At 42.1% G+C, this 455,801-nt stretch overlaps 5 protein-coding genes, 2 long non-coding RNA genes, 1 other non-coding gene and 1 pseudogene across 15 annotated transcripts; 6 read left to right on the top strand and 3 right to left on the bottom strand.

The window, feature by feature from the left end:
- Nucleotides 1-7,614: 7,614 nt before the first annotated feature.
- Nucleotides 7,615-139,865, top strand: NARS2 (asparaginyl-tRNA synthetase 2, mitochondrial). Of its 4 annotated transcripts, XM_061168368.1 has the most exons (15): nt 7,615-8,102; nt 12,887-12,996; nt 13,359-13,479; nt 17,743-17,883; nt 24,756-24,836; nt 69,596-69,690; nt 112,369-112,501; nt 116,835-116,933; nt 117,031-117,068; nt 122,942-123,008; nt 124,461-124,598; nt 133,577-133,674; nt 135,676-135,702; nt 135,778-135,818; nt 139,044-139,179. In XM_061168368.1, exons 1-14 carry the CDS (start codon nt 7,749-7,751, stop codon nt 135,785-135,787), a joined length of 1,512 nt encoding a protein of 503 aa, XP_061024351.1. In that variant the 5' UTR covers nt 7,615-7,748; the 3' UTR covers nt 135,788-135,818; nt 139,044-139,179. The 4 variants fall into 4 exon arrangements, with proteins under 4 accessions (XP_061024351.1, XP_061024330.1, XP_061024340.1 ...); XM_061168347.1 differs by lacking the exon at nt 135,778-135,818 and having other exon boundaries at nt 139,044-139,865; XM_061168357.1 differs by lacking the exons at nt 24,756-24,836; nt 135,778-135,818 and having other exon boundaries at nt 139,044-139,865.
- On the bottom strand, nt 133,549-165,878 carry LOC133074288 (uncharacterized). 4 transcript variants are annotated; one of them, XR_009697138.1, is made up of 4 exons: nt 160,182-165,877; nt 154,650-154,865; nt 151,991-152,102; nt 133,549-133,687 (listed from the first exon to the last, which is right to left on the bottom strand). It is a non-coding gene; the product is annotated as an uncharacterized LOC133074288 (long non-coding RNA). The 4 variants fall into 4 exon arrangements; XR_009697153.1 differs by lacking the exon at nt 133,549-133,687 and adding an exon at nt 145,581-146,323 and having other exon boundaries at nt 160,182-165,878; XR_009697147.1 differs by lacking the exon at nt 133,549-133,687 and adding an exon at nt 146,751-147,077 and having other exon boundaries at nt 160,182-165,878.
- Nucleotides 158,896-327,554, top strand: GAB2 (GRB2 associated binding protein 2). The gene is made up of 10 exons (XM_061168337.1): nt 158,896-159,030; nt 273,421-273,721; nt 304,320-304,563; nt 319,654-320,246; nt 321,275-321,369; nt 322,425-322,689; nt 324,387-324,477; nt 324,715-324,817; nt 326,354-326,479; nt 327,266-327,554. The coding sequence occupies exons 1-10, from the start codon at nt 158,950-158,952 to the stop codon at nt 327,407-327,409; spliced, it is 2,043 nt and encodes a 680-aa protein (XP_061024320.1). The 5' UTR covers nt 158,896-158,949; the 3' UTR covers nt 327,410-327,554.
- LOC133040751 (RNA-binding protein with serine-rich domain 1-like) lies at nt 246,302-247,205 on the bottom strand (annotated as a pseudogene).
- Nucleotides 327,555-329,310: 1,756 nt separating the features above from the next.
- LOC133068480 (uncharacterized) lies at nt 329,311-331,170 on the top strand. The gene is made up of 3 exons (XM_061159702.1): nt 329,311-329,458; nt 329,989-330,600; nt 330,938-331,170. The coding sequence occupies exons 1-3, from the start codon at nt 329,311-329,313 to the stop codon at nt 331,168-331,170; spliced, it is 993 nt and encodes a 330-aa protein (XP_061015685.1).
- A 106-nt stretch (nt 331,171-331,276) lies between these two features.
- Nucleotides 331,277-333,538, top strand: LOC133074315 (uncharacterized). The gene is made up of 2 exons (XR_009697164.1): nt 331,277-331,807; nt 333,030-333,538. It is a non-coding gene; the product is annotated as an uncharacterized LOC133074315 (long non-coding RNA).
- Nucleotides 331,737-401,190, bottom strand: USP35 (ubiquitin specific peptidase 35). Its single transcript, XM_061168372.1, has 13 exons — nt 400,913-401,190; nt 393,852-394,534; nt 392,785-392,917; nt 391,103-391,232; nt 390,585-390,686; nt 388,854-389,012; nt 384,014-384,207; nt 337,031-337,124; nt 336,000-336,106; nt 335,018-335,549; nt 334,862-334,906; nt 333,920-334,669; nt 331,737-332,775 (listed from the first exon to the last, which is right to left on the bottom strand). Exons 2-13 carry the CDS (start codon nt 394,522-394,524, stop codon nt 332,608-332,610), a joined length of 3,087 nt encoding a protein of 1,028 aa, XP_061024355.1. The 5' UTR covers nt 394,525-394,534; nt 400,913-401,190; the 3' UTR covers nt 331,737-332,607.
- Nucleotides 401,191-401,456: 266 nt separating this feature from the next.
- KCTD21 (potassium channel tetramerization domain containing 21) lies at nt 401,457-416,906 on the top strand. 2 transcript variants are annotated; one of them, XM_061168314.1, is made up of 3 exons: nt 401,467-401,503; nt 402,314-402,380; nt 413,718-416,906. In XM_061168314.1, exons 2-3 carry the CDS (start codon nt 402,373-402,375, stop codon nt 414,529-414,531), a joined length of 822 nt encoding a protein of 273 aa, XP_061024297.1. In that variant the 5' UTR covers nt 401,467-401,503; nt 402,314-402,372; the 3' UTR covers nt 414,532-416,906. The 2 variants fall into 2 exon arrangements, with proteins under 2 accessions (XP_061024304.1, XP_061024297.1); XM_061168321.1 differs by lacking the exon at nt 402,314-402,380 and having other exon boundaries at nt 401,457-401,503.
- Nucleotides 416,907-436,127: 19,221 nt separating this feature from the next.
- LOC133041051 (U6 spliceosomal RNA) lies at nt 436,128-436,234 on the top strand. Its single transcript, XR_009689113.1, has one exon. It is a non-coding gene; the product is annotated as a U6 spliceosomal RNA (small nuclear RNA).
- The last annotated feature ends 19,567 nt before the right edge of the window (nt 436,235-455,801 follow it).

Genomic DNA, 455,801 nt, shown 5'->3' with positions numbered 1-455,801 from the left:
TTCAAAACCAGGCAAAACTAAATGATAATGTCTAGACTACATATTGAAACGGTAAAACTATAAAGAAAAGATTACCACAGAGGTCAGAAATGTAGGGAAGTTGTGATATGAAGGAGAAGGGGCTGGGGCTAGAAGAGCGATGGCAGTGCTCTTCTTCATGACCTGGATGGTGTTCGTTTTATAACCATTTCCTACCTACACATTTGTGCATTGCTCTGCTATTTGATTCATAACAAAATATTTTTTTAAACCTTTTATCCTCAGTAGCAAAAATCCAGACAATTACTGTAAGCCAAATGACCCCAAGTAATATGGCATAAAAATTGGTATGCTTCACCCATTTACCTATTTGCAAAGGCTGTTACAATCTACTTTCCACCCCATTTTAGGAAATGCAAATATTTACCAGTGGGTCAGCCAATAAACAAATATTAAACTCCAACAGTAGCAGTGAAAAAAATCAGAATTTGTAGCACTCCATCTAGTGGCAGGCTGTATCCAATCTCTGCTAAATTTAAACTTTACAGAGTCATGTACCCTTTAGGCACCCTTGGGAGGTAAATATGTTTTCTTTAATCTGCAATGTGGTCACAGAGCATTACAGGAATTTATTTTGTAAATTTTCCACAAGCTCTTGACCAAAAACATAGAAAGTGCCAGAACTAGTAAAACTATGGTGGGAAAGATCTCAAAATTGGGGTGGAGAGAGTGACTAGACAAAGATAATGACATTAAAGGTATTTTTAAAACAAGTTTTTGGTCTTATTTCTAGGAGTTTATCCTGTATATATACAATTTTTATATACATAGGACATGAGAAAAAGGATCAAAAACAACATAAATATACACAGTAGGGAAAATTGTTTAACTATAATTCAGACTTAAAGTAGAGTCACATACTTCCATTACAGGTCATATAGATGTTCTATGTAAATTATGTGGAAATATCTTTATATTAGGTAGAAAGTATAGAACAAGAACTGTTTAATTGCATATATATGTATATATATGTATATACATACATATATGTATTTATAAATATATATAATTTTATGCCTAGAAAATGTATGTAAAGATAAATAGTAGCTACTACTGAGGATGGTATAAGGAAAGAGGGTGGTTGGAGAGATTTTTTATAGATACACCATTGGTTCCATTCAGTTCAGTCCCTGAATCCTATCCAACTCTTTGCAACTCCATGGACTGGAGCACATCAGGCTTCCCTGTCCATCACCAACTCCCAGAGCTTAATCAAACTCATGTCCATTGAGTCAGTGATGCCCTCCAACCATCTCATCCTCTGTCGTCCCCTTCTCCAGCTTTCAACCTCTCCCAGCATCAGGATCTTTTCAAATGAGTCAATTCTTCACAGCAGGTGGCCAAAGTATTGGAGTTTCAGCTTCAGCATCAGTCCTTCCAGTGACTATTCAGGACTGATCTCCTTTAGGATGGACTGGTTGGATCTCCTTGCAGTTCAAGGGACTCTCAAGAATCTTCTCCAACACCACAGTTCAAAAGCATCAATTCTTCAGTGCTCGGCTTTCTTTATGGTCCAACTCTCACATCCATACATGACTACTGGAAAAACCATAGCTTTGACTAGAAGGACCTTGGTCGGCAAAGTAATGTCTCTGCTTTTTAATACACTGTCTAGGTTTGTCATAGCTTTTCTTCCAAGGAGCAAGTGTCTTTTTAATTTCATGGCTGCAGTCAGCATCTGCAGTGATTTCGGAGCCCAAGAAAAGAAAGTCTGTCACTGTTTCCATTGTTTCCCCATCCGTTGGCCATGAAGTGATGGGACTGGATGCCATGATCTTCATTTTTTGAATGTTGAGTTTTAAGCCAGCTTTTTCACTCTTGTCTTTCACTTTCATCAAGAAGCTCTTTAGTTCCTCTTCACTTTCTGCCATAAGGGTGGTGTCATCTGCATATCTGAGGTTATAGATATTTCTCCCGGTAATCTTGATTCCAGCTTGTGCTTCATCCAGCCCAGCATTTCACATTATGTACTCTGTATAGAAGTTAAATAAGCAGGATGACAATATACAGCTTAGACGTACTCCTTTTCCTATTTGGGACCAGCCTGTTGTTCCATGCCGAGTTCTAACTGTTGCTTCTTGACCTGCATACAGATTTCTCAGGAGGCAGGTAAGGTGGTTGGTATTCCTATCTCTTTCAGAATTTTGCACAGTTTGCTGTGATCCACACATTCAAAGGCTTGACAAAATCAATAAAGCAGAAATAGATGTTTTTCTGGAACTCTCTTGCTTTTTCTATGATCCAACGGATGCTGGCAATTTGATCTCTGGTTGCTCTGCCTTTTCTAAATCCAAGTTGAACATCTGGAAGTTCATGGTTCATGTACTGTTGAAGCCTGGCTTGGAGGATTTTGAGCATTACTTTGATAGCATGTGAGATGACTGCAATTGTGTGGTACTTTGAACATTTTTTGGCATTGCTTTTCTTTGGGATTGGAATGAAAACTGACGTTTTCCAGTCTTGTGGCCACTGCTGAGTTTCCCAAATTTGCTGGCATATTGAATGCAACACTTTCACAGCATCATTATTTAGGATTTGAAATACCTCAACTGGAATCCTATCACTTCCACTAGCCTTGTTCAAAGTGATGCTTCCTAAGGCCAACTTGACTTCACCCTCCAGGATATCTGCCTCTAGGTGAGTGATCACACAATCACGGTTATCTGGATCATGAAGATCTCTTTTCTATAGTTCTTCTGTGTACTCTTGCCATCTCTTCTTAATATCTTCTGCTTCTGTTATGTCCATACTGTTTCTGTCCTTTATTGTAAGCCCATCTTTGCATGAAATGTTCCCTTGTTATCTCTAATTTTCTTGAAGAGATCTCTAATCTTTCCCATTCTATTGTTTTCCTCTATTTCTTTGCACTGATCACTGAGGAAGGCTTTCTTATCTCTCCTTGCTATTCTTTGGAACTCTGCATTCAAATGGGTATATTTTTCCTTTTCCCTTTTGCCTTTACCTTCTCTTTTTCTCTCAGCTATTTGTAAGGCCTCCTCAAACAACCATTTTGCCTTTTTGCACTTCTTTTTCTCGGGGATGGTCTTGATCACTGCCTCCTGTACAATGTCACGAACCTCCATCCATAGTTCTTCAGGCTCTCTGTCTATCAGATCTATTCCCTTGAATCAATTTGTCACTTCCACTGTATAATCATAAGGGATTTGATTTAGGTCATACCTGAATGGTGTAGTGGTTTTTCCTACTTTCTTCAATTTACCATTTGTTCCTGCCCAAACATTTTTCATGTTTGTGCTTAGTTTTTCATAATAGTAGTAATAAAAATTGTTGACACTGTTTCAGGGAAAACTTTAAATATGCAGTATATAAAAGTTGCAGCAAGCATCTGGAATTAACCAGATTCTCTGGGGGACTGACAAGAGACTCAGGCAGGGGCCTAATTCCATTCATATCGCTGGCCCTAGGGCCAGTGGTTTTTGAACTCTTTCTTGCCCATCCATACTAGGAAATTCATTTACATCTTAGAAATTTCACAAAATGTTACTTATTATCCTAGGCATACATGGATATTCTTTTATTCCTTTCCATTCTTCTGGTTGAAACCTACTAAGTTAATTTTGTGAATCATCATTAGTTTTGCTATTAAATATGCAAGTGTACTGCACCATGACCACAGTTGGAAAACATTGGTTTAAGGGAGCTTGGTCTTATCTCCAGTTTGATTCTAGCCCTTGTGTCTAAAGAGGGGGAGGATACTAACATGTTCCTAGCCCAGGAGGGGTGAGACATGGCTGGGTGGTATGAGGTAGGCCTAGGAAGGGTGTGAAGTCCCAACAGAGCCAGCTGAGAAAGAGGTTCCTTCTATATTTCTGAAGTCATGCTCTATTGTGCCCACTGATGCCTCCTCACTCTAAACCTGAAAGGCAGCTTGGACTGTAGGTTATTTTGTTGTGGTCATCTAGTATAAGAAAGTAAGGAACTCCTGAAAGCAAAGAGAAGAAACCAGGGAAAGGATATTGCCAAACTGCCAGTGTAACTTGGCACAAACTATGAAACTTCTCTGAGCTTCAGATTCTCCTTTGGAAACTGGAGATGATGCTTCCGCCCTACTTTAGAGAGCTATTGTGAGGAATGAATGAGTGAGTATGTGAAGAATATATTAACATTATACATTAATATTAACAGTAGCACAAGCTGGAATCAAGATTGCCAGGAGAAATATCAATAACCTCAGATATGCAGATGACAACACCCTAATGGCAGAAAGTGAAGAGGAACTAAAGAGCTTCTTGATGAAAGTGAAAGACAAGAGTGAAAAAGCTGGCTTAAAACTCAACATTCACAAAATGAAGATCATGGCATCCAGTCCCATCACTTCATGGCGAATGGATGGGGAAACAATGGAAACAGTGACAGATTTTCTTTTCTTGGGCTCCGAAATCACTGCAGATGATGACTGCAACCATGAAATTAAAAAGACACTTGCTCCTTGGAAGAAAAGCTATGACAAACCTAGACAGTATATTTAAAAGCCGTGGTACATATACACAATGGAATATTACTCAGCCATTAAAAAGAACTCATTTGAATCAGTTCTAATGAGATGGATGAAACTGGAGCCCATTATACAGAGTGAAGTAAGCCAGAAAGATAAAGACCAATACAGTATACTAACACATATATATGGAATTTAGAAAGATGGTAATGATAACCCTATATGCAAGACAGAAAAAGAGACACAGATGTATAGAACAGACTTTTGGACTCTATGGGAGAAGGTGAGGGTGGGATAATCTGAGAGAACAGCATCAAAACATGTATATTATCAAGTGTGAAACAGATCACCAGTCCAGGTTGGATGCATGAGACAAGTGCTCGGGGCTGGTGCACTGGGAAGACCCAGAGGGCTGGGATGGGGAGGCAGGTGGGAGGGGGGATCAGGATGGGGAACACATGTAAATCCATGACTGATTCATGTCAATGTATGGCAAAAACCACTGCAATACTGTAAAGTAATTAGCCTCCAACTAATAAAAATAATGAAAAAAATTAATTAAGAAAAAAAGATGATGCTGTGAAAGTGCTGTACTCAATACGCCAGCAAACTTGGAAAGCTCAGCAGTGGCCACAGGACTGGAAAAGGTCAGTTTTCATCCAATCCCAAAGAAAAGCAATGCCAAAGAATGTTCAGAGTACTGTACAATTGCACTCATCTCATACACTAGCAAAGTAATGCTCAAAATCCTCCAAGTCAGGCTTCAACAGTACATGAACCAAGAACTTCCAGATGTTCAAACTGGATTTAGAAAAGGCAGAGGAACCAGAGATCAAATTGCCAACATCCATTGGCTCATAGAAAAAGCAAGAGATGTCCAGAAAAATATCTGCTTTATTGACTATGCCAAAGCCTTTTACTGTGTGGATCACAACAAACTGTGGAAAATTCTTCAAGAGATGGGAATACCAGACTACCCGACCTGCCTCCTGAGAAAGCTGTATGCAGGTTAAGAAGCAACAGTTAGAACCTGACATGGAACAATGGACTGGTTCCAAAACCGGAAAGGAATACAACAAGGCTGTATATTGTCACCCTGTTTATTTAACTTCTGTGTAGAGTACATCATGTGAAATGCTAGGCTGGATGAAGCACAAGCTGGAGTCAAGATTGCCAGGAGAAACATCAATAACCTCAGATACGCAGATGACACCACCCTTATGGCAGAAAGTGAAGAGGAACTAAAGAACCTCTTGATGAAAGTGAAAGACAAGAGCGAAAAAAACTGGCTTAAAACTCAGCATTCAAAAAACGAAGATCATGGCATCTGGTCCCATCACTTCATGGCAAATAGATGGGGAAACAATAGAAACAGTGACAGACTTTCTTTTTGGGCTCCAAAATCACTGCAGATGCTGACTGCAGCCATGAAATTAAATGACGCTTGCTCCTTGGAAGAAAAGCTATGACAAACCTAGACAGCATATTAAAAAGCAAAGCCATTACTTTGCCAACAAAGGTCCATCTAGTCAAGGTTATGGTTTTTCCAGTAGTCATGTATGGATGTGAGAGTTGGACCATAAAGAAAGCAGAGTGCTGAAGAAGTGATGCTTTTGAACTGTGGTGTTGGAGAAGATTCTTGAGAGTCCCTTGAACTGCAAGGAGATCCAACCAGTCCATCCTAAAGGAAATCAGTCCTGAATAGTCACTGGAAGGACTGATGCTGAAGCTGAAACTCCAGTACTTTGGCCACCTGATGTGAAGAACTGACTCATTGGAAAAGACCCTGATGCTGGGGAAAACTGAAAGCAGGAGGAGAAGGGGACGACAGAGGACAAGATGGTTGGGTTGCATCACCAACTTGATGGGCATGAGTTTGAGCAGGCTCTGGGAGCCGGCAATGGACAGGGAAGCCTGGTGTGCTGCAGTCCGTGGGGATGCAAAGAGTCAAACATGACAGAACTGAACTGAAATGATGGAATCAAGATTTCCAGGTTTAAATCTCGCACTTATATAACGTATGTCTTTGAGTAAGTCATTTAACTTTTCTGTGCTTAATAAGTTCTCTTACTTATAAAATTGGGTATAAGAGTAGTGCATCTTTAAGTAACTAGCCCTTATTTCTGTCTTTTAATTATATAGAAAAACTTAATTCATGAGTATGAGTGAGTTATGTGGGGGAAATTGTGTGTTTTTGTAGGTTTAATTAAAAGGTGACAATATATGAAAGAGTCATTGTTTCCAGGTCAGGCAAATGCAGATAACTGTGTTGGAAAAAGGAAAGAGAGAGGCTTGAAGATTCTGGCAGGCAATGCCCAGCAATTCCTTCACACACTCTCCAACAGCTTCACACTGTCCTGCCTTCTCTGACTACCCTGTTTGAAGACTTCAGTTACTCTTACCTGTCAAAGGGCTACCAGCTCCAGCAAGCCATCTTTATCATCGCACGCTGAGGCAGTGTCAGGGAACTGATCACCCTTTTATTCAGTTTTCTATTTAGATGTCTGATACCCCCCATCTAACTTGAGCAGGTGCTCTGTCTTGTTTTTCTCTGTTCTCAGAACTGATATCGTCACGCTAATCCTCTCAACAATTCAAGTCTTCTGGTCCGCTTTCTTTCTCCATCAGTCACTCCTTGTCTTTCACTTTGTGTTCCTAAGCATCAGCTGGAAGCTTTATTTTTTAAAAAATGAAATCAGGGTTTCACTTAGTTTGAGTAAGACGTCTTTTTTTTTTTTTTTTAATTATTTAATTTATGGATTTAGATGCGCTGGGTCTTAGTTGCCGCTGGCGACTGTGCAGAATCGTTAGTTGCTGCATGCGGAATCTAATTTCCTGAGCAGGGATGAACCTGAGCCTCCTGCGCTGGGCGCGCGGAGTCTTAACCGCTGGACCACCAGGGAAGTTCCTCACCTGGAAGCTTTAGAAACGGAAGGTCAGACATCAGCCTAGGTAGGTTATCTAGTTCCTTGCTAATCTCTACAACCCTTGGGTCTTAGCTCCGCCCACCCCAGCTCCTGACTCCGCCCCTTCCTCCTCCCCAGCGCCTCTTTAAACGGAGTCGTAAGTACGCATGCGCCCTCGGCACCTCCTCGTAGCGTGATGACGTGGACGTTGGCGTGGTGACGTTCGGGTGACCGCCGCGCGTGTTTCAGCCGGCGCTCGGGGCGTGGGTTTAGAATCTGAGGGAGTCTGTCAGGTGTTCTCCTTGCCCAAAGGGAGCAGAAGCTTTCTCTTCATCATTAGCCGCTGAATGAGCGGTCTCCGTTCCGCCCTTTCGGGAAGCAGAGGTCCTGTGGGGACCAAACGGGGGCCCGTGAAGGGGAAGGAAGCCCGCGTGGGGCTCTGTTGCGCTGGAGTGTGGGGCTGCGGCCCGGAAGAGGGGAGGAGAGAGGGTCCCCGCCGGCAGAGCCCGCTCGCGCTGGCCTCAGGGCTGGTCCCGTGGAGGGCCTGGGACGGCCGCGCGATGTTCGGGGCGCGGTGCCTACTCCGAGCCCTGCGCTCCTGCTCCTCGGCTCCCTGCCCGAGGCACAGACCTGCAGCCAGAATGAGCGTGCGGGGCGCCCTGGGGGTCCAGAGCGCGAACGGGGAGCGCGTTAAGGTCCAGGTTAGTGTGTCGGCAGGGGGCGGGTTTGTCCTTGTTGACGGATGTGGCGCATCCGCCTCTAAGCTTGTCCTTCTGCTCACCTACCTCTCAGCTTGTCGGTGGACAGAATGACCGGCGGGGAAAGTTAGAAAATACAGGCGAGCGTGTATCCACGTTTTTCTCCTTTCCTTGGTTACCGTTACTTTTCGGAAAACGGTTTCAGTGCCTGAAAAGTGCTGAAAGTTTGCTTTCATGACGCAGGTTGTTGTTAATCATAGAGAAAAATGAACGAACCCCTTTTCATTTGCCCCTCATGCGGTGTGTTAACAGTGACAAAGCTCCTTGAGAGCAGGAACTGTCTGTTACCCGTCTTGGTATTCACACATAGTTGGCAGTAAACGTTTGGTCAACCAAACCATACCGTTTATTCAACTTTTAACTACACATATAACTTATGTTAGTAAATTAGGTGGAGAAGGTAGTGGCAACCCACCCCAGTGTTCATGTCTGGAGAAACCCATAGACAGAGGAGCCTGGTGGGCTGCAGTCCATTGGGACACTCCCTCCCCCCCCCCCCCCCCCGCAATGAATTAGGACACACACACACACAGAGTTAGGAGAACAAATGCAGTGTAGGAGAAACCCATGGACAGAGGAGCCAGGTGGGCTGCAGTCCATCGCCCCGCCCCACCACACACACACACACAGAATTAGAACAAATGGAGTGTAGGAGTGTATGTGCTCGGAGAATTCCATGGACAGAGGAGCCTGGCGGGCTTCAGTCCATGGGTACGGGGACACACACACATACAAACATGCAGTAAATTAGGAGAACAAATGGAGTGTATCAGTTTGAAAGAGCTCTGGTGTCAAATAGCCTAGGTTTAGATCTCTGCCACTTAGTAGCTTGTTAATGATTGGCGTATCGCTTATGTTCTCTAAATTTCAATTTCCTCTTATAAGAATGGAGATAATAATAATCCTTAGTTCATAGTCCTAAAGATTAGTTATAAAATGTTTAGGACAGTGGTCCACCTCAGTAAATGTTAGCTGCTAACATTTCTCTTGTTAATAATATTTGCAGGAGCTTCACACAGAAGATTCCTGCTTAAAGGAGCAGATCAAGCAAGGTGGTTTGACTTATTAGGTTACTGTAACACTCATACAGTTATTTTTGTTGTCCTCACATATCCTTGATTTCTAGTTGTGTGACCAGTTTCCCCCTCTTTGTGTTTCTTTGGTTTTCATGGGTTCCTATGATACAAATCATTTTCTTACATTCATCTGTTAATTCAACATACATTAATGATACCTTCTGTGTGGTAGTCTAGAGAGGAGTTAAGAACAGAACCTACTCCCTAGCTTAGCAGCTTCAGTGCTGTACAGTCTAATTTTGGGGCTTCCCAGGTGGCTTAGTGTTAAGGCAGGAGAGGAGGATTGGATCTGTGGATGGGGGAAGATCCCGTTGAGAAGGAAATGGCAGCCCACACCAGTGTTTTTGCCAGGGAAATGCCATGGACAGAGGAGCCTGACTGGCTACAGTCCTTGTGGTTTCGAAGAGTCCAGCACAACTTAGTGACTAAACAGTGGCAAAAACAGTCTAATTTAGAAGCATCTGAATTGAGTGGTAATGTAGTTGTAAAAGACACACCAATTTTGAAGAGCCAAAAAAAAAAAAGCAAAGTAGCTCAGTATTTTTTATATTGATTACGTGTTGATATATATTTTGGATTCAATGAAATATACTGCTTAAAATTAGTCATTTCTTTTTACTTTTCATGTGACCAGTAAAACATGTAAAATTACATGTGTGGCTCACTTTGTATTGTATACAGCCCTGGTCTGATGCCTAAGACAAGAAATTATAACAATATGAGAAGTATTAGCTGTATTTCTATAGAAAACTTTGGGAAGACAGAGGGAAGTTCTTAAGAGTGTGAGGTGGTCAAAGAAGACTTCTTGCATGAGGTGACATTTCAGCTGAATCCTGAAGAATGTGTTCCTGGGTAGAGGAAGGGGGGAGGGGGTGGAAAGAGCATTTCAGAAGAATTTATTGATTAAAAATGTGACCTTTGAACTAAGAACTGTATTTGAATTCCAGCTCTACTACTTGGTAACTTTTGAGTACTTAACAAGGTTATCCTAACTTCTCTGAATAGGTTTCTTCATCCCTAACATGATAATGTATATTGTCACCCTGCTTATTTAACTTATATGCAGAGTACATCATGAGAAACGCTGGGCTGGAAGAAGCACAAGCTGGAATCAAGATTGCCGGGAGAAATATCAATAACCTCAGATATGCAGATGACACCACCCTTATGGCAGAAAGTGAAGAAGAACTAAAGAGCCTCTTGATGCAAGTGAAAGAGGAGAGTGAAAAAGTTGGCTTGAAGCTCAACATTCAGAAAACTAATATCATGGCATCCAGTCCCATCACTTCATGGCAAATAGATAGGGAAACAGTGGCTGACTTTATTTTTCTGGGCTCCAAAATCACTGCGGATGGTGATTGCAGCCATGAAATTAAGACACTCCTTGGAAGGAAAGTTATGACCAACCTAGACAGCATATTAAAAAGCAGAGACATTGCTTTGCCAACAAAGGCCCATCTAGTTAAGGTTATGGTTTTTCCAGTAGTCATGTATGGATGTGAGAGTTGTACTATAAAGAAAGCTGAGCACCGAAGAATTGATGCTTTTGAACTGTGGTGCTGGGGATCTCTTGAGAGTCCCTTGGACTGCAAGGAGATCAGTCCTGGGTGTTCATTGGAGGGACTGATGTTGAGGCTGAAACTCCAATACTTTGGCCACCTGATGTGGAGACCTGATTCGTTTGAAAAGACCCTGATGCTGGAAAAGTTTGAGGGCAGGAGAAGAAGGGGACGACAGAGGATGAGAGGGTTGGTTGGCATCACCGACACAATGGATATGGGTTTGGGTGGACTCCAGGAGTTGGTGATGGACAGGGAGGCCTCGCATGCTATGGTTAATGGGGTCGCAAAGAGTCGGACACGACTGAGCGACTGAACTGAACATGTTAATATTCACTTCATTAAGTTCTTGTGAGGATTAAGTAGATAAATATTTTTAAAGAGCAAAATGGAGTATAGCAGTGTGACAGACCTGTGGTCAAGCTGCCTACCTTTAAATCTCTCCACTTGGTAGCTTGTTAATGATGGGCATGTCACTTATGTGCTCTTAACCTCAGTTTCCTCTTATAAGAATGGAGATAATGGTAGTCCTTATTTCACAGAGTGAAGTAAGAAGCACGTTAAACAGTGTTCCATAAACATTAACTTTTACTAACAAGTAAAAAGCAAGCCTGTGGTGCTCTGGAAATTACTGTTGATTGACCTTGCTCCAAGTTATGAAGGGCCTTGTGCATGAGACTGAGGTAATTTACCTTTTATTTGGTATAGCCCTGGAGAAAGATCAAGGGCTTCCTGGTAGACTTGAGTTCAAATTCAGTCTTTATCCTTTACTGGCAGTGTGACCTTATGCAAGTTATTTAACTTCTCTGAGCCTCAATTCTTCACTTGTAAGATGTGACTAATGAAAATCCATAGAGCTGTTGTGAGGAGTAGATTGAGACAGTATATGAAGAAGGTAGTAAAATGCCTGTCACATAGTAGGTGTTCAGTGCATGATAGATATTCTTCCACTGAAAAATACTTGTGGGTTATCTACTGTGTCCCTGACAATAGCCTTCAAGGCAACTACAAATGTTCCTAAACCCCCCAAATATGAACATGCAAATAAGTAATAGAAGGGCTTGAATAACAGTGTTTACAGAGTGTGCTGATGATACAAAGAAAGCCAGGGTGAATACAGTTTTTCTAAGTAGGATCATACCACTTTCCCCAAGTTTAATGGCCAATCATGGTTTCCCAGTGTTTAAATGGTTAATCAGACACCTTTCAGTTGTTTCATAATTGTTGAAAGACTGCTAGAATATTCTCAACTTCTATGCTAGTTAAATGTAAGTCAGTTGTCATCTCTCAGAGAGCTGTTTTTAGTGTTACTGGTCTACTTGAAGACATCTCATTTGTACTCATACATTCTTGTTGTTTAGTGTCTAAGTTGTGTCTGACTCTTGTGACCCCATGGACAGTAGCCCACCAAGCTCCTCTGTCCATGGGCTTCTCCAGGCAAGAATGCTGGAGCAGATTGCCATTTCCTTCTCCAGGAGATACTCCCCACCCAGGGATCGAAGCCACATCTCCTGCACTGGCAGGCGGATTCTTTACCACTGAGCCACTAGGGAAGCCCTCATGCGTACCTGTCATTTAAATTCATAGTGTCTTTGAAAGTTTGTGTTTTACTTAGTGTGTGTTCATACTAAGTTTCTTGAGAACTCTTTTTGTGTGGTACTTTGGGAAAAATAACGAAATCCCATGAAGACCTTTCTAGTCTGTACATAATCTCTCTGGGAATTTGATACAAAGGAACCAAGATATGTACCCTGTTGTGAAGGGGAGGGGTTAGGGGCAGGAAGAAAACCTGGAATATTGGGGGACTGGTTACATGAATTAGGCTCATGAACCTAATGGGATTTGGGGCATCTGTTCAAAATGGTGAGCTTTATTAACGAAACAACACTGGAATGCCAAAGCTATATTTCACTTTGATAAGGACCATATAAAATTATATATGCATGTGGATGAACTATTATAAAAGCAATTGATTTGTTCGGGCAGTGTTATGAGGATTTTTTCGTTTTTCATTTAGTCTTCTGTGTGTATATGTAATGAAAATATAAAATGTTTGTGTTTTAAACTCACGTTTAGAAGTATTTCTCATCAGGGATGGATTCGTTCAGTCCGCTCCCAGAAGGAAGTCCTGTTCCTGCACATAAATGATGGGTCGTCTTTGGAAAGCCTTCAGGTTGTAGCAGATTCAAGCTTTGACAGTAGGTGAGGTTTTTGTTTTAAGAATACTTTGGGGTTTTTTGTTTGTTTTTTCATCTCCTCTGTTCCTCATTTCCGTCATCCAGGTGTTCATATTGCCCCTCAGTGATCTTTCTAAACAGATCTGCTTTTCATACCATTGATGCTCAAGTCCAAATGCTTAGAATCAAGATTGTTTTCTTCTTTAACATTTTCAGATGACAATATCCCCTACCTATCCTTTGCTTTTTTTTTAACTACATGTAATTCTTAACCCAATTAAGGGTAAACTTCTATCATTAAATACTTTAGTGTTTTGATAGCAAGATTTATATTAATATGAGGGCTATTTGTTAGATCTTGTTTATGTTGGTTTTTTGTTACTGTAGAGAACTGGCTTTTGGGAGTTCTGTGGAAGTTCAAGGGCAGCTGGTAAAAAGTCCATCCAAAAAGCAAAATGTGGAACTGAAGGCAGAAAAAATTGAAGTTGTTGGCAACTGTGATGCCAAGGTATGTTTTGTAACACTTTTACAGAGGCTGTTTTAAAAATGGCTTAATTTAAAACTTTAGCAGTGTTTTAGGAGAAGGCAGTGGCAACCCACTCCAGTACTCTTGCCTGGAAAATCCCATGGATGGAGGAGCCTGATAGGCTGCAGTCCATGGCGTTGCTAAGGGTTGGACACAACTGAAGCAACTCAGTGTTTTATGTTTGATGATAGGAAGATGGCTTGGAACATTTTGATCATGACTTCCTAGATAATTGAAACAGATTATAGACTGAGGAATGTAGAAAGTATAGCAGAATGTAAATGGTTGAGTCTTAGGAGTAGGAACTAAGTGTTACTCCATGCAACTCTGTGGTGCCTTTCACTGTTGAAATTTGCCACTTTTACAAGCCTGCCTAGTGAGCTACAGTGACAAAGACATACCAGGGCAGACTGAGTTCTTAGGAATGCTCTGCCTCAAAATGACTTTTCCATTATCTAGAACCATATCATCCAGTGCAGTAGCCATTAGCGACCTGTGGCTATTTAATATTAAATGATTCAAAATTAAATAAAAAATTCCCTTCCTTAGTGGCATTAGCCACATTTCAAGTGCTCAGTAGTCACGTGCACCTAGTGGCTTCCGTCCTGCATTGCACAGATACAGAGCATTTCTGTTTATCACAGGAAATTCTATTGGACAGTGCTAGAGTGTGGTGATGTTTGGGCTGAACAAAGATAAATGCTACATTAAGACATGTTTACTCTTGTGTTTGGAACACTCTCCTGTTAGTGTGTGTGAGCTCAGTTGCATCTGATTCTTTGTGATTCCATGGACTATAGCCCGCCAGACTCCTCTGTCCATTGGATTTTCCAGGCAAGACTACTGGAGTGGTCATAGCTTTTTATTTATAGGTTGATAAACAGGTTATAAACTCTTGAGAATCCCTTGGACAGTAAGGAAATGAAACCAGTCAACCCCAAAGGAAATCAACCCCAAATATTCACTGGAAGAACTGATGGTAAGGCTGTAATATTTTGGCCACCTGATGCAAAGAATAGACTCATTGGAAAAGACCCTGATGCTGGGAAAGATTGAAGGTAGGAGGAGCAGGGGGCAACAGAGGATGAGATGGTTGGATGGCATCACCAACTCAATGGACATGAGTTTGAGCAAACACCAGGAGATGGTGAAAGACAGGGAAGCCTGGCTGCTGCAGTTCACGTGGTCACAAAGAGTCGGACGTGACTAACGACTGAACAGCAACAAAGAGGTCAAAGGGGATAGTTTCACAGATTATCAATCCGTTTTCTCGTTGGAGGAAGTGAGGCCCAACCAAGTACAATAACCTGCATTAGGTCATGTTGCTAATTAGTGGCACAGCTGAAGTTTATGTCCTAGCCATTTGAGTCCCTGTGGTTTATCTGTACTCATCTTCAAATATTTACTGAACAAAAAGTGAGGAAATACAGAGAAATAGCATCATTTTTGCTCATTTTGGGTAACTTGAAGAAATTAAAAACAAGAAATAAAGAAAATAGGCAATTTTTTAAAATGTCTTTCTGAATAATATTCTAAGAGGTTCTAATTGATGTTTAAAATTAAGAATCAGCTACTAAGGTGGCTGAAAAATAGACTGTGAAAATAATTTGGAACTCAGAAGAATGAAAATGGTAACCATTACTATGTTTGCTTTTTAGAGAGATGTTTCATTATTAAAAATTTGCCCTGTGTTTTACTCTTTGTAAATTGTTTTCCCTTGGTGAATATTGATGCCTTCCCCTGTTCTTCCCCCTCATTTCAGTGTCATTTGTAAGTGTTCACACATTAGGAAACTCAGAGCCTGCTAGTAGTCCCAGATTCTTGTTAATTTGATCACATTGTCACTTTCGTAGGTATGGGACCTATTTCTATACATCATAATTTAGTGTGTGCACAGGTCTAAAAGGATTAGATAACTTTAAAATAGGCTACCATTACTGGAGTGTGAAGTCAAGTGGGCCTTAAGAATCATTAGTACAGGCAAAACTAGTGGAGGTGATGGAATTTCAGCTGAGATTTTCACATCCTAAAAGATGATGCTGTTAAAGTGCTGTACTCAGTCTGGCAGCAAATTTGGAAAACCCACCAGTGGGCACAGGACTGGAAAAGGTCAGTTTTCATTCCAGTCCTAAAGAAAGGCGATACCAAAAAATGTTCAAACTACCCCACAGTTTGCACTCATTTCACATGCTAGCAAGGTACTGTTCAAAATCCTTCAAATGAGGCTTCAATAGTATGTGAACTTCCTGGGAACTTCCAGGTATACAACCTGGATTTAGAAAAGGCAGAGGAACCAGAGATCAAATTGGCAACATCTATTGGATCATAGAAAAAGCAAGGAAATTCCAGAAAACATCTGCTTCATTGACTACACTAAAGCCTTTGACTGTGTGGATCACAACAGACTGTGGAAAATTCTTCAAGAGATGGGAATACCAGACTATTTTACGTGCCTCCTGAAAGCTGTATGCAAGTCAAGAAGCAACAGTTAGAACTGACTATGAAACAACAGACTGGTTCCAAATTGGGAAAGGAGTACATCAAGGCTGTATATTGTCTCCCTGCTTATTTAACATATGTGCAGAGTACATCATGCAAAATACCAGGCTGGATGACTCACTTGCTGGAATCAAGACTGCTGGGAGAAATATCAATAACCTCAGATATGCAGATGCCACCACCCTTATGGCAGAAAGCGAAGAAGAACTAAAGAGCCTCTTGAATGAAGGTGAAAGAAGAGAGTGAAAAGCTGGCTTAAAACTCAGCTTTCACAAAACAAAGACCATGTTATCTGGTCCCATCATTCCGTGCCAAATAGATGGGGAAACAATGGAAACAGTGAGAGACTTTTATTTTCTTGGGTTCCAAAATCATTGCTGATAGTGACTGCAGTCATGAAATTAAAAGACGCTTGCTCCTTGGAAGGAAAGCTATGACAAACCTAGACAGTGTATTAAAAAGCAGAGATATCACTTTGTCGACAAAGGTGCAAAGAGAAACTATGGTTTTTCCAGTAGTCATGTAGGGATGTGAGAGTTGGACCATAAGGAAGGCTGAGTGCCAAAGAACTGATGCTTTTGAACTATGGTGGGTGAAGACTCTTGAGAGTCCCTTGGACAGCAAGGAGATCAAACCAGTCAATCCTAAAAGAAATTAGTACTTAATATTCATTGAAAGGACTGATGCTGAGACTCCAATGCTTTTGCCACCAGTTGTAGAGAGCTGACTCATTGGAAAAGACCCTGATGCTGGGGAAGATAGAGGGCAGGAGAACCGGGCAACAGGATGAGATGGTTGGATGGTATCGTTGACAATGGATATGAGTTTGAGCAAGCTCTGGGAGATAGTGTAGGACAGGGAAGCCTGCATGCTGCAGTCCACGGGTTGCAAAGAGTTGGGCATGACTGAGCAACTGAACAACAGTAGCTCTTTTACTTCACTTCTATGTTAGCTTTCTTATTGAAACTTTGGTTTTGGTCATACAGTTTTTGGGAAAGTTTCTCTAGGTAGGATCAAAATTTCCTTTAAAATTTTTATGAACATATACTCCCCCAGATGACAGAAAGCTGTTGACCCTCTTCCATCTTCTGAAGCAGCAGCACATGTTGATAAATGGTGATAACTAGTGCTAATAGATTATGAGTGTTTGTGGACTTTCAAGATACTTCAGTGGTTTTAAAATTGAATACCAGCTGTATGTATACTGCTATAGAGAACATAATCTTTAATATGTACAGTGTTCTAAACTGTGCCCAACAGTGGAGTGTTTTGCATTTGCTCAGTCTCTCAGTCGTGGCCAACTCGTCACGATCCCATGGACTGTAGCCTGCCAGCCTCCCCTGGCGTGGAATTTTCCAGGCTAGAATACTTGAGTGGGTTGCCATTTCCTTCTCCAGGAGTGTTTTGCATGATTATATCCTAATCTCTATTTGTAAATAGTGATTAATAGCTAATGGATAGAAATTTGATAAGTAGCATATTAGCCTCTCTGATGATAAGTAATTTTGCCCAAGATCCCAAAGCTAGTACAAAGTCGAGCTGGATTCAAACCCGTGTCTCTGATTTCGTTCACTGTTGTACTAACATGTTAGAATTAATGTGGACCATATTCAGTTATGTTAAGAAAATGAGAAGGAAAGCATCTTATTTTATACTAAAACACTGCTGTTTAACAAATGCGCTGTAGACTGGTGTTATAAAGCAGTATCTTTGTTAGCTTCTCACTTGTTTTTCCTGTTGTTTCAGGCTTTCCCTTTTAAATATAAAGAGAGGCACCCTCTGGAGTATCTGAGACAATATCCTCACCTCAGGTGTAGGACCAATGTTCTGGGTTCCATACTGAGGGTTCGCAGTGAAGCCACAGCAGCTATCCATTCTTTCTTTAAGGTAAGGGGCTTTGCTTCTCAGTGTTCATTCTGGTGAAGAAGTTGAATAATTGTAACACTGGCTAGTATCCTGAAAAGGCTTCTGGTTATTTATCCCAAGCATGCTTTATTATGTGATACTTTTTTCTTTGACTGATTTTAACTTTTCTATTTATCACTAACTTTGAGCAATTTGATTAATATGTGCCTTGGCACAGCTTTTTAATGCTTCTTGTGTCTCGAGTTCATTGAATTTCTTATCTATGCATTTCAGTTTTCACTAGGTTTTTCAGTCATTTTTCTTCAAATATTTTTTATGTTACCTTTCACCTTTGGGGACTTCCGTTACCCATGTATATTTGGCCACTTGATAATATTCCCATAGCTAACTCATGTTCTTTTTTTTCTTTTTGAAAAATCTTCTTTTCCCCCAGTGTGTTTCTTTTGAATAGTTGCTTTTACTGTGTCTTTTTTGCTTACTGATCTTTTCTTCTGCAATGCCTGATTTGTTGTTGTTCATGTTCAGTGCATTTTTCACCCCATACATTATAGGTTTCATATGATTTGGCCCCCCCCCCCCCCTTTTTTTTCCTGAAGCATTCATTTTATTTTATTTTTTTAAATTTTATTTATTTTTTAATTGAAGGATAATTGCTTTACAGAATTTTGTTGTTTTCTGTCAAACCTCAACATGAATAAGCCATAGGTATACATATATGCCCTTCCTTTTGAACCTTCCTCCCATCTCCCTCCCCATCCCACCCCTCTAGATTGATACAGAGCCCCTGTTTGAATTTCCTGAGCCATTCAGCAAATTCCCATTGGCTTTCCATTTTACATGTGGTAGTGTAAGTTTCCATGTTACTCCTCCCATGCATCTCACCCTCTATTCCCCTCTCCCCATGTCCATAAGTCTGTTCTCTATGTCTGTTTCTCCATTGCTGCCCTGTAAATAAATTCTTCCATACCATTTTTCTAGATTCTGTATATATGTGTTAGAATACGATATTTATCTTTCTCTTTCAGACTGACTTCACTCTGTGTAATAGGCTCTAGGTTCATCCACCTCATTAGAACTGATTCACTTTTTTTGGCTGAGTAACATTTCATTGTGTATATGTACCACAACTTCTTTATCCATTCATCTGTCGATGGACATCTAGGTTGCTTCCATGTTCTAGCTATTGTAAATAGTGCTGCAGTGAACAATGGGATACATGTGTCTTTTTCAATTTTGGTTTCCTCGGGGTATATGCCTAGGAGTGGGATTGCTGGGTGGTTTTATTCCTAGTTTTTAAGGAATCTCAATACTATCTTCCACAGTGGCTGTATCAATTTACATTCCCACCAACAGTGCAAGAGCGTTCCCTTTTCTCCACACCCTGTCCAGCATTTATTGTTTGTAGACTTTTTGATGATGGCCACTCTGACTGGTATGAGGTGATATCTCATTGTAGTTTTGATTTACATTTCTCTAATAATGAGCGATGTTGAGTTATCTTTTCATGCATTTGTTAGCCATCTGTATGTCTTCTTTGGAAAAATTGGGGTTTTTTTTTTTTTTAGGTCTTCCATGTCTCTACTAACTTTTTTGAACATATTCAGCAGTTTTAGTTAAAACTATATACAGTTTTCATAGCAGTTTAGTAACCATTTTTATGTCCTAACATGTCAGTCAGTTAATGAGTCAGTTTTAATTGATTAGTCTCTTCATTAGAGATTGTGTTTTCCTGCTGCTTCTTATACCTGCAGATCTTTGATTAGTTGCCAGACCTTGTGGATTTTATCTCGTTGGGTGCTGGATATTTATAAAGCTTCTTAAGTTCTGTTCTGGTATGTAGTTAAGTTACTGGAAGGATCTTGCTTTTATGATTTGTATGCTCCCTGGTAGTCTAGTGGTTAGGATTTGGCGCTGTCACTGCTGCAGCCCAGGGTCGATTCCCAGTCAGGGAAGCCTTTTTTCTGGGCTTCCCTGGTGGTTCAGATGGTAGAGAATCTGCCTGCAATGCAGGAGACCCAGGTTTGACTCCTAGGTTGGGAAGATCCCCTAGAGAAGAAATGGCAACCCACTCCAGTATTTTTGCCTGGAGAATTCCATGGACAGTGGAGCCTGGCAGGCTATAGTCCATGGGGTCACAGAGTCGGACACGACTGAGTGACTTGACACTTTAACTTTCAAGTAAATCTGAAGCAGTGCTCAATCTAGGTCTGTTATTCCCCACTACTGAGGCAAAGCCTTCCTGAGCAGTCTACCTAGTATCTTGTGAATTACAAAATCTTCTAATCTGCCTGTGGGAATAGGCACTGTTTCCTCTGATCATTTTGGATGCTTCTTTCCCTGGCCTTGGATGGTCTCCTCACATGCATGCACTGATCATGCCTCCACCTGATCAATACTGATCCATTCTCCAGGGTGACTCTGTGTGTCTCTGGAGTTGTTGCCCACCTCTCTGCTCTCTGGGACTCGGTCCTGTCAAGTCCTGCCACTTTGGCCTCCTCAGATTCTCAGCTCTATCTCTTCAACTTAGGGAATCTGCTGGGCCTGCTTTATTTATTCCTGCTTCCTGTTGTCATCTGGGAAATCTTAAAGCAATGAATTGGGCTGCTGGTGGGGTTCATTATGTTTGTTTCCTGTCTCTCAGGGTTCACTCTTCTTTGTTGTCTGATATCCAGTGTCTTGAAAACTGTCGTTCCGTGTGGTTTGCTTGTGGATTCTTTTGTTTTGTTTTTTGATTGTTTCAGACAGGAGGGTAAATCTAGTTCCTGTTTCTCCATCTTGGTCACAGAGATTTTATATATAGTAAGCACTAATTTTAAAGGATTATTGATGATCAAGTAGGTTGATCTAATGATTAAAGACATTTGTCTCATTTACCTTTGCTTTTGAGCCATTTATCCCCAACCCAGGAAAGCCACAGTGGAATGTAGTTGATCAGTTGATGAGACGGAAGGGCTCCAAAGGCAAGAGTGAGCCAATATATAAAGTTCAGTATTATTCCATGTAGTTTTGGAACTCTTCCTAAGCCACTTCTCCAGATCCAGCTCATTTGGGAAGATTGTCTGACAGCATACCCTTCCCTTGGACAGCATCCAACTTCATGCAGGTGCAGCCCTGCCATAGAACACAAGAAAATTCTTGCTCTTTGCAGAGCTCCTTAAGAGGTAATTTCTGGTGTGACAGCTAAAGAACAGCATGGCTTTAAAGCATAAGAATAAACAAAGGAAAATAAATCACATTATACAATGTCATCCCATTATGGTTTAAAGTGGTGCATTTTCGTATGCTGTCATAAGCTTTCTCACACAGCTTCCAAGTGGCTTTCCAGTAGTGCTTGAACCATACAAACAGAAAATTTGTTCAGGTGTAAAAGTATTTTCCCCAATTTGTCTTCAGCTAGTAGTCAGTGGACCTGCTTTAATTTTGAAAGTTTTATGGATTTCTGGCCACTAGGTGGTGGTATTGGCAGTCCATTAACAAGTGGGCTTTTCCTAATTCATGCATTTCACTTTTTTAAACACATTTGTTTATTATCTGAAGTTTTTACAGATAAACAATTTTTACATGAGAGAATAAACTAGAAAACTCTGAAATCAAAGACTCAGCAAAGTAAAATTTAAAAAACATTTTGTGCTGTGCTTAGTCACTCAGTTTTGCCTGATCTTTGTGACCCCATGGACTGTAGGTTGCTGGGCTCCTCTGTCCATGGGATTCTCCAGGCAAGAATACTGGAGTGGGTTGCCATGCGCTCCTCCAGGGAATCTTCCCAACCCAGGGATCTTTTCGGTGGTTGAAAATAATGAATTTTTGCAGTGTTGAACATGTTTATAAAGATAGGCACTTTTGAATCTTAAAAATTTACTTTTTAATTGTAAGGCCCTAGAAAACATAATCCCGATACTCCTCTTTTAAGATGTTACCCACTTGTGTATGAGTGTTATAGAACATACTAAATTATATATTATTCTGTATTGGGTGCTGTTTCTGTTTGTTACTTTAGGCTCCCGAAAAGATGTTAATAAGACTTTGCCCTTTCTTGGTGAGTTGAGTTTCTTCCTCTCAGATTGTTTCCTTCTCAGCATGGCAGTGCCTGCAAAGCTTGTCACAGTGGGGAGTGTACTTTGACCCTGGGTTAAATGACCCTAGACTGCTGTCTTTGAGTTCCTGTGACTGCTTTTTATGGGGTGTGTTTTGGGTTTTGTTTTGTTTGTTAGTCTCCTCCTGCTGTCACTGTTGCCAGTGGTGTGCCTGTGGCCAGCAGTTGCTATCCTGTCTCTTTTCTGTTGAGTCTGATTAAATAATGATACGTGTTTTGTGTGTGTTAAAAACAGTTCATGAGCCTTGGAGTAATACATGTGGGCCTTAGTACACGAATTTTTAATTTTTAAGTACTCATTGTTTTATCATATCTGGTTGTAGAAATATGTATCTGTCCAAATACTTAGATATTTAGAGGTGGTGGGTGAGATCTGAATAATTGGGCCACTATTTTTGCCCCCTTCTCTGGCATTTGTATCTCTCATTAGGAACCCCTTTGCTGTGGGATGGGATAAGTACTTGACACCGGAACCCCACTGGAGGCAGCCACTGACAGTACCCTTGCTTTTTATTTTCCTACTTTGCTGCTCACTTTCTCATTTTTGGACTTTGTTCTTACCTTTGTTCTTCCTTTGTACCTTCTCCTTTATAGCTTTTGGTGGTAACGTTATAGTCTTTGATATGATAGGCCTTGCTAGCACTGTTTAGACTTAAAAAGCTGGTGACGCCTTTTGGGAGGTTTAGCATTATTTGAGTAATTTTTATTTTTTTAAATCCCATCCAGTTATTTCCATAAGATTTACAGCATTGTTTCTCGTAGCAGTTGACCGGCTCTAACTCTGGCAATTACATTCAGCCGTTAAATTTTCTCCTCCCTTTCCCCTCCCTCTCGCCACCCTCATTTCCTTTGGATTTTTCACTTCCTTTCTTTGTTTACTGCACTCATGCTCATAGTTGCCTGCATTCATGTGGAATAAATGATTCATGTCCATAATTCCTGGCTCCTGGGAGATAAAAATTTAATGCAGTCATGTTATTGATTCTGTTTCATTTATTCTCTATAGTGTGCTCTCTGTAGCACTTCTCCGAATGTTGTTCCCAGATTAAGTACACATTTGAATACTTCCTAAGACTCCTAATTTATAGCTTGAAAATGTAATCATTCTACCTCATAAGGCAAGTAGTTGGCTGGATGCTTTGTATCCTAGCCAGAATACTTGAATTCAGCCTTATTAGGAAGGAAGGGGCAAATATGGGAGGCCTCTGGTAGTGCACTGACATATTTTACATTTCGCCCGTGATCCACAGGATGTAGCAGAGATTAGATGTGTATATGAGTTTCCCTGGGGGCTCGGCTATAAAGAATCTGCAGTGCAGGAGATGCTGGTTTGATCCCTGCGTCAGGAAGATCCCCTGGAGGAGGGCATGGCAACCTACTGCAGTATTCTTGCTGCGAAAATTCCATGGACAGAGGAGCCTGGAGGGCTACAGCCTAAGGGATCGCAAAGAGTTGGACACGACTGAAGTGACTGAGCATACAGGCAGATGTATATATATGAATTTATTGTATTGATTTCAAGAGCAAAATGTGTCTATTAAACACATACTCTTCTGCCTTTGCAACATAAATTCACTATAGCTGCCCCCACCCCTACCTTGCAACATTTATGATGATTGTAACCTTTTACCTACATCCATAGTCAAAATGAAAGTATAGCTTTGAAGTTGCTGGGTTATTTCAATTTACTAGTAACAGCTTTTGTGGTTCACTAATGCTTTTGAACTGTGGTGTTGGAGAAGACTCTTGAGGGTCCCTTGGACTGCAAGGAGATCCAAACAGTCCATCCTAAAGGAGATCAGTCCTGGGTGTTCATTGGAAGGACTGATGCTGAAGCTGAAACTCCAATACTTTGGCCACCTCATGCGAAGAGTTGACTCATTGGAAAAGACCCTGATGCTGGGAGGGATTGGGGGCAGAAGGAGAAGGGGACGACAGAGGATGAGATGGCTGGATGGCATCACCGACTCGATGGACATGAGTTTGAGTAAACTCCGGGAGTTGGTGATGGACAGGGAGGCCTGGCGTGCTGCGGTTCATGGGGTCACAGAGTCGGACATGGCTGAGCTCCTGAACTGAACTGGATGGAAGTAGTTCCACACTTGAGAGTGGAAGGGTTGCGGTTGGGGCCTCAGGATTTGCTGCTCAGAATCTTCCTTGCGGTGCAGGAGGCACGCTGCCTCTGCCATGTGCAGTGCGCTGTGCTACCAGTTCAATGGCAGACTTCCTAAATAATATTTCTGCCTTTTTTGCTGTTTGTTTTTTCACTCCCTGATTGCCAATTTTTTCTCCTTTTTAGAGTTGTTACAATTTCTTATCCCAAAATAATTGAACTTAATATTGATCACTTTGTATTCCCTTAGTAATGTGGGCAACATCATGGTGCATTAGCCTGAGTGAGGCAGAGTGAGTGTTTGTTAAATCACTACCAGTATGTTGGAGAAGCGAGAAGAAGAAATGGCACCAGAGAGAGAGCCTGAGAACCCAGGTTCCAGTTCCAGCTCTGACACTGACTAGTTGTGTGACTTTGGCCTCTCATTAAATTTCTCTGGGCCTCAGTTTCCTTATCTTGGAAGTGAGGAGGTTGGACTAGATATTGTCTTAAGTTAGTTTGGATTTATTAATAATATTTTTTGTGCATAATGAACACTCCATTTGGTATTTCAATAGGTTTTATTTGGAGGGGAAATTTGATGTGACATTCTCTTAGTGCTATTTTAATCATATAAAAAGGTGTATATTCTTGGAAATGTTTCACAGACAGATGTACTGAGAAAAGTGGCTTCTCTTTTTCTTCCAGGACAGTGGCTTTGTGCATATTCATACTCCAGTAATCACATCCAATGACTGTGAGGGAGCTGGAGAACTTTTTCAAGTTGAAGTAAGTTGTACATCCCATCTTGGAGGATATATTGCTCGCTAATGTTTTTCATTTGAGAGTTGATTTAAATTTAATGAGTTATATGGGTAGACCATGACCAGAACCTGAAGTTTATTTATAATAATCCTTAAAAAAACACATATAGGAAATTCATACTTCTTTAATTTTCTGTGCAACCAGCTATATTACTTACATTGTGACTTAAAGAAGTGAATTTGTATTTATTGATTTATTTTTTAATGGTAGGATAATTGCTTTACAGAACTTTGTTGTTTTCTGTCAAACCTCAACGTAATTCAGCCACAGGTATACATATGTCCCCTCCCTCTTGAACTTCCCTCCCATTTCTTTCCCCATCCCACCCCTCTAGGTTGATACAGAGCCCTTTTGAGTTCCTGAGACATACAGCAAATTCCCACTGACTGTCTGTTTTACATACTGTAATGTAAAGTTTCTGTGTCACTCTCTCCATACATCTCACCCTCTCCTCCCCTCTCCCTGTGTCCGTAAGTCTGTTCTCTATGTCTGTTTCTTCATTGCTGCCCTTCAGATAAATTCTTTGGTACCATCTTTCTAGATTCCATATTTATGCTTACATTCATGTATGATATTTATCTTTCTCTTTCAGACTGACTTCACCCTGTATAATCGCTCTAGGTTCATCCACCTCATTAGAACTGATTCACTTTTTTTGGCTGGGTAACATTCCATTCGGTATGTGTACCACAAGTTCTTTATCCATTCATCTGTCAATGGACATCTAGGTTGCTTCCATGTTCTAGCTATTATAAATAGTGCTGCAATGAAAAATGGGATTCTTGTGTCTTTTTCAATTTTGGTTTCCTCGGGGAATATGCCTAGGAGTGGGATTGCTGGGTCATATGGTGGTTTTATTCCTAGTTTTTAAGGAATCTCAATACCATCTTCCATAGTGGCTGTATCAATTTACATTCCCACCAACAGTGCAAGAGGGTTCCCTTTTCTCTATACCCTCCCCAGCATTTATTGTTTGTAGACTTTTTGATGATGGCCATTCTGACCAGTGTGAAGTGGTACCTTTATTGTAATTTTGATTTGCATTCTTCTAATAATGAGTGAGATGGGAATACCAGACCACCTGACCTGCCTCTTGAGAAACCTGTATGCAGGTCAGTAAGCAACAGTTTGAACTGGACATGGAACAACAGACTGGTTCCAAATAGAAAAAGGAGTATTTCAAGGCTGTGTTTTGTCACCCTGCTTATTTAACTTACATGCAGAGTACATCATGAGAAACACTGGGCTGGAGGAAGCACAAACTGGAATCAAGATTGCTGGGAGAAATATCAATAACCTCAGTTATGCAGATGACACCACCCTTATGGAAGAAAGTGAAGAAGAACTAAAGAGCCTCTTGATGAAAGTGAAAGAGGAGAGTGAGAAAGTTGGATTAAAGCTCAACATTCAGAAAACTAAGATCATGGCATCCGGTCCCATCACTTCATGGCAAATAGATGGGGAAACAGTGGAAACAGTGGCTGACTTTATATTTTTGGGCTCCAAAATCACTGCAGATGGTGACTGCAGCCATGAAATTAAAAGACGCTTACTCCTTGGAAGGAAAGTTGTGACCAACCTACACAGCATATTAAAAAGCAGAGCCATTACTTTGCCAACAAAGGTCCATCTAGTCAAGGCTATGGTTTTTCCAGTAGTCATGTATGGATGTGAGAGTTGGACTGTAAAGAAAGCTGAGTGCCGAAGAATTGATGTTTTTGAAGTTTGGTGTTGGAGAAGATTCTTGAGAGTCCCTTGGACTGCACAGAGATCCAGCCAGTCCATCCTAAAGGAGATCAGTCCTGGGTGTTCATTGGAAGGACTGATGTTGAAGCTGAAACTCCAATATTTTGACCACCTTATGTGAAGAACTGACTCATTTGCAAAGACCCTGATGCTGGGAAAGGTTGACGGCAGGAGGAGAAGGGGATGACAGGTTGAGATGGATGGCATCAGTGACTCAATGGACGTGGGTTTGGGTAAACTCTAGGAGTTGGTGATGGACAGGAAGGCCTGGCGTGCTGCGGTTCATGGGGTCACAAAGAGTCGGACACGACTGAGCGACTGAACTGAACTGAATAATGAGTGACGTTGAGTATCTTTTCATGTGTTTTTTAGCCATCTGTATGTCTTTGGAGGAATGAATGTTTAGGTCTTTTTCCCACTTTTTGATTGGGTTGGTTGTTTTTCTGGTGTTCAGTTGTATGAACTGCTTATCTATTTTGGAAATTAATCCTTTGTCAGTTGTTTCATTTGCTGCTATTGTCTCCCATTCTGAGGGTTTTCTTTTCACCTTGTTTATAGCTTCCTTTGCTGTGTAAAAGCTTTTAAGTTTAATTAGGTCCCACTTGTTTACTTTTGTTTTTATTTCCATTATTCTAGAAGGTGGGTCATAGAGGATCTTACTTTGATTTATGTCTTACTTGATTTATGTCAAGTGTTCTGCCTAGGTTTTCCTCTAAAAGTTTTATAGTTTCTGGTCTTACATTTAGATCATTAATCCATTTTGAGTTTATTTTTGTGTATGGTGTTAGGGAGTGTTCTAATTTCATTCTTTTACATGTAGCTGTCCATTTTTCTTCCCAGCACCACTTATTGAAGAGGTTGTCTTTGCCCCATTGTATGTTCTTGCCTCCTTTGTGAAAGGAGTGGATTTTTAACTTAATACTCTGTTTGTCTTTTTGATAACTGTGAAGTGATAAACTAGAGAAATTTGAAGAAATTAATAAAAGTTTTAAGATATCTTTTATACAAATTCAAGCCCCAGTTAACATTTTTGGGTGTAATTCTTATTTTAAGAGAGAAGCTAAAATAGAAAAGTATGCATGTGAATATTTTCTTTTTTCAGAGTCTTTTTGGAAATATATTTTTCATAAACATGATTTAGTCTCTATACCTCATGAAGGCTTTTATTTTAATCCTTTGTTTAGCAATTATTTTTTGAGCTGCTTCTATGGGCCAGGCATTGTTAGTCTGCACTTGTTGGAGGAAATTTAAAAGTTACCAGTTTTTCTTACTTGTAGGCAGTTGAAAGCCTTTCACTTGCCAGTTAGACAGCCTGTTTAAAATCACTGGCCAGTTAGTATAACAATGTACAAAGAGAAATATATGTTGAAGACTGGTGCTTTTTGTATTTTTCATTTATTCACTGATTTCTATGTCTGAGGGAAGTCAAAATTCTTTATACATTTGGGTGATTCCATCAAATGACCGGACCTGTATAAAACTACTCTCTGTGGTTCAGTATGTTCTGACTCTTGGTAATGATGCTTTCTCTTCCTGTAATTGAACAGTGCATTCACTACGAGAAGTTGTTCTGACATGAAGGGACATATGTACAACTATGGCTGATTCATGTTGATGTTTGACAGAAAACGACAAAATTGTGTAAAGCATTTATTCTTCAATTAAAAAATAAATAAATTTTTAAAAAGGAGTTTTTACAAGTATGAAGGGAATTATTAGGCCCAAATTAAATAAAAAATATTTCTGTTGCAAACTTAAATAAGATAAGTTTGGAGCTAAGTGCTTTACCACCAGAGAAATCCTCCAAGCAAGTCTGAATGATTAGAACATGTGTGTTTTGGACTCTAAACAACACAAGGCAAGTATAAATATATAGAAAGGGGAAAATGAATTTCTGAAGCTTAATAAATGAGAGGGCTTCCCTGGTGGCTCAGTGGTAAAGAATCCACCTGCCAGTGCAGAAGACTCAGATTTGATCCTGGGTCAGGAAGATTCTCTGGAGAAGGAAATGGCAACCCACTCCAGTATCCTTGCCTGGAAAATCCCATGGACAGAGGAGCCTGGCGAGCTATAGTCCATGGGCTCACAGAGAGTCAGACACAACTGAGTGACTAAACAGCAGTAAAACAAAGAAGAAGTGTTCTATGTTCATAGTTCTTCAGGGCCACTCTGAGGAATTTTATATAGTGGAATTAGGCTTTGTTTAATCAGAGTGTCAGAAAGAGATGCTCTTGAATTGATTGATCCTAGGCTCCTGCAATCAGGGTCTAGATCAAATTTTCAATCTGTGGCTTTTTTTTTTTTTTTAATGACCCATTGTCTTTGTTGCTTTCAGCAGTTCAGCTCCTAAGACTTGTCTTTTGCCCCTGCCAACCCTCTTTCCTTTGAAAGCAGTGCTCCTTCTTATTCCCACCTCACACATCGATGCACTTCCAAGCTTCATGGTGTGGGTTTCTTCCTGACTGCATGTAGAGGCATAGGAGTTTGAGTCTTGGCACCCCGCTATTAGGAGAAAGTGAAATGTCATACCTAAATTCTTGCTTCTCGTAATAGTGCTCTTTTTTGCTCTGATAACGATGAAGTGCAGTGACTACTTAAAGGTAAGGATACCTGGTATACATACTTAGGCTTGAGGAAAGCAGTAAGATGACCACCTTGAAATACACAGTAAGAACATAATATACTATCAAAAAGTGAATGTGTGTCCCATCATTTTAGTTTTCTTTTTCCTCATCCCTGTTTCTTGCTTTACAATTTCAGGTACTTGTTAAGGTTTGGGGACTACTAAATAAACATGTAGGAAGTTGCTTTCAAAGTATCAGATTCTTATTCAGCAGACATTTGTTACCATCTGTGTTCAAGATGATGTGCTGGCTATTAAGTGAAAAAAGTGAAAGTGAAGTCACTCGGTCGTGTCCGACTCTTGGCGACCCCATGGACAGTAGTCTGTCAGGCTCCTCTGTCCATGGGATTCTCCAGGCAAGAATACTGGAGTGGGTTGCCATTTCTCCAGGAGATCTTCCCGACTCAGGGATCGAACTGGCATTTCCTACATTGTAGGCAGACGCTTTATTGTCTGAGTCACCAGGGAAATCGCTGGCTATTAAGAGGGATATAAAGATGTAGTCACAATTCTGGTTGGTGAAGCAGGTGAGTTTGCAGGATTTGATAGAGAAAGGAGTGCACATTTCATTCACTTAATTTTTAAAGAATTGTTATTTATTTATTTTTGGCTGCACTGTGTCTTCACTGCTGTGTGGACTTTTCTCTAGTTGTATCGAGCTGGGGTGGTGTGCGGGCTTCTTGTTGCAGTGGCTTCCTTTGTTGCAGAGCATGGGCTCTAGAGCACTCAGGCTTCAGTAGTTGCAACACACAGGCTCAATAGTTGTACCTCGTGGACTCTAGAGCATGGGCTTAGTAGTTGTGGCACACAGGCTTAGTTGTCCTTTGGCATGTGGGATCTGCCCGGACCAGGATTCGAACCCATGTCCCCTGCATTGGCAGGTGGATTCTTAACCACTGGACCACCAGAAAGGTTCTTTTCATTCGCTCTTGATGCTACTTATCGTGCAACAGTCCCTGGTTGTACGCTTTTTTCATCTTTGTCTTAGAGCCCTAATTGAGTTCCCACAATTATGTTTGATCCTCATGATTCTCCAGTGAGTAGTTTATCTCTGAGAAGATAAAAGAGATTAAAAGCATGAATTAGAGATTCTGGCAAAATTTAAACATTGATAGGAAGGAAGGTGGAACTGCTTTATGTATATATTTGAGGTTACAGTGTTACCAGTTTTAAGTGGTATGTATGAAATCTAGAGGATAATAGGACTGACTTGATCAGAAACATCTTCAAAATAAGTATGTAAATTAACTGTACCCTCTGTGTGTGTGTGTGTGTGTGTGTGTGTGTGTGTGTGTGTGTGTGTGTTAGTTGCTCAGTTGTGTCGGACTTTTTGTGACCCCATGTCTGTCCATTGAATTCTGTAGGTGTGTAGGCAAGAATACTGGGGTGGGTTGCCAGTCCCTTCTCCCAGGAATCTTCCTGACCCAGGGATCAAACCCGGGTCTCTTGCATTGCAGGCATATTCTTTACTGTCTCTGCTTACCAGGGAAGCCCCCTGTACTGGACACTAGGGAAAGTATTTTAGGTAGGGGAACAGTGTGAGCAGAGTCAAGCAGTTGAAATAAGGGTAGGGTTTTCACTGGGCTCTGGATGGAAGATTAGAAGATTTATATTGGTGAATCATAAAAAATAAAGGTGGGGTGTAGGATTCTGTTCTGTGGATTTCAGTACAGTGACAGAGTTATGCAGCCATCCTCACAGTTTAATTTTAGAGCATTACATCACTCTGTATTGAAACTTACTACCCACCCATTAGCAGTCCCTTCTTATTCCCGCCCCAAGCTCTAGGTAACCACTCAACCACTCTGTATAGATTTGTTTCTTCTGGAGTATTTCATATAAATGCAGTCATACTACATATGGCCTTTTGTGTCTGGTTTCTTTCATTTAGCACAAAGTTTTTGAGGTTCATACATGTGGCATGTAACAGTACTTAATTCCTTTTTATATCTGACTAGTATTCTGTTGTATAGATGTCCAGTGTTTTATATATCCATTTAGGCATTGATAGATATTTGGATTATTTCTACCTTTTGGCTATTATGACTACTGTGAACACTTGTGAAAACATTTGGATGATATTATTTCTCTTGGCTGGAACTGCTGGATCATATGGTAGCTTTATGTTTAATGTTTTGAGAGACCCCGAAACCATTTTCCAAAGTGACTATGTCGTTTTACATTCCCAACAGCAGTGTATGAAGATTCCAGTTTCTCCTGAGTATGGCAAACACTTATTATTGCTCTTCTTTTTTTTTTTATTATAGCAATACCAGGCAATGTGAAGTGGTATTTCACTGTGGATTTTCTGTTTGCCTTTTTCTTTTGATAAGATAGAATTTATATGTAAATATGTGATTCATATTTAGGCTTTTAATTGCAGTTCTGTGCCAAAATGTGGTAGATGAATAATCACATATTGTGAAATTAAATTAGGCTGAGAAAATCTTGGAGTAATACTTTACATAATAGGAACAATATTCAGGTCTAGCATTTATACACTTAAATACTTTTTAAAGTGAAGAATAAATTGAATGTATGTTAAATGGAACCTTTGAAGGTGTGTAGTTTTATATCTGAATCTTATACTGTGGGTATTCTCATGCTATGTACTAAAGTTTGGCGTTAGATTGTTTTGCTCTTATTATTATTGTGGGTATTTACATAATATAAAATGTATTACTGTAATCATTTTTAATGAACTGTTCATACTATATAGTCACAGTGTTGTACAACCATCACTGCTATATAGTTCCAGAATTTTTCAGCACCCCAGCAGAAGCTCTGTAGCCAAAATTCTTCATTCGCTTTTACCTCCAATTCCTTGTAATCTCACATCTACTTCTTGTCTCTGTGGATTTCTGGATATTTCATATAAATGGAATCATACGTGGCCTTTTGTGTCTGCCTTCTGTTAACGTGTATCAGAATTTTATTTCTTTTTATTGCTGAATAATATTCCATTGTATGGATATATCACATTTTGTTTAACCATTCATTCACTGATGTTCATTGGGTTGTTTCCACCTTTGGCTTTTGCAAATAATAATACTATAAACATTCATGTTAAAATTTTTGTTTGAACACCTATTTTCAGTTCTTTTGAATATATTTCTAGGAGTGGGATTGCTGGGTCACATGTCTGCGTTCTGTGTTTAACTTACTGAGGAACTCCCAAATTATTTTCTGCAGTGGTTGCAGCATGTTATATTCCCACCAGTGATATTTGAGAGTTCCACTTTTACTGTATTCTCACCAGTGCTGATTATTTTCAGTTTGATTATAGCCATCCAGATGGATGGGAAGTGGTTATCTTGTTGCTTCAATTTGCCATTCCCTAATGTCTAAGGATGTTGAAGATCCTTTTGTGGCTGTTGACCATTTGTATATCTTCTTTGGAGAAATATCTGTTTCAGTCCTTTGCCCAATTTTTAATTGCCTGATTTGTCTTTTTGTCTTTGAGTTATAGGAATTCTTTATTCTAGATACAAAGCTATCTTTTCCCCTCCCCCTGCAGTGTGACGTCTTCAATGTTGCCCCTCGGCGGGTACAGCCTGGGGTATGCCCACTACCACCCAGGAATATCATTGATTCTGGCAGGACTCTCTTTGGCTATTTCTTTCCCAGACCATACCCAGCTCTTAAACTCCACTAATTACAGCTGCTTGCTCTTTTGTTTTCGACAGTGTTCAGGGACATAGGTTGCTTCACAGACTATTGCAGTCAAATTCAGGCAACTTTAAAGAGATGCTTCCTAAGGTCAGTTTTTGAAATTTATTCTGACCCCCAAAAGATCTCTTCCTACCAGTCTCTTTCCACTTCTTTCTGCAAGCTAGCACATCTACAGTTTATTCAGCCTTTATCTCCAATGAATGTCAGTCTCTTCCAGTGGCCTATCACTACAGCCACAGTTTTTGAGAGCGCCCTTAGTTTTGAGCTAATGTTGCTAATGAAGTCAGTTCCTTTGCAGAGAGACTTGGACGTCTGGTGCATGATTGCTTCTAGCCCTAGTGACTCCCGTGAATCAGGCTCTAGGGCAGAGGGCAGGAACAATGGACACTTCTCTGAAGGTGACATCACAGTTTAGGAGCTGAGTGCTCAGTTGAATGGTGGCTATAGCCCCAGGTCTCCTTGGGTGAGCTGGGGCAAGACAATCTGGGTCTAGTGTTCTTGGCAGTTCCTCACCGAAGGTAGAGCCTCCATTCCAGGAGCAGGGACGGGGCAGAAGAAGGGAGCCGCTACCTCTCAGCCACACTCACACTCTGTGTAGCTTCAGCATCGAGTAACTGTGGGCAAGATGAGAAATGCCGGCATGCTATGGTGCTCATCCTGCACCATGCAATAGTTCTTTGCCTAAGAGCTGGGGTTCAGAGAACCCTGTGTCCTTGGCATCAGTCTGAAGTGGAGATTCTGTTCTGCTTAGCTGTGATGGGGAAGGGTGGGAGCAGGATTGTTGTTTATAGACACCACTAAAGTTCCTTGTACTTACCAAGTTCTAGCAGATTTTCTTGAATTCTGTGTTTCTTTGTTTGCCATAAGCCCATAGGACCATTTTAAGGGACTTCAGAAGGCTGGGATGGGGATAGGTTTCTGTTTTTTTATTTTATTTTATGACTTTCACCAGTTTCACTGAGGAGTGGGTCTGTGGAGCTCCCCACACTGTCATGCCAGAAGAAGAAAAAGCCAGTCATTTTTGGACTACTTTTTACTGCCACGGTTCTCAGCTTCCTACTTCCAACACTGTGCGTGCTTGCATGCTCAGTTGTGTCTGATTTTTTGCGACCCCATGATCTGTAGCCCGCCCAGCTCCTCTGCCCGTGGAATTTTCCAGGCAAGAATACTGCATGGCAGGCAGATTCTTTACCACTGCACCATATGAAAACTTAACATTGCTAATCAAAAATAAGTAAAACGTAATATGTATTGACAGAAGCAGGCTGATGTAAACACCAAAGGCTTCTCTTCCAAACTGTTGTGCATTCTAGAGCTGGTAATGAGAACTTACTTGGCCTTGGGAAATTTGGTGCTTGTGAATTTTTATGACTGTTATATATGGCACACATCACTAGCTCTGCTTGATGTGTTCACTTTTCAGTACTTTTAATCTCTATATAGAATGAGGGCTAACCCAGGTCAAACCTCTTCTCCAAGCAACTCTTTTCCTCCAACCCTTGTTTAGTTGTCATTTCCTATTTAGTAGTTTAGTTGTTTATGTCCTTTAGTTGTTCTTTGACATTAGTTTTGTTTCCTCATCTAGATTGTAAGATTCTAATGGGGAAAACTGCCCTCCATACTACCTGACAATGGTGGAAAATTTGTATGCTTGTTGATGATACTTGTGGTTTCTTTTAGTTTTGTACAACTTTCAGCCTTAAGACTAGTCATTTTCATGAACAACAAGGACCTCTGTAAAGCACAGGGAGCTATACTCAATATTTTGTAACAACCTGTAAGGGAAAAGATTCTGAAAAATAGATACGGATGTATATGTAACTGAATTACTTTGCTGTACACCTGAAACCATTGTAAATCAACTCTGCTTCAGTTGTGAAAGAATACTGATTCGTCATTTATTTTTCTGTTGAAGATTTCTATTTCTATTAAGGAAGTACAGTTTTTGGATGTCAAAGATGCCTAGGACATTTCTAGAAGATAGATATTCATAGTAACATTCACCCCTGGACGTGGGGCCCACTGTTCTATATTATTTGAATTTTTGATCATATGCATATATTACTTAAAAACAAACAAAAAAAGATAGTCCAGGTAAAAGGTTGTCATTGTTTAGTTGTTTAGTGGTGTCTGACTCTTTTACAACCCCATGGACTATAGCCCATTAGGTTTCTCTGTCCATGCGATTTCCCAGGCAAGAATACTGGAATGGGTTGCCACGCCTTCCTCTAGGGGATCTTCCCAACCCAGCGATTGAACCCATCTCTACTGCATCTCTTGCATTGACAGGTGGGTTCTTTACCACTGAGCCAGCTGAGAACCCATCTAACATTTGTAAAGTATGTTAAATCAACTAATATCTGTATAGTACTTTCAGTTCAGTTCAGTTGCTCAGTCGTGTCCAACTCTTTGCGACCCCATGAACTGCAGCATGTCAGGCCTCTCCCTCCATCACCAACTCCTGGAGTTTACCCAAACTCATATCCATTGAGTCGGTGATGCCATCCAACCACCTCATCCTCTGTCGTCCCCTTGTCCTCCTGCCTTCAGTCTTTCCCAGCATCAGGGTCTTTTCAAATGAGTCAGCTCTTCACATCAAGTGGCCAGAGTATTGGAGTTTCAGCTTTAGCATCAGTCATTTCAATGAATACTCAGGACTGATCTCCTTTAGAATGAACTGGTTGGATCTCCTTGCTGTCCAAGGGACTCTTAAGAGTCTTCTCCAATACCACAGTTGAAAAGCATCAATTCTTCGGCGCTCAGCTTTCTTTACAGTCCAACTCTCACATCCATACACGACTAGTGGAAAAACCATAGCCTTGACTAGATGGACCTTTGTTGGCAAAGTAGTGTCTCTACTTTTTAATATGATGTCTAGGTTGGTCATAACTTTCTTTCCAAGGAGTAAGCGTCTTTTAATTTCATGGCTGCAGTCACCATCTGCAGTGATTTTGGAGCCCAAAAATATAAAGTCAGCCACTGTTTGCACTGTTTCCCCATCTATTTGCCATGAGGTGATGGGACCATATGCCACAATCTTAGTTTTCTGAATGTTGAGCTTTAAGCCAACTTTCTCACTCTCCTCTTTCACTTTCATCAAGAGGCTCTTTAGTTCTTCTTCACTTTCTTCCATAAGGGTGGTGTCATCTGCATAACTGAGGTTATTGATATTTCTCCCAGCAATCTTGATTCCAGTTTGTGCTTCTTCTAGCCCAGCATTTCTCATGATGTACTCTGCATATAAGTTAAATAAGCAGAGTGACAATATACAACCTTGATGTACTCCTTTTCCTATTTGGAACCAGTCTGTTGTTCCATGTCCAGTTCTAACTGTTGCCTCCTGACCTGCATATAGGTTTCTCAAGAGGCAGATCAGGTGGTCTGGAATTCCCATCTCTTTCAGAATTTTCCACAGTTTATTGTGATCCACACAGTCAAAGACTTTGGCATAGTCAATAAAGCAGAAATAGATGTTTTTCTGGAACTCTCTTGCTTTTGCAATGATCCAGCATGTGTTGGCAGTTTGATCTCTGGTTGCTCTGCCTTTTCTAAAACCAGCTTGAACATCTGGAAGTTCACGGTTCACATATTGCTGAAGCCTGGCTTGGAGGATTTTGAGCATTACTTTACTAGTGTGTGAGATGAATGCAATTGTGCGGTAGTTTGAGCATTCTTTGGGATTGCCTTTCTTTGGGATTGGAATGAAAACTGACCTTTTCCAGTCCTGTGGCCACTGTTGAGTTTTCCAAACTTGCTGGCATATTGAGTGCAGCACTTTCACAGCATCATATTTCAGGATTTGAAATAGCTCAACTGGAATTCCATCACCTCTGCTAGCTTTGTTTGTAGTGATGCTTCCTGAGGCCCACTTGACTTCACATTCCAGGATGTCTGGCTCTAGGTGAGTGATCACACCATCGTGATTATCTGGGTCTTGAAGATCTTTTTTGTACAATTCTGTGTATTCTTGCCACCTCCTCTTAATATCTTCTGCTTCTGTTAGGTCCATACCATTTCTGTCCTTTATTGAACCCATCTTTGCATGAAATGGGCAAAGTATCTCTAATTTTCTTGAAGAGATCTCTAGTCTTTCCCGTTCTATTGTTTTCCTCTATTTCTTTGTCATATATGTTATTTTATTGATTTTTTATCATGTTAAGCTATTAGGATTTTAAAAGGAATAATCCACCTTATTAGCTTTAAGTAATCCAAGCAAAAGGAGAAGTAGTATTTATTGAATACCAAGTATATTTCAAGCGCCATGTCAAGTTCCTTTATATATATTATAGGATCTTTTTAGCAAGCCTTTGAAGTAGGAATAAGTTTGCCTTCAGAAGAGCAGAAACAATGAGTATCTAGTACATTATTGTTTAATATTGTATGCATTATAGTTGCTCCATAAATATTTGTTGAATGAGTAAAAAAAAATTTTAACATGGGGAAAGTAGCCAGAGGTAGAATTTCTCAAAAGTCACACAATAAGGGCCAGAGTTGTAACTTAAACAAGATCTGTTTGGCTGGAAAGTAAATGCTGTGTCACACCATAATGATGCCTGAAGTGAGCTTTTGAGAAAAGATACCAAAACCTTGGCTAAAGTTCTGAGATTAAATAAGACTCGTTTTATTAGGTACAGACAACTGTTAAGAATGAGCACCACATTGAAGTAATGCATCCTTGTTCTTTCTTTTGATCATTCTTTCAAGACAACCTTTTATTTTCCTGGGGGAAGGAGAGTAACATTTACTGATAGGCTACTGTTGGTAAGAACTATGGGTACTGCACTTCTATGTGTATAAATAACCTATTAGTGTAAGCTCCGTGCAGTATAAGGCATACAACTGTACCACTAAATACTAAATTTAAGAAATAGGGCATTATTAGGTCCTTTGATCCTCCACTCTGCCCTCCCTGTTCCATCTCCCGCCTTTTCCCACTATGCTGATTTTGTGTTCTTTATTCTTATGCTTTTTAAAAAAATAGTTTTGCCATATGGATGAATCCCTAGGAAAAATATTGTTTCAATTTGAATGATTCTCAATTTACACAAATGGAATCATACTGTTTTTCTCGGATGATCTTTTTTCCCTCAGTATTATATTTCTATTAAACAAGAATCTCTGGGAAATAGGACTCAAGCATTTGTATTTTTTTGAGGCTTTCTAGGTAGTTCCAGTATGCCTTCAAGTGTACATACAGAATAGTGGAAGTACATGTTCATTCCAGGCAAGAGTACTGGAGTGGGTTGCCATTTCCTCCAGGGGATCTTCCCAACTCAGGGATCGAACCTGGGTCTCCCACATTCCAGACAAACGCTTTAACCTCTGAGCCACCAGGGAAGCCCATTTCTTTGAGCCCCTTTTTTGGGGGGGGTGGGGCAAGAATACTGGAGTGGGTTGGCATTCCCTTCTCCAGGAGATTTTCCCAATCCAGGGATTGAACCCAGGTCTCCTGCATTGTTGGCAGACGCTTTACCATCTGAGCCACCAGGGAAGTCTCAATTTAACTAGACAAATGTAAATTTTTAGAAGGGAAGAAGGAATTTAAACTCCCATCAGCAGGGTGTGCTGTTCCACATCTTTGCCAGTATCCAGTATTTTCAGTCTTAAACTTTTGCAAACCTCATGGATGTAAAATGGGATCTTGATGTGATTTTAATTTGCTTTTTCCCGATAACTATTGAAATTCATATTTTTTTCTTATGATTATTGACCACTCATTTCCTCTTCTGTAGTACTTTCTATTATATTGTCTTTTTTTATGTTTGTTTTTTGCAGGTTTTATTTTATTGAAGTATAGTCGATGTACAATATTGTGTTAGTTTCAGGTATACAGCAAAATAATTCAGTTAAACATATAGATATAGATATAGATATAGATATATATATATATACACATTCTTTTTCAGATTCCTTTCCCTTATTGGTTATTACAAAATATTGAGTGTAGTTCCCTCTGCTACAGATTAGGTCCTTGTTGGTTATCTATGTTATATATTACATATCAGTGTTTTTATATTCTGGGTATCAGTCTTTCATTGATTATATTGTTGCAAATGTTTTTTCACAATTTATTGCATGCAATACTATTTATTGAATAGTGAGAATTGGAGTTGAGAGAGTGAGTAATGTTGATACTTGGGGAAAGAACATTCCAGTCAGAAGAAACAGCAAGTACAAAGGTCCTGTGGCTGGAACTACCTAAAGTTTTCAAGAAATCATCATGAAGGACACTGTGGGTGGAGCATAGTGAATGATGGGAAGAATAGTGGGAAATGAGGGATTTGAGAGTAAGTGCATGTTGTACAGGGACATGATGAGATGAAACACTCTATATATTTGTAATATGTTGTATATAACTGTACAAATACATTGTAAAAATCTCTTTTTTCTCCTGAAATGAAATACAGATAATATAAGCACTTAAAATAATAGTGTTTCCAACTTAATATAAAGAAGACATAAATGGAAGTGGTATATTTCATTATCTGTGACAAGTTTAGAATACAAGTTGTGATTATGTAGAGTGTCTGACTTTAAGAGTTATAAGTTAGGACTTAAGCATGTGTGTATATTGCTGACTCATACTGTAAACAGTAATTGTGATGGGATTTTGTGAAATGGTGAATAATTATTGATAATGTCTTATATCAAAGTGCAGCCTTCCCTTAATTTACATGAAGGAGGCATTCTGGAAAATTCAGAGTATAATGAAAGGATAAAATTCACATAATTCACTAACATGAATGTTCCATGGGCTATTTGAAACTCTGGTAGTACCAACTAAAACTGCAGACGCTCCCCTTCTTCATTGTGATAATCAGAAACATTTCCACTAGGAATCTTGGACACAGGACTTGGCAGGCATTATAAGAATTCTAACTCTGCATGAGATGGCAAGTCACTGGAGAGTTTTAGGAAAAGGAGTAACGTAAGTCACTAGTGTCTTAATGAGATCATTCTGGCTTCTGTGTGGAGAATAGATGGTGGGTGGTTTAGTACAGAAGAAGAAAAACCAGTTGAGTCTAATCCCATAATCACGGTGAACAGATGATAGTAGTGTAGACCAGACTTGAAACCATAGATTCTAAACTGTGACTGGAATCTGGATATATTTAAAAAGTAGTTTTTGCATGTCAGTACCAGGGCACATGTTTGTTTTGTTTTTCTTATCTCTACTCTTGGCCTATGTTTTCCCAGAAGTAGTTATGTTAACTAGATCATAACTGCTGGCAACCTTTGAACTTTTAATATGGAGGGGATTTTTTTTTTTTACAAATGGTTGTTTCCATTGCTAAATAAAGTGGAAAGTGGATTTTCCTTTTTGTTTTAACATGAACTTGCATGTTGTCAGTACAGGAATTAAAATTCAGTAGAATTCAGTTAAGTACTCATAAGTGGAAAATGTCAGCTTTATAAATACTAGGAAGCCTTTTGAGCTTATACTCTTTAGGACCAGAACCATTTGATTGTTTGGGTGAGTGGATTTTTGATGGAAATAGTGTTGGCTCTTTCCTTGTTCTTTCTTTCTCAGGCTACTCAGCGGGAAAGCACACTGTTTACAAACAGTCTAAACTAATACCATCCTTGAAAGGAGCAGTCCATGGCATTTTTGACTCGAGAGACACTTTGATCCCCCCAAATGATATGAACTTTTTTTGGATGATATTTAAATAGCATCAAATGATGAAATTTGTAGATTATCTCTCAGTCCTACAGCCAGAGGTGAAGGATGACCAAGTTTTTCTGGTCCAGGTGTCAATAATCTGTTTTGTATTTCATAGCAACTGCAAGAAACTATGTCATCTTAGCTATAGTTGGTTGGATTCAGTTTTTATATTGAGAGGAGGCATGGGAGATAAGTGACTAGCTTTCATAGAAGGAAATTTGATGAGGATTCTTGATACTTAGTGCAGCGTCCCAGGTGGCTCAGGGGTAAAGAATCTGCCTGCCAATGCAGGAGACGCGGGTTTGGTCCCTGCGCTGGAAAGATCCCCTGGAGGAGGAAATGGCAACCCACTCCAGTGTTCTTGCCTGGGAAATCCCATGGACAGAGGATCCTGGCGGGCTCTAGTCTTTGGGGTTGCAAAAGAGTCAGACCTGACCTAGCGACTAAACAACTTGATACTTAGTGCAGTTTTGCTTTTTAAATATTTATTAAATGCCTAGTGTGTTTAGTCGGAGCCAGGTCCTTTAGCGAGATTGAAAGTAATATAAAATAGTCCCTGCCAATAAGGAAGGACGTTGTATTCCAGCAGAAGAGATGGATACATACAGAGTTGAATAATATTATAAAGCAGTGTATAATTAAGCGGTAAAAGATTGGTAAAGCATTCTTTCTCAGTGGGGAGAGGCACAGGTACATTCCAGAGGAAAAATACAGCACCTGCAAACACTCAGGGTAAGGATGACTAAGGCAAAATGGGGAAAGGAGATTACTTAGGTTTGAAGAGTACTGTCAACATGTTTTTCTCTTTCTGGGTGTTTTTATTGGAGAATAAGAGGAAAGAAGCCTGGAAAGGTAAGATAGGTTAGGACAGAGCAGAGGACGCACTGTGGAATCAGTGAAGTCTGTAAGCCTGGAAAAGACTTAAGGGAAAAAGCAGCAAGACCAGTTTAGAAGAGGGAGAGGAGAGTAGGAGATAGTAGCCATTGGCATAAAAATCTAGGTATAAAGTGATAACTCACCAACTATTGAAGTAACAGTAAAAAAAAAAAAAAAGTTTTACGTGTTGAAGAAAACATCTGAAATCTGTTTCATGATCCATGAGGGCTAAAGGGAAATTTTTCTAATAAGCAATATTCCAAGTTTGCCTTCACTACTTGAATAATTCCCTCTCCCCTCCTCCTCCCCATAATCTCATTTTTTCCTTTAGCACACTAAAGTAGAAGGAAATGTTCATTTAATTGATTTGTATGAGTGGTTGAGGAATTGTGAACAGCAGATCTCCCTTCTCACAGAAAGCTAGAAAATTGGTATAAGAGGGTAGTTAATGAACTGGGGCCATATATTCATCTCTGTAGCCCCAGCCTGACAACTAATAAGCCAAAATTAACCTCCTTTGAATGATAATGAAGAAAATGTTTTCCCTGACCCCTTTGCATTTGGGAGCAAATTTGACTGTGGGCAATTTGCACTGTGTTTCTTTCCTAAAACAAAGTAATAATAATGAGGCAGTATTGTTTGTTCACCTTTCGCTTTGCCCCAGTGCCACCCTCTGATCTTGCGGGCTCCCCAGATCTGTATCTTAGTTCTTTCTATGTTGGTTCTTTCTCAGGCTGCTCAGCAGGAAAGCAGACTGTTTACAAACAATCTAAGCTAATAACTTCCTTTCCTACTGAGCAAATAGTTGCCAAAATGAATCCTTTCTCAGGGCTAAGAGTGGGTGTTCTAGTTAGTGGGTGTTCTGGAATGCAAGTGGGTCCTTATTTTAAGAAAGATTATTTTTATACTAGAAGTTCAGTGTACACCAAGATACACATATTTGTAGCAACTGGGAAGTATGGAAACATCAATAGGACTTGTTGGAAATTATCAGATCCCTGAAAGGCTTATTTACGTGGCTTGTTAATAACAGGAGCATCTCAGAACTAACAAAACCAAAGAGGATGCAGTTAATTGAGCCTGTTTCCCCCGGTGTTAGTTTTCATCTATGAGATGCAGTTTCATTGGCATGCAAGGGTGATTCCTATAGTGTGATGGCAGCCCCCTTTGAGACATAGCTCAATGGGGAACATAAAACTTAAAACCCACTTATCTTTGGGGACTGTATGACAGATTTAGTTCCTGTGTTTTGTTTTATATGATCAGAATTTCAATACTTAAAAGAGACTAATACTTTTTTAAAAAAGCATATTGAATCCAATTAGCGATATTCCTATTGCACAGGGAAAGAAAACAGGGGAGCAACTTCATATATTAGAAAGATGATTGTACTGGAAGCTGAGAAATTTGGAATCTACTCCTGGTCTTGCCAAAAACTGGTTGTGTGTGACATTTGGCTTAACATTTTAACACATTTTTCAGCTTTAGGGTCTTTTCTTTTATAATGAAAGGAACATTCTGTTAAGGTCTCATCTAACTCAATGGTTCTTTGATTCTGTATTATCTGTATCACAAAAGGCATAGCCTGTCTATGAACCCTTAGTTGGGGTAAAGAGAAAACAGATACTCACTGGTTATGTGGAACTTACAGACAGTGAGTGCTGTCTCTTTCCTTCGTGCTCTTTAAAGGAAATTGAAGATTAGGGGAAACACGGCCAGGGCATGCTGTTTTGATTTGAGACCTCTTAAGTTTCTGTGCCATGCTTCCTCTTTGTGCATTCTCCTCTCAATTTTTCCTGTCTGGCATTATGAGTAAATAGAATAGGGGAAAATATGGGGAGATGGGGGACAAAGTAGAAGATGAGAAGAGGTAAAATAGGATATGGGTACTTCAGTAACTATGAAAGTCAAATAAAATTTCCATTGCTGATAATATTCATTTCCACTCTTTAGTTAACTGCTGCTTACTCTCCTTGCTACATACTTTACAAGGACACAGAGTCAGACTTGTGTCAGATACCTGGAGAGCAATTCAAAAGTATGTACTTTCTTGGAAGACCTCAAAGAAACAGGATTTCAGAGCCCCATAGTATGAAGCTTTTTGGGGAAACACATTTAAAAGTATTTAGTAGTTCTTGGGTTCCCTTTTCTTGGCTCTGCATTTTCTGTCTTCTGTTGGCAAAACAACTTAGCAAAAAAAGAGAAAAAGAGAAAAAAAAAAAAAGAAAGACTGGGTTATATTATTCACTAATAAACTTTGATCAGTTCAGTTCAGTCACTCAGTCATGTCCAGCTTTTTGCGATCTCATGGACTGCAGCATGCCTGCCCTGCCTGTCTTATCACCAACTCCCGGAGTTTACTCAAACTCAGGTCCATTGAGTCAGTGATGCCATCCAGCCCTTTCATCCTCTGTCCTCTGTCATCCCCTTCTCCTCCCGCCTTCAATCTTTCCCCGAAACAGGGTCTTTTCAAATGAGTCAGCTCTTTGCATCAGGTGGCCAAAGTATTGGAGTTTCAGCTTCAGCAACAGTCCTTCCAGTGAACACTCAGGATTGATCTTCTTTAGGATGGACTGGTTGGATCTCCTTGCAGTCCAAGGGACTCTCAAGAGTCTTCTCCAACACCACAGTTCACAAGCATCAGTTCTTCTGCACTCAGCTTTCTTTCCAGTCCAACTCTCACATCCATACATGACTGCTAGAAAAACCAAAGCCTTAACTAGACAGACCTTTGTTGGTAAAGTAATGTCTCTGCTTTTTAATATGCTGTCTAGGTTGGTCATAACTTTCCTTCCAAGGAGTAAGCGTCTTTTAATTTTACGGCTGCAGTCACCATCTGCAGTGATTTTGGAGCCCAAAAAAAGTCAGCCACTGTTTGCATTTGCCATGAAGTTATGGGACCAGATGCCATGATCTTAGTTTCCTGAATGTTGAGTTTTAAGCTTTTTCACTCTCCTCTTTCACTTTCATCAAGAGGCTCTTTAGTTCTTCACTTTCTGCCATAAGAGTGGTGTCATCTGCATATCTGAGGTCATTGATATTTCTCCCAGCAATCTTGATTCCAGCTTGTGCTTCATGCAGTCTAGCAAGGTTATTTGAATCGTGGAATATTAGAGTGGAAGGGACTTTAAAATCATCCACTGTGATTTTCAAATGTTTTTGCCCTAAAGCTTTTTCCAAACAACGTCTTATACCAAAACCCAGTTTACAAACTAGGTAAAAACAATGGCTGTGTTTATCAGACAGCTCAAGTCTGCATGGTTTGGCTGATGATTTTGCACGGATCACCTTATAAATGCCTAGGAAAATGTTAGAAAGTTGGGAGATTGCAGGTCTTAGTTATGTAGGACTTCGTACATATTGCTGGGTAACCCTGACTCCTGCCCACTAAATGCCCTTACAGAGTTCCAAAATATATGCCAGGTAACATTATCTCTGATGAGAAACACTAACATATAATTTCCTCCCCCTATACTCATCTCACCCAGTGACAAGGCTTTGTATACCATCTACATAATGATGACTACACACATATATCCAGTCCCAGCCTTTTTTTCTGAACTCCGGATTTGTAGAATCAGCTGCCTGTTTGACATTTTTACTCAGATGTCTAGCATACATTCATATATAATATGTCAAGTATAATTTGATTCATATATAATTTGTATTTGTCAAATGTATTTCTAGATTTTTTTCCCCCCCTAAGCCTCCATCCCATCTCAGCAAAGTTACAGCTGTCCTCTTAGTTGCTTAAGTAAAAAACCTAGAAGTGAAACTTAATTCATATTTCCCCTTCCCCCACCCCACATCTAATTCATAAGTAAATCCTATTGACTTATCTCAACATAAACCCTCAATGTCTACATTTCTCTTTGCAGTGTTACCTGTCCATTTAGCCACTGTGTCTTCTTGTCTGGTGATTAGTCTCCCCACTCATACTCTTATCCCCCTATTATCTGATCTCCATTCAAACACTAGCATCATCTTAATACACATAATGCCACAGCACAGCTTAAAACCTTTCGGTGTTTACTCTGTGTTCCTGAAATAAAACTTAAACTGCTTATCATGATCTATAAAGGCACTATGATGATCTCACTCCTGCTTACCTCACCAACCAAATCTTTTAACTCTCTTCTCTCTTTCTCGTGCCTGAGCTTCTCAAGCTATGATAACTGACCTGAAATATTCTGAGTTCTGAGAAGAGCAACCACATTCTCATTTTCAGACTCTTGCTTACATGTTGCTGCTTCAGAGTGCTGCCCTTCCCACTCGCCCCATCCTTCACTCACTTATCCCAGTTTGTAATTATCTTGTTTCTTCATTAGTTTGTGCTGGGTTGGCTGAGAAGTTCATTTGGGTTTTTCTATTTTTCTACAGCTGTTATGGAAAACCTGAATGAACTTTTGGGCCAACCCAATATGTTCATTTTCTTTCTTACCCGTTAGACAATCGATGTAAGCAGAGAGCCATCTTATATATTGCTTTGTCTTCACGGTTTAGCACAGTACCTGGGTGAATGAATGATTATGTATATATAGGTGATTATAGAAGTACAGAAGAGGGTCATCTGTCCTGGCCTAGGCACAGAGTAGGCAGTGGGGTGGCTGTGAGTAAGAAGGCTTCATGGATAAGTGATTTGTGAGCTGAATCTTGAAGACAAATAAGACTTGACCATGTGAATAGAAGAGAGAACTTCTGGGTATGGGGAGCAATGCACTGTGTACAGTAATCCAGAGGTTAGTGAGAATGTTTTGCAGTTAAGCATGACTAGTGTATTAGGGAAAGCTTTAGAATGGTAAATGCCAGAAAATTAATTTTTTTTTAAGAGCTGGTTTAAGGGAGGCTATGGGGAACCATCTGGAGATTTCTGTACTGTTTTTAGAATAATCAAAATTTAACTTTTACAAAGGTTCTTCTGACAGGAAGCTTGAGGTTTGATTGGAGGTTTTCAGTCTATCAGACTGTGAAACTTTTGCCTATAATTTCTTCTGTTTGGGCATCTTCCCTTTATTAAAGCTTTGTGTAGGCCTTGACTGTGTCAGGAAACTCACTTTGGTTCCTCTTGAGGGGAGACAGATTGTTTTGGTTTAGCAGTTCCCCAAGCCCCTTGACACTAAAGTTATGGGGGACCCTGAAGAACTTTCATTTACATGAGTCATAGTCTGTTGGTATTTGTCATATTAGCCATCAAAGCTGAGGAAAAAAATGTAAATATTTATTATTCCACCTAAAATTCATCAGTTCATTATATTTTAGCATATGTAAAATATTTCTGTGAAAAAATAAATTTTCTAAAAAAGAATTAAAAGAGTGGTATTTTTGTACGTATTTGCACATTTCATTACTGTGTGTCTAGTACAAGACATCTGTATCCTCTTATTTGTGTTTGCATTCAGTCTGCTGCAACACGTCGTTTTGGTTGAAGTGTGTTAAAATGTAGCTTCACGCAGGTGTGTAACTGGAGAGAGGAGTGTTCTGATAGCCTTTCAGATGGCTGTGCCTGTTCTTTGATTCTGTTCCACAACTCAGCAAACGGTGGTTTCATAAAGATGAGTTACAGTGTGGAATCTGTACTGGTATCTTAAGGTACTGAGCACTCTGCTGGCTAAAATACTCTTCCCAGTTCATACTATAACGAATATATTTTCATGCTTTCATACTTTGTTACATTGAAATCCTTTGGTTTAGCTTAAAGTTTAAGTGAATCTTTTATGATGTATAATTTTGTAGCATTAATCATTTGTTAATTGCAAAGTGCTGATTCCCTGAATTATGCAGATTTTTTAAACATTTGTATTCAACAATATCACTCTGTCTCATCATGAAAGTCTGTAAAGACTGGAACGCTATCATGGTCATAGTGGCAGATGCACGTTTTTCAAAATCTCAATTTTTGCTTCAAGGCTCAAATTATCCTTGGTTTAAAAAAAAAATTCCATCAGTAGTGTTCTTTGTGGCAGTAGTCTCCCTTCAGTTGTTTTTGAGAAAACATTACCAAAATATTCAAGACTGAAAAACCATGTCAGCCTTTCAAGTAAAAAATGGTGTCCGTAAAGCTTCCCTGGGGTCTCATAAGACAAAAGAATCTGCCTGCAATGCGGGAGACTGGGTTCGATCCTTGGGTCAGGAAGATCCCCTGGAGGAGGACATGGCAACCCACTCCAGTATTCTTGCCTGGAGAATCCCAGGGACAGAGGAGCCTGGCGGGCTACAGTCCACGGGGTCACAGAGAGTCGGACACGACTGCGCGACTAAGCGCACACGTGAAGCAGCTTGCTCAGCTCTCAGTGCAGTTACACAGGTGCTTTTGTTTGCAACAACAGTCACACTTCACCGTGCAGGACAGGGGCTTTATGTGTACTTCCTGTTTTGTCATATCAGATATTAGAAAGGCATGTACTAAAGGTCAGTTTTTAATAAACGTAATTATTGAGGGGCTTCCCTGGTGGTCCATTGCTTAAGACTTTGCTGGAAAACGCAGGGAGTACATGTTAGATTCGTGGTAGGGAGCTAAGATCCCCTATGCCTCCCGGCTAAAAAACCAGAACATAGAAGTAATACTGTAACAAATTCAGTAAAGACTTAAAATAATAATTTTTGAAACAGCTTCTTCAGAGACATTCTTTAGTCTGGCTTTTTTTTTCTTCCCTTCATTATGCACACATAGTGGTAAAGAATGTATACAATGACTAGAGTACAATTTAGTTCCCTGCCATGATTTGAACTGAGATAGCCACTGTTGTTGCCCTGTCAGGGCAAGTATCAACCAATGACAAAGACAAGTAGCTTACTGATACTATTACGAGAATAGTTTTGACTTCACAGACCTCCTGAAAGAATCTTGGGAAACCCCAGATAACCACAGACCACATACTGAGAATCACTGTTTTGATATAATGCAGTGTGAAGTCTTATACACTGCTGGTGGAAAAGGATATTGGTGTTGCTGTTTTGGGAAGCAGTTTGGCATAATCTGATGTCAGAGATATGCATACCCAATTACTCAACAGTTCTGCATGAAAATGCATATAACTAGATATTTCCAAAAATGTACATAGCAGTATTATTCATATTAGTTTCAAGCTGCAAACAACCCAAATGTGTACCAACAACAGAATAGATACATTGTAATAAAATCATGAAATGGAATACCCTACTATGGTAAAAATGAATGAACTGCAGTAACAGACAACATGGTTAAAACTCACAGCTACAGTTTTGAGTGAATGAAATCAAGTATACTATATGATTATATTAAGTCAGAAACAGAAAAGTAATATAAAGGTTTTTTTCCACCCAGCTTTGTTGAGATACAGTTGACAGAATTTTAAAATACTTTAATTTTACAGTGTGGTGATTTAGTGTACTTACACATTGATAAAGGATTCCCTCAGTTGACTTAATATGTCCATCACCCTACATATTTATTTGTTTTTTTTTAAGAAAGGGAGTACATTTACTTTCTACTCCATAAGCAAGTTTTACTTACACAGTATAGTGTTTATCAGCTATAGTCACTGTGTGTACATTAGATCCTCAGACCGTACTCATCTTATAACTGAAAGTTTTTGCCCTTTTACCAACCTCTCCCTATTTTCCCTAACACCTAGCTCCAGCAACATCATCCTACTCTCAGTTTCTATGAGTTTGACCTTTTTCTTTTTTTTAGATTCTACATTTAAGTAATACTGTGAGATATTTGAGGTATTTGTCTTTCTCTGTCAAGCTAGTTTCCCTTAGCATGGTGCCTTCCAGGTTCATCCTATCATTGTAAAGGATGGGAATTTCCTTTTTTCCCTTCTTTAAGAGAGAATAATATTCCACTGTTTGTATGTGTGCAAGCCTGTGTGTGTGTCTCACATTTTCTTTCCTTCACCCACTAATAGACCCACTGTTTCCATACCAGGGCTGTTGTGAATAATGCTTTTATGAACATGGGAATACATATCTCTCATTGAGATAATGATTTTGTTTCCTTTGGAAAACTATGGGATATAGACCCAGAAGTGGGGTTGTTGGGTTACATGGTAGTTCTGTTTTTAATTTCATGAGGAACGGGTATACTGTTTTCCATAGTAGCTGTGTCAGTTTACAGTCTCACCAACAGTGAGCCTGAGTTCCTTTCCTCCACATTCTCCCCAGCATTTATCTCTTATCTTTTTGATGCTACACATCCTAGCAGGTGTGAGCTGGTATCTCATTGTGGTTTTGATTTGCATTTCCTTGGTGATTAGTGATGTTGAGCATCTTTTCATGTGCCTGTTGGCCATCTGTATGTCATCTTTGGGGAAAAAAAAATCTATTTGGGTCCTTTTGCCATTTTTTTAGTTCAGTTTCTTATATATTATTTTTTGCTGTTGAGTTTTATGAGTTCCTTATGTATTTTGGATATTAATCCTTTATCAGATATGTGGCTTGAAAATATTTTCTCCCATTCTGTAGATTGCCTTCTTATTTTGTTGGTGATTTCCTTTGCTGTGCAGAAACTTTGTAGTTTGATATAGTCTCAAATAAACTCTCTTGTTTATTTTTGGTTTTGGTGTCAAATCTGAAAAACATTGTCAAGACCAATGTCTAGGAACTTTCCTCCCTCTGTTAAAATTCTTGGAGTTTTATGGTTTCAGGTCTTACATTCAAAAGTTCATTTTTTTTGTTTGTTTTTTGTTTTTTTAAATTCAGGGTTGACTTCTGTGCCTTGAATCCATTTTCAGTTGACTTTTGTGTATGGCGTAAGCTAGGAGTGCAGTTGCATTCTTTTACATGTGTCTGTCCAGTTTTTCTTACACCATTTATTGAAAAGACTTATCTTGTCTCCATTGTATATTCTTGTCACAAAATGATTGATCTTATATAATGAGTTTATTTTGGGGCTCTCTCTTCTGTTCCATTGATGTCTCTTTCTATGCCAATGCCATTCTGTTTTGATAGCTTTGTGATATTATTTGAACTCAGAAAGCATGACACCTCCAACTTTGTTCTTTCTCAAGGTTGCTTTGGCTAATTGGGGTCTTTTGTAGTTCCATTAAATATTGAGGTGATTTTTTTTCTGTTTCTGTGATGCATGCCATTAAAGTTTTGACAGGAATCACATTGAATCTGTAAGTTACTTTAGATATTATGGACTTTTTAACAGCATTAATTTTTCATGCCCATGAGAACAGAACGTCATTTAGTTTGTGTTGTCAGTTTCATCAGTATCTCAGTTTTCAGTGTATAGGTCTTTTACCTCCTTGATTACATTTATGCCCAGGTATTTTATTCTTTTTGTTGCAGTTGTAAATGAGACTTTTTTTTTCCCTCCTTCTGATAGTGGTTGGTTTAGAGAAATGCAACAGATTTTTATATATTTGTATCCTGCAACTTTATTGAATTCATATTCCTACTTTGTGTGTGTGTGTGTGCACGCGTGCAGCCTTTAGGATTTTCTATATGTAATATCATGTCATCTGCAAATAGTGACAGTTTCGCTTCTTCCTTTCTGATTCTGATGCCTTTATTTTTCTTGCCTAGTTGCTCTGGCTAGGTTTTCCAGGATTATCCTGAATAAAAGTGGTGACGATGATCTTCCAAATCTTGTTCCTAAACTTAGAGAAAAGGCTTTCAGCATTTCAGCACTGAGTTTGAAGTTAGTTGTAGGTTTGTCATATATGACCTTTATTATGGTGATGTTCATTCTTTCTATACCTTCATTGTTGTTGAGAGTTTTTTTCTTGAAAAGATGTTGAAGTTTGTTAAATGCTTTTTCTGTGTCTATTGAGAAAACCTTGATTGAGTTGTAGGTATTGAACAGTCTTTGCTTCCCTGGAATAAACCCCGCTTGATCATGGTGTATGATCCCTTCAAAGTACTGTTGGATTTGGTTTGCTAATATTTTGTTAAGGATTTTTACACCTGTGTTCATTAAGAATATTGCCCTGTAATTTTCTTTCCTTGCAGTGGCCTGGCTTAGCTTTGGTGTTTTTCAGGGTAATGTTGCCTTGTAAAGCAAGTTTGGAAGTGTTCCCTTGTCTTATTTTTTAAACAGTTTGAGAAAGATTGGTATTAGTATTTTCAGGTTTAATATAGGTCACCAGTGAAGCCATCTAGTCCTTAACTTTTCTTTGTTGGGAGGTTTTTGATTATTGTTTCAGTATTTTTTACTAGTAATTTGTTTATCCAGATTTTCTGTTTCTCCTTGATTCAGTCTTGGGAAGTTGTATGTTCCTAGGAATTTATCCATTTCTCTTATTTATTTTTTCAAAAAGCCAGCTCTTGATTTTATTTTTTTTTCTATTATCTTTTTAGTTTCTCTTTCATTTCTTTCCATTCTGATCTTTGTTATTTCCTTTTTCTGCTAACTTTGGGTTTAGTTTGTTATTCTTTAGTTCAGTTCAGTTGTTCAGTTGTGTCTGACTCTTCTGCAACCCCATGGACTGAAGCACTCCAGGCTTTCCTGTCCATCACCAACTCCCAGAGCTCGCTCACACTCATGTCCATCAAGTCAGTGATGCCATCCAACCATCTCATTCTCTGTCGTCCCCTTCTCCTGCCTTCAATCTTTCCCAGCATCAGGGTCTTTTCCAGTGAGTCAGTTCTTTGCATGAAGTGGCCAGAGTATTGGAGTTTCAGCTTCAGCATCAGTCCTTCCAATGAATATTCAGGGCTCATTTCCTTGAGGATGGACTGGTTGGATCACCTTGCAGTTCGAGGGACTCTCAAGAGTCTTGTCCAACACCACACTTCAAAAGTGTCAGTTTTTTGACACTCACCTTTCTTTATGGTCCAACTCTCACATCCATACATGACTACTGGAAAAACCATAGCTTTGACTAGCTGGACCTTTGTCAGCAAAGTAGTCTCTGCTTTTTAATATGCTGTCTAGGTTGGTCATGGCTTTTCTTCGAAGGAGCAAGCATCTTTTAATTTCATGGCTGCCGTCACCATCTGCAGTAATTTTAGAGCCCAAGAAAAGAAAGTCTGTCACTGTTTCCATTGTTTCCCCATCTGTTTGCCATGAAATGATGGGACCGGATGCCATGATCTTCATTTTTTGAATGTTGAGTTTTAAGCCAGCTTTTTCACTCTCCTCTTTCACTTTCATCAAGAGGCTCTTTAGTTCCTCTTCACTTTCTGCCATAAGGGTAGTATCATCTGCATATCTGAGGTTGTTGATATTTCTCCTGGCAATCTTGATTCCAGTTTGTGCTTCATCCAGCCCAGCATTTCTCATGATGTACTCTGCATAGAAGTTAAATAAGCAGGGTGACAATATACAGCCTTGACATACTCCTTTCCCAGTTTGGAACCAGTCTATTGTTCCATGTCCAGTTCTAATTGTTGCTTCTTGACCTGCATACAGATTTCTCAGGAGCCAGGTAAGGTGGTCTGGTATTTCCATCTCTTGAATTTTCCACAGTTTGTTGTGATCCACACTGTCCAATGCTTTGGCATAGTCAATAAAGCAGAAATAGATGTTTTTCTGGAATTCTTTCACTTTTTCTATGATCCAACCATTGTTGGCAATTTTATCTCTGGTTCCTCTGCCTTTTCTAGATCCAGTTGAACATCTGGATGTTCTCTGTTCACGTACTGTTGATGCCTGGGTTGGAGAACATTGACCATTATTTTGCTAGCATGTGAGATGAGTGCAATTGTACAGTAGTTTTAACATTCATTGGCATTGCCTTTCTTTGGGATTGGAATGAAAACTGACCTTTTCCAGTCCTGTGGCCACTGCTGAGTTTTCCAAATTTGCTGGCATATTGAATGCAGCACTTTCACAACATCATCTTTTAGGATTTGAAATAGCTCAGCTGGAATTCCATCGCCTCCACTAGCTTTGTTTGTAGTGATGATTCCTCAGGCCCACTTGACTTCAGACTCCAGGATGTCTGGCTCTAGATGAGTGATCACACCATCATGGTTATCTGGGTCATGAACATCTTTTTTGTGTTGTTCTTCTGTGTATTCTTGCCACCTCTTCTTAATATCTTCTGCTTCTGTTAGGTCCATACCATTTCTGTCCTTCATTGTGCCCATCTTTGCATGAAATATTCCCTTGGTGTCTCTAATTTTCTTAAAGATATCTCTAGTCTTTTGTTATTCTTAGAAAAATCATGTAATATTTTAGTGGCCAGATTAACAGTCAGCTTTGGAAAGGGAAGAGGAATTGCTGGAGGAAGGGACACTGGAATCTTCTCAGATGCTGTTCCTTTGCTGTCTTGTGATCTGAGTGGTTGTTGCATAGGCATTTATTTTGTAATAAATCATTGAGGTGTACTTTTTCCTTTTATGCATTAGCATGTTATATGTCACAACAGAAAAGTTATAGAAAAAAAGATCACATTAGCAAATTTTTAGTGGTATTTCAGCAAACTACTCTTAGTAGAAATAGACTGTTTCAAATGTAAATTATTATCAGTTTTTTAAATGGCTTAAACCTCACTACCCCTGCATTCAAAAAGTGCTTTTTCTAGACTCTGAACATGTTTGGAAATTTAATTTTCTGTTTTTATCAAGTGAGATGATATTTTTATTGCTATTGTAGTATACTTCAAACTTTGAATAATTAAGTCAGCCCAGTTCTTCAGTATTTATTTATTGGATTTATCATTTAATTCTGAAACCTCTGGGCCCATTTACAAAGTATGGAAAAATAAAAAACCCCCACGTTCCTCTTTCTGAGTTTATCTTTGCAGTAAAGAACTCAGAGTAATGATCAAATTGTACCCTGTATGTATACAAACAACTTCCTCAGCTTCCTGGTGCTACAGGTGTTCTATCTGAAGAGTTCTTTATGTCTCTGTTACTTACATTTGCTGAGACTGATAGAGAAGAAACCATTTCTCTTGGCAGATGAAGAATATATCATATTGATCATAGAGATCCATATGTTCACTGACTTTTTAAAACAGATTTTAGTTTTTAGAGCAATTTTAGGTTGACAGAAAAATTGAGTGAAGATGCAAATATTTCCCGTGTACCCCTTGCCCCCACCCATGCTTAGCCTCTCCTATTATCAGCCACATTCACAAAAATGGCACATTTGTTACAATTGATGATAGTACAGTGACACATCATTGTCACCCAGAGTCTGTAGCTTACATTAGGGTTCACTCTTTGTGTTGTACAGTCTGAGTGTTTGGTCAAATGCATAGTGAGATACATCCACCACTGTAGTACCATAAATGATAGTTTCGCTGCTATAAAAATCCTGCACCTCTGTGTTCTACCTCTTCATCCTTCTCACCTCCCTAACTTCTGCCAACCACTGACCTTTTTACTGTCTGCACGGTTTTGCCCTTTCCAGAATGTCATACCTTGGAATCATATAGCTTGTAGCCTTCAGATTTGCTGCTTTCACTTAGTAATATGTATTTTGTTTCTTCCATGTCTTTTCAAGGCATGATGGCTCATTTCTTTTTAGCATTGAAATAATATTCCATTATCTAGATTTATCACAGTTTATTTATTCACCTCCTGAAGGTCATGTTGGTTGCATCCAAGTTTTGGCAATTATCAATAAAACTTCTGTAAACATCTGTGTGCAGGTTTTTATGTGGATCTAAGTTTTCATTTCTTTGGGTGAATACCAAGGCATGCAATTGCTGGATTGTATGGCAAAAGTGTGTTTAGTGAGAAATTGCCAGAGTGCCTATGCAATTTCGCATTCCCACCAGACATGAATGAGAGTTCCTTTCACTCCACATCCAACATTTGGTATTGTCAGTGTTCTGGGTTTTGGCCATTCTACTAGATGTGTATGGTATTAACTGGCTTTTCAGCAAACTTGGCCAGGATACTTCTTGTGAGTCATTTTCTATGGATCACATGGTTTCTACCTCCTTATTCAGCCATTAGAAAACTTGAGGAAAGTTCTGTAAATTCCTTTAGGCTATTAACAGACCAATTGATAAATGAATGAATAAAGTAAGACTTTGTCAGTGTAACCTCCCTTAGACATATTCACAAGTTTCAAAAACTCTTACATTAAAGCTTCTTATTAAATTACTTTTGTCTCACAGTGTTGATCCATAAAACTAAAAATATTGAAGTTCCTTATGTCTCTTATTCATTACTGTATTCCTGCATTTAGCCTGGTACCTGGCACATAGTAATTCACTCTGTAAACGTTTATTCAATTGAAAAATGAAGCAGAACCTCAAAGTATGGGAGTATCTGTATTAGAAATGAGACACAAATTTTTTTTTATCAATGGAGAAACCTTGGAAATGTCTCCATAGTAATGCTAAGGAATCCAGTAATCAAGCTTGTGTAACCAAGTATTAAAATGCACAATAAAGCATCTAAATTAAAATAGTGTGATATCAGTATACAAACTAGTGGGATAAAACTGAAAGCCCAGAAATAAACCCACGTTCATGTGAAAATATATAAAGATACTTTCTCAAACCACTAATGTATGTGGTACTAGGCGTCTTGGTGACTGTATACAGACTTTATTCTACTTACAGCTGGGTTACATCCCAATAAACTCATTGTAAATTGGGAAAATAGCATTAAGTAAAAAATGCATTTAATACACTAACCTACCAAACATCATAGCTTAGCCTCACCTACCTTAAACATGCTCAAAACGTCTACAGTTGGGCAAAATCATCTAACACAAAGCCTATAATAAAGTGTTGAATATCTCATATAATTTATTTACTATCATGCCAAAAGTGGAAAACCAGTGGTTATGTGGCTAGTGAATAGTTGTAAGTGAATCCATTGTTAACCCTCATGATCGAGTGGCTGACTGAAAGTTGCAGCTGCTGCCAGAGTCATGAGTATCATACTAGGAGGAAAAAGAGCAAAATTTGCATTTTGAAGTATGGTTTCTACTGAATGTGTTGCTTTCATGCCTTCGTAAAGTCAAAAATTTGTAATTCAGATGGCAGGAGACCATCTGTAATTGTGTCAACCAGAAATAAGTTGCAGAATTTTTATCTACCTTGTGGCAGATAGTGTGATGTGAATATATGTTTTTTCTCAAGAAATATCAAGATAATAATGTTGTGGTAATTTTTTTTAGCTATTCTTATGCCATCTTCAACATATTTCTTTAGTATTTAGTATGTAGTAAAACCCTTTAGTATTTTATTTGGGGCAAAACAGTAGAATATGATGATGTTTCTTTATTATTATTATTCAGTGAAATAAATTTTTGGAATCAGAGCTTTCATTTATTGTGTATTTTTTAAACTTATACCAACCAGAGTACCTTAGCATCTCATCACTCGCCTCAGGCTTATTGATTTTTGTCATTATGGGTTTTTCAACAGGGTGTTAAACAGTTTAATTTTTATTTTATTTTTTACATTTTATTTAGATTAGTTATTTTGTTTTTTTTTTTAAGGTATGGCAGAAATACAATCACAGATTTGGAAAGTTTATTTTTGAGTTGGTTATTTTCAATTTTAGAACTCTTTTTTCCCTTTCCAAAATACATAATTATATTCACAGTGCAACCATGAGACTGGATCATATGCATACGGTGCATCAATGCATCATATAGATAAAATACTACAACTTTAAACTTACAGAACGCTAGTAATTAGACAAAAAACAGAGAACCTGAGTAAAGTAAAATAATTGATTTTATGCTTGAAGAAAATAAAATGAAAAGTATTGACATCTGTGGGGATCACACAATAATATGCTGTACATTTTTAAGAAATGTAAATATTGATCAATTTTTTTGGATAACTTTAAACATACAGAAAAGAACAGAATACTGTAAACAGCCAAATACTGTCACCCACCTCAGTGTTTTGCTTCAGGACAAAGCAGATCTTAATAAGGTTTATTTATTTAAAAATAAATAAAGCATAGCGTTTTATATTATGTTTAATTTTTACTTATGACTCTCACAGTACTTGATGTAGGTTTGGATGATTTTAAGACTTGCAAGCATAAGGAGAGACAGAGGAACTTCCCTGGCAGTCCAGTGGTTAAAATGCAGGGGGCACAATTTCAATCCCTAATCAGGGAACTAAGGTCTCTATACCAAATAAAAGAGACAGGGGTGGTGGGGTTGGGTGGGATATGAAGCTGTCCCAGAGGTCCCTGAAGATTTGTTAAGTGAGCGGAAGATTATATGAGTGAATATACTGGGAGATGCCTCCTCTAGAAGTAAGTGAGGCACAGTCTTGAGAAAGCTGAAAAAGATGAAATTGAAGAGGTGTTTTTTTTTTTTTTTTCTTTTTTTAGTGATCAGAAGATGATGTTGATGATACTGTCTCATCATCTTTTCCAAATCTTTCTGTTTGATGTCAGAATTAGGGACTTGGTATTGGGAGGGTAGGCAGAGGATAGATGATGTCTTTTATATTTAGTCAAAACTGGTGTTTAATTATATAGGATATCTACAAATTACGTGTTTTTGAGTGGGAGTAGATAGGAAGGAGATGGATTCATAGTGGTCACACAGTTTACATCTCTGAAGAAAATGAAACTTTTCCTCTGATGTACTTTAAACTTACATATTGCAGAAAATACATTCTGTACCTTTTATGTTTTTTAAAATACTTGTCAGTGTTAAGATGATGATATTAAAGAAAAACCACAGTAAACATCTATTTACACTTCTGCTAGGAAAGTAATGGAGAATTATTTATAAGCAATACATTAATATAAGAAATAGTTTATTTCTGCTTATCAGTACCTATGTTTGAAAACAAATATGAAGTTAAATATACACCAAGGACATCTTTTAGGTCAGCAATGCCATGACACTTGGCTAGAATCTTTTATGGCTCATTGTGCTTCTGATTGCTGATCCCCTCACACACACTTTTCAGCACTCTTTTGGTCAAGCATTTATGGAACAATTACTTACCAGGTGGTGCTAGGGGTTAACAACCGCCTGCCAATGCAGGAGACATAAGAGACATGAGATTGATCCCTGGGTCAGGAAGAGAAGATCCCTGTTGAAGGGCATGGCAACCTACTCCAGTATTATTCTCTGGAGAATCCCACGAACAGAGGAGCCTGGCAGGCTACCATCCATGGGATCGCCAAGAATCAGACACAGCTGAAGCAACTTCGTATGCACTCAAAGAACTCAGTATTTTGACCTTCTCATCTTTTGTCCTGCACCAACTCTGTTTTCATTAAAAGTAGTGCAGTGTTAGACTTTGTGCAAGTGCATGCTAAGTCACTTCAGTCATGTCAGACTTTTTGCAACCCCATGGACTATAGCCCGCCAGGCTCCTCTGTGCATGGGATCCTCCAGGCAAGACTACTGGAGTGGCTTATCATGCCCTCCTCCAGGTGATCAACCTGATCCAGGGATTGGACACGTGTCTCTTTATGTCTCCTGCATTGGCAGGCAGGTTCTTTACCACTAGCTCTACCTGGGAAGCCCATTTTCATTATAAGTAGTGCAGTGTTAGATTTTACTAACCACCTATATTCTTCTTGGTATTTGACTTTGTTTCATACTTTGTTCTTGGCTTTTTGATTTTCCTGGTGGTGCTTACCAAAGTAATCCACACCACTGTAGGATAGAAGATTAAAGTGTTAGTGTTTATGTGATAAAGGATACACAGGGAGTAAAACCAGTATACTTTTTATTCTAAGTACTTGCTGATAATACCTCAGAGTTCCACTTTTTAAGAAATATGCTATTTTAAATTTAGTTTTTGAATAAGTAGTGTAGTTTATTGTTCAAAGAGTACCTATTTCAAAGTGCAGGAGGATTCCATCACACTTTGTTCCCCAGTAATCTAATTTCCTTCCCCAGAATCAACCATTGTTATTGATTCAGTACAACCATTGCATTCTTATGAATCCTGGAAATAATGTTTGGTTAAGGATAGAGGTCCTGGAGTCTGACCGCCTTGGTTCCTTCTCTTTGTCATATTAGACAAGAACTTAACCTGTGTGTCTCAGTTTCCTTCTCTGTAAATGGGGATACTCTTTGTTGGATGCTTATACACTCCTTGGCTACAGTTGCTTTTGTAGAAGTATCTGTATCTAAATGGGTATTTTTTTTAACCTCAGGAATATAGTTTAGTTAAACATAATTTTCATTCACAGCACACAGTTGTTACTGGTCACTGCAAGGCCCTTGTATCCTATCTCTGTGTAGCAAAACCATTTATTCTTTTCTGTGAGTCTGCAGGTCATTTGAGTGGTTGATTGGGTTGGGCTTAGTCAGCTGATGGGTTGGCTGAGAGCTGAGCCGTCTAGGATGGTCTTGTGTGGGATGACTCATCTCTTTTCCACATACCTCCCAGATTTCTCCATTATGCTAATCAGGATGTGAATCTCTTTGGTAGTGTGGCTCCAGGAAAGAATGTGAACTACACAAGCAGGTTTTCAGGCCACTATTTTTGTTAGTTTTCTTACCACACCATTGACCAAAACACATCACATGGCCAGGCTCAGGGTTAGTGTGTAATATGCCAAGGGGGTTGAAATAGAGAGGTGTGACAAGTTGGAGACATTGATGCAACTAATCTAACACAGCTGACTCTGTAGTAACTGCCGTCCAGCACTTGGTGGTTGTCACAGAGCTATTGCTGGTCGGTAGTAAGGTGGACAAGCTGGAAGTTCAGAGATAACCAAACACTGCGATAAGTGCGTCACTGTGTCAGACTGCCACAGTCTTCTGAGAGTAATGACTTCAGTTCCATTTTCTCCTCTCAGATCTTGCACACATTCCTTTTCAACAATAGAAGGCCAGCCGTAGCCTGGAACCATGCAGGATTGGGGATTCTAGGAAACAGAGTCCTCAGTTTAGGTGGGAGCAGTAATGCCAAGCTGATAAAATACCATCCAGCATAATTTTTTTCTTGCTTTATTTTTTCCGCTTTATACCAATCGCCACTTGCATTCCTCACCTTAATGTCTTTGACACAACTTTTTATTATGACTATAACCTCATAAAATATGAGTGATTTTTTTGTGTGTATGTTTTAAATTCACATTAATGATAATAGAATTATTATTGTTATATTATTCCATTTTCTACTTTTCTCCATTTAGTTCTGTTTTGAAATTCTGTTTCTGTTGCTATAGGTATACCTATTTTTGCTTGTCATTGCAACGTGATATTCTTTATCTTTGCTTTCTACATCTTGCTTACCATTTCCAGTAATGGACAGTTAGGTTGTTTCCAATTCTAAGTTACATCCCCCCCCAAAAAAATATTGCAATTGTCTTCTACATATTCCATAATAGACTTGTATGAAAATTTCTCTAGAATGTTTATCCAGAAATTCTTTGGTCATAGGGTATATGGATTAATATCACTGTTATCCAGAATAACAGTACCAGTTTACACTATACTAGCTTTACCTTGGCATTCCTGTTTCCCTCTGAATTAATTTTCTATCAAATTGTAACTTAGTGACTTAAAACAACACCTCTTTATTAGCTCACAGCTCTATAGGTCAGTAATCAGAATCGCATGGCTGAGATCAGTCTCTCAACTCAGGGTCTCACAAGCCCAAAACCAGTGTATCAGCTCTCTAAGCTTTCTGTGTTGCCATCTGGGGCTTGCTTTTCCAAACACGTTGTTGCTATAGGGTTATATATAGGACTGGGGTTCCCATTTTGTTGCTAGCTGCTAGCCAGATTCCTCTCAGCTCCTAGAAACTGCTCTAAGCACCTTTCCATATGTCTTTCTCTATCTTCAGGTGAGCAACAGCATTTCAGATCCTTCTCGTGCTTCAAATTTCTGACTTTTCTACAGCCAGCTGTAGAAAACTTTTTACTTAAAACTTTTTACTTTTAAAAGACTAGCCAAGAAATTTCCAAATCTTGAGGACATCTGATTTGGAACTTTAATTAAATTTGTAAAATCTCTTCACATCAGTACTTGGCTTAGTGGTTGAATAAACCAGGGCTGAGAATCTTGAAACACATCTTATTAATAGAAATCTGCCTATCAGTACTGACTCTACCTCTGCACTTGATACTATGTAACTTTCTAATCTTTGTGAGTCAGATATATGTAATGAATTCATCTTAAAATGCCTTGTTTTAATTTGTATTTCTCTAATTCATAGTGAATTTGAGTGCTTCTTCATACACCTTAACCTTTTGAATTTTCCTTACTGTAAATCCACTTTTCATACCCATTGTCCAGGTGGCGAGCAGTTTATTTTCTCTTTTTTGTTTTCTTCAAGGAGGTCCTTATATTTTCTACGCATTAATCACTTGTCAATTTTAGATGTTGAAAATATTTTATCCTTAAGTTCTGCTGACTTCCTATATCTTCCTTTATTAAATAAAATCTTTAACTTCAACGTTGCAATTTGAAGATCTTGTTAAAGAGGTCCTTTCCCACTGGCAAAATCACTGTTAGATAGTTAATTCATATAATCTTATTCTTTCTTCATTACAGTGGAAGTATTTAAACTGTGAATCTTTTTTTTTTTTTAAAACTGTGAATCTTAAAGTTGCAATCCCATATTAGTTTTTGACCCTATCAGGTTCAGTAATGACTTATTTATGTATGTGTTTAAAAACATTGAAATTCATACAACATAAATTCACTATTTAAAGGGTACATTTCGGTGGCATTTACTATATTTACAGTGTTATACAGCTACCACACCTATTAAGTTCCAAAACATTTTCATTACCTCAAAAGAAAACCCCATGCCCATTAAGTAGTCACTTCTTATTTCCCTCTTCTCACTAGACCATGAAAGTAAAGTGTTAGTCACTCAGTCGTGTCTAAATCTGCGACCCCATGGACTGTAGACCATAAGGCTCCTCTGTCCAGGGGATTCTACAGGCAAGAGTACTGGAGTGAATTGCCATTTTATGCTCCAGGGGGTCTTCCCCACCCAGGGATGGAACATGGGTCTCCATTACAGGCAGATTCTTTACTGTCTGAGCCACCAGACCATGGCTCCCCAGACCATGGCTCTTACCAATCAGTCTGTATGGATTTACCTAGTCTAGATAATGCATATAAATGGAATCATGCAATATGTGGCCTTTTTTTTTTTAATGTTTTTTACTTAGCTTAGTGTGTTTAAGCTTTACCATGTTTTAGAATATATAAAAACTTCATTCCATCTTATGACTAAATAGTATTTCACTGCTTATGTATATTGCATTTTGTTTATCCACTTATCAATATTTCTACCTTTGTTATGAACTGTTATGAACATATTGTTATGAACATTAATGTACAAGTATCAATTTGAATATTTGTTTTTTATTTTTTATAACCATTTTAAAATTGAAGTATAGTTAATTTACAGTGTTGTATTAGCTTCAGATGTACAGAAAAGTAATAGTTTTATGTTTGTTATTCTTTTCCAGATTCTTTTCCATTATAATAGAAATAACCTACAGGTTATTACGAGACACTGAGTGTAGTCCCCCATGCTGCATAGTAGGTCCATGTTGTTTATCTGTGTTGTACATAGTAGTGTGTATATGTTAATCTCCGTTCAGATCAGTTGCTCAGTCATGTCTGGCTCTTTGCGACCCCATGGGCTGCAGCATGCCAGGCCTCCCTGTCCATCACCAACTCCCGTAGTTTAACCAAACTCATGTCTATTGAGTCAGTGATACCATCCAACCATCTCATCCTCTGTCATCCCTTTCTCCTCTCGTCCTCTATCTTTCCCAGCATCAGGGTCTGTTCAAATGAGTCAGCTCTTTGCATCAGGTGGCCAAAGTATTGAAGTTTCAGCTAAACATCAGTCCTTCCAATGAACACCCAGGACTGATCTCCTTTAGGATGGGCTGGTTGGATCTCCTTGCAGTCCAAGGGACTCTCAAGAGTCTTCTCCAACACCACACTTCAAAAGCATCAATTCTTTGGCGCTCAGCTTTCTTTGTGGTCCAACTCTCACATCCATACATGACTACTGGAAAAACCATAGCCTTGACTAGACGGACCTTGGTTGGCAAAGTAATGTCTCTACTTTTTAATATGCTGACTAGGTTGGTCATAACTTTCCTTCCAAGGAGTAAGCGTCTTTTAATTTCATGGCTGCAATCACCATCTGCAGTGATTTGGAGCCCAATAAAAATAGAGTCAGCCACTGTTTCCACTGTTTCCCCACCTATTTGCCATGAAGTGATGGATGCCATGATCTTAGTTTTCTGAATGTTGAGCTTTAAGCCAGCTTTTTCACTCTGCTCTTTCACTTTCCTCAAGAGGCTCTTTAGTTCTTCTTCACTTTCTTCCATAAGGATGGTGTCATCTGCATATCTGAGGTTATTGATATTTGATATTGAATCAAAGCAATCTTGATTCCTGCTTGTGCTTCATCCAGCCCAGCATTTCTCATGATGTACTCTGCATATAAGTTAAATAAGCAGGGTGACAATATACAGCCTTGTCGTACTCCTTTTCCTATTTGGAACCAGTCTGTTGTTCCATGTCCACTTCTAATTGTTGCTTCCTGACCTGCATACAGACCTGCCTGCATTCTCAAGAGGCATTCAGGTGGTCTGGTATTCCCATCTCTTTCAGAATTTTCCACAGTTTATTGTGATCCACACAGTCAAAGGCTTTGGCATAGTCAATAAAGCAGAAATAGATGTTTTTCTGGAACTCTCTTGCTTTTTTGATGATCCAGCAGATGTTGGCAGTTTGACCTCTGGTTCCTCTGCCTTTTCTAAAACCAACTTGAATATCTGGAAGTTCACGGTTCACGTATTGCTGAAGCCTGGCTTGGAGAATTTTGAGCATTACTTTACTAGCGTGTGAGATGAATGCAATTGTGCGGTAGTTTGAGCATTCTTTGGGATTGCCTTTCTTTGGGATTGGAATGAAAACTGACCTTTTCCAGTCCTGTGGCCACTGCTGAGTTTTCCAAATTTGCTGGCATATTGATATGCAACACTTTCACAGCATCATATTTCAGGATTTGAAATAGCTCAACTGGAATTCCATCACCTCTGCTAGCTTTGTTCGTAGTGATGCTTCCTAAGGCCCACTTGACTTCACTTTCCAGAATGTCTGGCTCTAGGTGATCACACCATTGTGATCATCTGGGTCGTGAAGATCTTTTTTGTACAGTTCTTCTGTGCATTCTTGCCACCTCTTCTTAATATCTTCTGCTTCTGTTAGGTCCATACCATTTCTGTCCTTTATTGAGCCCATCTTTGCATGAAATATCCCCTTGGTATCTCTAATTTTCTTGAAGAGATCTCTAGTCTTTCCTTTTTCTCTATTTCTTTGCACTGATCACAAAGCCCTAATTTGTCACTCCCTACCTGTTCTCCTTTGGTAACCATAAATTTGTTTTCTATGTCTCTGAGTCTATTTCTGTTTTGTAAGTAAGTTTATTCATATTGTGTTTTTCGATTCCACATATAAGTGCTGTTTTATGTTCAATCCTTCCGTGTTGCTGCCAGTGGCATTATATCATTCGTTTTTTGTGTTTGATTGAGGAATATTTCAGTCTGTGTGTGTGTGTGTGTTTCTGTGTGTGTGCATACACACTAGATCTTCTTTATCCATTCATCTGTGTTGGCTGTTGTAAACAGTGCTGCTGTGAACATTAGGGTACATGTATCTTTTCAAGTTAGAGTTTTTTATTTCTCTAGATATATGCCCAGGAATGGGATTGCTGAATCATACAGTAACTCTGTTTTTAGTTTTTTAAAGAACTTCCAGATTGTCTTCACGGTGGCTGCACCAATTTTCATTCCCACTGATGGTGTGGAAGGGTTCCCTTTCCTCCACACCCTCTCCAGAATTCATTGTTTGTAGACTATTAAATAATGGCCATTCTATCTAGTGTGAGGTGGTACCTCATTGTAGTTTTGATTTGCATTTCTCTAAAACTTAGTGATTTTGAGCATCTTTTCATGTGCCTGTTGGCCATTTGTATGTCTTCTTTTGAAAAATCTTTATTTAAGCCTTCTGCCCATTTTTAAATTTTTTTTCTTTGTTTTCTTTCTTAATATTTAGCTGTTTGTGCATTTGGAAATTAATCCCGTTGTTTGCAAATATTTTCTCCCATAGATTGTCTTTTCATTTAAAAACTAACAAGTTTGATTAGGTCTCATTTGAGTTTGCTTTTATTTCAATTACTCTACTAGTTAAATCCAAGAAAATATTGCAGCAATTCATGCCAAAGAATGTTCTGCATGTGTTTTCCTCTGGGAGCTTTATAGTACTGGTCTCACATTTAGGTCTTTAGTCCATTATGAGTTTGAGTTTATTTTCATACATGATGTTAGAGAATGTTCTACTTTCATTCTTTTGCCTGTATATATTTTTCTAACATCACTTACTGCAGAGACTGTTTTTTCTCCCTTGAATATCCTTGCCTCCTGTGTCATAGTTTAATTGATCGTGAGCACATGGATTTGTTCTGGGCTTTCTGTCCTGCTCCATTTATCTGTGTCTCTGTTTTTTGTGCCAGTGCCATGCTGTTTTGATGACTGTGTTTTTGTACTATATTCTGAAGCCAGGGAGTGTGATTTCTCCACCTGTGCTCTGTCTCAAGACTGTTTTGGCTATGTGAGGTCTTCTGTATTTCCATACTCATTTCAAAAGTTTTTCTTCTAGTTCTATAAAAAATGCCATTGATAATTTGATAGGGATTAGTGTTGAATCTGTAGATTGCCTTGGGAAGTGTGACTCCCTTTAACAATATTGATTCTTCCAATCCAAGAACATGGTTTATCTTTCCATTTGTTTGTGTCGTTTTCAATTTCTTTCATTGGTGGTCTTACAGTTTTCAGAGTATAGGTCTTTTGCCTCCTTAAGTAAGTTTATTCTTAGGAATTTTGTTTGTTTTCATGTGATGGTAAATGGGATTGTTTCCTCAATTTCTCTTTCTAATCTTTCTCTGTTAGTGTATAGAAATGCAACAGTTTGTGTGTATTAATTTTGTATCCTGCAATTTTACTGAAGTGATCAGTGAGCTCTAGCAGTTTTCTGGTAGCATGTTTAGAATTTTCTATGTATAGCATCATGTCATTGGGAACAGTGACAGTTCTACTTCTTCTTTTGATGTTTGGATTCCTTTTATTTCTTTTTCTTCTCTGATTACTGTGGCTGGGATTTCCAAAATTATGTTGAATTATGGCAAGAGTGGGCATCCTTGTCTTGTTCCTGATCTTACAGGAAGTGTTTTCAGTTTTTCACCATTGAGTATGACATTATGGGTTTGTCATATATGGCCTTTATTATGTTGAGGTATGTTCCCTCTATGCCTGCTTTCTGAAGAGTTTTTATCACGAGTGGATGTTGAATTTTATCAGTAGCTTTTTCTGTATCTTTTGAGGTGATTGTATCATTTTTATTCTTCAATTTGTTAATATGCTGTATCACATTGATTGATTTCTGAGACTGTAAAATCCTTGCATCCCTGGGATCAATCTTGCTTCATGATGATGTTTGATACTTTCAATATATTGTTCCTGAAATACTTGGTTCTAATTCTTTTAGACATATACCTAGACGTAAAATTTGTATGTTGTATATATAGTATTTCTTGTTTATCTTTTTAAGGAACCACCAAACTGTTTTCCCAAGTAAACTGTGCCAGTTTACATTTATCGTTTCATTCCATTATATTCAAAGAAGATAGTTTATCTGATTTGTTGAGACTTGTTTTGTGTTCTGGCATTTAGTCTCTCTCAGACAATGTCCATGTGCATTTGAAAAGAGTTCACAGTCTACTGTTGTTGGGTGGAGTCTACCATTTTTAAATTTCCTCTTTCTTGAATCAACATTTGTTTGGTTCCTCAGCTGTGTCCAACTCTTTGTAAGCCCAGGGCTGATAGCCCGCCAGACTTCTCTATACATGGAATCCTCCAGGCAAGAATACTGGAATGGGTAGCCATTTCATTCTCGAGGGGCTCGTCTTGATCCAAGAATCGAAGTGAGGTCTCCTGCATTGCAGGCAGATTCTTTACCATCTGAGCCACCAGGGAAACCCATCTTTATCTGATTTCCAGAGTTCTCATAATTGATTCTTACAGTTTTTACTTATTATTTTCAGTTTTTCTGTGTAGGGGTAGGAGTTTGAAGCTACCTGCCCCACCATTTTTTGCTGACATCTCTCAGCAATTACTTTTTAAAAGAAATATTTTATAATGTCCCTTTAATATCCTGAAATAAAATTTATAGATAGCATAACTTAAAACATACAAAAGCTTTTAAAGGTTGCTGTAGTGCATTCATTGTAATGTAAAGGAGAAGTAAAAGAAACTAATTTATTAAAAATAGTATGAATTTCAGTAAGTAAATGTTTCCATATGACACTGGAAGTCATAATGAAGTAGTGATATGTTTGTAACTTTAAAACAGTTGGATTTAAAACATGTAAGAAACTTAGATTTCCTTTTGTACAAATGCTAATAAATGAGAGTAAAATCAATTCCTAAATATCAGATTTTTTTATATATATATACAAGAAATGAGAGAAACCACTTTTAGAGAAGTCTAAAACACCCATACAAATTACAGATGAAAGAAGTTGAAGAGGTGAAGGAAAGGAAAAAGTATAATGTTCATACAAATGTACTGGGCCTTACTTGAAATGTAATCATTTAGTAGATAGTGAAGACATATCAGAGAACACATCTTTTATTTTGAAATCCTAACATAAGTCAGATATTTTAGTTTTGAGTATTTAAGTCCTTGGAAACAATATTGTTTAAGTGATAATGAGTCTCAAAGATGACTTTTTAAAAAGCAATAATAGGGCATGTAGGACCAGAGCAAAGTTAAGTTTTAAAAATAAAGGCAGTTGCAAAATAAATGAATAATTTCATTTGGTAATTTTACACTAACTATCACATTCATTCTCCTTTCTAAGGCAAAAGGAGAAGAGGACAGCAGAGGATGAGATGGTTAGATAGCATCACCGACGCAATGGACGTGAGTTTGAGCAAACTCCACAGAGATAGCGGATGACAGGGAAGCCTAGCATGCTGCAGTCCTAGCATGCATACAGGATCACAAAGAGTAGGACACGACTCAGCAACTGAACAACAGTCATGTTCATACACACACATACCCATACATGATATGCAGTATTTTTAGGACAACCAAGGGAATTAAATAAGACAACTTCCTTTCATTTGTTTCTATAATTCAGTAGTTGGTACTCTGCTCTTAAAAGGAGTCTTACATCATCTATTGAAAATTTTATATTGGCTTGGTTGCTTTTACAGTATTTGTTTTAGTGCACCATTACACTGAAACATTTTCAGATCACAATTTGAATATAAGAGTAGGTAAATTATCTTCCTTCACTCCAAATGGATGTAATAGTCATAACTTGATACAGAAGTTTTCTTAATTATACTATTTAAATTATGCTTGACCTCCAAGTAACTTTTTATCTTAACTGTTAATAATGTTGACTGGCTTGTTTCTGACCAGTTTCAAATGGAATAGTCACTCTATATTACAAGTTCATAAAAATCTTTAAATGTAAATGTTCATCATATCTTTTAAAGATAAGGTCCGGCTTTTCTTATCTCCTAGTTGTCATGAAGATTAAGTGAAATGAACATGTTTATAGTTTATAATGTGTTTATAAAAATCTGTATTAAAAGCATTATTAACAATTTAATAATAATATGACAAGACATTTTTTAGAGGCTATTCCCTTGGGAAAATTAAATTTTAATCATGGGTTAGAATTGTAAAAGACTGGACGGAGGAGCCTGGTGGGCTGCAGTCCATGGGGTCGCTACGAGTCGGACACAACTGAGCGACTTCACTTTCACTTTTCATTTCACGCATTGGAGAAGGAAATGGCAACCCACTCCAGTGTTCTTGCCTGGAGAATCCCAGGGACGGCGGAGCCTGGTGGGCTGCCGTCAATGGGGTTGCACAGTCGGACATGACTGAAGTGACTTAGCAGCAGCAGCAGTATAATGCCTCACATTTAAAAAATAATTTCTTGCTTCAGCTTACCCCTCAATTAAAATCAGTTTTTAGGAAAGAGTATATTTTGTGACCAAAGTACTTTGTCCTTTAGTTGTTGTGTGTTTCAAAAATATGGAGCAAACTTCCTTGACCTTAGCACTTATCAAGCAGAGATTTTCTCTTTCGAGTGTGTACTGAAAACTGCCTTTTTTTCATGAGAATGACCTGTCCTCATATATTTTTAATTGCTTTGTGATTTTTAATTGTGACAGAAATGTGAATGCAGTACAGAACATGTAATAGCTTCTTGTGGCCTCTGTTTTCTTTTGCAGCCTTCAAGCAAAATAAAGGTGCCTGAGGAGAATTTCTTCAATATTCCTGTTTTCTTAACTGTCTCAGGACAGCTTCATCTAGAAGTGATGTCAGGGTACAGAGTTTTCTTTTTTTTCTTGCATGGGCTAAAGTTTATGGGTTGGGTGAGAGTGTAATAATGTTCCTTTCCCAGTGCTAAAACCTAAAAATTGAAGTTAATGTTTGTGGTTAGTCCATGTCAGTTCACTAAAAGTACATTTAGATTGACACTTTGACAATATCCAGATTTCTTACTAAAAAAGTCATGGTAGTATCCACTTTTCATTTTTGGTGAAAAATGTAACATTGGAAATATGAAGTGATTTTTTTTTTCTTTTTACAAATCTTTTTTGCTTAAATCTCAAAATATATAATCAAAATATAAGTACAATTAATCATCTTTATGAAAGTAAAAACATTTATAGTTCACACCTGAAAATTATAAAAGAGGTACTTGGAACAGATGGAAGAAAAAACTTTTTAAAATTATGGTTTAAATAAAGGAAATTAACTCACACAATCATCATGATGTGTGACCAATTAAAAAGTGTTAGAAGTCAGATCACATTAATTTTAGCCAGTCTTCAAATCTCTGGAAAGTCATTATAATCCTTTCAGTGCAATTTCCTTCTTTTTAGAGATTAAACAGGAAAATCTTTAAAGTACTCTTTAAATCTTATATTCTGTGGGTAATTTTCTTAATGCTGACTCAACAAGTACTGAGTCTCTACCCAGATATAAATATCTTTGTTTTCTCATACAGAGCTTGAGACTTAAAAATCTCTTTAGGAAATGGCTACAGTGAAAATAGGGAATCTTTATGTATTTCCCATTGTTTTCTAAATGTGCAGGTGGAAAAACTGAGGGGAAATAGTATTTGTGTCTTTTTTTTTTTTAACGGACTTTACTGGCAAGATAAAGAATGTCAATGGTGGAATAAAGATAGTCTTGAAAATAATATATACTTAGATTCTTTTCTGATTTGAGAAAGAAAGATACTAATTGATAATTACAGAGACCAAATAATAGAAAATATTATCAGAATATGGTATAGAAAAACTATTATCATAATAGCCCTGTGAGATTGTAGGAACTGCAGAATTGTTTGTGGGAAAGGCCATGTCAGGCATGTCATGGAAAGTTTCTTGTGCCTGTCAGTATAATTTTTAAAAATTTAAAACATGATTCATAGAAATATAAAGTGAACATGTATCAAATATTTTATTCAGTTATTACTGAGGAAATAAGTAAAGTAGTAAGACTAATTCAAAGAGCATCTGGGAGGCTGTGAATTAATAGCCAGTTTAATAAAGGAATTTTAGAATAAGATTGCTAGATTAGTTACAAACTAGCTGATATCCTGCAGATCAATTAACTCTAACCTTTGCAATTTTCTCTTTTACCTGACAGAAATGATTTGCATCTCTGCTGGACAAAAATCTATAAGTTAACATGTAACTTTACTTAATCTGGGCTATTCAATTCAGTAGTAAATAGAATAATGGAGCAAGCGCATCTCTTAGGTAATTAAATAACCTTTGAGTGTGTCCGTAGCCTCGTATTACATTGGAAGGATGTGCTATCTCCCTATTAGCTTTATCCAAGTTTAGGATAACCTTTCTTAACAACCTTTCATTATTTGTTTCTTTTTATCTATAAAGCTATAGAAAAGGTTTATTTCCCTCAAATGTGTCATAATGTGGGAAAAGTATAAGTTTGCCCAAGTTTTTCTGTTATAATATCAGTAGCGGATCATGTTGCTCTTTACCAGTAAAGTACAGTGAACCACAGAATACACGGTACTGTGAAACTTGACCCAGGATTAAATGGACAGAATGTGAGGGACTTTTTAGTGTGTTATGAAGTATTTCTGACAGGGCAGTCAAATATCCCTAGTTTAATATAGTTTTAGTACTATTAGTACACAGTACATCATGTTTAAGATTAATGCATGATTTAGTCTCCAGTAAGAAATTGTTAGTCTTTTTTTCCTCAGCTTTTTTTTTCTAAATTTTATTTAACAGACTTTTAAAATGGAGTAAATGGTAGCTATATTTAGAAGGTTAACATTTTCTAAAAGGATATCTATGTTGCTTTAGTGGGTTTATGGCTCCATTTTAAAGTTTAATTTTGTTGTTTTAAATAAACTTTCTATTTTTAATAATTTTTTAACTAACATTTAAAAAAATAATTTTATTTATCTTTGGCTGTGCTGGGTCTTCGTCGCTGCATGGGCTGTTCCCTAGTTTTGGAGAGCAGGGGCTGCTGTCTAGTTGCAGTGCGTGTGCTTCTCATTACGGTGGCTCCTGGCGCGGAACACAGGCTGCAGGGCATGCGACTTCAGTCGTTGTGATCGTAGGCTCAGTAGCTGCGGCTCTAGGGCTCTAGAGAACAGACTCAGTAGTTGTCGTGCAAGGGCATAGTTGCTCCTCAGCATGTGGGATCTTCCTGGATCAGGGATGGAACCCGTGTCTCCTGTGTTGGCAGGTGGGTTCTTTACCACTGAGCCACCAGGGAAACCCTGAATAATTTTTAAATGTAGAAAAGTTGCAGAGATAGTTCAGACTTCTTGTATACCTCTCACCCAATTTCCCCTGTTGTTAACATCTTACACATTACCGTGGTACATTTGTGAAAACTTAAGAACCCAACGTTAATACACTACTATTAACTATAAATTCCAGACTTTATTTAGATTTCATTGGCATTCCATCAGTGCCTTTTTCCAGGATCCACTTTAGGATGTACTTAGCTAGTCAGTCGTGTCCAACTCTTTGTGACCCCATGGACAGTAGCCCACCAGTCTCCTCTGTCCATGGGATTCTCCAGGCAAGAACACTGGAGTGGGTTGCAATGCCCTTCTCCAGAGGGTTTTCCCAACCCAGGGATCGAACCCAGGTATCCCACACTGCAGGCAGATTATTTACCATCTGAGCCACCAGGGAATTACATTTAGTTTTCAGGTTTCCCTAGTCTCATCTAGTCTATAACGGTTTTTCAGTCTTCTTTCCTTAGTTTAATGGCTTGTAGAAAGTATGCCAGTCTGGGTTTTTCTTACGTTTTTTCTTAAATTTCAGGTGGCAAAGGGAGTGGAAAGAACACCACAGGAGTGAAGTGCTCTTCTTGTCATATCATGTTAGGGAGAACTTGGTATCAATATGATGCTATTCACATTCATTGCTTGTGTTACTTGCCAAGTTTCACCACTGAAAATGTACTGTTTTTCTCTTTCTCTGCTTTGTTCTTTGAAAATGACTTACTGAGTGTACCCACCCTTATTGGAGGTAGGAGTGAGTGGTTGGGAAGTGGGAGATGGAATTATGCACCATGTCCTGGGGTGAGGGCAGTATTCAGAATTAATCTGTATGAATGATTTGTTGTCTCTTTGCTCTGATTTACTTATTTATGTCATCATTTATATCAGGATCAACTGATGTATATTTTATGGTTTAGGCTGTATTTCAATGCTCTGCTTTTTACTTTACTGCTCAGATTGTTTTAGTTGTTGGGAATTCTTATATTTTAATTCTTGTATCCCTTTCACATGCCCCTATCCTTTTGTCTTTTAAGTACCTCCTTACTCTCTGGTACTGTAAGATACCAAGATTTGTTCCTCTGTTAGTTTGTTTTACTGTTTTGTAATTGATGAACCCACACTGATACAGTACTGTCACTCAGAGACCATCGTTTACTTAGGGGTCACTCTTGCTAGGGCATGTTCTGTAGGTCTGGAGAAGTGATGTCATACAGAGTAGTTTCACTGCTCTAAAAATGTATGCTCTTCCAAATCATCCCTCCCTCCTTCCTTTTCTCCCTCCTGATCCCTGGCAATCCCTGATCTTTTAACTGTCCCCAAAGTTTTGCCCTTTCTAGAATGTCATAGAGTTGGAATCATACAATATGTAGCCTTTTCACATTTTCTTCATTTAGTAATATGTATTAATATTTAATACTCCATATCTTTTCATGGCTTGATGGCTCATGTCTTTTTAGCATTGAGTAGTATTTCATTACATTGATGTATTACATCTACTTTTGCTTTATTGACTACACCAAAGCCTTTGAATGTGTGGAGCAACATAAACTGTGGAAAATTCTTAAAGAGATGGGAATACCAGACCACCTGACCTGCCTCCTGAGAAATCTGTATGCAGGTCAAGAAGGAACAGTTAGAACCGGACATGGAACAATGGACTGATTCCAAATAGGAAAAGGAGTACGTCAAGGCTGTATATTGTCACCCTGCTTGTTTAACTTGTGTGCAGAGTACATCATGAGAAATGCCGGGCTGGATGAAGCACAAGCTGGAATCAAGACTAATGGGAGAAATATCAGTAACCTCAGATATGCAGATGACACCACCCTTATGGCAGAAAGCGAAGAGGAACTAAAGAGTCCCTTAATGAAAGTGAAGGAGGGTGTGAAAAAGCTGGCTTAAAACTCAGCATTCAGACAACAAAGATCATGGCATCCGGTCCCATCACATCATGGCAAATAGATGGGGAAACAATGGAAACTGTGACAGACTTTATTTTCTTGGGCTCCAAAGTCACTGCAGATGGTGACTGCAGCTGTGAAATTAAAAGATGCTTGCTTCCTAGAAGAAAATCTATTACTAACCTAGACTGCATATTAAAAAGCAGAGACATTACTTTGCCAACAAAAGTCCATCTAGTCAAAGCTATGGTTTTTCCAGTAGTCATGTGGATATAACAGTTGGACCATAAAGAAAGCTGAGTGCTGAAGAATTGATGCTTTTGAATCGTGATGTTGGCAAAGATTCTTGAGAGTCCCTTGGACTGCAAGGAGATCCAACCGGTCAGTTGTAAAGAAAATCAGTCCTGATTATTCACTGGAAGGACTGATGCTGAAGGTGAAGCTCGAATACTTTGACCACATGATGCGAAGAGCTGACTCATTTGAAAAGACCCTGATGCTGGAAAAGATTGAAGGCGGAAGGAGAAGGGGACGACAGAGGATGAGATGGTCGGATGGCATCACTGACTCAATGGACATGAGTTTTGAATAAGCTCTGGGAGTTGATGATGGACAGGAAGGCCTGGAGTGCTGCAGTCCATGGGGGTCACAAAGAGTTGGACATGACTGAGCGACTGAACTGAACTCAACTGAGTATTTCATTAACTGGAAGTACTATGATTTATCCTTCTGTTCACCTACTGAAGGACATCTTGGTTGCTTCATGTTTTCGCAGTTATCCCAACCATATTTTTTAAGTTTCCCTACCCTTATCTCAGAATCAGCCATTTTTTCTAAGAGCCCTGATTCCTTTTCTTGGAAAATGGTATTTAGAAAATAAGAATTAGTCACTAGTATCTTTCTGCTACTGAGGGATTATTGATTTTAAGCCCTTTTAGCAGACATAGCTATAAATGTTTTTTAAATAAAAGGAAGCTAAGTGTTTTCATTACAGTCTGCCTATAAATAGTGCAGTGTAAGTTGAGTGTCTGTTCTGAAAGAATTAGAAATGCCTTAAATTGTAAAACTTAAGAGATGTCATGCAATAAAGTTTTCCATTTTTTTTGTCAGTTAAACCCAGAATTAGAGGAAGCCTTGGCCTAATGTATTTAAAAGGATTTTTTATTATTACTGTTTTGTTTTCTTTATTGGTTTTGTTGATTTTTAGTTTTGTTGCAGGTGTTTTTTTCCCTTTATATATATTTTTACAAAGCCAGAAAGTCAGGCATATTTCAGGATAAAACTGATGCTTTTCTTTTGAACATTACTATTAGAAGTATAAACTAGTACAGCCTCTCTAGAGAAATACTTTTGCAGTGAGAATTATTCTTAAAGAAATGATCTGACAATTTCTATAAAGATGTGCAAAAGAAACAGTTGAAATCAACTTTATACTAATGAAAAATTACTAACAATCTAAATACTTATTTAAGACTAATCCTCAGTGTACCAAGAAAATATTCAGCACCATTTACCATCTGGGAGTAATGGACCTTATTTTTAATAAATATTTTTAAGCCATGTTATGAATAGTTTGCTGAAGTAAAAATAAAGGAATGGTGAAAATCAACTTTATTAGAATTTCAATGAGTATTTAAATACAGCAAACCCAGATTTTTCAGAATTTTATTATCGAGATAATTTTCTTATTATAAAATTCACCAATTTAAAATGTATCATTCTGTGGGTTTTAGCATATTTTCAGGTTTTTGAACATCACTATAATCTAGGAATATTTTTAATCACCCAGAAAGAGGCTTTTTCCCATTAGCAGTCACTCACCAACCTCTCTCCCACCCTAGGCACCACTGATTAATCTGCTTTATGTGTCTGTGAATTTTCCCATCCTGGATATTTCATATAAATGGAATCACACTATATATAGCATTTTGTGGCTGGTTTATTTTTTTTTCAGAGTATATTCAATGTCTGTCAGTGTCATAGCATGTATTTTTTTATTGCCAAATAACAATCCATGTTATGAGTATAGCACGTTTGTTTATCCATTCAGCAGGTAATAGAAATTTGGGTTGATTTTACTTTTTGGCTATTATGAATAATGTTCACACGACTGTTTGAGGACGAGTATTTGTGTGAACATGTTTGCATTTCTCTTGGATAGGTACTAAGAAGTGGAATTGATGGCTTACATGGTAAATTTCACCATGTGAGGAACTGTTAGACTGTTTTTCACAGTGGCTACACCAAATTTACAACCCCACCAGCAGTGTATAAAGATTCCAATTTCTCCACATCCTTGCCAGCACTTATTATATGTCTTTTTTTCTTTTTAATGTCTTTTATTGTGCCACAGGATACCCAGGTTGCATCCCTGGGTTGGGAAGGTGCCCTGGAACAGAGAATGGCAAGCCACTCCAGTATTCTTGCCTGGAGAATTCCATAGACCAAGGAGCCTGGCAGGCTATAGTCTGGGGGTTGCAGAGTCGGACATGACTGAGGGACTGACATACTCACTGAGTGTGAAGTGGCGTCTCTTTATGGCTTTTATTACGCGTTTCCCCTGTGACTCATGTTGAGCATCTTTTCAAGTGCCTATTGGCCATTCATGTGTCTTCTGTGGAGAAATGTCTATTTAAATCCTTGGTTCATGTTTTCAGTTGTTTTAGTTATTTGTCTTTATATAGTTTAGTTATAAAAATTCTTTATATATTCTAGATATGAGTCTCATCAGATAAACTGATACATATCTGATAATAGATAAACTGGTATCTACCTGATGTCAGATATCAAATCATATAAGAATTTGATACCTGATTTGCAAATATTTTTTCTCATCCAGTGGTTTTTTCCATTTTCTTGAATATGATGGCTAAACCCAGATTCTTGTCTTTACCTTTCTAGGTTTTGAAAGTACTCCAAATAGATGCCCTTTTGAATGTAGCCAGCTGTGTATCAGTTGCCATGTATGATCCTGGAATATGTCTGTACTTTAAATACAGGTTCAAATTTCAGATACATCTTTAATAGGCTCTAGCTTATTACTTCTGGTTCTTGCAGCACATTATCAAAAATAACTTTGATACCTCTTAATTTTGTTGAAGAGAGGTTGACTATTTCTTTGCTCCATAATTGCAAAACATTTTTGTTTTTAAATTCCTAAATACCAGTTAGAATGATCAAATCAGTGAATTTTTTCATTTCTACATGTTATTTTTTTCCTTCCAAATAACTTTGTGTACACACTTACCTTTAAGCATTTGTCCACTTATTAACCATATCAAGTAAATTTTGATGTATGATTGTCACAAACAGTGAAAAAATATTGTCATACAAGGAAAAATAAATACTGTTGTTAAAATGACCATACTACACAAGGCGATCTGCAGATTCAATGCAATTCCTATCAAAATCCCAATGATGATTTTCACAGAACTGTAACAGATATTTTTTACATTTGTATAGAAGCAAAAGACCCCAAATAGCCAAAGCAGTCTTGAGAAAGAAGAGCAAAGCTGGACGTATCACAGGCCCTGATTTCAAACTATACTACAAAGCTGCAGTATTCAAAACAGTATGATTCTGGAACAGACATGTAGATCACTGAAACAGAATAGAGAACCCAGAAATGAATCCACACTTAATATGGTCAGTTAATCTATGACAAAGGAGATAACAACGTACAGTGGGAAAAGGGCAACCTCTTGAATAAATGCTGTTGGAAAAACTGAACTATTTTTTCATACAATGTACAAAAACAAACTGAAAACAGGTTAAAGACTTAAATATAAGACTTGAAACCGTAAAACTTACAGAAGAAAATATAAGCATTTGAGATTGGTCTCAGCAATATTTTGTTTTTTTTAATATGTCTACTCAAAGTTATTTTAAAAAAGCAAAAATAAACAAAAACTGCATCAAACTAAAAATTTTTACACAGTGAAAGAAACCATCAACAAAACAAAAAGGCCACCTACTGAAAGGGAGATGATATTTGAAACGATATGTCTGATAAAGGACTAATATCCAAAATATACCAAGAACTCATGCAACTCAACATCAAAAAAAAAAAAAACAACTCAATATAAAAAAAAGAGCAGAGGGCCTGAATAGAAAGTTTTCTAGAAATGACACACAGATGGCTAACAGGCATATGAAAAGATCCCCAACATCACTCTTACTAGAAGTGTTAAAACCGCAATAAAATATCACCTCACACATGTTAGAATGCTTATTATCAAAAAGACAACAAATAACAAAAGTTAGTAAGTATGTGGAGAAAAAGGAACCCTCATGCACTATTGCCAGAAATGTAAATTGGTGCATTCACTATGCAAAAGAATATATTGTTGTTGTTGTTCAGTCACTAAGTTGTGTCCAAATCTTTGTGACCCCATGGACTGCAGCACTCCAGACTTCCCTGTCCTTCACTGCTTCCCGGAGTTTGCTCAAATGTGTGTCCATTGAGTCAGTGACGCCAGCCAACCATCTCATCCTCTGTCACCTGCTTCTACTCTTGCATGCCCTCAAACTTTCTCAGCATCAGAGTTTTTTCCAGTGAGTAGTCTCTTGCATCAGGTGGCCAAAATTTTGGAGCTTCGGTTTCAGCATTAGTCTTTCCAATGAATATTCAGGGCTGATTTCTTTAGGATTGACTGCTTTGATCTCCTTGCTGTCCAAGGGACTCTGAAGAGTCTTCTCCAACAACCACAATTCGAATGCATCAGTTCTTCATCAGTCAGCCTTCTTTATGGTCCAGCTCTCACATTGTACATGTTCAGTTCTGTCACTCAGTTGTGTCCGACTTTTTGCAACCCCACGGACTGTAGCACCCCAGGCTTCTCTGTCCATCATCAACTCCCGGAGCCTACTCAAACTCATGTCCATTGCGTCGGTGATGCCATCCAAAAATCTCATCCTCTGTTCCCTTCTCCTCCTGCCTTCAGTCTTTCCCCACATCACGGTCTTTTCCAATGAATCCGTTCTTTGGATCAGTTAGCCAAAGTATTGGAGTTTCAGCGTCAGCATCAGTCCTTCCAGTGAACATTCAGAACTGATTTCCTTTAGGATTGACTGGTTTGATCTCCTTGCCATCCAAGGGACTCTCTCAAGAGTCTCCTCCAACACCACAGTTTAAAAGCATCAATTCTTTGGCACTCAGCTTTCTTTATAGTCCAGTTCTCACATCCATACATGACTACTGGAAAAACCATAGCTTTGACTAGATGGATCTTGGTTGGCAAAGTAATGTCTCTGCTTTTTAATAAGCTGTCTAGATTGGTCATAACTTTCCTTCCAAGGAGCAAGCATCTTTTAATTTCATGGCTGCAGTCACCATCTGCAGTGATTTTTGGAGCCTCCCAAAATAAAATCTCTCACTGCTTCCACTGTTTCCCCATCTATTTGCCATGAAGTGATGGGACCGGATGCCAAGATCTTAGTTTTCTGAATGTTGAGTTTTAAGCCAACTTTTTCACTCTCCTCTTTCACTTTCATCAAGAGGCTCTTTAGTTCTTTGCTTTCTGCCATAAGGGTGGTGTTGTCTTCGTATCTGAGGTTACTGATATTTCTCCCGGCAGTCTTGATTCCAGCAGATCATAAATGACTACTGAAAAAACCTTAGCTTTGACTAGATGGACTTTTGTTGACAAAGTGATGTCTCTGCTTTTTAATGTGCTATCTAGGTTTATCATAGCTTTTCTTTCAAGGAGCAGATATCTTTTAATTTCATGGCTGCAGTCACCATCCACAGTGATTTGGGGGCCTAAGAAAATAAAATCTGCCACTGTTTCCGCTCCTTCCCAATCTATTGCCACGAAATGATGGGACCAGATGCCGTGGTCTTAGTTTTTTGAATGTTGAGTTTTAAGCTAGCTTTTTCACTTTTCTCTTTCACCCTTATCAAGAGGCTCTTTAGTGCCTCTTCACTTTCTGCCATTAGAGTCATATCATCTGCATATCTGTGGTTATTATTTCTCCTGGCGATCTTGATTCCAGCTTGTGCTTCATCCATCCTGGTATTTCTGCATGATGTACTCTGCATATAAAGTTAAATAAACAGGGTGACAGTATATAGCCTTGATGTACTCATTTCCCAGTTTGGAACCAGTTTGTTGTTCCATGTCCGATTCTAATGATTGTGTTTTGATTTGCATGCAGATTTCTCAGGAGGCAGGTAAAGTTGGTCTGGTATTCCCATTTCAAAACAGTATGGGGATTCCTCAAAATATTAAAAATAGGACTACCATACGATCCAACAATTTCACTTCTGGGTATTTTTCCAAAGAAAACAAACACTAATTTGAAAAGTTATTTATTTATTTGTTTTTTATTACAGAAAAATTTATTTACAGAATTATTTATTTCTGTGTTTATTACAGAATTATTTACAATAGCCAAGATACGAGAACTACATATGTCCATCAACAGATGACTGGAACAAGAAGATGTGATATATAATACAATAAAGTAGTACTTAACCATAAAAAAAAATGAAATATTGCCATTTGCAACAACATGGATGGACCTACAGGGTATTATGATAAACGACAGAAATCCAAGAAAGACAAATACTGTATGATTTCACTTATATGTGAGATCTAAAATACAAATGAATAAAAACAAATAAATAAACAAACATAAACAGAGTCATAGATACAGAGAACAAATAGGTAGTTGCCAGAGATGAGGGGGTAGGAAAATGAGTAAAATAGGGAAGAGATATTAAGAGATACAAGCTTCCAGTTAACAAAATAAATGAGTCATGGGAATAAAATGTATAGAGTGGGGAATATTATCTGTAATAATGTAATATCATATGGTGACAAGTGGTAGCTCAACTTAATGTGATCATTTTGTAATGTGTAGAAATACCAAATCACTATGTTGTGCACCAGGAACCAACTTAGTGCAAGTCAGTTATATATCAGAGATAAACAAACGAACTCGTAGAGAAAGAGATTAGATTTGTGATTACCAGAGGCAAGGGGTGAGGTGAAAGAGAAATTGGCTGAAGCTGGTCAGAAGGTACAAAATTCTAGTTATAAGATGAAATGTACAACATGATTCATATAATTGACACTGCTGTGTCTTATATATGAAAGTTGTCAAGAGAGTAAGTCCTAAAAGTCCCCATCACAAGGAAAAAGTTTTTTCTATTTTGTATATATACAAAGCTGTATATATATATTTATTCAATAACCTCAGATATGCATATGATACCACCTTTATGGCAGAAAGCAAAGAAGAACTAAGGAGCCTCTTGATGAAAGTGAAAGAGGAGAGAGAAAAAGTTGGCTTAAAGCTCAACATTTAGAAAACTAAGAGCATGGCGTCTGGTCCCATCACTTCATGGCAAATAGATGGGGAAACAGTGGCTGACTTTATTTTTCTGGGCTCCAAAAGCACTGCAGATGGTGACTGCAGCCATGAAATCAAAAGACTCTTGCTCCTTGGAAGAAAAGTTATGACCAACCTAGACAGCTTATTAAAAAGCAGAGACATTACTTTGCCAACCAAGGTCCGTCTAGTCAAAGCTATGGTTTTTCCAGTAGTCATGTGTGGATGTGAGAGTTGGACTATAGAGAATGCTGAGCACTGAAGAATTGATGCTTTTGAACTGTGGTGTTGGAGGAGACTCTTGAGAGTCCTTTGGACTTCAAGGAGATCCAACCAGTCAGTCCTAAAGGAAATCAGTTCTGACTGTTCACTGGAAGGACTGATGCTGACACTGAAACTCCAGTACTTTGGCTACCTGATCCAAAGAGCTGACTCAGTTGAAAAGACCCTGATTCGGCAAAAGATTGAAGGCAGGAGGAGAAGGGAATGACAGAGGGTGAGATGGTTAAATGGCATCACCAACCCAATGGACATGAGTTTTAGTAAGCTCTGAGACTTGGTGATGGACAGGGAGTCCTGATGTGCTGCAATCCATTGGGTCACAAAGAGTCGGACACGACTGAGTGACTGAACTGAACTGATGTATACAAGATGATGGATGTTCACTAAACTTTACTGTGGTAGTCATTTTACTGAAATATTTAAGTTTATTATAAGGTGCTTTTACAGTCCTGCATGTCAATTATATCTCAATGAAACTAGAAGAAAAACATTAATCAGTATATTAAAACAGATGAAGAATATTGTCACATATCCTTTTAGCAGAATAGTATGGTCCAAGTTCATATTGCAAATTATTGTGTGATGCAGTCCTTGCTATGAAATGATTTATTAGATGAAAGTACCCTGTTTCCTTTTTGCCCATAGAATTGTATAATTCACTTACCAGTTCTTGTATCTGAGAAATTGATTTAGGATATTGTTATCTAAAGCCTCATAGTCTGAGATTTCACTTACACAAACAATTTTATGAACATTGTTAGAGACTAGATTATTACTCTCTGTCTCTTTCTGTTCATTTGCTGGTTTAGTATTTATGAAGCATCTTTATCATTTTTCTTAATGTTTGTCATTTTGAGTGAAAAATAAGAAATCTCAGTTCTCAGCTGTGTTCTCTGAAAACTACAGGTAAGACTACAATAATAGTGTCTCCGGGCTTTTCTAATATCTTAAAAAATAACATGATAGTTCATATACTGCAATGAGAAAACTGAAGGTGATCTTGCTCTGCATCTCTTCCTGATCACTATGCATCTGAGACATCCATCATTCTGTTCTCAAAATGTTTTACTGTTTTTAACTTAATTAGGAATAATTGAGGAATAATAAAATAATTTCTAGGCTGATGAGATAGCAAAATGTTTCAATATACAGGAAATGTAAGATCACTAAAACCTCTTATTTTCTTAGATTCATGAAAGAATCCAATGGGTTTATTCTGTTAGGAAAAAAAATAGCAGAGACTTATGTTTCTTGGATGATTCTGTAGTGTCTTGAATTGTGTCTCCCCAAAAGACAAGAACTCTGAATGCAACCTTCTTTGGAAATAAAATCTTTGCAAATGTGATCAAATTAAAGTGCTGAATTAAAGTGGGCCCTAAATCCTATGACTAGTATCTTTATAAGAGAAAGGAGAAGTTTTGGATACAAAAAAGGTCCACACCATGGGAGGAAGACCATATGAAGGCAGAGGCAGAGATTGAAGTGATGCCTAGGAATGCTAAAGATTGCTCAGAGCCGTCAGAAACTAGGAGGAGACAAGGAGGTATTCTTCCCTAAAATCAAGCAGAAGCAAGGCACTGCCAACATCTCAGTTTCAGACTTTTAGCTTCCACAGGCTAGGTAGAATAAATTTCTGTTGTTCTAAGTCATCTAGTTAGTTTTAAATTGGTACAGCCATCTAAGAAAGTATAAAAGTCATGGAATACTACTTTTTAGAAATAGCTAAAATTGCTCAACAGAGAAACTAAAAAATTAAAACAATAAACTTGGGATTAATTGTTAATAATTATGATTCATCTAAAGAATGGATTACTGTACAGCCATTAAAATTGTTGATGAAGCTTTACAACGTGTTGTTAAAAGAGAAAAAAGTGGTCATGAGGTTATTTACATTGTGTGTACATGATTATATGGGGGGAAGTCTGGAAAATATGCACCAGTATTCAACTTGTAAGCAAGACTATCTCTGCTCATTTTTATTGTCTCCCTTAACTTTTTTTCAGATTTGAAAAACTAGTGTTTATTACTTTGACAGTGAGAAAAAATTGGCTATTTCTCTTTTGGGAGAAAAAAAATCAGTATGGTCTTTGAATTGATTTCATTCCAGTTTGATTAATTGGCTGCTTTGTGACTGGTGTGAGCACTCCTAAACTCATTCATTTCCTTGGGTTATCTCATCAGTTCAGATGCTGAGCTCAGAAGCCATGAAACATTCATACTCAGGATGCGCTCATCCTGTTAAGTGGCTGTGGTAGTATGTCAGCATGTGAGCTTCATTTAAAGTGAGGCGCCAGTTATAACGGGGTGTGAAACTGTCTTCCCATCCCACAGGACTTTTCATTCTTCATACGTTTAATATTTAGCTACTTATCTGGACTTTGTTCATTGATACTCATTTGATTTTCAAGACTCTTGGGCTGTTTTATTCCTGCTCTGCGTTTTCATGTATCTCTGGTTCTAATATTCTTCCTCTAATGCTGCTTTTTCTATATTAGCTCATACCTGCTCAACTGAAGTATAATTTCCTCCTTGACTTCTTCCCTGTTTTTTCTCAACTGAGATTATTTTTCTCTTTTTTTGTTCTTTTATAATAACCATCACTTCATATCCTAGAGGGAAAAAAAATGGTTCTATTGTCTTTAACATTTAGCCAGTTTGTAATTGTTCTCATATGCCTGTCTCATAAATATTCTAAACATCCTTATGTACTAGACAATAGTGGGTGATTTAGTAAGTATTGTTAAATTGAATTGGTAAAACACAAATTCTCATCCTTCAAAATTTTTCCTCTTACCATTTCTACTGTAAAGTTTAGTCTGCAACAGCAGTTAAATGTACATTCATCACTGCTTTTACTCCATTCATGAAAATGATATAACCCTGAAACTTTGAAATCTTTAATTACCTTATTGTTTCCTGAATGTGTGTGAGTGATGATGATTATGTTGTTTTCTTAATTGTGGGACCTTAAAACACATAGATTATTTCAAATGTATTATTTATATTAAAAATTAGCCCTATTTAATAGAAATATGAATTAGCAGACTATTGATATGAATGGCTCAAGAACTTCATTCATTATTTGTATATACAGACAGGGGATGAGCATTTCCAGCAAACTGAGCAGAAAATGCAGAGACTGCTTAGTAGGAATATTTAGCTTTCTCAGGTACAAATGGAGAATGTGAATATGTGGATTAACCAGGGTTGGATGTTACGAAATGGGTATGATGAAAGTAGCTAAGTACAGAAGGTTGTAATGAGAGATCATGGAGTCTGTACTTCAGTAAGGAGAGAAGTGAGGAAATAAAAGTAGAGAATGATGTTGGCAGAAGTGGTAGGCTTACAGAATTGGACGTCTCACTGAAGAACTGTTGATGAGGACATACTCGAGTAAAAACCTGGAAAAGTACAAGGCGGTAGTCACAGAATAGTATGGTGAAGTTCATCTCTAGAACTTGGGATCTCTGCTCAGCTCCCACCTGTAAACTAGGGCCAGTTTTCTCCAGTTGGCTGTTGGGTACTCAACTCAACATGTTAAAAAATAAATTCAACATCTTATTCTCCAGATCTGTTTTTTCCTTCTGAAGTCCCTGTATCAGAGAAAATGTCACTACCGTCCTTCCATCCTCGTCACAGCAGCTGTATGGATATCATTTCACATGCCTCTTTCCCCACACCCTTTGCGTTCTTTCAGTCATTTGCTTCCACTTCCCTTGCTTCAGCTGTCCTAAACTGCTTATAATATTCTAATCACATCATCTTGTTTCACTTTCTTTTGCATATGTTGTTTCTCTCTTTCTACCTAGAATGTCCTTCCCCCGTGACTTTGTCAAGCTAACCGCTGCACATCAATCTAAGCTCAGCTTAAAAATGATCTCACCCAGAATCCCTACCCACCTCTGTACCCACCACCACCACATCTTTCCTGTTTAAATACCCTTCTTTTGTGTGTGCATGTTGCTTTATTCTTAGCTATTTTGTGACTCTAGAATCGTTATTTTCCTCTGTAGCTAAGGCTCTGAGCTTTTGTATTTAGTAACTGTGTTTAAGTTTGTAATTCTGTTACTTGATACAGAATAAAGACTTAAATATCTGTTAGAAGAGGATTTCTATCAATTTTATTTATTTAAAAATGTTGAAATTACCTGTTTGTATCTTTATCTTCCTATTAGCCTGTAAATTCCTCAAACTGTATCTTGTTTCTCTTTGTTGTCTTGGTTTCTATTACTACCACTTACATGAAGCAGGGCTCAAAAATCAATCTTAATTTGATTGAACATTTGTTGAGAGCCCACTGTGTGCCTAACACTCGTTAGGTGCTGAGATACAGAGAGCATCAGGAAAGATATGATTCCAACCTTTTTGACCCTGCACGGTCTAATGAGCAAGGCAGACACTAAATAAGGAATTAGAAATGTAGCTGTTGTAAAAAAGATTATCCGGAGGGCAAGAAGAGCATATGACAAGGGAATTTCACCTTGTCTAGGTTGAATTTAATTTAGAGGTAACTTTATCAGTGGAATGATTACATGAGAGTGCATTTTAAAATGTTATTTATAATGATCGCTGACTGTTATATTTGGTTTGTATTCTGTTGCTTTTCTATTCTTGGAACAACAGAAACCCAGTTAATGCAACTTTTTCTTACCATTATTCCAGAGCATTTTGTTGTGTAGAAAGAATGTTTTCATTACTTCAGTACATGTTAATTTGTATCTGGCAATGGGACATCCTTTGGTACTTTTATGTTGTGTTTGATAATTATTCTTGAATGAATTTTATTTATCCAAATCCTCAAAATCTAGAAGACTAGTTTCTGTCTCCTGTTCCTTTGTTCATTTGGAAATACTTAGACTCTTTTGTTAAACTTTATATGAAAAGGTTATGAGTATGTATCTTGTCTGCGTTTAGGACAACAGCCAGAATAACTGGGATATGAATGCCATGTCTTAAAGAAATGGTCGAAGAAACTGGATATATTTAGCGTAGGGATGACAAAGGAGAGATGTGATTTAATAATTCAAATCTATTTGGTGGGCTTCTGTGAGAGAATGTGAAAGTGAAAGGCTCTCAGTCATGTCCGACTCTTTGCGACCCCATGTACTATACAGTCCATGTTATTCTCCAGGCCAGAATACTGGAGTGGGTAGCCTTTCCCTTCTCCAGGGGATCTTCCCAACCCAGGTATTGAACTCAGGTCTCCTGCATTGCAGGCAGATTGTTCACCAGCAGAGCCACCAGGGAAGCCCAAGAATACTGGAGTGGGTAGCCTATCCCTTCTCCAGGGGATCTTCCCAACCCATGAATCGAACTGGGGTCTTCTGCATAGCAGGCGGATTCTTTACCAGCTGAGCTCCCAGGGAAACCCTGAGACTTGTGTGCAATTGAATACAATCTGATCCTTGAACAACTTGAGTTTGAACTGTCCAGGTCCTCTTACACAAGTTTTTTTTTTTTCAGTAGTAAATAAATACTACTGTGCTACACTATCTTGCCTGGTTGAATTCATGGATGAAGAACCACAAACATGGACAAACTGCTGATACAGAAGTTTGACTAAGTTATACTCAGATATTTGATGGCCACCCCCAACTCCAAGTTGGTCAAAAGTCAACAGAATGATTTTTCCTAAAGAACAGTTTAACTGAGATATAACTCCTATACCATAAGAATTCACCCTTTAAAAATGGACAGTTCAAGAGCAAAAAGTAACTAAAAAATACTTTTAAATGTGCAAATCAGTAGTTTTTCTTACCATCACACAGTTTTAAAACCTTCATCACTAACTATACTGTTTTCATCACTTTAAAAAGAAGTTCCCTTTCCCCTCTCCTCTCAGCACCTGGCAAACACTGCTGAATCAGAAACAAGGGGAGTAAGCCCCAGCAATCTGTGTTATAACAGACCTCCCTAGTGAGGAGATGCTGAGAGCCACTGCTCTTGAGAAAGCCCCTCTGTGGCCTGGTTAGTGGCGACACTTGGTGTCCAGCCACTCAGGTGGGAGAGAGGAGAAGGTTGACATATCCACGTGCAGACTCTCAGTGAGTCTCCATTTCCCCCTTCCCCAGCCTCACCGTGGTACTTTGTGCAGGCTGTCTCTGTTCTGCTGCAGTGTGCTCACTGTGTGTTCCAGATAATGGTTTCCATGTTTTGATGCATTGGTCATCACTCAGCCATTCGTTTTTTGTCCTCCAAAGGTGTGCGGGAGAGCTCTTGTCCACTGAAGGCCCCCTTCCTATTTCTTCCTTTTAATTTTTTAAATTATTATTTTGAGGTTGTCTCAGGAAGGAGTGAATATAAATATCTGTGCACTATTTGACCTCAGTTTTTACTAGCTTGAAAGATATTAATTTGCTTTTCTTTAATAGTTTATGTACTATTTGCATGATGATTTAGTTCTTGTGTTTAAATGTGTTAGATCTAAGCATTGGGTTCTCTACCTGTTCAGAATTTTGCACTCCTTTGTGGGAGAGATTGCTAACCTGCCTTTTCTTTATCTCAAGTGTACTGGAGAGTAGCCCTACTCTTCTTTTATTTAGCTTGCTGAGTTCTTGTTAAGCAGACAGGATATCTGAAATATTGAGTGCTTTTGAAATAAGCAAGTTTGCTGTGAGTTAAAAAAAATTATCAGTCAATCCTTTGAATAATGATACAGAACTCATTGTGTATGAAATGCAGTGTCTATATGCATTGTCTGAAAGGCTACTATAGTGACACATCAAATTAATACTTAGTAATTTGACTAATACGGACAGTGTGGGAGCTATAAAAAGCAAGACTGATGTTACTTCTTTCAATTACTATAGAATCTTGTTCAAATTCTATTTTGCTTAGGTGGCTTTAATTACATTTTTAGGAGAAGAAGGGGAAATCTGTGTTGGTTGCATGTTTGCAGAATATAGGTTAGGTTGGGAACAGAGAGAAGTTATATCATTTTTACTTCTTTTTCCCAAGCTTGTTTTCTTGTGTGCAGATTTCTATGGCTACTCATTTATTCAGCAGTAATTTTCATGTTCACCCTAATGACATGTAACTGTGTTGGATACCAAGGAAGCTGTTAAAAAATATGAGACAGCCTTGTTGATTGACATGTAGAGACTTAACAGACCAGTGCTGTTATGAATTAACTAGCTACTAAGACAATGTTACCCCTCCCCAGAAGTACTGAATTCATTAAGTGAATGGTTCTGTTAATTGAAGAAATTAACAAACCTCTGAGAGGTTTGAGTTGGAATTCTCTCTTCCTTATGTACTAGTTTTGTAAGCTTAATGTCTGAGCCTCCGCTTCCTAACCAAAGATAAATTGTAATGGCCACCTTGCAGAACTGTTGTGAAGATTAGAGTGTGTGTGAAGCCCAGTGTTTATCACAGTTTGACATTGAAATGGTAAGTGCTGTATTGGCAGTACTGATGACAACTGGGACCTGGAGAACCCAGAGTGATTATGAAAGACTAGCTAAAGAAAGAAGCCAGGGTAGTGTAGCCAGAAAGAATAGCTGATAGCTAGGAATCAAGTTGTTTTGCAACAGTAAGAGAACGGAATTTACACATGACAGAGGATTTAGACAAATTGACAGTCAGCCAGGATTCAGGACTCGAAAGACAGGTCAGAACATCAGACTAAAACCAGTGCCTGTATTATTGTGTTACTATTAATTTCCTCTTTCATACTCGTTAGCGTTTGCCGTACATATTGCGGTGCTCCTATGTTGGGTGCATATATATTTATAATTGTTATATCTTCTTTTTTGATTGATCCTTTGATCATTATGTAGTGTCCTTCTTTGTCTCTTTTCACTTCCTTTATTTGAAAGTCTATTTTATCTGATATGAGTATTGCGACTCCTGCTTTCTTTTGGTCTCCGTTTGCATGAAATATTTTTTTCCAGCCCTTCACTTTTAGTCTGTATGTGTCTCTTGTTTTGAGGTGGGTCTCTTGTAGACAGCATATATAGGGGTCTTGTTTTTGTATCCATTCAGCCAATCTTTGTCTTTTGGTTGGGGCATTCAACCCATTTACATTTAGGGTAATTATTGATAGATGTGGTCCCGTTGCCATTTACTTTGTTGTTTTGGGTTCACGTTTATACAACCTTTCTGCTTTTCCTGTCTAGAGAAGATCCTTTAGCATTTGTTGAAGAGCTGGTTTGGTGGTGCTGAATTCTCTCAGCTTTTGCTTATCTGTAAAGCTTTTGAATTCTCCTTCATATCTGAATGAGATCCTTGCTGGATACAGTAATCTAGGTTGTAGGTTATTCTCTTTCATTACTTTCAGTACGTCCTGCCATTCCCTTCTGGCCTGGAGGGTTTCTATTGATAGATCAGCTGTTATCCTTATGGGAATCCCTTTGTGTGTTATTTGTTGTTTTTCCCTTGCTGCTTTTAATATTTGTTCTTTGTGTTTGATCTTTGTTAATTTGATTAATATGTGTCTTGGGGTGTTTCGCCTTGGGTTTATCCTGTTTGGGACTCTCTGGGTTTCTTGGATTTGGGTGGCTATTTCCTTCCCCATTTTAGGGAAGTTTTCAGCTATTATCTCCTCGAGTATTTTCTCATGGCCTTTCTTTTTGTCTTCTTCTTCTGGAACTCCTATGATTCGAATGTTGGGGCGTTTCACAGTGTCCCAGAGGTCCCTGAGGTTGTCCTCATTTCTTTTGATCCTTTTTTCTTTTTTCCTCTCTGCTTCATTTATTTCCACCATTTTATCTTCTACCTCACTTATCCTATCTTCTGCCTCCGTTATTCTACTCTTGGTTCCCTCCAAAGTGTTTTTGATCTCATTCATGGCATTATTCATTTGTAATTGACTCTTTTTTATTTCTTCTAGGTCTTTATTAAACAGTTCTTGAATCTTTTCAATCTTTGTTTCCAGGCTATTTATCTGTAACTCCATTTTGTTTTCAAGATTTTGGATCATTTTTATTATCATTATTCTAAATTCTTTTTCAGGTAGATTCCCTATCTCCTCCTCTTTTGTTTGACTTGGTGGGCATTTTTCATGTTCCTTTACCTGTTGGGTATTTCTTTGCCTTTTCATCTTGTTTAGATTGCTGTATCTGGAGTGGGCTTTCTGTATTCTGGAGGTCTGTGGTTCCTTTTTGTTGTGAAGGATTAACCCAGTGGGTGGGGTTAGACGATTGGCTTGTCAAGGTTTCCTGGTTAGGGAAGCTTGCGTCAGTGTTCTGGTGCGTGGAACTTGATTTCTTCTCTTTGGAGAGCAATGGAGTGCCCAGTAATGAGTTTTGAGATGGGTCTATGTGTTAGGTGTGACCTTGGGCAGCCTGTATGTTGATGTTCAGGGCTATGTTCCTGCGTTGCTGGAGAATTTGCGTGGTATGTCTTGCTCTAAAACTTATTGGCTCTTGGGTGGTGGTTGGTTTCAGTGTAGGTATGGAGGCTTTTGGACAGTCACTTATTACTTAAAGTTCCGTGTAGTCAGGAGTTTTCTGGTGTTCTCAGGTTTTGGGCTTAAGTCTCCTGCCTCTGGATTTCAGTTTTATTCTTCCTGTAGTCTCAGGACTTCTCCAACTATACAGCCCTGATAAGAAAACTTCTAGGTTAATGGCTAAAAGATTCTCCCCCGTTAGGGACACCCAGAGAGGTTCACAGAGTCACATGAAGAAGAGGAGAGGGAGGAGGGAGATAGAGATGAACAGGAGGAGAAAAAGGGGGACTCAAGAGGAGAGAGACAGATTTACGCAGCTGTCTGTTCCCAGAGTGTTCTCCGTAGCCCAGTCACCTACAAAGATTCACAGAATTGGATTGGGAAGAGAAGGGGAAAGGAGGAAATAGAGGTGTTCTGAGGTAGAAAACAGAGAGTCAAGATTGGGAGAGAATAATCTTCGGTTTAAAAATAGGGCTTCTCTTCTTTTTTTTTTTTTTTGTAAGGTTATAGTGTATTGAAAATGAAAATTAAGGAGTAGTAGAGGAGTAAAACAGTGTGGAGATTTCTTAAAAAACTGGAAATAGAACTGCCATATGACCCAGCAATCCCACTTCTGGGCATACACACTGAGGAAACCAGATCTGAAAGAGACACGTGCACCCCAATGTTCATCGCAGCACTGTTTATAATAGCCAGGACATGGAAGCAACCTAGATGCCCATCAGCAGATGAATGGATAAGGAAGCTGTGGTACATATACACCATGGAATATTACTCAGCCATTAAAAAGAATTCATTTGAACCAGTCCTAATGAGATGGATGAAGCTGGAGCCCATTATACAGAGTGAAGTAAGCCAGAAAGATAAAGAACATTACAGCATACTGACACATGTATATGGAATTTAGAAAGGTGATAACGATAACCCTATATGCAGAACAGAAAAAGAGACACAGAAATACAGAACAGACTTTTGAACTTTGTGGGAGAATGTGAGGGTGGGATATTTCAAAAGAACAGCATGTATACTATCTATGGTGAGACAGATCACCAGCCCAGGTGGGATGCACGAGACAAGTGCTCCGGCCTGGTGCACTGGGAAGACCCAGAGGAATCGGGTGGAGAGGGAGGTGGGAGGGGGGATCGGGATTGGGAATACATGTAAATCCATGGCTGATTCATATCAATGTATGACAAAACCCACTGGGAAAAAAAGAATAATAATAATAAAAATAAATAAAAATAAAATAAAATAACAACAACAAAAAAAATAAAACCAGTGCCTGGAATGAAGGAAGGGACTAGGACACAAAAATCAGATACTTGTCATAATTTGAAGACCAAATCAGAAACGAACTGTTAGAGCAGATTAGGTGTGCTCCTCTTGTGTTGATTAGGTCAACATAATCTGTTATAGCGAGGCATCACTGTGTTCTGGACTCTTTTGTTCTTTAAGTAAATCATTGCTGTGCCCTTACTGTGGTTCCAAGAGGTTGACACTTCACCTTTTATTCTATAGCTGGGATAAGGTTATAATTTCAATAGTAGGTAATGGAATGTCAGTGTACAGAGAAACCCTTTTCATTATTATTGCTTCTCAGTCAACTTTATTGAGTAAACTTTACATATGAAAAATGCACTCATTTTAAATGTACCATTCAATAAATTTAGAAAAATGTATAAACCTTTGTAATCTCTACTGTGTTAAAAACGTAGAATATTTCTATCACCTAAAAAAAAAGTCCCTCATTGCCCTTTGTCTCTCTCCCCAGCTCTGTGTACTAGGCAATGAGTAATCTGAGTTTCTCTCACCATAGAGTTCCCTCATCTAGAATTTCATATAAATAGTGTTTATATAATATTTAATTTATGTTTATATATTTTATATAAATGGTAACATACATTATCTTAAAACATATACTTATGTTTCATTGTCTGCTGCTAAAGCCTTTGACTGCTAATTTAACTTATATGCAGAGTATATCATGCACAGTGTTGGGCTGGATGAAGCACAAACTGGAATCAAGATTGCTGGGAGAAGTATCAATAACCATAGAACTGCAGGTGATGCCACCCTTATGGCAGAAAGCAAAAAGGATCTAAAGAGCTTCTTGATAAATGTGAGAGAGGAGAGTGAAAAAGCTGGCTTAAAACTTGACATTCAGAAAACAAAGATCATGGCATCTGGTCCCATCACTTCATGGCAAATAGATGGGAATACAATGGAAACAGTGACAGACTTTATTTTGGGGTGCTCCAAAATCACTACAGATTGTGACTGCAGCCATGAAAATACACTTGTTCCTTGGAAGAAAAGCTATGACAAACCTAGACATCATGTTACAAAGTAGAGAAATTCCTTTGCCAGCAAAGGTCTGTCTAGTCAAAGCTGTGGTTTTTCTAGTAGTCATGTATGGATGTGAGAGTTGGACCATAAAGAAGGCTAAGCGCTGAAGAACTGATGCTTCTGAACTGTGGTGTTGGAGAAGACTCTTGAGAATCCCTTAGACTGCAAGGAGATCAAACCAGTCAGTCCTGAAGGAAATGAATCCTGAATATTCATTGGAAGGACTAATGCTGAAACTGAAGCTCCAATACTTTGGTCACCTGATGTGAAGAGCTAACTCATTAGAAAAGATCCTGATGCTGGGAATAATTGAAGGCAGGAGAAGGAGATGACAGAGTACGAGATGGTTGGATGGTATCACCAACTCGATGAACATGAATTTGAGCAAGCTCCCAGAGATGCTGAAGGACAGGGAAGCCTGGTGTGCTGAAGTTCATGGGGTTACAAAGAGTCGGACACGACTGAGCCACTGGACAACGACAGCAGCATCTTATTTACTCTTTTCTGTTTGTCATCTTTCACTCACCGTATTGCTTTTGAAGTTCATCCAGTGGTTTTTTGTTGTTGTTGTTGTAATTTTTATTTATTTTTGGCTGAGCTGAGTCGTTGTTGATATGCAGGCTTTTCTCTAGTTGGGGAGAGTGGGAGCTCCTCTCTAGTTGCAGTGCACAGGCTTCTTGTTGCCATGACTGCTCTTGTTGCATAGCACAGGGTCTAGGGCCTGTGGGCCTCAGTAGTTGCAGCCCACGGACTCAGTAGTTGCAGCTCCCAGGCCTTAAAACACAGGCTCAATGGCTGTGGAACACGGGTCTAGTTGCTCTGCGCATGTGGGGTCTTCCTGGATGAGATACTGAACCCGTGTCTCCTGTACTGGCAGGTGAATTCTTTACCACCGAGCCACCCAGGGAAGCCCTGGTTTGTTCTTTTTAATTTCTGAACATTATTCCTTTGCATGGATGTACAATTTGTTAATTCATTCATCTTTTGGTAGACACTTGGGTTGTTTCCAGTTTGGGCCTATTATGAATGAAGCTCTGTGGAAATTCATGCATATATGCCCATTATATTCATGTAGTTTTCATCTCCCTTTGGTAAATTCCTAAGAGTTTCTGGGTCGTATGATAAATGTATGATTAACTTTCGAAGAAACTGCCACACAGTTTTCTGAAATTCTTGTACTCTCCAACAGTGTATAAAAGTTCTGTTTGCTCCACATCTTTGAAAAAAATTGGTATTATATTTTTATTTATGGCTGTGATGGGTCTTCATTGCTGTGCGTGGGCTTTCTCTGGTTGTAGTGAGCAAAGGCTGCTCCCTAGTTGCAGTATGGAGGCTTCTCATTGCAGTGACTTCTCTTATTGCAGAGCACTGGCTGTAGGGCTTCAGTAGTTGCAGCACTTGGGCTCAGTACTTGTGGCTCGCAGGCTCCAGAGCGCAGACTCAGTAGTTGTGTACAGGCTTAGTTGCCCTGAGATATGTGGAATCTTCTCAGACCAGGGATTGAACCTGTGTCTCCTTATTGGCAGGTGGATTCTTAACCACTGGGCCACAGGGGAAGTCCAGTGTTGTATTTTGTTAATCAGTCTACTAAGTATATGGTATCTCATTATAGTTTTAATTTGCATGTCTGTGATAATAGTGTTAAATTTTGTGTGTGTGTGTGTGTGCTTACTGATCATTTGTAAATCTTTTATGAATTGTCTTTTGAATTCATTTGCCCATTTTATTATGCTGTTTGTCTTCTTATTATGGAGTTATGAGTTCTTTTTCTTTTTTCTTGATAGAAATGTAGTTGATTTACAATGTGTTAGTTTCAAGGGTTCAACAGTATGATTCAGTAATATATATGTAACTGAATATGTATATTCTTTTTCAGATTCTTTTCCATTATAGGTTATTACAAGATACTGAATATAGTTCCCTGTGCTATACAGTAGGTGCTTATTGTTTATTTCATATATAGTAGAATGTATATGTTAATCTCAAACTCTTAATTTATCCCTCCCTATCACACTGCTTTCCCCATTGGTAACCATAAACTTGTTTTCTATGTCTGTGAGTCTATTTTTGTTTTATAAATAGTTCCATTTCTCTCTCTCTTTTTTTTTTTTAGATTTCACATATAAATAGCTTCCTATGATATTTTTAATCTCTATTTTTATCCGTGTTGCTCCTAATGGCATTATTTCATTCTTTTTTGTGACTGAGTAGTATTTTATTGTGTGTGTGTCACATCTTCCTTATCCATTCATCTGTCAATGGACATTTAAGTCACTTCCATGTCTTAGCTATTGTAAATAATGCTGCTGTAAACATTGGGGTGCATGTATCTTTTCAGATTACAGTCTTTTCCTGATATATGCCAGAACTGGGATTGCTGGCTCACATAGTAACTCCATGTTTAGTGTTTTAGAGAACCTCAAGACTTTATCATTGTGGCTACACAAATTCACGTTCCCACCAACAGTGTAGGAGGGTTCCTTTTCCTCCACACTGTCTCTAACATTTATTGTTTGTAGATTTTTTGGTGATGGCCATTCTGACTGGTGTGAGGTGGTTTCTTATTGTAGTTTTATTTGTGTTTCTCTAATAATTAGTGACACTGAACATCTTTCCAAGTGCCTGTTGGCCATTTGTATGTCTAAAGAAATGTTATTCAGGTCTTCTGCCCATTTTTTTGATTGAGTTGTTTTTATTTTTTATATTGAGCTGTTTATATATTTTGGAAATTAATCCCTTGTCAGTCACATTATTTGCAAATATTTTCTCCCATTCCATAGGTTGTCTTTTTGTTCTGTTAGGTTTCCTTCACAGTGCAAAAGCTTACAAGTTTGACTAAGCCTTATTTGTTTAGTTTTGCTCTTATTTCAATTATTCTAGGTGTCAGATCCAAAAAATTATTGCTGTAACTTAAGTCAAAGAGTGTTCTGAGAGTTTTCCTCTAGGAGTTTTGTAGTATCTTGTCTTACATTTAGATCTTTAATCTATTTTGGGTTTATTTTTGTATATGCTATTAGGGAATGTTCTAATTTCACTCTTTTGTATGTAGCTATCCAATTTTCCCAGCACCACTTATTGAAGAGCTTGTCTTGTCTCCATTGTGTATTCTTGCATCCATTGTTGTAGATTAATTGACCACAAGTGTGTGGGTTTATTTCTGGGCCTTTTATCCTGCTGTGTTGAGCTGTGTACCTGTTTTTATGCCAATACCATGCTGTTTTGATGACTGCAGTTCTGTGTTATATTCTGAAGCCAGGGAGCATGATTCCTTCAGTTTTTCATGATTCCTTCTATTCTTCTTTCTCAGAATTGTTTTGGCTAGTGAGGGTCTTTTGTGTTTCCATACACATTCTAAAATTATTTGTTCTAGTTCTGTGAAAAATGCCATTGGTAATTTGGTAGGGACTACATTGAATCCTAGATTGCCTTGGGTAGAATGGCCATTTTAACAATATTGATTCTTCCAGTCCAGAGATACAGTATATCTTTCCATCTGTTTTTGAAGTTGTAAGAATTCTTTATACATTCTGGATATTAGCCCTGTATGAAATTTATGCTTTGTAATTACTTTCTCCCAGTCTGTTGTCTGTTTCCATCTTTTTAACTTGTCTTTTGCAGATCAGGGTTTTTTCATTTTGTTGGTATATACCTTATCAGTTTTTTTTCTTATGTGATTCATGAATTTTGTATTTTATTCAAAAAAATGTGAAAGATTTTCTTCTCTGTTTCTTTCCTTAGGAATTTTATAATTGTAGCTTGAAGATTTAGGTTTGTGATGTCCCTACTGTTAATAGTCTGTAAGTTCCTTGAAGGTAAAGGCTGTGTCCAATTTATGTCTGTGTTTTCCATAGTGATTAGTTGTTGTTTAGTCACTTATTCTCCGATTTTTTTGTGACCCTATGGAGTGTAACCCATCAAGCTCTGTCCTTGGAATTTCCCAGGCAAGAATACTGAGGTGGGTTGCCATTTCCTTCTCCAGGGGATCTTCCCAACCCAAGGTTTGAACCTGCATCTCCTACATTGGCAGGCAGATTCTTTACCACTGAACCCCCAGGGAAGCCCATATTGGTCAGTAGCCTAATATATATTTGTTGAAGAAATAAATGAATATGATTTCATGGTAGATAATGAAGACTGTAACATAAAGGACACATAGCTAGACTCTAGGCTACAGTATTTTTTTCTTCTTGGCTGATATGATCTGTGGGCTTGAATTGCACCTCTAATTTTAATTTATTTCATCAATCTGTTCTAGGTGAGGGGAACAAAGTCCCCCAAGAGAAAATGCATTAACAAACTTGGGGTAATAATATGTTGGATCTGTTTAGATATTTTAAAGTACCCTCATTATATGAAAGCAGAATTTTCATTTTATATTCCCATGGTGTTGGTATGAATTCTTCTTTGTATGAATTCAGAAATTTAGTGTCTTTTAAGAAAAATCAAAATTTTAAAAATTCACCTGTAAACTATATGCATGAAAACCACTGAAACATTTCTTTGTATTTTACTTTACCAAATTAAATTTACTTCCTTTTCTACAAAATAAAGGGAAACTTCATCTTTGCTACTTTAGGTGAAATTGCTTATAAAGAAACTCAGCCATGGATTTTGCTTCTTTCTTTCAGTAGAAATTGGTAACAAGCTTAGTAACATATACTGGTTAATGTTCATATTATTTTTATTTCTCCTGAAGTCAACCCCCACTTGATCTCCCATAGTACATCCCTACACTGAAAAAATAAAATCTATGTTTCGCACTTGAGACAGGTTCATAGGATAGTAAACGAAAGTGCCACAAAAATGTACAATTTGGAGAATGTACAAAACCTGAGCCATCCTTTTTTCACCCTTAAAAAGCTGATTTAGTACTGATGAATTATGGAGATTGGGAAGTAAAGATAAAAACCTAAAGTTTTTTTTTTTTTTTTCTGGAACATCATTAAGTGACTTTTCTTAGTGTCTTCAACTGGGTGACTCTTCTGTACTTTCCTCCTGATTCTTCTTCAGACAGTGTAGTGTGAGATTCAGTGAAAACATTTGAACTCTAGGCAGATAGTGGGACTACTTTACAAGAAACTGGGCTTCCTGGATGGCTCAGTGATAAAGAACCCTTCTGTCAATGCAGGAAATGTGAGTGTCATCCCTGGGTCAGGAAGATTCCCTGAAGACGGAAATGGCAACCCACTCCAGTACTCTTGCCTGGAAATTGCCATGGACAGAAGAGTGGGTGACAATCCATGGGGTCACAAGAGAGTCAGACATGACTTGGCGAGTAAACAAAAGCAACAACATACAAAGAAGTATCTCACAAACTTTCATACATGCCCACCCGTAGCCAAAATATGTGTTTATTTTGATAATGGATTTTATAGAGAGCTGTTAAAGAGTTAGGTATGGCTTGGGAATTTGAAAACAACTGCTCAGATAGTTCAATCCAAAGTCTCTTTACCTTTTGTGTAGATCATTCCATGATCTATTAATATACTGTTAAGAATATTTGTTTTTAGTTTCTTTGCAACACTCACTGTTTCATTGTGGCTTTTACAGACATATTTATAAGTGAAGCCAAATCAAAAGATGAAGGCTGTGTCCATTTCATCATGTATGTGTTTTGGATATTCTTTCTCAGGGAGCCATGACCACTGGAGAACAATTCATTCATTCTCTTCTTCAGAAGATGATGAATAAAATGGCTTAAATTTTCTCATTTTGAGTAAAGAGCCTAGAAAAGCCTGATTCTGAGAGTTATGCATTTTTTTAAGATGGAATATTAACAAAAGGTGCAAGCATGGTTTATTGAATAATTCTAAAGTTATCAATGCCTTTCAGAGAGTTATTTTATCAGAAGAGGGGGAAAGAGCCCTGGTATGGCAGAGCAGCATCGTCTTCATGCTCAGTCATGTCCAACTCTGCAACCCCATGGACTATAGCCCGCCAGGCTCCTCTGTCCATAGGATTTCCCAGACAAGAATACTGAAGTGGGTTGCCATTTCCTCCTCTAGGAGATCTTCTCAACCCAGGAATCAAGCCCACACCTCCTGTGTCTCCTGCATTGCAGACGGTTTCTTTACCCACTGAGCCATTGGGGAAGCCCTTGGTAGAGTAGTAGATGTGGGATAAACAATATGTGTATGACTGGGCATTGAAACAGATTCAGAAGAGTATCCAATAACTCTGTCCTCCATTGACCTGTTTCCTCATGTTCCAATTAGGGGGAAATGGATGCAGAGAAATAGAGATGTTTCTGCATTATTTCTATAGGCTAAGTGCTCCTTTGAAAGGATCTTGCCTCTATTCCTAGTCTGCCATGGTTCCTTGGTGCTTTTATGTTCATAGACCAAGCTCTGATTTGGAATCTGTCAAGAATATTAGAAATGTTTTGTTTCATTCGTAGTCCCCTAGCTTTTATACAAACCATACCCTTTTTGTGAAACCACAAGGGTATTATTTGTATGTTTTACCTTCAATCATAATTAACAATTAGAACGTCTAGATCAGTGGTTATAGTGTCTGAGGAGCTTTTTTTTTAAAATACAGATGCATCAGATTTTAGTGCAAGTCCCCAGAAAAACAGATTTAATTGGTTTTTCTGGGCAACATTGTTTTTTGAAGTACCATAGGTTATTCTGTGCAGCCAAGATTGAGACCCACTCTAGATCACTGGCTCTCCAAGGGTTGTCCTTGGACCAGGGACATCAACATCACCTGGCAGTTGTCTCAGGCCTACCCTCAGACCTACTAAAGCAGAAATTCTGAGTGTGGGGTCCAGCAAGCTGTGTGATAACAAGCCCTCCATGATTCTAATGAGTGCTAAAGTAATAAAACCACAGCTCTAGATCATTTAAGCATTTCTAACAAAGCTTCGTTGTAACTCATGTTCAACCTTTTAGGACCCACAGTATTACTGTGTTATAGTGTTATGTGTTATCCTTTTTTTGTAACCTAAAATGGAATGAAAAAGTATCCTGATTGACCATAAAAGCTTATAAATGACTCTCCCCCTTCCACTAAGGAGGGGCTCTAGGTAACACCTAAGAGAGACAAAAGGAGCTATACATTGTAGGAAGTGGCAAATGCAGAGATAGCAAGTGGAAGAAGAAAGGTATATTGGAAACAGCAACCAGGAATGAAATGACCTTGTATAGAGTGGCAAAATCCACTCAAAAACTTCTTTTTTGGAGCACATGATAGTCTTTTGCGGGATTGTGAGACCATTGATCATCTGTGCTATACTTTTGTTAGTCTTGAAGAGTGCACACATGCAACTCAGCAGAAAGTGGGCCATGGAGTCAAATTGCTCTGGTTAAAACCACCTTTGCTGTGCTGCTCTGTACTTCTTATTTAAATTGTCTAAGCTTCAGTTTCTTCCACTGTAAATAAAGTGAAATCACTTGCCTCATAGAGTAGCAAGAATGAAATAAAACATGTGTAAAGTGCCTATTGGACAATTAGTTTCTTTTTAAAAATTCTATTGTGATAGAATTCAGTACATATAACCTGAAATTTACTTTTAGTGGTACTGTATAACCAGCACAAACTATACAGTCCCAGAATATTTTTATCACTCCAGAAGGAAACCACATACCCATGATGCAGTCATTTGCCATTCCCTCTTCTCCCCAGCTCTGGCAGCCACTCTTCTGCTTTCTGTTTCTCTGGATTTGCCTAGTCTGGATATTTCACAGAAAGGAAATTATACCATATGTGGCCTTTTGTATTTGTCTTCCTTCATTTAGCATCATGTTTCCAAGGTTCATTCATATTGTAGGATATTAGTACTTTGTTTTTCTTCATGGCTAAGTAATATTCCATCATATAAATATACCATATCTCATTTATCTGCTAATGCTTTGATGAACATTTCAATTGCTTCTGTTTTTTGACTGTTGTGAAAAATGCTGCTTTGAACATACACATAGAGAGGGCATCCCTGGTAGCTCAGATGGTAAAGAATCTGCCTACAGTGCAGGAGACCTGGGTTTGATCCCTGGGTCGGGAAGTTCCCCTAGAGAAGGGAATGACAACCCACTCCAGTATTCTTGCCTGGAGAATTCCATGGACAGAGGAGCCTGACAAGACCATGGGGTCAAAAAGAGTCAGACACAACTGAGTGACTAACACACACAGAGGGGTTTTTTTTTTTTTTTGATCATTTATTTTCATTTCTTTGGTGTTCTTACTCCAGAGTGGAAATGCTGGATCATATGATAATTTTTTTGAGGGATCACCAGACTTTTTCACAGTAAGTACACAGTTTTACATTCCCACCAGCATGTATAAGGAGTTCCCCCCCATCCTCACTAGCATATATTATATCCATTTAAAGAATGATAGCCATCAAACTTTTAAAAAAATATATTGATGAGTGCTCTTACCTATTTTTTAGGGTAGTGCTGCTTAATCAGGAGTTCACATAGTCATTACATGTAGAACTTTAAAATATACTCATGGCCAGAACCCTCCCTAGATTTTCTGAATGTAAGTCTCCACAGGTAGAGCCCAGAATTAATACTGTTTATTAAGAATCATTGCCTAATGTGATGGGTCTCAATGTTTTGTCTGCCCCCTGCCCAGGACTCTTTGAGAAAGTCCTTTGAGATGAAAATTATTTTCATAATATTCCTAAGTCAGTATTTGTTATTTTCATTTCTGTTCTTTAGTGAGTATACAGTGAGTTTTCCAGTCATCATAACATATGATAACACAATAGATTGAATGCATAAGCAGATATGAGAATCCAGCTGTCCTCTATTAAGCCAGATATGAAGAAAATTTACAAAAATATAAAACAATACCACTCCTCTTAAGAAGTTTTATTAAAAAGATGTTTTTATGACATATGATGGTTATACCATTTGTTTTTAAATGAACAATGTCTAAAAAATTTCTCAGTTTTAATAGTAAATATTGGTAGACATAGCCTACATAAACAAAAGCTCTTTTGCACTGGTTGAAAGTTATAAAGAGATTTTGAGACCAATGAAATGAGAATGATAGACCTTTGGAAAGAAAGGAGACATAAACAGAAACAAAGCAAAAAATAGTCATACCTGTTTATTGAACCAGTTACCATATTAATTACATTAGTTAATACTACATTAAGTTTACATTACATTAAGCTTTATGCATATTTTGTTTCACTTCATCTTTATAATAGCCCCATGATAAATGTATACTTAACTTCATTTTCACATAGAAAAATTTAATCTGAAAGAAGTTAACCTGGCTAGTTCATAAGCAGAGAAGCCAGAATTTCAGTTTAGGTCTTTGGATTACAGACTTTGGATTAATTAATATGATGACCTTTAATAAGTAAGGATCATCAGTACAGGACTTGAGCCCAGGACATTGTTTAAAGTTCAGTGTCTTAATGACTCGTCTTCTGCTATAGTGTAAGATTTCAGAAAAGGTAACCTTTGAAATCTTCGTAGACTTAAATAACATGTAAACACTGTGCAGTGCGTGTCCCTAAAGCTCTCACATGCTCTCTTTCATGCGAGAGCAGTGCAAGGACTGCTAAACATGAGAGACTACAGGAGGGTGGTCTAGACACAAATAGATTCACTTGCAAAATGTATACCTTTTTTGAAAAGATGGTTGTAGTATCTCATTGAAAATGTGAGGACAAATACACAGTCAAAATAATTAGCAAGTACCATACTGTCTTGATGACTGTAGCTTTGTAGTATAGCCTGAGCTCAGGAAGATTGATTTCTCCAGCTCCATTCTTCTTTCTCAAAACTGCTTTGGCTATTCAGGGACTTTGTGTTTCCATATGAATTGTGAAATTTTTTGCTCTAGTTCTGTGAAAAGTGCCATTGGTAATTTGATAGGGATCACATTGAATCTGTGGATTGAATTTGGTAGTATAGTCATTTTCACAATATTGATTCTTCCTCCCCAGGAACATGGAATATCTCTCCATCTGTTTATATCATCTTTGATTTCTTTCATCAGTGTCTTACAATTTTCCATCTACTGTTCTTTTGTCTACTTAAGAGGTTTATTCCTAGATATTTTATTCTTTTTGTTGCAATGGTAAGTGGGATTCATTCCTTAATTTCTTTTGCTGATTTCTCATTGTTGTTTATAGGAATGCAAGTGATTTCTGTATATTGACCTTGTATCCTGCGATTTTGCTAAATTCACTGATTAGCTCTAGTAATTTTCTGATAGTTTCTTTTGGGTTTTCTATGTATAGTATCATGTCATCTGCAAACAGTGAGAGTTTTACTTCTTCTTTTCCCATCTGGATTCCTTTTATTTGTTTTTCTTCTCTAATTGCTGTAGCTAGGACTTCCAAACTATCTTGAATAATAGTGGTAAAAGTGGACACCCTAGTCTTGTTCCTGATCTTAGAGGCAATGTTTTAGTTTTTCACTATTGAGAATAATATTTGCTGTGGGCTTATCATATATAGTCTTTAGTCTGTTGAGGTAGGTTCCTTCTTTACCCATTTTTTGAGGCATTTTTATCATAAATGAGTGCTAAATTTTGTCAAAGGTTTTTTCTGCATCTATTGAGATGACCATATGATTTTTAATCTTTCAATTTGTTAATATGGTATATCACACTGATTAATTTGTGTGTATTGAAGAATCTTTGTATCCCTGGAATAAACCTGACTTGATCGTGGTGTATGAGCTTTTTAATGTGTTGTTGAATTCTGTTTGCTAGAATTTTGTTGAGGATTTTTGCATCTATGTTCATCAGTGATACTAGCATGTAATTTTCTTTTTTTGTGTGTTGTCTTTGCCTGGTTTTGGTATCAGGGTAATGGTGGCCTCATAGAATTAAGTTTGGCAGTGTTCCTTCCTCTGCAATTTTTGTGAAGAGTTTCAGAAAAATAGGCACTAGCTCTTCTCTAAATGTTTGATAGAATTCCCCTGTGAAGCCATCTGGTCCTGGACTTTTGTTTTTTGGGAGATTTTTAATCACAGTTTTATTTCAGTGTTTGTAATTGGCTGGTTCATAATTTCTGTTTCTTCCTGGTTCAGTCTTAGAAGGTTGCACTTTTCTAAGAACCTGTCCATTTCCTTTAGGTTGTCCATTTTATTAGCATATAGTTGCTCATAATATTCTCTTTTGATTCTTTGTATTTCTGTGTTGTCTGTTATAACCTCTCTTCTTTCATTTCTAATTTTGTTGATTTTATTTTTCTCCCTTTTTTTCTCAGTGAGTCTGGCTAATGGTTTGTCAGCTTTGTTTATCTTCTCAAAGACCTAAATAAACATTTCTCCAAAGAAGACATACAAATGGCTAACAAACACATGAAAAGATGCTCAACATCGCTCACTATTAGAGAAATGCAAATCAAAACTACAGTGTGAGACCACCTCACACCAGTCAGAATGGCTGTTACCAAAAAGTCTACAAACAATAAATGCTGGAGAGAGTGTGGAAAAAAAGGGAACCCTCTTGCTTTGCTGGTGGGAATGCAAATTGATACAGCCACTATGGAAGATGATATGGAGATTCCTTAAAAAACTAGGAATAAAACCATCATATGACCCAGCAATGCTACTCTAAGGCATATACCCTGAGGAAACCAAAATTGAAAAAGAAGCATGTTACCCCAGTGTCAATTGCAGCACTTTTTACAACAGCTAGAACATGGAAGCAGCCTAGATGTCCACTGACAGATGAATGGATAAAGAAGCTGTGGTACATATATATACAATGGAATATTACTCAGCCATAAAAAGGAACATATTTGAGTCATTTCTGATGAGGTGGACAAACCTAGAGCCTATTATACAGAGTGAAGTAAGTCAGAAAGAGAAATATATGTTTTGTATACTGATGCATATATATGGAACCTAGAAAGATGGTACTGATGAATTTATTTGCAGGGCAGCCGTGGAGAAACAGATGTAGAAAACAGACCTGTGGACCTGGGGGGAGAGGAGGAGGGAGAGGGCGAGATGCATGGAGAGAGTCACATGGACACTTGGATGGCCATATGTGAAATACCAGCCAGGGGAAGTTGTCCTATGACTCAGGGAACTCAAACAATGTGTCAGACTCCGTGACAGTCTGGAATGGTGGATGGGGAAGGAGGTTCAGGAGGGAGGAGACATGGGTGCACCTATGGCTGAGTCTTGTTGATATTTGACAGAAAACAACAAAATTCTGTAAAGCAGTTATCCTTCAATTAAAAAATAAAGTGGCAAAAAAAAAAAATTAGCAAAATTTGATCCTGGAGAAACATGCTTTTTCTAAATATAGTCCATCCTCTGAAAAGTCCATCATTGCAGGAACAGTGAAATGACAATAATTGTTTTAACTTGTTGGTATCCACTCTGGCAGAAGCCAAAACATCAAGTGCTTCTCCGTTTACATAGAATAGGACTTAGGGAAATTTTTTTTCGTGTGGTTATATTTTAGTTTCTCAAAAAGTAAAATCTTTGCTAATTAGAGAAGTTCTTCTGATCCAGTACTTTTCAAAAGTGTACTTGTTGCCTACAGCACGAAAACTAATAAGTGGGGAGTCTTTTCAAAAAACTGATTCTTTTATCTCCTAGTGCCTTCTATGAGAAATTATTTCAGGGAATAGCAGAATTTTTTGCTTAGTAATTGATATTCTGTTTACCGTCTTCCACTTCTTGCTCCTCTGTCCTCACCCCCATCCCAGTGCTGTTTCAAAGATTCCAAGTATGGGCATCAGCGTATTTTACAGAAAATGAGTTGTTTGACAAGTTTAGATTATCTGCTGTGTGTTGTGCACTGGGTTAAGAACTGGCTATATTGTAATGAATCAAAAAATAGATAAGGTCACTCATGAAATTTACAATCTAGTGAAAAAGATGGACTTTAAGCAAATAGTCACATCCATATATGTCATTTTCTAAAAATTTTAAAAGACTCTATGAACAGTAGTACATGGTATGCCTAATGGGAGGATAGACCCAGAAAGTTGGAAGAAGACTGAAGCCAGTGTGAGGGGTCAGGGAGGCATGAGTTCTATTTGAGACAAGTGAAAGATTGAGTAGAGTTGAATGTGTGCTTCTAGACCTTAGAGAAGTCTGGGCAGGAGATACAAATTGGTGAATTCTGTGTGCCAAAAGGTAATTAATTGAAAATTAATTAAATGACTGAGGTGAGGTCAGTGTTAGATATTTCAAGGAGTAGTAAATAAAATCCAGACTCTCCTTACAGTGGCTTACAAGGATCACCCTCTGTGTTCGATCCCTTCCTACCTCTTTGACCTCATCTCTTACCATTCGTCTTGCTGCTGGCCTACTTCTGCCTTTATTTTATTTTATTTTTTTATTTCCTTTATTTATTTTTTTTTCAGTGGGTTTTGTCATACATTGATATGAATCAGCCATAGATTTACATGTATTCCCCATCCCGATCCCCCCTCCCACCACCCTCTCCACCCGATTCCTCTGGGTCTTCCCAGTGCACCAGGCCTGAGCACTTGTCTCATGCATCCCACCTGGGCTGGTGATCTGTTTCACCATAGATAATATACATGCTTCTGCCTTTAAAGATGTCAGGCTTTCTCCTACCTCAGGACCTGTGTGATTTGTCTTCCCTCTGCCGAATATCCCTCCCCCAGTTCACATGCTCATCAGAGGAGGCAACTCTCCACTCCCTTTAGCAAGACTGTTGTCAGGCTCTATCAAACTTTGACTCTCATCATACAATTAAGGTTAAATTTGCTTGGACTTCAAATTCAGTTCTAAATCAGATACTTAGGACATATTAGTAGCTCAGTGGTAGGGAACCTGCCTACCAATACAGGAGATATGGGTTTGATCCTTGGGTTGGAAAAATCCCCTAGAGAAGGAAATAGCAACCCACTCCAGTATTCTTGCTTAGTAAATCCTATGGAGAGAGGAGCCTGGTGGGCTACAGTCCATGGGGTCACAAGAGTCAGACACAACTTAGTGACTAAACAATAACAACAGGACATAATAAGGAAAATTAATTTTGCAGAAATGTTTAGCAATAGTGATAAAGAAGACATTTTTAGATTTTAGAGTGCCTCCTCGCTAAGATGTCTTGGTAAGAATTAATGAAGTGGTGAGAGCTCCATCTCTTTATAAACCCTTCCACCAAGTGTATTATTGCAAGATAGAGGAAAGGGGAAAGCTGAAAAGGAGGTGCCCGATGTCCACTCTGTTAGGCATGTAGAAGCAGTGAATGACAAGTACGTCACAGTATTGCTTACCCAGTGGGTACAAAGCAATAGTAAAATAGGTGATTGTTTTCTGGATGATGGGAATACCACTTGACAAAGATTGTTTTAAAAGCCTGTTTAAAGCTGTGTTTGAGTTCACTTGAGTTCAATGAACATTTCCTGAATGAAGTAGAACAGTGATAGAAGGTTTGAAGTGGGTGGCCTTAGGGAAAGTTGCTGATCCCTTTTATGCTAAATGATGAGTTCTTCCTCAGCTAAAAACAACAGTAATTCCTCTTTTCTTTCAAAATATAAAGATTAGCTCTTAAATTTTAGGGCCAGAAGGAATAAATGGCCAAGCAATCAGTGACTATTTTATAATAATCCACTTACCAGTTTACAGCTTCATAAAACTCCATGCAAGGGAGAAAATGACCTTTATAGAACCTATTTTTGGTAACTTTACTTTTTATTTTTAAAAAGCCATTTTTGTAGCTATCTTAATTGATGTGTATTGAATGTACTTTTGTTATCTTAAATATCAACTCCAAGCTCATGGACTTTCCTTATATAGCTTTCCTCTCTCCATAATTTGGCACAAGAATGATTCTTAGTGCTGAGTGTTTTTTCTGCTAGTTTCTTCTCACAGCAGTACTGGCCTTTCACCTGGTTTTGTATCTTATTTTAGAAATGGCCTTGTTCTCAGATATTATTTTAACTATTGCTTGGGCCAAGCCTTGCTGCAAACCACTTTCATGTGTGTGGAAGATAGAGGAAAAAAAGGAAATCAGGATAAATTTAAAACATAGCAATTTCACAGGGACCTAGAAACAAAATTTTTGTAAAAGATACTAGAGAATAATGCCAAACTGCCCCTATCTCCCACTCATGTAAGAATTTGAAGACCAGAAAGACTGAATGACCTGCTGAAAGTTACAAAATATTGATTAAAATTTATCTTCTCATTATTTACATGAGAGCAACCTATTTTAGAGAGCTATGGTTTTAACACATAAATAAGCTATTCACAATAAACCAAACCACTCACCCTAGCTATCTTTGAGAAAGGGGATCAGGGGCAGGCACATATTACAAACTTTTCTCTCCTGTTTCCTGGGTTTGTCCATGTTTGGTTATGAGCATCATTAATTTAATATCACAGTTAAGGCTATAATCATTAAGAGTCAGATCTAGATTTGAATCTGGCCTCCACCACTTATTAGGCTATGACTCAATGACTTTTGGGGAAGTTTCCTAACCTCTCTGAACTTCTGTTTCTTTGCCTGGAAAATAGAAGTAACAATATATATTTAGTTAATGATACAGGAGTTAACTATACGGTTCTCAGAACTAACGGTTGGTCCAAAAGGAGCTCTTGCTAATGGTGACCACTGTCACTCCTCCTGCTGCTGCTACAGCTGCTTTATGATAAAACACTGGATGCGTCTGACAGAAAACAACAACAATCTGTAAAGCAATTATCCTTCAGTTAAAAAATAAATAAATAAATAAAACACTGGATGCTGACATAGGGTTATCTTTACTGAATTATTTAAACATTTATCTGCTTAAAGACTAGTTGCGAAATTAGGGAATTTTTCAGCATGCATTCCAGCTCTTTTTATCTTTCTGGTAATTCAGAGGAAGCACCCTGACCATTGATTTTTACTTACTCTATTAGAGAAATACTTAATTTTTGAGCACCACAATTAGAATCTGATCCTTACCAAAATAAAAATCCCTCATCTTCTATATTTTATGTTGTTTAGTTGCTAAGTTGTGTCTGACTCTTTGGCAAGAATCACGTAGCACGTGAGTCTCTTCTGTCCATGGGATTCTTCAGGCAAGAATACTAGAGTGGTTTGCCATTTCCTTCTCCAGGGGATCTTCCCGACCCAGGGATGGAACCCAGGTCTCCTGCATTGGCGGGTGGATTCTCTACCACAGAGCCACCTCGGAAGCACCTCTATGTTTATTGCAAGAGAAAATCATTAACCATTTTTAAAAATCACTGACGCTGCTCATCTTAGAGTTTCCCTATCCATGTGAGAAGCAGATGCCCTTGTGACTTGAATCTGTAGTAGTTTTAGATCACTGTTTTCTCTGTATCTGGTACCTTGATACATATAATATGTCACTTTTGAACAGCAATCCCATTGGCCTTCCTTGTATTTCAGGATGATAGCTGTCCATTTCTTAGAAGTCTTTCTTAGAGCCTTCAAAGTAAATTTCTCCTGTACCATGGAGTTTCTATTTATGCCCTGGAAAATCTCAGTAGAATATCCTTTGTCATTAGTGCGTATCTGTATATGCAATTTCTTGTGATACAGTGCCAGAAAAAATGTCACTTTATTTATTTAGATATACTGTTGCCAGCCTTCCTAGAGATTGCATAGTCATATATTGGAAACTCATGGCCCTGTAATTTTTTAATTTATTGTTGGGACAGACCTAAATTTTCTGATCCATTTTAGTTATTGTGTGACAGCTACAGTAAAATACATCTGAGTATTTTTCTGTTCATTATTTGTAATGTTACTGTTTGTGAGGATGTTGTGCTTTTCCACTTCACAGCTGAGGAAGCCTGTCATCATCATCATTGCTCATTCATTCAACTAGAGCACCTGTTTTGTCATAGGCACTGGAGATGCAAAAATGAATAAAACATTATTCCCACTCTAGAAAATTTCACAGTTTCTTGAGGGGAAAGGATACAAAATGCATAATTACATTTCTAAGTGATACATTTTATATAATAAATACATAAACACAATGTTAGTCATATAAAGGAGGAAACAATAAACTTGGGGATATATGGTAAGAAAAAGTGACATTTAAGTCTTGAAGGATGGATGGAGATTTGCCATTGGAGAGGGAGGAACAGGGGATGGGCACTACAGACAGAAGACAGCCAATGGAAAGGCCTTAAGGCACGCAGGGCATGTAAGGAGTGTCCTCAGTGTGCTGGAGGAAAGGCTTTGGGAAGGAAGGTCTGGTCCAAGTTAGGAGTTTGAATTTTAACCGTTGAGCAGGGGGCAACCGTTGAAGATTTTTAAATTAGGGCTGATATATAGTCAGATTTGGATTTGAAAACTTACCACAGTTGGGACTGGCGGAAGAAAGGCAGGAGCCAGACACAAGAGATGACACTAAGATGGTATCTGGGGAAATAAAGAAGAGTCTCTAGGGACTACCCTGCTGGTCCCGGTGCTGGGTAGGCCCAGGCTCGATCCCTTGTCAGGGAACTAGATCCCACATGCTGCAACTAAAAGCTCCTGCATGCCACAACAAAGATCAGATTGAAGATCCCGTGTGCTGCAGCTGAGACCTGGCACAGCCAAATAAATAAACAAGTATTTGGAGGAGGAAGGAATAGTCTCTAGATTTGCAAGAGTTTTCCTAGGTGTGAACAGTTGGAATTATGTGATAGGAAACGTGTGGGCAGTGAGGGTGGGATGGGGATCTGGTTTGGGTGATGAGGTGGGTTAACTGAGATTAACAGAACTGGGGAAAATGTAAAAGGAAAACCAGGATTGTTCACTTTTATTTTTCATTTGTTTTGGGGAACAGGAGTTTTCATTTTGGACAAGGTAGGGTCAGTGTTTTCAGGAACATTCTAGTAGACAAGTTTGGATCTGAATCTTGGGAGAGGTTACCGTAGGAATTTTGAGTTTTTACTGTTTGTTCTTCCGTGAAAAACTAGGATTCTCAGAGGTTAACTGTGCGTGATCTCAGGAAGGTAGCTGTAGAACCAAAACATAAATTCCTAAGCTTCTTACCAACTAGGCCTTAACTGAAATAGCCTTTGAAAGAAAAAATAAATCTCATAATTTCCGGTATTATTGTTTTACTGTTTAATCTCCTAGAGTATCTTTACTTAAAGAACAAAACAAAACAAAAACCCTGATATATACATATCTACAACCTGTCTGTTTTCTGTACTATTTTCTGATCTTAATGTTATCTGACTGATGACAGACAAATGAAGAGTGTTCAGGGTGACAGCTAAGGAGCCCCAGATCTCTTATTTTGCTCCAACGAAACCTTACAATTCAAAGAGTACATGGCCTCATGAAATACTCATTTGTTCATACATGGTTGGTCTAGTCCCAGTTGTCACCTTTTTCATATATGAAGGACACTATAAATATTAAAGAATGAAGGTATCATGCCCACTTCTATGCAGGACATGAAAAAAATAATTTTTTTTTCCATTTATGTTGTTGAGCTATAGTCCTTCTTGAAAACCACAGTTAAAATAGACAGTTCTTGAAAATCCACCCCACCCCTCAAATGTCAGGGGTCATTCAACACTGAATGAAACTCTTGAGTGGGCATAAAGGACTTGAGTAAGCCTAACAAGGCAAGTTGCCATGCTTATCTGATACTCCTTTTTCACATATTTAGAAAATGCTTGACTCGCCTCATCCACATGAAATTCTGATTTTAACTGTTGCTGTCTAGATTCTCTGTGTGGCTTCTTGGGCTGTGGGCTGTGTCTTTGACTTTGTTCTCCATTGCTGTGAAATGTACTTGTCTGCTCTTTAAGGCAGCTGCAGTGGAGTGCGCCCAGAAGTGGTTATACGTCTATATTTAGTAAGCTGTAGGGTTTGTAAAACATTTGCAAGTTCCTTTGGGATAAAATGGTTTCTATAAATGTAACATTTTTAAGGAAACTATTATTATCACCCATTAAAGAAATACAGCAGCTAATGTGGATTTGTGGACAAGGCAGAGGCAGAAAACTTTTTTTCCTTAAGCGTTCACTGAATATTTTTAAAACTTAGAATTAATCATGTAAATCCTATTTTTATACTGTTAATCTTGAATTGCAGAGCTTTTACTCAAGTGTTTACCTTTGGTCCAACATTCCGAGCAGAGAATTCTCAGAGCCGGAGGCACCTGGCAGAGTTCTATATGGTAGAAGCAGAGATTTCTTTTCTGGAGAGCCTTCAAGATCTCATGCAGGTAGGTACTCAGGTTTTAAAATAGTTTCTAAATATCAGACATCCGTGACATTAAAGCTTATGTATACATTTTTACCTCAGACATTGGTGCCTTACAGGTGTTCACAGAATGAAGAAGATAGAGAACTACTTAATTTAATCAACATCTACCAAATGCTGTTAGTCTAATAGTTTAAAGTACAAGAGTCACACCGATTTCAGTTCATGTCCAAACTCTGCCATTAACTTTGCTATGTTACCTAACCATAGTGATCTTTAGCATTCGCCCTGTAAAATGAGAAAAATAGTAGCTATTTTATTAGGTTATTGTGAGAAGTAATTGAAAGAGTGGGCTTCAGTGGTGGCTCAGTAGTAAAGAATCTGCCTGCCAATGAAGGAGATGTGGGTTCCATCCCTGGGTGGGGAAGATCTCCTAGAGAAGGAAATGGCAACCCACTCCAGTATTGTTGCCTGGGAAATCCCATCCATGGAAGAGAAGTCTGGCGGGCTACAGTCCATGGGGCCGCAGAGACACACAACTTAGTAGTCACCAAGTAAAAGAGCAGCAACAAATGAAAGACTATATATATAGTGTAAAGCACTAAGTATGGGGTCTGGCATAAAGCAGGCTTAGTAAATAGTAGCTTTTGGTATTTGCTAAGCAAATAAACAAAGCATCTTTATAGTTAGAGAAACATGTCTATAGCTATAATATGAGAACGCATCCACAGGAGCTGCCAGAACTCTGGAACAGGAATGAAGCTGGAGAGATAGTCAAGAGTCAGATCATGATAGAAAGAGTTTGTATTTAAATGCCATGCTGAGGGATTTGAACTTAATACAAAAGATAAAGAAGAGAGAGTTCCCAGCGAGGAAAGGCCATGGTCAGTGTTACAGTTTAGAAATACCTGTCTAGCAGCATGATGAAGAATGATGAATGATGAAGAATGATTTAGAAGGAGACAAAGACAAGGATGGGAGACTTTTCAGGAGGCTGTGGCCATAATCCATAGAGAGAACATAGCTCTGGAGTTGGATGGACCAGGATTTGATTCTTAGTTCTGTCACTTATTGACTGTGTGACCTTAGACATGGGACTTGATTTCTCTGAGCCTCAATTTCTTCATCTAAAAAATGGGAATAATAATACCTACTTCATGGGGTAGTTCATAGGATTAGGCCGATAATATTATAAGGCACTTAGGATAGTTCCTGATACTTAGTAAGTATCCAGAATTTGTTAACTGTTACTATGAATTCTCTCTCCATTACCATTTTGGTTAATATCTTAGTTTGATTTTCTAATTACAATATGTTTATTTTAGAAATTTGTATCAATTCTTCTATTCATCTCTACTCTTACCCAGTAAATGACCCAGTTCCACTTAAAACAGAAATACTACCTTTTCCTCTTAACAGAATGGAGTCACAATTTTATTATCCTATCTTAAGTTGGATTTCCTAGTAAATAAACCCTAAAGCAGAGATTTGTGTGTAGATAGTACTGGGGAATGCTCTCTAGAGAAATATCTGGAAAGGAAAGGAAGACAGCACCACTGAACAGAAGGAAAAGTTGAACTGTAATGTGTTTACAGAGGCCATTGCCAATTCTGTGAGGACCTTGGAAGCTAGAATTGCCCTTCATGGTGTCCCATGGGAAAGCAAGTGCTTCCCCCTGTTAGCCAGTCATTGGACACGAGGTAGCCTGGGACTAGTTGTAACTTTGTGTGGGTAAGACAACACTCTTGGTCTGGACAGTTGCTGAAGAAGGACCCAACTATGAACCATCAGCAGTTAATATTCCCAGCAGATAAAGATCTTGGTCCTGAGGGGGTATGCTGACCACACCCCACAGTGTCTTATTACATACACTCCTTTACTGTCTCTCCTTGGTTTCTCTAGATCAGTGTTCCCCAGGGACATTTTTGTTTGTCCCTACCTGGGAATGGGGGAGGAGCAGGGAAGACTGGTTGCCGCTGGGCATCTCGGGGATAAAGGCTAAGGATGCTGTTCAACATCGACAGTACACAGCCTCTTCCCCCCCAACAAACAATTATCTAGCCAAAAATGTTAATAGTAACACTGTTGAGTAACGCCTTTCCAGATTTAGGGATTCAGAATATGAGCCTCATGGAGTCAGTAAAATTCCTTAATCACCTTTTAGTTTTAGCTTATCACCCAATTCTTTATTACTCTTTGGCTCAGGAGAGTATTGTAGAGAATGGAACCACACCTTTTACCTCCTATTTCTCCACTGCCCCAACATAAAACCAGAGGGAAAGTTCATAAAGACAATAGACATGGTTATGTTAGAATTAATTAAACATTGTAATCTTTGCTCTATAATTATATATTCTGTAACTGATTCTTAATTATTTGCTGCTCCACTGAGCGATACTCTGTGGATATACACTGTTGAATAGTTTGATTAATTGAAATATAAACCTTTTCCTAAAGATAAAAGAAAAAAATATGTTCCTCCCAAAGTAATCTTCTGCTTGTTTTAATTTTCTCCCTTTGATAAATTGAATTCTGTGGAAATTATTACCTTGATGAAGAGCAGTCTCTTAAATATTAAATCAGTATTGTAACAAGGAATATTTTCTTCTTATGAAGTATAAACACTTAAATAGTACTATGATATTTCAGTGCTATTGAATAATATATTTTTTAAAACCTCTGAGGATTATGTTAACTGAAGAGTTAAGTTATGTTAACTGAAGAGTTAAGTTTCTGTTTTCTTTAATATATTCACAAAACATAGTCTGAAAGTCAAGGTTAGAAGAGCCAGTGGTTTTCTTCTTCAAATGGAAATATACTGCTCATCAAAGATACTGTTTTACCAGCCTAGTGGCAAAGTCTTTATCTTGCAAATAGGTATATTATGTCTCTCAATAGTGTAAGCATACTCTCCAATTTACGTGTTTTTTTCCTCCCAAAATGCATTGGCTTTTTTCAGTGATTGAGAGATATAACCCTTCATAAATCATTTAGTTACTTAGTGATTTCTTTATTTCACTGCTGGATTGAAGGTGATATAGCCTCAAAGTAAAACACCTTTAGCCTTGTTTTGCTCTTCTTTCATCAAGTTATTCCTTACTTTTCTATAAAATACATGTGTAATATAAAATAATATAAAAAGAAGTATAAAATATTTTATGTGTATGTTTAGTTGCTCAGTCCTGTCCAACTCTTTGCAACCCCATGGACTGTAGCCAGCCAGACTCCTCTGTTCATGGGGGTTCTCCAGGCAAGATTACTGGAATAGGTTGCCATGCCCTTCTCCAGGGAATCTTCCCAACCCAGGGATCGAACCTAGGTCTCCCGCAGTGCAGGTGAATTCTTTATCAACTGAGCCACCAGGGAAGCCCAAAATATTTTCTATACGTACATAAATCTTAACTAGTTGTTACTTGATAATTAAGTTCTTTGCTATAGCTGATCAGTTAAATTACTCAGACACTTATATAGCCCCACTGTATTTGCAGCATTGATAGGGTGTCTGGTGATTGAGAGAGCAAAGGGAAACAACTGTCTGGTGGGGCAGCCTGGACTTAGCATGTATTTCTTTATGAGGACACATTTGGAAATCACAGTATGATCTCATTGACTTCAAAACAAGAATTTTAGTTTGGATTAAAAATATTTTAGAAATATTTTCCATTCCAGTCACTTTTTTCTTCTAAGAACAAATTTTTCCCCTGAGAGACTTACAGACATCCCTGGTAGAATGAAATCTTATATACTGATTTGTGTCATATTTGATCTTTATTATTTTTACTTTACGCTTTAGCAAAGCAAAAATGTGTTGTATTTGGATGAAGCTAGATCTCATTTCTTCTATAATCTTAAAGTTTACTTTCATTTGTCAATGACTGAATGAAGCACTTTTCAGAATGTTGCACTCTTCACGACAGCTGGTGTTGGTTGTGTGCGCCTCTGGACTGGGCACTGAGCTAAGTCTTTTGCATGTATTATCTCATTTAATTCTCACAGCAGTCCTGTAAAACAGGTACCATTACTGCTCTGATTCTACAAGCGAGTAGACTGAAATTGAGGCATCAGTTTGTTTTAGTTGCTCATTTGACAGCTCACTTCATTACTGCTATTGAAACTGTTAACAAAAACTTCAGACATTTTTCTTTCTGTCTTTTTTTCCCTCCTACTCTGAGAAGAAGTTGTGATGTTTCTTTTAATCAGTCTGAAAACTGAATTAACTTGCTGCAGTATACTCAGGAAGTAAGAGGCCTAATGGCTTTAGAGTTGCTAAAACCTGGAGGGTAGTCCCTGCAGAGCCCTAAGCTGGTTTTTTCATGAAACTTACATGTCAGGCAATTCTGTATCATTTCTCTTAGGTTATGGAGAGCCTCTTCAAGACTACAGCAATGACAGTTCTCTCAAATTGTCCTAAAGATGTTGAACTCTGTCACAAATTCATAGCTCCTGGACAAAAGGTAATTAGTTTTGTGGATAAAGCCCTCACTATGTTAATTACCTGTAATGACTCTAATTGCATTTAGTAAATTCCTCTTTTTTTCTTTTTTTATGAAGGACAGATTAGAACATATGCTAAAAAACAACTTTCTAATGTAAGTAGATATTATACTTTCTCTGAACTTTATTCATAATTTATCATAAATTAAATTTATTATGTATTAAATTCTTTTTGTTTGTTTATCTGCTTATCATACTCCCTAGACTCAAGGAACACTTGTATTTTAATGATAGTTATAGCTCTTGTGTCTGGTTCATAGTTGATGATCAATGTTGCATGAATAAATAAATGAATAAATCTTAGCAAGATAAATGAACATGATAATTATTAGCTGTATTACTGCAATTCAGACTAATTCTTTAGTAATCAAAATCAAGCTTGATTAAAAAATAAGCTTTTAAGATACACGTAATGCTTGCCTCTCCGTTTTTCTCTGTTTCAATCTTCATTCTTTTTCTTTGCCTTTGCTTGCTAAAATCTGAAAATATATTCTGAACTGTTTTTTAAGCCAATTTCTTAAAACCTAAAAATCCATATTATAAATACTGCACATACATTATTGCTTCATTTTCACTGTAATCCTGTTATATAGCATTTGATATTGAACTGGTTGTTTAGTCAACCAGTCATATTAATCAGATAGGCTATTCTTTTCACAGTTTATTATGAAACACATACTTGATATGGGAAAAACAGCAAATAACTTCTTATATCTAATACAAACAATTTACATAAAACTTAGTATTCAGCATTACCATATGTAAAATAGATGACCAGTGTGAGTTCAATGCATGAAACCAGGCACCCAAAGCTGGTGCTCTGGGCAACCTAGAGGGATAGGATGGGGAGAGGGATTCAGGATGGGGGGGACACATGTATACCTATGGCCTATACATGTTGATGTTTGGCAAAAACCATCGCAATATTATAAAGTAATTATCCTCCAATTAAAGCAAATTTTAAAAAACTTAGTATTCAAGGTATTTACAGTCTATCAAGGAAGCAAGGTTGATGCTCTAAGGAGTAAAAGATTGTCTCTCAAAGTAGTTAGTATCATTTTTCCCTTGCCATCTTAAGTTTAACAAGTTTCTGTTCTAAGAGAATAAAGAATCCAACCTATCCTTGAGGAGGGAAATAAGAAAAACTTGGCACACTGAACTGAGCTGAGAATCAGGTAGTAACATAGACCTGCAGACTACAAGTTAAAAGTGATGAATTGTTAACCCTGAACCAAGAACAAGGCAGCTAATGTGGGAATAGCAAAGAAGGGAAGAGTCAGGAGCCCTGTGGTAGAGAAGCAAAGGGCAGTGAAGTACAAGTGAAGACTTTGGAGACTTTTTCTTTACTTAAATATATATTGAATATTTACTATATGCCAGGCATTGTTCTAGCATCTAAAAACTGTTTTTAAAGCAATGAACAAAGCAGATAAAACTTCATGCCTTCATTAAGCTTACATTCCTGGTGGAGATAATAATAGCCAAGAAACAAGATAAAAATGTGAAACATATAATCTGTGAAAATGAGTAATACTTAGGGGGGAGAACCAAAAAAGAGATAGAAGATATGACAAAGGAAGAATGAGGAGATAGAAATGGTAGATAGCATGGTGGGGAGGATCCCACTGAGATGACTTTTGAGTAAAGATCTCGAGAAAGTAAAGTAAGAGAACTAGCTATATGGATAAGTGGGAAAAGAACATTTTAAGGAATTAGTTCACATATTTGTAGAGACTAGGCAAATTCAAAATCTGTTGGAGTGGTCCAGAAGGCTGGAGACTTAGGGAAGAGCAAGTCAAAGGCAGTCTGCTGGCAGATTGCTTCTTTCTTGGAGGAGGCCATTCTTTGCTCTAGTAAGGCCTTCAAACTAGATGTTATTAGGGAGGGAATCTTCTTTAGTCAGTATCCACTGATTTAAATGTTAACTTCATCCCAAAAAACACCTACTCAGAAATATCCTGAATATTTGACCAAATATCTGGTTACTGCATCCCAGCCAACTTGACACATGAAGTTAACCGTCACAGACCAGGATGGTGACAGTGGAGGGAGAGAGAAATGGTCCTATTCAGGATAGGTTTTAAAGATAGAGCAAACATTTTGCTGAGAGTGAGAAAGAGAGAAAGAGAGTGACTTAAAGGCCTTTGACTTACACAGCTGTGGAAATGGAGACAGAGGAAGGAGTAGCAGGGGGGTTGCGGAAAGAGAAGGGTGATAACAGGCTCATTCCCATGAGGTGTCACGTTATGATTGAGATCCATTCAGATGTCTGTTTGTAGATGTCAGGTAGGCAGTTTGAGTGTCCAGATCTGGAGTGTACAGGAGAGTTCTGGACATAAGCATATTGATAAAAGTTTTAATTAAGTAGATAAGGAAAGAAGTAAATTGGGCATTTCGAGGAACCTGTACTGGTAACAGAGAATCAGGCAGATCTTGAGAGAAGTTATCCAGCTCCTATCTAATGAATAAGATATTAGATGGAGGGAAAATATCCACTATTTATTGAATATTTACTATGTACCAGACAGTGATAAACTTTACATATACTGAAGTTCATTTTATCTTCACAACAACTCTGAGTGATTAGGCTTCAGTTTTCTCATCTCAAAAGTGATAACTTGAGTAATTTTGTTGAAATGGCCAAATGCTGCTTAAGCAATATGTCAAAAACTCAATAACTTGAAAACCCTCCTACAAAACATCTAAAGACGTTAATTAAAATATTATGAAATCCTCTTAAATGCATTGTTGACTTCATTAGCATATAAGAGAGGTCCCAGCAGCGAGAAACAAAGAGGGGACAGAACAACCAGAGGGAATATGTAAATTACATGATTCTCAGAGTTCAAAGCACTTTGGAAATAGTTTCCGGGAAGGAGAAGAAATATTATTCCCTATACATACCAAGGAGCCTGGCAGGCTACAATCCATGGGGTCACAGAGAGTCAGACACAACTAAGCACGCACGCATGCATAACCAAGAAAAAGTAGAGAGAATTGCTGAAGACCATTAAGGATTAACAGTGTCAGAACTGTAATTTGAACTTGAAAGTTCTGCCTCAATTTAAGATATAGGCAGAGTATTGCAGAACATTTAGAATAAGGAGAGCTAGTTAGACACAAAGAGTCTTTTTTTTTTCTTGATATTGTACCTGTAATGTATCAATGGTACAAGATTCTAGTGCTTCCCTTTTTGACTGCTCTTATATTTCTCAATATAATGAATAGATCATATGAAGTAATTGATGGAACAGAACAATAGAATATCTAAGCAGAAAAAAAACTAAGACAATATAGCCCTGTGTCCTTATTTTATAAGTGTAAATACTTAATTTTTTAATGTTTGTATTTTTAGATTTTTTTAAATAAAGATGACAGTTTATAGAATACCTTCATTGAGATGAAGTGATTTACATAGCTAGTAAGTGGTAGTGTCAGAGGGGTAACCCAGGGCCCATTATGTTTTGTTTTGATAGAACATATGAAACTACAAGTGGTTTAGGCGTCATCTCAGGAGTTAAAAGCTTAGACTCTGGAGTCAGCACACCAACCTTTACTTCTTACTTACATGAGTGATTTTTGGCAAATTACCGAACCTCTCTAAGCTTCAATTTCCCTCCTATAAAATGCTCATTTAAAAAGCATTACTACTATCAACACCAACACCATTCTAACTTAGAAATTATCTGTTATTTAATACTCAATTTTTGCTTGAGTAGAATTTCCATCTTAAAAACCTATCACTCAAAACATAGCTTTGGGAGGTCTGTTTGTACTTTATGACACAGCTCTTTCCAGTTAGTAGTTATAAATTTGAACTTTGTTTTTGCTTCAGAGAATAAGTTTGGGTTGAGCTAAAAAAAAGTAAGTTATTATTTTAGCTCAAAGGTCTTCAGAAAGCTTGTAGATTTTTGTTTTTAGTCATGCAAAATGCTGTTGCAGAGGAGATAGAGAAACACCTTCATATACTACTAGTGGGCATAAATAGGTGTAACCCTATAAAAGGGGAATGGACAATATCTTTGGCAGTGTCTTTCAAAGTTATAAAAACTCCAAGATCCAAGTACTCTTGAACCCAACAATTCTGTTTTTCCCATGTTCAAAATTTGTGTGAGCATGTGAAGTGAAGTGAAAGTTGCTCAGTCGTGTCCAACTCTTTTGTGACCCCATGGACTATACAGTCCATGGAATTCTCCAGGCCAGAATACTGGAGTGGGTAGCCTTTCCCTTCTCCAGGGGATCTTCGCAACCCAAGGATTGAACCCAGGTCTCCCACATTGTAGGCGGAGTCTTTACCAGCTGAGCCACAAGGGAAGCCCAAGAATACTGGAGTGGGTAGCCTATCCCTTCTCCAGGGGATTTTTCCAACCCAGGAATCAAACCAGGGTCTCCTGCATTGCAGGCAGATTCTTTACCAACTGAGCTGTCCGGGAAGCATATATTAGATATATGCGGTCATGATTTGCCATAACAAAAGATTGGAACCAGCTGAAATACCCATTGGTAGAAGACTGGTTTGACTAAATAGGATATATCCACATAGTGGAATGTTATGTAATAGTTCAAAAGGTAAAATTCTTCATGTACTGATGTGTAAATATCTGCAAGATATATTGAGCAAGAAACGATCTAAAAGTGTGTATGATGTGTATGCTGTAGCATTATGCTACAGCTGCCATCTCTAAAACGGGGAAATTGAGTATCAGTATTTGCTTAGAGATGCATGAAGCCCTCTGGAGGAGTACACAGGAAACCAGTAACAATGATTGTGTATGAGGAGAGGAACTAAGTAGCTATGTGAAAGGGGTGGAATGAAGATGTATACTGTTTTATTCATCTTGATTTTTTTTAACCATATGCATATATCACCTATTCAAACTGTTGAATTTTTAGTTTGGCTTGCTTTAGGCATGGCGATTTCTTACTGAGGTAACCAGTGGTATTTTTCCTGAACAATCTTCCAATACTAGAATATATTATTAATCCCTTACCATGGTCTGAAAGAGTTCATAGGATCTGACCTCTCATTACCTTTCCCATCTAATTTACTGGCATTCTTCTCCTTATTCAATATGCTGTAGTCACATTGGCTTTTTTTGTTGTTGTTCCTTGAATAAGCCAAACTGTTCCTCACTGCAGGTTTTTGTACTCACTGTTCCCTTTGCCTGGAATACTCTCCCTTAGATATTTATATGGCTCATTTCCTTACTTCATTCAGGATTCTGTTCAAATGTCACCAATTCAGCAAGGCCTTTCTTGACCATCTTATCTAAAATAGTATACCAAATACCCCCTTTTTACCTTGTTTATCTTCATAGCACCAGTAGCTCCCTGGCATTATATTATTTTTGTTTATTATCTTTCTATACACACATACACACCCTCTTTTTGTCTTGCTTTGTTTATTTCATAGCACCAGTAGCTCCCTGGCATTTTATTATTTTGGTTTATTTATCTTTCTACACACACACACAGACACACACACACTGCATAAAGGCAGGGTCTTTGTTTTTCTTTACTGGATCTCCGGTGCCTGGAATGATACCTAGAACATGGAAAGTGCTCAGTGTATGTTAGGTGAATGAATGATAGCTCTCAGGAGAGCTTTCCTCTTTCAGTCTCAGTATTTCACACCTTTTCATGCATTAGCATAACATAAATTCAGAGAAAATCTTTACTTTCTTGAGTGACTAGCATCTTTGTGTACACTACAAGTGGATCGGGGTATGATTATCAAATGGCCATGTCTCTTCACACTGCTCACACTCTCATAAGATTAAATCAGCCATAATTCCTGATTATCAATAATCATTTTTTCTAATCATTCCTGATAACCCAGCAATCATTTGATACTCATGTGTGATCTGAAAGACAGTACGAAAATAAGCCTTTTACAGTTTTCAGATGCACTAATTAACAACAGCCCATTGTATAGACCTTTTTCTGATTTTACCCGTTTTCTTTCCAGCATTTCTTATACTGAGGCAGTGGAGATCTTAAAGCAGGCATCCCAGAACTTCACCTTCACTCCAGAGGTAGGATATATATATGAACATTTCTTTCTCATATTTATCTGATTTCATTAAGAGTCCTTTAAAATAACCTTATTTCTCTTATTAGCAATATGCAGTATTTCATACATGTACATTGGGTTTTTTTGATGTTTGCCCAACCTTGTCGACATATATAGACTGAAAAATTGTTTTGAAGTAGAATCATACCATTTGGACTAGCGGTGACAAAAGCAGTTATAGATAAGTTTCCCAAGTTTAAAGATGAAATTCCTTAGAAATATCATAGAATATAGAATAGAATATCAGTGTAGCAATCAACTAGTTCAGTGTTTCTCAAAGTATTTTCTGAATGATGTTATCAGTTGACAAAAGAGGTCATGTGATCAAATAAGTTTAGGCAACACATTAAACAGATTTCTTTTTCTTTTGAACTTTATAGAGGCTTCTAATTTGTGATCCACTTTAAAGAACACTAAGTTTTGTGTTTTTGCTTTTTCCCTGAACTCCCTTCTTTTATTGGCAAGGATATCGGTCTAGAAAGACAGCATGATCATGCACATAATGTTAGAGGCAAGTCTCCTCATTTCTCTGCCACTGCTTCTTTCCTGTAATTAAGATACTGCCAGACAAATGGGACTAATAAGATAACGTTAAGAATATAATACCTTTGTCTTCAAACTACTACTTATACCAGTTCTATTCCCAGTTAGATGTTCTCTTAAGTTAGGTTAGATGTTAGATGTTAGGTTAGATTTTCTCTTAAGTTATGAGTGTCCTGTGCTTACTATATTTATAATCAATTGATTTCTTTGTATAATTTTTTAATTTTATTTGTCTTCTACCCTAGAAGCTTCATAAAGTTAGGCGTTTTGCTTTCCTTACCACTGTTTCTAGTACCTAGATGGTACTTGGGGTTTAATAGGCACATTAGTGTCTGGTGAATAAATAGATGAACAGTGTTATTAAATATTCATCAAAGAGCACCTGATATATTAGTTGACTCTTTTATCAAAAAAAAAAAAAATCACTGGGAGAAGCCAGCTAGCCAAAGATAGACTGAGTATTAGATATATTATCTCTCATCATTTAATTTCCTGAAACTTAGGAACAGTAACTGTAGAAGCAGCTCTGGCCAATATTAATAAAAATTACGATTCTGAATCAGCTTTTATGCACCGTGGAAAGCGTTCTGTGTCTTCCTATTTGTCTGCTAAATGCTGCTCCCTCAGATGGGGCACAGAAAGCACAGTGTTCATCTACTAGTTCCAGCTTTCATCTTTCCAGGCTTTTGAATGTTCTGTTCACACATCTCTCTCTAGTTTCGCTGTCTGTGTAACCTCAGCACACAGTTCCACACGTTCCTGATCCTCAGGGAAAAGAAGCCCTTGGCACTGATACAGGTTATTTTTAGGTCCTGCATTGTATATTTCAGCTCTGACTTCTCCTTTGGTAATTTCTTTCTTCTCATTACAGTGGGGTGCTGATCTACACACTGAGCATGAAAAATACCTGGTGAAGCACTGTGGCAACATACCAGTCTTTGTCATTAATTATCCACTAGCACTCAAGCCGTTCTACATGAGGGATAATGAAGATGGCCCTCAGCATACAGTAAGTAGGGACACTAAATAAATCGGGGTTAGTCTTCTCAGAGTCTGAGGTTTTCCCCTTGATTTCATTTGATTTATCCTTTGGCATATTTTTTTAAATTATATCGTTCACTCTTTATATCTCTTAAAATGATAACGTTTCTCACAGGCACCTTTAAAAATGTGTTTCCAAAGAAGATCGCAGTGTTCTGTAAGCACACTCCCTCATTTCTGTCGTAGGGTATCCTCAGTTAAGCAGATGCAAATGTAGGTGCATTTTGTTTTGTATTTTTAAATTACTGAGAGCCCTATAGCAGTGTTTAGCAATATGCCCAGTCTCCTATCAAATTAAATACTGATTAGGAGACCACATGCGGTAGGGGGAGATGATGGGAGTGCCATTATCAGACAAAGGAAGAGCTAGCTTGGTGTAGCAGGCAGCTTAGAGTACTTTGACTATCAAGTAGAAGTAGCGAGGGGAGGGCTGTGGAGGGGCGAAGAGGTCTGGGTGCATTCTCCTCTTGGTTGGTCCTCTTCTGACCATCTCTCTTCCATCATCTTGTCTCTGTCTGTCCTCTTTAGCTCTTCTTGTCCTCTGTTCTTTCTTTTCCCTCAACTACAGTTGGCTTTTATACTTCTGGTGTTTTCCTTTTTTTCTCTTTTTTTGTCTCTTCTCTCTTTCACAAAATTGGCAGTAACATAAAATAAGAATATTTTTTACTCTTTAAATATGTATTGAATAGTTATTTAATATCATTAATTATAAAAAACTATGAGACAAATATGTTTATCTCAGAAAAGTTCCCAAATGCAAACTTTTCTGTCTTGTACTTTTCACTTGTTTTTAGATAAATACCAGTAGGAAAATGTAGATCAGGACCCCCTAATAAATAAAATTACCTCATCTTAGGTATACAAGGTTATCTGTTTGAATGTCTTTCCTGTCTTCACTCATATTACAGCATTCCTAAAACAGTATTAGCCACCAATTAGTATGAAGCAAATACTATCATGTCATCTCTTAAGTCACAAATCACAAAACAACCTTGCCAAGAAACTCATTGTTTTTCCAGTTTTACATATAGAAAAATGAGGTGCAAAAAGACCAATTGCATTTCTCAAGGCTCCATGGATAGTAAGTGGTAGAGTTCTTATTCAAACCTGATTCCCTCTGGCTCTGAAGTCTGTGTTCTTCTCCACTTTATTACACTACCTCAGAAGTCACAAATGTAAAATTACACATTAGCCACTGATTTTACACATCCCTACATTTTGCCAGCATTATGCAAATACAGTAATGCAGTAAGCAACACAGTTGATTTTTGATTCTGATTTTCCCTTCTCCCTACCAAGCCTCTGGTATAATCAGTTATGAGAGATGAATAGGCCCACAGGTTGGCAGCAAAAAAAGTGAGAGTGGCTAGGGAGTGGATTATCCAATTGCAGGTTGTCTGTTCAGTGTTGAGCTTACATCACAAAACACAGAAATGTGTCTGTATCTCTTGGCTTTTTTTTTATCACTCCATCCTATCCCACCTCTCTCCTCCAGCACACACACACACTGTGTATTCCTCTCATAATTTCCCTCAGTAGAGCACTTTTCAGTCATTCAGTTTTGCACTCATAAATACTCTGCTTAAGGTTTTCTGCTCTGTGATGACTTCCCTAGCTTACCCAGTCACCCTGAGCCTGCCTTTCTGGATTTCTATGGCATTTAAAGGATCAGTAAAACTAATTAGTGGCATTGTGTCTATTTTTTGTAGTCTCTATATAAATTTTCCTTTCTCAAATGAAAATCTTCTTCAGGATGGTGAATGTTTCGTAACCACCATAGGATATATTACCATTCATTCGTCCGCCCTCTAATGTGATTTATATTCAGACCACTATCATTCCCTGTAATTGTGCCACTGAAGCTCTGGGAGCAGTAATAATTGTCATGTTATTAAGCCTAGCAGACTTTTTTAAAGAGTCTTTTACTTCACCTCTCAGCATTATTCAGTGCTATTTAGGACTTTCTTCTACTTAAAACTTCTTTCCCCTTTGACTTCTGTGATAGCATTCTCCTAGTTTTCTCCCTTTCTCAGTGGATTATTCTTTCTCAGTCTCCTTTTCAGGTTCATCCTCTTTCACTAGATGCTGGAATTCCTCATGCCTCCATCCTTTTCTCCCCAGGTCTTCTTTTCTCTCCCCAGATGATTTCATCTTTACCCACAACTCACTGCATATTTTCACACAACTCAGAAATTCATGTCTTGAATCCAGACTTCTCCTGTGAGCCCTGGACTTGTCTTACTTCCATTTACGCATCATAAAACCATCTCAAACTTAACATACCCCAAACTGAACCTATGATTTCACTTCTTCTCCCCTTCTCCCACAAAATTTGATTTTCTTTGAAAATTCAGTGTTCATCTAATTGTGCAAGCCAGAGTCCTGAGTCATCTTTGAAATGTTCTCCTCTCTCACTTCACATATTGAAACTGTTACCAAGTTCTGCCATTTCTATACTCCTAAATAAATCTCTAATCCATCTACTTCTCTTTATTTCCACTTTTACATTTCTGGATTAACATACCATCATATCTTGCCAGGACTACTTCAGTAGCCTCCTAACCAGTCTTCTGCCTGCATCCATTCTTTCCTCCTCTGAGTTCATTCTCCCCATTTCAGCGTGAACTTTTAGAAAATGTAAATCTGGTCATGTTCTCTTACTTCTAAAAACCGTTCGGTGGCCTCCCACTGCTCTTACACCAAAAGTCAAGGTTCTTTATTTGGCCTACAGCCTCAGTGTATTCTGGCTGCTTCTATCTCATGTGTTCTGATAGGCAGGCAGGACTTTCCCTCATCACAGGGTCTTTGCGCATAGTGACCTCTAAATTAAGAACAACCTTCTTCAGCTAAGTCATTTTACTTATTCTTAGATCTCTTCTCAGTAATCATTTCTGCAGAGAAACCTTCCTTGATCCTCTCTTCTGAGTCAGGGATGCACTAAACTACAGTGTACCACTTTAATTTTCAAACCTGGAGTTACTAACCTAATCCATCTTATTTCTTAACACGGTTGTATTTTTACATTTATTTGTATAGCTATTTATTTAGTGACACTTTTCTCTATGCCAAAGGACTTGAGGACCTTTTTTTTTCACTTATGAGTGTATCCTGTTGCCTAGCATAATGCCTGGGACATAGCAGGCACCTGGTATCTATTTGGTGATGGACTTCCCAGGTGGCTCAGTGGTAAAGAATCTGCCTGCCAGTGCAGGAGACGCAAGAGACACTGGTTTGATCCCTGGTTTGGGGAGTAGGAAATGGCAACCTGCTCCAGTATTCTTGCCTGGAAAATCCATGGACAGAGGAGCCTGGTGGGCTACAGTCCTTGGGGTCGCAAGGAGTTGGACAGGACTCAGTGTGCACACATACAACTCACAGACACACACAGAGACACAGACACATACACACACATACGGTTGGAAGATGGATGAATCAAGCACAGCACAGTCTGGGACAAATAGTGAGTGAGTTGATTTGCTAAGGAAGTTCCTGGGAAGCTAAAGAGCAGTTTTTACTCTAAATTTTGTTTGAATGTTGGCTCCATGGAATAAGAATGTCCCAAGGCTTTAGAATCAGGCACCCTTAGGTTCAGGTCTCAGGTCTTTGTGTTATAAACTATGTGATCTTAGATAAGCCATTTAATTTCTTTGAGTTTTATTTTTCCATCTGTAAAAATTAGATGATAATATTTTCCAGAATTATGAGGATTGAATTAATTCATAATTAATAATATATGAAAAATGCATAACACAGTGTTTGGGATGGTAGGTAGTCAGTAAGTGTGAAGTCCTCTTTCTTTCTAAATTTTGATTAAGTCTTTATTGTGTTAAAGCACAGTATTGTTAAAATGTATGTATGTGGGGGTGGGAGCGGGGTGTTGCCTTATCATTAAATGCCATTACATAAGATTCTTTAAAAGGCAATTCTCTCATAGACTGCAGTCACAGTTACTTTTAGAAGTACCAGGAGGCCTTCATTATGACAGGTCTCTCTATTAATGTGATCTCACAGCCTGAAACCTGAAAGTATTATAATAAACTTTCATGTACTTTTGTAGTTTATGCAGTGTTATAGCTTCTCAGAGCTAATTATTAAAATATAACTTACTTAATTTACTGATATATACAACATTGATTTATTAGCGACCTAGATTTCTTTTCAGCTCACTTAAACAACGTGTCTGCTTCCATCCCTACTTTAGTTTTTTCAATGGTGAGTGAACAGGCTTTGGGTCAGCTAACTGAATTCTGTGTTTCTTTTAGTAGGGATGCAGTAACAGATTATGAGCAGGGTTGCAAGAGCTTCTGCAAAGGGTGCAATGCCATCTAAAAATATTGAAACAGGTGTGTCTCAACAGTTGCCTTCTCAGGGAAGTCAAGAGAGAAGTGTAGGAGAATGTTTAACTTATGCTTATAACATTTGGCAAGAAGTAATGAATAATAATATGATATATTTTTACAGTTATAGTTTCTTTTTCTTTCTTTTTTCCCCTCACCCTCTCCAAAAAATAATACTACTAATAGTGATATGCACAATTGTTATAGTGAAAAGTACACTGGACTAAGAAGTTACTAGGGCTTTCTTGAAAGCCAGCTCTCTTACTAGTTATTTGTGTGGCCTTAGGCATGTCTTTCCATTCTCTGAGCCTCAGCTGCTCCTGCCATAAAAATCAGAGAATTGTACTGGATGATCTACAGTGTACTAACCAGCTCTAAAATTTTCTGATTTCAGATAGCCTAAGTTTTTGCTCATTTGAATATATAAGAATAACTTATAAATGACCAAACATATTTGATCATTTGAAAGGGACAGATTGTGCGTCTAAATGAAGTGAATCTAAGCAAACATGCAAAATGTCCCATGCCGTGAATTTGAGTCCTAAGCAATTCCTCCAAAGGCTGGTGGCAAATATTCAGCTAGGGTATTGGTTTCACAGAGAATAATGTCCATTCATTCCATTCAGCCATGTGTGATTAGGACAAATGACTGCCTAGCAGTCCCTGATAAGATGCCAGGATCACTGAGTAGTATTCTAATTTTAAAAGTTGTATCAGTGTTGTTTAGTAAATCATAAAATTTTAAACATTGGCTATGTACACTCAGTAGAGTACATATTGTGAGGTCATCTTGGAAGGAAGAATACTCAACCAAGGGGTGGTGGTGGTGGTTCCATCGCTAAGTGGTTTGCAACTCTTTGTGACTCCATGGACTGCATCACACCAGGCTTCCCTGTCCTTCACTATCTCCTTGAGTTTGCTCAAACTCATGTCCATTGAGTCAGTGATGCCATCCAACCATCTCATCTTCTGTCATCCCCTTCTCCTCCTGCCCCCAATCTTTCCCAGCATCAGGGTCTTTTCCAATGAGTCAGCTCTTCACATCAGGTGGCCAAAGTATTGGAGCTTCATCATCAATCCTTCTAGTGAATATCCAGGATTGATTTTCTTTAGGATTGACTGGTTTGATCTCCTTGCTGTCCAAGGGACTCTCAAGAGTCTTCTCCAATACCACAATTCGAAAGCATCAGTTCTTTGGCGCTTAGACTTCTTTATGATCCAACTCTCACATTCGACATGACTACTAGAAGAATCATAACTTTGACTATACAGACCTTTGTCGGCAAAGTGATGTCTCTGCTTTGTAATACGGTGTCTAGATTTGTCATAGCTTTCCTTCCAAGGAGGGCTTCCCTGGTAGCTCAGGTGGTAAAGAGTCTGCCTGCAGTGCAGGAGACCCTGGTTGATTCCTGGGTCAGGAAGGTCCCCTGGAGAAGGGAATGGCTACCCACTCCAGTGTTCTGGTCTGGAGAATTCCATGGACTGTATAGTCCATGGGGTCTCAAAGAATCCCGAACACAACTGAGAGACTTTCACTTTCACCTTTCCTTCCAAGGAGCAAGCATCTTTTAATTTCATGGCTGCAGTCACCATCTGCAGTGATTTTGGAGCCCAAGAAAATAAAGTCTGTCACTGTTTCCTTTTTTTCCCCATCTGTTTGCCATGAAGTGGTGGGACTGGATGCTATGATCTTAGTTTTTTGAAGGTTGAGTTTTAAGCCAGCTTTTTCACTCTCTTCTTTTGCCTTCATTAAGAGGTGCTTTAGTTCCTCTTCACTTTCTGCCATTAGAGTGGTATCATCTGCATATCTGAGTTTGTTGATAATTCTCCCAGCAGTCTTGATTCCAGCTTGTGATTCATCGCCTGGCATTTTGCATGATGTACTCTGCTTAAAAGTTAAATAAGCATGGTGACATTGTATAGCCTTAACATACTCCTTTCTCAATTTGGAACCAGTCCATTGTTCCATGTCTGGTTCTAACTACTGCTTCTTGACCTGTATATAAGTTTCTTAGGAGGCAGGTAAGATGGTCTGGTATTCCCATCTCTTTAAGAATTTTTCAGTTTTTTTGTGATCCACACAGTCAAAGGCTTTAGCGTAGTCAACGAAGCAGAAGTAAATGTTTTTCTGGAACTCTTTTGCTTTTTCTAACTCCAGCTTATACATCTGGAAGTTCTCAGTTCATGTACTATTGAAGCCTAGCTTGAAGGATTTTGAGCATTACCTTGCTAGCATGTAAATGAGCACAATTGTATGCAGTTGTTTGAACATTCTTTGGCATTGTCCTTCTTTGGAACTGGAATGAAAACTGACCTTTTCCAGTCCTGTGGCCACTGATAAATTTTCCAAATTTGCTGGCATATTGAGTGTAGCACTTTAAGAGCATTATCTTTTAGGACTTAAATACCAAGGAGTATCTAATGAATTTCCCTTGCTGGGGCTTGTGAATCGAACTGCATCAAAATAACTTGAGCCTCAAATCAAGCAATAGTGATGAAGGAAATTTCCAGTTTTGCCCATACCTGGAGAATTTATGTCAAAGTAAAAAGTGTGCATTTCAGCACATCTACCCAGACTAGCCATTTTACTATCCAAAGGGGATTTTCATTCCTTGCTACCTGCAGCCCATCTGCACCTTCAGACTGTCACTTCTGGAAGGCTCTCTTTTCCAGCTGCACCCATTGTTTTTAGGGGCCAGATACTGTCTGAGTCAGCCGTTCGAGCCAAAGCTCGTAGAGGCTTAAACCACAAATACATTTCCTATGGTTTGTAGAACAGTCTTCTTCCTTTAATACTAGTACATAATAATGTAAAATGTAGTCAACCTGCAGTTGTAGTGTGAAAAAGAGCTGTTTGTACACTTACTCCTCACCAGCTTATTGAGTAGTAGGAGATTCTGTAAAATTAGAAACCATTAGTAAATTTCTGTCCCGTCTCAATTTAATTTGGCTGAGTGATGAAAATCACGTCTCATGTTTTCTCTTTAATGATATTAGTGAGGATTATATAGCATTTGGCACACATTCTTAAATTATTACAGTCTTTATTAAACTAGTTATTTATAAAGTATACCTCAGTCAAAAATTCTGAAATCAAAACAAGGGAATGACTTAATATTAAAGTAAGGCAAATTTAAGAAAAGAGTTTATAATATAAGGTACATTTAAAGATTAGATGTTTATGTATTATTAAATGTGTTCTATGGATTCCTAATTTTTATTGGTAAATTAAATCTGAGTTTTGTGCCTTCTTATTACTGGCCATATAAATGTCTACCTGAAAAAAAAAAAAAATGTCTACCTGGCACCTCTTTGTCCTCCCCCTCCCCCACTTGCAAAAAAGAATTGCCAAGTCACAAAATAATATAGATAGCAAATAAACATCCTCAAAAATGTAAATATTACTAGTAAGTGAAGAAATACAAGTTAAAATATCAAGCCACCATTTTACCCTATTACAATTTTTTTGTTGTTCTGTTACAAAAGTATAACACTTTTCTTGTAGAAAATAAGAAAATAGGAATAAAAGAAAAGAAATCATAGCAACACAGTTTACACCTCATTATGTGTTATAGATGTCAGTCATTTTTCTTCCATGTCTAAAATTTATCTGATGGTCTCCTCTTGCTGTACACTTGAATTTTTTGTTACTGTAAGCAATACTGTAGTAAATATTCTGTGTGTTGAATTTTTTTTCTTTTTTTTGCATCGCTGATTATTTTGTTGGAACTAGTTCCTAGAACTCCTATTGCTGAGTCAAAGCAAATTGCACTTTTAAAGCTTTTGATTATCTTTTGCCCAGTTGCTGACCAGAAAGGTTGTATCAGAGGTATGAGAGTATTAGTTTATGCATTCTCTAATCCATATTTGTTTATATTGTTTATCTCTACCATTTTGATAACACCAAAGTGTTATCTCTTTGTTTTAATTTGATTAACAATCAGAGCATATTTTACATGTACTAACATACTTCAAATTAAAGAAAAACATCATTGCCACATTATTTATGAAAGACACACACACACCCTGAATATTCAACAGAAAGCTCTTAAATAAACTATACTTCTAAACAGTAAACTGTGCAGCTATTAAAACATTAAGTATGTGAAGTATTTTTACTAACATAGGAAAAATATTTATTGTATTATATTGGCTAAGATAATGAGAATGGTAAATTTTATATGTAATTTGATCTCTGTTATACTTTTTAAGCATACAAGGAAAAAACCTGAAAGAAAATCTGCTAACATGTAATTGCTTCTGCATGATCATAGGTGTTTTAAAATATTTTTATAATTATTAATACTTTCCACATTTTTTATGACTAACATTTACACCACATTTGTGCAGAAAACATATTTTTGTTAAGTATACCACATAAAATGGTGCCAGAGGGGGAACTGTCCACCTGCATTTTATATTCTAAAGATAATAATTAAACAGTATTAAAAGAGGGGACATGAACAGCTAACATAAATAAGATTCTGTTTAACTGTAAGCAGTTAAACAGCCAGTCATCAGAATGTTGTAAGTTCCACTTGCTTCAGAAGCTGACATTGTTGGGATGGTCTGAAAACAGAATAGTGTTTGTGAGTTTTTTCCTTTTCAGGTTGCTGCTGTTGATCTTCTGGTTCCCGGAGTTGGAGAACTCTTTGGAGGAAGCCTCAGAGAGGAACGGTACCATTTCTTAGAACAGCGATTGGCCAGGTACTGGTCAGAACTAGAAAAAATGAAATTTAAAAAATGGGAATGGGACACTCAAAGGCAGTAATGGCAGACTAACAGAATAGTACATAGGTCTTAGTACCTGACAGACCTGAATCTCAGATTCTGTGTGAACTTAAGCAAGTTGTTACTTAACCTCTCTGAGCTTCTCTTTCTGAAAGCCTAGAGCTGTTATATGAAACGCAATGATTTTTTTTTTTTTTTTTTGCCCACTACTTGTTTATCTCTCTCCCTATAGAAATAGCTTTTTTAAAAGTTAGTGATAGAAAAAGGAAAGGCAACTAAAGCCCCTTAAAGTTTGTTCTTCCCTTTTCTCTGTGTTTTGGGGGAAAAGGAGTTGTTGGGTTTGGGTGTGTGTGGTTTTAAACTAAATTGTGCAGACAGGCTCTGAACCAGGGAAAGGATAAAGATGGAGGAAGAAAGAAACTAAAATTATCTGCTAAGCTAGCATTTAGAATAAGCAGTTTTCCCTTCCTCAGGTTTTCTACTATGTAAGTGTCTTGATTTAAGTGTTTGAACAACTTTAACTCACTGTTTCAGACCTGGGAAATGTATCCATAAACACATAGAAAATGTTTTGGAGATGAGAAGTAGGGGAATCATGTTTCTAATTGAACTACCACTCCTGTATGTGCATGGTCTGCCAAAAAACCACAATGACTTCCTAAACTAACCAAGGTTATAAACCTCTGTTTTCCACGGTTTCCACTTTTACTGTGCCAGACCCTTTTTTAAAAAAAAGACTTTCCCATGTTGAAGGCATAATCTTTCTCTCCAGATAATACTAGGTTTCATAGTAACCTGGAAAAGTCTTGATTGTTTTAAATTAGCCATTTGTAAGGCCTTCTCTTCCTAATGGAGAAGTGCTTAAAAAGTTGTTGCTTTTCCAAGATCCCAACTTATAAATTTGTTGAGTAACTTGGTTTTGTAATCCCAGTCATCTGAACTGCTCCGTTTGGTTTAGCATCCAGAAGAAAAGGGATAAATATGTTCTGGGAGGACTTTTTATCAACTAGACTACTAACTCCTTAGTATTTTTATAGTGTTAGGAAGTTCTGGGGAAATTGTGGAATTGAAGTGACAGTAAAACTCCTTAGATGGAAAGAATTTGAAGATTCTCTGGGGTTTTTTTTGAAAGCACAATAAAAATCACACATGGCAAGAAATCTCATCTGTTGAAAGATTAATTGGTCTGTTTTCTGTACTTGCTTCCTTCCTTCAGGAAACCTTTCCTCATAACATTAAATGTTTACCTAATATCTGATAATATCCAAATTTATCTTTCCTAATTAAGTGGATATATGTGTTTCCCTATCTCCGGGATCTGTCTTTGACTTCTATCATGTTTTTCATATTTTTGCATATTTGAATTTTTCATAATCCTGATCACTTTGAGATACGCCATGGTCCCAAATACTTTTAAGGACTGAAATTAATTTTAATGAGTACTAAGAACTTTAAATTTTATTAACATTTATCAAATTGGCAAAAAAACAATTTGTAACCATATTATGAAGCAGCCTTAGAATCTATATTATTATTTAGTATTTTTAGTATTATTTAGTATTTTTAACTATTTTAATATTATGGAAAGAAAATTGTGTCTGTACATCCCTTGTCTGGGTGTGCCTTTAGACATCATTACGAAGTAGTAATAGTGGTTTTCTTATGTCACAGGACAATAAATTTATCTCAGATGAACCCTCTCTCTTGGGCTCTGGACCATGCTTTCTTTCCATAGCATTTGTCATTTGATAATATTAGACTGTTAGTTTTCCTAATATTGGTTTTCTTACCTTTCGTACCACCTAATAAAGGTGCAGCTCCTCAACTGTATTGTATATTATTATTTAAGAGCGCAGGTTTTGGTATTTACTTCTTTATAAAGAGCACTTTGCACATAACCCAGAATAAATGTCTGGTGGTTAGTATATTGATCTTATTGTCATTCTCTGAGAGAATTTTCTTATTTTCATTTTACAGATTAGGACTGACAGAAGCCTACCAATGGTAAGAACATGACCCCTGATAACTCTTGTTCTGTTCTGGATCTGAGTGTTACATAGTTTTCACTTATATTTCCAGGGTGCTATAGAAGAGGATTAAAACAATGAACAGGTTCTGAGGTTAGTTATTCCCTTTGAATCTCTGAAAAGTAGTAATAATAACGTCTGTCATTTATTTATTACCAATTGTGTGCCAGATAATAATGTTAAAATTTTGATGGATATGGTTTTGTGTAATCATCACAATACCCCCTGAGTTAGGTGCCATTCTTAATCCCTTTTTATTATCCTTCCAGGCCTGGGACCTGGAGATGTTAACTATCTTCATCAAGAGCACGCAGAAGCGTAGAGCTGGGACTTTGTTCTTAACCATTATGCTTCATTTTCTCCATGTGTGAAGTGAGGGGCTTGAGCTAAGTGATCCCTGGGGTCCCACCAACTGTAGGTGCTCCACCACCTAAGCTGCTTAGGGAAGATCATCCTTCTGCATTCCCAGATTGCTCTGGTGTTCTTTCCGCAGATCCCTTCTTCAAGTACTTTTCAGTATATGCAGCTTATTTATTTATCCATATTTCTGTAATAAGAGTCTTTCAGGATCTTGTATAATAGTATCAACCAAATTATTAACTCTCTTGCTGTCCTCAGCAGAGGGAAAGGTCAAATTACACACTTGCCTTTTGGTAATGGAGCTAGATTTCAGAGATGCAAAAAGCCTGAAATTGGGTTCAAGTAATGGCCCTTGATTGCTTTATTTATCAGTAATGAACTTAGGCATATTTAATCTCTCTGAGCCTTGGTTTTCTTGGTTATAAAATGGAATGGTAATATCTACTTCACAGGATTTTTGTGAGGATGAAATGAAGCAATATAAGTTAAGTGTCTACACAGAGTAAAAGTTTAGTTTAATTTCCTTCCGCCTTTCCTCCTTTAGTGCTGAGTTTTGCTACTAGGTTGATGAACCTGATTGTCACGCTTATGCATTTTACCTCAATTTATTTTCTGTCTACAAGATGTTATTCATAGTATATAAAACCTACCTATATATATATATATATATATATATATATATATATAACTAGATATATCTTAATCATTGGTTTAGACTTTTTCTGGTCTTTATTAATCATTTCAATACTACTCTTTTCCCAACTAAAGTTTTCAAATTCTTAACATCTCTAAATATAAGTATTTATTATTTTAAGAGACAATAGGCCCAAAATGAAGTCACTTGTGCTAAGCTCACATCCCCAAACTGAGACTTAATACCTGATTTCATTATAATTTCAACATCTCCCAGAGGTGGAATCTTGAACCAGAGAGTCTAGAATTACCTGGTCAACACTAGTGAGGTCATCTGCCTGATGGACACCTGTCATCTCCTAAAGGAAGATGACCTTGCCTGAAACCACTCACTCTTTGCTACTAACTTCCTTGTCCTGCCCCCTTCTGCCTAAAATCATTTTGTAGAGCTCTTCAGAGTTCTTTTCTGTTGCTAGGTGGGATCCTGCCTGATTGATGAATCATAGAATAAAGACTTTTAAAGTTTACTCATTGAATTTTATTTTTTAACAGCTGGAATCTGCTTCCTTTTATATGGTAATCATGGTATCTTAAAGGTAGAAATGACCTTAAAAATCTTCAAGTCTGTGATCTCTGCTAGTGTTCTACCACACTGAATGTGTAACTACCCCAGGTGTCTAAGAATTTTTTCACTTCCCGTTTCTACATGCCCCATGCAAATGAAATCTGTAACTAGTTCCACAATTTTTTACCATCTCTTCTATAGAACCAATATAGCAACAATCAAACAAATACAGGTTCTTTTGAAAACTTATTTTTAGACGTAAATCTTTCCATCTATCAAAGCAAAGGCAAGAAAAATACTACAGGCAGACTGCTTCTTCTGAATTCAGTTTCCAGGTATTTATGCCAGTGTTCTGACATCTGTGTATGAGAAATTTAAAGCCAGCGAAAGCTGGATACTGGACTTTTAGCAGCCAGCTCAGATCCTGCAGGTGTTTGTGGCAGGTGGTATGATATGCCTTTCATCTCATTTTCTCACTAAATCAAAGTATGTTCTGCCTCCATGCCTTATAAAGTTAAAGTTAATTTAGCTACCAAACATTTCAGTTACTCAAGACTGTGTTCCTTCTATCATTCCTGATCGTGCTTACTAATCTCAGGTTTTATCCTAGATAACTTCTTTCTTATTGATGTCTCACTTGGTTGTAACTCACCTAGTTGTAGTTTGTTTTTTATTTTAGAAAGAGAAGTACTTAATTAGCTAAAATACCAATACATGTAGTCATTGTTATTAATAGTGGGGGAATAGGTTATAGTCTTTATTCTTAAAGAGCCAAATGCCTGCCAGCTGTGGTGTTTAAGTTTTATGCTGTATGTTTGTATATTTTACAAATCATTCAAGAAACTATAAATTTATTTTAATCTGTATTGTATAATTCAGGAATTCCTACCATCAAATGAAATAATTAAAAGAGTTATAGAGTCTTCTTCTTGCTCTTCCTTTCATAAAATAACTGTATCCCGGGCTGATTTATTGGAATCTGAGTTTGAATCCTGAATGTACCATTTTCTAGCATGTAGTCTTAATGTGGGAGTAGAACGTGCATGGATGGACTTCAGAGGCTGTGTAGCCTTTCAGAAAAATGACTCTGGACATCTTCCACCAGGCTTAAAGCAGAGGAGTTGAAGTTTTTCCTCACTGCAGTCCTCAAGAGTATATTATTACGCCTTCAAACAATAACTCTCCACGTAGTGAGCATCTGTTTCTGGGTAGTCACTGGAGATAAAGGTTGAGTAAGATGCAGTTCCTGCCCTTGATGTAGCTTGATGCAGTTCCTGCCCTTGATGACTAGTAGGAAGGGAATCTCTTTTTGTAATACATCAGGCAAACTGCTTCACCCTCCTCTATATATTGAACAATATGATTTTGATAAGAAAAAAAGAGCATTATCATTGATATACTAAGAAACAGAAGAGGAGTGTATTTAAAGAAAAATAATACAGTTCTTAGGAATTTTTCTGTAGCCTAAGGAGACAAGTTTTCTGTATATAAGTATCCAGTAAACAAAAAATTAGGATCATGTGACCAAAGCCCATGAATGCATGACAGGATTTGCTGCTGTTTCGTCTCTATAATCTTGGACAGATCACTCTAACTCCTCTGTGTCCTTCATCTGTCTGTAAGGTGAAAAGACTGGTCTGCCACAGTGATGTGACAAGCACAAATGACTGCAAGATACTTTTGAAACATAATATTCTATCATAACGTCTGATCTTAAATGAAGCATTTATAGGTAATGATACTCTGTTTTTCAAAATCAGGTATCTGGACCTCCGTCGATTTGGATCTGTGCCACATGGAGGTTTTGGGATGGGATTTGAACGCTATCTGCAGTGCATCTTGGGAATTGACAATATCAAGGATGTTATCCCTTTTCCAAGATTTACTCATTCGTGTCTTTTGTAGCTGGAAGACTGACTAAGGAAAACCACCCTGTGCCAGAGGTATTGCACATGAATATGCATATAGGAGAACAAAATTGCAAAAGTTTTCAACATGTAATTGTCATGCCAGAAGATGCCAGAAAAATACACGTGATCATGATTTTCTTAGAAAGTTGAAGGCATTTCTTGGAAACATGAACTCTCAATACGTATTTATAGCAAATAAAATCTCAAAGCTATTGCGTCAACTAAGAAAAAAGAGAAGAAATTGAACTAGATGGTCTCAAAGGTCCCTTCAAACTCTAGGATGGGATGACATTGTTTACTTTCCTTTGTCTTTAATCGTAGACCACTGCTGTCTATGACCTTTGACAAGAAGGCTAAAAATAAATGCTGTTGGACCTTTTCTCCCTTGCCATTTAACTTGTGATAAATTCCCATCTTATTCTCAGTGCTTTACTAAAGAAGAAAATATTCCTTTTTTGAATCTTGAGTTAAGAAAGTTGCTATTGTGAATTGAAATATTTTTCATCAGACTGTGTGAAAAAAAATCACATTTAATAACTGTTGATCCTTATGTATAAAAGCTAATGAGATGTATTAATTGTTCAAACTAATCATTGTCATGTTACAGTTTGTTTGTATTAGATGTTTGTAATGTTTCTGATAATCAATAAAAGAGATTCTTGATACCTATGAAAGAAAAGAAACAGGTTTTTAAATTCCATTTGGCCTTTTCCCATTGAATTTGGAAGAAAGGTATTTTTCATCCACGAGGAGGATATATAGCTAAACCTAAAGGGTGGATAATTTGGAGTCAGAAAGTGATTAGAGAGCATAGTAGAGTGAGAAGATCACTGATTTGGGAGTTTGCGTCCTGACGGTTCTAGCAGGTACATTTATGAGTTTGGATCAGCCACTTACCCTGTATAAGCTCAGGTATAATTTTCCTCACAGACTTGATATAGTAATTATATAAAAGTGTGTGTGTGTTTAAAACCATAAAATGCTACCCAGATTTTTTAAATTCTGTTTTTAGTCTTTATTGACATACAGGTACATGGACTTATGGCAAATTGTGAACTCAGAATTCATACGCATCAAATAATTGTAAAAAGGCATGCATGCGTGAATGATCTATTTTTCTCAGTCTCATTAGATAATTTATCTTAGGTTATTTCCTAATGAATTTCTGTATGCACTGTATGCACCTAACTCAAAATCAAACATTTGGAAAGAACTGCAGAACCTAGAGTTGGAAGTCATAGGAGACACTAAGATGTTGTCAGGGTCAAAACTTCCACCTAAAGCAGTGGGATCTGTGTACCTTGGCAGCCTCTTGGCAAAGAGTTCAGTACCCCACAAAACAGCTCATTCCATTTCTGAATCTAATTGGTTGCTGTTGCTGAGCTAAAATCTGCTTCCCTGGAACTTTAATCCTTGGGCTTAGATACCAAGTTTGGGTTGTTGTGGTCTAGTCGGTAAGTTGTATCTCTTTTGCAACCCCATGGACTGTAGCCCTTCAGGCTCCTCTGTCCATAGGATTTCCCAGGCAAGAATACTGGAGTGGGATGCCATTTCTTTCTCCAGGGGATCTTCCCAACCCAGGGATTGAACTACATCTCCAACATCAGCAGGTGGATTTTTTTTTTTTTTTTTTTACCACTGAGCACCTGGGAAGCCTTGGGACAGCATAAAAGGGACAATTGTGGCTTCCATATGACTTGTTTCAACCATGGGATAGTGAGATAAATTCATTTGTTTAGTCAGCAAATATTATCTGAGCTTAGTCTACATGCCACAAACTGTGCTAGTTGCTAAATAAACAGTAGTGCCCTGACCCTTGCCTTCATGGAATTTACAGTCTGTTAGAGAAGATATTCCAATGATAAGTAAACAAATGTATTGTTTCAAAATGTGACCTATACTCCAGGGTGGCACTGGTGTTCAAGAACCAGCCCACCAATGCAAGAGACTAAGAGACATGGGTTCGATCCCTAGGTCGGGAAGAACCCCTGGAGGAGGGCACGGCAACCCACTCAAGTATTCTTGCCTGGAGAATCCCCATGGACAGAGGAGCCTGGTGTGCTATGGTTCATAGGGTCACAAAGAGTCAGACATGACTGAACCAAGTTAGCACACATACATGTGTAAAAGTTATAAAGATTAGGACAATCGTAGATAAGCTTGCTAGAGGAGGCATTTCTGAAAAGATGATATTTAGCCTTAGACCTGGAAGATAAAATAGGGAAACTGTTTTAAAACATTCGTGACGTCAGTTAATTTGATTTGGCATTTAAGTCTTGATAACTATATTTTGTGGAGCAAGAATCAAAAATATTCACAGGCCTGAAACCTGTGTAACCTGTGTAACCTGCAGTAATAGTTTCCAAGGCTGCTAGGAATCATACCTGCAGTGATTTTTGAGGAACCAGATAGAATTGTGATGGTAATTAACATGATGGCTGGGCATCAAAAAGAACAGTGATAGAATACTGAATGAGAGAAACCCTGGTTTCTGGCCCCAGTGCCACCATGAGCTTCACTGTGGAGCTTTAGGCAAGTAAAATCATCCTTGTGGCCCCCAGTTATTTCAGCTGCAGAGCTATCATGTTAAAGTAGGTCAGTTATAAGGATCTGTCTCTTAATCTTCTATGACTCTATTGGACATAGTCACTAACAATAATTGATTTAGAGTCTGACTTTTAGATTTTTTTTTAGTACATATTTGGTCTCTGAAAATGTATAATAAGGTCATTTAACAGTAGACTTAAGTGTGTTCAGTGTGTGTGAATGTGAGGTGGAAAGGGTTCCTTCTCAAGGCATCAAACATATATTCTTCCTTATCTTTTTGAGTCTCCAGGAGTGTATTTCCAAACTGTCACACTTATTCATTCTTTTCTCTCACAGTTGATTACATAATGAGTATCTGGTTGAAGCCAAACATTTGCCACTTATATAACAGCCTAGTAATTTCCCATCTTTGACTCAGTACTTATATTTTATCAATAAGTGAACGAACAGCAAGTACCAATGTCTGACAAGGATGATGAAAAGCCGAAACTAGGGACTTCCCTGGTGGTCCCGTACTTGAGAGATTGTGCTTCCACTCTAGGGAGCACAGGTTCCATCTGTAGTCAGGGAACCAAGATCCCATGTACCTTGCAAGTCCAAAAAATAGGGGGGAAAAATGCCAAAACTAAACTGTTGCTTGCAGGCAGCATCAACGGAAAAAAACTTTTAAATGTTAACTTGTCAGCTTATATGTGAATATCCAAATTCTACACAGAAACAGCATTGTATAATTCTGTGTATAATGAACAAAAGTATGGATTTAATAGTTAAGGACAGTCTATTCTCTTATAGGACTTAATCTGTGAGTTAAAAGGTGATCTGAGGGTGTTTATTTTCTCTTGAGTAACCAGTTTCCAATGAGGGAAAAAATCAGATTCTGCTTTTCTAAGATTTCCAAACATTTCCTCAAAATAGTAACTCAAGTAAGAATGTATTCTAAAACTTAGAAATGTTTTTTCCATCATTAATTCCCTTTCTTGTTTCAAATTTTGAAGTAGGTGGAGAAAAATAGTTACTTTCCATCCACTTATCCTCTTGCCTGGAGAACTTGTGCTATCAATTTTTTTTTTTTTTTTTTTTTGGTGGGGGGTGGCTATGGTTAGGAGGGTCTGACAAGAACTTAATTGTGTAAGTGATCCATTCCAGATCTAGACAGAGCTCTCCCAGCCTCTGGCCGAGCCCAGAGACTCTGTCACAGAACAGCAAAGGGACTGTTTGACCTTTTGTCCCTCTAAAACAGGATTGGCCAGAAACATCCCTCTACAGTGTTGTACGTTTATATTCTCTGTAAATTGAATGTAGACATTCAAGCATGACTGAACAGGCACTGAAGATGTGATTGGTGAGATGGATTAACTCTACACTTCTTTAAATCTCTTACTTCAGATAATTATAGATGAAAGATGCTTATTTGAATTGGATTGCTATTTATTCATGTATTTATTTTAGTAAGTGGTGAGGCAAGAACATAAAAATGCAGAGTTGAAAGACAGATTGGCCTGGATTGAATTGATAAGAAATGTCTGGGGCTTTTTGGCTTCTGATCAATATTTGTATTCAGTCTGCAATCTAAAGTATGTATAATAAAAAAAAAAAAAAAAGAGGTGGGAGTAATATCTGATTGTAGTTCTTCCCAGTTTATATTCCAATTAAAAGATAGAAAAAGCTGGACTTCCCTGGTGGTCCAGTGGTCAAGAATCCTCCTGCCAGTGCAGGGGACCACGGGTTCAATCCCTGGTCCAAGGAGCTGCACGTGCCTCAGGGCAGCTGAGCCAGTGCACCACATACACCGAACCACTCAGCCCACCCACTGGGCCCACATGCTGCAACTGAGGGAGCCCCTGTGCCTAGAGCATGCAACAAAGGAAGCCGCCACAACGAGAAGCCCCCACCCCACAGCTAGAGAGAAGTGTACACAGCAACAAAGACCCAGTGCAGCCAAAAATAAATTACCTATTAAAAAAAAATGGAAAAAGCATTAAGGAAAGAGTGGAAAGCATCCTTAATCACCCTGAGCCAAAATGATTCAGTAGGATTTCTGTAAGATGGGTCTTGTTAGATCGTGGTCAGCACCCCTCCAGAAACTGAGACATTCCACCATTGACAGGAGCCCTAGACTGCCCCTTGGATCAGCTAAGATTCCAGCTGGCTCCCGTAAAGTTTGGTTTGGAATCCAGTGGATTTACAGCCATTATTAATACACTGTGTTGTAGTTTCTGAGGGACCTTTATAAGGAAATCTGGAGTTTAGATGGTTCTTAAACTGCTATTCAAGCAGCTAGTCATTGATTTAACAGTTTATGGCTCTTCAACTACATCTTTCAGTTCAGTTCATTTCAGTCGCTCACTTGTGTCCGACTCATTGTGACCCCAGGGACTGCAGCACACCAGGCTTCCCTGTCCATCACCAACTCCCGGAGCTTACTCAAACTTATGTCCATCACATCGGAGATGCCATCCAACCATCTCATCCTCTGTCATCCCTTTCTCCTCCTGCCTTCAGTCTTTCCCAGCATCAGGGTCTTTTCCAGTGAGTCAGTTCTTTGCATCAGGTGGCCAAAGTACTGGAGTTTCAGCTTCAGCATCAATCCTTCCAGTGAATGTTCAGGGCTGATTTCCTTTAGGATGGACTCGTTGGATTTCCTTGCAGTCCAAGGGACTCTCAAGAGTCTTCTCCAACACCACAGTTCAAAAGCATCAATTCTTTGGCACTCAGTTTTCTTTATATTCCAACTCTCACATCATACATGACTACTGGAAAAACCACAGCTTTGACTAGACAGACCTTTGTTGGTAAAGTAATGTCTCTGCTTTTTAATATGCTGTCGAGGTTGGTTATAACTTTTCTTCCAAGGAGCATGTATCTTAATTTCATGGCTACAGTCACCATCTACAGTGATTTTACTGTTCATAATTGTTATTAGTAATACGGCTATCATGTGGGCTTTGTTCTACAGTTTACTATATATTTTTTTAACATATCCACAATAGATTATGGACCTCATTCCTTTGTAGCTTACTGTGCCAGAAATTTGTTTGGTTAGATTAGCTTGTTTGTTAATGGAGATTGGTTATTAGGAATTCCTAATAATCCTGGAGAGTAAGACTACAAATAAAGCTCACCACTCTCAGCCCCCAGAGAAACTGAAAGCACAGAACTTCTTATAGTCATCAGCAAATCTTGCATCTTAAGCCCCAGTGCAGAGCACACTAGCCTCTGATTTCCTTGTTCTGTACAGGAAAAAGAAATTTAAGAATGTGATGGAAAATGATGCTTGAGCCCAAATACATTCTAGTAAAGAGAAACATGGAAAATGGAATATAGAGCCCCAGATCCAGCAGGATACTTCAGCTCACTATGTGTTTTCCCTGTTTAATGAGTCTGTGTTCGTATTTTTCCTACCTTTCTCTTAGGATCATCTTAGAATATACATAGGAAGGTAGATGAAAGAGCTTTGATAGGAATTATTAATATACTCCCCAGAGTGACCAGCCTTTGATATTTCAAGATGATATTCTGAGAATAGAAACTTGGTGGGCCCTTGAAGCAAAGTTTTGGGTTTTTTTTTTTCCATGCTATAAATACATATATATACAGTGAGAACTGTATTTCACAGAACCTGGTTTTTGTCACGTGCAGAATGTTCTCTGCACACTGGCTCAACAACAACTGCAGGTTTGCTGTTTTCCAATGATCCCAGATTTGAAAAATCTCTTAGTATATCCCTTCCCCTGTATATAATATATAAATTACTCCCCTCTGTGTTTTTCCAAGTTTCTAATAATTTACCCATTGAACCATCAGTGAGTAAGAACTGTCTATCTTAAGAGATGACTTTTCTAAAAATTTTATTTATGCATGCATTTTTGGTTGTGCTGGATCTTCATTGCTGTTCAGGCTTTCCTCTAGCTGCAGTGAGTGGGGGCTACTCCCTAGCTGCGGCGTTCGGGCTTCTCATTGCAGCGGCTTCCTTTTTGCACAACACAGGCTCTAGGGCATGCAGGCCTCAGTAGTTGTGGCACGTGGGCTCAGTAGTTGTGGCTTCCTGGACCCTAGAGCACATGTTCAGCAGTTGTGGCGCGTGGGCTTTGTTGCTCTGAGGCCTGGGGGATCTTCCCAGATCAAGGATTGAACCCCGATCTTCTGCATTGACAGGCGTATTCTTTACCACTGAGCCAACAGGGAAACCCAAGAGATAGCTTTTTTTTTAATCCTTGGAGAAATCTTGATTGTAACCTGATAGTAACAGAACCTGCTTCTTCATGGCATGCAAATATAATAAATGAGAAACCACCTCACACTTCCTTCTCCTCAGCCATCTCTTCTCCAGAATAGACTCTGTAACTGCTCGGTTGGGACAGTCTGTCCTTCCCGGAAGGGCTGCACCCCACTAGGGTGTTCACCAGGCAGTGTATCCTGAAAGCAGGTCTTTCTCTTGGTCGAGGAATGCTTCCCTGCGCCATCCACTCAGCTGCTACCCAAGCACCCTGTGACACCAGTCGCAACGTTAGAAGGGCTTGACAACTCCAGTGCCTCCTTCCTGTCATCTTATAGCCTATAGTGGTTGTTCTTCCTCCTGTTACCTGTCATATGGAAAAAGCTCAGTTAATAGTGTCCCAATGTTTGGGACAGTCCTAGCCCCCTTTATTTGGGGATTGCAGAAATGGACTTGGGTCATCTATTAATTTGCTATTGAATCTTTCACTGAAGATTTCCACCACTATTACATTTATTTTATTTATTAATTTGTTTGTTTGTTTGTTTGTTTGCAATTCCCTAACAGGCAGGAACTGGAGAAGGCAATGGCAACCCACTCCAATACTCTTGCCTGGAAAATCCCATTGACGGAGGAACCTGGTAAGCTGCAGTCCATGGGGTCACGAAGAGTCAGACACAACTGAACGACTTCACTTTCACTTTTCACTTTCATGCGTTGGAGAAGGAAATGGCAACCCACTCCAGTGTTCTTGCCTGGAGAATCCCAGGGACGGCGGAGACTGGTGGGCTGCTATCTATGGGGTCGCACAGAGTCGGACACAGCTGAAGTGACTTAGCAGCAGCAGCAGCAGCAGCAACAGGCAGGAACTGATTCCTTATACAGTTAGGGTACAGCTGGCCAGTGATCTCTTTAAATGTAATTTCCATCTTCTACATCCTCCATTACAGGTTTCTGCATCAGGAAACTCTGGGGTCAGATTCCTGCCAGAAAATGTGCTAGATGTTTGGTGTCCTGGAAGGGGTATTAGATGTAGAGGGAGAAGACTGTGGTTTGTGTCTGACATACTGCATACTAGCTGTGGAATCTTGAGCAGGTTATCTCTGAGTTTCTGTATGCATCTGCAAAATGAGGATAATATTTAACTTACAGTGTTGTGAGAAACAAGACTATGTGAAAGGGTTTCATAAATTGAAAACACTATACAAAGGTAAAGTCTTCAAAGGGAATCCCTTTCAAAATTCAAAAAAAATCTGTATGAACAAAGATAATTATTGCATGTTGAATGAAATATTTTATAGCCATAGAAATTATAAGAGAAGATGTGTTGAAAAAAAATTTTAACTGTACTTTGTAATTGCAACAGTGTAAAAGCTATGTCCATGGACTACAAGTGTATGGGGGAAAATGGAATCAGCTGTTTCAGGATGTGGGATGGAGTGACTTTTCTCTAAAAACGTCTTTGGTGTATGCAGTTCAGTTCAGTAGACTCACTGTGCTGGGTGTGGTGCTCCATTCTGTGGATACAGAGATAAATAGGAGGTGCTCCCATGACTCAGGGACTCCCCTTTCGTATAATCTTTGCCAAAGCTGATTATGTGTAAGAATCACCTGGGAAGCTTATTAAAAATTCAGATTATCCTGGTACCACCCTGGAAAGTCTGTTTTACCCTAAAAGGTCTAGGAAGGAGCAGCCCACAATTTGCATTCTTTTAACAGTCACCCTGAATAATTCTAATTGTTGTTCACTCAGTCATGTCTGACTCTTTGTGACCCCATGGACTGCAGCATGCCAAGCTTCCCTGTCCTTCTCTATCTCCCTGAGTTTGCTCAAACTTATGTCCATTGAGTTGGTGATGCCATCTAACCATCTCATCCTCTGTCACACCCTCTTCTCCTGCCCTCAGTCTTTCCCAGCATTAGGGTCTTTTCCAGTGAGTTGGCTCTTGGCATCTGGTGGCCAAAGTATTGGAACTTCAGCATCAGTCTTTCCAATGAATATTCAGCGTTGATTTCCTTTAGGATGGACTGGTTGGATCTCCTTGCAGTCCAAGGGGCTCTCAGAGAGTCTTCTCCAGCACCACAATTTGAAAGCATCAGTTCTTAGTTCCTCAGCTTTCTTTATAGTCCAACTCTCACATCTGTACCTGACTACTGGAAAAACCATAGCTTTGACTCTATGGACCTTTGTCAGCAAATTGAAATTTCTGCTTTTTAATATACTGTCTAAGCTTGTCACAGCTTTTCTTCCAAGGAGCAAGCATCTTTAATTTCGTGGCTGCAGTTAACTGTCCACAGTGATTTTGGAGCGCAAGAAAATAAAGTCTGTCACTGTTCCCATTTTCTTCCCCATCTATTTGCCACGAATTGCTGGGACCAGATGCCATGATCTTAGTTTTTTTTTTAAAGTTTGAGTTTTCAACCAGCTTTTTCACTCTCCTCTTTCACCTTCATCAAGAGGGTGTGATCCACACAGTCAAAGGCTTTAGTGTAGTCAGTGAAGTAGAAATGGATGTTTTCTGCAATTCCCTTGCCTTTTCTATTATCCAACAGATGTTGGCAATTTGATCTCTGGTTCCTGTGCCTTTGCTAGTCCAGCTGGAAGTTGGTTCACATACTGTTGAAGCCTGGCTTGAAGGATTTTGAGTATTACCTTGCTAGCATGTGAAATGAGTGCAATGTGGGTAGTTTGAACATTCTTTGGCATTGCCCATCCTTGGAATTGGAATGGAAACTGACCTTTCCCAGTCCTGTGGCCACTGCTGAGTTTTCCAAATTTGCTGGCATAATGAGTGCAGTACTTTAACAGCTCAGCTGGAATCCCATCACCTCCACTAGCTTTGTTCATAGTGATGGTTCCTCAGGGCCACTTGACTTCGCACTCCCAAGATGTCTGGCTCTAGGTGAGTGATCACACCATCGTGGTTATCTGGGTCATGAAGATCTTTTTTGTATAGTTCTTCTGTGTATTCTTGCCACCTCTTAATATTCTTGCTTCCTCAGACAACTATTTTGCCTTGTTGCATTTCTTGGGGATGGTTTTGGTCACTGCCTCCTATACAACATTAGGAGCCTCCATCCATATAGTTCTTCAGACACTCTATCAGCTCTAATCCCTTGATCTACTTCCACTGTATAATTGTAAGGGATTTGATTTATGATTTAGGTCATATCTGAATGGCCTAGTAGTTTTCCCTACTTCTTCAATTTAAGTTTGAGACTGGAGTACGTTGTCATATCCTTGTCTAGGGGATCTTCCCAACCCAGGGATTGAACCCACGTCTCCTACATAGGCAGGCAGATTCTTTACCACTGAGCTACCTCTTGCATCTCCTGCATTGGCAGGTGGATTCTTTACTACTGAGCCACCTGTGAAACCTGGATGATTCTAACATAGATGGTTTAATATCACACCATTAGTGTGAAATCTTCAGTGAGGTCTTAATGTTTTTACAGTAAAAAGTAATAATTACACAGATCTGCTCACTGAAGAATTTGACTGTTCTGTCTGGACCTTTGAGCTGGCTTCTGTGCCTCTCTGTCAAGGACTGGACAGCCAACCCACAGAATGATGTGGCCCTGGAAGCCGTGCGGCCCAGACCCTGCGCACCTCTTGACCTCTCTCTCTCCCTCTCTTCCTTTCTCTTCCACTACCTCTCCCGTGTTTTTCTCTGTGATGTGTTTCTCTCCCACTCTGATTCCTCCTTTGCCTGTAATAAAGTGACATCCAGGTGCTTCCCCTTCCTTTATCCACCCCTCCCCCAACCACACATGTCAACTTTATTGAAAAAAAACCCAACTCACTAACTTGTGCTGGAAGGCTCTTGTATCAGGTTAATGTTTCTCAGAAAGTGTAGGAGTGGGCTGTTCATGGATCAACAAGCACAAAAATATGTATGGAAACTTCCGGGTGTTTATTTTGACTGTCATTTCACTCTTGATTAACTTTTTTCTCATGGGTTGGCACCTCAGCAGAGTCCTGTCCTGCCTGCCGAGCTGGAGTGTGCCCTGCACCCTGGCTGAGCGCTGCCTGTCTCCACACGCCTGTGATCGGGCTTGGGTGGCTTTCTCAGCTACACGCCTGTCGCCTCTTAGTCACCCAGATTCCAGATACTAACAACTCTAACCACACTGTCCGAGGCCGTGGGGTTTTATTTCAAGAGTGGTGACACTCCAAAATGCAGCTAGGATTGCTACACTTTCATACGTTTGTTAGTATTTGTAGTACTTGCATATCAAGATACCAGGGGTTCGCCAGTGGCTTCCAGACTCCCTCCCTCCATTATGCTCCCTCAGTACCATATGCAAGTTCCAGTCGTCTTACGCTGTCATTTTTCTTCTCTGTCAGAACATGAGCTTCGTGAGAGGAGAGGTCATTTATCTTTGTCTAGTGCCTTGGGGAGTATCTGGAACATAGTGAGTACTCATTAAATAACCTTTGAATGAATTAGGTGTCCCCCCAAAAAAGGGAAGTGTCCATTAGACAAAAGGGAAATATTCCTTAAAATATAACTCCCAAACTGGTTTTCTCCCCTAAATGTCTGTAAAATCTTTCATAAATTGAACTTTTAAACTAGGCTTTTCAGCCTTGCCTGAACATAGAACAAAAACTCAGGAATGAGAAGTAACTATGAGTTCAACTCGTAATTTGTTGCTGAAATCTGTTACTGAATGTGAATTCCAAGGGCGTCTCTCCAGCACTGCTTCCAGAGTCCAGTGACTTGGTAGGCTTCTCAGGAGCCTCCCCACATGGTTCATCATTTCATAGCCAGCACCTTGCCAAAAGCCTGGTATCTAGCAGGTGCCCGGTGAACATTTGCTGAATGAATGTACTTGATTGATGGAAGGAATTCAGAAGCAAGTCCTAAGATGAACTACTTGGAGTCACTCGTATTTTCAGTTAGTGGTTTTCTCCACCTTGCTCTCTAAATCTAGACAAGTTTCTTGTCTAAAAATTGAAGGAGCTATTGCTTACATCATCTAATTGAACAAACGTTAATTGATGCCTACTCTTGTGCCTCTCTGTGAGGCACCAGAAGACAGGTAAAACCTAAGCCCTTTATGTTTGTTCCCTTATAGTTAGCTGATCATTTCTCATGCTCTAACATTGCTCACATGCCACTTGTAGACACCCGCTTATCTGTTTCTCTCCCCAGAAATACCTTGAACTTCTTAACAAGACCTTGATCTTACCTCAGTATTCCTATGCTGAACTTGTCATACATAGTTGGTTCTCAGAAAATCTTTATTGAGAATTGAATAACAAGCAAGTATGTAAAACCCCTAAGTTTTATATATACTTATATATATGAATATAAACATACTTTGTATTTGAATAGAAATATATGCTTTCCTAAGTATTTTCTGAGTTTCAGATGATAAATACTGGATATGTTCTGAAAGAAACAAGATTGGTGTTTGTGTCTCTATTAAACACCTCTCAAGGTATCTAGTTAGTTATTGAACCCATCTTTCACCCGAGAATCCCCCCACCCTTAAGCTAGCCGGGTGGCCCACCGATGTGGGGGGGACATGAGCTTCCCATGCTGATAGGGTTAGGGGTGGATACCTGACCCCAGGTGGACCAGTCTCTTTCCCTCTAAGGAGACTGGGGGTGAGAGAGCTGGACTGGTTGCTTGAACCAGGAGCACATAACTTAGGAGCCATAAGACAAACATGTACCATAAGAGGCAGAGGAAGCAGTTTGCAGGAAGAAAGAACTACAGGCAAAATACTCAGAAATGAAAACCCATATGGCCTGTGAGAGACACACAGACACATACAAACTGGCTGCCTCGCTCTTCTACATTTAGTCCTTGGTTGCTGTTCGTCCTGAGGCCACAGTCAACTTTTTCTTGGGTTCCATGAGATATACCTTTTCTTTTTTTTTTTTTTTTACCAGTTAATTCCCTGTAGGGGCATAAGCAAACTTAAAATGGATATCTGCTTTTACAACTAAAAAAAGACACTAGTACACTAATAGAAAAAAAAAATCTTGTTATTCTTTGTCTCGTTACCTTTTTATCACACTTACATATTATTTCAGAATATTTCTTGGTCAGGAAATTATTTAGATGAGGAATTCCTGATAAATAACGTGCAGTAGGAGGGTGATGACTTCTTTGCTTTTCAAGTTTCTTGATCCCCTAAATCACAAAAACAGAAATGAATGGAGACTTATTTACAGAGGGGATTGGATACATATGAGATCTTTTTTGAACTACAAAATTGAATTAAAGAGGTTTTGAAGAACCAACACATTTGGCAGCTTCCCAAGACATCTATTTTTGAAGATTCTGCTTTCCAGAACTGTTGAAGAATGGCTTTTGTCACGGGCCTTAGCTGTGTTTCAAACTAGCCAAAACTGAAAAGTGGGAAGAGACTAAATAAAGCATGTGTGTGCCTAGAGCAGCTCAGACCCTGCTTTTGGGCTGGCATAAACACTGACAGCCAGATCCCTCAAAGTAAGATAAAGACTTTGTTCTGCAGAAATGGTTCCAAATATGAAGTTATAATGATGTCTGCCAACATGTTCTCACCACTCTAGGAAAAGAAAACAACAACAACAAATAAGTTTCCAGCTCTTTTCTCAGTGGACCCTCTGGACCTTGGAGAAGCTTGCATGTAATTTGACTGCAGCTACTTTCTTTTTTAGTTAATTGTGTTACATGTGCCTCATAACTTCTAATCCCAGCGGGGCTGTCATTTAGAAGGGGGCTTGGGGGAAGGCTGTTTTAATTCTGGCTTTTGTTTCAGCCACTAAATGTAATGCCACATGATTGTTGACCCAACAGTAATCCAGTTAAAAAACAGTCTTCAGAGTTACTGCATCATCAAAATTAACCCTGATTACATCAAATTATGTTGAAACAGACCACAGCTGTTTGCCCTGTTGAAGCAAATGCTCAAGAGCTCATCCAGAAGATACATCTGGGTGTCAGGAAAATACATTTTGGGTTTTATTTTTGCTTCTCAATGTAAATGGAGGAGGGAAACTCTCTGTTCTGCCCAGAGTGCTTGGTGGGAGCTGAAAACCTTGTGATTCTCCGGATTCAAAAATCTTCTTAATTCCAGAAATGGAAAAAAAAAAAAAAAAAACTGAGATTTTCCGTTTCAATTTTCTATAGGAAGGATGTAAGAAGGAAATCCAAATCTGTTGAGTATTACTCTTATCAGCAAAAAGAAGTGGAACTGACTAGACAGGACAGCGGGATTTTCTGTGGAAGGCTGTATGTACTGGTGTTCTGGGCTGGCTCATGCCAGCCTGTGAGAAGGGATTGTTAAACTATGGAAAATTTTGCAAGCTGATTGCTAAAGAATACACTGAAATTAAATTATCATTAAAAGTGGAAAATAACAGGTATTGGAGAAGATGTGGACAGCTTGGAATCCTCACACACTGCTGCTTGAAATGTAAAATGGTGTAACCACCGTGGGAAACAATAAAGAGTTCTGTAAAAAGTTAAACTCAGGGTCACAGTGTGACTTAGCAGTTTGACTCCTAGCTGTATATGAAGAGTGTGAAAACACAGATTCACACAAAAACTTGTACATGAATGTTCACAGCAACATTACTCATAACAGTCCAAAAGTAGAAACAACTAAAATGTGTATTAACTGATGAGTGTGTATAAGTAAAACATGGTACATGGCTATAGTGGAATATTATTCAGCCATAAAGAGGAATAAAGAAAAACTGATACGTCACAACATGAATGAACCTTGAAAACGTTATACAAAGTACAAAATCAGGCACAGAAGGCCATGTAGTATATGAGTCCGATTATAGGAAATATTCAGAGTTGGCAAATCCATAGAGACAGAAAGTAAGTTAGTGGTTGCCAGCAAATGCTGTTGGGGAAATGAGAGGTGACTGCTAATAGACATGGAGTTTCTTTGGGGGTGATGAAAGTGTTTTAAAGTTAGATAGCAGTGATGGTAGCACAACTCAAGAACATACTAAAAACCAACAAATAGTACAGGTTAAAAGCATGATACTTCTGGTATGTGAATGATACCTTAATTTAAAAACTAACCAGAATTCATCAGTTACTAATTATTTTGATACATTTTACTATTTGCTCTTGGCATTATGTCTATTGTATCTTTTTGATGGAAATACTAAAAGTGTATTACTGTGCATCTTTTAACTCTATTTGAAGACATGAAGTTGATAGCTTGAAATCATTAATAGTTGGGGAGAAAATTGTGGGGAGGTTCATATTTGCCTCACAAAAATTGTCACATACTACAAATCAAGGCTACTACCGACACTACCAAAGAGCCAGGTTTTAAACTTTTACCAGCCCATCACTGGCTGTCCAGGTCCCACAGTCATCTTGGATAACTGGTGAAATTAGTTAGATAATCTCCTGTGGCATTTAGATCCCCAGCGAAACAAAGACTAACAAATCTGCACGGCAGCTCTGCCTGCACTTAGCGCAGAAGAAAGGCATTTCTGGTCCACTGTGCTGTGAAACCCAGCTTGAGTCAGGGAACATGATTCCTCTGGCCCCTGCTAGTATTGTGTGTGGGTACAAGTGACAGTGCCCTGCTGCATTGTCTGCACAAAGCCAGACACCAGATAAACCACAGAAGATTTTAATTCTTAGTCCCAGACAGGAGGTTGTCTGGGGAATCTGTACAGCAGATTTGGAAACCAAGGGTTAACAAGTGAAACTTCACAGAATTACCTCCAGTTGCTCAGCCCCTCCCATCAGGCCAGTCCCTCTGAGTTTCAGCGCTTCAGCTGCTTACAGGTGCCCTCTCAGATACTGGTGTGTTTGATCCAGAGTTCTGGATGTCCCAAGGGTCCACAGCTCTCGCTTGTCGTCCTTTAAGGGTTGGTTCCTTCATTCTCAAACGTTTACTGAACATCTATTTTGTGCCTGGCACCATGCTTGGAGGTTCTGGGGATACAAAAAAAAAAAAAAAAAAATGAGGAAAACGCAGTCCAGCCTTCGGGGAACTCACAGTTCTTTGACAAGTAAACAGGAACTTGTACAGTGTGATAACCCAGTTCATACAGGTGCAGTGTGACCCTTAAGAATGAACAACTGTTTTGGGGGTTGGATACATGAATTTTAGGGAAAGGGGTCTTGAGATAATCTGTTCAAGGCCTAATTCAAGGTAGAAGGACTCTGAAGGAGGTGAGGGGTCATCTTGCAAAGTAGGGTTTGGAGTTCTAAGGCACTTTCCCAGGGACCTTGACAGCCTTTGTTCTTCCAAGAATGTGGTACCTGATTTTGCAGCCTGATCTGGGTGGGGGGAGTGTGATGTCACCACCATGGCAGCAGAGATGTCCCAGGAACCTAACTGCCCTAAAACAATTAGCACAGGTTCTTATTCTTTACAAAGGAGAAATTGGGGAACGACTTGCTCAAACTTTTCTCTTTCAAGAAAGCTTACTTCCAGAATGTCTCCCATTGGGTGTAACAGGGAGGAAACCCGGTTAGGTCTTCAACCACACTCCAAGCTCACTTCCAGATCTCAGTCCCACCCAAATGCTGAAAGGTGATTTGAGTAGGTCAGATTATTGTGTCGGAGGGAAGCAAGTGGGCTCAAAGCACCCACTTTGGGTGGGTGTTAAAGAGGCTCCCACCTCAACATGCCTGAGAAACAAGTGTCCTGAAAGTCACCAGCTGAGGTGGCCCAGCTGGTCATACTGACCTTGACAAGCAGCAAGCAGAAATTAACCTGTCAACTAAACTGAAAGGGAGAAAAGGCAGAAGGGTTAGGACACAAACATCTATTCCCACCCCAAGTCCGATCACTGACGTCAGGCTTGGCGTGGGCGGTATTAATCACCCGGTCTGGTGTGCGGTTGAGGACATTTCTTCCAGCCCGCTCCTGGGAGCGTTCCACCAGCCATGCACCTGCCACCGGCCACAAAGCCTCAACTCCCAGACAGGCACGGATGCAGGCTGTCGCTGACGACACTCAAAAAGTCAGGGTGCGCCCTTTAGAACTCAGGCTCTGTGGGGGGAGGGGCGGGAGCAAAACGTGGTGCTCAGGCTTCCTCCCAGGTGTGTGTTTCTCTAATCTCTGCAGTGCCCCTCCAGAGAAACCCTCCTCATAAGACGGGCCATTTCCTGGGGATTTAATGAATACAGAATTAACGGCGCTCCTTGCAGCGGGCCATTAATTCCCCCAGGAAATACCTGTGGTCTTTAATCAAAATTGCCTAAATTACAGACTAGTGATGCACGTCCTCTCTGGGGAAGGGGGTACTGTCGTCCCAACTGGTTCCAATAGATGGCGCCGATCTTCATCTAAATAAATCATTCCGATAATTTGTTTTCCATTCCTCCCCAGTGAAAACCAAGGAGCATTTAAACAACAACAACAACAACAAAGGCAAGGAATGGAGAGGACTTAGCAAAGGCCCGGACAGGAACGTCCTGTGCGAAGGCTGTTTCTAGGCCGGGCTCCTACCTCAGGCCCAGAAGACTGAGCTACATGGGGGTGCAGCCAGGGACCTCAGCAGCAGTTCCTCCACCGGTGAGCAGCCCTAGCTAAGTACCGGCAACTGAGTAATGAAAAGGTTGGGGAGGTGGGGGAGCACCAAGATGAGCCCCTTCATCTAACTTTTGGGGGAGGAGGGGTATGTTCAGAGAAGACTTCTGAAGCTGATACTCTGTTGTATTTCAAGGCCCTCCTGTCATTGGCCTCAAAATGTTTCCACATGAAATTGTAAATAAAATATGGGCGGATGGCATCTTTAGTTAAACAAAATAAGACCCTCAAGAGTTTCTGGCCAAGTGTAGCCCAACTCCCAACTAATGGTTGCTGAACAGTCTCCCAGTCTGTCTTGAATCCTATAACTATAAAAAGATATGTAACAGAAGACTACTCTTCTAAGGAAAGATAAGGCCTCCTGTGTGTATGCCTGACTTGCATCACAAACCTCAGCTGCAAACTAGGCATGCAGATTTCTCAGACTCTGCAATCCCTGAGACTTGGCACCATGACTCAGATGTGAATGAAGTCAGAGGATTGCTTTATTTTGGTCAGGAGTCACCGCCTCCTGACTGATTTGACAGGCTCTGAGTATTTTGATATTTGTGTCACGGGTTTTATAGAAGGTACTTAAAGCCAGAGGTTAAAAGGGCCATCATTCTGGTGGTAGCCCTTACATGTGTCTTAAATATCCCTCCGTTGAAAGGCTAAAAGGCCCTGGTCCCCGAGATAGCCTGACTGTCTTGGTTTTACATACAATCCAGCAGCACCCCGGATAGTGAAGAAAATCACTGAAAATTGGGTCCAAGATTGCTGATTGCTAAACCTTCCCAGGTGCTTAGAAGAGCTAAGCATAGAGTATAGAATTAGCTTTTACAAACTGAAATGGTTGAGTTTTCCGCAACCCAGCAAAGATCTGTAAAATCAGAAGTATGTCCAACAGCTTGCAAGAGCTAGCTTTGCTGCACAGAGATAGGGAAATGAGCAAAGTAGCCTTAGTCTGATGTCTTTGGGGAGTGCAAGATGCCACCGGTTCCACTCTGGTGCCCGCGGCAGTTCCCTATTGATGTAACGGGTTACTATCCACTCTTCAAAGAAATCGGGTCGGGGGGTGGAGAGCCTAACCTTTTAACGCTGCTTGTAAAGGTACTTTGTGAGTTGAAAAGAGCCTTTAACCAAAGGTTTCCAGTTTTGCTGAGCTTTTTTACCCCTTATTACCTCCCCACAAAATGCTGGATTCTTCAGGTATGTGCTTCAGCGTTCTCCATCTCAGTTAAGCCTTTCCACAACGCAGTAAGAGGCATCTGCATCAAATGAGTCCCAGAGAATTCTCCTAACCTTTGTCAATAAGTTGGAGCGCTGAAGAATTTTGATCCCAGTTTCTTACTCTATACCATCTTGCCTTCCAATTCACTATGAAATAGTATTTTTGACCCATTTTTGCCTCCTTGATTCTACAGATCATAAGAATTTTCTTCTACTGAGTTGCTTTTTCCAGAGGCAGTGTGGGAGCCAGCGGAACTTTATTTTCTGATAATAGTGTGTTAGTCGCTCAGTCGTATCCGACTCTTTGCAAACCCATGGACAGTAGCCCACCAGGCTCCTCTGTCCATGAAATTCTCCAGGCAAGAATACTGGAGTGGGGTTGCCAGTTCCTGCTCCATTCTGATAATAAGAGGACCCTAAATTAATGCGGACATGAAAGCAATTCTCCACTTTAAATAGATGAGCAGTACCACTCCCAACCCCGACCCATCCCTAGAATGAGAAACTTGACTGCACTGCCAGGGCTTTGGGCCCTTAGGCTATCTGTGAAATGGGAATAACACACCCCACTCAATTTGGATATTTGTAATGAAGATCGTATAAGCAAGGAACGTACGCCCAGCCCAGCACGTAGTAATCTGTTTTTTTTGTTTGTTTGTTTTCTTCTCCCACCAAGGGGGTGAGAGAGTTAATGAAACTCTTGGAAAGCGGATCACTCATTTCAGCCAGAACCTGACCCACTGAAACCTGAAACGCAGGGAGAATGGACAGGACAGGGGAGCAGCCCTCGGGCCCCTGGCTGACGACTCTCTGCGAAAGGTCGCTTCACCATCGAGGGCGCGCAGTTCCTGCCCATCACCCCACGCCCACCAAGGGCGCGGCCGCCTGCCCCGCTGACAGCCGGAGGCTTCGGAAAAAAGACCCCGGGGGACGCGGCCAGCCGCGGGCGCCCCCGAGAGCCTTGGGCCCAGGGCGCGAGGCGGTGTCCGCCTCTCCGCAGGCGGCCCGCCCGGGGGCGCGGCGGGCTGTGGGCGTGGCGAGCGCGCGCCGCCCTTCCTGCCGGGGCGCCCCCGCCGCGGCGGGGCCGGGAGAACGCGCGGGCGCGCGCGAGGCAGCCGGGCCGCGCCGCCTCGTCCTCGCCCTCGCCCCGCGGCCGCCGGCCGCCCCAGCCCCTCCCCTTCGCCGCGAGCCGCGCACCGCCGGCCGGCTGAGCCAGCGGCCCGCGCCCTCGTCCGCCGACCCCGCGGCGGGCTCCGGGCGGCCGGCAGCATGAGCGGCGGCGGCGGCGGCGACGTGGTGTGCACCGGCTGGCTGAGGAAATCGCCCCCCGAGAAGAAGTTGAGGCGCTATGTGAGTGCGGGTGGGGGCGAGGGGCGCCCCGCGGCCTGCCGACGGGCCGGGCTCCCGGGAGGGTCCGCGGGCGCGCGGGCGGGGGCGCCGGGAGCGGCCGGCGCGCCCCGCGAGCCAGGGCTGCAGCACACCTGTCAGGTGCGCCGCCGAGGGGCGGGGCGGGCGGCCGGCCAGGTGAGGCTGCGGCGCCTCCCGGCCAGCCTCCCGTAAACTAAACCCAGCATTGAAGTTTGTATTGATTGTTTTCGGAGACCGAAAAGAGTTGATTGCCGAGGCCGGGGGATCCGTACTGACCCCAAGCGGCTCCAGCCTGCGGGGCTCGGGGAGTGGGCGGGAAAGGGGGGGCGTAGGCCGTGGGGCCGCGCGGCCGGGCCCCCCACAAAGAGCGTCGCGCCTCCCACCCTTTCCCCCCGCGCTTTCCCTGCCTGCCCCTCCCGGTGGCCGCCTGCTTCCTTCCAGTCCACAGCCGCTGCATCACGGGCAGCGTCAGCAGCATGTGCAGCCCTTGTATTAAGTGACTCATTTGTTTGTCCCCCTTCTTTGCCTTTATGCTGTATGTCTCTCACAGGCATCCCCCCACCCCACGACGGTGACACCGCAGTTTGGTCTGCCACGACTGGCCCGGCTTTTGTGTTGTGCAGCCCTTTGGCGTCTGGGGTCAGGAGAAATCAAGGGTCTCAGTTGCCAGGTGGTGCTAACCGACAGTGTTTACCGAAATTACCGGGACAGCCGCTCCCTTTTAAGTGAGAGTCTCGGTATCCTGGGGAGGGTCGTGCAGCCTGGTTTGAGCAGTGAGCGGTCTGGTCCCACCCCCTCCGCCCCCACCAGAAGATGCCTAGCTTGGTGGGGTCAAAGTACAAGATGGTGCCGCTGACTGAGATTTGGCTGAAATCAGCCCTGGGTTATTCGACTGAGTTTGGAAATAGAAGCAAGGTCGCTAAAAGATGTCCGGGTCTCCCATCCTCTCCTCTCCCCTTGCAGTGAAATGCCCTTGTTAAACGGCCTGTCCGTGCTGGACTCTGGGATCGTTCCCACAGCATGGAAGCGAGCCGTTGCCTTCCAGCTGCAGTGCATCAAGGGAGCTCTGAACAGACCCTGCCCGCTGTCAGCTGCGCCCGTGGCTGTCCGCAGGGGGAGAGGCGAAAGCTTACCAGAGTTTCCTGTCTTGGCTCCCCAGATCAGAACCAAGGGACTTCTGGCCTCTGGATTGAGGAAGTGACATTCTGTTTTTCAAAGGAAGTGTTGTTGGGGAGTGCAAGTGAGTGTGTATGTAAATGAAATCAGGCTCTTATTTAGATCATCTGCTGGGGGAAAAAAAAGGATTTAGCACATGACTTTCAAAAGTGGACACAGATTTTAAATATAGTAGGGATGAGACAATAAAGTGTTCATCTCAGTTTTAAAGCTCATTTTCAGAGATGTCCATGTAGCCAAAGAACTGTAACTGTGAAGAAAAGCTTTTCTCCCCTTGAGGGCCATATCAGTTAATTAGCAAAGGTGCATTTTTATATTAGGTAAGAAGAGTAAGTTGCTATTAATCTTTTCACAAGTATAAAACAAAAAAATATCTTCGGCCCCAAGACCTTCAGAAGACTATCAATCAAAGTGTAATACCTTACCTTACCAGCTAGTGGAATAAAGTATCCAGTAAAAATGAGACTTAATTGTCAAGTTAGAACACTGCCCTAAACAACCTTGAAACTTTGTTTTTGAAACAGTTTGCAATTTGACACTTTATCTACATAGACTGGTAACTACTTCAGCTCTCTCACCCAGACTCTCCTTGTGATCCATTTCTTGGGTATTTTTGTTTCCAAGCAACTTTAGCTCAAAATAACAGGGTTCAGAGGCTTTGGGGTCAAGCACCTTTTCCCCTCATTTGAAGTACTTGACAGCCTCAAGTCACAAGATGACTTCAGCCTTTTCCTTATCTCCCTCATACTCGAGACCATAAGGCCAAACTGGTAACAGGTTTTCTTAGGCTAGCGTGTGATGTGTTCCATTGGTATGACTGGAAGTCTCCCCTGCTGTGGATATTCACTTGTCTTAGTTGAAGCTGAGCTGGTTTGTGTAACCCTAAACTCCTGGGGAACAGTTTTCCTTTGCATCTTCTTTTCTTTGGGGGTTTTGAGAATTTTTGTTTTAAGTTAGAACTCTGCCAGCTCCCTCTGTCCATTAGAGGCCCAGGTTCACTAGAACCAAAGTAGGAAATTTTCTAGCCCCATAACTAAACACACACCTCCAAACTGTTGCTTATTCTGTTATAAATGTTAGCCATGTGGTATTATATAGATTGAGAAATCTTTATTATAAGAATGTGTTAGGAATCTGAAACAAAGCTAAAAGAAGTTTATGAAATAGATTACACCATTTAAAATTATTTTTTAATCTACTTTTTATTTAATTTGGGTTGGTGGTAGGTATAGGAGTTTAAAAAAAAAATCAACTTGAAGCTATGGAACATGTATGTTAGTTACCAAGATTAACTTTAGGGATTCCTTCATTAACGTCTTGTCTAAGTTATCAACTGTAAGAAAGTGTAAAGTGTCTGTTCATTATTTGCTGTGTGCCCTCGAGGAATTACCAAAAAAGTGACCTCTGGGAAATGGTGAGTATTGCCTCTGGGGTGACATAGTATGGTTGCAGTGAGGCTGGCAGAAGGAACTGCGCTCCCATCATTCCAGTCTACATGTGTCTGTGTGTGTGTGACCGTGTGAACACACACATATGCATGGATGTAAAGTTGAAACCATATCTTTTTGAGGAAAAAAAAACATGTTGACACATACTGCCCGGTTATTTTCTGTTTTCACTGGGTTAAAAGATTAAGGGAAAAGATAGGCAGCAGCACTGCCCCCTAGTGGCTAGCTTGGAGAAAATTGTGTGTTGATTCTAAAGAACAACTGAGTTAAGAAAACTCTTGTTTGTTCAGTAAGCTCATTTATTAAAAGATCTGTGTCCCAGAAACTGGATTAGATTCTGGGAATAGAAGTTAACCCATCCCTTCAGTCTTAGCGGACAACCTTGCCTTCCCCTTCACAAAGAAAACCGAAGCTTTTAAGGAGTGCCTGTCTTCACATACTGTAGCCGCATTTCCAAATTGACCTCTACCATCCCATACCCACCATATCCTTAACCTGTGATTTCTTCTCCTTGTTAATATTTCAAGAGTTTTATATAAGTGGATTCACACAGTATAACTGTGGAGGGTTGGTTTTTTCCTTCAGCATAATTCACTGGAGATTCATCCACATTGTTGCACATGTCACTAGTTAGTCTTTTTCATTGCTGAGTAATATTCTTTTCATTCTTTTTCATTGCTGAGTAATATTCCATGGTGTGGATGTAGAACAGTTCATTTGTTTAACCACTCACCATTGGTTATAGTCTCTAACGGCCAGTGTTGTTGAATATCTTTTCATAGGTTTATTTGCCACCTGTATATACTCTTTGGTCAAATGTCTCTCTTCAACTCTTTTGTCTGTTATCTATTTGGATTCTTTGTTTTTTACTGTGGAGTTAAACTTTTTTTTACATATATTTAAAACTATTAATTTATTTACTTTTGGCTGTGCTGAGTCTGTTGCTGCACGAGCCTTTCTCTGGTTGCAGCAGCAGGGGCTGCTCTTCATTGAGCTCATGGCCTCTCGTTGTGGTGGCTTCCCCTGCTGCAGAGTGCGGGCTCTAGAGCGTACGGCCTTCAGTAGTTGTGGCTCAGTTGTCCTGAGGCTCATGGGGTCAAACCTGTGTCTCCTGAATTGGCAAGTGGGTTCTTTACCACTGAGGCACTGGGGAAGCTCTACTGTTGAGTTTTGGGAGTTCTGTATATGCCCAAGCTATCAGTTCTTGTCAGTACATGGTTTGCAAATATTTTCTCCCACTCTGAAGCTTGTCTTTTCATCTACCAAACAGGGCGAAGAGGAGAAGTTTTTGATTTGGATGAAGCCCTTTTTACCAATTTTTCTTTTTATGGGTTGTATTATTTTGGTCAAATACAAGAACTCTGCCTAGCCCTGTTGCAGAGATTTTCTCTGTGTTTTTCCTTCCAAATATTTTAATTTTATATTTTTCACTTAAGTCCATGATCTAAGTTAATTGTGATCTAAAATGTGAGACCTAGATTGAGATTTTTATTTTATTCATTATTTTTATTAATATTAATAGTATCATTATTACTTGGGAGTGGATGCTTGATTGCTCCAGCACTATTTGTGGACAAGACTGTGCTGCCAGGCTCCTCTGTCCATGGGATTTTCTGGCAAGAATAGGTAGCAAGTTGCCATTTCCTTCTCCATTTGTCATAAAGTAGTTGGGTATATTTGTGTTGGTCTGTTTCTGGGTTCTCTGTACTGATCAGTGGTTCCCATGTGTCTATTCTTCTTCAGTACTGCATACTGTTGATAACTCTAGCTTTTTGATAAGTCTTGAAATGTGGTACACTGATTCCTCCACTTTATTCTTGATCAGAGTGTTCTTAAATTTTTCTAAAATTTGAAAGGTCATCACATCATTAGAAAGCTTGAACAATATTGAAGTATAAATAAAAATTACCTGTAATCCCATTGACCTTGAATTTTTCTTTAAACTTGTCTTCTCAACAGAGAATGTGAATGTAGCAAATATAGTTTAGTTCAATAATTTATCAAGCAGCCATTACATGCCAAGCACTCAAATCCTGGGATTACAAAGAAGAAAAAGAAAGGCCTCCTGGAGAGATGCCCATAACTACGAGTAAGCAGAGAGAGGAAAGCTTTCCAGCCAGAGATACCACTGACAGTGGAGGCTAGGCGGCAGGGACCTGCATGTTTAGTGTTGCTGGACCATCAGCAGGATGATGAAAGTGGAGGGCCATGAGACTGGAGAGGTAGGCGAGAGAAAACATGTGGACGGGGAAGTAAAAATGGTCAGCAGTTCAGGAAAATGAACTCACAGTCAGGAATCATTAGGGAAATGCTAATCAAAACCATAATGAACTATTCCTTCACCCCTGTTAGAATCAGTTCAGTTCAGTTCAGTCGCTCAGTCATGTCCGACTCCAATAGCTATTCCTCAAACAGACCAGAGATGACAAGTATTGGCAAGAATACTTGCCAGTGTAGAGTAAGGGGAACCCTTGTTTTAGTGTTGGTGGGAATGCAAATTGTCACAGCCACTACGGAAAACAGTATGGAGCGGGCTGCCCTCGTAGCTCAGTCGCTAAAGAATCCGGCTGCAGTGCAAGAATCCACCTGCAATGCAGGAGACCTGGGTTCAATCCCTGGGTCCTGAAGATCTCCTGGAGAAGGAAATGGCAACCCACTCCAGGATTCTTGCCTGGAAAATCCCATGGACAGAGGAGCCTGGCAGGGTGGGCTACAGTCCACGGGGTCGTGAGAGTCAGACAGGACTTAGCGACTAAACCACCACCACCACACTAAAAACAGAACTGTCATATGATCCAGCAGTTCCACTTCTGAGCATATATTCAAAGGAAGTGAAAATAGGATATTGAAGCAATATGTATACCACATTGGTGATTGCAGCATTATTCACAATAGCCAAGATATGAAAACAATCTAAGTGTCCATCAGTAGATGAATGGATAAAGAAGATGTGACCACACACAAACACACATACAATACAGTGATATTCAGCCCTGAGAGGGAACGAAATCCTACTATTTGCAGCAACATGAATAGACCTTGAGGGCATTATACTGAATGAAATAAGTCAGAGAAAGACTAATACTGTATGATCTCACTCATGTATGGCATATAAAAAAGCCAGACTTAAAGAAATAGTAGAATGCTGGCTACCAGAGACCAGGGGGTGGGGAAATTAAAGAGATGTTAATCAAAGGGTACAGACTTCAAATCAGAAGATGAATAATTTCTGGAGATCTGATGTGCAGCGTTATAATTTTAGTTCATTGTACACTTGAAAATTTCTAGGAGAGTGTATGTTAAAGGTTCTTGCCACAGAAAAGAATGTGATGTAAATGAAGGTGTTAGCTAATGCTACAGTGGTAATCATATTGCAGCATGTGTGAAAAGTGAACTTGCTCAGTCATGTCTGACTTTTTGAGACCCCGTGGACTGTACCCTACCAGGCTACTCTGTCCATGGGATTTTCGAGGCAGGAATACTGGAGGGGGTTGCCATTTCCTTCTCTAGGAGATCTTCCTGACCCAGGAATTGAACCTGGGGCTCCCACATTGTAGGCAGATGCGTTGCCATCTGAGCCACCAGGGAAGCCCGCACATGAATCGTATCAAATCGTATCAGCATGTGATATGTATGCAGCGTATCAAATCAGCATGTTGTATACCTTAAGCTTAGCACAGTATTATGTGTCAATTATGTCTCAGAGCTGAGGGGAAGAAAAGAACAGGGGAGAAGGGAGGTCTGCAGAAACTAAGGTGAATTCAGGATTTGCTTTTAGACCATCCTAGGCAGCCACAGCTGTATTCCAATATATTAGTATTTAAACAAAAGCTCTTTCTAGCCCCAGTTCCTAGGAGAGAGAACCATATGGAAATTCCTTTTAACAGTTTTGTGTTCTGTGGTCCTAATCACTGGATTGATTCTTTGTGGTCACAGCATCAGAGAGACTGCTCCATTCCAGGGCCAGTCTCCTGAGCTTCTTGTCACCAGCATTGGATCAGAATTCCTCATTTGGAAGCAACCCATATGTCTATCAACAGATAAAGTGTGGATATACATATAGTGGAATGTTATTCATCCTTGAAAAGAAAGGAAATTTTTACACAAGGCCATGATGCAATATGGATGAACCTTGATGACATTATGCTAAGTAAAATAAGCCAATCCCAGAAGGACAAATTGTGTAATTCCACTCATATGAAGTACCCAGAGGAGTCAAATTCATAGAGGCTTGCCAGGAACTAGGAGGAGGGAAGAATGGGGAGCTGTTGTTTAATGAGTACAGAGTTTCAGTTCTACAAGATGAAAAGTTCTTGAAAGGGATGTTGATGATGTTAGCACAACAGTGTGAATATTTAATGTCACTGAACTGTACACTTTAACATGGCTAAGATGGTAAATTTTCTGCTCTTTGTATTTTTCCACATGTTAAAAAACTCCTCATTTGTTAGTCCTTGGCGCTGCTACTATTTCTAATCCAAGAGAAAAAAAACAGGATGGAATCTCCACAGCCTTGAATGATAATGGAATGTTCTTCTAGGGATCTAAGGACCAGAGGGAGTAAAGTTGTACAAATCAGGAAGGCACGCCTGCTGCTTTGCTTAATGAAACAGCTTTGATGTTGCTGTCTACTCTAGCTGGCCTTTCTCTAACTGGAAGGGAATAATGGATTATGGTAACCTCAAGTTTATGAGAAATGCTGAGAGACTACAGTTTCCTGAGCAGGCTAATTGCCTGCATCCAAACTAACATTGACACTTGTTTATAGAGTGTATTTTGTATCTTTTACCATCCAAAGGGGATAAATCAGTACTAAACCCTGCCTTCAAGGAATTTACAGGCTACAGATACCAGAAATATACATGTGAAACAGAGCAATGTCCTTATATGGAGTTGTGTGGTCCAGACAACAGGTTTCTTGGAGGTGAGTGCTCTTAGCCTGGAAAAAGATTGAAGAACTTCCTGGAATAGAAAGTGGGGATGTGAGTTGAACTCAAAAGATTTGGACCTAGAAAGGAAACTAGGTAGTAGGTAGTAGGCAGTGTACATGGCATTTGAGAGGCAGTGGAAATCCATCCAGACTGGAGGAGTCTATAGCAGAAATCAAAAAGAGGATTGAGAAGTAAGTGGAAAGCTGAGAATAGTCTATAAAAGTAGTCTTTAGGTGGTAGGATGACATTTATTAATGAAGAACATCACTCTAACTCAGTAAGTTTTTGCCTGTCAGATAGCCACTCCTTCAGTGTGAAATGTCAGTGGTGTGTTGACTTTGTTTATCTTCAGACCTCTGTCTTAGCATTTCAAGGGACTCTGAGTCCTTGAGCAAATGAGGTGATGTTCTGAGTCTACTTCCTTGTTTGTAAAAATTGGCAAAATATGTCTTACCTCTCTGGGTTTGAGAATTTACTGAATAACATGTGGGGAAAAAAAAAAAAACTTAGCATAATGTCTAGGCTAGAGTAGGTCTTTAATATTGAGGGATGTGGCAGTAAGGTCTGATGTTTGTTTATATTTCTTAACCATTCCACAGGCATTTAGGACATGAGCATGGTTGTCTTCACATCCCTTTCAAGTTTGAGTTAGGCCTGAAGTTTACAATGTCAGAATGTAAGTGGAATTCCCAAGCTAGATATTACATCCAATTGTAAGGAGTTATTTTTTTTTTTCCCAAAAGGAACATCCCAAGGGTCACCTGATCTCAAGGAAGGGAAGTGAAACCACATGGGGTTTTGTCTGAAGCTATAACCTTGTGGGATAAGGGATATAAAAATTAATGTGTGATTCTGGAACCCATATTTGAGGATGACTTAAAACGCAAAAACTTCCAAGTGAGTGGTCACCCTTTAAAGCTCTGATGTCTCCTACCTCCCAGGCCCCTCCAAAGTGAGCCCTCCTTTTGGCTTGTTTCTGTGGCACTTTTTTTCACTTCTAGTTTGGACTCTCAGGCTGGGCTTTTGTCTGTCTCCCTGTGCGAGATTATGTGCCTTTACAGTATGGTGTAAGCACCAGCTGTGAGCAAGGCACGTTCAAAGTCACTGTCATTTTTGCTTTACCACTGCCCTCCCACCCGCCGACCCCCACCCCCAGGTTATGTTTGCTTCTCTTTACCTACCAGTTGTCAAAATATTGGATGTAATAACATTTAAAGTGATTAATTAAGGTGTTTTGGAGTGGCATTATGAGCTGACATATTTATGCACATTTGATATATTTAAACCGGTTCTGGTTGTTGTCCTTACTCATGTCCAGCTTGCACTATCTTTAGCTGGTGGGAGCCTGTTCAAGTTGGTTTCTGGATCCTTTTGACCTCACCTGACTAACATTTGATAGTTTCTTTGTTATCTGATAACGACAAGATGTTCCAGGCCTATCTTGTACATTTCTGGTCCAGACTTGGAATTAGCTGTTTCCTGTAAGAATTCTTTTAGTAAAAATGGTATCTAGAAACCCTCATGGGCTTGAAGGGGCGCTTATTACTTTTGTGTTGGTCACACACACAGTTCCAGATACTATCAAGACTTCATCTTATTGGCTTCATCTGTCCCTTTTACTGTTTCTTTGCTGGAATATTTTAAAGTAAATTTCTCGACATGTACATAAGTCTTATAAGCATATATGTGAAAACAAAGGAAAAAAAAAATGTGTGAATATACCATACCTCATATACACATTTCCCCTGGTTAGACATGTATGTTACTTCAAGTTATTCACAGCTGTAGGCAGTACAGGCTCATTCTGTTATCAGGTGGAACATCATCTGAGAGTTTCACCCTAGCTGGTAAGTCACAGCATTTAAGTATCATTAAGTATCACCACAGTACACTTGCAAAGTTTTCTTGGAAAGGCAGTCTGTATATCTTTCCTTAGCCTGCCTTGGAGAAACATACTCATTGGAGCTTGGCTGACTTACAAGAGCAAGGGAGAGGGCTGTTTTATATACAGTAGTAAAGAGATTAATCTTCTTTTGAGGACTATAGGAATGAATCTGTTACTTTGATCTTTTGATGTAATTTTCTCGAGGAAAATATGAATATAGTCTCAATAGATGTATAATTTTTTGCATACCAACAAAGGCTACAGTATGTTGACTTCAGTGCCCATTAGAAGTCTATCTGAAGATACTATCATTAATGAATAATGGGTCTACAGTGTCCATGGTATTCCCTTCAGAGTTTACAGTCTTGCTGGGGAAGCAGCATGGATTTTAATGGTAGACAATACAAATGGCAAAGACCAGTGTTATAAGAGCCCAGGAGAGGTTGGTATAGTGTGGTCAGAAGACACACGTTTAGAGTTTACTTGCTGGAGAATCTGCCATTTCCGCTTTCTGCACCTATTTCCTTATGCATTCTTAGCTCTCCGTTCATGCGTCCCCTTGTGGCAGCCTCACCTGCGTGGTCGGCCCCATCAGAATGAGTTACGGAACCCCTCTGTCACTGTGCCTTAGTACCACTGTTCATTTACGCTGTGCTTTCCCCAGGGGGGTATCTTCTGGAGTGTACCATGTCCTCGTCCATCCTTGCAGCCCGGGTTCCTGAAGCACAGTGAGTTACTGGTTGACCAAGACTCTCTATGCTTTTAGTGTAGCAGTTGTATCTGCCTCTGCGACCTATAGACTGTAGCCCGCCAGGCTCCTCTGTCCATGGAATCCTCCAGGCAAGAATACTGGAGTGGGTTGCCATTCCCTTCTCCAGGGGATCTTCCCGACCCAGGTCTCCTGCATTGCAGGCAGATTCTTTACTTTCTGAGCCACCAGAGGACTTTATATGCTTTTAAGTTTTGAACAAATATTACTTCAGGGTTGGTTACATTTCTTTGGAGAAGAAAGAGCTTGAGCTAGAATTGGACTGAAAGTGTGGTGTGTTTTTTTTTTTCTTTTTCCTCTCTTTTAGCAGCAATTTGTGGAGACTTTGGGATAGGCTGTAAAATTGAATTTTTGGTAATTAAATTTTAATCATAATAAAGTTATTATAAATAAAAAATATTATGAGACATTAATAAAAGCACCTGTAATACTCCTGCTGTAGCATAAACACTGTTAACATTGTAGTGTATATCCTAGTCGGTCTTATGTTTATATGTGATTTGTGTATTTTACAGAATCAGAGCAAGACTGTGCCACCTTTTGTATGCTTAAGTTAATATAGTATTGAAAATACCTCCTGTGACTCAAATAGTCTTGTAAGACATGGCTTTGATGGTTGCTTAGGCATAATGTGTCACATGTGCTATGATTAGTCGCTCGGTTGTGTCTGGCTCTTTGCAACCCCGTACACTGCAGCCCACCAGGCTCCCCCTTCCATGGGGATTCTCCAGGCAAGAAAACTGCAGTGGGTTGCCATGCCCTTCTCCAAGGGATCTTCCCAATCCAGGGATTGAACCAGGTCTCCCACCTTGCAGGCAGATTCTTTACTGTCTGAGCCACCAGGAAAGCCCTAATGTGTCATAACACAGAGCTTCTCAAGCATGTGTAATGTAAGGACACTTTATAAACATTTTTTATGGGTTCTTGATGTTGAATTAATTTTTCTCTATTATCATGTTACCCAAATGTCTATAAACAAAAACTATGATGTAGAAAATGTTTTCTTACAGCTCTTCTACAGTTACTAAAACAAAAAACAATTTACAGATTAACTTTGGAATCAATATAATTCACATTAGCAACACTGGATATTTTGCTTAAATTGTTTAAAATGTGGATATAGCCCTTACTCTTACAGAGGCTGTCTGCTCTGTGTCCCATTCCTTTCTTTGTTTGACCAACAGTGAGTTTGTCTAGCAAGCCATTTGTTTAGCTTTTAATAAGTATGACCACATTATTTATATGCCATCACCTCTCTCCTTCTTTCTCATTAGTCATTAGTGTATGAAATTTAAAGAAGTGTTATGTTAGTTGCTCAGTCGTGTCCAACTCTTTGCGACCCCATGGACAGCAGCCTGCCACTCTCCTCTGTCCATGAGATTCTCCAGGCAAGAATTCTGGACTGGGTAGCCATTCCCTTCTCCAGAGGATATTCCTGACCCAGGGATTGAACCCACATCTCTGGCAGTGGCAGGCAGATTCTTTACCACTGAACTACCAGGGAAGCCCTGAGCAAGTTTCTTGATCTTTCCAGAGCTTTCATTTCATAATCTGTGAAGTGGAGACAATGATAACTTTAACCAGTTAATTGAATAATTTTAACTCAGAGGAGTGTAAACATGAACACTTTTGCCCCCGTCTAGTCAAAGCTCCCAATTGTGCTTTGTCAAAATCTCCATTTCCTCTAGGGCAGGGGTTCCCAACCTCCAGGATCTAATGCCTCATAATTTGAGGTGGAGCTAGTGTATTAAGAAGAAAAATAAATTGCACAATAAATGTAATGCACTTGAATCATCCCAAAACCATTTGCCCTCACCACAGTCCATGGAAAAATCGTCTTCCTCGAAACCAGTCCCTGGTGTCAAAAAGGTTGGGGAGCACTTCTCCAGGGGCCCGATCCCTGATGAGACCTAGGGCAGAGTCCACAAGCTTCTCGGTCACTCTGGGTTGTTGAAAGTCCATCATTGTAAAATCCCACTGTTATCTAGTTGAAAGCTTTTCCTACTCCTAGTACTGTCCAGACTTGTGACTCTGGGGGTGTGAAGTGGGAAAAGGTAGATCTGGTTTATCTTTCTACTCTTCTTCCTTGTTCCTCACCTCAGAGAGTTTGGGGGTGAGAGGATATAGAAGTATGTCTGGCGTATTTCTTCCCTGCTCTTGTCACGGCTCCAGTGGTTGGTTCGTAGGGATGGACTAGAGGGAGAGGGCCAGGAATAAAGTGTCCCTTACATGGCTGCCCTTGGGTCCTCCTTGATGGCATCTGCTGGTTGCCCGACCAGCACTGCCTGTGCGCACTCCCCACGCTTGTAAGCTCTTTAGAGAGTAGGCTTTTCCCACCGTGTGTTCTCCAGGCGCCGAGAGGAAACCGGTGGTGTGTTCTTTTGGTCTCTTTTAGGCCAACCGCTCCCTCTCCTGGTACCCCACAGCTGGAGTCCACTCACCTGATGGACAGCTGTCTTGGGCGGGAACCTGTCAAGAGGGCTTAAGGTCCTCAGTGTCCATGGGACTCCTTGACGGAGGGGACTCACATTCAGGCCGGACGTGGGGAAGCAGCGTTGATGCCCCTTCTCACTCCGTCTCTCGCTTCCCCGTCTAGGATGATCCAGGGCAGATCTGTCAGTCAGCTGCCTGAGCAGATGTTCACCAGCCCCTACAATTTGTAAAAATTCTTGCCCCAGTTCTTTTTTGTGCGGCACCCGTAATCTCTGTAACCGATTGACTTGGAGAAGCCCACGGTGGGAGTAGGGGGAGTTCCACCCCAGAGGATGACACAGCGCGCTAGGTCAGAGGATCCAGCGCCCCTCTCCTGTCTCTGCCCCTCCTTCTGTGGGCCGGGGAGGGGGAGGGGCAGTGCAGGGGCACAGATGGGGTTGGATTCAAAAGGTGTCACTCTCTACTTTCTGAATAAAGTCTCGAACGAGCCCAGCCTCAGGTACTGACTGCTGTCCTTCCTTTGTGGCTTCTGTTTGCCAGCCTGGTGCAACCGGAAAAGTCACACTCAGCATTCACTTCAATAACTACTTTATAAATTGCTGTGGTATCAAATATGATAATGCTAGGCACATTGTAAGCCCTCTGTAAATGGTAGTTACAGTTATCGCAGTCCTATGTTTGTTTGACTCTTCTGTTGTTAGACCTTTAGGTAGTTTACTGTTTTCCACTCTTTTAAATAACAATGCGATGATCTTTGTAGCAAAGACTTTTATCCTGAAGAAAAATTCCTGTAAATGGAATGTCTGGTTCAAAGAGTGGAGTTATTTGCATGGTTTTTGTTATATCCAAATTGCCTCTCAGAAAGGATGGAGTTTTGATTTCCCTGATTCTTCTTAGATAACAGGTAGTATAATTATTGAAAATATTTGACAATCTGACAAATGAAAAAGTAGTCCCTTGTTGTAATTTGGACTGGTTTGAATACATTTTCATGTATCAAAGACTCATTTTTTTTTTAAACAAATTGCTTGTTCAGATAATAGTTGCTTTTAATACAACTGGGAAGATTGAATGGCTTTGGGTGTGAAAAAAGGTGGGGCAGGGGTTACTTAGAATAGCTTGACCAGGGAATCTCCAGCAATAGGGAGGGAAATAAATGACCAGACCTGACCAGACTTTCCTTTTACTTAGTAGTTGCTTTCCGAGACCTTTTAGCTCCAATTCCATAGATTTCCCCCGGGCAGACTTCTCATCTCAATTCAGTTGCAAGACCTCCCTAGAATGCCACCTACATTGTGCCACTCCCAGGTCCCCTCCTGAAGGGCATGTATCTCCTCAAATCATCCCCCCATTCCTCTGTACAGCTCTTAGGATGTTGCTGTGGCTGTGTTTTTAGACTGCTCCTCTTAATTACGTGGGTATCTCAAAGGCAGCAGTTTGGTTTTGACCTCCAGTGTTGGGCACACAGGCACTTAGGCAAGAAGTAAAGTGATGCGTAGGAACCATCCTTTCTCTCTGGCAGCTCACAGTGTATCAAAGAAAATGACATCTAAACTTAATAAATATAATGGAGAGCATTCTTCTGTACTCGGGGTAGTGGAAGGTGCTGCAGGAGAGTGGATCAGAGGATTCATTTCACTTAAAATGGGGCCACAGAGAAAGCCACGGCACAAACGACAGCGGGTCTGGGCTTTGAAAAATGACTAGGAGCTCATCACGCAGGTGGGAGAGGAATGCTTCCAGTAAAGAGAGCAGCTTCTCTAAGGTCTAAAGGTACAGGCGGTTGAATGCAGAAGGGACGTATGTAGATGGGGAAGGAGGAAGAATGAGCCTCCAGGCACCACCAGAACCCCATGTTCAGTCCCTTTCCTCACCGTGATCCTTTGGTTTGTCTGGAATGTCTCTCCCCTATCTCCTCAGACCCTAGCAGTCATTCTGCAAAGTGACTGAATAGCTATTATACATGTTGCACCAAGGAAAATAGGCAAAAATGAGTCATTGGGCAACCTTGAATGGCATCACATGAATGTTAGCCCCATGCTGAAAATCATCACAGGAGTGTGGTATCTTACCTGATGCTTTTTTGGGCTGCTAAGATTCCAAATAACTGAGGCATTTTCTATTGTAGCAGCTGTAGATAAACTAGATATTCTTAGTAATCAAAGGAGTATTCCAGTTTCTTTAGTCCCCCATGATAACAGTTTCTCTCAAACCAGCCTTAGGCAATCAAAGAAAATATAGCTTCATATCTTTTTTATGTCATTGATCTGGTTTTCTGTCAGTTCTCATCTGTTGTTCCAATTTTTTTTTTGCTTCATAATAAATCTTTGGACATGATAAGTCATGCCCAAAACTCAGTGGCATAAAGCAACCACTATTTTGCTCACAGATACTATGGGTCAAAAATTCAGACAGGGCATGGGAAGGACTTGTTTCTGCTCCCAAATATCTGGCACCTCAGCTGTGAAGACTTGAATGGCAAAGGCTCCCTCAGCTTCTGGGAACTGAAATCTGAAAAGTGTCAGCAGGGCTGGGATGACTCAGAGGCTTCACTCAGCTGGGGCTGTCGACTAAGAGTGTCAGCAAGTGGCCTCTACACAAATCTGGGGCTTCCTCCCAACATGGCAGCCTCTAAGTAATCAGACTTCTTACATGGTGGCTCAGGGGCTCTGAAAGTGAGGGTCTTAGTGGCCAAGATAGACACTTCATGGCCTTTTTTAAAGGACGTCATCTTTGAAGTCACACAGTGTTACCTTTGCCAAATCTAGTGATCAGAGGAGTCTCAGGCCCACTCAAATTCAAGGGACGGAAGCACCGACTCAAAATTTCTTGGTCGATGGAATGTCAAAGAATTTGTGGCCATTTTTTAAAAACTGCCATATTAATAGTTTAATTTTTCCAGATAAACAATATCCTTTGAATCTTTTCAAAGTTCAGCTCCCTAATCAGAGCTTTTTGAGTAAATCCTTCATTCTTCAGAACTCTGCCCCCTTCCCTTTCTAAACCCCCAAGTCTTACTTGATCAGGTAGAGATTTTGTTGCATCATTTATCTCCAGGTCTTCACCAACCTAGGACAGTGTGTGACAAATAGTTGATGTTCAGCACGTGTTACTGACTGCTTCGTGAGAACGCTTGTTACGTCTTCATGTGAGTTAGAAGAGGATATCTGTGTGGCCATCCGTATTGGTGTCTGTGTGGTGTCCTCTGCTGCGTTATCTAGTTTGGCAAGTATCCTGGCGTTGTCTGTTGAGTTGTCACTCATAGTGTCTGTCCTCTGGGAACGACGTGCAGGAAGCCGCTGTGGAGTGGCGGTGCTCGACATCTGTCCCAGAGTCCCTGTTCACTGAGGCCTCTCTGCGCCAACTGCAGACCTCTGCTGGCCCACCCGTCTCTCAGCAGCCTCTCGATGCCCTGCATGCCACGCTCGGACTTTAGCGAGTGGGTGGTACTGTCCCAACCTCTTCTTTCTGGCCTGCTGCTGCCTCCAGTCCCTTGCTTCCATACCATATGTTGGCACAGAGCTGAAGCTTGAGCTTCAGGAGCCTGAAGGCCACCCACATGTACTGTATGGGAAAAGGGAGTCTCAGGGTTTTTAAGTTCCATTGCTCCCTGAGTTGAACCGTGTTTTGGTGACAAGAAGGACTGTGTGTGAGGAGCGGGTGTGTGAATGGGGCCTGGGTCTTTGTCTACCTGTTCTGCCCTTTTCCTTTCCCAGAAGGCCAGCGGGGCTGGGCTTCTCTTTTACTTCCCCTTCCATGGCTCGGGCTTCTCGTATCACATCCTCCTTTCCACCTCAAACTTAGCTGAAATAAGGATGCACTTTATAGATGAGCACATGATGAGAAACTGCTGCGTTAACAAGGGAACACAAATTGGGAAGCATTTCAAAGATAGTGAAGCAGTTACTCTCCATTATGTTAAGTCCCAAGTGAAATGACCTAAACTAGTTATCAACCACATTTGCACTACCAGACCACATTTTCACAGCTCCAGGACCATAAAAGGAGTCTGGAGAGTCTGTGCGAGGAAGATGTGATGCATTTGTAAGGACTGTGAAGTGCTGCCCTGTCCTTGTTACTGACTTTAAAAAGTGAACCCTTGAGTGTCCGTTTTCTCCTCAGTAAAATAGGAATACACTCACATCTTCTGATTGGCAGCTATTGTGGCTCAGATGGTAAAGAATCCGCTTGCAATGCAGGGGACCTGGGTTCAATCCCTGGGTTGGGAAGATCCCTTGGAGGAGGACATAGCTACCCACTCTAGTATTCTTGCCTGGAAAATCCCATGGACAGAGGAGCCTGGCAGCCTGCAGTCCACCGGGTCACAAAGAGTCGGACATGACTGAGGGACTCAGCATGCAGCACAGGTAAGTTTAGCAGGATTGTTACATGAACGCTGAGATGATTTGTGTTGGAAACCCATTTCCCATCCCATTCTTCCTGAAGTTTCCTAACATTGTTTCTAAAAGACCTAGGGAACTTTAGAAAATACAGATGCCAGCCTGCTCTGGTCTAAATAAATCAGAACCTCTGAGAGATGAGGCCCGGTGGTATGTGTTTAAAAGTTAGTTCATGTGACTTTGTGCACCCCCTGATTATAAAGACCTCTGCAAAAAAAAAAAGACTAGAAATACAGTATTGTGGTGTTCTGGGAGTGAGTCCTTTTATGAGACTCTGTAAGACTTCTTTTTAAGTTGGACTTGACCAGGTTAGAAATCTGGCCTGCTGCTGGTCTTATTTACTGCTTGCTGTTGTGGGCTTCAGCGCAATAGCCTTGCCAAACCCAGTTTCAGTTCCAAATCCTTTGTAAACCGAGGGGACAGATGCAAACTGCCTCCTTATTTGCATGGATGTCCCTATCAAGGTTTTCTGTTAACTGGGTTTGTGGTTGGTGAGCTTTGAGCCAGCAAGTGCTGTGCTGTTTGGTTATTGCCCTTGACGTGCGTGGTGTTAACATAAACTGTCTGTCTGAAGCTACCTGATCCGCAAATGGATGAATTTGTGTGATGGTGGTTACAAAGGGATCTATGTTATCCTAAAGAGAACGAAACAGTATTATCTTACCCTTGTAGGAAGTTATTGTGCAACAAATGCCTAAATGCCTGCCGGGTGCAAGGACCTCTGCTAGGCGTGGTGAGGGATAAGTATTATGACTGGAGTCATATGAAACCGATAACATTGGTACCCCGTGGGGATTTGGGTGAGGAGAGATGGTCAAAGGGACTTTGACTTTATAATGTTTCAGTTCTTTTCTTTTTTACTTTATTAAGATATAAGTCACATGCCATAAAATTTGTCACTTTACAATTCAGTGTTTCGAGTGTAATTCACACAGTTGTACACCACCACTGTCTCATTCCAGAGCAATCTCTCCCCAAAAGGAAACTCCGTAACCCTTGAAGTAACCATTCTCCATTCCATTCTGCATTCCCTCCTCCGCAAAGCTCATGGCAACCACCCTTGCTTTCTGCCTCTGTGGGTTTGCCTGTTGTGAATATTTCATATATGGAATCATATACTACATGGCCTTTTATGTCCAGCTTCTTTTGCTGAACATAATGATTCCCAGGTTCATCTGTGCTGTAATATTTACGTACTTCATTCCTTTTTGTCTGAATAATATTCCATTGTGTGAATATTTCACATTTTGTTTAACAGGTTTAATGTGACTATTAAATGCTTGGGTGATTTGTATGGAAACCAGTTTCCCATCCCATTCTTTGTAAAGGACCCAGTGGAATTGTTAGGTCATATGATAACTCTATGTTTAACTTTTTAAAGAGCTGCCAATGGTTTTTCTCAATTTTTTTTTAATAAAAAGAATATATCGTGTACTATTTTTATAGTTATGAATCAATTTTTTAATTTACTTTTAAAATAGAAAATTTTACAGGGTTACTAAGAAGAGTATATATCTAGTTCTGATCATATTTTCTGGAGCTCACCAAGTTCTGTTGCTTCCTAATTTTTTATAAGGTCACAAAATCAGAACAGTAGAACTTCCTTCTGTCAGAGTCTCTAAAGGAAGAAATGGAGAAGAACATGGACTCTTGCTTCATGTCAATCTCAGAAGTTTCCCCAACAGTAAAATATATGCTGTTCGTCAGAGCGTGTTGACTGAAACTCTTGCCTAGCACTAAACAAATTCTGCCAATGATCAAGGCATGTGTACACCTCTTTCCTGCCAGATTGGACCTAGAGAGGGAGGAAAGACTAATAAGTCTTGTTTTCCTGTTTATACACCTGGGGCTTCCCAGGTGATGCTCGCTTTAAAGAATCTGCCTGCCAGCGCAGCTGATACAAGAGACACGAGTTCAGTCCCTGGGTCGGGAGGAGCCCCTGGAGAAGGAAATGGTAACCCACTCCAGTCTGCTTGCCTGGGAAACCCCACGGACAGAGGAGCCTGGCGGGCTGCAGTCCCTGGGGTTGCAGAGTCAGACACGACCGAGCACAGCAGAGCCTATGCTTCATACATGCCCATAAGATACTGATTGGAATTTTATTAGCACCCTTATTCTTGTCAACTAGATTTTAAGAGGAAAATTCTTTTCTGACCAAGATCCCTGGTTCATGTTTCTGTTATATGGAGTTTCTCATTCTTCTTTTTCCACCCAAAGAAGTATGCGTGAAGGCAAGGTGAGAGTTAAGTTTTGTTTTTCTTTTTTTTTTTTTTTAAGCAAAAATAACCTAGACTAGTTGTGGGAGTAGGATTATTGCATTACTTACCATGAAGTTATGTTCTCTAAGCATGTCTATAGCTCTGAGAGCAGAAGGTTGGTAGAGAGGATTTGAGTCTAGAATAGAGAAATTATTTTCTGAGAATATATTGTGAGCCACACACACACATACATATATATACACATACATGTAGGTATGTATATAAAATATTTATATGGATTTGCCTTTTCTGGATAGACTCGTCTGTTCCTGTGTACATTGGATATTGTTCTGAGCGTTTCTTATGTATTTTTTACATATTATCTCATTTAATCTTCACAGCAGCCCTAAGAGACAGGCACTTTTATTTTCTCTATTTTATGGACAAGGAACTGAGAAATAGGGAAATTTAGGACATTTCTTAAGTCTTCTCCATTAGAAAAGAAGGGAAGCAGATTTTTGGCCCCAAGCAGCCTGGCCTCTCCATATAGAATAAGCACATGTTTTTGTGGGACAAGTCCAAATTTGGATCCTGGCTCTACTGTTTAATAAGAATATGACCTTGGACAGCGTGTCTAGTCTCTCTGAGCCTCAGGTGGCCAGCAGATTGGGAGTAAAGCTCTCCATTCCATTTTACTTCCCCCTGCTGCCTCCATGTAGGTATGTCTTGGCTAACATCACACAACCGGAGAGTGGCAGAATCGGAGTGTGATGGCAGATTTCAACTGAGATTTTTTGGCGTTTGGTTGTATAGCAAGCAAGCTATTCAGCATGTCCTTTTCTGGCCATGTTACAACGTTGCTTTCTAAACTCACTGAGAAACCACTGTTACTATGGGCTTAATTCTGACCCAGTGGGAAATATTTTAGTACTATGAACTTGGTGAGAGCTTGAGAATATGATGGTCAATTTAGTTTGCTACCAATGAAGAGAGAGAATATAGAACCCCAGACTTTAAAATGTGTATTTCAGAAAGTGTGTACCTAGAAATCTTGACCAGTGCTTGTACATCTAGAGAAGACAACCAAGGGATTGTATCAAAAAAGGAGTAGTCAGAGCCTCAGAGCCCTTTTGGTGTGAGGAAAAGAAGAGGAATTCGATTACTTTTCTTCTAGCTGTGATTTTTCTTATTCTAAATTTAGTGTTTGTTTATTTATTTATTTATTTTTATGGCTATTCTGGATCTCCATTGCAGTGCTCAGGCTTTCTCTAGCTGTGGCACACAGCCTTAGTTGCCCCATGGCATTTGGGATCTTAGTTCCCTGACCAGGAATCAAACCTATGTCCCCTGCATTGGAAGCCAAATTCTTAACCACTGGACCACCAATGTCTTCAGTGTTTCAGTGTGTGAATTGTATGTCTTCTTCCTACTTTCCATGGAAATGGTAGAATTCCCTAAATGACCTACTGCCTTTTCTGGAAGCCTGTTTCTAAAGTCAGATCAAAGTTACATTAAATGTATTTTTTGAAAAGCATTCATGTAGAGAATCTGAGAAGCACAAAACTTTCCCTGTGAGTAGAAGAATCGTGGCTCATAACCACTAGTTTTGATCTCATAACCATGGATCCTGTCGGAATTCCTGATTATTAGTAGACACAAATAAAGCAAATGTTTTCTGCTCTCAAATCTACAGGGACTTTATTAAAATTGGAGGAAGAGTATTTTCCAGTGTTTTGAGCTGTAAGAAAAATGTGTAGTGGCTAAGTCTAAAGGAGGTTCATGATGACAACTGACTGCAAAAAGGAAGGATTGGGTCGATTTGCATGCATGGTGACTTAGTTCTGTGTAGGAGTTGTGCAATACACAAAGACTGACTTAACTGCTGTTCTTGGAAGGTCCATTAGACCTAAAAATGTAAGTATCCCTATGAATTGTGCTGTGAAAAAAAGCATAACTCGAGTCTTCCCTTTTGTGGATCTTGGAATATGGAGGTCCCAGCAGAAGAGGGTTAAGGCAGTGTATAGGCTTGTACTGAGTGTCTGCGAGATGCCTCTCACTGGGGATGTAAACAATCCGGTTTTTGGCCTTCAGGAGCCTGGATTGGAAGGAAATTGATCAACCAACCACTAACTGAGATCCACTGAGAAAAGTGCTGCAGCACAGACATCAGCAAAGTGCCAAGTGAGAATAGGGGAGGGTCCAGTTAATTGAGTGAAAATGATCAGAGACGGTCTCAGTGAAGGGACCCAACTGAAAGAGGAGAAGAAAGGTATTTCAACCAGAGGGAGACCTTGTGAAACTGGCCCCTGATGTGCTGGAATGATCGGAATGGAGCTGATATGAGGGAGGAGGAGTGGGATTTACAAGGTTGATGGGGTCATGTTCTGAGGACTCATGTGTTATGTTAGGGAATTAGAGCTTTCATTCTCTGGGGACCCTGGGAACTGTGAAGGTGTGTGCATAGGCTTTAATAGCCTGACCTCACATATATGATGCAGGAGCCTTTGGTTTTGGGAATCACATGATTTGGAAAACATTCCACACAGTATTTCTCTATTTTTGGAGACTGTGTATGATGTAACCACACCAAACGCTCTGAAAGATAAACCCTTTTAACTTTTTCATGCATGGTCCAGCGTGTTCAAACATGAAACCCTTCAAATTTCTTTTACCTTTTATCATGTTTAGGACTTCTGATAAAGGGAAAGGAGTGGGAGGAACAACTGGTTTCTAGAAAAATAGAAGAACCTTGCTCACCAGTCTGTCAATATTTGGGATTGGCAAGGAGGGAAGGGGAGCCGTTTCTTAAAGAGAACTCTGGACTGGGCGTGAGGAAGTCTTGGTTCTTGTTCTGGCTTTGCTGTTAAGTGTGCTGCGTATGTGCCTTTGACCAGTTCACTGTTGAAACTCAACCTCCAGGCACATATGATACTGCCTGGCTACAAATTCATTAAATACTGTGTGAAGCACTTTACATGCATTAGCTCACTAATCCTTAGATCAAACCTAGAGTTAGATTCCCATTTCAGAGAGAAGAAAACTGAAGAATTAAGAGATGAAAGGAACTATTCAAAGTCACTTTTTAGTAAATAAGGAGTCTTACTTAGATGGGTCAGGGGTGGAACATTTTCAGTGGAAGAAACAGTTTAAAGGCACAGAAGTAAAAAGGGATAGGCAGTCTTAAAAGAACCACGTATATAATAATTGATATGTAGCCAATTCAGAAGAGTGGGAGGAGACAGGACTGGCAAAGGTGGGTTTAGTCAATCTGTAGAAGGCCTTTGAATGCTGTGTGTTATTTGGGTTTTATTTGCATTTTATCGTGCCAGTTTTCAAACAAGGCCTTTAAAAGGTTATTATTCAGTATTCGTTGAGTGTGAGATGGTATATATTTAAATATACATTGTTATTTTATGAGAAAGTGCCTTTAAAAAGGCACTTTTAAAAAAGAGCACTCTTAGACTTACTTGGACATGGATTTATAGTGTGTTACTCTCTTGCATATACAAAAAGGAAAATATATCTGAAGTATATTGGTAAAGGATTCCTAAAACTTTCTGATATTCAGTTCCAGCTTCGAATCACTTTTTGACTTATTATCCATATTTTGCTATCTGATAGTTGTCCTCTGGGTCATCAAGAGCACTGATAGTACAACTTGTCTTAAAAATGTTTCATCATTTTTTCTCCCAAGTCACTGACACATACTCTGCCATTTTCAGCGCTGGCACCTTCTTGATCTTACCAGAAGATCTTAACAAAAAGTCTTCTCACAACTACTGAGATTCACATTTCTCCCTGAAATGAACCTTGAGTTATTTGTTCAGAGTTGTACTGATCTGGTCACACCACCAAAAATGACAACCAAGTATACTCTTGTTGACAGCTGTGTCTTGACTGTAGATTGCCTGTAAATAACATTCTGATTTTGAAGTTAAAATGCTTAAGGAAGAAAGGATTTTAGAATTAATGAAATATGATAGCTTTTTGAGGTTCAGATGGTGGTAGAAGCAGCAGGAGCAGTATTCAGAAATAAGAAATATACATCCTAGAGACAGACTGCTTAGATTCTAGGCCCAGATCCTCCCCTTACAAGCTCTGTGACTTTGGGCAGGTTTCTTCACCTCCCTGAATCAATTTCCTCATCTGGGAAACTGAGATAGTAATACCTGCCTTATTGAGAAGAATAACTGCAAAGTGCTTAGAATAGTGCCTTACTAAGTGGCACTTATTAAGCACTCTGTATATATTGTCTTTGATTAATAACACTTTTGACAGGAGGAATTAACATGTATAGAGCATTGCAGTGTATCTTCAGTGCTTAATCTTTGGCCTGTTTAATAGGAGAAAGTTGAGATTCAGAGAAATCAGCTCCTTCGCAGCCTTCCAGCTAGTCAGCGGCAGGCTTGGGACTTGGGACTTCTAGTTTTGTTCACTGCTCTTTTTATTGTTCTCGTTATTTCTACTCCTCCTGGTTATATCCAAAACACAGATACAGGGCTGTGGACCATGCTTTGCAGAGCTAGCCCATGGTCAGAGTGAATAGAGGTCCCAGAAGAAAAAACCATTCACTGTTTGTCCCTTCCTTTGCAGTCTTGGAGGAGTTATCATCTTTGGTTGCCAGATAGATGTGTTTATAGTTTAGACATGTCCGGATAATTCTGTCTCAGTTCCAAGATGGGACCTGCTGTGTGTTCTTGTTTTCTGAGATAGGTGAAGGTACAGGTATTATTTACCTAGTGTGAATGTCTACTAATGTAGCAGGGAAATATATCAGGGAAGCTAGATCTGGCATTCCAGAGCAAGACTTGGACGCAGTGACCTGAAGATGGGGGCATCTCAGGGCCGGTCTCCTCCCAGGAGAGGCCACTGTGGCTTGCTCCTTATCGGGCACGTCTAAGGGCTCCTAGGTCACCTGTCTTCAGTTATGCCTCGTAGATTATTAATCAGTATTTTTGCTGATCTTAGTCTAAGCTGAGAGAAAGGGCGAGAGGAAAGGAGTCAAGGCAAAAGTCCTTGCAAAAGCAAGATACGTGGGGAATGTCTTACTCCTCTTCCTTCCCGGCAGGGTCTTCTCTTCCAACAATAAGCTTTTCCAGAACAAGCTGATTCTGTTGCCCTCTTTCCTTTGCTCTGCATCCCTGGGGCATGGATTATAATTAATTATCTAGGAACGACCTCTTTCTCCATTTGTTACATTTGGCTCTTCAGTGTCCTTTTGTTGTTGTTGTTTTTTTTTTCTTTTTAAGCCAGGACCCAAGGTTTTAAGGGCTTTTCTGGTGGCTCAGACGGTAAAGAATCTGCCTGCAGTGCAGGAGACCCAGATTTGATCCCTGGGTTGGGAAGATCCCCGGGAGAAGGGAATGGCAATCCCACTCCAGTCTTCCTGCCTGGGAAATCCCATGGACAGAGGAGCCTGGCGGGCTGCAGTCCATGGGGTTGCAAAGAGAATCAGACATGACAGAGCCAGCTGACAGCGCCATTGGACTGCCCTCAGTGGCCTGATGCACAAGCGGAACACACAGGTTCACACAGGTACCAGGGCTCACCTGCGGCCCTCACAGAAACCTTCCTCAGCGGCAACAGATGGAAACTGACACATGGACATCTGAGTCTAAAACACACATTTTATTTCAGAACCATAAAGCTATATACAAAGACAGAAAAGAAACAAGAAACCTGGGCTTCGCTGGTCAAAGCCAAGCACAGAGACAAGCTAGTCTATTTTTCTTTCTTCCCCCTTCCGTTGAATTCATCTGATTTCCTTCATTTCTCTTTCTCTTCCTCCCATAGTTTGGAATACACGCGTCCTATTTCTGTCATCTTAATGATTATCCTTGCATTTTTATACAGGTTCCTTACTTAACATCTAAAGTAAAATCTCTCTCTCCTTCTAAGAATTCAAGATCCTTAGAAATGTCTGCTCTAATTCTGCTTACTCCCTTCATTTTCATCTTTATTGTTAGTCTGTCTTTTTTATTTCAGCTTGTTTTCCATTCCCCAAATTCACTGTCATGACTGTTTTACACTGTCAGTGCCTTAGATACCCACATTCACCAATTTCTTTCACTGTATTAGACATATGTGTTGGTTGGAAGAATAAATGACCGTAGTAGTGGAAGGTAAGAGTATAAATCAGGAAAGAAGTATATCTTTGCAAAACATCTATAATAAAAGCCACAAATGAAGGCATCATAAAATATCTGGGTGTCACTTGGCATTTGCATGCTGTCTTATATCTGGTCCTATTAAATTAGTTCAGTAGACAGTCCCTACTGTATTGAAGACCTCAATAGGAGGTATTAGTGATACAGCAGTATAAAAGAAGTTCCCTGCTTTTGAAGAAGCATATACTCTATACATGAATAATGAAATCTAGTGCTTGTTTATGAAAACGTATCTAGTAAACACCTACTGTATATACAGCCATGTTCTAGACCCCGAGTGTGAAACTGAACCAGACCAGGGGCCTGACAGCGGGGCTTCAGTTCACCAGGGAGGAGGCGAATAGGGGCAGTGAAGGCGGGAGTGAAGCGCAGAGGGGAGGAGGGAACGTGCGTTTAAGAAAGAGAAGGCCTCTGACTGAGAAAGTGACATCTGAGCAAAAACTAAAAGGAGGGAAGAAATCTCACAGTTACCTGGAACAGGACTTTTCAGGAAGAAGGACCCTCAAGGGCAGTGGCTTTGGGGTAAAGAGCATTTGGAGCAGCCGAGTAAGGGGAGTGTGGTAGGACATGAAGGGGTAAGGGGGCATAGAAAACGTCACGCTGAGCGGCTGCCGAGCCTGCACACCTCAGCTCAAGCCTCTGTGTCACAGCCTGCGGAGCACAGGCGCCCTGCAGTCACCGCACCACCGCGAAAGGTCCCACGGCCCGCAGCTGAGCCCTGACACGGCCAGGTTCTAAAAGCAGAGAGCTCAAGACGGGTGAAAGCGTTCTGAAGGGACTAAGGGGCCAGGTGACTACATGATGCATGGTCTGAGTGCCCGAAACACTTTCTCTCCGTCCCATCTTTATGTATGTCTGGATTGAAGATGATTTCTCCTGCAGCAGTGTGGAGCTTTTTCTTCCTTAAATGTTGACTGGAAGAAGTTCCAATTCTGGTATTGGTGAAGTACCCTGTATGAGATTAAATCTTCTGCAGGGAAAAAAAGAGAAATTATAAGCTGTGATGGTTAGGGAGTTTGGGATGGACGTGTACACACTGCTGTATTTAAAATGGATAACCAGTGAGGACCTACTGTAGAGGACATGGAACTCTGCTCAGTGTTAGGTGGCCACCTGGATGGGAGGGGTGTGGGGGGAGAACAGGTGCATTGTATGCCTATCATTGAGTCCTTTCACCATTCACCTTAAACCATCGCAACATTGTTAATCATTTTACCCTGATACAAAATAAAAAGTTAAAAAATTATAAGCTCTTAACAAACTATATGAAAACTATCATCTGATGTCCCTGAAGAGAAACAAGAATAGAGGAAAACCAGAGAGGGTTTGACTCCTGAAATAAGGGAGAGATGCAAAGTGTGAGTGAGAGCCGCAGTCACGTGGGTTTTCTTCTGAGGGTTTTATCACGCGGGTTTTCTTCTGAGGGTTTTTTTTATCTCCCAGGAGGCACAAGGCAAGGTGGCTGGAACTCAGATAGAAAGCTGTACTCTTTGCCTGAAGAGTTTGGGGTTGACAAAACAGCTGGAAATTGAAAGGGAAAATCTTGGAAGATGGGAGCAATAGAGCCTGTGCATATAAACATCCCTCACATATTTGGATGACCTCTGAATTGTACTTGGAGAAGTGAGACTTTTGTTATTCCCAGGTGGCTCAGTGGTAAAGAATCTGCCTGCAATGCAGGAGACACAGGTTCAGTCCCTAGGTCAGGAAAATCCCCTGGAAAAGGAAAGGGCAACCCCCTCCAGTAAATCCCACGGACGAAGGAGTCTGGCAGATTACAGTCCATGGGGTCTCGAAAGAGCCAGACATGACTGAGTGACTAGATCACCATCACCACCAAGTAAGAATTCCAGGACCCGGGAGGAAACACAACTGGAAGACTGAAATCGCTGATGGACAGGGAAGCCTGGTGTGCTGCAGTCCATGGGTCGCAAAGAGTTGGACACGGCTGAGCAACTGAACTGAACTGAGATTTCAGCTGCCTCTCAACACAGGAGAGAGAGATTTCATACGTAGCAGAGATATGCCAGGTTGGAGGGTATGATAAAGACCTGAAGCTTTTCAATGAAACCCTAGAAGGGCTGCAGTTTAGAATTAAAGATTATATCCCCAGACAAAGGGCACCTTTTGGGACTGATAAACGTAATACTAAAATAGTCCTGACCCAACAAAGCATAAAATAAAGCCTCCACAAGTTCAAAGTTACCCTTTAGTAATTTAACAGGCGGTCTCCTGTATTGCTGGCAGATTCTTTGCCAACTGAGCCACCAGGGAAGCCTGATTTTCCTGTAATTTCAGGTTTATGCTTACTAAGGAGGAAGCCAGGGCAAGGAGACAGCCAAGGACATTTTATTGAGTCAAATGGGACATGCTTTTAATCAGGTTTTAGTGTTATAGCTTCTGGAAAGTGCCTTGAGATCTCTTGATAATCTCACCAAATCCACATTTTAATTTGGTACTCATGAGTGTTTAGAGAGTCACTGGTAAACTAACTAGCTTCCCCGTGGAGAATGGTTGAAGCCTCAGAAGGAAAACAGTCCTAAATTAGACTAAGGAAGTATGGGATCACAAGAGACAGTAATGTGAACAGAGGGAGTTGTTGATCAGATAGTTCAGAAATCTAAATCACCTTAAAAACATTTTTATTCTCCTTTTCCTTGTAAGTATGTAGTGAACACTTGCTGACTGCTTCCCCTGAATCCACTTTCCCTGTCTCTATCCTAGCAGTGCCTTAATTTCTGTTAAGACATCTGTGTGACTCTGAGGATGCTGGCTCCATCCACCCTTAAGTAAGGTTTGGCCAGTTCGAAAGTTCCACTCCCCTGGCCACCATGATTATTTTGGATTGGGGATGTGACCTAGGAGGTGCAATCTGAATAAGCTCTGGTTGGTGTGGTGTGTGGGTGTGATTTGGTTACACAGAGTTAGCTATCAATCCGTACTCTGACCCTAGGCTTATAAAGAGGTTCCCGCAGTTGTGGATATGCCCTCGGAGTGAAAAGGCAGAAAGAACCAGTGCCTCCCTGTCAGGGCTGCTGTGAAGATTGCCTGGTAGTTCATAGGGCACCTTGCAGAAAGTCTGGCATAAAATATGAAGTAATGCTTTAAGGACTTTCTAAATTACTGAAGACAGAAACTGCCCCAGACAAACATAAGCCGAAAGCTAGGAAGTTACTAAGGAAGCTCAGAAAATTGAAGGACATGTTCTAGATGCCTGGGCAACTCTGAGGGCTTGGGACACCGCAATCAGATTTCAATGCCCCAGGGCTCCCCTCGTGTCTCATGACTGCTTGTCTGTGGTTGGATTTCTTTTCTCTAAGTCATAAGCAAGAAAGTCACCTGCAGTCTCTAGCATTCCTGTCTCTGTGACCCAAAAGGCAAGGTCCCTGTTCTTGAAACTCCAAATTAAAAAGTCCTGGGGAAGGATGCTAACAGCTTGGGTCATATTAATATGGATCACGGGCTGTGGCCAAGCATTGGAGAACTTGGTTGAACACTTCCCTTGTAGGTGGGGCGGGGTGTGAGTGGCCACGCCACTGAGTTCATGTCCTCACTGCATGAAGAATAGTTTTTCCCAAATGGTGCTGAATAGTAAAACAAGTGTCCATAGTTATTCGGTCTTGCTTTTCTTCCTAAGCAGATTTATTCTCCTCCTCTCTCTGAACAGAGTGGGAAGCAAGAAATGTGAAAGTAGGGAAGGTGGTTCAGTGTGAATCCTACAGTTCATTTACTACATAGTAAGTGACTCTGGCATGCATTAGTCTATTACCTCTTATTAAATCTTTACCATAATCCTGCGAGGTAGATAATACTGCCATTTCAGCCAGAAACACACGCAGGCTAAGAAATTGACCCCGGGCCACCAAACATCCAAGTGATGGAGCCAGGAGCTAAAGCTGTGTCCTCTTGCCTCCAAAGTGTAACACACTCTTGGAGTGAAGTAAGCTCCACTCTCCTGGCTGGCATGTCTTTCGCTGTCCTCCCCTGGACGCCCACCCCATCTCTCCCTTGTCAGGAGCCTGGAGTCGAACTTGAGACCTGGGCGAGTGGGGCGGGTGTTCCCCGGTGGTCCAGTGGTTAGAACTTTGTGCTCTCACCACCAAGGGCCCGGCTTCAGTCCCTGGTTGGGAAACTAATATCCCACAAGCCACACAGCACAGCCAAAAAGAAAAGAAACAAGGGTCTATAACTTGAAACCAAGGTTCTTCCAGACCTATAGGGCATCCTTGTCTCATCCCGTAGTAGACAAAGAATGTGTTCCCCCTAAAACAAAATTAAATGCTTGGGTGTTGACCTAAAACTGGAAAACGGTTTTCTGAACACAGCCTTTTACTTAAGTAGCAAAAAAGTTGTAGCAGAAGCTGGATGGCCTGTATTTCAATCCCACTAACTACCAACGAGGCAGCATATTCTGTGCTTCGGTTTATCCATCCATGACGTAAGGCTAAAGACAGAACCTCGTTCATAGGGTTAGTAGCGAGGATTGAATAAGCTAATACATAAAGCACTTAGAGTACCTGCAAGTACTGTATCAGTGTTAGATCTCTTTATTAAAATGTGTTATTTTTAGTGGACTCTTGTGGTTAGTGCCAAAACAGGCAGACTTTCCACTTAAGGAATCTTCATTTTGTTACTTGGATTTATATATGGGGTGTATGCATTGAGCTCTCAAAGAAGCAAACACACCTTAGTATAGTCTAAGGCGATAAACTGCTATGATCCAGGGAGTAGAGCTCTAGAGGGAAAACAGTCTCCCTGCCGGTCTGGTCCTGTTTACACACCTACTATTAACGTTTTTCTCGTATGTCCCTTTATCATAACTACATACTGATCTTTTAAACATGTGAGTTTAAATAAGCTTCCATTGTCAGATCCATCAGACTAGGGTAAATGCATGAGTCTGGAGGGCACAGAGGTCACTTCCTCCAAGGTACTGAAGGTGGTTTGGCAAAAGGGTGATATGAGAACTGGGAGTGTCTGAGTGTATGTGGTAAGAGGGTCTGTGTGTGTGGCTTCTGAATGGAATACACTTTCCTAAATGAAGAGCTAGGACATCCTGGCAGGATTTCAGGGTTGCAAGGCTCCCAAAGAAAATCTGGAGCCCCTATCACTGAATCAAAGACAGCGATGGAGATATACCACTCACTGGCTCTATAAGCTTCTCAGGTTTTGGGGTGGCCCAGGTCTGGGGCCCTTTCTCTGCCTCTCTCTCTAGCTCGTATATTTGTACCTGATTTCTAGGATTGGATATGAAACTCATTTATAATTGATAAATCTGAAGGTTTTGCCTCTTTACCAGTGGCCACATTTGGAATGATGCTGCCATATGTCGTTAAGCTCTTTAATGATTACTGTCCCTTGTTGCCTCTGACTTTGTCATTTTACCACATATTTGCTGTATAGTTAAACACTTTTTCCATATGAAGCATTTTACATCAAAAACATCCCCCATGTCTGTGAGACTGTAGAGACATTTATACAGAGGCAGAGCCTTGGATCCTTCAAACTGTATCTGCATTAAAAGACCAAAGTCAGACTACTTTAAAATCAAAGTGAATAGTTGTAGCCTTTGATTTAAAAAGGTTAATATGATGGATGAGAATGTTTCATAGTAGTAGCTTAAGTCAAATGCCTGAATATTGGAAACTGTGCGGTTTATGATCTTCCCTTTGTTGCACATGTCCTTGTGTGTGAAATAGAATTTTCAGTATACACCACAATTAAAACAGTATCTGAATGGGTTTGATCTGTTCTTCATTTGAGATCCAACTTAGCAACTGCATCCTGGCACTGGTTTTCCTCACCACCCCTTTACCTCTTGAATGCACAGAATTAATAAAGCCCGAGCATGTTTGGTTTCTTTCCTCTTAGTTCCCTGCTGTATCTACCGCCCACTCAGAGGAAATAATGAGCCTCACCTTTGTACTTCTGTAGAGCTGTGTCCTCGAATTATGGTACTTACCACACTCTATTATTGTTGCATACAGTCTCTCTCCAACTCCAATAGAGTTATCAAAACCTGGGAGATAGGGATATTCTTATTCATCTTTGTATTTTTAGCACTCAGCATAATGCCTAGCGGATAATAGGCATTTGGCAAATATTTGAATGAATCATCATTTTACACATGAAGAAATGGATGGTTAGTGAGATGCGATGACTGACATATCTGATGAGTGGCAGACCTGAGACTAGAACTCAGGGCTTCACATCTACCCTCCACCCACGTCTTTCATTATTGTAAGTATTTGTTGACAGGGACATCATTTTATAATGAGTCGAGAAATAGCACAACAAAAGCCACACCTGTCATAAATACAAGATTGTTTGTATCCTAGACCCTGGTCTTTAAGATTTTGTTTTTCTCTGAGAGCCAATGAGGAGATCTTGAGGGTAGAGAGACACCTAGGGGAGTCAAGTGTGTGGAAAATCTCTGTTGAGGAAGTTGGTGCTTCTAGATTATAAAACCAAATTGGGATCAACTTTTTAAGTCACTGGTTGGACTGTGTGACCAAGGTTGGTCTGTTTATCATGCTTTAATATGGTATTACTTCAATCAGACCTCCTGACGTATCAGATCTCTGCCAAGGGGTCTCATGGAAAGTAAACTGGGCCTGGAATGTTTCACTTGACAAAAGCAAGTCCTTCAACAAGCAGGTGTTGATACCAGCTGTGTCAGGCTCTGCACGGGGCTGGGGCAACAAGGAAGCATTAAAAGAGCCTGGCTCTAGGGGAGCTGTCAAGTCTGCCACACTCCTTAGATTGAATAATAGTCACCCCTCAGTATCCACAGAGGGGAAAAACCCGCAGATACAGAAGGCCAACTGTATTCATTGTAATTCTCCATTGAATGTAAGGAATGTGAGTATCCCTAGATTTTGTCATCCACTAGGGCTCCTTGAACCAATCTCCCGGATACCAAGGAATGGCTGTATTACACAACATAGTAAATCTATTATAGAAATATGTATGGATACTCTAACAACAGAGGCGCTGGGGATAGAAGGGATCTCGTTAACATAAACCATGATAGTAGCTCCATTAATCGAGTGCCGTGCCAGGCATTGTATTCTAAACAGTTTACATGTATTAAGTATTGTTTATGTTTTTGAAAGTTTCCCTTGTCTTGGGCCTCTTCAGTATGTATTAAAGAATTTAAAATCCATGTTTAGAAGCTTTGACCTTTTCTGTTTTATGACTTGGGGTCCCTAATTTGATTGGAGGGAGTCGTGACAACCACCTGGCAGCTTTAGATCTGACTGTGTAGAATGGGTAACGGAATAGTTATTCACATCAGTATCTATGGTTTCCCCACCACTCTCTCCCTGGTTGCTGAAGTGGACAGATTCTTGCTTTCTGGGTCTTCTCTCAAGACTCAATGTTGTTCTAATAAACTGAAAGGATTAAAATGTAAAAATCAGGAAGACACACTGAATCTCCATAGAAAAGAGTTGAAAGATAAAGAGGAAAGAGAAGAGTACAGATTTAAAACTGGGTGTGGAAGGTTGGGGTAGGTAGACTGGTAAGTGAGACACCCTGAACAATTGTAGCAATTGATGATGAGAAGATAAAATGATGGGTTAAACCCATTGATAAGTAAAGACTGAGGTTATTCCTTTTTCTTTGATTGCTGGAGTGTCTCTAAATGCCATTCTGCCCAGGACTAAGGCACTTAGATTGTTAGGATTTATCCAGGTTACACATATCATTCTCCACTTTAGCTGGTTTTTTGTCCCTTTTCTTGCTTCATAATTTTTCTCTTTAGGCAAGTAGCTGGAAAAATGAGGAATTCTTATTTTCATTCTCAGAGTTTTCTGTTTAGAGGGATAGAGCTGGCCTAACACTCGGACCACTAGTGGAATAACACAGTTTAAGTATCCAGTGTTGAACCTTAAGGGACTGGCCAGATATATTTGAAGCATTGTTACCATATTGTCAACTAAGACTTCAGTGTCTTTCTTATTTATTGCCTTTGTGCTTGCAGCTACAATCCACAGCAGGAGTTACAGCCGCTCTTGCTCTCTCAGCACCTCCGGTGAGTGTCCCTGGAAGATCTAAAGCAAAGGCAGGAGGGTAGGAGCTGAAAGAGAGCGGCTGATGTGAAAGCATTTTGTCAACCTACGAAGGATGATATTTTGTACAAAGCCTGGCACAGAGCTGACATTTAGTAAAAGTGTGTTGAATGAAAAGAAGAGCAAAAAAAAAAAAAAATGCAGATACTTGTTACCCATACCAAAAATCTCTTCTTTTCCACCCCACCAGCACCAAAAAACTAAAAGCCATTTAGTTACATCTTAGGACATTTGCCAAAGAGTTGCCCAAGTACCCGTACCTGGTGATTTTCCTGTGTGTACCTATGTGGACGGTGCCCACACGGTGGACCACCATTCAGTAAGAATTGTTTGGTTACTAGTAAGAGAAACTTGGCCACAGCAGCGTAAACATACAAGTGTTACTCTCTCATGTAAAAGAAGCTCAGAGATTGGAATCCAGGGTTGGTCTAATGGATCCATTGAGTCTTTAGGGACCTAGGGTCCTTCTGTCTTTGCTGCTGGTGACTTTCATCCTTAACCAGCTGAGACAGCTCTCCCCTTTCTGCTGCTGCTTTGAATATAGAAATGACAGTGGTGCTCCGAAAGTCAGCTTGTACCGAAAAGTTTAAAACACTGAATGAACCGCTGCTGAATCTGCTGTATTTCTGCCGTCTGTATAATCTGTAACAGCACCACTAACAGTGAAGGTAATCAGAATCCTGGAAGATGCCAGTAGTAATTCAAAGTAGTTTCTTTTTCCTAGAAAGGATGACAGAATAAATGGTTTGTAAGTTTTCAGAAAAGCAGGAAACAAGTAGAAGCATGCTGTTTTCAGGACTCAAGTGTCCTTCCTTTGGAGCCTCCCAGAGGATATAGGTTCATCAAATGAGTGAATGAATTTTCAAAGATATGGAAAGAAACTGTATCATCATTATAGTTGTACAAATCATTCTCTCGCTTGGGTTCATGGAGTCTCCTCTGCAGAACAGTGCCTCGGAGGTTAGGAAAAGGATGATACCTCTAAGGAGCTGTGGGACTATGCAGCCTTGGTCAGGGTGAGGGTAGGGGGATGAGAGTACCCTGAGGCATAGTTTGTACTACATAATTTCAGTTCTTACAATAACTCTATTAAATGCAGGAGGGTCCTTGTTTTATGTTTAAGGGAACTGAAGTTTTAGAGGATTTGTGTCACTTACCCAGATGTCCCCCTTGTAGGGATGGTACAGGGATTTGAATGCAAATCTGCCTAACTTCAAAGCCTTCGATTTTATTTTTGCCTACCTTTCTAGACAGAGCAGATGTTAGACTATGTTTAAGAAGTCGCACGGGTCCTTTCCATGACTTCACTAATAGCCATAACAAAAGTTGTCTCCCTTAAGAATTGGTGTTTGGAGTTCTACTTCATTCAGCTATCATGTGCTTGCCCCGCCCCACCCCGTGTGAGCATAGCTATGCTGGACCCCAAAAGGGAACACCAGAGAATCAGATAAAAACCCTCTTCCCGAGGAGCTCCAAGTGTAGTGAGTGATCATAATATAAGTAATGCTAAGTAGAATGATGTTGGTCGTGTAACCTGAGGTCTCCTGGAGGAGCGTGGAGGAAGGCTTCAATGAGAGAAGGAAAAGAGGCAGAGCCGTGTCTGTCAGAGCCTAACATCTGTTTTAGCCACCTGAGCTCTTTTAATCTTCACAATAACCATGTAATATCCTGATTATACGGATGAGCAACCCACCCGAAGATTCACAGCAAGTGCTCCATGAATAGGATTTTCCGGTTCCAAATTCTTGCCCTTTCCATTAGGCCACTGAGTGTAGACTAAGTACAGCTTCTTCTAATGGTTTTTAAAAAAATAATATATACATGGTGGTGCAAGTCCCATCCTATACACAAGTGTATGTGTTGTATGGGACTCAAATGTAGATTTCCTTGGTTCCGCCTGCCCTCTACCCCCACTACAGGCCTTAGTCGGCTGCTCAGTGGCAAGTCTCAGCTGCTGGGGCTTTCTCCTCACTTCCTAACACGGCTGGGTGTCTCAGCCTCCCTGGGTGAGGGTTGGGCTCCAGTACTTCTCTGTCCTGCCCGTTGTGGAGAGAGCCATGGCCCCTCCGAGGCCTGAGCTCCATCCAACCAGACCCACGAAGGCTCCGGCTCCTCCTAGCAGTTCCACATTCAGATGTTGGGTGTGTTTTCCCCAGGGGCTGTCCCAAGGGGTTGGGGTAGCACAGCCTGGCTGTGGGGGCCCTTGACACCTCTGCTGGGGAGGGGAAGGAGCCAGCAGATGAGTTCCTCGCTGTCTGCCTTTCTCCTCCCATCATTCCCCCTCCGTCCCTCACAGACACTGTTCTTAGCTACGGTAGTTCTGTATCATTCAGCTTGAAATGTTCTGAATGATTGTGCCCTTGCTTGTGTTTTCGTGTTAAACTGTAACCAGCTTGTTAATACACAGCCTTGTGTTTGCGTTCCCTCTTACCCTTCCTCACTAGTCTTCCCCCTCCCCGCCGCCCCCCTACTCTGACAACTCAACAGCTGAGGAAGCAGGTGAGTTTGGCCTGGAGCTGTTTTCTGAGGAATCTGGGCAGGGTGGTATTCAGTGAAAAATCAATGGGACTTCCCTGGTGAGCCAGTGGTTAAGAATCTGCCTGCCCAAGCCGGGGACACAGGGGTCAATCCCTAGTTGGGGAAGATGCCGCAGGCCGCAGAGCTAACTAAGCTCACGTGCCACAACTGCTGAAGCCCGCGTTCTGGAGCCTGTGCTCCGCTGCAGGAGAAGCCGCTTCAGTGAGAAGCCCACCCACCGCAGCTAGAGAGTAGTCCCCTCTCACCACAGTTAGAAAAAGCCCTTGCCCAGCAACAAAGACCTGGCATGGCAAAAAATAAATAAATGAATATTAAAAAAAAAAAAAAGAAAAATAAGTATCTTTTTCACCCCAGACCCTTGCTGAGATTGCCCTGTCTTGCATTTTGTTATATTTCACCAAACAGTATGATAATAGGTAACATTGGAATGCTTTATATCCTGGGTACTGTTCTAAGTCATTATGACTTTGTACACTGCAATCCTGTGAGATAAACCATGGCAATAGTTCTGTATTAGCATCTACAGACCAATTACATTTTTTTTTTTTTGACGGGATGGTTATCACTTTTGTTTAAATGGAGCATGTTTGTTATTAATCAAAAAATGCTGGAAAATTCAAAGAAAAAAACAAGAATTCACCCCGTAAATCCTATCATCTGAGAATAACCATTAACCAAATAACATTCCATACCGCTCTCATAATCTTCAGGCTTTCACAACTATATAGTTTTATGTGAGGATAAATGCTTTTGTTATTCCTGTAATTTGCTAACACATAACATGTGTTTTCAGAGAAGGCAATGGCACCCCACTCCAGTACTCTTGCCTGGGAAATCCCATGGACGGAGGAGCCTGGTAGGCTGCAGTCCATGGGATCGTGAAGAGTTGGACACGACTGAGCGACTTCCCTTTCACTTTTCACTTTTATGCATTGGAGAAGGAAATGGCAACCCACTCCAGTATTCTTGCCTGGAGAATCCCAGGGACGGGGGAGCCTGGTGGGCTGCCGTCTGTAAGGTCACACAGAGTCAGACACGACTAAAGTGACTTAGCCGCAGCAGCAGCATGTGTTTTCTCCCTCCCCCCCCCTCAAAAAACTTTTTATTTTGTGTCGCATGCACCTGTTTTGCAGATGAAAGTTTCTGGCCCAAAGCAGGAGATATCTGACAGTAAGATGATCTGGTTCTTCTAATGGAGGAGAATGTCCCCACAAAATGTGACAGAGATATAAGTTTCAGATCCTAGAGTTTTAGCAACCAAAAGAAGCTATAGGCCATGTTAGCTGATCAGAGGTCCATTTTTGGCCATTCCATTACATTTTCGATTTAAACTTTGCTATACTAAGTTGTGGCTCAAAAGTAGTAGAGACACATACTTAACTATCAAGTTCACATACACTGCAAGCACACCCCATTAATGGGCAACAGAACCCTATGTTAAAAGCAGAGGTGACTCAGTTTCTACTGCAGTGAGTGCCAGTGATTAAAAGAATCAACTGGAGACCAAAAGGGATGATGAGTTTTCCTGGCTCAGGGGATGTTTTACCTGACTCTGAAGATGATCTTTTAGAGCCTGAAGTTGAAGATGAAAGCTGACACAATTTATCATTTTTCTTCTTTTCTGTTATTATTTTGTATGTTGTTCAGTTGCTAAGTTCTGTCTGACTCTCTGCAGCACACCAGGCTTCCCTGTCCTTCACCATCTCCCTGAGTTTGCTCAAACTCATGTCCACTGAGTTAGTGATGCCATAGAACCATCTCATCCTCTTGCCCCCTTCTCCTCCCGCCTTCAGTCTTTCCCAGCATCAGGGTCTTTTTCATTGAGTCAGCTCTTTGCATCAGGTGGCCAAAGTATTGGCTGAAGTATTCAGCTTCAGCATCAGTCGCTCCAGTGAATATTCAGGGTTGATTTCCTTTAGGATTGACTGGTTTGATCTCCTAGCTTCCAAGGGACTCTCAAGGGTCTTCTCTAACACCACAGTTTGAAAGCATCAGTTCTTCAGCACTCAGCCTTCTTTATGGTCCACCTCCCGCATCCATACATGACTACTGGAAAAGCCATAACTTTGATTATACAAATCTTTGTCAGCAAAGTGGTGTCTCTGCTTTTTAATATGCTGTCTAGGTTTGTCATAACTTTTATTCTCTATAGTTCCTTATATAGTACATATAGTAGTCCCCCCTTATCCATGGGGAATATGTTTCAAGGTCCCCAGTGGATACCTGAGATTGTGGATAGTACCAAACTGTATATATACTGTTTGTATGTATGTATGTATACACAGTTTATAAACTTGACACAGTTAAGAGATTAACAATAACTAATAATATAATAGAACAATGGTAATATACTGTAATAAAAGTTATGTGGATGTCATCTCTCTCTCAAAATATCTTATCGGACTGGACTCACCCCTCTTCTTGTGATGATGTGAGATGGAAAAATGAGATGAAGTGAAGTGAGGTGAATGACACAGGTCTTGTGACAAAGTGTTAGTCCACTCTTGATCTTATTACAATATATCAGGAAGAGGATCATTTGCTTTGTGGGATCCCGAGTCATCAAGCCACGACAGTGTCAATGTTGAATCTCAGGAGCAGATGTTGTCAATGGTTGCGGATTCCAAATAGGACAGAGATTTCATCATGCTACTCAGAAGAGTGCACAGTTTAGAACTTATGGGTTGTTTGTTTCTGGAATTTTCATTTAATATTTCTGGACCACAGTTGACTACAGGTAACAGAAACCCCAGAAAAGTAAAACTTCAGATAAGGGGGAACTACTATATTCTTTGAAATACCAGCTTCTATTCGAGTCCATTGTTGCTCCTCTTACTTACTTTGTACAAATAATTAGTGAAATTCTTGCTTTTTATAGTATGCGTTGTTCCAGTTTTTATTGAAGTGTTTGCTCATACTGTGACTACCTTTATAGCAATCTGTATACATTTAGTAGAGATTATAGCATGCTTTTTAATCACCAGCACTGTGTTTCAATGACTTCTAGACATATGTGATTTAGCTGTAGAGTCAGTTTTTAATAGAATTTCTGGGTCAAAGTATATGTGGATTTTCATTGTCAAATTGAGAGAAGTGATGAGAATCACAGGAGAACTGAAAGGGCTCATTTTTTTTGCACGTATCTTTTAAGGTAATTTTTTTGGGGGGGGCTGGAATAATATGCATAAAGTCCTTGCTTTGAGAATTTGAGGTGACAGAATTTTTCTGGGTATCTTTCCAGATAGCAAGCCTATTACAGAGCAGTTAATCTGTTGATTGACCAGGCAAGCACTATTCCTTAGTATCAGGATAAATTACTCCTTATTCTTCACTTTGTGCTACTCTGTCTTAGCACTCACAGTATTCTTTTGGAGACCTTATCTCCTGTACCAGTCTGTGATTTCCACATACGTAAGAACTCTGTTTGGTTTGTTTTTTTATATCTAACAGCTAGTATTTGTGTTATAACATCTGTGCGCCACATCTGTATAAGCACTGATCTAGGAACTTAGTAAATGTCGGAATCTAATTGAGTTTATATTGGGAGTGATATTAAAGCTTTTGCACCACTTTATAGTTTAGAAAACATTTTTATATTTGTTCTCCCATTCGATCTTAAAATCAACTCTGAGAGTTGAGAAAAATCAAACCCAGAGAAAGCGTGTCTGGTGTAGAGTCACACGCCAGTTAATGACTGGACATCCAGACTGTACTTTGCCAGGTAGTGGCTGAACATTCACTTAAACGTGATGCCTGGAGAGGGAGGGGTAGGATTATGGAGGACTCGTCATTCTTGGCTGAGCAGTTCGGACCTGTCTTGAAATGAGAAAGGGAAATGTTTCCTGATAACTTATTTTTAGGTCAGGGCTCCTGTCCCCTCAGTCTGGAGGGCAGTCGCATTCCTTTGGGGAATGAGAGGATGATGAGTAGCTGTTAGTTTGCTTGCCTCACCCAGATTCCATTCCTACCTCCCAAGATTTTCCCTGTTTCCACTCAGCTCTTCAGTAACAGTCTTTGGCTGGACTTGACTTTTTGGTTTGAGGAATACCCCTCCCATCTCTGTCTTCCTCCTTTGAGCTTTGGATGGGAGCCCTTTAATTGCTGTTGACTAAAGAACTGGAGACCAGCCCCTGCATACCGGGAATGCCAGTGGCTTTGTTAGCTGAGGAGGGCACTGCATTAGCACTGCCCTCTAAATCCCAGAGCAGGTGGAGGAAATCTAATTAGCACTGAGTAAGCCAAGGCCCCCTTGGGGAATTTCTGATAAAAGGTCAGTGCAAAAAGAGAAGGAACACCAATAGAGAGAGTTTTCCTAATGGGAACTTTCTGAAATGGACTGGGCATCCAATAAGCTGAATTCCAGTCTTTGCTTCTAGTGGCTTTCTGAGCACTGGTGAGAGTCCGTCTACTTACCTGAGGTTTCATTTTTCTTGTCTGCTGTCTATTCCTTTGCAAAACAAATACTTGTTTTGTAAAAGTATCAAGCTGCTATCACCTGGGAAGCTTTTCCCAACATTTGCATATTCAGATCTTACTCTCAGTAGATATGAGGTGAATGTGTCTAGTTTGGGAAAAATTTTCCAGGAATATTTGAGAATATCCTTGGGTTATGCTCTTTGGAGAACTTAGCCACACACACCTCTCTTGAGGCCTAGTACAGTGTTTCCTCTGCCCACAGCAGGTGCTCAGTAAATATGCCTGAAAAGGGCTCGTCTTAGGCTGTCAAGTGAGGAATTGGATACACTTCCAGTTGGGAAAAGCACATTTGAACTGTCACAAACAGTTTTACAAAATGGTTGTTGTTGTTCAGTTGCTCAGTTGCATCTGACTCTTTGTGACCCCATGGACTGCAGCATGCCAGGCTGCCCTGTCCTTCACCATCTCCCAGCTTGCTGCAACTCGTGTCCATTGACTCAGTGATGCCATCCAACCATCCCATCCTCTGTTGTCCCCTTCTTTTCCTGCCCTCAATCTTTCCCAGCATGAGGGTCTTTTTGAATGAGTTGGCTCTTCGCATCAAGGTGGCCAGAGTATTGGAGCTTCAACATCAGCATCAGTCCTTCCAATGAATATTCAGGGTTTATTTCCTTTAGGATTGACTGGTTTGCTGTCCTTGCTGTCCAAGGGACTCTCAAGAGTCTTCTAGGGGTAGAGAGCAATTAACGAGTGGTGAAGTCAGTAGTAGTGTGTTGTAAGCAGCATTGTTTAAAATGAAATAGTAGCATTCGTTGTATTCAGGGAAGTTAATCTCGTGAAATTTTTAAGTTAAATTTATGGATACTTTGCTGAAATTTTAAGAGAATTTCATCTTGGATTGTGGTTGAAAGCCTTGGATCTAGACAGGGATCATTATTGGAATAAGTAGGGTCCTAGGGGAATGAGTGTCAAGAATTAATATGAAAAAGACATTGGGAATGTAGGTTCTAGTCATTACCCAAGCTACTTGAGCAAATCACGTTTCCCCAGCAACTTCACATGCTGCTGCTTTCTTGTCCTCGATGTCCTCTGCCTGACTTTGCCCCCCATGTGTGCTTGGTAAGGCTTGACTTAAATGTCCCTTCTCTAGCATCTATCTGATTCTGGAATACAGTGACTGCTTGTAAATACCTGTTAAGTGGTTGAGAACTTTCCCTCAGATCTCCAGGTACTTTTCCTGGGCTCTTCTTTCTGCCTCTCCATCAATAGTTTTTATAGTTATAAGTATAGTCTCCATTTGTAGTTTTTGAAAAAATATTTGTTCTCTTCTGCTGGAATACAGACATTGTTTCATTCATCTGTTTCCCAGCACTTAACCTAGTGCCTTTTACATAAGAGGTGCTTCATAAACGTTGGAATGAATAGGTATTTTTTAAAGGGGTGTACAATAGATGATTCAATAAAGCACTTACTATATACCAGGTATATAGGTGATGCTGGGATAGATACAAATATGTATAAGAGAGCAGGATTTTCCTTTGAGGAGCTTACAGATTAAAAAGTTGAAACATAAACACATAGAGGTGCTGACAAAGTCATTTGTGTTAGTATCTAGCTATATGTTTGGATAATGTGTAACTTCCCATTTCTGTGTTTGAATATTGGTCACTAAAACCAGACAGGAAGCATGTCTCTCCATCATGATTGATTTTCTCAGTAATAAGTGATAAACTTTGTTTCTGATGTGATGGTGTAGCAATCCAAAGCAGGTTAATTTGAGGGGGCAGAAGAAGCCTTGCCCTTTTTATATCTACTACTAAGAGGTTGTATAAAATCTCCCATTATGATAATGGACTTGTCAGTTTCTACTTGCAGTGATCACAGCTCTTGCTTTATATATTTTGAGGCCATATTTTAGAATTATACATCTTCCTGGACCTTTGAACCTCTTATCTGTGTAAAGTTAACCTTTTGTCTTGATATCTCCTTGCTTGATAGTCATTTAGTTGCACCAGCATTCTTCTGAGTAGTACACATGCCTCAAGCAATTTTTATTTTTTCCATCCTGTGACTTTCAGCCTACCATTACTCTTATATTTCAGGTGTATCTTTTTTTTTTCCTTAATTTTTTTTTGACCCCACAAGTGTGGCATATAGGATCTTGGTTCCCCAACAAGAAATGGAACCTGTGTCCCCTGCATTGGAAGCATTGAATCTTAACCACTGGACTGCCAGGGAAGTCCCTCTTAAGAACAATGTACAACTGGATTATGTTTTATATAGTCTGACAGTCTTTATCTTTCAAGTCAGAAGTTTAGTTAATTCACGTTTGTTATGGTTAATACATTAAGACAGTTTTTGTCTTTTAATTGGTGAGTTTAACTGATTTACATTTATTGTGATTATGGAAATATTTAGATTTATTTCAACCATCTAGGGTTGTGATGTGTATTCTTGTCTTTTGGATTGAGTATTTTACTTTTCATCATTTTATTTTTACTCTTCTACTAATTTGGAAGTTATACTATGTTTAATGATTAGAAGTTATCTTAGGTATTCTGTTACTCATACTTGTTAAAATTCTTAAATGTGATTAACAATAAGTTCACATGGTTTAATATCAAATATTTGAAAAGTGTACTATGAAGAATCTCCCTTTTATCCTCCTGTCTCTGTATACTCAATTCCAATTCCCCAATATATATATATGGCTATAACATATATTAGGCTATATTCTAATACAAATTATTAGATACAAATATATAAGTATCCTGTTTAACTATTTTATACAGGTAGTAATAAAGCACAACTTTCTATGTACTTAGCTTTTTCTACTTAGTATATCTTGATACTCTTTCCATATTGATACATGGGTTTACTTTCCTACTATATATGCACACACACACATGCACATATATATTTAATGTGCCCTGCATAGTTGCTCAGTCGTGTCTGACTCTGCGACCCCAGGGACTGTGGCTTGCCAAGGCTCATCTGTCCATGGGGATTCTCCAGGCAAGAATACTGGAGTGGGTTGCCATACCCTCCTCCAGGAGATCTTCCCAACCCAGGGAGTGAACTCAGGTCTCCTGCATTGCAGACGGATTCTTTACCATCTAAGCTACCAGGGAAGCCCAAAAATACTGGAGTGGGTAGCCTATCCTTTCTCCACTGGATTTTCCCGACCCAAGAATAGAACTGGGGTCTCTTGCATTGCAGGCAGATTCTTTATCAGCTGAGCTATTAGGGAAGCTCCGGTTTTCTTTTTTTTTATAGTCAGGTGGTATTTCATCAATTGAAGGAACCATAACTAAATGTTTATTGATGGACAGTTACATTGTTTTCTGTCTTCGTTGTTTAAGTAAATCTGCAAAATGTACCTGTATCATTATGGACATGTATTAGTTTGTCTCTAGATCAAATTTCTAGAAAAGAATCTTGTAGTTACAAGATATGTACTGTTGTAATTTAGATACATTTTATGTAATTTTGCCACATTACCTTCTAGAGGGTTTGGATCTGTTTACACTCCCAAAGCAATATATGAGAGTGCATGTTTCCACCGTCTTACCAACATAGTTGTCAAACTTCTGGATTTTTGCCAGTCTCATGGGTGGAAAATAGAATTTCAGTATAGTTTCAATTTGTATTCCTTTTGTATGTCATCACTGATCATCTTTTCACATGTTTAGAAAATCATTTGTGTTTCCTTTGCTGTGAGCAACTGTCATATGCCTTGCTCATTTTCTGCAGTTATTGGTCTCATTGATTTGTAGAAGCTCTTTATTTAAGAGATTGGCCTTTTATAATGGGAATTGCAAATGTTAGCACAATGTTTATTACTTCTAACATAGCTTAACATCTGTTCTCTTGTTTTGCCTATACGTGTGTGTGTTAGCATGCTTTGTGTATGCATGCTTCTACACATATTTGTTTGTATTGACATGTAAGATTTATAGATTTTTGTGTAGTCACTTTAATGTTCTTTTATTTTTTATGGCTTCTAGGCATCTTTGTAATAAAAAGTTATAAAAGAAATGTACGACATTTTATTCTGTTGCTTTCATAATTTCTTTTTATGTTACATTTAAATCTCTGATCACTTGGAATTTATCCTGATCTGTGCTAGGACAGATTCAAATTTGTGACAATCTCGTTTAAATCTTAAATGCCATCTCGGATCTCTTTTCCCTGATGGCTCAGACAGTAAAGAATCTGCCTGCAAAGTGGGAGACCCGGGTTCGATCCCTGGGTCAGGAAGATCCCCTGGAAAAGGAAATGGCAACCCACTCCAGTATTCTTGCCTGGGAAATCCCATGGACAGAGGAGCCTGGCAGACTGCAGTCCATGGGGTCGCAAAGAGTTGGACACGACTGAGCCCTAATACTTATCTGTTTCCCAGAATTTGAGATGTCACCTCTATCATAAACTAAGTATTTTATGCATTAGTACCCATTTGTGGATTTATAATGTATTAAATTCCAATCATTTGTCTATCTGTATATATGACCATGCACTTTGTTTTAATTAATGAGGCTTTATAGTATGTTTTTATCATATGGTTGCCTATGTCTCTCCTTCCGCTATTCTATCTTTCTGTATGAGTCTTACAGTTACCCTTTCCTATTGAAAAGTCAGTATTTTTACTCAGTTTAAATTTTTATAAATCCATTTAGTGAGAACTGACTTCTTTATCAGCCTGTAAATTTTAATTTGATTGGTCTAAAGTTAACATCTTTACCATCTATGTTAGTTTCCCATGGTTACTGTATGAAATAACTACAAATTCGTTGGTTTAAGACCACAGAAATTTAATCTCTCACAATTTGGAGGCCCAGAAGTTTCAAAATCAAAGCATCATAGGATGCGCTCCCTCAGAAGACTCTAGGGGAGAATCTTTTCCACGTCTTTCTAAGCTTATGGTGGCTCCAGGTTTTCTTTTCTTTTCTTTTCTTTTTTTTTTTTTTTTGGCTTGTAATAATATCCACAGGTTCCAAGAATTAAAATGTGCACATGTTTTTTGGAAAGCCACCGTTTTTCTAAATGATATAAGAAACATAGAAAAACTCCAGTCATTCCTCCCAACTTATGCTATGATTACCCAGTATTTTAGTTTTAAGTTCTTTATTTCTAACTTTGCAGATTAAGTAGTAATCTTATTTCCTACTGGCAGAATTCAGATTTCCCACATATTTATCAGTATCTTTGCTTGTCTTTGTTTCATGTGAGACCTTCCATCTGGGATTGTTTTTCTTCTTCCTAAAATATATCCTTTAAAACTGACTTCAGTAAGGGTTTGTCTGTGGCAATCATGGTTTTTGTCTGAAAATAGCTTTATTTTGCTTTCATTGTTGAAAGTTTCATTAGCTATAGACGTATGCATTGATAGTTAATATTTTTAAGATTTTTACAAAGCATTTGTAGGCTCACAGCACAATCGAGGGGAAATTGCAGAGATTTCGCATATTCCCCCCGCCTGTATACATGCGTGTGCTGTGCTTCGTCGCTCAGTCGTGTCCAACTCTTTGCGACCCCTTGGACTGCAGCCCACCAGGCTCCTCTGTCCATAGGGATTCTCCAGGCAAGAATACTGGAGTAGGTTGCCATGCCCTCCTCCAGGGGATCTTCCCTACCCAGGTCACCTGCATTGCAGGCAGATTCTTTACCAGATGAGCCACCAGGAAGTCCCGTAGCCGCCTCATTATCAGCATCCCTGCCACAGTGGTGCATTTGTTAAAACTGACAAACCTACACTGACAGGTCATAATCACCCAGAGTCCATGGTTGACATTATGGTTGTACATTCCGTGGGTCTGCACAAATGTGTAATGGCACGTATCCATCCTCATGGTATCATATAGAGTGTTTTTCACTGACGTAAAAGACCTGTGTAAGCTTTGCCTGTTCATCCTTTTCCCCTGGCCACCATTGATATTTTCATTGTCTCCATAATTTTGTCTCTTCCAGAATGTTACACAGTATGTCACCATTTCAGGTTGGCTCCTTTCATTTAGTAATAGGCATTTAAGATTCCTTCATATCTTTTTATGGCTTGATCATTTATTTTTTTAATTGGATTATATTTGACATACAAATTTAAGGTATACACCATACTGATTTGATACTTGTATTTTCTTTGTGATTGCCACAGTAGCATTAGTTAATACCTTTTATCATGTAGCATAATTATTTCTTCTAGTGTTGGGATTAATTCACATATCTTTTTAGTGCTGGATCATATTGTACTGTCTGAGTGTACCACAGTTTATCCATTCACATACTGATAGACATCATGGTTGCTTCCAGGTTTTAGTAATTATGGATAAAGCTGCTCTAAATATCAATGTGCAAGTTTTTATGTGGACATAAGTTTTCAGCTTCACGAGTAAATATAGCAAGAACATAATTGCTGAGTCATAAACTAAGAGCATGTTTAGTTTTTGAAGAAACTATCAAGCTGTTTTCCAAAATAGCTGTACCATTTTACATTCCCACCAACCATGAATGAGAGTTCCTATTGGTACCATCTCCTCACCAACATTTAGTGTTGTCAGTGTTCTGGATTTGGGCCATTGTAGTAGATATGTAGAGATATCTCACTGTTTTAATTTGCATTTCCCTGATGACATATGATGTGGAGCATCTTGTCATAGCTTACCTGCCATCTATGTGACTTCTTTGGTGAGGTCTTGCATTCTTTGTATATTTTAGATGGCAGTCCATTATCAGATCTCTGTTTTACTAAAATTTCTCCCAGTCTGTGGCTTGTCTCCTCATTCTCTTGACAGTTATTTTTTCTTAATACATTGAAAATATTTTTCTGTGGTCTTCTAGATCTTCCTTTTGCTGTTGAGAAGCCAGTGGTCTAATTGCTCTTCTTTTGTAGATGATCTCTCTCTGCTTCTCTTTTAATATCTTTTTTGTCTTTGGTGTTCTTAAATTTCATCATAATATGTTGTTTTTTATTTGTCCTTGACATTTGTTGAGCTTGCTGGATCTGAAGTTTGGTGTTCTTTCAGTTATTCTGGAAAAATTCTCAGCCATTAGCTGTTTGAATAATGCCTTTCTCCATTCTTTCTAATTTTACTTGAACTTCAGTGAAAAGAGTAGGTACATGTTAGACCTCTCTAGCACTATCATCCATTAAACTCATTTCTTGGTCACATTCGATGGAATTTCTTTGGATTGCTCTTCTAATTTACTAATTAATTCTTTAGTTATATCTAATTTCAACTATAACGTTCATTTCTGGAAGTTCTGTTTGGTATGCTTTCAAATGTACATGGTTCTTTTTCAATACTCTCTTGTTCCTCACTAATTTTTTCCAGTCTTTCTTAAATCTTAAGATATAAAAATCATAGACATTTCATATTTTGTCTCTAGTTTCAATGTCTGAAGGCTCTGAGGATCTTATTTTGCTCTGTTTTTCTTGGCTGTCACTCATGTGACTTATTTCGGGATGTGTGGTTTTTGTTTTGCTTTTGTTTTAAGATCGAATGTTCCTTAGGACTTTTATCTGTGGGAATTATTTGAGGCCTGGGTAAAACCTTTATTCTGCTAGAAAGGATGAGGAGTTGCTTTTGCCAATATCTTGAAAATATTGCTAAGTGGACTACTTGTAGATCTTCACTTGATGTTGCATGGATTTGATCACACATCTTCATCAGAGCCAGCTTTTGGTTATGGATTCTTAGGCGAGACATTTCTCCTCTTCTGAGCGAGACAGGATAGCTTCTTCGTGGTCCCTTTCAGTGCTGTGGTATATTTATGCTTGTCTCTATATTGAGGATACAGCCCATTGGTACCCCAAATTAAAAGGAGATTTCACATAAGACTGTTTCACTTTAAGGTGGGTCCCGGATTTTATCTTCAGTTGCCCATACCATAAGTGATTGTTGCAGTGGTTGCTAGTGTTTGTTACATAGCCACAGGGCAAAAGCTGGCTTTAATGTTCTCTTTCCTTCCAGGATTTCTGCTTTCATTTAATTCTTTTTTATTGTGAAAAGGTACACAATATAAATTTAACCATGTAAACAGTCTTTAAGTATGCAATTCAGTGGCATTAGATAACTCACAGTGTTATATAATCTCTACCACCATCCATCTCCAAACCATTTTCATCTTCCCAAGCTGAAATTCTGTGCCCATTAAACAATAATACTCCATTACCTCCAGCCACCAGCAACTGCCATTCTAGTTTTGGTCTCTGATTTTAACTATTCTAGTTACTTCATATAAGTGCAATCATAGAAAATTTCCACTGTCTCTGGCTTATTTCACATAGTATATAACATCTTCAGCATTCATCCATGCTGTAGCATGTGTCAGAACTTCCTTTTTTCAGGCTAGATAGTAATCCATCATATACGTTAAGATGCATTTTGTTTATCCTTTCTTTATTAACAGACATTTGGGTTGTTTCCGCCTGCTTTTCATCTCATTTAATTTTTGCTCTGTGCAGATTCCTTTAATTTTCATTCTCTCAAGTATTCTTGACAGCTCAGCATGATGCATTTTTGTTTATTTTTTTAATTAAAATATATTTATTTAGCTGCACTGGGTCTTAGTTGTGGCAGTTGGGTTCTAGCACCCGGCCAGGGATCGAACCCAGGCCCCATGCATTGGAGTCCTAGCCACTGGACCAGGGAAGTGCCAATGATGCATTTTTAAAATTAATTTTTAGGACTATTTATTTAGCTTTTAATATTGTTTTCTTGGGAAGATCTTCCAGAATATCTAGAATACCTTACCACTAAAAATCAAAGTCTCTTACCTTCTGTATGAAGCCCAGAAGACAACTGCAGGGAACACATTTTTATATTCTTCCTTTGGGGCACTAGAAAGACAAGATTCTCAGATATACAATTAATATGTAACTTTGTATGTTTTAATTCTTTCCTTGAGGTCTGTTAGATAATATATATATACAATTAATATGTAACTTTGTATGTTTTAAATCTTTCCTTGAGGTCTGTTAGATAATATTTGTGACATGTCTGTGAGAAAACCTTTAGAATATCATAAGAAAACTCATTTCTGTCTTGCAGGGTTTGACATTCTTAGCATGCTGTTGTTGCCAACCCCCACCCACCCCTGCAGCCTCAGTATCCAGTAGGCGCATGAAAGGGTCTAGTTCTAACCCCCCTCCCCTGCACCACTGTGCCTTAGAGATGAGTTGGCCAAGGTTAAGCGACTGACTCGGGGTTATGAAAGGAGTCAGTGACAGCTAGGACCTCAGTTTCCTAGCTTCTATCCCAATATGCTTTGTACTCCTGTGTCTTTTCTCTCTTTGGGGAGACAGTCTTAAGATACATTGATGAGTTCTGACCTTGATCCTTTGAAAAGTTGCTATGGATATTGATGAAGATAGTCTGACACTGATGCATGGATCAGAGTAGAGGCAGAAATCCTCATCTAATTAAACTGCTTGAAGACCATACTGAGTTGGCCTTTCATTTCTGACTCCTTCTCTGCCATCCCTATTGGTGGAGTCTTTTCAGATAATAGGATATTAGCGCTGGGAGAGCTCTTGTGATCATTCAATCTAATCCCAGATTGCCTACCAGGACATTTTGGGATCCTCTGAGAGTTTTACTGCTCTTTATAGATAAGGAAACTGAAACCTAAAAGATGCAAATGATTTCCCCCAAGGTTATATAAGATGTTCATAGCACAGCCAGAGCTGTAGCCAGGTGTCCTGATTGCTGTCCTAGTGAAAGATTTCCATGGCATGAACGTACACACTTGGCTCCTAGTCTTCAGCTCAGCTCCACCTCCATGGCCTCTGTTTTAAAATTATGAAAAGTCCTATATAAGGGTGGCTTGCCTTTGAGAATAATCCAGAACCTGAAGGGTTAATGGAAATTGAATGGTGAAGTGGTAGCCTTTTTCTCCTCTCCTCAACTGGGGAGCTGCTGGGCTGTTTCACTTGAACTGCATGTGTTCCATTATGGTGTAATGATGTAATTACCCGGAATGCTGCTGCCAGAGTAGTGCTGGAGAGGCAGCATTAAGGAACAGACTAGCCCCAGCTCTCTCCTAAGAGCCATTTCAGCCCACTTCAGTCTATTAGATTGAGGATGCTGGAAAGCGAATGGCTTCGGCAGAGGAAAAGGTCAGGTTTAAAAGCTTTTCTGGGCATGGTATTTATTGTTGCTTTTCTGACCTTCAGAAAAGTCCCCTGTGTGTTTGTCCTTGATTCTTGTCTTTCCCATTAATGCTTGCTTGAAAGCCAGATTGCTGGCCAGCCAGGTCTTTGGCAGAGATGGTTTTCTGTGGTGTTATTTGAGAAGGTGGAGCACCCTATCTAGATCACCAGTCCTTTTGCCTTTCATACCACCATTATAGAATCAGAAGTATTTTTGATTCTTGAATAATTTAGTTTTCAGTATTTACACACACACACACACACACACACACATATCACTTCTACAAATAGACTTAGATCTAAATAGTTTATGAGATAATAATTTGAAATATAGAAAGATAAGAAATAGGGCCTAGTGCCTCAGGCACTTAACCTTTCTGTGCATCTCTTTTGAAACCTACAGCCTGCCACCTGATTAAAAGGACATAATCATGGTCTTTGGAACATGGTAGACCCTTCCAAAACTTTTCCTCTTTGAGGGGACAGTCATTTTTTCATAATATCAAGCACATGCTAGACCCAGGGTACTGAGCTAGAGTGTACAGTGGGACATACAAAGTTCGAAGATATCAGCTTCTACTGTCTGGGAACTTTACCAATTTGTTAATTTGATGAACACAAAGGAAAACATTGGTTGAATGGTAGAAAAGTGGCTTTCATATAGGTTGTAGGAGGCACAAGTTTGGTTTACCTCGCACTGCGTGTGTGCTAAGCCGCTTCATTTATGTCTGATTCTCTGCGACCCCATGGACTGTAGCCCACCAGGCTCGTCTGTCCATGGGATTCTCCAGGCAAGATTACTGGAGTGGGTTGTCATGCCCTTCTCCAAGGAACCAACTACACAGACAGATTCTCAGGCCCTAGGCAAATCTGCTGAATCGTTAGTTCTACACGTTGGGGCCTACAGTCTGTTCTACAAAATCCTCTAGTGCAAGGGTCGCCAATCTCTGGGAGCTTGCCTGGTGATCTGAGGTGGAGCTGATGTAATAATAATAGAAATAAAGTGCACAATAAGTGTCATGTGCTTGAATCATCCCCAAACCACCCCCACACACACACCATTCAATGGAAAAATTGCCTTCCATGAAACCAGTCCCTGTTGCCAAAAAGGTTAGGGGTGACCACTGCTCTAGTGATTCTGATGCACACTAAAGTATAAGAACCACTGGCTTATTTTGTGACTTGGTACTGGGAGCCACTTGAAAGTACAAAATCCCTTATGTTTATCTAGAGCTGCAGTGTCAATACCTGCACTAGCAAGTGTCACTAGCTGTGGGCAAGTATTTGGATAAATTAAAACTAATTCTTGGTTACACTAGCCACATCATAAGTGCTCAGTAGACACATGTGGCTAGCAGCTACCACACTGGACAGTACAGATATAAACATTTCTTTCATCACAAAAATTGAATAATGCTTGGCTCAGAACAGTGTTCTTCAATGTTCAGCATGAATCAGATCACTTAGAGGACTTAGTAAAACACAAATTGCAAAACCCCATTGAATGGGTTTCTGATTTAGTAAGTCTGGGGTCATCATCAAGAAATAACAAGTATCACAAGTTCTCAGGTGATGCTAATGCTACTGGTCCAGGGAGCACACTTTGAGAAGCATTAATCCAGAGTAAGGATACTAAAATCTGTAAACCTCCTAAAACTGAAGGTAAAAAGCATTGTATATCCACATAATGAAGGTTACAGGATACAGGGCTCATAGTTTTAATCTGGTTTTCAAGTAGGTCAGCAGATCAGTCAGGAAAACTTTTAGCAGCAGTTGACAGAAAATCTGAGTAATAGTGGCTTAAATCACAAGGACATTGGTGTTCATTTAGCAGAGAGGCAGGAAGTGTCAGGGTTCTTTCAGTGCTTCAAGCATGTCACCAAGAAAGTTAAGCACTTTCCCTCCTCAAAAACCCCTTATGGAGTTGGGTTTTGATGTTGTTGTTGTTGTTTTGGTCAGAACTAGGTTACAGGTCCACCTTTGGACCACTCCTGGCAAAGGGGAATGGGTTTGCATAATTGCTTTAGACCAACTGGGATTCGACTTCTGGGGCTGAATGGGAGGAGGTTTAACTTCCCTGGGACCGTAGGGTCTCATAGCAGTTCTGTGGATAAAACATTAGTTTTTTTAGCAGCAATAAGGAGAAAAATGACTCTAGGGTTGATAGGGATCTGCATCTGTCTCAGCGAATGACCTGAAAAAAGATTAGGAACATCTGGCCTGCATTTTCTCAGCTCATCATATGCTTCCAGCTTGCTAGACAAGTAGGACCTGGACTTTCTCAGCTGTGAAGGTTTGCTTGGCTCTGTCATCTCAGAGCTTATGACAGACCCGTGAAGCAGTTCTGCTCACTATGAGAGTGAGGTGAGGTAGAATTTAAGGACCTGATCTGAACCTCTAGAAGTTGACATCATGTCAGCCTGAAAACTAGTCCCCCTCTGCCTTTGGCCCCCAATTTTAAAAAGGGCTCTTGCTCAAAATCTGTTCCTTTGACCGAGTCCTTGCCTTGTAACTTGAGTCTTTAGAAAGTCCTGTTTTTTTCTTTTTTTCTCACTAGTTCTCTTACAACTAGAGACCTGTCCAGAATTTTGGATTCCGCCTCCAGACTTCCAGGTTCTTGTCTACATGGATCCCTGGATCCCTGCTTGCCCCCTCCCGTCCTTATGTCGCAGACACCCTGTTTTGCCCAGTAGAGAGATTATGTGTCTAAAAATGTACAGTTTGAGTCTTCCATGTAGAAATGGTAAGTGAAGCACTGAGAGTTAATGAGATCACTGAAGGAGAAGATCCAAGGAAATAAAAAAGAGTGCATCCACACCAGCCTACTGAGTCAAAATAAAGGTGTGGTCATCGATGTTTTTATCTGTAAACTCCACAAATCAGTGGACCTACCATTCACACACAAGTCAGCACACATCAACAGACTTAATAGTGTTGGTTATGGCCCTGGGAATCCAGAATGGTGCCCGACGAAAGGGATGGTGGCCGCTGAGCTGGCAGAACTCTCCACGTGTGTCCACCCCCCACCTCCCAGAGCAGTTCTGATTTTGTTTTTATGTATCATGGTTCTGCATAAAACTTTGTATGTAGAAATAAAGGGTTCTACTTCTTTAAAAAGAGGGTTGGAGGTCACTGTCCTAATGATGTCAAAGTTGCCTTCCAACACTGGCATTGAGCTCCAGGGATGGCACCTAGAATATAGGTTTTAGGCTGTAATACGTGAAGCAGAAGTGAGCTACTTTCTTGTTTTTGGAGCAAGAACTCTGGCCCACTTGTTCTCCAGTCAACATCTGGATGCAGTACCCAACTGTTTGCAGCAAAAATTCTGCAAGTCTGTTTCCTCTGAAAGCTTCTTCTGCAACTTCCCTCCCCCCATCCTCCCAGGACAGCAGTGAACACAAGGGGGAATGTTTCGGTTCCCCTGCTGGGTTATGCGTCTTCCTCTCACACCCCGTCCAGAATGTCTAGGGAATTTTTACTTTCCAAAGCTGACTCACCAGAAACAATTTGGCAGAGTCTGGTTGGGGGAGGAGAAACTAGTTACATGATCACAAAAGCACACCTCCCTGTGGTGAATGAATTCTTAACCTGTGTGAGGAGGGAGCAAAGAATTTTTGTAATATTGCAGTTCATACTAAGTCAGGAATGGAAATGAGGAACCACCCCAGACACAATTTGCATTAACTAACACATTTAATCCCTGGCCATCAACAACACACACTCAGGATTATGACAGAATTTCACTGTATGTTTCTATATCGTTTTAAGATTTTTTATTTGGTGTCACAGTGTATACTGATAAATGAAAAGCTACCTGTTTTTATAGTACAGATTTCAGAAAGTAAAGCTTGGCTACTGGGGAGTTAAAGAGGCAACAGAGCAATTCACAAAGAGGAAGTACATGAGAATCTTAAAGGTTTAGGGGAAAGATTACTTCTGGTTATAAATGGAGGGCCTTTGTTTTTGAGTTGAAAAACATAACCAATCTAATCTTCTGAGGTTGGCTCGGAGAGAGAGGGTGACTTGCCAGAGCCTCAGAGATGATTAGACAGTGCTAATCCCAGAACCCAGGTCTCTGCTCCCTCATCTCAGAGCTGGTCCCCATCCTGAAATACCCCTTTAGATCTGAGCTTCCCATGTTTTCTCTCCATGGCCCACTCTCTGCAGCTCAAGCCACCTTCTTCTTGATCTGTTGGCTGGCTTCGGGGGAACTGAGTTATAGCTGGTCTGAAATGGGAAGACTGGAAATTTATTTAAACCTTCAGCATGACCCATTGGCCTCACATTTTCCATTGTGATGAATGAAAATGTGAACGGAAGAATGTTTCACAAGATGGATAACTCAAAGTGAATAAGGAAAATGCAGAACGAGGAAGTGTGCAATTTGTTTTTGCTTTTAAAAAGCTTATTACAGAACTTCTTGATTTTTTTTTTTTTACCTCTGTCATCTGTGACCCATTCGTCTGTTTAGCCAAGATATTTTGGCTTTTCTTCTCTGGGAAACCAGTGGGTGGGTGAGTATGGAGGAGCCAAGAATTAACAAAATACCAGCAGATGCTGGAGCCCAGTGAGAGGATTCTCCTTGGCCTCACAAGCAGAGGCATACCCCTTTTCCCACCCTCTCAGGCCCCTCTGAAGGACTTGAGAGGATCTGCCAATCCTGATGAACTGTCTGTGGGCCCTCAGGGCTTTGCCTCCCTGAGGATGCCTTATGCACTGTAGGAAATGATAGCATCGTCTTTTGAAGTCTAGCTTACCTGGTTTGATTCCAGATCCCTCATTGAATCCAGACCTACCATTTACCATCTGGGGTAGATTTGATGAGTTCCTTCTGAGCCTGTTTCCTCTTCTGTAACAGAAGTAATAGTGCCTACCTCATCAAACTTGTCAGAATTAATAAGATATTTACACAATATTAATGTTATTTACACAATATTGAATAATGTGTATAGAGTATGTATAGAGTGCCTAGCACGTTGCCAAACACCTGAATTGATCCTCAGTAAATAAAAAGGTTTTTGCAGTACCATTCCTGTCCTCAGCAACTTGTATACAGTTTTCTGTATTCCGTGTGGCCATGAGATTGGCAATAGTAACTTTCTACCTTGATTCTAGTAGCAGGAGGAGTCGCAGAGTGAATTTATTTTTTCCTTATCAACCTTAAGGGATAATTTACACACAATAAATTGCATCTGAATGAATTCACTGAATGTTAACAGTTGTGTATACCTATGAAGTGACTACTACAGTCAAGATACAGAATATCTCTATCAGCCCCCAGAGACGTCTCTGGTCTCTTCGTGTTCTCTCCTTTCCTTTGCCCTCTGCCCCAGGCAAGCATTCTCCTGTCACTATAAATTAGTTTGCATTTTATGAGTAGAATCATACAGTGTATATGTTTTTTTGCTTGTCTTCTTTCTCTCAGCATGATTTTTTTAGCTGTGTCCATGTCATTGCATATGTTATTTTATCACCGAGTTCTAGTCCATTGCATGGTTATACCACCTGTGGATGGACATTTGGGTCATTTCCAGTTTGTCTTATTTTAAACGAAACTGGTATGAACATTCATTTGCACGTGTGTGGGCATATATATTTACTTCTCCTGGGTTGTGGATGTCTGGGTCATATGGTAGTTGTTGATTAAACATTTTTCTAAAACTGCCAGCCTGTTTTCCAAGTTGTCTGTTCCATTTTACATTCCCACCGACTGTGTATGTGTGTGATTTCAGAGGTGCTACCTCCTCACCAGCACCTTTTTTTTTTTTTTTTAGCCACTCTGATGGCTTTACGAGTAATAGTATTTCATTGTGGCTTTAATTTGCATTCCTTGATATCTAATAATCTTTAGCATCTTTGGGGTTGATAACTGGTCTTTAGTCTATACAGCTTCTTTTGTATAGTCCTTGTTCAAATCTTTTGCCTGTTTTTAAAATAGTATAATTTATCTTCTTGTTATTAAGTTGTAAGAGTTGTTTATTTATTTATTTTTTCACATGGTCTGAGTACCAGCTCTTTGTAAGCTAGAAATATGTGAAATGTTTCTTTTTGTGAAAACATGTGAGTATTTTCTCCTTGGGGCTGGCTTGCCTTTTCATTTTCTTAATGATCCCATTTGAGAAGCAAAAGCTTTGGATTTTGATGGTCTGTTTTATTCTTTTATAATTTTTTTTGTTTGTTTATCTGTCTCTCAGTCTTACAAAGACTTTTCTCTTGTGTTTCCCTCTGGGAGCTTTTACACTTAGATCTATGATCCATTTCAAGTTAATTTTTGTATGTGGTGTGAGGTAAGGGTTGATATGGAAATTATCTTTTGAGTGTCTTATGTATCAGAAACTTTAATTCTGAATAAATAAAGATTCTAAGATGGGTAATTATCCCCATTTTAACGATGAGGAAAAGAAGTCTTAGGAAGATTAAGTAATTTGCTCAAGTCATACAACCACAATTCAAACTCATGATTTCCCAACAGCAAAATGCATACACTTTCCGGTCTGTTATGCTGGCATTTTGTTTTTGACATTGAAGTAGAATCTATATCATAAAATGCCCAGCTGTAACCTGTGAAAAGGATATTAAAATGTGAGGTAGCACTGCCTTTCTGAGGACATTCATATCCCCAGCCCACACTTACATTATCCACAGTAAGGATGTTGGGACCTAGGGCCAAGGGTTCTATGTCAGGCCATTTGCATTGGTTTGTATTTCAGAAGCTATAAATACAACTCTCTTGGTGCTCTCTTGACCAGAAGCCATATTCTGAATTCTTTTCCCATTTTACAGCTGGTCTGTCAGAAAAATGAAGTTAAGTGCCTGGCCACACAGACAGTTAATCCTTGGAATACCCAGCTGGAAAGCTGAGTCTCACTGTGTTTGGGCTGAGTTTTTATTTTCGGAGAACAGTGAGTCAGCCTCCCTCCTTTCCGTCTCTAGCTCACTACCCTTGTGGAATCCCCTGGATGGTGTGCTCACGCTGGGGAAACAGTCTTTTCCCCCAAAACCTCCTTTCAGCCAGGACAGAATCATGTCAGAGAAAAGTCCCCGGTGCTCTGATATTTAATGCGCCCTCCTGCCCTTTAAAGAAAAGTCTACTGAAGGCTGTTCACTTTTGTCATCTTTGAAGAATCTCTGAGTCTTGCTTAGCAGGACTGTTTTGTTTCTTTTTAAAAATACAGGAGGGAATGGGAAGATAACAGGCTGTAGTGCTCAGCTCTTGCTCTTCATTAATGTAGCCTTGATAAATTCACTCCCTCTTCTTCCTTACTTTCTAGGAGGCAGTATGGTATAGAGAGAAGAGCGTGGAACTTGGAGTGAGGAGTTTTAGGTTTGAACCCCAGCTCCTGGAAAGTGCAAAGAGGAGGTGTTTGAGACTTATAAAGGATGTTTTTTGAGTACAAAGAGCTATCCAAGGTGCCTTAATAAATACACTGCTTTCTGTTTGGCCAAGCGGGGGAGTCAGATTTCAAAGTCCAGCATGGGAAGTAAAGCACTGTAGTCATTCTGCCTGCTGGATTGTCCAACCCACTGCCAAGTAGACTGTTCTGGTCCCTGGAAGCAAACTCTTCTGTCTTTGATGTGATTGTTTGCTAGTGAGAGACTTATGGGGAGAAATGTGAGTTGTAAGAGGAGTAGTGAAGAAAGGACAGTCGGTCTCATACAGAGAGGATCAATATAGGTTGATGGGAGGAAAAAGGAAACCCAGTTTACACATTTGTGAGTTACACCTCCATCTTCTGAAATACAGTCCTGAAAACAATCTCTGTGTCAGCAGTGGGATAAGGACAGGTCAGTGTCTCTCAGGACCTCTGGTCACCGTGTCTTTCGGCTGACCTCATTCTCCTTCCTTCCATGAGAGCCTCCTTTGCACTTCAGTCTGGGAGTTGGTTTCTGCTTCCACTATGTCCGTTAAGGATTCTGTGGTCTCCACAGTTACCATGTTCCAACCTACATATCCTTTGAGGTTACAGTTCAGGGCTTAGCTCTTCTAAGAAATCTCCCTTGACCCCTGTACACTGTTGGTGGAAATGTAAATTGGTGCAGCCACTGTGGAAAACACGATGGAGGTGTCTCAAATAAAGCTAAAAACAGAACTATCTTATGAGCCAGCAATTCCACTCCTGGGTATATGTCTGAAAAAACAAAAACACTAATTCTAAATGATACATGTACCCCAGAGTTCGTAGCAGCATTGCCAAGATATGGAAGCAACGTAAGTGTCCATCAGCAGATGAATAGGTAAAAAAGATATGGTGTACAGAATAGAATATTACTTAGCCATAAAAAATATAATTTTTCCATTTTCAGCAATTTGGACTTGGAGGGCATTATGCCAAGTGAAATAAATCAGAGAAAGACAAGTGCTATGTGTTATCATTTATATATGGAATCTGAAAAATGCAACAAATAGTGGATATAACCAAAAAAAGAAGTGGTCTCACAGATATAGAGAAAAAATCAGTAGTTACCAGTAGACAAAGGGAAGTGGGGAGGGGCAATATAGGAGTAGGGGATTAAGAGGTACAAACTTTTAGGTATAAAACAAGCTACAAGCACAGTACAGGGAATATAGCCAATATTTTATAATACTGGCTTTAAAAATTGTGAATTACTCTATTGTACACCTAGAACGTATAATATTGTACAGCAACTGTTGTTGCTTAGTTGCTAAGTCATGTCTGAATCTTGCTACCCCATGGACTGTAACCTGCCAGGCTCCTCTATTCATGGGACTTCCCAAGCAAGAATACTGGAGTGAGTTGCCATTTCTTTCTCCAAGGGATCTTCCTGACCCAGGGATCAAACCTGCGTCTCCTGCATTGGCAGGTGGGTTCTTTATCACTGAACCACCAGGAAAGCCCATACTTGAATTTAAAAAAAAAGCTGAGTGAAGTAAGTCAGACAGAGGAAAAATATCATATGACATCCCTTATGTGTGAAATCCAAAAAAAGAGATGATACAAATGAACATACTTACAAAATAGAAACAGAGAAGGAACTTATGGTTGTGAAGGTGGCTGTGGGAAGGATGAGGGGAAGGGATAGTGAGGGAGTTTGGGATGAACACACTGCTATATTTAAAATGCATAACCAACCAGGACCTCCTGTATAGCACAGGGAACACTGCTCAGTGTTATGTGGCCGCCTGGATGGGAGGAGAGTTTGGGAGAGAATGGATACATGGATATGTATGGCTGAGTCCCTCCGCTGTTCGCCTGAAGCTATGATTTACTAACTAAATGATAACTAAACTAACATTAACATTGTTAATTGGCTATTCCCCAAAGCAAAATAAAAAGTTCAAACAATAAAGCAATAAAATGTAGAACCAAAAATAATTAAATAGATAAAGAAAAATTTAAAAAGCTTCCCTTGACTACTCTGCCTAGTTTGATGGTTCCTTGGCCATCCTAAATCATTCAAGTAGCCTTGAGGATCTAAACCTGTGACTATTTAATGAGTACAAACTGTGTGTTTTGGGAAAGAGGGAATAATGACAGAGATAGATCAGAGGTCGTGCCGGTGCCTCACACTTAACGTTGACTATTCCTTGTAGCACTTTTGTCTCAGGTAGACTCCCATGCCTCTGAAAAGTTTCATAGTAACTGAACTCTAACCTCAGTCTCTCCTAATACATAAATGTAGCTCAGATTTCATTCCGTTTGCCTAGGCTTCATTCTGTCTCTACAGTTTTGGATGCAGTTTATTTCCCTTAACACTTTAAGCTTAAAAACACTCATTATAAATTCCGAGGATAATTTAATGGCCGTAGTGTGGCTCACTCATGAAACCACTTTTTAACTCTAGATAACGGGACCCTTAGTTTTCCTGTGTAAACAGGCATCACTGAATCATTAAAGCCAGTAAGTCAAACTTGTCTTGTGCAGCTTACCACTTAGTCCTAAAATTCTGTTTTTCCCTCCCTACTGTATATAGAATATTTTGACTCTCCAACAGGTAAAAAGAGAAAATTAGTCCATTCCTATCTTAAGATGTGTACTGTGAAGCTAAATAATATTTACATTCAGATCTATAAAATAAGTCTGAAGTTCTCCCTGTGGATTTGATTCTAAGAATTAACTAGTGTGTATACTTTGCAATATTACAGTTACGTACTTATCACAACAGAGCTGAGTTGCATAATTTGACTCACAGGAAGAAAATAAGGTTCAGCTATACAAACTTGTGACATTTAAGCCAGAATGTTCCAATCATCAAGATCAAAGAGATTCTCTTTGTACATTACATCACTTGCCACATTCTCTTTGCTTTATGTTTATACCTTGTCTTTGCTTTTTGTTTTCCTTGGATTTTCTAATTGCCTTTTTTCCCCTGGACTGAAGAAAGAAGCATCTGCCTTTACCTTATGACTACTCATGTCATTTAGCTCCTATTCATCCTTTTTGTTGTGGGAAATGACTTCCATCTTGACACATTCTTCTCTTAAATCCAGAGAGTTTCATTTCTGTTTTCAAGGCCTGCTGCCATTTCCCTGAAGTCCTGAGTTAAATCTCCTTTCTTGTGCCCCATGTCATTTTCTTTAAAAAATTTTTTTTTTGCTTAAAGCATCCTTGGTAGTATTTTCAGAAAGAACGCATAGGAATTAAACTTTGAAGTCCTTGCATATCTAAAATGTTTTGCCCAGATGGTTCTTTAGGCAGCCCTGAAACTAATCCCTTTGATTTCTGCTCGTCTTCCTGACCTTGTTCTCCTTAACCTCTAATTCTGCACTATGCGTTGCAATAGCCAGTAACCAAGTGTGAGCTGTTGAGCATTTGAAATCTGGCTCATCTAAATTAAGATATGCTGTAAGTGTAAAATGCATCTTGGATTTCAAAGAAAAACAAAGTTTTTCAAAGAAAAACTCAAAATTCATTTTATACTGATTATATGTTAAAATGATGATTTTTGGATATATTATTGCTGACTTGCAGCTCTCACATTGTGCATTTTTTAAGTTAAGTTTTATTTGGGCAAAATGAAGACTATAGCCCAGGAGACAGCATTTCATATAGCTCTGAGAAACTGCTCCAGGGAGGTAAGGTACAGGTCAGTATATATGTGATTTTGGTGAAGGGGGAGTACATGGAATCAAGCACGCATTTTTTTTTTGCAGAAGGTTTCTGCCGGTCATGAGGAGTAGTCATCCCCATGAAGGAGTTTAGTGCTTTTCTAGATAGGAAATACAAGAATTGGGCTCATAAAATTGCCTCCTGAAAATACCTAACTATCTGAAGACCTGTTGTGCCAGTTTTTCCCAGAGCAAAGAGTGCCTCATTTCTTTTCTGCACCCTGAACTCCTTTCAGGGGGTATTGAAAGTCAGCGGCTACAGCAGCACGTTTTTGAATCCTTGTAGAGGTAGACGGCAAGTGCCAATTTGTAGTTGACATTATTAAAATTGACTTCACCTACTTCTTTTCACTTTTTAAATGTAAAAATAAACTCCAGGATTATGTATGTGGCTTGCATTGCATTTCTGTTGGACAGTGATGCTCTAATGTCCAGCATGGAACCTTCCCAGCCCCACTGAGGAGCAGCCTTGAGTGCGGCATGCAGTTTTTCCCCATGTTTCTTTGCCTGGCCTTTTTTCACTTGGGTTTTATGTAGGTACATCTATTCTTCATCTTTTGAAAAGTGTTAAAAAAAATTCTGGTCTGCTCCTTTTTCTCCCTTTATTTCTCTTTCTCTACCCTAACCACAAGTACTAATTTATACCCTGTGTGCTTCTTTGGGATTTGGGAAGAAAGAGATACAAACTTATTCTCAGTCTGTCAATTGGGAAGCAATAGATTTTTCAGATTTTTATTACTGTCTTGAACAACAATGCAGTGGTCCTCTTCATGTGTAAGTCTGTCCACATCTCTAGATATTTTCTTAAGATGAATTTTTGGAAGTAGACATACTGGTTCAGATTGCATGAATTTCTTTTTGACTCGATATGCGTATCAACAAATTTATTCCCTGAAAATGTAGCAGTTTATGTTCTCAGTGGGTTATTCAATAGAAGATGGGAGCAGTTAACCAAGAAGTGTCCAGAGTCAATCTGCATCCTCTTACGTGGGCCTTTTTCTCAGCTTCAGCGGAAAACTTGGTCTGTTTTCTGAATCACTTTTATGGGGCCTACATTCTTGTTTGTAAAGTAGGGATAATCATGCCTTGAAGTAATGTGTATGGAAGTTCATTGAAAGTAATAATTTCACTAATTTATTTCAGCAAGTGTTTGGTAGCTTTCTACTTGGACTAAGTACAAACACTGCACTGGGAGCCAGAAGGGATGTCCAAATTACATAGCCCCTGGCCTCAAAGCTAATGTCTTATGAATGGAATAGAGTGAGAGAGAAGACTTTCACCAGAAACTATCTCACAAGTCTTGTGATTTGTAAGGGACAGGGCATCAAAGGGATTTACCTGGGGAAGGTTTTGCATTTATTTAAAAGATAAAAGAGAACAGCATAGAGGTAGAGTTTAAGGTAGACCTTGAAGGAGGAGTTTAGTAATTTCAGCACAGCGGGAGAGCGCTGAGGGTCCTGAAGGTGTGAGGATGAGTTTACTCAAAGGCAGCGGGGTAAATTCTGGGCAGAACAGTTAATGGTGTTCACTAGCGTGTAAGCTCATCTGGAAAACAAAAGGCAGGTGCCTTCTTACCTGAATGGGCCATGCAGTGAGATACTCCCTGTATTTATTTCTGCTTTGCTTTAGTAGGGTACGCGGAAAGAAAGCAATTCACTCAGCCTTGGCTCTTGGCCAGAACTGAGTAGGCGAAGTTTGTCTTGTCCAGAGGGACAAGAACACAATATATTTACGCTGGCCTTTCTCTCCCACATAGGTTGGAAATTCTGAGGCATTTTAAACAGTTCTGAGGCTGTGACACATTACTACATTTATCCAATCAAATGGTAACTTGCATCAGGAATGTGAGGAGTGGTCAGAGGATTCAGAAGAGAAAAGTAACTGAGACAAAGGGTAAGGATGACAATAAAGAGAAAATAGCAGGGGAATAAGATCTTCTCGATCATCATGGAAAGGTGAGGAACTTTATGAAGCGAAGACAGACAAGGATTCTGGTTTCATTCCATCTTCCTGGCCCTCTCCCTTCAGAGAGTGCACTGTTTTCCCAACAGCTGTTTGGTTCCTTCAGGCTGTTAAGCAAAAATCTGGAGTTATTTTGAGGTTTTACCTCCCCCACCACCATCACCATCATGTGTGAGATTTTCATCCTGGGCACCATTCAGGATTCTCTTTTCATGGCCTTAAATGAGTCAAACTCCCATGCTTGGCATTCAGGGTGCCCCCAGCCTGTCTGGTAGCCCTAGCTTGTATTTACCATGTTACTTTACATTGTCCCCCAGACCTTGAGTCTGTGGCTTAACATCTCTCACCCACTGCTAACAGAAACATCCAGTTCATTTATTCACTCAACAAGTACTTATTGAATGCCTATTATGTATCATTTTTTCAGTAAACTTCTAATAAGCAACTTCTATGAATTAGCCCTTATTTTAGAGCCTGTGAATAGAGAAATAGGAAAAGGCATAATGTTGGTAAATGGGAAAAGACTATGAGATATTTGTGGGGAATCCATACAGAGTTCAAAATGTAGATATGTAGGATATCTTGAATACCCTTGAATAACCATGTCATCCCCTTGAATAACCACTGCTTTTTGTATATGCTGACCTGCATCACTAGTACACAGTGGGATCAAGGCTCAGGTAGTTTTGAGGTTCAATCTGAATATGTTGCCAAGTGGAGATGATGAAAGACGCAACCATCATGGCCCTGAACGAGAGTGTCAGCTCCATGACTCCTAAAAGACATGACCTTACTCTCTACCTGTCTGATTTCTCTTGTCAAGGGTTAACAATTTCACTGTGGTTATACCTGAAAGCACTAGTAGGGTCTGTCTTGTGGGGTTCTTTTCTTTAAAGGGTGACTCCCAAAGAGCAGGTTCTCAGAAGCTGCCGTGACCCTGCCCGCCACATTGTCTCATATCACATCCTCTGAATGAGCCACGTCTTTCCCACCTCTGCATGCTATTATTCCTCATTGGTGTGGTAGGAAAGAGATGATTGGGAGCCAGATCTGGGTTTGAGACCTAGATTCACTTCCTCTTCACTTCATAACCTGGGGTAGATTTCTTCAAGTGTTTAAAGGCTATGAGAGAACCCGCCTTTTCCAGCATTGTCATTATAAGGTATAGATAAGAATTTACATGAAAGCATGGTGTCAGTTACATGAGATGTACTCTTTCCATTATCTCTTTCCCAGGGAACTTTCTTTTACTCCTCCCCTCATCTATATTTAGTAAAATTCTGTCCATCCTTAATTTAGCTCTTACATTACATCTCCAGTAAAGTTTTTCCAATATTCTCAGTTGTGGGAGATTTGGGCTCTCCCTTTTTTCTGTGCTTTACTTGTGGAATTTTAGACTTTTGAAGAAACAGATCTAAGTACTAGGGGGAATGGCACCTGAATAAAATAGCACGGTATTTGGAAGAAGAAAATAAGAATCAGTGAGAGACAGTATGCAAATAGTGTAAGTAAGAGTGTCTTGCCACCCAATGCAAGGTGACTGGTTCTCAGCCCATCTTCTCCCAGCAGGCCAAAGATGGAAGCTGTCTCCAGTTTCTAGTGTTAGCCACAGAAAAAGGGGCCACTGACTCTTGTTTATGTAGTGAGAGCCAGCTACCAGTCTTTCAGATAGCCCTAAACGTTTAGGATTTGATGCTCTGTTTTGATTAGAATTGAGAAGTCAGTCTAGATTTTCTGGGAGGACCTTGCTTGGTCAGCAGAAGAGAAAGCATCCAGGATGACATTAGTCTGACAAGCTTTGAGGGAAACAACCAATGATGCCCAACACCACTGCTGCTGATTTGATTGACTGTTTCACACCTGGGACAGTCAGGAAGCTGCATTTAAAAAATTATTTTTTCTTTAAAAAAAAAAAAGCCCCCATAGTTTAAAAAAAAACAAAACATTCATTTGTCATAAAGCCAGAAAGATTCATTCATTGGAACTGATTGTTCACATTTGTAGAATTTAAATTTTGTAGATGGAAGGGGCCTTGGAGTTGAATAGGGTCTTCAACAGGAAACAAAAGACTCTTGCTTTTTGCATGAACAGAGTTCATTCACCAGACAGTGTTTCTTGATCTATGAGGAGTGATTTCAGACAATTAGCTAATTGGCTGAGGGAGGTGACCCATCAGCTTTGCAGAGAAGGGATCCACATAAAGAATGTGTCTTAAGCTTTCCATGACAGCCGAAGCAGCCCCATTAATCCTCCTGTTAATGACGAGTTGTAACCACAGAGGAAGAGTACATTTCACTCTCAAGTGAAGCCATGAAAACCCTAACAAGCTGCCAACAGCTGATCACTGTCCCCATTAGCTCAGTGTTGTTTTAGGCTTTTTGAGATACTTCTGAAATATCTTCCAGTTTGGTCTATTGCAAGGGGTGATGCTCCAGAAACAGTCTGCTGTTTATTTTTAAGTGTTATCAGATGCTTGTGGAAATGATACTTGTCTGTTGTATACAAAACAAGGACAAAATTCATTTGTGGCCATCTCCAAAGTCCAGATGGGTGCAGAAAATAGAAAGGGGACGTGAAAATTTTCTGCAGGTAAATGTTTTTCTGGATTTCACACATGAAAGAAAATCAGAGTGGAAGAAGGTCATAGACTTGTCAAGAAGGGAATCAGGAGAAGATAACTGGTATAAATCAGTAAGTTGATTCCGTTTACTCCTAAACTGAGAGCCAAGGAATGTAGTGTCAATTATTCTTTCAAACGTATCACTAAGATGTACCCAGAATGTAAAGTTTCCTCCAACTGAAACAACTGCAGGATTGGTCATTGGGAGACCCAGGTGTTCCTGCTTACACTGCTTACACCCTTGTTAAGAGTCAGGGCTTTGGGTCTGGTAGACATGGGCTTGAAGTTTGTTTCTGTCACCTATCTACTCTATAACCTTCGCTAAGCATATGGTAAGTATGTTAGGAATATTTTCAGTTTATTAAGCTGACTGGTAGGGGTTTAAATAGCATTGTTGTCGTTCAGTTGCCAAGTCGTGCCCGACTCTTCACGACCCCATGGACTGCACCACGCCAGGCCTCCCTGTCCCTCACTGTCTCCCAGAGTTTGCTCATGTTCATTAATAATGTTGAATATTATTACCACATTACAGGTCTAGGATAAGAAGTTTCTGACTTTGGCTTAGAGACTCAGTGTTGTGATCAAGGATGCTTATTCTGTTTATCTTCCCATTCAGCCATTCATCATGTGTTGGCTTTCAACCTTATGGTCGCATGAAAATCCAAGGCTTTCTCAGGAGCCCTCAGCAGATATCTGCTTGTGTCTTTCTGTCCAGAATTGTGAAACTTGGATACCCACAGTTAGAAGGAAGGCTGGGAAAGCAAGCCTTCTGCTTTTCTAGACTATAATAAAGGAAGACAGAGGTTGTAAATAGGTATTATGTTTCCAGTCAATAATGTAATACCTGGCACAACATTCAATTAACATTAAATGCTGTTTGTTTTTTACATTTTATTGACATATAGGTGATTTATGTATAGGTTAATTTCTGCTGTGCAGCAAAGTAATTCAGTTATACATATAAATATACTTTTTCATGTTGTTTTCCATTATGATTTATCATAGGACATTGAATATAGTTCCTGGTGCTTTACCATAAGACCTTCTTTATCCATCCTTTGTATAATAGTTTGCATCTGTTAAATGCTATTATTATGTTGATGGTGACAAATAATCTTACTCTTCCAAAGATTCAAGTGATATGATATTTTACATTTTGCGAAGTACTTTTACTTACTCATGTAATGAACTTGTTGGTGGCTTCTGTTGCTCTTGCATATTTAGAAGTTCCTTGATGATTGATGCAAAGAATAAAGGTCAACCAGGAAGGACAGCATAAAAGCCTTGACATTGACTGGCCTAGCTCCAGGTCTGTTACTTATAAAGCCTTCCGAGACCACCCAGAAGCACAGCAGTTGCTCACTGCTCTAAACGCCTGATATCACTTATGTCTTATAATGTTTATCTGATACTTATATTTTTTAAATACACATGGATTCTTAGCTAGATTTTGAGCTCCTTAATTTCAGAGTTTGCATAGAATGTGCCCTCTGGAATGTACGAAGCGGGGATTCCCTGGAGGTTCAGGGGTAAATATCTTCCCTTTCAGCCATCAGATGCAATGCAGGAGATGTGGGTTCGATCCCTAGGTCTGGAAGATCCTCTGGAGAAGGAAATGGAATGTAGGGAGGAACTCAATTGCTATTCTTTAATTGACAGAACATTTCCTATTTCTCACCATTCGCTGGATTGATATAGTAGAGGGGTAGAATATGATTTGAATTATGCTTTTCTGTGGGTAAGAATTTTATCTCCTTTTGCTCAGACCTCCACCATTTTCTCCAGCTTCCGCCTTCTTGCTGTTTTCCTCCTAAGAGAGCAGTATGAATTGTCAGGGGATGAAGTATATCATCTCTCCCCAATGTACTATGCTATGACTCTCTAGCCTCTTCTGAACTAAGTCTTGACTCTGACTTCGCTGAGAGGATTTTTGCCCTTTTCTTTCTGTTAGGGCCCTGCCCCCTCACTGCCACGTGTGAGACTGCAAGCAAAGGAAACCACTGCAGGATTGCTTCTCTGGTGCCTTTGTATATTCCGCCACTATCCTTACAACTTTTTGGAGAGTTGGCTTAAGAGGCAAATAGTACTGGATAAGGAAATCAAACCCATTGACTGAAATCTGCAATGAGATATGAATCATTACCTGGTCTCTTGCAGAGACCACATGCTAAGAATGTGTAGGGATCTTGGAACTTGAAGATATTAAGTGAATGCTTCACAGGAGTGTTTAGGAGCAAAGCTCATTGGGGAGCCCCGTGGACGGGTCCCCGATTCTCTCAGCATCGTCCTTGGCTAGTGCCGTAGTCTTCAGAAGTGATGCCGGGGGAGTTACAGCCAGACTCTGAGCAGGTGAATCCAGTGGCTCTCTTCTCTTAATCATGACTCTGATTTTAGAAGCAGAGAGTAGTCGCGAACATATTCTAGTTTAATTTATATCACTTCTTAAGTTACTGATCCGATTTGTTCTTTATTTCCAATGGTACAGAAACCAAGAATTTCTTAGCACCATGTTTGCCACACCCTTTGGCCACTTGATTTTCCCATATTTTTAATTCCTGTCCAATTTTCACTCTTTGATGATGCTTGTTATTTAGATATGGGCCTCCTAGGTAGCAAAGCAGAAAAGAATCTGCCTGCCAACCCAGAAGATGCAAGAAATTCCTGGATCAGGAAGATCTCCTGGAGTAGGAAACGGCAGCCCACTCCAGTATTCTTGCCTGGAGAATTCTATGGACAGAGGAGCCTGTGAGCTACAGCCCGTCAGGTCTGAAAGAGTCGTACACGAGTGAGCACACACAAACATGCACACACGACGAAATGACAGGTGCCGTACACACATTTCCAAGTTAGAAAACAGACTTAATGTGCAGACACACAGAGACAAAACACAAAATTCTCATTATCTATTTATATATTAAAGCAGCTCACCAAGGCTTAGGAGATTCAGGGCAGCAGTTAAATAATTCCCCTTTCCTTCTGATACAGATAATAGGAAGAAGGTATCAAACGGAGGTAAAGGTGCCAATTCTACTCATAGCTGCCCTTTAGCTCCTTAAGTATAGTTTGGAAAGGTAAGTCTAGGAGAACTCTGTGCAATGAGTGCAATCTAAACTACCAAGGAGTATAGAGAGTAAGGAAAGAGGAAGCTGAGGGTGAAATCCTGGGGGATTGTAGACCTTAAGAGAACCCCCATAAGCCTGAGAAGGAGCACAGAGATGCAGGAAGTGGTGGTGTCGGATGATCCAAAGGATTTGGGAGCCGCATTTAGGAGAGAAGGAGTGCTCAGAGGCCTCTGAAGGCAGCAACAACAAAGGCATCCAGGGGATTTTACAACAAAAGAAGTCTTAGATCATAATCCCTGGTTAAAAAAAAAAAAAGGCAAAAACAACTTTCTGTTCTCCCTGCCCAGCCTCCCTAGACACTAATCACGTAGGACCACCTACGTTTTGTTTTCCAGTGTACCTTCACATCTGGCTCCCGTTGGGTCCAAAAATAAGGCACAGAAAGATTTTTGGTCTCAGAGTATTTATCATAAACCTGAAAGTATATGTGTTTGTGTGTTTGAAAGATGACTGGTGATAAGATTTTCCTCTTGTGGTCGGGGACCCAGGTTCTGGGTGTGAGGACTTATAAACTGTTTGATTAGGAGGGGACTCATGGGGCAGCAGGGTGATACGCCCTTCAAAAGTGATGCTAGCGTCCCAGGTCGCCCAGCACTGCCCTCCTGCCTCTGATGTTTGCAGAACGAGTTTTTCCTTTTAAACTGAGATTCTTGATCTGCTGTTCAGTGCTGCAGGGGGTACTCTGATGCTGGGGCTCAATAAAGAGTTGGCAAAATTAGGCTTCTAGAAGTAAATATAAGAGAAGGGGAAAGAGAAGACTCTGAAAACAAACTCTGTCTTTTCAAATTTCTGCTCAGGCCCTAGGGCACAGAGGGAACTCCATGGGCCTGCCTCTGCCTTTAAACATCCACAGAAATGTTCTTTCTTAAAAATCAAACAAACACCACCCTGTAATAGCTAATTTTTAGTCTCCTCAAGTTGCATTTTTGTTTTCTCACTGTGGAAGCCAAGCTTTGATCTGTCATTACAAATGCCTTCAAGTACAAATAGATTTCCTGCATTCCAGGGCTACCACACGGCAGGTTTGCCAACCCTTTACATCTTCCTAAGTCTTACATTGTGAGGTTTATTCCTTGATAATCGAAATTCGCATAGACATTGGATATCATTTACACTGCCTATCCCCTTCACTCGTCGTTTGAGTCAGGCTCTAAGACTCTAGGGCCCTTGCCTTCTGTGTAGTAATGACTTATATGAACAGAGAGCCTACAATACATTGAGGATTTGATGAATGTTAGATCAAAATTTAAATCACACCCGGGGCCTGATGAACTTTTTCTAGGGAATAAAACCAGTGGCGAGTTGGTCTTCCTAGGCCGGTGGGCGGGTAGAGTTCCAAGCCAGTAGCTTCCTTAGACACTTCTTGAAGAACTGCGGGGCCCTGGGGCCTCACCGCTAGCTTCCAATAGCCTGTGTATTTTTAGTCCTTGCTTTTCATGTTAGTTTCCCGTTAACTGCTTGCAGGAAATCTTTTCTTGGACATAATCTGCCCATTTCCTGAAGTCTTCCTCTCCGCATTGTGTCACTTGGGGATGAATCAAGTCAGCAGTTTTGGAGAGTGTGTGCTGTCTCCCCTACCACAGCCTACCCCCTTTGTGGGTACCAGAAAGCGGCCTTGCTTGTCTGTTTCCAGGGGTGCGGGGAGGGGGGCAGACCCTTGGTGTGTGTCAGCCTTTGAGACTGCCCAACACAAATGTCCCTTTGTATGTGGAGGGGGCATGTGTGTTTTTCCCCTTCCCGCTGGATACTTTCATTTATTAGGCCCGGATAGTGTCCTCCGAGCTGTAAACAGTGATATAGGAGATAAAGAGCTGTCTTAGTGAGGACGCAGTAGTGGCAGCAACTGGTTTTCCTTCTCTGCCCCTCACTGCTTTTGTCCATTGTGGGTTTGGTCTGATTTAAGCCAGCCTAGGACCTCTCAGTCCCTTTCCAGGGCCCAAACCAGTTGGACACTGTTCCTGTTACCTTGAAGACTTCAAACTTGGAGAAAGAGGTTTTCTGTGACAGGGATAACAGTTCCTCATATTTGTACAGTGTTAGTTTTAAAACATGTTATGTCTTCTGAGGAAGTGAAATTCTGGCTTTGTGATCCCTTAAGAATGTAGGATTTGGATCAAAAGATACGAGTTTGAGTGCTGGCTCTGCTCTTTTAATAACTGTGAGACCTCAGGCAAGTCAGGGAGCTAATAATAGATCCCACTTGGTAGGGTGTTCCAGAGTTTAAGTGAGAAAATGTATGTGAGCTCCTGCCACGTAGGAAACACTCAAATATCAACCCCCAGAAATGGGAGTGGATGGTGGGAAAGGAGTGTTAAAGGAGATAATGGAGATGACTGTGCTATGCATAAAATCCTAATAACCATTTTAGTTAGTGTTTGATTTGAAGTCTCAGGTTAAGCATTTTCTCTCCCCTTTAAAGCCACCCAGTTCATCTGACCTCTCATTCTGACCATTCCTTCCTTCTTTTAAACATCCATCACTATGACCTCTTCTTTTACATGATTGCATGGATCTTCTACCTAAAGCAAACCACTGTTTCTTGAGGGCCAGTCACTAGCCAAGTGTTCAGCGCACAGTAGGGTTCACCACTTCCTTGAATGGATACTCGCAAAAACCCTGAAGTGCAACCCCCTTTCCATCCACAGGGGCCTGCCCTTAAACTCAAACTTATTTCTTGATTTTTATACCCAGGGGTTAGTGCAAGAAATGGAAACCACTCCAGATACTTTGAACAGGAAGGAATTTAACATAGGTATTAGATGCTTACCAAATGTAAGCAAGAACTAAAGTTGTGTGTTCTGGTCTAGGACTCCAGAAATGATACTCACTCTTTCCCCACCCCTAGAATACCACGGAGGTGATCAGTCCAACCCTCTACCCCTGCTCCATTGCTGTGATCTGGCAGTTAGGAGGTCACACTCGAGAAGCTCCTGCTGCAACTGCCCCATGGCACTCAGGAAACTGAAAAATGCCTCAGCTTCATTAACACTGTGGTATCAATGTCTGTGTACTTACTTGCCAGAGGACACAAGAAATAGCCAGGGGGAGGCAAGTGGCAGTCACCCCACTTCCGGCTTACCTGTCTTGTGTGAATGTGCATAATTGGTAGATTAACCGCCAGCAGTCTGTAAAGTGATTTTTTAGTTTTCCACTATTTTCAACTAGAAGGAGGTGGGATGGCAGTGGAATGAGCCAGCCTACAGTGTATGCCACACTGGTTTCATCTAGGAAGCATTTTGGGTGGCAATATGTCAGGATAAATGCCAGAAGAGGAAATACAGGTCCTTCTCCATCTAGTTGATTCCTTCCAAGTGCAGAATTACTTCCATAGACTATGTTTTGGATACATGTCTCTATGGGAAATTGTCTATATTTCCACCTGGCTTTCAAAGGAGATTGATTGACCTGGTCGGCTCTCCTTGTAACTCATGGGGTATACCAAAAAATGTTGGGTGAATGCCTTGTATATATGTCAGATATTGTCACAGGCAAAGGGAACACAAAGTCAAAAAAGAAAGGCAGGACGCTGCTTTTAAGGAGTTCTTGATAGTCCAGGAGTGTGACACACAATAAAAATAGGAAATCATGACAAATGCTAAAATGAAGATGTTCTCAAGGAACACAGGTGAAAGATACATAAATCAGATTGGGGGATAAAATGAGGATAAATATAGAAACACTGTGTGTATTCATGTAAAGAGTTAAGTGTAAAGGATTTTTATTAATTTTAGGAACCTAGAAGTGTGGTCCGATAAGCTTAGATATAATCTCTTTCTCTCAATCACCCAACCCAGACACAAGACCCCAAAAGGTTCTTTATTTTTCCCAAAACCTTTTAATGAAAAATTTCAAACATTCAGCAAAGTTCAAAGAATTTTACAGTTTATGCCCATATATCCACCATCCAGATTCCACTGTTAATATTTTATGACACTTGCTGTATCACCTATCTATCCACCTATCAATCCGTTTGTCAATCCATTATTCATCTTATTTTTTAAAGCATTTAAAATAAATTTCAGGCATCAGTGTATTTTTCCCTAAATATTTCAGCTTGCATATCATTAACTGATTAACCAAAGTCCAGGATTTGTTCAGTAGTTGTTCAGTATTTTTCTTTAAGGTAAAGTTTACTTTGGCAACTGGTGCAAAGAACTGATTCATTGGAAAAGACCCTGATGCTGGGAAAGATTGAAGGCAGGAGGAGAAGGGGATGACAGGGGATGAGGTGGTTGGATGGCATCACTGACTCTATGGACATAGTTTGAGTAAGCTCTGGGAGTTGATGATGGACAGGGAGACCTGGCATGCTGCAGTCCATGGGGTCGCAAAGAGTTGGACATGACTGAAGACTGAACTGAACTGAAAGTTTACAGAGTGAGACGCCCAAATTTTAAGTGGTTATTCTCTGATAACTGGTAGGCATATACCTATGTAGTAACTCAAGCACCAATAAATCTATAAATCATTACCATCATTCCAGAGAGCTTTCTCATGCCCTTTCTGGATAGTTCCTACCCCCACCCTCCGGAAAAAACCATCATTCTGATATTTTTCCCCCCACTGTAAATTATTGTTGTCTATTTGGGAATTTCATATAGAGTCTTACAGTATGTGCTTTTTTGTGTATGTCTTTTGTCACTCGGCATAATACTTTTGAAATCCATCCATGTTGTTGTTTAATAGCCCATTCCATTTTATTGCTTAGTAGTATTCCATTGCATGCACACACCATAGTTTATCTCTTTTCCTATGGATGGATACCTGGATTGTTTTCAGTTTGGGGCTATTATAGGGGAAAAAAAAACAACTCTGAACTTGTACTTTTAAAAAATCGACTTTTATTTCCTCAAACAGCTTTAGATTTGTAGAAAAATCGAGAATATAGTACAGAGGGTTCCCATATACCAATTTCCCCTGTTAGTAGCATCTTACACTTAATGTCCTTTTTAAGACTCCCTCTGACTTAGTGTTTTTGGCTGATTGCTTAATGGACTGATGTTTGGAAAGACTACAGATGCAATGCTACCAGTAAATACCCTGCAACAGGAAACTGATTTTGTCATCCCATTGAAATCACTGACCCAGGATTTATTTTGTCCAGTCTGTTGGAATCATGAATGTCTAGAGGTTAATATGTATATTCTTTCATTCCTGAGGGTCTTGCTCCAGGAAGAGCTCAAGGTCAGGGCCTTGCGTCTGCAGGTGAAAGAGCAGGGCTTCTGTCTGCATCTGCGCTAGCAAATGATTGCGCCACCACCATTTTCTATCTATTCCATTTCTAGGTTTTCCTCTCACATCCAACAAATCTTCAACAAGGGTATAAGACTTTTTCCCAAAGCACAATTTATGATTATAACAACAATTAATATTTATGTTGCCCTTGCCAGTTTATAAAGCTCATTAACATCCATTTCTTCCTCATTTCAAACTAGTAAGGTATATATTATACTCACCTTGTAAAGGAAATACTAAATATCAAAGGAATTGAATTCTCCAGAGTCTCACTGCTGTTGATTAAGAGTTTAGGACATAATCCCAGCTCTGACTTCCTCTTAAATCCTGAATTTTTCTCTTGATATTATATTTTTTCTACTCAAAATTTGGGACCCCACCATTTTACTTCTTAAATGATCTGAGACCCCTTGTGATTGGGACTCAACCTACTATTTCATTCTCTTCTTTTCCCGAGACACTCTTGACTCTAGAAACACTCAGTAGTAAAGTGTCTCTTGAACACTTCATGAGTATTGCTACCTCCATGCCTTTTGATGATGATGGCTTCCCCTTTATGTTCAGAGTATTTTTTTTTTTTCTTTCTTCCATCTTTGACCTCTTGTTCCTAGAATTTGCTTTTGGGAATTTTTTTTTTTAATCCTTTAAGACTCATCTCTGATATTATTACTTCCACAAGATACATCCCTGGATCACTTATGTTCCCCTGCCCCCACCCCTCTCTGCTGATTCCCAGCATGAGGTACATGGGTCTGTATTCTGCTCATATATTAGACTTCAAATGCCCAGCAATCCCATTCCATATTCAGATACAAAAGTGATTGAATCATGATCCCTTAGAGTTTCAGTCTGTGGTAGGAATTAGGTGTGTACAGAAGTGATGATAATATAGGGATTAAAAATTGACCCAGATATAGATGTGTCGAGTTCCCACTGTGGCCCCAGCACAGATGCTGAATACATACTTGTAGAATTGTATTGAATAAGAGGTGTCGTTTCCCAAGTGGCACTAGTGATGTAAAGCTCGCCTACCAACGCAGCAGACATAGGAGATGTGGGTTCAGTCCCTGGGTCAGGAAGATCTCCTGGAGGGGAGGGCATGGCAACCCACTCCAATATTCTTGCCTGGAGAATCCCCATGGACAAAGGAGCCTGGCAGGCTACAGTCCATAGGGTCGCAGAGTTGGACACGACTGAAGCAAGACTTGCGTTTGAGCTTAGTAGGAATGATCTTGAGCATAGGCTGTGGTTAAATAGACAGGGTCCTCTGCCCAGATACATTTCTATTCAGTTTCTCCTTAGCCTTCATCTCACTGGGTCAGAACTGTGTCTTCTCTGGACATGCTTCAGGGTAGCAAACTGAGTTCTCAAGTGATTTGAGTATTGTCTATTGTATCATTTCATCTATTTAACAAGAATCAGTGAGGTCCCTGTTTATGTTGGTGTCTCTGTCTATGTCTGAGAATACAAAATGAACAAACTGTTACTCTTGACAAGCTCAAGCACTTCAGGAAACTCAGAGCAGAATGTAGACACCTCACAGGCAAATAATAAAATAAATAATCTGAATATTTTTTGGAATAAGACAAAGCTAATTTAAAGTAACAATTTGTTTTCCTATAGGAAAGCCCTTCAGAACACTTTCATGACCATAATTTAGTTTTTAGCTATTCATTTAGATTTTTTAACCTACAGAAAAAATACTGTACAAATTTGATTCAAAGGCGTTTACTACTTTATTGACCTGTGACCATGATGTATCATTTCATTTTTACAAGGAAAGCTAAAGTAATACAAAAACAAAATGCCCCAAAATGTTTTTCAACATGAGCTTAAGTAATTTTTTCATTTGAATGGTGTTTGTGTTTGCTGGCCTTCCTCTGGCGTCAAGTTGTGGTGGTTTTAAATAAGACGTTTACCGGACTGTCTCATGGGGTTGGAAGCATCTTCCATAGAAAGTAAATGAAGAAGCTATTGGGGACTAATATGGAATGAGCTCCAAGATATAATTTAAGTGGGAAAAATAAGTCTCAGTTACATTATCTGTCATGATACTGAATCATAGTATATGGCCATTTGTATGAGAAAGGAAATATTATACATATTCACTGCTGCATACATAAAATATCTCTGAAATGAAACATAAGAAACTCATAAGAGTGATTATCTCTACAAAGCAGAAAGCAGGATGGCTGGGGTTAGGGTGGAAGAAGACATTTTTCTATTTGCCATTTTATACCTCTTAATTCTTGAGCATTGTTACTTAAAAAAATACAGTGTTTAAATGAGTGGAAATGCTTTAGGAATAATTTACTAGTGCAATTCATAGGAATAAGCAATTGTGGATTTTCTTTTTTATTCATCGCATTATTCAGCTCATTTTTCTGGTAAAATCACCTTCTAAGTATAATCTCTATATCTCTCAACTACTGACAGTGTGGTGGTTGTCAGGGTGTTGCTAAGTCATGTAAGATTCTTAGAAAATCGCACACTTTAGGTTGGTAGTAGTTTCTGTGGTCAGGAAGATGGTGCGTATGAGGATAGATAGAGTTCCTGGAAACCTAACGTCATAGACTCTCAGGGCCGAGAGATCCAGTTCATTCAGCTCACCCGTCACTGTATACCCGCGTGCCCTCCGCAGCATTCCCACTTGGCGGTCACTGTCTGTAAATGCCGCTCGGTATTAATGCCAGCTAAGTGAGCGTGCCTCAACTTCGCCCTCTCTGTGCCGGCCTGGAAGGACCACTGGACAAGAAATCGGGGTATTTAACGTCTAGCCTCAGCTCTGCCCTGTTCACTAGGTGGCTTCAGGTAAACGACCTTCCCTCTCTGGATCTCTAGATTTAAAGCGTTAGATTGTGCCAGAGGGGGAAGGTACAAGGAACGACTGCTGCCACTTCCCCCTCTCTGCCTATGACAAACACCACTGCGGTTTTAGCAGTTTGTTTATGGTAGATAAACACAAAAGAAGTCTCAGAACGCTTCTCAGCACGGTCCAACTGGAACCCATAGGTAGGACTTGGATGGGACCTGGCAAGTTAGATAAAAATCATTCCCTTCCGTCTCTGAGGTTCTCAACCAGCAGTGCGCTGATAAACGTTTAACAGCAGGTTCTGAGAAAAAAAAAAAACAAAGAGAAGATACCCTGACTTATAGAATTTGCCAGTTTCCGTGATGTAAATACTCCCACCAACTGATTTCAGATTACTAAGGTGAAGTCAGCTGAGTTGCAGAATTACTGAAAATTTAACAATAAGCCTTCGTGAGCCGATGGAAGCTGACTCCAGCACATCACTATAAAATGGATGATTTTGAATTAACTGGCCACAACCATAAGTGAAAATGACCAACCTCCCTACAGAATTTTATCGAGGCTTTACAGTCTTTTGAGTTTGGAAATACTTGAGTGTCATGAGATATTTATGGAATTCTTCTACTCCCCTGAGCCTCAGTTACGCTATCCGTAAAATGGGATGAAGGACTCCTACCTCATAGGATTGCAGTCAATAATGAGAGACTGCATGTAAATCACTTAGCACAAAGCCTGTCCCCTTCTGTGACCTCTCAGAATATTCCCCTCTTCTGAACAGTGTGGAGGCTGCTATGCTTGATTATGTTATCTTTTCCAGACTCCCAAAAAACTTGTCATTGCTTTACCTCCAGCCCTTCTCTTTTTCTAACCATTGTACTCCCTAAACATTCCCTTGTCCTTTCTCTCCTCTGCTCTGATGTACTCAGTCTTCTGTCTGAATGGAATGTCAGTATTTAATCTTACCTAGTCTTAATGTTTTATCTGTATCTTCTATCCAAACCTCTCTTGGTCATCTGTGCTGCTGGAGATTACAGGTACACTTGTAGGCAGACACCAGCTCTGTGTCTCTTAGACTGTCCTCCATCACAACACCATGAATAAATAAGTGTTAATAAATCACCACTCAGGATCAAGAGTATTGAGAAAAAGAGCTTCTCTTAGGTAGGTACCATTGAAGACTGCTGCAGATCTGTCCAGAGCTTAGTAGCAGACACCTAGTGTATGCTCGTGACCAAAGACTTGACAGGAGGTGGAAATAATTTCACAATTTAAGAACGCATTTAGAGGAAATGCAGTGTAATCTGTGCCGTATGTCCTTATTACAGCATCAGTTTCCAAACACTAAACACACACACTCTGCTCCAGACACTGCTGTGGGCTGGAAATAAAGAGATGTGAGACGTGGTTCCTGCCTGCAAGGCACTTATTTACAATCTATAGGCAAGATAAGCCAGCCAAGACTTACCTCTTGAGTGGTATAGCTTAGACAGGTAAGTGTAAGCAGTAACAGAGGTCAGTTGTATTTCCATTAGTCTAAGATTGTAGGAGGGCATCCTGGAAGGAGTGATCTAGGGAAACTCTCCCCCTTCTGTCCTGTCTCACAGCAGTTGGTACTGTGCTGAGCTCAATAAACCCTTGTTACAAGGATGATCATATCCACTCCCATTGCCTCAGTTACCAGGCCTATAGGCTGATGACTTCCAAATCTGTATTTCCAGCCCACGTATGCACTTTGAGGACTGAATCCTTGGCTTACATAGTTCAGTGCCGCAAAAATGTCTTGAAGACCTTCCAGGTGTAAATGTCTAAAATTATACTCAGTATCATCTACCCAGTACCAAATTTCCTAGAGCTCCAGGAAATCTGCATTCAGTTGGCTCAAGTCAAGAGTCTAGAAGTCATTCTTCTGTATCACCCCTCATGTTCTAGCAATGAATAGGAAGTTGATTCTAGCTATTAAATATCTCCTTTGCATTGCCTCCTCTTTCTCTCCATTACCCCACAGCAGCCCAAACCACACTTTCCTCACTGGGACTGTGAGAGCCTCCCAGATGGTGCTTGACCGTAGTTACTCTTCTCCAGCTTTTCACCCAGCAACCAGAGTGATCTTTCCAGAACAGAAATCCAGCCATAAGCTCTCCTCTTCTGGAAACTACAATACTTCTCTGGTCCTGAGGATAAAGTCCAAATTGCTAACTTCTTCCACTGGCTTTTTCTGATCCCTTCAATAAGAATAAGATACTCTTGCTATTCATCCCACTAGCACACCATATTTCCCTTTATCATAATATTGATCATGCTTTATTGTAATTACTTGTTTCTTGTTGACATTTCTGCTAGGCACCAGGCTCTGAGATCAAGGACCATGTCTATATTGTTTGCTCAAACCCTCAGCCCCTGGCAGAGTGCCTGGTACATGGTAGAATACTGAATATATAAATTCACTACCTTAAATGAATTTTTAATAATAATTTCCTGCCTTAAAAATGAGTAAGAAGCCTCTAATGTAACTCATTGCTGAGTTTGGTTAGTCATGTAAATTTTCTTTCAGCATGTCTATTTTCAGTTGTATACTCAGGTAAGAAGTTGCAGTTTCTGTCATCACATCTGGTTCTCTTGCAGAGATCAACATTATAAAGCGTAAGGGAGAGTCAGAGGGGTAGACATGGGAAGAAAAAGAAAATCTCAAAAAAAAGAAACTGCCACTTTTTTTGGCCTCTGATGCTATGTGTCTTCACGCATGTACAGTTTTCTTTCTTTGAATTATTCCCTTAGTCACTTGCCAGAAAGGAGAATTATTGGGCAAAAGGGAATGAGCATTTTTAAGGCTCTTGAAATACTGCCAAATTGTTTTCCAAATACATCACATCAGCAAATAGCTTTGAGCAATGGACAGGGGTGTCTGTTTAATCACACACTTACCACCACTGGGAACCATCATGAAAATCTTTTTTGCTAGTGCAATAGAGGGAGGGGAGACAGTCTTCCCCATTCCCTCTAGCTAACGATGGGTCTTTTAAAATCTGCTCCTTCAGGCAGCCCTTTCTGGAGGAGTGTCCTGCCCCTCAAAGACGGTTCAGAGGCTGTGAGGCTCACCACCGCACGGGTCCCTGGGGCACAGCCTCTCCGTTGTGCCGTGGTGGGGAGGGGCGGCGATGGAGGGAAAGCATAACACAGACCCCACCATTGTTAGGGCATGCGGTCGCAGGGATGATGCTGTGAGAAGGGATGAAAAGAACGATTCTCCATTCTTGATTGTCGTGATTCCCAGGGATGAGGCAACAGCTCAACACGGGAAGGGATGGGTCTTGACTGTGGCCAGATGCTCTTTTCCACTGCTGCCTTCCATTATTTCTCGTCCGAAGGGGGTGAAGGGGTAGCCTCGCAGCTGAAACAGATTAACTTTTGTGCCAGTTTCCTCCCTTTGAGTGATTGCCCTGGACCTGGAGACATTCACAAATAGTCAGAAACCGTTTAGACAGTTGGAACGTGGTTGAGGGTCCATAACGTGTAAGAGCCAGCCTTCTGGAGCGCGTGCACCGTCCCTGCCTGTGTCGGTGGGAGCTGCGTGAGGCAGAGAGAGCTTTCTCCCCTCGTCTTCTGCCACTGCTCTCCCTCATCCTGTTCCGTCTGTGCTGCTGCAGTGGCTTCCTGTTTCCCTGCATCTCCGCTCTGGTACACGGCCGCCAAAGTGGTGTTTCTATGACATGCACGTCCCATCTTGTCTCTCTGCAGTTCAGCTGTCAGTGTCCTCACTGCTTTCAGCATAAAATCCCAGCTCCTTTTCCCACTTTTTGGGTATTTACCAATCAGGCCCCAGACTGCTTTTCCAGACTGGCTTCCGTCTCTGCTGTGGACTGTGCCCTCGCTAGTTGCGTCCGTTCTCTGGAAGGCCTCCCGTTGGTCCTCTGCCTCTGCATTCAGAATAGGCTAGCAGAAAGGAAGCATTTTTGAGCTTCCTTCTGCCCAACTGACTCTTTCTCATCCCTCACATCCCTCCTCAAAAATCAAGGCCCCTCAATTATCACCTCTGTGGTGGATTTTCTTGGATTTCCCTTAGCAGCTAATCACGCTCTCCTGTAACCTACACCTACATGGTGAAGTCTACCTTTGTTTCTCTCAAATCAGAAACTATCGCCTTCCTTTTCTAGGTTTGTATTTGTGAATCTCTCAGCCCCGTCACAGTATTTTGCACATAAGAAGTGCTCAAAAATGCTTCCTTTCTGCTAGCCTGTTCTTCATCTTTTTAGCCTTCAGTGTGTTCATGTTTTTACAGCTGAAAGGAAATGTATAATAGTTTAATCCTTTTTTTCTTCCTTTTCTTAATGGTTAAAAATCCCAAACTCAGTGAGAATTGTGGAATTGTGTAGGAGTTGTCTTTTTGCGATTTCAGTTTGCAGGGTTCATCCACGTTGTTGCATGTGTCAGAATTTCCTTCCTTTTTAAGGCTGAATAATATTCCATTATTATTGAGAGAGCGGATTGCTCTTACTTTTTGGTTACTTTGAATAATGCTGCTGTGAACATGGGTATACAAATATCATTTGAGACCTTGTTTTCAATTCTTTTTTGATATATACCCAGAAGTGGAATTGCTGGGTCATATGGAAATTCTGTTTTTAATTTTTTAAGGAACCACCAAACTGTTTTCTATAGCAGCTGCACCACTTCACATTCCCACCATAGTGTACAAGGGTTCCAGTTCCTTCACATCCTTGACTCACTTGTTATTTTCTTCTTCTTCTTGTTTTGATAGTAACCATCCTAGTGAATGTGTGTTGGTATCTCAGTATGGTTTTGATTTGCATGTCCCTAATGATTAGTAGGTTGAACATTTTTTCATGTGCATATTGGCCATTTGTATATCTTCTTTGGAACAATGTCTGTTCACATCTGCCCCTTTTTTTACTGAGGTGGTTTTTGCTGTTGTTGAGTTGTAACAGTTCTTCACATATTCTAGATATTAAGCCCTTATCAGATATATGATGTGCAGATATTCTTTTTCCCAGCCTGAGTTGTCTTTTCACCCTTTTGACTGTGTCCTGTGATTCCCCAAAGTTTGTAATCTCTCTGTAGTTCAGTTTACCTGTTTTGTTCCTTTGGCTACCTGTGATTTTGGTGTTATATCCAAGAAATCATTGCCAGATCCGACACGGAGCTTTTCCTGTGTGTTTCCTTCTAAGAGTTTTATAGTTCTAAGTCTTACACTTAAGTCTTTAACCCATTTTTAGTTGATTTTTATATACCATATAAAGTTTCATCTTCATTCTTTTGCATGTGGATGTCTATTTGTTGAACAGTTACATGACACCTCATTTTATGTGCATGATACTCTTGGGATGTTATAAAGATCTAACAGATAAGAAAACAGAAGTTGAAATATGCCTGGAGACCCTCTAAAATCAGGGCCATTTGTAACCTAGGTAGGCCAAAGGCATAAAAGAAGAAGAAGACTTTTATGATATCAGTATAAACTCAGAAGAAGACAGGACTAGAGTGAGAGGGGAGGAAACTGCATAAGCAGCCAGCCCTAAACAGAGCTTAGGCGTGTGCTTCAAGTTCACGCGAGACTCTTGATGCAGGGAAAGACGGAGAGCAGGAGGAGGAGGGGGCCGCAGAGGATGCGATGGTTGGATGGCGTCACTGACCCAATGGGCATGAGTGTGAGCAAGCTCCAAAAGATGGTGAAGGGCAGGGAAGCCTGGCACGTCCCAGCATGGGTCACAAAGAGTCAGACACGACTGAGGGACTGAACAGCAGCAACAATTTCTCCACCTGCCCTTTTTTTCCCTCCTTCCTCATGTGGCTGTGCTTCTCTGATTCTCTTAAGGTAGCTCCTTCAGTTTGCTGACTCTTCTGAAACTTTTTAAGAGGGCCGTTTATCACTTTTCCACCATCTGCCCCAGCCTGTCTCCCTTGTGTCGCTCCTTTCCTGCCTGATGACCCCTTACTCGAGGTGTTAGTTCTCACTGACGCCTTTACTCTGGGTCAGTCTCCCTTTAGTGCTCTGCTGGGTTCCTCCAGGGCCTTGTACTCATCCCTGTGTCTCCATGGCAGATGGCAGAGTGCTAGCCGCAGAAGTGGGTGCTCAGTAAATATGTTGAAAAGATGACTAGGCAGACAGACTTTGCTCATCTGTAATCTTGAGTGCATAATCATTGTATTCATATTTGTATCTACTACTTCATTCATGGCCATGGTGAAAGCATGATCATTCAGTGTATGCTTTATGTCTTACTTTCTGGGTTTTTAAAAGATCATGTGCCATAGTCTCTGCCTGCCATTGACTGCAGTCCACTTAAGAGAAGATGAAATACTTTTATGCACACTTCAGTCTTCTGTGTAATATGTAGTCCTTGCAGCAGTCAACGAGTGCCAGGGAGGACTGGTCTTATCTCCATTCACTGTTGGGATGTTGCCGCTGTTGTTGTTTAGTCCCTAAATCGTGTCTGAATTTTTTGCAACCCCATGGACTGTAACCTGCAAGCTGTTCTGTCCATGGGATTTCTCAGGCAAGAATCCTAGAGTGGATTGCCATTTCCTTAGCCAAGGGATCTTCCCAATCCAGGGATTGAACCTGCGTCTCCTGCATTGGCAGATGGATTCTTTACCTCTGGAGGCACCAGCAAAGCTGAGGGATTTGTATGAAGTCACACAGGCAGAAGATGATTGAGGTGGGACTTGAACCTGGTGAATGACCAGACAAGATGCTTAACCACTTTAAGCAACTTGGTTCGTTCATCCACAAATTGAAGATAGTATCATGTACTTCCTAGGTGGTTGTGAGTATTGAAAATCAGACCGTGTCCATGAGTAAAGAGTTTAGCAGAATACTGGCACATTGTATAGCTGCTCAAACGCTAACTGTTATTATTTGTCTCTGTAGCTGGTGTTTTGTCCCTGTTGAAACACACTGTGTGTTTATTACTTTGGAAAGAGGTGTGCAAGTCTCATCACAGTGGTTTCTCTGGTTTGTTGGAACTATTAATAGCCACTCCAGTTCAAGTGTGAGTCCTATGTAAAGTTCTTCATGTGATTCCTGTCTGACTCAGGCGCTCAGCGAATGATGCCTTTACTTCCCTCCTGGCTTTGTGCTTTTATGAGCGAATTACATGGGACTTGATACTTCCAAGTCCGGAGGCTAAGGAATAATCCAGTTTGGAATAGAACACAGACCCCCTTCATAATTTCCAGACTGTGAGTTCTTTTCAGTTACTCTGCACTCTTCCCAGCATTCCTTTCACATTTGTGTGTGTGTGTGTGTGTGTGTGTGTGTAGCAGTCGTAGTAAATGAATTTAGGTTGGTAGGGTCACTGAGCATAGTAGAAGCTAATCTGTACCAGCGTCTTACTTTCAGTTTGTAGAGGCCGCCGGGCCCTTGTGTGATAAATGGTGCTGTTTGAATCAAAATGCGACTAAGGGTCTCTTCAGTGTTTCTTGAATTAAGTTTATTATGTGTGCTAATTTGTACCTAGAGGCTTTTGTTGTTATTTGTTGTAGTGACTGTGGCAGTAATGAGCCTGCTCCCAGCATAGCTTGGCACGTGCCCCATAGCCAGTCTGTTTGCGTTTGGCAGGACTCCATGGTGTGCCCTGAACAAATGAATCAGCCTGCTTGGGGGATGGGGAACTGAACCACAGGGAGGCTGCTGGTGAGTCCCAGTGATCCTGGGATGGGGGAATCCCAGACAGCTCTTGTTCTGTTCGTGCCTGGATTATTCCTGAGGCTCTGGAGTATCAAGCCCCTTGTAATTCACTGATAAAAGCACAGAGCTGGCAGGGTAGGAGTAGGGGAAGGATCGGGGCAGGGAAGGGGTGAGGAAGGGAATCATTCCCTGAGCACTTGAGTCAGAGCGGAATCACATCAGGTGCTTTCCACAGGGGTCACATATAAAAGCAGGAGTGGCTATTAATATTCCCAACAATCCAGGATTCTGATCTGTCTCAGGACTATCTGCTTCATTGTAGTGGGTAACACTTTGTTTATCTGGCAGCTGCATTGATCCAAAGATTTGGAGAACTTAAAAATCTTCAAAGTGGTCCCAAAGCTGACACATTAATGCTCATGCACACATCTGATTCTCTTTACAACCTCGTGAGATAAACATTACAACTCCATGAGATAAACAGAGCAGGTGATACTTTCTTCATGCATCTTTGAGAGGTCATGACACTTTCCTGGGATTACACACTAAAAGATAGACTAAGAACTGAACCCAGTTTTTCTGAGAAATCACCACTGAAAGCTTCTCTAAGATTCAACATGGGGACATTCCTGGTGGTCCAGTGGTGAACATTCAGTGCTCCCAGTGCAGGGAGCCCGGCCCGTGTTCCATCCCTGGTCAGAGAACTAGAACCTGCATGCTACCACTAAGAACCCATGTGCTGCAAGTCAAGATCCTGCAGGCTGAACTAAAGAGCCCGCATGCCACAGTGAAGATCCTGCACATGGCAGCCAAGACCCAGCGCAGCCAAAAAAGGCAGATTTAACACAGAGCAGTGTATTATTGCAATGCAGGAGACCCGGATTCGATTCCTGGTTCAGAAAGATTCCCTGGAGAAGGAAATGGCAGCCCACTGCAGTATTCTTGCCTGGAGAATCCCCATGGACAGAGGAGCCTGGCAGGCTATAGTCCATGGGGTTGCAAAGAGTTGGACATGACTTAGAGACTAAACCACCGCAGAATGTCTTATTTCAGTTCCAGCTTCTGCCACCCTCATTGAGAGTCTTAATACTTCAGATCTAAAAAAGTTGCAGGCAACTCTAGCTGAGATCTGAGTTTAAGAGAAGAAGCCTTAGTTAGCAAGAAGGGCCCAGAAGACAGAGTCAGAAATCCTGGCTTTGACACTTCATAGCTTTTTATCTATTCTTAAGTTTACTTAAGTGCTTCATACCCTAGTTTCTTCATCTTTAAAATGGGATCAGAAATAGTAACAACTCATAGGATGGTTATAAGGATGAAATATATATAATAAAGTGCATAATTCGGTGCCTGACATAGAGTAAAAGAATTTAATTATTATTCTTAAGCAGAACACCCCACAGCTTGGAGAAAGCGCAAAACAATCTCCCTTTTGCCTTTCCCATATTTTCTTTTCTTGTTTTCTGCACTCTAATACTAGGTTTATTAAACATAGCCCTTTTATTGTACACAATAAAGTACAAACATAATATTATCTAAACTACTACAAAGTTGTAAAACTCAAACAGAAAATTTATAGTACTGACTCTACGATAAAAGCCAAAAAGGCTGCCGAGGTAACCTGTAAGACCACCATGGATACCAGCACAACAGGGGGTTCTGTGATGACTGGGCAGAGCTGGCTGTCAACTCGCTCACCATTTTCAGAGAGAAAAAGGGAGCCATGGGGTGTGTGTGTGCATGCATGCACACACATGAGTACATGTGAAAAGACACATGTACATTTTGGGGGCAGATAACAGTGGGTGTGTGGCCCTAGAGGTCAGGAGAGGACTCGAGCAGGGCCAGGCTGACTGGAGGGGCAACTGTGTAAAGCACACCCTTTCCTGAGGGGCCCTGCAGACCCCAGGCTGGGGCTGAGCCACCACCTGCAGCCCTCTTCTCATCCCTGCTGGCGCTGCCGCTCAGCTGAGTCTTGGGCACCAGAAGCGTGGGAGCTGGCCAGCCAGAAAACTGGGGGGTGTCTTAATAGGCAGGACCCCAAACCAACAACCCTTCTGCAGCCGGAACTCTGCCGCCAGGGGAAACGTGTCGGTTGCTGCCCGCACCTTTGAAGCCTGCCCAAGTGAGGGATTTCTTTCCCACGGATCCTCCATTGGCTGGAAAAGTGACAAAAGTGAGTTGGGTGAGACGTGAGTCACGGGGCAGAGCTTCAGCGGCCCTGCTTGTCCGGGCGGAGCTGGAGCTGGAGTGGCTCGTGTCGTGGCAGAGAGGCGGGGGGAAGGATCACCACGCACAGGGACCTGTGTGCCCGAGGGGGCCGTGACCTTCTCCTGCAGTGTCAGGGCCACCTGCGCCACCTGGGAGGCGGTGGCAGCCTTCTCCTGGCAGGGCTGAATTGCCTGGTGGGTGGCTGAGGCCGGGGGCCAGCCCAGCGGTGACAGTAATCCTCCCGGCCACACATTGGTCCTCCATCTGTGCGCTCTAGTGCCTTCTGAGCTTCATCTGGAGTCTCAAACTGCACACAGCCGTAGCCTTTTAGACAGATGAGGGTGCATCCTTTCTGGAGGCATGTCAATCACGTTTATTTTCCCGAAGCTGGAGAGGCTCGTCCCGACGTGATCCTTGGGCACATTCCTGGTCAGCCTCCCGGTGTGCTCCTTGGTGGATTTAGGGGAACAGCTCCCTTTTCCTGTCCTTTCCTTCTCCCTTGGGTGGTTTCCATTTGGGACGGGAATGCCTCTTGCTGTCCTGTCTGCACCGGGAAGGAGTGCCGCTCGGGGTGCGTGCTGGAGCTTCTGCGTGCTGAGCTGCTGGGCGGCTCAGTACCGACGAGGAGCTGGAGGAGGGCTGGTGCTGCCGCTGCCCCCGGCAGCGCTGTGCCTCTTGAGAGTCCTGTCCCCGCCGCCATCCTTCTCGCTTGACTCTTTGGAGGCCCCTTTTTCTTTAGAGTCATCCTTGGACTTCTCATCAGAGCAGCCTTTGCATTTGGTAGGAGGAGGAGGCCTAGTGCTTGACTTGTTATCATTTTCTTTGACTCCTAGAGAGCTCATCTTTTTCACTCCTGAGAAATCCGTCCTCCCTTCTGAGGTGTTCAAAGCAGCATCAGCAGCCATACTTGCCTGAACTCACTTCTTACTTGACTCTGAGAAATGATCCCTCATCGACTGCAGTTTACCCCAGAGTGCAGCATCTTCCCGCCGCCTCAACCTCCTCCCTCTCCCCTCAGCCGCAGAGGCTGGCCTTTCTGTGTTTTCTTACTAAAAACTATAGGGCAATGATCTATTCTTCCCTCTTTCCTCCTCCTCCTTTTCTTCCTCCTCCATGGGACAGCCTGGCTCAGAGCTTACATTAAACACCGGGGGCTTTCATTTGATTGACATTCAGTCGGTTCAGGGCATCTTATTAATCATAACCTTCTGCTTTGTAGACATGGAAAAAGAATTGTTTCCAAGCCCGGGGTTGGGAGGGAAGTCAGTGTGTCTTAGTCATCTGTAACATGGCACAAAGCTGATTTCTGTGAATGAGCTACGGTAGGAGCCACTCCAAGGGCCCACCATTCTCTGTCTGGTTACCCTGTCTCCCTGAGTCCCATACTCATTGACTCATTAGCAGTCATTCCCCATTTCCTGGGAGCTTCCCAGGTGGTGCTAGATGGTAAAGAACCCACCTGCCAATACAGGAGACATAAGAGATATGGGTTTGATCCCTGGGTCAGAAGAACCTTTGGAGGAAGGTATGGCAACTCACTCCAGTATTCTTTCCAGGAGAATCCTCATGGACAGAGGAGCCTGGCAAGCTACAGTCCATGGGGTCGCAAAGAGTTGGACACGACTGAAGTGACTTAGCATGCACCCCATTACCTGAGCCTCCCCGCCCCTCAACCCTCATGTGACTTGAAGAGAATAAAAACCTGTGTTGGTTAAAACTGTCTCAGTAGAGCAACAGTGACATTCAGTTGGTCTCAGCAACCCAATCCTCAGGAGATCTTGTATCAGAGCCTTAATCTGTCTCTCCACAAAGACAGGAGCTCTGGAGAAGCTAAGAACCTTCTTTTCTCAAGCTGTAGAGGGGAACGTCCCCAGTCCTCATTCTACCCTGATAAGAGACTAAAGTCAACAGGGATCAAGGTGGCAGAGACAGGTAGGTGTTAGGTTATAGTGGGTTTCAGCCAGTGGCAGTACCACAGCCTCTGGGATGTAGAAGTGTGTGTGTGTGTGTGTGTGTGTGTGTGTGTGTGTGGCATGGGACAGTCCTGCATAACAAAGACTTGTCCCTCCCAAAATTCCAACAGAGCTCCACCTCTCCTCCGAGATTCAGTTGGGGCAAAATTCCTATTATTAATATTTCTGCAAGTAGAAAAGCCAAAGTGGAGAGTTATGATCTGTAGTTGGGAACCAGGCCCAGGCTCCAGAACGTGTGGTTTAAGAATAGCTTTACAGAACAGATTTAAATTAGCTCACAGGGAAAGGGAGAGTATTAATAGAAACCCAGATATTAATAGTGACAAGTCTTAAGTTAGCCAAGAAGGCCCGTGGCTTAGGACATGTAGCGTTCAACCACCACTTGTCTCGAGTCTTGTGCCGTGTGTTACAGCTGCAGCTTCGTGTATGGAAAAGGGTGTACATCCAGGACTGCAGGTCCATGTGAGAGGTGGTGGTGTTCACTAAGCATCCTTAGTGACCGAGTTGGAAAGTTAACTTTTCAAAGTTAGGAGTTTATACTTGGGTGCCATACCTCACTTTTCTTAAGAGTGTGTGATTTCACTGGCCACTTATGTCTCCTACATAGACATCAGGAGATCCTTTTTTACCTACTATGGTCTGTTGCACTGAATTATGGCCAAATACAGGGGTAATAAGCACACGTTCCAAACAATTAGAAGATAAGGTTTATATTTGTACATAACTTTTAAAAACATAAACCTTGCCTTATTTTTTTCTCTCCATAACCATGTAAAGTAGGTGGCTTTCGTTCTGTTTTACAGGTGAGAAAACTAAGGCTCGAAGAAGTTAGGTGACTCATTGGGGTCACACAACTAGTAAGTGATGGCAGGAATTTTCACCTACATCTTCAGATTCTAAATCCTGATTAGTTTCCACTGTACCATGCATCTTTTCTCTCTCTCTACCTTCAAGAAGCTTACAAAATGCTTCTGCATCTGAAGTAGCATGAATAATGTTCATGATGACACTTGGAGCTATTATAAACCAAAGACTGCTTACTTATAATCCTTTTAGAGAAATTTTCTGATCTAATTTCACTCTGTGTTGATATTTTAGAAAGTGTGTAGGTTTTTATTTCGTTGGGATTGATTTATTGAGATTAATGACTCACGTTATATCCAGGTTTATGGAAAGCTCATTTCAGTTTCGGATACAGTAAAAGTTGAAGGTTCTAACAAAAATAAAGTGCCGAATTTCTGTAGAGGTCAGGCATGGTGAATAGGTGTAAGGTTTTTAATATAGGAATATACAGTCTAGATATTAAACTGCTAGACTTGCTTCTGCAATTTTGACTGCTACAGTGGAACATTATTTTCTCAGAGAAGGGTTAAGGTCAGAAATGGTTAGTTTCAATCACAGAGCTTTATTTAGAAAACCAGGGTTGAGCCTGGGACATGCTTGAGGAACCTGCAAACTTTTGTTCTGAAGTCATGGAAGAGACTGAGACTCTGGGAGAGTCTAGGGCCCCAGAGGACCCTATATCACAGAGTTGGGTTGCCTCAAGATGGAAAATTATCTGAGAGCTGAATTTTTGATTCTGATATTTATTCAGCTGCACTGTTCACACAGATGCAGGGAGAGAGGATACCTAGAATTAATGGAATAAGTGGTTTCTTCTTCTATTTCCTGAAGTGGTCAGTACACACTTCCACACCTAGAGACAACTCTGAATCAGCTAAGTGACCAACAGTAGCTTGTAAAGTAATAAGGCTTTGGGCACCAGAGCTCCAGTGTGTCTATTCCCATTCCCTGTGAAATGCTCTGTACAACATTCAGGATTCATTCAACTCCCATCTCTCCCATCTGATAACAGTCTCACATCTTAAAGTAAATATAAGTTGTTGTAGACCACTTGTAGGAAATTTTTGCAAATTAAGAGATAGGATGAATGTATTTATCAGGTCCCATGTATATCAAGGGCTTCCCTGTTGGCTCAGATGGTAAAGAATCTGCCCGCAATGCAGGAGACCTGAGTTTGATCCCTGGGTTGGGTTCGATGGAACCTGGGATCGATCCCTTCCGGAGAGGGGAATGGCTACCCATGCAGTATTCTGGTCCCGAGAATCCTCATGGACAAAGGAGCCTGACAGGCTACAGTTCACAGGGTCTCAGAGAGTCGGACATGACTGAGTGACTTTCACTTTTACGTATATCAAGTATACTTTCAGATCAGTTCAGTCACTCAGTTGTGTCTGACTCTTTGCGACCCCATGAACCAAAGCACGCGAGGCCTCCCTGTCCATCACCAACTCCTGGAGCCCACCCAAACCTATGTCCGTTGAGTCGGTGATGCCATCCAACCATCTCATCCTCTGTCGTCTCCTTCTCCTCCTGCCCCCAATTTTTCCCAGCATCAGGGTCTCTTCCAGTGAGTCAGCTCTTCGTATCAAGTGGCCAAAGGATTAGAGTTTCAGCTTCAACATCAGTCCTTCCAAAGAACACCCAAGACTGATCTCCTTTAGGATGGACTGGTTGAATCTCCTGGCAGTCCAAGGGACTCTCAAGAGTCTTCTCCAATACCACAGTCCAAAAGCATCAATTCTTCTGCACTCAACTTTCTTTATAGTCCATCTCTCACATCCATACATGACTACTGGAAAAACCATAGCCTTGACTAGATGGACCTTTGTTGGCAAAGTAATGCTCTGCTTTTTAATATGCTGTCTAGGTTGGTCATAACTTTCCTTCCAAGGAGTAAGCGTCTTTTAATTTCATGGCTGCGGTCACCATCTGCAGTGATTTTGGGGCCCAGAAAAATAAAGTCAGCCACTGTTTCTACTGTTTCCCCATCTATTTGCCATGAAGTGATGGGACTGGATGCCATTATCTTAGTATTCTGAATGTTGAGCTTTAAGCCAATTTTTTCACTCGCCTCTTTCACTTTCATCAAGAGGCTCTTTAGTTCTTCACTTTCTGCCATAAGGGTGGTGTCATCTGCACATCTGAGGTTACTGATATTCCTCCTGGCCATCTTGATTCCAGCTTGTGCTTCTTCCAGCCCAGCGTTTCTCATGATGTACTCTGCATATAAGTTAAATAAGCAGGGTAACAGTATACAGACTTGACATACTCCTTTTCCTATTTGGAACCAGTCTGTTGTTCCATGTCCAGTTCTAACTGTTGCTTCCTGACCTGCATACAGATTTCTCAAGAGGCAGGTCAGGTTGTCTGGTATTCCCATCTCTTTCAGAATTTGCCACGGTTTATTGTGATCCACACAGTCGAAGGCTTTGGCATAGTCAATAAAGCAGAAATAGATGTTTTTCTGGAACTCTCTTGCTTTTTCGATGATCCAGCAGATGTTGGCAATTTGATCTCTGGTTCCTCTGCCTTTTCTAAAACCAGCTTGAACATCTAGAAGTTCATGGTTCATGTTTTGCTGAAACCTGGCTTGGAGAATTTTAAGCATTACTTTACTAGCGTGTGAGACGAGTGCAACTGTACAGTAGTTTGAGCATTCTTTGGCATTGCCTTTCTTTGGGATTGGAGTGAAAACTGACCTTTTCCAGTCCTGTGGCCACGGCTGAGTTTTCCAAATTTGCTGGCATATTAAGTGCAGCACTTTCACAGCAGCATCTTTCAGGATTTGAAATAGCTCAACTGGAATTCCATCACCTCCAATAGCTTTGTTCGTAGTGATGCTTCCTAAGGCCCACTTGACTTCACATTCCAGAATGTCTGGCTCTAGGTGAGTGATCACACCATCGTGATTATCTGGGTCGTGATATACTTTAAAGATTTTAAATTTTGTGTCATTTATATTTAAGGCAACTTGATAAAGAAAGGATATTTCTTCTCAGCAAACACTGCTTGAACAGCTACATATTCATGTGGAAAGACATGGACTATGACCCTTAGCTCACTCTGACCCAAAATGGATCATAGACCTAAACATAAAAACTAAAATTATAAAACTTCTACAAGAAAATGAAGCAGAAAATCTTTCTGACCTTGAGATAGGACTTTCTTAGGTAAGAAATATAAGACACAAAAAAGCCTCAGCTACTAAAAAATGATAAATTGAACAAAATTAAAGACATTTGCTCTTTAAAAGACACTATTTAAAAATAAAAAATAAAAATCAAGTCTTAAACTGGGAGAAAATATTCTCAATACATATATCTGACAAAGGACCATAACCAAAATATATATAAAGAACTCTTAAAACTCAATAATAAAACAAAATGAATTTAAAAATGGGCAAAAGATTTGAACAGACATCACAAAAGAAGATAAACAACCAGTAAGCACATGGAAAATGCTCAGCATCATTAGTCGTCAGGGAAATGCAAATTAAAACCACAACGAGATTACACTACTTACCCACTAGATTGGCTCTGATGGCTAAGTGTTGTGGAAAAATAGAATGCTCACAAATTCCTAGTGGGAACTGAAAAATGGACAACCACTTTGGAAGACAGTTTGGCGTTTTCTTATAAAATTAAGTGTGTGCTTAACCATGTGACCCAGCTATTCCACTTATAGTTATTTACCTAAGAGAATTGACATTTTCACAAAAAGGCTTACACGGGATTATTCCTGGCTGTTTTATTCACAGTGGCCCTAAACTGGAAGCAATGTAACTGTCCATTAAGAAGTGAATGGATAAACAAATATGGCAACTCCTTAAGATGTTATACTATCTACAGTTACAATCAGCAATTAAAAACTGATTCACGCAACAGTCTAGATGAGTCATAAAACTTTATGTTGTGGGTAAGAAGCCAGGCACGAAAGAATATTTATGGTATGGTCCCATTACTGTGATGCTCTAGAGAAGACAGATCCTTGGGATGATGGAAGTGTTCTGTCTTGATTGTGGTGGTAGTTATATGGTGTTTACATTCATCACAACCCATCGGCCTGAACTCTTAAAATTGGTGAATTTTATTGCATATGAATTATATACCTCTGTAATATCGATTTAAAACAAGGGGGAAAACAAAAAGAAATGTTAGCTCCAGAGGTCATTCTTCTAATGGTGTATGCTGACTAAACAAAAGCCTTTCCAATAAATTACATGGAAGTCATAGAGGAATCTCTGTATGGGAATGTTTTTTCAGATATACATAGTTCAGACAGCTGGAGTGATGTAAATAAGGGCTCCCAGGGGGCAGACAGGGCATTTATTTGAACACCTGGGTTAATCTTTGAAATTGGGTTCAGTCTCTCCTTCCATCCTTTGAATTACTTCCCTGCTTTTATATTGAGTGCTGCGATTAGGGAACAGAAGCCAGGCTCCAGAAGGGCCCCATGCCTGGTTCATCTTGTACCTTAAGAGTAGCTTTTCCATATTTGCTTATCACCAGCCAGTTCCAGAAAGCACTGGATCTTAGGCTCTTATTCTTGTATATCCACAGTCCAAGTACCTCGGGGAGAGTCACTCTGGTACAAGTAGGAAGCCCTACTTGACATTTCCAACCCTTTCTCTTTTCCTGGGGTCTTAAAATGTCAGAAACTGGAGGTAAGTTGAGATCCAGAAAGTCAACACTTGTGCTTTATTAATGGGGAAACCGTGACTCAGAGCATGAAAGTGTTCTCTCCACGCCCAGCTAACTGACTAGAGACAGAGTGAAAAGGACAACCCAGAGCTCCACGATCCACGTCTTTCTGCAACATGCTTCTCAGATTGGGGTCCTTGGGCATCGTTTAATAGAGTCGTGTGGAGTTTGTGTCCCTGGACCGCACTCTAGACCTACTGACTATGAATCTCTGTTGAGACTAGGACCTGGGAACATCTGCCTATGAACAGGTGTCTCAGTGATCCTGACACACAGGAGAGTTTTAAATACCACTGTTGCTTAAGAAAGCACGAAACCAGGTCTTTAGGGAAGCAGAAACCTGTGAAGTCTTCTTTCTCTTCCTTGAAGTTGGGGAGATGCATGAGAGAAGCCTTTGTCCTAGAGGAAAGGAAACAGTTTAACTATATTTGTGGGCCTTATTTGTCTACCCTTTCCCCATCTTTGCCTTCCTTTTCCCTGGCAACTTTCCCTTAATTCAAAGCATTAAATACAACTCAGATCAGAACATTGAAGGACATGAAAGGGAAACCCTTCAATGAAATGACCTTTGTTCCTCCAAAATGCAAAGGGTTTGCAATGATTCATTTGCTGTTTTCTCAATGGGAGAGGTAATTTCACTAATGGATTCCCTGAGTCCTCTGCAGAAAGACTGACCTGGTCTTTGGGGAATCAATCTCATAGAATTCTGTCAATGTAATCACTGATACAAGGCTTTTTGGTTTCCCAGATTGTGACCCTCTCCCTCTCACACATGTCAAATTCATTTTACTCCTTTGTGTAGGATGCAGTACAAATAGAATGGGTAGAATGCACTGTGAGAGATCAGAGAACTGTGACTGTGGGTCCCTTCTCCCCATAAGTCATAACATAAAACCTGCTTGCTCAAGCTGGAAGTCTTAGAGACTTCCTTTGTTCTTCCTTCTCCCCCATATTCAGTCCCTCACCAGAGTCAGCCATTTCAGCCTCTGAAATATATCCTGAAAGTATATATCCTTTGCCACTGCGCTGATCCAGATGCCAGTTGTCTGTCTGAGCTCCTTACTCATGCTCTTTCCACCCTGCCCTTCATTTGCTACAAGCTAGAATGATCTTTAAGAAATGTAAAATATGAAAAAAATGAAAATCCATCCAGTGGTCTCATGTCTGTTTATTTAAAAATACAGAAGTATATGGATTAGAGGGTGAAAGTTCCCTTAATCTCCTAAATACCCTTTCTCCTCCCTGAAAACCCATTGGTAGCAGTTTGGAATGCCTTTGCAAGCATTTGTAAGACACTGTGTGTGAGTGTGCAGGTGTATACTACATGTGTAAATCATATGTACACACATATATGTGGTGGTGTGCACAGATATGAATCTGTAAACATACAGGGTTTTTGATGTAAGTAGGATCAGATCACATTGTTCTTGTTTCTTCTGTTCTAATGAATCAGTTTATTTAATATATCCCTACTGAGGGATCTTGCCATATTGTTTTTAAGTCTTCTTTTTTTTTCTTTATATATATATATTTATTTATTTATTTATTTATTTATTTGACTGCACTGGGTCTTAGTTGGGGTCTTAGTTGTGGCACATGGATCTTTAGTTGCAGCACGTGAACTCCTAGCTGCAGCATGTGGAATCTAGTTCCCTGACCAGGGATCAAACCCAGGCCCGCTGCATTGGGAGCACAGTCTTGACCAGACCCCTAAAAAAAGTTCCAATCTTGTTCTATTTAAGATAATAGCTGCACTTCATAAAATGACCTCCAAGGCTTCATTATGCTGTGTCCCTGCCCTGTCCTCATGATAGTTTCCACTGTTGTCTCTCTGCTCCAGCCATGACCTGCTGTCGGGTCCTCCCATGAGCCAAGTTTTCTCTCTCCTCAGGGCTTTTGCACATGTTGTTCCCTCTGCCTGGGCGGCTCTGTTAGGTACATGATAGTAGTTCCAGCATGATGGACTGAGTCCTTGAAAACACACACATTCTCTGACACCAAGCATTACTTATGCAGTGAATAAATGTTTTACATGTTTGTATTTTTAAAAAATATGTAGATATTATGATTAGTAAAATAATTGAGTTAATGAATTCCTAGTGGCTTTTGTTTATTAATAAATACTAAAATGTATATTGGGGTTCCTTTGTGGCTCAGTGGTAAAGAATCCACCTGCCCATGCAGGAGACACAAGAGCTGTGGGTTCAGTCACTGGGTTGGGAAGATCCCCTGGAGTAGGAAATGGCAACTCACTCCAATCTTCCCTGGAAAATTCTATGGACAGAGGAGCCTAGCAGGCTATAGTCCATAGGATTGCAAAGAGTTGGACATGACTGAGTATGCACACGGAATGTATATTATTGTTCTGTGGGGGAATTATCAATTTTTTTTTAAGGTTGGTTTTTTTTTTTTTTAATGGACCATTTTTAAAGTCTTTTTTTAATTTGTTACAGTGTTTCTACTGTGTTATGTTGTGGTTTTTTGGCTGGGAGGTATGGAGGGTCTTAGTTCCCCAACCAGGGATCAAGCCTGCACCCCCTGCCCTGGAAGGCGGAGTCCCAACCACTGGACCACTGGAGAGGTCCCTCAAATTTTTAATTTTGTATCAAAATTTATATTGAGAATGATTGACCTACAGGAAATAAGTAAAACCCAGCATGTGGAGCCCTACTCAGAGCAGCCGCAGATCACTCCCGTAGCCTTCCTTTCAGCGGTCACCTTTTCATGCTGTTTTTATCCTTCATCCTTCAGCTTCAAAGACATAACTTTAATGCCTTTCCTCTTAAAGCCATTTTAATTCACATTTTTGTGCCTTTTTTGTTTGATGATTTTACTATTTAAAAATGCCTCCTCAAGGCTGGGAGTGGCATGCACACACACATACTATGTATATGTATACACACTGCTATGTAGAAAATAGATAACTAGTGATAACCTACCTCACCGCATAGAGAATACCACCCAGTGCTCGGTGGTGACCTGAATGGGGAGGGCAATCCAAAGAAAAGGGCACATATGTATAGTGTGACCGATTCACTTAGCTTTACAGCAGAAGCTAACGAAACATTGTGAAGCAACTATACTCAAATGTTAAAAAAGAAATGTGAGCTGCTTAGCAAAAACATTGATTAATTAAACCAAAATAAAATGCCTCCTAGAGCGCTGAACTATTGTCCAGAGTCCTAAGCGCAAGATCGTCACATGCCTTATGGAGAAAACACGTATTAGATACTCATCAGACTTGAGTTGCAGTCCTATTAGCCATGAGTTCAACCTTAATGAATGAGCAGTATATGTTAAATCAGGTGTCTTTACACAGAAACAGACATAAAACAAGATTATGTATGGATTATGTAAAGATAATGTGGCCAGAGGCTTGCAGGACTCTAACCGTTGAATTTCCTCAAGGAGAAATGATTCAGTATTTGCTAATTCAGTGTTTGTGGTGACTTTATAGACCATAACTATGGTGAATAATGAGAATTAATTGTGCTTGTATTATTCTCTTTTCCTGAAAAGTTCCTCCAGTATTTTTTCTTACTGGAGAGAGTTACCAGAACTCCTCTCATCCTTTGAAACCCAATCCAGGGGTCACCTGTGCTCCACGACATTCCATGACTTCTCCAAGCAGAGTGCACTCTGTTCATCCCTCTGTTGGAGCCCTGACCTCAGCCACTGAGTTCCCTGTGTACTGTACCTGCCTGTCCTTTCCATAGATCATGAGATCTTAAAGGACCTGGCTGGTGCTAGTAAGTACTAACATTTATCAACATTTAATAAATGTTGATTGAGTGACTTGAAGAAAAAGGAGAGTAAATGCTAGTGGAAAAGAAATTGAAAGCAAAGGAAGTAGGAAATAGATTGAATAATGAATTTGACAAGAGCATTTGGAAAGGACCCCTGAGTTGTCATTTTGATAACAGGCAGGTTCTGGGTCCCAGAATAGTTCACATGCTTAAAACCTGTGTTGATGAGCTAGTGCCCTAAATTACTTGAAGTGAAAAAAGAGTTTGTGGAGTCACCTAAGCCAAGAAGGGAAACCTGGCTTCCGAACCATCTTGATTTAGGACTCACATTTAACCCAGGTCCATCTCACTCCACTCTGTCTGTCTTGGTTGTTCTTAGACTCCAAAGGGTGGTCACTGCAACTTCAGGCTCCTGTCATCCCAGCCTTCTCACCAGTGAGACAGAATGCCCACTCTGAATAACGCAAACAAAAGCCCTCAAGCTGAATCTTAATGTCTGTTTGAGCTGGGTTGGAGCACATGATCACCGCTGAACCAGTCACTGGATGAAATGTACTAACTAGCTTAGCTTAGGCTCCCATGATCTAACCCTGGAAGCTGGAGTCAGATTCACATAAAAGACGTGTGTTTTTCCATGCTGTCTGTTGTGTGTCTGGTGTCTTGTGTACCATCTCACCCAGGAGAGAGATGGTTAGAATCCTGCTGCTGCTGCTGCTAAGCCTCTTCAGTCGTGTCTGGCTCTGTGCAACCCCATGGACGGCAGCCCACCAGGCTCCTCTGTCCCTGGGATTCTCCAGGCAGGAATACTGGAGTGGGTTGCCATTTCCTTCTCCAGGTTAGAATCCTAGAAGTGTTAATTAGCATACCGTAGAACTGAGAGGTTTTGTTTGTTTTTACCAAAAGAGGGGGCAAATAGGCATTCTTTCCTTTTTTTTTTTTTTTCCCTTTGGTATATCTTTCATTGGAGAGTTACACAGTACATAACATATATCAAGCACTGTGCTAAATTTTGGAGATAAAAAAGCCCCTGACCTCAGAATGGACCCATCTTATGGTAAGGTAAAGTTCATTCTGTGTCCAAGAAGCAAAAAATGTTCATTAGAGTCAGAAACGTTATTACTCAGATGAATGAGTCAGGAGCATATAACTGTGATCCTCGGGCATTTGGATTTGAGGACTGGAAATAACTTTGGCCTAAGAACTGAGACCTAGATTCTTTCTAATCCCTCTGTAGCCATCACCTACTGACTGTGAACTTGACCTTTCATAAACTCTGTGGCCAGTGTTTCTCAAAATGTAATCAGCATTTCATCTGTATTAAGCTTCTCCTCTTTCTGGACCTAAGTCCTGACCCACTGAACCAGAAGATTGGGGCTGTTATCTCTGCAAATTGTTTAAATTCGATGAACTTCCTTTTCCTCACCTGTAAAAAAGGATTTGCCTTGTAGCACAGGCGTGAGGATTAAATGTGATAATGGATAGAGCACATGGAATGTAGCGGGAGCTCAGCAAGTGCCTTTTTTCCCCTCCCCAGAGTGTAAAGTCACCGTGGTCCAGAGTAGTTGACGGATACCTAGAGGAAGGATAGCATGAAGCTTCTTTCTCAGGAAATGTTCCTCTAGAAATGTGTGACTGCCATGGGACCCGCTGGACTCTTACGGTTTGCTCTTAACTGTTATGGGGCATAAGTGTGATCTGCTGTTCTTCCTGCTACTGTGTGCTGGGATATAGTTATGTATCATGTACTCACAGGTCAGGTCAAATTCTTCCCTATTTATGACCATTTGAGCTGGAACTCAAATCATATCACCACTTGGGAGTTTCACCAAGGGAGAGGTAAGTGTGAGTGATGACTGTGTGTGTGTGTCATAGGTGGGGTTTTTTTTAATGTGTTTAAAGCAAAAAGCTTTTTGAAGATGTTTTATTTTTTTAATGTCCCTGACTAGTAAGTTCATTTTATTGATACCAACCAGTAACCTCAGTTAGATTCTAATTAATTAACTATAGTTCTCACTTAACAGGGTTCTCCTGGTTTGTTGGCAGGTTTTGGCTTTACCCTCATCAGAATGAGGGAAGTTGAAAGGACACACCCATTTCCAGGAGTTACACAAAACCCTCTTCCAAGAAATGCCTTGACCCTTCTACAACTTTAGCCACAAGGCTTGTGAGATTTGGTATCTGGAAAGATGGTTTGAGGCTCTGAGAAGTCCTTAGTCATCAAAGAAAAGTTCTGTTATCTTGGGTAGAATACCTAAGGCAAAGCAGAAGATTCTAGAGTTTCAGAAATATTTTCAACTGTCAAGGCTGAAACTAAGGGAGTTCTAGTTAATACTTGGTTTTGGGGAAGAACGTATCCCTCTGTTCCAAGAATCTGAATAATCTGATTAAATGAGGTGTTACCATGTCAGATTTTCTTGGTTAAAAATGTATAAGGCTCTCCAGGTTGGAAGAGACCTTAGTCCCTTTCTGTTTACTGATCCACTGCTTGAATCTCCCTCCCTCTAGTCTGGGTCAGGGGACAGCGAATGAATCTTGCCCACCACCTCTTTTTCTAGTTTTATTGGAACACAGCCACTCTTGTTTGCTTAAAAATTGTCTATGACTTCTTCCTTCCCCCTATAGATCTGAGTAGTTGTGAGAGAATGTCTGGTCTCTGAGGCTTAAAATATTTACTCTCTGCTCTTTAGAGAGAAAGTTTGCCAACCCTGCTCTAGGCTAACTCCTCTTTAGTATCTCTGATGCTGAGTAGTTCTTCAGTTTCCAAAGGACCTGCTTTGGGCTCTTTTAGAAAGTTCTTATTTACAGTGAGTCAAAAAAACCTACTTTTCTGTGGTATGCCCCTGCTGACCCTAGTTGAGCTTTAGTGTGGGATCACTCAGAATACACCAAATCGTTCTGCTGTGCGTCAGCTCCTTGTATCTCAGAAGACGACAGTCATGACTCCGGTCAGAACCTCACTAAATCCTGGTGCCATTGTATTTCAAGACCCTTCATACCACTGAAACTGGGCACGGTGCTCCCATGCGATCTGGCCAGTGTAAAGCTAAATTGGGGTCCCTCTAAGTATTCTAGGTGCCAAGTTCAATAGGAAGACGTAACGGCTGCATTCTACGTGGTTGGAGACCTTGGGATCGAATCTGAAGAACAGAGACAGGTTGATGTGGGATATGAATTCTCCACTTAAAGCCAGAATGATGCAACTTCTGGGCCATGTGTACCCACGGTGCACGGCTGTGGTCTGGGTGGTTGTGAAACAGTTTTGTTTTGTTTTGTTTTACTGAATTTGGGTACAAAAGGAACACAGTCACTTCTATTTCAACAGAGATGGTGATGGTGTTCTCTAAATCATAGATGCAAATGGGAGGTTCTTTCCTGAGGGCAGACCCTGATGCCGTGTACTTCTTTAAGCCCTGTCGCTGAGTAAAGTGACTTGCATTGTCTTCTGTGCGCTTGTCCCCCTACCATCGTCTCTCACTATTGCAGGCTGTTGCAACAACTTCTTAGTTTTCCTGCCTCTTGTTTTTCCTTTCCCTTGGTCTTCCTCATTCTGCCACTTAAGGGTGCAGCAGTAGTAATCATTTCTCTGCTGATTTGTTTGCTTCAGTGGCTCCCCTTATCAATAAAGGAAAGATTAAAAATTTGTAGGATGCACCAATTAAAAACTAAATTTTAAAAAATCTGTAGGATGGTATTGACTTTTCCAGGACCACCAAACTCTTCCTTTCCTCCTCCTTTTCCACATTCAGAGAAGACTATTCCATGTTCTCTGAACCTGTCTTATATTTTCCCATACCCAGGTCTTGGTCATACTATGTGCTCTATAAGAACTGACCTTTTCTCCTTCTTCCCAAAACCATATATCAAACTCTACCTTCTTCAGTTCATATTCATTCATGTTCATTTCTCTTTCTCTCTCTCCCTCTCCTGCCCATTCCTAAAGGTTTGGTTCTCTGCTTCAGTGGTCCAATATCATATTGTATTTCCTTTTATGTTGCTTATAAAAATCTGCTTTTTGTTTTCAGGATATGTGATCATGTCTTACCTCCCTGCATTGTTGTAAACATTGAAAGTTACTTGAAAGGAATGTTTGGGTCTTGCCTCCTTTCTTTATCCCTCAAAGCATTTAGGAGAATTTGTGCTTGTTTTAGTGAATATAACTATTGACTTGTCAGGAACAATTTAGTAGCAAGGAGAGTTGAATTGGAAGTAGATGATTTTGAATCCAACAGACTAGAAGAATCCTGATACTTCTAACTGAAATTCAGAGGAGTTCCTATTAATGTGGTATGGGGCCAGACAAAGGACAAAATAACGCCTCTTACTGGTGAAAAAAATAAGTTGGAAATCTGAGAATCATTCATAATGATAACTCTTTTGCCAGTTACATGATCTCAGAATGTCCTTGGGCTGCTTTCGATTCAATAACTATGTTCTTGGCATGTGTCATGCAGTTTAGTCCTAGCTGCCTTCACACTTAATAACCGTATTTAATTCTCAAGGCAATATTATTAGTTTTGTTATTTCCCCTTTTATATATTTGGTTATTAAGGCCTAGGAGATGTTAAGTTTGTCCAAGATTGTAGAGCAAGAGTCTTTTACCCTAATTTGAGTCTTTTACCCGAATCGCAAGCTTTGCTTATCACACTCTGAATCATCCATCTTATTCTCTCCTTACCTCACTATCTCATTCTCATTGCTCTCCTTGTTTCTCTGCACTTGCACCCCTTGGTTGAGTATTTGTTGATCTGAATTCATAGTGTTTCTTCTACCTGACTGGGTTATGCCAGGAATTAGCCATAAAGTGAAATAAGTCAAATTGGCTAAATTGAAAGAAGCCAATCACAAAAGGACAAATATGTGATTCCACATATATGAGTAGTTAGATTCAAAGATATAGGAAGTCTAATAGTGGTTTTCAGGGGTTGGGTGTAGGGAGGAATGGGAAGTTAATGTTTCATGGGTAGAGAATTTCAGTTGGGAAGATGAAAAAGTTCTGAAGATGGATAATATCAAAGACACTATAACAGTGTATATATACTTAATGCCACAGAACTATACACTTAAATGGTAAAATTTATGTTATGTTTTACCACATTGAAAATCTTTTTCAAATTTTAACTTAAAAAAAAAAAACTAAGCCATAGGACTTAGCCATTGCTATGCAAGTGATAGGGAGTCATTAGATTTTTGGATAGGGGAGTGGGAATGATGTGATTGGAGTTTTTCTCTGATTGGAAGATTAAACTGGAGTCATTTATAAGCATTAAATTAGAATAACTGGTTAGGAAGCTATGAAAACAGTTCAGACTATAGATAGCAAGCACTTGAAATAAGGAGTGCAGAAAGGCAGGCATGATCTGGGCTATTATGAATGATGTTGCAGTGAACATACTTTATATGTCTGAATGAATATATGTACACAGTTATTTGAGGTAGGCATCTGGGAGTAGATACAAGGCCCTGGGGTGTGTGTTCAGCTAGAGTAAACCCTGCCGTAGTTTTCCAAAGTGGTTATACCAACTCACATTCCTGCTAACAGGACGTGAGAGTTTCTCCACAGTCTTCACCATACTTCTACTGTCAGTCTTTCTCATTATAAACATTCTGCTGGTTTTGTTAGTGTTATTGATTTACATTTTCCAATGAGTAAAGAAGTTGAGATCCTTTTATGTCTATTGCCACTTTAATATCTTCTTTTGTATAGTGTCTGTTCAAACTTACATAGTGTCTGCTCATTTTTCTGTTGAGTGGTCTTATTCCTGCTAATTTGTACACTTTTTTAGATGTGTTCTGAATATGAGACATATGTATTGCAAATATCTCCTCCCACTCTCTTGGCAGTACCTTTTGATGATCAGAAAATAAGTTTAATGTTGTATAATTGCTCACTTTTTCTCTTGTCTTAGTGCATTTTGAGTATTCAAGAAATCATTGCCTACCCCAAAGTCATGAACATATTTTCCTTTGTTTTCCTCTAAATGCTTTATTATTTCATCTTTCACGTTTGGGTTTACAGTGATCTGAGATTAATTTTCACATATGCCATGACATAAGGGTAAAGAATCTTTTCCCATCGTCATCAGATTGACCTAGTTCCACTTATTGAAAAGACAAGTTTGGCTTTGTTTTATTTTTCTCCACAGCACTGCAGTATCATCTTTTTCTTAAATCTAGAGGTGATGTATGTATGGGTCTCTTTCTAGATTCTTCTGTTCCTTTAGCCTATTAATCTATCTTGTAGGCTCTACTTTTAGTCTTCTAAATAGTCAAGGCTTTCCTCCTAGTGGCTACCTTTGGTTACACCCAAATGGCCCTGGTAGTGAAAATTAAAATGTGCTCATGTTCATGACACATGCTCAGTCGTGTCCAACTCTTTGCAACCCCATGACCTGTGCCCGCCAGGCTCCTCTGTCCATGGAATTTTTCAGGCAAAAATACTGAAGTGGGTTGCCATTTCCTCCTCCAGGGGATCTCCCCAACACAGGGATCATTCCCCCCATCTCCTGCGACTCCTGCATTGGCAGACAGATTCTTTACCACTGAGCCACCTGGGAAGCCCAAAGTAAAATGTATTATCTATTGCAGGATAACAAATTACCCTAAAGCTTACTGGCTTAAAGGAGAAATAAATATTTATTATTTAATGTGATTTCTGTGAATCGGCAATTTAGGAGCAGTTTAGCTTGGTGGACTTGGCTCAGGATCTCTCATGAAATTGCAGTCAAAAAGTACCTATAGTTGCTGTGATCTTAACTAGGACCGACAGATATGCTTCTAAGAATAGCTCTTTTTCATAGCTGGCAGGAGGCCTTAGTTCTTCACCATGTGCATTCCTCCTTTGTACTGCTTGAGTGTCCTTACAACATGGCAGCTGATCCAAAGGAGACCCAAGAAAGAATCTACAGTGTCTTTCATGCCTTACCCTTGGAAGTCACACACTTTCATTTAAGCAGCATCCTATTATTCATCCTCATTCAGTAGGAAAGAGGACTACATAAGGCTGCACTGGGAAACGAGATTCATTAGGAGCTGTCTTGGAACCTGGCTACTACACAGAAAAATAGGAGAAGCTGGCTGGTGCCTTATTTAACATGTTTCCCCAAGGCAGAGAATCATGTATGCCATTGCAGCAAAGATCTTCTAGATCTGGCAGGTAGTTCAGTAGGTTTAGAAATGCTGGTGACTCTTAGTTTACTCCATTTTGTGTCCTCCTGCTCAGGACCCTGAATGCTCTAAAGTTTAATCATATTTTCATGTGATTCCTGAAGAGCCCATCTCTATCCTTGAATGGGAAAGATTGAGGACAACTAAGTCTGGTTATAATCATCTGCCAAGTATGAACAACCTTTCTCTCCATGATCTCTACTTCTCTTCTATGAACATTCCAATTCTCTTGTGGATAAGTTTTTTAAATTAAACTCTCAATTATGAGGTAATTTTAGATTCGCATATAGTGGTAACGATAATAGCCCAAGTAACCTGTGCCACTTTCTACCCGGTGGTGACATTTTCCAAAACTGTGCTACAGTATGACAACAAAGATGTTGGTATTGTTGCAGTCAAGATCCAGAACATTTCCATCACCAAAAGAATCTTTCATACTGCCCTCTTATAGCCACGTGATAACTTGCTTCAGTCATGTCCAACTCTTTGCAGCCCCGTAGACTATAGCCCACCAGGCTCCTCTGTCCATGGGATTCTCCAGGCAAGAATACTGGAGTGGGTTGCCATTTCCTCCTCCAGGGGATCTTCCCAACCCAGGGATTGAACCCACGGCTCCTGCGCCTCCTGCATTGCAGGTGGATTCTTTACCTCTGAACCACCAGGGAAGCCACAGCCAATTCTTTTTTACTTAAAAAAAAATATTATTGGAGTATAATTGCTTTACAATATTTTGTTAGTTTCTACTGTACAGCAAAGTGAATCAGCTATATGTATACATAGATCCCCTCCCTCCGGAACCTCAGTCCTGCCCACCCCCATCCCACCCACCTAAGTCATCACAGAGCCCTGAGCTGAGTTCCCTGTGCTGGACAGCAGGTTCCCACCAGCTGTTTATACGTGCTAGTAGCCTCACCACTTCTGTCCCGTTCCAACCCTCTCCTTAACCACTGACAATCACTATGCTGCTGTGCTGTGCTTAGTCACTTAGTCCACCTCTTTGCAGCCTCATGGACTGTAGCCTGTCAGGCCCCTGTGTCCGTGGGGATTCTCCAGGCAAGAATACTAGAGTGGGTTGCCAACATCTCTCCACAGAAGACATACAGATGACTGAAAAGCACATGAAAAGATGCTCAACATCATTAATTATTAGAAAATGCAAATCAAAGCTATTAATACAACGAGGTATCACCTCACACCAATAAGAACGGCCATCATCAAAAAAAAAAAAAAAAAAAATCTACAAATAGTAAATGCTGGAGAAGATGTGGAGAAAAGGAAACCCTCCTACACTGTTGGTGGGAGTGTAAGTTGGTACAACCACCACGGAGAACAGTATTACAGTTCCTTAAAAAACTAAAAGTAGAACTACTGTATGACCCAGCAGTCTGACTACTGGGCATATAGCCAGAGAAAACCATGTTTCAAAAAGATACACGCACCCCAGTGTTCATTTTAGTGCTGTTTATAATGGCCAGGACATGGAGACAACCTAGATGTCCATCGGCTGATGGATGAATAAAGAAGATGTGATACCTGTTAATGTAGACAATGGAATATTACTAAACCATAGAAAGTAATGCCATTTGCAGCAACATGAATGGACCTAGAGACTGTCACACTGAGTGAAGTAAGACACACAAAGACAAATATCTTACGATACTGCTTATATGTGGAATAAAAAAGGGTGGAAATGAACTTGTTTACAGAATAGAAGCACTGATGTAGAAAGCCACTTACGGTTACCAGGGGATGGAGGGGGGATGGAGAGAGTGGATTAACATATACACACCACTATATGTAAAACAGATAACTAATACGAACCTGCTCTATAGCACAGTTCAGTTCAGTTCAGTGGCTCAGTCATGTCTGACTCTTTGCAACGCCATGAATCGCAGCACGCCAGGCCTCCCTGTCCATCACCAACTCCCAGAGTTTACTCAAACTCATGTACATCGAGTCGGTGATGCCATCCAGCCATCTCATCCTCTGTCGTCCGCTTCTCCTCCTGCCCCCAATGATTTCCTCCAGTTTTCTTCTAAATGTTTTATAACTGTATATTTGAGTTCATGATTCATTTTGGTGTTTTTGTTTGTTTTTGTTTTTTTTTTCATGATTCATTTTGAGTTCATGTTTGTATAAGGTGTGAGACTTAGATTAAGATTCACTTTTTCCCCGCTATGGATGCCCAGTTGCTTCAGCATCAGTTATTGAAAAGGCTGTTCCTCCATTGAATTTCTTTTTCACCTTTGTCAGAAATCAGTTGAACATATTTGTGTGGACTTCCCTGGTGGCTCAGCTGGTAAAGAATCCACCTGCAATGCGGGAGACCTGGGTTCGATCCCTGGGTTGCGAAGATCCCCTTGTGAAGGAAAAGGCCACCCACTCCAGTATTCTGGCCTGGAGAATTCCGTGAACCGTATAGTCCATGGGGTCGCAAAGAGTTGGGCACAACTGAGTGACTTTCACTTTCTCTGGGTTCTGTGTGTGTGTGTGTCTGCCAGTATGACATGGTCTTGATTTCTGTAGCTATCCCGTAATTATTGAAATCTAGTGGGCCTGCTTTTCCCCTTTTAGCTACTATTTCAAAGTTGTTTTAGCTATTGTACTTTCTCTGCCTTTCTCTGTACCTTTTAGAATACTTCTACCTACATCCATAAAAGCTCATGCTGGGATTTTGATTAAAGTTGTGTTAAATCTGAACACCAATTTGGGGAGATGTACTGTGCTGTGTCTCAATTCATGAACATGGTATGCCTCTCCATTTAGGTTTTTTAAACTTCCTTTTATCAACATTGTATAGTTTTCAGCATACATGTATTGAACATGTTTTGTTAGATTCATGCCTCTTTTGTGTTTTTTTAATGATTATATGAATAAATGCCCTTGTATTTTCATTTTCTATGCCCATGTGTGTATTTGATAGAATACAGAAGCAAATCAATTTTTGTATGTTCATCTTATCAGGCATACCTTGAAGATATTACAAATTAGATTCCAGACCACCACAATAAAGCAAACATTGCAGTCATCTGAAGTTTTTGGTTTCCTGGTGCATATATATAAAAGTTATTTTTTAAAAAATGCTGTCACCTGAGCTTCGTCAGATCACTGATCACAGATAATGATTAAAAAGTTTGCAATATGCAAGAATTACCAAAATGTGAGACAGACACATAAACTGAGCAGATGGTGTTTGAAAAGTGGCACCAGCGGGTTTGTTGGACACAGGGCTGCCGCAGACCTTCAAGTCATATAATATGCAACACCCCCAGACTGTAATAAAGCCATGCTCAATACAGTGAGGTTCGCCTGTATTTTGTGACCCTGCCAGACTTGCTTACTTGTCCTAGGAGTTTTTTTCCTGAATTCCTTGGAATTTTTTATGTGGACAATCATGCCATCCAAATAGGGACAATTTTTTTCTTCCTTTACAATCTATATGCCTTTTTAAAAATTGAAGTATAGTTAATGTATAATATTATATAGTTTACAGGTGTACAGCATGATGATTCAGTATTTTTAAAGGTTATGTTCCACTTACAGCTCTAAAATATTGGCTATACTCCATTGCGTTGTGCAACATGTCCTTGTAGCTTATTTATTTTATATGTAATAGTTTGTACCTCTTGATCCCCTACCGCCATCTTACCCTACCCGCTTCCCTTTTCCCACTGGTAACCACGAGTTTGTTCTCTGTATCTGTGAGTCTGTCTCCTTTTTGTCATATTCACTAGTTTGTTTTATCTTTTGGATTCCACATGCAAGTGATACCATGTGGAGTTTTGTCCCTCCCTGTCTGCTTTATTTCATTTACCATAATACCCTCCAAATGCAGCCATCTGTATGCCTTTGTCCTCCTTTGAGAAGTTAGTAAAGTCTCCTCTGTTTATGGAATTTTTCAGGCTAGAATACTAGAGGGGGTTGCCTTTTCCTACTCCAGGGAATCACTCTGACCCAGGGATCAATCCCACGTTCTTGTGTCTCCTGCATTGGCAGGCAGATTCTTTACCAGTGTGCCACCTGGGAGGGCCCTGAAGCATATTAAGCACTAAATAAATATTTGTTGCATGGATGGATGGAGAGATGGATGGCGGGAAGGAAACATAAACATAAATGAGGCCAAGGAGATAAGAGCAGTTCAAGTTAGTAATGTTTAGCAAACACCTACCGTGGAGATTCAGAGAGGAGTAGGAGGAGATTTTATTCATTGTCTACTTGGGAAGAAATAACAAATACTAAAATATCTGTAATATGTTGTAAAAAAAAAATGACATGCCATGAGAAGTTCATAAAAAGTGTTATGAAGGTTCAGGGGAAGTAGAGATTCATTTCAGCTGAGGCACTGGAGAAGTTGTCTTTGGAGCTAGACTCTATGGAGTTGCTTATATTTGCTTCTGAATTATGTGGTTTCCAAAAAAAAAAAAGTACATGAAAGTTGGGGCGGCGGGTGTTGTGGCAGAAGAGGGATGTGAATCTGAGACCAGACTGGATGGCTTTGCCTGCTCTGTCATAAATTCATCAGCATTTTGTATGCGGCCGTTTATCAGCCTCCACCATTTCTTGCAAGCAGAACCTGACGGGCTCCGATGTTATCTGTTCCAAACACCTTTTTCTTGTTTATGACAGTGTGTGTATGTGTGTTGACGTTTGCACCTGCACCCCAGTGATGTGGAGACAGTTCTTTCTACAGAGCCAGGCCCTAAAAGAGGATACATCAACTGAAACACACCCTTTAATACCTTTAAAAACTTCTCCATGCTATCCACACACTTGCGTTATGTACATGTACCTGCAGCTTGCACACACACAAGCGCACAGAGAGTTTTGAACACAGTGGCCTGGGTAAGATGTTAGGCAACTATGGTTGAAGGTACTTACGTTTATTTTCCTCAGCTCTATCCTATACCTTAATCTTCACTTCCACCTAAGGCTTATTAGGCAATAGTTATATCCCCCTGACCTTCTGGATTCTGTCAGGAGTTCATGTAAGAAGATGATTCAGCCTATGGCCATACCACCCTGAACGTGCCTGATCTTGTCTGATCATGAAAGCTAAGCAGGGTTGGGCCTGCTTAATACTTGGATGGGAGAAAATGATTCAGTAATTAATCCAGTACCTACTTACTGATAACCACCGATGTGCCAGGCTCAACTGTAAATGCAGAGAATGTAGCATGGGATAAAAAGAACCAATACCTGCCCTCATGGAGTTTACATTCTAGGAGGTGGGTGGAATCAGCAGCCATACGGTGTTTTAGGTGGTGTGGGTGCTGGTGAGATCAACATAGCAGAGTAAGGGGGAGAGAGTGTGACGACCGGACAGCCAGGAAAACAGTCTGTCCAGTAATGTGACATTTAAATAGTGACTTGATGGAAGGCATAAGCAGTGGGAATATCTGGGGAAGGAGTATTCCAGGCAGAGGGAACAGCCAGAGCGGAGACCCTGAGGCAGGAGTGTGCGGCCAGCGTGGCTCAAGCAGAGTGGGCGCGGCAGAGAGGGGCAGGGCTGAGGTAAGAGTGTGGGTGAGGGGGTGTCGCCCGGGGCTCATTGGCCACTGTGAGGACTGTAGCTTTTCCTCTGAGTGAAGTGGAAAGCCAGAGGACAGTTGGTGCAGAGAAGCGCTGTGCCCTGATTGACAGCAGCTTTCATGTCGGAAACAGATTGCCGGATGAAAGCACAGAAGCAGGAAGGCGGCTGAACGGTGGACTCGACCAAGCGTGTAACCATGGAGGTGTGGAGAAGTGACCAGGTTGTAAATGTATGTTTACAACTGTTTGGACCAACCAGATTTGCTGTTGGGTTTAGGAGTCGATGACTGACAGCAAGATTTTTGGCCTGAGCAGCTGGAAGGTTGGAGCTGCTCGTAGCTGAGATGGGAAACATTGAAGGAAGAAGAGACTTGGAGGATAGGAAGAACTCAGTTTAAAGGAAGTTTGTGATGCCAGGGCTTCCCTGGTGGCACAGTGGTTAAGAATCTGCCTTGCAAAGCAAGGGGCGTGGGTTCGAGCCCTGGTTGGGTAGCTAAGATCCCACATGCCGTGGAGCAGCCAAGCCTGAGTGGTGCTACCTCGGAGCCCTCACGCACAGCTAGAGAGTCCATGTCTTGATGAAAGATGTCATGCGACACAACAAACTTCCTCATGCCCCAGCTAAGACCCGATGCATCCAGATAAATAAAATGTATTTTTAAAGAAAGACTTGATACACTATCAAGGGTGAAACAGACCACCAGCCCAGGTTGGATGCATGAGACAAGTGCTCAGGGCTGGTGCACTGGGAAGACCCAGAGGGATGGGAGGGGGAGGGAGGCAGGAGCGGGGATCGGGATGGGGAACACATGTAAATCCATGGCTGATTCATGTCAATGTATGGCAAAAACCACTACAATATTGTAACATAATTAGCCTCCAACTAATAAAAAATAAATAAATAAAGACTTGAGATGCCTATTAGGGAGAAGCAGGTATGAGACTCTAGAGTTCTATAGACGGATATGGGCTGGAGCTATAAATTTGCCAATTACAGCAGTTAGATGACTTTTAAACCTGTGAAATGAAATAGAATAACCTAAGAGGTGGATATAGAAAGAGAAGAGTCTAAGAAGTGAGGATGGGGCATTCCAGCCTTTAGAAGTCAGGGAGATGAGGAGGAACCAGAACTGGAAACTGAAAAAGAGAAGCTGGGAGATAGGAAAATTGAGAGTGAGCACTGAAGCCAAATGAGGAAAATGCTTCAAAGAGAATGGAATAGTAAACTATTATCAGATGTTGCTGAGAGATCAAGTCAAATCCAAAAGTTGCTTTAGAGTATTGAACTCTTTAAGACCTCTGTTGAGGGAGGTAGGGGTCGGGGGCAGCCTGCTTGTATTGCTTCCAAGAAAATAATGGGAGGAGAGGAAACAACGATTAACACTATAGAAATCTCTGAGGTTTTTTCGGTAAAGAGGAGCAGAAAACTGGGCTATAGTTGGAAGGGAATGTGGGATCAAGCCAAACTTTGCATTTTTTTTTTTTTTCTGAGATAGAACAAGTTGGTGTCCTGGTGGGAATGATCCTAGGAGGCAGGGAAGATGCAGTGATTGCCAAGATACAGTGATGTCCCCATGTAGTGAGAGGGGGTGATGCTCTAGTGGAAGAAAGTGGGCCTTAGACTGGGTGAACCATCCATGCTGCATAGTAATAAACTACTTTGCTATAATGCAGGCAGATTGGTAAATACAGTAATGGAACATGTGTTGATTCTCTTCTGCTTGCTTGTATATTCTCATACCAAAGAGTGGAGGTGCTACAGGTTTAAAGAGGGCGACGTTCAGATGATTGCCAAAGAGCAAGAGAAAATCACGGACCAGATAAACGTAGTCAGACTGTCGCAGCGTGAGGGCTCACTTGAGCTTAAGGTGAGAGCAGCCAACGTGGTTGTATGATTTTCTCCAGCTCCGTACAGCTGAGTGGGAACAGGCAGAGTAGGCTAAGCATTAGACTTAGTCAAGGGTTATGGTTTCTCAGAGAAAGAGAGGAAGAGAAGCAAGAGAATGATTATAATGATGGATCACAGGAACAAGGCAGGTAGAAGGAAGCGAGGATGGAGACAGAAGGTGAGGGTGCCAGGTGCCAGGGGCCAGGATTAATGGAGTGGAGTCCCAGTGAGGTCTGAAGAACCGTGATGACAGTCAGGTCCTTGGCATTAGTGGCGCTTTAGTGTTGCATCATAGTGCTTTGTGTGCAGAATAAACCCTGTAAGGTAGGTAGGACAGTTGGTGATGATATTCTATTCTATAGATAAAGCAGTGATTCTCATTCTATAGATAAAGCAAGCTCCAAAGAGGTAAATAACTTTATCTAAAAATCACACAGCTAGTCCGTGGTGAAGCATAGACTCCACCCGAGGCTGTTTTATTTGTGATATCTTTTTACCACTTTGTGTGATGTCTGCTTACAGATTCCTCAGTCTCACTGAAGAGATGGAATGTAGAAGACAACATAAGGAAATGCGTAACTGAGTGTTAAATTCCATAATATGGCATGACATAAGGAGTTTATTCATTCAGGAATATATATTGAGTGCTTATTATGTACAGGGCTGTATTATAAATACTAGGGATATACTATTATCCACTATATATAGTGGTTGAGATGGGGGAAATCCTGAAGTTATGTGCTTCAGGGAAGTTTTAGAAGAGTTTCTATGTGATTCTTCCAAGGCATCATGATTGGGTAAAAGCACCAGGGACTGAAAGCTTGGAAGCTTTTTTCTCTGCTACTTGCTGTATGTGACATTGTTGCTTCCACTCACTCTGCCTTAGTGGGGGACTCCATCCATAAACTGAGATGTTATGGTTTTGCAGGTTCCACCCTGACTAAAAGTCCTGTGAGTTTGAGGCTGTATTCTAGCTTGATGGGATAATTGTATAAAGTGTTTTAGTTCTCACCTGACCTCTTGATCTGAAAAGTGGAAATGCCGTATCTCATTTCATAGTGATAAGATCCTGTTTCAGTAGTGAAATGCTGCGTTAACGTGTCTTCTAAAGTCATCCGCTGTTTTTGAAACTCTGGGGAAACACAAAAAGGAGATAGAGGCCACGCTCGGCCAGCAGGTGCGACAGTCCCCGCCCTCAGCCTGGTGATATCTGAGGACCTGTGAGAAGCTTTGAAGTAACTCATACTCTCCCCCTCCTCTCCCTTCTTCCCGTGCAGGCCTGGAAGAAACGCTGGTTTATCCTGCGGAGCGGCCGGATGAGTGGTGACCCCGACGTCCTGGAGTACTACAAGAATGATCATTCCAAGAAGCCCCTGCGCATCATCAACCTGAACTTCTGCGAGCAGGTGGATGCAGGCCTGACCTTCAACAAGAAGGAGCTGCAGGACAGTTTCGTGTTCGACATCAAGACCAGCGAGCGCACCTTCTACCTGGTGGCCGAGACGGAGGAGGACATGAATAAGTGGGTCCAGAGCATCTGCCAGATCTGCGGCTTCAACCAGGCAGAAGAGAGCACAGGTACGAGACCCTTCTCGGGAGGGACCAGGGGCCTCCTGGCAGTGGCTGGGCCCCTGCGGCCAAGGCGGCGGCCTTCAGACTCCTTGAACGAGCAGAGCGAGCTTCAGCGAAAGGCTGTCCTCTGAGGTGGAGGAGAAGTAGGCAGAGGGTGAGAGAGTTGAAGGGGTTGGCCGCAGAGTAGAGGGCCTCCTAGCCCCGAGTCTGCTCGCGTGGAAAGCAGGCATGTCGGGGTTGTGAGGAAGCTCAAGGTACTCGATGGTATTTCTTCAGGCACCTCCACACCACGCCGTTTCTCAGGTCTGCCCTCTCTCCCCTCAGCTGTCTGGCTCTCTGTGCCTGGTTAACTTGTCAACCACACGTGGGGCAGCTTGCACCTTACTCTCTTCTTTGATCCATCCTCTGTCCATTCCTGTCTTCTGCTTCAGAACAACCTGCACAGTTATACTCGCCGCTTTTCTGGCAAGGGGAGGTGTGGGATTCTTTGTGATTACTGTTGATGTACTTATGTTTCCCTGGGAACGGACACATGAGAAGGGGGGAGTTCTGACTTGTGTTCGGATTTTGTTAGCCTTCACAGAAAGAGTAGCTCAACATTTTTAAGTGAGGCTTCAGTTGCAGAATTGCTCTTTGACATTTGTTTGGTCTCATCCCCAACTCTAGGATGATTGAGGAGTAGGGTTTTTTTTTGTGTATGTGTGGCAGATGGAAAGCCTAAGTTAGTAGTTTCCTAAACCTGGTTACATATCAGAATTAAAGAGGAACATTTTTTAATGTTGATGCTGAGGATCCATATCAAATCAGTTAGCTAAGAATGTCAGGGGTGGGACCTAGGCATCAGCCTTTTAAAGGCTTCACACCGAGTGGCAAGGGTCTGGGACTCAGCATCCATATTCTGTAAATAATTGAAGGCCACATACAATCTCTGATTCCTATACCTGTTTTCTAAACTTTTTAGAACCCTTTAAAAACATGAAAACTGTTTCTAGCTCATCAACATCAGCCTCATCTGGGAACCTATTGGAAATGAAGATTCTTAAGCCCCACCCAGACTTAGTGAATCAGAAACTCTGGAGGTGTTTTAACCAGCCCACCAGGTGATCTGATGCACAGTTAAGTTTGAGAACCATTGATTTAGACTCTTAATATCAGAGTGGGGTTTATGGACGAACAGCATCATCCTCTCCTGGGAACTTGTTAGGAAGACAGAAGACTTCTGCTCAGACTTAGAGGATCAGAATCAGCATATTTTTTTAAGTTTCTTATTCTGAAATAATGTTGGACTTAACAGAAGAGGTGCAGAACTGTACAGCAAGTTCCCATGTATCTTTCATCCAGCTTTCCCTAACATTAACACCTTTCTTAACCAGAGTATAGTTGTCAAAATGTTGATTGGTACAATACAGTTAGTTGCAGTGTGTTGGGATTTCACTTGTTTTTCACCAGTGTCTTTATTCTGTTCAGGATTTGGTCCAGGATACCATATTAGATTTGGTGGTTCTGTCTCTTGGGCCTCCAATCTGGGATGCCAGTTTCTCAGACTCTCTTGTTTTCTTTGACTTTGACACTTTTAAGGCATACTGGCTAGATATTTTGTAGAATCTCCCTCAGTTTGAATTTGTATGATGTTTTTTCATGATTAAATTGAGGTTTGGGGGAGACTACCACAGAGGTAATGTGCCTTTCTCTGCATGTTGTATTAGGAGACACATGGTGTCAATATGCCTTATTACTGGCCATGTTACCTTGATCACTTGGTTAAGATGGTATCTGACATCTTAAACCTTCTTCCACTGTAAAGCTGCTATCTGTGCTTTCATAATTAATAAATATTTTGGAGGAAGTACTTTAATGATGAGCAAATACCCCATTTCTGCTTAAACTTTTGCCCACTAATTTTAGCATTCATCTGTGGATCACATTTGCAACTGTTATTACCGTGGTATCCTAATGAAATGTTCTATCTCCCTCAGGATTGTATTAAGATACCTAGGTGATTTGTAGGCACATTAAAATTTGAGAAGCTCTGGTCTGGATTATTTGTTCACAAACCTGGTGGGTCATCAGAATCACCATAAAAGCTTTCATCTTTTAATTCATGGGTTTTAATTCAGTAGGTCTGACTTACAGCTGCAAAATAGTTTTGAGAAACTCCTGCTACAGAATGGGAGGAATTATTTCCAAATCATATCTGATAAGGGTCTAGTATCTAGAATATAAAAAGAACTATTACATCTCAGTAACAAGAAAAATAACCTCATTTAAAAATGGGTAAAGGATCTGAATAGACATTATTCCAGAGAAGTTATACAAATAACCAGTAAGCCCATGAGAAAATGCAAAGATGTTGGACATCCTTACTCATTAGGGAGATGTGAAACAAAGCCACAATGAGATAACACTTCACACCCACTAGGATGACTGTAATCAAAATATGGACAGTGACCAGTGTTGGCAAGGATGTGAAGAAACATACTTTGCTCATGTATCCCACCTCATATGTTGCTGGTGGAATGTAAAATGGTACAAAGGAACCTGTTTACAAAACGGAAATTGATTCACAGATACAGAAAACAAATTTATGGTTACCATGGAGGAAAGGAGGGTGATAAATTGGGAGATTAAGATTGACACCTACCCACTATTGTATAAAAAGACAATAAGAACCTACTGTATCTCACAGGGAACTCGGTTCAGGACTCTGCAGTGACCTGTATGGAGTCTAGAGGAGAGTGGATTTGTGTATTCACTGTACAGCAGAAGTTAACACAACATTGTAAACCGAATATACTCCAATTAAAAAAAGTATGTGTGTGTGTGTGTATATATGTATAATGTGATATATATATACACACACATATATGGTCACATTTTCATCATCCATTCATTCCTCAGTGGACCTTTAGGTTCTTTTCATGTCACTCCTACTGTAAATAATGCTGAAATTAACATGAGGGGGCAGATAACTCTTCCAGACAGTAACTTCAGTTCCTTCAGTGATATATCCAGATGTGGAATTACTGGGTTGTATGGTTCTACTTTTAATTTTTTGAGTAAAACCTCCATACTGCTTTGCATAGTGGCTGTACCAATTTATATTCCCACCTCCAGTCCACAAGGGTTCCCTTTTCCCCATATCTCTGGTCACACTTACCACAATCTTTTTGATACTAGCCATTTAACAGGTGGTATCTCATTGTGGTTTTGACTTTATTTGCATTTCTATACCTGTTGACTATTCAGATATCTTCTTTGGAAAAAGGTCTATTCAGATCCTCTGCCCATTTTTTAATCAGATTATTTGAGATTTTGCTATCAAGTGATATGAGTTCCTTGTGTATTTGGGGTATTAACACCTTATCAGATATGAGGTTTGCAAGTATTTCTCTCCCATTCCTGAAGCTGCTTTTTCATTTTATTGATTGTTTCTTTCTCTGCGCAGAAGCTTTGTAGTTGGATGTAGTCCCTCTTGTTTATTTTTGCCTTTTCTATTTGTGCTTTTGGTGTCACATCCAAAAAAAAAAAAAAAAAAAATCATTGCCAAGACCAATGTCAAAGAACTTTTCCTCCATGTTTTCTATTAGGATGTTTATAGTTTCAGGTCTTACATTTAAGTCTAATGCATTTCAAGTTAATTTTTGTGCATAGTGTGAGATTGGGTTTTAATTTAATTTAATTTTTTTTTTGCATGTAAATATCTGGTTTTCCCAATACCATTTACTGAAGAGACTTTTCTCCTTTGAGTATTCTTGGCTCCTTTATGAAATGTTGACCATATACTGGGGCTTTTTGTTCTGTTCCACTTGTCTGTGTGTCTGTTTTTTTATTAATATGCCAGTACCATGCTGTTTTGATTACTATAGCTTTATAATATACTTTGACATCCAGAAGTGTGACCCCTCCAATTTTGTTCTTTCTCCACATTGCTTTGGCTATCTGGGATGATTTGTGGTTCCATATGAATTTTAGGATTGTTTTTTCTATTTTTGTAAAAAATGCTATTGGAATCTTGATGAGGATTGCACTGAATCTGTAAATGGTTTTGGGCAGTATAGACATTTTAACAAGGCAGATTCTTAAAATCCATGAGCACAAGTTATCTTTACATTTATTTGTGTTGAAGTTCTTAATTTTTGAGTGAGGGGCCTTGAAGTTTCACTTTGCACTGGGCTTTGCAAATTATGTAGCTGACTGTGCCTGGACTAGATGCCCTTCTCTAGGAATTCTGTGATCTTCCTTGAGTAAGGACTGTGAAGCCCCATTTGACTCTTAAATTCTTTGGTATAATTTTTGCTTCCTGGGTGAAATTTTTGGTTCTACCTGACCAAATCTTTGTTATTATAGCTTTTATGGATTTTGTTTTTCATTTTATTTTTGATGGAGGAATAAAATGCTTATGCAAAAAAAAAAAAAATAGAAGAAAATGAGGAAGAGGTTTTTAAAAAGCAGGAGAAAAAAGCCAGAGACCCTCTAGTCTCAAAGCTTTCATAAATGTGAGAAGTAAGTCCAAGAAATACATCAGATTTTAGGAAATATGTATAATGGGGTTGGGGAGGAACCAGAAAGCAAGTTACTTTGAACTGAACTATTCTCTTGTGGGATCAGAAGTGTCCCTACAAAAAAAAATTTATCCTTAAAATGTAGCAAAATTTATTGTTGGTGCAAATATCTTATTTTTAAATCACATATTTAAAAAACAGTTATTGTCTGAATCCCTTCTTTTACTATATAGAATTTAAGTATGATTCAAATTCAAATGTGTACAACTGCATCATCTGGGCATACTTTCTTTTGGTAGGAGTATTCATTTGTTCATTCATACATTGTTCATTCACTCAGCAGATCTTTATGGAAGACTTATTCTGTGACAGTCCCTGTCATAACCACTGAGGCTACAGACTATAAAGCTGAACAGCAGAGTTCCAGCACTCAGACATCATAGTCTAGTGGAGGGGACAGACATAACCAGACAGTCCCAGGGAAGTTCTATAACAGAAGCATCTCCACGGATGGAGGCACCAGCCCACGCACCACCAGCTCAGCGAGGGAAGGAAAAGAGGGAAAATATTAAGGAGGCGACAAGTAACCAAGTCAGTGTTTTTCAACGGCTTTGTCTGTTAGGCAATATATTCCCTTTAACTTTTAACTTCTTTTATAAGGGATTATTTAATAGATGTCTAGTGGGTTAATTATCAGAGCAAGAACATTAAACTACGATCGAGGTTTAGGATTCTTTGTGAGATCTTTCTGATGAAAACAAGTGGGTTTTCTTCCTTTGGTAGAATCTGGTATGTAACAAGATTCTGCCACATAATAGGTTTTGTTTTAACTTAGAAGCACTTTCTAAAAGTGTATCTTATCTATAAAACCTTCAGGTAAGGAGTGGAAGATTAATCATCTAAGTCAGTGTTTCTTTTAGAATCAGGATATGAGGAAAAGCAGGAAGGAAGTTAACATTTGACTACCTACTTTTGCTAAAATGCTTTATTTCATTTAATCAACTGTGTTTCCATTTCTTTCAAATAAAAAAAAAGAATGCTATTTTTTAATCCATGCCTAACACTCCAGGACTAAAGCTCTTGTCTGTCATACCCATGCATTGTCTGGGTTCAGACAGACTCTCCAGCCCTCGTCTGCCTAAGTTTCTTCCTAAACACAGCACCACTCTCCTGTTGCTGGGATTTGTCCACCTGCCTCGTGTGAGACACATCCTGTACTTCATAGGTAACCCTCAGTGACCACAAAAGGAAATAATAGGAGCTGTGTACTGAGCATCTACCCTTTGTAAAATAGGGTATGTAAAATACATTCTTACTAAAAATTCACAGTAATCCTTTGAGGTAGCAATGATCTCGACTCGTGGTCACAGCTAGAAAATGATGGAGCCAGGATTCTAGTCTAACCCAAGTCTGACTGCATTCTCACACGCCATCTCTTTGCCCCGGACCTCCTGGAATGTGAACATCAGCCAGAGCCAAGCCCTGTTGTTTTCGCCCCTGTGGATACCACGTAGTAGATTGATAGCACTCTTTGACCCCTTCCACCAGGGTTCTGCAGCTGGTTCAGGTTTCCCTCCTCACCAGTCCATGTTGCTGAAATCCTTGGGCTGGAATATTCCAAGAGTTTAGTAACTTGTAGAGCTTTAATCCAGCCATCAATCTCTATTGGTGAGTCTGTGGTGGGTGGGTGAAGGGGGTGCCTGAGCTCACATCCCAACTCTGGGATGATGTGAAGAAGTCACTTGATTGAGGGCTTAGTTTCATTTCTTCAAATAGAGAAAATCTTCTTTTCACCCACTGGTTCTGTTTCTCTATGAGCTTATCAACACAGACCTTAGACCACTGGCAGCCCCTCAAGTTTCGTATTTCCCAGTGGCGGATTCACATTGTAGTCTATGCAGAGGCGTCCCCAAGACCTGTGCCGTCCATACCTTCACTTGTTATTGGTCCTGTAGAAATTCCTTCCCATACAGAGCCTCCTTCAAGTACATATTCCTTGTTTCTTTTTTTTTTTAAAAAAGAGTTGTGATGGGATCTGTAGTTAAAAAAAAAAAACTTGTGTTTTTCACTTTCAGCTGGAAGGAGTTCTGTGGCAGATGGAGTCTTTTTTTAATCCTTCTTGCCACCCCCAGCTTCTTCTTTCTGCTACCACTCTCCAATTCCTCACATATTTCAGCCAAAAATGCTTAGGATAAAACCTGCCTAGTATCAAGACCAAACCAAGAGTGACACAGAGTCTGAATATCAACCCAAGGGTGGGGAAAACAGCCTCCTGATAGAGAACTCTTTCCAAAAGGAAACCAGGAACGACACTCAGGAAGGAAAAACAATTCCAAGAATGAATATCAGGATTTTGTGTCATATATGTGGAGTTGGCTTTTTGTTTGTTTGAGGGGGAGGTGTATGTGTGCGTGCGTGCGTGTGTGTGTACACGCATGCACAAGCAACAGTAAGAACCCTGCCTTCTCTGGGAATCAAAACAGCCTTCAGTCCCCGAGCAGGGAGCAGAAAGCTGCTCTGAGCTGTGTTTACGAGCAGGCGGGGCCAAGACCTCACGTTTGTGGCTCCGTCATGGGCAGCTGTCCCTGACCAGATGTACCACACACAAAAAGAGCCAGCTCGGAGTGCAGAGCTTGGGTGAATTATTCATTGGCTCAGGAGTCATCCACTGCTCGGAAAGCCCCCACCCCTTCGAATCTTTCTAAGCCAAGAGCCTCTCGTCCCCGGTGGTCCCGCCTTCCTCTAATTCCATGGCCAGTGCAGGGCCTGCAGCGCCCCTCACTCTCACATGCACTCTGAAAGGCACACTGGCTGCCACTACTTATGTGCTCTAGACGTTGAGTATCTCTTTTAGGTGTCATCGTCTCTCATGTGGAGATGATGCTCCCTCACCGAGGGTCTGGGGGGAACTGGGGAAGTGCATAGGTGTGCAGTGTGAATGGTAGCTGCTTGTTTCTCTGCTTTCCATGTAGTGCTTTTGGTGAATGTGACAATTTTTAAATCTGAAGGTCAAGGAGAACAGGATATGATTTAAGTACCTGTTGCTTTTAGAGAACTTTACAGTCTATAGAAACACTTAACACAGTCCCCTTTGAGCATAAAGACACAAGAGAGGCAGGGCTGCTAGCATGATCCCTGTTGCTCAGTAAGGAAACTCAGGTTTAAAGGCACTGACATTCCCAAAAAAGCAGTGTTGCCAGGTCTAGAATCTTAAGAGTTTTAACTCCATCCTAGGACTGTGTGCTCTGGTTCCTTTTCATTGATCCAAATCTCTTTTCACAGATGTGGGTTTTTTAAATCAAACTTTAAACTTTTTGTTTTGTATTGAGATATGGCCAATTATCAATGTTGTGATAGTTTCGAGTGAACACAAATGGACTCAGCCTTGTATATACATGTATCCATTCTCCTCCAAACCCCACTCCTATCCAGACTGGTACATAACATTAAGTGGAGTTCCATGTGCTATACAGTAGGTCCCTGTTGGTTATCCATTTTAAATATAGCAGTCTGTACATGATCTTCCCAAAGTCCCTAACTATCCCTTCTCCTCCCCATCAACCATAAGTTCATTTTCTGAGTCTCTTTCTGTTTTTAAGTAAGCTATTTTGTATCGTTTGTTTTCAGACTCCACAATAAGAAATATCATATGATATTTTTTCTCCTCTGTCTGACCTACTTCACTCAGTCTGACAATCTTTAGGTCCATCCGTGTTTCAGCAGACAGCATTATTTCATGCTTTTTAATGGCAGAGTGATAGTGCATTGTACACATGTACCACAGTTTCTTTATCTGTTCCTTTGTCAGTGGCATACATGTTGCTCTCATGTCTTGGCTATTGTAAACAGTCTGGTAGTGAACATTGGGGTGCATGTAATCTTTCAGATCATGGTTCTCTCCAGATATATGCCCAGGAGTGAGATTGCAGGGCCATATGGTAGCTCTATGTTTAGTTTTTTAAGGAATATATATACTGTTCTCTATAGTGGCTGTACCAATTTACATTCCCATCAGCAGTGTAAGAGGATTCCCTTCTGTCCACACCCTCTCCAGCAGTTGTTGTTTGTGGAATTTTTTGAGGATAGCCATTCTGACAGGTAGGAGGTGACATGTCATTGTAGTTTTGATTTACATTTCTCAAATTACTAGCGAAGTTTAACATCTTTTCATGTGCCCATTGACCATTAGTATGCCCTCTTTGGAGAAATGTCTGTTCACATCTTCTGCCCATTTTTTGGAGTGGGTTGTTTGATGCTATTAAGGGTCATAACCTGTTTGTAAATTTTGGAGAATAATCCCTTGTTGGTCACATCATTTGCAAATATTTTCTCCCAGTCTTCGGATTGTCTTTTCATTTTGTTCATTATTTTCTTTGCTGTGCAGAAGCTTTTGAGTTTAAGTGGGTGCCACGTGTTTAGTTTTGTTTATTTCCATTTCTCTGGGAGATGGATTGAAAAAGATGTTATTGTGATTTATGTCAGAGAATGTTCTGCCTATGTTTTCCTCTAGGTATTTTATAGTGTCAGGTTTCACATTTAGGTCTTTAACCCATTTTGAGCTTATTTTTGTGTATGGGGTTAAAGATTGATCTAATTTCATTTTTTTACATGTGGCTATCCAGTTTTCCCAGCACCAAATGTTGAAGAGACTATCTTTCCAACATTGAGTAGTCTTACATCCTTTGTCATAAATTACTGTACCATAGGTGTGTGAGCTTATTTCTGGGTTTTCTGTCCCATTCCATTGATTTATATTTATATTTTTTGCTGGTACCATACTGTTTTTATGACTGTAGCTTTGTAGTATAGTCCGAAGTCAGGGAGCCTGATTCGTCCAGCTCAATTTTTCTTTTTTGAGAATGCTTTGGCTATTCGAGGTCCTTTGTATCTCTGTACAGATTTTGAGATTTTTTTGTTGTTGTTGTTCTAGTTCTGTGAAGAATACCATTGGCAATTTGATAGGTATTCTGTTGAATCTATACATTGCCTTGGGTAGTATCATCATTTTGGCAATAGTGATTCTTCTAATCCATGAACATGGTATATCTTTCCATCTGTTTATGTCTTCTTCAGTTTCTTTCATTAGCATCTTATAGTTTTCAGAGTATAGGTCTTCTGCCTCCTTAAATAGGTTTATTCCTAGGTTTTTGTTTTTGTTTTTTTGATGTGATGGTAAATGGATTTGTTTCTTGCATTTCTCTTTCAGATTTTTTGTTGCTAGTGTGTAGAAATGCAACAGATTTCTGTATATTAATTTTGTAACCTGCAACTTCACCAAGTTCATTGATGAGTTCTAGTAGTTTTATGGTACATCTTTAGGATCTTCTATGTATAATATTATGTCATCTGCAAACAGTGGCAGTTTAACTTCTTTTGCAATTTGGATTCCCTTTACTTCTTTTTCTTCTCTGATTGCTGTAGCTAGGACTTCCAAAACTATGCTGAATAGAAGTGATAAGAGTGGGCATCCTTGTCTTGTTCCTGATCTTAGAGGGAATGCTTTCAGCTTTTCACCATTGAGTATGATGCTAGCTATAGGTTTGTCATATATGGCCTTTATTATGTTGAGGTATGTACCCTCTATGTCCACTTTCTGGAGAGTTTTTATCATAAATGGTGCTGAATTTTGTCAGAAGCTTTTTCTGTGTCTGTTGAGATGATCATATGATTTTTATTCTTGAATTTGTTAATGTGGTGTATCACAATGATTGATTTACCTATGTTGAAAAATCCTTGCATACCTGGGATGATCCCAGTTGATCATGGTGTATGATCTTTATAACGTATTGGTTGATACAGATTGCTAGTATTTTGTTGAGGATTTTTGCATCTATGTTCATCAGTGATATTGGCCTCGAAGACCTGTTTATTGTGGCTGTTTGTAAATCACAAAATAGCCAGCAAGGAAGAGAAGCAAGAAGTTGATCTATCACTGAGAGCTATACATATGCAAAGTGCTATCTATGCACTAATATTAATCTCAAAGGGCTAAGTTAGCAAGACAACATGATCCATCTCAAAGTAGCCAACAAACTGCTGTGAACTAAAGCTCAGGGAGTTTAGGTCACCAGAGCCCCATTTGCAACTCTTGAAGATTTTGAAATAAGGCCAGAGCCTCCTCCATAGCCTGTCTCTTATTGTAGCTTTTTCCCTTCTTAAACTCCCTGGCAGGAATTTCACGACAGTTGCATGACTAACTCTATGGAAAGATGACCTTCCAGCCAACTCTTCTTTATCTGTCGTTACTAAAATTTTGGGTGAGACTACCCTGCTTTAAGTATTTTGTAAATATTTGAAAAGTGAAAGTGTTAATCGCTCAGTTGTGTCTGACTCTTTGTGACCCCACAGACTGTAGCCTGCCAGGCTCCTCTGTCCATGTAATTCTCCAGGCAAGAATACTGGAGTGGGTTGCAATTCCCTTCTCCAGGGGATCTTCCCGACCAAGGGATCGAACCTGGGTCTCCTGCATTGCAGGCAGGGCCTGCAGTGGCCCTGAGCCACTAGGGAATCCCATAAAATATGGAAACACTTCACAAATTTGTGTGTTATCCTTGCTCATGGGGCCATAAACTTCTAGTAATCCATGAGTTTTCCCAGTAGCTCAACAGCAGAATTATTTTAAGTCCTGGTTGCCTCTGAGATGAAATGATACCCATCAATATGCTTTTGGGAAAGTTTTCAGCCTCCAGTGGAGGAATATTATCAGGGTCTTCAAACAGCTCCTTCCTCTCCAGAGAGAATGATTAGTGCGTGAAAGGTCAGGCCCCCTTATTCCAGCTGGACTTCTCACAGCAGGGAGGGCTGTGATGGAGTCAGGCAGTCCACTCAGATGCCTTCTGGTGACCTTGGTCCTTCCCCCTCACACAGGGAGTTGTGCCAAGAGAGAAGCAGGGGTTAGAGGGAAAAGCTGGGAGTAGACGAGGCTGGGGAGGAAAGAAGCTTTTCTTGGAGACCTCACCCTTTCTCTCATTTATGGGAGGACCTTTTCCTGCCTTGTTCCCTCCCCTACCTTTTGTATTTTGCCTTTTTAAACTGAGTTCAGATCTCTCACTCCTCTGGGGGACCTTTGTGGGAAGCTTAGAGCAAATGTGGGAGGTGGTAGGCAGCTTCCCCCCGAGGCTGACACAGGTCCCTTGAGGAACGAAGATCAGAGCGAAGACTGACCCAGGCCCCAGCCCAGAGGCGGAGGCAGATGTCTGAATCACCCACCCTTTTTTTCCAGAGACAATGAGGAAAATAAACATCCAGACCAGTTTCCAGCCAGATCTGAAGTCCTCATGCCTTATTTTGAAAAAAAAAAAAAAATGTTATTCTAAATAACCCTGAAATATCAGACTTTCCTCGATTTTTTGTTTGTTTGTTGTCCACAGCTGGGTCTGGTCACCGTGAGAGTAGGCTCTAAGCTGGGACATGAACTCCATAAAATCCACACAGACACTTTTGCATTGTCCTGGAACAGGCTTCAGCCCTGACCTGCAGCAAAGTCCAGACCCTCTGGAGGAGGAAAGGGAGTCAGGGAGAAACCTGACCCTCTTCCCTTCCTTCTAAGCCTTGATCCTCCTTCCTGCTTTCCCTTGTGTACCAGAGACTCCCCCTCAGCACCCCAGCCAGCCAGCTTAGATTCAGTCTAGTGTTACCTGCCAAACCCACAGACTGTTAGAAATGAGAGCGCCTCACCCCAGCTCCTCAACACCAGAAGCTTTGGATAACTTCCAGACATCCCATGAGATGCTCCCCCCTTTCCTGTTCTTTGAATATTTCTAATTATCTCTAGTGAAGGAGGGTAATAAATTATTGTGGAATTGGTCCCAGACCAGACTCCAAAGCCCAGCGTAACTCTAATTTTTGGCTAAAGGTAGAATTAGGACTTTGAATTTAGTGGTAAGGTCACCTTGGACCTCTGAAGCTCTTGGTTATGGTTAAAACAGCCAGCTATGTAGAGTTCTGCCCAGGATTTTGAACTCTGCAAAATCAGTAGGTATGGTCATCTTTCTCTGGGATCTGAATTGGGAGTCAAAGTCCTGGTTTTTAATTTCAGCTTTGTTATTGAATTCAGTGTGTAGCTCTTGGTTTCTTCAGCAGTAATCTAGGAGCTTGGGGACCAGTGATTTTCAAACTTTTTTTTTTTTTTGCAATGCTTGTTAACTAAATCTTACATGGACACAATATGTGAAACAGGCGAGAAGGAGCTGTTCTAAATGTCGCAGGGGGGTGGAGTCAAGCACTGTCAGCTGGCGTTGGACCCAGATGGCCTGCCCCTCCTTCTCGCCCTTGGTGGCCTGGGAAGGCTGGAACACAGTGCAAAAATATTGGTCTGCAGCAGATATTGCCAAACAAGGTCCCACAGACCAGTGCTGAGCTGTGAAAAATGTCCTCAGTCCACAACAAAAACAAAAAACATAATGAGGATGTAGTCAGCTTTCATAAGACTAAATGTAGTCAGATTTTATAACTTCCGTTTATTCAGAGAGTCTCTTCTTATGGCTGTGCATGTTTGTTAAAGTGTCCTTGTGTTTGTGTGTGTGTGAAATGACAATCACAGTAAATAATAGTTTTTCCATATTCAGCACAATAAAAAATTGTGAACCCTGTTCACAGGGCAGTGTTTTCACTCCTCCATAAGATGGAGAAGTCTGGGAAGCAGTGATCTAGGGGTTACGTGGTGTCAGAATCACCCAATTCCCAGCCTCTGCTTCTGTACTCGTGGCCAGAGGCCTTTGGACTCTGCCTTCCCAATGAGGCCCACCCTGCACCCCAGCCTGGAGTCAGGGCTTTGGGATTCTTCATCCTTTTTGTTCAGTTCTGACCTTCATTTTGCATGAGAACTAAGGTCAGCCCTGGGACTTTGTCTACTTTTCCTATTCTTGAGTCGTTTGCTGTTAACCTGACTGTCATCTCGAATTTCCACCTGGGACTGCACCCTCTCCCGCTTTTATTTAGCCCCTCTCTTACCCAAACCAGTAAGCCAGTGGCTGGAGCCCCACTGCCCAGCGGCTGACTTCCAGGTGGCCAGTGGTCTGTCTGCCTGAGTTTCTGAAGAAAATCCGCTTCTGCTTTCCCTAAACATGCTTCCTCCTCCTCTTGGCCTCTGCAGCCCACATGGCTGGGTGATACCAGTTTCTGTTTCTATGTTCACTCACTCAGCACCCTGAGTACCTGTTCTGGGGTCACGTTCTAGGGTCATGTGCCAGAGAAGAGCTTAAGCCATGATCTCGCTCTCAGCGACCTCAGGAGCTTTATCAAGTCCTCTAGCTTATGTTCTTTCTGCCAAACTGCCCCTGGAGCCCTTCTTAGTGACTGCCTGCCTCCTCTGTGTATAGTACCACAGTCCGGGGTACTCTGAGGCCCTCAGTCTTCACCAGGATTTGCCTGCCTTTAACGGAACTGTGCCTTGGCTATGTGCCAGAATATGGCTAACATATTAAAAAAAAAATTGAGGTTAACCTCAAGTGTGAAAAGAAAAAGCTTTTTCAAACTTCTGAGTTTAATTTTAATATCAAGCCCCTATCTGGCTCATGATAGAAATTGAAGTTTTAATCAACTTAGGTTAAAACCCATCAATACAGGATTTTCTCAGTTACTTCAGGTTTCTCTCCCCCCCCCCCACATAAATAGAAATAAATAACCAGATATTTATTTTTCCATCTCTTTATTGAAGTATAATTAACAAAGCTGTATATATTTGAAGTGTACATCGTGACTATTTGATATATGCAAACATTGTAAAATGATTACCACAGTCAGGGTAATTAACGCATCGACCACCTCGAAGTTCAGGTTTCTCTTGCTTTCTCTGTGGGCTGCATATTCAAGTTCCAAGAGCTTAGGGAACTGAAATTCATCTGCCGAGGCTGGAGCACAGAGTCCGGGAACGAGGGGAGGCTGTGAGAGACCCGAGGGTGAGAACAGGACCCTTCTATCTTCCTGTCACCGCATTAGTAGAGACACAGAGTAGCTGACCAGTGATGATTCAAATGAATGATTTAGTTATAGTGTTTGGTTATAACTTTGTAAATAGTTATAATTATATAAAATGACAGTTTGAAAATTACAGCTTACATCCAAACATTGTTGTTCTGAGAAATTCCCTGCTGGGATGAGGGGTGGGGGGAACGAAAAGAAGCTTCAAGAAATGCTAACCTTACTAACAGGACATAGCGTCTAAAATTCCGTATGTTGAAACAGTGGTATACAATGAAAAAGAACAACCAAAAATGAAAAATTCAAAATGGATGATGTTCTAACTAATCTGAAAAGACAGGCTATGCCAATGACCTGAACTTTGTTTTACATATCTATCACTTATTTATTGTTTGCTTTTTTTTCCCACCTCCTCACTCCTTTTGTGGGTGTGGTCAGTGGACAAATTCTTCATAACTTGTGAATTATAATAGTGAAAACACTCAGCCAAGACAGAGAAGGGAGTAGATTTCATAGACTGAGAAAATTCTAGAATATGAGCTCTTGAAGGGCCCTTAGAGGGTGTTTAGTTCCAGACTCCTCAGATGACAGTGTCTGGAGGTCAGGAAAGGGGAACTAATTTGCTCAAGATCATACAGCTAACTGGCAAGGTTAGAAATGAAACCCAGGCTTCACCTCTCACTTGTGTGATGCATATATATGTATATATGCATGTATGTGTGTATATACATACATACACACCAGTTCAGAAGGTCAGTTTAGTAAAGAGCAAAGAGCACAGTTCTTGGAATCATAAATACATGAATCCACAACATTGATAAGTTCAGTCTTAACATGGTCTTGGACAAGTCAGTTTACTTTTTTGAGCCTCAATTTCTGCATCAGTACAATAGAAACAAGACATTCTTCACAAGACTGTAATAAAGATTATATAGTCAGTCACTCAGTCGTGTCCGGCTCTCTGTGACCCCATGGACTGCAGCACGCCAAGCCTCCCTGTCCATCAGCAACTCCCTGAGCTTGCTCAAACTCATGTCCATCGAGTCAGTGATGCCATCCAACCATCTCATCCACTGTCGTCCCCTTCTCCTCCTGCCTTCAATCTTCCCAGCATCAGGGTCTTTTCCAGTGAAATCAGTTTTTCATGTCAGATAGCCAAAGTACTGGAGTTTCAGCTTCAGCATCAGTCCTTCCAATGAATATTCAGGTTTGATTTCCTTCAGGATGGACTGGTTGGATCTCCTTGCAGTCCAAGGGACTCTCAAGAGTCTTCTCCAACACCACAGTTCAAAAGCATCAATTCTTCAGCACTCAGCTTTCTTTATGGTCCAACTCTCACATCCATACATGACTACTGGAAAAACCATAGCTTTGACTAGACAGACCTTTGTTGGCAAAGTGATGTCTCTGCTTTTTAATATGCTGTCTAGGTTGGTCATAGCTTTTCTTCCAAGGAGCAAGCATCTTTTAATCCATGACTGCAGTCACCATCTGCAGTGATTTTGGAGCCCAAGAAAATAAAACCTGTCACTGTTTCCATTGTTTCCCCATCTATTTGCCATGAAATAATGGGACCAGATGCCATGATCTTCATTTTTTGAATGTTGATTTTTAAACCAGCTTTTTCACTCTTCTCTTTCACTTTCATCAAGAGGCTCTTTAGTTCTTCTTCACTTTCTGCCATAAGGGTGGTATCACCTGCATATCTGAGATTATTAATATTTTTCCTGGCAATCTTGATTCCAGCTTGTGCTTCATCCAACCCAGTGTTTCGCATGATGTACTCTGCATATAAGTTAAATAAGCAGGGTGACAATATACAGCCTTGATGTACTCCTTCCCCAATTTGGAACCAGTCCATTATTCCATGTCCAGTTCTAACTGTTGCTTCCTGGCCTACATACAGATTTCTCAGGAGGCAGGTCAGGTGGTCTGGTATTCCCATCTCTAAGGATTACATAAGGTTATATAAGAATCCACTTAAATCATATAGCATGGTGTTTGGTACATGATAGCATTGTATTATGCTCATGCTCAGTCATCTCCAACTCTTTGAGATACCATGGCCTATAGCCCGTGAGGCTCCTCTGTCCATGGGATTTCCCAGGCAAGAATACTGGAGTGCATTGCCATTTCCTTCTCCAGGGGATCTTCCTGACCCAGGGAGCAAACCTGTGTCTCCTGTGTCTCCTACATTGGCAGGCAGATTCTTTACCACTAGTACCATCTGGGAAGCCATTGGTACATGATAAGTACACATTAAATATCTGTGGAGTATATAGCTAATAAATTGTTGCAGCCTTCTCTGTGATCTTCAAAGCAGCCCTTTGAATGTGTATAGCATGTTATTCTTTGTCATTGTTGTTGTTCAGTTGCTAAGTCACGTCCAACTCTTTGCAACCCCATGGACTGCGGCACACCAGACTCCCCTGTCCTTCACTATCTCCTGGAGTTTGCTGAAATTCATGTCCATCAAGTTGGTGTTGCCATCCAACCATCTCATCCTCTGCTGCCCCCTTCTCCTCCTGCCCTCCATCTTTCCCAGCATCAGGGTCTTTTCCAGTGAGTCAGCTCTTCGCATCAGGTGGCCAAAATATTGGAGCCTCAGCTCTAGTATCCGTCCTTTAATGAATGTTCAAGGTTGATTTCCTTTAGGATTGACTGGTTTGATCTCCAAAGGACTCTCAAGAGTCTTATCTCCCCAAAACTGAAACATTCTAAATAACACTATCTCTGTTTTGCCTAAGTTCAGAAACATTTTTACTGTGTGTGATTTATATGTTTACCATACAAACTTTGCTGACTTTCTTAATTTGAAATGCATTATACTTAAGTTTTATTGAGATGCTCAAAAACAAAGGTGTCTCTTTAAATGTACTACTACTAACAAAGAGAGATCTTTACCTAGAGCTTACCTTGTAGGAGGCAGTGTTCAAAGCATTTCACAGATCTTAGCTCATAATCTTATGAGGTGGACACCTATTACAATAAGTCTCCTGAATACAAATGAGTTGTATTCCGAGAGGAGATTAGTAAGTCCAGTTTGTGCATAAATCCAACAAAGTTAACCTAGGGACCCAACTAACACAATTGGCTACATAGCACTGTACTGTAATAGGTCTATAATAGTTTTCACACAAATAATACATACCAGACCAACACAAAAATAAAACATTTTTAATCTTACAGTCCAGTACCTTGGAAAGTACAGTGCTTCAGTACAGCAGCTGACACATAGGGGCTGGCATCAGGTGAACAGGCAAGAAGAGTCACTGACTAGGGGAGGCGGGAGATGGCAGAGCTGGAGGACAGTCAGCGGCAGGAGACGGAGGCCAGGCTGCATCACTTACGCCTGATGTTGATGGCACAGGTTCTGGTTCCTCGCTGGAGTCAATGCTATCAACCCTCTAGAGAAAACCAATACAGCAATGTCTGGGTAGTAGCTCTTTTTTCCTCATCATAGAGGACACGGTAGGGCTGGGGTGCATTCTGAACAGCTGCTGCAGACCGGTCTGCGTTTGGGTCTTATGCCTCAAAAACTGACCGTGCCTGCTCAGACAAGGGAAACCCCCTGCTATTTCCTGCACTGTGAATCCCTTCACTGATCCTTCTTGTCTCTCTGCATCCTTTCTCTGGACCTCCAGTTCCATCAGGTCTTCATTAATAAGCTCCTCGGGTTGCATAGCAAGGAGTTGAGTGAAGTCGTCCTCTTGCAGACCTAGCTTGAAATGAAGCTGCTGTCCTGCTGGGCTCCGTACAGTAAAGCACCCCACTGGTAGAGGATGAGCTCACTCACAGCATACACCAGATGGATGAACTAACTTACGTGATTGGACATACGAATGCATAGTCACATCTTTGACAGTTCGCAGTTTGAAGGTTCATGTGTAGGGACCTTACTGTCTTAGTCCCACTTTACAGATGAAGAAACTAAGGCACATAGAGGTTCAGTAACTTTCCCTGGTTCTTACAACTACTAAGTAAAGAACTTGCTATTCAAACACAGACAGCCTGGCTCCAGAATCCATGTTCTTAACAATTAAACCGTAACCTGAAATTCTAGATACAGTGCTCCTTGCTTCCTGCTGTCACAATACCTGTGTGGGGTCTTCAGCATGCACATGATGACCCGGGAAAGACTCACTGCTGTCTCTGCTCCTTCGTGATGACCTTCTCTGGCTTTGCCTTTGTGTCTTCTTTCCCTACATTCCTTTAAGGGATTATCACACAGAGCTCTCGCTGCTTTTATTTTCAACCTAAGCCAGCTCTTCTTGATTGACCTAAACCGTATTTTCAGCTTCTCTGAATCTAAGAGATACGTCCTCATGCCCGCTAGAGTCCACATAACTGTAGACAGAGTTCAGAGGCCAGCTGTGGGGTTTGGTCATTGGTGGACACATTTTCTCGTCAGATTCCTCAGAGCAGTGGTCCTCTGGACAGAGGTACCAAGGAGATAATTCTCAGATGATTGTTCTCAGTAGAAAAGGTTTTGGCCTGGAGGACTGGTCTGTGGTTCTGGGTTTGTGGTTTACTTACAGAATGAACCTGGGCCAACCAGATGTTCATCAAACTCTTTTAGGCACTGGGTTTGTTGGTTCCAGTTCTCCAAGAAGCCACTGTCAAGATGCATTTAGATGTGCGAGAGACTTACTGGGGGCAATGCCTGTGAAGGATGCTGGGAATGACCCTGAGAAAGGAAGAAAGCCCTCACTGGGCTGCAGGTCTGACACCAGTGATGGAGAGAAGGAAGGAAGGTGGATTAGAGTGCAGTGCAGATCTAAGACAGCTTCGGGCCGGTCACTGGAAAGTCTCAAACCAAGGTTTCCCACTGGAGTCCCACTTCTTATAGGAACAGGCTGGTGTTTGTCCTCCCGCCATTCTTTGTCAGTGGATGAGAACAGCACAGGGAGAGTTAAGGGATGCAGAGGGCCAAGAGCTAGGGCTGTTAGAAAATAGGCTACCCACATCAGGAGATCTGAGAGGAGTGTTTTTATGGCCACCACATTGAAGCATCAGCGATGGCCTCACATGAGGTTAAATAGTAATAAGTGCTTTGATGAAAAGGAGACAGAGTAATGTGATAGGGAGTGACTGGAACTACCATGTGTAAAACAGATAGCTAATAGAAAGCTACCGTATGGCACAGATAGGTCAGCTCAGCGCTCTGTGGTGGCCTGGAGGGGTGGGGAGGGGTGGGGGGAGACCCACGGAGGGGATATATATGTGTATGTGTGTATACACACACATATGTAGCTGATTTACTTCTGCATACAGCAGAAAGGAACACACGTTGTAAAGCAACTCTAACCCCCCTCCCCTGCCCCCCCCCCCAAGAAACACACAAGATCTCTGTACAGAAAATGACATCTGTGCATCTGTGATATGGAAGAAGAAGAAATGGTTAAGGATCAGGAAAAAAAAAAACCTGGTGTTTTTCCCAAGTCTGGCAGTATAAATCAGTCACGTTATTCTCTTGTACCTTCTGATTCTGTATGCTGACCAGCAGCTAGCTAGCTTGTTTTTGCCCCAAGGTGTGCTAAAATGAAAATGAATTTGATTTCTTATAATTATATTCACAAGCTCTCCAAACTGGCTTTTCTTGTGGTTCTTTCTCTTGATTATTCCAAAGCATAAGTTTAGGATTCACTGGTCTTAGTTTCAACCCACTTCTGTATCCTTAGTGACAAACTTAAATTAGATACTGAGATTTTTGAGAGAGGACATGATTGTACAAACCAGACAGAGAATTACTAGTCTAGGGGCTGGCAGACTTTCTCTCAAGGGCCAGATAGTCAATATTTTAGGCTTTACACCTGTATGTTCTTTGTCACAAGTACTCCACTTTGCATAATAAGCAGCCATAAACAATATGTACATGAATAGGGGTAAAACTTTTATTTATAAAGTCGGGCAGTGGACCAGGTTTGACTTATGGGCCTTAGTTTGCCAACTCCTGTTCTAGTGTGATAATAATATGCCTTGGCAAGCCTGCTCAGATCCATGTACATATGGTCGTAGTGTGCAGGCCCTCCTGGGGATGTTAAAAAACAACTCTCCCTGTTGGATCCCAGTGGGGAAAGAAGGAGGATTGCTGAGGCATCAACACACAAGAGTGGAAGATGAGTAGGGAAGCTCGAGATACGAAGCCAGGAAATTGTTATGACCCCAGGACTGGAGGCCATGGCTGAGAAAGCGCTGCTGGCTGGAAGCTGAGTCCTGCCAGGCTCTCTGCCTGCTGTCCTCTACCACCGCTCGAAGGCCAGAGGATCCATTTGCATCCTTCAGTCCAGTGCTGCCTCTGTAACCAAACCCTGAAGGTCTGCACATGCAGTTCACACCCCAGGTGACCCCCGATGGCGTGTTGAGGGAGAAGCCCCCTTTGTGGAGCACTGACCCACAGGCCCTGGGGCACCTCTGGAGGCCCTGGGACGCCCTACAGGTAGCTGTCGGTCCAATTCTACCCGTTAGGACATAGATTCAGGTGCCGTTCCTAGGTTCCACAGCAAAACCAGCTGAGAGTCCAGTTTCAGAACCCAAGCTCCTTTCCCTGAACCACGCTGCCTCTCCTGAAGGCACAGTGCTGGGGCAAGTCATGCTGTGGATCTGAGAATTCCCTCGGCAAGCCGGAGCGCTTAGAATCCCAGCCTCCCTATGCAGACTTGAGCAGTTCCAGGAATTGTTCTTGTGATTGTTGCCCCTGGTAATGATTCTTGATAAACTCCCATTATTAGCGTCTGACACTCATGGTTCATGCTGGTGGCCAGTTGTCTCTTAGTGAAAGCCACTGTCAGAGAAAGGGGAAACTTGCCTCTTGTGGAGTTGGTTAGTTTAAAAATACAGTGATACGGTTTCAGTATTTCAATGGAAAGGTCACAAAGGTCAAATGCATCATTGACGTGTGAGCTTATGGTGCCCACTAGATGGATTGATTCCCATGGGAATACTAATGGGTTCCCAAAGTTCCTTGGGGAAAGGGAGGGGTGCTGCCCTGAGTATAAATTTGTTCTTCCCAACTGCAGTATAAACTCATAGAGCAAGGACCACTCTTTTTGATAGGCCTGTAGCTCTTAGCAGAGTTCCCACAATCAGTCCTCATGACCCTAAGTAAACAACAAGAGTGCTTCATTCCATTTATGGATTGACTTTGTGGGGGAACCACCGTTTCTCCAACTGTAAGTGAGAGATTTGGGGATGAGGCGGGGAACACAGTCAATAGTCAACCAAAGCCCCGCCTCAAAGACTCAGGAGTTAGGTCTGTCACAACTGAGATGTGCCGTCCACATGGCAGGTAAGATGAGAAGGCAGCTCGTGACCTGATCTGTCTGACGTGAACAGGACTGTGCATGCGTGCCTAAATATAGACCAACTGTCCCAAACCAGAAACACACAGCTCAGACAGCCTTGCTAAGTGATAACAGTTCCTGCCACCCTGAACAGCAGCTGATGTGTGGATCCTGGAGCTCTCCATTCCTTCTTCTGACCCAAAAAGGGTAGTTTCCGGCAAAAGTTACTGCCCTGATGTGTTTATTGAGCCCTTTGTTCTGATCTGGACGTTGAGTAGGCACACAGTGTTGTGCTGAACACCGTCAGAGAAAACAGTCTAGGTCCTGAGTTCTAACAGCTCCCAGCCTCAGTTTTGAAAAAGAGATTTGTGAATTCCCAACATGAAAGGCAAAATGAAGCACTACCAAAGATTTAGAGAAAGGCATGATTGGCTCTCACCAGAGACCTTCCAGAAAGCATGGCATTTGCTGTGGACCTCAGGTTCCCATCTCTGACATGAGATGCCCCTTATGTAAGGGTGTGTGCCCAGAGACTGGCTGCAGTGAGCTGCAGCCACTCACTGCCTTTGCCCTGTGCCCTTCACAGGATCGATTTCTGCTAAAGTAGACCGAGAGATCATGTCCACCAAGGTCAGGGCACTTGGGCTTGGCTCTTGGACCTCCGGGACGGTGTTCTTTCCCAGATCCTTCCTCAGAAGTGGCGGCGGGGGAAGCCTGGCCCCTGAAAGGTCTCACAGGGTCCCCTCTCTCTGCATCCTCTTTTCTCTTCCTCCGCTTTATAGTTTTTATAAACATTACGAGCCTTATACTTTTGAACTTGGGGAATTATTTATACTAGTCTTCAGTAGTTTGATCCAGCAAATGTTTACTTTCCATGCAAATATGAGTAACATAAACTCATGACAAAACAGCAATTCTGCTATCCAGTGTCTTGGTCATCAGATCTCCTGACTTGATTCTGCCCTGTCCCCCCCCACCCCCATTATAGAGAATATATCTTTATTCACATGGATACATCTTTCCACTGGTACTGCAGAAGAACCCCTGAGCTACAGGAGCTAAGTTTTAATTCCAGAGTTTACATCTGACCCCTTGTGTGTCCTTGGACAAGTAGCCTCACCTTTCTGGACTATAGTTTCTCCAATTGTAAATGAGAGATTTGGGGGTGAGCGAGGAGGACAGTGATGATAAATGAATGACTAGACACCAGGATCCCTTCCAATTGCCATGTTATGGGAGTTACTGTGTTTGACCATAAATGTATGAATAACTTCTCTTTATAATGATGTCCGCAAGAGGATTCTGAGGATTACTCCTTCTTAAATAACTTCGGGCTTGTGATTGTGAGTTAAAATGACCTGGATCTGTTGATCCAATTTTGCCATCCTGTCAACAGGATGTTTTTATTTCCTTTTTTTTTTTTAATATTTACTTATTTATTTGGCTGCACCGGGTCTTAATTGCAGCATACAGGATCTTTCCTTGTGCCACACAAACTCTTAGTTGCAGCATGCAGCCTGTTATTTGTGGCTCGTGGGATCTAGTTTCCTGACTAGAGATTAGAGATTGAACCCAGGCCCCCTGCATTGGGAGCACAGAGTCTTAGCCACTAGACCACTAGAGAAGTCCAAGGCTTTCATTTTTAGAACTCACCACCTCTCTGATTCTTGCTTTTCATTTAGCTTTCTCCAGGGATCACTCATCCCATAAAATCCTACACCACTGTTTGCAAAATTCTTTCATTAATCATCTTCTCCCAGGTAAGAACCTTCAGCATCTTACCACTTTTCTACTTCTAGGAACAAATGATATAATGTAACAAGTAGCAACAACAACCATTTACTTAGTATTTAATAGTTACTATTTACTCATATTTTATCTCATTGGATCCTTCAAAGGACCCTGTAAAGTGTTCAGTTCTCTTTGGCATTTGACAGCGTGGGAGAGGAGGTGCAGAGAGATTAAAAGTTTTGTCCAAGGCCCTGCAGCAAAGTCGTCTGAGAATGTGGACTCCCACGTTTCTGACCCACTTCAGCCTCTTTCTGTTGCTCGCCCGTTCCTTTTGAATTGCCCGTGAACAGATGATAAGGAGGGCCAGGAAGAATGTGGATGGTTTCCAATTTGGAAGTTTGATGATACCAAGAAAGATTTGGGGAAGAATTTGTTCTTTCATTTGGCTTTCAGAGCTTGCTTTGCCCTTGATTTTTCAGTCAACCCTAAGGCTTCTGCCCCTGCCCCAGAATTAAGAACCAGAGATTATTAAAAAATCAAGCCACTGGTTCTGAATCTAAATCTCTGTGTAAATATAACTCATTAGATCTTACATGGGGCAGCTCTCTGAAGTTTCCCAAAGATGACTTTGATGTGAATCCCTCATCTAATCCAAGTCCTTGCTTTTATAAACAGAGAAGACAGGGCTCAGAAAGGTGAAATGGCGTTCTGAAGCCCAGTCTGCCAACTGGGGACAGAGCTGGGCCTCGACCCTCCTTCTGCTGTTTGACTCTGCCTCCCATAAAGCTAATAACCATTCACCGCATAAGGATTGTGTAGGAATTCTTCTCTCTCCATGGTTGAAAAGAATTGATTTTGAAGACAAAGCGATCTAATTTAGATCGAGGCTCTGCCGCTTTCTAGGTCTGTGACCCAGAACTCATTATTAACGTCTCTGCACTTCAATTTCTCCATTCCCCCCATAAAACAAAACAAACAAAAACAATGGCAGAAATAATATCTACTTCACAGGGTAGACTAGAGACGCATAGCAGGTGCTTGCTAGATGGCAGCTGTAATTATAGTCAATATAGTCAACATTTTGTTCTTATTACTTTCACCTATAACAGCTGTACCAGGTATAATTGTGACTTGGAAAGCGATTCCATACCTCTTGGCCAATGTCAAGGTCTCAACCACTTCCATGTGTACCCTAGGAATAGATGGAGTAAGAATAGTGGATTGCTCTGCTAAATACTTTGTATACTTGGCCTCCCATCCTTGAAGTAGCCCTGCAAACTATGTGTTCTCCCTGACAAACAAGTGAGGTTCCGAGAGGTTTATGTAACCTGTCCAAGGCCAGAGCCAGGAGTGAGCTCGGCCAGGGTTTGAGTCCAGCCTGGGCTCCAGCATAAGCTTTGGTCTACCGTGTTATGGGTTCTGAGACCCACTAAGGCTTGGGATGAGGGTTTGGGAGGGGGGATAAAGATTAAAAGGGCATTGAGATAAGGGAACCAGTCATTATTTGGCCAGTCATCTTTTCCAGAAACTCTCGCCAACCGCCCCTTTCCTGCTCCTGTTATCACTAGCCAGTGGATGGCTGGGCTGGGCTGGGCTGGGCTCCTCTGCTGAAATCCTTCAGAGCTTTCCTGTTCTAGAGTTTTGCAAGAAAGTGGGAGGAGTGTTTTTATGCTGGGCAGGCTTCCCATGAGTGATTGTGGAAAGGAAGGGGAGTGATTTTGTAGGGCCCTAAAAAGAAGCCAGGAAGACGAGGAAAAAATAAAACCCTGTTGAAAAGAAAACAAATTGACTCAGGCGTTTTCTGACATTATCTTTCGTCTAGACTTGGAGATCGAAGCTCAGGCCAGAAGTCTGGAAATGCCCATTTTCTTCTTGCTGTGTAACTGACCTTCCTAATGACCCAAGACATATCATTACAACTGCCTGATAGCCACACACCAAAAACAGCCCAGCCACGTATTGTCTGATGTTTTCCTTTATTTTTAGCAGTCTTTCCTTTCCTCAGGAGGTACCCAGGCAATAAAAACAAATCTTAAGCGAACATTTTATATGAGTGCTTAGACTTGTTTTCACAAGCTTATCTCATTTGCCCTTTACAAAGCAGCCCAGTGAGATAGGTAGGCAGCCCAGGGTTTATCCTCCCAACCTCACAAGTAAGCAGCCAGAGCTCAGAGGCCTGTCCACGATCTCATAAAGGCAGAGTTGGAACCGGGTCCCTGGTCTCCTGACTGCTGTCGCATGCACGAGGCCCATACACTGTGAGGTGGAATTCCAACCTGCTTGAGGCTTTTCACCCCAAACCATAAATTTTAGCTTTTTGCTTACCTGAGCTGCCCACTGCCTTGCTATGACTGTGGGGTGAGACCCTCTACAGTGGGGTTGGAGGAGGTATAGGGAACTGAAGGTAGGAAGCAGGGAATGTCTTTTTCTCAAGGGAGTTTAGCAAGGGCTTGGTATTTACTGTGTGTTCAGTTTTCAGAGAGGAAATAAAAACTAAAGGTCACATGAGTTTAACTGGATGACTGTTAATCTCTTGCATATATTTTACACTGCACACTTTGCAAAGGGCTTATGCCTGTGTGTGAGTTTAATTCACATACTATATATCACTCAAAGTATACAAGTCAGTGGTTTTAGTATATTCACAGGATTGTGCAACCATCATCACAATCTAATTTAGGAACATTTTTATGACCCCAAAAAGAAACTTTGTCCCCATTAGCAGTCACTTCCTATTCCCATCATCACCCCAGCCCTAAGCAACTACTAATCTATTTTCTGTCTCTGAATATTTACCAATTCTAACATTTTATACAAGTGGAAACTAGCTTCTTTTCACTTAGCACAATGCTTTCAAGGTTTATTCATTTTGTAACATGTATTTGTACTTTTTTCTTTCTACTGCTGAATAATAATCCATTATGTGTGATATGCCACTTTATATATATATATCCATCAGTTTATAGGCACTTGGATTGTTTCCACTTTGGCTATAATAAGTAAAGCTGCTGTGAAAATTTGTTTACGGGTTTTTCTGTGGACGTATGTTTCCATTACTCCTAGGTATATACCTACAAGTGGAATTGCTGGGTCATGTGGTGATTCTGTGTTTAACTTTTTGAGGAACTGTCGACTGTGTGTGTTTATAAATTTACTGAGATATATTTCCTATATTGGGCTTTTTGGTGGCTCAGTGGTAAAGAATCTGCCTGCCAGTGCAGGACATGCAGATTCGATCCCTGAGTCAGGAAGATCCCCTGGAGAAGGGGATGGCTTCCCAGTTTTCTTGCCTGGGAAATTCCATGGACAGAGGAGCCTGGCAGGCTACAGTCCACGGGTCACAAAAGAGTCGGACATGGCTTAGCTTCTAAGCAACAATTTCTCGTACCATAAAAGTCACCCATTTAAAGTATACAGTTCAGTGGTTTTAGTATTTCCTAGGGTTGTGCAACCATCACCACAGTCTAATTTTAGAAAATTTTCATCAGCCTCAAAAAGAAACACCATTCTCATTAGCAGTCACTTTCCATTCCTGCTTACCAACCCACCCCCTTCCCAGGCAACCACTAGTTTACTTGCTGTCTTTGAATTTTCCTATTCTAGACATTTTGCATAAACAAAGTCATGTGATCCATAGTCTCTTGTCACTAGTTTCTTTCACTTAGCACAGTGTTTTGGGGGTTCATCCATATTGTGGCATGTTGTTAGTATTTCACTCATTTATGTGACTGAATAATGTTCCCTTGTATGAATATCCCACATTTTGTTTATCCAGCCTCTACCTCTGTCATCCCATTGTGTTCTGCCTGTGTGTCTTTGTCTGTTTTCTTATAAGGACTCCAGTCACTGGAGTAAGGCCCACACTAACCCCATGTAATTTCATTTTAATTCATTATATCTGCAAAGACCCTACTTTCAAATAAGGTCACATTCTGAGGTTCCTTGAGTTTTGGAGGGGACACTGTTGAACCCATTAAGACACCAAGGAGTAATCACATGAATTCAGATAGAAGTCTTTTAAAGTTGCAAGGTTAGGTAGGATTTTTGGCAAGGTTTCATGCCAAAACAGCTTTGGAAGAACTGTCCTGGGGCTGTAGCCCATTATGGAGCTAACTGGTTTCATAGATGTGGCTTTATGTCAGAAGAGTAGAATTGCAAGTGTCTCTGGGCCCAACTCATCCTAACCCCTACTCCATCTTATTACCAGACCTCGAAAACCTCTCTGATTTTGACCACAAGAAACAAGCATGAATGGATTTTTGTGCCAGAGAAAACCGTTTTATTCATTCAACACGTATGTAATAAATACCCACTATGTGCTGGGACTGTTCTAGGCACCAGAGATAATAGAGGAGACTGGAACACATTTTGAGTACCTACAACTTGCGGCATTTCTCTGACCCTTTCTGCGTTTCATCCTTACAGCCACCCTCTGGTGATTTGTAAATAAGGGAACTGAGACTAGGGTGAAATGATTTCTCCTTCTCTGTGACTAAACAGACTGCATCGCTTTTGAATCCCCAGCCTGAGCTGGAGGCACTGAGGCTGGGTCAGTCTTCCTTTGAATGCTTGACCCACAACATAGGGGACATGAAGAAGGAATTGGGTGACAAGGCAGGATAAGTTGGTTGTCACAAAATGGCTATTCTTGTCAATTTGAGGAACCTGGTCTTTATTCTGAAGGGAATGAGGAGTCACGGATGGTATTGAGGGGGGTTGACTTATTATGCTATGTACTTCAGACATTTAATCAACACATGATTGTGGAGTTGTGTCATAGACGGGGCTTCATTCTAGGGATAAAATTGTTACAAAAGGGACAGTATCTCTGCCCTCACTGGGTTTATAGCCTAATATATGGAGTGATACAGACGAGGTTGGTATTCTCCTGAAATTCTGTTTGAAACACAAGAAAGTACACGTGAGAAGCACAGTTGAAGAAATAAACAGGAAAGTGGTTTTAAGAAGAGAGAGTTTGTAAGTCATCCTGAGGATCGCAGGGATCCATTGTTGCATTTTAAGCAGGGCAGGGGCATAATGACATGAGGTGGTCATTGAGAAACAGGGAAGGATGATAGATAATGCCTGGGTTTCTGTCTCGGAGAACTGACCAGATGGCGGTGTTGATGTGCTTCACTGAGATACAGAATGCAGGAGGAGCTCCACTGAGATTGTGGAGTTTGACCTGCTTGTGGGACAGCTGAATGGAGGTGCCCGGCAGTTTGGGGGGCTGGCGGGGAGGAAGGGACGGGGAGCAATTATAGGACAGAGAGCTCAGGAGAGAGAACCGAGCCAGCGATTAAGATTTGTGAGTTGTCGTCAGATAGCGGAAGCTGTGAGAGCGGACAGGATACCCCGGAGAGTCTCCAGAGAGAGAGTGAGGTCACAGGAGGGTGTGGGCAGAGCGCTGAGGAAAGCGCCCCTGGAAGGGCTGGTCGGGGAGGGGGGTGCAGAAGGCCACTGACAGCATAGCATGCCCCCAGAGGCTGCCCTGGCACCTCCCCTGGCGCTGGGCCTTCTCCTCTCCTGGGTTGTCAAGCCTCTCCTCTGCCATCAGAGAGCTCATCTCGCACATCTAATGGAGTAACGAAGCCATTGATTCTGTTAACAGACATCCAGTTCACAAGACCTGTAATGGGCATTCACTTTGGAGGTCGACAGAGCTGTCGATGGGACAGTTTTTCCCCAGAGGCCCGTGGCATTTCCTGCTATATGCTGGCATTAGCTGTCCTGTCCAGCATCAGAAAAGACTGGAGAGTCATTAATGCTGTAGAGCTGGTGATCCCGCCCTGGGCCATGAGAAGGGTGCTAAAACAGGTCAGATAACAGGGGGTAGAGAGAGAACAAAGTCCCCTCTGAAGTGTTCACTAGCCCTAGAAAGCAAAGCCCCTGTCATCACCACTAAAACCTCAACCCCCACTGTCCATCACACTGCCAGAAATGACATCTTTAACCTTTCTTTTGAACAAAAAGTTTTGCTGGTGGAATTACTGTATGCTGAATACATTTTTTTTTTTTTTTTTTTTTTGCTTATTCTGCAAAGACAGACTCAGAACTTGTCCTATGTACCTGGGCTTTATTAGGTAAATGCTGGCACTGAAGAGGTAACATCACCAGTCACTGCTTTTAGACACCCATGGGCCAGGCAAGGAAGCAGGGTGACAGTGGATATAATGAAGCGTGGGCCACATGCTGTTCGCACCCAGAGCAATGACCAAGTCCAGGAAGGTTTCAGGGAGAATATGATATCCGTGTAGGGTCTTAAAAGTCTGCCTGTGAACGCCAAAGGAGTAAAATCCACGCGGAAGGAACAGCCCAAACCAAAATAAAGAATCATAAAAGGGGCTGGTGTGTCCATGGACTGATGAAGCTTCCATATGCCTGGGGTATGGGAGGAGGAAAGCAGGAAATAGGTCAGACTGTGAAAGCCCTTGTATGTTGTGCTAAGGCATTTGGACTAAGCTTAGAGAGCCAGCCAAATGAATAATGCCCTTGGCTTGGGGTGTAGCACTCTAAACTATTATCTGTCTTTAATACCTCGCTTCCTTTCTAACACAACAGTGAGAGTTAAAGATAAGAGTTAAGGAAAAAAAAAAAAAAAAAGCCCCATAGACAGAGAGTGGCGGGTACCGGGGCCGGGCAGCATCGTCCTGGGAGGACGTGGAAGGGCAGGCTGGAGGGGCTGGGACCGCTCTGGAGGACTGACGGCCCCGTCCCATGTACTTTTATCAGGTGGGTGCAGTGACACATGGCCCAGGCCCCTCGGTGCGTAGGTCTTCAGGAAGCAGAGCTTCATTTAATAAAGCCAGCTAGCTTTGAGGGAGGCGAGGCCCCGCGAGCCCCCAGAGAGAGGGGAGGCAGTGGCGTTCCCTTGCCCACGGCTGGCCTCGCCCCAGCGCCCGAGTCCACGCCTGGGCCGAGAGCAGCCTCGCCTCCCGGAGGCGGGGCAGGCGGTGCCGGGGCGCTGGTGGCCTCCGGGCGACCCCAGGGGCAGCGCGGAGGCCCCGAGCCAGGAGCGGGGCAGTGAGGACGCTGCTGCTGCTGCCGGGCCGCTGCCTCTGCCCCTCACAGCCCCTCTTCCTCCGACCGCCCGGCCCGGGCGGGGGCCGCCTTCCCTTCCTTTCCCTTTCCCCTTCCCCTCACACCGCTCCTCCTCTTTGCTCACAGACTCCCTGAGGAGCATCTCCTCCGCCACGCACGGGCCGCGCTCCTCTCCGGCGGAGCTCAGCAGCTCCAGCCAGCACCTCCTCCGGGAACGGAAGGCCTCGGCCCCGTCGCACTCCAGCCAGCCGACCCTGTTCACCTTCGAGCCCTCGCTGTCGAACCACGCGCAGCCGGCCCTGTCCACCAGCGCGCCGCAGGAGTACCTCTACCTGCACCAGTGCATAAGCCGGAGGGCGGAAAACACACGGTAGGCGCGCGGGCCTTGCCGAGTCCCGCTCGCGGGGCCCAGTCCTCTTCAGCCTCTGCTTGTTAATTTTTGAAGACGCGGGAGTAAACTATCACTATATCTTTCCAGGTGACCAGATACCTAATTATAAAACAAAAACACCATTGCTAAAAAAAAAAAAAAAAAAAAAACCACCATTGCCCTAGTTTAGGTAGCCTTCACATTTTATTGGTATCGTCTACGTTGCTATATAATGATACTTGGATTCCAAAGAAGCCTTTCATTATCAAAAGTCTTGCTATAAGAATTGTGTTTAATTTGGGGAAAAAGGCTTTAAGAAGATAGAGTTTCAGAATTGAAAACAAAGTCAGCTGCCTTTGTTGACCCTAACAATATAGCTATAAAACCTGAACGTTGTTGAATAAATCCGTGTCTCACATCTGCACTACCACTGTAGCGTTCCATGCGGCAGCTACTCTCCACATGTGGCTATCTAAATTTGAGTCAATTAAAATCAAATAAAACGGGAACTTCCCTGGTGGTCCAGTGATTCACAATCTGCCTGCCAGCGCAGGGGATACATGTTTGATCCCTGGTCGGGGAACTAAGCGCCCACAGGCCGTGGAGCAGCTAAGCCCCTGTGCCGCAACGCAGGAGTCCGTGAGCCACAGCAAAGGTCCCGCATGATGCAGTTATGACCTGACACGGCAAAGTAAGTCACAGCTGTGACTGTGGTAATGATGAAAGAAAATAGATGCCAAAGATGTCTGTAATAGCATAAATTTAAAAGAAAATTATTTTAATTAAATAACACTAAGAATTAAGTTCCTCAGTTGCACCAAGCATATGTCAAGTGCTCAGTGGCCACACGTGGCCAGTGGCTGCCATACAGGGTCATGCAAATACAAAACATTTTCATCATCACAGAAAGTCGTAGCAAGAACTCCCTGCTCTAGAGTTAAGTTTTTGTTTTTCTGACACTGAAAACGCTCTCAGGTATAGAGCCTGTATGTACTTTTATTACCTTTTATTCTCATCTTTAGGGTAAACAAAAGCACAGAGCTTGTGGACTTTGCCGGAACTGGTTCCCAATTATACCATGGCCAGCAGATTGCAAATCACGTTCTTGTATTAATTAACTTAGAAATAACTAATTTGTGTTATGAGAATTAAGGCAGTTAGCTGGTTTATTGATAAATCACATCACAGAATATTTTCATGCATAATCACACTTCAGTTCAGTTCAGTCGCTCAGTCGTGTCTGACTCTTTGGGACCCCATGAACCGCAGCACGCCAGGCCTCCCTGTCCATCACCAACTCCCAGAGTTTACTCAAACTCATGTCCATTGAGTCGGTGATAACATCCAGCCATCTCATCCTCTGTCGTCCCCTTCTCCTCCTGCCCCCAATCCCTCCCAGCACCAGGGTCTTTTCCAATGAGTCAGCTCTTCGCATGAGATGGCCAAAGTATTGGAGTTTCAGTTTCAGCATCAATCCTTCCAATGAACACCCAGGACTTAGCTCCTTTAGGATGGACTGGTTGGATCTCCTTGTAGTCATACACTAAGAGATTGCTAGGGTCGATCATTTCTCTGTTTCACGGATGTAGAAACCAAGACTCAGGACTTCTGAATGACAGAGGTAGAACTAGAACCCAAGCTTCTCCTTTCTGGTCGTGTACTCTTTTCTCTACACCATGCTATTCTGTGATTCAGGTTTTCTGAGTCATTTTCACACACTCCCAACACTCAGTTTGAAATCTGCCTCAAAAAACTCATTTTCCTCAAGCAGCATGATTCATTTGTGAACTTTCACCAGTTCAGGCAACCTCCATCAACATACACATGAGGGGCTGAGTTCTACACAGGTAGAATGAACTAACCAAGATCACTGAGCTAGTTAGTACCTGATTCTTTTGAACCACAGACCAGGGACAGTGGTAGAATGCAAAGTATTTTACAGGCTCTGTCTGCAGTTCAGTCAGTTATGGTTTCAGATTCAGGTTTGGCCACTTCTTTGTGACCTTGGGGGCCATTTATTTAGCCTTCTTGACCTTCAGTTTCCTTCTCTGCAGAGTGAGAATAATTAACTCATGAGCATAATTAATGAACATAAAATTGCAAAACATTTCTGAGGTACCTGTGAGGTGGGAGGTCCTCAGGACATATTGCCAGATGCTCTCCCAGGCCACCACCGCTTCCGCTACACATAGGATCACAGGGGAGTAAAGAATGAGAGGCTGTACAGTCATTGTTTTATTGAAAGACAGAGCACTTTATATTAGTGTCTCTCAAAGAGGAACGTGCACATGAAATACCCAAGCATCTTGCTGAAGTGCTGCTTCTGATTCAGTGGGCCTGTGGTGAGTCCTGAGATCCTGGTATTCTGCAAAACTGTAAATGATGCTAGTGCAGACTGCAAATCACACTTTCATTTTTATATTTATGTTACTGTCCTTTGGGACAGGATTCAGAGCACATAATAGTTGCATGATAAATATTTGAACAAATCTGTGCTATGGAAATACGTTATCTCCATAGCCTATGGATGTTAATGAATGAGACAGAACTTGTCTACATCTGGGGAAGCAACTTGATTGTGGGGCCTTGATCAAGTCGTGCTTTTCTCTGTGTCTTTGTTTTGACTTGTGTGGGTGTGGGAGCAAGAGGTTGATGATTAGGATCTCAGGGAGATTTTAAAAAATAGTAAACTCAAACAGTGTTTGTAGGATTCCAAGCAGGAACGGAGGGTGGGAAGGAAGCTTTCTTTAGAAGGATATGTAGTTTCTGGTGGTGGTAAAGCAGTGTGCATGATACCAAACCTACTATAACAATTATAAACTCCAGACAAAATGTTTTAAAAAACTGAAGTCACTGAAGAGCAATCAAAAATTTGTTTAAAAAAAAGGGACCCACACTCAAGGAGATTCAATTTACATGACTTTTCTTTTGAATGAAATTCCTATAACATATCACCCCAGGTCTTGAGTAGATAGTGAGAATTTGCTGGTCACTTGAAGATACTGAGAAGCTGACCTGTAGCCAAGAGAACTCAGGTCATAGAAACAAAATAAGCTCAGTTTTTGGAGCTAGCATACAAAGACTTTAAAACAGTTGTGTTGATTGCTTTAATCTGTGGCAGGGAGGGAAAATGGATAATGAGTAAAGAGATGGTGAAATTTAGGAAAAAGAAACTTTGAAAAAGAACGTATACGTTTCAGCTCCCCTGTGGTGGCAGAAACCACTACAGATTATCCCTCCCACTAATTACAACTAAAAACTCCAGGCAAAATATAATTACCCACAGACTCTGTAAATGAAAGGAAGCAGATTGTGGAGCAGAGCAAAATTTGGAGATGCAACTACACAGAGTGAATTTTCTGTCTCTGGTGGATTTGTCCTGAGTATGGGCCCCCTCCCAAAGCAGCACAGTGGGGCAGGCTGCTGAAACTCTAATAGAAATCTCATCTTTCTGCTTAGAGGAACCAGAACTAGGAGCCCTTTGGGGCTTGGAGAAGAGTGGAGTATCCCAGAGTGGAGAGAGCTAGAGAAGGGATTTCCTAATTCTGGATCTAAAACCACACAAGTCTCAGGGTCATCTTGAGGTGGGTGTGGGCATGGAGCAGTGCGGTGCTCAGTCGTGTCCGATTCTTTGCGATCACATGGATTGTAGGGTCCATGGAATTCTCCAGGCAAGAATACTGGAGTGGATTCCCATTTCCTTCTCCAGGGGATCTTTCCCGACCCAAGGCATCAAACCCAGGTCTCCCACACTGCAGGCAGACTCTTCACTGTCTGACCCACCAGGGAACCCATGTGTGAGATAGACTCAAACCAGCATAACAAGAGCTTTGTGAACGAAACTGAGATTTTTACTACCACACACAAAAGGAGAAACAGAACTTAAGAGGCTAAACCTAACCATGTTGATTGCCTGCAAAAACAAACACATCAGTATTTTCCAGAGGATGATAAAAGAACGCAGTCCACACAACATTCAGAATATAATCCAAAATTTCTGGGCATACAGAAAATGAGCAAACTATAACTAATTCTCAAGGGAGAGCACAGAGACCAACCTCATTATTACCAATGTTGGAGCTACTACACACAGATTTAAAAGCCCATATTATAACAATATTTCATATGATAAAAGAAAACACACTTGAAATTAATGAAAAGGAAAAGAAACTGTTATCAACCCAGAGGTCTAAATTCTTCAAAAGTATTCCTTCAGGAATGAAAACAAAGTAAGACATTCTCAGGTGAAAAAGAAATAAGAGAATTTCTAGGAGATTTAATTTAAAGAAATAATAAGACTTAAGCAAGGTATTACCAGAAGAAAACTATGAGCAGGAATGAGGAAAGACAAGCAGAAATAGTAAATATCTTCAAAATTATAAAGTATTGTTTTTTCCCTTCTAAATTCTTTAAAATATGTATGAGTGTTGAAAACAAATATTAAACATTACCTAGTGGGGTTTTTACATGGTTTTATTTCTCTTCACCCTGAAGTTCCTTTTTTTTTTTTTTAACTTTATTTTATTTCATTTTGGCCATGCTGCATGGCTTGTGGGGACCGCTCCCTGACCAGGGACTGAACCCAGGCCCATGGCGGTGAAAGTGCCAAGTGCTTACCACTGGAGTGCCAGCAAACTCCCGTGAGGAGCTTCCCTTACCAGTTACGGCCATGTGAGTCCCCTGGTGACCAGTTTTCCCAACTTTCACTTATCTGAAAATACCTATATCTCACCTTTGATTTTATTTATTTTATTGAAGGATACAATTGATTCACAGTGTTGTGTTATTTCTGCTGTATAGCAGTGGTTCAGTTATACACAAATAAAATACACATTCTTTTTCATATTTCTTTTCATTATGGTTTATCACAGAATATTGAATATAGTTCCCTGTGCCATACAGTATCACCTTTATTTTTGAGAGATATTTTTGCTTAGTATGAAAATGGCTTTATTTCAGCATTCTAAAGGATGCCATTCTATGGTCTTCTTGACTTTCATTGTTTTTGATGAGAGGTCAACTGTTCTTCTTATTCTTATTCTCCTGGATGTAATTGTATCTTTCTTCCTCTGATTTTTTTTTCTCCTTTTAAAAAAAAACTGTGTTAAAATATGCACAATAGAAAATGTACCATCTTAACCATTTTTAAGTGTGCCGTTCAGTAGTGTTAAGTACTTTCACACTCATGCAACCAATCTTTGGAACTCTTTTCATCTCTCCAAATTTAAACTCTGTATCCTTAACTTTTCATTTCACCTTCCCCCCCGCCCCTAACAACCTCCATTCTACTTTTTATCTGTATGAATTAGGCTTCTCTCAGTAACCCATTTAAAGTGGAATTACAGTGTTTTTTGTGACTGGATTATTTTACTTAGCATAAAGCCCTCAGAATTCATCTGTATAGTAGCAAGTGTCAGGATTTTCTTCCTTTTTAAGGCTAAGTAAATATTTCATTGCATGTATACTCCTCAGTAGATGCTAAGAAAGATTTGACAAAACATAATACACCTTTATAAAAAATATTTCTTAGCAAACTGTAAATAGAGGAGAACTATCTCAAACTAAGACTTCTAAGGACAGCCTACAGCCAGTATCACACCTAATGGAGAAATAGTAACTATAGTCCCCTCATACTGTGGATAAGGAGACAATACCTGCTGTTACTACTTCTATTCATGGTTGTACTAGAGATCCTAGTGAGTTCAGTAAGGGAACAAAAAATATAAAAGGCACAAATGCCAGAAAGGAAGATGGAACTGTTTCTGTTTGCAGGTAGCATGCTTGTTTATATTAAAAATCCTAAAGAATATAGAAAATAAGTACTATAATTAATCAGTGAATTTTAGCAGATTCACAGGAAAAAAGATTACTATACAAAAATAACTTTTACTTACTAGCAACAAAAAAAATGAAAAAATGAACTTTAAAAATCTATATAATGATGCCAAAAGAAGTGGACTCCTTAGGAATAAATTTAACAAAAGACGTGCAAGAGCTCTTCACTGAAATTGCTAACATTGCTGAGGGAAATTAAAGACCTAAATATGGAGGGTAATAATATAGTTATGAATTGGAAGACCTTGTTAGATACCATTAGCTACCATTATTAAAATGGTAATTCTTCCCAAATTAATCTGTAGATTCAGTGCAATCCAAATAAAAATCCCAGCAAGCTTTCTCACAGAAATTGATAAGCTATTTCTAAAATGTATGTGAAAATGTGAATAGCCAAAGTAATTAAAAAAAAAAAAAAAACCAGCACAAAGTTAGACAACTTATGCTACCTGATTTTAAGACCTTCTGTCAAACTAAGGTTAATCATGACAGTTGTATTAATGAAAAGGTAAACATATAAATCACTAGAACAGGTTAGTGAATCTGGAGGGGTTAGAATGAATATATATATATTCATTTTGATATATGAATATATATATATATATATATATATATTTTTTTTTTTTTTTTACTAAGACACCAATAGGGAAATGAAAGTTTTTTCAACAAATATATATCTATATAGGAATTTTTAAAAACCTTTACTTTCTGTCACACTTCTCAAAAGCTAAATGTATCAGAGACCTAAATGTAAAGTCTAATACTCTGAAACTTATAGGAGGAAATATCCCTGTGATCTTGGGGTAAGAAAAGATTTTTATATGGGATTTAAAAAGCAGGAATCATGAAAGAAAAAAACCGATAGTCTTTATCAAAATTAAGACTTTTGCTCTTTAAAAGATTTCATTAGGAAAATAAAATGGCGAACTTTCTTGGTGGTCCAGTGGTTAAGAATCTGCCTCACAATACAATGGACATGGGTTCGATCCCTGGTCAGGGAACTAAGATCCTGCATGCTGTGCAGTGCAGACAAAAAAGTAAAACAACAACAACAAAAAGCAAGTCAGCAAATATTAGAAAATACTCAAAGCATATATCTGACAGAGAACTAATTTCTAGAATACATAAAGAACTATTACAACTCAGGAAGAAGACAAGCAACCAAATTTTTTAGAATGGGCAAAAGATTTGAAGAGACACTTCACAAAAAAGATATAAGAATGGCCAATAATAAGCACATGAAAAGATGCTGAACCATCAGGGAAATGCAAATAAAACCTCAGTTAAGTTTTGCTTAATCTCCACTGGGAATGACTACAGTAAAAAAGACTAGCAAGGCCAAGTGTTGGCAAGTGTGTGGATGGGCTTTAGTCATGCACTGCTTCATCAAATACTAGGTACTCTGGAAATGAATAGTTTACAAAGCACGTTAATGGTAGATACCTCTTTTGATCTCCAAAGTAATCTTACAGGATTACTTTTGAGTAGGGACTTTGAGAGTGAATCAGCTCATTCATCTCTGCCTAGCACAGATGTAAATATGCCTGATTGATTACTGTAGTGAAATCATATTTACTAGGGCTAATAATACCAGCCTTCTATCTATCCCTTTTATATTTATGAGGGATCCTGATATACAGCTACAACAAATTAAGCATCCTAGAGATAAAACCATGAATTTTTTTATTACTCTTACTACACTACCAGCCACTAATGTTTCTTTAAGTACTAGATAATATGTATTCTGATTAAAATTACTTCAGTTCTAAAAATCCAGCTCTTCCACTAAGCTAAAATAAGTAATAATTCAAAATAGTAACTGTTGCCAGTGGAGAGAGTTTTGAACTGATGCTGTCAAAGCAAGCAGAATCATTTTTGTTTTCAAAAACAATTGAGTTTCACTAGATTTATTTTTATCCTCTAGTATTTGGGACCATGGGGCTTCCCTGGTGACTCAGCAAAGAATCTGCCTGCAATGTGGGAGACCTGGGTTTGATCCCTGGGTTAGGAAGATCCCCTGGAGGAGGGCATGGCAACCCACTCCAGTATTCTTGCCTGGAGAATCCCACGGACAGAGGAGCCTGGCGGACTGCAGTTCATAGGGTCACAAAGAGTCGGACACGACTGACGTGATTTACCACACACACATGCATTTGGGACCTCATTCTAGATTCTAGAGAGTCTTTAGCCAATCTCTATCTTAAGACTGTTAAACCTGTAACAAGTGATGTGTTGTGGTGAGTCACATGTCCTGGAAAGCCATAATTCTGGTAAAAGTTGAGAGAAGCAAAATTTCAAGGGATGAAATTCCAAAATGAAAGTATCACTGACCCTGTAGCACTCTTCTACAGAAAGATGGTGGGTAAAAAGTAAAATCAGAAATGTCGATGGAGAACTTAACCAGTGATTAATCATTGGTGGCTGTGATTAACCAAAGGCAGAATATACAGCTTTTACTTTCAGTTAGTTTCACATGTACAGCTTTTCTCTGTAAATGCAGAGAGAAGGCAAGTTCAATATTACAGCCAGAAAAGTTTGAGATTCAAAGACCACCTCACCTCTTAGAGATTGTGAGACAGAATTTTCTGAGTTTTCTTCCCTCACTGGAAGGACCCATTTGGAATGAGTCAGATGCAGATTGATGGTCCAAATGACCTCTCAAGATCATTAGGGACAGAGAGGTCCCTCATGATCATTTAGGGACAGAACCCTAAAATGGTGGCTAATTTACTTTCAAGTGTTTACAAGATTTCCTTAAATGGGAACATAGTCATCACCAACTCAGTGGACATGAACTTGAGCAAACTCCAGGAGATCGTGGAGGACAGAGGAGCCTGGCATACTGTAGTCCATGGGGTCGTGAAGAGTTAGACATGACTTAACCAATTTACTGACTGAACAACAAGAAGTCATAAAAGAAAATCAAACCGGGCCTTTTATCATAAATGTACTTGGTATCTCACAGAGTGGAAAAGAATGAAATTGTATGTTCTGTAATGTGTGAAAAACTGCAAAATAAAGTGGCTGGGAAAAACTAGGAAAGCATTTCTAAAAGCCAAGAGAGAAGTTTGGAGTTGATTTCAGACTGAGGTGGCAGGATAGCCCCACCCACCAGCAGCCTCTAGAGCAAGGCGGGCCAGCAATGGAAAGGAAGATTGCTGGCATGGGGAAATATTTTCTGGCAAACTTCCCTCTGCCCCCAGGGAGCTCCCCTAGACACTTGTAATTGAGTATCTTCTTGCACCATCTCTGCCATTTACTGTTTTCCTCTTCTGATGCATGAGGGTAATACCTGTCTCCCAAAACCGTCAGGAAGATTAAAAGCAACATCGCACGTGACGTGCCTGGCACAGTTGTTCTCTAGTTGCTAAGACGTGTCCGACTCTTTGTGACCCTATGAACTGTAGCCTGCCAGGTTCCTCTATCCATGGGGATTCTCCAGGCAAGAATACTGGAGCAGGTTGCCGTTTCCTATTCCAGGGGATCTTCCTGACCCAGGGATCAAACCAACGCCTCCTGCATTGGCAGGCAGGTTCTTTATCACTGAGCCAGCAGGGAAGCCCATCTGGGATAGTGCAGTGCTCAGTTTATGAGATCTCTCAGCCCAGAGCCCAGAAGAGAAACCCTTGTTCAGATCTACTGCTTATGGGTATCTGACCCAGAAAGCACCTCGGCGCATCAGGGTGATACAGGCATCAGTGAAGGTTTACGGGAAGGTGGTAGAAAGCCAAGGACTCCTGAGTGCTCAGAATTCCCGCTCTTGACTCTTGTCCGCAGTGATCACACTGCAGCTGTGAGGGTTTGGAGCGGGGAGTCCAGGGATCTGGGAGCTGGCCCCAGTTCTGCCACCATCTGAGTGCATATCTTTGGGCAAGTTTGTTTCCCTCATTCAGCTCTTTTCACCCGATTCTTGCAGTGATGACCAGTCCCCTCAGCAGGCATGGGTGTCATCTACCGCATGCCAGGGGCTGTGCCCGGGGATGGGATGTGGTGCCCTGCCTTCTAGGAGCACAGGGTCAGGTAGAAGTGGAAGGGCCAAGACCCAAATAACTGTCACACAAGACACGGGTGAGGTGAGTGTGTGAGGGGAACTCGGAGTGCTGTGGAAAGTGAGTGAAGTGACGAGGAAAGAGTGAGGGACTGAAACACCTTTGTGGAGCAGAAAGGCTTCTTTGGCACTTTGTAAGATTGTGGTGCATCGAGGAAACATTCCAGAGAGGGGTAGATGGTGCAAGCCCAGGCCGGGAGCTCAGGGCTGAGTGAGCAGGTCACTTCTCCGGAGAGGAGACATCAGGGCGGCGGGAGGCTGCCTGGAGCTTGCATGCTCTGAAGAGAAAAGAGTTTCCATCTGCTGCTCCTAAGAGTTCAGGCCAAGCTCGGGGAAGGTGAATGGTAGCACCAAGGCTTTTCTTTACCTGTGTGTCTGTTTATAAGTTTATCTGCTTGTTCATTCAGCAAACACGTATTCATGGTTCAATATATGACAAGTACTAATCTGGGTGCTGATGAGAGGAAAATGAATAAAACACTGTTTCTTTCCTCAAGGAAATCAGCCTGGTAGAGGAAATAAGCAACTGGTGTGTAACACAGGTAACTAACCATTGCTACCCACTCCAAGAAGAGTGAGCAAGTGATTGTGCTGGGAGGCGGGGAACGCAAGAACTGGCTTCAAAAGAGGTGCCGCGGGAGCTGAGTTTGAGCTGCCAGATGGGAGAGAGGGGTCTTCCAGAGACAGCGAACACGGCTCGGGGCCTGGCTGCCCGGGGTCTCCTGGGAACACTGAGAGCCACCTTCGTAGATCCCAGCCTGGGGAGGGTGGCTGGGGAGAAGAGGTTGGGCAGGTGAGGTGGAGCTGGGCCATGCCGTCATCATAAAGACACAGAGACAACACTGAGAATTGTTAAGCTGGGAAGTTAGGAAAGGAAGCGTGAGTGGGATAAAAAAGAGGACCAGAGAGCCTGGCAGATGATTACGGAGACTAGTTAGCTACCAGCCCTTTTGTTAAATGCAGAAGAAAATCAGGAGAACCTGAACTGGGGTGGAATTAATAGGACCTGGTGTGCTTATGGAGTGAGAAATGAGAAAAGTTCTTCCTGGCTTGAGTGGCTTGGTGCCTTTCCCCAAACCAGAGAGTCAGGAGAGAGATGATAAGCTCACGGTTGAGTGTGTTGAAGGCAACGGCAGGCTCCCTGCGATGCTGTCCGCACCCCACATCCCCTTAGACTCTTTCAGGGACTCCTGTTCTCCTCAGCCCAGGCCTGGCCCTTCCACTGTGACCCCTCAACCCACCTCTAAGGCTCCTCATCTAGCCTGAACCGCCTGTGGTTCTTGAACTTGCCAGATGGCATTCTACTGCTCTGCCTCTAACGGGAACACCTTTTCCCTTCTCTTCCTTTTGCCTGGCCAGTTGCCAGTCAGTCCAAGGTGACATCGCTGAAGACGCCTCCCTGACACTCCGTACCACCGCCACCAGGGAGGGTTGCTCTAAATGTGCCAACAGCCGCATATTCGCAGGCCTGACTGTAAGACTTGCAGGCTTGTCACCTCTGCCTCGGTGCCCCCTCCCCCAGGGCAGGAGGCTTCTCTGTATCCGTGGGGCCTGGCCCAGATGGAAAGTGAGATGTCAGGAAAGGTTTTTTCCAATGGACAGATCCAGATGGGAGCATCCACCAGAGTTGGAAGCTCCAAAAGACACAATGAAAGGTACCAAAGACAGATGTGAACCACGTGAACCCTGATGTCTACCATTGGCTCGCTCCCCAGCCTCAGACCCAGGCCCCCCAGGATCTCAAGGCTGGGTGTTCAATGCTCTAGGCCTGGGATGTTGGCTTGCTTACGTGTGTGAAATGGGACAGAAAGGGAGAGAACATGGAGGCCCAGGGACGAGGGTCGTGAACAGTGTGGGGTCTGAAATGTCAGTCCCAGCCGTCACGGATGCAGGTTAGCTAACAAAGAGAGCCTGCCTAGACACCTGTTTCCCTTCCACTTTCTAAGCTGATGGGCCTTAATATCTATCACCATCTGGTGGCCACATCCATAAATAACAAGCTCCCCATGAGCTGAGAGAGCTTGTATAAGGTGGGGGTTCCATGGATTGGCCTCAGTGGGTTGAGGGCTGCCCAGCCCTCTGATCGCTTATAAATCTGTATGTGTGTGAGATTTGCCTTACTCTGGTGAGAAGTGCCAGAAGAGATTTTTATCAGATCCTTAAAGAGGCATATAGCCTCCCAAAAGCTGAGAATCACCACTGTATAGGATTATTCTAGAATTCTGACTCCTTTATTTTCCCCAAATGGAATCCTATGAAGAATCATCCTATAAGAGAAAAGCAGACATGAATCTCTGCTTGCTCAGAACTTCACCTTCTCATTTCTGAAGGCACCTACGCAGAACACAGAATGCAGTTTGGAAACCATGGTAGTCGGGCCAAGGGGTCGTGGCTTTTCAGAGCGAGATGGACCTGAAAGGACCCTGGAGACCCCCCTAGTCCCACCTTGGGGATGCCCACAGCCTCTGAGACCCCCCAGGTCCCACCCTGTGGAAGCCCACAGCGTGTATCAGTGGTGGGGATAGAACTCACACAAACCCTTCCCTCGCAGATCATTTAGTTTTTAATCTTGGGAAATCTTAAAGTTTTCCCAAAACCTGAACTTTAAAAATAATCAAGACCTTTCCTCTCCTGAGTATAGTTCCTAAACTGGAAAACATTTTTCCTATAGTATTTTAGTCTTCTGGAGAGACAGATTTTCCCCTCTGAATGCCTCTCAGTGAACATTGATGTATAATAAATCTATAGCTTACATTTGAATAGTTCTATTTAACTTAGAACAACGCTTCAGCTGATTTGTTCTACAGTGGGGAGACTGAGACTCGGGTAAAATGACTTGTTTGCTGTTTTCTGATGCCAGCTTAAGGGTTCTTTCCACTGTCTCACAGCCTTTGTATACTCATGCGTATATTCTGTGCCACTTAAAGCGGTGAACACGTGGCTGATGTAAGTAGTTTGCTGATGTCTGTCTGGGGAGGTAAGACCAACCTCTGCTCATCACAGCCTTGTGGGGGTAGTTCAGTTCAGTTCAGTCGCTCAGTCATGTCCGACTCTGCAACCCCAGTGAACCGCAGCACGCCCGGACTCCCTGTCCATCACCAACTTCCGGAGATTACCCAAACCCCTGTCCATCGAGTTGGTGATGCCATCCAACCATCTCATCCTCTGTCGTCTCCTTCTCCTCCTGCCCTCAATCTTTCCCAGCATCAGGGTCTTTTCAAATGAGTCACCTCTTCACATCAGGTGGCCAAAGTATTGGAGTTTCAGCTTCAACATCAGTCCTTCCAATGAACACCCAGGACTGATCTCCTTTAGGATGGACTGGTTGGATCTCCTTGCAGTCCAAGGAACTCTCAAGAGTCTTCTCCAACACCACACTTCAAAAGCATCAATTCTTCGGCACTCTGCTTTCTTTATAGTCCAACTCTCACATCCATACATGACTACTGGAAAAACCATAGTCTTGACTAGACAGACCTTTGTTTGCAAAGTAATGTCTCTGCTTTTTAATATGCTGTCTAGGTTGGTCATAACTTTCCTTCCAAGGAGCAAGCGTCTTTTAATTTCATGGCTGCAATCACCATCTGCAGTGATTTTGGAGTCCAGAAAAATAAAGTCAGACACTGTGTCCACTGTTTCCCCATCTATTTGCCATGAAGTGATGGGACCAGATGCCATGATCTTAGTTTTCTGAATGTTGAGCTTTAAGCCAACTTTTTCACTCTCCTCTTTCACTTTCATCAAGAGGCTCTTTAGTTCTTCTTCACTTTCTGCCATAAGGGTGGTGTCATCTGCATATCTGAGGTTATTGATATTTCTCCCGGCAATCTTGATTCCAGCTTGTGCTTCTTCCAGCCCAGCATTTCTCATGATGTTCTCTGCATATAAGTTAAATAAGCAGGGTGACAATATACAGCCTTGACGTTTTCCTTTCCTGCTTTGGAACCAGTCTGTTGTTCCATGTCCAGTTCTAACTGTTGCTTCCTGACCTGCATATAGATTTCTCAAGAGGCAGGTCAGGTGGTCTGGTATTCCCATCTCTTTAAGAATTTTCCACAGTTTATTGTGATCCGCACAGTCAAAGACTTTGGCATAGTCAATAAAGCAGAAATAGATGTTTTTCTGGAACTCTCTTGCTTTTTCGATGATCCAGAGGATGTTGGCCATTTGATCTCTGATTCCTCTGCCTTTTCTAAAACCAACTTTAACATCTGGAAGTTCACGGTTTACGTATTGCTGAAGCCTGACTTGGAGAATTTTAAGCATTACTTTACTAGCATGTGAGATGAGTGCAGTTGTGCGGTATTTTGAGCATTCTTTGGCATTGCCTTTCTTTGGGACTGGAATGAAAACTGACCTTTTCCAGTCCTGCGGCCACTGCTGGGTTTTCCAAATTTGCTGGCATATTTAGTGCAGCACTTTCACAGCGTCATCTTTTAGGATTTGAAATAGCTCAACTGGAATTCCATCACCTCCACTAGCTTTGTTCATAGTGATGCTTTCTAAGGCCCACTTGACTTCACATTCCAGGATGTCTGGCTCTAGGTGAGTGATCACACCATCGTGATTATCTGGGTCATGAAGATCTTTTTGTACAGTTCTTCTGTGTATTCTTGCCACTTCTTCTTAATATCTTCTGCTTCTGTTAGGTCCCTACCATTTCTGTCCTTTATTGAGCCCATCTTTGCATGAAATATCCCCTTGGTATCTCTAATTTTCTTGAAGAGATCTCTAGTCTTTTCCATTCTATTGTTTTCCTCTATTTCTTTGCAATGATCACTGAGGAAGGCTTTCTTATTTCTCTTTGCTATTCTTTGGAACTCTGCATTCAGATGGGTATATCTTTCCTTTTCTCCTTTGCTTTTCGCTTCCCTTCTTTTCACAGCTATTTGTAAGGCCTCCTCAGACAGCCATTTTGCTTTTTTGCATTTCTTTTTCTTGGGGGTAGGGGGCAGGACAAAGGCTAACACATACTTACTAGATGCACCAGAGTCCAATTCCTAAATAAACTGCAGAGTATGATTTTAATCCCCATTCTTGCAGATGCACTTACTGAAGCTCCGAGAGAAGCTATGCTGTGTCCAGATAAGCCTCAGGCCCGCCAGCCTCCTCAGCTTGTGTTTGTTCCCCACCATGTCGCTGCAGCGGGGGTGTGGACACTCCTGCCAGCCTCCTCTAACCCCTGCGCCCCCCTTTCTGTCTCCTAGGAGTGCCAGCTTCTCTCAGGGCACCAGGGCCTCATTCCTCATGAGAAGCGACACAGCCGTGCAGAAACTTGCCCAGGGCAACGGGCACTGTGTCAACGGGGTCGGTGGTCAAGTCCACGGCTTCTACAGCCTCCCGAAGCCAAGCCGGCACAACGCCGAGTTCAGAGACAGTGCCTACGACCTCCCCCGGAGCCTGGCCGCCCACGGCCACACCAAGGGCAGCCTCACCGGCTCCGAGACGGATAACGAGGACGCGTATACCTTCAAGATGCCCAGCAGCACCCTGTGCCGGGAGTTTGGGGACCTCCTGGTGGACAACGCGGACGTTCCGGCCACCCCGCTCTCAGCCTACCAGATACCTAGGACGTTCACGCTGGACAAGAACCACAACGCCATGGCAGTGGCCACGCCTGGGGACTCGGCCATAGCTCCCCCGCCCCGGCCTCCCAAGCCAAGTCAGGCAGACACACCTCGATGGGGCAGCCCTCAGCAGAGACCCCCTGTGGGGGAAGGCAGCAGATCGGTCTCTGCCGCCGCCACCATCCCCAGGCGAAACACCCTCCCAGCCATGGACAACAGCCGGCTTCACCGAGGTCAGTGTGAGCCCTCGCTCACCCAGAGGGGGCGGGAGGAAGGGAGGGGGCACAGGGGACTCGGCATTGTACGAGCTTTCGCCATCCAGGCCAAGGGGGCTTAAGGCCCACCTCAGTCAGGCATGCTCACAGGTTTAGGCATCTTCTCACCCCAGGCCTTTCCTAGCTGGGCCCCCAGCCCTGGAGGCTCTTAGTGAACACCACAGTGGCAAGAGTTTAGCAGATCCTGCCTGAGAGAAGTTACTGTTCTACTAAGGAAACAGAACATTCTTGGTTAACCACATTACAACGTATTATGGGTTTAGAGGTCCGGATCCTAGTCTTTTACTCACTTATAAATCAAATGAAAGATTTCAAAAATAAATTTAGAAGACTAGTCCAAACTGGAGCCAAACCTTTGTGGACCAACAGACTATTAAAAATTAGATCTGCAAAATATTTTCTAAGCCACATTTGCATCTCTGGTTAAAGTCTGAACGTCTATTTGAAGTGTTTAAATTCTACTGTCGCTTATTTCCCACTGAGAGTATTCCAACTCTGCATGTGACCTCCTCCGTTTGATGCAAAAGTAGAATGATATTAATCTCTTCCATTTTGCATCTTGCTAATAACCCTGTAGCTGGGCTTCCTTGGTGGCTCAGCAGTAAAGAATCCACCTGCCAGTGCAGGAGACGTGGGTTCGATCCCTGGGTCGGGAGGATCCCCTGGGGAAGGAAGGGCAACCCACTCCACTATTCTTGCCTGGAAAATCCCATGGACAGAGGAGCCTGGTGGGCTACCGTCCACAGAGTTTCAAAGAGTTGGACAATACTTAGCGACTAAACAACACTGGAGCTACGTCCAGAAGCCCAGGAGGAATGTGTGAGTTGAGGGGTGATGTGGTAGAAGCAATACCTTGTCTTAGGAATTGAGAGCGGTATCTCCTGGAGTAGCAGTTACGATCCTGAGCGACACTGGGGAGGGTGTGGGAAGGTGCCAGCACAGGGACCAGCTCTGAGTTCTCAGGGGTCTTCCTTCCTCTGCCACAGCTTCTTCCTGTGAGTCCTACGACTACCCGCAGCGTGGTGGAGACAGTGCCGGCCGGTCTGCCGAGTCCGTGAGCGATGCAGTCAGCGCTTTCCTGGTGAGTGGGGTTGAATCAAGGGTCCTTAAGGCAGCTCAGGTGGATTAAAGCTCACCCCCTAGAACTGAAACCACAGCCCCAAAACATGACGGCATCTACCTCCTAGGAGCCTGCCTTGCTTCTTTGTTCAGAACCCCTGGATTGAGTGTTTGGAAAGATGCACGTATCCTGGTCTGGAAGAAATGTGTGTACTTAGGTGCCCTAGACAAGGAGGCTTATCACCGAGGGTGAGCAGGGAGGGTCTAGAATGCAGGGGACGCAGGCGCTGGGATGTGGCTATCCGGCAGCACCCCAACCGTGAGGTCCCACCAGGGGCGTGAGACCCCAGGCAGGGGTGGCGCTCAGTCGGGCTCAGCGACAGGATGGTGTCAGAGCAGCGTCCCAGGCCGCCGTCAGGAGGGGGTCGATGACAGCCCTGCTGGGTGTCAGGCCCAGCTCTGCTGACGAGGGCCTGCCTTCAGACCCCGCAGGAAGATGGTGAACATGAGCAGCTTAGTTGTTGTATATGCGTCCCGACAGAAAGGGCAGGAGTGAGAGGAAGGCTGTGCCCAGGGTGGTGGCCACACTGCCGCTCTGCCTGCAGCCTGGTGGTCACACTGAGAGCTGCCCTGGGGAAGCACGCCTGCCCAGGCCTCGCCTGCCAGCGCCGAGGCCCCTCGGAGGCTCCTTGCCCTGCCCAGGGCCTGAGCTGCTGACCTCCAGTGATGAATGTGGGCTTGGGGGGGGCGGGGGGGGGGGGCGGGTCCTGAACCAAACCTGCGACCCAGGGCCTGTGCTGTCCTCTGACTTGGTCAGGCAGCCAGAAAGCCTTGTGGATGTTTTATACAAGGTTTATCACAAATTATAAGTAAGCTCCAAGGGATGATGGAAGCTAGAAGAGACCCACAGGCTTCATTTGTTCCTGTCTCCCCGCTGCTTTCTTACCTGGTTTTCCCAGGGTCTGCCTTATAAGCGTCACAGTGCACCCAGCTCCATCTTCTCTTGCCCTGTGTACAGATCTGCACCCTCTCCTGTTTCCTCTCCCTAGTAACAGCAGTATTTCTCTCCACTCCTAGCCAGCGAAAGCAGTTGTGGGTCGATCAGACAGCACCAATTCTGAGGACAACTATGTGCCCATGAACCCAGGCTCCTCCACCCTGCTGGCTTTGGAGCGAGCCGGTGATAACTCCCAGAGTGTCTACATCCCCATGAGCCCAGGGCCACATCACTTTGATCCGCTTGGCTACCCCTCCTCAGCCCTCTCTCTGCACCGAGGCTCCAGCAGAGGGAGTGAGATCCAGCCACCCCCTGTAAACCGCAACCTCAAACCTGACCGGAAGGGTAAGTCCACTGTTTCCCCAACCCAGCTCTGGGCACTTTTCAGGGACTGCGCATCCATTTAGGGATCCCGTGGATCCTAAACTTGCCTTGCAAGGAAGTGACAGCCTCTGGAGCCTAAACTGCCCCAAATACACACACACACACGTGCGCACGCACAGACATTACACACTCTCTCTCTCCAAATTCATCCCAGTAGGGACTGGCTACCAGAATGCAGAAGTGCAGGGATCAGAAAGACAGGATGGATTCAGGTTGCAGCCTGCCACCTGCTAACATGTGATTGTAAACAAATCCTTCTCTGTCTCTGCACCTTGCTTCTCATCTGTGATGTGGGAAGTATGAAACATTTGAATCAGTTCTAATGAGGTGGATGAAACTGGAGCCTATTATGCAGAGTGAAGTAAGTCAGAAAGAAAAACACCAATACAGTATACCAACGCATATATATGGAATTTAGAAAGATGGTAACAACGACCCTATATGCGATACAGCAAAAGAGACACCGATATAAAGAACAGACTTTTGGACTCTGTGGGAGAAAGCAAGGGCGGGATGATTTGAGAGAATAGCATTGAAACATGTATATTACCATGTGAAATAGATCACCAGTCCAAGTTCAATGCACGAGACAGGGCACTCAAAGCCAGTGCCGTGGGACATAGGATGGGGAGGGAGGTGGGAAGGGGGTTCGAGATGGGGGACACATGTACACCCATGGCTGATTCAGGTCAATGTATGATAAAAACTACTGCAATATTGCAAAGTAATTAGCCTCTAATTAAAATACATAAATTAATTTTTTTTAAATATGCCTATCAGAGACATTGAAGGGCATAGACAATATATCTTAATGTGCTTCACGGTGTTTGAAATGCAGCTCGAGGATAAGGGATTTTTATTAGCTCTAGGGCTAAAAAAGGTAGAACTGACAGAGTGTTCCATTAAAAGATACACTCTGCTATAAAAGGAAGGACTGAGCTCTCAAACCAGGTAGATGTGCTTCCTAGGTGTGTGACTGAGTAAATCATGTGAATTCTCTGAACCTCTGGTTTTCTTATCTGTTAAGTAGGGATGGTCATGCCTACTTCCTGGGTTTGTTCAGAAGGAAAGCATCTAGGACATTGACTGGTACATTTAGACCAGGAAGAAGAACTGCAATTCAAGTTCCAGGTCTGCCCTGACCCCATTCTACAGGCCTGGATCAGGGACAGGGACTCAAGGGGAGAAGCAGAGTCAGTGGACAGATAGAAGCCCCCTTGGGTCTGGTTGGCAGGGAATGCAGAGCTCAGCATTTGAATCGGAGCCTTCAGGGCCTTGTGACATTCACCTTCTTCCATAGAAGGCTCCACAGTCCTGGCCCAGAAGTGGCGGGGGGGCTCATGGTGGCCTTCTCCATGATGTTTCAGATATCATCTCTTGTTTTCATTCTCAGTCACAAATGTTGTCCCAGCCCATGTGCCCATTTTAGATCTGAAAATGTGATTACCATCAGTACAGTGTGAGGAATAGATAATTTGGTATCTGAAGACATGACTTCATGAGCAGAGATCATATAACCTCACGGAGCCTGGGTCTCCCCATGGATAACTGGGTTGAGTAGGAAGGACTTTAAACGCACTTGTGTGTCACGTGTAAGGGTCTGTATGTGTGGCCTTGCCGTCACTGGCTGATGAATCAACCTTCTGTTCCTGTTGCAGCAAAGCCAACCCCACTTGACCTGAGAAACAACACCGTCATCGACGAGCTCCCCTTCAAGTCCCCCGTCACCAGGTCTTGGTCCAGGGCCATGTGAGTGTCTGTCTGTGGATGCAAGAGCTTGGAATGGGGCAGTGGGTTGGTGAGTGGAACAGGTCACCACATTCCTGATGCTGTTGGTAGCTCAGGGCTTGGCTTCCTCTTCTGTGACGAAGGGAGAACAGTCCCTGCTCCGTGTCAGATCTTAGTCTGATGATGGAGGCCAGAGGTCCAGGGCCTGGCAGGAGGCTGGCCATGCCCAGGGTTTACCCCCTGTCTTCCTCCCAACAGCCACTCCTTCAATCCCAGCTCCTCCCAGTACTGCCGCCCCATCTCTACTCAGAGCATCACCAGCACCGACTCCGGAGACAGTGAAGAGAACTACGTCCCTATGGTGAGTCCTCCCCGCACTTCCCAGCTCACTGACTCCCCCGGCCCCAGGCAGTATGCTGCTACCCGTCTGTCTGTCTGTCTGTCTGTCTGGAGCGCATATGTGTCAATTACTGTGGGGTCATCAGCAGAGGCAAGGAAGACGCAGTCCCTACCCTCAGGGAGGAGAGGAGGCCTGCCTCTCTCCAACTGTGACCCAGGCAGTGTGGTCAGTGCCCTGAAGGGGTGGTGTTATGGGGGCACACCCACAGGACGGGCGATCTCAGCAGGGTGGGGAAGGGGAGGCGCTTGGGCAGAGGTGGCTGTGGATGGGGACACAGAGAGTGACAGTCATTAACTCTGGCTGAAGGTGGGGGCGGCCAGCGGGGAGGCTGGCCCAGAAGTCAGACCACGAAGGACCCCGAATGCTGTCTCCAGAAGCCTGCACTTGTCCCGTGGGGGCCACGAGAGGGTCTGCAGGCCGGGCGGTTAAATAGTGTTTCAGAATCGTCATCGGGGGGGCCTGCAGGGAAGAACTGGGGCAGCTTCCCAAGTTAACCCCCTTGTTCCATCCTGTTAAAACTTTTCAGAAGCAAAAGGTCTGCTCATTTTCTCATCCTGTTTTCCCCATGACCGGGAGGAGGTGTGGGAGTATGAGCGTCCACGGAGTGTCTGCCCCCGGTGGGGAAGTGCTCATGTGTGTGCCTCGGGGTGGGGGGGCTCTCAGAGGCGTGGGCCACGGGGATCCCCAGGGCACAGCCACACAGACGTGAGAGACACGTGGACACATGGACAGACAGACATGTGAGAGACACACAGACACACAGACATATGAGAGACACACAGACACATGGACAATGAGAGCGAACCCACCCGTCAAGTGAAGGAGGCGAAAGGCAGCACAGGACTGCCGCCTTCCTCACGAGAAGGCGTCCTCAGGAGACAGCCAGACACGCCGGCCTCCGCGCCCGGTGAGACCGGCCCTGCAGTGGGTCATCCGAGAGCTGCTGGGGGCCAGGGCTTCGCACCGCCTGGTGACGAGGGCCCTCTCTAGTGACCCTCGAGGAGCCGGGACGGGGGGGTGGCCAGGCTGCTGCAGGGTGATTGCCCCGCTCCAGGCCATGGTGGGCGCCCCAGAGAAGCAGGGCTGGTCCAGCGCACACGGGGCACGCGTTCCTTTCTTAGGGGAGCGAGCGAGGGCCGGTCTGGGAGGGAGGGAGGGTGAGGCCCGGCCTGACGGCCCGGGCGGGAGGCAGTAGGCGGCACAGTGAGAGCGGCTCAGGCTGGAACGTCTCCCCTGCCCACCAGCTGTGCAGCCGTAGGCAAGCTGCTTTAACTTCTCTGAACCAATTTTATATTCATTGTTTTAAAAAAAGAGAAGTAATAATGCCTCCATCACAGGATTGTTGTGAGGGTTTAAACAGGAACACGGGCTGTCCCCGGCACAGAGCAGGCCTTGGGTAAGCTGGCTGCTCTCACTCCCAGAGGCGTGCTTTTCCCCCGGTGGTGGGTTAGTCTACTTCCTGAAGTCACTAACAGTTTTTCCCCTCCTTTGTGATAGCAAAACCCTGTGTCTGCATCTCCCGTTCCCAGCGGCACCAACAGCCCAGCCCCTAAGAAGAGCACTGGCAGTGTGGATTATCTGGCCCTGGACTTCCAGCCGAGCTCCCCAAGCCCCCACCGCAAGGTGCCTGGGGTGGGCGTGGGGGGTGGGGGGTCCTGCTGAGCTCCTGGGGCCCTGGGGGGAGAGGTCCCGGAGGCCAGGTGCCTCGTCCGGCCGGGCTGGGCTGAGGCCTGGGTCTCAGGGGGCTCATGTGCTCTCAGCCTCAGCACTCAGGCACCCTGAGTCCACAGGCCCTCGTCCGTCCACCTGTCCCTCCCCTCGCCATGTGGAAGGACACATGAGCGCACACAGAGACACGATCTGCTCAGGGTCACGTGTGAATCCGTGACAGAGCAGAGACGCGGGGATCGCGTGTCCTGGTCCTGAGCTCTTTGAGAACGCGCTGTCCGGGTGCAGCCTGGGAAAGGCGCCCCCTGCCCTCCCAGAAGCACACTTAGCTGCCCGTCCCGACAGCAGCACTGACACTCCCCCCGACCCAAGGTGGCCGTGCGTGCCCACCACGCGCCCCCACAGAGCCCTGCAGCTGGCCCTTGGTGGCGCCCGGCCAACTCCCTCTCGTGGACAAGTGGCCACGGGTAGTGGGTGGAGGCCTGGACCCAGGGAAGGGCCTGGGTCCCCCTCAGAGCTGCAGCAGCAAGAGGGTTGGCAGGGGCTGCATCATTGAGCAGGAGGAGGGCTGGTGCAGGGTGGAGGTCAGTCTCTACAGGCCACTTTTGGGGGAAAAAACAGGTCAGAGGGGCAGGTGGAAGCCCACCTGCTCGCCCCAGACACCACTCGGGAAGAGCCGCGTGCTGCTCCCCGCCTTACGTTAACTCACAGCCCCCCTCACCTCCCTGGTCTGTCCCCCAGCCATCCACGTCATCGGTCACTTCCGACGAGAAGGTGGACTATGTTCAAGTGGACAAGGAGAAGACCCAGGCCCTGCAGAACACCATGCAGGAGTGGACAGACGTGCGGCAGTCCTCGGAGCCCTCCAAGGGTGCCAAGCTGTGACGGCCCATGCCCAGGGAGGGGCCCGGAGGCCCCGTCTGCAGAGCCGGCCTCCGGTCTGCTCGCCCTTCGCCTCTGCAGCGCGCCCTCCTGCCCACCTCCTCTCTCCTCTGCCACTCTGGCCTTCAAAGCACTTGGCATCAGGGACCCTGACCCCTTCCCCCTGGGAGGCGAGGGCCTGATCGAGGCACTTCCTCCGCCCTCTCCGGGCCCACCTTTGATTTTTATCAGCAATGGCCATCCTATCTTAGTTAGAGCTCTTGCCAAAAAGCATCCTCAAGCCTCCGCCTGCCCTTCAGACCCGAATATCTACCGGCAGTGTGGGGGCGGGGCCGCGGCTCTGAGCCGATTCCACACCTCACCGTCCGGCCTCCAGCTACTGGGCTCCCCGCCTCGGCCCCGGAAGAGGCCACATCGTCCCGCTGACCAGGCGGCCAAGGAGCAGCAGGCCAGTGTGGACACAGACCTCTTCGTCCCTGCCTCCCTTGGCAGGGGCGGGGCGAGGCCACCCGAAGGTGGAGGATCCGTGGAGGAAGGTCAGAGGCGGTCTTGAGGGACAGAGGAATTAGAGCCCGAGACGCAGAAGGGCAGTGCAGCCCCGCAGGGGTTTCAGGGCAGCCCCCCACTTTCAGGGGTGGGAGAGGTGGAAGGAGGGAGAGGCTGGGGATGACCGGCCACCGAGAACCCGGAGCGGGGCTCAGAGCCCGGGAGATGGGGAGACAGACGCTGCGGAGCCGGGCCCCTGGGACCGTGAAGCCACAGGCCCGCTCTGCCATCCCGGACAGAGCGCCGTGCCCCCGACCCCGCCAGCCCGGGGGCGCCGCGCTGGACAAGGCTTGGACTGTGTTGGGCGACACAGCGTGGGGCGGGGGCGCCGCATGGCGAGCGGGGCCGGTGGAGCCGTGGGGAGGTGACGCGGGGTGCAGGGTGGGTGTGCGGGGGGCCGGGGTACCGAGGGGCCACCCTGGGACGGCCTGGGCGGAGGCACACGGCGGTGCCCGGGACTGGCATGGAGACGGCGCAGCAAGTGAGCTTCTGTAAGACGGGCGGCGCGGCGGGGGCGGCTGAGAGTCGGGGTGGGGGCTGTGGGGGCTCTGGGAGGTCCACCCAGCGCGCCTGTTGGAGAGAGAGCCCCCGGCAGTGCCGCGGAGACGCAGGCTAAGCAGAAAGGGAGCGGTGACGCCGCTCTCGGGGCAGCTGGCCTGGTGGCAGGCGAGGGCAGTTCCCAGGACTGACCGGATGGCGGGCAGAACAGAGCCCCGAGCACGTGGCAGGGTGACCAGTGGCTTGTGCCCTCGGACTGAGGTTTGCGCAGGGCCCACGAAAGGTTGGGGTGTGGCCTGGTGCCAGGGCACCCCCAGTTGCTCTGTGGAGTCCCAGGTGCCCTGTTGGACTCAGGCCTGGCTACAGGGACAGGAGACGGCAGGGCTAGAAGGGCCCCCAGGTCGGCGTCACCCTCTGCCCTCTGCCAGGACAGAAGGGGGCATCACCCCAGGCTCCCTCTCCCAAGCCTGGGGAGGGAGACGCTCTTATGTTAAGAGTTCTTGGACAAATTTTTTAAAAGTTTCAGAGGCAACTGGGCGGACCAGACGTTTCACCCTACTCTGGGGAGAACAGACCTTCTTCCTCCAAAAGAAATGAGTTCCGACCCTACCTAAGGGAGGTGGCTACTGCCCTCACCCCCTCAGCAGCCTGAGGCCTGACCGTGCTCCGTCCCGGGAGAGACGGTCCCAACAGGTGAGAACTCCTCCTAGTATCAGTCACATCAACTCAGTTAAGTGATGGCCGCGGCTGCGGTGGCCAGGTCTGGACGGGGCACTGAGGACACAGGAGTTAATCAGACTTTGTGTTTGAGAAGGTCGCGCTCGATGAGAAAAAAAGACAAGGACACGTCGCTGATGGCCATGAGAGACTCAAAGCTGGGGATGTGCGGAGAAGTCAAGGCCACTTCTCCAGGAGGCTGGTGTGCGGGCGGGAGTGGGGAGGTGTGCAGATCAGGGAATGTGGTTTCTAGGAAAAGCGGGTGCCTGAGTTGGCCGGAGGGGAAGAAGGGTCAGATTTTTAGGGGAAGGAGGGTGGGTCTGGGCTCCAGGGGAGGAAGACAGAGAGACTTGTGCTTTGGGAACAAAAGACCTTTGGGAGTATGGGCCCAGCCTAGGCCCTCAGCAGCAGCAAGGCCTTGGTGTTCGCACAGATGAAGTGGTGATGGTGGCAGTGGCCTCCCCTGGGCAGGGTTTGGTAGGGCCCTCTGCAGACTGTCTTATATGGCAGAGCTTTGAATGGTAGCCCCACCCCACCCCAGAGGCTACAGGTGGGCCCAGGTATGGATGCGTCAGTTCCCAGCATCGTCCCCTGTTGATCATCAGGTGCCCTAATGATGTCAGTGTTTTCTGAATGTGCCGTAAGGTGAGTGAGACTGGCTGGGGTCTCGAGAGACGGAGGTGTTCAAATCTAACCTCCAAGGAGGCCTCCCTCTAGCTCTTCGTTCTTCCAACCCCCAAACCCTTAGAGTGGAGGCGGGAGCAGAGACCAGAGGAAGTACAAGAGAAGCAGAGAATGCTGAAAGCAGACTTGAGGCTAAGCCCCAAGTCCCAGGTGTCTAACATTCCTGTCTGTGGCTCAGAGTTCACCTCTGTTGGTGGCCTGGCACAGATGGAGACCCCAGGAGGCCCCGCGTCCGGCCAGCAGAGCCCCCTCCTGCCGGGGGCTCCCAGGAGCAGCAGCTGTCTCCCATTCCAGCTCCCCGGGGTTAAAGGCAGGGAGGAGTGCTTGCAGGGAGCTGTCTCCTCCCCACCTTGGCGGGGTCAGCTGGGCCCTGAGGCTCTCCTGTGACTGCTCCCTGCTTTGTGACCTGTGTCAAGGGCCAGTTAACCCAGTGCCCTCCCTAGACCTGACTGCAGTAACTTTTACACTCGAAACCGTTCAACTGCGTCCCATCCCTAGGACAGAAGCACAACGGTTCTCAACCTGCCCTGGGGCTAAGGCCCCCAGCTGTGGCCACCCTGCCCTGCCCTGCCCACGGCCCTCTGACGGAGCTCCGGAAGCTGGAAGCAGAGCGCGGGGCAGGAGGGAAGTCGGCACGTCCTTCCCCTCTCCGTCCATCTGTCCATCTGCACACGGCGAGGGTCAGAGGCTGCGCACAGGAGCGCTCAAGCCGCCGCCTTCCGAAACTCACTCAGCTCTTGGGGGGCCAGGTGGGCTGCCTACCGAGGGGCTGGCGCGTGATATTTGGTGGTGTGTGTTCTTACATGTTTGTTGGTTACATGTGTCTTGAAATGTAGAATCATTTCCCACAGAATCGTTGCTTTGTCGAGAAGAGAAAACGGGCTAGAAGAAGCCCGGTCTTAGGTTTCTGGCCCTGTTACCATTTAAAATTGACATTTAATTTTTCAAATCGCTGTTGGTGCCTAATCACTTAAGTTATTAATTTATTGTTTTCTTTTTAAAAAAAAATTTGTAACATGTATTTATCCTGTGAGTAGGTCTGGGGAGGGATGGGAATGCGTTCTCAGGCGTCCTGTTTTGGTACAGGCCTGGAGCTTGCAGGGCCCTTGTTACTGTGGTGGTGGAGCTGGACGACAATAAAGTCCGTGAGAAGCAAGCAGAGAGGGCTGCGGCGTCTGCCTCATCCAGGGGGGGCGGGCGGCGGGCTTGCACAGGACACCCGTCCTCGACCAGACAGTCCGCCCCCATCCCCGGCTACTCCACCTTCCACTGAACAGGAGACAACTGGGGACCTTTCTTGGCTGTCGGGAGAAGTGTGAATCCTCCTTACCTTGGAATCTGTATTCCTGGTGTGTGAAATGGAAGTAATAGCGACCCCTACCAGTTCATCTTTCTTAAAAGGCGCGTTGGACCAGAGAGGTGAGTTCTGAGCATGACCGTTCGGTCTCTGACAGCCCACCTGCACTGGTCCCTGAGTCTCGGGGCTCCGTGGGCTTTGGGGCCAAACCTCAGCTCTTCCACTGTAGCCCAGGAAGCCCCCCCCGCCCCAGGGCCACAGGGGTAAGAAAGGAGTGTGAGAGCAGCCGCGAGCTCCGGGCAGCCCGGAGCTGATCGATGAGTCCCTCCACAGTGTCCTGTCCGGGTGGCCCCCAGCCTGTGCACCCGCCCCCTCCAGAGCCAACCCCCCCCCCCAAGTCCGGGCACATCCCCGCCACCAGGCCTCACGTTTACACAGCACTTCCGTGCACGGCACACTCACCTCCCCTGATGCAGCATGCAGGTCAGCAGGGCAAGGGGGTGTCCCTGCCTTCCTGCCCAGACACGGCGAGAAGTCATGGACAGAGCGGGAAGAACCACAGCTTTAAAGGCTTCAGAGAACCTCTCTTTATTCCTGTTTGAGACCCTGGTTCTCTCCTCTCCATTTAGAAAGGGTACAGCAGCGTCAGGCACAACGAGGTCAGTATCTGCTCCTCACCAGACCGCCCCCACCAGCCCCGGGGACAATGCCCAACAGCTGAGGCGCTGAGCCAGCCAGCGTCCCTCAGGACAGATGTCATGAGACACACAAACTTGCAGTAAAATAAGGACTCTCTCTCGTACCCGGAAGGGGGGATCTCAGGCACTGAGGCGGGAGAGGGGGCTAAGGGGCTGTCCTTCGTCCTGCGTTGCAGCTCGGTGTTGGGGGGCCCATCTCTGCTCCCGCGCCAGGCTGCTTCCCACCTATGCCCCTCACAGGAGGGCAGCATCAGCACCCACGTACACTGCCTCAGTCCCCTCAGAGAAGCAAGAAGGCGACCGGAGGGGCACCACGCAGCCCCCTTGTTTGTGCTGGGGCTTGGACCCTCCTCGGGTCCATACTAGAGAGACCCAGGATTGTCTGAAAGGAGCTAGGGAGGGAAGGGAACTGCTACTTGATGGCAAGCACAGGGCAGGGGCTGAGGCCCAGAATGTGTCCATCTCGGCATCTCCGAGCTGACCACAACTCTCGGGTGCAAGTCTTAAGGGGGCTGATCCCAGTGTCGGGGCCCGAGGGCCAGTTTAAGGGGCTCAGGTCTCACCTCCATGTCTCAGTGTGCCCTCCAGGCTGAGGCCGGCAGCCCCTGCTCCATCGCTCTCGCCCTTGGAAGGGGCTGCCTCCACGGCCTCCCCCAGGCCCCATGTGGCCGAGCGCCTCTGCCTGGGACCTGACCCCCCCCCCCCCGGATCGGCTGTGGCACCCCCACAAGCGCTGGCAGGCCGGGGGGTCAAGGGTCCCATTAGAAGACCAATCTGTGGAAGTCACCACCACCGCCACCTGCAGGGCTGCAGCCCCCTGGGGGACCTTTGTCCTCGTCTTTGTCTTCGTCAAAGCCCCTCCGCCAGTGCGGGGACGCTGGGAGCGCAGAGATGTAGGCCGCCCTGCTCCGCGCCTCCTTCTCCTGCTCCTGGAAACACAGATGGGGATGGAGCAGGAGGCTTCAAATGTAGGCTCCAAAGCCACAGTGCTCCCTTCACCACCTGCCCCCGCGGCCACCCAGCCCTTCGGAGCTTCACCCCTGGGAAGGGCCCCCAGAGCCGGGCACAGAGGGGAGCCCCAGCTTCCCCCGCAGGGGCACTGCTGCTCAGCCGGAGGATGGGAGGGCCGGACCCACAGCCATCCTGTATCTAGGTTTCAAAACCATTCCTCCTCCCCTCCCAGTATAAGCTCCCAGCATCCTGGAGGAGGCAGTCCAGAGACTTCCAAGGTCACCTCCTACCCCACCGGGACCTCCCTGCAGGCTTCCTGACCAACTGTCCGGCTCACTGCCTCTCAGGAGGGACACTCTGCCGAGAAGAAAGCTCTCCCTCCTGCCGCACTGGGGCCGGCCCTGGAGACCCCTCGCCACTGGCCCCAGACCCATCTCCCCCTGAAGAACTCAGAAGAAATGGAAAAGCAGAACCAAAGTCCCCCACCCAGGTGCCGCTGGCCGGGGTCCTGGTGTGACCACCCCAGCTGTTTACGGCAACACGCCTCACGCTGCTTGGAGCCCTGGCTGTTCCAGTTGCTAAGTACTTTGATGCCACCCTAGACTCTCAGGAGTGGAGTCGAGGGCACAGTGAGAGGGCGACCCTCCCAAAGGCCTTCCCCACCGGCTCGGATCCACTAGCTCACTCACAGAGCCCCTCCTCCAGCACATGACAGCTTAATAAAGAAATGGTCATTCCTAATGTGTGTTGAAAAGAACCCTGATGCTGGGAAAGATCGGAGAGAGGAGAGGGGGAGGAGAAGGGTGCGACCGAGGATGAGATGGTTGGATGGCATCACCGACTGCATGGACATGAGTTTGAGTAAGCTCTGGGAGTTGGTGACGGACAGGGAGGCCTGGCGTGCTGCAGTCCATGGGGTTGCAGAGTCGGACATGACTGAGTGGCTGAACTGAACTGAATGTGTGTCCCTCTAAAGCAGAGGGTCTGCCTGGCCCACTGATTTCTTTTTCCCCAGCACTAAGCGGGATGAGTGGATCAAAGGAAAAAGGAAAAGACTCTGAGAGAGGAGCAGCCACTTATCCAAGCCGGTGGGCTGCTGGAAGCCCATGGGGGTCTGCTCACCTGCAGGAAAAGGATGTTGTCTTTGGAAATGGCTTCCATCAAGTCCTTGTGGAGGGTGGGTTCTGCCCGGGTGCGGGGGGAGCCGGGCTCGGCCTCGGACCCCTCCTCGGGTCGCTGCCGGTAGAAGAGCACGTAGGCCGTGTCCTTGGGGAAGAAGGAGGTGACGTTGCTGACAGACTCGAAGGAGGAGAAGGACACGCGGGTGTCGTTGAACAGGTACCACTGGTTGTCGGGCTCCGGCCGCTCGGCCCCCGGGGCCGGGACGGGGCGGGCGGCGCCCTCGCGGGCGTAGCAGTAGTAGTGGCCGCTCTCGGAGGACAGCCCCGAGTGCACCACGACGCTGCACAGGTCGTAGGCCTGGCCCCGGCCCCCGGCCAGCGGCAGGCGCAGCAGCAGCGGCACCGACACGTCGTCCAGGATCTTGCGGCGCCGCATGGTGCGCAGGTCGAAGGAGAAGCGCAGCAGCGTCAGGATGAGGTAGCGCGGGCCCTGGCTCAGCTCCACCACCTTCTCGGCGTCCTGCAGGGACGCGCACGACTCGCAGTGGTAGCGGTTCTCCGACGTCAGCCTCTCGGGCGACAGGAAGTAGTTGACCAGGTCCAGGACCGAGCGGGAGCTGTCCCCGGAGGCGGCCGCAGCACTCCGGGGGTGCCCTGGGCCCGGGACGGCTGCCGCCGCCGCCGCCCCTTCAACCGACTCCTCCTTCTCGTCCCGGGCCTCCTTCTCCTCCTCCTTCTCTTTCTCCTCCTCCTGCTCCTCCACTTTCTTCTTCACCGTCTCCTCCTTCTCCTCCTCGTCCTGGGCCGCCCTCTCCTCCTCCACCTTCTCCTCCTCCTCCTCCACCTTCTCCTCCTCCACCTTCTCCTCCTCCAACTTCTCCTCCACCTTCTCCTCCTCCTCCTTCTCCTCCACCTCCTCCTCCACCTCCTCCTTCTCCTCCACCTCCTCCTCCACCTCCTCCTCCTCCTCCACCTCCTCCTCCACCTTCTCCTTCTCCTCCACCTCCTCCTCCACCTTCTCCTTCTCCTCCACCTTCTCCTTCACCTTCTCCTCCTCCAACTTCTCCTCCACCTTCTCCTCCACCTTCTTCTCCTCCACCTTCTCCTCCACCTCCTCCTCCTCCTCCTCCTTCTCCTCCTTCTCTTCCTCTCCCGCCTCCTCCTCCTCCTCTGTGCTCTCCCCCCTCTCCACCTTCTCCTCCTGACCGCTCTGCCCCCCGAGGCCGTGGGGGCCCAGGCCTTCCATGTCCAGGATGGTGGGCGGGACCCCCCCCGTGATGCAGTGCTTCCTCTGCCTCCGAGGCCCGGCCCGGCTTGGCTCCTGGGCGCCGGCGTCCTCCGCGGGAAGCCCCGCCGAGCCCAGGCGGCGGCGGCGGTGGTGGTGGTGATGGTGGTGATGGCGGCGGCAGCGCTCGGGTGGGGGGAAGGCGAGCGAGAGGTCCGTGAAGGCCTCCTCCCTGGAGGAGACGTTGAGGCAGCGGAGGCAGCATATCCGCGTCACGATCTTGCCCCCGAACATCTTCTCCACGGAGGTGGCGCTCGGGCCGGGGGGCTCCTCGGGCGGGGAGGGCGAGCTCGACTGCTTGAGCTTCTGGCAGATCCTCGTCCCGGTCTTCTCCTCTTCGTGCAGCCTGGCGCAGGGAGCAAAGGGCTTTGGTCCACACTCAGAGGGTCACACACAGGGAACACACGTGTGTACTAGGTGGCATCCGTGCGCATGCACTCAGAGGCCAGGCACGCACGCTACATAGTTAACCTGCATAAAGCTCATAGACCTGCCACAAAGAGCCGTGCGCGTGCCCTCTCAGAGCGCTAATGAGAAAACACAAACGGGCACGCTCAGGCAAGCACAGCATAGTGTACATACACACACTTGCCCTCCCTGGTCATGCTTCACGTCAGCACCTCCAGGACGTCCCCCCACCCGCGGCCCCTGCCCCATCTTCTCCAAGCCTTCCACAAGCCCCGGGCCACACCCCAGTCTCCAGGAAGAGACAGCACTGCCCAGGGGGATGGGGCTTCCCCACCAGCACCCTCTCCAGACGGGGAGCTCTGAGCAGAGCCAGGCCCGGCCTCCCTACCGATCCAGCAGGTACTTCAGGTACTCCGAGCAGTCCTGCTGGGTGCCGGGGCTGAACCAGGGTGTCCAGGATGCAGACAGGAAGTTCTCTGGAGAAATGGCAGGCCGCTGCGTCCAAAGCGGGAAAGACGGGTCAGGAGCTGGGGGGCCACTCACCAGCCAGCTCCCAGCTCCACAGCGTGCGGGGCCTGAGGGTCGCCCTGGGGAGTCACTGCCCCAAACTCCCAGCCTCCCCATTCATTCCCAGCTGTCCATCCCAGCTGACTTTTCCCATCCGACCAAGTCCATGCCGCCTAAGAGCACGGCATCGGGTCCATGGAGAGGAACAGTCCTCCAGGAGTCTGTTCTTCCCTTGTTTGTTGCCATTCCCTCTGCCTGAGACACCCTTTCCCCTATCAGACGCTTAGCTTGGAGTTCAAGTCCCAGATGCAGGGTCCCCTGTCCCACGGAGTCCTCCAAGGGCCACCATCCCCCTCATGATCAACCTCTCCCTACCCTGCATGGAAACCACACGTGCCTTGTTCTCTGCTGAGCACTACAGCTGCAGTCTACAGGCCCTCTTCCCCACCAGGCTGCGCCCTGTGAAGGCATGATTGTGGCTGATGGCACCTCCGTGCCCCCCCCGACCCCTGCAGAGGGCCTGGTGGATGCCTGGTCAAGGCCTTTAGGTTCCATGAGGACGAGGCAACGTGAATAAAACAAATACAGCCCTCAGGGTGCCTGGCAGTGTGAGTGCTCCAAAATGACAGCCGGCCAACAGAGCGACACAACCTCATACAGTGGACTGGACCACCGACGGGAGCAACGTGGGCAGCACCACACAGGGGGCTCCGCCGGCCCCTCTCCCGCCCAGTCAGGGCACTGAACCGGCCCCGCAGGCTCTGCCCGTGAACCCACGCCTGCCTGGACTGGGGCCCAACAGCTTACCGCAAGCCGGGGCCCAGAGGCAGGAGCAGGCGGGTTCCAGTGAAGGGGAGGCGTCAGACCAGACCTCCTCTCCAGCATCCCCCGCACCCCGCTCCCCACACTTACCTGGCTGTGCTCCAGGAAGGCGAAGAGCCACTGCAGCTTCGTCATCAAGGGCTGCGAGTTGTTTTCGGTCAAACGGAGCACACAGTGTCTGAAACTGCAAAACAGCGCACCCAGGGTTAAGCCGGGGTACGCAGAGGGCCTCTAACTCACCCACACTGTGGCAACCCAAGGCCTCCAAGCTGCAGGCAGGACAGACACTTTTAGCTCAACTTAGGGCCAGAAGCCGGGCAGGGGGGCAGGTGAACAACTCGGGTAGACAGGGGCTCTTGACACATCTGGTCCTATGGGAGATGAGAAGAAGCCCCACCTGACAACCACATCCCCTGGAACAAGCCAATTCCCAGGCCCAAGCTAAGCTCTTGTTCTCACAAAAATCTCTGAGCATATGGGTCAGGCATCTCTCCAGCCTGCAGCCACTGTACAGGGCAATGTAACCAAAGTGTGGTCCACTTAGCAGTCTGCAACAAAGCAAGTTCGCAGAGAGCATTTAGAAACTTGTACAGTGATTTGACATCACTGTCATACAGACATGATCATCACCTAGTAAGTCATTGCATTATATTCTACAAAAGTAGGAGTCTACAGCAGACTGGAAATCCAAAAACAAAACAAAGCTAGTCCTTGCCCAGGCAGCTTGAGAAGTCCTGGAGTTCAGCTCCAACCTCGTCCCTCAACCTGGAGCTGAAGCTGAGAGAAGGAACTGCCTGGAGCTCCTCCCACAGCCAAAAACAAGGCTTACTTTGAGACTTGTCAAAAAGATGTTGAAGTGTGGTACTGATCAAAGAACAGGTGAACCGATAAATACAACAAACAGCCCAGAAACAGACCCCCATAAACATAGTCAAGTAATCTTTAATAAAGGAGCAAAGGCAATATAATGTGGCAGAGACACTTTGGTCAACAAAATGGTACTGGAACAAGTACACGTCCCCTACCAAAAAGAATTAATCTGAACACAAACCCTACACTCATCGCAAAAGTTAACTCAAAATGGATCATAACATGCTCAAGTAAAAATCTCCTAGAAAACAACAAGAGAAAACCTAATGACCTTGAGTGTGGTGAATACATTTTTAGAAAAATCACCAGAATAATAAGCTGAATTTCATTAGAGTTAAAATTTTTCTGTTACAGTATCAAGAGAATTAGAAGACAAACCAGAGACTGGGAGAAAATATTTGTACAAAACACATCTCATAAAGGACTGTTAAAAATACGCACACAAAGAACTCTTAAAATTCAACAAGAAAACAAACAACTTGATTAAAAAATGAGCCAAACATCTTATCAGACATCTCTCACACACACACAAAAATACACACACTTACACACACATGAACATACAGATGGCAAATAAGCAGTGAAAAGATGCTCAATGTCATGTCAGTCGGGGAAATATATATTAAAACAATAATGAGATACCACTACATACTGTATTAAGATGACAGAGAAGGATGTGCACTCATGTTCTTTGAGAACAAAATCACAACTAGCTGCTGAACAACCATCAACAGGAGAATGTTGGAACCCACCAAAAAAGATACCCCACCTCCAAGGGCAAAGGAGAAGCTGCAACAAGATGGCAAGATGGGCACAATCACATTTAAAATCAAACTTCATACATGCCAGATGCGCTTGGAGGGTGCACACAAAACCTTGTGCACACAAGGACTCAGAGAAAGGAGCAATGATCCCCACAAGAAACTAAGGCAGACCTGCTTATGAGTGTTTGAGAGTCTCCTGCGGACACATGGTCAGCAGTGGCCAGCTGCAGGGACAGGGGCTTTGGCAGCAGCAGTCCTGGGAGGCGCAGCGTGTCGCCTAAGTCCTCTTGGAGGAGGTCACCATTTGTCCCACCACAGAGCCACCAGATGGGCAACCCACAAACTGGACAACAATTATACCAAAGAAGTTCTCACACTGTTGCAAAAGTTCTAGGCCCTAAAACAGACTTTCCAACCTGGGGATGTGGCAAGTGGCAGTTGCTCAGTGGTGTCCAACTCTTTGCAAACCCATAGACCATAGCCCACCAGGCTCTTCTGTCCATGGAACTCTCCACGCAAGAATACCGGAGTGGGTTGCCATTCCCCTCTCCTGGGGATCTACCCGACCCAGGGATTGAACCCGGGTCTCCTGCATTGCAGGCAGATGTTTTACCATCTGAGCCACCAGGAGGCAGGGGATCCAACAAAGGGACTGAGATTTCCCAGGGAATGTGGCTTTAAAGGTCAGCTGGATTCGATTACAGAACTTCCAGAGGACTGGGGAAACAGAGGCTCTTGGCGGGCACAAACAAAACCTTGTGCCCACCAGGACCCAGAAGAAAGAAGTATAGTTATAGTTAGTAGTGTAGTTAAGTCGCTCAGTTGTGTCCGACTCTTTGCGACCCCATGGACTGTAGCCTACCAGGCTCCTCCATCCATGGGATTTTCCAAGCAAGAGTACTGGAGTGGACTGCCATTGAAGAAAGGAGTAGTGACCCCAAGACAGAGAGCCAGACCTGCCTGTGAGCGTCTGAGGGTCTCTGGCAGGAGGGTGGGTCAACAGTGGCCTGCCGCGGGGCCGGGGGTACTGACAACAGCAGTCCCGGGAGGAGCACTTTGCAGGCATAAGTCCTTTTGGAGGAGGTTGCCATTACCCCTACCATAGCTTGACCTCAGGCCAAACTACAAGCAGGAAACACAGCCCCACCCATCAACAGAAAACTGGACTAAAGATTTACTGACCATGGCCTTTCCACCCAAGCAAGACCCAGTTTTCCCCATAGCCAGTCCCTCCCATCCAGAAGCTTCCACAAGCCTCTCATCCTCATCCATCAGAGGGCAGACAGTGTAAAAACTACAATCACAGAAAACGAATCAAACTGATCATGTGGATCACAGCTTTGTCTAACTCAACGCAACTCTGAGCCTTGCCATGTTTAAGGCAAGATGGACAGGCCGTGGTGGAGAGTTCTGACAAAACGTGGTCCACTGGAGAAGGGACTGGCAAATCGCTTCAGCATTCTTGCCTTGAGAACTCCATGAGCAGTATGAAAAGGCAAAAAGATATGACATTGAAAGATGAACCCCCCCGCCCCAGGTTGGCAGGTGTCCAATATGCTACTGGAGAAGAGACGAGAAACAGCTCCAGAAGGAATGAAGACGCTGGGCCAGAGCAGAAACAATGCCCAGCTGTGGATGTGTCTGGTGGTAAAAGTCATGTCATGCTGCAGAGAACAATACTGCACAGGAACCTGGACTGTTAGGTCCATAAATCAAGGTAAACTGGAAGTGGTCAAACCGGAGATGGCAAGAGGGAACATCAACATTTTAGAAATCAGTGAACTAAAATGGATAGGAATGGGCAAATTTAACTCAGATGACCATTGTATCTACTACTGTGGGCAAGAATCACTTAGAAGAAATGGAGTAGCCCTCATAGTCAACAAGAGAGTCTGAAATGCAGTAGCTGGATGCAGTCTCAAAGATGACAGAATGATCTCAGTTCATTTCCAAGGCAAACCATTCAGTATCACAGTAATCCAAGTCTATGCCCCAACCACTAATCCCAAAGAAGCTGAAGTCCAATGGTTCTAAGAAGACCTGCAAGACCATCTAGAACTAACACCAAAAAAAAAAAAAATGTCCTTTTCATCATAGGGGACTGAAATGCAAAAGTAGGAAGTCAAGAGACACCTGGAGTAACAGGAAAGTTTGACCTTGGAGTACAGAATGAAGCAGGGCAAAGGCTAAATAACAGAGTTTTGCCAAGAGAACGCATTGGTCATAGCAAACACCCTTTTCCAACAACACAAGAGATGACTTTACACATGTACATCACCAGATGGTCAATATCAAAATCAGATTGGATTGTATGTTTTGCAGCCAAAGATGGAGAAGCTCTATAAGGTCAGCAAAAAACAAAACTGGGAGCTGACTGTGGCTCAGTTCATGAACTTGTTATTGCTAAATTCAGACTTAAATTGAACAAAGTAGGGAAAACCACTAAACCATTCAAGTATGACCTAAATCAAATCCCTTATGATTACAGAGTGTAAGTGACAAATAGATTCAAGGGATTAGATCTGATAGACAGAGTGCCTGAAGAACTATGGACAGAGGTTTAGCATTGTACAAGAGGTGGTGATCAAAACCATCCCCAAAAAGGCAAAATGGTTGTCTGAGGAGGCCTTACAAATAGCTGAGAAAAGAGAAGTGAAAGGCAAGGGAGAAAAGGGAAGATATACCCATCTGGATGCAGAGTTCCAAAGAATAGCAAGGAGAGATAAGAAAGCCTTCTTAAATGAACAATGCAAAGAAATGGAAGAAAACAATAGAATGGGAAAGACTAGAGATCTCTTCAAGAAAAGTAGAGATACCAAGGGAACAGCTCATGCAAAGATGGGCACAATAAAGGACAGAAATGGTACAGACGTAACAGAAGCATAAGATATTAAGAGATGGCAAGAATACACAGAAGAACTGTACAAAAAAGATCCTGATGACCTGGATAACCACAATAGTGTGATCACTCACCTAGAGTCAGACATCCTGGAATGTGAAAGTCAAGTGGGCCTTAGGAAGCATCACTATGAACAAAGCTAGTGGAGGTGATGGAATTCCAGCTGAGCTATTTCAAATCCTAAAAGATGATGCTGTGAAAGTGCTGCAATCAATATGCCAGCAAATTTGGAAAACTCAGCAGTGGCCACAGGACTGGAAAAGGTCAGTTTTCATTCCAATCTCAAAGAAAGGCAATGCCAAATATTGTTCAAACTACCATACAACTGCACCCATTTTACATGCTAGCAAGGTCATGCTAAAAATCCTCCAATCTAAGCTTCAACAGTATGTAACTTCCAGATGTTCAAAATGGATTTAGAAAAGGCAGAGGAACCACAGATCAAATTGCCAACATTCACTGGATCATACAGAAAGCAAGGGAATTCCAGAAAAACATCTACCTCTGATTCATTGACTACAATAAAGCCTAGCCAATGAAGGCTTTGACTGTGTGGACCATAACAAACTGTGGAAAATTCTTAAAGAGATGGAAATACCAGACCACCTTACCTGCCTCCTGAGAAACCTGTGTGCATACAGGTCAAGAAGCAATGGTTAGAACCGGACATGGAATAACAGACTGGTTCAAAACTGGGAAAGAAGTACATCAAGGCTGTTTATTGTCACCCTGCTTGTTTAACTTCTATTCAGAGTTACACCATGTGAATTGCTGGGCTGGATAAAGCACAAGCTGAAATAAAGACTGCCAAGAAAAATATCAATAACCTCAGATATGCAAATGACACCACTCCTATGGCAGAAAGCAAATAATAACAAAAGAGCTTCTTGATGAAGGTGAAAGAAGAGAGTAAAAAAGCTGGCTTAAAACTCAGCATTAAAAAAAACAAGATCATGGCATCCAGTCCCATCACTTCATGGCAAATAGCTAGGGAAACAATGGAAAACACTGACAGACTTTATTTTCTTGGGCTCCAAAATCACCACAGACAGTGACTGCATCCTTGAAATTAAAAGACGTTTGCTCCTTGGAAGACAAGCTATGACAAACCTAGACAGCATATTAAAAAACAGAGACATTATTTTGCTGACAAAGGTCTGTATAGTCAAATTATGGTTTTCCAAGTGGTCATGTACAGATGTGAGAGTTGGACCACAAAGAAGGCTCAGCACCAAAGAATTGATGCTTTCTAACTGTGGTGTTGGAGAACTCTTGAGAGTCCCTTGGACAGCAAGGAAATCACACCAATCCTAAAGGAAATCAACCCTGAATATTCATTGGAAGGACTGATGCTGAAGCTCCAATACTTTCGCCACGTGAGGCAAAGAGCTGACTCATTAGAAAAGATCCTGATGCTGGGAAAGACTGCACGCAGGAGGAGAAGGGAATGACAGAGGATGAGATGGTTGGATGGCATCACCAACTCAATGGACATGAGTTTGAGGAAACTCTGGGAGACAGTGAAGGACAGGGAAACCTGGTATGCTGCAGTAAATGGGGTCACAAAGAGTCAGACATGGCTGAGCCACTGAACAACAACAACCTATTAGAAAGGCCAAAATCCATACACTATTGACACTATGTATAAATCAGATAACTAATTAGACACCATTGTATAGTTCAGGGGCCATTACTCAGTGCTCTGTGGTGACCTGTATGAGAAGGAAATCCAAAAAAGAGGGGGTATGTATATACATATAGTTGATTCATTCTGCTGTACAGTAGGAACCAACACGACATTAGCAAGCAACTATATTCCAATAAGTACTAATTTTTTTAAAAAAAGAAAGGCCAAAATCCTGAACACTGACCATACCAAATGCTAGCAAGGACAGGGAACAACAGGAATTCTCATTTATTGCTGGTGGAAATATAAAATAGTATAGCCACTTTGGAAGAGAGTTTTCCAGTTTCTTACACAACCAGATATACTCTCACCATCCTATGCAGCAATCATACTCTTTGGTATCTACCTTAAGGAGGTGAAACCTTATGTCCACACAAAACCTTGCACAAGTATGTTGATGCAAGCTTTATTCATAACTGCCAACTTTGAAGCAACAAGATATCCTATATCCTTCAACAGGTTAATGGATAAATGGAACTATGGTACATCCTGACACTGGATATTTTTCAGCACTAGAAAGAAATGAGCTCTCAAGCCATGAAAAGAAATGGAAGAACTTTAAATGCATATTACTAAGTTAAAAAACCCAATCTGAAAAGACTACATACTATATGATTCCAGTTGTATGCTTCTGAAAAAGGCAAAACTATGAAAACAGTAAAAAGGTTGCCAGGAGTTGGAAGGGGATGAACAGATAGAGTAGAGGATTTCTAGGGCAGTGAAAATACACTAAATGAACCTCTGGGACAACATTAAACACACCAACATTTGCATTATAGGGTCCCAGAAGGAGAAGAGAGAGAAAGGGCCTGAGAAAATATTTTAAAAGATAATAGCTGAAAACTTCCCTAATATGGGAAAGGAAAAAGTCCCATACAGGGTAAACCCAAGGAGGAACACACTGAGACATATATTAATCAAACAGCAAAAATTGAAAACAGAAAATATTAAAAGCAACAAGGGGAAAGTAACAAATAAAATAAAATGGAATCCCCATAACTTTATCAGCTGATTTTTTAGCAGAAACTCTGCAGGCCAGAAGGGAGTGGTATGGTTTAGTTACAGTAATAAAAGGGAGAAAACTACAACCAAGAATACTGTACCCAGCAAGGCTCTCATTCAGATTTGACAGAGAAATCAAAAGCTTTAGAGACAAGCAAAAACTAGGAGAACTTAGCACCACCAAACCAGCTTTACAACAAATGTTAAAAGAATTTTCTAGGCAGAAAAGGCTACAACTAGAAACAAGAAACTTATGAATGGGACAGCTCATTGGTAAAGGCAAACATACAAAAAGGTAAGAAATCATCTACTCACAAATATGATATCAAGACCAGCAAACGTAGGAAGAGGAGAGTAGAAATGCAGCATATTGGAATGCAGCATGGGAAATTAAGAGACTAGCAACTTAAAAAACAATCTCGTAGAAACTACTATACCAAAACCTCATAATAACTGCAAACCAAAAATCTACACTACATACACACATACAAAAAGAAAAAGGAATCCAAACTCCACACTAAAGATGGTCAACAAATCACAAGAGAAGACAGCAAAGAAGATGGGAAGGGAAAAGACCTACAAAAACAAAGTCAAAACAACAAAATGGCAATAAGAACATTCATATTGATAATTACCTTAAATATAAATGGATCAAATGCTCCAGCCAAAAGACACAGAGTGGCTGAATGAATGGATACAAAAACGAGTCCTACATATATGCTGTCTATAAGAAACTCACTTCAGATCTAGGGACACATACCACTGAAAGTGAGGAGATGGAAAAAGGCATTCCATGCAAATAAAAATCAGAAGAAAGCTGGAGTAGCTCATCAGACAAAATAGACTTCAAAATAAAGACTGTTATAAGAGACAAAGAAGGACACTGCCTAATGATCAAGGGATCAATCCAAGATCTAACAACTATAAATATGTGTGCCCAACACAGGAGCACCTCAATATATAGGGCAAATGCTAACAGCCATAAAAGGAGAAACTAACTGTAGTACAAGAATAGTAGGGGAATCTAACTCTCCCCACACACTTTCATCAGTGGACAGATCATCCAAACAGAAAATTAATAGAGAAATAACGGCCTTGCAAGATATATTAGACAAAATGGACTTAATTGATATTCATAGAGCATTCTATCAAAAAGCAAAATACAAATTCTTTTTCAAGTGCAGGTGGAACTTCTCCAGGATTGACCACATGCTGGGCCATAAGGCAAGCCTTGGCAAATTTAACAAAACTTGGAATCATATCACTACAATGTTATGGGATTAGAAGTATTGACCACAGGGAGAGATCAAGATGTTGGAGTAGTAGGACATGAAGTTCAACTTCTGCCACAAATACACCTGTACGTGAAATGATTCTCACAGAATATCTACTGAACACTGGCAGAAGACCTCAGACTGCTTTAAAAAGGCCAAAAAAAAAATCTCCATGTAACTGAGTAGGAAAAAAAAAGCAAGCAAGACAGGAATTGGGATGGGATGTTTAGCACGGGGCGGGAGCTATGGAGGAGGAAAGACCTCTCCCACCTGGGAAGCCTCCTCACTGGCAAGGAGATCAGCCAGGACAGAAGGGGAACTTCACAGCCTCCGAGGAGAGCGCAGCAGCCTGTTTGTGGCAGCCGGAGCGGAGGAAGAGCTGCACAGACGGTCAGTGCTGCCACCAGGCACGCCCCAGCCTGACTTGCAAGTCCCCTGGAGCTGGCAGGGCGGGGCGCTGGGACTCAGGCTTCAGATACCAGAAGTGGGCAGAGGACTGGGACTGGCTCTGTGGGACAGACTGAAGGGCTGGAATCCAGTGTGACTACACCTGGGGGTGTATGACCAGTCTATGGCAAGTGGATATAGGAAGGGGTGAACGTGCTTGAAAACTAGGGTAACCACAAATCAAAAACATACAATACATTCACACCCACACACAAAGAAGGAAACTATAATACAAAAAAAAATCATCAAACCACAGCAGGAAAAAGAAAGGGACAAAGAAGAAATATAAATCAACAGGGAGACTTCCCTGGTGGTCCAGTGGCTTAGATTCCATGCTCTCAGTGCAGAGGGCCAGGGTTCGATCCCTGATCAGGGAACTAAATCACACATCCACAGCTAACAGTTTATATGCCACAACTAAAAGATAGCGCATGCCGTGACAAAGACCCAGCACAGCCAAATAAATGAATAGGAAAACAAGGTTTAAAATGGCAAAAAAAAAAAAAAAGAAAGAAAAAAGAAAAATACAGATCTATAAATAATTATCTTGAATGTCAATGGACTAAATATACTCCAATCAAAAGACACAGAATGGAAGGTTGGATGAAAAAACAAGAGCCTTCAATATGCTGCCTATAAGTGACCCACTTTAGGGCAAAGGACACACAAAGATTGAAAGTGAGGTGATGGGAAAATATATTTCATGCAAATAGAAATGAAAAGAAAGCAGAGGTGGCAATACTCTTATCAGACAAAACAGACTTCAAAACAAAGAACATAAAACATTTTCTAATACAAAACATACCAGTGTTTCCTTAGGACAGACTCCCAAGGCCATAGAAATAAAAACAAAATCAAATGAGACCTAATCAAACTTAAAAGTTTTTGCACAGCAAAGGAAACAATAAACAAAATGAAAATAATAACCTACAAAATGGAAAAAAATATTTGCAAACAATGCGACCAACAAATGCTTAATATCCAAAATATATACAAATAGCTCATACAACTCAACAACAACCAAAAAAACAACCCAACAGAAAAACAGGCAGAAGACCAAAACAGACATTTCTCCAAAGTAGACAAACAGATGGCCAGTAGGACGTGAAAAAATGCTCTTGGGGAAATTAAATCAATAGTCTTGTTCAGGCTTCAGAGACAAAGCAGAGCAGGCCTGTGACCTAGCTTTTCACCTGCCTGGACACTGCCCTGACTTTGAGTGCCCTGACTGCCTGCTGTGAATGCAAGATTGGAGGCACCATAGATGAGATTGGAGACAAATTCTGAAATTGTTGAGCCCCTGGAGGGGTACTGGTCAACCATGCCGGGCTTAACAACATTCCAAGTTTTACAGGACAAAAAAAACAGCATTAACATGAAACCAGAGCTGCAATTTGCTCACAGATTGATGGTATCAATTTGCATCCAGGGATTAAAAGCAGGAACCCAGAACTGCAATTTTTGAAGTCTCACCCATGGAGCAGATGCACTAGCTGGGACCTTTCCCCAAAAAACCTATTTGGTAATGTATCCTCTGCTGTTTCTATTTCTCTTTTCTTTTAATGTTAGTATATTGAAACAAAGCTAGATAATTCTCTAATAAATATTTGTTTTATTTGTATATAAGGAGTGGCTTATTTTGTTAACAAATCCTTTGAACCTGAGACGAAAGTGAAAACTTTTGGCAAGACACTAGTTGGCGCTGAGTAGGATCTGTGAGACAAAACACCCCTCTTCAAGAAGAAAGATTAATGTTGATGAAGCTTTTATTCCCAGATGGGAAGATTCACCTTATTGCTCGTTAGCTAATGAATGGTACATATTCACTGGATTATGTGAGAATTGGAATCTTAAAAAGTGGTCCAAACCCTTAGCAGTTACTGAATGTTTGCAGCTCACACAGAAGGAGGATAATAATGTGACACTCTGGGTGAGACACTGGATCCTCTTCTCTGCCTACTGTAAGGTAAATGAAGCTGACTTAAAATTGTCTAAGAAGTTACAACTCGAAAAAAGATTATGAGATTTGTGAGGGCAATTGTTCATGCTACAATGCCAAAATTATACTGGCATTAAAAAAAAATCTGGCATTAAATCTTCACTTTTTAAGTAGGCTCTCCCTTGTGCCCGCCCACAGCTCTAACAGTGTCCCCACTGCCCTCTCTCCTTTCTTTATTGCGGACTTATACCTCCCCAACTCGCTGTCTCCCTCTCCATCAGATAATCCCCTTCTAACTTCCCCTAACAGGGGAATGAGGAGCCTAGCTTCCCCCACTCTAGCAAGTTTCTTTGCCCTTTCAGATTATTCTGATCAAACAAAGACCCCACTTCCCCAGGGGGACAAATCAAGATTTTTATCAGCCCTTCTGCCCCTGTTATCGGTCAATTTTAGCACTATTTGGTCTATATTTCAGCTGTAAAACTGTGACTATAGAAAAGTGACTTTTTTTTTTTTTTTTGGACACAGGATGGCCATGATATATTTTAGACTCTGGAGAAAACTGGTTAATATCAATTTTTTTTTTCTCTTTGAAACTGCAAAACTGGTTCTTTTTGCATATGCAGTTAAAAAACAGCTAGCCTGTTAAAAAGCACTGCCTAGGGAATAGCTTGGTGGCTCAGACAGTAAAGAATTCGCCTGCCATTCAGGAGACCAGAGTTCGATCCCTGGGTCAGGAGATCCCCTGAAGAAGGGAATGGCAACCCACTCCAGTATTCTTGCCTGGAGAATCCCATGGACAGAGGAACCTGGCGGGCTAAATAAAGCCTGCCACTCAGGCACAACTGAGTGACTAAGCACTTACACAGGGAAAACTTGAAGTTAACCTTTGCATGTCCACTTTACCTGAGACCTCAGCCTTGGGTAAATTAGAACTTCAAGCCAAGAAAGAAAGGAGGGGTCAAAGAGACATTTTAAATCTCAAGCGGAAAACTATGAGATCTCTGTCTGGATTTATGTATGGCTCAGTGTGTCTTTATTTTGGATAATATTGCTGAGGTTAATTTGCAAATGAGTTCTAATTCAACTGACTTAAAGAAAAGTAAGCGCTTACAAATCAATTACAAGAGAAAATCAACCTAAATGAATTTCAGGTTGACATGAACTGGGAAATAGTAAATATTTTATGACTTCCCAGGTGGCTCTAGTGATAAAGAACCTGCCTGGCAATGCAGGAGACATAAGAAACAAAGGTTCGATCCCTGGGTCAGGAAGATCCCCTAGCGGAGGAAACGGCAATCCACTCTAGTATTCTTGCCTGAAGAATCCCATGAACTGAGGAACCTGGTGGGCTACAGTCCATGGGGTCACAAAGAGCCAGACACAACTGAAGCAACTTATCATTAATGTTTTTTTGCTAATCTAATTAGGACAGGTCTTGAGTCATCAACACTGTGTAATACTTTTATTGTGTCTAGGTTTAATATAAGCTAAATTTGTCCACAAGGAAAGTAACTCAAGTGAAGAAACTTTTAAACAAAGAAAAATGTAAATGAGACAGGAGCTTTTAGGTAAATTCTATTAATTTATGAATGCTTTATTATGCTTTAGGAATGTCTGTCTAAAAATAGTCTCTCCAGGTTGGAGTAACTTGAATTTCTAGAGTTGTGCTAAACTAAGTGATGAAAGTTTACTGAATAGCTAGGTCATTTCCAAATAAAACAAGATTTTAAAATATTAATTATGGAACACTACCTTCCTCTTACAGAGAAACTAAAGAGATTCTGGACTATTAATGAGTATGTTTGGTACCATCCTGAGATTTTCTCTATAAGAAAGAAAATGTTTTTAGAAATTATCACTGGTATTTATGTTCACTAGGTTACAGAATGCTAATATAAAGGACAGTTCAGGGTTGCTTAAGGAAAGTAGGATGTGTGTTTTTAGTTTTAAAAAAAAGTATAAAAAATGAAATTACATTTTATTAAGAAAAAAAGGTCTGCATTACACGCCAGTCAGGATGGCTGCTATCCAAAAGTCTACAAGCAATAAATGCTGGAGAGGGTGTGGAGAAAAGGGAACCCTCTTACACTGTTGGTGGGAATGCAAACTAGTATAGCCACTATGGAGAACAGTGTGGAGATTTCTTAAAAAACTGGAAATAGAACTGCCATATGACCCAGCAATCCCACTTCTGGGCATACACACTGAGGAAACCAGATCTGAAAGAGACATGTGCACCCCAATGTTCATCTCAGCACTGTTTATAATAGCCAGGACATGGAAGCAACCTAGATGCCCATCAGCAGATGAATGGATAAGGAAGCTGTGGTACATATACACCATGGAATATTACTCAGCCGTTAAAAAGAATTCATTTGAACCAGTTCTAATGAGATGGATGAAACTGGAGCCCATTATACAGAGTGAAGTAAGCCAGAAAGATAAAGAACATTACAGCATACTAACACATATATATAGAATTTAGAAAGATGGTAATGACAACCCTTTATGCAAAACAGAAAAAGAGACACAGAAGTACAGAACAGACTTTTGAACTCTGTGGGAGAAGGTGAGGGTGGGATGTTTTGAAAGAACAGCATGTATATTATCTATGGTGAAACAGATCACCAGCCCAGGTGGGATGCATGAGACAAGTGCTCGGGCCTGGTGCACTGGGAAGACCCAGAGGAATCGGGTGGAGAGGGAGGTGGGAGGGGGGATCGGGATGGGGAATACGTGTAAATCTATTGCTGATTCATATCAATGTATGACAAAACCCAATGAAAAAATAAATAAAAAAAAGAAAAGAAAGTAAAAAAAAAAAAGAAAAAGAAAAAAAGGTCTGACTTACAGGTATCTGTTTCTAAATGAACAAAGTGATTTTTCTTTTTTTAAACAGAGGTTTATGGAAGGTGGACCCCAAGAAAAGAGTTTTGTGCACAGTATAAGTTTTGAGACATTGAACTGCTTTTGATAATGGATTTTAAGTTTCTTTACCTCTGAAAGTGATCTGTTCTATGTTTATCTTCAAAATCTTTTGTAACTTTGGCTAAGTAAATAACTGTTTCACAGTGACTTATATGATCCTATCTATCTGAGTGTTATAAACCCTTTTGATAGTTTTGGCAAAACTTCCTAAAATTAAATTCTCAGTTCAATTCAGTCGCTCAGTCGTGTCCGACTCTGCGACCCCATGGACAGCAGCATGCCAGGCCTCCCTGTCCTACACCAACTCCCGGAGTTTACTCAAACACAAGTCCATTGAGTCGGTGATGCCATCCAACCATCTCATCCTCTATTGTCCCCTTCTCCTCCTGCCTTCAATCTTTCCCAGCATCAGGGTCTTTTCAAATGAGTCAGCTGTTTGCATCAGGTGGCCAAAGTACTGGAGTTTCAGCTTCAACATCAGTCCTTCCAATGAACATTCAGGACTGATTTCCTTTAGGATGGACTGGTTGGATCTCCGTGCAGTCCAAGGGACTCTCAAGAGTCTTCTCCAACACCACACTTCAAAAGCATCAATTCTTTGGTGCCCAGCTTTCTTTATAATCCAACTCTCACATCCATACATGACCACTGGAAAAACCATAGCCCTGACTAGACAGACCTTTGTTGGCAAAGTAATGTCTCTGCTTTTCAATATGCTATCTAGGTTGGTCATAACTTTCCTTCCAAGGCGTAAGTGTCTTTTTATTTCATGGCTGCAGTCACCATCTGCAGTGATTTTGGAGCCCAAAAAAATAAAGTCTTGACACTGTTTTCACTGTTTTCCCATCTATTTGCGATAAAGTGATGGGACCGGATGCCATGATCTTAGTTTTCTGAATGTTGAGCTTTAAGCCAACTTTTTCACTCTGTTCTTTCACTTTCATCAAGAGGCTCTTTAGTTCTTCTTTACTTTCTGCCATAAGAGTGATGTCATCTGCATATCTGAGGTTATTGATATTTCCCCCCGTAATCTTGATTCCAGCTTGTGCTTCATCCAGCCCACTGTTTCTCATGATGTACTCTGCATATAATGAAGTTCTTTTGACTTCTAGCTGACTTTGGGGTGCTTTAGAGGGCCCCTGAGACATCCCAAAGAGAGATATTAAACTACCTGGGTTCATCTGACATGTTAAATTACATGAGAAGTATTGTTGGAGGAGTGATAACTCTCAGGTTATACTGTATGGCTGACTTACTAATATAGATATCCTAAAATTATGTGGAATTCATAAAGACCTGATATGTCCTGATAAAATGTTGTCAATTAAAATTCTACTTGTCATATGAAAGTGTTATGTGTCCCACCAATGACCAGGTTGCTTTGTCAACTGTAACATAATCAGATTTTAAACATGCCTTCTATGGTTTCATTCTGATGCCTTTGCAAAAATACTGCTACTTCTTCAAGATTTATAGAAAAGACTAAGATAAACACATTTTGTTATTAACAGTAACATGGTACCAGACTGTAATTTGTTAAGAAAACAAAGTTTTCTTAGAATGCAGCTTTGGTAACAGATTGTGAATTTCTTTGCCTTTAAGTTATTTATATTTGTTTTTAAAATCTTATTTTTTTAAATCTCTTATCCCTTTGGTAAAGTAAATAAGTATTATTTCACAATGATCTCTGAAGATTATGGTACTCTGATAAAGTACTGAGGATAAAGCTCATTCTGTTGTTCTGTCACTCCGTCATGTCCGACTCTTTGCGACCCCGTGGACTGCATCACACCAGGTTTCCCTGTCTTTCACTATCTCCTGGAGTTTCCTCACACTCATGTCCATTGAGTCAGTGATGCCATCCTACCGTCTCATCCTCTGTCATCCCCTTCTCCTGCCTTCAAGCTTTCCAGCACTGTCAGACTATTGCTATCCTGATGTCCTTAAAACATGGCAATAGTCTACTCCTAAATTCAGTTCAGTTCAGTCGTTCAGTCGTGTCCAACTCTTTGCAACCCCATGGACCGCAGCACATCAGACTTCCCTGTCCATCACCCACTTCCAGAGCTTCCTTAAATTCATGCCATCCAACCATCTCATCCAGAGTCAGTTCTTCACATCAGGTGGCCAAAGTATTGGAGTTTCAGCTTCAGAATCAGTCCGTCCAATGAACACCCAGGACTTATCTCCTTTAGGATGGACTGGTTGGATCTCCTTGCAGTCCAAGGGACTCTCAAGAGTCTTCCCCAACACCACAGTTCAAAAGCATCAATTCTTCGACACTCAGCTTTCCTTATGGTCCAACTCTCACATCCATACATGACCACTGGAAAAACCACAGCCTTAACTAGACAGACCTTTGTTAGCAAAGTAATGTCTCTGCTTTTTATTATGCTGTCTAGGTTGCTCACAACTTTCCTTCCAAGGAGCAAGCATCTTTTAATTTCATGGCTGCAGTCACCATCTGCAGTAATTTTGTAGCCCCAAAAAATAAAGTTTGTCACTGTTTCCATTATTTCCCCATCTATTTGCCATGAAGTGATGGGACTGGATGCCTTGATCTTAGTTTTCTGAATGCTGAATTTTAAGCCAACTTTTTCACTCTGTTCTTTCACTTTCATCAAGAGGCTCTTTAGTTCTTCTTCACTTTCTGCCATAAGGCTGCTGTCATCGGCATATCTGAGGTTATTGATATTTATCTTGGCAATCTTGATTCCAGCTTGTGCTTCATCCAGCCCGGCATTTCTCATGATGTACTCTGCATGTGAGTTAAACAAGCAGGGTGACAATATACAGCCTTGACGTTTTCCTTTCCTGCTTTGGAACCAGTCTGTTGTTTCATGTCCAGTTCTAACTGTTGCTTTTTGACCTGCATACAGATTTCTCAGGAAGCAGGTCAGGTGATCTGGTATTCCCATCTCTTTAAGAATTTTCCACAGTTTGTTGTGATCCACACAGTCAAAGGCTGTGTCAATAAAGCAGAAGTAAATGTTTTTCTGGAACTCTCTTGCTTTTTCGATGATCCAATGGATATTAAACAATTTGATCTCTGGTTCCTCTGCCTTTTCTAAATCCAGCTTGAACATCTGGAAGTTCACAGTTCAAGTACTGTTGAAGCCTGGCTTGGAAAATTTTGAGCATTACTTTGCTAGCTTGTGAGATGAGTGCAATTAAATTGGGGAGTTTAAAATGGGTAAGCAAAAAAATAAATAAATAAAAAATAAAATGGGTAAGCAATAGCTGTAAAATCAAACAGTCAGGAGCTATGGGAAATTCAAAACATTCACTTAGCTATTCTCTGCTGCTGCTGCTGCTAAGTCACTTCAGTCCGTGTCCGACTCTGTGTGACCCCATAGACGGCAGCCCACCAGGCTGCCCCGTCCCTGGGATTCTCCAGGCAAGAACACTGGAGTGGGTTGCCATTTCCTCCTCCAATGCATGAAAGTGAAAAGTGAAAGTGAAGTTGCTCAGTCGTGTCCAACTCTTCGCGATCCCATGGACTGCAGCCTACCAGGCTCCTCCATCCATGGGATTTTCCAGGCAAGAGGACTGGAATGCGGTGCCATTGCCTTCTCCATGGCTATTCTCTACTCCCTGACAAACCTCATGTTTATTTGATGGAATAAAGCCTTCCTTGGATGCAGGGTTAATGCCCTTAACAATGAAAAATGTTTATGTTTCAATAAACATTAAATTCCAGTTTTGTTACTCATTTCTGAGATATAGTTCCTTGTTGTTATATTGTTTAAAATTTAATTAAGTTGTTAAAAGGACATTCTAAGTTTGTTTGTTATATCAGTAGTCAATCTTTAGATAAAGATCAGATGCTCCATGACCTACAGCCAGGAGGTTAACACTAAGTTAACACTAAGATTCAGTTCAGTTCAGTTCAGTCGCTCAGTCATGTCCAACTCTTTGCTACCCCATGAATCGCAGCACACCAGGCCTCCCTGTCTATCACCAACTCCCGGAGTTTACTCAAAAGATTAACACTAAGTTATTTAACTAAGTCAGATGACCTGGAGATAGACCCAATGATAGTTCTTGGCTTAAATTCTTACTTGTGACCTTAGTAATAACTGCTAGCTATATTATTTTCTATGTCACTTGTTCCAGAAAATTATTGTCTCTCACATTATCAAGTATATGACTGAGCTACTGATACAATGATATATTTAGTTCCCTATGAAATCAATGGTTTTAATAATGTAACTCCAGATATGGGAAGAAGCAACAAGAGAGGATATTCTCCTGGTCCACGAAGCTAATAAGATAGGTATGGTCTGGAGACTTTTTGGTATTCATGGGGCCTAGTCCAATGGCAGCACACTGAGTGGCCTATCAATGAAATCCTCTCTAGAACTGGGAACGAGCCTTTCTAGCACCATGGGACACGATGGCCACGAAATGCCCCCAAGGCATAGTCTGATCTGTGGCCATGAAGGGGCCCTGCTGACTGGAAACTGGCACCAGCAGACCACCTCTGCAAAGATTAAATCGTGGCCACAACACTGCTGACCTTCAACATTCCCTGAAACAATTCAGGGTGGATATCAGAAAACAGGCGCTCACTCCGTGCTCCAGGAAAAAGGGACAAAACAGGCCTTCAGATAGTCAGATGCTTTCAGATAATGCTTTTTATCTTTCACGAGCCCAAATTCTTCAATCTTCTCATCCTTAGAGAAACACTAACACCATGGTCCAACATCTGATCCTGCTTCTCCTGGCTAGCCTTTCTTCTAGTCACCTTGAAAGCTCTTCTACTTTTATGCAGATTGATGATGACATCAGTTTGCATCCAAGGATTTTAAGCATGAACCACAAACTGTAATTTTTTAAGTCTCACCCATGGAAAGTGAAAGTGAAGTCGCTCAGTCATGTCCAACTCTTTGCGACTCCGTGGACTATAGCCCACCAGGCTCCTCTGTCCATAGGATTCTCCAGGCAAGAATACTGGAGTGGGTTGCCATTTCCTTCTCCAGGGGAATCTTCCCGACCCAGGGATCAAACCCAGGTCTCCCGAATTGTAGGCAGACGCTTTAACCTCTGAGAGTGGACACACTACTTGGGACCTTTCCCCAGTTGGGACTCCATATGTGCTGTGACACAGGACTTCCCAGCACTGTTTGAGTCTGGATGTTGGTCAAAATTCAATTTGGTGATGTACCCTCTGCTGTTTCTATTCCTCTTTTCTTTTAATGTTAGTATATTGAAAGTAAGCTAAATAATTCTCTAATAAATATCTGTATTATTTGTATAAAACAAATAGCTTATTTTGTTAATAAATTCTTTGAATCTGAGATGAAAGTGAAAACTTTCGGTAAAACAGATGCTCAGTATCACTAATTATTAGAGAAACGCAAATCAAATGAGGTACCACCACATGCCAGTCAGAATGGCCATCATTAAAAAGTCTACAGGCACTTACCTGATGGTCCAGCGGTTAAGAATTTGCCTGCCGATGCAAAGGACATGGGTTCAATTCCTGCTCTGGGAACATTCCACATACCACAAAGCAACTAAGCCCATGCACCACAACTACTGAAGCCCACACACGCTGGAGGCCACATGCCACAACTCCAGAGCCTGACCACAAGTGCTGAAACTACTGAAACCTATGTACCCTAGAGCCAGTGCTCTGCCACAAAAGAAGACACCGCAATGAAAAGGCCCCACTCGATGTAACTGGAGAAAGCCCATGCATAGCAGCGAAGACCCAGCACAGCCAAAAATAAATAAATAATCAATTTTCTTTTAAAAGGCTTCTTATAACAAATGCCAGAGAGTATGGAGAAAATGGAATCCTCCTACTCTGTTGGTGGGAAGGTAGGTTGGTGCAGCCACTGTGGAAACACAGTATGGAGGTTCCTCAGAAAAGTTCAAATAGAATTACTATATGATCCAGCAATTACAATCCTGGGCATCTATACAGACAAAACGATAATTCAAAAAGATATATGTTCTCCTAAGTGCATAGCAACACCACTCACAATAGCCAGGACATGGAAATAACATAAATGTACATCAACAAATGAATAAGAAAATGTGGTACATATATACAATGGAATACACTAATCACCCATAAAAAGAACGAAATGATACCATTTGCAGCAACATGGATGTAACTAGAGGTTATCATACTAAGTGAAATAAGTCAGAGAAAAACAAGTATCATAAGATACACTTTTAAGTGGAATCTAAAATATGACACAAATGAACCTATATATGAAACAGAAAGAATCACAGACATAGAGAATAGACTGGTGACTGCCAAGGGGGACAGTGGTGGAAGAGGAATGGATTGAGAGTTTGAGTTTAGCAGATGGAAACGGTTACATATGTAATGCATAAATAAGGGCCTACTGTATAGCACAGGGAACTATATTCAGTATCCTGTAATAAACCATAATGGAAAAGGATGTGAAAAAGAATGTATAAACAAATTGGACCAACTTAAACTAAAAGGCTTTTGCACAGCAAAAGAAACAATAAATAAAATGAAAAGACAAACCACAGATTGGGAGGAAATATTTGCAAATGATGTGATTGACAAGGGATTGTTCCACAAAATTTACTAAGAGCTCATAAGGCTTAATATCATCAAAGCAAACAATGCAATCAAAAAATGGGCAGAAGGCCAAAACAAACATTGCTCAAAAAAAAGACATACAGGTGGCCAAGAGGCACATGAAAAGATGTTCAACATCACTAATTATCAGAGAAATGCAAATCAAAATTACAATGAAAGGATTGGTTCAAGATGGCAGAGTAGAAGGACATGTGCTCACCTTCTCCTACCAGAGCACAAAAATTGCAACTAGCTATTAAACAACCATTGACAGGAAGACACGGGAACCCACTAAAAAAAGATACCCCACATCCAAGAACAAAGGAGAAGCCACAACAAGACAGAAGGAGGGGCACAATTACAATAAAATCAAACTCTATAACTGTCAGGTGGGCAACTCAAAAACTGGAGAACAATAATACCAAAGAAGTTCTCACACTGTTGTGAAGGTTCTAAGCCTCAAATTAGGTTTCCAAGCCTGAAGAACCAGCTAAGGGACTGGGAATCCACAGGGAATCTGACCAGGAAGGCCAACAGGATTTGATTACAGAGCTTCCATAGGACTGGGGAAAACAGAGAGTCCTGGAGGGCACAAAGAAACTCTTGTGCTCACCAGGACCCAGGGGAAAGGTGCAGTGACCCCACAGGAGACTGAGCCAGACCTGCCTATGAGTGTCTGAGGGTCTCCTGCAGAGGTGTGGGTCAATGGTGGTCTGTCATGGGGATGGGGGCACCAGAAGCAGCAGTCCTAGGAGATGTGTCTCCACGTAAGTCCTCTTGGAGGTCATCAATAGCCCTACTTCTGTTCGTGTTGTTCAGTCGCTCAGTCATGTCCAACTCTATGTGACTCCAAGGACTGCTTCACGCCAGGCTTCCATGTCCTTACCCATCTCCCAGAGCTGTCACCTGCTTATTTAACTTATAGCAGAGTCAGTTCAGTTCAGTTCAGTTGCTCAATCATGTCTGACTCTTTGTGACCCCATGAATCGCAGCATGCCAGGCCTCCCTGTCCATCACCAACTCCCAGAGTTTACCCAAACTCATGTCCATCGAGTTGGTGATGCCATCCAGCCATCTCATCCTCTGTTGTCCCCCTCTCCTCCTGCCCCCAATCCCTCCCAGCATCAGGGTCTTTTCCAATGAGTCAACTCTTCACATGAGGTGGCCAAAGCTTGGAGTTTCAGCTTCAGCATCAGTCCTTACAATGAACACCCAGGACTGATCTCCTTTAGGATGGACTGGTTGGATCTCTGCGCAGTCCAAGGGACTCTCAAGAGTCTTCTCCAACGCCACAGTCCAAAAGCATCAATTTTTCAGCGCTCAGCTTTCTTCACGGTCCAATTCTCACATCCATACATGACCACTGGAAAAACCATAGCCTTGACTAGACGGACCTTTGTTGGCAAAGTAATGTCTCTGCTTTTTAATATGCTATCTAGGTTGGTCATAACTTTCCTTCCAAGGAGTAAGCGTCTTTTAATTTCATGGCTGCAATCACCATCTGCAGTGATTTTAGAGCCCCCAAAAATAAAAGTCTGACACTGTTTCCACTATTTCACATCATGCAAAATTCCAGGCTGGATGAAGCACAAGCTGGAATCAAGATTGCCAGGAGAAACATCAATAACCTCAGATTTGCAGATGACACCACCCTTATGGCAGAAAATGAAGAGGAACTAAGAAGCCTCTTGATGAAGGTAAAAGAGGAGAGTGAAAAAGTTGGCTTAAAACTCAACATTCAAAAAACTAAGATCATGGCATCCAGTCCCATCACTTCATGGCAAACAGGTAAGGAAACAATGGAAACAGTGACAGACCTTATTTTCTTGAGCCCTACTATAGAAGCATATAGACTCCAGGACTGGGTTGCCTCAGGCCAAAGAACTAATAGGAAGGGAGCACAACCCCACCCATCAGCAGACAACTGGATTCAAGTTTTACTGAGCAATGCCCTGCCCACCAGGGCAAATCCCAGTTTTCCCCATAGCAGTCCCTCCTATCAGGAAGCTTGCACAGGCCTCTTATCCTCATCCACCAAAGGGCAGACTGAAGAAATAAGAAGTGCAATCCCATCAGCCTCCAGACCTAAAACCACAATCACAGAAAGCTACCTCAAAGGAAAAGAAATAGGATTACTTCCCAGATGAAGAAACAAGATAAATCCCTAGAAAAACTACCAAATGGAATGGAGATAGGCAACCTCCCAGAAAAAGAATACAAAATAATGATAGTTAAGATGATTCAGGATCTCAGAAAAAGAATGAAGGCAAAGATTGAGAAGATGTAAGAAATGTGTACCAAGGACCTGCAAGAAGTAAAGAACAAACAAACAGAGATGAGCAATACACTAGCAGAATAACTAAGGCAGAAGAATGGATAAGTGACCTGGGAGAATAGTGGAAATCAATGCTGCAAAGCAGAATGCAGAAAAAAGAATGAAAAGAAATGAAGACAGCCTAACAGACCCTTAACATCACTCAGCAGTTGGTGATGGACAGAGAAGCCTGGCATGCTGCAGTCCATGGGGTCACAAAGAGTTGGACCGAACTGAGCGACTGAACTGAACTAATAGACCTCTGGGACAACATTAAATGCACCAATATTCACATTATAGGGGTCACAGAAGGAGAAGAGAGAAACAAAGGAGCCGAGAAAACATTTGAAGAGATAATAGCTGAAAACTTCCCAAACATGGGAAAGGAAATAGTCAATCATGTCCAGGAAGAACAGAGAGTTCCAGGCAGGATAAACCCCATGAGGAACACACCAAGACACGTAATCAAACTGACAAAAATTAAAGACAAGGATAAACTATTAAAAATAACAAGGAAACAAAGACAAATAACAAACAAGGGAAAACCCATAAGGTTATCAGCCAATTTCTCAATGGAAACTCTACAAGCTAGAAGGGAATGGCACAAAATATTCAAAGTGACGAAAGGGAAGAACCTAAAACCTAAAGAATACCTAGCAAGACTCTCACTCAGATTTGAAGGAGAAACCAAAAGCTTTCCAGACAAGCAAACGTTAAGAGAATTCAGCACCAGAATTCAGCAAAACTAAACCAGTTTTGCAAAAAATGGTAAATGAACTTCTCTAGGCAAGAAACAGAACAGAAGGTAAAGATCTACAAAAAATAAACCCAAAACAATGAACAAAATGGTAATAGGATCATATATACCAGTAACTACGTTAAAGGTAAACAGATTAAATGTACCATCCAAAAGACATAGACTGGCTGGGTGGACACAAAAACAAGACCAATATATGCTTTCTACAAGAAACCATCCCCATGAAAAGAAAGGCAAAATGGTTGTCTGAGGAGGCCTTACAAATAGCTGAGAAAAGAAGAGAAGCTAAAGGCAAATAAGAAAAGGAAAGATATACCCATCTGAATGCAGGGTTCCAGAGAATAGTAAGGAAAGATAAGAAAGCCTTTTTATTTATTTATTTTTTCTTTCTTTCTTTTTTTAATTTTTTTTATTTTTTTATTAGTTGGAGGCTAATTACTTCACAACATTTCAGTGGGTTTTGTCATACATTGATATGAATCAGCAATAGATTTACACGTATTCCCCATCCCGATCCCCCCTCCCACCTCCCTCTCCACCCGATTCCTCTGGGTCTTCCCAGTGCACCAGGCCCGAGCACTTGTCTCATGCATCCCACCTGGGCTGGTGATCTGTCTCACCATAGATAATATACATGCTGTTCTTTCGAAACATCTCACCCTCACCTTCTCCCACAGAGTTCAAAAGTCTGTTCTGTACTTCTGTGTCTTTTTCTGTTTTGCATATAGGGTTGTCATTACCATCTTTCTAAATTCCATATATATGTGTTAGTATGCTGTAATGTTCTTTATCTTTCTGGCTTACTTCACTCTGTATAATGGGCTCCAGTTTCATCCATCTCATTAGAACTGGTTCAAATGAATTCTTTTTAACGGCTGAGTAATATTCCATGGTGTATATGTACCACAGCTTCCTTATCCATTCGTCTGCTGATGGGCATCTAGGTTGCTTCCATGTCCTGGCTATTATAAACAGTGCTGCAATGAACATTGGGGTGCACGTGTCTCTTTCAGATCTGGTTTCCTCAGTGTGTATGCCCAGAAGTGGGATTGCTGGGTCATATGGCAGTTCTATTTCCAGTTTTTTAAGGAATCTCCACACTGTTCTCCATAGTGGCTGTACTAGTTTGCATTCCCACCAACAGTGTAAGAGGGTTCCCTTTTCTCCACACCCTCTCCAGCATTTATTGCTTGTAGACTTTTGGATAGCAGCCATCCTGACTGGCGTGTAATGGTACCTCATTGTGGTTTTGATTTGCATTTCTCTGATAATGAGTGATGTTGAGCATCTTTTCATGTGTTTGTTAGCCATCTGTATGTCTTCTTTGGAGAAATGTCTGTTTAGTTCTTTGGCCCATTTTTTGACTGGGTCATTTATTTTTCTGGAATTGAGCTTCAAGAGTTGCTTGTATATTTTTGAGATTAATCCTTTGTCTGTTTCTTCATTTGCTATTATTTTCTCCCAATCTGAGGGCTGTCTTTTCACCTTACTTATAGTTTCCTTTGTTGTGCAAAAGCTTTTAAGTTTCATTAGGTCCCATTTGTTTATTTTTGCTTTTATTTCCAATATTCTGGGAGGTGGGTCATAGAGGATCTTGCTGTGGTTTACGTCGGAGAGTGTTTTGCCTATGTTCTCCTCTAGGAGTTTTATAGTTTCTGGTCTTACATTTAGATCTTTAATCCATTTTGAGTTTATTTTTGTGTATGGTGTTAGAAAGTGTTCTAGTTTCATTCTTTTACAAGTGGTTGACCAGTTTTCCCAGCACCACTTGTTAAAGAGGTTGTCTTTTTTCCATTGTATATCCTTGCCTCCTTTGTCAAAGATAAGGTGTCCATAGGTTCGTGGATTTATCTCTGGGCTTTCTATTCTGTTCCATTGATCTATATTTCTGTCTTTGTGCCAGTACCATACTGTCTTGATGACTGTGGCTTTGTAGTAGAGTCTGAAGTCAGGCAGGTTGATTCCTCCAGTTCCATTCTTCTTTCTCAAGATTACTTTGGCTATTCGAGGTTTTTTGTATTTCCATACAAATTGTGAAATTCTTTGGTCTAGTTCTGTGAAAAATACCGTTGGTAGCTTGATAGGGATTGCATTGAATCTATAGATTGCTTTGGGTAGAATAGCCATTTTGACAATATTGATTCTTCCAATCCATGAGCATGGTATGTTTCTCCATCTGTTTGTGTCCTCTTTGATTTCTTTCATCAGTGTTTTATAGTTTTCTATGTATAGGTCTTTTGTTTCTTTAGGTAGATATACTCCTAAGTATCTTATTCTTTTTGTTGCAATGGTGAATGGTATTGTTTCCTTAATTTCTCTGTCTGTTTTTTCATTGTTAGTATATAGGAATGCAAGGGATTTTTGTGTGTTAATTTTATATCCTGCAACTGTACTATATTCATTGATTAGCTCTAGTAATTTTCTGGAAGAGTCTTTAGGGTTTTCTATGTAGAGGATCATGTCATCTGCAAACAGCGAGAGTTTCACTTTTTCTTTTCCTATCTGAATTCCTTTTACTTCTTTTTCTGCTCTGATTGCTGTGGCCAAAACTTCCAACACTATGTTGAATAGTAGTGGTGAGAGTGGGCACCCTTGTCTTGTTCCTGATTTCAGGGGAAATGCTTTCAATTTTTCACCATTGAGGGTGATACTTGCTGTGGGTTTGTCATATATAGCTTTTATTATCTTGAGGTATGTTCCTTCTATTCCTGCTTTTTGGAGAGTTTTAATCATAAATGGGTGTTGAATTTTGTCAAAGGCTTTCTCTGCATCTACTGAGATAATCATATGGTTTTTATCTTTCAATTTGTTAATGTGGTGTATTACATTGATTGATTTGCAGATATTAAAGAATCCTTGCATTCCTGGGATAAAGCCCACTTGGTCATGGTGTATGATTTTTTTAATATGTTGTTGGATTCTGTTTGCTAGAATTTTGTTAAGGATTTTTGCATCTATGTTCATCAGTGATATTGGCCTGTAGTTTTCTTTTTTTGTGGCATCTTTGTCTGGTTTTGGAATTAGGGTGATGGTGGCCTCATAGAATGAGTTTGGAAGTTTACCTTCCTCTGCAATTTTCTGGAAGAGTTTGAGTAAGATAGGTGTTAGCTCTTCTTTAAATTTTTGGTAGAATTCAGCTGTGAAGCCATCTGGTCCTGGGCTTTTGTTTGCTGGAAGATTTTTTATTACAGTTTCGATTTCCTTGCTTGTGATGGGTCTGTTAAGATCTTCTATTTCTTCCTGGTTCAGTTTTGGAAGGTTATACTTTTCTAAGAATTTGTCCATTTCATCCAAGTTGTCCATTTTATTGGCATAGAGCTGCTGGTAGTAGTCTCTTATGATCCTTTGTATTTCAGTGTTGTCTGTTGTGATCTCTCCATTTTCATTTCTAATTTTGTTAATTTGGTTCTTCTCTCTTTGTTTCTTAATGAGTCTTGCTAATGGTTTGTCAATTTTGTTTATTTTTTCAAAAAACAAGCTTTTAGCTTTGTTGATTTTTGCTATGGTCTCTTTAGTTTCTTTTGCATTTATTTCTGCCCTAATTTTTAAGATTTCTTTCCTTCTGCTAACTCTGGGGTTCTTCATTTCTTCCTTCTCCAATTGCTTTAGGTGTAGAGTTAGGTTATTTATTTGGCTTTTTTCTTGTTTCTTGATGTAAGCCTGTAATGCTATGAACCTTCCCCTTAGCACTGCTTTTACAGTGTCCCATAGGTTTTGGGTTGTTGTGTTTTCATTTTCATTCATTTCTATACATATTTTGATTTCTTTTTTGATTTCTTCTATGATTTGTTGGTTATTCAGAAGCGTGTTATTTAGCCTCCATATGTTTGAAGTTTTAACAATTTTTTTCCTGTAATTGAGATCTAATCTTACTGCACTGTGGTCAGAAAAGATGACTGGAATGATTTCAATTTTTTTGAATTTTCCAAGACCAGATTTATGGCCCAGGATGTGATCTATTCTGGAGAAGGTTCCGTGTGCACTTGAGAAAAAGGTGAAGTTGATTGTTTTGGGGTGAAATGTCCTATAGATATCAATTAGGTCTAGCTGGTCCATTGTGTCATTTAAGGTTTGTGTTTCCTTGTTAATTTTCTGTTTAGTTGATCTATCCATAGTTGTGAGTGGGGTATTAAAGTCTCCCACTATTATTGTGTTACTATTAATTTCCTCTTTCATACTCGTTAGTGTTTGCCGTACATATTGCGGTGCTCCTATGTTGGGTGCATATATATTTATAATTGTTATATCTTCTTCTTGGATTGATCCTTTGATCATTATGTAGTGTCCTTCTTTGTCTCTTTTCACATCCTTTATTTGAAAGTCTATTTTATCTGATATGAGTATTGCGACTCCTGCTTTCTTTTGGTCTCCGTTTGCGTGAAATATTTTTTTCCAGCCCTTCACTTTTAGTCTGTATGTGTCTCTTGCTTTGAGGTGGGTCTCTTGTAGACAGCATATATAGGGGTCTTGTTTTTGTATCCATTCAGCCAATCTTTGTCTTTTGGTTGGGGCATTCAACCCATTTACATTTAAGGTAATTATTGATAGGTGTGGTCCCGTTGCCATTTACTTTGTTGTTTTGGGTTCACGTTTATACAACCTTTCTGCATTTCCTGTCTAGAGAAGATCCTTTAGCATTTGTTGAAGAGCTGGTTTGGTGGTGCTGAATTCTCTCAGCTTTTGCTTGTCTGTAAAGCTTTTGAATTCTCCTTCATATCTGAATGAGATCCTTGCTGGATACAGTAATCTAGGTTGTAGGTTATTCTCTTTCATTACTTTCAGTATGTCCTGCCATTCCCTTCTGGCCTGGAGGGTTTCTATTGATAGATCAGCTGTTATCCTTATGGGAATCCCTTTGTGTGTTATTTGTTGTTTCTCCCTTGCTGCTTTTAAGATTTGTTCTTTGTGTTTGATCTTTGTTAATTTGATTAATATGTGTCTTGGGGTGTTTCGCCTTGGGTTTATCCTGTTTGGGACTCTCTGGGTTTCTTGGACTTGGGTGGCTATTTCCTTCCCCATTTTAGGGAAGTTTTCAGCTATTATCTCCTCGAGTATTTTCTCATGGCCTTTCTTTTTGTCTTCTTCTTCTGGGACTCCTATGATTCGAATGTTGGGGCATTTCACATTGTCCCAGAGGTCCCTGAGGTTGTCCTCATTTCTTTTGATCCTTTTTTCTTTTTTCCTATCTGCTTCATTTATTTCCACCATTTTATCTTCTACCTCACTTATCCTATCTTCTGCCTCCGTTATTCTACTCTTGGTTCCCTCCAGAGTGTTTTTGATCTCATTCATTGCATTGTTCATTTTTAATTGACTCTTTTTTATTTCTTCTAGGTCTTTATTAAACATTTCTTGCATCTTTTCAATCTTTGTCTCCAGGCTATTTATCTGTAACTCCATTTTGTTTTCAAGATTTTGGATCATTTTTATTATCATTATTCTAAATTCTTTTTCAGGTAGATTCCCTATCTCCTCCTCTTTTGTTTGACTTGGTGGGCATTTTTCATGTTCCTTTACCTGTTGGGTATTTCTTTGCCTTTTCATCTTGTTTAGATTGCTGTGTCTGGAGTGGGCTAAGAAAGCCTTTCTAGAGAACAATGCAGAGAGAGAGGAAAGACCAGAGATCTCTTCAAGAAAGTTGGAGATACCAAGGCAACATCTCATGCAAAGATGGGCACAATAAAGGACAGAAACAGTATGGACCTAACAGAAACAGAAGAGATTAAGAAGAGGTGGCAAGAATACACAGAAGAACTATACAAAAAAGATCTTGATGACCTGTATAACCACAGTGATGACCTAGAGCCAGACATCCTGGAGTGTGAAGTCAAGTGGACCTTAGGAAGCATCACTACAAAGCTAGTGGAGGTGATGGAATTCCAGTAGAGCTATTTCAAATCCTAAAAGATGATGCTGTGAAAGTGCTGCACTCAATATACCAGGAAATTTGGTTGGGCTTCCCTCATAGCTCAGTTGGTAAAGACTGTGCCTGCAGTGCAGGAGACCCAAGTTCAATGCCTGGGTCAGGAAGATCCCCTGGAGAAGGAAATGGCAACCCACTCCAGTATTCTTGCCTGGAGAATCCCATGGACAGAGGAGCCTGGCAGGTTACAGCCCATGGGGTCGCAAGAGTTGGACACGACTTATCGACTAAACTGCCCCCAGCAGCAGTCACAGGACTGGAAAAGGTCAGTTTTCATTCCAATCTCAAAAAAGGGCAATGCTAAAGAATGTTCAAACTACTTCACAACTGCACCAATTTCACATGCTAGCAAAGTAATACTCACAATCCTTCAAGGTAAGCTTCAACAGTATGTGAACCGAGAACTTGTAGATGTACAAGCTGGATTTTAAAAAGGCACAGGAAATCAGAGATCAAATTGCCAACATCAACCTCTGCTGGATCATAGGAAAAGCAAGAGAATTCCAGAAAAACATGAACTTATGCTTCACTGACTATGATAAAGCCTTTGGCTGTGTAGATCACAACAAACTGTGGAAAATTCTTAGAGAAATGGGAATACCAGACCACCTTACCTGCCTCATACAAAACCTGTATGCAGGTCAAGATGCAACAGTTAGAACTGGACACGGAACAAAGGACTAATTCAAAATGGGGAAAGGAGTAAGTCAAGGCTATGTATTGTCACCCTGCTTATTTAACTTATATACAGAATACATCATCCAAATGCCAGGCTGAATGAAGCATAAGCTGTAATCAATTTTACAGGAAGTAATATTAATATATAACCTCCAATATGCAGCTGACACCACCCTTATGGCAGAAAGTGAAGAGAAACTAAACAGCCTCTTGATGAAGGTGAAAGAGAGTGAAAAAGTTGGCTTAAAACTCAACATTCAAAAAACAATGGTCATGGCATCCAGTCCCATCACTTCATGGCAAATAGATGGAGAAACAATGGAAACAGTGACAGACTTTATTTTCGTGGGCTCCAAAATCACTGCAGATGGCGACTGCTGCCATGAAATTAAAAGATACTTGCTCCTTGAAACAAAAGCTATGGCAAACCTAGTTCAGTTCAGTTCAGTCACTCAGTTGTGTCCGACTCTTTGTGACCCCATGAACTGCAGCACACCAGACCTCTCTGTCCATCACCAACTCCCGGAGCCCACACAAACCCATGTCCATTGAGTCAGTGATGCCATCCAACCACCTCATCCTCTGTCATCCCCTTCTCCTCCTGCCCTCAATCTTTCCCAGCATCAGGGTCTTTTCAAATAAGTCAGCTCTTCGCATCAGGTGGCCAAAGTATTGGAGTTTCAGCTTCAACATCAGTCCTACCAATGAACACCCAGGACCGACCTCCTTTAGGATGGACTGGTTGGATCTCCTTGCAGTCCAAGGAACTCTCAAGAGTCTTCTCCAACACTACAGTTCAAAAGCATCAGTTCTTTGGCGCTCAGCTTTCTTTATAGTCCAACTCTCACATCCATACATAACCACTGGAAAAACCATAGCCTTGACCAGACGGACCTTTGTTGGCAAAGTAATGTCTCTGCTTTTTAATATGCTGTCTAGGTTGGTCATAACTTTCCTTCCAAGGAGTAAGCGTCTTTTAATTTCATGGCTGCAATCACCATCTGCAGTGATTTTGGAACCCAGTAAAATAAAGTCAGCCACTGTTTCCACTGTTTCCCCATCTATTTGCCATGAAGTGATAGGACTAGATGCATGATCTTAGTTTTCTGAATGTTGAGCCAACATTCTGAAAAAATTGAGCCAACTTTTTCTCTCAGCTCTTTCACTTTCATCAAGAGGCTCTTTAGTTCTTCTTCACTTTCTGCCATAAGGGTTGTGTCATCTAGACAGCATATTAAAAAGCAGAGACATTACTTTTCCAACAAAAGTCCGTCTAGTCAAAGCTATGGTTTTTCCAGGAGTCATGTATGGATGTGAGAGCTGGACAATAAAAAAGGCTGAGCGCTTAAGAATTGATGCCTTCAAACTGTGGTGTTGGAGAGTCCCTTGGACATCAAAGAGATCAAACCAGTCAATCCTAAAGGAAATGAAACCTGAATATTCACTGTAAGGACTGATGCTGAAGCTGAAGCTCCAATACTTTGGCCATCTGATGCCAAGAGCCAACTCACTGGAAAAGACCCTGATGGTGGAAAAGATTGAGGGCAGGAGGAGAAGGGGGCTACAGAAAATGAGATGGCTGGATGGCATTATCAACTGAATGGACATGAGTTTAGAGGACTCTGGAAAACGGTTAAGGACAGGAAAACCTGGCATGCTATATAGTCCATGGGGTCACAAAGAGTCAGACATGACTGAGTCATTGAACAACAAGAGACCTGCTTTATACCTACCATCGCTCACACACTGAAAGTAAGTGAATGGGAGAAGGTATTTCATGCAAATGGAAATCATAAGAAAGCTGGAGTAGCAATATTCATATCAGACAAAATAGACTTTAAATGAAAGTGTTATAAGAGACAAGACACTACATAATGATCAAGGGTTCACACCAAAAAGAAGATTTAACAATTATAAATATATATGCACCCAACATAGGAGTGCCTCAACATGTAAAACAAATACTAACAAACATAAAGGGAGAGATTGACAGTAACATAATAATCATGGGGGACTTTAATACCCCAGTTTCATCAAAGGACAGATCATCCACACGAAAAATCAATAAGGAAATGTAGGCCTTCAATGACACTTTAGATAAGTTGGACTTAATCAATATTTTTAGAGCATTCCATGCAAAAGCAGCAGACCACACATTTTTCTCAAGTGCACACGGAACATTCTCCAGGACTGACTACATACTGGGCCACAAGACTAGCCATGGTAAATTTAAGAAAATCAAGATCATATAAAGCATGTTTTCTGATCACAATGCTATGAGATTATAAATAAACTACAGGAAAAAAACTCTAAGAAACACAAACATGTGATGATTAAACAACATGCTACTAAATAATCACTGGATTCCTGAAGAAATCAAGGGAGAAATTTAAAATATACCTAGAGATAAATGAAAACAAAAGCACAATGGTCCAAACCTTACAGGATGCAGCAAAAGCAGTTCTTAGATGGAGGTTGGTAACAATACAACCTTACCTAGAGAATCAAGAAAAGTCTCAAATGAACAACCTAACCTCACACCTAAAACAACTAGAGAAAGAAGAACAAAACCTAAAGTTGGTAGAAGAAATCATAAAGATCAAATCAGAAATAAATAAAATAGACACAAAGAAAACAAGTGCAAAGATCAATGCAACTAAAAGCTGGTTCTTTGAAAAGATAAACAAGATTGATAAACCTTTAGCCAGACTCATCAAGAAAAAAAGGGAGAGGACTCAAATCAGTCAAATTAGAAATGAAAAAAGAAAAGTTATAACTGACTCCACAGAAATCAAGAAACATAAGAGACTACTATGAACAACTGTATGCCAATAAAATGGACAACCTGGAAGAAATAGACAAATTCTCAGAAAGGCACAGTCTCCCCAGACTGAACCATGGAGAAATAGAAAATATAAACAGGCCAATCACAAGCACTGAAATTGAAACCATGATTAAAAACCTACCAATAAAGAAAAGTCTAGGACCTGATGGCTTCACAGGTGAATTTTATCAAACATTTAGAGAAGAGTTAACACCTAGCCTTCTGAAACTATTCCAGAAAGTTGCAGAGGAAGAAAACCTTTGCAACTCATTTTACAAGGCCACCATCACCCTGATAACAAAACCAGAAAAAGATATCACAAAAAAAAGAAAATTACACGCCAAGATCACTGATAAATATAGATGCAAAAATTCTCAACAATATACTAACAATCCATATCCAACAATACGTTAAAAAGATCATACACCTTAATCAACTGGGATTCATCCCAGGGATGCAAGGATATTTTTTAACATCCACAAACCAATCAATGTGATACATGGCATCAATAAACTAAAGAATAAAAACCATATGACCTTCTCAATAGATGAAGAAACAACTTTGAACAAAATTCAGCAGCAATTTATAATAAAAAAAACTAGAAAGTGAGCATTCAGGGTACATACTCCAACATAATCAAGTCAATATGTGACAAACCCACAGCTAGCATCATACTCCATGGTAAAAAGCTGAATCCAAATTGGAAAAGAATAAGTTAAACTGTCACTGTCTGCAGATATCATACATAGGAGAGCCTAAAGAGGTACCAGAAAACTACTAGAACGCAACAATGAACTTGGTAAAGTTTCAGGTTACAAAATTAATACACAGAAATCTGTTGCATTTCTATACACTAACAATGAAAGATCAGAAAGAGAAATCAAGAAGCAATTCCATTTATCATTGCATCAAAAAGAATAAAATACCTAGGAATAAGCAGTCACCGCACAGGAGGAGTGGTCTGTCTAGTCAAAGCTATGGTTTTTCCAGTAGTTATGTATGAATGTGAGAGTTGGACTATAAAGAAAGCTGAGCACCGAAGAATTGATGCTTTTGAACTGTGGTGTTGGAGAAGACTCTTGAGAGTCCCTTGGACTGCAAGGAGATCCAACCAGTCCATCCTAAGGGAAATCAGTCCTGAATATTTATTGGAAGGACTGATGCTAAAGCTGAAATGCCTGGGCACCTGATGCAAAGAACTGACTCATTGGAAAAGACTCTGATGCTGGGAAAGACTGAAAGCAGGAGAAGGGGACAACAGAGGATGAGATGGTTGGATGGCATCACTGACTCACTGGACATGAGTTTGAGTAAACTCTGGGAGTTGGTGATGGGACAGGGAAGCCTGGCATGCTGCAGTCCATGGGGTCGCAAAGAGTTGGACATGACTGAGCGACTGAACTGAACTGAGATTAAAAAGAATGCATTTGAGTGAAGGTGATGGAAACTGGAGCCTACTATAATCCACTCTAACCCTAATTATTAGGTGGATGAAACTGGAGCCTACTATACAGAACGAAGTCAGTCAGGAAGAAAAATACCAATACAGTATACTAACACATATATATGGAATTTAGAAAGATGGTAACAATGACCCTCTATGTGAGACAGCAAAAGAGACACAGATATAAAGAACAGACTTTTGGGCTCTGCGGGAGAAGGCGAGGGTGGAATGATTTGAGAGAATAGCACTGAAACATGTATATTACCATGTGAAACAGATCACCAGTCCACGCTGGATGCATGAGACAGGGCACTCAAAGCTGGTGCACTGGGACAACCCTGAGGGATGGGATGGGGAGGGAGGTGGGAGAGGGGTTCAGGAGGGGGGACACATGTACACCCATGGCTGATTTATGTCACTGGATGGCAAAAACCATTACAATACTGTAAATAATTACCCTCCAATTAAAATTAATTAATTAAAAAAAAACAAGCCACCAAAGCAATCTAAACGTCCATAAAAAGATGAATGGATAAACAACGTATGGTAAATATACACAATGGAATACTATTCAGCCATAGAAAATGATGGAATAATGCCATTTTCAGCAATATGGACGGACCTAGAGGTTATCGCCGGAGAAGGCAGGGGCACTCCACTCCAGTCCTCTCACCTGGAAAACCCCATGGATGGAGAAGCCTGGTAGGCTGCAGTCCATGGGGTCGCTAAGAGTCGGACACGACGGAGCAACTTCACTTTCACTTTTCACTTTCATGCATCGGAGAAGGAAATGGCAACCCACTCCAGTGTTCTTGCCTGGAGAATCCCAGGGACGGGGCAGCCCGGTGAGCTGCCGTCTATGGGGTTGCACAGACTTGGACACGACTGACGTGACTTAGCAGCAGCAGAGGTTATCACACTTAGTAAAGTACATCAGACAGAGAGACAAATATCCTGTGACAGCACTTCTATGTCAAATCTAAAAAAAGACGACACCAACAAATTTATGTATACAACAGAAACAGACTCACAGACATAAAAAAACAAATTTATGGCTACCAAAGGGGAAAGGTGGGGGAATAAATGAGGAGTCTGAGACGAGTATATACTACCACTACTACCACTATACATAAAACAGATAACCACCAAGGTCCTCTTGTATAGCACAAGGAACTCAACAATATTCGATAATAATCTATATGAAAAAAAATCTTAACAAGAACAGACATCTGTATATTTGTAACTAAATCGCTTTGAAGTACACCTGAAACTAACACAACACTGTAAATCAACTATGCTCCAATATAAATTTTAAAAACACGCTATATGATACCATAATGATAGATGGCATTATGCATTTTTCCAAACCTACTGAATGTATAATACAGAGTGAACATAATGTTAATTATGGACTCTGGGTGATTACAATTTGTCTTTGTGTAGGTTTCTGCTCAGCGGGAAAAGAAGTACCATTCTGGTTAGTGATGATAACAGACGAGGCCACGCAACTGTGAGAACAGAGGACATGGGAAATCACTCAATCTTCCTCTCAATTTTCTGTAAACCTAAGTGAAGAGTTAGTTACTAAGCCATGTCCGACTCTTTGCGACCCCATGGACTGTAGCCTGCCAGACTCCTCTGTCCACAGAATTCTCCAGGCAAGAATACTGGAGTGGGTAGCCATATCATTCTCCAGGGGGTCTTCCTGACCCAGGGACCAAACCCGGGCCTCCTGCATTGCAGGCAGATTTTTTACCATCTGAGGCACCAAACCTACTCTAAAGAAGAAAGAGGATTCTGGGAAGATGGCAGAGTAGGATGTATTAGGAAACTGTCTCCCCACCTCGACAATAACTGTACTGGCAGAATCTGTCTAATGTAACTATTTTTGGAACTCTGAAGTGTGTTAAAGGCTTGCAACTTCCAGGCGAAAGCTTCTAGGGTAAGCTGGAGTCATTGTCAGTTCTCTGCTCAGAAGCAGCACGGCTGTGCACATTTTCCTGGAGTGGCTTTCACACATCTTTCAGGAGCTGGGGTGGGTAAAAAGGACTCTTCCCCCAGTGTTGAGGAACCCTGCTCCAACTGCTGCTCCTGATCACACAGATGCAGAGACATGGGCAGCCATCATTGTTACAGTCTCCACCACTGTTACAAATCCTTCCATCTCAAGCTAAATTATGACTTCCAGGAGACCTAGAAGGCCAGCACCCTCCCCACTCTCACTTTTCTACTTCACCACTTCATTTTTCATTTTTTCCTTTTGAGGAGCTAAACATTAATGACTAGGGCATTAAAAAACAACTGCACACTATGGGGAAAACTAGAAAGTGACTGCACATGCCCATTTGAAAGCCTCAGAAAAGACCTAAGAAGACATTAAATTTATACTTCAGGCTGACCTGCAGCACAGAGACAGACTATAACAATAAAAAACAAAAGCAGGGACTTCCCTGGTGGTCCCGTGGTTAAGAATCTGTCTTCTAGTGCAGGGAACTCGAGTTCAACCCCTGGTTGGGGAAGTAAGATCCCACATGCTACAGGGCAACTAAGCCTGCACACCACAACTACTGAGCCCGCACACCACAATAAAGACCCAGTGCAACCAAAAATTAAACAAACAGAAGAAAACAAAACCCAGGGGAAGGAGGAGAATCTGATTTCCAGAGTTCCCGTATTATTAAACAGATGTCCAGAGCTCCACAATCACAAGCCATACAAAGAAACAGAAAAGTACAGCCCATTCAGAGGAAAAAAAAAAATAATTCAACAAAATCTGTCCCTGAAAAAGACTTAACAGCAGATGTATGAGACCAAGACTTTAAAGCAATGGTCTTCAAGGTGATAAAAGAACTAAAGGAAGAATGGAGAAAGTCAAGAAAACGATTTGTGGGCAAAATAGAAATATCAGTACAGAGATAGAAAAACTAAAAGAGAAACAAAGAAAAGAAATTCTAGAGCAGAAACGTACAATAAATAAAATTGAAAACTTACTAGAGGTAGATTTTCAGGTTTGAGCAGGCAGAACAACAACTCAGTGACCTTCAAGACAGGACAATGGATTTTATCAAGGCTGAGGAACAGAAAGAAAAAAGACTGAAGAAGAGTGAACAGAACCTAAGAGGTCCAAGGGACACCATGAGAAGGACCAAAATACTGTGGGAAGCCCAGAAGGAGAGAGAATGAAAAAAGGGCAGAAAGAACGTCTGAAACAAATAATGACTGAAAACTCCTCAAATCTGATGAAAGACAAAAATGTAAACATCCAAGATGTTCAACAAAATCCAAGTTAGAAGAATTCAGAGACCCACACTGAGACTGATCATAACCAAACTTTCAAAAGACAAACAGCAAAATCCTGAAGGCAGCAACAGAGAAGCAAATCATCACATACAAGGGATCCTTAATAAGATTATCAGTAGATTTTCTGACCAGAAACTTTGGAGGCCATAAGAAGGTGGACAGATATATTCAAATGCTCAAAGAAAAAAAATCTGTCAACCAAAAAATCCTAAATTTGGCAACACTGTTCTTCAAAAGTGAGGGAGAATCAAGACATTTCCAGATAAACAAAAGCTGAGGGAATTCATGACCACTAGACCTGTCATACAGAAAGGCTCAAAGGAGTCTTGCAAGGTGAAAAAAACACACTAGTCAGAACCAAAAAGTCACATAGAAAACCTTGGGTCACAAATCAAGCCTCAGTAAAATTAAGAAAGTTAACATTGTATCAAGCATCTTCTCTGGCCACAACAGTTAGAGATTAGATATCAATTACAGGGGGAAAAAAACTGCAAAAAACACAAACACATGGAAATTAAATAATACATTTCTCAGTAACAAAGAGGTCACTGAAGAAATAAGAAAGGAAATCAAAAGATTCCTAGAAACAACTGACAATGAAAACACAACACAAAACCTATGGGATGCAGCAAAAGCAGTTCTTCTAAGAGAGAAGCTTATAGCAATACAATCCTACTTCAACAAACAAGAGAAACACTGAATGGACAACCTAACTCTACACCTAAAGCAGCTGGAAAAGGAAGAACAAAAACCCCACAAAGTTAGAAGGAAATAAATCATGAAGATCAGAGCAGAAATAACTGAAAAAGAAATGAAGGAAACAATAGCAAAGATTAATAAAACTAAAAGCTGGTTCTTTGAGAAGATACGCAAAATTGACAAACCATTAGCCAGACTCATCAAGGAAAAAAAAAGGGGAGAAAAATCAAATAAACAAAATTAGGAATGAAAAAGAAGAGGTTACAAAATGCAGAAATACAAAGGATCATAAGAGACTATTATGAGCAACTATATGCTAATAAAATGGACAACCTAAAGGAAATGGACAGGTTCTTAGAAAAGTTCAACCTTTCAAGACTGACCAGGAAGAAACAGAAATTATGAACAAGCCAATTACAAGTACACTGAAATTGAAACTGTGATCAAAAATCTCCAAAAAACAAAAGCCTAGCGCCAGATGGCTTCACACGTGAATTCTATTAAACATTTAGAGAAGAGTTAATGTCTATTATCCTTCTGAAACTATTCCAAAAAATTTCAGAGGAAGGAACATTTCCAAACTCATTCTATGAGGCCACAATCATTCTGATACCAAAACCAGACAAAGATATCACAAAAAAAGAAAATTACAGGACAATATCACTAATGAACATAGATGCAAAAGCTATAATAAAATTCTAGTAAACAATTCAACAACATGTTAAAAAGATCATACACCATGATCAAGTTGGGATGCAAGGATTCTTCAATATAAATCAATCAATCTGATACACCATGTTAACAAACTGAAAGATAAAACCATATGATTATCCCAATAGATGAAGAAAAAGCTTTCAACAAAATTCAGCACCCATTTATAATGAAAAAAAAAAAACTCTTCAAAAAGTGGGCATAGAAGGAATCTACCTTAACATAATAAAGGCCATATACAACAAACCCACAGCAAACATTCTCAAAGGTGAAAAACTGAAAGCATTTCCTCTAAGATCAGAAACAAGAGAAGGCTGACCACTCTGACCACTATTATTCAATATAGTTTTGGAAGTCCTAGCTACAGCAATCAGAAAACAGAAAGAAAAGGAATCCAGATTGGGAAGGAAGAAGTAAAACTCTCACTGTTTGCAGATGACATGATACTGTACATAGAAAACCCTAAAGATACTATTAGAAAACTACTAGAACTAATCAGTGAATTTAGTAAAGTCACAGGATACAAAATCAATACACAGAAATCACTTGCATTCCCATATACTAACAATGGAAAATCAGAAAGAGAAATTAAGGAATCAATCCAATTTACCATTGTAACAAAAAGAATAAAATACCTAGGAATAAATCTACCTAAGGAGACAAAAGAGCTGTATGCAGAAAACTTTAAGACACTGATGAAAGAAATCAAAGACGACATAAACAGATGGAGGAATACCTTCCATGTTTCTGGGTGGGAAGAATCAATATTGTGAAAACGACTGTACTACCAAAAGCAATCTACAGATTCAGTGCAATCCCTATCAAGCTACCATGGCATTTTTCACAGAGCTAGAACAAAAAATTTCATAATATACGGAGACACAAAAGACCCCAAAGAGCCAAAGCAATCTTGAGGAAAAAGAATGGAGCAGGAGGAATCAACTTACCTGATTTTAGACGATACTGCAAAGCTAGAGTCATCAAGACAGCATGGCACTCACACAAAAACAGAAGTATACACCAATGGAACAAAATAGAAAGCCCAGAGATAAATCCATGCACCTATGGGCACCTTATCTTTAATAAAGGAGGCAAGAATATACAATGGGAAAAAGAGCTCTTCAATAAGTGGTGCTGGAAGAACTGGACAACTTTGTGTAAAAGAATGAAATTAGAACACTTCTAACATCAAACACAAAGATAAACTTGAAATGAATTAAAGACCTAAATGTAAGACCAGAATCTATAAAATTCTTAGAAGAAAACACAGGCAGAACACTGTATGACATAAATCATAGCAAGATCCTTTATGACCCACCTCCTAGAATAATGGAAATAAAAACAAAAATTAATAAGTGGGACTTAATTAAACTTAAAAGTTTTTGCACAGCAAATGTAACTATAAATAAGGTGAAAAGACAACCCTCAGAATGGGAGAAAATAATAGCAAATGAAACAACTGACAAAGGATTAATCTCCAAAAAATACAAGGAGCTCATATTCAATTCCACAATTCCACAATATTCAATACCACAAAAACAAACAACCCAATCAAAAAGTGGGCAAAAGACTTAAACAGACATTTCTCCAAAGACATATGGATGTCTAATAAACAGAAGAAGAGATGCTCAACATCACTCATAATTAAAGAAACGCAAATCAAAACAACAATGAGATACACCGGTCAGGATGGTCATTATCAAGAAATCCACAAACAAGAAGTGCTGGAGAGGGTGTGGAGAAAAAGGAGCCTTCTTGCACTGCTGGTGGGAATGTAAATTGATACAGCCACTATGGAAGACAGTAGGGAGATTCCTTAAAAAACTAGGAATAAAACCACCACAGGACACAGCAATACCACTTCTAGGCATATACACCCTGAAGAAACCAAAACTGAAAAACACATATTCCTCAGTGTTCACTGCAGCACTATTTACAATAGCTAGGACATGGAAGCAATCAAGATGTCCATTGACAGATGAATGGATAAAGACACTGTGGTGCATATACACAATGGAATACTACTCAGCCATAAAATGGAACACATCTGAGTTCATTCTAAAGAGGTGGATAGACCTAGAGCCTATTATTCAGAGTGAAGTAAGTCAGAAAGAGAAAAAACAAATATCATATATTAACATATATATATATATATAGAATCTAGAAAGATGGTACTGATGAACTTACTCGCAGAGCAGCAGTGAAGATGCAGACACAGAGAACAGATTTATGGACAAGGATGAGGGAAAGGAGGGAGCGGGTGTGATGAATGGAGAGAGTAGCGTGGAAGCACGTACACTAACATATGTAAACAGACAGCCGATGGGAATTTGCTGGAGGACTCAGGGCACTCAAACTGGGGCTCTATAAATAAGCTAGAGGGGTAGGAATGGGCAGGAGGTGGGAGGGAGATTCAAGAGGGAGGGGACATATGTACACCTGTGGTTAATTCATGTTGATGTATGACAGAAATCAAACCAATATTGCAAATCAATCACCAATCAACTAGAAATAAATAAATTTTTAAAAGTCACATAGAAAAATGCACATCTCAACAAAGGTAAATACATGAGTGATTATATGTAAAGAAAAAAGACAATTATTGATGCAATTACTATAACTTTGGTTTGAAACTCAAAACTCTTCTGCATAATTCAGGGGACTAGTGCATCTAAAAGAATTACTTGCTTATGTTTTAGGGCACACAATGATAAAGATGTAAACCTGTGACATCAACAACCAAGGTGAGGTGGGATAGAGCTGTGAAGGAGCAGAGTATCTGTTTGTTATTAACAGTAGTAGTAGCAGTGTTAGTCACTCAGTCGTGTCCAACTCTTTGCAACCCTATGGACTGTAGCCTGCCAGGCGCCTCTGTCCATGGGATTCTCCAGACAAGAATACTGGAGTGGGTTGCCATTCCCTTCTCCAGGGGATCTTCCCAACCTGGGGACTGAACCCAAAAAAAAAAAAAAAATCAACACAAAAGAAAACAGGAATGCAAGAAATGCAGGATAAAAAAGCTAGAAGGCGTATGGGAAATAAATAGCCTAATGACAGAAGTCAGTTTCCTTCTAGAAAAATGGTACTGATGAACCTATTTGCAGGGCAGGAAAAGAGACAGAGACGTAGAGAATGAGCGTGTGGACACAGTGGGGGAAGGAGGGGATGGGACGAATGAAGAGAGTAGCACTGACACATATACACCACCATGTGTAAGAGAGACAGTGGAAAGCTGCTCCATAGCACAGGGAGCTCAGTTCTGTGCTGGGATGACCTAGAAGGGTGGGAGGTGAGAGTGAGGTTCAAGAGAGAGGGGATGTATGCATATATACAGCTGCTTCACACTGCTATAAAGCAATTATCCTCCAACTAAAATAAATTTAAAAAAATTACAAAGGATTTTAATAAAAGCAAATGTATTAAACTCTCTCACCAGAAGAGACTGGCAGTTGGCAGAATGGATAAAAATACATCCAATTGTAATACTGTCTATAAGAGACTCATTTGAGATACAAAGACACAAGGGGGCTGAAAGTGAAAGGCTGGAAAAAGAAATGCCACACAAATAATAACCAAAAGAGAACAGAAATGGCTGTACTAATGTTAAGACAAAACAGACCTTAAGTCAAGAAAGGTAATAAGAGACAAAAAGGGATGTTATACATTAATAAAAGGCTCAATACAGCAAGAAGACATAACAATTACAAACATTTACACGCCTAATTACAGGCCATCAAAATATATAATGCAAAAGTTAACAAAATTGAAAAGAGAAAGAGACAATTCTACATTAACAGTTGGAGACCTCACGACCCCACTCACAATAACAAACAGAAGAACCAGACAGAAGATAAACAGAGAAACTGGGAAACTTATTAAAAAACATTCCACCCAACAACAACAGCATACATATTTTTCTCAAGTGCACAGGGACCTTTGTCCAGAAAAGACTGTAAGTTAGGCTACAAATTAAGTCTCAATAGATTTAAAAGATAGATATCATACAAAGTATCTTCTCTGACTACCATAAGATAAACTTAGAATTCAATAAGAGAGAAAACTGGAAAATTCACAAAATTGTTGAATCTAAACAACACACTTTAAACAACCAATGGATCAAAGAAGAAATCACAAGGGGAAATTAGAAAATACTTAGATACGAACAAAAACAAAAATACAACATACCAAAGCTTATGTGACACAGCAAAAGTGGTGCTCCTAAGGGGGAAATTTATAACTAAAAACAACACTTATATTAAAAAACAAGAAAGAAGGCTTAATCTCCAAAATATACAAATAGGTCATACAATTCAACAAAACAAACAAACAACCCAACTTAAAAATCAGCAGAAGACCTTAATAGACATTTCTCCAAAGAAGACATACAGATGGCCAGTAGGCACATGAGAAGATGCTCAACATCACTAATTATCAGAGAAATGCAAGTCAAAACTACAATGAGGGATCACCTCACACCAGTCAGAAAAGTCACTAAAAAGTCTACAAATAACAAATGCTGGAGGAGGGAGTGGAAACCTTTCTATACCGTTGGTGGGAATGTAAGTTGGTACAGCCATTAAGGAAAACAGCGTGGAGGTTTCTCAGAAAACTAAAAACAGAATTACTATATGATCCAGCAATCTCACACCTGGGCACACACCTGACAAAACTGTAATTCAAAAAGATACATGCACCCCCATGTTCAAAGCAGCACTATCCACAATAGCCAAGACATGGAAACAACGTTAAGTGTCCAGTGACAAACGAACAGATAAAGAAAACGTGGTATGCATATATACAATGGAATATTATTCAGCCACAAGAAATAAGGAACTCTCATCATTTATGACAGTTAGATAAACCTTGGAGACATTACACCAAGTAAAATAAGTCAGACAGAAAAAGACAAACTGTTTGATCTCACTTATATGTGGAATCTAAAAAAACAATTCCATAGATACAGAAAACAGATTGATGGTTGCCAGAGATGGGGATTGGGTATGGGTGAAATAGATGAAGGTGGTCAAAAGATAACAAAGTTAAAGTTGCAAAATAAATAAAAGTCCTGAGAATGTAATGTACAGCATGGTTCCTATAGTTAGTAATACTGTATTGTATATGAAAGTTGCTAAGAGAATAAATCTTAAAATTTCTTATCAGAAGAAAAAAAATTGTAACTGTGTGGCTATGGATGTTAAGTAGACTTATTATGGTGGTCATTTCATAATATAGACATATGGCTGACCCTTGAACAATGCAGAGGTGAGGGGTGCCAACCATGCTGTCAAAAATCTATGCATACATTTTTTTTAATGCATAACTTTTGACTCCCCCAAAACATAACTGCTAATAGCCTACTGCCAATTAGAAGCCTTAACAATAACATAAGCAGTTAATAAATACTTTTAATGTTATTTATATATCAACATATATTTCATATATTCATGACATACCTTCTAGGCTACAAGGTTTGCCTTCAATTTTTTCTCAAATTGTCACAAATCTCCAAAAATTTTCCCAATATATTTATGAGGAAAAAATCCACATATAAGTGGACCCATGAAATTCAAACCTATGTTGTTCAAGGGTCAACTAATGGTATACTGAATCATTACACAATACACTTGAAATTAATGTCATGTTATACGTCAATTATATCTCAATAAAAGTAAATTTTTAAAAAAGCAACCTCTTTCAACAACTTAAAAAAAAAAAAAAAAAGACTATCCATTCCACAGAGAATCTTTAAAAATGGTACAAATGAACTTATTTACAAAGTAGAAATAGTCACCAATGTAAAAAAAAAAAAACAAACACTGGTTATGGTTATCAGTTACTGGGGGAAAAGGAGGGGAGATGTGGGGATTGATATAGGCATACTACTATATATAAAATAGATAACTAATAAGGACCTACTGTATACAACTGGGAACTCTACTCAATATTCTGCAGTGTTATTCTACATGTAGAATCTAAAAAAGAGTGAATATATGTCTATGTATACCTGATTCACTTTGCTATACAGCAGAAACTAACAGAACACTGTAAATCAACTACATTCCAACAAATATTTTTTTTAAAAAAAGATTATCCACAGAGTAAAAAGGCAACCCAAGAAGGCTCTGGGAAAAAATATTTGCAAATCATGTATGTGATAAGGGATTAACATTCAGAACATACCAAAAAAAACTCCTAAACCTCAACAAAAACAACCTGATTCAAAAATAAGCAATGGATTCAAACAGACTTTTTGCCAAAGAATAGACACAAATGGTCAATAAGCACATAAAAAGATGCTCTACATCACTAATTATTATAGAAATGGCAAATTAAAAACCATAATGACATACCACCTCACACCCATTTGTTATTGTTGTTGTTTAATTGCTAAGTCATGTCTGACTCTTTCGTTACCCAATGGACTATAGCCTGTCAGGATTCTCTGTCCATGGGATTTCCCAGGCAAGAATACTGGAGTGGGTTGTCATTTCCTTCTTCAGGGGTCAAACTCCCATCTCCTGCATCAAACTATAGGAGGGTAGGTGGGTTCTTTACCACTGAGCCACCAGGGAAACTGTTACACCTATTAGGATGACTACTGAAAGAAGAAAAAAAACAGAAAAGAAATCTTAGAAAGATATAGAGAAATCTGAACCTTTATGCAATGTTTGTAGGAATGTAAACTGGTGCTGTCACTGTGGAAAACAAGACAGAGGTTCCTCAAAAAGACTAAAAAGCAGAACTACCAAATGACCCAGAAATTCCACTTCTGGGTATGTATCTGGAAGAATCATAAGCAGGGTCTCAAAGAGATACTTGTACTCCCATGTTCATAACAGGTAAAACATAGAAGCAAACCACGTGTCTATCATTTTACCAATGAACAGATTACCAAAATGTGGCTTATACACACAATGGAATATTACCCAGCCTTTAAAAAGGAAAGAAATTCTGTGATGTGCTACAATATGGATGAATCTCGAGGATATTTACTAAGTGAAATAAGCCAAAAAGACAAATACTGCATAGAAGCAGAGACAACAATCACAGAGACAGAAAGTATAATGGTGGTTACCAGAGGCTGTGGGGGAGGGAGAATGGGAATATGGGAAGCTATTACTTAACAGGCATAGAGCTTCAGATTTACAACAGGAAAAGAGTTAAAGGGATGGAAGGTAGTGATGGTTGCACCACAACTGTGAATACAATCTGACACCACTGAACAGTATACTTAAAAATGGTTAATAGGGTAAATTTTAAGGTATATACATTTTTAAACACACACACACACAAAAGGAAAATTGAGGTGCCTCCCCTGGTGGTCCAGTGGTTGGGAATCTGCCTGCCAATGCAGGGGACACAGGTTCGATCCCTGGTCTGGGTACTAAGACCCACATGCCTCGGGACAACTAAGCCCATGTGCCACAACTACTGAACCCAGGCACCTGGAGCCCATGCTCTGCAACAAGAGAAACCACCGCAACAAGAAGCCTGCGCACCACAACCAGAGCAGCTCCCGCTCACCCCAACTAGGGGGAGCCGGCGAGAAGCAACTAAGACCCAGCGCAGCCATAAATAAATAAATTTTTTTTTTAAAAAAAAAGGAAATTAGGGAGGAAAGTATGTCTGCTTCTGTGGCTGAAACCTTAATTGATCTTTAAGCAAGTCATCAGTTGAATAGGTACCCACTGACGATAACAATTTTGTTTCACTAATGCCCAGGAAAGTGGAAGTTCTACTGTGGAAGACACTGTCCACCCTCACAGACTCCAGGAGAAAAGTCAGTGATGTCAACCCATGCAGCAGACCCACTTCCCACTGCAGCCTGGCCCCCAAATCCCCATCTCAAGTTCCCATCAAGTCTTGACCTACTGCCTTGACAATGGCCTGCAGCCTTCTGGGAGCTCTCACCTGCCCTTCACATACCCACAGACCTCAGGGAACCGTGCCGATAATACACATTAGGAGCCCCCATCCCCACCCCCACACACCAGGAAGCCCAGCAGAGAGAGGCAGACAAGAAATATAAAAGCAGCACCTACTCGGAAGCCATAAACAAGGCCTGAAGAATGCTGTTCACATAGCACGTGTTGCCCAGGTTGATTAAACCGATCTTGCCCGTGTCTGACTTGGCCATGAGCCGGGGGTAAAAGCCAGCCAGCTCACTCTTCTGCGAGGTCCAGGCATCCTGCCCCAGCAGCTGCTTGATTCGGTCCTCATTGGGAACATGGAGGTCCTGAGTGAGGAACAAGCCAGAGGGACACTGAGCACCAGCATTAGCTCTAAGAATACCACCTCCTCCAGGAAACCCTAGGGTATAGTCTACCACACACGGGTCAAGCACGCCACCCAAAAATGTCACAGAGATGTGTGTGAACAATCCCCTGCTTTCAAACATATTCTAGGTTTTCATCTTGACATGTGGGCCTTCCGGATGATCTTTCATGCCACAATTGCCTTTAGAAACGGGTAAAATCTTCACGACGTAGATGAAACAACCAAGATCCAGACAGAGAGGCAATAAATGAAGACTCTATTATATGTTAAGATGAGTCCAGGACAGGACACACTTTAAGCAATGACAACACTGGCCCCCCGGCCCAATCCAGCCGTGCTGAGATCTCAACCCTGGTCCGACTCCTGTCCTCACAGCTCCCTAGCTGTGGTCAGTAAGCCAGTCTGACTCAGTCAGTTAACCTCCCTGGACCACCTACTGTTTGTCAGTTCAGCACGCTCTACTTTCATGATGCCTGCTCTTATGTTCACCTTCTTCATGTTCAAGTTTGCGGAGTGAGCTTTTTCAAATTAGTCAACACCCCATACACACACACACACACACACACACACACACACACACACACACACACCGCCCCAGGAACCTGATCCCACAGTCAGGACGGTGGGAGGATCCTGGGGATCTGAGGTATGAGTCCTTGGTCACAGGTCCAGGGAGTAGCACACCTTACCATTCACTACCCTTTTTCACACCGGACAGCAGCACTGAAGACAGTAGAACCAAAGCACTGGCTCTAAGGATGACATAGTCTAAAGAAAAACACCTAAGCATAATAATGCAGTATTATTCAGTAGATTTAGGTGATAGTCACGACAGTTCCACTAGCCCCGTTCTTATTTCCAGATCTTTCTAGCACAGTTCCTAGATTCGTCTAAGGTTCCTGAGCTTCAAACCAGCTTAGCAGCCCTCATCACTGCAAAAGGTAGGGCTCAAGCAGTGGTTTAATACATTTGCTCACTCATTTCCCACGACTGTTTATCAGATAATTTATCAGATTAGTCAGTCACCTCCCACAGATAGTAAAAATATAGGAGGTGCCTGAGGTAAGAAGCTAGGCATGTGTGCTCCGTCGTGTCCAACTCTTTACGACCACATGGACTGTAGCCAGCCAGGCTCCTCTGGTTCATGGAATTTTCCAGGTGAGAATACTGGAGTGGGCTGCCATTTCCTTCTCCGAGGGATCTTCCTGACCCAGGGATCGAAACCATGTCTCTTGAGTCTGCTGCACTGGTAGGCAGATTCTTTACCAGCTGAGCCACCAAAGAAACCCAAAGAAAAGAAGCTAGGGGCTCAGTAACTTTGTAGTCCCTTCTTTTTTCTTCCTACTATCCCAAATCCAACCCCACCCCACACACAACATGAACAAATAGGGACAAAAAGACAGAACCAACACTCCCTGCTCCCCCAAAACAGATACCACAAAATGCAAAAATATCCACACTAGAAAAAAATTCAAATGTCATTTTTCCCAAAGAAGGTAACTTGTACTCATAGGAGAATAAAGAGAATAAAACAAAAACTTTCAAATAACTTTCAAGCTCCTCCTGTTACTATAAATCAACATAAAATGTAGCTCCCTCAGCAAGGACCACAGCCCCCAGAGAAACTGCCATAACTTAAGACAACTGCCTAAGTGAGAGAACTTTCCAGAATTTATAAAGGTGCCTGTATACAGAGGTCGGGAAGATTCCCTGGAGGAGGAAATGGCAACCCACACCAGTATTCTTGCCTGCAAAATCCCATAGACAGAGGAGATTGGCAGGCCACAGTCAGTGGGGTTGCAGAGAGTCTGACATGACTTAGCAACTAAAAAACAACAATTCAAAGGATGAATAAAATGTGGAAGAATTTTATAAACAATAAATCCTATTAATACTTTGCAGACTTTGCCTCTCAAACTGGCTTGTACCAAAGGGTAGTCAAAGCCACACAACTATCACACATCTTCCTAGATCTATATTAGCTAAAATCCAAGGAAGAAAAATATGTTTCTATTAAAACAGATATTTATAATTATGAAGTATATACTTGAATCTTTGAGATGACATGAGATTTTATAGAAACTGAGCTTATGTCAGGCTGCTTGGGGTAAGTCCCCTCTTCTGGGGTCAAGTACTTCAGAGGAGATGTTGAGAAGCCCAGATCTGCTGGACCAAGCAGTCACTCAGCCTCATTTTCTGCTCATCTTCTCATCTCGCCTCCCTTCCACCAAACTGGACATGCACGTTCTTGCTCCCACACCTTATCCCCTGGCCTCCTCCTCCCAGTTCCTGTCCCTCAAGCTCTAACTCCTATATCCCCTCTCCAGAAGACTTTCCATAATCTTCTCAAGAGGGGGCCCTCACACTGTCTACACCTGTCTTATAGAGCTTAACTGCCTACAGATAGTTGCATAGGTATTTGCAGTCTCCCCTCGCCCCCTGGATCAGACCATAGCCTCCAGTGTGCAAAACCTGGGTCTCCCTCAGCGTGAGCTTCCTCTGGTGCCCAGTTCAGGGCCTTGCTCCCTCTTTGTTCACACCTCCATGATACCATACGTCACACCACAGTCCTGTTCATTCATTCACTTATTAGACACACAGATCAAAACAACACGGTCCCTGCCCATCAGAAGCTCAGAGGAACAGTCATTTCCAACAAGTCTGAGCCCTGTCTCCTCTGCTCAACCACCTCCAGTGCCAAGGAGCTCATGATCTAACAAGGCAGTTGCTTCTGCTGTTGGCTAGTTCTGACTTTTTAAAAACAAACAAACAAACAAACTCTTTCTCATGCTCAACTGGAAGAACTGAGAAAATCCAAGTAAATGCCAGGTAAATGTTTGTTGTGTTTACCAACTCTCATTCATGGTGGACTGTTCCCTTGTGTGTTTTGTAATCTGGGGATTATAAACTCATCTTGAGTAGAATTTTATCTTTGTGGCTTGAAAGCGGTTTCTTTCCTGCTTTTATTAGGAACCCTTGGGTATTACAAGCTTATGACTACTTTCAGTGTTAGTATCTGAGCTTAAGGGGTCCCATAACTGCAAAAAAAAGATAAGAACGTGAACCCCTAAAACCACATGAGAGCAGTCCAGTGACGACAAATTTCTTTTTTCCCAATCCAAGCCAGAGAACTTTCCTTGATGTCTATCTGGGACCATGTGCATTTTTTATAGAACATCATTTTGCTAATAGTAAAGCCTTTCTTGGGTCCTGAATTACAGGGGCCCCTTGATACTAACTCCCTCCTGGGCGCTGGCCCTAACCTCAACTCCTGTCCCCACCAGCTCATGCCCCAGGGGACTGAGGTTGGCCATCTCACCCAACCTCCCTTCCCACCCCATGGCAAAAGAATATCACCTCTCATTCACCACTCTGGAATTTGGTTGTCTCTTCCTTTCAGCCCCTGTGGATCCCCACTTACTCTCTTGCAAGCTCAGCTATATACTTAAAAAGATGTTATATTTTAACAAGCATTTCTAGGTGTTTGGCAATGGGACACTTCTCAGGTTACTTATCTGCTGTGTTACAGAAATGGAAGTCAGATCAGAGGTCCTAAAAGGATCACCACCTACCTGGACATCCGTCACCCACACTTGAACCTGTCCTCTGAATCACACAGTGGGAAAGGGCTCGGCAACCCCGCGCCCTGGCTGCAATTCTCACTATCTCCATGACTGTGAATAAAACACCACACCTCTCAGAGTCTCATTTTCCTCATCTATGAAACTGAAACAACAGCACCTGCCTCATAGGTTTCTAGTAAGCAACAGAAGACAGAATGTATTGGAAGACACTGGCAAGTGTGACTCTAGCTACAAACACTGGTTATTGTCCTAGCTGTTCAGATGAAGCTGGGTCAGAAGCCCTTTCTTCCTTGCAGCTTCCTCCTCTGACTGGAGGAGATCTGTCCCTCCTCTGCCTCCTCACTGCTCTTGGGCTGATCCTCACAGGCATTTCATAAGCTGCTTAGGTCAGAGTTATGGGTAAACACGTCCGTCACCCCACTAGGCTGTGAGCTCCTCAAAGGGAGGAGATTTGATCTGCCTCATGCCTGCATCCCCAGTTCCCAGCCTGGGCCTGGCACAGAGTAGGGCATGTCTGCTCCGAGAGTGTTCAGCCTAACAGCAGACCAACACACAGACAAACAGTGACGATGTGTGGCAGAGGGATGTACGAGGGCTGCGGAAGCTCAAAGAGGCCATGATCCAGACAAGGGGCAGGGCTGGGGCGGGGTGGGGGGGGGGGGGGGGGCGGTCACTCAGAGTCATCAGGGAAGGCTTCCTGAGGGAGGTAACCCTTAAGCAGAGCCTCCAAGAAGGCTTAGGAGGAGGAGCAGGAGTGATCCAGGCAGAACAAGAGAGGAGTTTAAGTTAGAGTGATTGGCACGTACAAAGGCTCAGAACAATCAAGACCGGAGGATCCATCTAGGGGAATGGCAGGTGGCTCAGGGTGCCTAAAGCACAAGATGGGCCGGGGGAGACGACAGGAGACAGTCAAGGGCAGAAGAATGGACAGCTGCCACCAAGCTGCAGTGTGGCCTTGAGCAAAGCCCAAACGGCACCTTTGTCAGAGCGGGGCGTGGGCACAGTGGGGACTGTCGCTCACCTTGATGGCCTCCATGACGGGTTCATACAGATCCGGGAAGCCGGGAAACCGGAACACCATGCAGTGGACCAGCTCTGCCAACTGCTCCAGGCAGCTGGTCCCCGAGTTGGAGTCCTCCTTGACCAGAGACGCCACCATTGGGGGGATGTGAGGGAGGAGCTGAGACAGCAAAGGAGGGTGAGTCAGCACAGGTTCCCCACCTGACTTGTGGGGTGGTGGTCAATGCTGGAAGCACCAGAGCTTCTTAAAAGCAGGGAGGTGTGCCCGCCTGACCACTGTGCCCCTTACCTGCATGGGGCTCTAAGCTCTGCAGGCAGGTGACTCTCTACAACACACACGACCTTGGATACTCTGCCTCAGTCTCATCATCTATTTAATGGGACAAACAGTTCCCTGCTCACAGCTGAGGGCAGGCTACCAAGTATCAGCCAACCGATGTGCCCGAAGAGCCCGAAGGCCAGAGTGACCCGGCTTACTCTGTCACCCAGGAGGGATGCTGGGGCCACAGTGTGGTCAGCTGGGGGCAGCTCTGACAGAGCAGGAGTGGCAGCAAACGTTTAACGTGTGAAGTACTTCCTCCTCACGGTGACATGTGGCGATTACTCTCCCCATCTTATAGATAAAGAAATTAAATTAGAGAGGTGATGCAATTTGCCAAGGACTTCACCATGGGTTATGGCAGAAGTTGCTGTCTGAACCCAAAGCCCATTTTTTTCCCTCTGTGCTACAGAGTGTTAACTTTCAAACCTATAGAGAAGCCACACCATAATATACCAGGGATGAAAGAGTCAGGCCACAGAAACTGGGGGCAGGGGAGCCCAGGAGAAGGATGAAAATTTAAAAATATATATATCTACATCTATATCTATATATATGTAATATCAAGTGCCTTGGGTGTAACAGGCTATGACAAATGTGACCTCATCTAACCCTGTTCCACCAACCTAGGGGTTTACCCCCAACCCAGGCTCTGAGAGCTAGTGTCGGGCCCAAGGTCACCACATGTGGTCAATGGCAAAGCTGAGACTCAACCCCACGCAACCCCAGTCCCTGGTTCGGTGCTTTTCCCACTGCACAAGTCAGAAGAATGATGTTTTGGCACTGACCAAGGGCCACAAGAATCCCAGGCCCCTTCTGCAGGGCTGCAGGCTGCTCTTCCCAAGGGAGGGCCCAGAAGGCAGCCGAGAAGGCCCAAAGCTGAGGACAGGCCTTCTGGGTGCTGACGGACAGCGGGGTTTAGGAGGGACGTTGGGTCAGGAGACAGACCAACTCAGCTGGAATCTTCCCTGTACCACTCACCAGCAGTGTGCCTGCGACATGCAATCTAATTTCCATAATCTGCGGTTTCTTCAGTTGAAAAATGGAGAAAATGACAAAACAAAAATGTCTTGGGGCTACTCTGGGAGTAAACTGAACGAACATGTGTAATGTCCTTAGCACTGTGCCTGCCACATAGCTGGCACCCAAGAAACACCGCTGCCATCATTCTAGGCCTGTCACTCTACTCAGGGCCCAGGGGGAGCATCACACACACTCTTTGCCCTCAGTTTTCTATCTGTAAAATTGGATCTCAAGTCTCTTCCAGTGCTAATAACCAGGACTTGGAGGTCTTAGCCTTCAAGCCCCAACTCCTTAAGCCCCAACAGAGAGAGCACATCTGGCCTCTAGCCAGACCAGTGGGGGTTGCAGGGCCACCCACCCATCCTCGGAGCAACATGCAGGGGTCGTTACCAGATGGAAGGCCTCATGGGAGTGCTGGAAGGTCAGGAGCATGTACTTGAGGACGGACAAGGCGGCACCTCGGACAATGGGATATAAAAGCTTGGAGAAAACCTGGAAAAAAAAACCCTGGTCAGGAGTCCCCCAGACCTGGGCCACCCAGGGCCAAGTGTAGCCACAGGCCTGAAAGGGGGCCAGAGACGCCGGAGTCAAAGCAGCAGACCCATGAGGGAGCAAGAACACAGAGGAGCTCACAGACTCGGGTGGATGGACAGCCGGTGAAACGGACAGCAAGACGGTTAGACATCTGATGGATGGATGGACCAAAAGTGATAGACACACACACTTGAATGAAGAGTCAGAGGAATGAATGGGGGAAACCTGAGGCCCAGAGGAAAGCAGTGAATTGTCCCAGGTCACAGTGAGCTTGGGTGGGAGCCTCAGTGCTCTGGCTCCCAGACCTGCACTGCCCCTGGCAAGAGACTAGCGGGAAAGGCCAGAGGCCAGGGCTAGGACAGGGGCCCACCAACCTTCTCAATTTTGGCGAGTGAAACCTCGATCAAGATGCTGAACTTCTTAACAGCGGCCAGACCCTTCAGCAGTGCAATGATCCACTTGTCAATATTCTTCCCCAGGGGCCAGGACACCCAGTCGATCATCCTGGTGAGGGGAGTGACAGTGACACAAGGACCGGAGTCCCAAATGCCTGGGAGGGGGCAGCCCAGGGACCAGCCAGACTGACCTGAGATCCCCCCACACTGACTCACACCTACACCAGACAGCCCTGGGATCTGGGGGATGAACAGGACACCTTGGGGAACTACAAACGAGCCGAGCACAGGCACCTGGCAGAGACTGGGGCTCCCAGCCCAGCAGGGGGGGAGCCGGGCCCTCTCAGCGACCCAAACCTCACCCCGCACACGCTGCGCTGCGGTGGCAGGACAGGGCTTTCAGCTGTCTCTGCCTGGACTGTGGGGCCCAATGGCAGGAGAAGTACTGCCCCCAGGCCAGAAGCTCTGGCTCCAGCAAACCTTTACTTGTGACCTGGAGCAAGTCAATTACTCTCTTTAGCCTCAGTTTCTTCCTCTGTCAAATAGAGACGACACCTACCTCACAGGGTTGTTGTATGGATCAAGAGATAACAATGGCTAACCGCATTTATTCATTCCGCAACGGGCACTGCTCTGCCTTACATGTATTAACCCATGTGACCCCCCACAAGATAACACCTGCATGCACTGAGCATGAAGCTACCACACAGTGGGTACTCGGGAAAAAAAGCACTAATATCATTATTTTTATACTCGGTACCTCCCGCTACAAAGAAAAGCAAAGAAGTAGTAAATATGGTAGTAACAGCTACCACGGCACTATTCTAGGCACCATATAACATCTCATTTTACCTAATTCAACCCTCACAACAACCCTGTAAGATGGGTCCAATTATACTACAAATTACACATGAGGACGCTGAGGCATAGAGGGGTTGAGTAACTTGACCAGAATCACACAGGCCAGAAGTGGGAGAGCCAGGACTTGAACTCAGGCAGTTTACTTCTAGAGCCCACTCTCTCACCCACTAAAGACAAGGAATCCGGGAAGGCCCAATGGAGGAGACAGTGGATCTGCACACAGGAATGGAAAGAATGGTAGGGGGAGGCGGGATGCCAGGCAGATGGAGTCTGCAGAGCCAAAGGCCCGCAGGCAGGAGGGTAGGTGTCATATTCTGAGATCACTGGCCAGGCAGATGTGGCTAGATCACAGGTGTGATGATGTTCAAATGAGGTTGGGGATGTGCAAGAGCTCTGTGAGCTGAAAAGTACCCAAACTCTGTTTACCATACTTGCCAAACTCAGAAAGTACTTTCATAAAGTACTTTTATCTCCTACCATTGACCCCATGGGAGCCTGACAACGTCTTATACTACCTCTGCTATTACAGACAGGAGAACTGAAGCTCAGAGAGTCCACTGACTGGTCTAGGGTCACAGAGCTGTTATCCAGCCCAAGAGCATCACTAGAGCAAAGCTCTCTGTGTCTCCCACACCCAGCCCTGGACCAGGCACAGGAAGGGCTCAAAGAAGGATGGATGGACTGGACAAGCACGAGGGCCTGAGCCCTCTGACACTAAATCTAGCCCAGCAATCCCACCCAGTGGAAGGGGCTTCTAGGACACAGGGAGAGACCTGACCACCACTTGTCTCTCAGCCCACCTGCTGATGGCAGTCAGCATCTGGGAGTCCGTCACACTGTCATCATTGCTGAGGTTCCGGACGACACCATCCATGAGCTCCAATGGGAGGTGCTGGACCACACTGGCGAGGGCGCTAGACGGTGGCTCCTCCTCTGGAACAGGGGCCGGGGCTGAGCTTAGATGACAAATGGGGCCCACACCTCCCCTAGCACCCCATGTCCTTCATGCTGCCAAGGAACTAGGGGCCCTGTGCAAAGAGCACATCGGGGCCACCTCCTTGCCTCCTACAGCATCCCGGCCTCTTTCTCATCTTAGCTCATTCACTCAACAGACCTTCACTGGCACTGCTTTGGCCCTGAGCTGGGCAAAGAAAAAAGTACTAACCCCTAACTACGCCTAAGGCCCTTAGTTAACAGTGCAGCTGGAAAGAACAGGAAGGAGAGCAATGTGACTTGAGGGGAGGGAGGACATTCCAGGTGAACCGAATAGACATTAAAAAAAAAAAAAAAAATTAGTCATCAAAATTTGTTGTCCAATTGTATGAAAGACCTAGGTCCTTACACACCCAGCCTTGGTTCCTCCTCCTGCCAGGTGCATTCCCTTCCTTTCCCATGAACAACCCTATAATCAGGGAAGGCACAAATTTTATTTTAGTCATTTAAACTACAGTCCAATTTCCACAGCTGTCAACAGAGGGCCAAGATTTACAATTCACAGTTGACAGGGACAGGCTCCATCACGTCTCGATCTACCCCTGCTGCCTGGCGCTACCCAACTCTCAAGGCCAGCCTCAAAAATCATCACTTGGAAACGCACCTGACCCACAGAGCATGATGACCACCCCCGCTTCCTGTTGACTCACTCATCCCCCTCCCCCAACTCCTCCAGGCCAGACTGAGCAGACCACAGGATCGGAGCCCCCACCTCCACCCGCAGGAGCTCAGGAGGGGCCTGCTAAGTAAATGAACACAGCACATCCCCACACACACCCCTGTGCACTAGCATGCATACACCACACCGCCAAGGGGGCGCACCACGCAGAAGACTGCACGCACGGGCCCCACTGCGGCCCCAGGGCACACGCACCTGTGCAGGAGATGACGGCGAAGAGCTCCTTGAGGCAGGGCAGGATGGCGGCGGGCTGCGCGCGCCACAGCTGCGCCAGGAGCCCGCTCACCTGCTGGGCCTGCTCCAGGAATTCCACGGCGCCCTCCTCGCCCTCGGCCGGACAGCGAAAGCGCCCGAGGCAGCGCACAAGCTGCTGGCAGAAGAGCAGGCGGTGAGGGCCGTCGGGGACGCAGCGCGGATGCCGCGCCAGCAGCCGCGCCACCTGCGCGCAGACCGCGGGGCCCGGGCGCTCGCACACCGTGCGCAGCACCTCGCGCCGCAGCAGCGCGAACACCTCGTCGGCCCCGGGCCCCTCGGGCAGCAGTTGCAGGCAGAGCTGTACGCAGGCTAGCGCGCGGGCGCTCGGCGGCCCGGTGCCTCCCTGGAGGAGGCGCAGCACGCGGCGCGCGCTGAAAAACTCGGCGAAGACCTCCGGGTGGTGGCGGCCGGCCACGTGCAGCAGCTGGCAGCCCACGCGGCGGGGCAGCTCGTCGGCGCCGCTCACGTAGAGGCGCGTACCCAGCGCCAGCAGCGCCAGGCACTGCTCGCGCTCCAGCGGCTGCCGCGCCGCCTCCAGCACGCGCCGCACGAGCCCTTGCTTCACGCTCGCCGGGTATGATGATGTCACCACGGCCTCCAGGATCTTGTCCATGGTGGCCAGGCTGCGGGGGACAGGGAGCAGGGTCACAATCTGCCCGACAGAACCGAGCCCCCCCCCCCCCCACCGCAACGTGGTCCCCTGCGTGCTGAGACTTGGGGGCGAGCAGCTCAACCTTTCTGGGCCCCCCAGCTCCCCAACCGTGAAATGGGGCAAGGATGCCGAAGTCCCTGGGAGGTATCCTAATGAGATAAAAGCACAATGCATGGCACATAATAAGCCCCAGTGGGTTGTAATTATTGCTGATACATCTCACAAAGCCAACATCTTGAGCCTTCCCCTTTCCTCCGCCCCTTTGCCTCCGGCCCCCCACCCCCGGGCCTCCCTGACCACCTCGACCATTCTTGGCAAGGCAGCTAAGAGCTGGAACTAGAGGCTGCTGTCCAGAGCCCTGGCCAAGTCATGTCCTGCGGGAAGATGAGCTGTGAGCACACACAGATCACTCGTCCAGGAAGGGAGGGCTGACAGGGCTTCTTCCAGAGATCCCTGCACACTTTATTCTGCCCCCAGTCAGCTTCTTGCTCTTTCTCAAATGACCTACCCTTTTCCTCTGTGTCCACTGTGCCTTTCGCCTGAAACATCCCATCTCCCAAGACCTCCACCATGAACACATATTCATACAACCAGGCAAAGTCCTGTTTTTCCTCTAAAGCCCACTTAAAACACCCAGACCTTAATGAGAACTCCCTGGACCTCCAGGCCTGAATTCACCCCTCACCTGGATTCCTACAGCCACCTGTGGCCACTTCCTCCATTGCAGCTGGGATCACACAGTGCCGCGTTGTACAGATTTGAATCTCCTCCACCAAGGCAGAGCACCTCATCTCTGTGCTCAGCCCTGCACAGGGGTCCCTGCTACCTCCAGAGCCTCAGCCCACATCCACCCCTCACTCTGGGCTGTGTCCTCCCTGCCACTGGGCGCTTGCATTTGCTCGTCCCACCCCTCCCTGGTTGGATAACACTACAAACCTCTCAGCTGCAACTTCTTCCTCATGGAGGGCCTGCCTGACGTCCTTGTATGGGTCAAACACCCCTGTTAGCAGTTTCAGAGCATCCTATCCTCCTTTAGAGCACTAATCATGATTACTCCGTTGGGGTCATCCTCCTGCACTATACTAATATATAGGTTCCTGAGGGCAGGAAGCAAGTCAGGCTTTGTTCACCGCAGTATCCCCAGCACCTAGCACAGTACCTGGCACACAGTAGGGATCTGCCGAATGAGCAGATGCAGTGTGTGCTGTGAGTTGCTGCTGCCTTTATTCCTCTGAGCCAAAATGGACTTACCTCTGCCCTTCTCCATTTGAGCTGTTTTCTGGAAGACTTCATCCTAAACTGACCCACTTTGATTCCTGACTCTCATGCTGGTTCCCACAGGTTCAGGTCCTAAAAGGCAGGATCACTTCTTTGCTTCTTTTGTTTAATCCCACACTAGGCAGGACCCAGTATAAGGCTAATTGTTTAATTAAACTTATTGGGTCAGTAACAACTATTCTCAAGACCTGGAGTAGGTGTGAAGACATGCCAGAAATTTCATAGATGATGGGCCAGAAACTTTTATTCAAAGCCACAGATACTGTGGGACCCCCAACTATGTGCCAGGCCCTATGGAGACACTCCCTTCTCTGTCCCAGCTCTCCACTGAGACCAAACCTCCAATACTACAAGTGTTACAATGTAATGGGCTCATTTCTCTCTCTCTCACCAGACTCTGAGCTCCTCCAGGCAGGGACCGGTCACTGCAGAGTAGATGCCCCTGAGGAGTTTACCGTGGTTAGAGGGCACAGATAGTGGTTCCTGAATGTTAGCCTCATTGCTTCAGAATCACCTGAGTATTTAGTACAAGTTCATATGCCCCAAACCTGGAATGGTGTTACACCTTATTCTTTGAGAGTCATCCGGAACCCATTCTGCTTACCATCCAGAATGATAGAGGCTCTCTGAGCCTCTATTTCCACCCTGTAGGGCTGTTGTGAAGACAAATATAAAGGCCTTAGCACGGTGCTGGGCACAAGAAAGCACTCAGAAAGTGTCAATGCTTTTTGCTTTAGAAGCAAAGTCCTCGCCCTTAGGAGATTCCAGTCCGGCGGTGGAGACAGATGCATTGGAGGAGTGACAACATAAGGCATGCTCTCAAAAGGCCTTTAAAAGTGTCTTTAAAAATGGGTCTACCTTCAGCTCTGGTCCTCTCTTTCCTGGGCAGTCCCTTGCAGACCATCCCCCAAACCCCTAGCCTCCAACTAGTGGACTTAATACTTTCAACACAGGATGCCAAGAAACCCTGGTGTTCAGGCAACCAAGGAGAAATCCTAATCAATGAGATATTGACATCATGTGTGGAGGAAAAAGACCTGGGGCAGGCGTAAATAGAGTTCTGACGCTAAGGAAGGCTCTGGAAGTAGGAAGAAAATCAAACTAGGAACTAGGAGTCCTGCATTCAAGTGTGACCTGGAATAAATTCCATTTAGTCCTGCAACTCATTGTGTGACCTTGACCACATAATAGCATGAGCCTCTTTTCTGTAAAATGGGGATAAATGATATCAGTTTGAACCCAAACAAAGCAAGGGATCAGAGGCTGGCAATTTCCTATTGTTCTGTTTGATACCTGCCGCATAAGGTGGTCTGGGCCTGGCAGCTGGGAGCTCGGTCAGTGGAACCATTCTGCAAGGGTGTGATCTCCAAGGCCAGCCCTGCAGCCTCTAGCAGTCTGTGGCCTGACCACTCCGGCAAGCCCTGCCTGCCCGCCCCCACTCCCACGCAGGCAGTCTGAGGTCAGCTGTCACCACGGTCACCAACAAACCCACTCAGGAGTATCTTGGATGCATTCATGCAACGGGGTTTTTAGAGGCATGCGCCTCACCTGACCCATCCCAGGCCACAGAAGGGAGGCAGAACAATGCCTGCTCTCCCCACGGCACGGGTGGGGAAGCTGAGAACCAACAAGGGACAAAGACGCGCCTTGGCAGGGTGGGATTAGAACCTGCACTCGGCCTCTCTGGGGGGAAGCAGCAGACTGCCAGCACTCCTCGGTGTGTGTGGGGGGCGGGGGGACGGGAGGGAGCTACGTTCCTTCTAGGCTCTGGAGGAGGATACGCCCTGCCAACGCTGGCTCTGACCCAAGAGGCACCTGCCCCATGCCAAATGCAGCGGCAAGCAGCAGCCGTGCCCTCCCCCAGAAAAGCCTGCGTCAGGGTAGAAGACTCGGGTTCTCTGCCTCAGAATCACCAGGTGACCTTGGGTGCGTCCCTCCTGGGACTCCTCAGCCTTCTCATCTGGAAATGGGGACCACTCTGAGCCTACCACTGATAAGGTTGAGAGAAGATATTTAAAAAAACATAAGGGCAGGAAGTTCCCTGGTAGGCTAGTGGTTAGGATTCCGCGCTTTCACTGCCATGGCCTCGGTTCGGTCAGGGAAATGAGATCCCTTAAGTCATGAGGCACATCAAGGGCTGGATACAGTGTTAGCCGCTCAGTCGTGTCTGACTCTTTGCGACCCCATGGCCTGTAGCCTGCGAGGCTCCTCCATCCATGGAACTCTCCAGCAAGAGTACTGGAGTGGGTTGCCATTTCCTTCTCCAAGGGATCTTCCCAACCCAGGGATCAAACCCGGGTCTCCTGCATTGCAGGCAGACTCTTTTACCATCTGAGCCACTAGGGAAGCCCCAAGAGCTGGATAATAGATGAGAAAAATATATGAGAGTCTATTCTTGGGACATCTGCACTGAGAAGCAAAACTGATACTGTCTGGAGACAAAAAAACACATACTCCTGATCCAGCTGATTCTAGAAGGAATTTCATCCGTTAACCCTCAATGTCAACTCATCATTTCCATTCTTTCTCCTGAGCTCCAGCCCCGCCCAATATCAGCTCCTTTTTACCTCTTGCCTGGACTAGTGCAGTAGCCTCTTAACCAATCCCTGTTTTCCCTTCCCCAATCGAACCTCCACTAGAGGCATGTTTCCAGTACAGAGTCCAGGTTTCAGATCTAGTCCAGCTGCTACCCCCATTGTGGCCACAACCATCAAGGCTGGTGTTTTTCCACCTCTCGGAGCCTATGAAGCCCCACATGAGAGATGACCACCTACTCACTCCTTAGCCTTTCCCAGCCAGTGCTGCGGCTCCTCCCCACACCCTTGGCTTATATCTCTCACTGCTGACATGGGCAGCCTGGGAGTCCCAGCAACATCCAGCCTGCTCCAGGGAGTGGGAAAGCACACGAGAAGAAAATCATGACCCCTTCCCTGGAAAGCCCAGGTCCCTTTACCTGTCCCTCTTAAGTGACCCTCCACCTTTCCACAGTGTATTGACAGTCTCTGTTCCTGCATGGTAGAGACTGAATGTATCCACTGTCCATCACTCATCAACCCCAAAGCACCGTGTGTGTGTGCATGTGTGTACAATGCCTCACCCCATCCCTGGGCCCCAGGTCACACTTCCCCATCCCTTGCCGGTCTCTCCCACTCACCCTGCAAATATTGGCAGATTAACCTCATTAATTAATAAACCTCAGAACCCTCAAGGCTTTCCCAACCCCTTCAAGGTAAAGTCCAAACTCCTGAGTCTGTCATTCAAGTCTTTTCTGTGACACTAAGCTAATATGGGGCAGGGTTACAGATGAACTTGACAAACTCCATTTGGTGGTGATGAATCTACAGGAATTTGGGCAGTGGGCTTTTTCCTGCTCGACACTTTGGGGACGTTTTCTCTGCTGGGAAAGGGCTTCTCTCTTTTCTCTCCTGGCAAATTCTGACTCATTTTTCAATACCCAGGTCACATGACCCCTCCCTCTGGGAAGCCTTTCCAAATGCCCCTGCAACTCAAGTCTCTGGGCTCTGGCCTCCCAAGGCCATCTTCACTTCTCTCATCCCTCAGCAGTGGAACCAGATTGATTTTATATCCATCTCCCCCACCAGGTGGGGATCTCTTTTGGGAGGAAGGAAGTAGGTCCAATTCCCCTATCTGTGCCCAGTGTCCAGCACAGGACCGGGCACAGAGGTGAAGGAGTGCCAAGTGACCGAGAGACATGTGACAGCAAGATGAGATAAAACCAAGGATGTCACTAGAAAAGCTCCTTCCAGGGACAGGCCTGACCCTTGGTCCATTCACTGCCCCCTGGGCAGGTCCAGTCGTGCGTATCCACAACCCTGAGGATCTGAAAACATCAGCCAAGAGAGCCCCTACAGAGGTCACTGGATGGGCCATTCTAGAAATTACCCCAACAACCAGAGCTGAAGAAAAAGAAAACAAACAAAGAAGACTGTTCCTGGTTCACTCTCAGGTAGAAAGCTCACGGAATCTCCTGGGACAGGGAAGGGTGCTTCAAGGACTCACTCAAATCTCTTCAGATGCCGGAGCACAGCAACCAAACCCCCCGTCCCCCCAGCGCCCCAGCACTGAGGAGCCCATTTCCTTTTCTCTTTGACCCTCACACCCAGTCTCCCTCCTTTGGCTCCCCTGGGTGCTGGAGCTGCTTGTGGGAGGGGAAAGCGGAGCACCAGGCTGTCCTTCCTGACACCCAGAAGCTCTCTATCCCTGGCCCCTCAGACCTCTGGACAGCAGCATTCCTCTCTGTATTTTTTAACTGAACTTCTATGCAAGGCAGCCCTGGGAAGGATCCCCTTGCCACACTACAAGGAGACCTTCATTTGGGCCACCAAACTGTCGCCCCGAAAGAAATAAGGAAAAAAAAAAAAAAGGAGGTGGGGAGAGGTTATCAGTAAAAACCAACTACGGTTTTACCGAAGAGGAACTGAGGAAGAGAAGGGAAGGAGGTGGGATATATTCCCTTCTCAGAAACACATAAGCAATGGGGGCCACCCCTCACACACTTCTGATGGCCGCGCCCCCACCCCCACCCCAGGCTTTCTGGAAGAGCGGGCACCAGGCTGACATATCCGGGGTCTCCTGTCCGCAAGGCTTCTTGTAGCTGGAGTACGCCCTGGGCGAGAATGCAGAGAATAGCAGAGCCCATTCCAAGCGCAGGTGGCCTCTTGGGCGCTCCCAGTTTGTAACCCACCTCGGCCCCACCCCACCCCTTCCAGTTATACCACTGCACCTGCTCCCAGCCCAGACTGGGGCTGCGGATCCCACGGAAGGCCGATGAGCTTCATGATATACTGGGCGCCGGTGCCCTCAACCCTGAGGGGGGCGGGGGCAGGGGCGGGGTCTCTATATACACAATTGATGAAGGAGGAGACTGAGGCCCAGAGAGGGGCAGCTACTCGCCCAAGGTCACACAGCCAGGCCCGCTATACACCCAGACCTCCCGCCTCCCAGACCCGGATTCTCAGAGCTCCACGCGCGTGTCCGGGCTCTCGAACCATCAGAAGGATGGTTCAGACACTCCCTCCCCCAACCTGCACACACACCCCAGCCCTCTTACCTTCGGAAGCCTGGTGGCCCCGGCCTCAGGAGTCAGCTCCTAAGGAGGGGAGCTCTGGCCGGGAAGGAGCCAGGCTGGGCCAGGCGAGGTCAGGGCGGGTCCTTGGCTTCCCCCGGAGTGGGGACGCCCTCCGCCAAGTCCCAGACGGCAGGGATGCTGCTTCCACTGCAAAGCCCAACCTCTCCACCCGGCCCTGCACAAGTCTGTAACTGGGGAGCTCGACTCAGCGGCGTAGCCACAGGGCTGCGGGGCGAAGTGGGGGGAGGGGCGAGGTGCGGGGAAAGGGGCGGAGCCGAGCGGGGGCCACCCCGCGAACCACCACTCAAGCTGCGTCCCCTTTAAGGCCAGCCGGCCGGAGCGCTGGTGGAGGCGGGGCGGGAGCGGGCCGGCTAACTGCAATGCCTCCCGGGAGATGGAGTTCGACGCCCAGTGCGCGGAGCTACAAAGAGCCTATGGGAGGACTACAAGTCCCAGAAAGCAGCGCGCGGGTCCCGGGCCGCCACGCCCCTGGGCTGGGCTCCGGCCCTCCGCCCCCCTCGCAAAGCTGCGCTGGCCGCCCGCGGAGGGGAGGTTGCTGAGCGAGGGCAGGAGGTGGGTGCGGCACGGACGGGGGCGTGGGGTGCAGGGACTGCCGGCCAGGGGTCACGGACCCATCTGGGCACCTGTCCTACCGTGAGACGTCATCTAGCCTATCCTAGCCTCGCCATTCTCATCCGTGCAATGGGAATAGCAACGCCAGTGGCTGCGGGGGAGGGGATGTTTATGGGGAAGAAGGGGCGGAGCTCGTGAAAGAAGCCTGGATGGATGGCGATAGTCTGAAAAGCCCGGATAATAAGGGCCGAGACTGTGGGAGGAGTCCGGTGGGTGGGTCAAGAAGGGGCGGGGTCTCTAGATAAGAAGTGGAACGCGCGTGAGATCGGAGAAGGGGCTGGGGAATGGGTGCAGAGGCCAAGGAAGCAAGCCTGAGTTGGATTGGGTGGAATGAGCCGAAAAGCGTTGGGGAGGGAGGGGTGGAGACAGAAAGATGAAAAGGATCCCTCTCAGCCCTGTAAAAGCCCAGTGTCAGCAGCGCTGATTTGACTTGAGTAAGAGGGTGCCCAAATGGGCAAATGTCTGTGGATGAACGGAGCATCTTTTCCTTGTGACTAGAAAATAAAGAGCCCATTCTTTGAACTCGGCGTCATACATATGAGTTCATTCAACTCACACCCTGTGAAGACGTCACCATATCTGTTTACAGTTGAGGAACCTGAGGCTCAGAGAAGTAAAATGACCTCCCCCAAACCACCCAGCACTCCTTACTCTCAAGGCACTGCTTTTTGCCCTGCACTGCAGGGAAGTAGAGATTTAATCTGTAGCGAATGGCAGGGGATAGATGACAAGTGTCCCGGTCCTTCACAGGTTGTGTGACAGGACCAGCTTCCTCACTGCCAACCTCCGAGGCTGATTGTTAGGATGAAATGAGGAGGTAGGTTTGAAAGCCGTTGGTTCATAAATTATCTTTCTTGTGAGGAGCAGGAAGACCGTGGAAGAGTGGTTGGGCCTGAGGAAAACCAGGTGAAGCCTAAGGGTGAGCCAAAAGGATGAAGGAAGATTCTGGAAGAGGGTAGAGGATGGTGATGATTGTTGGGAATCTACACCAGATGAGATACTTTGCTGTGCAAGCCAGGTCAGGTGACTTCCCTTCTCCAACCCTGTTGGTTGACTGCTTCAAAGATCCATGTGTGTCATCTGAGTTGGGAAGCACCTTCTCTGTCTGGTGAGCACATAATGGAGCAAACAGCATTTGGGCCTTTTAGAGATAGGAACTGGGCAAAGCAGAGCTAAAGGTACAGCTGTTGGGTGTGGGGAGGCCAGGAAGGGGAAGTGGAGAGCGGTATCCCCAGATAGTCTCCAGGGCTGTGAGCCAGGCTCTTTATCTGGTGGGCTGTGTAAGGTGGGGAAGACTGCTCTAGTTTTTTGGGAGACACATCACTCACTTTGAGTGCTGTCATCCTTGAAGTTTACCTAGCTATGTTCTATGCATCCCCTACACTTTGGAAGTTCTTTTATTTACTTCCAGGTAATTACCTGGGCCTTGCCCTGTGCCTCAGATTCCAAACTGAAAATTCAAGAGCCTATTTCAAAATAGAAAGTTTTAAAAATTCAGGAGAGATTGGTAAACTTCCCTATTGGTAGATGACAGAGGGGACTAGGAAAATGGATCTGACTAAACAGGAAGAAAGTTTTCCCCCTTCCCCTGCCTGCCAACTTCTTGGGGTACAGATCTAGGGTACAATCCCTGTCCTGACAGGGTGGCCAAGCAACCGTCTACTTAAGGAAAATGAGCCTTGGTAAGGGGTTAGAATAAAATGCTCTGGAGATGCAAAGAAGGAAGGAATGAACTGCAGCCAATGGGCCTGGCAGATGAATGGCATTTTCTTCGCAGTGCAGGCAGAGGGATAGCAGATGCCAAACTGCAGAGATAGGAGAGGGCGTGATGTGGTTGGTCTGTAAAGTAGGGATAATAATAAGCATCTTCATCTATGAAATTAACATGCATAAAGGGCTTCCCTGGTGGCTTAAGTCGGTAAAGAATCCACCTGCAATGTGGGAGACCTGGGTTCGATCCCTGGGTTGGGGAGGTCCCCTGGAGGAGGGCATGGCAACCCACCCCAGTATTCTTGCCTGGAGAATCCCCATGGACAGAGAAGTCTGGTGGGCTGCAGTTCATGGGGTCGCAGAGTCGGACACGTCTGAGCAACTAGGCACACGCAAAGTGCATAGCATAGTAGTAACTGCTTGGTAAACATCAGCCATTATTATTATTACTGCTGCTGCTGTTATGATCACCATCATGTGCCCAAGAATTGGTCTAGGGCCACACAGCTAATGAAGCGGCAGAGCCTGATTCAAATGCAGACCCAGGTGACACCAAGCCCATGCACTTTCCTCTTCCCACAAACATCTGTGAGGCCCAGAAGCGGCCCCTCCTTGTTAACATTCTTGGTAAACCATCACAGGAGGTTCTTTTCTACGGTGGTACCAGAGACTGGGTTCAGAAGGAAGCAGGGGAAACAAGGCCTAAACAGCCATCTTCTCCCAGCCTGGATCTCAGCATGGAGACAGGCAGGCCTAGTTTTGTGGTTCCTGTGGGCAGTTTAGTCTAGGTAGGAAGACCACTTGGATGTACATTCAGTTGCCTTCCACCAACTGTGGGCTATTTTAGCTGAGCCCTGGTTGGCTTCTTCATCCTCCAGAGCACTGAGATGTCAGGAGATCATGAGATGCTAATGCTTCTTAGTAGTAGTAATAACATCTAATATTTATGGAATCTGGCTATTTACTAGGGCCAGGCACTGACTGGAACTTTACATCTGTAGTCGCAGGAGAGAAGTGCTCTTTTCTTCCCTCTTCCTTCAAAATAAAAATATTCTTAGAATTTTTAAGCCTACAGAAACGTTAAAGGAATAGCCTTTCACTGATGCACCTATTCACACTTGACGATTTTGTTGTTACACACGTACACTTTTTGCTAAACTACTGAAAATTACAGATGCCTTGACACTTGACCCCTAAATTCTTCAGCATGTTATCTCCTAACATTCTGCACCATAACCATAAGACCATTATCATACCTAAGAAAAATAGCAAGAACTCTATCATCTACTAAACAGTTGAGATTCAAATTTCTCCAACTGTCAAAAATTATCTCATTTTTTTTCAATCAGATGCAGTCAAGATTCATTCATTCATTGCATTTAATTATATCTCTTTAAGCAGCTCATTTAATCTAGATAGAGCCCCTCTACCTGTTTAAATTTATTTTAGCAATAATTAGGTTCAACTTGCTTTTTTATTTCTTTTCTGGCAATGTTGTGTACTTATTATTGCATCACATTAGGAGGCATATGATATCAGAATCCTACTATCGTATCCATGAATGCTAAGTTTGATTATTGGATAAGGTCGTAACAGCCTGATCTTTCCATAAAAGGTTAAGTTTTTCCCTCTTGTAACTAGTCAGTGGGCTTCCCAGCTGCGCAGTGGTAAAGAATCCCCCTGCCAATGCAGAAGATACAAGAGACATGGGTTCAATCCCTGGGCTGGGAAGACCTCCCTGAGTAGGAAATGGCAACCCACTCCAGTATTTTTGCCTGGAAAATCCCATGGACAGGCAGGCTACTGTCCATGGGGTCGCAAAGAGTCAGACACAACTTAACAACTAAACAAGAAAAACAGCAAATTATGATCTGATATTTGTATATATTGTGGAATGATCACATAGTTAGGAAAAAATTTTTTTCTTGTGATGACAACTTTTGAGATCTGCATTCTTTTGACTTGATCACATTAATTTTTGATGTCTTCTTTGCTGTCTGGAAAGAGATGTTCCAGGTTCACCTTGAACTTTTCCTGTCAAAGTCCTGGAATCACCAGTTTCGCCAGGAAACCATGGTTTCTTTTTGTAGGGGTTCAGGTTTAAAAACCAAGATCTGGGGTCAGGTGTGCTCATTGCTACTTGGGGATTCATTTCTAGGCTCTGAGCAGAGCTGAGACATGATAGATGTATAGATGGATGGATGGATAAAAAGATTAATTATCAATGCCTTGTAGATTGATTGTTAAAACAGCTGGTCCTCAGTGTGTAGAAGGAGTAGATTGCATGTAAAATACCTTCAATATGGAGGCTTAGTGGGCAGTAATGTAGGGAATTGCACAGAAAGAGCCCTTGCTCGCTCTAAGGCTCTGTTAGTGTGTGGGCTATTAACTAGGACCTCTGCATCTGGGTTCAGTTTCTTGTTCAGAACCCAGGTTAGAGAAGACCCTAGGCTGCCTCCAAAAGTCTTCTGATCAGTGTCCAAACCTGGAACCTCCCAGAGGCCATGACTCAGAGGTCAAGAATGGACACAAAGCTCTGGGCCAGGGATTCATTCTCACTGCGTCTGTGAAATAAAGATAATGTGATCTGTCTTGCCTGCATCCCAGAGTTGTTGTAAGGATCAATATTTTTTTTTTTAATTGCTAATCAGTCTTTTCAACATGTGTACTACAGAATTCCTTCCCCTTTTCATTGGCTTAACACTACAATTTGAAATGTCATTGCCTTACAGTCTGATTTCATACATTACACTAAGATATACTTTTTCATATACTCTTTTAGGTTATCACCAATTTTTCCAAAATAAGATTTTAATCTTTTTTTTTAATCTTTTGAAAAAATACTTTTAGGAGTGGGATTAGAATAGCGTAACAACTGTAAGTAATTTTTAAGTGGTGTGAAAGTGTTAGTCGCTCAGTCATGTCCAACTCTTTGCAACCCCATAGACTATAGCCTGCCAGGCTCCTCTGCCCATGTAGTTCTCCAGGCAAGAATACTGGAGTGGATTGCTACTCCCTTCTCCAGGGGATCTTCCCAGCCAGGGGACTGAACCTGGGTCTCCCGCCTTGTGGGCAGATCTCCTGTCTGAGCCACTAGGGAAGAACGGCTTTAAGATACTGCCTCTCATCACAGGCCTCTATTTATTCAAGTCCTGCTTATGCTTCTTAATAAAGAAGCATATGCTGCTTTGTTTTCGAAGGGAGCACAGGAGTTTTTTAAGATAGGTGTAATTTTTTAAAAAAAATATTTACTTACCTGCCTGCAGGCCTGATCCATGGGATCTTTCATTGCAGTGCATGGACTTCCTCGTTGCCCCACGGCATGTGGGATCTCAGTTCCCCAACCAGGGATCAAATCCACGTCCCCTCACTACAAGGTGGGTTCTTAACCACTAGACCACCGGGAAAGTCCCTGGGCCGCACAGGCTTTGAAGAGAGGCCTCACTTGGAGTTCTGGCTCTGCTGCCGCTAGCTGTGTGATCTTAAGCAGCTGTCTTCACTGTTCTGTGCTTCAGTTTTATAATCCAGAAAATAGAGATAATAATTGTACCTACCTCACAGCCTCGGTGTGGTGTTGCAGTGAGATAATCTACAGGAAAATGCCTCACATAGCTCAGGACATGTCCTCAGAGCTCAGGAAATGTTGATTCTCTGCACACTCACTGGTCATGCATGTCAGAATCAAAATGAGGTGGCAGGTATGAGAGCACCTGGAGAGAGGTAGGAGAGGACAAGTGCCAAACCTCTGCAGGGGGTTGACTGCTGAATTCCCAAGGTCGTTCAGAGCATGGCAGTCAGACGGGCCTGGGCTTGAATCCTAACTCTGCCACAAATTTCTCTGGGCAAATCACCTGCCTCTTAGAGCCTCAGATTCTCACTTATGAAGTGGAGATAATGCTTTCCTCAAAGGAGGTTACAAGGGTTAACTGAGCTAATGTGTCTAAGACACCTAGCAAGTACCTAATAAGTACTCACCAGGCAGTAGCTGTGTCTCTTGTGAGACCTGCGGGAATGTTTTAAAGGACATAGTTTTAAAGGAGGACTCTAGAGCAACATCTTAACTGCCCTTCCTTACAGGACACCCACTCTCAAAGAATTCTATTTCCTTTGTTACAATCAGAGGTTGCAGCCAGGTGATTTTCAGGCTCTATATTGGGATTGCCCTTCACATGGTACCAGGCTGGGCCTTAAGATCCACTACCCCTCATTTGGGCCACAGACCCATTTCAGGGAGGAGAGAATTCCAGCCACCTCTCAAGTTCCCAGGCCCCCTGACCTTCCCTGCCAAGGCAGGTGGTCCGAGGATTCACCTGGCATAATTTCCTGGTTTTCTCAGAGAGGGAAATGGGTTAATCTTTTTTCTTGGTTCTTTTCGAGTCGAGAGGCAGACTTGGAAATTCTCCTGTTTAAGAAAAATTATTTGTTCAGACACAGTGGTGGAGTTTCTTTTATCTCCTGTTTCGTGGTTTGGTTTGTAATTCTCATTCATCTTTTCTAATCTGGCTTTTAAAAAAACCTGGCTTTTTGTGTTTTGTTGCTTTGTCATTAGGGATCATGGGTTGCTATTGAAATAGCAGGGTTTAGACTTGTGGTATGTCAGCTATAGAGGGGCTCCCGGCCATCCAGGATCCAATCCCCGTATCCTCAGATGTGAGTGGGCAGAGTCCCAGGCCAGCCACAGACCAGCTGCCGAAAGACCTACCCCAGTCCGATCTGGGCAGAGAATAAGGGAATGTGCACCTCCCACTCATGTTAGGGCCTCAGGGTGGGAAGGGGAAATGGTGAGAGGTGTTGGATTCGCATCAACCTGGATTCAGATCACAGCTCCTCCAGTGACTAGCTCTGTAACCTGGAGCAATCTCTTAACCTTCCTGAGCCTTGGTTTCCTCATCTGTAAAACAGAAATAATAGCATCTGTCTGACAGGGTGCTTGTCTAGACACCAAGTGAGGTAATGCAGGTAAAGAATCAGCACAGTAGTATCATTCTGTATACTTCTCTATATAGTTCTGTTAAAAATAAATAAAATGCTACTGTGTGTTAGCCAAAGCATTATAAAAGCAGGAAGTGTGTGCTCAGCAGGTGGTAGCTCCTGTCTTGCCAAGCGAGCTGCCTAGCACTATTTTAAAAGGCTGCTTCAGGGATTCTCAAACTTGTGGAATCTATGAAACAGCCTTTTGTTGCTGTTCCAGCTGTCAGCAGCCTGTGGAGGGGAGAGTGAGCTTTCCACACTCCCTGGCCCTGAGTCCTGGGCAAGTCCTCAGTCTCCTGAGGCTCTTGTTTCCTATCTGCCTAATGGAACGATGCCTGCTTTGTAGAACTGCTATATGAATTAAAAGGGCTGGTGGGCGTAAAGGCCTAGGATGTAGTAGAATGCTCAGTACACGTTCATTCCTCCCTCCCTCAGCCCCTCCTCCACGTACCCCCAGCACCCCGTGTGCTAGGCAGTGAACACACGGGGGCAGGAGCTGGGTCACTGCTGTCAGAGATCACAAACTAGGCAGCGGTTTTCACAAACAACTTTTATCATAACCCACGTTATGAAGGTACACTTTATATCACGTTCCAGTTCCCCTCTCTCTCTCTCACACACACACACACAAATGAAACAAAAGTTTCACAACAATATATATAAAACTGGTCATAACCCCGTGTATTATATTATTCATGACACAATCACAATCTTGGTTTTTTCCCAGTTTATGAAGACATAATTTATGTTCAGTAAAAGTCACCCTTTTTAGGTGTACAGTTACATGAATTTCTATAATCTTTATAGTCATGTGACTACCACTACATCAAGATATCGAATATTTCTGTCACTCCAGAATATTCCTCCAGTCTCTTTGTAGCCAGTCTTACCCCCAGCCTCTCCAATTACTGATCTGACTTCTGTGTCTGTAGTTTTGTCTTTTCCCGAATGTTGTATAAATAAAATCAAACACCATGTGACCTTTTGAGGCTGGCTTCCTCCACTTAATAGGATGCTTTTAGGATTCTTCTGTGTTGTGTGTCAGTAGCTAGCTGGCTTGTATTGCTGAGTCACAGTCCATCTTTCTGTGACCTCTTTTGAGTTAATTTTTCATCTGTGTTGCGAGGTATGAGTTGAGGTTCTTTTTGTGCATATCGATGTCCAGTGATCTTCACCTTGGGAGAGCCAGGAAAGAGGGCCAAATGCAAGACAGATCATTACATGATTGATTACATGATGGAATGGTGGGCTGTGCGAGGGACCAGAAGCCCCAAGAGGAGAGCTGGCAAAAGTGGAGGTTTGGGGATAGATCGAGGCAGTGACGCATAGGCTGAACGCAGACAAAGTGGAAAAAGTGAAAAAGGGTGGTATAAGGAGAGCAAAGGCAGGCAGGGGAGGGCGGATGCCGTGGTGTCAGGAAGGCCGGAGCATAGAGTGTGGGGAGAGGCGGGGTCGAAGGTGAGATTGGACTGCACACAGTAGTCAGAGCAGGCAGCCCTGCTTCAGGAAAATCAGCCTGCGCACTGAAATGGCAGGTGGGCAGAAAGGAGGCAGGGAGCCACGTGAGGATGTTGGGGGAGCGGGGGTGAACCCTGAGCACCAGGAGTTCCTACAGGGACAGGTTCAAGGAGACAGTCGAGAAAGATGGCAGGGATGCTGAGTCAGGGCTGCCTGTGGGCTCACACAGATGGGTGGCTGAGAAGAAGTCACCGCAGGATCTGGGGAGGAGGAACCCTTTGTGAGGCTTCTGGTATCCACAGAAAATCCAGGTGGTCATGTCTAAGAGGCAGCTGGGTACACAGTGGGGCTGGAGCCCAGTGGTGAAACCCCCCACCACCCTCCGTGAAGCCGCTCAGCCTCGGGATGCCAGCTCCTGCCCCCTTGTGTCGTCGTGGCTCTCAGACCGAGCCTGTGGGCTTGCCACGGTGGGCACCAGGCACTGTGACTAGGGAATAGGGGCGGTAAGGGCTGACTTCTGTGATTCCTAAGTCTGTGGAGAAGAGCAGAGGGAGCCCCCTAGTCTGAGGTCAGGAGACCTACCTTCGGTTTTTTTCAATTGGAGGATAATTGCTTTACGACACTGTGTTGGTCTCTGCCTTATAGCAGCACGAATCAGCCATGGGTATACACATATCCCCTCCCTCCTACCTCCCACCCTAGAGCACCAGGCTGAGCTCCCTGTGCTATATGTAAACTTCCCATCAGCTGTCTATTTTACATATGGTAACATGTATTTCAGTGCTCCTCTCTCTACTCATCCCACCCTCTCCTTCCCCCATTGCGTCCAGAAGTCTATTCTATGTCTGAGTCTGTATTCCAGGGGTCAGGAGACCTCCTTCTAACCAGCCTCAGCCCAGACTGCAACTCCTGGTGCTGCCCTGGATGAATGACCAGGAGCTGCATAGCAGGGCGCCGGGGCAGGAAGGCGGGTGCTCTGTTGCTTTGCATGCAGAAAAATAGGACTTTGGGTCCCCATTCAAGGGCCCCCAGTATGCTCTGTGGCACCTGATTGTCCTCCCCACCTGCTTTGAGCTCTTCAGAGCTGATATATTAGGAGATACAGGGTTTGCAGCCCAGAGAATTGTCAGGAAAGACAGCACAGCCTCTCTGCCTCACTGAAGCCTGCTCTTTCCTTTCCCTGGAGCTCAGCCACTTCACAGAGCCTGGGCCTTAAAGAGAAAGAGAGACTGGAAAGTAGAAGGTGCGGGTTACTATCTAGAAAGAAAAGGAGATGCTGGAATGAGAAAGCAGGTAGCCCACTCCTGGGTCCAGCTCCTGCCTACACCCCCTGGAGGGAAAATTGGTCAGACTTGGGCCCCAGGCCAAGCATAGGCCTCAGCTGCAAGTCTCAGCACCATGGTAACCGCCCCTTCCTAGGAGCCCTCCCCCACTCTTCTCTGTTGGACACCCCCTTCCCCCACCCCACCCCCGCCCACCACCACCGTCTCGCAGCCCATCTGCTCCAGGCTTCTGCTGATGATTTTGTAACTTCATCATGGGCTTGTTTCTCTTCAGACACTCCAGATGGTTAATGCCTTTCTGCAGTATCAAAGTGCCCCGTTGGACAGGGACAGAATCACTCCCACCCCCACCCTGCCAAAGAATTGGGTGGGGCAGCCAAGAGTCCTCCACACCCAGCATAGCCACCACCCTCTGGAGTAAAGAGGTCTCAGTGCAACCAGGACTTCCCTGGTAGCTCAGATGGTAAAGAATCTGCTGGGAGTGGGGATCAGGATGGGGAATACATGTAAATCCATGTCTGATTCATGTCAATGTATGACAAAAACCACTACAATATTGTAAAGTAATTAGCCTCCAACTAATAAAAATAAATGGAAAAAAAAAAGAAAAAAATAAAAAGAGTCCGTATGAATTAAAAAAAAAAAAAAAAGAATCTGCCTGCGCTATGGGAGACCCACGTTCAATACCTGAATCCGGAAGATCCCCTGGAGAAGGGAATGGCCACCCACTCCAGTATTCTTGCCTAGAGAATCCCCATGGACAGAGGAGCCTGGTGGGGAAAATAGTCCATGGGGTCGCAAAGAGTCAGACTCGACTGAGTGACTCACAGGTTGGAGGCTGCCAGCCTCCTCAGAAGGCAGATGTTTGGTGACAACTGCCCTGGCCCACTTGCTACCCCTGCTGGGTGATTTTGAGGTAAGTCCCCTGCTTGGACCTCAGTTTTCCCATCTGGACAGTAAACGTGCCAGAATTCATTCCAGACCTACTCCTGCAGCTCTTGGTACATTGTTTTTCCTTTTTTCCATCCTTCCTTCCTTCCTTTTATTTTATTCTTTATTATTGAGGTAGAGTTGATTTACAATATTAGTTTTGGGTTTGCAGCATAGCAACTCAGGGTTTTTATAGATTATACACCATTTAACGTTACTATGAAATATTAGCTGTAGTCACTGTGCTGTAGCTGGTCATTTTCCTTGCCTGTTGCGGTCTCCTCTCCCAGCTCGGGCTCTTCTCAGGGGCAGCACTGGGACTGATTCCTACCTGTGCCCCCACACCCAACATTAGGGAAAGATTCCTGGATTCTCTGCACAAGTTGACTCCTGGGAAGGTATCATGTTAGGAGCAAAAACAGTACATCCCCTGATTTCTAGACCCTTAAAGAAAAGTTAGAATCCAGGACTTCAGGTTGAAGGAGACTCGCCAGCCATGGACACTAGAGGCTGTGAGGTCAGTGGGGGGACAGTGGGGGAGAGTTGTTACGGAGTGGGTAAAGAGCCCTCAGGAAGGGCGCTTGGTGGCAGAGGCCCATAGCCGCACTAACCACAAAGCAAGGTTCAGAGGAGCCTGGGGTTCCATCATGGTAGGAAAGGACAGGCCTTCAGGAGCCAAGGGCATCTTCATGGCCAGGCAGGTCATCATGGGAGGGTGAGAATCCAGAAGGAGCGTCACTGGGAGCCCAGAGGGCTGAGTGACCCATTGAGGGCCTGAAAGATAGATGGAAGTGGTACTAATCACAGCCACTTTTGTGCATTCTTTTAGATAGAAAAATAAATAAGAAGGCAACAACGATTCAGCAGAAGGAGAATGGGGCTTGGAGTTCTACACCTCAGAACATTTGTTAAGTACCAAGAATGGCCCAATAGTTGGCTAGTAAGCATGAATACATTTTTCTGTCTCGTATAAAGGCAACTGGGCTTGAATCCTGCAGGACACTTCACCACTGTAAGCCTGGGGAGTGAATCCTGGCAGTTTTCCTCACAGTGGGGATGATTGGTGATACTGTGTATGTCAAAGGATAGTGTGTAAGCAAATGTACGAAAGAGCAGCCAGCATAGCATTAAGTCCAGGCTCATTTTCCGCCTTTCATTAGACCAGTGGTTCTAAGTCCTAACTGAACATTTAGAATCAGCTTTTAAAATGTATCAATGCTGGGGCCACATGCCACACCAATTAAAACAGTCTCTGGAGGGTGGGACCCAGGCTTCATTTTTTCCTTTTCATTTCTTTCTTTCTTTTTTAACTCCCTTAGACAGTGTGACAATTATTACCCATCCAGTTGTTCGTCGAGTTATTCATTCATTTCAACTCCAAGGACATACAATAAGAAATTTAGAACCGTGACTACCCAGATGTTATGGATTGGATGTTTGTGTCCCCCAGAATTCATACATTGAAATCCCAACTTCCAATGGGGTGGCATAAGGTGGTAGAGCCTTTGGGAGTTAGATCATGAGGGCTCCACCTTCATGAACGAGATTACTGTCCTTATAAAAGAGACTCCAGAGATCTCTCTTGCCCCTTCTCCATATTAGAACATAGTGAGAAGACAGCCCTCATCAGACACCAAATTTGCCTCTACCGTGACCTTCAAACTTCCCAGCCTCCAGAACTATGAGAAATAAATGTTTGTTACTTAAGCCACCCAGTCTCTACAGTATTTTGTTATAGCCCCAAAAGACTAAGACATCAGATATGGTTGGGTAATGGTCATTTCTTTCTTTTTTCTCTGTAGGACTATTTTCCTGCACCCCAGCCTTCCTGCCATGTCTGACCCCATCACACTCAATGTTGGGGGGAAGCTCTATACAACCTCACTGGCAACCCTGACCAGCTTCCCTGACTCCATGCTGGGCGCCATGTTCAGCGGGAAGATGCCCACCAAGAGGGACAGCCAGGGCAACTGCTTCATTGACCGGGACGGCAAAGTGTTCCGCTACATCCTCAACTTCCTCCGAACCTCCCACCTGGACTTGCCCGAGGACTTCCAGGAGATGGGCCTGCTGCGCAGGGAGGCCGACTTCTACCAGGTGCAACCCCTGATTGAGGCCCTGCAGGAGAAGGAGGTGGAGCTGTCCAAGGCCGAGAAGAATGCCATGCTCAACATCACGCTGAACCAGCGTGTGCAGACGGTCCATTTCACTGTGCGTGAGGCACCCCAGATCTACAGCCTCTCCTCTTCCAGCATGGAGGTCTTCAATGCCAACATCTTCAGCACCTCTTGCCTCTTCCTCAAGCTCCTCGGCTCCAAGCTCTTCTACTGCTCCAATGGCAACCTCTCCTCCATCACCAGCCACCTGCAAGACCCCAACCACCTCACTCTGGACTGGGTGGCCAACGTGGAGGGCCTGCCAGAGGAGGAGTACACCAAGCAGAACCTCAAGAGGCTCTGGGTGGTGCCAGCCAACAAGCAGATCAACAGCTTCCAGGTCTTTGTGGAGGAGGTGCTCAAGATCGCTCTGAGTGATGGCTTCTGCATCGACTCTTCTCACCCACATGCTGTGGATTTTATGAACAATAAGATAATTCGATTAATACGGTACAGGTAAAAGGACCCCAGCAACACTGGATGGGGTCTTCCCAAAGCCAGGATGTTGGAGAGTGTCTCACCCATGGTGTGAGGCAGGGTACCATACTAATCTGCATTAATCGCATAGCAGGACTTGATTCTACCCGCCCCACCGCCCCCCCCACAACGATGCAGTCCACCTATAGGAATCCATGTGTCCTCTTGACACAGCCATCTTTTTCCTTGCCGCTTTGAGCTGGAGATGGGCAGTTTGCTGTAAGTGAAGTCTGCCATCATGTCCTACAGGAGGCTGTAGGACTTCCTGGCTAGATAGAGAATAGCACTTTTCCCTCGGACTCCAGCTCTCTCTGAACCATGAGGCACTGCCTGCAGCCGTTCCTTTGGTAGAGGGGGTAAAGTGAGAACAAGAGGCTCCCTCTGGTTTCTCAGGACAGAAAGTCCGTAGAGATTCCCATCCTGCCTGCCCCTCCATCCCTGGGATGTGGCCAGGACCTGGGGCTTGCTTGGCTGGCTTGGAAATGAAGTAGGTGGTAGGGGGCAGGATTTGAGCTGGCCCGGCATAGAGGAATGAGTCTCCAGGCAGTGTTCAGAAGATGCGGCTGTCCCTCTGGACGGGGCCAAATCTAGGCATTTGGGGATTCCTGGCTTCAGAAATGAGCTGCTAATCCCTGTGAAGATTTGAAAGTATTTGGAGCCAGTACAGTGAAAGGCACTTCATAATGTGGCCTGATCCCTGACTTCTTTCTCCAAGAATTTGAAGTGTCATTGAAACAGACCTTTTAAACAAATATATTATGCACTCTCAGGGTTGGAAAATAATTGAACAGTCATTTAGTGCTCTCCCACCCCAAGTACACCCCAGTACATTTGAGGCCAAGGGCTTTTCCCCAGTACCTTCAGGAGATCAACTATCTCTGCTTGCGTACTCTCAGCAACAGAACGTCCATCATCCCCACAGCCAGCCCCTGTCATGGTTGGCTGTTAGAAAGTCCTTCCTTTATCTTGAGCTGCATTCTGTCCTTCCACAACCATTTTCTGTTCCTGTTAGACCTTTCTTGTCACCCAAATGTCTATTTTCTTTCTCAGAATAGTCACTTTGAGAGGCCACATACGTATTCTGAAAATATTACTACTTGGGATTATTAGGATCCCCCTTGGGATTTGTCTTCAAAACCAAGGTTAGCCCCCTGACATTCCCTGTAAGTCATCCCTCTTTTTTACGGCTTCACTTTGTTTATGACCCTCCCTCCTCACCAGACATGACCCTGCATAGCTTTTGACCATCTTCTGGTAAGTTTGAAGATTGCTGCCCCAAAGGAAGGAGACCAGGGTCTCAGCAGTGTGCAGCAAGGAGCCCAGGAGTGGCCTGAACCATAACACTGCCCTTGGAGGAAGTGTCCAGCCCCTATAGCACTGCTCTGAGGGATGTGGTACTGTTTCTGTGCCTGTTGACATCCTTGGGGTGAGACCCAGGGCAAGATACCCTGAGCCACCACTTCCCAGGGGTGATAAGCAGTGCAGGTCTCAAAACTGCATGTTATGATTCACCCCTGGAATGAGGGTGACCTTGGAAGTCCCACAGCCCTCCCCACTAGGCAGGGGCCCTCAGACAAAGCCAGAGACGCCTGGTGCCACGGGTACCCCAGGGGATGGGCAGAGGATGGAGCTTGTGTGCCAGGCTGTGGGAAAGGCCACATCCTTTAAATAATAAAGGTCTCCCCCCCCCCACCCCGTACAGTGGGACCCCTGAGACTCATAACTGTCCCAGCCACCAGACTATTGGAATTTGGGAAAGCCACTCAGGAGAACCCAGTTTAGACCAGCCAGCAGAAGCTGTGACCACAGCAGAACAGTTTAGAAATTTCATATATCACTACTGTCCCGTGTCCCTTTTCATAAAAATTCTTTCTCCATCTTTTTGGTGCTTCTTAATTCAAGCAGCTTGACTTTAGAGAAAGCACAGGACCTGTGAAGCCACTAATTTGCTGTGTGACTTTATGCAAGTCACTCACCTCACTGAGCCACCTCTGTTTCATCATCTGTGAAATGGACATAACAGTAACCCATAACCCTATCTACCTCACAGGGCTGTTGTGAGGATCAAATGAAATAATGTATATGAGAATACAGTATAAATGATAAATGGTTATCTTTATTTTGTGTCTACATATAAGGGGAAAAACCTTGGCTTTGGAATCAGGCTGAGCCAAGTCTGAATTCTGGCTCTATTGCATGCTGTGTAAACTTGGACAAGTCCCTGGGCCTCCCTGATTTGTTTCCTCATCTGATGACAACCTCACCTCCCACTGTTGTGTGACCTGGTTGTGTATGTGAAAATTCCTAGCTAGGCCTGGCACATAGGAGCTCAATAAATGTTTGCTCTCTTAGAAGTAATGATGGATTGTTGTGCCAGAGACACCACAAGCATATAACAATTTAACAAGCCTTCTGGGGTACCTGGTATATGGGCCCTGAGGATGGGAACAGTCACAGATAAGTTCAGTGTAGAAAAGATTAGAGGGCCACACACTGGGCTTGGGAACTTGGGGAAAGCAAACTTAGTTCTCAGAAAGAGCTTAATGGATGGTCAAGCTGGGCCTCTAAGAGTAGGCTGCACTGTAACAGGAAACACCATGAGCCAAGCAGGGTGGGTGAGTGTCCACTCGGGGCCATAGCAGAAGGGGAGGCACGGGCAGTGCATGCAAGGCACTCACTGAGCACACATCTCACTCTGGTGTGTGCAGCCACCTGCTTGGTGCAACAGATAATAAGCCTGCAGGCGGCCCCATCCCAGAGGACCAGTCAGGGTGGGCTGGGAGGCAGGTATGTGCTTGTCTGAGCCCCTTACTGCCCTGAGCAAGACCCGATAGTGGTCAGTGATCTCAACTGGACTCAGTTTATTTAGCTTTTTGCACAGGTGAGAGCTTTGTCCCCAACTAAAGAGCACTTCTGGACGCACGACGTTGTCAGCTCTCTGTTCATCCCCTGGGCATGCAGAGGGATGGTCAGGAAGGGTGCTCAGGGGAACCCTAGGGCATTTTGGTGTGTCCATTTGGTGAGGCCATCAAACAGGGCCCCTACCTGTGGGAAGACCAGCAGAGCTGTCACCTCAAGCACCGCTCCCTGAGACCTCACACCCTCAGGACCACCTGAAGCCCTTTGCCTTTATTGAAGGACAAGCTCATGATGCCAGTTTCCACCCTTGGGCCAGAGCTCCCCGTGCCGAGGTGGCCAGCCCCCTTGCCCACATCTCAGTGCCCTACACAGCCCCCCAGGCGGAGATGCAGTCACTGCTTTGTAAACTGCTGTGTGGCCTAAAGCATGGCACTTTTGTAACTGCACCTCTGTTCACCCCAAACTTCCAGCTTTGTCTCACAAATTATTCCTAAAACATGCTACTGTACATGGGGGCATAGTCAAGGTCAGCCTTGAGCCAATTTCTCATGTGTTCAAATCACACAAAGTCTCACAGCCCGTCCATTTCCTGAACTGCAGTCTGTTCAAACTGACTGCCTGAGTCTGCCTGTGTCCCAGGGGGCTCAGAGTTGGCGGGGCGTTGGGCAGGGAAATGAGACCCCGTGATCATCTTGCAGGGCAAAACCACCTCGACAACTGGCCCAGCAGAGAGGGGCCCAGGCTCCTTCCCAGGCCTTGTGGGGTCTTGGCTCTGGCAGCTCCCTCCATCTGTCAGGACAGCTCTGTGACCTCAGTCTCCTTCAGAACCTTCAGGACAGTGTGGCCTCAAGCAGAGAGCCATGGAGACAATCTGGCGGCATGCTTACCCCAGTCTGGGGCAAAGGGACCAAGCGGGGCCCTGAGGAGAAGAGTTGCCCTGTGGAAGCCAGAGGATCACTGAGCAACCCGTAGCATCCAGGGCACCTCACCCCACAATGCAACAAGCTCAGTGGTGCTGCTGCCTAGCTCGGACTTCTGGGCAGGAAGTACACGCCCAGTCAGGTGTGTCTGACCTCACTGCCCCCTCTCCTGGTCTTCTTTCCCACCAACTTCCCTGACCCACCCCAATATATGTATCTGGTAGTATTTGTCAACATTCCAATTAATTGACAGCCCTAGAGTGTTCGAGACCTTTCTTAAGTCAAGTCCCTCCCAAAAGCCTTGGTTCTGTTTTACTGAGGTGCTGGGTAAAGGCCCAGTGGACTCACAAATCCTCTGGAGATCCTGCTGCATTGCGACATGGTTTCTCCCTCCCCAACCCCAACGAGTTCACTTGATAAGCCCATTATCGGGCTTCCCTAGTGGCTCAGTGGTAAAGAATCCGCCTGCCAATGCAGGAGACACAGATTCCATCTCTGATTTGGGAAGATCTCACATGCCAAGGAGCAACAAAGCCCATGTGCCACAACTATTGCGCCTGTGCTCTAGAGCCTGGGGGCCACAACTACTGAGCCCATGTGTTACAGCTGCTGAAGTCTGTGCCCTGAAGCCCACGCCCTGCAACAAGGGAAGCCACCGCACTGGAAAGCCTGCGTGCCGCAACTGTAGTGTGGCCCCCACTCTCCGCAACTAGAGAACAGCCAATGCAGCAACACAAATAAACAAGACCCAACACAACCAAAAATAAATCAATAAAATTAATAAACCCAGTCCTGAATTTGCTTAATAAACACCCTTTCGTTTGGCATCTCATAGGTTGCCAAACTTCTTGCCATCCATAGTCTGCCTTCACAAAGCAAAAGAATGACTGTGCGAGGCCATTCCACACCTCACCAGGGCTGCCGTTACTCTGCTGCCTCCATATCAGCTCATCCTTCAACACTCTGCATAAACCTTGCCTCCTTGGCTCACCAAGTAGAGTTAGTTCCAGCCCGCTTTGTACCACCCTCTATCTGGTGTGGACTTTTATCAGCATACTGCAGCTGTTCACAGGCAGTGGTATACTGGTAAATATCTAACAACTAGCTCTCAGGGAAAAGCAATGATCTGCAGCATTGGCCAATTTTCATGGTTTAAATACTCTCACCATAGTCAATTTCAAGGCACCAACATGAAGTCATTGATCACGGGGAGAGAGAGGCACACAGTGGGCTCTGGAGAGCCTGAGGGAGCCTGCTCCAGCACACGTCCGTGCCTCCCACTGAACCCTGTGCTTCTGGGGGAATGGGATCTGCCTGGCTCTTTGTATCACCAGTTCCCAGCACACAGAAAGTGCTTAATGATGTTTGAGGGACCTGTGAAATAAGACATCTCCACCTGTGAGATAAGATATCTCCACTTGTGAAATAAGACATTTTTACCATGTCTTATTACAGTAAGACAAATTTACTCAAACTCCATCTTGCTCAAAAGTCTTGCTCAAAATAAACAAATGGGACCTAATGAAACTTAAAAGTTTTTGCACAACAAAGGAAACTATAAGCAAGGTGAAAGACAGCCTTTAGAATGGGAGAAAATAATAGCAAATGAAGAAACAGACAAAGGATTAATCTCAAAAATATACAAGCAACTCCTGCAGCTCAATTCCAGAAAAATAAATGACCCAATCAAAAAATGGGCCAAAGAACTAAACAGACATTTCTCCAAAGAAGACATACAGATGGCTAACAAACACATGAAAAGATGCTCAACATCACTCATTATCAGAGAAATGCAAATCAAAACCTCAATGAGGTACCATTACACGCCAGTCAGAATGGCTGCTATCCAAAAGTCTATAAGCAATAAGTGCTGGAGAGGGTGTGGAGAAAAGGGAACCCTCTTACACTGTTGGTGGGAATGCAAACTAGTACAGCCACTATGGAGAACAGTGTGGAGATTCCTTAAAAAACTGGAAATAGAACTGCCATACGACCCAGCAATCCCACTCCTGGGCATACACACCGAGGAAACCAGATCTGAAAGAGCCAGATCTTAAAGAGACACGTGTACCCCAATGTTCATCGCATCACTGTTTACAATAGCCAGGACATGGAAGAAGCCTAGATGCCCATGAGCAGATGAATGGATAAAAAAGCTGTGGTACATATACACAGTGGAATATTACTCAGCTATTAAAAAGAATTCATTTGAATCAGTCCTAATGAGATGGATAAAACTGGAGCCCATTATACAGAGTAAAGTAAGCCAGAAAGATAAACACCAATACAGTATACTAACGCATATATATGGAATTTAGAAAGATGGTAACAATAACCCTATATGCAAGACAGAAAAAGAGACACATATGTATAGAACAGACTTTTGGACTCTATGGGAGAAGGCGAGGGTGGGATGATCTGAGAGAACAGCATTGAAACAAGTATACTATCAAGTGTGAAACAGATCGCCAGTCCAGGTTGGATGCATGAGACAAGTGCTCAGGGCTGGTGCACTGGGATGACCCAGAGGGATCGGGATGGGGAGGAAAGTGGGAGGGGGGTTCAGGATGGGGAACACATGTGAATCCATGGCTGATTCATGTCAGTGTATGGCAAAAACCACTACAATATTGTAAAGTAATTAGACTCCAACTAATAAAAATAAATGAAAAAAAAAATTCTTGCTCAAACTTTTTCCTATAACACAAGAAAAAGTTCAAAGGTCCCTGGCTTTTTACAGACAGGCCTCAACCTACTTAAGAGCACAGGTTCTGGAATTAGACTGCCTGAATCAAATCCTAGCTTTGCTACTTAATGCCTATATGACTTTCAGCAAGTTACTTAACTTCTCTGTTTCCTGTGTGTAAAGTGATGGTGATAGTATCTACAACTCATAGTGTTGTTCCAAGGGTTTGATGAGGACTACATCTTCAGCTTTTTGAATAGGACCAGGAGTACAGTAAGTACCCTACTTACTACCATTACTTACTACCATTACTGTAAGCATTACTATCATCATCATCATCATGATTTTCTGTCCGTATCTTTTTTTTTTTTCATTTTCTGCTTTGGTGTTTTTTTTAATTAATTTATTTATTTTAATTGGAGGCTAATTACAATATTCTAGTGGTTTTTGCTATACATTCACATGAATCCGCCATGGGTGTACATGTGTTCCCCATCCTGAAGCCCCCTCCCAGCTCCCTCCCCACCCCATCCCTCAGGGTCATCCCAATGCACCAGCCCTGAGCACCCTGCCTCATGCATCGAACCTGGACTGGCGATGTATTTCACATATGATAATATACATGTTTCAGTGCTATTCTCTCAAATCATCCCACCCTCACCTTCTCCCACAGAGTCCAAAAGTCTGTTCTTTACATCTGTGTCTCTTTTGCTGTCTCACATATAGGATCATCATTACCATCTTTCTAAATTCCATGTATATATGCGTTAACATACTGTATTGGTGTTTTTCTTTCTGACTTGCTTCACTCTGTATAATAGGCTCCAGTTTCATCCACTGCATTACAACTGATTCAAATGCATTCTTTTTAATAGCTGAGTAATATTCCATTGTGTATATGTACCACAGCTTTCTTATCCATTCGTCTGCCGATTGACATCTAGGTTGCTTCCACGTCCTGGCTATTGTAAACAGTGCTGCGATTAACATTGGGGTGCACGTGTCTCTTTTGTCCGTTCTTTCATTGCTTTCTTACTCACTCATGCCCTCAGTGTCCCCTGCGCAATCTGCACGGATTTCTAACTCCTGACTTTTGCCCGAGGCACTCCTACTGCTTGAAGCATCCCACCTTTCCTCTCCAGTGACCCAAACCCTGTCCATCCACAGTGGACGCCCGTCTCACCCTCCACCACCCTCTCACCAAGCCTTTCCTCCTCTGGCCTTTCAGTGCCCTCTGGTTGGCATATGCATGGGTCTGAAAATCAGATTCTCAAATCACACGGTCTGTTTCTTCACATATTCTTTTAAATGCCTAACGTATACTGATCCCAGGGTTGGGCCTCTGAGAAAGTAAAGATGAACCCTGCACATTGCTGCCTCAGGGTGTGCAGTGGGGGAGAGAGGTAAACAAATTCCAATCAGGTGGGCAATGCTAAGGCACCCGCTCCAAGTGGAGCAGGCCACAGAGATGGGCTAGCCTCAGTGTTTATGCCGCTTTACCATTTACAAAGCCATTTGCTCTCTTTTATTCATTTAATCCTCACAACAAGGCTCTGAGAGAAGAAGCAAAGGAGGGGCTTTTTTTAATAGATGAGGATGAAACGACTTGCCTGTGAGCACACCGTGTGTAAGAACAGTGCCGGCACGTAGTAGGCAGGTAGGTAGGTTTAGTCGATCAGTTGTGTCCGACTCTTTGTGACCCCATGGACTGTAGCCTGCCAAGCTTCTCTGTCCATGGGCTTCTCTAAGCAAGAATACTGGGGTGGGTTGCCCTTTCCTCCTCCAGGGGGGTCTTCCTGACCCAGGAATCGACCTCTGGTCTCCTGCATTGCAGGCAGTCTCTTTACCGACTGATCCACCAGGGTGGCCAATTATGAAATTGAATTCTACATCATTTGATTCAAGTTAAGTGGCCAAGTCAAGACGAAAACCTAGTCTGAACCCTCCTTCAGGATTAATTCCGCTCAGTTGTGAAGCCAGAAACAGAACTAGGCTTCCAGGTGCCAGGACTCTGATCTAGGCTTTTCCACTAATGTTCCAGGTGACCTCTGGCAAATCACACCCAGTCCTGGGTCAGAAAGCACCCTTGGTTGAAGACAAAAAGGTAGAGTTCAGCTCTACCAGCTAGAAGTCTCTTCCAGCCAGAGTTGGATGGAAGAATGATCCTCCTAGCTCTGGAGCTGTGTGAGCAGAGTTAAAAATCCCTTGATGGGGTGGTCAGGGGGCTTCTGGCACTGGACTGGCCCTGCTTGTCTTCTGCCACCTTTTCATCCTGTGAACACACTCAGTGATAGAGCAGTCCTGGAATTTTTGTATCGTCCAGTGTGAAATGCTGGACGTTATTAAGTGCTTCTGGGGCTAAAACAACCAAGCAAAGTGGAGTCACTCACAAATCACATCATACTACTAATATTCCCTCGTGCTTAGTCGCTCAGTCGTGTCTAACTCTTTGCGACCCCGTGGACTGTAGCCCACCAAGCTCCTCTGTCCATGGGGATTCTCCAGGCAAGAACACTGGAGTGGGTTGCCATGTTCTCCTCCAGGGGATCTCCCCAACCCAGGGATCAAACCCAGATCTCCCGCATTGCAGGCAGATTCTTTACCATCTGAGCACCAAGGAAGTCCAATATTCCCTTGAGTGAAGAGTGAAGCCCTAAAGCTTTTGTGAGGATAAGGTTCATTCCACTGAAACACAGCACCCCCACATCCTTAGAGGGAGAGGCAGATTAGACAAGCTGAGCTCCCCCCTCCACCGGCATTCCTGAGAGTCTTCCTTACTTGCCTGCTAAGAGAACGGACTGTCAAAACGTGACATTCATTGGCTATTTTGGGCATAGAATCTGAGAATGTTGTGACAGGAGGAAATTTATATCTGACCACCAAAGGTGAAGAGGAAAGAGAACTGGCTTTGGGTCAAGCAGACCAGTCCAAATGTTGGCTCTGCTGTGTGACCTTGGCAAGCAACACCATCTCTCTCAGTCTCAATGACTTCATTTAGGAAGTGGGGATAAAAATACCTGCTACCTACCTCATAGAGTGATTATAAGAATGAAATGAGTAAATGCATGGATAGCACCTGGCTCCCTTATCTTGGCTCTGATTTCTTTGCTCACCACACTGGAACACTGGATGGGGGGATCACTCCCAAAGCAAGGACCACCTCTCTACCTCTAGATCCCTAGCCTTCAGCACACTGCCTCCAAGGGGAGCTCCTTGGTTCACATTTGTTGAATAAATGACTGAACGCCACTGCTTTACCTATAAGGAGATAGGTTCAGAGTGGTGGAGGGACTTGTTCCATTTACACAGCCAGGGAGGACCCAGGACCCCTGACTCCCGGCCCTCTCTCTTCCATACACTGCACCTGTCCACGCCATATCTTGCAAAAGCCCTCTTTGCACATGGGAGCCTTTCTTCTTTTTTTCTTTTGGCTTTTATTTTGTTTTTTGTTTTGTTGGTTTTTTTGTGTGGTTTTTTTAGGGGGGGGGGGTGGAGTCTTTCTTCTTTTAACATCTTGGTTGCAGAGTTAGCAGCCTTGGAACTAGAACCCAGGTCTATTGGGCCCCAAAGCCATGAACTCACTCTATGAGGTGCACCAAAAGCTCAAGTGAGGTCTATGCTGCTTTTTAGATCTGTTCCCCAGCCATGAATTCAGCTAGTTCTGCAAGTGATGAGCATCAGTTGGGAAGGTGTCAACACCACCCTACTTCTCTGCACAAATCTGACATTGAATAATGCCAAAATCTGAGGGTGAAAGCTGAGAGACCTTGCCTGCTCCCCTTCAGTAGATTTTTCCAAAAGGAGAGAAACAAGACATACTCTCTTTCATCAATTCTAAGACATTTTTCCACATTCCAACATTTCTGAAATCAGGAGGAGACTTAACAATTGATCTTTCAATTGACAATATTTATTCTTTTTTATTTTTTATTCTTATTTTAAAAAATATTTGTTTGGTTGCACTGGGTCTTAGCTGTGACATGTGGGATCTTTAAGTTCAGGCATGTGGGATCTAGTCCCCTGACCAGGAATTGAACCCAGGACCTCTGTATTAGGAGCAAAGAGTCTTAGCCACTGGACCACCAAGGAAGTCCCCGATGGCATTTATTCTTAAGTGGTAAAATTAAAATAAACTTGTGTCTTAAATTGTCTTAGGTAAATAAAATCCAACATTTACCAGCAGAAGCAACGGCACTGTAGGTCTGCATACCCTTTTGCCTTGGCTAATTAGACTCTGGAAGCTCACTTCTTCACTTCTGGCCCAGCATCCTTATTTTACAGGTAGGGAAAATGGCCAGGGCCCCAAAGCCAATCGGTGGCAGGGCTGGGTCAACTTCCTGTGGGCTGCACCTGCTCCTCCCTCGCTCATTTGTTTTTTAATTTTTATGTATTTATTTTTGGCTAAGCCGGGTGTTTGTTGCTGCACACGGGCTTTCTTTAGTTGTGGTGAGAGAGGGCTACACTTCATTGCAGTGTGTGGATGTCTCATTGCATTGGCTTCTCTTTTTTTGGAGCACCAGCTCTAGCTACGGTGCACGGACATAGTTGGTGGTGGTGCACGGGCTTAGTTGCTCCGCAGAATGTGGGATCTTCCCTGACCAGGGATCAAACCCATGTCCCCTGCATTGGCAGGCAGACTCTTAACCACTGGACCACCAGCGAAGCCCAGATGTTCTTTTAAGAAGAGGAAACATGGACAGAGGCAGACATACAAGGGAAACTGTGTGAAGACACAGGGAGAAGATGGCCATCTGCAAACCTAGGATGGAGGTCTCCAAAGAATCCAACCCTGTTAACGCCTTTAGACTTCCAACCTCTAAAACTATGAGAAAATAAGTTTTTGTTGTTTGAGACACCTAGCTTTTGATACATTGTAATGGTACCCTTAGCTGACTAGGTCAGTGAAGAAGCTGAGGCACAGAGAAGTAAAACAGCAAGGAAGAGGCTGAAGGAGGATTTTACACACAGGCAGTTGGCTTCGTAACTGATGCTCCAAACTACCACTCCACCACTGAGAAGGCCGCATGGCCAGGGAATGCCTATATGCCCACCAAAATAAGCTTAGTTACAGGAATTTCCTGATGGTTCAATGATTAGGACTCCACAGTTTCACTGCCAAGGGCTTGGGTCCAAGTCTTAGTTTGGGAACTAAGATCCCACAAGCCGTGTAGCACAGCCTAATAGTAATAAGCATAGTTACAATATGTCACCATTATGGAGCTATTGACTGTATTCCCCACACTGTATATTTAATACCCTGACTCACTTACTTTGCAACTGAAAGTTTATATTTCTTAATCTACCTCACCTATTTCTTTCCTTCAGCTTCTCCCCTTTCCCGGCAGGTAACCCCCTGTTCATTCCCTGTATCTGCAACTCTGTTTTTGTTTTGTTATCTTTGTTCATTTGTTTTGGTTTTCAGATTCCACATATAAGTGAAATCATACTGTATTTGTCCTTTTCTGTCTGCTTTATTTCATTTAGCAAAACCTCCAGGTCGATCCATGTTGTCATAAATGGCAAGATTTTATTCTTTTTATGGCTGAGTAATATTCTATTACATATGCAAATAGATACAGATGGAGAGGTATACCATTGTTCCATTATTCACTCATCTATTGATGGGAACTGAGGTTGTTTCCAAACCTTGGTTATTATAAATGAACATAGGGGTGCACATATATTTTCTAATTAATATTTTCATTTTCTTTGGATAAATAACCAGAAGTGGAATTTCTGGATCATACTGCAGTTCTATTTTTAATTTTTGGAGGAATCTCCATACTGTTTTACATGGTGAATGCACCAATGTACACTCCCACCAACAGTGCACAAGGATTCCCATTTCTCCACATCCTGTTCAACACTTATGTATTGTCTATTTGGTAGTAGTCATTCTATCAGGTGTGAAGTGATATCACTGTGGTTTTGATTTGGTTTTCCCTGATGAATAGTGATGTTGAGCATCTTTTCATGTACCTGTTGGCCATCTTTGGAAATGGGGTTGTTTGCAGTTTTGATGTGGTGTTGTATGATTTGTTGGTATATTTTTGGTTGTTGTTTTTCAGTCGCTAAATTGTGTCCCACTCCTTGCAACCTCATGAACTGCAGCATGCCAGGTTTCCCTGTCCTTAACTGTCTCCCAGAGCTTGGTCAAACTCATGTCTATTGAGTCAGTGATACCATCCAACCATCTCATCCTCTGTCACCCCCTTCTCCTCCTGCCCCCAATTTTCCCCAGCATCAGGGTCTTTTCCAGTGAGTCAGCTCTTCACATCAGGTGACCAAAGTACTGCAGCTTCAGTCCTTCCAATGAATATTCAGGACTGATTTCCTTTACAATTGACTGGTTGGATCTCCTTGCTGTCCAAGGGACTCTCAAGAGTCTTCTCCAGCACTACAGTTCAAAAGCATCAGTTCTTCAGCACTCAACCTTCTTTATGGTCCAACTCTCACATCCATAGATGATTACTGGAAAAACCATAGCTTTGACTATATGGACCTTTGTCGGCAAAATGATGTCTCTGCTTTTTAATAGGCTGTCTAGGTTTGTCATAGTTTCCTTCCAAGGAGCAACTGTCTTTTAATTTCATGGCTGCAGTCACTGCCCACGGTGATTTTGAAGCCCAGAAAAATAAAATTTGTTGCTGTTTCCATTTTTCCCATCTATTTGCCACAAAGAGATGGGACTAGATGCCATGATCTTAGTTTTTTGAATGTTGAGTTTTAAGACATCTTTTTCACTCTCCTCTTTCATCTTCATCAAAAGACTCTTTAATTCCTTTTCCCTTTCTGCCATTAGGGTGGTGTCATTTGCATATGTGAGGTTATTGATTCCATAAGCTATCTTGATTCCAACTTGTGAGTCATCCAGCCTGACATTTTGCGTGACATACCCTGCATATAAGTTAAATAAGCAGGGTGACAATATACAGCCTTGATGTACCCTTTTCCCCATTTGGAACCAGTCCATTGTTCCATGTCCTGTTCTAACTGTTGCTCCTTGTCCTGCACACAGGTTTCTCAGGAGACAGGTAAGGTGATCTGGTATTCCCATCTCTAAGAATTTTCCACAGTTTGTTGTGATCCACACAGTCAAAGGCTGTAGCATAGTCAATGAAGCAGAAGTAGATGATTTGGGGAATTCCCTTGGGAATTCCCCCAGCGGATGTTGGCAGTTTGATCTCTGGTTCCTCTACCTTTTCTAACCCTTACTGGATATATCATTTGCAAGTATCGTATCCTATTCAGTAGGTGACCTTTTCGTTTTGTTGACAGTAGTTTCCTTCACTTTGAAAAGCTTTTTAGTTTGGTGTAGTTTTGTTTATTTTTTTGCTTCTGTTTCCTTTGCCTGAGGAGACATTTCCAAAACATATATTTACTAAGACTGATGTCAAACAGCTTACTGTCTGTTTTCTTCTACAGGTTTTACGGTTTCAGATCTTACATTTAAATCTTCAATACACTTTGATTTATTTGTGTGCTTGGTGTGAGAGAGCAGTCCAATTTGATTCTTTTGCATGTACCTGTCCGATCTTCCCAACACCATTTATTGAAGAGATTGTCATTTCTCATTATATATTCTTCCCTCCTTTGTCACAGATCAATTGCCCAGAATGTGGGTTCATTTCTTGGCTATTCTGTTTCATTGATCCTCTGCCAGTTGTTGTTATTGTTGTTCAGTTGCTAAATAATGTCTGACTCTTTATGACCCCATGTACTGTAGCATAACAAGCTCTTGTGTCCTCCACTATCTCCCAGAGTTTGCTCAAATAAATGTCCATTGAGTCAGTGATGCTATCTAACCATTTCATCCTCTGCCACCCTCTTCTCTTTTTGTCTTCAGTCTTTTCCCAGCATCAGGGTCTTTTCCAATACGAAGGCTCTTTGTTTAACATGGTCAAAGTCCTGGAGCTTCAGCTTCAGCATCAGTCCCTTCCAATGAATATTCAGGACTGATTTCCTTTAGGACGGACTGGTTGGATCTCCTTACTGTCCAACGGACTCTCAAGAGCCTTCTCCAGCACCACAGTTCAAAAGCCTCAATTCCCCAGTGCTCAGCCTTTTTCATGGTCGAGTTCTCACAACTATACATGACTACTGGAAAAACCATAGCTTTGACTAAACAGACATTTGTCAGAAAGTGATATCTCTGCTTTTTATGCACTATCTATATTTGTCATCAAGAGCCTCTTTAGCTCTTCATTTTCTGCCATAAGTGTGGTGTCATCTGCATATCTGAGGCTATTGATATTTCTCCCAGCAATCTTGATTCCAGCTTGTGCTTCATCCAGCCTGGCATTTCACATAATGTTCTCTGCATGTAAGTTAAATAAGCAGGGTGACAAAATACAGCCTTGAGGTACTCCTTTCCTGATTTGGAACCCATCTGTTTTTCCATGTCCAGTTCTAACTGTTGCTTCTTGACCTACATACAGATTTCTCAGGAGGAAGAAGAACTAAAGAGCCTCTTAATGAAAGTGAAAGTGGAGAGTAAAAAAATTGGCTTAAAACTCAAGATTCAGAAAACTAAGATCATGGCATCTGGTCCTATCACTTCATGGTAAATAGATGGAGAAACAATGAAAACAGTGACAGACTTTATTTTGGGGGACTCCAAAATCACTGCAGATGGTGACTGCAGCCATGAAATTAAAAGATGCTTGCTCCTTGAAAGAAAAGTTATGACCAACCTAGACAGCATATGAAAAAGCAGAGACATTACTTTGCCAACAAAGGTCTGTCTAGTCAAAGCTATGGTTTTTCCAGTGGTCATGTATGGATGTGAGAGTTGGACTTTAAAAAAGCTGAGCACCAAAGAATTGATGCTTTTGAACTGTGGTGTTGGAGAAGACTCTTGAGAGTTCCTTGGACAGCAAGGAGATCCAACCAGTCCATCCTAAAGGAGATCAATCCTGAGTATTCATTGGAAGGACTGATGCTAAAGCTGAAACTCCAATACTTTGGCCACCTGATGGGAAGAACGACTCATTTGAAAAGACCCTGATGCTGGGAAAGATTGAAGGCAGGAGGAGGAGGGGTTAACAGAAGATGAGATGGTTGGATGGCATCACTGACTCAATGGACATGAGTTTGAGAAGGCTCTAGGAGTTGGTGATGGACAGGGAAACCTGGCGTGCTGCAGTCCATGTGGTCACAAAGAGTTGGACATGACTGAGCAACTGAACTGACTGCCTGACTCACTGATGTTTGTCATAGCTTTTCTTCCAAGGAGCAAGCATTTTTTAATTTCATGGCTCTTCATGCAGATGGTCATCACCGTCTGCAGTGATTTTGGAGCCCAAGAAAATAAAATCTGTCACTTTCCACTTTTTCCCCCATCTCTTTGCCATGAAGTGACATTGAGGTAGGCTCCCTCAATATCCACTTTATTGACAGTTTTTATCATAAATTGATATTGAATTTTGTCAAAAGCTTTTTCTGCATCTATTGAGATGACCATATGATTTTTTTCTCATTTTCTTAAAGTAGTGTATCACATTGACTGGCTTGCAAATATTGAACCCTCTTTGCATCCCTGAGATAAATCCCACTTGATCATGGTGCATGATCCTTTCAATGCATTGTTGAATTTGATTTGCTAGTATTTTGTTGATGATTTTTGCATATATATTCTTCAGTGATATTGACCCATAATTTTCCTTTTGTCTGATATCTTTGTCGGTTTTGGTATCAGGTGATACTGGCTTTTAGAATAAATTCAGAATTGTTCTTTCCTCTGCAATATTTTTGGAATAATTTCAGAAGGATCAGTGTTAACTATCCTCTGGATATTTGGTAGAATTCACCTGTGAAGCCATCTGGTCCTGGACTTTGGTTTGTTGGGAGTTTTCAAATTACTGATTCAATTTCATTACTGATAATTGGTCTGTTCATATTTTCTATTCCTTGTTCAGTCTTGGGAGATAGTAGCTTTCAAAGAATTTGTCCATTTTTTTCTGGATTGTCCATTTTACTGGTGTATAATTGCTCATCGTAATCGCTTATGATCTTTTGTATTTCTGTGGTGTCAGTTGTAAATTCATTTTCACTTCTGAGTTTATTGATTTGAAAGTGAAAGTGTTAGTCGCTCAGTTCAATTCAGTTGCTTAGTCATGTCCGACTCTTTGTGACCCTATGAACTGTAGCATACCAGGCTTCCCTGTCCAACACCAACTCCTGGAGCTTGCCCAAACTCATGTCCATCCAGTCGGTGATGCCATTCAACCATCTCATCCTCTGTCATCCCCTTCTCCTCCTGACTTCAATCTTTCCCAGTATCAGGGTCTTTTCCAAGGAGTCAGCTCTTTGCATCAGGTGGCCAAAGTATTGGAGTTTCAGCTTCAACATCAGTCCTTCCAATGAACACCCAGGACTGATCTCCTTTAGGGTAGACTGGTTGGATCTCCTTGCAGTCCAAGGAACTCTCAAGAGTCTTTTGCAACACCACAGTTGCAGAAGTATCAATTCTTCAGCGCTCAGCTTTCTTTATGGTCCAGCTCTCACATCCATACATGACCACTGGAAAAACCATAGCTTTGACTAGACAGACCTTTGTCGGCAAATCAATATCTCGGCTTTTTAATATGCTGTCTAGGTTGGTCATAGCTTTTCTTCCAAGGAGCATCTTTTAATTCTTTCTAACCCATGGACTGTAGCCTGCCAGGTACCTCTGTCCATGGGATTCTCCAGGCAAGAATATTAGAGTGGGTTGCTATTTCCTATTCCACAGAATCTTTCCAACCCAGGGATTGAATCCCCATCTCTTAGGTCTCCTGTGTTGGCAGGCACCTTAGCACTAGCACTATCTGGGAAACCCTTATTGATTTGGGTCTTCTTTTTTCCTTGATGAATTTGCCTAAAGGTTTATCAATTTTATCTTTTCAAAGTACCAGCTCTTGGTTTTATCTTTTCTACCTTTTTTAAGTATTTTTCTTTTTTTTGATCTTTATAATTTCTTTCCTTCTGCTAACTTTGGACTTGCTTGTTCTTATTTTTCTAGTTACTTTAGATGTAATGTTAGGTTGTTTATTTGAGATTTGTCTTGCTTCCTGAAGTAGTATAGGATAGTTCTTATAGTATCACTATAAGAACTGCTTTTACTGCAGCCCATAGATTTTTGATTTTTTGTTTGTTTTCATCTTTCTTTAGGTATTTTTTATATTTTTTCTCTGATTTATTCATTGATCCAATGGATATTGTTTAGCAGCATATTGTTTAGCTTTCATGTGTTTGGGTTTTTTGCAGGCTTTTTTTCCTTATAGCTGATTTCTAGTCTCATGGTATTATGGTCAGAAAAGATGCTTAGTGTGATTTCAATTTTCTTAAATTTCCCAAGGCTTGTTTTGTTCCCTAGCATGTGCTATATCCTGGAGAATGTTCTATGTGTACTTGAAAAGAATATGTATTCTGCTGCTTTAAATCCATATGGTCTAATATATTATTTAAGGCCTGTGCTCCTTTATTTTCTATCTGGATGATCCGTCCATTGGTGTAAGTGGGGTGTTAAAGTCCCCTACTATTATGTTACTGTTGAGTACTTCTTTTATGGCTATTAGCATTTGCCTCATATATTGAGGTGCTACTATACTAGATGCATATATATTTACAATTGTTATATCTTTTTAGATTGATTCCTTGATCATTATGTGGTATTTTCTGCCTCTTGTAATGATTTTATTTTAAAGTCTAATCTGTCTGATATGTGTTGCTACTTTGGCTTCATTTGATTTCATTTGTGTGGATGCTTTTCCATCCTTTTTCCATCCCCTCACTTTCAGTCTGTATGTGTCTCTCGATCTGAAGTGATTTTCTTGCAGGCAGCAAATAAATGGGTCTTGTTTTTGTGTCCATTCAGCCTGACTATGTCTTTTGGTTGGAGTATTTAGTCCATTTACATTTAAGATAATTATCAATATGTATGTTCTTATTGTCGTTTTGTTAATCGTTTTGGATTTGTTTTGAGGTCTTTTTTTCCCCTTTCTTTTGTTCTCTTGTGATTTGATGTCTGTTTTTAGTGTTATGATTGAGTTCCTTTTTCTTTTCTGTGTGTATATCTATTACAGGTTTTTCTTTTGCAATTACCATGCGGTTTTCGTATAGCTACACAATCAGATACACATACGTGATTGTTTTCAAGTTGCTGACCGTTGGTCTGGCTGGTTGCCATGCCCTGCCTTGTGTACAGGTTGCCAGCTGCTGGTGGGCAACGCCAGGTCATGAAGCTGCTGGCTACATACCCTGGGGCCCAGGGCTAGGGCTGGCCCACTGGTAGGTAGAGCCAGGTGCTGTGTGGGGTCGGTTGCAGGACCAGGGGTCCTAGGTCTAGTGTTGGTCTGCTGGTGGATGGGGCCAGTTCCTGACATGCCTTTCTGCTGGATCTAGGGTGTCCCAAAGTTAATGTTGGCCCACTGGTGGGTGGGACTGTATCCTGGGGACAGCTGGCTTAGAAGTAGACGGAGCCAGCTCCTGACATGCCTTTCTGCTGGATCCAGTGTTTTCCCAAAGTTAATGTTGACCCACTTATCAGTGGGTTAACTATATCTGGGGCAGCAGTCTTAGTGGTCCAAGGTGTCTCAATGCTGGTGTTAGCCTGCTCATGGGCAGGGACAATGCCCAGGGGAATCCTAGAGCTAGTGCCTGCCCACCAGTAGGCAGAGCCAGGTCCTCAAGGTCTCTGGCTGCAGGGCCCTGGGGGTCCCAGAGCTGGTGTGAGCCCATTGTTGGGCAGTTCCTGACACAGCTGGCTGCAGGGTGTGGGGTGTCCTGTAGCTTGTGTCAGCCCACTGCGGCATGCTGTCAGATCCCAGGGCAGCTGGCTGAGGGGTGCAAGATATCTCAGAGCCAGTGGCGGCCTGCTGGTGTGTTGAGTAGATCCTAGCACTAATAAGTTAGAGGAAGGATCCCATAAAGGCACTTGCCAGTACCAGGGTTCTTATAGTAGAATGAACTCCCCCAAATAGCTGCCACCAGTGTCTGTGTCCCCAGCATGAGCTCCTGTTGCCTCCTGACTCTCTGGGAGGCTCTCCAAGATCAGAAAGTGGGTCTAATCCAGGATCCTTTTAAATTTCTGCTTCTGCTCTGGATCCCAGAACATGTAAGATTTTGTGAGCATCCTTTAAAAGTGTAGTCTCTATTTCCCACTGCCCTCAGGCTCTCCAAAAGAAAGCTCTGCATGCCTTCAAAGCCAAACGTTCTGGGGGCTTATCTTCCTGGTGCAGGAACCCTGGGCTGGTAAGCCCAGTGTGGGGCTTGGACCCCTCAGTCCCCGGAAACAACCTCTGCAATTGTAATTACCCTTCATTAGTGGGTCACCCACCCAGGGGTATGGGTCTTGACTATCCCATGTCTCCACCCCTCCTACCCATCTCATTGTAGTTCTTTCTTTATACCTTTAGTTGCAAAAGATCTTTTCAGCCAGTCTTTTAGTCTTTCTCATCGATAGTTGCTCTATGAGTAATTGTAATTTTGGTGTGCCTGTGAGAGGAGGTGAGCTCAGGGTCTTCCTAATCTGTCATCTTTGCCACCCTCCACTTCCCGAACTTGGGGTGTTTCTATTCTAAGGGTGTAGGCACTATTAGGACTGGGAGCACAGACCCGAGTCTCTCCTCCTGGCTGTCATGCCCACTGGGGACAACAGGCAAAGAAACAAATACTTTCTACACAGTGAGATCATTGCTCTATTAGAAGAGTAAAGGTGAGAAGGGTGAGGGAGAGCTGCAAGAACTAGGGACCATGTTGGAGAAGAAACAGGGGACAGGCAAAGATACCTCACCTAGGAGAATACCCTTATGATAGGTACTGAATGGTGAGTAGAAGTTTCCTAGGCAAGGAAAGGCATTTTAACCACAAAGAACATTATGTACAAGTAATAGTAATAGCTAATATCAATTAAGCACTCATTACGTATTAGACATGATGCTGGGCACTGTACTTGCTTTATCTCATTCAGCCCCCACAACAACACCATGCTAGGTACTATAATCATTTTTATAGATGATAAAACTGAAGCTCAAAGAAGGCAATTAACTTGCTGAAAGTCACACAACTGTTAAATAGTAGGACCAGGATTCCTACCCTGGTCTACTTTCTCAAAAGCCTGTGTTTTCACCACCACTATGTTACCATCTGGAATTGAGTTAATAAAAGAAGTGTAATGTTTTCTTAATCATTTCTCTGATTTTTTCCTAGCTGTGATTAATGGTTACCAGCTCTTCCTCTAGCCTTTTCTGACCTCAGCGTAGGGGGGAGTTCCATGTCTTGGGACACATGGACTCATGTGACAATGAGATGGGGCAAGACAAGATGTGCCCAGAGCTAGTTTACATTTGGAAGTTTCTAGGACCTTGTGAAATTTTCAATATTTTTTTGCTTTGTCTTGAAGAAAATCCAGACAAATCAGAAAGCATTTCCTATCCAGTGGCCCCACCATTTTAATAAAAAAAGAGGAAGACCCATTTAGTGGATTCCGTCCAAGTTGACTTAGTGCCCTGCTGGCCAGAGGCCACAGCTTCAGTTTGGAGTGTTTTGTTCTGCTGTTTTTGAAGACTGGGTCAGCAAAATACATCCCAAGATTGTTTGTCTGTTTGTCCCTGTTGCCTCATGACTTCCAGACAAGATTTGCCAAAACTCACTCTCCCACCAGCATTCTCAAAGAAGTGCTCTTTGGGGTCAGATGTGAGACAGAATGAAGAAAGGCTCAAAAGGCATGAAGGCTTTTTCAAATATTCCTTGCACAGACAGCATGGTTGTGTACAAGAGCAGGACTGAGAATCATGAGTCCTGGGATCTGGCCTTGGCTGTTTCTCTCACTTGCTTTGTGATGTGTTCAGGTCTCTCCACCTCTCTGGACTGGTTTTCTTGTGTGTGAAAGAGTGGGATCAGTTACTCATTCAACAAACATGAACAAAAGGCCTCCCACATACAGGTACCATGCTGAGGGTTGGGGATACTGAGATGTGAGATGCAGTCCCAAGTTCAAGAGAGCTTTCAGGTCAGGGTTGGGAGTAACTAGTAAAGGGGGCAAAGAGGAGAGAGGGGAAGCCTTCCTCCCTAGTTGGAGAGGCAGGTGAAAATAGGGATGAAATTTGGGCAATACTTTAAAAGGTAAGTAGAGTGCTCACTTCGGCAGCACATATACTAAAATTGGAACGATATAGAGAAGATTAGCATGGCCCCTGTGCAAGGATGACACGCAAATTCGTGAAGCGTTCCATATTTTTTATCTATGGTGAAACAGATCACCAGCCCAGGTGGGATGCATAAGACAAGTGCTCGGGCCTGGTGCACTGGGAAGATCCAGAGGAATCGGGTGGAGAGGGAGGTGGGAGGGGGGATCGGGATGGGGAATACGTGTAACTCCATGGCTGATTCATGTCAATGTATGACAAAACCCACTGAAATGTTGTGAAGTAATTAGCCTCCAACTAATTAAAAAAAAAACAATACTCACAGAACATGAACTACAGAACTACATAGGCTTTTTAAAAATATATATATTCATACAGGCTAAAAAAAATAAAAAATAAAAGGTAAGTAGAGCTTGCTAGAGCCAGAGATTACAGAAAGGCATTCCAGTGGAGCCCAGGCTCTGAGATTGGAAAGAGCAAGGCCGCCTCTGAAACAGTGACACTAGAAAAGGGATGAGTGGGAATAGTTAAGGGTCTGGGCATACTGCCTGACTTCAAGGCCTGGCTGTATGTACTTGTTGGCTACATGGCCTTCAGCAAAGTATCTCACCTCTCTCTAATTTCCTCATCAGACAACTGCAGATAATAATTATATTCACCTGATAGGGTTCCATAAGTACTATATAGGTCAATGCACATAAGATGCTAAGAACAATGACTGGCACCTGCTATACCCTCAATGCATGATAATGATCAATACTGCCATTTTTATTAGTTGAGGCTAGAGACCAACTGGGCCTCCCTGATGGCTCAGACAGTAGTGAGTCTGCCTTTAAGGCAGGAGATCTGGGTTTGACCTCTGAGTCAGGAAGATCCCCTGAAGAAATGAATGGCAACCCACTCCAGTACTCTTGCGTGGAGAATTTCATGGACAGAGAGGGGCCCGTCAGGCTACAGTTCATGGGGTTGCAAAGAGTCGGACACGACTGAGCAACTAACACTTTCAGAGACTAACTAGAGTTGAGGCTAAGGGAAAAGACTAAAATATATGCTGGGGGACTTCCCTGGTGTTCCAGTGGCTAAGACTCCATGCTCCCAATGCAGGGGACCTAGGTTTGATCCTGATCGGGGAACTAGATCCCATATGCCACAGCTAAAAGATCCCACCTGCTGCAGTGAAGATCACAGACCCCACATGCCACAACGAAGACCTGGCACAGCCAAATACACAAATATTTTTTTTAAAAGATAACATTACTTCTTTAAAAATAAATAAATAAATAAAATATATGCTGGGACCAGACTGTGAAGAGTTTTGTGTGTTCAGTTCAGTTCAGTCGCTCAGTCGTGTCCAACTCTTTGCGACCCCCATGAACCGCAGTATGCCTGGCCTCCCTGTCCATCATCAATTCTCGGAGTTTACTGTGTTATGTTCGTTCAATTTAATCACCAAGTGTTCCCTGTGTATCTGGCTCTGGGGATTCAGTGTTAAACTAGAGATATATGCCACGTCTAAGTCCTTGCCATAGGGAAAGGCTGCCAGGCAGTGTTAAGGGAGGGAAGCAGCAGTTGTTGAATGTAATAGAAGCAATCCATGCTGGCATGAGCCTTTCATCATCAGGCAGCCACTACATAACAGAAAAGGGGTCTGCCCTGATGGAACCTGCATTCAAATGTGGAAAGATACCCCATCTTATAATTCTAATGACATAGCTATGACCAGACACAGGCAGTGAACAAGACTTTCCCTAGGGTTCAGGGGACAGCAAAATGGAAATAAACATTAAGAACAACATGAGCTAGATCACCTTAGAAAGTTAGGTCCTCTCCTCTTCGGCTAGGAACACTCTATGGGAGACCTCCCTCTGTGTATCAGAGGCCATTTTCCTCCCCACCCAAAGACCCTATTCAGCCTATATAGACTGCTCTGATTCCCAGCTCCCAAGAAGAAATCCAGACAGACAGCTGGTCTTCAGCTTGCCTATTTCAAGCATATCTTTCACATTGATTTCCTCTCTTATACTTAACTGTCCTCTACAATTTCCACAAAGAATCATCACCCCCTTAAAGGAGAGATTTACCTACCACAAGAACATGGCCATACTCTCTTGCTTCAGGGATATCCAGTCCCTTAGGAAAACAGATGATAAACTGATTGTTGCAGAGGCTGCTGGTTGTCCCTTAGTATCCATTTTTCCTACTACTTTCTGTAATAGGAACTCATAAATCTGTCCACTAAGAAGACCATATTTCCCACTCTCCCTTACAGCTAGGTATAGCCATATGACTAAAATCTGACCAGCAGGATATGAGGAGAAGTGGTGCAGGTAACTTCTGGGACATGTCTCTAAAGTGAGGGAGTGTGCTCTTCTTTGTCCCTTCCTTCTTTATACTGGCTGGAATGTCAGACACATGGCAGGAGCAGCCGTCATGAATGATGATGTGACAGCCACATGCTGAGGATGGTGGAGCCACAACAGGAAAGGAGCCTGGGTCACTGACATCATGGAGTGCTCTATCAGCCCAGGACTGACAATCTCTACAATTTCGTGATTGAGAATGTCAACCTTATTTGAGCTACTCTTTATTTACTCTCACTTATAGCCAAACTGGAGAAGGAAATGCAACCCACTCCAGTATTCTTGCTTGGAGAATCCCAGGGACAGAGGAGCCTGGTGGGCTGCCGTCTATGGGGTCGCACAGAGTCAGACATGACTAAAGAGACTTAGCAGCAGCAGATAGCCCACTTAAAACAAATATCTTCACCTTACTCATAAAAGAGAAACACATATAAGAACAGGGGTTGTTTCATGACACCAAGCCAGATCCCGCTTCTGAAATTGGTCTTGCTGCCCATGAGCCTGGTTTCCAGTAAGCCTATGAGGAGCTCTGATGCTCCAGCTTTCTGCTTGACCCTGAGGTGGTTCAGTTCTCCTGTATGTGTGTGTGTATGTTAGTCACTCAGTCATGTCTGACTCTTTGCAACCCCACGAACTATAGCCTGACATGCTCCTCTGTCCATGGAATTCTCCAGGCAAGAATAATGAAGTGGGAAGCCCTCGGACCTCCTTCCAGGAGCCAAAACTTTGTCTTTAACCCTAGCTTCTTTGCACAGGTTCAGAAAACTATATGACTCTGCCAGTCCTTCTATCCACTCTCTGGCCCCTGGACACATCTACCCAGTTGCAGGTTTATGTCTGCTTCATAGGGACAACTTCCCTGGAACAAAGATGTTCCTGCTATGTTATGGGCCTTGCAGGTAAGGTATTTTCAGTAGGAACTGGGGAAGTTCTCTGATGGATCTTAATGAAGCAGTACCTAAAGTCCAAGCTCTTTATGCAAATCTAGCATTTGGCAGTTACAGTCTCTGTTGCCTGCACTTTCCCAAGAAGTAAACAGATGAATAAGTGAAAATCCCAGATTGGTCCTCAGCTGTCCCCTAGCTTACATTCAGAATGTATTTAATGATTATGTTTATCTGGTATAAATCATTATGTTTATCTTTTTTTTTTTTTATGTTTATCTTTCTTCAAGAGTAGGAAGACTCCTACTCTTCCCATGATGTCTGGTGCAACCTGGATCCATCTGGGAACACTCAGTATTCATGAACTTCACAGGAAGGGTATAAAATGTCAAATTTTATGGGAGAAGATGCAATAAAAATGGTCTCCAAAGAGGCTGTGGCAGGAGAGCGTTAGCAAGCTCTCAGCTTCATTTTTCTTATACAGTACATGTAACGAGATGTGGGAGTTGGACAATGGGAGAAGACTGTGTCACCTCGCAATGAAAGATGAGATATTTGAGACATAGACAGTTTGATCAGAATATATGCCACTGAGCTCAGTGTGAGGATTTCCAGGATTTATTCCTATGATGTCACTACCCCCTGCAAAGACACCTACAACTGTGCCCAGCCACATGCTCCAGTTTGGACTCCTTATACCAGTGACACTGTAGAGTTCATTCAATCTACACTCTGGCCCCTGGACCCATCTATCCAGTGGTAAAACCACTAGGCAATTTCCAAAGCAGGTCCCCTGTCTGTACCTCACCCTCCTCTCCATGTTGACCTACCACTGAGGCCTCCAAGTGTCTCTGGGTCAGGCCCAGGAAGCTATAAGAGAGCCTTCACTCATTCTCTTTATTCATCCCAAGTATGAAATCTTCCCAAATCTTTAAGATCTAGTTCAAATGGCTCCTCTTCCAGGAAGCCTTCCTTAGTCCCCCCACAACACACACAAGCTCCTATTGTTATTATTAATACAACAATAATAATATTTCATTAAGCCCTTACAAAGAGCCAGGCACCATGCTGTTATATACAAACATAATCAGTTGAATCCTCACAATGTCCTACTGAGATAAGTGTTATCTCTATTCTATAGATGAAGAACTGAGACTGAGAGGACTGAAGTCCTATGCACAAGGTCAGACAATTGTTAAGTGCAGAATTGGAATTTGAGCCTCGGGGTGGTCACTAATCACTGCACCACACTGTCCCATGAAAGTGAGCACATACTTCTTAGAACTGCCCTGGCTCTTCACTTGGTCTCCACTAGGGTGAGATAATGTCTTGATCCACTCTGGCTCTGGCAGCCTATGGTTCTGGGATCATTAGAGGGCATGGCGAAGGGGACACAAGGGCTTCTTGATGGCTCTCTAAGAAGCACCGCCAGGACCTCTGTTGTGGGGTTCTTTTCTAAAAGAGTGTCCTCCCCCACTCAGCCCTTCATGCAGGGTGCAGCTTTAGAATTCCTGAACTCAGCTTCTGAGTATTGATTGTTTGCAGGAGCAAGTCAGCAATTTGTGGTTTCCCGACAATGGCTCTGTGTTCCGTTATAGAACTGGGCTTGTTCGCACTCCATCATCAGGCAGGACACAAGCCCGGGTCTGGCCTACCCTTTTGCCTGGTGACCTGGAGCTATTCTGTGGTCAGGTCATCTGCCCCAACCCTTCAGAGTGGAGAACACAGGACAAGGCAGAAAGCCCAGCTCTATTATCACAAAGATAAAACAAAACTGGACTTCTTGCCCAGAGAAGGAATCGTTGTGATGCCTATTCTTCTAAATGTGCATTTTGCTACTTCAGAGGAAAAAAAAAAGTGAGTTTAAATCGAGGGTGGTAGTGCTGATAATAGGGTAGGGAAACAACTATCCTTATATACTATCAGTGGGGTGTAAACTAATGTGATCTCTTTGAAGGACAAGTTGGTAATATTTATTGACATTTTAAATGTACAAACCCTTAATGCAGCACTCCTACTTCTAGAAATCTATCTTATAGACGTTCTTGTACATTATGCAGATATATGTACGAGATGTTTACTCTTGTATATATCATAGCAGAAATGTTAGTAATCTAAATCTAAATGACGGTCAGCTGGACACTTACTAAATAAATTTTGTTAAAATACACGATGGAACATTTTGCAGTCATTTTAAAAAGGAAGTGGATTTGTATGTACCTAAATGAAACATTCTCTGAGATGTACTATTAAAATAGCAAGATTCTGGGGGCAAAATGGGGGAAGCTGGATGCGAAAAAAGGTGTGTGGGGAAACCTTCCTATACTATTGGTGGAAATGTAAGTTAGTGCAGCCACTATGGAGAACAGTATGGAAGTTCCTTAAAAAACTAAAAACAGAGCTACCATAAGATCCAGCATCCCACTCTGGGGCATATATCTGGAGAAAACCATAATTCAAAAAGATATATTGCACCCTAATTTTCATAGCAGCATATTCACAATAGCCAAGGAATGGAAGCAACCTAAGTGTCCACTGATAGATGAATGGATAAAGATGATGTGGTACATGTACACAATGGAGTATTACTCAGACAGAAAAAAGAATGAACTAGGACTTCCCTACTGGCGCAGTGGATAAAAATCTGCCTGTCACTGCAGGGAACATGGGTTCAATCCCTGACCTGGGAGGATTCCACACGCTGCAGAGCAACTGGGCCTGTGCACTGCAACCGCTCAGCCTGTATTCTAGAGTCCGTGAGCCACAACTACTGAGCCTCAGTGCTACAGCTACTGAAACCTGTGAGCCTGGAGTCTGTGCTCAGTAACAAAAAAAGCACTGCAACTACAGAAAGCCTGCACACCACAACAAAGAGTGGAACACGCTCGCCACCACTAGAGAAAGCCTGTAGGCAGCAACAAAGACCCAGTGCAACCAAAAATAAATAAATAATTTAAAAAAAAAAGAATGAAATAATGCCATTTGCAGCAACATGGATAGACTTGGAGATTATCATACTAAGTGAAGTAAGTCAGACAAAAACAAAGACAAAGACAAATATCACTTACCTACAGAATCTAAAAAAATGATACAAACCAATTTACTTACAAAACAGAAATAGACTCATAGACGTAGAAAACAAACCTATGATTACCAAAGGGGGAAGGGGTGGTGGGGAGGGATAAATTAGGAGTTTGGGTTTAACAGATACACACTACTATATGTAAAAGAGATAACAAGGACCCACTACACATCACTATATACAATATCTTGTAATAACCATAGAAAAGAATCTGAAAAAGAATGTATCTATATAACGTGCTAAGTCGTGCAACCCTCTCTGCAACCCTATGGGCCATAACCTGCCAGGTTCCTCTGTCCATGGGATTCTCGAGGCAAGAATACAGGAGTGGGTTGTCATGCCCTCCTCCAGGGGATCTTTCCAATTCAGGGATTGAACTCAGGTCTCCTGCATGGGCAGGTGAGGTCTTTACCACTAGCATCGCCTATAATATCTGTATCTATGATCTATCTATATACATATATATACATATGTATATATGTGTGTATATATATGTGTGTGTATATATATATATAACTGAATCACTTTGCTGTATACCTGAAACACTGCAAATCAACTATATTTCAATTTTAAAAAATTAAAACTTAACATTAAAAAAATTTTAAGGATTTCCCTGTGGCCCAATGGCTAAGACTCCACACTCTCAAAGCAGGGGGTCCAGGTTCAATCCCTGGTCAGGAAACTAGATCCCACATGTAGCAATTAAGATCTGGTGCAGCCAAATAAATAAAATAAAAAGAGTTGTGTCCAACTCTTTGCGACCCCATGGACTCCAGGCCAGAATATTGGAGTGGGTAGACTTTTCCTTCTCCAGGGGATCTTCCCAACCCAGGGATCAAACCCAGGTCTCCCACATTGCAGGCGGATTCTTTACCAGCTGAGCCACAAGGAAAGCCCAAGAATACTAAAGTAGGTAGCATATCCCTTCTCCAGAGGATCTTCCTGACCCAGGAATCGAACCAGGGTCTCCTGCATTGCAGGCAGATTCTTTACCAACCAAGCTATCAGGGAAGCCTAAATAAATTAAATAAATGTTTTTAAATAAAAAATGTTATTTAAGATATATAGAAACATTTTTAAAGGGATATATGTACACATATAACACAGAATTCTGGAAAGATGGTAGAAAACCATCAAGAATGGTTACTTCTGAGTAAAGGGCCTGAGATTCTGGAGTAGGAGGTGACAAACTTTTCAGTGACTACCAGTTTGAACTGGTTTGATTCCCCTTGCCTTTTATTACTTTTATTTTAAAAGTATTCAGGAAAGAAAAATATATATATTTATCCAAACCAAACCCTAATGTTCTAAACTCTTGCAAATGCCTCATTTTTCCCCCATAAACTGGGCTGCTACTGTGTCTAGCTGTATGCTCTGAGCTTTATTTAAAGTTCTGCTTTACATATATTTTCATGTTTGAGGTAAGTATGTATCAGTATCTCAGTTTTTCTGGCTGAGGAAACAAAAGGTTTAAAGAAATTACATAACTTCCTGTGATGGTTAATTTTATGTTCCAACTTGGCTATCCTACCCAGTTTTCTAATTAAACATGAATCAAATCTGTGTTGCTGTCAAGGTATTTTGCACAGTCAGTTGGCTTTTAGACAAAGGAGATTATATTCAATAATCTGGATAGACCTCACCCAATCAGTTAAAAAGGCCTTATGAGCAAAAATGAGGTTTCCTAAAAGGGGAAGAAATTCACATATTTGCTGCTTCAGCTCCTACCTGACAGTTTCCGCCTGCTGGTCTGCCTGCAGATTCCACACTTATCTAGCCAGCCCCCACAATCCCAAAAGCCAATTCGTTGCAATCAATCCCCCTTCCCACCTCCCTGTCCATATATATAGATATAGATATACAGCTCATGGCCCTGATTCTTTCCCTTGTGCTGCTAGCGTTAAGGTATTTTTAAAATATTTTATTTCTGCTTTGGTTGTGTTAAATCTCTGACGTCAAAGTAAAGCATTTTGTCACTGCTGACTCAGGATGGATTTATACAGCTGATCTAGTAGTAGATATTTTTTGCCTAGTGTTGCAGTGACATGCTTCCTTTGTGAACCAGTAAACTGGCCGTGGTCAGAATAAGTTTTCGCCAATAAAAAAACTTGTTGCCCCTCCCAAAAAATTATAATTACATATATATAACACACATACACATTTTTTTTTCTTCTAAAGGTTTTCTTTCTCTGGTACAATCCTGAATGATATGACACTCTGATATCACAGGCCTAATAATTGATACAGACAGGGTTCAAACAGAGATCCATCTGACTTTGAGCATTTGAAGTCAGAGTGAGCTTGACAGAACACAAGTAGGTTCATGTCATAGCCTATGTGAATCCTTTTATTGAATCTATCATCTACAGGAATAAAAATTCCTAGCAGGACTATGTTTGTTAAATCTTTTTTGTTTGCGAGTAAAAGAAGATGTAACTCAAACTGGCTCAAAAAATTTTAGGGCAGGAGGAGTGTGGACTTATGCCTCAAGGTACTGAAAAAGTTAAAAGAAGTTTTGGTTTCACCAGGAATAGTTTCTCTCCCTCCATCTCTCAGCTTTGCTGTCCCTTTTTTTTTTTTAATTGTAATCTCTTTCCTGGTCATGCTGTCCCTTCATGGTAGCAAGATGGTTGCTGCAGTTCCAGCCTGAACACTCCTAGGGAAGAAGAGAACTCATTTCTTCCATATCTCAACTATACATTGTAGGGAAAACATGAGCATAGGGGGCTCTGCTTGGTCTGATGTGGACATGTGTTACTGTTAGCAGTGATGTGCCAAGCATCAGTTGGTGGTGGTTTAGTCGCTAAGTAGCGTCCAACTCTCGTGACCCCATGGACTGTAGCCACCAGGCTCCTCAGTCCATAGGATTCTCCAGACAAGAATACTGGAGTAGGTTGCCATTTCCTTCTCCAAGCATCAGTTTATCTGGGTCTAAACTGTGTGTAGGGATAGGGCCTGCCTACTCAACCAACATGTACTGAGAATAACGTACAGTAGATCCCTGAATGGAAATTGGGGGTTGTTATTGGAAGTAGGTGAATGAACACTAAGTAGTCCAAAATGGCCATTTCAGTGGTGTCCAAGGTCAGACTCACCTGGCCCCTACCCAACTCCTCCTACCCCAAACAACCTACACTTCCATTTTACCCAGACACTTGCCATTCTTTTAACATACCCCAAACTCTCCTTCCTCTGTGCCTTCTGCTTAGAATGCTATTTCCTTGCCATCTTCCATTCTGAAAAAGGTAACTGTTTCTTTAAGATTATCTCCAACAATAACTTCTCCAGAAAACCTTAGTGTATGCCTCCAACCAAATCAGTCTCCCCCTCTTCTTCATTTTTATAGAGATAATTTTATTTCTATACAGAAGTGTTTAGTATATTCATATTGATATTATGATGATTTAAACACCTGATTAGGGTCTCCTAGTCTGTGAGTTCTTGGAGGGCAAAGACAATAAATCAATCACCTTCATAACCACATGGTACCTATAACAGCATCTTGCATATATTTATTTGTTTGAGCAAATGTTTATCAGGCATCTGTTTTGTGGCAGGTTCTATGCTGGGTATTGGAGGAAGCACTATTTAAAAACACAACTGAGACTTCCCTGGTGGCTCAGTGGATAGGAATCTGCTTGCCAATGCAGAGGACACAGGTTTGATCCCTGGTCTGGGAAGACTCCACATGCCATGGAGCACCTAAGCCTGTGTGCCTCATCTGTTGAGCCCATGCTCGAGAGCCAGCAAGCCGCAACTGCGGAACCCATGTGCTGTAATTATTGAATCCCGTGCACCTAGAGCCTGTACTCTGTAACAAGAGAGGTGCAGTGAAGTGAAATCAAAGTAGCTCAGTCGTGTCCAACTCTTTGCGACCCCATGGACTGTAGCCTGCCAGGCTTCTCTGTCCATGTAATTCTCCAGGCCAGAATACTGGAGTGGGTTACCATTTCCTTCTCCAGGGGATCTTCCCAGCTCAGGTATCGAACCCAGGTCTCCCACATTGCAGGTAGATTCTTTACCGTCTGAGCCACAGGAAAGCCACTGCAATTACAAGCCTGTGCACTGAAACTAAAGAGTAATACCCATTTTTGCAACTAGAGAAAACCTGCACACAGCAGTGAAGACCCAGCACAGCCAAAAATTAACTAATTAAAACACACACACACACACACACACACACACACACACACAACTGGACTGTATATGCTTCTGCCTCAAATGGAATGGAAAAATCCCTTCAGGAGCCACTAAGCTAGGCAACAAATCCAGAATTTGAACATATTCTGACACTGGAGTGTACAGTCTTCATCACTATGCGATACCATCCTCCAATGGTTAGGGCACAGGGAATGGAATCCCACAGGCTGTATTCAATTCCAGACTCTACCAATTCCTAGAGTATGACCTTGAGTAAGTTGTCACATCTTTCTAAAACTATAATGTCCCCCATCTATAAAGCAGGCATAATATTTGGGCTTCCCAGGTAGCTTGGTGGTAAAGAAACCACCTGCCAGGTAGGAGACACAAGAGATGTGGGTTCCACCCCTAGGTCAGGAAGATCCCCTGGAGAAGGAAATGGCAACCCGCTCCAGTGTTCTTGCTTGAGACATGCCATGGACAAGGGAGCCTGATGGGCTACAGCCCTGGGGTTGCAAAGAGTCGGACATGACTGAGCACTCATGTACACATAAGACTGTTGTGAGAATTAATGAGTTAATTCATATAAAGCATTTAGCACAGTGCCTGGCATAGAGTCAGTGCTAGGTAAATGTTTCTATTATTACATTTTCCAGAAAAGTTGAGCCCCGTGGGTATAATTTGGACGGAAAAAGCTAAATAGAGATAGGATAAAATAAGAATTCAATATTGGTGGAGGAAGAAGAGAGAAGAGGGGGTGGGGAGTTAAGACACAGAGCACTAGATGGGGCTTCTGAGGGAAAAAGTCAGCCAGCGAGAAATTCAGAGTGATGAAGTTGACCAAATAATAATAACAAAAACAACAACAACACTAGAGCTTACCATGTGCCACACAATTCTAGGTGAGAAGCCTGGTAGGCTGCGGTCAATGGGGTCACTAAGAGTCGGACACGACTGAGCGACTTCACTTTCACTTTTCACTTTCACACATTGGAGGAGGAAATGGCAGCCCACTCCGGTGTTCTTGCCTGGAGAATCCCAGGGACGGGGAGCCTGGTGGGCTGCCGTCTATGGGGTCGCACAGAGTCGGACACGACTGAAGTGACTTAGCAGCAGTAGCAGCAGTAAATACCCAGTGGGGCTTCCCAGGTAGCTCAGTGGTAAAGAATCTGCCTGTCAATGCAGGAGACACAAGAGACTTGGGTTCAATCCCTAGGTAGGGAAGATCCCCTGGAGAAGGAAATGGCAACCCAGTATTCTTGTCTGAAAAATCCCATGGACAGAGAAGCCTGGTGGGCTATAGTCTATGACTGAGCACAGCACAGTCAATATTCAATAACAGAAGAACAGCTCAGTAAATTTTGCTATATTCACTTTCTATTCAAATTCAGTTACTAAAAAATAGGATTTTAATAGCACAGGAAAATTTTCTCATGTTGAGTGAGTACTTTACAAGAACAGGTAAAACTGTATATATATATATATACACATATATATATGAGCTCAACTAGGTTAAAATATTCACAGAAAAAAAAGATTAGAAGGCATTACACTGGCTGCATTGAGTGGTAGAACTTTTCTACAGCTTTATACTTTTCTATACTTTACAGAGTTTCTATAACGAGCATACAGTAACTTTATAATCAGAAAATAATAAAGATTTTATAAAAACTAGGCTCCATGTTTTCTTTTTGAGAGCCCTTCTCAGTTTGGCACTAGTGGCAGAGCTACAAAAGAGACTGAACGCAAAACCTCAAGCACCTCCTGACGGGACTTCCCTAGTTGTTCAGTGGCTAAGACTCTGCACTCCCAATGCAGGGGGTCCAGGCTTGCCCCCCAGTCAGGGAACTAGATCCCACATGCTGCAGCTGAGTTCATAATACTGCAACAACAACAAAAAGATCCCACAGGCTGCAACAAAGATCAAAATTCCCACATACTGCAACTAAGACCTGATGCTGCTAAATTAATTAATTTTTTATTTTTTTTAAAGCCTCCTATATGGGTGTCAGGGTCCTAATAGACAAAGGATAGAATCCTAACAGCTGAAATGGGGACATTCTAGCTAGGAAACCTTAGAATCTTAAGCTTTCAGATTCTCAAAAATTCTCTGTTTCAGTAGAAACAGCTCATTCTGTCTTGCCACAAGACAGTAGTCCCTCCTTGTTGGGAGAGGCTACAAAACCAAGGCAGGTGCTTGTCTTCTTCCTCAGTATCTGACAATATCACTCCATCTGTTGTCAGGCTAATAACCATCTCTGGGAGGAGACAACTTCCACACTGAAGGTATTGCAGACCCTGGTTGATACATACTGGAAGATATCAGGGAAACATATGTGGACGCGGTTGAAGGCCTTGGACTTAGGAGGATGAAATACATGGCTTGATAGGGAAGAACACTTTTCAGGATCATTGGACATGGAGTGTAAGCTGATGCTGATTATACTAGGAGACCTAAAACTCCACTACAGGTCTCTGGTTAGAGTGGGGAATTAAGGAAGCCAAGTGATAAAAGGACTTCTAGCCCAAGTTCATTGCTCAAGGTGAAATGCATTCATAGACCCACCCTGTAATTAATTCCTCAGTTTCTGAGAGTAGAGACTGGTAGAGATTTAGCAGGTATCAGAATTTTTGCCTTGATTTCACAGAAAGAGCCAGAGTGGAAGCCTTTGATATTACCCAGGTAGCCCACTGCCCCATCAAGTTGAGGGAGAAAATTATAAGCAACAGTGCATCTGGAAGGAATTACAAAGACTAGCACAAACAGACTTAAAAGGTGCAAGAGTGGTCATCCCCATTACACCCTTATTCAAGTCACCTCACTTGCCCCTACAAAAAACAGGCTCTGGTAAATGATAATGGACTATTACAAACTTAACCAACTTGTAACTTTAATTGTAGCTGCCATGCTGAATGGACTATCTTTACTGCAACTTGAAATCTGACTACTGATCTGACAAACATGTTCTTCTCAATTTCCATTGGTAAAGATCTAAAGTGGTTCATCTTTATCTGGAAAGGCTACTAGTCTATATTCGCTATCTTGTCCCAAGTATGTGTTAACTCTCTTGCTCTGTCACAGAGTAGTCTCATTGCAGAGAACATTAGTAGTGGTCCTCTAGAATGATGGCCTCATGCTAGTGAGCAAGAAAAGAAAAGTACTTTAGATGCCCCAATAAGACATAATTATTCCAGAGAATGCAAGAAAAACTCAAGGTAGATTCAAGGGCTTACCACGTTAAAGAAGTTTTTAGGGGCTCAGTGACCTAGAGTAGGCAAAACATTCCACCTAAAGTAAAGGACAAGTTTTTGCAGTAGCATTCCTATCATTGAAGAAGAACCACATGCTTGGTGGATTTTGGAGGAAGCATATAATAGACTACAATGTTACTCTGGTCCATTTACCTGGTGACTTGGAAGATTGCCATTTCTGTTTTGTTTTGTTTTTGCTCAAGGCAAGAGAGGATTCTGCAGCAGTTTCAGTCTGCAGTTCAAGTTACCTTAACACTCATGCATATGACCCAGAAGATCTGTGGGGCATAAGGATGCTATATAGCATGTCTGAAAAACTCTATAAGAGCTGCAGCCCTAGAGTTCTGGATCAAGACCATGTCTTCTATGGCACAGAACCACTCATCATTTGAAAACCAGATTCTAAATGCAGCAGGGTCCTAGTGGAGAGTAATTGCTTGACCTTGGAATACCACGTGTGACACGCTGAATAGCAGTCTCCCAAAAGATATCCATGTCTTAATCCCTAAAACCTGTGAATGCTACCTTGAAGTGACAAAATAGAGTCTGCCTTGTGATTAGTTCATGAATCTTAAGATGGGGAAATTATTCTGGATGATTCATCTGGGCCCCAAAAGCAATCATATGTATCCATATGAGAAAGGAGCAGAAGAAGATTTGGCATGCATATAAAAAGAGGAGAAGGCAAAGTGACCTTGAAGGCAGACCCTGAAGTAATATATCCACAGATCAAGAAATGCTGGCAGGTATCAAAAAGACTGGAAGAGGCAGGGAACAAACTCTCCCCTCAAGCCTCCAGAGTGAGTACAGCCCTAATGATACCTTGATTTCACCCAGTGATACAGATGCTGAACTTCTGGCCTCCAGAACTGTAAGACAATAAATTTCCATTGTTTCAAGCCACAGCTTTAAGTTTGTGGTAATTTGTTACAGCAGCCATAGGAAATTAATTCACCAAGTCACTATAAGACAGACACTGCCCATCATGAGTGAGTGTTATCAGGTCCACCAAGCCATAAGAATTGGAAAACCAACCCATTATAGGATAGAAATTGTGTCTTAGGTATCAGACATGAGCAGGTCCAGAAAGCACAATTACACTATGCCCAGATTCCCATGTACCCGATTTCTGTTGCACAGACACTTCTTCAGTTCATACCTATGGTATTTGTGGGTAGAAGGGATAGGACCATATAACCAACTGACAGAGAAAGAAAAAACTGAAACTTACTTGAGAAATGTATTGTATCTTCAGTCACTCAGTCATGTTGGACTCTTTGCAACCCCATGGACTGGAGCCCGCGAGGCTCCTCTGTCCATGGGATTCTCTAGGCAAGAATAATGGAGTGGATTGCCATGCCCTTCTCTAGGGGATCTTCCCGACCCGGGGGTTGAACCCGGGTCTCCTGCATTGCAGGCAGGTTCTTTTCTGTCTGAGTTACAGGGAAGTCCCTACTTGAGAAATGAATTGGTACAATTTGTTGGTACTAGTCAAAAATGTACAACTGCTTTATGACTCAAAGGGTAGTTGTAAAGGATAGCAGTTAAGGGAAATCCTGGACAGAGCTAAAATCAGTGCTCTCAGCTGATTACTTTGGAAGGAAAGAAAAGTGGCCTGAGGTACAGTTCTACATGGTCTCCTGAGCAAAGGTGAATGGCTTGAAGTGAGTGGTCAGAGACTTGAAAGAAACACCACTGGAAGACTGGACTAAAGAAATCTGGGCAAGGGGCTTTCCTGGTGGCTCAGTGGTGAGGAATCTGCTGACCAATGCAGGAGACCTGGGTCTGACACCTGATCCGGGAGGAACCCACATGCGGTGGAGCAGCTTAGCCCCATGAGCACCATAACTACTCAGCCTGTGCCGAGCCTGGGAGCTGAGCCTAGAGCCTGGAAGCTGCAAGTACTAAGCCCACATGCCACAACTACTAAAGCCTGTGCGCCCTAGCGCCCATGCTCTGCAACAAGAGAAGCCACCACAATGAGAAGCAGGCGCACCACAACTAGCGGAAAGCCTGCCCAACAGCGAACAGCTAGCCTAGCCAAAAATAAATAAAACTTTTAAAAATTTTTTAATGCTTAAAAAAAAAAAGAAACCTGGGCAAGAAACAGATGGATGGACATGTGGAAGTTGGTATAGAGATCTTTGTATCCCAAGTTAATGTCATAAGAGAACAGCCACTATAGAGAAGGTGCTCAACAACCAGGAGAGAAGATGACTCATCCTGTAGATGTCAGTCAGCCTCTCTCCTCAGCTACTTCAGTGCGAGCACAATACGGCCAGGAGTTGAGTGGCTATGATGACAAAGATGGTGGCTACGCATGGGCTCAGCAGGATGGGTTCCCTCTTATCAAAGCTGATCTAGTTACTACCTTTGCTAAATGCCTAGAAAGTCAGTAGCAGAGAGCAAGGCTGAGCTCTAATCCTTAAAGAAACCAGTTCACCTCTTGGTGACCAGTTGATTACATTGAACCTCTTTATTCTTTTTTTTTAAGTAAGAATCATTTATTGTATATTTTTTAAGGTGGAGGGTTAATTGGTACAGTACATAATCTCATTCTTGAAAAAATTAAACACAAATGGATAAAAATGGCAAATCAGAATGAGCATGTAAAAAGACAAAAATTAAGCATACTTGTGTAGAGAATGTTTCCTGATATATCTATATACTAACATTCTTCTCCATCATGTCTTTAAAAATTTATGGCCTGTTTCTTTCCTACATAACAGCTGATGCTTAACAAATAATGAACGAACCCCTTTAGTCTTGGAGGGAGCAGTGAAATGGTGCCTAGCTTGTAATGATTTTGCCTTCTCTGCCCAAAGTGCCCACACCAGAACCAGTGTATGAGAACCCGTGCACACACAACATTGACTCAGAACAAGGGACCTACTTTCAGTGAAGAAGGTGTTGATTTTAGGACCCACTGATCCTATACCTCACCACCCAGAAGGACTGTTATCAGAATGGTGGAGCATTCAGGTAAAGCTTAGTTAAGTGCCAGGTCAGGCACTTAACTAACAGAGTGGTAAGGATAAGCAAGCAATTATGATAACTATGTTTCTGTCAAAGGTAAGGCAACTATAAAGGCTTTGGGGATGAAGGCCATAGTACCCCCCACCACATGAGAAATCCAGATCAGCCAAAGTGCTGGCTAAGATAAGGAAAATCTAGACTGGGTGGTAGAAGACATCGGTGATGAACATCAGCTAGAGCTTTGGGACCAACTGCAGCAGCAGGAAAAACTTGTTTTACTAATCCTCATAGATTATTAAGTATTTGCAGGAACTGCAGCCAGCAGCCACACTGAAGACTTTATGACCCACTGGACTTGGCATATTTTCAAGGCATATGAGGAAGGCATATGAAAATGAAAGTATTAGTCACTCAATTGTGTCTGACTTTTTGCAACCCCATGGACTACAGTCCAACAGGCTCCTCTGTCCATGGAATTCTCCAGGCCAGAATACTGGAATGGGTATCTGTTCCCTTCTCTTCCCAACTCAGGGATTGAACCTGGGTCTCCGGCATTGCAGGCAGATTCTTTTACAGTCTGAGCCACCAGAGGAAGGCATAAGCAGGCCTGGATGGTGCAGGAGGGAAGCTATCTAAAATCTCCTGTGTTTCACTTCAAGCCCTAACAGTCTCACCTCTTGTTTCAGCCAAGGTGCATAAAGTATACCTTCATGAAGATACAGCCTCACAGTGTGACGCCTCAAGCCTCTCTTTTGCAGTCTTTCAGCCTCTTTGAGCTGCCTCAAGGGATGTCTGTGGGAGTCCACTTAACACTCATTTACTTGAAATCCAAATGTTCCCTGGGGCCATTCTTAACCAATGGGAGATAGAAGCTGATGGGTACTGCCCACTTTCTTCCTCTGAGCAGACAATCCTTAAATGCATTTTATACAGCTTCTCTGAAGGTTTCATATGTTGGAGCCAGGAGCTGCTCTTAATGGTTTTTCAACTGGACGTCTTATCCGTGTATTTGTTCTATTTCATTCCCTTTTTCCCTTCTTCCTGCTTCCTGGGATCATCATATCAAATTAAACTACTATAATACTCATATAAGCGTTTGTTTCAGGGTGTACTTTGGGGAAAAACTAGGCTAAGACAAATGCTTTAAGGTTTTAAACTGAATTGAGAGGCTATTTTGGACTTCTGGTTTGGTGGCTGGGATTTGGAGTCAAATGTTTTCCTCCATTGTGCTCCAAGATTAAACAATGCTATTATTCATAAAAATGTCACCTACATTTTCTTCCAATGAAATAGGGTCACCTGGTGATAATCAGCAAGGTGTTTTGTTTTGTTTTGTTTTGTTATACTAGAGTTTCCCCTGTGGCTCAGACGGTAAAAAATCTGCCTCCAATGCAGAAGTTGAAGACCCGGGTTCAATCCCTGGGTCAGGAAGATCCTCTGAAGAAGGTAATGGCAATCCACTCCAGTATTCTTGCCTGGAGAATCCCATGAACAGAGAAGCCTGGTGGGCTACAGCCCATAGAGTTGCAAAGAGTCACACACGACTGAGCAACTCACACACATAGTTGATTTACAGGCTTCCCAGGTGGCTTAGTGGGTGAAGAATCCACCTGTGATGTAGGAGAGCAGGAGATGTGGGTTCAGTCATTGGGTTGGGAAGATCCCCTCGAGAAGAGCATGGCAACTCACTCTAGTAATCTTGCCTGGAGAATCCCATGGACAGAAGAGCCTGCTGGGCTTCAGTCTACAGGGTCACAAAGAGTCGAACACTACTGAAGCAACTGAGTACCTATGAGCACAAAGCACATAGCTGATTTACAATGTTGTGTTAGTTTCAAGTATACAGCAAAGTGATTCAGTTATATATAAAAATTCTTTTGCTCTTAGAATAGTTTGTTTTCATCTTTCTCCTGGTTGGTACCCAGGATCCATATAATATTGATAGTGGTATGATCTTCAGATATGGACAAGGGGAAGGATCCAAATACCGAGATACTCAATGAAGTCTGGACTCCTCTGGGCTTATGGTTAGAGAGCTACAAAGTACAGAACACTCCTGAAGACAAGGTAAGAAGGGACCCCACAGCAAACACTACCAAGTCAAAAGTAAAAGTCTAAGGGCTAATAGGGAAAGAGGTTTTTCTCTTCCGTATATAATCCTTCAGAACAGCACATTGGTAGCTAGGAAAAAGCAGCAGTGTGGTGGTTAGGAACGCAGACACTGTATCTAACGGACCGGTTAGAATCCCAGATCCATCAAATCCATCAAGTCACCAGCTATGGATTCCTTAACCTGTCCAATGGTATCTGCTTATAATGTTTACATAAATGAGATGCCCCATGTATCATTATGTAGCTCTATGTTCGACAAAGAGATGTGTATGCTAATAATTGAATAATTATAATTGAATAATTATTAGTATCATAATTGAGTAATAATAAATAATTATTCATTTCCTACAGTCCAACAGGCTCCTCTGTCCATGGAATTCTCCAGGCCAGAATACTGGAATGGCTATCTGTTCCCTTCTCTTCCCAACTCAGGGATTGAACCTGGGTCTCCGGCATTGCAGGCAAGAAATGTGAATCAAGAAACTGTGAATCAATCAAATCTTCCAGGATTCTGTGGCTTATACCTAAGTTAATTCAGAACCCCTCAGAGCAAAGATTATTGAAATGGGAGTCCTGGCACCACTAATAAAATACATCATATGAAAGGAAACACAGGGATATTCTTTGATACTAAAAGTAAAATTTTAGTTGCTGGCACAGAGGCTTAGTGCTACCAATGAGCTGGGAATGAATGAAAATTGGTCAGTTAGTTCTCGCAAACTCTTTCCTCTGAGGACTCATGATGAGTTGCTCAAGCTGTAAGGCCCTAGAGAAAAAGCAGCTAAAATGGAAATGTTGCCAAAAATACCACATGGGGTCCCTACTTCCTTCAGAAATGCTGTAGAAAGTTTCAG

Source organism: Dama dama, chromosome 2, assembly GCF_033118175.1.
Source record: "Dama dama isolate Ldn47 chromosome 2, ASM3311817v1, whole genome shotgun sequence".
NCBI classification, from domain to species: domain Eukaryota; kingdom Metazoa; phylum Chordata; class Mammalia; order Artiodactyla; family Cervidae; genus Dama; species Dama dama.
Note: the sequence above shows the minus strand (reverse complement) of the source record. Positions and strands in the feature narration are given on the sequence as shown.

Coding starts and splice junctions, on each gene's coding strand:
- LOC133068480 (XM_061159702.1), top strand. CDS start 329,311: ATGAGAGACTCAAAGCTGGGGATGTGCGGAGAAGTCAAGGCCACTTCT. Junction 329,459..329,988: donor TTGGCCGGAGGGGAAGAAGG/GTCAGATTTTTA, acceptor CTTGAGGCTAAG/CCCCAAGTCCCAGGTGTCTA. Junction 330,601..330,937: donor CTCAGCTCTTGGGGGGCCAG/GTGGGCTGCCTA, acceptor GTTTTGGTACAG/GCCTGGAGCTTGCAGGGCCC.
- USP35 (XM_061168372.1), bottom strand. CDS start 394,524: ATGGACAAGATCCTGGAGGCCGTGGTGACATCATCATACCCGGCGAGC. Junction 384,208..388,853: donor CCGTCATGGAGGCCATCAAG/GTGAGCGACAGT, acceptor TTCCTCACTCAG/GACCTCCATGTTCCCAATGA. Junction 335,550..335,999: donor CTGAAGTACCTGCTGGATCG/GTAGGGAGGCCG, acceptor TCCCTGCGCCAG/GCTGCACGAAGAGGAGAAGA.
- NARS2 (XM_061168347.1), top strand. CDS start 7,749: ATGAGCGGTCTCCGTTCCGCCCTTTCGGGAAGCAGAGGTCCTGTGGGG. Junction 24,837..69,595: donor GAGAACTTTTTCAAGTTGAA/GTAAGTTGTACA, acceptor TTTCTTTTGCAG/CCTTCAAGCAAAATAAAGGT. Junction 112,502..116,834: donor GCCTTCAAGATCTCATGCAG/GTAGGTACTCAG, acceptor CATTTCTCTTAG/GTTATGGAGAGCCTCTTCAA.
- GAB2 (XM_061168337.1), top strand. CDS start 158,950: ATGAGCGGCGGCGGCGGCGGCGACGTGGTGTGCACCGGCTGGCTGAGG. Junction 321,370..322,424: donor ATGCAGTCAGCGCTTTCCTG/GTGAGTGGGGTT, acceptor CTCCACTCCTAG/CCAGCGAAAGCAGTTGTGGG. Junction 324,478..324,714: donor AGGTCTTGGTCCAGGGCCAT/GTGAGTGTCTGT, acceptor TCCTCCCAACAG/CCACTCCTTCAATCCCAGCT.